The following is a 576,716-nucleotide window of genomic DNA, read 5'->3' as shown; positions in this document are numbered from 1 at the left end:
TCTTTCCTGTATCCCTTCTGGTAAGCTTATCACGGAATCACAGAATGGTAAAGGTTGGAAAGGAACTTTGGAGATCATCTTGTCCAACTGCAGTGCTGAAGCAGGTTTGCCTACAGCAGGTTGCACAGGAACATATCCAGGCAGGTTTTTAATATCTCCAGAGAAGGAGACTCTGCAGCCTCTCATGGCAGCCTGTTCCAGTGCTCTGTCATCCTCACAGTAAAAAAGTATTTCCTTATGTTCAGGTGGAACTTCCTGTGCTTCAGTCTGTTCTCTTTACCCCTTGTCCTGTTGCTGGGCACCACTGAAAAGAGTCTGGCTCCATCCTCTTGACACCTGGCCTTTAGGTATTTCTAAGTACTGATAAGGTCCCCTCTCACTCTTCTGTTCTCCAGGTTGAACAGACCCAGGTCTCTCAGCCTTTCCCTCATATGGAAGAAAGTGGTGCTAGCATAATTTCTGCCTATGATCTACAGGCCTGTGGAGTTTTCATGAGGGCAGTTCTCCTTCCTCAGGTCCATGCTTCAGTATGGCAAGAATTTATTTTTTGCTTTGTTTCTTACCAAATAAAATTTGGTTAGCCATTGTGTATTCTAGGCTGTACAGAGTGCTCCAATGTTCTGGTATTTCTGATATTTCACATTTAAATCTGACAATTCCTTCAACACCTTCCTCAAGGGACTGTTAATAATATATAAAGTTTACTTACCTAGTGCTTTTGTATTCCTGTGGTCGCAGATCTTAGCTTTTGGAAGACGGTTCTGTATTTTTTTGGGGGGGAGGTTTAGTGATATTTCATGGCTTATATTAGAAAATAAAGCTTAGGTTGGTAAGATAAAGATGTGGAGTAGGTCATGGTGTCAGCAAATAAATGCGAGAAAACTAGAACCTTGAAAGGGTTTTGGAAGAACTTTGATTCTCCATGTTGCTCCTCTGACCTGCGACACAGCAGTTTTTACTTGTTATTTGCTGAGCTAAACATTATCTCATGTGTGTACAGAAAGTCCCTTAAAGTTCTCTACAAGAGAACCTGCAATGACTAACACCTGTCTTCCTAAGCAACCCCCTGGAGACCGTTGGCCCACCTGTAGGCACATGTGAGAATAAGTAACTTCAGGCTTAATGCTCTGATCCTAAGCTTTTTGTTGCTGGTACCCCGTTTCTCAGTTTGTCTGCAGTTCTTACTTCTAGTTGCAATTTTCAGGCACCTCTGCAGTAAAACTTTGAAGCAATAAGAAGCCAGTTTAATGGCTGTGTTTCTTCAGTTGTAGCTCTCAGTGTGTTAACCGATATAGCAACATCAGTCCCATAGATCTTCAAGTTAATGTATTGATGGATATAATATTTAGAAAATAATAAAATAATATGGAGAAAAATATTTGCTTTCTCTTTCTCTCTCTTTTGAAGTGGCAGTTTAGCTGAACCCATTAAAAGTCAGAACATGTCAACCTGCAAGGTCTGTTTGCCTTAGCTGTCTGTATAGGCTTTATTATCTAATCAACTGCGCAAGCAGCGAGAAGGTAGAGGTGACCTGGAGTTAGTGATTTCCAAATAGCCTTTACTCATGGCCAAGGCCACCAACAAACATGTGTTTAATTTTATGAATCTTCTTAGAAGAGTAGCGTATGCAAGCTTGGATAGTGCTACTGTCTTTGTACAGGCACAGTAAGTAAGCATTTGTTAAATGCTGTTACAATAATGATATCTTTAATATGGAGAAAACTACGTTTTGCTAGAAGACTTAAGTCTAGTATTAGATGACCAAATCAGTCTCTTTCTGTAGAGTAATAATGTGATAGTCAATAAAATGGACTTTTGTAATATATTCTGAAGAACTTGAAATTCTGTGTGCTAGTGATAGCATTGTTGTAGAGAGCTTGCCTACAGTTATAAGCACATTTTAATTCCTGCAAGACAGGATGAAAAGATCTATAACTATACTAGTTGGAACTAGATGTTCTTTGAAGTCCCTTCCAACACTAACCATTCTATGATTCTATAAAACAATTATTTGGATTATAATTTTATAGATGAAACCAAGCAGAGGTTGCCAAAGCTGCTAGTCTGATGAAATTAGACCAATCTTTAAGAATGAACTATGTTATGGTTTCCTCAGGATGCAGTAAATATTTTGTCTAAATTCCCTCAGTGAAATGTGGATGTAGATGCTGCCAATAACTGGCACTTCATAAGAAAAGGAAAGTGTTAGGCTTTAAAATAAGCCTGAGTATATTGGAGATTTGAAGGCCTGACTTGAATGTTAGTTAAACATTTGAGAAGCAGTTGATAATATCCCCAAAACCCCCAATTTTCCTTAACAGTTTGCCCTTACATAGAGCAGTTGATTACAAACACAGTACAGATTAGTCATAGTGAAATATTAGGAATGGACTTTTCCTCCTGTCCCTCTGAGAGAGGAACAGATTGTAATCTGCATCAGGTATTTCTGCTAGAAGAGCTTCAACATTTGTGACAATAAAAGACACTGCCACCTTAATCAAGCTATCATCACACCAACAGAGCTTGCAGTCTACAATTCCCATGCAGGTGGCTGCTCGTCTTTTATAAACGTCATGCTTTTTCTTCTGTTCTTTCCAACTAGAGCATCTGTCACTGAAACTAAGGGTGTCTGCTGCCAACATGTTTTCATTCTGTAATCTCAGGGTTTCATATTTTACATTGCACCTCGCCTATTTTATTTGGTCATTTGCAGCTAATGCTGCTTGAGGAATGAGTTGCTTGGCTGGCTAATATGGCTGATCATGTAGCAGTTTCTTTTTTGCTGAAAAAGTACTTCCTTGAGGGTAGATCATAATAGTTTGTTTCCTAAGGGTTCACCTTCTTTCTGAGAGCCATTTTTTTCTGCATATTTAAGAAATCGTTTGGATGACATGTATTTAAGTGGAAGAAAGGAAAACAACACTTCCTCAACTCAGTAGTGGAAGATTGTCACGTTTGATACAAATATCACTAATGGATTCTGCTCTCTACACTCTTTGTATTTCCTTTTTTTTTTTTCCCCCTGCAGCTAAGCTAAATTTTTCATGTTAAAGACCTTGAATCTCTTTTGTGTTTCTTTTCTGCTCTTATTACTCTGAAGGTATTTGTTATCTGGATGTTCCTCAGCCCTATTGTAGTCAGAATGAAGTCCTTTTATCCACAGGCAGGTAAAAGGCGAGATTTACAATGGAAGCATAAGCCTATTCCCTTATAAAATATGGGTAACACGATCTTTCTTGTGAAAAAACATAGTGGACATAAGAAGTGAATGATAGCAACAAGAGACCTTGGTTAGCATGAGAGAGGGTACTGACTGGTTCTCACATCAATATATTATTAGACTTCCTTTTTTGTCTTTTGCATGCTAGAACATAGCTCTCTGTTTCCTCACTGTTTTTAACTAAGTGGATGATTATCACCTTTAAGCTGAGTTCAGAGCACTTTGACAATATTGTCAGTTCTCATAGTTTCATCCGAGTAATGGGATTTTAGCTGTCGTTGCAGCTGGTGTGTCAACTTGTGACATGCCGAAGACTGCAGATGTTGCAGCCTAGCTTTGGGAGAAGTTCCCCTTTGTGTTGTTTCTTCTCTTTTATTTTTCTCTTCTGTCTCCGTTTCCTGATGCAGAACAGTCAGACTGGATTGTTGCAGAAGTCAACTGGAGTTTATTCTCATTCTGTGAGTCAGCAGGGTTTTCTAGATGAGGAAGTTAAAAGAAAAACAAACAAAAGTTCTAGCAGCAAAAGTGGCTCTGCTTATGGACCTCTTCTTGTGAGCACTGCATCAGTCCCTCGAAGCTTTCCTGTCCCTGCTGCAGCACCAACACTGGGATAGAAGAGGAAGGATTCATTGTGGAATAATTAAGGTGAAAGCTACCTCTTGTTCATCTGTCCCCTAGGGAACTTTAACCCTACTCTCCAGACTTAGTAAGGGACAAACAGATAAGGTTGCATTTAAACCCATGGTAGTAGAGAAATACGTGGAGTTGCAGGTGAGAAACATGGTGTACAAGGTAATGAATTGGGCTTCACAAAGGGCAAGTCTTGCCTGACCAACCTGGTGGCTTTCTATGATGGAGTTGACTATGTCCGTAGTGGACAAGGGAAGAGCAATGGACATAGTCTATCTGGATTTCTGTAAGGCCTTTGACACAGTCCCACACAACATCCTTCTCTCTAAAGTGGAGAGGTATAGATTCGATGGGTGGATTGTTTGGTGGATAAGGAACTGGTTGGCTGGCCACATCCGGAGTGTAATGGACAACAGCTCAGTGTCTGGGTAGAGATGAGTGACTACTGGTGTCTCTCAGCAGTCCATACTGGAACAATTGTGGTTTAATATCAGTCACATAGACAGTAGGATAGAGTGCACGCTTGGCAAAGTTTGCAGATGGCACCAAGCTGAATGGTGCAGTTGACACACCTGAGGGATGGGATGCCATCCAGAGGGACCTGGACAAGCTGAAGAATTGGGCCCCTGTGAACCTGCTGAAGTTCAACAAGGCGAAGTGCAAGGTCCTGCACCTGGGTCAGGGCAATTCCTATTGTTGACACAGGCTGGGAATGAAGGGATTGAGGACAGCCCTGCTGAGAAGGATTTGGGGGTACTTGGGGTGAAAAACTGGCCACAAACCAGCAATGTGCACTTGCAGCCCAGAAATCCAACCATAGCCAACTGTATCCTGAGCTGCATCAAAAGAAGCATGGCCAGCCAGTTGATGGAGGTGATTCTGGCCATCTGCTCTACTCTGATGAGACACCACCTAGAGTACTGTGTCCAGCTCTGGGGTCCTCAGCGCAGGAAAGGCATGAACCCGCTGGAATGGGTCCAGAGGAAGGCCACAAAAATGATCAGGGGATTGAAATACCTCTCCTATGAGGAGAGACTGAGAGAGTTGGGATTGTTCAGCCTGGAGAAGAGTAGGGTCCAGGCAGACATTATTGCAGCCTTTCCATATTTGAAGAGTGCTTATAAGAAAGATAAGGACAGACTTTTCAGCAGGGTTTGTTGTGATAGGCGTAAGAAGCAATGGTTTTAAAATACAAGCAGGTACATTCAGACTAGATACAAGGAATATTTTTTTTAGAATGAGGCTGGTGAAACACTGGAACAGATTGCCTGAAGAGGTAGTAGATGCACCATCCCTGGAAACATTGAAGGTCAGGTTGGATGGGGCTCTGAGCGATCTGATCTAGTTGAAGATATCTCTGCTTACTGTGAGGGCATTGGACTGGGTGACCTGTAATGGACCCTTCCAACTCAAACTGTTCTATGATTCTGTGAATTCCCTGGCTGAGGAAAAACAGGTAGATGTGATGCTCGTGTCAAATGAAAAGAGGTTTGTGGATCTGTTGGGGCCATTACCACCAGTGACACCTCTTAGAACAAGGACTCAATACACCTTATTTTACAAATGATGGGAAAGAGCCCCCAAGACTAGAATATAATCTTTGCCCCTCGAATCATGACTTTATATATTTTTTGAATATGACTCAGTTTTCTATTTTATGTTAGTGAGATTGTCATTTAGGGTAGAATGTAGTTCTTATCCAGAAGAGTTTTCCAAGTGTCTTCAGGTTTCTTTAAAAATCTTCATTTGATTTATATGACAAATGTAATTTCTTGGGAGTTGGGGAGGTGGAGTAATACTGGAGATAGATTTGGCTTGCACCAATGAGCCTGGCTAGGCGAGCTCTTTTTTCCTTCTGTAAGTAGACATGGTTCTCTATTGCTCTATATAAAATAAGGAATTTAATAAAATTCTCATGTTTATAAGAAACATCTGCAGCATCAAACATAAATATGTAGACGCTTATCAGAATAAAGAGCAAACAAAACAAAAAAAGTAGTATAAAATGACAATCGGTGAATTTGATTTGTGATTAGAAATTTGGATAAGTCTTCTCTTTTATATTTAAAGTAAACAAAAAATATGCAGTTCTGCACCTGAACTTTTACTGTAAAAGGTTTGTGCAAGATGCGTCTCACCTATTTGAACAGTATGGCTACTATTGTCATGAGACTCTGCACACCAAAATCTAATGTCAACAGACAGGGATGTCACTGTAGTTTGATGGGTCCATATTGTGCATACAGCAATGGATAGAAAATCAGTCTTGGAATCTGCCCCAATATATCTCTTCTGTGATTTTGAGTTAATATAAATATACAAAGCCACTTTCTGCCCTTGTAGTATAAGTACAGAGGAGACTTTCAGAAGCAGTACACATTAGATGAGTTCCTACTTGTGTTTATGAGACTGAAAGCAAACCAGTCTTAAGGACTACTACTGTGTAAGGGCTCCATAGGAATGGCTGGTAGCTTTTTCAAAAGAAAATTATATTAGTCTACATAGATTCAATATATGAATGCATAGTAGGAAAAAGTTTGCAGTTCTGTGGTTAAAATGGAAAAAAACAGGACTTGTAGTTGCTAAGGGAAGCTATGAAAATAATTCATTTCAGAAAGAGTTGGATGATAGCTATTTAGCAGATCTGACCTAAGCAAAATATATCAGAATTTTCAGCAAACCAAAACATTGTGACAGCCAGCATAGATCAAATGAAATAAAGCGCTGTGCTTTCCTTATTTTACTCTTTTAACTTGAAGTAATTTTGAAAAGAAAGAGCGTTTTAAATGGGAAGAAAACCAGAAGTGTGTCATTTCAAATACAGTGAAAGAAAAGAATTAATTTGCTTACTTAAGTCCAATTGAGTCAGGAAATACAAATCCTGTAACTGTTAAGATTGATTACAATTTGCTTTTTTTTTTTTTTCCAGAAAAGTTGTTGGCCTAAGTGTTTTGCCAGCTCTGTGTAATCCCGACTCCTCTGGCTTATGCATAAATGATACAATGCCTAAACCAAGAACATTGTCTCTCAGGATCTCCTTTCAGAGGGTAATTGAGAGCAAAAGTCTCCAGGGCAGGTTTATTATTTTACATGATCAATAGCTATTGATCCTGTAGAAATCAAAATTTGTTTTAAAAGCCAATGACCAAAACTGATTTCAAAGCCTTCATTTCTTTGACTGTCCTTGAAACTCTGAGAATAGGTTTCAGTTCAAAGATTAGGACACTTAGATGTAGGTATCTGCCTATATGCATGAAAATGTGAGCAGGGTGTCCATCTCCTGTTCTAGTCACTGGAGGTTTAGGGCTTGATCACTACAGTCGTTCCCAGAGGGCGTTCTGTCTCTTAAGACACCATTAAGTCAGTAGATTTCACGCTTGATTTAAGGGATCCACATGCCTGTATGAAGCGAGTGTAGGGATTACATGGAATACCATAGGGTGTTTCAAATGGCTCTAGATAGCTGTGTGTGGAAAAGTGTGTCAGACCCCTTGTTAGTGTCATCATTTCAGTTTAGACATTTATTTGGTTTATCCTAAAGTGGACACACAGTGTGGCAGCTGCTGGTGGTCAGCTGTCTGCTTGTGCTCACCAGATCTCCCCTGGTGTTATTAGGAGTTTTGAAACCTAGTTCACACATGGACATTTGTGAGCTGAATCTCACTTTGACTCTCTGTCACTCTCAAAAGAAGACTTTAATTTTTTTAAATTTTATTTTCCCACAGCCTTTGGTGACAGAATTTAATATCTTATTCTTTGGACTGTAACATAAATTATTTTCATCTATATATGTGGCAGCACCCAATTTTTTCCTTTCTTTCTTGTACGCTCACTATAATTACAAAAGTCTATTACACTGAAGCTAGGAACTTGAAGTAAAAGCTGTAAACTTCTGGAAAACACCTGCCTCAAAAACATTATAATTGTTCCCAGATAAGTATAACAAGCAGTGAAAATTCTGTAGCTACTTCTTGTTGCCCAGCATGTTTTTCACAATACATAAACTGTAATAATGGTTCTATAGTCCTGGTGATAGTTGTAGGTGTGTTTTGTTTGACAGGTTCCAGATACATTACTGTCTGTACTTTTTTACTGGTAGTCCTCTGCACAAAGGTTCAAGGCTGGTTGATGGTGCAGTTTGGTGTGCTGATCTTTAGCAATAGCTGTAGTAGTGGAGCACCTTAATAAATGCTGTTCAAGGCCAGTTTCCAAGGCCAGTTTCCAAGTTAGTATCACCTCGTAACTTTGATCGGAGTGGTGGCAAATATTTGCATAAGCATGTGCATGTGGATCCATTCTGCTGTATTTTATTTAAGCAGTAACTGTTTGGAATAGGTCTGTCTGAGGCCTACTCTGGAAATCAAGGCTTATGGTTTCCATTAAACCAGCGTTCTTATTCGGTTCTCCTTCTCTTCTTCTCACTCCATCCCATGATGTCTCCTGAGACTTGCCCTGTCTGTCACTCCTCCCCTTTTGTTATCCGTCACTTTTTTGTTTCCTAATGCAAGCCTACTTCAGCTGCGATTGTGCCATGTTCCTTTCTCTCTTGCTTCATAGCTTGCTGAACACGTCATTTATAATCTCAGCCTGGAGTACTGCTTAAGTGTTGTTCTGGCCTCCTATCAATTAAATTTATACCTGCGTCACTCAGGTGACACTTCTCCCCAGTCTCTTCAGCTAGGTAAATTCTCAGAACCCATACCTTGTCCCCACCCTTGCTCACCCATCAGCAATCTCTGTCAAAGTCAGTGAAGCTTCTCTTCTTGAAATGTTACCTCTCTGTTTCTGCATAACTGCTGTTAAAATGTAGCCTTTTCTAGCCATTCTTGTAACAAAACATTCATCCAAGTTTTCCCTTCTTTCTGTCTATCACTGTAGCAATTTTCCAGTGCTCTCCTGTCCTGCTGCATCTATTCATAATTTTGCTGCAAAGGTTGTTTATCTATACTGTGATTCCCTCTTCCCTTGCTGCCTTCTCCCACATCCTTTATAGCACTAAACCATTGTTTTTTCACTTACAAGAAGCTCCATAGCTTAATCCTCACCTGCCATCTGATATTAAACTGTCTAGATCTCATGTTTTAGGTCTGGTCAAATCAAGATGCTTTCAATGTTGGTGACAAACTTGATGTTAGCCAACCTGTTGATCCATTCAGACCAGTAACTGGCATGCTGGCAATGCTGCTTTGTTGTTTCCTTGCCCTCCTCTCGATAGATTGGTTTCACCTTGTCTTTTCCTTAGACTGTGACCTTTTTGGGAAAAGCATGGTGGTTTTGTTCTGCATTTGTATAATTCTTGAACAAAGTCCTGATCTGCGTGGAAATAATATCAATAATAAATAATAGTAGAAAAATTCTTAGGGAGGCCAAGGAATAAGCATCTAATTTTGCCATCATTTAGCTTTAGAAACCACTCTTGCGGTGAGATTGGGCTGGCCCTTGAACCCTCATCTCTGCTCTGCTTGCGCCAGGAGCCTCAGCAGTTAGGTTGGGCCTTCTGAATTGCAGACGGGCATCTACCTTCTGGCATTGCAATGCCTCCACTTGGAACATAATAGCTCTGCAGTGTAACGTATCGCTGTGCATTTGTATTTGGCACCAGTAGTATCTCGTTATGGTTTCTGCAGATAATGCAGAATTCCTAATGCTTTATCATAATATTAGATTTCAGGAACAGTCCTTTGACTGTAGTCTCTTTACAGGTGTAGGAGAATCTCTTCTAGCTTCAGATACGCAACTTCAAAGCACAACACTTTTGATCTATTCACACAGGTTTTCTTTGTCTAAATAATACCTGTAAGAAGCAAATGTGCCAAGATTGTGAGGCACAATTAACAGAACCCATATAATTGGTGGTTGCTTTTGTCATTAATGGCGTTCCCTGTCAGTTTTAACATCAGCTTTTAATCCTTATAAGTTTATTAGTCCTTGTTCCAAGTTCTTACATCTGGGAAATAAAATAGATGTTAAATGAGTTGGTTCAATATGGAGGATGTATTTTTAGAGAGTCCTCCTTTGCCTGTTAGCCTTTGCTGACACTTCACTTATTTGGGCAGAGCAGTCACAGAATCATAGAGTCATAGAATGGTTTGGGTTGGAAGGGACCTTAAAGATCATCCAGTTCCAACCCTCCTGCCATGGGCAGAGACACCTCCCACCAGACCAGACTGCCCAAGGCCCCATCTAACCTGGTCTTGAACACCTCCAGGGATGGAGCATCCACAGCTTCCCTGGGCAACCTGTTCCAGTGCCTCACTACCCACATTGTAAAGAATTTCTTCCTAATGTCCAATCTAAATCTTCCCCCTTCCAATTAAAAGCCACATCCCCTTGTCCTATCACCTCATGCTTTGTAGAAAGTCCCTCCCCAGCTTTCTTGTAGGCCCCTTCAAGTACTAGAAGGTCGCTATAAGGTTTCCTTCAGGCTAAACAACCCAAACTCTCAGTGTGTCATCACAGTGGAGGTGCTCCAGCCCTCTGATCATCTTCCATACCCTTCTTATGTTAGGGATCCCAGAACACTACTGCAGATAAGGTCTCATGAGAAAGGAGTAGAGGAGGAGACTCGCCTCCCTCTACCTGCTGGCCACGCTTCTTTCGATGCAGCCCAGGATATAACTCTCTCAGCTTGTCCTTATAGCAGAGGTGCTCCAGCCTGCTGATCATCTTTGTAGCCCTCCTCTGGACCCGTTCCAACAGTTTCATATCCTTCTTATGTTGAGGATTCCAGAACTGGACACAATACTCCAGATGAGGTCTCACAAGAGAAGAATAGAGGGGCAGAATCACCTCTCCGCTGGCCACACTGCTTTTGATGCAGCCCAGGATACTGCTGGCCTTCTGGACTGCAAGCGCACATTGCCGGCTCATGTCGAGCTTCTCATCAACCAGCACCCCCAAGTCCTTCTCTGCAGGGCAGCTCTCAATCACATCATCCCCCCATCCTGTATTGAAACCACAAACTGCCCTGACCAAGGTGTAGGATCTCGCACTTGGCCTTGTTGAACCTCATGAGGTTCACACCGGCCCACTTCTCCAGCTTGTCCAGGTCCCTCTGGATGACATCCTGTCCTTCTGACCTGACAACTGCACCACTCAGCTTGATGTCATCTGTCAAAATATCACTTAAAGCAGAGAGGCAGTCTTTCCCTCAGTGTAAGGAGCAATTTTCATTAAAGAAGGCAGCAGAGCTGAGTTTGTGGTAGCTCAGTAAGGCCCAGATCTCCTTCCCCCTGCTGATGTAAGCCTTTGAGCAATATTCCTCACCCCATGCTTCAGACCACTCATACAAGGTTTGTGGTGGCGAGTGGTAAAGCCTTTGCAGACACTAAATATTCACATCTGCCCACAATTCTCTTGCGGGCTCTGATTTACCTTTTGAGGCGCTCTGTGTGCTATAGGCCAGACATCCGTGCAGTGTATGGGCTAAGAAGAGATGGAGGAGCTGCCACTGATCTCTCTATAAACTGAGCAAAGGTGAGACTGGCCACAGTGCAGCTGGCACAGGCACGTGACAGGGGTGGTAATGGCCGGGTCTCATGCTCCTGACAGTGAGCACTTCATGTAGGATATTCGCCGGCAGCTAACATGAGGATGGAGGCCTCCAGAAGCTATGGAAAACCAGTCATTTTCTTGAATAGTGCTGAGCACTCGTAGGTTGAACACGTCCGAGAATAAGCCCATTACTTAGGGAGTTTTAGGCAGATCCCGAGGAAGCTCCACTCGTGCTTGCTGTACTCCTGTGCACTTCCATTAGCACCTGTGGGGGGTTATTCAGAAGAGAAGCCTAGGATGAAATGGACCTCCAGCCTATGATTTTTCATGACGTCCTTGTGGATGTTTGTATGTCTCATGTCTGTAGTTACTGGAGACTGTGAGACATCTAATCCCTTCCAATCAACTGTTACTCAAATGCTACTGAGAAATAATTACATGGTTCTTCACACTGAAGAGTTATCAAAGCAAGAGTGATTCAGTTGGCTTAGGTGTTTTGATCTTTAAAAATCTCTATGGGATCCTGCTATCTGACGAGATGAATTTCAGAAATTACTGTTATCTTTGAAAAGATAAGTAGAGTCTATGGGACCTTATTTATTTGTAAATTATGTAAAATGAATTTTTTTAAAAAAAATCTGTGTCTCTTTAAGTGAATTGCTCTGAAGTGACCTCACTCTTTTTTCAGGACACATAGACCACTAAAGATCATTTGATTTGAAGTGTGTCCCACAGAGTTGTCTGTCTTGGCAGAAAACAAGTTAAAGTCAACAACAGTTAGCAAGCTGGTATTTACACTGTCAGCAGTCCATTTAGTAGTATATAACCTTTTTATTGTTTAATTCTAAGGTTATTATGAGGCAATGACTGATTTTACCACCAAACCCCTTGTATTTAGCTAGCTAAAGAGGAACAGACTGTAGGCATAATTAAGATTAAGCCCCTCTGTGTGTTGAGCTTATTTTAGTGTAAATGAGAGCAGGTCTTGACACTATCATCAGGTTGCTGACATGTCTTTAGCACTCTGGGCCATTTAAAAATGGCAAATATCTATTCAGGTGCTACAGATACCTGTCTGTATAGGTATCTGACCATGAACAGACCATAGTCAGTATCTTTTGAAGCACCCTATTGTTAACTATAGTTATTACTAAAACTTTTTTCATGCTTTCAGGAAAAAATATCCAATGACTTCTCTTTTACTTTCTCTTTTTTCTTTCTTAAGAAACTTGCGTGAAAGATCTCATTCTAAACACCATTTTATCCTGATATTCGACAGTAGAACCCATGAACAATTTAAGAGCTTTAGGTAAGACTTTAAAATCTTTGTTCAAGCCCACAGTCACCAAACCCACTGTTGACCAGTTGAAGAGTGGCTGCCTGAACTTAGTGGCTGCTGTTACTAGGTGCCTCCAATTCTGCTTCTGTTTGAGCCCAGGAGTGTTGTAGTTTTGACTGAGAAGAGCAGTACTTTTGCACGCAGCTTTGACCCTTGACCCAAGAGTATCCATACACCCGGATCTCCTCTCCCTCTCCTATTAGTGAGCTTCTAAAAGCAAACATCGCAGATCAAGTCCCCAAACAATGCAGTGGCAGCTTCTTCCTTTTAAAATTTGTTTAGGATGGTTCTAGCTTCATCCTTTCAAGCAGTTCCAGGCTGAATCTTAACCTTGAAAAACTCACTGGTGTGCCGCAGCTCACAAGGGCCAGATCCCAACCACTGAGAGCCCCTTCCAGGCTGTATCCTGCTCCCAAGCCTGCCACTGCTGCCCCCAAGTGTGGCTGCTGCTGCTTCATGCTCGTGTTGCAGAAAAGGAGTTAGTTCAGCCTGCTGGAGGCAGATGATGCTGCCTAGGCTAATTTTACATGAGCCTTAACATCTAGCAAAAGCTTATCTGAGGTAGCTTCTCTGTGGATGAATCTCAGCTGGTGAACAACAGCTATGACTAGCATGGTTTTGGAAATGTAAAACTGTCTTATTTTCCAATAAAGTATCTTGTTTTATTAGTAGGCTCATCACGTCACCTCTAAGAACTCCATGATGAGATAAAAATTTCTTGTAGCCTAAAGAGGGTAAAGAATTTTCACTGTCTAGATCTGGTCAGTCAAAGTGCCTTCTGCTGCCTTATGAGCTACCTACTCTAACTCAGCTGCCTGTGTCTTGCTCTTAAATCCCAAGATCCCTGTGCAGAGGCACCAGGCTAGCCCCATACAGAGCTCATCTGGGACCAAAACAACTTGAGCACTTAAACTTCTTGGGATGTGCTTGTACCTCCTTTAGGGGTTACTCTTGCCACCCTTTACAGAACAACCACAAGGTTACATCCTGGGGTGTGGGAGAGACTGGACTTGGTTCCCTCCTTTACCTCAGGGACTTCAATCCTATGTCAAAAGTAATCTCTTCTCAGCTAAGAGAGAACTTCAGCTATAAGGGTACTGTTGGGGAGTCATGCAAATTATCCAGTTGAATCTGTTTGATTTTTCAGAGAAAACAGTCTACAAATTCCCCAAGAAAAAGCATGATTGCCTGAGCTAACCAGGGTTCTCAGTTGGGTCTTTGCCCCCATTCTGCCCATATGTCTTTATGCATTTTACCTTAGTAAGTATGTAATGTGAAATACTCACACAACCCTTGGCAAAGGCTTTTTCCTTCCCATTTGCCTGGATCTATCCAATGTTTTTCCTAATTCCTGTTATCTTTAGTCTTACTTTTTTTTGGTCTCATGTCTTAAGAAAAGTACTGCTATTAGGAAAGGGAGCAGAGAATTGCCCTGTTATAACCTTGTGGTGTCCATGGCCCTGACAAGCAGATGACTGTTGATTGCTGAAGTATCTGATTACATTAGCTGAGGCATAGCAGCCACAGACTTTGTACTCTTTTCTCCCCTCACTTGCATCTGTGTGACCCTGGTAATAGGTAATAGAGGTTTAACTGAGGTTAGAAAATTAGCAGCCATGGCAGCATACCAAAATACTTGTATACAGCCCAACAGAAAAGAAAAAAAAAAAAAAGAAAAAGAAATCCCTATCCAGAACTGTCCAAACTGTTCATCTGTATGTCTTTTGTCACAAAGTGGAAGCATGGTCAGGAGGTTATACTAGATCTTTTCAGCTGCATAACACTTGGTCAACATTGAAAAGTCACATTGCTCCGCAGAGTCCTCAGAATACTTGTGCTTATACACTGCTCATGTTATGTGAGTTTAAAAAAGGGCAGAAAGAGCTGGTTGCCTCTCTTATTTTGTACTTTTCCCACTAAATACAAATCCATACCATGCATTGACAATTGCTGCCTCAGCAACACAGGTGGGCCAGGGGCTGAGTAGTGAGGGCTGCGCTCCCACAGGAGTTTGGGCAGGAGCCCCTGAGCCACCCCGACAGGACTCTGTGTACAGTCAAGCAACAGCGGTGCCATCTGCCAATTTACAATGACTCTGCAGATAAGGCATTGGACTTGAGCGGGGTGGATACGGACCCTGGTACCCGCCTCTGCTGCGGTTTGTTTGCCTGGGAATGGTCTCGCTGCCTTTGTTAGGAAATCTTTGAACTGGTTGGTTATACAAGAGAGCAATGTGAAGTGTACTAAAGCTGGCTATTTAAATATATGCAAATCTGTATTTCTATTATTATAAGGTAATTGTGTTGCATGACTGTTTAGGGAGTTCTTGCCTTTCTTTTGTCATATCTGCCCTAGCAGCAGTATCTGTCTTTTCCATTGGACTTAGATTTATGAAGATTTCTTTGAAAATGAAAGTTTGTGCTTTGCATATTAGAGTAAATAATTTTTAAAGTGAAGTTGTTCATCATGTGGATCGATACGTATTACAACTTTTTTAAAGAATCTAGTCGTTTTAATTGTAAATAAACTTTTAAGAGTGTTAAGTTTAGATTACTTCCATTAGAAGTTCGTAGGGACTTACACAAGTTACAATGAAGCATTTTTTTTTTGTTCTAAAACATCAGCAATTTTGACATCGACTTCAAAGCCAAACATAAATTTGTAAACAGCAGTCCAGCCTGACAGAACATCACAATTTTTATTTGCTTGCTCTTCATCGTCTTGGTGCAAAATTGGCTGAGGGCTATAGACAAAACCTAATGTATTTGTAGCATTTATCTGGTACATTCTGAACATTAAAGACTCATCTAATCCTCACTGAAAAAAAACAATACAAAAAAGTAAGCCTCAAACAGAAATTGTACCTTCTCCTTGCACGCCTGCTGCAATGAAAAATGTGGCTGAACTTCTAGTTAAAAATGCAGAAGTCCCTATGAAGGGATTGAAGGATTAGAGACACCACGTCAATACCTTTCCTAATACCCTCTGTAAATCTGCCCATGTGGCGAGTATCCAGAAGGGATGAAAAAGGAATAGAACGAGGGGAAGATTTAGTAGTTGAGGGAAGAGTGAATTTCAGAGTTCCAGGAAAGAAAACAAGCATCTGACATAATGTACACACTGTCCTCATAGTGGAGAAGACTGAGTAATGAGATCAGGCCATCAAACAAAACCCTGAGAACCTAAGTCCAGTGAACCAGGGTTATCACACATCAGGGGAAGGGGGAAGAAGCACCAAGAAGTCAATGCAAACATGGAGGTGGTGGCTTTTGTATTTCCTGTGCTGTCTCTGACTCTTTTGGGAATAAAGCCAGTAGCCTCTCCACAATGTTCAGAAGTTGATTTTAATCTGCAGTGTGAATCATGTGGTGTTTTTACCTTCCTCTCACTTCTCTAATGTTGGTATTCCTTGGGTAGCTGAAAGTCAGATCAGGTTTAAAAGCTACTGAATACTTCAATTTATTATAGACCAAGGGAGGTGAAAGCAAACATTAAACCACAGACGGGGCAGTCTGGAGCAGTCAGTTGGAAGGAGACAAGAGGTTGTAGAAGAAGACTTAATTTTCCAGAGAACCTAGAATTAGTTTAGCAGTTGTCTTCTTATCTTTTGTTGTCTGCTGTTGTAATTCTACATCAAATCCTTTTCGTCAAGGACGGGTTATTTTGCTTAAAACATTGCATAGTCTTGCCACCCTCAAAAACTTTTGTTTTAAGCAGGATTTGTTTAAGAAAGGGAGAGTACATATGCTAATGGTAATAATACGTACCAGGGTACATGTAATTATAATAATGACAGGCTTTCATGTGTTCTCCAAGTCAGTACTAACTTATGTTGAATGTACTATAATTTATATAAATCATATAAAAATACAATTGACAGAAGTATGAAAACCAACTCTACCTATGGACTGGATACTCCCCTCACCAAGAGAACCAAAGTAATAATTCATATTAGTTTAATATTATATGTATTTCAAATGGCAACAAATTGGTGTTTTCTGTTCTCCTTTGAAAAGGAAAAAATATTATATAATGTTACAAAGACAACACACAGGTAATAAATAATCACTTATTACAGTGTCTTTTTATTTACTTTTGAGTATTTAATAGAGTGGATAGCGAGAAGAGAAATGGATACGTAATTTAAAGCAGTCTAGGACTCAATCCAAAATTCCATGTTTAGGTAGAGCTCTACCAGCTAGACTGCATGTCTTGCCAGAATGTGAACGTTCTGTATCTCATCTTTTGATTCAAGGACAAAAGGTCAGACCGTAAGTCCTTAGAAACATACAAAACCAGGATAAAACCAGTGTTTTAAGTCCATTTGTTCTTTTCATTGGGAGATGATAAGAAAGTGATCTCCTTCAGCCTGAAGATGTTTCATTACAAAAATAGACTTTTGCGACATCCATCTATCCATCATTTGCAGCAGAAAAGGGCAGGGATGCTAAAGAGAACTAAATTATGTTATCCCTGGAACAATTCTTCTTACAGACATCCCACCACTAGCTGTGAATGTGTGTGAAAGGTGCAGGCATGGAAAAGGGACAGCTCTCTGTGGCCAACTCTCCATGGTGGCCAACTCTCTGCAGGACAACTCTCCACCTGACACCTTTATGTGACTGACTCTCCACAGGGACCACTGTTTGCAGGGAGCCCCAAGCACCTGGCAGCAGGCTGTCTGGCAGACGTTGCCCTGTGCCACAGGGAGCCCTGAGTACCTGGAAGCAGGTGGTCTGGCAGGTGCTGTAGGTCCTCCTCTCCTCGGCACAGGCCGAGCTTTACAAAGCCCTTGAACATTTGCAGGGGCTCTGCATGTAGAGTTGTCCCATGGAGAGTTGGCCGTGGACAGTTGTCCCAGACCCTGTGAGCATACTATCCAAGATAACTTTAACTGAATTAGACTAGGAAGACTGAAGGAGCATGGCTGATGGAGGGTTATGGAAATATGGAGTTCAGAGAATGATGCAAAATCCGGACAGAACCACTGGTGAATATATGATGGCTATTTATCTCCATATTAGTGTTTGAGCTGGCTAGTTTAAAGCTGACTTAGAGGGCTTTGGTGTAAATCTTTGAGGATGTTAAGACATTGAAATGACAGAGTCTAGAGCTGCATTTGGCTCAGTCAACATAATTTATTTCAATACAGTTACAACTTTCTGAAAAGAAGTACATTACAATGAATATAATACAAGTTTTGCAGTTTCACTAGAACGTGAATATTTTTGTAGATTTTCTTCAAGTATTTTTTTAGTTTTTAATAAAACCATAAAGGCACTTCCCCAGGAAACTCTCCCTTCCCACTGTGGATCTACATTAATACAACAAAATTTTTATTTCATCTCTTGGGAGAACCACCATCCCCAACATTTCAATTATAAAAAAGAATAAGTTTTCACTGTAGTTGAATTCTGATAATTATTTTGAATTAGCTGATGAAATTCTAACTAACTCTGGGAAAGTATTTGCTGACAGAAAAAAAATCTCTACTATACATGCACAACTTGGAATCTTAAGTTGCGTTTCAAAATGTTCGGTAAAAGAGGAGACATTTGTATCAACACAGTGCCTTAAAACCACTGCATGCTGATACCATAATGGTGTATATTATGCATCTTCTGTTAGACTGGGTGTATATTATGCATCTTCTGTTAGACTGATGAATTAGCATATTCATATAGATTTTCCCCCCAAGACTTGCAATGTGTTATTTGTATATAAAATATACATAAGGTACCTTTTGTAGTGTGTATTCATATGGTACATAGTTTATATGTAAAATATAAAATAGATATTCATAGACACTTCAGTCTATACCTGAAATCAATGTCATTGGCTGGCTGCAAAATACCCAGTCCTGCACGGGATTGATCTAAAGAAGGACATTGCACATCATTGTCCACAAGCTCTATCTCAAAATATGAAAAAATCAAAGCCAAAAATTGTTTAATTTCATGGACAGCAAATAACCTGCCAGGGCATTTCGCTATGCCAGTCCCAAATGGCATGTAGTAATACTTTAACTTGCGACCATTGCGGTAGAAGTCAGTCTTTTCTTCTCCATTCTCATTGAGAAAGCGATCATATTTGAATGTCTGGAATAAAACCCACAGAAGAGTTACGTGACATTTGAATACCTCCAAAGATTAGATAAAGCTGTTAAGACACAAAATGCAGGTTGGGAAAGAAGAGCCTCTGGAAGTAAGCATTGTACCGTAGCACCAGGCCCCATGGCGCTGTTTTGAAAAGGGCAACCCCAGAGAAGCTCTGGTATGTAGGGCACAATCCCAGGTTCTTTACTGATAACTCTCCTTTTTCTTTTCTGAATTCTTAAAATAAGGATTATAATGTGCATTCTTTTTCATGCAGCAGAACTGGAAGATTTCTTATTCTGAGCCTTTGGGAGAATTTTATCCTTATTATTGTCCTCTCTGGAACCCTCCCCCTCCATCTCATAATGGTGATCTGTCTTCACTGAGGAAGGCAGCGAGTAGAAGGCTCTCTCGAGCTGACAGCACACTTTGTAGTTACACTAAAACATATTTTGCAGATAGTGCTTTATTCTTTTTCTTGCCTAGCATTACATCTCCAGGTGGAAGAACAGACTATCTGGAGTACAACAGACAGCTCTGGTGACACACTTGATAAATGCTCTATTTAAAGTCATGTTAGCTCAGAGTTTAATGTACTTCGATAAATACTTACCAAGGGATCAGCATAGATTTCTGGATCCAAATGCAAGAGTTGAGGATAAAGAGCTATAATATCATCACCACGAATGTTGTAAAACTCATTCTCTAAGTACAAAGTGAAATCCTCCTTGGCAACTCGGAAAGTCATGGATGCACTCGATAGCCTCATTGCTTCCTTGATGATGCTGTCTATAGGAAAAGGAACAATTACTAGGGAAATAGTATGTGTATGTCCTTGGGGGAGGTAACGTATTTTGAACTATTTAAACCCATTATTAAACCCTGTATTTATTAGAAGAAATATTTTTAAAATAACCATCTCAATGCCTAAGCAAGTATTTTTCTCATTTCTTTTTAGCATTATTATCCCTTCTGCAGATAGCACCAAGGACATAATCTACTTTCCCCTAGAAAAATACTTATAGTTGAAGCAACAGAATATTTGGAAGTGAGACATGTTTTCACTATGAGATAAAGAGCAAAACTATGAAAACTGGAAACATAACAAGAAAAAGAGATACAGCAGTGATCAAGATTTTCTGAAACTTTGAAGTGATGCATAGAAACCAGTATTCATAAAAAGTAACTTAGACTTTTTTCCTACTTAAATATGAGCAGTTTAAAAAAAAACAAAAAAACCCAGAAAGCAACAGTAGTTAAAGTGTGACATTTTCAAAACTCCTCCCTGTGACTTGGACACTTTTGAAAACTGTGCCTATAATTTGAAAAATATTAAGACTAATGCCATTTGATGATATTGCTTCACAAAATAAGAATTGGGTATAAAATTTGGCAACACACTTTTATTTGATCTAAAGTCATTATTAAAGAAAATATTGTTTTCTGGATTATCCGTGGCTCTCCAATACTGTGTTTTGTAGCTGTGTAGCAGTATTGAGACATGCCATTACCCATGAAAAAGTGCTATTCATGGGAATTTTGATAGTCTCATTACCAGCTAGGATATTGGGAAGACTGATTGTTGTGGCTGTTGCTGAAGAACATATAGATTTTTGTTCCAGTGTTTGCTGGCTAATTCCATAGTAATTCCATAGCAAGAATTTATATGGTAACAAATAGAAGAATGTGAAAATTGGGGGGGTTACATACCTAGTACTGGCATATTATCCAGCTGTTTTCGGTTCAAGGAAATATGTTTGCCATCTAAGCTGATCTTCTCTCCAGCACTTTCCAAGATACTTTGTACTTCTTTGGTAGCAGCTTGCATTGCTTCTGGACTCCTAAGAACAAAAGCAGATGTATAACACAATTTTACACTTAAAGGGTGTTTTGAAAAGGAGTTTTGCTGTTAACTTTCTTCCTGACTAAAATTTAGTTGGTTAGCTGACAAGTACAACCTTCTAAAATGAAAATTATTGCAAAAAGGTGCTGCGGTTACACTTTCCCATGTCTTGGCAGAGGTGCAATAGCTTCAAGAAAAGGACAAGAACCCCAACTACTTGATTCTGTCTCCAATGACAAATGAGACAGAACTGATGTGCATAACTCAGGTAATAAACAGTAATGTCACTTATAAAAAGCAATGTCAAGAATAAGAAATAAAGCAATCAATTAGTTGTAGATTAGGAAATAGCCCCACCTTGCTTAGAAAGTTTGGGAACATGATCATAGATGAGATTTATAACCTCACTTATCCTGGATTATGTCCTATTATGTGGCAATATTCTGTCTAGCTGAAAAGAATCTTCGTAATACTAGAAGTCCACATAGTATCCTTCACTGTCCAGACTTTCTTACAGACACAAAATATATGAGATATTGTGAAATACTTAATATATAATAATACGGTATGCAATGGTTTCTTGATGAATGCACAATCAATCATGGTGTCAAAAGACTCCACGGCTAGAAGGCCTAAAGCCAATGCTTCCTTGGAATGAAAAGTACTAAGGAATCTCGGATATTAGCATTGGCAGGTAGATATGAGATTGCAAACTGCTGGCTAAATAAAATCTTCATCAATTTAGATACATACTTAAGGGTTAGTCATGCTGAGGTAGATTATAATCCACGGAGGCCCACTCTAAAGTGGACATTAATTAGTATTATTTGAACTATGTACTCCTGTCATGACTAACAAGCTCAGCAGCTGCAGTCTACATGTCAAAGTCAGTAGGATCTATCAACATATAAACTATTTTCTAGTAAATATCTGTGAAAACAATAGTGAAGCTCATTTTGCTTGCACTAATGAGATGATCTAAAAATGTCTAACTATATTGGGAGATTTCAATACAATTAAATGTTCTGACAGCAACCAGTACTTTTAATGGCATATCACATAGATTTACTTCAAAGTTTTCTTGACAAAGTGTAGCAGTGCCCTGGAGTATTTAAAAAAAAAAAACCACAGACTTCTACACAATTGCTCTGTAGTATCACTACTTGGTATATAAGTAAAGGGGGTTCCGTGAAAGCCCAGAACAACTTTCAGGGGAGGTTCAGGCTGGATATCAGGAAAAAAAATTTCATGGGAAGGGTCATTAGGCACTGGAATAGGCTGCCCAGGGAGGTGGTTGAGTCACCTTCCCTGGAGGTGTTTAAGGGATGGGTGGACGAGGTGCTGAGGGGCATGGTTTAGGGAGTGTTAGGAATGGTTGGACTCGATGACCCAGTGGGTCTCTTCCAACATAGTGATTGTATGATTCTATGATTCTATGAACATGCCACTTCTGTTGTGATCTAAGTAAGCTATTTGGCACTGCCGAGGTATCAAGCAGTGGGATTTGCTTGTATTAATAACTGGTTTCTGAAAGATAAGACACATTTTTCTTATTTGGAAACAAGAAGCATTGGGACTTACTTTAGAAGATGGAACAAGCTCCAAAATGTGGCAGGAATGGTGTTGGCTTGTGAGGCCCAGAGCAGCGCCACATGGGTCTTTGCTTTTTCCATGTCATCAAAGGTCGACAGAGTGTCATTCAGGAACATGCGGAGGGTGACAATCTCAGAGAGGTTGTCCCTCTTCAGGAGGTTCTTGTGGAGGAGTGCCTCTCCCAGCTTCTCACGTGCACTGTGGGCACTCTTGAAGAGGTGAATAGGCAGCCCTGCCACGAGGGCTGGAAAGATTTTATCAAATTCCTTGAAGTTTTCAAGGGCATTTAGGATATGAGCTCTCTCAGTCTCCTGCTTTGATGACAGATTTTTCTCGTGATTTGAATCAAATTCTTTACCAAAAAGTGTTAAAAAGCCAGACTCAAACATCACCTGGCAACAGAACGTATAAAGTCCTTCTGTCACCCAGGCATTAGGCTGAAGTTTAGGTGTTCTCGACTGCAGCATGACATATTGTAGGTTTTCCATCATTGCTTCAATGAGGGCATCTAAGGCATTACCTTGAAGGGTTCTGATGAAAGTCTGATGAAAATTTTCAGTGGTGTTTCCCTCTGCTGGATCAATGCTACCATGCCCAAAAGCCTGTCACAAAATAAATTGTGTGCATGATAAATAAGGCCTTTCATAACCTTGATGATGAAGTCTAACAGAAATTTAAGCCAAACTATAACTTTATAGCTTACTAGAAGGAAGCATAATAAGGGCTAGTAATACTGGAATGAGTACTTTCTCAGTGAACCACAGCAGTTAAGCAGGCAAATGAAAATAGATTCAATTAGATGTTTACAAATAAATGGACATGGTTACCTAGACCTTCATTCAGCTCCCACTGACATCAGCAGGAGACTTTTTGCTTAATTCAGTAAGAGTTTGACTGAGCTCCTACTGTGTTGCTTCATTTTTTAAGGCATTAGGACCAAATATTCAATAGGGGTGAACACCTCCTGAAGAAGGTTTCAGCTTCAGTAAGACATATTATCATTTTGCAGACGGAGTTAATATATACTGCATGGCTAAATAATGTCATTCAGGGACAACTCAAATCACTGCAAATTTCCTTTCTTTTAAGGAAAGGGAAAAAGACCCAAATGTTTTAAACCAATAAACGTGTATCAATATGAAATGAATTCTATTTCAGAGGCCTAGTTATGCTATAAAGATTAACTGTGTACATCTGTCCTTCCAGCAGATACTTTGCATGTTAAGATATTAAAGCCATTTTTAAAGTGGTACCTTGGCAGAAGTAGCAAAATGGAACTTTTTCCAGTCCAAGTGTTTTCCCTGGCGTGTCAATGCTTGGTATGAAAAAGGGTCAGTGAGGAAATGAATGTATTTTCCTGCTACTCGGCACGTGAAAATGTGGCCGTGCTTCTTCTGCTTTTCTCTGAGGAATTCAAGGGGGTTGGCACCAAACTGCAAGGCACAGCCCAGGTATGGAAGGAACCCATTCTCAAGTGGTGGCTCACCTTGTCGCCTATAAAACACAAACAAAAGCTGAATTTAGAAGTATGCATAAAGAGACCTCCTCCAGGACTACTAGGTAAGTAAAATGATGATGTTAGGCTTTTTGTAATGGGGAAAAAATGTTAACACCCCACACCTGAAACAAGTAATATATTGACAAATTTCTCCCCTTTAAGAAGTAAGCCTATTGTGAAGTCTGTGGTATACAAGAAAGAATAACTTTAACAGCCCGTATTATAATAAACATCATAAACCACAGTTTATGTCAACTTTCTTTTCAAGAGTATATTTTTTCACCTGTTTAAATGCAGAATTGTTGCCATTAGCTAGCATACACATATATAATCCATGCCATTAATATTATCTGATAGATTTTTGGGCAATGGTATCCATAATATGAATACCAAGGGGAACAGCCTTTTAGCGTAGAAAGCTTTTTTGTTATTGGCATATCCCATTTGGGCCAGATCCTGCTGAAAACAGTGGGAATTTTGCCATGATCTTTGGTAAGCATAAGTGTTAGTCTTTCAGGCAAGTTGTTATTAAGCACATGCTTTAAGTTAAGCATATGCTTAAATGATAGGTTTTTATTCCGAGTCAGAAAACTCCTTTCCTGCATAAGGACACTATAGTTGCAAAGAAAACTTTCAGATAATACTTTAGCTTTTCCAGTAAATTCCTGATATTTATTAACTGAAGCTAACCATTTTCACCTTTTTTTATTAAATGTTTTAAAGAAAAAGCAAGAAAATGACTGTTGAAAACAACAAAATTACAATACGTAAGCAAATCACTTACTCCTTAATGCAAATGCACCAGTAGAATAAATGCTTTTAAGGAATATGTATTCAACATAGTAAGGTTCATAATTATTATCTGTATTAAACCATACAACTAGATATGATAGGCTGATAATACGAAAAAGTTTGTAAGTAGGTATTAAACTATAGTTAGGTATAAGTAGCTTAGTAATTTGGGAAATCAGAACATGCATATTCATATTTTAGATACCTCACTTATGCATAGATTTGTATCTACAGCTATTTCTAGGCATTACTTCACTATTATTAAAAAGCACATACACAATAATTCTGTTGTAAAAGAAATCTCTCAAAAGACCAAACTACCGTGCTGCTCATGCTATCCTGCATCTGTCCAACTGATAAGATTACACTTCTTTTAGATATTTACACAGTATTATTTGACAGAAATAAAGCCTACATACATTGAGATGCATTTACAAGTAGATTCCTTACCTCCTCCTCCTCCCTAGAAGAACCCAAAACCCGCAACAAAGTACTATCACTGTTCCCCAGATCCATGATGCTACAAACATTTCTGGTAATGCCCAAAAACTTCCAAGTGGAAAACAGGTAACAACCAGTGGGCAGGAGAAGTTACTGAGAATGATACAGAAGACAGTTCACAATTTATATACAGTAGGTACACCACTGCATCTAATGGCCTTCAGTCAACCTAGCAAAGCTATTGATTAACCATTTCTGGAGAGAATCTATTTTGTCTCTGCTCTTACATGTCTCTGCAAAGAGCTTCTCTGGATTGATGTAGAAAGTTGCAGCCATGGCCTTGAGCTGATGTGACCTATCATTGGCAGTTCCAAAGTAATCAAACAGCTGTAATAGTTGATAATTTGAAGGTCTGGCAGGTGTGTTTTGATCTATCCCGCAGATTTACCAATTGCAGTTTATAGTTCAAGTTTAGCAATATGTGAAATGGCTACTGACAGTTGTCCAGAGGATTCAGTCTAGGCTAAACGGTGGCTGCCTTTTGTGTTGTCCTTCAGCTGCCGGCCTTCTCACCCTTTCCTTCTTTCTTCTGCTGGACTACCCCAGCTCTGGTGTGCCACTCCAAGATGGAATAGTGGGGGTTCAGCTCTAGGTAAAGGGATGACTGCAGAGATGGACTTACTCCTAACAATGTTTCTCTGGTAGAAAAGGGAAAATGGAATTTCTGTAATGCAGTGTGAGAGAGAAGAAAGCATGATTATGCAACCATACCGGTTTAGGATTTTCTCGCTGTCCTTGGGTCATCTTTGTTTTTACATTAAAACTTTCTTCCTTTCTATTGCTTACCCATGAAGGTTCAGACTCTGGCTTCCTCCTAGCATGTTGTATAAAGCCGTTGAACAGGTAGCTCAGGTAGCACATAGTGCTACCATTACTCATTTAGGGCCTAATATGATCCTAAGAGAGAAACTGATGGCGTTTAGTCACTTTTTCAGGCTCACTTTTGCACCAGTGTTAGTTGGAATCCCTACAGCTCTGTAGGGATTTGGACCTTTTACTGTCCAAATCAAACACTACACTGACGGCAGAGCTGCAAATCTGGCAGATTGGAATATTGTCCTGGCTTCAAGTGAAGTAAGGCAGCAAGGCAAGGGGTAACTGTGCACATGCCACTACATTTGAGGCAATTTTTAAGTTACTATACTTAAGAAATAAACTCTCTTTACAGCATTGAGGTTTGCTCTCAATCTAAAAGCCAACTGCTTTTACGTGTCAGCTCAAGATCCAGTCCATTTCCATTTTAGCACAGGTGTTCCCTCTATTTTCCTAGAAAAAATTGCTTTTTGAGCAGCTACTGTAGCCTCTTATAACAGAACTGCTTTATAAAAGCCTTGTTTTACCGTTACTGCTTGTTTCCATTAAGGAAATTTCAGTTCTGGGTGTCATCTTTGACTACCTCCTATCTTCATCCTAAACAAATGTGATCATCTTATTATGTTTGTGTCTAACTCTTATTTCATATGTAGGTCTCAGCCTTTTCATGTGCAAATAATACTGAATAAGAAAGTGGGAAGCTTCTGTCATTTTTATATCAAGAAAAACATTTAACCAGCAACAGATAGCTTGTGGCTCATCACACTATCATGTCTTGCACCAAGGAGAGCTGCCAGCCACACTTGCCTTTTCTTTATATGCTTTAGGCAGGTGTGCTGCAGTATGATGGTAACATCATTTATAAACGGCATCCTGTTGCCACAACAGCAGTAATTTCTATAAAGTTTCCTACATTTTTTCTCTTTTTGATTTGCACATATGTAAATGTAACTAGAAGTAGGCAGAGAAGAGGAGGTGCTTGGCAGCCTACCTTAAATAATTGCTCTTTCTGTCAGGAAAATCAAATGTGCCCTATCTTTTCCATTTGAGAGACCTTATGTGGCAGCACCCTTGATAAATAACTATTATGACAGAGCAGAATCACTCTCACATAGTTTGAGGTGCTTCCTGGTGCTAGATCATCTCCCACCTGGTTTCTTAAATAGGCCAATCTATAGCCCCAAAGCCAGATGGTACTATAGTAAGCTGAAGCCTGTGACATACATCCTTGTGATAACTGTAAGCTGGAGAGTTGCCTGCCACAGATACTCCCCCAAATTCAGCAAATGAGAAGTATGATTCTCCTTTCATTTATACGAATGGGCATTAGGCTTCCCTAATTTTTCAGCGGCACCAGTTGGGTGCCCTGACATTTATGAATGTGGCATTTTGGCGTTCTTCAGTTTCAGACAGAGACACAGTGTCTTGCTGGGGCCGGTTTCCCACTGTCAAAACTCAGGCACCTGTCACCAATCTGTACAGCAGGGCTTGAAAGTACCATGTAGTCTCACCGACTGACAGATAATTACATTTTCTGCAAGACATTGTGTGTTCTGTGTGAGGTTGGCTCTTCCTTGCCTCAGCCTGAAAAGGCAACCCATGGAGGTTATGGATGCAGTCATTAAAAGCATACTGGCTGATTTTGTCCTAGCTTTGTGAAACAGATTCCTAGCATATAGGGTAAAAAGAATATTAGTGCAAGGAACTGACAGGACTTGGGCTCAAGACTAGACTTAGGCCAATGACACCATCAGGAATAAAGCACCATGTGTCTTTGAATGTATAAGTTTGTCATTGCAGGTTTGAATATGGGCATTCCTCTCATAAGAACAGTGGAGGAACTCTGTAATGCATTGGATGCTAGATAGAAAAGGGAAAACATTTTAACAACTGTCATTTGATCTTTTGGTTAATCTCTAGAGCATACCAGGCTAGAAGGAGTCCAAAAAGAGCAACTCAAGAGAACATGGGTGCAGACAAAGCAGCATGCTGACATTTTATCCAGTAAGATATGTTTAGCACCCACTCCCACCTCAGCCCAGCTGCCCACAATGGCTGCAAGGTCAGCAGAGATATATTGCAAGGTCACCAAGACATTTTTCACCTAGATACACCCACTGGCTGTGGGTAGAGGCTGCCAGGAGCACTCCTGTCAGTCACCTCTGCTCCAGCTGATGAAGTTTGTTTGATCGTGTCCTCCATGGAGCCAATACTGTTCTCAGAACGCAAACAGGCCCAGTTTACTTCTGGAAAGAACCTCCAGTGATTCCTGAAGCCTAAGAGAAGTCTTCTGGCTTGCTTCCTCCAGCTGCTCAGAAACAACTCACTAACCATCCAAATCCCAGCTTCATCTTGTATGTTGTAGCTGTATGGCTTTCATTAGTCATGACCCACACATGGTGTTCAAATAGGCAGTAACAGATAGACCAAGCTGAGGTGAATCATTTTTTCCAGGGTTACTGATGGCTTCATAACTCGGGAGCACAGAAGGGTGTGATGGAGAGACGAGAGGCTGCTGATTACATTTGGCAGTAAAGAGTGAGTTTGCACACAGCTAACTATAAAACCTGTTCATTCACTGGAAGTAAATAAGAGGTACACCCTACAAAGACTTGATTGATTTTCTTTCTTTTGCATGTATTGCAAGAACTATGTTAATAATATCTTTCACCGATAGATGAAAAACACTGAAACCACACAACACACAACCCTCACATCTCAGCAGTGCAAAGGCAGCCCTGCAGTTCTTGAAGCAGGAGCAATCTGACATGCTACAGCCAGCAGACACAAATGCAGCTATGAAACATTTTAGCAGCTGTGAAACATGTAGAAGATAACTCAGAAAGGTAGAGCAATACAAAAGGAAAGCATAAAGGAAAGTGTAGACTGTGGAGCTGCTTGTAGCCCAGAACCTTTTTGCAGCCAGAAAATTGCTAATGAATGATTATAGATCACCACCTACTGGTAAACCTCTTCAAATGGCACTTGAGTGTTGTATTCTATGGTAGTCATTGTGATAGTCAGGATTTGTTTCCTATTTCTATAAAACAAAAATGATATTTCTTCTACATGCTTATGTATTTTTTTTTGTATTTACATACAGATATAGCTTTTACAACACTATCATAGTTTCTGGGGAAGAGCTACATGTTTATTCACAGGGGGTGTTTCAGAGGTGATGTACTGTTGTCTGTACTGATGCTGGGTGATGCCCCTGAGATTCATGAGGGCTAAGTTGAAAACTTGGCTTTTCTGGGGTCACTGCAAATATTGCCATTGACTTCAGCACAATTAGAGGTTTCACCAGACATAAGAAGCAGGTATTTTAAGTAATGAATGACAGCTGGCATCACACAGGATCTTGTATTGGCAGTCCAGAAAAGTTCTTTTACAGCATCATTGCTGACTTAACACAGCTACAATATGTCTATAAGAGGGAAAGCATCAGCAATGCTCCAGGCACAGAGGAGACGATGCTGGCTGCCATGTCAACTAGCAACCACAGATCTGATCACAGCATCCCATTACCCAGCCTACCCTTGGTGTGGTTTTCCAGAGATTAGCACCAGTTCCCAGGTACACTTAGGCAAAGAGCTTCCCTTGCAGGGAGCTCTTAATAGCAGACAAGACATTAAGTCCTGTGACTCATCTCCATCACACTCCAGTTTTTCTGTTTCCCCTTGAGGAAAAATTACTACTAGGAAATGGAATTACAGCACCTCTTGATTGCTGCCTCTTCTGATCCCATCTTATTTTCCCCGTTGGTTTAGAGCTCTGTTGAAAGAGCATAAACCAGCTACTTCTATCACATCATCATAACAGAAATGTAGTATCTCCCCCAGAGAGACTGCAATTCTCAAAATGAGTCCAACAGATACCCAGCTGGATTCACCTTTTCTCCAGTTTTCTTGAGTCAGTGCAAAAGGTGAAAGTCTTGCATACCTCAATAAAAGTAGAGTATCTAAAAGAATATGAGTAAAATGACATTAAAGAGGCTGTAAAGAATTATGTCAATCAGTTTAATTATTTAATGATCTACACAATCTATAATAAATTCATACTACTACAGTATCACTCTGCAGCTCTGTTTTAGCAACTGTCATTGTTGTTCAAAAGGCAGATTTTGTCTATGTTGTGCTCTGCCTTCTGTAAGATTTGTGAGCCATCTGGCTCCAGGAAAACAGTGAGCTCAGATTTCTCTTTTTTATTATTTACTTTTCTGTAGATTGTTTGAATGTAGTGTGGTAGAGATACGTGTCTTCTGTAATCCGATACCTTTGTGATATCTTTGACCCTGTCATTTTATTTTTATTATGAAAGAGTCTGCATACACAATGCTTTGTATTTGCATTAGGATAATCAACACTGATGAGTTATAAAGTTGGACAGGTTTGGGAACTGGGTTTATTTGTATCCTGTTGCAGTACAATTGCCCCTGAGCAACGTTAATGTGGACAGATGCTTCCTTTAATAACTAAGCTAATATTCATGTCACAGTATTCTCTGAATGTGCTCATATAGTAAATAATCGACTTTGCTTGCTTGCACCATATCAGTTAATTTTCTCTCTGGGATTTTCTTTGTTCTTTTGGAATGTCAATTCAAACTGTAGTAACCTTTCCATCAAAATGTGTAATTTACAATACCACTGTCTTTCCTTTAATATCAAGCATTATAAACTGAACTTCATCACCAAATAACATCCTTCCATTTGATGCGAGTATTTTAATAATATATTGCATTCTGGCATGACAGGTTTCCTTAAAACTGTAGAAAAGGGAACTATTACACCTATGGTTACTGGTAACGATTAAGAATATTAAGATTTCAGTAAGTTACTTTTTTCTAGGTATCGCAGAGAAGAAACAGTAAAGAAAGACAGCAGTTATGAAAGCAGGGACAAAAGAGAACTAAGACAGGAACCCAAGCAGGGAAAGGAAATGTATGCAGAATAAACCATAGGGAGATATTACTGCTCAGCCACTGCAGCAAACTACATATGCTTAAAGCAATATTTTTTAAACTCTAGAGCTGAATCGTATCATTTGAGAATGAAACAGCAGCTTCTATATTATCCTATTACACCTAAAAGCCTAATTGCAGGCACTCGGAACAGTAAGCAGGGAGAAATCAAAGCTCAGATGTGATTAAAAAATTATGCAGCTCATTGCTACCAAATGATTATTTGGAGAAAGGTAGTTAGGTAGCAAGCCAGTCAAAGATTACTGCAGTACAACTGTCTGGATAAGAATGACAAGCTATTCTGGGCTGCCCCAGCAGATGGAGCAGTAATGTGACGGCACCTCCTGCCTCACTTTGCTCTCCTTTGCTTTTTTTATATTGCTGCTTTTTCTTTCCTTCTTTCTTTCTTTAAAAAAAGGTGCACTGTCCTGTCTCCCACATACCGTTGTGGCTTATTAGTTGTCCTTTTGCAACTTGTGGCACTAATTCATATGCACGAGTTAGCCATCCACTAAATGTAGCTCTTAATTCATGTCTTCTACGTCATCAAAGTCACAGCCCACTTTACGCCTGAATTAAGAAGCCACAGAGACTGAGATGTTGGAATGTTCCTATACATCCAATATTACATCAGCAACAGCAAATGGAGTGAAACAACAGGAGTGGATACGTAGAGTAAAATGCTGCTAAAGACCTGATGCCCACTCTTTCTGTATTTTGGGGTTACTTTGCTTTTGTCTCCACACTGGCTCTCTGGCCCAATTAACTACTCACCAGCAGAACAGACTAGATTTACATTCATCTAAAATAAAAAAGTGCACTTTGTGAAGCCCAAGACTGCCTCATCAAATACAAACCAAAGCTATATAAGAGAGGACATTTGTAAGGTTTGGTTCGAACTCCTGATCCAAATTAAAACACTAAACTATGTATGCCCAAGTTTATTTCTACAATGCTATGTACAAATTTCACCCTATTTTACTTACATATCCAAATAAGACACTATTGCATGTATCATGCTGGACACCTAAATCTGATGATTATCAGGGAAAAGATAAAAAGCTGGCCAAGCAAGTCAAAACAAAGGCTCAAGATCAGCAAGGAGGCTTAATCACCAACAAGAAAGCAGAAAACCTGCCACAGGTACCTTGGCTGTTAGTTTATCAGATGCCTTAAATGGAAACTGAAGGACAGTAAGAGAGAAGGATTGTTTTGCTCTTCTCCCCTCCAAGGCAGCCATCTAGATGGAATCAATATGGTTTTAGCTTTAACAAACTGGAAGATAGCTGCAAGGCTTTGGCAATCTGATAAGAGAAGGCAGAGACTGGCTGGCCAGTTTGTAAAGGACTGGGCAGGCATGTAACAAAATATTAAACATAACCAGTGACACCAGTACTTATTCTGGGAGAAAGGTAACATCTTCAGAACTGTTATGTTGTTTATAGATATTTCCATTTCTCTGTGCTGGTGCCCCTCTAGTTCTTCAAATTGGTTTCTGTCGGTTTAGCAAATCCCACATCAGGTTGCTGAGAGGTTGGCTATGTGCTCCTTTTGCCCCTAAAGTGACGACCCCTAAAGTGATGCATCCTCCATCACTGCAGTACGGAAGGAAATCAAAAGGTCCGCCACTTTACTGGCCTGATGCCATTTTGGCTGGGAGCCGCTATGGGACCTGCAGCCACAGCAGGGTCCCTTCCTTCAGGCTGTAGACACTGCAGATCTAATGGGAGACAGAGGCCTACAGAGAAGCAGTGGTTGGAAAACTTCAGTGAGTTACCTCCGATAGTGATTTCAGTGGCTGTTGTGGCCAGTTTGGGACTGGAGAAGTCTCCAGAACTTTGGGGGAAATGGAGAAGATGAGAGCATTCTCTGAGAGCATCCTTGGTGGATTGCTGCTACCAATTGCCTACGTATGGGAAATTTTGTCTAGAACAGCTGTATGTAAATGTGTCTTTTAATGTAGATCTGAGCTTGATTGGACTGTGCAAAATGCAAATAACTATATATGACACGTGGGGCATACAGCTGTGCAACTGAGCAACATTTTAGTCTTCCAAGGGAAAATACACACATCCTTCTACTACTAGAATGACCTGAATATTATATTTTACCCATCTCTATGTGCTACTTTTTATATTACAGTATTTACTGGGGGATACAAGCAAAGAATTGAGGAGTAAGTGCCTTTCCATATTGCAGCAGAAATGTGCCAGTCATAGCTTTAGTCCTTTTCTGTGATATATTCCTCTTCACAACCATATTTTTATACAAAGTTGTTTTCTTTTTTTTTTTTTTTTTGACTAAAGGGAACTGTAGCAGTGAACAATGTCTTCATTCTGCAGAAGAAATAAAAAATAAGGCATGATGTTCTAATAGACATAATATGAAAGTAACTTCAAAGTGTGAGGCTGCTCAACTGTCCAGATCAGACTAAAAGGAGATGACTATGGGACTACATAAACAAGCTGTCCAAAGCAGAAAGCTTAATATGTGAACTAGCCTTCTAGTCTGAGAAAACTGAATTGCAACTGAATGCAGATGCCTAATTTGAAAAACTACCTATCTGTGCTAATGTTTAATAACTGCTATAATATTGCATTTTACCTGTTTCTCTCTATATTTTTTTATTATTTTTTTTTAACTTAAACAGGCAAAGACCAGAGATCTACTTTTTATGGCTTTGCTTTGCAGGTGAAAAGACTTAAAACACTATTACTAACAAAAATGAAAAAAGAAATACACCAAAATAACATGGTAACATAGAACGAATATCTGATGGATGAGGGATGACAGGAGTTGCAGAGGACAGGAGCTGAAGAAGATACAAACAAAATACAAGGTAAAAAGACAAAAATATTGAAACAGCTGTAAAGCTTACTAATGGGAACAAATAATTGCTTTCCTTAACAAACTGACAAAGGTGCTGCTGTACCCATATGACTCAAGACTTCAATCTCATAAGTTAAACAGGTTTGATGTAGTCAGAAAAGCTGTGGCAGAGTTCCAAAAAAACCCACTCCTGAGCTACAGAAAGCATTTGACTTGCTGAGTCAGTGTGGAGGCAGCTCCCGAGAAAAGCAAGGGCGGTGTGCCAAGACCAACACATGTCTTTGGATGAGCCGCCCTCTGATTGCTGATGGCAATTCAAGTTCCTACAACAGTCTCCCCTAGAATTTTCAGGTTGGACTAAAGACTTCCACTGGTGACAGACGTGAAAGGGAAATGCTAACTGCTCAACTGTGGTAATTCGTGACCAAGGAATGATCTTGCATGAAGGGCAAGGAGGCTTAACTGCAAGAAGGGGTTAAACTGTCTGGAAGCAGGAATGCCAGAGACCGAACAGACTGCTTGCAAGGGAGTGAAGCTTCCCTTAGTGATGAGATAAGAAACAGCCTCGGCATTGTTTTGTAGCCATCCTGGAATGAAAGTGCTCAGGAGCCCAAGCTCCAAGAGGCCACCTTTGGGCAGCAGAGCTCGGCTGGAGAAGGGACCATTGGCAGGGCTGATGTTCCCCAGGCAACCGCCCTTAGGACAGGTGCTGGTCCAAGTGTATATAAGGAATCTGCTAGTGACATGTTTATTCCATTTCCATGAAGACCTGTATATTGTTGTGGGAGTCATCAATTTTTTTTCTTTTATATTTAAGTGCAAACATATATTTAATTCACCTAGAGGGGTACAAAAAAAATCTTCACTTTCAGCTGCCACTAGTGTAGAACTGTGATCCAGTAAAAGTGTAGAACTGTGATCCAGTAAAAGGTATGCTATGCCAAGTTATTTTATTTGCATATTTTGAGGCCAGAGGGATCTGTCTGTAGACCTCTAGTCTGGCTTCATGCTTCATCTAGACCATGGAACGTCACCTAAATCAGAGACCTATATTGGCCTGAACCAGACAGTACCTAACGTGAATGTATAAAATGTTGATTTAGAGACACTGAGAGAAAGCAAAAATCATTGAATCCCTGGGGAGGCAGTTAAAAGGTAAAAATTACTGTTGCTGTGAAATATATGCTTTATTTATTTCTACTACGCCTACCTTCTGTTCCTAGTCTTTACAACGTGAAAACAAAGACTACAGGTTTTAAAACATTTAAATGTGTACGTCAGAGATAGGAAAGAGTTGCTCAGGCTATTTAAATCCTTTCCAGTGAAGTCCCACTTGTGGATTAAGCACAGGAAGAGCACAGTCACCCCTCCCGCCTGCCCACATAGAGCTAAAATCCACCCATTCCTTGCCTCTCTTTCCAATCTCCTCTCTCCTAGGACTAACTCAGGGTCATGCATGAAGGAGGCTGTTGTCTGCAGGACCTCTGCTTCATCTGTTGTAAAGGTCGTAAGGTGTCTAATGAATAATGAGGAGAGAGGAACATCTTACTGCTTATGCCCTGGATGGGCAGGCCGCAGAGGTCTCCTGTGGTGACAAACAAGTCCTACTGCCAGGCTCTCCACAAGTGGCTCCTGTGTTTTCCTTATTTTCCAGTTGCCCCACAAAGGCCCTAGAGACTAATTTGCAGAAGTGCTGGATGCATGCAACCATGAGTGAAGTCAGAAAGGTGGTGATTTAACAAAAAATCTTCTGTATTCTGACAAACATGAGACACAGTTTTGTAGAAAGGAGATCTCAAAATAATGCATTATGAGCATATTCAGCTTAAGTGTCTGAATTCCCTATCTGTATCCTGGGAATTATGATAGAAAATTTATAATTGTTTGCACAGCACTCGAACACTAAAGCGTTACTTAGAAAAGATGGTGACAACATTAGCATTTCCATCTTTAGAGCAGAGTTTGAATAGCAGACAGGAAATCAGGCATGAAACTGCCAAGTGAACAGTGGAAAATCATACATTCACTGAGCACCATCCACCCTGTGGACTGAGGAGGGAATGATAAATGCAATACTTTACATTGCCCTTAAAAAGATGTGATCAAATGTATGTAAACAGGGAGTCAGAGCAAGGTAACCCATGCAATCATAATTCCAGCAGTTTCTAATGTTAAGTATCTTACTGGAGCGAAGCTCCTGTAATGTAATTTCTTCTGTATGGCATGGTTTTAGGCAGAAATTCTTGTTTATGTATGCAAACTCCAAAAATTCTTGTTTACAAAGTCTAAAGGTTTCTTAGCGCAGCTCAGTGAAATGCAGCACAGTTACTTAAGCTGGTTTGGGGCCGGTTTGTTCTAGAAATACAAACAGTATGTCAAGACACGCCTTGTTCCTGGCTTAGAGCAGAACCGTTATTACCCTCATAATGACCCCAGGTACAGAACCACATTAATACAACTATTCTACCTCCAGTACTGACAGGGTACTATCTGTTTGTACGTGTTTTGAGTAACCATTGATAATGTCTCATTGTTGAGTGAGGAGAGAGTTTCCTAACAAACAAAATCTCAACCTGCTTCCTGCTTCGAAGGAGAAATGTGAAATTTTGGATAACAACCATGCATTACTTCATTAATATTTTTGCAACTGCTGAGACTGATACTGATCAGTAGGTGGTTTCTGTTACTCTTTGAAAGCTGGCAAAGGAATAGTAAAAACCCGCAAACAGTATATTGACAATAGAAAATTGCCATGCTATTATTACCCATGGGCATTCTAATTTCAACAAGCAAAATCTGGTAATGTGGTCATTTGTTCCACCTCTCTCAAACAGCAGAAAATCTTTTTGCAGATGTCTCAGGAACTAATGAAGATTGTTTGGAAAATTCACCTCTGACTCCTTAGAGCTCCCGAACCTCATTAAACTTGTTGGAAAGGTGTAGCTGGGTCCTGTTGTCCCACTCTGAACCCAAGGGCACAGACAAATCTCCCTTGTCCCACGTCCTTAGTTCATGTCACAGAGCGACTGAGGCATGTGCCATCCCCTTCCAACCTTTGGTTTCCCCAGGAAGGAATCTCAGACCTGTGAGTCAGACTCTAAGAGTAGCTGGAATTGCCCTTGGCTTGTATGTTCAAAGGATGAGGGCCCCAACACATAATGAACTGTACTGGTTGCACAGATTAGACAGCCATTTTCTAGCAATTATATTCCTGGTTTACTATGTTTTTATCCTACATTTAAATGAACAATAACTTTGAGAAAGCTTTTCAGTACAACAAGGTTAATTTTCTCTGTCCAAAAGCTGTTTTTAGGAAGGATGCATCTTCATACTGTTCTTCAAAATCTTAATTAAAATTGTGTTTCATGATATATTTAGAGATGAAGATGATGAGATTCACATTTGTTACCAAGATGGATGTCCTCCCAGGTGGACATGGTACCAAAGCTACTGCCTGTCACGTGGATTTTGCTCATTCTGAGATTACGTATGGTTAATAGAGAACACAGAGTATGCCCAGCAAGTAATAGACTATATGAAGCTACCTTCTTTATGATGATGTCCTAGCAAAAATGACCATCCATGTCTCATGGGTAAAATCAGGAAGTGTGTGCTGACAGTGTAGGTCTGACATCCACTGACAGATGCTGCTGCCTTGATAGTAGGCCGTCTCAAAAGACCATGTCAAGATAAAATGATGCAGAAATAGCAAATAACAACCTAGCTTTCTAGAGAATAGATCAATGTCATCACTACCTGGACAACTGTCAGCTGCACACCTGCAATGTCCATTCTATATGGCCACTACAGTGGTCTTGATTCTCCAGGCTGGGTACAGGGTTTCGCTGCATTGAGCTCATTGCAGGATCATAGTATCACAGAACCATAAAAGAGTTTCAGTTGGAATGGACCTGTAAAGGTCACCTAGTCCAATTCCCCCACAGTAAGCAGGAACATCTTCAACTAGATGAGGTTGCTTAAAGCCCCATCCAACCTGACCTTGAATATTTCCGGGGATGAGGCATCTACTACCTTGCCGGGCAACCTGTTCCAGTGTTTCATCACCCTCATTGTGAAAAAAATTCTTCCTTGTATCTAGTCTGAACCTACCCTCTCTTTAGTTTAAAATCATTACCCCTTGTCCTATCGCAACAGGCCCTGCTAAAAACTCTGTCCCCACCTCTGTTTTATACCTTTCAAGCATTGAAAGGCTGCAATAAGGTCTCTTGAGCCTTCTCTTCTCCAGGATGAAGAGTTACATCCTTGTTCTGAGTGTGCAAAGTTTCAAACCGCTCACTGCACTTATGCTAAAAATCACTTTTGACTACACATAAAATCTAGCACAACAAAAGCAGAAATGATCTGTTGTTATTAAGCCAGTGCTAGATTCCCCCCTCTTCTCCCTTCTCCTGGTCCAAAGGTATCAAACACAGAACTCATGCCCTAAGCCAACATGACACTTTATATATTTTTAAGGATCTGTAGTTGCATGACTCAGTAGCTGCTGGTTCAGAGGATCACACAGGAAGGTGCCAGGCCCAGCTGATTTTTTAATATAGAAACACAAGCCATCAGAGCAGCCAAAGAAGGGCTGGACCTCTGTATTCAGCACTGCGGTGGCCGCTACCCCAACACTATGCACCCCTGTCGAAAGGTGCTGGCAACTGGAGAGGATCAAAGAAGCTTATGAGGACTGGAAAATACATTGCAATAAAATCTGTTTATCTTAATTGGCGTTATAATTATGCAGGCTGCTCAAATGATGAAATTGTCTGTTAGTGGTAGAAGGAAGGGAATCACCCTTTGTTCTCACTCCCATTTCTTCTTCCTCCTCCTCTTTTCCTGTGTTTCCAGCCACGCCCTCCCTTCCCCTGCTCTGGTTGGTGCTGGTGCTCGTGAGATCCCTTTTTTGCTGGTTTGGTTCTCTAACCCAGCAGAAAAACATTTATGTTTTTTGATGGATTTGATTTCTGCTGCACCTGTGAGTTAAGCTGTCCAGTGGGAAGAACCTCACAACTTGGGACTGGCTTAGGTCAGGAGGAAGACTAGAGGTAGAACATCTCCTTCCTCACTGAGGGTGAACTGTTAAACTAGTTCAGTGAAGAAAAGCTTTAGGGTGCTCAGCATATTTGATTATATGATGAACAACATTTGACAACACGCAGTCTAGTGAAGAAAGATTTTAAAGACTGAGAATTGATGCTAGAAAAGTTAGTCATAAATAAGACAAACGTAGAACAATTATGGATAGTACGAAAGGCTCTTTCTGAGTTTGTTTTGGGATTTCCCAGTCACTGGTTTACTTCTTATCATGGTTTCTCCAGATGTGCCATGTGACAGCCAGACATCGGTGGGAGAAGGTCCACGCAGGCACTGGACCATGGGCCAGGTGATATGGTCACACCAGCTCTGACGTGTCCCAGCTCACTGATGACTGTCCAGGCAACATGCAAACCAATGCTGATACAAGGCAGTTAGCAGATCAAGCTTTATTACAGGAAATTAAATCACGGAATCACAGAATCATAGAATGGTTTGGGTTGGAAAGGACCTGTAGGTCATGTAGTTCCAACCCCCCTCCAACGGGCAGGGACACCTCCCACCAGATCAGGCTGCCCAAGGCTCCATCCAACCTGGCCTTGAACACCTCCAGGGATGGGGCAGCCACAGCTTCCCTGGGCAACCTGTGCCAGTGTCTCACCACTCTCATCATGAAGAAATTCCTTCTTATGTCTAACCTAAATCTGCCGCTTTTCAGTTTATACCCATTGCTACTTGTCCTATCACAAGCCTTTGTGAACAGTCCCTCCCCAGCTTTCTTGTAGCCCCTTCAGGTACTGGAAGGTCGCTATAAGGTCTCCTCTGAGCCTTCTCTTCTCCAGGCTGAACAGGCCTAACCCTCCCAGCCTGCCCTCGTATGGAAGGTGCTCCAGCCCTCTGATCATCCTTGTAGCCCTGCTCTGAACCCGTTCCAACAGCTCCATATCCTTCTTATGTTGAGAATTCCAGAACTGGGCACAATACTCCAGATGAGCATGTTGGAGAATTAATAGGAAATTGCACTTCTTCTTCGTGAGTACGACAACAAAGGCGGGTGAACGCTGCAGAACTCAGTCCAACCACAAAGATATTCCGGAGCGGAGCCCCCTCCACTCGGCTTCGCACCTCCCCCGCCGCCGCCGGAGCATGCGCAGGGCCAGGCCGCCTCCACCGCCCCTCGGCGCGCCGACACCGCCCCTCTCCGCGCCGAGGGCAGTGACGAACGGCAGCTGCCGCCTGCGCCGGAGGTAAAGGACGAGACGCTTTGTGCGCGGGGCCGGGGTGGCGTGCGGGAAGCGGGGGCGGCGAGCGGGGGCGGCGAGCGCGGCGGAGCTGAGGCGGGTCGCGAGGCGGGGGGCGCGGGGGGCGCGCGCGGCGGGGCTGAGGCAGGGGGCGCGGCGGAGCTCGGGCAGGGGGGGGGCAGGCGGTGCCGGGGGAAGTGGAGAGGGGAGGGGAGGGGAGGGGAGGGAAAGAGAGGGGGGAAGAGGCGGCTCCGTTGCACTGATTGCGAGGGCAACGCTCGGTGTCCCTCTGCCCCGCGGGGTCCGAGAACGCTCTTGGCTTTATACGTCAAAAATGCTGAGAGTTTCTTTATATGTAGGTGTTCGAGGCCAGGTTGGATGGGGCCTTGGGCAGCCTGATCTAGTGGGAGGTGTCCCTGCCCATGGCAGGGGGGTTGGAACTGGGTGATCTTTAAGGTCCCTTCCAGCCCAAACTGTTCTGTGATTCTGTGATCTGTGTGGTCTGTCGTGAGCTCACGGATCCGGGTGTGATGAACTTGGTAGCAAAAGGGCAACAATACCACCCTCTTCAGTTTTTGCTTGAACAGTGAAACTACAGCAGGAAAGAACGGCTCAATGAACGCCTGCGCGTCTGTGTCCCCATCCCCTTGGGTTTGGGGGTGTCTTCTCATCTCCCATTCAGGCTCCGCGGTCATTGCTGAAGAGCTGTGCTTCTTGACCAGTGCCCTATAAGGAGATTCTGGCATTTGTTATCTCTTGTTCTGGCTAAATATTGCTGCAGGAGCAGAGCAGATGCAACGTGCCTCTTGGGGCAAGCGAGTCCCGCTTTGGGTCTGAAATGGAGGCTGCAGGTTTCAGGGATAAATGTATAATGAGAGCGGTTGCTCAGAGGCTGATGAGTTTGCTGTCGGAAGGGAAATACTGAGTTATTAGTGGAGAACGCATCTTGCAAAACAGTTCCTCAGTTCTGTGATAGGACAAGGGGGAATGGCCTCAAGCTGCGCCAGGGGAGGTTCAGATTGGACATTATGAAAAAATTTTTCACCAAAACGGTCCTCAGGCACTGGCACAGGGAGGTGGTGGAGTCACTAAAAGATGGGTAGATGAGGTACTTAAGGATATGGTTTAGTGGCAGATAGGTGTGGTTGGACTTGATGATCTCAGAGGTCTTTTCCGACGTCGTGATTGTGGGATTCTGACGTCTCAGCCTGACCTCTGGGAGGTTTCATCCTGGATCTGCTTTAGAGATGAACTTCTTGGGTTCATAAGCTTCTAACTTCTGGAAGTGAAAATCGGTGTTTGAGTGTAAGTGATGGCTTTGTGGCCTGCTCTAATCCATGGACTACTGGCAAGGACTTGTGGGTGGCATTTTTGTTTCGTTTTTTTTTTCTCCCCCAGTGTTGGCTGCTGGTGCTTTCAGAGCCAGCCGTCGCTACAGGCTGGCCGCAGTTGGGATTCAGCTGGATCTGCTGTGTTCGGCTCCCACACTCTGACCTGGAGAGTTTGTCAAGAAGCCCATTTCCACCCAGCTGTGCCACCGAGGGCAGTTTGGGATCAATCCCACCCACAAGACTTCCTGCTGGCAGCTCCCTGGGTGTCACGAGTGCCGGCTTTCCTCAGGTCTTCAGCCAGTGGCCTGGCACTTCCCTTTGGCAAACAGGATCTGCTTAGTGGGACGTGCTTACTGGGCACTGGCAGTCAGACTTTCCAGCCATTGGTACTATGAAACAGGGAGAGGTCTTCGCTGCTGGGTTTTCTGGGTCGCTAGCTGAGTAATGGCTGTTCCTCCCACCCCACACTCTTCCTTTGGTTTTCACTTTTGGTTTCCTAAATGCTTTTGTTCCTCATAAGGTGCAGGAATGTGGAAATGACCAAGTGAAATTATTCTGGTGTTGGTGTAGTTTTTAATACAGTAGAAGTTATAGTGACTTGCTTTTTATACAAGCCACTCTCCAGCTCCTAAAGCAGTTACAACACCTGCTGAAACCCTTGTTTATACTGTGAATAATGTTGCACTGAAGTCATGGACAAGTCGTTCCTGGTGGTCCCTGACAATGGCAGTTGTTATTAAAAATTGTATTTTAAACTAAATACAGTATTTTTGTGGGTCTGGCATTACCTAATGAGGTAATTGTAGTATTTGTCTTACAATTGCCTATGCAGAAATTGAAAATACCACATGCGAAGTTATGGGCTCCTTGAATACAGTTACAGTGGTTACAGTTATTCTGGCTATTTAGTTGGAAAACCAAATATAGTAACTGGTGAGATTTTAACGGGAGAGCTGGCCAGGCAGCTTCTTGGTAACAGTGAGAACACTTGGGTTTGTGAGCCCTTTGCTGGGAAGGAAAGGTTGCTGGGAGGTTGTGAATTGGCTGGACGAGCTGCTGGAGACTCATCTTATGCGATTTGAGGACTACCATGTGGTTAGCTTTGCTAATACTCTTCTACAGAAAGCACCATGCTCCTTTTTGTAAACTAGAGTAAGGTTGAGGTTGCCAGTCTGTGACAAATGTCACCAGTAATCACATGCAGAGTGAGACAGTCTGTGGAGAAATAAAGCTACATGAGGTGCAGACCTTTGGGATTTGCAGTGTAGAAGTGAGTCACTGGGACCAGGGATCCAGCAGACTCTGTGCTGCTGTGCAGATGCCAGAGCTTGCCATCCACAGGGTGCTGCTCCTATGATCCTCGTCACCCTGAAACAGGGTGACTCCCTTTGGGAATGCAGTGTTCTTGGCCTGCCCTCTTTTCCTGCCTGCGTACTGCTGGAGATGTGCTGGCTTTGGATGTGTGCCAGTGCTTGGTCCTGTACCTGAGTGTACTAGGGCAGCTGTTGTGTAGGAGTAGGTGGTGAGTGTGATGCTGTATGTGACTTGACTGATATTAGCAGCAAAATGCAGCATTCCAGCACCGCTTACCAGAGCAAGAGGTTTGCTGAGCTTTGGATTGTATTTGCTATTACCCATTCTGAAAGAGCAAAAGCACTTGATTGTTTCGTGTCAGTGCTGGATTAAGAACTTTCAACTGATTTTCATAAAACAATTTGGGTTGGAAGAGACATTAAAGATCATCTAGTTCCAGACCCCCTGCCATTGGCAGGGTGACCTCCTACCAGACCAGGCTGCTCAAGGCCCCATCCAAGCTGGCCTTGAACACTTCCAGGGATGGGGCATCCACAGCTTCCCTGGGCAACCTGTTCCAGTGTCACCACCCTCATCATGAAGAATTTCTTCCTAACATCTAGTCTAAATCTTTCCTCTTACAATTTAAAGCCATTCTCCCTCATCCTATCACTGCATTCCCTGATAAAGAGCCCCTCCCCAGCTTTCCTGGAAAGGCCCCCTTTAGGCACTGGAAGGCCCCTATAAGGTCTTCCCAGAGCCTTCTCTTCTCCACGCTGAAGAACCCCACTCTCTCAGCCTATCCTTATAGCAGAGGTGCTCCAGCCCTCTGCTCTTCTTCGTGGCCCTCCTCTAGGCCCATTCCAACAGTTCCATATCCTTCTTACGCTGGGGATTCCAGAGCTGGACACAGTGCTCCAAGTGTGGTCTCATGAGAGAGGAGTAGAGAGAGAGAGAGAATCACCTCTCTTGACCTGCTGGCTATGCTTCTTTCGATGCAGCCCAGGGTACAGTTGGCTTTCTGGGCTGCAGGTGTACCATGCTGGCTCAGTGTGTTTTAAATGTTTATGTTTAATTCATAAAGCTTCCAGGCTTCAACTGCATTTGGTTTAGTTGCAACAATTAGTCAGAAATGTCAGCGGCATTTAATTATTACAACATAACTGGCCATGTGCTCGCAGTTTAGATCTCTGTCATATTTAAGGCATGTTTTTTTCAAGTTTTAATTGTAGCTTGATATGATAGTGGTGCTGCTGGGCGCTCTGCTGAACAAATAGAAAAGCTGGTGATGAGCTTAGTGTAATATGAAGAGATGTCTATTGTGTTACTGCAGTATCACATCAGGCATCAGTGTGTGTTGTTTCTTCAGAAATCAACTTAATATCTGCACACAGAGAAGCAGTAACTTGAGGATTTATGCAGTGGTCACTTTTGGTCTGGAATTTTACCTAAATTACTACACAAATAAGTTCCTCTGTTCTTTGCATGAGAAAATGAATCCCCAAACCAAAAGCTTTTAAAACTCTGTTCTCAGTGCCTTCTCTAATATGCAAAACTACATCAGTTTTCTGTTTCTGTCCCTCTCCTCCCCTCCCCTCATTAAAATGTTCCCGTATGTTGATGTGAAACGTTTTACCATGGTCTTAAAAGTTCAGCTGACTGATTGTAGTGAAAATGTGAGTCAAGGAGCGTTGGAAAACGAGATTTCACAAAGCCTCCAGTGCTCAGCTGTAGCAGAGCTGGATGTCAGCATGGTGCATTAGGGGATCACGTGAAGGGTTTTTTTGGTTTTGCCTGTTTTCATTTCCTTGATTTTTTTTTTTTTTTTTTCTTGAGTCTGTGTGGTTTTGTTTCACTGCTTCCTGGTAAGTTGTCACAGGGCACTCCCAACATCACATGAGAGCCATCCTGAAGACTGTGTGTTTTGAAACTTACTGCTGACTAAATCTGGCTGCTTTATGGTCTCTTACTGCGATTAATGTGTTGCAAATGGACACGGGAAGCTATTTCTCTCTAGTGGCTTCTTACTGGGACAGAACTGATGAGAGTCTTGAGATACTTTGAATCACAGAGTGAAAGCTTCTACACTTGTACATAAAATACTGTCCCAGTTGGGAGGAGGAGTTAAGAGGATTTCTCCTCTTAACTCGCATAGTCATTGCATCCTGGCCTCCTAAAGTCTGCAGTACTTCTTGTGAAATGGTATGGTATTTTCTATATAAGGCTTTCTCATCTTTGAGACCAAGACTTTGACAACAGTAAGCGTATTAAATACAGCCTATTATGTAAAGGCTATTACTGATAATAGATTAAATGGACAGTCTTAATGGAACTTACCTGTAGTGCCAGGTTGCTGAGACTTGCAGGTCATGTATCAACTGGCTTGCAGGTCACAGATCACTTACCTAATGCTTTATGTCTACTTTCTTTTTGTCTTTTTAGTTTTTTTTAAGTTGTAACCCTGAGTAAATATCTGATGGCTAACTCTCTTGGTTGTTTGCTTTCCCCTTTTTTTTGTCTTCCCTCTAAGCAGTGAGACTGCATCAAGATGTCTCTCTATCCTTCCTTGGAAGATCTGAAGGTGGACAAAGTTATTCAGGTATGATGGGCTTTAATAACATCAATTTTGATCATAACATTATATCTGATATTTAATCAAGGGAAGGGGATACTTCTATTGTAGGTGGGAATTTGTTTTACTGTGGCACACCAAAAAGGGAAAGACAAATGTTTTACTTTGTAGCTTCTTATAATATGATTAATGCTTATTTTACCACTGTTTGGTATATTTATTTTCTTCTATGTATTCGTTTGTAGTCATTTGTCTCTAATGTATCAATATGCTTCCGTTTTTGTGAAGTACAGATACTTAATCTTAAGTAAACAAACATAGTCCCTTCTCATACTTGAATAGGTATTGACTAAACTAATAAACATGCTGCGTCTCATTCTTGATGGCCAAACCTGTGGTGGAAACCTTTTATGGTCAGTTGGACACAAAAAAGATATCATCTGGAGTCACAGACTTGCCCTCTAGCTGTTTCATAGCAGTTACCAGTTCTGTCAGCACTTACCAAGATTATCACATTTGTATAAAACCCTTTATGTATGAGACTATTGGCAGCTTTATTATCAGACAGGATGAGGATGAAAAGAAAATATGTGAAACATAATAATGAAAAACATTTTAATGGCTAAAAACTCCGTGAGAAATTGTATATGTATGTATTTTATAAGGAGTTTCCTTGCTTGCTTCAGTATTTTACCTAACCTCCATTTATTTCCTAAACTTAGATTCCTTCCCAGTTTAAACAGCAGCGGGGAGTTATACTGCATGGTCAAGTGGCTGCTGCTTCTGTCCTTGTCCTTCTCATTGGGAAGCAATCAAGCAAACTGCGCAGCACAGAACAGCTTATTGATTCTCCTGTGTGGTGCCAAAGCAGAGTACTTCTGTCTTACCTGCTTGTGGGCACTGTGTTGGGGCTTCTCGTTGTTGTGTCCGCCTACCCTACCCCACCCAATTCTTCTTATCTTGCTGAAGTCCTTTATCTACAGTTGGGTAATGCTGAACTGAAAAAAAAACCCTAGCCTGGAGCCAAGAATGTGCTCCTTCAGACTTTTAAGGACCAACCACTAGAGTTTATATATTACAATTAAAAATTAAATGTGTTCTTTCTGCCACTTAACTTTTGTGACCACTGAATGAAGCAGAGAAGAAACAGAATCATAGAATCATAGAATCACCAGGTTGGAAAGGACCCACTGGATCATCAGTCCAACCATTCCTAACACTCCCTTAAACCATGTCCCTAAGCACTTCATCAACGCATTCCTTAAACACCTCCAGAGAAGGCGACTCAACCACCCCTCTAGGCAGCCTCTGCCAGTGCCCGATGACTCTTTCTGTGAAGAATTTTTTTCTGATATCCAGCCTGATATTGCCCTGTGCAGTAGGATCTGTGCTAAGCAGAGGTGTCCCCTGCCATCCTCTCTTGTTTGCAGTCTTTCTCGGATCAGCAAGCTGATTTCCCGTATTTGCGGCGTCACCCAGCCCCTACCTCAAAGTAGGGTAGAGCGTAGAAGTAGGGTATCTATGCTGATTCCTGTAAACCTTGACACATGTTCTGTCATCTTATAGTTCTTACCCATACGTGCAGCAAGCTTATGAGCTTGAGTGTAGTTCCTTTTGTGTGTGACTATGCCCGTGGTCTGTTGTGGGGTTTCACCAACAAATAACAGTAAACCCTATGGAGTTATCTATAGGGAGCATAATAAATTAATTCTGTTAAGCTAGTTTAATCTTTGGTGAGACTGTAATCTCAAAGGTCAGTTTTCTAGAAATCAGTTCACGCAGGACAGATCATGCTTAAAGATGACTGTCCACTCAGAGTTTCCTGGTAGAAAAGGACTTGGGGTACTCTTTGACAGCCGGTTGAACATGAGTCAGCCGTGTGCCCAGGTGGCCAAGAAGGCCAACAGCATCCTGGCTTGTATCGGAAATAGTGTGGACAGCAGGACGAGGGAAATGATCATCCACCTGTACTTGGCAGTTCAGTTTTGGGGCCCTCACTACAAGAAAGATATTGAGGTGCTGGAGCATGTGCAAAGAAGGGCAGCAAAGCTGGTGAAGGGTCTGGAGGACAAGTCTTATGAAGACCAGCTGAGGGAACTGGGGTTGTTTAGTGTGGAGAAAAGGGGTCTGAAAGGAGACCGTATTGCTCTTTACAACTACCTGAAAGGAGGTTGTAGGGAGGTGGGCATCATTCTCTCTTCTCAAGTAAAGAGTGATAGGACAAGAGGAAACAGCCATAATGGGCGTAATGGACGGTAGTGGGCTGTCTACTGAGTATAGCTGTGAGAGAGAGGAAGTAAATACTGTTGTTGCTAAATACCATTATTTCAAGAGGAAGCCATCCCACTTTCACTAATATTTTTGGCAGCAAAGGCCAAATTATTTGCCTCTCCCAAAAGTTTATTATAAAAATCATATCTTTCTAAATGCATCTGTGAGCACTCTTAAGAGAAAAGGGGCCAGAGTGCTGAAAGACAAAGTTGGTATCCACAAATGAGTGAGATATAAATGACTCTTGGTTAAGACTTTTTGCATTAAATATTCTAGCCTGTTCTTTTTGTACAGTGTTTGAGTTGGAGACTGTTCTTCTAAATACGTCTGATGTTGATAAATAATGAGTCATTCTTGCTCTGAAACTTTTTTCTAAAAACAGCATTCTGGAGAATACAGGACTGCTAAATCTTCTATTTTTAAGCATGATTTCCATAAAAACATGACGTAATTTGACTGTCATGTTGTGTTAGATGATTTATGTGTCCTGTTCAACATAATGTTTTACTATGCGTTTAGTAATTTCCCCCCAACTTTTGACATTCATCCTCAGGAAAGCTATTGGGATAGCTATTTACGTCATACTTAACAGGCCTCTGTAAGGCAGTGTTTTTCACTGGTCATGATTGCATAACGCCAAAGAAATAGCTGCTGAGGTACTGAGACGGAAGGAGACCGACTGACAAATATAAGAGACAGTACTAAAGTAAGTAGGTAACAATACAGAGATTAAGCTTAGCATGTTCACTGTAGTGATGGCTTCTGTAGAAGGTCCATTTCTTGTGCAGGTTATTAAACTTGTAACATTAGACTGTGTGGAATATAACTTGCAACCTGTGAAGGACTGTGGCAGAACTCATGAATGACATCTGTAAACAGTGAAGAGAAAAATGGCTGCTATCCAGCTGAAAAAGTAATCACAAAACACTCTGCCAAAGGTTATATCTTAGAACTTAAAAGTTATAAAGTTTTGTCAGCCAAGTTTAATGTGTCTTTTAAGGAGATCTTACGCTCTTTATCTTGCCTAACGACAAAACCAGAACAGACTGACAGTGAAGTCTCTCTGCATTATTAGTGTAGCCTCATTTCTCCGGAAGATATAAGTTGATCTACCAAAGTACTTTGATACTCCTACAGCATGTTGTATTGAAGTTATTTATTTCAAAGGAAAAGATTCAGTTTGGAGCTTCAAGGTGAATAGTAACTAGCATGTTCAAGACTAAAGAAAATACTTAGCCTCCTGGCTATATTATTCATAGATTTTTCTTTTACAAGATAACGTATGTGAATTTCTTTGCTTTTAGGCTCAGATTGCCTTTTCTTCAAACCCGGCTAATCCAGCAATCTTGTCTGAAGCTTCTGCTCCTGTTCCTCATGATGGAGGTAAGATCATGTACTATATAGAATACTAATGTTGTGGAAAGTGGTTATGAAAGCCTAAAGTCAGAGTAGCATCAAAAATACCTATAAATATGGAATATCCTGTTTACTAAGGGTGAGGTCATGCCTTTTTGGAAAGACCAACACCCACCTCAAATCACCTAAATTAGAGGTGCTATAGGAGTCAAAAAACTGTTGGCTTATAAAAGGAGGTTGTGGCAAACTTTAACCATTCTCCCAACTTTTCAAAACCGTTGTGAAGTGAGCCTAATGTAACAAGATATGCTGGTGGTACCATTTGACCTCTTTTTAACTCTTAACCTCAAGAACTTACTTGTCCTTATTTATTAAGTGTATTTTTGTAAGCTTTAGAGGACAGCAAGAATCTGAGTGCCTTTTCTATCCATATGAGCTTGCTTGGGAACTAACATGAGTCTTTGTCAATAGAGAAGTGCCCAAGAAGGCGGAACTTAATCTTATAGGGTTATCAACATAAAGCTTGAGCAAATTTTGGGACCAAATGTCCGGTGGAACATCGATCAGACCTAAAACTGAGTGGCTTGTACCCACTTTTCCTCTTTTTTCTCCTGTGCATGTGTACATCCATGAAGGTGCACAGTATGTTCGAGTTCCACGCTCTGGGCTGCTAAGTTACACTTGGTCTAAAAATCCTAAAGCCTCTAACCAGCATGAACATCAGCAGTACTGGAACAGCTGTCAGCAATGCTGGTGTATCAGATATTAGAGCTTGGCGGATGTAACTTTTGTCTCCAGTTCTCCTCTTGGCACTTCTATGTCTAAGATGACTTCAAGGCAGGAGTTTGTTTGTGTGGCTCATCAGAAAGCTCACAGACCAACTTTAAGTTTGCTTTAGGAGTCCATTCTTGGCAGCGTTCTTTCTGCTGTCCAGAGTTTGAATTCTCCTGCAATTTTTGTGCCTGCTGGCCAAGTGACATAATTTTGACATCACCTTGTAAGAATTGCTCAAGATCAGTGTGTGACTGAAGGGTGATTAATCACTCGATATATCCTGAAGGAAAGGGGGGCCTGCAGCATCTATAGGGTGTATCAAACCTACTGGGAATACCTCTGTCCTGTCAGAGGCAGGAGGATATACAACATCAAGAGCTTCTGGGTGTTTTCCGCTATTTGGAAGCGTCTCTGTTTTGAATGAGATTACAATACAGCCAACAAAGATGCACCCTGTGTTGAGGTCTTCTGTTAAAAATAAAAGAGAGAATTTGGGTAGCTGCAGAAGTCTTCTGCAATGTTAATTGTGTATAATCCTGGGACTTGAAAATGTGAGCAGAAGACAGTCGTAGAAATACTCATTAAAAGCTTATTAATCAGTATTGGTCAAACTACAAGCTGATAGGTCAAGCTGGAAATAAGATCAGACAGGACAGCTCTCATGTAAAGCAGCATGCAAACATGACCACTGAAAGTATTAAGGAGGAAAAAAGTATCTCAGTTATGCTGAAATTCACTTTGTGATGACCTTTGTGTTCCTTCCCAGAAAAGTTATTTTCAGTTTCTCGTCAAATATGGATTCTTATAATAGCTGGGTTTATACATGTACCCATAAAGGAACTCTAGAAAATTAAGCTTTGTGAACTTGCTTCAAGGGTTGTCACTTGTACCACCTCACTTTCTGAGCAGCGTTTTCAGTCCTCACCAATTCAGTGAAAACAGTACGTGGGCTCTTAACTTAGAGTTCTCATAACTGCCACTTGTTAAATTGTACCAGTTAATTCTCTGTGGAACATCAAGAGCAATATCAAGCTTATTTCCAGAGTGGTTTAGCTCAAGATCTGACAAGTCTGTCAGTTTAAGTTCCTTTCCTCCCACTCCTTGCACCCTGCTCCTCTAGAGTGCAGAGGAATCTCCTGCTAGATATTTTAAGGCTATGTTTGTTTTGTCTTGTTGAGAAGAGTATCTAAAATGACTTAATTTTGAAGCTGTGAGAAAATGACAGCTACTTTCTTATGCAGACTATTAAAGCAGACTGTACTATGGACCTTGCAGCCAGGAAGCTGTGTTCTGCAGCGACTTTACCATACCTGGGATCTAGAATGTCCTTGGCATGGATGCCTCTGGCGAGTGTTGTCTTGCGCTTGGTAGAAGGTTGCTTTTATGTGTGTTCTCCAGCATGCCTGGTTTGGGGGCACGGGGAAGAGTAGTTCCCCACTAATTTCCCCAAAGCTTTGGAGCAAGGGCATATCTTCATGGACTGCAGTACAAAGTAGTTTTTGGAATTTAGCACCGTGTGTCTAACATTTGTGCTGTAAAGGATGAATGGAGTAACTGAAACTGAAAGTTCACAGAATGGTCAGGGATTGAAAAGGACCTTTGGAGTTCACGTAGTCCAACTCCCTTCCTACAGCAGGTTGCACAGGAAAATGTTCAGGCAGGTTTTAAATGCTGCCAGAGAAGGAGACTCCACAACCTCCCTGGGCAGCCTTTTTACAGTGCTCTATCATCCTTATGGTAAAGAAGCTCTTACTTCATGTTCTGGTACAACTTCCTGTGCTCCAGTTTGTACCCATTGCCCTTTGTCCTGTCACTGGGCCCCACTGAGAAGAGTCTGGCCCCATCTTCCTGACACCTGTCCATTAGATGTTTATAAGCATTGATAAGATCCCTCTTGGTCTTCTCTGTGCTAAACAGAATGAGCTCAGCCTCTCCTCATGAGAGAGATGCTGCAGTCCCCTAACCATCCTTGTGGCTTTCTGATGGACTCTTTCCAGTAGTTCTTTGTCTTTCTTGAGCTGGGGAGCCCAGATCTGGATGCAGTACTCTAGCTGGGGCCTCACTAGGGCAGAGTAGAGGGGGAGGATAACCTCTGTTGGCCTGCTGGCCACAGTCTTCTTAATGCACCCCAAGACACTATTGACCTTGTTGGCCGTGAGGGCACATTGCTAGCTTATGGTTAACCTGTCCACCAGGATTCCCAGGTCCTTTTCCACAGAGCTACTTTCCAGCTGGTCAGCCCCTCACCTGTACTGGTGCATGGGGTTGTTCCTCCCAAGGTGCAGGACTCTGCACTGAGGCTGAGTTTCATTAGGTTCCTCTCCACCCAGCTGTGCAGCCTGTCCAGCTCTTGCTGAATGGGAGCACAGCCTTCTGGTGTATCGGCCGTTCCTCCCAGTTTTGTGTCATCAGCAAACTTGCTAAGGGTGCACAAAACAAAGTTTGCTCTAAGATCTCTACCTAGAAATGTTGCTTGTCTGGTGTCTTTTTGAGGCTGGGCTAGAATAACAATTCTGATTCAAGTGGGCTTTCTGTGATAATTTTCAAATTAAATAAATTACCATAGTGCAAGATGTATTGAAGTACTTGTAGGTATGAGAACATTGTTTCTTCTGTTAAACCAACAACTGTGTTGACAAGGGTTTTCTTGTTTTGTTTTTCTCCTGTAGGCTTATACCCCAGACTGTATCCGGAACTTTCTCAGTATATGGGCCTAAGCCTCAACGAGGAAGAGGTGCAGAGAAACTTGCCAGTGGCAGCAGCTGCTCAGCCGCAGGGTGTAGGTACCCCTCAAGCGTGTTTTAGAAAGCAGAAGTATAAAGGCTAAATGTATACCTAGCCTTTTAGATAGTAGACTAATACTTGTCTTAAGTCACATAGTTGACTGAGAAATTAATTGTTTTAAGTAACAGTACCTGATTTTTTTTCCTGGTCTTAAACTGAGCGATGTATTTCTGATGTTGGGGGATGTGAGGAAGAGCTGGTGTTGTGACTTAATTTGTATGGTTTATTTATTTTTAATGTCACTTTATATAAATAGACTTTAGCTATTTTAAAAAGTTGAAACTAAGTTGTCTGGCTATTTTGTTTTAATCAGCAACTGGTAACACGACCTTCTACTAATTACATGGTAGCTCCGGTGACTGGAAATGATGTTGGGATTCGTAGAGCAGAAATTAAGCAAGGTATCCGTGAAGTAATTTTGTGTAAAGATCAAGATGGCAAAATTGGACTTCGCCTTAAGTCTGTTGACAATGTAAGTATACAAGCTTAGTTTTGCCCATAGAGATCTTACTGCTGGATTAAATTAGTAGTGAAGTCAGTGCATGGTCACAAAATTGTCTTCTGTAGAATGCTTGCTTATCTTTCATTAAATCAGTAACTAGATTTCCAGCTGTCTACATGAGGATCTAAATTTACAGCAGCAATTTATTTCCATATGTTTTATAAAGTGAAAAATACTTGTAATTTTTCTTTTTTTTTTTTTTTTTCATTTTAGAGCATGAAATTATCCTTGCAGAGCTCTGTTATCCTTGTTAAGCAATTCAAGACTTTTTGTCTTTGTCTTTCTGGAAACAGTGGACAGTACTTCAAGTGCAGCAGCATGCAGGGAAGTGCCCATAGCTGAGAAGTGGCTCCTGTTTTATAGATTCTTGCAGTGTATTGCTGGTGAGAAAAGTAAGGATAGTCAGGATGTCATCTTACCTATATGTAAAGAGTAATTTTGGAGTAGGCTTTTTTGAGTTTCCCTTAATGTGAACATAGCTGCAAGAAAATCCTTAAACCTGCTCTGGAACTTCTCTGTTGCAATATCTTTTTGATTCTTAACATAGAAAATGCTACTCTTTTTTTTTTTTTTTTTAAAGATGCCATTTAATCTGAACATTTTTTAAAAAAATTGTACCCATGGTTTTATGTAGACCTAAAGTGCTTTTTGTAGTTCTCCTAACTATGGGATTTTCTAGAGAAGCATTCTTTTTTTGTATTTCACACCTCTGCCTTGCCTTTTCCTTTCGCCTTTAAAGGACTATCTACTGTTTTCCTTGATATGCTTTGCTTGAGTTTAGGGGTAATTTGGCCAGAAAAAGTTTTTTAATACTTTGGCTTTTTACCTCAGATGCTAGCAAATTATAATAGCTAAAAAGCTGAAAAATAATGGGGTTTGAGAGGAGGAAAAGCCTGACATAGAGTTACTAGAATTGCTGATCTATTTCTCCAACTACGTATAGACTTGGATGTCTTGCAAAGAAATTATTAGTCAAATGCAAAAGGAGATATACCACTAGTTTGTCTTCATCCAGTTGCTCAAATTTCTTCTTAGAACAGGATCATATTTACCCCTTCGAGTCAGGCTTTTGTTATCCTTGTGTCTTTTTTTTGGATATCTAGAAGTCTGGAAAGATACGATTTGCCTGCTTCCTAACTTCATACTAGCATGAATTATTTAAAGGGGCTCTTTATCAGGGAGTGCAGTTATGGTTTTAAGCTGAAAGAGGGAAACTTTAGCTTAGGTGTTAGCAAGAAATTTTTTACTGTGAGGGTGGTGAGGCACTGGAACAAGTTGCCCAGAGAAGCAGTGGATGCCCCATCCCTAGAGGTATTCAGGGGCCAGTTGGATGAAGCTTTGAGCAACCTGATCTAGCGGGAGGTGTCCCTGCTCGTAGCAGGGCGGTTGGAACTTGATGATCTTTAAAGTCGCTTCTAACCCAAACTGTTCTATGATTCTGTGGTCTCTTAAACACATCTAGAAACAGATCAATATTTCAGAAATGCCTCTTAAGGAGAGATAATTAGCAATTTTTCATTTAGTTGTTATTACATAGAGAATGGGAACTTCAGAGTGCTGTGTGTTCTGTCATTTGTTCTTTATCTTCAAGGTAGAACTTCTTCATGTTTTTCTTTTTTCCTTTTCTCATTTGTAGGGTATATTTGTCCAATTAGTTCAGGCAAACTCTCCAGCATCCCTTGCTGGTCTGCGGTTTGGGGACCAAGTTCTGCAGATCAACGGTGACAACTGTGCCGGATGGAGTTCTGATAAAGCACATAAAGTTCTGAAACAGGCTTCTGGAGAAAGGATTTCAATGATTGTTCGGGACAGGTAAGGCCAGCTGCTGATTGTCATTTTCCATCTCAGAGTAATTGTGTGGAGTTTGGGTCTCCCCTCACTTCAGCAGCACTGCAGGCATGAAAAATAAATCCTCTTTATCTGTGTACTTTAGTGGTAAAGACCCTCAGGAATGTCGCTCTTTTGTAGGGAACAGTCAAAATATTGCTCATCTATTTCTCCAACTACGTATAGACTTGGATGTCTTGCAAAGAAATTACTAGTCAAATTCAAAAGGAGATATACCACTAGTTTGTCTTCATCCAGTTGCTCAAATTTCTTCTTAGAACAGGATCGTATTTACCCCTTTGAGTCAGGCTTTTGTTTTTCTTGTGTCTTTTTTTTTTTGGATATCTAGAAGTCTGGAAAGATACGATTTGCCTGCTTCCTAACTTCATACTAGCATGAATTATTTAAAGGGGTTCTTTATCAGGGAGTGCAGTTGTTAACTTGTAAACTTACAGTGCACACCTCTTGCCTGGGCATGGTGGGGCATAGCACTTTCAACAGTACTGAAATAATCACAGTTTAAAATCTTCACTTGCATTTTTATTTAGCATGATAGTTTTCTTGTGGACTTTATTGCTTAGGTATGAGTCAATGCAGTTTCACTAGAAGTATATTTGATGAACCAGTAGTGATATTTTTAAGCTGTGTTAGATAATGAACATATAGCACCGTGTGTGTAGTAATAATAGGTCAGATACAACATAAGGTCTGTAGGTTATGAGAAAACAGACAGGTAACCTAACATGATATGACTGGGTATAGGTCTTGAAGCTTTTTCAGTGTTCTTTCTTCTTCAAGAACCAAGTTAGACCCAGTGGTGAGCACACTACTTCTATCAGGGCAGCCACTTCTATTGTGTATTTAATCAAAAATACTGTGGTAGCAGGTTCTCTGCTACGCCCACCACTTCTGTGCCCAACTCCCCATCCCTGTCCTGGATTTGCTAGCTTTTAAAGATACATTCTAAAGTTTTTTTGTTTGCAAAGCAGTAGAAATGTTGTGGAAGCCTTGTACTCCAGAATCCTGTGGTTTACCTACAGTAAACTGCCTGCCCTCTTTTATCTACCTTGTAACATTTGTAGAGAAAACTTAATTTTAATGGACATTTGTGTTTGGTTGGATGTTATGTGAGATATTTGTATTGCTATTAATCCAGGTGATCAAATGCCTGTGGAAGAGGAAAACATGAAAGGTTTATAAAGAAGTATTTATTAATATAACAGTATTAATGAAATTAAACCACTTTTCCTTGATGTACGAGTCTTTTAAATTGCAGTTACTTTTTATAAGTCGAAGATGCTGAAATAGTGTTGGTTCTTTCTGTGGTTTAGTAGACCGAAACCATGATTTTGCACTTTAAATGTCTTACAGGCCTTTTGAACGAATTATTACTATGCATAAGGACAGTGCAGGGCATGTTGGTTTCATATTCAAGAACGGAAAAATAACCTCGATAGTGAAAGACAGTTCTGCTGCGAGAAATGGACTTCTTACTGAGCACAACATCTGTGAAATTAATGGCCAGAATGTAATTGGATTGAAGGTAAAATAAGGAGTACGTGTTGGGTGTGGATAGCTGTGAGCTTGTTGTGTGCATATAGTAGTTGTGTTTTGGAGAGGGAAATGGATTGTAATATACTGCTTAGTGTTCATATAATAAGGAAGTAAGTCATGAGAGGTAACTTAACTTGATTGGAGAGACATGTATGTTTTGAGGCTTCCTTGGAGTTTTGTATCTGTAGGCCAACCATCTCATTCTGTTCTCCTCTGCCTCTACCTGACTAGGCTGACGCTCAGTTTTTATCCTTAGGTCTAACTTGCCTGGCAAAACAAAGAGTAAGCTTCCTTCTGCCAGTCAAGTGTCAAATTCTAGTAGGAATTCTGTGTGTAATGTATTCCTGTATTGCTTCTTTAGTCAGTTTGTGTAAGATACTGATAACCAAACAACTATGAAGTGGTATTGCAGGTTCAGTGTTTTGCCCTGGAGGTTAAATACTCAAAGCAAGGAGTTGTGGGTCTCTTAAGCTGCGTGAAATGCATTGAGAAAAAGCTCTTGAACTGCTGCTTTATTAATGCTTGAGTAATGCTGCTCATATGACTTCTTGTTTAATAACAGGACCCCCAGATTGCAGATATCTTGGCAACAGCTGGAAATGTAGTGACCATTACTGTCATGCCTTCCAGTATTTATGAGTACATAATCAAGAGGTAGGTAACAAACAAAAGAGCTGTGGTGTTAATTATAAGCAAATTGACAGTGACTTTTTTTGTAAGCTAAATAAGATGTACTGGTGATATGACCTAATTACGAACTTAACATGAAGGCTGAGGGGGGAGGAGTCTGAAAATTTGCTTAATCAGATGTTCTAGTCAAACCAGTGTGTTTTGGTTCTGGTTTTAAACTAATCATGTTAGTGATGCTCCTTTGCTGCTGCTTCTCTTGAAATACCCTTCTCTAAACTTAACTAAACTTGAGTTTCTGAGAACTTTCAAATATATGGATAACACAAGTATTTGTTATCTTACAGCTAAAACGTTGTTTCTAGTGCAACTAATTCTGGGAACCTAAAGATGATTCTTGGCAGGATGCAGTATTTTCCTAATCCTTTGGCAGCACTGGCTTTCTACAGCTAAATCTCTTCTGCAAAAATGTTTTTGAAGTTGCTAGAGATTAATAATGCTTCAGGCATAACTGAGGCTTTCTCTCCACTTGGTGCTTGCTTCAGTCTAACAGCTACCTTTCCCTCTGTCCTCCTTCCCTCACACTGATACTGCTTTGCTTGCATATATGCAGGATCCTGAAAGGTGCTGCTAACGCAGTTCCATTACTAATAAAAACATCGAGTATCATGGGATTCTATTCTATTCTATTCTATTCTATTCTATTCTATTCTATTCTATTCTATTCTATTCTATTCTATTCGTGCAGTTTGGTGCAGTTTTTCTATAGCAACATACTTGTCAAAAATAGTGGAGTAAAAGCCCAGTTTTTAAGTTGTATTCAAGGGCTAGCAATGACAAAGATGCAGTGGTCAGAAACTTTAGTGGTCTTCTACAGCCGTCTTACAAAACTGAATGGCCTTTTCCTTTTCTCTAGGATGGCGACTAGCATAATCAAAACCCTGATGGATCACTCTGTTCCTGAAGTCTAAATTTGCATCATGTTATGTGTGTGTACATAACTATAATGATGATTCCACTAAACTTGGGCTGTTCTACTCAGTGATTTCTTTCTTCTGCACATGAGCCTTTCTGGAGGCTAAGAGAAGATATGCTGCATCAAGCACTTGCATCTATAATGGCTGGGAATGTTACAGTTCAACATATCTCGTTTATTCACAAACTGTAAAACTTGTAGCCTTATATGCTTGACAAATGTGAAATCCCACTTGTGTTATGACTTCTTTTGGTAGGTCTCTTACTTAGTTTACTACTACAATAAGCCATTGCAACTAAAGGAACCAGATAACACTTGCAAAGTTACGTGTTGTTACCTACAACAATGCTGTGCTTTGTATGTTTTAAGACAAATGAGTATTTTTACTGCTTTCTGTTTGCAAGAGTAGATTTGAAATAGCGTATTAGAGGTATGGCTAGTACTAGTTAGCTTTTTGTTCTAGTAAATAATGTTTACATGAGAATGCCAGCTAAGCAGAGTATAGCAAAAGGCATCATTCAGTAGGTAAGCATATTAAATCAAAGTAGTGTACAGATACTCAAATCTTTTTATTACTTGATATACAAATTGTAACTAATGTGCTTATCTCTTGCCTTAACCATGTTCTTAAAGATTCAGAAATAATCAAATAAATGACTGAAACTCTAGATACTCTGTGTGTGCGCATACTCCTTAAGCTGAGCTATAAGGTATTGTTTAGTTGAGGTCAGTTTCAATGAAGAACAAGGACAAGATAGGAAACATAGCTTCCTAAGGAAGCTCACTGCTTAATGCTGTAATGTGTTAACAGGGTAGAGCTGGGATCTTTAGACAGGATAGGCTTAACTTTTATCTTACAAGATGTGCTAATTGCATAGATGCCATTTCATTTTAAAACTATATGCAGCTTGCTGCATGTACTTGGTCTGGTTAGGATGGAGTTAATTTTCTTCACAGCAGCTGATTCCGTGCTGTGGCTGAGACTTGTGACTAGAACAGCCTTGATAACACACCAATGTTTTGCTGAGCAGTGCTTGCAGTGTGTCAAGATTTTTTTCTGCTTTCCACTCCTGCTGCTGCTCCCAGCAAACTGACCAAAGACAAATTCCACACCTTTTCACATTGGAGACAATTCATGGAGAGGGGAGTCTTTTCAAAGCAGCTCTTGCAAGGAGACTGCTGAGCATCCGTCTGCTGCTGGTGGGAGGTGCGAAGTGAGTGCCTTTGCATTGCTTTTTTCCCTTTTTTTTTTTTCTTCCTCTTCACTTAGTAAACTGTCTTTTATATCACCCTGCAAGTTTTCCTGGTTTTTGCCCTTCTGATTCTCTTACCCATCCTGCTGTGAGGCAGCTGATTTGGAAACTCAGTGGGGGCTCAGCTGCTGGCTGGGGTAAACCCACTACACTAGGTCAGAGGCATACTCAACTGAGACTTTAAGAAGTTAAGTGATCTGAAATCAAATGCCAGTTTTGGTGAGCGATTGCCTTTCTTTTATGCTTTTTTATGTTTCAGTTGTGCAATCTAGGATTACTGAACTTCAGAGTACGGTTAAGCAGCGTAAGCTCAGCTGTGCCTGTCAAGAAGAGTCTGCCTTGTAGCTTCCTGTTTTCTCAAACAAATTTCTTGGCTATGGTAACTGAGGGCAAACTGTTACACTCCTTCAGGCTGTAGTGGTGATCAGTTTAATGCTGGGAGCCATTTTAATTGGATTGTTTGGTTACTAAATGATATGTCTCTGGAACCACTGTGGCAAGCACTTACTGGCAGTAGTTGCTGACTTCATGTAACATTGGTATGATTCAGCCTTATGGGCATAGAACCTGTGGCCTGTAGCAGTCAATGCTTAAGCAAACTAACCTGCCAAGGAACTTGGATATGAAATTCCTGGAGCCCAAACAATGTATTATTGAAATGCTGATCTCTGTCTTTAATCAGGTTTTATTTAAGCACAGATCATTCAGCAGAGGCCAGTTCCATACCTATTCAAGCTTTAAAACTCCTTATTTAAGCAAACCTATGACCATCTTACAGCTTGACTAGTGGGGTTTGGCCACCTAAAACCTTGCAGTTCTCTACCAAGTATGAGTCTGGCTACAACTTTTAAAATAAAGTGAACTGACAACAAAAACAAGTTGGAGGAACATAAGCACAGAGGAAGAATACAATCTTATTTTTTGTATCAGAGCTCTACCTACAGGGGAGATCTAATACAGAGGTAGAATTTCAGTACAAGTACATAGTGACTTTCTCCTTCCAGCTGTAGCATGTAGCAACCAGAAGTGAAAGAACTGATTTAAAACCTCCCTCTTTTCATGCAGAAACTCACTTTGAATCACAGAATGGTTTGGGTTGGAAGTGACCTTAAAATCATCTCATTCTACCGGCCCTGCTATAAGCAGGAACACCGCCCACTAGACCAGGCTGCTCAAGTCCCCTAACTTGTGTGGAAGAGTAAGTTACGGTTAAATGCATGAACACAGATAAACTGCATGAAACTGTTGGTCTGTACATAATTCCTTACATACATCTGATTAAAAAAAACCCAACATACTGGTGCTATAACCTAGTCACAGAATTAACCTTATTTCCATGCCCTCTCTTCCCAAAAGCAAAGCTAAGGCTGTTTTAGGCAGTGAAAGAGCTGCCTGTGTGCTCTGTTTTGTGAGAATGCTTTGCGACAGAAAGCTGAGCCTCAGATGTTCTTAAAAGCGATGCATTTTATGTGTCCGTATTTAAATAAAAGAAAGCTAAGCTATCTCAGAGAAAAACATCCTTTAGCCAGAATTCAGAGGTGGCCAACTTCAGGGTCATTTTCCTCTAGATTACATCAGTAGGAGCCCCATAATGATAAAGGAGCACAGCTGTGCCCAAAATTTGGGTAAGACATTGTCAAGAAAACAGGTGTGACCGTGTGTGGTTTACTATTGCTCAAGTAGCTCCTTAGTGATTTTCAGGCACACTGGAATGAAACTTGAGTTGCAGAATTGCATGTTAGCAGGAAAAGAATACGGAAAGAGGATGTGCTAAAAGGTAAAACAAGTTAGAGTGCTAATTTTAAACATAGGCTGGTACTGTAATGCAGAAGACCTAAGCCTTGTGGGCCAGGGACAAAATACAATAGGTGGAGTTAACCAAGTAGCGATGGGCATGCTTAAAACATAAAGGAAACCTCTTTAACACAATCCAGAAATCACCCGAGACATGTCCAAGGAAGTGTGGGATGTGGGTTTCTATGTCTTTCTTGTCTACATGCAGCTATATTTGGTAAATAAACACAATGAAAGGTAAAGAAACAGAGCAGACTCCGACTGTTCTGCCCAAATATTAAGATTGGGAACAGCAGGCATGCATGATGCAGCTTAATCTTTCACCACACACACTCACTCATTACATCGAAAAATCAGTTATTTACTAAGCCAAGTGAGTAATACAGCTGAAATGGCAGTTTGCTTTAACATCATTCCATTACCTAATTGAACTGATTTTTCAAAAACTCCAACATTACAAAAAATTGAGGGAATGAAAAAACAGCCCCTAGCAATACCATAGTTGTTTTACAATGATAAATAAACAGCTGCACTCCAAACTAGGTGTTAAAACTAAGGCAGGATCTCTACACGAGTGCACATAATGCTTGTCCTGGAGACATTGACAGGTTTGGAAATATAACGGAAAATGGGGGGAACCGCAAAGTTCCTCAAGGTTAAGTACACTGTATTGAAGCAATTTTAGTGTGAAATGCAGTTGCTGCTCCCAGGAAAGGAATGTGGTTGCCATGGGAAAGGCCTGTTCTGGCTAGGCACTATGTCCAGCATCTCTGGAATGGAGGACAGGGTATTGCTCTAGGTGATACAGGCAGTCTCCGTTAGCAGGGATGGGTATGGAACTGCAAAGAAAACTGCATAGCTGCTATTAGGGAAGACAGATCACAACCGCTGTCTCAGCAACCATGACGAAATAGTGTCCTTGACTTGAACTTTGCTCATTAGGTTCACTAGGAATAACAGAACAGCCCTCTATTCTAAAGGCTACCCACCTCCCAACTGGGCACGTGCTCCAAGTTTTCTTAACTATACCTTCAAATGCAAAGAGAGAGATTTTTACACCAAACAAGAATAAAAGAATGTAACTGAAGTCACTCAAGCTCCACCTAATAGTAAAGAAGCCTTATAAAAATGAAACAGGAGGGGAAGTGTAGGGAAGAGCTCCACCAGAACATCAGGGATCAATTCATCAGCTGGACCCTATCTTCCCACCCCACAGGAATGCCTGTTGGGTAAGAACAGTGCTATACCTGCTTATCTACTAACATCATGCTAGCTGCTGAAGCTCAGTACTTGAGGTTTGACTGTATATCGCTCCAGCCCTTTTCGCAGTAAGCAGGTAATCACCAGCTACTCTGGAACCCTTATCCTGTCCCAAATCTTCTGCTTGTACACAACTTTCCAGGAACTTTAATAATTGATATAAGGGATGTAATCCATTTGTCCCAGTGACACTCTCAGCACGATCCTGGCAGGCTCATCAAATTGTAAAGAATCCAAGGAGATTCCCCTGGTTTTCCTTTGCCCTGGCAAAATGTGACAATAGGGCTTCTTAATATGAGCAGTAGAGAATACCATCAGAGAAATAAATATTGATCTTGGGTCATACTGGAGCAACATCAGAACTGAAGTTGTTTATTACTCTATTTCAGGTCTTTAACTTCAGAACAGGCCCTTGCAGGAAATGATAATTCTTAAGTCCTACAGAGAAAATAATACTGCTACACTGTTTTGTCACTGGGTTAAGAAAAAGCAGGACTGGATAAACCCAGAAACTGCAGCTCTGTTTAAGTACTGTATTGTAAATTCCATCCTAAAGATGATCTCAGTGGAAAGAGATTGAAAACACCAAACAAAACATGAAAATGCTGAAGATTATAAACAGAAGGACAGCAATAGAAGTGATGAAAGGCAGTAGTAATACAGCAGAAGACACTACAGACTAACTTCAGGCACAGTGTTAGGGGAAGATTTATATCATCACATGACATGTATGTGTAACTGTTCTCTGTTAGTGGCTCAATTTTTATGCTTGGCTTCCTTTCGAGCCAATACATTAGTGCTGTTTTCCAACAGGAAAAGGCAATCTAGACTACATTCTTATTCTCCTCTATGCCTTTGCAAATAGCTGCACTTAGAGGCTAGGTAAAATATGCTGACCACCGCTCAGAACAAGAACTGCCTTAGTGTTCATCCTATTCACCGTTGTCTGACTCTTCACTAGGAAGAAGGGTTTACTACACAATAGGTACATAAATTAGTGCCATGTCTTATGACATAATAAGTTGCATGCGTCCTTAAATAATTCTTAAGAATGCAAATGCTGCTTCTTTCAAACCACTTCAGACAGCACGCTATGATGCATTCTATGCAAATCAAGCAATGACTGCAAGTTAAGAGCTTTTTAATTACAGAAAAATAGGTCTTTAATTTTATCTCAGATATTTTAGACAAGCATTTTCAGTCTGATAGTCCATGAAAAACAAATGCATACACTATGGAAGTTAAGAGCTCTCAGTGAAGTCACCATAACATAGAAAGTTGTAGTTGAACAAAGCTTCGTGTCTGGTTGAACTTCAGCAGCCATCATTGCACACAGTTAAGTTCCTTTAAAAGGTTTGGTTTAAAATAAGAGTTCAATTAAATGTCTGGAGGGAAAGGCACTTAATACTGCAGTTTCCAGAACATGATTTGCCTGTCTTCCCCTCCTGTAATAACACTGTTGCACTGTTCATTCATCCACATGGACATTACAGCACCTGAGGGGGAAAAAAAAAAAAAGGAAACCCAAAGAAACAAGTAAATCCAAATGCATATAAAAGTGGTACTTAAGATGATGGAAGAGACCTTTTCAAAGAGTTTAGGATAATCTGATCATTAGTTTGGATTACACTGACACCACATATGCTAAGAAGAATTTTAATAGGCTTCTAGGTGGCCGCGCTTATTCTCAGTAACGACCTCATGCTACATTAGCACAGCTGACTTTGGGTACCAAAGGAACAATGTCAGGTGCAGTGCTGAATGCCGACGGCACACTGGCAAAAGGATTCATGGGGAAAAAGGAAGGAGGTTTCTCTAGAAAGTGAGATTTTTCACTCTGTCATTTGGACTTCTCAGATTAAAAGTGTATTCACATCTAGCATATACCTAAGAAGCCCACTTCTGAAGATTCCTCTAGCTACAGAATGATCTCAATACAGGTCAAGTTCCAGAGTACAAGCTTATAGTAGGGAAGTTTGAAATACCTGTTCACGAAGACAGCATTAGGCACCAAACTGAGGTAAGTTTTTCTCCTTCACACACCTGGTTGCTGATGTACTAAAGACTGTACAGGCACATTTAGGAACCCTATAAATTCCCATCCAAAACAATTTCTCTAGTGAACTTTACTGAATTTGTTATTAAGACTCACAGTCTGGACAGACTTTGACAAAGTATACAGCGCAGTCCATACTACACTTTATTAGGGATATGAGGTAGAAAGTGTTGAATTTTGATGTTGTGCGGATTAGAAAAATCCCAAACTATTTACCTTTGGTCAGTCTTGTGAACAGCAGTATTCCTCCACTGTTCTTAAATTTCCCAGGAGGCTCATGTGGACCTACTTTTAATTCTGGTGTTCCAGATAACACTAACATCAAGAGCAGCACACTGACTGAGCAGATAACGCAAATCTGTCAATACTAATGGAGCTGGAAAATAGGAATCTTCCATTCAATTTGAAAATAGAAATAGTTCAGGTATACCTGTATGTCCTTTGATTCTTTCAATAACTTTTCCTCCAAGAAGGTCCCAAATCAGTAATTCACCAGATTGACTTCCTGATAAAATGGTATTTCCATCCCATTTGAAGCACCTGCAAATAAGTCTGAGATCAGTTCACTTCAAGCTTTTGTATAATGAGAGCCAAACATTTCCAAACTGACTAAGCCTTTAAAAAGAACTGAAAATGGAGGTACAAAACTGAAGGAAATCCTACTCTTTAACACAGTCTTTGTGGAAATGATATTCCCAAATTCTTTTAAAAAGTCATGACCCAAGCTTGCTTCTCTCTGCCCTAGACCCATCCAGACCTCTCCCTAGCAGAAGGAAACATATTCCCATAACAGAAGAGGACCTAGTCAGCTGTAGATGCATATGGTACCCAAGTGCCCTCATGAACCACCGCCTTCACTACTGTACCTTGATGTGCCTGAAACAATAACTTGGAAGTGCAAAGAAGAAAAAGAGTTATTTCAGGGAAATAACTGAAGAAAACATAAATATACACATGCATATATGTATGTATTTATGTATACACACACAAAAGAAACCAACAAGTATACTCCATGTATGGTTGCTATATTTTCACTCCAATAACTGAGTATTCCATCCGTTTACCTGATAAACCATATAGAACTGTATGCATTTGGATGGAAAAACTGATCACTAACTATAATAGTCAATCTTTTCTTAAATTATCAGAACAAAAGGGAAGCACTGCCAAAAAAGCAAAACAAAAATCCAAAATAAGGTTATTGACAGAGATGATTCAAGTTGTTAGAACATTCAGAGCTCAGCAGCTCAGAAATATAGCTCTCACAACCTTTTATGGAAGTTAAAGTTGTTGAAAAAGCATGAGTTATTTACTTAAATACTTTTTGTCGCATTTTGGAAAGCTTGATCATAATGCACACAACATGCTAGAATGTCAGCCTTTGCACTTTAGAAAGTAACTCAATAAAACAAAGTTGCCGGTACTATTGCCCTTTCCATTCTGCTATCACCATCACCAACCATCAAGCATTTGCACAGTTAGAACTAAGTTGGCTGCGCAGCTTCATCATCTGTATGTTCTCAGAATTACCTCTGTGGCTCATCGGTAGTTACAGAAGATATAAGCATTCCAGTCTGTACATCTATTACTTTAAAACAACAGTCCTCTCCTGCACTGAGTAGGTGTCTGCTGTCTGCACATAAGAAAAAAGGAAAACAAAAGAAACGACAACAAGCACGTTTAGACATTCAGTTCTAGTTACCAAAGCAGTCTGTGATACAGCATGTTGGATGTGACATTGCTTGACCTTCTTATTTATAGATTATTTACCATAAAATAAGTCTCTAAGCAAGCAATGCTAAACAACATGGGTTTAGAGTCTAGAGCACTGCCCTACAGTCTAGTAATGCCTTGTGTACAGTAAGTTCTTTATAACGGAGACGCATGTCAATCCAAAACATCTCACCATCCCCCTTAAAAGTAGTAATTCTAATAATAAGGGTATATTACATGATATCAAGAATAAGATTCCCTTTGAAACTCCCAACAGTGCGTATTGAAACCAGAAATCCAACTTACCAGGGCTAAAAGCAGCATCAAACACAGTCCCAGAATGGCAAGGCAATTGGTGCAACACTGTTGCTGTAGAAACATCCCAAACACTAATGGTACCCTCTTTGGTTCCAGATGCCAGTACAGTATTTGTAGCATTAAGATCGATTGTGTTTACCTAGGAAGTTAAACATCCCGTGATTTTCCTGTTGTTTCATGTGAGCCATCTTGAAACAGGTTTTAAACATACACAAAGCAAGCCCATTATGCATAAAAACTCCCAACCTCCTACATTTCTTTCTGCAACATCCTTAATTAAGTATATATTAAAAATCCGGCCTATAAAAAGTAAGATAGGTCCCTTTGATAGTATTTTAAATTGTTTTTAAGTTGCAGAATCAGAAATGCAAACAGACATTTCAGGCTGCTTTTAATACCCACAGTCTCCATTTAAACGGAAGACTTTACCCCTGAGGGTAAAATTCTTCCCTACTTTTAAAGAATTTCTTATCCACCAGTTATTTCTAGGGTATGGTTTTTAAATGTTATCAGAACTGTTTCAATATTTGGCCATATTGTGACCTGATAAAAATCCAAACTAACTATTCACAGAATCACAGAATAGTTTGGGTTGGGAGGGACCTTAAAGACCATCGAGTTCCAATCCCCCTGCCATGGGCAGGGCCACCTCCCAGTAGATCAGACTGCCCAGACTCCCCACCCTTGAACGCCTCCAGGGATGGGGCATCCACGGCTTCCCGGGACAACCTGTTCCAGTGCCTCACCACTCTCATGGTGAAGAAAGTCTTCTAATGTCTAGTCTAAATCTGTCCCTCTCTAGTTTATACCCACTGCCCTTTGTCCTATCACCACAAGACTTTGTGAACAGTTCCTCCTTAGCTTTCTTGTAGCCCCCTTCAGGTAACCCCAACTCTCTCAGCCTGTCCTCATATGGGAGGTGCTCCAGCTCTCTGATCATCGTTGTAGCCCTCCTCTGGACCTGTTCCAACAGTTCCATATCCTTCTTATGTTGAGGATTCCAGAACTGGACACAATGCTCCAGATGAGGTCTCACAAGAGAGGAATAGAGGGGCAGAATCCCCTCCCTTGACCTGCTGGCCATACTTCTTTTGAGGCAGCCCAGGACACGGTTGGCTATTAAGGATATGGTTAACTATTAAGACTTTTTAAAATGCAGTAATTCTAACTATACTACTAGAGTGATATTAGAAGCTATAAATAAGACTGTGCAGTTATGTATTTATGATTCACTGCACACATAGTGTTTATATATTTACAGTGATATTCAGTAATGTATTTTATAGCAAACAACTCCAGCAAATTCTTTCTCATATGCTTGCCTTTGACAAAGATACATTAAGAAGAAGCTGTAACAATGAAAAACTTTGAAAAAGATCAGTCAAAATCAAATCAGCAGACCAAAAAAAACCATACGTCTCTGTCTCCCCAGCAACTTTGTGCACACAAGCTGAGCAAGGCAAATTAGGAAACCTCTGTTTATACTGTTGCTTCAGTCCCCAGGAGTGAATCTTTCAACTAAGGGAGCAGGGGATATTGGTGCAGCACACATCAGGAAAAAAACAAACCAAAATGAACACACACTTCCCAAAATAACTCATCCTCCCAACCTCCTAACCAGATCCTTGTGCTTTACCACTAGATCTTGAATTTCATGCTAATGAGCAATTAATTTTCATCTTCCGAGATACTATATATCTATACATATACTTACGCTAACTTCATGTTCTAACTCTGCAAGCAGTTCAAAGTGGTGTTTTTTATTGCTCAAGGTCTCTCCAGGAACACAGTGCCACACCTACAACACAGATAATTTAAGTTTGCTCAAGGAAGCGTTAATATGAGTCTGGATGAATTTGTTCAGCACTGAACTCTCACAGAACAAGGAGAGCTGCTTGTGTTAACTGCAAGCTTTGCCTACGTGGCAGAATACAGCAACAACAAATGGCACCTGAACCCATTTACCCTAAGCACAGCCATGTATTAAACATGACTATGCTGATTCCAGACAGCTTATGGAAGCCTACCTAAGCACAGGTCTATCACTGCACTCAATGCTGCACACTTACCAAAAAGCCATACACAGAAGGCTTTGGGAAATTCTTTCCTTTTTCTAACTTCCAAATTATCTTTCCACCTAACTGTAGGCATGGCTCTTTAGATTAGCAAGTTCCTAGTCCACTCAGCTGAAGAATATAAGTTACAGAAGTATTAAACATTCTAGAAGCATATTCCACTCAAACAGAATCACCAGTCAAGGCCACAAAACACTCCAACTCCCCCAACAAAGACAGTTTGCCTCCAAACCCTGTACATTTAGAATACATTAAAATGAATGAAATTTCTTTAAAGTAACACTTTAGCTTTGAATCAGAGTTGAGAGAAGCCTAAATGAAGAACATATTCTAGAAATAAATGTACTGTGATACTAGCTAAGTTATTTTTCCAGTAAGACAGGTACATCCACTCCAAAGCATTTGTCTGGCTGAATATTACAAAGTGCTAGCTATAAATAGTTACTGAAGAATAACAAATATACAAACCTTCACAGTAGAATCCCAAGACGCAGAATATAAATGCCCATCACGCCAACAGATTTTGCTGACTGCATCATCATGTCCCATCAAGATGTCTTGCTGTCTTCCAAATGCAATTGAATAAAAATATCTAACAGGAAAAGGTTATAAAAGCATTACATCTTCAGAAAACTTGAACTTTTTTTTTTCCCCAAATAGATGAAAGTAACTTTGCTTCTACAGTTTCTAAAACAAATTTACTGAAGCAAAAAAGCAGAAATGCAGACACTACATTTAAACAATGAATTTCTGTATCAATACCTAAAATCATAACATAGTGACCAAGGCACTCACTGTAATTCAATAAAGTCAGTAGGATATAAATACTCACATATGATTATCCCATGAAGAACTTATGACAGTGGTGTCTCCTGGTAAGATTAGACAAGATGACAAAGCCTGTAAGGAAAAAAAACAAACAACCCCATAGTGTTCAATTTCTTACCCCAAATCAGACAGCAGTACATTAACATTCTTTTGGAGAACAAGCAGCATTTTAATCTTTTACACACACTATTCAAGAAAGTCTTATAAGCTGGACACTGAATGGCAAGAATACTGAATCTCTGGTAAATAAAAAGGTAGCACTGAAGTTCAGGAACATATGCAGAACTGATGGATCTCCTTTTTCAAAATGCCAGTATTTGAAGGACGTGGTATGCAATTCCTCACTCAGGAGAAACTGGGTCAGCTCTTCATTTTGTAAGCTCCTATCGATTCTAGATGCAAACAGCTAAAGAAAACTAAAAATTAAGGTTTTCCTTTGATGTTTGCTCTCCACGACAGCTAATTATCAGCTCAGCTGTTTCAAACAACTAATGTAATTATCCAATTCCTACTATTCTTAACAAGAACCATTCTTTACAGACAGTTGCTCATTTACATTACCACCACCTGTAGCAGTAAGGCAGAAAAAAAATAATAAATAATCAGCCCACTGCTTCTACCACCATCATTACTGGTCATGTTTTGGATCTATTCTGAAAAACAGTAAGCTGCTGGACTGTAAAAACACTACTGCTTCTACCACTGCAGCAACAGATCAGCACTAACACTACAGAGAGGAGAATAATAATTTAAAAAAAAGACTATACAAGGCCTCCTCCTGAAAAAATGACTTGTGGCCTAGGAGTCAGCAATGAGCTTCCTTTTTACATTACCAAGAAATGACATTCTTAAGTTTGCCTTGGCTGAAGCATTAAGAATTGCTCTATCTAGATTCATCTGTCAGGGTGTGCAGTGGCAGACCACAGGCTCTTGATCCTGCACCTTACTTGAGGATCTGTTACAACATGCTATGGCTTCTCTCTGGGCAACCCATTTGCCTTTTTTGTTCCCCCCAGAGATGAGGGCACAGAAAAAGCTGATCTATCTGGTGTCTTACCTCAATAAGGACTCTGAACATGACATCTGGGAGTGAATCTCTATGACCCAGGTTTAGTCACAGTGCTCAAGCACAGAAAATAAAAACTAGATTCTCTTTCCAAGTTCTCTTGTAGGAGCAGGGGAAAAATGTTCACAGGTTGCTGAGATCACTGCTCATTGAAGAAGGATGGCTCAAGTTCAACTAGCAAAGATTCCACTACCTGTGCTTGGTTTTCCTCTCCTGGTTGACTCTCAGCCTTCAAACACTGGGAGCAGTAAGGCAATGCTGGATGTGAACACATGGGTGCAATTTAAGCTTTATGTTTCCTGTTCCAGTGACAGTTTGAGGTTGTTCAGGAATACTCCTCTGCTTATGCCAGGCTATCTTTGCCTACCACAAGCCCTTCCCTACACAGCAGGGCAACTCAAACCAGAGCTAGCACAGCAGTAAAGTGCAACCATTTAATGCTCCTTTCCCAAGTTCACAGAATGCAGTCTCCCTGAAGGAATGACAGCGTCTCAATTCACTCCGCTAAATTATTCACACATAATACAATTGAGTAGGCAGAGAAAGAAAAGAGGCATTGATGTATGCTAAGAGCCATTTCTGTTGGAAGCTCTCAGAAGATTGTCAATGATCTCATTTTTATTTTGACAACAACTTACCATGTTTGAAAAGGACACACTTCTCTGGATTGTTTTCGATTCTCTGGAAAACATCTTCAGTGTTGAATCTGGGGTAATGGACAAAACAGAACATAAAAGGACTGTTTTATATTATAGAAGCTAGTAATTTTAGTCCTGTTTGTATATTCAAGTATCTTACTATGAAAGGCAGGTGTAGGTTGCTCATAGTCTTTGAGAAACTCTTATCAAGCTTGTGACTTCAGCCTGGAACTAGTCTGTTTTGCACCGGTTACAGATGGACTTCCCCATGCCCATCAATCTTTAAGAGAACTCCTGTATCTAAAGGCAGAAATGACCACTTTCCTAAGCCTACATATAGATAACATTGAAATCCTTGAGTCAAAGGGATCTAAAACTTAACAAATTAATGTACTTAAGTTACATAATCACAGGAAATATGTATTAAAGTTAATTTCTGTAATAGGTAACTTGCAAAGGTGACAATCCAAAAGCCATACAGATGGAGCCTTCACACATGAATACTGGAATTGCCTCAAAGAGCAAGGAAGAATTGAGCATGAAGTGAAAACATGAATCTTGCCTTTGGCAGGAGATTAGGGATGCTTTTTTCATAACTATAAAAAACCGAGAACTCAGTGATTCCAGAACTATCCCATTAAATGCTGTCTTAATTTTGCTTTCAGTGCAGATATTAATGGGATTCAATCTTAACTACATTTCAGAGTTTCATGCTATTTTGTTCATAAAACATTAACCTGCATTTACACTGCAGGATCTAGTAAATACCTCTGCAATACTCACCCTGGGATGTAGTGAAAACAGAAGACCCATTGCAAGTGACTGCTATTCCAGTAATTGCCCTGTTTAATACAAGTAAGCTTATAGGTGATTTCATAGGTTTTGAAACTTAACTACCATACTGTAAATTGACTACAGTTGAAATTTGTTATTTGACCTCTGTAAGAGCTAAGACATTCAAGGTGAAAAGCAGTACAGTGGTGTGCTATCTGCCTAGAGACAAAAATGTATCTCGATATAATCTGTGCAACACCAGTACAGGTTCCCCAAATTGTTCTGCAGGAACTTTCTCCTCATCAGAAAGGACATGCCCAGGTGAGAGGATAAAGTTTCACATTCAGTCTTTCCAGTCTGAGATTAGCTATAATAAGAGTCAGGGACTGCCTACAGGCAGATACCGAACACCCAAAGTGTCAGGAATCAGAATTTGCCTGTCTTCGCTCCTCAAATTCAACAACGGCAATGTCACTAACATCTAGATATTTAGACATCTAGCTTATGTCAGGGAGTTAGTTGTTAGAAAGCACGGATCACTGTGCACAGCCAAAATTCTGTTATACAGACCCACTTCTATTTTTTCCTCAGCAGTCTTCAGAGACAAAAAAAAAAATAAAAGAAGAAAATAGAAGAATTTCAGAAGCTGAAATTTAAAGTCTGTTTTCAGGATTAGGATTTCCCTAAACCTAACAATCTGGTAAAAGTGGCCCTTTCTCACTACAAACATTACATTGTTTCCTGGACAAGAGAACGTTTCTGTTCTAGATTGGTTTACCATCAAGAAGAAAGTAGTTGCAAATTAGGTAGTAAGAAATCCTCCTACTAATCCAGCCACTAGGACAAGGAGTGGAGGCCAAAGGGAAATCTGTTCTTTTAAATACGGCTGCTGTTGTTCATCGTTAGGTATATTCAAAGCCTCCCTGAAGTGCCCCTGCTGACTCATGGCTCTCTAGGAACCCATTAGAAGAATAGTTTGGTTACTGGATTAACTGGAATCCTATAGCTGGAGACTTGGCAAACTGCTCATACAGCAGCAGCTGGAAGTGTACAGTAGCTGAACTTCAGCGGTTTAACCTTTCAAACTAAACAAGATGAAGAAGCTAGGTCCTCCCAGGGTTATAAATAAAAGGCAGTCTATCCGGCTACTGTTATCACAGTTTTAGAAAAGGGTAATCAACATCTATTTCAGATAATAAAATGATAATGAACCTAGCTCTAGATCTGTGTAAGGAACAACAGAAAAAAATCAAGCTGACAAATACCTTTTATGGATTCATAACCTATCATACACTCAAATTCATCTTCTCTGATCAAATTGTTTATGAAGAAAAGTATTTATCTTAAACCCTAATCCATAATTCAGACTGGCATGCCCCCCCCCCCCCCCAGTTAAATGGAAGAATTTTGGCAGAATAGAAAAGAATAGTACCTACTCTTTATGAATTTTATATTGCTCATCTAATTTTAGTTTGGCAATGTTGTTCCAAGCAAGCGTTATACTTTCTTCTGTCAAATCTTCAAATGATTCTTCATTTGGAGAAACTGCAATAAAATGCCACAATAAAGATTCATCACAAATGAAAATGAGAAGATAGATTTCAAATAACTAGGTAGCTAAAGTTGCAAACGTAAATATGAAAATACAGAAATCATGCATAGAATAAGAATTTTTGGCTAATGCAGAGAGTGACAAGATCACTAACTTTTTTCCCCAGTCTCTTCCTGAATACATAGGCTTACACAGGTGAAAATATGATTTTTCTCCTCAAGGCTTTAAAATTGGGTACTTTACAGAATACATTTCCAAAATGAAAAAAACAAAAACAAACCAAAAAACCCACTCCAAAATCCATAAAAACTTTACTGCAGAGGTATTTCGGTCTTCCATGGAGATGTCAAGAGCTTTCCGCATGAAAAAGTACCAGGAAAGCTATCTACTGCTACAATACAGCATATAACTTTATTATTCTATTGCATTCTGTTAGGAATGTCACAACTTCATTTCACTGCACTGTTGCAAAAGGGATAAAATTGAGACAATTCAACATCAATTCCTATGAAAAGGCCAAACTCAACAGGAACTGTTGATCTGTGAGTTAATGTCTTAGGCAGCATATCATTATATCTATTTAACACCAATGAACATTATTATCACCATATGCAACTTTCAAAGCCACTCTTGCCATTTGGATGCTACAGGCTGCCATGCTAAGTAGCCCTCCATTTCTTGGCTTAAAAATAAAAGCCATCAAAAGGTAAGTGAACTGAAGACAACCAACTGAGAAAAACCGTCCCATGCCATACCTGGGCTGAAGATTCAATCGAATTTATAGTAGATGATGATACATGTGATGAGGACCACAGCATCTTAATTTCAGAAAACTGGTCTAAGTTCTGCATAGAACAGAAGCCTATGATGGCACTACATAGCCCTTCCTTGAGCTATTCAATCAACATTTTCCCCACAGTTCGCAGGGAAAACAAAGTAATTTCTTTACAGAGTTTCACTGAAGTCAAGGAAAATAAAATCGGATGCTTAATTTAAGTTCTTAGGATTTAGTTAGACCAAGCCAATCGATCACCCCAGAGACATTCTTGTTCTAAAACTGAACAAATCTTTACATCATTTAGAATGCCTGCAGATACATTCATTGAAGCTGTTGTCATATTAGCTCGATTTTGAAGTGTTGCAAAAGGCCAGGGATGACAGCCCTCCCACAGGTTCCAAAGCAGAGGAAGAACAGTCCCAGAGGAGACCTCTGGAACAGAAGGCAAAAAGGCAGGACAACGCCTGGATTTTCAAATTTGAAACTGGTCTTGCCAGTTTTCTGTAACAGTTTGTTCATGGATTTATTTTGAGTTGGCTTACAGGGAACGTGGCCAGGAGAGTTGTATAATGAGATCCTGGGGGAGAACGATACACAGCTTCTCAAAATTACAGATCTATTACATTGTCAGTTTATCTCTTATACATTTACCTGAAGACTCAGTTATGGAAACGCTGTGACTAGATGTTCGAGACAAGCTTTTCACCTTCGGCATTATCCTTTGGGGATGAGGAGTTGTAAACAACTGTTTTGGCGTCTGTCCAAACTCCAAGATTTGTGTCAGCAGAGCTACCTTTTCATTGGGGTCCATAATACTTTACAAAAACAAGATATTTAATTAAGCCAATGAGGTGAGTACTTTTTTTCCTTCCCCTCCCCTGAAAGCACAAGCCTGCATGCTACAGCACTACCGGCCATTACACATTCTCACAGAACTGATTTACCACTGACAGTCACATAGGAGCTTCATAATTTTGTTAATGTATGGTAACAGGATGTTTGTCAATTAAAAAAAAAATGCAATTTCACAAAAGACACACTGAAGAAATGTTCAAGTAACAGTCTTTCAATGCATGCTAAAAATTACAACTTGATGTTGGTTCTCCATATAGTTGGGAGTATAAAATGGAAGAGCAGCACCATTCACATACAGAGTGCTTTTACAGCCAGCAGAGAACCTGGAGGGATTCTGAGAAATATGGCTAACCGCTTTAACAAAACTATTCCAATTCTTGTTAATTACCTGTTTAAATCCACTCCTCCTTCATAAGTTAATGGGTGAAACACTGGGGAAAAAAATAGAAGTTTATTTGTACAATGCAGCTATACAAGCCTCATTTTGTCTTGCATGCCTAGCAAAAAAAAAAAAAAAAAAGTTGTATTTTTTTACTCAACTTGGGTATATTTAAAGCAACTAAACAATTTCAGCAGGTTATAGAATTTGAGATCTTGTGTTTTAATCCTGGGTTCCTTACTTGAAAAAAGTTTAGGATTTCTAAGAGACTCAGAGAAAGTTTCAGAACAAATCAGTCCTTTCATAAAGGAAGAATAATGTTTTTAAGCTTTATGAAATAACAGTCCCACCCTGAAATAAAGAAAGAAGAAAAATAAAAGCACAGTTGTTTAATGAGGCGTTACAGATATGCTGTTATTTACCATTTACTGCTTAATTAAACCATCGTGGGGTTTTTTTCCTATTCATAGAATCAATCTTAGTATCACTAGGTTGGAAAAGACCTCTTGGATCATCAAGTCCAATAATTCCTATCAACCACTAAACTCTGTATATTTACCATTGTGAGCTGCAACTGCTTCACTTCCTTTCTGCTTGCAGCCAAATATTAGATCAATCCATTCATGAAGATGTTCTGATACATACTGACTTTCTAAAGCCTCTCGGCTCTTCTGAAGAAAGTCATCAGGACCTGGCAAGAGAAAGGTTAATTAAAGGAGAAGATAGCCCATTCGCTATTAGTATCCATTTCCGATTGCCTCCTTCTTAAAAAAGCAACCAATAATAAAAATTAAATGCATTGAGTAATTATGCCAATGTTATAAAGCAAAAAATTCTTTCAGAAGAAAACAGAATGCAAATTTTGAGAGAAGAACCACCACCCCAGGAATCTAGATAATCTTGAATTAACTCGTAATACAAGAAGTTAGACTACTATTACCTGATGCCCAAGGAGGAAGTTCTACATCTTCAACCATCTTTCCACCCTGCCTTTTTCCCAAGTCCAACTTCAAACTGTTTACTAGAAAATTAGAATCGTTTTCATAAAATTCTGGAATCAACTAGACGAAAAGAAAAAAACAACAACCCAGAAGGTTTGAGATTAGCTTAAATTTGGTCACTTAGGTGGAAGGCAGTCTGTAAAAACTTAAGCTATCAACGTTCATATGTCGAGCCCTAAAGTTGAGTAGTAATTTTTTCAGGCTTTCTTCTGTCAGTAAGAAGCACTGGAAACTTTCTTCCACTATCTACTCAACTACTTTTAGGCTTCTTGACTACCTACAAGGTAATTAGAGTGGTGTCAATATCTTTAACATGTAATGTGTGACTTAAGAATCCATGAGATCTAAGAGTATCTTCACAACACTAACTGCAACTAATTCACTGCAAGTGAATCCTAAAACTTAGACCACCATAGCGAACCAACTAATTCCATTACCATTAACTGTAGATGGGGTTGTTTTGGAAAAAAAGCATCACTATATTAAACTCAAAGAAAGATTATTTAACAGTATTTGCTTTTTGACAGTTAATCATTCTCAACATAGTCTTCAATTTATGGTTTTTACAGGGCTCAAAAATCTAAGATAAAACTTCTATAGTTTAACCTCTCCAGCTGTACTGCTGAAAAACAGCCAAAGCCTTATAAAAATCCAAAAGATGATACATAAAGTTACACCTTCTCAGCCTCAATCAACTCCTATCATTCCCCATTATTTCAATAATTTATTCACAATGACAGTGCTGTTAAACTAAAAGCCAGAAAGCAGACACAGACAAGCAAACGCAGAATTACAGAGAAGGAAGAAGTTAAAAATATTGAAGGACTCATAACATGCAAGCAACAGCCTCAAAAAAAACCCAAACACATGCAACTGAAAAAAAAACCAAACCCAACAGACCCCACCCCAAAACTCTCAGATTAATGACAGACATCTGAAAGCAGAAAGTTCAGCAGAGATACCAAGAAGGACTTGGATAATTCTCCAGCCATTTACCTCTTTGAAATCTGTTGCACCATCCAAACAATTTTTCCAGGTTTCTGCAAGACTAAGTAACACATTAATCACGTATTAATTAAAAAAATATTTTTAAGGCTCCCATGACACACATTTGAAAACACAACCAACCTAGTTATAGAGAAAATATAAACAAACCTGTTGAACATTCTGTCAGCATGATCAAACTTTCCATTCTGCAGACAGAGCATGTATTCTGGAGCTATGGAGAAAGAAAACGTCATCAGCTTGCTGCAAACCTTTTCCACTTCAGAGGTAACCATCTGCTCAGAGAACACATAAAAGCTGACTTACCAACTCTAACGAGATAAAATAAAACATAACCCGGAGATGAATAATGGCTCCCATACATGAACTTAGGCTCTGGCATTTCCTGATAACGTGTCTGCAACATGTGAAGAAGAAAGAGAGGTCTGTTTAAAATCAGTGCTCATGCTTTCCTTCAATATTGACCACACAAACACACACACTTTTCTTTTTAAAGACACAGATTAAATGCATCCTCAATTTTTTTTTTTTTCTAATGGTAAACCAATAATAACCACGTTGCTTTAATCAGATCAGAAAATCAATACGGAAAAAAAGTTGCTATAACTTATTCAGAATTATCAGGTTGTCAGCTTTCTTTACTCTCTCTTTCACGTGAAACTGCAGTGACTCAGCTTTAAAGGCATGTAAACAAATACTTCCTTTTCCTATTTCACATGAAGTTTAAAAAGAATATGGAAGAACATATCGAATTAATTTAACCTGGAAGATTCTCTCCTGTCTGAAGCTCCTATATGTTATCACTAAGCGTACTGTTACTGAAAACATAATATTCATCATGTTATGTTATAGATAAGTTTGTTTCTGATAAGGTTTATAGTCAGTTTTAGGTAACTACTTAATTCCCAAAGCTTTCTTGACAAAGCTCCTTTTATTGCTAATGTGTATAATAAAAACCCAAACATGCAGCATATAAAAGCCAAGACATACATACCAATAATCTATCCAGCCTTTCCTTATTCAGGGCACCAATTGGTTTACTAAGGTCACGGAATGTTTCAGGCTTTGTCAGATCTAAAAAAACCCATAGTTAAATGTATTGTTTCTACTACACTGAAATATATTCTCATTAGTATTTAAAAACAAACAACACATCCACAAACTACAAAACAAAAAAAAAATAAATAGAACCCCTCCAGTAATTTTCCCTGCTCCCTAACTACAAAAGAATAAGTCTTACCGTAAATGGCTACTCATCTTCTTCCAACCAAGTAGGCTTAATTTCAAATCTCTTGCTTAAGAACTAGTAGTTATATCGATGTGATAGATGTAACTAATTGCAACTAATTCACCTAGTCAATACAGATCTGCAACCTGAGGCACAAAAGCAGCTAGTAGTTTCTTTCTATTAATTAACTATTCTGTCATACTATAGTTAAGCCCCATCAAACAATCAGACTGGAGTGTTTAAGCCACAGCTGATGAGTATCGTGAGATTTCTCTACTCCTTGCGGAGGGACAGAATCCCAAAAAGGATAAGATTTCAACACATATTGCACAAAGACCCTTGATTTAGGCACAAACCTTTTCCTTTCAATTTGCAACGCTAAAAACTGTAAAAGAACGCCTGGATTCTATATGCTCTAAAGCATCCAGCTCATTCTACAGATGAACATTTTATTGGTTCTTTAGCAGTTACTGGAATCACAGAAAGTTTTTGAACGCTCAGGACTGCAGATTTTCAAAGTGATCAAGGAGATGCTTGCTACATACTCCACATGTGATGAGAGAAATATTTAACAGAAAAAGGTGAGGTGTTTTGTCCACCAAACTCCAAAGTAAAGGTCAGTGCACAATAAAATGCTCAAGATCGCTAATTCCAGGTGCATTTTAACAGATGATGAACTTTACACAATGTAAACACACACATGCAAGGTATCTCAGGTTGAACATGATACACAAAATGCCTTTCTGTATACACATACCTAATACTGAACTAGAGTAGTCTGCTATGATCCATGGAAATACAGGATACTGGGAGAGATCATTGCAGCTCCTGTCAGCCAGATTGTTGAGATGAAGAAGATACTGGTAGTTTGATATATGTCCTCGCTGCCATTGCAGCATATAACTTTCAGCTGTATGCTCTGTTATATGATTTTCTAAAACAAAATATAACATTAAGAATTTTGAAGTTTAGAGTTCCACCCCCAAACTACACAGTGATTAACATCATGCAAGGTACCATAAAATAATAAAGGGCAAAGTTGTCTAAAAGAACAAGTCAGAATTAAGTGGTAGCTACCATACTTCATACGTCTTCTAAAAACTGTTCAAAAAGGCCTAAATTGCATTCAGTAAAAAGCATGCAGCGGGAATGTTGAAACCAAACATAGAAACAATGGATGGGAAAGAACTTGAAGGTTTATGGAAGTATAGAAAAACATTTGCAGACCATGAACAGCTCTCTTGACAATCAGGCAACCTCTAAATTTTCAAATTTCTAGAAAAAGTTCTGCTACAGTCCAGAAAAAAATTAAATATATTTTCCTACTGGACAACTAAGGATGCCCACTAACAATGTCTTCTGAAAAGAAGTCATACTTATATGCAAGTAAGATTCTGTTTCAGAACCACTGAAGCAGACTGCAAGATGATAAAATTTGACGGCTTCTTGGATCTTCTGTTTGACAGATTAAGCAGGGGCTCAACAAATTCAAAACTGTGCTACACTCTACTCAATAGCTATAATATAAAGGTACGCTACTAGACAATAAAATGATCTGGGAATATAGATTTCAATCTGTCTATCCATTTTAAAACGCAATTAGAGAGATATCATCACTATCTTTGTCTGTCCTGCAAGCAGCAAGTTTATCAACAGAAATGGGAAGGGGGTGGGGGGAGTGGTTTTTCACAGGGGAGTGTTTTATTGTTTGGTTTGGTTTTAATTGTTCTCTCCATTGATCCAGTTTACAGCAGCTTGGCAAGTGCCTGAAATACGATTGAAGGACTGCAACCATGGTACAACAGCAAGAAATCCTCCAATCCACTTCTTCATGAAGTGATCACAGCGAAACCACATCCCTGCAGCAAAAAGCATTGTAAGACACACTTCTGCATGCTTGTTTTACTGCATTTGTGTTACGGGCTGCAGTTCCTCCTACTTAAAAATCTTTAAATACCTTGTACTACCATCTGCTGCTGAAGACTAAAACACAAAGCTCAAGAATTAGGATTTCTACGGAACATCAAATTTTCACTGCAGTTAATAGCTAGAAGGAACGGATTTCATATTAGAATGTGACAGGCTTCTATTTTAGCTCAGCATGGGCTGGAAAAACATATTCCATCCCCCCTCCCCCATTACCTTAGTGCCTTAAATTCTACAAGCAAGAAGTGTTAACATCTTCAAAGAGAGGCTCTTCTGCTGTCAGAGACACTGAGGGGCTACAAACACCTTTAGAGAAAGGGCTCACCCTATTTTTATTTCTAAGCTCCAGCAACAACAACTTCATCTTCAACTGTACCTTGAAATTTGTGAAAGTTATCCGGAAAATAAAGTCTGAAGCAAGGTAACAGCATGCAATTATTTCAATAACAGAAAATCATGTCAGAATCTATTTCTTCTAAATCTAAAAGACTAAAAAGATTCTCAGGGTAAGCGATCACTCCTCTGTGGCCTTTCCACTTTGCTTTGTGAAGCAAAGAAAAGTCAACTGATATTTAGGCAAATTCATTAAAACAGTACTAGAGCTCTAGTACAATAACAAAATAGTACAAAATTCACATAAATGCTTTTAATATTAGCAGTAAACATGAGTTTCAATGTTTCAGTTGTAGCAGCATTACAGAAAACCTATTAGCTTTTTCTCCTCGTTTTTCAAGAACACAAGAGTAGCCTTTAGGAAGCGTTCTGTTCATGATCTGCAAAAGGTCTGCATTGTCTCCTAGAAATTCATGCATGCAAGTTTTAATAGAAATGAGAATTTAACTGTTTCAGAATGGTAATTTTCACCAACCACTGCTAAAACTGAGGAAAGTTCACGTATTTGTATGTGCACCAGAAATCCACCCATTACAAGAACCCTCTCAAGGTGAGTTTTACTTGGATGTACACAAAGGCCAGGGGGATCCACCCACTAGTCAGTCTACATTCTTTCAGCAAAACACAACTTAGCTGAGTGGATCTTATTTATCCCTTGTTTTGAAGGTAAAATCTTTTAAAAGTTTTTGTTTGTTTGTTTCTGTTTGTAATTTCTTTGGTTTGTTTCATTGGGTTTTTTTTGGTGGGGAGAAGGCTGTCAAATGACAGTGCAAATCAAAAGAATTCACTCAACCTAAATAATGCTATCTCAGCTTTCATACTCAGCTCTTCAACACAGACTATATGCAATTTCACAACATTCATTTTGAACTTTGCTTACTTCTGTAAGAAATTTCTAGGGCTAATACATCTTTATTCTTTTCATTCTTCCCACAAACCGACGGAGTAAAAACCAAACAAATTTCCCCTCCAAAAGTACCACAGACTACATTAATAAATAAATATGGCAAACCTATATATGTTGCAATAAGAAAATAGAGCTCATCTCGATCTTGATAGTTGTAGAATTTCAAGTAGATGTCAGAGCATAGATCATTTTCTGTGCAAAATACTTCAAGTCCCTTAGAAGTTAAAGGGGGAGGGAAAAAGTAAATGAGAGTAATGACTGACAAGGTGCAATATTCATATTTTTTCTAACAGAATATTCCAGTTTCCACTGTTGAAAACTTAAAGACTTTCAACTGGGTAGCATTTTTGCCTAACATTTTGATCTTTCCTATCATAAAACCATTCAGTTTGCATCCAACTGAGAAAATACAGATTTATGGCTGTCCATAGATTGACTCTATCTGGACAACTAAGATAGATTAAGCACAAGTAACACTTTTTTTTAATCCTAAGTAAATGGAGTGAGGCAAGGAGCGAAATATATATTTAGTTTAAATGTGTTTTGAGACAAAAATTTTGTTCAAGACTGAAATTTCAGTGCAAACACTGAAATCATACAACTGAGGTTCTACTGCAGCACTCTCATCATCCCTCAATCATGTACAGCAGGATTCATCACTCCACATTAGTCTCAATCTGAACCAGTGATCAAGCTTCCTCCGTGGATCAATCCAGAGAGAAAATACACCATGAGAGAGCAATTCACTCTGTCCCAAGATAGGTGTTAGAGACAAATGGTATGAACTGCTCCCTGGAGGTACTTCCTTCTCCCTTCCCCTACACCGACTGCTTATGAAAGAAATTATTCATCCTTGACAGGGTATACTTCCCATTTTCTTCTTTTTGACGACACAGCAAACTAAAACACTTGAAAACCAGAAAGAATCTTTGAGTGCTGTTCACTACATAATCCAGAGTTTTTAAAAACATGTAGCTTTTAACTAATGATGTACACAGTTTCAGCTGGTAATTCTAACATATACAGCAAGACATGAAAAAAAAATATTTGGGCTTACCAGTGGCATTAGGCCATGTCTTCTTTTATAGATGCGACGCACATTTTGCAGTGTGATTTGTACTACTGGTTTCTGTTGGGGACGACGGAAGAGGAAAAAAATATGGAGGTATTCCAGAAGGTACATGTTCTTCTACATTAACCTCTCTAGTCAATCTGATGTTTCTGTTGACTAGAGATACTAACAATATGAAAACAAAATCCATCCATGTCATTATAGCAGTAGAACAGCAGTGCTAAGAAGTTACATTAAAAACAGGGAGCATGTCTTTGCTGTTGGTTCTTATCTGAGTGGCAAAGCAGCTTATGAATAACTAAAGAACAGTGTATTATCACCGGAGTGTGTTGCCAGTGCCTTTTCTCATGAAAGAGAGGAGCAGAGCACAAATTATATTAAAAATAAGGAAGCCATTGGGCTGCTGGGCAAACTGTTTGCCAATGGTGCCACCAGGTGGACAGAAATTGAATGGCATTTTGTCACCTTCAGCTGTTGAACACATTTTCATTGTCTGGACGTACTTTAAGACTAAGAGTATCTTAGTCTTGCTAAGACTATCACTGTTATTTCTGTGACAAAGTTCCAAAGCAGTAATCTGCCTGCGACATGCACATGAGTTTTCTTCTAGAGAAAGAAATGATTATATTAACAGAAAACCTAGCTAAGACCTTCCAATATAAACTAAATGCATATGAAACTCACTCTCTGCTATTCCTACCTAGTGAAAGATTAAAAATTTATCCTAAATTAAGTGTTACAAAAAGCAATCTTTAAATAATAATAGAGAAGGAGCAAGGGATATTTTGTGTTTTGTCAGTGGGAGGTCAGCTTTAAGCAAGTTAGCAGAGAGTAAAGTCTCAAGCGAAGATACTCTGAATGCAACAGAGCAGCACAGATCAAAGGAAAAACAAGGAGCTTCTTTTTATAAATCAAAACAAAGACTTCTTGGAGATGAGCTCCATGGGCATATAAGAGGCATAATACAGAAAATGAAAACTGTCCACTCGAGGGGTAGCGTGCTCACATTATATGCAAGACCATCTATGAGGCACTTACAGGATATCCATTAAGAGGCTGGAAGTACAAGTTAGCATCAGTAACACACACATGCCCTGGATTAGTCACCAGTGGTGTCACCATTTCTGCTTTACATTCCATATGCAGCGTTTCAGAAATGCTTTGAAATCTACAAGTGAAGAAAGGGAGTAATTTTACCTCCAGTTCTTATCTAGGTGGAGCTACCCCTAAATTCTTTAGAAAGGTTTTATATCAGGTTATAATTTTTGGACATCAGAATGGGGACTGCACTAAGCCTATTTTAGACATGAAGAAAGTTCTTTGTTGAGATGTTTTACTTTAACAGGCAGTCCAGAAAGGAAAATTGCTACATTCTGCACCAGTCTCAGAGCAGTAAACCAGCCATCCTTTCTATACAGAGCTTTATTTGGCATATACAGATTCCCAATTTGCAACAATTTCACAGATAAATGCAACAGTTTAGAGAGATAAAAAAAGTAACATGTTCATCTTCACAAGCAGAATTTCCTATTCTCCATTCCAGATGGTTCAGAACACAAAGAAAAGAACTCTCTGAATTAGAGAACTTATGCTGCCCCAAACAAACATCTATTAATCAACCAATAAGCTGAAAAACCTCTCCCAGTAGAAAATTACTAGAAAGATACCTGTTTTTATCAAATGAAGTTCTAGCCAAGCGCGATTGCAATATAGCGGTTATCTAATGTGGAGAGAAAAAAATGTTAATATGATCTATGATTCAAATGCAATTAGAATTTTATTATTAAACAGTGACATCAGAAACAATTAGACACTTACCATGGCAGCTTGATCTCCCATCTTATCTAGACAAGAAGCCCTGTAAAGCTGAAGAACAATAAGCTTTAAATTGAAATAGCAGCAGTCCCACACATAGCTCAGCTGACAGAAAATGGGGGCTGGGGGGGCTTTAGCATTCTTGGTGTCAGAGTACTAAATAAGCTATTATTATGTCTTTTTAAAGTAGGACATGTTTGTTCATTGCTCCTGTCATGTTATTACTTTGTCTGTATGCTACCACCCTGCACAGTAAAAGCTAATATAGGTAGCTCAGGACTGCTGTCAGAACTAGATGCTGTACTCAACTGCTACATTTTAAAAATAGATATTCCAAGAATTTCACCGTAAGAATAAATACTTAAGAAATCTCTCCATCAAATATCAAAAAAATATGCTGTGATGAAGTGTGTAGTAATATCAAATAACCACATACCTGATGAAGAGTTTGCACAACATCTCCTAGTTTCCCAGGAACATCCAGTTGGAATAAATGTTCTGCTTTACCCTAAACCCAAAAGAAGATTTACTACAAATGAGTTTAAAATAAAGTTCAGCAGAAAAAAAAAAAATTAAAACTAAAATCAAAATACTCTAAAACTTGGCCAAAGTATGCTATCCAAGGTTGCACTATACCTGAAACTTGCACTATACCTGAAACACTCCAAAGGGAACGTTAAACCATATTTTTTTCTTCCCTGTAGTAGCCTCTTTGAGCAGTATTTAGTCCGTATTTAATACAATACAACTTAGTGGCTTTGAAGTGAACCAATTAATATAGCATAAACACCAGTAAAGATAGAATTAGTACCAGCTCTGTCTATTTGAATATTCGGTAAACACATGAAAGCATAGAACTAGTAAATGACAAGTCATTTAAACAGTTACTGTGTATATTTTAGACAAAAGATACTAGCCAATCAAATCTTTAAAGACTAGGCTACAGAAGTTATCATTCTCCTCTACATAAATATTTTTGAGCTGAAAAGCTCCCAAATCCAATCAGAACCTGTTTTGACTAGTCATTTATAAAAACCTAACACATCATCCAGCATGTGTGCCACACTTGGTTTTTCCTCTACAAGGTTGTCCCAGCTTAAGTATCATTTCATAGTACATATTTCTGGTTTTGACTTAAGTATATTAAAAGTATGCACATGGATCAACTCCTACTAACTCTTACATATAACTCATATTTAGCAAAGGCAGTGGGATCCCTTGATGACTCCTAAATGTAGTATAAAACTGTATCAAAACATTTCTGTAGGGTTTTGTAATTTCTCAGGCTAGACTTTAAAAAAAAAAACAAAAAAAAGAAAATTATCAGTAAAACTACATCGAGACATGGATCAGTGGATGCAATTGGATTAATCTAAAATTGGAATGAAGACATGGAAATCTAGATGATCTTCAGTGTAATATACGTGATCTGAGCTGAACTGACAACTGAACTTTTTCCAAGAGGAAAGCATGCTTCAGGAAGCAAATGGAGCTGGAGTAAAGGGAGACAAGAAAGTCAGTAGCAATTCAGATAGAAGCCATGTAACTTTTTGCCCAGAGCACCATTTTCATTCAACAGGGAAAGAACGGCTCTCAGAAATCCTAGTGGATATTCCACACAAATTACTTAGAGTCAACAATGTAAAAGCTTTTGTGTGCATTTCTCTCTGTAGCTCTTCAGTCATATGCAAAGACATTAGCTCAGTATTTTGGAACTGAATTGAAACAATCAATGCAAGACATGGAAGATAAAATGTACTACCAAATTCCAGCACCCAGTGATGCATCTGTAACTGGCAACAATTCAAGGAGAAGATACTTAGCAGCAACAGAAAAAAATCTGAAATTATTGAAGGCAAACTAGATTTCTTGTTTCAATATGCAGAAGCATAGCTGCACTTTTGTGAAGTAAATTGCAACAGTGAACTGTCAGGAATGTTTTAGGTATGAATGAATCTTGACTTAGAAAATAAAATAAAACACCTTCCAAACAGCCCTTTTGATTATTTTCTTTTTTCACTGTGTTGGTAATGCAGTAAAATATTTGTATGATACTTAATACATCTTGCACATGGCAAAACTGAAAATAAAAGGACTAGAAGAGAAAGCAGGTTCAATACATGAAGAATCAATGGCGTAAAGCAAATAAACAAGGAAAATAAGAAAATTCTAGTTTAGAGACAGATTTAACCAGAAAACCAACTGAAGCAGTTTTTGAGAGAACAATCACCTCTTCCCTCTTTGTTGTTCACTACAGTAATGCAAATTTATGGACTACCATTCTTGAAATCTCTTACTTGAACAAATATGCTGAGAAATATAATTCTGTCTATTTCAACTCTTGGGCGAATATGGTGTTTAATGACTCTGCATTTTCATTTTGTGTTTATGCCTTAACCGACCCTGCAATCTAGATGAAAAGCTTAGTTCTATGCCTTGAATTCCCCAGGCTTAGAATCAGAACATTTCCACCCTACCAGCAGAAAGCAATCGGAAGTAATTTCTGATTCTGCTGTGAGCAGTCTTATCTGTCATTTCTTTGAACTGTGAAAAACTCAACTGGGAAATATCAATTAGCAATCTCTCATTTCAGGTGTGAGCTGAACTAAGAAGGCATATAGCCAGGATGCAGTGTCCACTGAATAAAGCAGCCAGCTGACAGCTCTGACTGTCGAGCCCACCGAGCTGCACATCAAGGCAAAAGGCAAGTGTCAAGTCTGCAGTGTGCCTTCCAAGAAATATCACAAACCGATTGTGGAAGAATTCAGATACCTGTTTTTTTTCCCAATATGCACAATTACTGTGGATTTCTGTATTTTTTGGTTTGGTTTTTTTTTTTTTTTTTAATATTTATTGTCATATTCCTCAAATGAACATCATCTTTCAGAAATAAGAACATAAATCCTTGCAAAAATTAGTTTGCTAACAATAGTGGAAAAAATATATACTTACTCTTACTGTTTTATACGGTGCAATAATGTTTCTTTCTTTAATGAGAAAAACCTGAAAAAGAATTTACAGTTTCAGTCCTTAAAAAAATAAATCACAAGTACTGATAAAGACAAAGCTAAGAACACTTGTTTAAGCCAGCAAAACACTAGTATGCAATGTCCTGCTTTAGTTAACCCAGATAAACTGCAGAAAAATGACCTTTTACAGCAGCTAACTGCAAGACGGGCAAGCAGCCAATGTAGTTCATAGGCTTATTTACTCATGTAGTTTATTAGCAGGTTTTTATTCTAATCATATGACCTTAATGGAGTTGCAAGATTAAAACTATTAAGAAGAGCCACCAGCCTAACTGCACTCAATAGGAGGATCCTCTCCTCCCTGCCCTTCTGGTAGTTCATGTCCTCAGGATTCTGACTTCATGGGAACTACCCTGCAGGGGTCACTCACAATGTAAACTACTATGTAAACCTTCACTGATGAACCTCTTCCCCCACTGCCAAACCCTTTACTTTCAGTTCCAACTGCCATGAATACCACATTTCATCTCTCATCCAACAGCCTGGTTTTGACTAGTGTTTTTCTCATGCTATTCTCAGATCTGAGAGGACCCTCCCTCCCCAAAACCCCGAGGAAACTGCTTTCATTCTACTGAACATTCTCTCAACTCCTACAGACTTCACTGCTAGCACATAGGTTTGTGGATATCACATTACTATCTGCTGTCTGAAAGAAGACAAACCAGAAATAAGTAATGATTCTGCTCTGTTTGTAGGGAAGGCTTAAGCTTGCTAAATCTCAGGCCTGAGTGTAAGACTTGGGATTGGCTTTCTGAGCTACACAAAAAACACTGGACTGCACACTATTAACTCTGTACTACTCCAGGGCCCAAGAGACTTGGCTGATCAAAGGGCTTATTCCAGTGCCTCATTTGCTTCTGACAGCTAGCACAATGTCTATGGTTCTACACTGCAAGGCATTGTGGTAGCAGCCTCAAACCAAAAGCAGGTATTAAACTTGCAGGAACAGATGCTGTACCATTCTCTAGCCAGAAGCCTTCTCTCACATCACTGTTCAGCCAGAAGAAAGTAAGCGGTAAGCTTAGAAGCTTACAAGCTCAGCAGGCCTCTCTAAGTGCTACATTAAACATAAAATGGCAATTAGTGCGTTTCACCTGACATCAGCACGTACAGACCTGAATTAGGCCATAGGAGAACAGGAATGAGAGTAAGAGACACCTGCTGTACACTTAAATAACTCTTCTGCAGCATAATTAAACATTTCTCTACAATGAGAGCCCCCAAATACATGAAAAAGTAGACAATAAAAGTGGGGGGAAAAAAGGTAGTATTGCAAAAACTTTAGTATACTGTATAGATTTCCTATTATGGGGGATTTTTCCTCAATTTTATCTTGAGGAAAAAATATTGAAATTCTCTCTAATTCTGTTTGCTGTATTTCGTAGCCACTAGTTTCTAAGTTGCCTATCACACAAAGCAAAGATTCTTATCCAGCTACGGATTAACAATTTTTCTGAGTCTGAAAAGGCAAAGATATTTAAGATGTTCCAATTATTCGCTATGTGTGGTTTCCTACAAGGCAGGAATTCTACTTACAAAATAGAATTAGATAGTGATTTGTTATAAGTACAACTAGTGAGTACTTCACATATAAGTACCTACGCCTTTTATACAAAAGGCCTATTTTACCATGCCACCGAACTATTCCAGAACATTTCCCCAATGGAAAGGAAAGGAAGAGGACTGGCAAGCTACACATGGGTTGGGCAAAGAGTGGGGGGTGCTAACCACAGTTACCATTTCAAAAGTTAATTCTCCTTTCCTATGAAAAGTTTTTTCAATCATTTCTTCTTCAGAACACTTACTAATGATATATGGTGGATCAATTGCATGTAACAATTATAACACTCAATAAACAAAAAAACTACTATACAAGAAACCTTGACTGCACAACACTCGACGGAAGCAGTTTCGAGATCAAATTAAATATACTGATTACTTTAACACAGACCACAAACTTCTCTAGCACAGACAATATTAAGTGCTTGAGTTCGTTTTTGACTGCAGCACTACTTATATAAGCAAGGCTATAGATTTTAGGTATTGTTAAAGACAGATTTTACAAAGATGTTAGAATGTTTCCACCTTATCTCTGTTCTTTCCTGAAATAAAAACATGAACATTTTTTCGAAACTTTTACAGCTTTGGATCATCTATCAGTTGCAATTTATCAAAGCTTGGAGTATATTCTGCCAGCTAGCATTAAGTATGAACAAATCCAAGTTAAACACAACTCATGATTGAAACTTGAGCCAAATATTTCAGGACAGTTACTAAAAATTATTTGGTAGGCATACAGCACAGTCCAATGGTTTCACAAAGCTGAACTGTAAGGATTAAGATGGCTTTGATGTTGCCACAATATACACCAGAAAGTAGGAGAAAACAATATAGCAAGACCAAAACAAAAATGGCTAATAACCAACTTAATTTCAGTTTATTCTTGTTTTTCATTCAATTCTAATAGTGCCCTAAGCTCCATTATAAAAAACACAGCAAAAAAAGTTCTTTATCAAATTAATAACTTAATGAAGTCATTAACAGTTTGAAGTTTCCAGCACCCACAACTTCACATTAAAGCTAAGTTTTTTACACTAATTAGTTTTGTTTCCACTTAAGCACCCACCCTAAGATTCCAGCTCCGATAAAGACAGCATTAAAGAACGTAATCTCACTCACTCATATATCAAGAATCTGTTATGTAGGTCTTACCTGATTACATATAACAGAAATCCCTCCAGAAGTATCCCTACAATGTAAATAATATATTTGAAGAGATGTGTGCTTCAGCTTTAAAGAGAATTAAATACGTACATTTACTCAAACTCACGTACCGTGTGAAAGGGTTCTTTCCTTCATTGTCTTCTGGGGCTTTTATACTAATGCAGTCTCTCAGTGGTATCTGCAGCAAATTACAAAAATCCATTCTCCTTCTTAAATCCTTTTAAAGAGAATCTTAAGTTATAAGAAACTGTAAGTTTGCACTGCTTACCTTGATAATGGGTTGGACACTGTCATCAGGTTCAAAAATTATTGACTTGGAACAGATTTTTAGAGAGCCTCTATATTTTCTAAAAGGAACAATAAAAAACCAAGTATTTATGTATCTGTTAGAGATACATGAGACTGGAGTGACTCCAGTAAATAAATGTATGTAAATGTTTTGTACCTTTCATCTCTGCAACCTTTCTTTATAATATGATTAGCTGTGTGCTGTTCAAAGTAGTATTCTTCCAAGTTAAGAAGAAGCAGCGAAAACCTACAAATAAATAAAAATTATTTATTTAAAAAGAAGATGCCATGAAAACTAGTATTCTTAATAAAATATATGAAGTGTTTGGGAAGTCTTCACTGTGTTGTGCCCCACTCCCAAAGAATGTTTAATTTAAATTACCTTTTTAAAAGAACCCATTTAAAAACTTGTGCACCCGTGAAGATCAACTGCTGCTCTTCCAACATATATGAAGTTAGAAATTTGATTCTGTTCATATGTCTCAGATAGAAACTATCCTAACACAGCCAGTCCTTCCTCTCAGTAAACATTAGTTTAGTTCCAATCAGTATACGTCAGTCAAAATATGCAATGACACAAAAGGAGGGCAGGAACAAATTGCTTGGAACAGAGATTAGATCTTTCTGAAGGAAAGTCAAATTACATTCATCTAAAGTGTTAAGTGATAACACAGCCGTGGTTTTCACAACACGGCTGAGCCACTTGATGGATACTTTCAGAGGAAGCATTATCTTCCTCTCCAATCACATTTCTGCACTTTGTCAGTACCAGTGCCTGTTCAACTCCACAGGAAGCCTGTTTATGGACCAAGTCAATAGACAATAAACAACAATAACAAATACATATATAAAAAAATTGATGTCTTCTAAGGTACTTAACTGCAGGATCATAGCAATGCCAACACTGGTATGAGGCAAACATGAAACTATGTTCTCTAACAACTTAACTTAAACTGCCACAAGTGATTAAAACTGACCAACTTTACTAAAAAGGTAAGCACAGTCACATATGCGTAGGAAATTAGATGTTTCCTCCTTTTTAAATACAGTATTTACTAGGATCATCGAGTTCACCATTTTGTTATTTGACTCTGTGACCCTTCCATACAACTACTCACTGCCCAGTTTTACTGAGGCAGCATTGCAGAAAAGCTTCTTGCTGGAGACCAGTGACTACTTGTGCTGTAACCTAATGTTCACTTTCTGATCTCAGCTTTGCTGTCTTGAAAAAGGGTTACATGGTTGGCAGCTGCGAAAGTGCTCTTCTCCAAACATTGTATGTCATATAGACGAAGTGCATTTTCCACATTTTATTCTCCTCCTCACCCTCCCAAGTCTTTCAGGTGGTTCTGCAGTCTCTGCCAAGCCTTTCTCTGCTTGTTGCTAGTCCTACTTGCAAGTCCATTTACCTTAACTGCATTTTCCAATATTTTCAGGCTGCTATGAGTCCCTTCCACAGGTGGACATAGCCAGACATCAAATCTCCACAAATACAATCACTGAACTCTACTTTTCTCAAGCATCCACTGCAATGGGGATGGAACTTACAGCCTGTCCAAAGATTCTGACACAAAAACTGTACCTTTCAAAATTCCACCTTTCTTGGTCATAAAGCATCCCTCACAAACCACATGATTTCACTGCCTGCTTCTTCACCAAGACAAAAGAATATATGATTAAAGGCATCATCAGTCAAGAAAAAAATATTGCTATTCTTTTTCCTGGAGTCCAACTGCTTGTGTACACATACCAAGTCTGTCTTTAACTTTTTCATGATACTACCAGTGTGTTTCAGCTCTCTGGAGCTTTTCGTGTCTCTTTACCTTGCTGTTCTCTTTCAACGGCTCCTGATTATAATCCCCCTTTACCTTCATTTCTACAAATACATTTTCAAGTTCTAGTTACAATACCATAAGTGGAACCAAAATTTTCAGACGTGCATCTCAACTACTGGCTAACAAATCTAGACCAGTTCAAGTTACTGCTAATTACGAACTCCGGTAATTATGAAGCATGATCCCTGGAATAACCTTCTGGAATTTCTCAACTCATTTCAGTTCTTATAGCGTAATTATAAAATTTAAATTTCATTTGTCTGTGTTGATAGTGTTGTCAAAGAAAAGGAAAAATCAAGTTTTATCAGATGTTACTAGAGTACAGTCAGAGCTTTCTATCTCCACAGAACAGACTTCTTCCACAAAAATAAGTAGAGCCACTGATACTTATTGCATCAACAGGGTCCCTCTTGAGAGTCATCACAGCACAGGATGATACTTCAGACTTGCCAGGTTTAACAAGTATTTACAGTTGGCAAGGGAACAGATCAGTCTCTGGTTTGCTGCATGAGTAGGCAAACACAGAGCTGTGAAGGCCTGAAAAAGCAGGAAATCACAGAATCATAGAACTGTTTAGGTTTGAAAACACCCTTAAGATAGAGTTCAACTATCCAATCAATCACAACAGTTATATCATTAAAGCAAAGGGGATCTTCAGTGTGCAACTAAGCAGTGGAGTTTAGGCTGACTGTACTCCAGAGAGCTGAAGAAGGTATTATAGAGACACTTGTGACATCAAAATGATTGACATGTAAAATTCATATACTACCAACTGCTATGTATTCCTGTGACAGGAATTCACATGCACACTTTGTAAAGATCTAAAATAGAAATTTAATTCTTCTGTGCATGACTGGAAGAAAAAAAGAAAACAACCTACAAAATCAATAAATAACAGTAATAAGAGAACACATGATACCCCACAAAAGAAAATAATTAAATCTGTAACAGTTGAGAGCTGTATTTTGGTCTCCAGCAGCACAGCAGCTATACTGTTCCCCGTGCCGACTAATTAACAGAACACACTTTAAGGCTATAACTGACTCCACTGCCCCAGAAGAACCTCCTGGATCACAAAGCAAATGAGATCATGTCAACTGAGCCTGAGGAAGTCTGTTCCCAGTCTACCCTCCCTGCTTTCAAGTCTGACCCCAAGACATTAAAAAAACTCTTAACCTCAGCAATTAGACAAAGTGTTCTGCCAGTAAGGAGAACTGGACAACTTTAACAATGCAACTGGCTCCCTTCCAAAAATTAAAGAAGCCCATAAAAAATAATAATATTTTTTCCCCAAAAAGAAAACAAACCATAAGCATTAACTGAGAAATGTACAAAAAACATACTATATCTTCAATGGAAAAGATACACTTTTGGTCTTTTCAAATTACCAACAAGAACTAGTATCTGAAAAAAGCAGTTCTGGTTATAACACAAACATTTATGTTTTTTAATAAAAAAGCAAAGGGATCTTCTACATGTGCCTGCTGCTGTCCAACTTTGTATTCTTGTAATACAGTAATAATCAAATATCAAAAACTATTATGTTTCAGGCAAACAGAAAAGAATCAAGTTTGAGATATTTTTCTTAGCATCAGCAAGTGGTTCATTTTAATCCATTTTCAAAATGTATAACCCAAATGTTACTTGAAACTTCAAGTATAAATGATTTAATCAGCATTTATGAAAAATCTGCTCAGAGAAGGGTAATGCTATAATGTCTCTTGGAAAGTAACCCAAATATCTGTTGACTCAAAATCTTTGAAATCAAGCAATAAAACTTTCAACTTAAAGTGTATTACAGGTTGTTTTTATGCTGGCTTCCTAATAAGGACACATTTCAGAGGTTTATGTCCACAAATTTTGTGGTAACAACGCTGTTTAATAGCTGATGAAGTTAGTAAGCCACAGTCATGTCTGCAGGGATTATTCACCATTTTACTCTTATATATTGAGCTTGACAAACTGGACTACTTAAAAAAACCCAACCCAATATATTATTCTGAAAATGATAGACAAATTAGACATGATTTTCAAAGAAAGCTCAAACACCATGAAAATAGCTGTAGGGGGTGAGAGTTCAAAAGATGTTTAATGCCTTATATTATCACTTCTAAAGAGTCTGGTCTTTAACCTCAAAGTCTCTCCAACAGCAAACAAGCCTTGAAAACCAACAAAACAAGCAAACAAAACTTCCGGGAAGATTATATTTGTTCAATAAATGTTACTGAAATATTATTATTGAAAACTGGAACTTAAGGAAAGAAAAACTTCAGTAGCTTCACTAGTCCAATCTAACCTGTAATGCCTCAAAAACCACCTCCAGTTTTGGAGGCCACCCACTTCTGAAGCAGCCATCACATTAGCCAACAGATCAGAATACAAACTTCCGTTCAGAGCTATGAAGTTTGTCTAGGACAGGTCTAGTAGCCTGAATCAGTCCATGAAAGGGAACCAGAGACAGTAAAGTGTGAAGGGGCCAGGGACAAATACAAAGTGGCTAGAACGAGATGTCACTACCTGGAGGGAAGCAAGCCTGTGCAGCAGCTCTGCTGCTAGAGAGGCTGAGAAAGACACAGTTTCATTTTCCAGGATTAAGTGAATGGGCAGCACCACCACCACCAGGGCAAAGCCTTGAGCTTTAGGGTGGGTGGAAGGACACTTAAGCTGTCACATCTCAGGTTTAATGCAAACCTTGTATCTGAAATCAACAGCACAAGCAGCTGAGAGGGCCGAGGGAGAAGAACGTGCTAGGTAAGGGAAGAGCTTCTATTGTAACAACTTTCATAGCTGGAATTAAAAAAAAAAAAAAAAAATCAAGCAACTTTAAAGATAATAAGGAATTTCACAGGTCTGAAATGGAAGGAGGATTTTTCAGTCACAGTTGTTTCTGTCTGTCTGTCTGTCTAGTGGTGAATGCTGAGGGGCAGGAGGGGAGGCAGTAGATAATCAGCATAATAGTCCACACACCTCCCTCCATACACCCCTAGATAACTTTAATGAAGGCTCTAAGAGCATTTGTGTTGGAAGAATTCAGTTCCCGCCCAGTGTTAGATGTATAAAGAACCTGGTATAGTAACATGTTAATCTACTAATACTGTATGATGGAGATGTTTGCGCTTATTAGGTAAGCACTTACACTTCAGAGGAGAGACAAATTAAATCATGCTAGTATAATTTTACTTGAAGACTTATTTCAAATTCTTGCCTTTGTATTGTCCCAGAAAAGTTATATCCAGAAAACCTGGCATTTTCTTGTGAAGGGAATCAACACTGGTCTGAGACCGGTTTGAGAAGTACCTTCAGGCATCTGGCCAAGAAAAACAGAACTTAATGTACAGCAGCTAAAAGACAGGGGTGACACAAGCAAAGAAGGTAAATGAATAAAACAATGAAGAACTCTGGTTGCTTTTTTCTAAATACAAAGTAGAAGGTACCTTGTTGATTTTTGCCTTTTACAAAGAGCTCCCATGTAATTGCCACTCAGAAAAGGGCTGAGAAATAGGAGTGAAGAACACACCCAAGACGCGTAGCAAAGCTTGTCATCTCCTATACACGAGGTTTGGGAATGCAAATAGCACCCAAACATTCCTAGCATTATTCACGGAATGCAACAAAGCAAATCACATTTTGCAAACCACAACTGTGGGTTTATAAGTCCTGCCAAGATGCTAAAAATGTCCTCCAAATAAAGAGTGTGTTGCATCAGGCTTAGTTTACTTGAGACTTTTACTCTTCTTTGCTTGTGTGCCCCTCTATACTCCGGTTTGTAAAGATCTCATCTGTGCCACAACACGAGGCAGGGGGAACAAAGCAAAAAAACCCAACAAACCCACTATTTGTTTTAAATATTAATGTCACCTACCAAGTAAAGCGCTGGACTTGTTCAAATCACACACAGGGATGAATGTGCAGGGACCAGTGTCTTGGCAAAACCCCATTTGTATCATCCAGAAGGCACTGCATTGATCCCCCTTTGAATTCTTAATCTGTTATTGAATTTTTATTATTTCAAACACCTAATCAGGAAAGTACATGGTGGAAATCTGCTGGGACACAAGAGTTTCAAGTGGTTGATCCAACACACCTTGTACAATCACTTGACCCGATACTGGAAGTACGATCCGGATAACAGAAGGAGATGACCAACGATGAAAAAGCAGGCCAGCCAAAATCAGGAGCAGTCTGCAGCTGTGTAAAACAAATTCTAAAACTAAACCCCTTCCTCACAAGAGCAAAATATCTATAGGCCAGCTGTGGGGCTCACTCGCTGATGTTTGAATAAAAGCCTTCAGGATGTATATTTCGTCCCAACAGAGTAAGTAAGACAAGGCTACAGATTTTTTTTTTAAAAAAACAACAAACCCAAATGCCAAAGCAACTGTCACACGAGAAATCTACCCGCAGGACCTACATGCTGCCAGCAGGCTGCCTTGCGTGAGTGGTATTCCCAGCAATACAAATGAACCTCTCAAACAGGAAGCCAAGCAGCATGTAAGATAAACCAGCAGAAATATATCATAGCCTCCATGTCGAGTGTTAGGCTACCCCACATTTGGGCACACAGCCAAGAGAACTGAGAAGTCAATTTTTAAGGAAAGCAACAACCTGAGCTAAACACCACATCATTTAATTTGAAGTTCTGTAACTAAAATCGTTTGTAAAGAAGGATTCCTGTTTACGAATGCTGACTATTTTAGGGATTAAATAAATTGGATAAGCAGGCACATGCCACTAATTAAAAAGGGACGTAATAGCTCAGGTTTCTTTAATCTGCACTCCCGGACAAAGTGAAAATAGACAAATACAGATGAAATAGTAATACAATACAGTTGAACTTGAAGGGAAAATTCCCACCAGAGTGAACCCTGCTCAGTAGGGACATGGATTTGTTTGATCAAATGTAAAGTGAAACCTGTTCCTTGTTCTCAGTGTACACACAAAGGACACTCCAGTATTTTCATGTTTTCTTCTCGAAAACTGCATACAGTCAGAAAACTAGGCTTATATAACCAGATATTAAAGCAGTTCAACTAATTAGTTATGAGGAAATAAGTTTTTCAGATCAGTTCAAAGCAATCTGATCTTCCTTCCTCCTAAAGCAACAGCATAAGAAGATTAACTTCTTACCTACTAAGTTTCACAGTACTCTTAGCCAGAACTTCCATAGCTTACAGTTCTGTAGAAACCAATGTGCAAACAATAACAAGAAAAGCCTCAAACAAACAAAACAACACAACACATGAAATGCGGTTGCCACAAAGTTTAAAAGTCCCAGTCATCTCACTAGAAAATATCAATACTAAGATGATGTAAATCAAGGGAAGCTTTGAAGCAGGAGTTGGTGTCTCTAACAATTACCCAGCAAGAAGGCAAAAAGAAAAGGTCTAGGAAGCTATCCCTTTGATTAAGTGATAAACTGCTTTTTGTTGCTGCTATTTTCATGCAGGACTATACGGAAAAGAGGAGACAAAATGCGAGAGCCCAAAAATCTTTTAAATCACTTAAATGTTTTTCATTTTTTAATAACTAATTCAGTAAAGCACAGGAAGAGGAGGAGGGGAAGACCTGACACAGGGTGCAATATGTATACAAAATTTACTTTTATTTTACACAAGTATCAATTTGCTAGGCAAGAGGAAGAAACAGAGAAATGAGTTTGCAGATATTTAGACAGGAAAAGCTACCGGTGCAATTGAGAAGATGACTCATCTTTCATGAAGTGCTCAAATTACAAACTCAAATAGTAAGATCCTAAAATGCTTCCAAATATGAACAAAGAAAAATATTTCTCATTAGAAATGTTCAATAACTGCAGATCGAGAATGCTGACAGACACCAATATGTTTGGTTTGTTTTCAGGGCTTTTCAGAAGTTCAGTACTTGCATTTTTTCCAGGACAAGCTGGATGAGTTTTAGCCTTTATCTCAGCTTCTGAAAAAAAGAGATGACTATTTACATTAAAACCTTAACAGAGCTAATACAGTCATTCTTCTAGCTTTTCCTACACTGAAAACGTTACTTAAAACTCAAAAATCCTTCCTTTTGTCCATTCTCCCTGTAGCCCCTCATACACAACTGAAACCACAGCAGTCCCCAAAAAGCAACAAGATATAAAAAGAATACAAAAAGCGATCCAGAATATGTCATTACTTTAAAAACACTACAGAAATTGCAGTAGCTTCACGGGCCGAAGAGCTATGAATCAGAATTTATATGGATTTCGTGAGTCAAGCTCTTTGTCATGTGGTTTTCTCGCCAACAATAAACAGTGCTGCATAACTGGCAGAGATCTCTATTGAGAGCATCAGTGATCACAGGGCTCGCAGGGGACCAGTCCACAGTCCTGCCACTACACCTGCTGACTCCCTCATTTCTGCAGTGGGAGGCAAATGAGAAGCCCTCCTGTCCCCAGAGATGACACCGATGTCCCTCTGCTGCATGACCCACACTGACCTATTGCTGCCACCTTATAGACATTTCCTACATGGCAATATTAACATTGCACTGAAAGTTTGTGACAAGCCAGATGCAGATAAGCACATAAAAGAAAGCAGGACACCAGCTGAAAATAAGAAGGTAAATTCAGGATATAATAAAGCACGTGTGATAAGCCTTTCTTGTATGTTGTTAGCCACAAGAACACAAAAAGAGATTACAGTCAGAAAGCAGGAAAAGGGTAATTGAATTTAACACTTTAAAGAGCTGTCACAGAGCCTGTAATTTAAAGGCTGACAATATCCTGATTATAATGCTCAGAAAAAAACAATTACTAAACTCTATCTATAGCAAAACAGAGTTGTAACTCCATGCCAGTAACATGACTGAGAATAAACAAATAGAATAAAAACCTACAGGTGCAATTTTCAGGCAGTTTATGCCAGGTGAGTGGCATGCCTATCTCCCCAGATCTGTTCCACTGCCTTTCCAGCCTTAACTCTCACAAATTAATTTGTTTGTGTACACAAAGAAGTTTGTAAGCGTTTAACTGATTTAAAATCAATTTTAATTAAACCCGTTTTATCAATAAACAAATACATAATTTACCATTTTACCTGGAGCAAACCAATCCTACAGGCAGATTTGCAATGTCAGAATTTAAAGCGGTTCTGTAAGTAAAACCATGAAGGCGAGGAAGAGAGAATTTTGTACACGTACTTTACACAGTAATTTAAATTGACAATTTTATGTAAAATTAATGTTTCTAGTGAAACCCCTCTGATCTACACAAAGGATTAAATGGAGTACTTGATTATAAATTCTTGTGATTTTAGTACTCATTGAAGGATTAGGTAGCTGATACTTAGGTTTCTGTATTCCTTTGCTAACCTTACTAACAGCTCTGTTTCATAGGTTAAGCCATGCAGAATTCCAGGGCTGTATTCTCAGCCTCTGGTTCGGTACACACTGCTCAGAGAAAGCCCTGCACTTCCTTGTGGAAGTGTCCTCAAGAGGCCTTGTAAAATAGCACAGGGCGTATTGTAGTCCTGAAATAATCTGGTATACTCTTATATGTCCACGCAGCTGAGGAATACTAACTTAGTCTTTTGAAAGGCACATAAGATTTAAAGATGAGAGACTGAATTTTAACAGAAAGGAGTGTATTTGCTTTATTAAAACAGGGTTAGATCTCATGCTAACTATACCAGAAAAAACAGCAGATTATGTCCATTGAGTAAGATCCCTCCTCAGACCTTCTTCGTCCCTGTCATTTTAGGAAGCTGATGACTTGGCTCCTTTCCAACACCCATGCATACTTCATGTCATTGCATGTCACTCTGCCCTGCTGTACAACTACTAAATATGATACCACAAATGTCAATTTGAAAAGCGGATGAGCGATTGAATCCTTTCTCTGTGTAGCCAGTGTTTTAAAGGAAAAGCCTTTTCTAAACTTGTTACATACAGTCCACACAGCAATGGAGACCTTCCTTGTCATGAAGCTGATGATCTGGCTTCCTTCCAACACTCGTTTGTGGTAAACATCCAGTTCCCGCCAGGCGAGTGGCATGCCCACCTCCACCAGGTCTGTCAGGCAGTCTTTCCAGCCTTAACTCTTAGGAATGGTTGGGCACCAGATTTAAACAGTAACAACTACGACAGGAGGCCCAGGACAGCCTCCCCAGGTCTCTTCCACAGTCTTTCCAGCCATAACTCTTGGGAATCTTTAACCACCGTATTAGAAGAGTAACACCTAGGAGGCGATTCCCAGGACAGCCTCCCTAGGTCTGTCCCACAGCCTTTCTAGCCTTAAATCTAGGGAATTCTTGGCCACCAGATTAGAGGGGAAGCCCAGGACAGCCTCCCCAGGTCTGTTCCACAGCCTTTCCAACCTTAACTCTGGGGAATAATTGGCCACCAGATCAGAACAGTAACAACACCGAGGGAAAGCCCAGGACGGCCTCCCTAGGTCCTTTCCACAGCCTTAACTCCTGCGAATCTTTAACCACCACCCCCTTAAAACCAACAACAGCTACGAGGGGTAAGGGCAGGTCAGCAGCCGCGCGGTGCTCCCGCCCCGGGGGGATCCCCGCCGCCTCCCCGCTCGCCCCCGCTCTCCCCCCGCGCTGCCCCCGCGGCCGCTTCGCTCTCACCTCTCCCTGGAATAAAGCTCCCGCTCCAGCCGCCGCTTGCGGATGAAAGCCATGGACCCGCCCGGTCCGGGTGCCGCTGCCGCCACGGCAGAGCAGGCCAGGCCGCGCCCCGGGGAGGCGGGGAGAGCGCTGACGGCCCCGGAGAGGCGGGGGAAGGGGCGCGGTTCGCTGTTACAAAAAGCACAATATTTTGGTTTAAGCGAGAGTTGAGTCACCGTCTTTCCAAAGGGATGGAGGCGTTTGTACGAGCTACGTGCGAATGTTGCAGATTTCCTTCGAACGAGCGCTTTTACAAACAAAGACAAACAGTTCTTGCGGATGTCAGCTCTGGTCTTCATGGAATCGTAGAATGGTTTGTTGGAAGGGACCTTAAAGATCATCTAGTTCCAACTCTTTGATAGTATTTTAAATTGTTTTTAATTTGCAGAATCAGAAATGCGAACAGACATTTCAGACTTCTTTTATTACCCATAGTCTCCATTTAAATGGAAGACTTTACCCCTAAGGGTAAAATTCTTCCCTACTTTTAAAGAACTTCCTATCCATCAGTTCTTAAATGGTTCTTAAATATTATCAGAACTGTTTCAATATTTGCCTATATTGTGACCTGATAAAAAACCTAACTATTCATAGAATGGTTTGTGTTGGAAGGGACCTTAAAGATCACATAGTTCCAACCCCCTGCCATGGGCAGGGACATCCCACCAGACCAGGCTGCCCAAGGCCCCATCCAACCTGGCCTTGAACACCTCCAGGGAGAGGACATCCACAACTTCCCTCAGCAACCTGTTCCAGTGCCTCACCACCCTCATCCTGAAGCATTTCTTCCTTACGTCTAGTCTAAATCTTCCCCTCTCCAATTTAAAGCCATTCCCCCTCATCCTATCAGGCACTATCACAGTTTTCAAACTGTTATCTGTCTCCTCCATAGTTCCTGTGAAGTACTCCTAAAAGGTCCCTGAAAAGACAGCAAAACCAAACCTTAGTTTACACAATGCTTCTCATATTGAGGTTTGATTTAAACTAAAGTAACTGTTTTCACAAATGCAGGTAGACTTTTGTACAAGCTACATGCCAGTGTTGCAGATCTTCAAAACAGGTGCTTTTACAAATAGATAAGACAAAAAAAAGGTTAACACTTATCAACATAGGCCTGATTCAGCCTCAGCGCAGAGAGTAAGCTAGAGTCAAGTAACTGCATCTAAGTCATTGTATTTTTTGAAGGTTAGTCAGAATGTCCCTCTAATAGCATGTTGGTTTGGATTTTTTTTTAATAGCATGGTTTGTGTTTTTTTCCAAACAGTATTTTTCCAGACACTGTTCTTTGGGAGATGATAACATTTTTGTGTAAAGTATGATACATGCTGAACAGATGTGTCTTCTTCTTTAACCTCCCCTGTTTGCAGTCTTTCTCTACCTAAAACACAAGCTTAGACAGAGGGCTGGCTCCAAAAGCTCCAGCTGCTTGGTTTTATTGTGAAGAGGTTTGGTTGTTGTGAAGTTCATGATACCGTTAAAACTAGTCCTTGGAAAGTAATAAATATGCATAAGATTCCTGGAAAATTTATACATAGGGTTTTAAGTGGGAAATATGTTCTGTAACCAGCTCTTGTCCCATTACACAATTGATGGAAATCATTCCCTTCATGCATCCAGTGCTGAAATATTAATGCTTGCTTTCTAAAACTCCAAAATGAGACCTAAAGAGAGCTTATTTGTTGACATGTTTGGTATCACAAGGGAGGCTGCTCTGTGCTCTCACAAGGACTGTGGCATTGCTGTAGCCCCTTCATGGCCAGTGGGGCTGGGGAGCCTGGGCCGGCAAGGGCCACCAGGCTGCCACGAGGTGGGGTGGTGGTGGGTGGGGATCTCTCACCTCTGGAATGGAGCCACCCACCTATGCTCCCTCCCTCCATCCATCCTGTTCCTTAAAGCTTCATGGAATCACAGAATCACGGAATGACCTGAGTTGGAAGGGACCTACAGAGGTCATTGAGTCCAGCTCCTGTCCCTGTATGGGACAACTCCAAAATTCACACCATGTGTCTGAGTGCATTATCCAAATGCTTCTTGAATATTGTTAGGCTTAGTGCCATGACTACTTCCCTGGGAAGCCTGTTCCAGTGCTCCACCACCCTCTGGGTGAAGAACCTTTTCCTAATATCCAACCTAAACCTCAAATTCTATCATTAGTTGCCAGAGAGATCAGCTCCTCCTCCTTCCCTTGCGAGGAAGCAGTGAACTGTCATGTCTCCCCTCAGTCTCCTTCAGGATGAACAGACAAGTGACTTCAGCCGCTCCTCATACAGCTTCCCCTCTAGACCCTTCACCAGCTTTGTGGCCCTCTTCTGGACACTCTCCGGCAGCTTGATATCCTTTTTATACTGCAGTGCTCAAAACTGCACACAGTACTGGAGGTGGGGCCAAACCAATGTGTTTGGAGTTGAGCAGGACAATCATCTCCCTCGACTGGGTGGCAGTGCTGTGCTTGATACACTCCAGGACACAGTTGGCTTCTCCCCATTTATTTTTATTGTTGCTGGTGCCCACCCATGTCCATGCAGCAGGGGCTGGGCATGGAAAAGTGGCTCCTGTGGGCGTGGGATGGCCAGAGGGGAACTTGCCTCAGGGGGAAAACCTCTCTCCCTGTGAACACAGAGGGTAGCACATGCTTTATTGCAAAACAGAAGAGTGTATTTCCTCATATTTAAACACAAATTGTGCCTGTAATGCCATTGCAGTGAGATTCCTCCTGCCCCTAATGCGTGTGGCAGATGCTGCCCAGGCAGGAGGTGAAGTTCTGCCAGGTGTTCAAACCTGAAAAAAGCTCTGAGGAAGGGGGAAGTAAATAAAAATGCCTTAGTTTATATAAAAGTAGTTTAGTTCATGTAGCTGCCATTGTATCTGAATGATTTATAATGTGTTTGCTGACACGATTTCTTGTGAGGTAGAAAAAATACTGCTATTTGCATTTTTATAAGTAAAAAAATTGATTCACAGAGGAGATGTGATTTTTCACATAGGAATATAAAGAATTACGGTTTGTAGTCCTCAAGAGATTGCCTCGTCTAATCTTGGCACTGAGGCTGAATCAGGTGAATGTTGATCAGTGTTACGCAAAGATTTTTGATTTGTGGACACATAAACATGAATATGAGAAGCTTTGTACATACTGAAAAGAAGTTTGCTTTTGCTAACTGTCTTTCAGGGACCTCTTAGGAGTAGTTCACTGGATCTAAGGAGGCGACAGATCACAGTTTGAAAAATAGTGATGTCATCCGCAAGAATTATTTGTCTTATCTATTTGCAAAAGCACCTATTTGAAGGAAAACTGCAACACTTGCTTGTACAAATATCTGCCTGAATTTGTGAATATGTATTTGTCCAATATACAGCCTGAATTTTCTTTGCTGCAGTCCTTGTTGTCATACTCCCAATGGAAATGGACAATATTTGTTAAGCTGTTCCATGTGTTTGAATAAATATTTTTATATAAAAATATATGTATTTATTTGTGTTGTACAACTATTTTTATGTAAAGATATGTATATCATCTCATAGACAAAACACTTTCCTCATAGACTGTACTCATAAGTGATTTATTCTTACAGCTTTACTCTGGCTTTTTTCCAGTATGACTTTTGTCTTTATTTTAAAGTAGAAGGCCCCTTATAATCTGGGCAGTCCAGCTGAGGCATCAGCACCAACTATAGGGCAGTATTTACATTCCTTGTATTATTCATAAGGGGAATGTCTATAAATGCATCCCAGAAATAACTTGGTTTTCATTTTCTGATGGAAATTTCCACTCAGAACCTTTTCTGATAGGTTGCCACCTAGTTCTCCCAATTTTATGCTGTACATTTAAGTTCTTCTCAGGTATAATATTTTGGATTAGCCTTGATGATTTCATCTTGCCAGCTGTAGACATTTATCCAAGTTATGAAACTAGTTTTGAAGTCTGATTCTGTCCTCTTGGCTCCCAGGCTGGTGAATCACAGATTTTTTTATATATCTATATTCTATTGCTTCTTGCAGCTCACTAATGGAAATATTGACTAGAAATGAGATCATAACGGATCCTTATAGGACCTCGGTGCAAATGCTCTCCAAGTTTGATTTTTGCAAGCAACCTGCCAATTGGTCAGTCGTTTCATGAAAAGTATATTTCCTTTGCTTTTTGTTTTAATGTAATTGTCATGGGGCAGTGTCTAAATTATGTTAAACTCAAGATCTGTGATACTTATTGTTTGTCTTTTTTACTAAGTGAAATTGATTGTAAGAAAAAGGGCATTAGACTAGTGTGAAAGCATCTGTTCTTGACAAACTAACCTCTTAATCATGGGATTTCTTCTAGAACATCCTTTGGGGTCAAAATTAATCTGGATATCTTTGTACCTGATTTCCTTAGAAAGACACATTTTATCCTTTGCTAGTCTTGTTGAAACTATATAGTCTTTTAACAACACAGAGATTATTTTTGCTATATTATCAAGTAAGATTTTTCAGTCCCTATTAACTTGAGTACATACAATTTAAATCACTTTAAACTCATTCTGCCTCTAAATTCTATGGTAAGATAAATTTAAGTATCTAGGCACTTTAATGTATTTCCAGAACATTTTTTTGTTGCCCTTTATACCCCTTTTTGCCTGTCACTCATTCTATACTGTAGGCTTTGTGATTTTATTCTTTTATTCATATTCTTTTATGCTACTCTTCAGTTACATCCCATTATTGTGACTTTTTTTTTTTCAAACCCTTGAAAAGCTCTTCATGTGATATTAGCAAAGTCTACTTAAGCTTTCCCTGCTTCCTTTTGTTCACATCAAGATAGCTTGCTATTGTGTATTTAGTTAAAAATGAGTCTGTTGTTCTGTATAGAAAATCTAAGTTAGCTTTAAATGACTGAGCTCAGGCCTAGACCATACAGAAAGGATGCTAATTAAATGAGAATGGCATGCTTTTATGATAAGCTTGCTTTTAGTAACCGGGCTGGCTTGATTAAAACTAGCTTAACTATTTCTACATAACAATGCAAACCATAGTTGGCAGTGTGGGCGTGCTTTCTCTTCCTCTTTCTCTTAGAGTGGGGAAGCCCATTTCAGTAAAATCTGTTATGATCACTTTCACTCAGTTTACCTTCTGCCTTTAAAATCAAAACCAGCTCCTCTGTACTTGTTATACAGTTCAAGTTGGCAATGCCTCTTATAATTTCCTGTGTCCCATGAAGCAAAAGAACATCCCTAAACTATTACCAGAACTTGATGGTCTCTTATGTCCTGCCATATTGTTTTTCTAATTGGTATCCAAATAATTGAAATCCACTGTTGTCTCATGGGCAAGCTTTTTTAATACCTTTATTAGTTGTTCAGAGTAAGTTAGAAAAAAACGGGACTTCCTCCTTTTGAGTAAAACTATAATCTGTTATAAAAAATAGACCACAATCATGAAATACTTTGACATCCTCCTTTTCATTTTCACCAAGAACAGTATCTTTGTCTGTTCCTAGGTTTGGTACAAAGTTAGTCATCCTCCATTATTTCTTATGCCCATTTTCCTTAGCGATATTGTATACAACAGTCACTGGAGTGTGCCCATATCTCTGGGATGGTACTAAAGCCATATCTTTTTGCGGATATGGCAAAAATTCCTAAATTTTTGGATGACAAATTCCTGATGGTTCCCTAAATTCCTGATGACATTTGACTTCAAATATCTCAAGATGTTTTTCTTTATTTTCTTTGCTCTCTTTATGCCTACTTCTTTATTCTGTCTACGTCTCTAAGATTCCTTATTTCTAGCTTTTTGTAATTGGCCTCTTTCAAAGTCCATTTCTGAAGTTGTTAAAAATTCACCTCTTCATGTCTGTGAGTCATTGTCTTCAAATGCTCTTTCTTGTCCTTGTTGGATGGGCATAATTTCTTCCCAATAATACTATGGAACAACAGCCCATGGTCAAGTAGTTCAGACCCTTCCACAAAATTGTACGATTAACCCCAGTATTTATCATGGTGTGGCCAAAGCTCAATCCTCCCCATAGAGGTATTAGTTTTCTGTCAAAGTGCTGTTATAATCCTGCCAGTCTGGCTAGTTCCCTCCTTTTTAGATTTGTACCAGCATCTTATTAATGATGTCCTCATCTTTGCTATATTTTCCAGGTAAACACTGCTGCTCATTTTCCTTTTCCCGATGAAACTGGTGCAGAGCATATAATCAAAACAATCAGAATGACAAGGCCTAGAGCCATTGCATTTTCACACCATTCATGCCATCTTAAATAAACAAAGGGTGGAATTCAGGCAATGCCTATATATCAGCACAAGTTTAAAGATGAACATAGATTTTTTTCTTTCAGGAATGGGGGAGTACATATGAATATATATAGCCCGACATCTGCATTAAAGTCCTTGCAAATACAAGATTCATGTCTCAGGCATAGTACTAACTGTGCCAAAAGCTTTATTAAGGAAAGTTTTTACAGTGGTGGGGTTTTGGCAGATTCCTTAGGGTATTATTTATCTGGTAAAGCTTTGTCTTTCATATACCTAAAAAGCTTCATGAAATACAGTACTGAAGTGTTTCACATCAATCTGTTCTATTATATTGAGAATTTTTAGGCAAGTTCAGAACAGGCTAATCTCAACTGTTGAAGTCAGTGGTGAAGTTCACACAGAATTGTTGGGACCATAAAAGACTCTGGAGTGTATTTCAAGAATTCATCCAACAATATATTTATCCTGCAGGGTATGTCAGTGGCCAACCCATGACGTATTAACCAAAAGCATAGCTGGTAAAGAATACTTAACTTATTGTTATTAGAGCTAGTCAGAAAACAGAGGCTTTTTTTTTTTTTTTCATAGAAAATAACATAGTCACCTCTCACTGGTTTTCAGTGGCATATAAACTATTTTAAATAAGGATTTTTTTGTAAAGTTTTGGTGTCTTTTAAATATACAAATTAATAATTTTGCTTTCACTAAAAGTTTAGGGCAGGCTAAATTCTGCAAAGCAGGTGCTAGGTCAGAGTTCTTTGTGGCATATGCTGTCTTTTCATTTTATGTGTACTCACAGCCTAGAATAATAGATCTTTTACTACTACATGTCACTTCTACCACAACAATAACAGAGTCAACAACGGCAGCAACAATTAGATGAGCTGTGGCTTAGCTGTTGTCCTGACCTGAATGGCGACTTGGCAGTTTGTGCAGAAATTCCACTTACTTAAAACAATCAAAGTTCACCCCAATGATACCATTCCAAGCTCCAGCCTGAACACATCTGAACTAGTTTGTAATCAGTTTATTCATACTAAGTTATGCTAAGTTTTTTAAGCCAGTTGTAGATCAATTTATCTGTGTACACAAAGAAGTTTGTAAGCGTTTAACTGATTTAAAATCAATTTTAATTAAACCCGTTTTATCAATAAACATATGCATAATTTACCATTTTACCTGGAGCAAACCAATCCTACTGGCAGATTTGCAGTGTCAGAATTTAAAGCTGTTCTGTAAGTAAAACCATGAAGGCGAGGAAGAGAGAATTTTCTACACGTTCTTTACACAGTAATTTAAATTGACAATTTCATGTAAAATTAATGTTTCTAGTGAAATCCCTCTGATCTACACAAAGGATTAAATGGAGTACTTGATTATAAATTCTTGTGATTTTAGTACTCATTGAAGGATTAGGTAGCTGATACTTAGGTTTCTGTATTCCTTTGCTAACCTTACTAACAGCTCTGTTTCATAGGTTAAGCCATGCAGAATTCCAGGGCTGTATTCTCAGCCTCTGGTTCAGTACACACTGCTCAGAGAAAGCCCTGCACTTCCTTGTGGAAGTGTCCTGAAGAGGCCTTGTAAAATAGCACAGGGCGTATTGTAGTCCTGAAATAATCTGGTATACTCTTATATGTCCACACTGCTGAGGAATACTAACTTAGTCTTTTGAAAGGCACATAAGATTTAAAGATGAGAGACTGAATTTTAACAGAAAGGAGTGTATTTGCTTTATTAAAACAGGTTTAGATCTCATGCTAACTATACCAGAAAAAACAGCAGATTATGTCCATTGAGTAAGATCCCTCCTCAGACCTTCTTCGTCCCTGTCATTTTAGGAAGCTGATGACTTGGCTCCTTTCCAACACCCATGCATACTTCATGTCATTAGATGAATAAGAGTCACTCTGCCCCACTGTACAGCTACTAAATATGATACCACAAATGTCAATTTGATGAGCAATTGAATCCTTTCTCTGTATAGTCAATGTTTTAAGGAAGGCCTTTTAGTAAACTTGTTACATACCATCCACACATATTTCATATCCTGTAATGAAAATAAATACTAACAGTGATGCTGAGAGAAAACTCAAAAAGTCTCAAGAATGGAAGGACCATATATGAGACCAGATGCATTATACAAAGTAAGATACAAGTACAGCTTTATAGATTAAACTTTGATTTCCATTTTATCCACAGCCATAGTATATCTTTTATATGGAAATCTGAAAAATAAATTGTAAAGTCTTTGGAGTTTCCCTTTTTTTGTATAGGCAAAGTGGATTTGTTGGTGGAACTTTAGTTGGCAGATTCATACATCGATTTATTTCTTTCCTTGTGAGCAGAAGCACTATGTGTTTAAGAATATACGTGTATAAAACTGGCAAAGGGTAGTTTAAATCCACTCTGTAGATGCTAAAATCACAAGTCTCCCTTTTTTGGTCAAGAGGTTCAGTGTTTTCCCAGGAAGTACCTTCCCTGGACGGGGTGGTTTGCTTAGATGTAGAGGAGTGAAATGAAAGCAAAAGAAAAACTGAGTTGCAGGACTGAATTGTTAAATTTGCTGCTAGGTTGCCCTTAAGCCTTTTGAAAAGTTTCAGCAAAGAATATTTTAAATGACTGCTTTTTTCCAATAGGTGATAGTCCCAGATATGTTAGGCCATATATTTATTAACTGCTTGAACTCTGTATCAAACAAAATTCTTGCTGCAAGGAAGAACAGTGATGGAAAAATATTCACACTTCCATTTTAGTTCAGTAAATTTAGTTCCATAATTTGGATTAATTTTCAGGCATACATGCAAGCATGTAATATTTCATTGGTATATATTCTCGGTTATTGGTTGACTGTATCCTGCTTTCTGTAAATCAAACCCAGTTCAGCAAAGATAAAGAGCAAACCTATGATAACATTAGTTCTGTATAAAAGCCAATAATGTGTGATGAATTGAGGAGATACAAGATCAGCTCAGGCAAGATCAGCTCAGGCAAAGCCTGAATAAACAAATCAAACTGTGTACTGTATACTGAAAAACACAAAACACATGTAGAAAGGCCCTCCCCTCTTTATTCCCATCTAGAAAACTTGACACATTTTGTGCTATGTATAATATGAATATCCTATGAATATATTTCTGAATATATTTTTTCTTAACTGGAAAATCCTGTCTCCTCTGTCATCAGTCAATAGAGTTATATTTTATTTCAGAGCAGCTGAAGAAGTGACAAATGAATACAACTCCTCTATTAGAGTGATTATTTAGAACAGAATTTCCTCAGGAAATATTTGTACTTGAGGCACTAAGGATGGATTCTTCTCACCTAAATTTAGGGAAATATGTAAGTTAAGCCTCCACTCTGAGATAATCTTCCATGTTTCCACTGTACATCATGGAGAAAGGTAGGTGATTCATCATTCTTATCTCAGACATCACACCTAAGGAGAATGAATTGCTTCCTATAGGATCTCCATCCACTATGAAGAGAGTCCAAATGACTGTCTTAAATTAGACATTCAATTTTAAGGTAATTACAGCTGGGAAACCAAAGCCACGTTCCCGGAGGTGTTTTTCAAAGATAAATTGTGGATTATGTTACATTATTTGTTAACAGCAATACCAAAATTGTTCCAAAGATTAGACTCACCTATTGCCACATCGCACATATGTACGAATAATTTCCAGCACATTTTAAGCATGCAAAAGCCCCTGTGGCCATGCTGATCTCATGAGTTACAGTGACCAGGGATCCCCGGACAGGCTGTCCACCCAGCAGAATTGTGGAGGGACGGTTCACTGGACATAAAGCACACTGCTCTTGTAGCTGCATTGTAAGTTGTGCTTTTAATTGTGGTGGAGACATGGCCACTATCAGCTGACTGGTTAGAAGGAGAGAAGAAAAGTGTTCTTTTGCATTTTAGGAGGATTGCTTTTTATTCAGGAGCAGAGGTGAAATTCTGGGTTTTTGTGTGTTCTGAAAAATACCCAAAACCAAGGTAGTGCTTCTGCTCAGTACTCATAAGCATATGGTAATTTTTACAGTATCACATTTAGAGTTCCCATTTGGTGTGATATGAAAAAGTCAGTATTTGATATTGCTGCTTCATTATAATAGCCTGATTTCAATAGCCTTCTGTTCAAAGAATTGGAACAGAATAGGGTGTGAGAAAATACTTAGGATTACATCACTCAGCAATATGTAGAAACTAAATTGAACGGCTCCTCATGCTATATGCCTTCCAATATTTAAACATTTTTTAAAAATTTCTAGAGGGTAAGACCATTAATGGCAGAAGCTGATCAACTTCAAGGTACCCAATCATGTCTTTCAAAAAGATATTGGAAAGGTGGTTTAGACACTGAAGAAGTATTTGGTTTGCCATTCTTGGGTGGTAGAGATTAAAGAGTTCATATGCTGCAATGGCATACTTTAAGTAACTAAGAATTTTTAAAAGTCTAAAGCAAAAGGCACCTACTCTTCTTCTGAGGGTTTGAAACTGAAATCCGTTGCTTCAAAGGAGCCTGTGTGCTCAGCATCTCTAATGGTCAGGCATGAAAAGTTGCAGCACTTTGACAACTTTAACAGAAACAATGAGCTGTAGTGGTTTGGGAAGAAGTAAACAGAAAAAAAAAAAAGCCTAAAGTAGGATTTATCTTCACTATGTGAATCACCACATCTGTCCAACAAGTGGGATACATTCTTCTAGACAGTTTGTACCTGTTAGTTGGATGGTTTTGACTCTAGTCATTTCCCTTCCTTGGCCTGTGAGAATTTGTTACCTCATTATGTAAGTAAACAGTAAATTCCTTGGGAAAGAGAGCACCTTTTTGTTGGGTATGTATAATAGGTAGCAGGATATTGTGGTCCATGACACTAAATCAATTACAACAGCAGAGCTGTGTTAGTTGTCGATGATGATGGCAACCTGACCATGAGAAGGAAACCAGCAGAACCCCAAAGGCCTAAATTAAATTATGAGACCATAAGCAGATGCCATTAGCAAAGGGAAATACTGTGATTGACAAGGTAAATTTGACCTATAAATACAAATTTACAACCATTTTCTAGAGAGATTAAGAAACTTTATCAAGAAGCAAACAGGTTTTAAGCTATAAATTTTTATAATTGCATAGGAAAGTGAGAAGCAAAGCAGAAGGAAGCATGATGAAAAGAAAAACAAGGAAGTTATCACACATTTAAACATGGATTTAAAATGTAACCAGTGTCTAAATATATGAATACTATTTACACAGCTCCCGGTGTACTTAGGACACTCCCAGCCAACACATGAAACCACTTTAAAAGTGAGAGAGTATGTGCAGAGCTTTCAATTCTTGCTGGCTTTTCAAAAAATAGACCCAACTGTAAACCACAGGTTCTTGTGAAACAGCAGCACCATAAAGATTTATTCTTCTGTTTATTTCTTCAGAAACTATAACCACAAGTGCTATTTGTCTGCGCACAATATAGGAATGAATTTGTAAAGGGAGAGATGTGGTGAACTACCAAGAAAAGACTTTTACAGAATCGCCTATTATTTCTGCTTTTGGGACTACCAGGTAACAAATGTGGTTTGTAGTGATACTCCACTCTGCTCTTGACCACAGCAGGCTCTGACAAACTAGTATACTTGAAGCTTGCTTATTACTCACTAAGGCATGACCTGGGATTTTTAAGATGGTTGTATGTGCTGTCCTGTTTGCAGATGCTTAGCTCTGCCAACTTCTCCCCTTGCTCTGAAGTCTGTTTTGTAGCATTTGCGTTGCATTTCTGCCAGTCTGTAGGGCTTACATTTATCTGGTAGCTCATGTACAGCTTGGTCTGCTGATGGAAAATCAGTACAACAGACCTGGGAGAAAATGCACTCACTTCACCTGAGAAAATGACACTCCCGAGACTGGTACCACCCTAAGAAATTGGAAGCTTAATTTGTATTTAGCTATGACATTAATGAGGCTTTTGTAATTAATTTACATATATTTTATATATCTAAAAGCCAGAAAAAAACAATTTGTGGAAATGTTTTGAAGTATTTTCTTAGAATTTTACATTACCTATGATTCTTTATGCAATATTCAGTCATATAAGTGGACATACTAAAACCTAAACATTTTCCTCGAGGTATCCATTTCAATCCACTTAGGATGCTTGTTTCTGACAGAACTAGCTTCTGCTTTTCAAAATCAAAATAAGGATTCACCCAGTTTCTGGTGTCCTTCGTTTAAAACCCCTCTATCAGAGCCACAGGATACCACCACACGATAAAAAAATCTTACGAATTTTCACCTAGGTGAGACCTCGTTTTCAATTCTACACAGCAAATATTTCAGCCAGAGAGCTGGGTGAATTTCTTAAAACCTTATAGATTGAGAAAATAGTGAAGGCCTAATTTATTAACGTATGCAAGGAATTTTGAAGCTAACTTTGGGTTTCTTATTAGAAATGCCCTAGAATTAGACCATCCAAAGCCTGTGAAACTATTTCCCTGTGCTTATATCAAAAAGGCAACAGGTCAGCTTTCCTTAGATTAAAAAACAAAAACATCTGGAAAAAAAGGCATAGTAAAAGTGCTGTTTCATGGTTTTGGTCACTTGATGGCACTAAACTAACACTGTATACATATTAATCATCAATAGCATAAGAATATTTCTGTGCCAGTGTATTTTTTTTAAGGCTTGGCCTGATGAAAGTGCTTTGTTTTGTTGAGGCAGATTTCAGACATAAAAGAGATTAAAAAATAAACATAAACCCAAGAAACAGTTGTGAAATCTGGCTGACTGTGTTCCGTCTGTCTTGTTAAAGTTCATCACACACTACAAATACCAAGACATAATAGAATACATAGCATTTCTGAGCAAAACAAATGTCAGTTTTTCAAAATAACATGCCAAAGACCAAACCGAGTCTTCCAGCATAAAATCTGAGAGAAATATCTGCAAACTTTGGGCAGTGGCACTTCCACCAAAATATGTGACCATCAGGTGGCAACCTTCATGAGACCGAGCATATGGGCATCCCGGCCTTTACCATGTCTAGGTATCTAAAGGAAAACTGCAGTCATTTAAGGGCTAGATGTTCTATTCATTGTGTAAATGCATTTTGTTTAATGGAAACTCCAGGTATGATGGATGACTTAAGAAGGGATTGAAGCCCACCATGTCTCCCAGCAAAGGCACCTCCCCACGGACTGTGCAGCAAAATATCTATATTATCTTCTGAGATCTATATTATCTTCTGAGAAATCCTCAGATAAATGGAGCTCTTTTTTTTTTTTGACTTCTCAGGATGTGATTAGAGTAGTAAGGGAACACTTTCATTTGATGGTCAGAAGTTTTGAGCTCTCAAAACATTTTTCCCTCCTACAAAGGAAGGAAAAATAAAATTTTTGAAAATTTTCACAGATCAGCAATCAGAAATGCTTTAATTGGATTAAAGAACATATTTTATTCTGACAATGTCTTTTCTCTGGTTGTTTTTAGCTTCTTTTTCAAAAGGAAGTTACTTAGATTTCAAAACCTCCAAAAGTTTTGAAAGATTTTTTTGCAACTGCCAAAAGCAACCACTTTTTTGGAAACATAAAGCAGGGTATTTTAGCAACTTAGAAAGGTGGGCAAGGGATTTTTTTTTCTTTTTTGAAAGGGGATTACATTCAAGCCTTTCTCATAAATAGGTTTAAATGGATGAGTAAACACAAAAAGTTGTGGCACAAAATTCCCAGACAGCTCTAGAAATGACGCTGCATATTGCAGCCACTCTCCCCCTTTCTTGCAGCACTCCTGCACAACTCCTGTTGTGACTGATGGAGCAGTGCTTGCACAGAGGGACTTTGATAGAGCTGACTATGGGAAATCCCATGACATCATGTGTGTCTATCTTAGCTAAAGGGGAAGGAAATGCGGTCATTTTATCTTTAGGCAATGTTTTTTCTTCTGATAATTTTTACAGTTAGAGCCTTTTTTTTAAAAACGTCTCTTCTTTTATGACGTATTACAATTTCATCTTCTTGCAGTTTGAGACACTTGCATGGTACTCATTCTGAGGGGAAAAAATCTTCATGTCTTCACCACTACTTCTGGAGCACCAGAGCATCAATCTGCAGGTTTTTTTTCATGTTGTCATGTTGTCGGCTGCTGCAGAGAGAGGGTTGTAATGGACTTCACTTTCTTATACACTCATGTTTTCTTATCTTCAGTGATTCTACAACTATCAAGAAACATGCTGCTTCCTGGGAGGTGCGTGGACTTTATAGTTGCTTCAGTTAAGTGGTAGATTTGCAGTTTGCTGGCCAGTGAATCCATTGTCAAAATTTTGGTTGGATTTGTAATCTCAAAATGGGGTTGGCCAAAGCATTACAGTGATTTCCACAGTGTGCAAAGCCTATTTCTGCCCTCTCTTCTTTTTGTGAAAGTTAATGGCTTTCAACAGGAGCTAAATGAGGACAAATTTGGCTTTCTTGTTTTAAAAATACTTTGTTTTCATGGTGATCTGATTATGTACTCACTAAATTTAATCCAACTACAACAAGCTGAGTCTGTTCATGAAGTTGGATGAATGTGAGCTGAGATAATATAAACCACATGAAAAAACTGTGCTGTTCTATGCAGTACCAGTCAAATGGTATTTGAAAACTAGAAGGAAATATAGAAATATGTGTGAAACTCTTCTGAAAAAGAATAGATGTAGATATAGTTTTTAGATGCAAATCTAGTTTTTACATGATAAATAGAAATACTGAGTCTCAAGCCTAATTTCAAACTCATAAAATCACTGCCAGTGAAACAAAGAAGAACAATGAGGAAAAGCTCAGTAAATCCTCCTTTCAATACCCCACATTGTCATGTAAGCTTTACATGTCTTTGTCTCTTGTGCTTTCCATACATGTGCAGGAATCACACAACACAAAGCCTGATTTTTTACAAGCCTGTTGAGAAAAAGATCATCATTTTAATTGCATGTGAAGGTTTGATTATCATGGAATCATAGAATCATTAAGGTTGGAAAAGACCCCATAGATCATCAAGTCCAACTGTCAGCCCAACACTACTATGCCTACTAAACTATCTCATGAAGTGCTACATCTATATATATGTATCTCACAAACTGCCCTCTCCCTATTTTGCTGAACTGTGATAATTTCCCAAATTGTTTTTTTGTTGTACAGAGTGAATGGAGTTATTTCTTCTTTTAGAAATTTCTGAAGAGTTTCAAAAACATTGCGAAAGTAACGGTCTGTAAAGATTTGAATAAAAAAATCTAACATTCACTGGAAAGGCTAGCAGAGGGACTTTCAAGAAGACACACACAGGGAAATTCAGTGGGTCTGCCTGGGGCGAGTGGGTCTGGCTGAAGGGCGAGTTTGCTGCCCAGATGGCCTGGACACTGCTGCCTTGCCCTTCTGTGTCTTCATGGAATCTTTTGATCCTTGTTCAAATAGATTTGCATTGCATTTTTAACTAAATAAAATTTTATCATGCCTATTCACTCCACGAGTTATCCCTTTTAGTCTGGATCATCCTTTAGCTACCTAGCAGGGCAGACCCACAGCTCTACTGTATTCAGTTGAGTTTTCTCTTGTGATAATAATATACACTCAGGTATGCTAAGATTTATGCAGCTGACAGATGTTACACCTAACTAATTCTATTGCAAGCTATTTTAGTTCTAGACCTTCCTAGTTGGCGAATGTGCTTGCCAGTGTTTCATAATAAAACTAAAAGGTAAAATCCTGGTGTTAGTGGAGAAGTTCACACTGAATCTTGAGGGACAGCCTCAAGATTTAAGACTTAAGTTTGCAGGTCATCCATCCAGCAAACCTGGCCCCAGCTGTGGCTCCCAGACAGTACACGGAACCTTGCATAATACTTGGTTGCTTGCTAGATGCAAACATTAAATACAGTTAAATACCAGTATTTCATTAATCATGAAATTCAAGGAAGTGGGTGGGAAGGAGGACAGCAGGGAAAGCAATCCATGGATGTCAACAGTAAGGGAATGGGCAGATAAGGGAGTTTAGTGTGGCCTCAGGCTGCTTTCAAAAGACATAGACATTGAGACTGATGGCAAAAATCACATTGCTGTCACCTTCTAATTCTGAACAGCCTTGTGTCGGAGTGTAAAAGAGGAAAGGAAATTGTTGCATCCTCTTCTGCTGCACAGAGGCTGAATAGACTCTGTCCATATGATTTTGTTCATTCTCTACTCTGTCAACATTTCCACTGACTTCAGTACAAGTCTAAATGGGGGAAGTCCAGCTTTAATATATTTTTATGTCTATAACCTTCCCTTCGCAGAACCTACTCATTTTCACAAATTCACAGTCTATAATTTTACTTAAAATAAAAGAAAAAAAACCCATTTAGTAAACAGACTTCAAACAAATTATTGGTGCATGGATACTGAAGGCTGAATTCCATACAATTGGGAAAAAAGTTGTAAAGTCGGATACTAAGCTAAGGCAGCTTGGCACAGTTCCCTTAACATCAGTGAGGCTCTGCTGATTTACCCAAACTGAGAATCTGGCCAGTTAAAATTGGAAAATAAAACTAAAAAGTACCTACTAAATTTGAGCTTTATACTTTGAAATATAAGGCAGACACTTTATCCAAAGGTCTGTGCAGTCTTTGGTTAAAATCCACTAGAGTTTAGACATATTATTTTTGGCCACTGGAAAGTGCTCATATTGTTCCCTGAAAGAAACAGAAACATGTTGTGAATTCAGAAGAAAAATTAATAGAAAGGTTTAAAAAAATAATTAAAGGCAGCTATAGAGTTCACACAAAGTGTGTTCCTTCATCCCAAATTAACAGCTGCATGCATTAAGATCTGCTCAAGAAGTAAGACTTAATCTAGCTGTCTTCCCTCAGCACTAAAGAGTGGTAACAGTAGTAAAGACTTTCGTTCCCTTCTTTGCTAACTGTTCATTTTCCTTTTAATCTCTTAATTCCAGTCCTGAATAATGTGTGACGTTTTGGAAAGACTTAGTCTTTACCAAAGAAATGCAATTAAATTTGTGTGTGTTGATGCGCAGTACCATAATAATAACCATCCTCTCTGCCTTTGCGGCTTCTCTGCAGCCCTACGCACCAGCTGCATGGGCTGTGGGGTCCCAGCAGATATCACAGCTGAGGGCAGATAGGCACGAAGGTTCTCTAAAGAATATATCCCTGGAAGTTTTACGCAAGTAAGATGAACTCCTCTATGAGACCATATGTCTATGAGACCACATGTCTTTGAGGCCACACACAGCCCCATAACTCAGAGCTGAGAGAAGGGGTGGTTTTCCCTTTATCTGGGTTAAGCCTGACAAAATGTGGGTTCTGACTTTTCAGTCAGCAGTAGTAATCAGGAATAATTAAATCGAAGTTAATGGTGTCAAGTGGTAAACCAAACAGCGGATGTACATACCCAGATAAACATATACACCTGACGCCTGGACTCCTCAACCACTGGAAGCCATGGAAGTATTTAACATATATCTACTCAGCTAAATGACAGGACTTGTGGAGGAAACTCATACTCTGATCATCTGTACTACTTAATTACTCACTAATTACTCAGTAATTACCCGCTGGCATGATTTTGTCCTCTGACAACCAGCACGCTCTGCTGCAATAGTCAGATTCAGATTTGGGGTTTGGAGGCCTTCAGGACCATGCTAAAAAGGGAAGTATGAACAAGAATAACTAGTCTTGACTTCCTCCACCCGTCTCAGTTCTCCAAAATTTTACTAACAGCTTTTGTACCCTTAAACATGTCAGCATATCAAACCAAAGGCATGCAAACGTCATTTTATTTTCATGCAGCAAAAGCACTGCTTTCGTAAGTGACAATGTGCTTCTGCATTCCTGTGAAAATTTTGAGTATGCACACACACAGAGACACGCAACGAGCCTGAAGAGTGCTGCATCGGGTCTGAAGGAGACCTGAAGGACAAGTGGTACCTACTGTAGACAGTATCAGGCCAGACCACTTTGCTTCAGGGCCAGAGAATGGTCCCCAAAAAAGTGTTATTTAGCAGTACAGCCATAGCTAGAGCAACTGCAGTATCAGGTCCAAAAAAATGGGTGTTAGTGTTGGACAATCACTTATTTCTGTGAACTGAAATGTCTCCTCACAGAACATAGCAGGTAAAAGTAGAGGAAAGGCTTTTGTCCTACACATGCTTTAGGTAGGCACCTTAAAATAAGGATATAAACCCAAACTAAAATATCAAAATAGAAATCAGCCTGGCATATGGTTTTCATTACAGTAATTCTTCTAAATAATGTCCCTTTAGAAAAAACTCTTCCATTAGCAGACAAGTGCAACTCATTGGTATGCTGTTGTTCTGGTTTGAGCCAAAGGAGAATCAACTTCTAACTTTTCAGCTAAGCCTCGTCTAAGTAACTTCATTTTCTGAAAGTTAACTGCATTTTTTTAGACGGTGTTTCTTTCTATAAGTGATAACATGGGGCATTGGTATCCAGAAAAGCCATTGCTTGTATTTATTCCTATAGAAACCACAGCCATCCTGAGCTGATGGAACGCCATAAATGAAAGAGGTGGAAAAGGGTAGCACCTGCAGGGAGGAGCAGACAGGACAGATGACCCCAAAATGACCAACAGAGTATTGCATCCCGAGATATGCATCATACTCGGTATAAAATTGAGGGATCATGAGGGTCACTCTCTCTTCTTCAATGGCAAACATCCAGTGAGGACCTCTGTCTTTTTGCCCTGATTGCAGATCTGTGCATTCCTGAATCCAGTTCCTGAGTCCGGCTCACTCCTGACACTGAGTTCAGGCTGAGAATTTGCCCTGTGCCTGCTCTGAAGCATCTGTGGTGACACAGTCATTGGGGGGGTGGGAGTGGCATTTCTCTATATTTGTATATATTTTATTATTTTTTTATTAATAGTAGTTTCCTTTTTATTGGTTCCCTAAAGCTGATTCAGTTTTAATTTCCAACCTGCAAGTCTTTTTCTCTTTTTTTTTTTCTTTCTCCTTTCCCTGGTGAGGGAGGAGGGAATTGGGACCAACTGCTCACATTTTATCTGCCATTCAGGCCAGTCCAGGGCTAAACTGTGACAGCTGTATTACATCTAATAAACCAGAGCACAACAATAATATAGCCCCCTGTTTTATCAGATAGAATGCATAATGCAACCTTTTGCATATAGAGACATTTCTCTTTTCTCACTAGGACAAATTAAGAATATGAATAAGAAACTATAGTAGCTCTAAGAGACCTGTGCTCTTTCTCTCTTGTGGAAGTTCAAAAGACAAAAACCAGAAAAAGCATCTTGCAAGTCAGAGATGGCTATTTTTGAAAACATTAAGTACAAAGACATTTAAGTCCAGGTAGCCATTGCTTAGCTATGCTTGCAATATTCATATTGCCTTTAATACATTTGAAGTGTTGATCTGTGTGCTAAACGTTTACATATTCATGTTCAATTATTGACAATAAATACTCTTGAGGCAGACTGCTCAAGATTAGCTACAGAAACCCCATTTCAAACATAGCTGAACAAACATTATAAATCCTGGGCCATGGGAGAAACAGAACATCCCAGCAATGAGCAAAATGAGCAATGCATATCCTGAATGGCCTTACAATATGATGCAAACTTTGAATTAGCTTCTGTTTTGATGGACATTCTAGTCTAAAAGGTTAAAGTTTTCTTAGAAACTGGGAAACAATCTGAGACCACTCAGGACTGCTCCCCACGGAGCAAGTCTGATGAAACGGTATTGACATTAATACAGTGCCAAAGTCACATTCTGCCAATGTAAAGACAAAGGCAAAGAACCACTGGCTGTGTTAAACAACTGGTTGGAGCAATAATTGCTGCATGTGCATTTGAAAATGTGCTTAGAAAATGACAAGATTCTGTTTGACATTTTATCGAAGATCTGCCACATTGCAAGACTGCTGTCTGCTCTCCCCATCTGCAACCTACATACAGAGTGGGAACTACGCGGGAAAGTGCATAGGGAAATGAAACCTGCTAGAACACTTGCTTTACTTAGGGATAGACAAGTAGGTCAATGTTTCCAAATAGTGGCTTTTCAAGTAAGGCATCTGAATCCTCAGTTCAGCATCTAATTTTAAGATTCTTAGTTCTGATTTCCTTAGTGAATTTGAGAAGAATTGGTGATACTGTCTAAGATCAGGTCACCGGTCCTTTATTCACTCCATTTTTAAAAATACAGAACTTCTCCACTGAAAGACAGCTTTCTGTTCTGCAGATTATGCATTTGTAGCAGGTTGCATCTGGCCTTCAGTTATTGACTACAAAAAAATGAACATATATGAGTTTACCTATATAGGTTTAAGTAAAAGAACGGAAAATCTTTCTTGATACTGTACAAGGCAGTAAATGTTAACTTAAAAAATTTCCATTTGCCATATGGTCTTGAGGAGATTTGATGTAATTCAAGACAGGCATTCAGTAACCTAATAGTTTTACCATACCACAGATGCGTGCATTCCGTTGAAATATATTTTCAGTTTGCTTCTCAGGCCTTGACTTTTTCTGCTGGCATTAGAAGCCCAATTACAGAAGCAAAGCAAATTCCAAATTCAGTCCACAAGCCTACATTATCAAAAACCTCTCCACTGGAAAAATATTAATGTCAGGCTTGAAATACCTTAATCACATTTCTCTTCTTCATCCCTCTGCACAGAATATGAGAATATGATGTAGAAGAGCTAGAAGCTACTCAGGAAAAGCTCTTCCCAGTGTTGTCTGAGTCATTTCGGAGAACTGTGATTTGAGTTTGAGCTTAGGCTCATGAGTTTGCAGTTTTAACATGATTACGCACATGCATGACTACCACACATATTCAAGTGCACATACTGCAGATTTTAATTCAGTGGTTCCAAAACCATCTTAATCTCTTTTGTTGCTGTGTCTGAAGCAGCAATGAGAGCTCTGCAAGAGGCTTTAGGGAAAAGGGGTTTTTATTTTGTTACTTTGATTTCTTACAATAACAGAGGTATTGTTGTGAAACCTTTGAGCTCAAATGGGAAAATTTTCAAACTAAATGACTATGCATTCATAGACTGATAAAGTTTAGATACCAATAAAATATGTGTCTGAAACCTTAGATAAGCAAATCCACTTCAATTTGCACAGCCATTCATTTGGTCTGGTGCTAGTAGTAGTCCCATCTACTTCATGTAGATCTGACAGATTAAATTGGGAATGTAGTAATTCCACAACATGAACTTCTTCTTTAGGTGTGGCCAATGTGAGCTAAGCAGTCTTTTGTTGATAGATATGATTTTTTTTCGTTGTGTTTTAACCGTATGCATCAAAGATTATTGTAGCAGACATTCTAGATGACAATCCCTTACTAAATCATGTCTTTTCGATCGGTTGCTCATTACTTTTCCCAGCACTATGTCCATGTGCGTATTGTATATACATCTGATAATTTTGTTTTAAATGGTTGAATTTTAAATGGAATTGTTTCAAATGACTGCAAAGATGATGGAGCCACTGGTTCTTTAAGACATTTTCACCACCACGCCCCCACAAACACTTCCAGAGTCACCATTAGTGAAGTGGGACTTCACACACACCAGCTAACCACAGGTAGCTGTATTAACTAAAACTGTTTGTGTTGTGGTTAACATGGTAAAGGACTAAGCGTGCTTTATGAGAACTAGATATTTCCAGAAGACTAAGCTGACAGGAGTGTAGTGGAGCACTAGCACAGGACATGTTAGCAGAAGAAGGGGGTATGAGGTATTCTTAAAGAAAAGGTATGAAGTATGACATAGACACTTGTCTGAAATGACCTCTAGTTTTGCTGAGTTACCCATCTTGCAAACTGTTATAAGGTATCACTGCTCTTTACCTTAGCTTTTATTACATGTAAATTAATGTGGGTAAGGCTAGTCCTTCCATAATTGCATTTTCATGTTGCCATGCTGTCACACCACAAGAGCCATTGCATTTTAGACATGAGCAGTGGGCACAACAATTTTTTTTTGGCTCAGAGGCCATTCTTTTGGGGAGCCTGGCCAGGTTGAGAGTGGTACTGCCACCTTCTGTGTCTCTCTTACTCTCTTTCAGGATAGCAGGTACAACTGGGGGTTATCTTAACTGGTCAAAGGTGCCAGGATATCAGTTGTGTTCCTTCTTTGGACCTGAGCACAGAAAAGGGAGGGCTCCATCACTGTTTCTCACTCTTTTGTGTGTAAGGGTAGTTATAAAGCTCTTGTCTTGGGAGTGGCATCATTATGAGTGCTGCTGCTAGGTATCACACCCCGCTCCTTTTTCAGCACTAACACAGGGATGCTTACAGGAATTATGATGAAACTAAACACTATTTCTAACCTATTATTAACGAGGTCACAGTTCCTAGTTCAAAGCAGGTGAATCAATAAATACTTAGTCTGATTAGAGAAAGTTAAATGCTATATGAAATTTCTTATTAAATAAAAAAGTAAAATACTGTATTGTAGACATGTTACTTCTTGCTGAGCTCTTGTTGGTGTTCCAAGAAAAATTAATAGCTGACCTACTCTAAAACCCTATTCTCTTATTACTTTCTCAAAGCTTTCATCAAAAATAGATATCTTGAGTGTGTTGGATATTTCTGGTTCTTTTGATGATTTGCAGCAACGTTAATCTCCACAATGTGGTTGTGTTAACACCTTCCCACTGCTAAAACAAATTTCACCTTCAGACACAGGGGAACTGAATTTTTAGACAGAGATAATCCAGGGCTCAGCAGTAGTGGATTTTGGAAAAGTGAGTGAAATAGAACCCAGGCTGGGCTGACTCAGTTGGCAGGCAGAAGCTGAGACAGTTTAACAAGAAATGAGTCTTTAAAGATCCTGTGTGTCAATAGTGTGTTACTTTTCTGAAAACTTCCAAGAGAGGTTCTGCAAAGTAAGAAACACTATTTCACGGCTGCAGAGTAACAGATTTTTTTCTCCTTAGGAACAAGGGAAGCCTATCCCAATTAATTCTGGCCCATCAGCTGCTCTGACACCATGTCATGGTTTAACCTCAGCTGGCAACTAAGCCCCACACAGCCACCCATTCAGTTCCCCTGTTGAGAAGGGGGAAAGAATGGGAAGAGTAAAAGTGAGAAAACTCATGACTTGAGATAAAGATAGTTTAATAGGTAAAGCAAAAGCCACATGCACAAGCAAAGCAAACCAAAGAATTCATTTGCTGCTTCCCATTGGCAGGTAAGTGTTCAGCCATCTCCAGGAAAGCAGGACTCTGTTATGTGTAATGGATACTTGGGAAGATGAATGTCATAACTCTGATCCACCCTCCCTTCCTCCTTCTTCCCCTAGCTTTATATGCTGAGCATGATGTTGTCTGGTGTGGGATGTCCCTTTGGTCAGTTGGGGTCAGCTGTCCTGGCCATGCCCCTCTCAACTTCTAGCGGATTCCCAGCCCACTCACTGGTGGAGTGAGAAGCAGAAAAGGCCTCGATTCTGTGCAAGCACTGATCAGCAGAACCCAAAATATCTCTACGTTATCAACGTTGTTTTTAGCACAAGTCCAAATCACAGCCCCATACTAGCTGTTATGAAGAAAATTAACTCTATCGCAGCCAAAATCAGCACATCACTGATCATTGAAACTATTAAAATGGCTGCAGAGTCCCTTTTCTTTAAGAATACATAGAAATTAGGTTAAATGTTTGCTCATGTATTGCAAAATTACAAGTACTATGGTGATATGAATTGTGTAAGTGTGATAGATGGATATACAGGCAGATCAACAATTCCTGAAGGATTCCAGTGACGTGAAATCTGAGCCGTGGTTTTCTGTAGCCATTGCAAGTGAAGTGGGCAATCTGCCCAGGTACTGTAGCTCCAGTTAGAGGAATAAACTACTGCGGTGGTCCATTGCAGGGGCTCTTATCATTGGAGTGTAACTTTTCCTTTCAAGTCTTAAAACAGTTTGTTATACATATATTTATGCGTGTATACATATATGCAATTTACAGCAACGTGTCAGCCTCTTTGTTAAGAAAACTAAGCAGAAGCTTCAACTAGCAAATGTTATAATGATGTGTTTATTTTGTGCACCTTGTTTGTGTGAAAAGATTTTGCATTTACTTATTGTTTGGAATAACTCAGACTGTCCTTTGACTTGAAAAGCTCTTCAGCTATGCCTACATTAGCAAACGTGTAGATGGATTGGAGTGGATCTGCTGACATTCATATTATATGCATTTCAGGAGGTGTTTCTTTGGGCTAGTTCTGTTCTGTTCATATGGGCTGAATGTCCATTAGTGACTGGTGTCTACTATGTGGGCTGCTGAAGTTATTTTGTTTTCAAATAATTGCTGCAAGTGTCCACAAGTCTAAGCATTATCCTTTAAGCAGTTAGCAGTTGGGTCTCAAGGAGCTTTATAAACCTTTGCCGTTCCAAAGTGGCTGAAATACATGTGTCTATCATTGTTTTATAGCTAGGGAAAGCAACATATTGTACTGCAAAACTTGCCAACAAAGAAAGCCTCCGTTTGAACCAGGAATATATGCCATATCTATTGACTTCCAGCTAATTTTTAAAGTTCTCTTCAGTAGTTTAAATACAGCTACTTTCAGAAAAACAGATGATTATAGATTTATATCTCAATCTGTGCAAAATAGTATTGCTTGTCAACCTAATGGAGAAAATGAGAAAGAAATACCCATAGGCTACATTAGATTTATTCTTTGTTGCCACATGATGTGAAAATAGATGCCAAGCATAGCCAAAACAGACTGATATTTCAGTGCAACCACATTCACTTTGGGGTACTCTAAATATCTGTGCAACATACAGGGTTATATAAATCAGACATTCAACTTGTAAGCAAAGATATTCACCAGCAAAATGTTGTAACTGTCTTAGTCAAAATGAATGAATAAATAAGAAGCAGGCTGCGCACCACATTAAGACAGATTTTTGATTTTGTAAACAACAATGACATATCTCTGATTCCCCCTTATTTTATGTAAAAAAACCCATCTTTGCAAATCTTGTCTAGGGAAAATATATTCATAAAGGAACTTTTTTGTCTTCTGCCAAAAGACTGCCCTCTATTAGATCAATGACATTTCCTTTGAAAAAATGCAGCTGGCTTCTGACACAAGAATGTCCGTCAATGAAATTCCTGGTTATGGAAAAGCAACAAGAAGGTGATACAGCAGATAAGGTTACAGACATATCTCCAAATAGGATTTCCTCTGTGGCAATTTTGAATAGTCACTTTTGAACACTTACAAAGAGTTTCACAAATAGGCAATGAAAGTTTATTATCATCAGCTGGTAAGGAAATAGGGTATTCTAGAGTAAAATTGATGCCTACCCCATGCAAGCTATCATTCTGCCTACAAATGTATTCATTGTCTGACTGGAAAAGTTTGAAAGAAAAAGAATCTGTGCAATAAAACCAGAATACACCTGGCCAGTTGTGAAAAGCTGATTTCCTAAAACATATTCCTTCTCGACTTCTGTAAGTAATCCATTTATACCAAGAAGCATGGTGTTTCATTATACTTAATTATCTTAGCGTAATTAAAAATGCTAATGGTCACGTAATTATCTAGATCTTTTAAAAATCCAATCACTCAACCCTCTATTTCACTCAAAAGGTCTCTTGGGGCTGTAAATCTCATATTTTGCCTGAAATAATATTTCCTTGAATTTATTCTTCATTTAACTGCGGTTAATTACACCATATAACCTCTTCTCATATTTTGGAATAGAAAAAGACTGGGTGCTTGTCATAGTCTTATGTTAATATTGCTACATTTCAGTGCTTATCTTATAAGTTAAAACCATAGAAAAATGCATAAAACCCTAATGAACGAGTTGATGACAATCAGAGACAATAACAAGCTTTATAAGCACAATTACAAAAACTGCTTTAAATCACCATATGAGCAGTCCTATTCAAAAATATGTCAGGTCTACAAGCAATCCAAAATCAAAGTATGTAGGCGAATACCAAAGGGATGAATCCAGACTTTAGGACTGTATGATGATCCCATTCTGCAAAAGAGACCATAGAGAAGTCCTGCATGGTCTGAAATTGTCCAACATGTCTCGCAGACCCTGAGGCCCCAGACCACTTAAAAGTCTTCATAATCACAGATGGATAATTAGCACTTTTTTCTTATTCACCCCTTCATTTTAATGTCTGACATCTCAATTCTGACAGCCCTCCTCATGCACCATTGGGTTTTGCCACTGATGCTGGTGAGTACAAGACTTACACCAGCCCTTCCTTCCCCAGCTTGGCTCACCACTACTGTCACCGCTTAATTCCAGCTCATCCCTGCAGATCATTAAAATCATTACATTTTTAATTTCAGAGATCTAACTCTTACTGTATGGCCCACTAATGGGTCTCTTCTCTTTAATAAGCAATATGGGGAGTAACGCACCTGCTGTCCTGTGATCTTTGTTTTTCCAGACTGAGTCCTGTCCCTCATCTCCACTCTTACTAACTCCTTTAGCTGTCATCTCCTCTTTCCTGTGTTCATACATCTCAGCAAACAGGGTTCCTGTCTTGTTGTTCTTCACCATGCTCAGTTTTTATCTCTTGCAGCACGAACCAGGTCTCCTTGCCAAAATCGGACCTTCAGTGTCGTTTGGAGTACTCGTATTCTTATTCAACCACTTGATGAATGAAGTCAGCAGTGCTCATCTTTACTGATCAGGCAGAGGCCTAAGCCTGTATTTAAAGTTTCACAGCCCTTCCAAAGCTCTGTGCTCTTTGTTTTCCTGTCCCGCACTGACATCTAACACTCCACCACTGAAGTTAATGAGAGGATCCATTAATATAAGTTGTAGCTGTACATCGTAAACCTGGGCCTAAGAGGCAGTGAAAATAATGTGACAGTTAAAAAAGCTGTAGCTTATAGGTCGTACAGCTGGATTGATGACAACACTGACAAATGAAACTAAATAACAGTAGTTTAGCTGTCCTATTCGAAAGCAAGGTTGTACTGTTCCGGTGTTCTCTTAGAACTGGGAGAGAGTTTGCTGTAAGCGTGTGTCTCAGACACATCAGCCATCTGTGGTGTGATGCAAACTATCAACAGTACTTTGGGTATAAAGGAAAGAATGGTTAGTGCTTGCAGATATTGAGCACAAAAATATGTACCTAAAAAAAAAATTGTCCACCATTTTCATGCTTAATAATTGGAGTTGCAATTACATTTTTTAAAAAAAACTGTAATATACCACAATCTTTCTCATCCTCTGACTCTTTTCTGGACCTTTGCCCAGTCAGGGTGCTGTTCTGTCTCATTCCTTCCCTTGGGTTGCTGATGACCAAGACTGATAGAATTCCCCCAAAACTTGGCTGAGAGTCGTGGGCTTTTCTGCCTATGAAAGAAAAGATGATGCTTCACAGAGTCACAGGATCAGTTAAGTTTGGAAGGCACTTCTGGAGGTTGTCTAGTCTAACCTCCTCTGCTCAAGCAAGGTCACCTAGAACAGATTGCTCAAGACTGTGATCAGCTGGGTTTTGAATATCTTCTTTCTGCTCCACTCTACTGTCTTCTGGAAAGAGAGATCACAGTTTTAGATCCATAGCTCGTGAACCATCTGGATGCAAAACTGTAACTTAAATCCAGCAAACTATTTTACACAGATGTAATATTTGATTGTTTATTACTGTTTTTAATACGATACAGTGTTTGCCCATGATTGTGGGATTCAGATATAGATCCCAAAGCACCTATTTGAAAAACAACCTGCTGGTTGTTTTGCTTGTTGTCACGTTAAATTGTAACACGAGTAAGGATTATTTATGTGTGTATATGTACACACGCATACATATACATAAATATGTATGCATATCTATTTGTGTACACACATATGTATATACACACACTCTCATATAAAAGATATTTCCTTTGTGTACACTTGTAAAGTACTGACAAAGGCAATGCCACTCCTTTCTCCCTTTCAACAAAAAAACCCAAACTGTTCTTCCACTGTACACAAAAGCACAAGGAAAAAACCACAAATATCTGCCCAGCCACAAATGTTGAAGCAAATAAGCACTGAAAACAGTAACAAGCAATAGAAATAATTTCATTTCTGTGCTTTGAGTAGAACAAAGAAAAAAATACCCTTTTTTCTTCTGTTGTCGAACAGCTTGCTGAACCATTAAGCAGCTAAAAAGAAATTATTTGCTTATAGACATCATTCCACTATGAAAACTGCAATTTAAATTATTAAAATTGTACTAAGCAAAGTCAAATAAACAGCACCAGAAGTGCTGTAAAATATATAATTGATGAACAATGTCATTATTATCGTACTCAGGAGTTCTTGCATTTGCAGGGACCCCAGGGTCAGTTTCCCAGATAAGCGAAAGACTTTACACTCAGTTGATATTGGTGGGCCTACTTCAGTTGTGTGTAAAGTGCTGGTTGTTTATTCCCCTGCTGCTTCTACAGTTCTTGATGTGGTTACTAATGAAACTTTGCCAACTCTCATGGCTGATGAAGCTGATTGAATGAAGCAGGGAACAATGGTAAAATGTAACCACAAATGATATTATCACTAAATCTTAATGAAATTTGTGATCAAAAGTTGCCATTTTGAGTATGCAGAAAAATACAGAATATCTGAGAATTCTTTCAGATATCTTTCCTTGCCCAGTATATGTCGTGTAGAAAGAGGTATCAATGACCCAGCAAGGTTTACAGCACAAAGAAAATGTAACCCCTTCAAAATTTGTGTATCCCATAAGTTGATCAGCACGAATGGTGATGAGATAACCATAGTGCCTTCTTTACAGTGAACAAATCTTCTACAGTAGTAGTGTGATACTGTGGGTGTGTAATGACTAGATGACCTCTTCCCAAAGACAGTCTTGAGCTGCGAGTTATTTTGGAGAGTTTTTACTGAAGATCATTTTCAGTCCCAAAGAGGCATTCAGCTTCTTACAGAAGTTCTACTGTTGAAGCTACTTCTGATCAACTAATACCTAGTCAGAGTGCAAAAATTACTTTCTTGATGCAGCATTTTGAATATACTCATCTCTTGCATAGCTCCACTAGCTCCAGGGTGTTTTTTATGTTGAACTGAAGATACTCCTATTTGCCTTAATGATTTCCTCCAAATTCTTTTCATCTTAAGGTCATCCATAAACTGATCCCAATCCAAATAATCTGTTATATTACACATTGCCTATTTGTTATATTGCATGATTGTGTACACGTACAGTTTGAGGAAGCCAGAAGTACAGAACTAAATAGTTTAAAAAAAATATGTAAAAAAAAGTTATAGTAAATAATTGATGTGAATTATTAATTGCAAATGCTTATGAACGTTTTACGAAATAGCCCAGAAGCCACATTTCCCAAGCGAAAACGAAAAGCTTAACTCACTCAAACAAACTTGCCTAAAGAAAGGATTAAAATTGTCACTCTGTTTTTTTGGGAGAAAGGAGAAATTGCTAGTAATAAATGTTAATCGTAACTGAGGAGTTTTGAAACAAACCCAAAATAAAGAATAACACAATTATTTCTGAAGTTTATTAATGTAAAAATGGTAAGTTATGTCAGTTCAGTAGTACTGTAAAAAAAGGGAAACATTTATACTTGTCCTGCATGTAGTGTAGAATATGTCAATGTCAAATACGTTCTCTCCAGTTGTAACTGAAGAATGTGTTAGAGTCACTATAGAAGAAGATATTTTCATATCAGCAATCTGGTCATCCTGTACCCATGAGTTTTAGAAAAGCTGGCAGAGAAACTCAATGAACATCAATGCTGAATTTTAGTAAGTCTCAGCACACTAAAGAAATTCCTTTAGACATTTTGAAAAGTTATCACTGTATTTCAGTTAGTAAGAACAATAGTCTGGGCAATTACGGGCCTATCAGTCTCTTCCTGTTCAAATAGTAAACAGCTGACATTGAATAAGCAAACATAAGTGCTAATACAGTTCTGTGCTACAGTTCCTTTTGAGTGCGAATATAGTACTAAAACAGTTGGTGGCAACTCACATGCACAGATGGAAAACAGATCCTGTCTGATGAACCTGATAGTTTTTTTCAGTGAAGTTGGCTGATAAACAATGATGCTTAACTTCTGGGAGTTTTTAACAGGGTTCAGTGCAACGTTTGGGATGAAAGCTGAAGTGATAATGAGTAGTGTGGCATATATTGTAGTTGGACTTGATGATCATTGTGCGTCCCTTTCAATTCAGGACGTTCTATGATTCTATAATATATAACTGATAGAAAACTTACTGACCAGTAAGTATGGGGAACACGTTGGACAGAGATATTTCTTTCTAGTGAGAGAGGATCTGAACCATTTCATACCTCTGTCTTTGCTGATTGGGTTTGCAGATGGCACAGGGACTGTGGGAAACGTGAGTAATGAAGAGGAAGGAGTGAGCTGCTCGACATAAGCAAGTCTTTTCAGACAGTCACTCATTGGCCCTCTTTGTGCAAAAGGCATCACCAAGTTGTGAAGAAACAGTTCAGCTCAGTACAATTGCTTATTGTTTGGCAGTGGGCTGCAGTGCTGCTGTGATCATTGGACTGTAAACAGAGTGATGTTAAGAGCTGAAAAATTATATTCCCTCTTCATTTAGCATAAATCTAACAGTCACTGCAGCCCTATGTTACTGTTTTATCTGCAGCCCGAGGAAAATGTTTACAATTTGGAGAGGATTCAGGGAACAGTAATGACAGATACAAAAGGACAAGTAAACACACCTTGGAGAGAGAGAGGAAATGCAAGAGCTCTGTCTGTTTTGCTCAACAAGGAGCAGTTAGGAGGATGTCTTTGTCATCGTCTACAGCTGACTGCAGGGGGAAAATAGGTCAGAATAGAGGTTTCTTTGGTCTGGATGTAAATGCGTAACAAGATCCAGTATTGAGAAGTTGAGGACACATGCACTCCATGGTAATTAAACATTTTAATTGTTTACTGAAATCTGTGGTGAGGTCGTCTGGAAATATCTCAGTTAAGATCACATGTTCTTTAAAGTGTTTTTCATTACAGGCAGGAATCAACAGTGAAGTCCTATAGCCAGCATATAAATGCTGATCTCCGAGTCAAATCCTATCCACAACATTCTTCCTTCCAGTGCAGTGTATTTATTTCACTGTCTGGCAAGATGAACTGAGATTTCACTGAGATGAAGAAACACCATTTTGGTACCTTCTCCTGCACACAGGGAGTCTCTCAGAGCCAGGAGCTGTTATATTTGTGTGGGATAAGCAGTTAGTACTGCAGTCATCTCTTCTATGCCATCTGCTCGTGGACTGTGCCTGCACCTGCATTGGAGTGCAAATCAGATAGGCTTGTAAAATACGAACAGCAAAGCAAGTTAAGTGATCACAGCATTATCATCTCTCTACATAATCTTTGAGTCTAGTTAAACAAAACTATGTAACTTTATTTAGTATCATTCTTTAGCAGAACTGTGGATGGCATCCTAAGGTCTAGGTCACACACAACCAAAGTATTACTTCATGCTTATCAAGGTACACTTTGAGTGCACCAATTGGCCTTAGATGCCCTTACCAGACTTGGTGCCCCAACAGCATTTTTCCTGATAACTTTTTCTTGACTGTAGCTTGGGAGATGATTTAGATTCAGTGGACAGACCCTTTTTGGGAACAAACACCTTTAAATCTCCTTCAGTTTTATCTTTATACTTCTCTTGTGTTCTTCTTTATTTACTAGTTCCAGAAAGTGTTTTATGAGAATTTATTTTTCCCCCCTCAGTATCTATATCTGGTTGTCACCACATATAATCTTCTTAAAACACAAGCATAACAGTGTTTTGGACAGTTACATTAAGGACTTGCTGCTAGTTATCTAGTCCCATGAAACATGAATTTCAGCTAAATAATTAGCTATTGGAATAAAAGAAGATTCTTTCGTAATTTCTGTTTTATGAATGCTGTGTTCATAGTATTATAAAAGCCTGTATTCTCCTCAGCTATTTGTCTGAACTGCTGTAAGGCCCATCTGTTGAAAAGACATCTGGACAATAACGTAGTGTTGCTTCTCTAAATCGATCAGATACAGGCACAAAGGATGGCAAACACACCACATTGCTTTAGTAAATGCTTTAATCTCAGAAGGGTGGGAAAGGATCTCTTGGAAAGTTCTGCTTTTTGGCCAAAACTGGAAAAAAACACTCAAACTGGAAATTGAAAAGGAAGATTACAGCGAATTCTGCACAATTTGAGAAGGGAAGATGTAGGGAGAAAATTGCGTTAAATTCCCATTCCAGCCTAATTTCCAAGTTAAATACAGCAGCCAAATATTGTGGTAGTGCCGCCTGATCCCAAGGACACCTGCACATTGTACAAAAATGGTTCTTTGGAGCTTCACTTCAGGGGCATCATCTCCACTACTTTTACAAAGAGAAATCTTGCAGTCCTGTGGTTTGGACATTGTGCCATAGTATGGAACAGTGGGTTTGTGTTCTCTTTGGGAACAGCAGAAAATGAACTCAAGCTTTCCAATTTCTGGCTAGAGGACTGCTGCTGCTGCTGCTGCTGCTGTCAGCTGAGAAGAGGGAGATCCCTCCTGAGTGTTTTTAGAAAGTGGCTTGGAGAAGATTCCAGAGAAGCTGAGAGGTGTCTCCTAGCAGCACAGAACTGCATGCCACAAGGGAGGAAATGGGCAGGACTTAAGAGCTACCTCTGTCCTCAGCTTCTCTGAGTAACTACCTGAACTCGCTCAGGTTGTTAACTGCTGTGAAAGCTGTTCTGAGACACCTGTCTTACACTGTGATTGCACTGAGTGCTTACCTGCCTAATGCAACACAAAGGCTTCCATCTATGGAGTCTAGCCACGTCAAAGAGTAGGAACCTACTTCAGTAAGCTTCTGAGCTTTGTAGCCTCAGTTTCCCTCTATACCTCATTAAAAGCACTGTAGCAGAAACTGTGCTTCCTTGCTATATCGGAATGTAGGTTTTGTGCTGTTCAGGTGGATAAAGTAAAGCCTACGACGTGAACAAGATTTGTTAATATTCTGTGAGGAAAGGCCATGCTGGCCATGGCCCTAGAGTGTATGGCCATGCCATTTCATCAGACATACCAAAGGGATTGAAATCCTTAGAGCTACAATAGAACACATATCAGAAAAGCTAATTAATTACAGGAAAAAGAAAATCAGGCCTCCCCTTTCCCCACTGTTGTTTTGCTAGGTAGATCCTTTGCTCCAATTTTGCCTTTTGTTCCAGCAGTTTTCAGAAGTTTTCTGAGACCCCCGATCTCTGTACACTCTTTCTTTTTATGGACAAACCATGAGTGTCCATATGATCTCTCACCTACTAATCACGTTTCTTCTTTCTCGCGTTGCTGTCATCAGATTGTCACACTGTAGTACAAATATATAAAGAAATCTGTTTTGTGTGACTTTTTCTACAGTGTAGGATGCTCAGTGTGAGCAACTTCCTAATCCTAACCTTGCATGGTTACATGGATATCTTTAAAAAGGCCAGGGGTTAGAAGACTGCTGTCTATGTGCTGGAATTAGGTTGATGTCCTGTGATGACTAATGCTTCACAAATACAAAGATTTCTACATAAATTCTCTGCCCTTGAAGCAAGACTGAACCATGTACTGTTTGACAGACCCTTGTGCACAGACACAGCGCAGCACTGTCTCTTGGTAACAATACCATTAGTGCACGTAGCAGTGTCCCCACTGCACAGCCAGGGAGTTAATTTTTCATTGAAAACTACAAATCTCTTTATTTGGATCAGGCTTGGATTAATTTGTCAAACCAGGATTGCAGGGCTTGCTATTATCCTTTCCAGAGGATAGTGATTAGATCTGTAGGTAGGTTGGGGGTCTAATCACTGTCTTATACAGTAATAATAGATATTATAACCTTCTTTACTTTATGTTTTTCTGGCTGTGCAATCTGTCAACCAGTTTATCGTCTTCACTAATTAGGCTGGGGGCTTTGGGGGAATTACACTCTAACTCCTAAATCTCCATCCAGATTAGCTCCATGTTTACCTTCATAACTTGATTTGATGGCTTTTACAATTGTTTTAATACAGAAGAATACAACTATTAATATCCTTTTTGGGAGCATTGGTATCATGACTGTATAACAATAGTGTGAACTGCTCTACCCTTGAGGTGTTTTCCCAGTGCGGAAAGTGGCTTTAAGTGTCAGTACAACTGCTTCTCTGTGCTTCGAGTTAGTGCTTATAAGTAACTGCCAGCAGGACTGCTTTTTCACCTGCATTACGTTTCCAAAAATGCATAAAGGAACAGATTTGTGTGGTAGATGTGGGGATTTGTCCCCTGTCGAAGCACTAGCAATAGGAAGTGAAAAGCTTCTGTATTCTGCCGGGAGAGGAGTTTTCAGATGGAGTGGTGGCACTGCCTGCTGGACTGTGTGGTCTCTGAAATAAAAAATTTCCACTGTTTGGTGACCATTGGATTTTACCCTTTGATGGAGAATAGAGGAAAAGTTCCTTAAAGCAAAACTTTTGCCCTCTTTCTTTGAGAACTGAGAACTGTGAGCAAGGTACTACATAAATACTCATTCTTTGAGGAATTCTTCAAGAAAAGTGGAAAAAACATTCTGAAAAGTTTGAATTCTGAGGTTATGAAAGAATGTGGCAGACCACATAAAAAAACTAGGTACAAAATATTTTTTGTTTTGCTGATAATAGCTAAGGGCAGGATTTAGATGAGGCAAGGAAAGGGTGCTGTGGAAAACAGGCATCATAAAATTGCCTCTTAAATTAGGAGTGCGTGTCCAAAGAATCAATAACTTACTCAAATCAAGAAGCTCTCTATATTTTTAATTTTTTTTAAATTTTTTTTTTATTCTTAAAGAACAACGAGAATCAGGAAATGAAATACAAAATCACAAAATCTGCATAGGAAAAAAAAATTCAAAGAAAGAAGAAATTAAATTTCCTACAGAAACATTGCCTTGGCTGCAAGAGGCATTTACAGACTCTTCTGTGTTCTCTTTTTCTGGTTAAATGAGTGTCTTGATGGGCTCTGTTGCTTTTGAATGTTCAATAGCTATGGGAAAACATACTTTGAGCTATTATTGAAATCTTCATTTTTGTATTCCCTGATATTTTTATTTTCAAATTTGAACTGTGGAAACATAATATAATATTAGTGCAGCTGCTTGGATTTAATAAAGCTCTGTAAGCGATGCTGGTCTAGTTTACAAACAAAGGAAAGGTGAAGAAATGAGGTAGCACAGGATCATAAAATCCTAATTTTGGGAGCTTAGCTTGATTGTGAGCTTAGTAGTACCATTGGAATCAAGGCCTCCAAGCAAATGAAGGGTTTGCTCCACCCTAAATGACACTCATCTCTGATAGTTGCAGCAGCAAGAAATTATGGTTGATGGGAACAGGGTGTGGGAGATGAGAGGACACAGCTGGCATAATGGGGATCTATATTAGAGCCAATGTCACTATATGTAGGACACGCCGTCTGTTGTACTCAGTGGACAGAGAAAAGAGGTATGTGAAGGTACTATCTCAACGAGAAAGTGTTCAGTACAGTGGATGCTTCAGCAGATTTTAGAGGTTTTCTTCCTCGGGTTCTGAAATCCTACTGGATTTGTAGTAGCTTCAGTCAGAGCGGCTTAAAAGTTGATCAATGAGGTGAACTTGGGGTTGGCCTAAACCTGGAAAGGAAAGGAGAAAAAAGTTCCCCAGATGAGCTTGTGTGCTCTCAGCCCAGCTTGCTTGACTGCAGCAAGGGCTGAAAAGGCGTCAGGGAGCCAGAGTCAGAGCCTCTGGGGCGAGACAGGAACAGCAGGACTGTGAGCACAGGAAAGACGCCAGAGGAGGGAAAGCCAAAAGGAGGTAAATGTTCAAAACTCTCTGCATTACTGCCTTGACCACATCCAGTCAAATCTAAGGGTTTCCAATTAAAAAAAAAAAAAAAAAAAAGAAAAAATGAGAGAGATTGAACCACCTAATTCTCAGTGCACATCATAATGAGGTTTTGGATATACAAACAGTTTTTGGAACTTAAGCTTCTTAGAGCATTAGGGAGAAGAAATCCTCAGATGTCACTGTAATGGGTCTGCTTTTTGTTTTTTTAAAGCAATATGTCATAGAAGGGCAGTGGATGGCTACTCTTGAGTGTGGTTCAATAGACTAGCACACTGAGATGGCCATATGTGGGGAAATAAACATCTCCATAAACTCCTTGGCATGTGACCAGTATTGAGTATGAACCTGCAGGTCAAGAAAAAACAGCCCTTTGTGCAACAAGATTATTTTTACTTGAGCTTTCAAGTAGCTATCAGAGATTACCTCTCATCTTTCACAGCATGAATTTCATGTCTGTATTGTTAGGAAATACAGAACAATATGGAAAGTATGAAGGAAGAAAAGAGGAATTAGAGTACCTAAATCAGCTGAGTCACGGCTGAAATACAAAAAAGGATTTCTGAAGGGTTGAGATTGAAACAGTAATGAAAAAAATTCCTCATCTATAGCTATGGGGTTAATACAGTGTTTTTGATGGGAATTATGACAGGGTTCCTGGTGACTCTCTTGCTTCAATTAATTAAACTCACACCAAGAAGACTACTTCAGCCCTTACAATGATTATTTCTTTTTTTTTTATGGGAAAGTAGGAAAAGCAATTTAAAAATAATAATTTGGTGAGCCTTTTTTTCATTTTCTGATGTTGAAAGCTTTCAGTGGAAACCAGAGCTCAAACTACAATCTGGGAGCAGAGCATGAGTTGAGAGGTGACAGCACAGATGCGAGGGCAGTACTGTAAGAAAGAATGGATAAAATCTCTCTAATATTTTCATCTCTCATATCAGATTGTTCTCCTTTCTTATTATTTTTCTGTATTCATGTGCTTTTTTGCCTTTTCTCCTTAATACACTTTTATTTCTTAGCTGGGATATACTTTCCGTCAAGAGAAATAGCAAATTAATTTGTTTTGGTTTATTTTACTTTTAAGTGAAGTAAAAGGGTAAGTCTTTTTCTCTAGGGAAAAATGCATCACACTAGTTCCTGTGAGAAGTAGGCAGAATGATAGCTAACTCATTGGAGCTGTATGGTCTTTTCAAAACAGACTTCTTTTCTCCAAGGTATCAGTTTAACTCCTATAGGAGACACTACTACCCAGATTTTGCCTCTGTTCCTTTTCTCAGAAGAAAACCAGGTTATTTGAAACTATCTTCTTTTTTGAAACAAGTCACTCACTGCTGCAATATTCTTTTTTCTCTTTGAAGTTGGACATAAGGCAGTGCATGTGGTAAGTATGAAAACACCGCTGGGTGATAAGAAGTATACGATTAAGCCCATGAGTGATAATGAACAGATGCTTCCCTCTCAAATGCTTTCTCATATCAGATGAGGTCTGGCTGCAAGATTTTATCAGTTCTAGGAGTTTACTCAACTTTAGAGAAAAATGTGACCTACCTTGATAATATACCATATGGTTATCTCTTGCCCCAGGGCTTTTACCTTTGCGGGTAAGTTCTTGTTGTTTCTATTAAACTGGTTTTTCCGATCTTGGCAAATTTAAAAACCAAATGGTGTGTGACTCCTTGTGGGTTTACAATAAACAAAGCTACAGCACACATGCTATCTGGTGGTGGATCTTTCTCTTACTAACTACAGAGTTGTTTTTCCTCTAATGGGAGTGGTCAAAGAGAAAAACAACCAGTTTGCATTAGCAATGTAGAAAGGAGATGCTGGAGATATAGCTTGTCATCATATTAGATTCAAGGGTGGCCAGGGTAGGATGGTTCAAACATCAGTCTGTCTTTAACACGCTGAAACTTTACTTTGCCCTCTGTCATTACCACACTAGTATCTATTAACGCACCGCAGGAGTGCCTGGGCAGGGATTTGGACTTTTTACAGTGGAACCTGAGCAGGTCTCCAGCAGGTGGGATAGCTGTGAGTGCTTCAGCTGTGGGGAGGTCAATGTGGCCAGGAGGGCAGCACGGCACCAGGGCTAGCCTGGTGCTAGCACCCACCTGCTCTCTTGCTCTGCCACTGCTCTGCTGTAGAGCCACCAGTTAACCATTAGCTGCTCTGTGTACCTGCTTATTCCTTCCTATCTACCTGTCCTAACATTTTGGACAGGAACCTCTGTAGGCTAAGGGCGTGTTTTATCATGTGTCTGTTGAGTGCCAAACTTGGCTGGGGAATCTCAACACTCCTGTGATATGAATAACAGTTACAAAAATAAAGGCAAAGCCTGACCATCTGCCTGCTATTATGGTAATGTCTTGCTCTGTGACAGTAGGTCACTCTGTACAGCTGCTTCTTTGGCTCAATCTGTACAGGAAAGGAGTACTTTTTGGCTTTGGGCTAAGACTTCATGGCTTGAAGATAGAAAAGGCCTGTGGTAGTGCCACCTGCCCTTGGTGTGGAGATTGAAAAGAAACCCAGCGTTGGAATAGTATCACTCAGGGTTGTATACCGTGACACTCAGCTGCAAGCAACAATTAAGCCACTGCTTTCACCCCCAAAGTGAGCAATGGTCACTGCTCCCAAGTGATCATCTTCTCAAATCACTCCGTCCATGCCTGTCTGGTGTCCAGATAAAATACTCCTACCTCAGAGAGTATCCTGCTTTTATTCAAACATCTATGGGTGTTGAACTATGACTTACTAGAAAACTTCCCCCTCCCCAGCTGTCTTCGGCTCTGGCTCCTGTGACATGAGCCAGCACAGCCGAACACTGGAGTGTCCTTCCTGCCCACCACACTCTATTTGCGCCTTGCAGAATTGTTGTGATCCCTGTTGGCATACAGCAGACTCTTCAGTGCTTTGGGATCAAGATATCACTGCAGCTGTGAGTCACAAAATGAAACAAAATATAATATAGAAATTACTTATAAGCTGTGTAATTTATGTTGATCAGAGTGCTCAGATGTAGTCTTTTTCATATTATAAGACGAATTGTGGCTCATGTGATCATAATTCACGTGGATGAGAATAGTGCTACTGCTAATAATACTCAGCAGTGGGAAACTGTCAAATGCTTAGCCTCACTGCTTATCTATTACATTTTCCCTTTAGCTCTTCTATTTTATTCCATTTAGAGTTTACTTTAGCTTGTACAATATGTTCGGCACAAGCTACATTAAAAAAGTGCTCTTGTATTTATCAAGTGATTTTTACCATCTCAGAGAGATAGCTTGCGATCTCAAAACTGAAATTAAAACTCCTTTCCTCTCATATGTACCTACAACTCCAGAATAGATAGGGACCTGAGCATAACTGGGTGAGCAAGAAAAATTTCAACAGTCTATTCTTGCATGTTATGTGAAGACTAACATTGCTGTACGGCTGATGCCTTGCTCTCGGTGCTGGCCAGTGTGTCTGCAGGGCCATTTTATCCCAATGATTCCCTGTGTGAGGCACAGAAAAGGTGCAAGGAATGGATATATCCCTTTAGCTATTCTGTGGGTGACCCTAGTGTAGTGGATCAGCTCCCAGACAAAGCAGGTTAGTGTGGTCCAGCCCCTCTGACCAGGGCTAACCTCCCGTTGGACAAACTGACTGCATCCATACTGCAGAACCCTTGTCCCATGGCACTGGGTGCTCCCCTGATATCCCGAGGCTGCGATGCATGGAACAGTGTGTGTGAAAGTTTTTTTTCTCAAAACACACATGATGGATTTGTAATCCCCTGGAGCACACAGCAGGAAAGGTGTGGGAGTGTTTTAGTGGGGTCCTTTGTGGTGATGGGCATGTAGGGGTAGTGCTGGAGTAACACATAGGGCTGGTGCCATCATATCCATTCTCAAGGGAAAAACTAAGGGATATCAATAGAGAAATGGGCTTAAAACCACACACAGGCCTGGAATGAAGAGGAGCTTCACTCCAGGAAGTGAAGCCCGAGAGTGAGCTGCCACTTAAGCAGTGTGGATACTATGGCCCAAGAGTGAATTAGTGAACTAAGTGCTGATATACCCTGTAAATCCCAAAGATGTACTGAAGGGTTATGGAATTTATTTACCTGTGTTTTTTCTACTACTGATTAGGCTAAACTTGCTTATAACCAGAAGCCATCTCAGGCTCCAGCAGTGTCCTCTGATGAAAGGCAGGTTCTCTGCTTGGCCCAAAGCAGGTGGAGACTTTTCATGTCATAATGCAAATTGGATGCTTAATTCCTTTGGGAGCACTCCCTTTGTGTGAGGCAAATTAAATCTCTGGCTTGTCTGAGGACAAGGAAAGAAAAATCTGTTTTGAGGACAAAGGGGAATTTCAACCCTCTCTTGAAATACAGCTTAATTCATTTTAAGTGTTTACTCCTGTGCCTTTACCTATTTTATCTTTTTTCTCTTTGGAAAAAAAGTATAGCAAAGGATTAAAACATTCATTCAACACCATTCCATGCTTGGGTTCACTCATATACTTCTACAGTTGAAATTGTTTTTCTATGTTTTAATTCAAAACAATGGCAAAAGTCCCTTTAGTCTTAATGATAGAAGATCAGGTCTTACTCTAGGGACACCTTCTTAGGCTTACATGTGTCTCTTGAGGAAATTTTCTGATTCACTTCGGGAAAGGCAAGAAAACCTTGTGAGAAATTCCTTCTTCCGAACAAGATATGAAGAACCATTTGGAATGTAACCAATTACCACAACTTATTCGTAGAAAAAGTTCAATTTTTTTCTGTTTGCAAATATGCACCATGAGTCTGATGCTTAAAGAGATGAACTAGCTGTTTCTTGATATGCAGCTTATTCACGAATGATTCATTGTAATTCAAGTCATAGCTCTTTTGAGGGCACACAGGTCATGCTTTGAGTCCATTTTCCCTGACTGGATGCATATTATTGTTTTAGAATCTGGTATACATATTCATTATGGCAAAATCATAATCGTGATTATTTTCTGCTATGATGACAGATCCTTTTCTTAGAGCATGGAGGAACCCAAAGCAGTGTGTTGAAAAACTTCAGTATAAGTGTAATATAGTTCTGTAAAATCCCAGCCATGGAGATGGTTCTTACCCCATCTCAGATGTTTTGCATGTTGTACAATGATCAGGTTTTTAGATGTGGTTGAAATAGTTGGCAATGGATAACGACCCAGGTTACGTTGACTTCAAAGCACAGAGAAGGGAGTGGAGGTAAGAACAGAAAAATGTTGGGGGAGATGGACAAAAGAAGAGGTAGCTCTATGCCTGCTCACCTCCTGCTATGTTGGCATGTCGATGCAGCATTTCTGGGTGCAGAAATTGCCCAGAAGGCTGTTCTTAGACTCCTTACCAGCCTGCCAGGGGTGTGTTCCAGAGTGCAGGTGTTTGCTGTGCTTCTAGGACTGGTCTCTGAGAGAGCAGGGAGCAGGGCCAAGGGATTTGATGGAGAAGAGATATTGAGGAAGGGACAGGCTCTGACCTAAATAAATAAAGTGCAGCCTTTAACTACTGTTGGAAGGAAAGATGAAGGTATCATCAATTACAAAATCAGCTCGCTAACTTAGGAACTGGGTGAATGGATCCACATCTCACAGTCCAGTGAAGCTCATCAGACAGGACAGTTACCCACTTCTGGTATAACAACCACTCTGTTGTGGAGGTCTCTCATCCAGCTCCTTATGCCCATGGGCGCAAACACCTCTGCCCCAGCTATGGCCCATGGTTGTAAGTGATGTGCTGATAACTGTTTGGATTACTTTGGCAGGAAAACAAATGCCTATTACAAGATACTACCATTTGCCATTTTCCTATCCAAATTTTTTCTCTTGGTGCAGGAGGTGCACCATAAATATAAGGCTTAAATCAGCAGTTATTTCTGCCCCATGGATTACATTTGCTTTTGTTTCATATCACAGGGCCTTGTGGCTGTCTTGGCCTGGCTTAGATTTTCCTGGTGCTGTTCATTGAAATGTTTCATCTTTCACTGTTGCCTGCAGGCACTGACATGGATTAGCCTTGGCAGCACCACGCAGGGGGCTTACACACCCTGATGCTCACTAATTACAACCTCCTGAACATCCTAACAGCTATAATAATACAGTGATGTATATATGAAGTCATGCTTTGTCAATGTGTTGCCCCTGTGGTGTAAATCCTGCAAGCAATATACTCATGACTGGAATTCTCCTTATCGCACGGACAGTTTTGTTCTTTGGAGGGGTTTCTGTTTACATATGCTCCGGTTCTCTGAAGAATAGAGATGCAGAATGTGATACTGCACAAACCTGCATCTTGAAGACACATGGGAATGTTAATTCCTTCAGTTTCCCCTTTCTTTTCTTGCTTCTGACTCCCTTACCTTCTTTCTCCCGTTAGCTACTTGCCAATGTTTTTTCTGGCAAAGAAGCTGAAGTACCCAATCCAGGAAAATACATATTCGGCATATTTGTTTGTTTTAAATCTCAGTGTTAACAGTTAATGCATTTAAGTTGCTAGATAGCCATCAGGATCTAAATGTAAGCTCAGCCACCTAACTTCTGGTGTGTGGATTGCTGAGTTACTTGTGATGAGATGCAGTGCAGGGGAAGACAATAGATTTCATTGTAAGTAAAACCCTGGAACTTAGTGCAGCTGTAAGATCTTCGGTCGTCTGCACTTCTTCAATCAGCTGATCAAACCTTAATGTTCGGAATTGCTTCCTAGTTTAGTGTAGACGTTGGGGTTTAGGCTCACCAGGTACTGTAGAGAAGTAGGCAAAGGAGACAGGAGTTTTGTACAACATAGCATGTACCTCGGAGGTGCTGATCCTTCTCCTCTAACAACAGCGTGAGGCCAGCATCCTAACAACATGCCTCTGTTGGGTGTTATAGTTGGGTTCTAGTGCTCTGCACAACTGATGCCTGGGTGCGAGACACACCTGAAAACCTGGAGAGCTCTGCTGAAATGAGAGAAAATACTGTCTGTTCTGGATCAACTATGATGAAGAGATTCTAGAGTTTTCCGTGTCCTGCTCTGCTTGGTTCCAAATGAGCTCTTTGAACGATAAAGAAAGACATCACTGAAATAACATTACTCATGTATGCTCTCCTAACATCCCCTCAGCATTTCATAGCAGAGCCACATTAATTTCATTGTTAAGGGGAACTTCCTATGTCCAGAAATGGGAGTGGATTTGCATATAATAGCAATTAGTGTTTCTGGTAGTGGACCCTCTCCAGTCACACACTGAATGTGTTCTCCAAAGTAATGACATCAAGACAAAAAAGGAAGATAAAGGTTCTGCATCCTTATGTTTGACAGAACTTGTACTCTACCTTTGCAGAGATTGAAATAATAACTGAGCTCATAAAAAATTGCAAGCACATAAAGGTTGTATGAAAATATGCATAAATCAAATTTATGAAGTAATTTTAATGCACTTTTTTGGGGACATAAATTCTTTTAGAGGACTCATTAACCACATTCTGGTATGAATCTTATTTGATCATAAGAATTATGATGATTAAAGTATTAGACACTAGTGATAACTTCTCCACTTCTGAAAAAGAAAAAAAGTTAAATCCAAGCCTTGAGGCAAAAATGTTAAAAATAGACATTTTTTGTGTGAAACCATTTGCAGAATGAAACTAATAGGTTTTTATCTAAACCATCTGGTGGAGGAAAAGCATTAAAATGTAAAGTCACGTATTGAAGCACCCAGAGACTTCTTTAGAGTGCTATACATTAGGAAAAAAAAAAAAAAAAGCAAAACTCTGTCTCTTTTCCTTCATTTATTTGAGACCTTGGTCCCCAGAGTCCAAGCTTTAACCAGTCAGCTTTACTTTCGCAACCAATACACTCCTGCTTGTCTTTGCCTGAAATTTGCACTCCAATAACGCAAATTAAATTTGTTTCAGGAAAGTGATCAGTGGGTTAGGGTTTATGATTTGCTCGGGAAAGTGTTTTCCCGCTAAATAAATCTCTACAGGAAATTCTGATACAAATGACGTTCCCTTTGCTTTTTCTGTACAAGTAAAATCGAACTATGAAACCTCTGTTTAAAATAGCACAATTTTCTGTAGTACATGGAGTGTGTAACGAGAAGCAACCAACAAAGACTTTCACACTCCCTTTCCCAATCTGAGGCCAAATAACCATGATTTCTTGGCTTTCTATCCCATGTGTAGGGGATTTGGTGTGAAACGGAATCACAGATTAGCCTAGACTGTGAGGGATCTCTGGAGATGTTCTGGTCTACCCTATCCCTAAGCCAGAGCTGGTACAACACAGTGCTGTTCATGGCTGTCCAGTTGAGTTTTGAATATTTCCAAGGACAGAGATCCCACAGCCTCTCTGGGCTTTTGTTTCAGTGTTAACCTCCTCTCTGTTGACTGTTTTTTCCTAATACCTATTCAGAACTTTCCTTATTGGAACTTGTGTCTGTTGTCTCTCTTTGTTTCTGTATGTCTCCAGAAATATTTGGGCTCTGTCTTCTCTATAAAGACTCGCTAAGCAGTTAGAGATGGCAGTAAGGGCTCCTCTTGGATTCTAGACATATGAGGGAAATTCTTCATGATGAGGATGGTGAGGCACTGGCACAGGTTGCCCAGGGAAGTTGTGGATACCTCATCCATGGAGGTGTTCAAGGCCAGGCTTGATGGAGCCTTGAGCAGCCTGATCTAGTGGGAGATGTCCCTGCCCATGGATTGGAATTAGATGGTCTTTAAGGTCCCTTCCAAATCAAAGCATTCTATGATTCTATGATTCCTCTCCTTGACACTAACCAGATCCAGCACTTTCAGCTGCTTCAGCCCTCCCTGACCATTGTGGTGGCCTGCACTAGATACACACCAGTATGTCAATGTTTTTCTTGTACTGGGGTCACTTTTGGAAAGGCTCCCATCTCTGGGCTCGGGTTTCTTCCCAGTCCAAAGGTGACAACAGTCCAAGAAGAGAGGATATCCTGTTTCTAGCATTTGATCAAATTTTATTTTAAAAAGTTGTCTCTTAAAAAATTCCCTCTTGAGAGTTTAGAAATACTGAGCTTTGAAAATCTATCAGCTGTCATGACTGTTTTTGTGGGTCCTATGAGTTCCCTTGGTGTGTAGGTATATGTATATGTATATGTATATGTATATGTATATGTATATTGCTTTTAAATCTCATACAGAAATTCAGACTCAGGACTTTGCTGAGTTCTAGGGAGAAATTCTGAAAAACAGAGAAAGAGATAAAGATATTTGAGGGATATGAACAGCATAGTCAAAATTCCAGTCCCGTGAGCTCTGAAATTTTAATCAAAAATTCCAGCAACATGAGACCAGAGATTACTCGGACAACTCTGTCTTGTTATTTTAATCTTTTTAAAGTTAGTTTGCAGTTGAGTTTGAAAATAGCACTCAGCTGTACACATGTGAATTAGAAGTGGAAAAATACTGAAGACAAATAAAACATGGAAGCGTCCCCCTATTTATTACCTGTAAAAATCTCACCTGAGTTAAAGCTGTCCTCATGGATCTGAGCACTGCTTTGCAGTTGTTGACCTGTAGTTATGACTAAAGCAGAAGACTGTTTTTCAAAACTCTCAGATCTCAGCTACTCTTCCTCTAAATTACTCTGTGCCCCTGGGCACATCACTTACCTTCTTTCTTATTCATCTTTTTAACAAAACCATGTAACATTTGCTTGTATGCCAGAGAAGTGGAGAGACTCAGCTCATTATTTCGGAACGCTGAGCAGAAGTAGATATCAAAACATGAAGGCTTACACTACTAATTAGGGCAAGAGATAGCCTTATTTACTCAAGTCATGACATGCTTTTGAATGAAATTTGGAACTTCATGTTGCTATTTAAGCTGTGCTGTATAGACAGTAGAAAAACTGTATTTTGCATCTTCAGTATTTGATAGTACAACTGCACTGATGGCATAAACACAGATCCAGGTGTTTCATTGTGAAGAAATCCAGTGTTACAATAGAAACCTGCAGGCTTTGTGTCTGCAGAGGACTTACATTGTCACAATTGTCAGCATGGTGAGATGAATAATGTCCCCCTCCTCTGGTCAGTTTTTACGTCTACTGAAACTTCGGGAGCACCAAGGTCAGCATATACACTGTGCATAGAGCTGGGAAGTTTTTAACTCTACATATCAAAGTGTGATAAGTCTGAATATTCACTAGAAGTTTCCATTTTCTCCTTCCTTTTTTTTTTTTTTTTTTTTTAAATACTGGAGCTGTACAGATTGTAGGGCAAAGCTTATTAAAGAGCCAGTTTGGAGCAGCATATGAAACATGTGATTCTTTGAGACTTTAGAGACTTCTGTGGTACAATACGTGTGTCCAGCCTGCTGTGAAACAGTGGCACATGTCGTATCACACACTTGTATGTTTGGCTTAGCTATAGAACAATTGTTTTACAAAGGTATCCTTCTTTGATCGAATATCTTTTTTCAAGCGGTTGTGCACCCACTACGCTGCTTGGTAAATTCAGAGTTAAAAGGAAAAGTACTTCATTTCCAGTCTGAAATTTTCTGACCTAAACTTCCAGCCTCTGGACATGGCCATGAGTCCTTTGGTTCTGCATGTTGTGTGCGCTTGGTATCTGCCATCCGCATCCTCGCTGTTCAGCTGGCTGGTGGTCTGGAAAACGCTGATGTTTTAGGGGTTACTGGATTACAATTGTTCTCTGCAAACAAAATTCACATCTGTTCTGACAACTTATTTCAGCCTGATGCAACTTGAAAAGGTCGAGATTAATCCCAGAAAATCAGACTTCTATTGGAAAGGCCAAATCAACTTTAATTGTAATACATGGCTATTTGTATTGGCGTTTTAGCTGCAGCCCTTTATCCTTCTTTCCATCGGTATTATTTGTTTCTGAGCTCGCTACTAAAGCCTACAATGCAAGCTGAAATGTTTTAAGTAATGTAACAAAAATAACAGCTGACATCTTTCCTTTTACAGGTTTCCATTGACCCAGTGTATTTTTTGTGCATGGCTTTTATGACTTTTGTTTATCAGCAGTCTGGGGAAAAAATAATAGAAGAAAACATTGGCTCATTTTATAAAGATTAATGGCGTCTACTGGACTTTCACACACTCACCCCTCCTACCCTGTTGGCTTTATCTATCACAGCTCGGGGGGATGAATCACTCACTCCGGAGTTCTGCCTCCTACCAGTCTTTGACCAGGGATGCTAAGGTGTTTAAAACCCCTTCTCATGTTGCAGGCTGAGGTTTTCTGCGTTGGTGAGGTGACGAAGAGTAGCACCCTCCCCTCAGCATGGGGGACAGGTTGGCATGGCACCTCTCTAACCACCCTCTGGCTGCCGGGAGCCGCTATCAGCTCAGCCATCGAGACGTCGACTGACATCTGAGCTCTCAGAACCCCTGAAAAGTGACAGGATGAGAGAGACTCATTTGGCAAGACTTTGCTCTTGCTGTTTGGCCTGGAGAAAGATACTCCAAGTGGTAAGATTGTTTAGCAACAGCTGGCAAGCACCCGGGTGTGAGCCTGATTTTCAGACATGACAGGCACTTACAGGAATGTTGCCAGATACAGCTGTTTAAAAGCCTTAATAAACAGCAAGTCAATACTAATCTTTGCCAAATTAATCTTTTCCTTGACAGCCCATCAGAGCAATTATGCTCAGACTTGTTGTAAACACATAATTGTCAGAGGGTAAGGATCTTCTCTGCAGTATACTGTGGATCCTTGCACACAGCTTGTTTTCAAATAGGAAGGTTTTCTTTTCTTTTCCCCTTCCTCTCCTTTCTTTTTTTTTTTTTTTTTTTTTTTTCCCCTCCCATCTCCTATTTTGTTTTCTGGCCAGTTACATGTTTGCCAGGTTGATATTAGCCTGAATGAAATTTCTTGTAAAGTGTCTATCGCAGCAAGCCCTTAATAGAATGTGAAATGATGACAGTTGCAGGATACATGCAGATGCACATTTGCTAGTGGGTTTCTCTAATTAGGCAGTGACTGTGACAGACTCTGAAATCTTACAAGTCATTGTTCTCACTTGTCCTCTTGTTGGTGGAATAAGAACTACATTTGAATTGTGATTTAATGTGCTGCTGGGTAATAATAAAATACATGACTCTGCAAAGGAAAGCAGATGCTGTCTGTGAGACCTGACACAATGCACTTCGTGTCCTCTGAGGTGCTCAGGACCTCCTGCAGCACTGCCAGCACACTGCTATACTCACTAAATAATATTTCATTTAAATGCAAAAGGACTTGATGACACCAGATAAATAATTAACAGGGCAATGGCTGCGTATCTCTATCTCTATCTCTATCTCTATCTCTATCTCTATCTCTATCTCTATCTCTATCTCTATCTCTATCTCTATCCATCTCTCTCTCTCTCTCTCTCTACCTCTACCTCTACCTCTACCTCTACCTCTACCTCTACCTCTACCTCTACCTCTACCTCTACCTCTACCTCTACCTCTACCTCTACCTGTATCAATACATCTATACCTATACTTGCCTATCAATGGGAGTTCTGGGGAATAACTCCTGTATGGGTTACATACAGCTCTTTAGCTACGTCTCATAGCATGTACAAAATAAGAATTTTTTACCTACACCATTGCCCCAGAGCACAGAAGAGATCTCTGTGGATCTGCCATATTTACAAGACTGGATAAGAAACAGGCAGATACAGTCTTGGAGATGGTAGTTTAAGTTGAGATGAAGTCTCAGAAGGTTCAGGAAGGTGGTAAGAGCGTGTTTTACCTTCCAGTAATGAGCACTTTTATTGTTGAGTTTCCTGTTTACAGAGGAGCCTCACAGGGAATATTTGCCAGGGAAGCCACTGGAATCAGGAACTGATATTTGATGGGAAAGAGAGAAGTGGGCATGAATACATTAGGTTTTGTTGTGAATGTTTGGGGCCCTCCATGAATACATTACTTACTTACTGCCTGTGGATGAATGTGAGGGTGAAAATCCTACAGCAGGTCCTTTTGAAGAGCTATTTTGGGTCAGAGGCAGCAGCTGGATGGGATTTCTACTTGAACCTCTGTGAGTTTGGTGATAGAAAGGCTGGGGCTTGCCATGTCAAAACTGGGCACGCTGAGAACAGCGGTAAATTCAAAGAGCCTTTCTTTTTCAGAACCTCTGTTTACCTTGGTGCAAGCAAAGGGGATTTACAACTTGCAGACTGCATATGTTGCTAACCTTGCCTTCTGCGTACCGCTTTTAAAAAGTATTTTTAAAAAAATATTAATTTCAGTTAGTGGAAGACTTTATTTCCCTTGGATTTTATCACTTTGACAGATGACTTTATCATATTTACTTTCAGTTACGGTGTTGCTTCAGTGTGTAGGTTGTTTCATGCCTGTGCGCTTTCTCATTATCACCATTGCAACAGATGGTGACAGAATCAGTGACTTGTGTATTTGTGTCACTGCAGTGCTTAAGACACAGTGCTTCAATGAAGAACAGGGCATATCTTCATGAACTCCAGTGGAGTTTCACCTGCTTGCAAAAAGATCTCAACCTTCTAGGCTCCATCTTTTGACAATCTGTATCTCTCAATATGTAGATGAAAATAAATAGCGGATTGCCCTTTACTGGCAACCATTGCTTTTTCCCAAAGTCTGACATGAAGAACTGAGATTTATGCATCAAAGTTGGATTTTCCTTTGGAAGGAAGAGACTTCAATATAACTCAGGCCAAAACTGTTCCTCTTCCACCATAACTATCCCATTTGAACAGAGCTCAGGCACAAAACCACACTCAAACCACCAGATGGATAAGGTGCTGTATGATAAACACCGCACAGTCTTCCCTTTTTACAGACTGAGAGACACCAACAAGCCAAAGGTTCATACAGAATAAGTATTTTATTCATGATGTATTTTTTTATTTACATTAAAATTTTCTTGTATTTCGAACTCTGCTTGGATACTGAAATTAACAACTTTATGTGACTGTGCACCTGCTCTGAAAGAATTGGAGATAACACAGTTCTTTTCCGTAAAAGAAAAAGGAAAACTGCCTGTCAAAATCAAAGCTGATTTTTCTCACCCCAGTAATTATCTTCTCACTTTAGGATTAATATGAGTGGAAAATGTAGTTTACTATAATATAATAAATAGAAGACATTGGGTAATTAGTAGTGCTCGTATACTTCTAAAGTACTAAACAGACAAACAATAAACTGTGAATTTAATCACAAGTTTTCATACAGTTTCAAGACAGGAAAATTAGAGCTCTCAGCTACAGTCATTTGAGTAATCACATCTGATCTGCATTATTTATTAGTTATTACATGCCAAATGATTCCGATTGTACATTGCCTGAAATCACTCCAAAGCAAGCAAAACTTTGTTTCTGTTTTGTTTTTAAAGAAAAATAAATGGCATTGCATAATGAGTATTTTATTCAAGTTGCTTTCTTTATTTCACATAGAAAATACAAATCAGTTGTACTCTCCATTAATTGTACAAGCATCCAAGATTAAATCCTCCAGAAATATATTTTCAGAGCTATCCCTGATCCAAAACATTGACAAAATACTTTATTTTGGATTTTTTTTATCCCTTCCCCTGTGGCTGTTGAACTTACCTTTCACTTTAGGATGTATTTATGATACACTCCTTAAAACTCTGTCAGACGTTTTGCATGTATAATAAAATGGCTGAAGCATATTTGGTAATATTTCGTTAGTAACTTTTTATTCGACTTGACTAGTTAACCAAAACTGATGAAGTGTCAAGAAGCAACATTATGCAATTTTATTCAATTATTTTTGGTGGTAAAAGTCTTAGTTTTGGGCATCTTCCTGCTACAATTCTTTAAAAAGGGAATTACTTAAAAAAAAAATCTTTTTTTTTTTTTTCCTTAACAACCAAAGAAACAGAGAAATAAGTATTGGTTACCTTCATTTTCTGACAGTAAAGCAGGTTTGGTGTTATATATGTCACTGTAAAAACTAAATAAAGTATTCACATCAGTTGTGAACAATTTGTGCCAGCAAAAGTTAAAGCATCAAAGAAACCTCTTTAAAATGCTAACAAATTTACTTACAAACACCTATATTTATTATTTCATAAATAGGCGCAACTGGTTCCATAAAAAAGATTAAATACAGACACAGTATGAAGAAACAATAATACATAGCCATATGTAAAGGTTATAATTTAGCTGTTGCCAATCTGTTTCTGCATCTAATAAAATATCAGGTAAGCATTTGGCAGTTTTATACATAAAAGGACTTAAATGACATTTACTAATCAGTACACATAAAGTGATTTTCTTTAAAAAAAAAGAAGAATTTTTTAGGCAGTACAAAATAAATGTGTTTTCTCTTTATCAACATTAGGGTTTTTTCCTAGATTTTTGTGTCTATTTCATGAGACAGAGCCAATATTTTTAATTAATATAATTTGGGAATATTTTACTTCTTTACTCCAAATACTTTGAAAATATAGAACTATTAGTCAGTTGTTTAAAAATGAAGTAAAAATATGAATGTTTGCCAATTTAACCCTTATTGTGAAATCAATAAACTGGAATGAGCCAGTTTCAATTACAATTAGCTACAAAAACATTCACATTTTATACTCTAGGAGAGTGTAACATAGATGCTATTTACAAACTTGCTATGACTGCTACATCAAGCCATTTAAAAAGTCTTTAGTAGTTTCATATAAACACCCATTATGAAAAACCAATGGAAAATCCAGGACTTTTATCCGAGACATCTATAGTTGCTAAGGCAGTTACTATCGCAGCACTTCACAGCAAAAACCAATGTAAAATCTGAATGGTCCAAGTTTCCTTCAGGAAAGAAGAAAAAAATGTCCGTTAAAGGATCTCAGGGTGAGGGTGGGAAGGAGAAAGAAAGAGAAAAAATGAGGGGAAAAAAAAAAAAGAAAAAAAAGAAGCAAAACTATTTTTTCCAGAGTGGGTGACCCACAAGCTCAAATAGTCCTAAGTGCTTAGCAACTTGTATTTCCTAATAAAATGCACAACTGCCTTGACTGCATAAAGCAATCCATGATGAAAAGACTTCCCTGCATTCCTCAGTGTAAAGGAGAGGTGTTTCAGATTTTCAGGTAAGGTAGAGTGCTTTGTCCCTCTGCATGCCCCTGTTCAAAGAGAAAAAGAACAAATGTGATTTTTTTTTTAAACTTGTCAAATTTTTAGTTCTATTCTTCCAAAAAATCCCCACAACCCTGCTGCATGTCATTAATTCCAGGCATATCACTGAAGTACGGCTGCATTGCCATGGTAATAATAAGAAAAATCCTAGTGCCACAGCGGCATGTAGCAACCCAGAGACCACAACTGGCTCTAAACTACACAGGACTGTGATATAGGTTTAAGCCCTCGTTTAAGATTACTGAAGCATTAGTGGCTTGGTAGCCCTTGACTATCCCTCTCTCACAAACCTCTCTCTTGGTACAGCTGAGGATTTAGCACAGGTCTTGGAATGATACTCCCTAAGCACACTAAAAGATGTGGCCACTTTCCTTAGAGGGCAGAAGAGCTTAGTTACACGAACACTGGTGCCAGGCACTGACATCTCTGCCCTGTTTTATTTACTAGTAGAGACACAGCCAGAACGCATTGGCTTGGAGGTTCAGATAAGCACGTGCAAGGGAACGCCAGAAGTTTCCGGCAGAGTCAACTAGACCTACTCTCTACTGGAGACCAAACTCTACAGGAGACCTTTCACCAATGCACTGTGTCTAGCACACTTTTCCATTCAGTTGCTGGGGTTCTCCTTCAGCTGAAGCCTACCAGTTCGCAGTAAAAAGGACTAATTTAACAGTTTCTTATTTGGAACAGTCTGCAGAAGTCTGAAAAAAAAAAATCTATCATGTAAAGCAGAAGAAGCATCACTGATGGGGCTTGGTTCACATTGCAGAGATTTTCAGGGAGAAAGGCTTTACTCATAATCTCTTGCTTCCTTGCCAAAACTCAGGCACCAGTTCTGTTCTTCCACAGCTTTATAGCTTACTTTATTTGGAGTCTGGGAGCAGTATAGGGTGAGCTACGCTGCACTGGCAACTTATGCCAATGCTATAGCAAAGACAGTCTAAGTTCATGCACACAGATTCACAAAGGCATACCCACAGGGTATGTACATGGTCTGCTCAGAGAAAACTTCTGCTGATGGAAACTTATGCCCAGCGGGCAACCTAGAGGGTTCTGCTGGCAATGATTGCATATTGTTTTTTCCAGATGAGACCAAGAGTCAAAGCCACAGGTGGCTATAGCCTGTTTGACAGAGGACAGTCTATTCAGACCTCAGTTTAAGTGAGTGTAAAAGTTTGTGGGCTGGGGAGGGTCCTACAAGGGCCTGCAGCACAGATCGAGAAATTATGGTGGTACAGCACAGAAGAAAGACTGTTCTGTTGTACAAGTGGGCAAGTTATGGGACAACAGAAACAGGTTTGGGGAAAAGTGATGCTGCTGTGCAGATTAGTTAGTCTGCCTCAGAGTCAGCAGGTTCTAGTCAAGTTTTTATTCTGACCTGGTAACCAGAAAATGGCTTTTGTTCTAGTTTGAGTTCCAGAAACACTTCAAAAAATAATGCAAGTGAAATTCTCAGTTTCAGTAAATGCAGTGGGTGAAATTATTCTTTAGTTGTTCTTAACTGCTAAAACTACTGCTTTGTGTTCATTCCTCTGGGTTAGATTGACACTTTGATAGCAACTAAGAGGTTCTATCTGCCATTGCTTTGGGGCTTCAGTCCAAGGTCAAGAGGAGATCAGGCCCATGCATTCACAAGGTACATCATCTATCATTAAAATCCAAAAGATACCTCCTGTCCAGTTTCCAGGCAGTTCCTGGGACAATAATATGGCTCAACAAAAACAGTGCTGTAGAGGAGTTGAGGGTCTGAAGGGGCTGCTAAACTTATGGTAGGAGCTCCTACAGGAACATTGTTTTGTTTCTGGTTACAGTCATGTGATCTTCATCCCATTGTCTTCCATGTATCCTGTATCCCATGCATCACCCCCGCATCTCACTGATGTGGGTTTTCATGACCCAAACTAGTTTTCACTGGCAGCAAGCTCTCCTCAGCAGCATAGTAGTGGGACAAAGTAGTTCATGCTATTTGCCTCTGAAGTAAGATGTAGTGATCTTAAGACTTCTTTCCTGCACCATCTCCCTAAGGTTTCAGTTCTGATTTTCTAATGAATGGAAGTTCTCTAAGATCGAAGTGTTATATGCTGTGATAATATGACAGTCTAATAACTGAATGAACTGAAAAATTGTTCTCCCACAACAGTCTAACTGCTGAATAAACACAGTAGCATCACAGATGCATTGTAGGCAAATAAGAAACAAAGCTGTTTCCAAATTCTGTCAGACACTTGTGTCATGAATGTTGCTCAACACAAGGTGGCATTCATTGGCTGCTTACCCGTTACTGCAGTAGTCATTATTCCAGTCCACAGTCTGTGCTGGAGGATTTCTGCACCCTGAACGAACATACTCCATTGCTTGGGTAACAACTTGTGCAGCTGTCGATGTTGGATTGATGATATTCTGATAATCAGGCTGAAGAGTAAATCCCTAGTGGAGAAAGTGAGCACATTACAATGTACAGAAACCAAGCAACAGGTTGAGTGCATTAAAAAAACCCAAATGGTGTGTACTGTGAAGTGGTGGAATACTTCTTTTCCAGGTGTACTTTAGGTTATCAAACTTAAAATAGGAAAAAATGTGTAGGTGCTTTTTAATTCTTAAAATCTTTCCCTGGTTTGAGAAAGGAAACACTGCTGAATCGTCATTAGCTATTACACAGTCACAGGATGGAACTAAAACAGACAGAGCAGAAACAATTCAAAACCAAGAGAACAACTCAATCAGCACTGGGGCAAAAAGGTCTGTTTGCTCCTTGGAGCTTCCATTTAGATAAAACATAAGGATACACATTGGTCGTTAATTCCCAGAATATGCAACAGAATCTTTTTGAAGGATGTAGGCAGCAGGTGGCTGACTGTTTCATTAGACTACACCTATTCACATATTGTTCTTGAAACCCTTTTTCTTCATTCAGTCACAAAGGGACCATCTGCTGCTTCTTTTATTTGTACTTCTCTCTCAACTAAACAGAAATTCAACCAAAGCTTTTTAACAGTTGTTGGACTAATTTAGTGAAAGTAGCACAGAAACCAAGAAGACAAGAAAAAAAAAAGTGGTTACAAAGAGACATCTAACCTGCTCCCTAAAATAGCTGTCATATGAAAAGTCATAATAATTTTTAGCTCTTTTGATATACTAGAATGTTTTAATGATGAGTTTCAAAACCAGGACAACAGTTGAAATTTCAAGCCTAATATATCTGGTTCATCCTGTATAAATCTACACTATGTTCCTGTAAAGTTAGATCTACGTTGGGTGAAAGTATGGGAATGCTGCATGGAAGCAATTGAATTCTGCTGAAAAAAAACACACCTGAAAAAAAAAGTCCTTCCTGTGGCAGGGGCATACAATTCCCACTCAAGTTAACTGAATGTGTTACATTCTAAATGCTACACCAGAAACTGATCTTGGACCAAGATACCTAGTTAGGAAATCCACTCCTGGCCAAAGTCCTCAGATACACAGTGTGAATTTTGGGGTTGTTCTATTTGGACTCAATGATCATGTGGGTCACTCTCATCTCAGCACATTTAACGATTCTATGATTCTAAGTTCACAAACAGAATAGACAGGACTAAAGTTCATAGCTTTTAGTTTTAAATCCTAGTGGATTATGTGTGGTTGCTTCATATACAAAGCCTTCATTAGGACAGGAATTTCAGGGAGAGCTGTTTATTTCTGCAGGTTTAACAACTCAGCCACGTTAACTTTGAGCAAGATAAATGAGTATTCTCAGTTTCTGCCTGGCCCCCTCTATCCATAGAAATGAGCTTCCTTCAAATGTAACACGCCATTTCCTTCTTCACATCCCGTTCTATTCGTGCATTATACTCAAGCTCTTCCCTCACACCCTGCCCTGCTATGCCTCTTGTGTACACTGTCACCCCACCCCACTGATCCTGACCACAGATTTTTGCCTAGCCTGTAAACGAGTGCAACTTTCTTCCATAATCTCTTCCATATGGATAATATCCCGAGTTACACTTCAGTACCTTAAATGCTCTCTGAAGCCCCACTTTGTTTCTGATGACTCCAAGAAACAGACTACTAGTAGCGGGCAAGTTCATGAGCTGAATTCAGCATTCAGTTGTCATGTAACATATACTGCCCTAGTAATAAGGTAAAATAAAATCCACCCATGGTGGCTGTAACCAACATGCTCCGTACACTGCCTTTTTACCAGGCTCTAAACCTGCACATCAAGCTGTATAAACAACTCCCATGCCTGCAACAAATCGAAAGGATACTGTAATTGAGCAGACTACCCAATGACCTTAATTGGAGTTTTGTGTAATTAGAAGGTAGAAAAATTGTTTTTGTATATCACTGTCATGATTTTTATACAAAACATAAGGCCTTTCTAATTTAGCTGTATGACGAAACTAACCACAGAAACACGTTCTACCTTCAGGCACTCAGGTTTACCTTTGGTGCCAAAGTCTCTGAGCTATCTCTTACTGGTCTTCATGAAACAATTGTGTATATGTGAAAAACACTATACGAGGCCAGTAGCTCCAGCAGTGCTGTAGCAAAGCGTGCAAGTGAGCAGGCACATAGACTAAAATACTCAGGCAGCAAGAAGAGACAGTTCCTCAAATCAGAGGAAAAGTCCATCAGTGCAATATCCATTCCATTTCTCATGGACTTCAGATAAATAAATAATTTAGACACAGGAGGACAGTCCTGTGGTTTAAATACCAGCTTGGAATTGGGGAGGGACTTACATTTTCTCAGGTTTTCTATGGAGACAACAACCCTTTCATCTTGTACCCGAGAAGTCAATTTAGTTTATAACTGCCTGGGATCAGGGCCTTTTTCTTAGGACATGATAAATTTTAACGCAGTGCAGAGGTATGTGAGCCAGGCTCCAGCTCCACAAGGAGCTGAGCTGCTGCAGCTGAAGGCTACTGGAATACCAGCAATATGGTAGTTGGAAAGCATGCTTGTTAAGCCAAAGTAATTTAACAAATCTGAACTCAACGTGAAGGACTGATAAAGTATGGTGATATTTAACAATGTTGAATTGTTAATTATGTAAACAATGATTACTTCAGCTTTTTCATCAACAGAAAAAGCTCTGGAAATATAGATCTGCACAAAAGAGGGAGACAGCCTTGTACTAGACTTGTAGTAAATATTTGTGTATTATTTATGTAAGTCCTTAACAAACAGTGATGAAATAAAAAGTGCTCAGAAAATGAGTGCTTCGAGGTCTAATTAAACAATGCTGAATGTTTTTGCATTGTAATGCTCAAGAGAGAATCACCAACTGTTTTGCAACATGCCCAGAATTTTAAATTTCATTTTCTTGTTCCAGATTGAAATAAAAATAGGGAACTTGATAAAGATTAATTCGATGTCAGGAGGGACATTTGCTCTTTAATTAGATTTCTGTAGCCCTAGCAGTTTCATTGTGCCACTGTAGCAAGTCCTAAAAAGCCTGCAGCAGAACTAAACAGTGATCCTCATCTCCACACTTTACTAGGAACTAATTTCATTTCCTGCCTGTCTGGAGAGGTATTTTCAACAGGCATCAATGTTTTTGTCTTCACAACTGATTTATTCATCAATCTCAATGTGATATTTTAAACCTTTAAATTACATCCAAATCCTAAAGCATCTGTTTATTACACAAGGAAATTGAAAATCCGTCTGTGTGATATCATACAAAGATTTTTCCTTAAGGTTCTAAAGGAAGTTGACAGATATTAATGATTTTTTTTCTCTTGACCTCATTCGAAGACAAAGCTTAACAAAAAAGAGGAAGAAATCTGGACAAATACAGCAGATCCATGAGTTTACTGTATATAATATATACAGGGAAAAAAAATGAGGCTATTATTTTTGTCAGACTAGGCAATGATCTTTTTGTACACCTTTATTTTCATAAGGAAAAGAAATACCTAAAAGTAGATTGAAATGAGTTATTAGTAAAAAAAATAAAATAAAATGTGACATACATTAATCTTCTGCCTCTTTGTTATGCATACACTTGCAGCCATGGTTACTAGACATTAGGAATCTAGTTTTGCTTACTCTGCCTGTGAATCAAAGCGGGTCAGAGATTGTAATGGGACTCACTATCCTACCCGAGGTCTGGATGAAGGATTTTGAGCAGGGAAGGTGATGCTTCCAGTAGGGCAACTTAAAAGGGCTCCTTAACAAGGGCTGGGCAGAATTGGGAGGCAGTGAATCCTTGGTCTCACTTCTCTCCACACAAAACATCACAGTACAACAGGATGGAGAGGGGGATATGCTCAGAAAGAACCACAAGTGTTTGAGTAGAGAAAGAACACCTTTGCAAGAGAAAACAAGTTGCAGCTTCAGATGCTGTTTTAGCCTGAACATTGGAGAAATTGTGCTGATTTGAATCACAAGGCTTAAGATTCAGATCACCTGAACCCAACTAATTAAGAATTAAACAACATGTCAAACCTAAGAAACAGACTGGAGAGAAGAACTCTGTATCAGCTAAAAAGTAATACACTGGTAAGATGCCCGTGCTCATGTGAACATTTACTGAAAGAAAACCCACACATTTCCAGTCTACTGTGATTGTCCCAGTGTGTCAATGGTGGATGAAAGAAAACTGCTGCATGGTGGATTTGGAATTTAACAAAGTAAAACTTTAACATGGATCCTGTTAATAAGATTTAAGAAAAATATAGTGTATTTCAGAATTACAAGCTAAATATAATCAAAGTCAGGATCTAATTTAAATGTGAGAATAGAACTAAATGATCTATTTTTACAGTGTAAGGGATTAACATTGTAAACAAGCACCCCAAAGATCTACAGTAGGGCCCATTATTTAATACATTCATTAACTGCTTTGGAACAGAAAGGTAAAGAGACAAAAAAGTCTACTTTGCAGGAGTTACAAAAAATATTTAGACAACTTAAACTAGAGAAAATTTTTTAAAAGACATTAAACAATATTTATTAATGCGAGGCATATGACCAAAATGCTAACACCTAAATTTTACTTTGCCGTGTGCATTTCAGACCAATTTGGATGCCTTGCATCAGCTGCACATGCCACAGAATTAATTGATTTTAAAAATAGCAGAAATCATGCAGTCACTGAGGATTTTTGGCTACCAACACATCTGATCTTTTTGATGTTTAGGAGTGCTTGTGGACACCTAGAGGAGACTCCCCTTCTCCATCTGGCAGTCTCTCTTGGTTTGGCAGCTGCACACACCCAAGCAAGGGCTGCTGAAAGAAGAGGAGGATGTGCTGTTCCCTGTGGAGCTGATAAACATCAGCGTATTGTCCTGTCAGCAGTGGGGACAGAATTCTTTTCCCCAGGTCAGCACTTCTTACCCAGCCCTCCTCTGAGCGACGCACAGAAGAGTTTGTGGATTTCACGCACAGTTGTTTTGGACAACTGTGTCCCTGCCTGCCAAGTCCGAGGTCTTCATGCTTATATGATTTTTCTTGGAGCTGGCATCCCTTCAGATATACTACAAGCCAGTCTCTGATAAGAAACCATCCTTCCTCTCCTGGAGAAAATGAGTGAATGAATCTCCCAGAGCTACAGTGGTAAAGCCTGAGATCTGTAGAGAGCAGGGATTTCCAGAGCCTGCTACCATTGAGCATCACACTGGTAAGCCACAAACTATTTAACAGCTGGATGTTGGGGAAGAAAAGAAAATAAATCAGAACCCACCATCAGTGGGAGCTGTGACTGCTGCTTCTAACACGTCTACAGCACAGCTGTCTGCAGTGGTGGTGTCCAGCCAGCCGAGTCTGTGAACGCCTGCAGTAGAAGACTGCTAGGAAGCTGTTAACACACTTACTCCTCTCTTACCTATTAAGCTTCACGTTGCAGAGATAATTTATCTCACGTTTTCTTAATGTGTATTAATCTGTTTGGTATGAGCAATGGTAAGGTTTCCAAAAAGGAAAATGTCTCCTGGCAAGTCATGTTGTAGGGAGTGGGATGTTAAGTAGTTTTTGCTCTTGCTGCTTACATAAATTGGATGCGTGAGTCTTCGGAAAAGGCTCAGGGTGCCCACACCTTTAAGCATGGAGGAAATCAAATAACTGAGGGAACAAAAAATGAAAACTAACGGTGAATTAAATGCAAGTATCACTTCTACTTTATCAGACTACATTTTCTCCCATTCTTCTTGGCTGTCTTTTTATGAGGCAGAGTGGTCTGTGCCATGCTGCTGGAGACTGAACCTCACATCCAGAGCCCTACTTCACTCCTCAGCACAGGCTGAACATACAGGTGGTGGTAAGCCTCTTCTGTGTCTTCACTGCTGCTGACTCTGTGCTCCTGTCATTATTTGGGGGGGGTGGGGTGGGGTGTCACTTCTTTTTCCACTAGGTCTCTTCCTCTTTAACATACTCTGTGATCAACAGAGTGTTGGCTCCTTTTCAAACAGAGGGGAGAGCAAAGTCCTTTGACAACTAAGTCACAAGGTGGCCTTTAGTTTCAGGTTACAGTTTCTTGGCTTCTTGTTATTTGCCTCCTGACAGCCAGCCTGTCCTCTGTGCTCTAATGTAGTATGAGATCCTGGGGATAGTGTTTTCTAACATTTCTTGAGTGTGACCTAAGATACTAGGCAGGTTACCACTGTTCTGCTCTGGCATGGCAAATCATGGTGTTGTTAATACACCAGCTGCCTTAAAATTCAACATACGTTTTGCTTTGTCTTTGCCAACAACAGTCTTTAAAGGAAATAGATTCTATATTTAAACTCAATTCACAAATTGTGTAAAATTTTATATGCTAATATATATATGTATTACAAATACTCTAACGTGAAATTACATAGTTTTTCCAGAGCTTAAAGGTTGCGTTACTTTGAAAGGAGGGTAAGAAATATAAACTGGCTTGTAGTTGTTCCACAGTGCTTAAAGAGAAAAATAGTTAATATTGGCAGTATAGCATTTCAACGGGTAATAAGCACCTGTCACCTTGAATGAAGCTCAGAAGTATCTCACCATAGTATCTTCATTCTAAGCATCAGCCTTTCTGAATATAGGATATAAGTTGGTAAAAAGTATTTAAGCTAAATTTTCATGGGTTTAACAAGAGAGCAGGAACACAGAGGTGCAGCCTTTTTTAGTTTTCTGTACTTGTAGTTAGTAGATCAAAAACTCATCGTGGTATAGGCCTACGTATTGACTTCTAGACACATTTTTTTCTGCATCCTAGTTCCTTGTGTTTTCTCTCAAGCTAGAAATAACTCAGCTGCAGGCAACACACCTCACAGATGAGTAAAAGTACTCTCAAGCCATTGCCATGCACAGCACATGCTACAGGTGAGCAACTTCGTAAAAGAAAACATCTGAAGAGTCATATTATCTTACCTTTTTTGTAGTATGTAATGGTTTGGAGTAATGCTTTAGTGTTTGTATTCATACATTAATGATGATGTATGTATATGTATGTAAGTATCTAACATCTGCGTTATATCTTTTGCTAGCCACTACTGTACTATTAATTCAATAAATAAAGCCAAATTGTCAAACTTGTTCTATCAATGATTCTGGAAACAACAGAAGGGTTTTGATCTTCTATAGCTCTGCATTGGATATGTAAAGTACAAGTGATGCTGAACTCGGCAAATATCTGAACTTGGAAGACTGAATCACTATGTAATAACTCACTGCAAATATAACTATACAGTCTCAACAGGCTGCTGTCACACATACAGTTTTTCATGTTTGATAAATGAAACAGTCTATTGCATTGAGTCTCTGTCCATTGGTTTGTCTTTCATTGCTCTGAGCCTCCAGGCTCAAGCAGGATTGCATCAGGCTTAGGATCTCCAGATAGACTGCCCTGGCTCACCTGTCTAAGACTTTGTCTAGCTAATTGTAGCTGCTCAAGCTTGGGGTTAACTCCTGAGTTTCTCTAAGGCTTGAGCATAGGGTCCCCAGGACACTCACACCAGGACACTGGGTTTCTAACTAATGGGAAATATAAATACACAACAGTAAAAGACTCCACACTTGTATGGTCATCAGCTCGTTGAGTCTGTTTACTCTGATCATGAAAGATAAACTGGACTAGGAGAAACATTTTACAGATTTTCCTTCCTGTCTGATTACTCCAAATCACTCTTGAGACTAAAATCAAAGTTTCTGAAAAAATCCAGATCATCTGAGTAACTAAATTTCTCAGTCCAGATTGCTTTCAACTCTTCCTTTTTTTTTTTTTTTTTTTTTTTTGTCCTGCTTTGGAAAATTTCTTTCCTTGTTAAACTGTTATGCCAACTAGAAGCTATGTTTTGAGTTGAGGTATTCCCACCTCTAAAGACCAATCTTGAGGTGAAACTTTTCTGGCTTGGAAAGCAAATGCAAATGCCTTGTTAGCAAAGGTGAATATACAGACATATTCAAAACATACAGCAAGTTCATGACTTTGTATTATCAAACAGAACTGGCAAATCTTGTGTATACAGATTTTGTAGTTTCTTACAATTCTATCAAAAATAAAATTCATCCTAATGCCTCTTTACAAAGATCTTCTTATTTGTAGTCATATTCTATCCAAAACAAAAGGAGATTTTCTCTTGTGAAATCACTACGGTTAATCTGCTCCAATCCTCCCTAGGTCTTGGCCCCAAAGTCACAAAACTATGGTTGGACTGCATTCGCTCAGAACTCCTAGGAAATGTGTTGAAAATCAACTATCTAAAACTGGCTGGAGAAGTGGGCCTGTGTGAACCTCATGAGGTTCAACACGGCCAAGTGCAAGGTCCTACACCTGGGCTGGGGCAATCCGTGACTTCAGTACACAATGGGGGATGATGTGACTGAGAGCAGCTCTGCAGAGGACTTGGTGGTGCTGGTCAATGAGAAGCTCAACATGAGCCAGCAGCGTGTGCTGGCAGCACAGAAGGCCAACTGTATCCTGGGCTGCATCAAAAGAAGCGTGGCCAGCAGGGCAAGGGAAGTGATTCTGCCCCTCTATTCCTCTCTTGTGAGACCTCATCTGGAGTACTGTGTCCAGTTCTGAAATCCTCAACATAAGAAGGATATGGAACTGTTGGAATGGGTCCAGAGGAGGGCTACAAACATGATCAGAGGGTTGGAGCACCTCCCATATGAGGACAGGTTGAGAGAGTTGAGCTTGTTCAGCCTGGAGAAGAGAAGGCTCTAGAGAGATCTTACAGAGACCTTCCAGTACCTGAAGGGGCTATGAGAAAGCTGGGGAGGGACTGTTTACAAAGGCTTGTGGTGATAAGAACGAGGGGCAATGGGTATAAACTGAAGAGGGGCAGATTTACGCTTGATATAAGGAAGAATTTCTTCACTATGAGAGTGGTGAGGCAGTGGCACAGGTTGCCCAGGGATGTTGTGGCTGCCTCATCCCTGGAGGTATTCAAGGGCAGATTGGATGGGGCCTTGGGCAGCCTGTTCTAGTGGGATGTCCCTGCCCACGGTAGGGGGGTTGGAACTGGATGATCTTTAAGATCCCTTCCAACCCAAAATACTCAAACTATTCAAACTATTTTATGATTCTAAAACACTGAGAATTTAAAAAAAAAAAATTTAAAAAGCCACCATATTGGTATACTGTGGATAACCCACTTATTTCCAAAAAGACAAGTGTTATGACGTAGCAAAATGAAGTTTTGAATGTAGCATAAACTAACATGTTTGTGTTAATTTAATTGAGCGTGTTTAATACTACCTGTGTTGCTTCATGTTTCCTCAGACTTTTCCATTTCACCGTCAGCACAAGGACAATGGCACCTGCTGTAAACATCTTTTTCTAGACATGCTTTCCTTTTGACGGTAAAACAAATCTCCCAAAGGCTTAACATTTCACCTGTATTTCAGGGTACTCCCAGGTTTGCAGATGGATCCATGGCCACATTTCTATTTAAAGGATGTCTCCTGAATCTGGTGGGGGAGACAGCTGGTGTTCACAAGAATGTGATGAACATTGTTGCTAGCACAAACAGTTCCACTGCTGTTCTCCATCGTCTAGGTACTCATTAATTTCTTCTTGCCTTTGAAAGACTACACCCTCAGACCATACTACTACAGTTTCAGAACTCTGCAAAATTAAAACTAATCTGTGGTTCTAAATCTCCCTCACTGCGTAAACTTCTGGATTGCTTTTTTTGTCCTCAAAAAAAGACCCCAGTTCCCCAAACAACTGGAAAGCTTCAACTTACTTGCTGCATCGTAGGTGAATGTAAAGTAGACTGGACTTGCATCTGTAGCTGGTTTCCAATGGACTGCTGCATTGAAATTGCCTGATGTTGCTGCATGTTGAGATGCTGGTGCAGAGGGGGGCTGATCTGAAGAGGCGGTGGTGGGGACACAGCCATGTTTGCTATGGAAACAGTCACTGGCATTTGGTTGTTGGGCTTGGGTGCTATGTTCCTGGGGATACTGGCATGCATGGCAGTGATGTGAGGATTCATTCCTGGTTGTTGGTGGTAGTGGGAACTGAGGTACAGGGCAGAATGAGCCTGGGCAGGCCCATGAAACACCGACTGCTTTGAATTCATCATCTGAGGTTGTGGAGAGGCTTTAACATCAACAGGTTCACTGTAGCTCTGTTGAGAAAAAAACCCAGACAATACTTAGAAGTTACAAAAAGCTGTTGTTCTCCTCCTGCCCCTGAAGTGTCTTTAAGTCTCATTATGAGAAAACACATATGTGGACCATCAAATTATTGTTTACATAGAGTTTGGTTATTGCACTAGAAAAATATTTAATCCCTTTTACCTTACAAATTTCTTTTCAGCATTGTTGAAAAAGAATTTAGTCCCTCTGCTCCCTGGTCTAGCCTGACATTTTGCTTTTTCCAAATTTGGAACTGGCATCAGTGACCTAATAACCTACCCAACAAAGACAGCCAAGCCTGTCACATTTGTTCACATAAACAGCCACTAGTATTGTCATCATATTTGATGGCCCAGTTGAAAACAGATTCAGGAGGTTGTGTTCCAGCAAAAGTCTGCAGTGATCTTTGACATGTCTTATTTTCCCATCTGCAATCCAGAGATAAGAATTTCCGTGGCTTTTACCATATGCATTAGTAACTCCTAATAGTGCTTTACCAGCTAGCTAACGTGATAAAGAGGTTAAGCCTCATTCACAGTTGTTCTACTGCATTGATAAACATGGTAGTTGCTGTCTCAACACCTTTATTTTGAAATATTCAGAGCTTGGATGCTATCCACACCTGTATCAAAAATTTCTCATGACCCATGCATTCAGAAAAATAAGAACATTCTGAATAAGTTCTCTTTTTGCAAAACTTCCTTTGTTAATCCAGTTCATAAAGTTCTGAAAATTCTGGAAATGTTTCAGACTGATGTCCATATAAATGTTAGGCTGCATCAGAAACAGGGAAGTGATCTTACTAAAGCTGGAAGAACACTGCATAGCATATCAGAAAATGTACAACTTTTCACAAATGTTATGGTCTACTCTGACTTCTTGGAGCTGCTAGTAATAAAAAAAATTCCAGTAGTGAATGTGAATTTTCATAATATTCTTTGTTCTAATATTTGTACCTTGTTACATTTGTTTTTAAACTCAATTGGCCAAGTTGTTTTCCATACCCTTATTTTCTTAGATCTTCTGAATGCTAACTCTGTGCTCAAATATATGATGAGAAAGATTTAATAATAAATTCCCACAAGCTTGTAGGTGGGAATCATAATTTGCAGTTAAGTCATACTGGGATTAATAGCCAGTGAAAGGTGAAACATGCTGGAAAAAAATGGCAGAAATGTCCCTCTGGAGAAAGAAGTCACTTTGTCAAAACAAGGGCTGAAAGATGCATATATGCCCTTATTCTGTGACCTCCATGTCATGTTTGCTCAGTTTACAAGTCAGAGTAAGTTTCATTTTACTCTTAGCACTCCAGGGTCAGTGAAGTCTATTTGTATTCTTTCTGAAGGATGTACCATCATCAACAATCCACTGACATGCGCGTAACTGAAATTGCTTCATTATATGTGAAGATAAAGATGAGAAAGATAACTTCATTTTCCGTAAGTGTAACAGCAGTACCATTAGCAAAAAAATCTTGTTTTCTCCAATAAACTAAGGGAAATTAAATGAATATCATAAAATGAATGCAAATCTCTGCCTCTATGGATCTGCCTGGCTCTGCTTGCATGTGGATGTACACGTGTGCAATATATATTATATGCATGTTTGCAGGATTTAGATAAAGACACAACCTCCCCCAGATAGTAAATTATAAAACCCCAGAGTAGGTGCCAAAACTGCTAGTTTTTCTGTACTAGTTTTAAAACACTAAAGTAATGTTCATGGCGACATGAGAAATATTTTCCTTTTCCCAGTTGTACATGTAGGACACTCTCATGAATGTGGGGGCAAAGACTGGCAGGTTTGCCAAAATTTCAAAGATTCACAAGAAGGTCTGTTAATTAGCAGCATGGCTGGGATTCTTTAGTGTCCCTAGCTCTTCACACATTACAGGAGGTGTACACTGTGTCCCTTCTTTAGAAACTCGAAATTTTACTGAGTGCATTGACCCCCCATGGAGACACCTTTCTGTGACGTAGCTGGAAGGCACTATTTGGTCCAAGAAGAGATAATTGCTCCTGAAGTGTCTAAGGGTAGATCAGTTAAACAATTCCTCCTGTTGAGGAGGTATCAAAAAGTCTTTGCAGTGCTATTTGTGACATACTGATACATACTAATATTTCATTTTGTGACTACAAAGGTGATGCCGTGTGCCTCTTTAACAAAGATACAGCTAACCAATTTAATTACTAGGTAATTGTGAGTTCACACATACACAGAGAATGCATGGCCTATACTGATAAAATTACAGAGATATCAGATACTTAGTATCATGTAATACTTGAAATACCAAATTATATTAACAGGAATTGTTCAGTCTTGGGCCAGAGATGGATAAAACTTGCTTTACCTCTGAGAAGAGTGTCTGCAAAATGATCAAAAAGGACCGTTACAGCTATCTCAAGCTATCAATCAGCTTTCTGTATGTTTCCACTACCTCCTGATCCAATGAAAAACACAACACTTCAGTTTCAAACAAAGTATTTTGCTGTTACTTAGAACGCTTTAAATTATATGTGATGTGAAGCTAAATTGCTCAATATCAGTGTAAAACACATCAATATTATCAGTTACTGGGACTCCTGATAAATGAACCCATTAAATGCTATTATCCAGCATACTACACTTTCAGTTTTTCCAAGGCTGGGCCAGAAATCTAGAATTTGTAAGAACTGCTCAAGATAATGGAATAGGTGATGTCAAATATTTTTGCTTTGTTATGTTGCTTTACTATCAGATATGCCAACAAGTGTATATGATGCATAGGTCACGTTACTATTTTGGACACAATTACTGCTTTCACAGATTTGAATGAGCATTGCACTTGTCCAGTACAGCATTAGACAGTCTTAGACAAAGAATTTTATTATGGATAATACTAGGAATTAAGAAAGAAAGGATTTGATAGGCCAATCTATGCTTCATGTGCACAGTCATGTTCCCTAACTTCGCAGTCTGGAATGCAGTCAATTTGCTCTTGCATTATCCAAGGAGAAGATTACAGAAATAATTTAACACAGCCCCCCCAAAACACACTTTAATTAATTAATCTGCCCAAAGACAACAAAGACAATTTACATCTCTCTTTTTTGGCATGAAGTTACGGTATACAATTAATTGAGTGGAGAAGAAAATTACAGATCTGTACACACAGGCTATCACACATTGAAGCCTAGTTTCTCCTGCATGTGATAAGGTCTTCTACTATACATGCAATGAGAGAATCTTTTACGATTATTGTCAAAACTATGGTATTGTAGACCCACCACTAGGGGGTGACAGAATATTATATGTAGTTAACGGTAGGCATTGGTATTTTACACATACGCTATCAAATGTAGTCCAGGACCACATCTACACATTTGATGTTGTCTCAAAGAAGCAATAGCTGCTCTACTTACTGAGAAAAAGGTGGGGTTTTTTTTCTTATTCTATTGGTTTCACCAAAACAGTTAATGATCAAAGCCTTTCAGCTGGAACAATACAATTTCAGTCATTTGCAGACCAGCCATTATCAAAATACTTCTTTATTAACAACAGCAATGAAGCTCTCCTTTATAGTAAAATATTCAGTGGATACATTCAGAACATTCAGTAAATCTTCTTGGTACTACTGGATGCCTGTATGTCCTTTAAATACATGCTCAGAGACATCCTCAAGGGCAAAGCCATGAGTTTAATACATAAACTTTCTATGAAGTTTTACAGTGGGTAAAAAGAACGTATTTCAACCTTAAAAGATTTTTTTTCCATAGCCAAAGTGGTGTAACATCCTTTTATTTTAAATGAGAAACAGGTGCTTCTCTTTAAATGAGAAAAAGAGGCTTGGCATCTCAACTACATGTGTACTATGTGAGTATTTCAAAGCCTAGATAAGAGTTTAACTTGATTCAGGTTTTAAATGAGTATGTGTCAACAGCCTACATAGTTGCCATAATGTACCTTTTCATAAAGGTTCCACCTACATATCTAGTAACTGTTGTCTATCCTTAAGCCATGCTGAGGAATTCAATGATTTTTGGGCTCTGTGATTAGAATTAAGGTTACATTCAGCTAACAGCAGTGATTATGTCAGCTGATATCAGGAAGATCCAGGTTGTGCAGGCTGTGATCAAATTTAGGCAGGCCTGACTCAGCTTTAAATGAGTTCTCTTCAGTATTGGGACACTAAAAGTAGATAGAAGGAAATTGGCTGAATATTTATGCAGCTCCTACAAAGCTTACCTAAGCTGAAGTTTGCATCTGCTATCTTTGCTGTCTCTTTTGTTGAAGGAACATCTTGAATTGTTTATTCCTCTCTCAGCTTTTCTGTGTCCACATAATTCTGTCTGTTTTTAAAGTTTTTGACATTTTAGGTCACTTCCAACCCAAGCCTGTCCTTGAGAAGGATCCCTTCTTCTAGCCTACATGGGCTCAGCAATTTTAACAACAGCCCCGTGAAGATATTTATGAGAGAATGACTTTCTCCAGCAGTGCTTTCTCTTTCCTGCTTAGCTCTCTAACTCCTTTAGAGATTCCTTTGACTTAACTCTGCTCACTTTGGTGGAGAATTCTTATGCATATTTGCAGTACAGCTGCCCTCCTACCTAAATCACAAGAGGCTCTTAGCAAATGACGTTTTGTATTTCATTAATTCCAGTCACCTATTGCAATAACAACATCTGGGACTCTAGAGAGTTCAGAAAGCTTTTTGACACATTCTTGATGTTTCAGTACAAAGGAATAAGCCTGGGTTGTCATCTATAATTAGCTGAGGTGGCTCACAAGAACATCTTAAAATCTAAATATACTTTTTGTCACCATCTACAGGGGATTGTCATAGATTCATTCAGGGTATGTAAGTAAAAGTGGATGTTTTATGAATGTAACCTGGGTACATGTGATAAAGGATATGCAACTTTAATTTGATACAAGTGTTTTAATTCCCCAAATGGAAGCACTAGGCTAATAGTGAAATCAAATTTTATTAACTCACTTCAAACTTCAAAACCAAACACATTTCCTCTCCTCAAATCAAAAATCTTGCTCCTCTAAAGCTCAAGACATTTATGCCATTTTTGGCAAGAATTATGTGAGAGCATCTCTCAGCTTTTGCACTGCTGAGTGTAAAGCTTCACGTGATTTAACCTCAAATCAAATTCATGGCATTAACTTAAATATAATGTGCTCTACATTTTCAGCTGCAGTAGATAGCTGATTTCCTTGCTAGACAAGAAGATGGTTGGATTTGTGCTATTATCAGATTATATATATGTTCCCTTACCAGACACTTGAATACATTACATACTTGCACATACATAATTTTATCTATGATTTCTCCAGAATTTCTAACTATATCACAATACATCCAGAAAGAAGGAAAGACCCAGATATCACAGAAGCACGAAGTACCTGCTGTAAAAGACTTACATTACAGCTTTTCCCAGCTAGGGATTTTAATGTTTAATGGGGAAAAGTAATAGCTCTAAACACATGTAAACATTCTTGGTTTTTTGTTTTTGTTTTAAGGAAAATATTGCCAAATCCCTTGTAGCACTTTAATAGCTACAAAAAAATAATATCATGCATCAAACATACCCATATTTATTTATTTTTTCTATGATGCTTCTAGTAAGAACAGCCTGAACTGTTTTATGAAATTCCAAAACATCTGCATGGACTGAGGCCAGATACAGGAATCTGTTGTCTCAAAAAGCAGAGATCAGGTGCCTTTCTGCCAGCACTGACCAGAAGACACAACAATTCAGTCGTCTGCTCTGCCAAAAGATATTCAGAATTTATTTCCAAAAGAAACATCCTAAACTCCAGCAGCTGCTTATTTCAGGGAGCATAAGGTAGGATACGGTGCTCCCCTACATCTGAAGCTTGGCCACAATGCAGAAAAGAATGCACAAATCATGGAGAGAACATACCTGCACATCTGCATTTACTCAGGAGTGGGGAGATGCGTGTTCTGTGAAAGCTTTTTTTTTTGCCTTTTTATACATTAGGTAAGTGCTTTCACCACACGCACATATGAGACAGGAAACACAGAGCTTACTATTTGAGTCTGTTTTTTTGGGGGGGTTTTGTTTGTTTGTTTGTTTTATTTTTCTTCACATGGTCTCCATTTTGCTTTCTACTAGAAGCTGAAACTTTATGTGTATTCACTGCAGTCTCAAAAGACTATAATTCTTTAGGCTAGACAATTATATTACATTACAGTCAATGCTGCACATGTAACACAGATATTTTGGGGGCATGGAAACTCTCCGGTTACAAATTGCTGTGCTAATAGCATTAAGGCAATGTCAGTCTTACTAGATAGGACCTTTATTTTTTTTATGAAATATAATTGCAAGGTGGTGGGCTTGGAAAATTCTTTCTGCCCATATCGAGAAGAAATTCTAAATGTCCAAAGGATTTGCATTGGCCTCAAAGCTGAGAAACATTGTATGTACTTCTCCAATTTCAAGTAAGGACACCACTTTGCCTTAGATACAACATCAGAGTTTTGAATACCTTTGCATATGTTGAATTTGAATAATATTCTCCTTGCTGAGAGGTTATAGCTTCAGCCATAGCTGCTAAAATATGTCTACATGAAACCTAAAGTTGAGCGAAATCTTCCATGTACTATTCAAACAGTTAAAATAGTACTGCTGTAACTAACGTACATATATATATAAAATTTATATACACATATATATTTTTCATGTTAAAAACATAATATGCATATGTTGTTATATAAATATACATAAATCTACACATGTAACATATGAAAGTATTTAACGTTTACCCATATAGGTCTATATTAAATATATATATTTGAAAGGTGCAGCAAAAACCTTAATGTCAGCCAGAAAAAAAGGCTGGTTAAGCTAGAAAAAGTGCTTGTTTTATGAAAAAGTAAAATTGCAATTCACAGCATTTTATGTGATGCTGTACAAATTACCAGATACCAGAGACTGCATTTCTGGACCTGAATAGTACTAAAAGTTGCAACTAAGGGCAAATATAAAGATGCTTGTTTACAATGCAAAGGCTTAGTCAGTACTATAAGCAATATGGCAATCTCCATAGCAGAATATATAATGCTTTGTAATGTGATTTTTGCTTTACATATCAATTCCTACACACATGAACAAACTCAAGAACAACCCCATTAATTTCAAACATTATAAAAAAGGAGAAAATAGAGGAAATAAACTGAAAAATTAAATGGGGATTAATGCATGACTGGCATATTTACACAATCATATGTTCTCTTTATTAATGGGGTGGTAGCCCTATTTTATAAAGACACCAGTAAAACATTAAGAAGGATAGTAGAGATGGGCTGGCAATCCTATTGCTGGTGTCACTTCCACTCTTTTCAGTTATGATTTTGTCAAATAACAATGTCTGAAAATATTCATATTAGATATCTATACAGAGTGCAGTATAATGTCTAAAACACACAATGTGAGCAAATCATTAATATTAAAGCATTTTTGGAAAAGGTATGTTTATTTTGGCATGTCTTAACTTTTGAGAATGTGATCTTGGATTCTTAATAATATTCTCTAGAATTACTTTTTATGGGTGATAATATAACACATTGACATAAAACACCAGATGGACTCTGAACAATCTAATAATGTATTACATATATATTCCTTCATGCTTTACATGGTTGTCTAAAGAACTCTTCTGGTGCCACATAAGTATTTAATAATGATAATTTAAAATATATAATATTACATCTGGATATTTTCCTTCCTTATGTCCACCAACGGGACAGAAAACCAACCCCCTCCTTGCCGACACCTCCTCAGGTGTCTCTCTACAACAGATTTGAGGCTCTTGACGTAGAGGATGGACCAGAAGAAAACGTGGGGGATGATGCACCTACATCAGAGCAAGGGCAGAGACCGCAATGGCACACACGCTGTATTACCACAGTTGCCACAAGGATGGAAAGGAGAATCATAGTTGTAGGAGACTCTCTACTGAGGGGGACCGAGGATACCATATGGCAAGCAGACCCCAGTCACAGAGAAGTCTGCTGCCTTCCAGGAGCCCAGGTAAGGGATATTGCTAGGAAACTTCCCAACCTGGTGAGGCCATCAGATTACTATCCATTACTGCTGCTCCATGTGAGAGGTGACTAAGCCACAGTACGTAGCCCAAGGGGAATTAAAAGAGATTTTAGGGCCTTGGAATGGCTAGTGAGGGAATCTGGGGACCGAGTGTTTTTTTTCCTTCCTCCTTCCAGTTACGGGTGGTGACATTGTACAGGTCAGATGGGACCAGTCTATTAATACATGGCTCCATGGCTGGTGTCACTGCAACAACTTTGGTTTTTTCGACAATGGGATAGGCTATACAGCACCAAGACTACAGGTATCGGATGGGAGCCACCTTTCTCAGAGGGGAAGGAGGGTCTTTGCCCAGGAGCTTGCAGGGCTTGTAGAGTGGGCTTTAAACTAGATGTGAAGGGGTAGGGGGTCATATCAGGCTAGCCTATGACAAGTGGTGGGAGGACAGACAATGGTTGGAGGAATAGGGTGCTGGTATGGGTCCAGGGGCATGCTGGGGATGCCATGGCACGGCTCAAGTCCTGTGGAGATGAGTAGGAGGCTCTTGAGGTAGTAAGTATCAGGGAGGCAACTTCTATGAAACACCTAATAGGTAATAAGGGGCCCACTAAGAAGGCAACATGTCCAGCAGCCCAGCTGAAGTGCCTCTATACAAACACACAAAGCTTGGGCAACAAACGAGGAGCTGGAAGCTACTGTGCTACTAGAAAGCTATGATCTACTTGCCATCACTGAAACTTGGTGGGACGAATCCAGTGACTGGAGTGTGGCTAGCAATGGCTACAGGCTTTTCAGAAGGGACAGACCGGGAAGGAGGGATTGAGGTGTTGCCCTCTATGTCAGGAAGGGGATAGAATGTGAAGAGCTATAATTGAAGAGTAGCCAGGAACAGGTTGAAAGCTTGTGGGTCAGGATAAAAGACCGAGGAACCAACAGGAACCTTGTGGTTGGTGTTTACTACAAGCCATCTGATCAAGAAGAGCCAGCTGATGAAGCCTTCTTCCTCCAGCTACAGGAAGCTTCATGCTCACAAGCTCTCATCCTACTCAGGGACTTCAACCAAACTGACATAAGCTGGAGAAGTAGCACAGCAGGCTGTAGGCAATCCAGGAGACGCCTGGAGTGCATTGAGGATAATTTCTTAATCCAGCTAATAGAGACCCCCACCCGAGGGGATGCAATACTGGATGTAATGGTCACTAATACAAGTGAACTCTTCAGTGACATTAGGATTGGAGGCAGCCTGGGCTGCAGTGATCATGCACTGATGGAGTTCAAGGTCCTTAGTGATAGGGGGCAAGTGAGGAGTGTAGTCAGGACCCTAAATTTCAGGAAAGCAAAATTCCAGCTCTTCAAGGAGTTACTCAGTAGGACACCCTGGGACACGGTCCTTGGACACAAGAGAGCAGAACAGAGCTGACAAATATTTAAGAATGCTTTCCATGAGGCACAAGAGTGCTCAGTCTCCATATGTAGGAAATTAGGCAGGGAAGGGAAGAGATCAGCATGGCTGAGTTGAGACTTGCTGCTCAAATTCAAGAACAATATATATTTGAAAAGGCATGACAATCAGCAGAAGTCCCTGGTGATTGGAAGAAGGATAACATTGTGCCCATTTTTAAAAAGGGTAGAGAAGACATCCCCGGGAATTACCAACCTGTCAGCCTCACCTCTGTGCCTGGGAAGATTGTGGAAAAGATCCTCCTAAAAGACATGCTAAAGCACATGGAGGATGAGGAGGTGACTAAAGGCAGCCAGCATGGCTTCACCAGGGGCAAATCCTGTACGACCAACTTAGTGGCTTTCTATGATAGGGTAACCACAGCAGTGGACATGGGTAAACCGACAGATGTGATCTATCTAGACTTCTGTAAAGCCTTTGATACGGTCCCCCAAAACATCCTTCTCTGTAAATTGGAGAGATATGGATTTGATGGGTGGACGGTACAGTGGATAAGAAATTTGTTGGATGGTCATATTCAGAAAGTAGTGGTCAATGGCTCAAAGCCCAGATGGAAATCCGTTACGAGTAGTGTCCCTCAGGGGCCTGTACTGGGACCAGTGCTGTTTAATATCTTCATCAATGATATAGACAGCGAGATTGAGTGCACCCTCAGCAAGTTTGCGGATGACACCAAGCTGAGTGGTGCAGTTACCATACTGGAAGGACGGGATGTCATCCAGAGGTACGTGGACAGACTGGAGAAGTGGGCCTGTGTGGACCTCATGAGGTTCAACAAGGCCAAGTGTAAGGTCCTGCACCTGGATCGGGGCAAGCCCTGATTTCAGTACACGATGGGGGATGATGTGGTTGAGAGCTGCCCTGCAGAGAAGAACTTGGGGATGCTGGTCGATGAGAAGCTCGACATGAGCCGGCAATGTGCGCTCGCAGCCCAGAAGGCCAACTGTATCCTGGGCTGCATCAAAAGAAGCATGGCCAGCAGGTTGAGGGAGGTGATTCTGCCCCTCTATTCCTCTCTTGTGACACCCTAGTTCTGGAATTCTCAATATAAGAAGGTCATGGAACTGTTGGAATGGGTCCAGAGGAGGGCTACAAAGATGATCTGAGGCTGAGAGGGTTGAGGTTGTTCAGCCTGGAGAAGTTTCTGAGGAGATCTTATAGCAACCTTCCAGTACCTGAAGGGGGCCTACAAGAAAGCTCAGGTGACTGTTTAAAAAGGCTTGTAGTGGTAGGACTAGGCTCAATGGGCACAAACTGGAGAGGGGCAGATTTAGGCTTGACGTAAGGAAGAATTCCTTCACCATGAGAGTGGTGAGGCTCTGGCACAGGTTGCCCAGGGAAGTTGTGCCCCATCCCTGGAGGTGTTCAAGTCAGGGTTGGATGGGGCCTTGGGCAGCCTGATCTAGTGGGAGGTGTCCTTGCACATGGTGTGGGGATTGGAACTAGGTGATCTTTAAAGTCCTTTCCAACTCAAAAGATTTTGTGATTCTGTGATTCCAAACTGTACTCGCTTTAGTTATATGCCAGCTCTGTTGGATTCATTGTATTCATGACAGTAAGCAATTGGTGCATAGCTTCATTAAGTTTATATTTTGATACTTTTCACAGTAAAGGAAAACATTACATTATGGACAGAATTTAAATAATTGCTTAAAAGTTAAGAAAATGCTCCAGTGCTTTTCTGACTAACAACAAATTTAAATATATGCACTTCATGCACTGAACTTAACAACAATCTTTCACTTTTTTCCTAAAAGCAAACCCCAGAAAATGCCATAATACACTTATCTTTCAAAAAAAACCAAACTGAAATAAAAATCTCACTTTTTTATATGCGCCATTTCAAAAATAAGCTATATATAGCATGTTATGTAAACAGTCTATGATGTGCTGAATAACGTAATCCAAGTTATTTTCACAAGTGAAAAGCTGGCTTCATGCATTGCTCCAAAACCTATTGGAATATTTTGAGCTTTGGTCTTTTATCAATAAGCAGGTTATTTAAAAAAAGTTGTTTGTGAGCACATGGTATGCTTTCTGAAGGCAATGAGTATTTCTAGAACCAAACAGCCCTAAGACAGAAATTAAAGGTATCTTGTAAATCACCTCAACTAAGTGCATTAGTATTTATAGTGGTAGCTATAAAATTAAAATGCATGACGCAACTCCCCAAAATGAATGAGATAACACTCATATTTCAGACTTAAATTCAGAACAAATACTGACCAAACACTAAGATAATGTAGAAATGTACACAGAAGGCCCTTGTATGGCTAATTGTATAGGCGTCCCCTGAAAATGTGTACAAATAGATACAATATTTGGGATATACTGGTGTGTTCCACTCTAAGAGCCTTACAGTGACCTTTGTTGTGCTCACATGTATCGCTTGCTGGATGTAAAATCAAAATTCACATTTTCTGATGATAATTTGCTATGTCAGCTGAGCTTGACTTTTTCTGTACAGTGACTGCAAGATAAAAACCAATACTTTAAAAAAAAAAATAAGTACCTGAAATAAAACCAGGTATTTTCTGTATTACATTTTTTTTTTTCCTTTATAGGCAGAATGATGATTGCCTGGCATGGCATGTTTGTTATATTGAAGTCTTTTTACCAATGTCTCTTTCATGTGATGAACTGTGATTATACGCAGAGCCTAGACAAGTGCTGTCTTTATGGCCAGAAAGGAAAAAATATCTTTTCATGGAGAGATGATTTTGTTTACTGAGCATTTGCACCCTAAACCTAAGTTTAAGGAGATAACAAACCAGGCTATTTGCACTAAATATTATGGTGCTCAGCACCATATAAGCACTGAAAATGGTTTGCAATATGACACCATATTTATATGTGTACGTATATACATTATGTGTTACCTTGGATACAAGGCTTGCTCTGTAGGCAGCTAACTGCTTCAGATATTCCTTCTTGGCAGCTTCAGTTTTCTTTTTGTATACCTAAAAACAAAGAGTGTCACATTGGTAAATTAATCTGGTTTTGTTTTTACATACCACCAGTGCGTCTCATGCATCTTCATAAAGTCTTTCTAAGTAAACAGCCTTTCCTCCTCATATTGCCTAAAGAGTAAAATAATAAACATCAAATATTTTAAAGAAAATATTGGTGCAACTGTGAAACACCCTTTAACTGCCCAGCAGTGCTAAAAAAACAATATCCCTCATAGCATATTAAGTTTAATTGTTCAATTTGAAGTTCAGAGTGTAATTGCAAATGGGAACTTTAGGGACAGGGGAAGGCAGATGTGGGCCTCTCCACTGGCTTCCACTTTTGAGATGAGTTAAAACCCCTTGGGGAAGACGAGAACGTGCGGGATGACATTTGAGCTAAATGAAGGAGAAGATGACAGCACCACATAGATAAGCCAAGAGGCTTTTTCTCCCCTGGATAAACTATTGAGGCAGTCAAAGAAGCTTCATGAAGCTGCTAAGGATAATAAATGTTAGTCATTATTCCAGTCTTTATCCCATATCAGTCTAATTAACTTCTCAGGACCATGGATCTATTTCCGTACATTTCTCTCAAGTCACCAAATTATTTTAAATGCAGCATGTGCACAATCTCATAATAAATTAAAGAGCCTGCAGAAACACTTGAATTTTGCCCAAATTTTAAGAGAAAAGATTATCTTCAGGGTTAGGAAGGACCTCATAGCACTACAGTAACATGATGCTAGAAAAGCATAGGTAGATATTTAAAGCTGAAAGTTTTCAAGATGAAAACCAGTTCCCGGCTCATGAAGCCTAGACAATGACTTGCTGTTAGCCATGTCAGTGACAGATAAGGGAACAAGTCACCATTTCTCTTTAAGTATTATCTTGAGCTTCTCCCTACTTCAAGTTTTTTTCTGAAAGGGTAGGTTTAGGAGTCATGCAAGCATCTTAGCTTCATGTAACTAAGCAGGATTGACTTCTAGATCTCCATGTTGCAGGGAAAAGCTTAAAAAACATCTAAATGGAAGATTAAAAAGTAAGGGAGACAAGTGAAAGGAAAGAAAATTTACTTCTTTATTGCTGTTATATTTCACAAATTTTAAGTCACATATCAGAGGTTGGCTAATTCATGTGTTCGTGGATGTTCAGGATTCACAATATTACACAAAACGGAACTGAAGCTTTGAGTGTCTGCTGTGCACTTCTTCAGCCAAGTGCACAACCGAGACACCTGAGGAAAGCCTCCATGAAAAGAGTAAGGAGTAGCCACCTTCCCTCTTCCACTCCACCCTGCCTAGCTGTCTGGGATATCGATTAAAAGGTAAAAGATAGGCAAACTATTTGTACAATTTGGGGGTATTCTGAATCCCACAACTGAAAACCACACATCTCCTCCCCAGAAGGATAAATTTAAACTGACCTCTTTTGATCTTCCAGTGCTCTTACTAGAACCAGCAGTCCCACAATGGAGAGGACACACAGAGGACAATACAGTTACAGACATAAGAGTGGTGGCAAGCTGGAAGGATCCAATGCATCGCCATTTTTATAAAGAATGTGCTTGTGAAACTTTTTTTTATTACAGTGAGGCTTTGCTTTCAAAGACAAAACAGATACAGACTGACAAAACTCAGAGGCTGCCTAAAAGGATTAAAGCTTTTACTTCCCAGGGAAGCAAAAGATCATGATTGAAACAGAGAAGTCTTCAGCCTCTAAAACTGTAAATATGAAGACAGAGAGGAAAAAAGATTGTTTTTAACCGTGCAACTGTATCTGTGCACCCTTGTAATTTCTCCAGATTAAGATAAATACATAGTGTTGGCTGATCTACTGTTTTGTGAAAAAAAAAAAGCTAGCAATTTGCTTTTTAAGTTTTAATCACTTGTGATTATCAGGGAAATGTACTGCTTGTTTTGAAAATGAATAAAAAATTAGTCAACAATCTTTTCCTAGCTGCTAAAATGAATTTAGCTTGACCTACAGAACAAAGACTAAGTTATATCACTTTGTACATTGCAATGCCTCTGCATCATTCTGATAGCTAGTTTAAAAAACCGAGTTGAACAAAGAATTTTACAGAGAATAATGGTCTTCAAAAGATCATGCATCTACTGTTTCCACATTGGGTTTTATTTTGCATTATACAAATACAAAAGATATATACTCCTGCTGTGCTCTCACAGTCACAGCATATTGAAAGAGTCCTCTGGGACCTGACTTTTCCCTGAAATAGTCATACCGCACAAGGTTAACTCAATAATATGAAGCTAATAACAATTCTGTAAATCTCCATCTAAAACATCAGTACTTCATAGAACATCATCATACAGCTGTTATTTAATTATCTCCTACCTATATATCTACCATGTTCAGGGTACACATTGCCTTGCCCTCTTTTCTTGGTTCTTCTGGTAAGCCAATAATAATCACATGAACAATAATGTCTTCCATGGTAATATAAATATTAACCATATAATAGAAAGCCATTATAGTGGAAAAAGTCCTTACTGGATGGGGAAAGGGTTTTTACGACCCTAGACTGCTTTTATGTTTTGCATAGGCCAGAAAAGTCCCCATAGGCTGTCTTGACTGGAGAGTCATCATCTCATCCCACTTTGCCCTTGCAAGGACATTGGCATGTCCTCTGAGGACAACAGCTGGAGCTTTCACTGTTTGTGGTTCTTTTGAAGATGCCTACGCCTTAGGTCGACATACAAGCGCCTTCATGATCCTCATGCTAGTTCTGGAAATTCTGATTTTCCCTGGCTTATACTAAAAATTAGGGTAAGCCCTCCCTATGCGGGAAGTTGTTAATTTTCATGAGTAACAACAAGGTCTGGCTGTCAGTATTTTTCTCTGTAGGCAAATGAATGTGGGCCTGGTGGTGGGTACCAGTTCACTGACATTGTGCTAGACTGGACTTGTACTGGGGGCTTATGAAGTCAGGGCAAGCGTGGAGCATTCTCCGCATTGGTAGCAGTGCCTGAAACAGGTATGAGCAAGTCGAGCAAGTCAGCTGCCCCCCTCCCAATCTCTTTTTTTTTGCAGCTGTGAGAATTTTTAGCCCTCAGGCTTAAATAGTTTTGTGTAGTAGTAACTATAACAGAGCATCCTTGCAGCACTTTTGGCGAGGAAAAAGGCTTGCGTCATCATTCAAGTGTGCTCTAGGAAATGGCTGAAGCTCTTATGAGTTTCATGGTTAAGACAGTGACAAATTATGAAACACAACATTTCCAATAACAGGTTTAACATTTTCACTGTAAAAAGAAGCAGCCTTCTGTTCTGTTGCTTATCTATAGCGCATAGTGGTAATATTTAATTTTATTTTTAACATCTCAGAAATCTATTGTAAGGTCATTTTCCTCTCCTCCATCAAGCAAGCAACAATTATTAAATAAGTAACTTGACAGGAGTATATACTTATGGAATTAAGTCATTTCTAGCTTGCTTTAATTCAATTAACATGATAATTGAATGTCAACTGATTGTCATTCAAGCAGTAAAGGCCAATTCTGATCCAGCAGCAGATTTGTTTCCTTACACAGTATTTTATATCCTATATTGTCCCAGTTGTGGAAATTGAATGTTGGCAGAAAAAAACCACCATTTCTGTATATGCAGGATAGGTCAGCTTAATTTGTTCTTATTCTTTTCAGCTTGTTACAGAAACCCCAAAACACCAAGATTACATTCATTTGTCTACAAATGGAAGCGGATGGCTTCCTACTGTGCTTTATGAATGCAGATTTACACAGCATAATGCACAGGTTCTTAGTTTACTACTTAATTACATTTCCAAAGGGCACCCAGTAAGGAAGCTTCAAGTCCTCTTACACTTGTAAGTAAGGGAAATAATACTCCGAAAAGGAACAAGTATGAAACTTTACATCATGCATATATGTATATAAGATAGATAGCAAGTCAATCAGGCCTCTGGAGAAAATGAATGCCCTGAGCTCTCTCACTGGTAATGAAACAGTCTGGTACCAGCCCACAAAACATTGCAACGGCAGCTTTTAGCTCAGGTTCCCTGGGCTGACCATACACGTGGGCTATGAGTGCTGTAGCAGCCTATGTCAAGGGCTGAACTCTTTTTAATGATAACAATATACATCCTTAACTGACTGCCCCAGAATTTCATTTGGAAATAGAGGAGTTGTGGGTTATATGGTTAGCCACAAGCACTCGTAAATACTAGATTTGCCAAATTAAACCCACAGTAAAATAGCTGCGCTTCTGTTTTATGATGTCAACTTCTGGTCATGTTTTACTTTATATATTTTAACTACTCCTTATTTCTTGTCTTCTTGGATCATAAATTCCTTGAGGCAGGCTTTCTGTCTCCTATGCCATTCTACGTGTTGGATAATATGAAACTCATCCCTGATATATATAACTAAAATATACCCGTAAAGCCTTGAGCCAAATTCTTATTCTGGTTAGTCATCTCTTTGGAATGCATCTTCTCTTAAATTGCTTGTGGAGGATTATCAACACGCCACACCATGCTACACAGCAGGACTCCTACCCTGTCAAGTGTGGCTTGCACACTTGTTCCTTTAAGGGAAGAGCTCTCAATTACCCCAGTCACCATCACAAGAGTCAAAATAGGCACTCAGAAATCTGAAAATATCCTCAGTTTTGAATATCAGGTGCTAATGGAATAAGGCACCACTGACTACAGTCCCCTTTGATGCCAAAGGCTTGAAGACAGCGAGCTAAACTGATGCTCTTCAGAGAGAAATGTGTTTCATAATTTGTGCCTCATGGTAGTCTAAAAAACCTTTGTGTCTCCAAGCTGACAGAGCACATTACGAAGAATCATACTGCGTCCCTGGCTTTGCCTAAATAGTTGGCAAAAGGATGAGTAAGAATTTCAGTAAGAGTAATTTCAGATGAGTAAGAAGTTTTCAGTTTATCTTGTGTACGTCTCCTCAGAGCTGACACTTGCAAGCATGTTATATTTGTCTTTTTAAAATTACGTAAAGGTGCCCACATTTGTTTTGATGGAAGTGTTCCATAACTCCTCCAAAACAGTATATGCAAAAATAGCAAATCAGAAAGCAGCATGACTCATTTTGTCTTTTTGGTCTCCACAGTGTTATTACCCATGGGAGAATCACTTTCACAGGCTACAGTTACAGGAATGGCATCTGATAAAATACAGTAGGCTTCAATCCATAATTAAATTCCACATTCAGATTGTCATTCCTGGCCCGACATACCTAGGCTCATAGAGAGAACTTGTATTTTTTCCAAGTGGGAAATATATCTCTACTTTTAATCTTCTGATTTTGCAGCAAAGGCACCTAGAGCTGCACACACTCATCTAAAATACGGAAAGAGATATTCCCACAGCAGTCAGAAAAAAAAAAATCCTCTGAATTGCTTAATGGATACTGAAATATGTTACCATTTGATTTTTAATCTAGGTACATACAGTAACAGAAAGAGGCCCAGGGCTAGTTATATGGCTCAGCAGTCTCTTTGACTGTAGAGCATGAAAAAGACACTGATGACATATTAGAGGCTTAGGGGAAAGAATTCAGTCTTACTAGCATGCAGGGGAAAGATCACAGGCCAATTCAGCTCTAGCACAAACAGTGAGACTCAACACAGATCACTGGAAATTGCAGTCATTTGCACCATGCCTAAATTTGACCTTATAGGCTTGATGCTTGCAGCTTACAGGAAGGCAACTGTGCATTTTATCCGAAGCATGTCAGATGACAGTTGGGTACAAACCAAACGACATTAAACCGATAATTTATTTGCTGATTATTTGCACTTGCTGACATTCTTATTTTTTTTTATCTTTTTTTAAAATTAAGGATGAGAGCCTGAATGAAGCATAATAATTGGGCCTAAATCCAGTTTTGTATGCAAATGATTTAAAGCCATATTCCTATTGAGCTCGAATGTATGGATAAAGGGTGGGGAAGAAGAACAAGTAGAAAATTAAGGCTACTATTTATGTACGTTGCTGTGGCAGTACTTGGAATCCACAGTTCTTTTGGCCTAGCTCCTTCCAATTACAAAAGAAGGTGAAGTGCAGTTAAAGTCAACGCTCATAACTCAGAGGCCATGTGTGGTATTTGTCTAGAAGCTGTGTTCGTTGTATGTAGCAAACGGATATTGGAAACTCATCCCAGGCAGGGGAGTGTCTGATGTTCCCCATGACTTCAGCACTCTTGGGAGGCTGCAGGAAGATCAAACTGCCAGGTGGGATGGGCAGGAGGTCAGCAGGCAATAGCCTGTATCACCCTATACAGAGCAAGATGTGGCAGTTCCTATGGTGACCTACATTAATTTTATTATTTTTGTGGCAGAAGGGAAGGTTGCCCTCCCCAAGGGCACAGCATGGTCTTGTTCAGCCCAGCTCTGGGTGGGAGAGGGAGGTGCCAGCTGCCAGAAGTCCCACAGCAAAAATTCATTGCAAACAGGGGACCTAACACTGCCCCCTTCTGAAGTCAGTGGAAGTTAAGGGGCTCAAGGTCTGGCCGTTTGGAATCCAGGGCAACAGAACAATTTGAAGATACAATTTTTTATGCATACATATGAATATGTATGTATATACAGACATGAGTTTGTATCTGGGTGTATGTGGCCCATTCATTCCCCATTTGTGTTCTGGCTCATTGTAAGTCCAGCTGCTTGCAAAGGAAGGGAGAAGGGACAGACACTAGAGTGGGGTTTAGTTATTTTAAACTCTTGACACGCTCATCCAGAGCTTCAAATGGTACAGATTCAATTCCAATACAGGATTTTTTCAAGAAAAACACTGGATCTCCCAAACAAGCCTAAGGTGCAACAGTGAAAGAGATTTTGCTGGTGCAGGTAACTGGGATGGGAGGTATAAGGTTGCTGTCTGTTGTGCCTATTCCTGAATTCATTTTGCTTGTAATTCACTTTGGCAGCGTGGACACACAGACGTGCCTTTGCTTCCTGTTCTCATTTGCAAAGTAAAACAAAACTAAATATAAACATTGTGCGGTTGTTTATCTACTGAACTGAAGGTACATTCTCATCCTTTAACATGTGTGTCAAAGTTACTCCTTGGAGACTGCTTCATTAGCACTGGGATAATAATTAAAAAAAGGCTCTTTCTAAAGAACAAGAGGTAGATAAACAAACACCTGCATGAGTATATAAGCATATATAGGAGTGAACAAACTGTAAATTTATGTTTTCAAAATGCTAATGACTACCTTGAACTGATGGTCTATGTATCCTCTGGAGTTATTTCAGCATCCACACGGCAATCTCTGAACTGTCTGATGTCCTGACACTGGGCACACCCTGGGCACGGCCACACAATGGGAACACCATAGCTCTTCCACTTACACGATAAATTCATTTGTTGCATCAAGCAAAAGGACATCAACACTACATTGCAAACCAGCAGGGTGGAGGAGCTTCGTTAGGTGCCCCCAGAGGCCACGCAGGGCTGAGGCCTCTTGAAACACTGATCTTGGGTTCATTTTGATCTGACTTGTGGTGTCTCATGTCTCAAGAGAAGCTCTGAAGACATGAAGTGCTGGCCAGCACTACTTGTAGCCCTCCTCCTGATCTACCTGATTCATCCTGGCACTGGATAATGTGCTGCTACATCTCAACCTTTCCTGTGACCTAAGGAGAAACTTTTAAAATATGCTTTGTTATTTTTCTGGATTATTTTTAGTACTCAAACCGAAATGCTTGAAACCTTGTGGGTTATAGCAAAATTGGTAACAGCATCACAAATATTGACACTAATGCGTGAGGACTTCAATTTATTTAACTATTGGTAATACACAATCCAAGTTCCATCAGATGTTAGAGAATAAACTGCAGTTTTTATCTAGTGGGTCTTTGAGCACCAATGAGGAGTAAATGATTTGATTTTGTTAGCTCTGAGGATTTGTCAGCTGCCTCATAAGTATAATTCTAGCTCTTCATATTCCTGCTGCTTCTAATTTAGCAGGACAGGCTCATAATTGAAGCAAATTAACTATTTACACTTGCCACTTCTACCAGGGGAAGAGGACACATCAGCAGGAAAGAATGAGTGGGAAATTAAATTCTTCCCACTTGTGTCAGATCTGCCCTTATATAAACACATTAACAGTAATTTCATGAGGCGTCAAACATAGGAATAAATACTGAGGGATAAAATAATGAGGTGTTGCTATTGAGCTGAACTGTTGCAGCTAATATTACTGTGTATGAGTTATGCAGCCTGAACGAGGCATATGCTACAGCATTCAGCTGCTTTGCCTGCTTCTTCTGGTCGTTGTTTTGGGTCCCCTAGGTTAATTCATCCTTTTTCCCACTGCAAGGCCAGTGCAACATTTAAGTAAACACACAGAAACACATACACATATGTACATATGCACACTAAGCTGTTCATAGGAGGCCAAGTTCATTCCTGCTGAATTCCAGTTAAGTCACTGAAGTTACACTAGAGATTAATTATGTTGAATGTTGGATAGACATTCAATTCCATTTTTAGAATAATAGCACATTTATTAAGGTCTTTGGCTGAAGTTTTAAAGTTACACTAATGTAAACAAGAACATTTTGTTTGTAATTCACCACATCTATTACAGCTTTACTAGGACTGCAATTAGAAACTTAAGGTTCATTTAGTACATACACATCTGGTACTGATTTAAAATGACTTTCCTTTTTCATCTAAGGACAGAAAATGACCTCAGTAGCCTGTTTACCCAGTTTAAACCAGTGCTCTGTCTGAAAGGCAGAGACCCAACCATTTAGTATGCTGAACCCTCTTCCCTGGGGGCTGTTTTTCTCCCCTTTGCAGTAAAAATTTGCGCAAAGGGCAATGATGTAAATAAATAAGCTATAAAATGGGATGCACAGGAGTATAGTACCACCTAAGGAGAAAACAATGTTTGTGACTGTAAGAGAGGAACTGAAAAAGCCACTGAAAATATCCCTGTGCTACGACTACAGAACTGAAGAGAATGTACCCTAACACACTGCTGCGACAGTTGCTTTCCATTCACAGGTTTATTAATCTGAACAGTTTTAGAAAACACTTACAGTGAAAAATGAATCAGAATTTGAGAACAAACCATAAAAAGTCCACCATGACTACTAAAGTCCCTTCAATTTCTAGACCCCTCTGTGTAGATAGGTTTAGACAAACCAAACACAGACACAAAGCAGCAATGTTTGCAGATAGCCCTTGTACACTCAGAAATTAATCAGAACAGTTATAGCATAAGACCCATAAATGCAAATGTCTTCATATGGTAAAATGAGAGTGGAAGTATACTGGTATCTGCTTTTATCTAATAAATTGCAGTATTTTCACAGTAAGAGCATCAGATTGTGATACATTTTAAGTATAACTCCCCCTAGTGAGGCATCCACCATCATCTAGTTCATAATAATGTTTCATTTTTTTGTCATTCAAATCCTATTTTCTCAAATAACATTTTCCTGGTTTCTTCACAGTTTGAAAAATCTATGTAGCTCTTTGCAATCCCTTTCAAGCTACACTCTACTATGTCAGGTTATCAATTTTTTTTTTTTTTGCGAAGGCTTGGACATACATATACTGCCTTAAGTCGTTACAGTACTGAGTTTCAATACCTTTTTTTATTCTGTGGTCAGTCTTCACAAATAAACAAGAAGAATTCTATGCATTTCAGAAAAAGCTGGCTCAGGTCATAGGAACAAAGAAGATTTCATTTTGGCATGAAAACATGAGGTTATTCTTCTTTCTCAATAGCTGCATTATGTTCTATATTCTGATTAATTTGTATTTTCCGTTTAAATAGTAAAAGGCTCAAATTCAGGAAACGCAATTTGGAAACATAACTATTTAAATTCCAGAATAAGCATTAGCTTCCAAAACATAAAAGCCAGAAGCTTTATGATAATTGAATGCTTTTCAGCAAGTATATTTCATCAATAAAGTATCCCTCTAATGATGTTATTGTTTCTTTATTGAACTATTTTTGAATTTCTGAAGCTTCTTCAATGCCAAATTCCAAATGCTACATTAATCATTTGTATTTTTAGAGTCCAATTTTCCTACTAGAGACATAGGTTTCATAAGAGTTACTAATGCTCTGGATCTGAAAAATTAGGCCTTTAAAATACAGACTATCTAGTCAGTTAAGATGTCTTGTAATCATTACTTTGTACTATTAGATCCCTAATGGAATAAAGAATGAGTTTAAATTTATTCTAGAAAATAGGATTGCCAATTTTTCTAAATAGGGACTATCTTTTATTCTTTTTGTACAGTGCTAGATTAGAAAGACACTGGGCCTGGAGTTTTAGCAATGTGCTTAATAGATGATAATGAATAGATAAAATGAGTCAAAGAGCAACAAAGATATGCTGCCTCAAACTCTTGGAATAACTGTCTTAAAAATCTAGTTGCAGCTATGCTTTCATGGATGTGTAATGTGCATTCCATAACAAATCATTCTGCTGTGTTCCAACTTAAAATAAGGACAACAGTGATAAGGAAAATAAATTGCTGTTCCAGTGCAGGACTTACTCAGTTATTGCCTTCTACCATGACTAGGAAATCAAAGGTAAAGCTGGAAATTTTAGGGTTTTATGTGCTGTGCTTAAACAGGATTCTATGGCAAAACTTCCATTTTCTGCTGGTACTACTACAAGTTCAAAGGAAAAGTGCATTTTATAGTCTTTTAGTTTTAGCTCCATTATGTGGTCTTGCACTATTATTCACGAAGTCAGGTTTTCTGCTTTGTAAGTGGAGCAAATATTATGAAGGAAAAACTGCACCACTGTTACAGTGACAAATTAAGACTGAGTATGAGAAATGGTGGAGAAAACCAAGCAGAAGATCTTTATTGGTGTCATAAGTGGAAACATGAGATGAAAGAGATTAACAAACTCTTGACAAGACCAGGTCTCTGCCTTTCACCATTTCTGGAAAATTTGGATCCACAATCCCACAAGCACCTGAGATGGGTCCAAGATACAGATCTAACTACTTCGAGCACTCCCGAGGTATGTGTTTAGTTGTGCAGATTTCAACACGGGGATTGATTCTAGGCAGGTATGCAGGACAAGGAGGAATGGCATCAAAACCTTTTGCTTGAGAACTTAACTAAAAGCATAGTCAGTATTTTTTTCTGAGTCAAAAGTGAACATGCATCATCATGGTCCCAAAAAGTAATGCTTGACTACAAGAGAACTGCTGTACTAGGAAAGTCTAAACAACCTGTCAGATTGAGGACATAACCTTGGCCTTTGCTGGACATATTAAAAAAGGCAGAAGGAAGAGAAAACAGAACAAAATAACCCTAATGTGCCAGGCCAAGTGAATTCTCTGACCCCCGTGTTCAGAAAGTTACTTTTCCTCCAGCTAAACCTTCCAAATGCTGACCTTATCCAGCAGATACTAGACAGAATAAGCTTTTTTTTTTTTTAGTTGTGAGTGCCAAATCTTGATGCTTTGTTACACTGTTATCTTTAAAAGGGATCTAGATGTACCTACACCATCCAGTTATTAGTAGCAGAAATCTTTTTCTTGAATTCCAAGTGATTTTCCCTCCAAAAAAAATCATAGTGATATTTTCCTTTTAATTCTTAGTCTTATTAATTATAATTGTGTAATGAATGGGATGCAGTTTTGTTCCATTACTTTTCCTCTGTCTATTCTGACATCAACCCCCACTCAGGTCTCCTGTGGTGAACAGAACTCTCACTCAGCATACCCTTTCCCTCTATGTCTGCTTCCTTCTTTAAGCTCCCATTTCTTTATCTACCCAGTCTAGAATACCATCAATTTGCCAGGGTCCACCCTAGATCTCTTTGGTTTAACATATCTGTAATTCCTTTCAAAAAACCAGGCAGGTCAGAAGAAGATGTGAGACTGGCTCCCCTTCTAGCATCATGGGGCAGCAAAACATCTGCAACTAGGAACCAGATATATGCCAGGTCCCACTGCACAGATATAATATATATATATATATTGGCAGCACGGTCTGCCTACACCACACTGTCTTAGACAGGGCAATGCCATCATAAAATCTTAGGGTCAACAAATTCAGCATAAACCAATCCTAAATATAATTCTAAAGCTTGTGTCACACCCCAAAACTAAAAATAATCTCTTTTAGTCATTTAATTCTGAAAAAAAAGAAACAATATTCTCCTCATCTCAGTCACTTTAAATCAGGTTCCTGAGAGGGCACATACTCAAGTTTCAACCCGGCAAACAAAAGAAGCTGCCTACAGTGCTTAGATGACCCTGATAACTCTTTCCTGAAACAAAACCTAAGAGCTGCAACACATTTTGTACCTGTTTTTGTTCTTCTCCTAAGCCGTCCCACATTGAAGCTACAATTTTAGAGACTTCACCAAAAGTAGCATTGGGGTTTTGGCCCTTGATGGCTGCTTGAGTATCTCGAAAGAATAATGCATAGGCAGACACAGGCTTCTGTGGCTCATTTGGGTCCTTCTTCTTCTTCTTTTTGGGAGTTTTGGGTTTCTTTCCCATGTCTGAAGCAGGTCTCTTCTCTCCACCATTGACCTGTAACATAAAATTAGAAAAGAACTATAAAAAAGCCAACTTAATTCAGTCCATCCACCGCTACAGCTTCTGTGATACAGAGATTTTGGATTTCACAGGCAAATATGGAAATTCAGTTGCCATTTTTGATCTTTCAAATGTTGACACCATCTGACTTAGTCACAACTATAAAATTCATAAGTATTCCAGATTTATATTTCGTTTTCATATAATTGTTATAATCTCATTTATACTTCATCTGGTCATCTTTTTACCTCTTCTAAGCTTTACTGTTAATAGCTACAACATGCATGTAATCAGTAAATTCAAATGAAATGAGTTTCATTATAGCCCGACCACCAATTTAACCACATGAACCACCTGCAGACAGCAGGAAGACTGTCATTTCTACCTTTTCCTTATCTTCCCCCTTTCCCAGAACTACCCTAGACTAGTTTTCAAATAATTTTCTACTGCAACTGCTGGGACACCTTCTAGGGAATTTAAAGGAAATATGCTTATGAATAAAACAATTCAGGTTACAGAACTTCTTTTGCACATATTCTAATTAAAATCCAAAGAAACAAGGCTTTACTGATACACACAGTTTAGACCCCTTTGGAGGATCAGTTCAGATCTATCTGGATTTAGCTACACAGTTTTTATCCTCTGCTCACGTAAAAGCAAATGGTTTGGAGAAAGCAGTGAAAGAGTACATGAAGAATGTGCATTACTTGTGCACCACCTGAAAAAAACAGCACGTGAGCATTTGTGCAAATTTGTTAAATGCAACTACGCATTGTAACTGACTAGCTCAGAGACCCTAGTTACCAAACCATCCTACTTTCCCAGGTGATTTACAAACACACAAAGGGACGCTGTTCTGATCCTTCAATGGCTTGGAGCACCACAGCAAACCAGCCTCTCTTGATACGATCTTTTAATTCACTATACCTGTAGCAACAGTGTGTGGTCTTACCAGAGGGCTCAAAGTTTTTTTTCTGTTGTTGGCATAGCCAGAATGCTGAGCATCATAAGTGTTTTGAAGTATGAGAAGATCAAGAATATAAAAGGTCTGTTAGAGGCTAAGGATCTGGTAGGATTACAAAATCCTTGTATTATTGCTTTTTAATAATGCAGATCAAGTGACAGAGGAGAATACAGCTGTTGCAATCTGTGGAACCACTGAGAAAAGTGGCTGAAAAATCTCCTTTTGAGCAAAGAACTCTTTTTTTTTCCCCATATGCATCACTGTGTAGAGTTTAAAAAGGCCCAGGTGACTACAGTGACCAACTTGGTTCTCTGTGGCTCACTAAGCACAGCAAGAGTGATGACCACAATTTGAAAATGAAGTTGTTTATTTCTTGAGCGTTATGTTACAATAGAGGCATCTTTAATATAAGGCTAATGGACATGGAGCCTGTTGGCAGCATTTTGGAAAATACAAAAAAAGAAGTAATGTGCTATCTGTTATTAAATTATCCAACTTTTAGTCTCTTGCTACTATTTCATTCTACAGGTTACACAAAACTACCAGCTACATGGTAATTAACTAGAGCTCCCTAGTTAATTTGGCAATATCAGTCTAAACTCTTCAGACACTTCTGTGAAAACTCTGTTAGTGAGGTGGCTTTACAATAATTTGGGCTGCAGCTTAAATTTTACCTCTATTATCTGTTAAAGTTTTCCTCTTTTCAGATTAACTTTGAACCAATAAGATTTAAAAGTTCTGTATTAGGATACTACATTATTCCAACTGTCCTTAAGCTAGATGATATGCTGCAGAAACTTGCGTAAGATGTCTTCTGGTAAGTTGTTCTGAAAACAGTTCTAAAATCTTATTCTTCAACCTGATTGATCAAGAGACTTCAAAACCCCACTGTTAAAAAGAGAGTACTCACAGGGGAAATTCTGTTTGTCTTGTATGAAAATAACGAAATAAAAAGAATTCCAGAATTCTAGTAGTAATAACCTTGCAAATGGCTGAGATGATGGCCTACCTTATGCTCCCATCAGTCTATCAGCTCCATAGACTCCACTTCTAACCACCAAAGCAGAGACAGATGGGAAATAAAATAAAAACCATATATATTCTGCTAGGCATAGACTTATGCCTCAAAATCCCTAGAGGTGTAGTTAGCTCATGGTAATCCACCTCCTGTCATGGCTTATTGCTTAATTATGGTGATGTATTTAACTTATTTATCACAAGAAAGCAATAATCTTTCACTTTAAAAAAGTGTACATTAACCATGTTGCACACATAATAGATCACAAGAATATCTAGTGTAGGATTTAAAACTATCAAGTAAGGCACATCGTTGATATCTAAATGTCCCTTGAGAAGCTGGAAAATGTCTATAAGCATATTTAAAATAAACTCCAATAGTACCAAAGCCTTTAATGGAGCTAGAAGAGCTGTTTTACGCACACTATCTTCCAGTAATCGCTGCAGTTTAAAATAGATTTTAATCAAGCACCATCTGCATAATAGGCTGAACAGACAACATAGAATTCTACTTATAACTCTTATCATATAAAGTAAATATTGTAAAACCTCTACCACATAAAGAGAATATGCTGCAGTTCTTTAGTAATCGTATTTCTGTTAGTTAATTCTTGCTACTTGCAGTCCTCTCACTATCTTCCTTCTAAAATACCTTCTTTGAAATTCTCTCATAAGTGATATTCAAATGAGCATGGAAGAAAACCCTGTCATCCATCTATGAAGAAATACATATTTGCAAACCTGTAATGCTTCCAGCAGCTCACAATTATGCTTGGCAATAACCGAATACATGTTTAACAGTCTAAGTGTATAAATTATGACAAGAATTACATAAAAGTAATATTCCCATGTTGAGGTAGTCAGAATAAAGGAGGTAGTAAGCGGCCAATCTGTTTAGGACGCTTTTATAGTTAGTTACAACTATTAATTTTTAGGTTCTCCCTTTTTTCTTTTTCTAACCATAGTCCTGCATATTATGGCTAGAAGAATCAAGGACACTTAGGGATGTACAACACTTGCAGAAACAATATCCTTGGTCTCAGACTACATTTCATATTTCCATGGACATAGCAGCTTTCTGACTCTAATTATGCTACTGTTGTCACTGATCTTATAGTCAAGCAACCTCAGCTGTCTTGCTTTTAGAGCAGCAGCGTGTGTAAAGAGAGCCCTCTTCAATGCTGATCTTTTCCCTTTCTTGTGCATGGGAACATACGACATTTGAAGTCCAGAAGGGCTACATGAAAGATCCTCTAGGAGAATGAGTATTACCAAAAAATATATAGCAGCTGCTGCCATTAGTTCTGTGTACATTGGATAAGGCTTACAACAATTTGAATATTTACCACCAAATGAACATTCAAGAAGCTCAGTACATGAAAAATTACATCAATTTGTAAAGTTTTCTTATTACTGGCATTTGTAAGATGTACATTAAACTGAAATGGTCATTTCCTCCATGCACGGATATCAGTGGTTCACTAGGAATACAATAATATTTCTAGTCCAAATATATACAATGTACATATTTGTTCATACCTTCTATCATTCTCTTGCCATAAATTCATGCAAACATGAAAAGGACACTGAGATTTCTGTATTTTTTTCTCTAGCTAGAAATAGGTATTGTCATTAAGCTTTTCTCTTCTAAATCTGCTATCAAAGAACCAGTGGCTTCTCTTTCATACGTAAGGCTGAGTGTTCAGCTGGTATAAACTAAGGAAGCTCATCTGGCACTGAGGTGATTTTCCATTTGAAAATGTACTTTGTCTTTATGATCAATGTTGGTACATAAATAAACATCTTCTCCTGCTGGTTAAATAGGAAGAACGTCACTGTTGCTAATATTTAAATGGTGAATTCAGTTGCTTTTTACACAGTCCTCATGGTAGGAACGTCTTATTGACTACTACGTGACTGTAACACATACAGTTCTACTGAAGGACTGAAAAGTGAGCTCTGGCCCTGATCTGTTAAGTAATACCACACATCTACATGACAGTTTATAAAACAAAGAGAAAATGCCAAATTTAGCAAAGTTAATTTGCTAAAAAATTAAAGCAAAATTCAGGTATAAGAGGTTCTTTCTTACAAGAGAGAGAACAACTGCTCTGTCTCTTGCTGTCCCCATCCAGTGCTGTCTTTCATGGGAAGAGGGATTTTTGGAGGGAGAAGAAGCCTCCAAAGCAGCTCAGAAAATTTGATACTGTTGTGGCTGGGGAAAAGGATCTCCACAGAAAGCTGGCTTATGCTAGGTATCTGTATCCATCCATTGGCAGTTCCCAGGAAGACCAGTGTTGACAGAAAGATGCACAGTGGAGGGGTTTAAATTCTAAACTATAACAATACACTTGCTTCTTACACTGATTATTCAAACTCCCTTCTGTTAAGGAGGGAACTACAGCAGAACCATTGCATCGGATCAGGCGTGCCAGCCCACTGCCCTCTCTGATGGTGGCTAAATTCAGGTACTTTCAGGAAGACCTAAGAAATCCCACAGAAGACAAGTATGGCATAATCTGCCCCTGGCATGCTCACATTATCATCCCTACTAGCTGGAGACTAATTTAAGCGCTCTATTATTATTACCCAAGTTCAACATCATTTAAAAAACTTCTTTTAGCAGAGAAATTATAAATACCAAAATATTTTAAAGCAATGTATCAACTTCAGCATACTGAAGTATTTGTCTTCATTTTGTGTGTGTATTGTGCCTTTTCTCATCTTTTTCTGCTTAGACTGCACATAAGAGACTTTTAAACAGAGTTCTCCAAAATAACATGGCTTGTTAAAAAGTTGAACACTATTTAAACTGTCTTCCACAAAGAAAGGACAAAGTTTTACTTGGAGTTCAGCGCTTAGTATTTCTTAATTGAAAACATTAACTTCAGATGAGTCCTGTCTGCATGAAACCACACTTTTGCTAGCATGAAGTGCTGTAGTACATGAAAAAATATGGGTTAAATGGCTGAAATATTTTGTAGAAGTAGAAAGGATATTTTAATTATTTGACTAGATGTTATCTCCAGAAGTTTAGAGCATCTTGCATGATCCCACCAATATATGTAAAAATATTAGCAAAGCAACAGGAGTAGCAAATAAATTATTCTGAAAAAGTAAAGGCTGCCTGGAATTATTTTTACATAGCTGTGTTCTGAAGTCTCTCTCAGTAAGGAAGTGCTCATTTACAATGTATGAATTATTCAGTAATTTTTAAAACCTAAAGCTTGTGAAATCAAGGGAAAGTCCTGAAATAAAACTTTTGAATCAGAATTTATTCAAAATGGAGTAAAACATATGTATCAAATTACATGATTATTTTATAGCTTGAGGCATGAAAAACAATATAATTTGAAAACAAATCAGACTTACATTTCTTGACTGGATCACACCTCCTCAGTGACTCACAATATGTTTTCTTCACAAGTCTGCAACTTTTATCCACATGATATGGCCATGTTACACCATCTTCACTACACTAAAAGACTGCCGCAGCAGGACTGCTATTTTTTAGTCATCAGAAAATAGAGCTAAAGAGGTTCTCAAATTCAGGAGGCTCTGTTCCTGATTTATGGGATGACTTTGTGCTAAATCCCAGTCTTTTTTTGTCTCAGCTTTTGTGTCTACAAAATTAAGATAATATACTTGTGTATTTCGGGAAAGTTTTCAGCATCTGCAGATGTTTGGGAAGTTTTTCGCATGCAAAACCTGCTATATAAATTGATGTTTATTCCTTAAATGAATGCCTTGTTTATAATTTAAATTATTATTTCTTGATGTCTGTACTGGTACTAATCTGAAGCTTAAATATGTCATGCTGGAGCATCAGCAGCTCCCAAATATAAACACATAATGGGTCTGCAAGATTTTCAAGGTAAGATTTTTAAAGTTCGTAGAGGATCTTTCTGTTCTGGTTGCTATGATGTTCTGTTTACTCATTCTGTGACCAAGTAGCAGAGACTAGCATATTGTACAGACTGTTCATACTTTTTATAGCAGTAACCTGATCTTTAACTGGGAACAAACATCCCTTCTATGCAAGTAAGAAAGCTCAACCTTTATATAAAAGTCCTAAAGGAATGGCTATCCTTTTAGTATTTTACAGTATTCCAGTTTGCTCTCATGAACAGGAATGATGTAATTTACTCAAGCTGCCTGAAGAGGCGACTGGTAACTATAAGTTGTGTATTCATAACCCTTTATTCACTTCAGTCACCCATCAAGTATCACCTTAATAACTGTGGCCATATGATTCATTTAGCAGATCCTAAAAATATCCACCATTTACAAAATAATCCTAGCATCTAAGCCTACCTTAGAGCTATCTTCTCCTTCATCTTCATGGACTGAACTGGATGGTGAAGGAGTTGCAGATTTGCTTCCGGGTGGAGAGGGCGAGTTGTGAGGAACAGTGTTTCCACCCATATTCAAACCAAGCTGTGCACTGAGCTGGGACTGGTTAATAGTAGTCAGCTGCCCGTGCTGCATCATTCCTGGCTGCCTAATATCTGCAGGTTGAACCCTTGGCCTCATGGTTGCCATCTGAGGATGGGAACTATACTGGGTTCCTTCTGTATTCCGTAAATCTTGCATCTACAAGAGGAAAAAAACTGTATTAAGTATATCACTAATAAAGTGTTCTGTTCCTTTAGACCTCTGTTGGCCTGATTGGCTATTTAAAGCTTACAAGAAATGGCAAATACTTAAATAAACATGTAAATGCTGGAAATAAACAGAGTAAGGATATGATTGACATTTGCATAACACTGAGTGTTATAAACTATTCAGGGTCTAGCCTCAGCCCATAGGAATAGCAAAAAGCAATGAAAGCTTCTTTCTTTGTAGGGGGAACAAAAGGGCACTGCTTTCTGTAACTGCACATACAGTATTTCAGAAATGCTAACAAACAGGGACAGGTTTGCACTCTGAAGTTTAGAACCAGATCAGAACATGAATACCCTCAAAATTCCAGACAATTTCCAGATCCTACTTTTCTTCTTAGAGACTTTTGTGTGTGTGTGAGCTGTGAATTTGAGAGCTGCAGTTTTCAGAGTTTGAACATCTATTATTAGGTCCAAATCTAGTTCTCCTGGTGCTGCCCAATGAGATACTAGAATTTTCGGGACACAGATGACTGACAAGAAGAATGCATTGATAGACTGATTAAGTGATTTCTGAGTTGATTTGCTGCTAAGACATACATGAGCAGAAAGCTCAGAAGTTGCGGGATTGACAAATGAATCCATTGTGCTATGTGGGTCACCGCTTCTTAGCATTAACGAGACATACTATTTTAATGCAAGCAACAAATTCAGTCTCTGCAAGGATAAGAATTAAAAGCACTGGAGGATGAAACTCCTTTCTTGTCCAGAGGTCAAATGTACTATACACACACACTACAGCAGATTGCCTGTAATGTCTTTTCAGTATACTCATACGGAAACATGACAAATAGCAAAGAGTATTAGATGGAAGCTCAGATTTAGGCTAAGGTGTGCTGTGGGTGATTTAAAATTGAAGTGTCATTTCAGAGCTGAAATGAGATAGATATAGTTGTCTTTCCATGTATCAGACAAACATGTCGTACGTATCAAGTGGAATCTGACAGGAACTACCATTGTGCAAGTTCCATTATGATAAGGACGTGTTAATGGTTCAATTTATTAACATAACAACATTTATTCTACTGACAGTCTTTGTCATCTGAATTGTCTACAGATCACTGAGATTTTTTTAAAACTTTTTATAGCTCATAACTTCTATAACCTCATGACTTCTCTCTCATACACATACTCTTACATATCACAGCAATCTGTAAGATTCCTTTCAACCAGTAACACACAGAAAAAGAAAAGATAAACCCATATCTTCATCTTTTCTCTTATTATTGATAGTGTAAAAATTTACCAATTTTAGGGAGATACTTTATGAGCTTGGGGATTGATTTTTGTAAAGCTGACTGGTTGGCAGGTAATCAAACTAATAATACCATTAGTTATGGCATACTTACCACTTTATATCTACATGTGTTTCTGAAAAGTATTTGAAATGGCTTTTGACAACGTGACATCACAATTATACTTGCACTTAAATTGCTTTAGAAATTAATGGCTTTTGGTAAAAAAAAGTTATCGATACAAACATGTTCAAGTTTATTTAATGACTACTACAGCACTGAAGGAGAGGAGAAGAGACAGCACAGTGTATGAAATCAATTGAAGGCTGAAATTTGAACCCTGGCAGACATTTATAATTTTAAAGATTGCTACTGACTTCTTGTTCTCTTCCCTCCAGTACCAGCTTCCCTCCATACCAAACCCATTAGCCTTGAAAACTATGGTTATCTTTGCCTCTAGCAGACAACCCCTACCAGCATAGCGGTGCCCATGAAGCTGTGACTGCTGCTCAGCTGTTCCTTTCCTGATTCAGCTCTTGGGCTGCCCAGCAAGTGAGGAACAAAGAGCGTGAGTGTGGGCTGCCCCAGGCGCTCTTGGCCAGCGCAGCTCATCAGTTGCTCTGTGGGGTGAGTGGGCAAGGGATGGAAACCCACATGGTCCCTCCTGTGCTGGGGAGAGGGAGGCAAAATCCTCCCAAAAGCTCTCCCTTCGCCCCACCTGCATGGGTGTGAGCCTTCCTTGAGGTGTCCATCATCCTGCAGGACTGAGCCCATGGTGCCCTGCTTGCAGGTGTCTTGGGTTTTCATAGGGGGACAACTTGCAGTGCCAGATGAAGGTTGACAAATAAACGCCCTCACTGGAAAAGTACGACCACTTTTTCATAAGAATACATACTCTAATGATTTTGTGAACCCTGGAAAGGAAACAAGCACTACTTGAAACACCTAACATCTCTGTTCGTATTCTGAATGAATTTGCAATGCTTCTGCCTCAGAGAAAGCAGGGCAAAGGTTGTAATTTTAATTACTTTTTCCCCAAGTAAAATACAATATGCTTATTATTCAAACGATGTCTCCTTTATTAAAAGCTCTTTATATGAGCTTCAGACATTATCAGATAAATACTGCAGAACATTCTGTTTGTCATCTTTAAATAACATATTTTTAGACAGTCTGTATTCACTTTTTAGCTCTGTCACTGAAGAGACACTGTGTTTGCAGATAATGTGACACCAACTGGTTGGTACTGTAGGTATCACTGTGCAAAACACATATATATACACATTTGCAAGAGAACTCTTCACTAGTGAAATTCTGAGGACTGCAAATGAGGCAGTTTAGTAGAAAAAAAAAACATGGTAGTTTTCTTTTTGTAGGGATTCACCTTGTCTTCAGATTTTTTAAAATTAAATGAATATCAGGTTACCTTTAGAAAACCAGGAATAAGCAGCACAGAAACACCTTGTTTAAGAATAAGTGTTCCCTCGATGCTAAGCCAGAAAGCCTCAGCTATGGGAACTGCCTGCAGAGAAAAGCGTGACCTGGGAACACAACAGTGTGAGTCCATTGCAGACAGCTGTAGCCCTCAGCAAGGATGATCCACATTGCTCTGCATCTGCAGATGAGCTTTCTGTCTTGCCTGCCACGTACCACTGAGCCTGCTTTCTCCAGTCCTGCCCTTTCCTAGTGAAAAAGTGGGACCATCTAAGAAAACGAAAACTGCTCATTCCTTGACTAAGAAAGGGCATCTAGCCACATAACTGAAAAGTTACAAGATTACACATAGGAAAGCATGTGAAACTTCAGGTTCATAAAGCATCAACAAACCACCAAGTGTCCCACCCATGAGAATCACGCACTTGGGTCACTGCTGTGGCGTGACAATAAGCTCCTGTTTCAAATGCCTTGATGACCTCGTCTATGCAAGAATAGTGGCTCTAATCAGACATACTCTGTCAAAATTACGTGCTGAGTATGACCAATTTCTTAAAAACTACTTCAAAATCAGAAGCTGCCTACTCGTTGTTCTTTCAGACGGAGTTTTACAAAACTGACCAATGTGTAGCTGTGATGGAGCCATATTCAGTATGCAGAAGCAGTATTGCGAACACACTCTTGCTGAATGCAAAGCTGCATACAAATCCTGCTGGGTGGCAGAATGCCAAGTGGAAGAACAAAGTTAAAGAGTTTGAGTGTTACAGAGGATAAGAACAGTCTTAAACTGATGCCTTCAATGGTCTCTCTGATGAGGTAATAATGATAGTATCTGGCACTTAAATATCATTCTCCATCTGTCAGTTCCAGGATGTTTCACAACTCGTGTTATATTCAGCTTTACAACATTCCTGGTTTTATTTTCATTTTACTAATAGGGAAGCTAAGCCACATTTCTTTTCATGGCTACTTTTTTTCCTGTTTGCGTTTCACTTCTAAGCAGAAACTGAGCATCCACCCATATGAGTGTTTGACTGCATTTTAAAAGACAGTAAAAACTGCTAATTCTGAGGTGTGTACTGATAACCCTTCTAATAGGCAGATGTTTAATGCAAAACCAGAACAGGTTCATGTGCCTGGAAACAAGCTCCCAATGCCCTGCTCAAATCTCCTAAGGTAGTAAGAATAAAGCTTAGAGTGCTTTAAACATCAGACCACCATTCTCCCCATCAGCTTAAACCAAAACCAAAACCAAAACAAAGAATACAATGCAGAATATAGTGATATCATCCCTGCACAGAAACGTCTTACTGCAGGACAATGTGAGTACAGTATCCTAATCACAGAATCACAGAAAATAGTGCTAGAAGGGACCTCAAAAGGTTATTTAGTCCAACACTTTATCTCACAGCAGGATTAGCTATACCTAAATCATTTCTGACAGATGTTTGTCTAACCTCTTCATAACCTCCTTAGGCAATTCTTGTGCTTAACTATCCTTACAGTGGAAAGGGCTTTTTTCCGTAATGTCTCACCTAAATCTCCTTTGTTGTAATTTAAACCTACTACTTTTTGCTTTACTCCCAGTGGACGTGAGGAATGTTTTTCTCCTTCTTTACAGAAAAGTTGTACACACTAAAAGGCTATTATGAATTTCCTTTCAGTGTTTTCTTCTTCAGACTAAACAGCTAAAGCTGAAGATTGAAAGACTTTTTTCATATGCTGTGTTTTCTACACCTCTGATCATTCTTTCTGCTGTCTTCTGGACTAAGTCCAACAACCATCATCTTTCTTGACATATTGTGCCCCAAAGTCCACAAAATACAGATATTATTATCTAACACAGCATTTAGATAAGACTCCTTCATCTCTCAAGATGGTATAGCATAGACAATTAAAAAAAATCCCTAATTATCTCTCTTTTTGATACGAGCTGGTTAACCCATGCAAGATGCATAAGAAGCCAAGTTGCAGGACTCTCAACTAACATCCCAGAAGCTGGCTTGGAAGCAAATAATTTTCTTCTAAGAAGCATTAGGTAGGCAGTTTTTAAAGAAATGTGTTCTTAGCAAAATAATTCCCACGTTATTTTTCTTGTTAGAACGAAGAACTGACGCAACATCTCTCTTGAAAGCCGTAAAAGTCCAAACTGTCCCTCTCTATTTAAATTAATCTATAATAAATATTATGATTAAATGAAAGAAAAAAGAAAAGTTGCCTTAACAGATTAAAGTAAATATAACAGGTCTAAGTATATGCACAAAAAAATGGGGATTATAAACTGGACACGAAAACATTAAAACGTAAGGAAAAATATGCAGGGCTTACTCACTGAAACAAGTGGAGAACACATTTCTCTCTACCCCAGGCAAATTCATATCAATGCACAGTAAGCATTATTTCTACTGCTACCACAGGGTCTTATGGTGATTTTTACTTAGTTTTTTACTAGATGAGAGCTCACAGAGTCATGGAATTGTTGAACAGTTTACCTTTAAGACCACTGAGTCCAAACCTTAACATAGCACTGCCAACTCCACCACTAAACCATGCCCCAAGCACCACATGTACCCATTGGATGGAACTCAACCACTTCCCTGGATAGCCTGTTCCAGTGTTTGACAACTCTTCTTGTGAAGAAACGTTTCCTAATATCCAACTCTTATAAGCTTTCCTGCTGGACACTATGGAAGTGGTTGATAGTTCTCTGCTTCTTGTCTAAATGGTCAAGGTAAGTCAGACAGCAACAGTTTTTCATACCACACGAAGCTATGTTTCAATTGATTGAAGCAAAGACCTGGGGAGAAAAACTCAGAGGATCTTAAAAGCCATCTATGAAGACACCCACAGTGTGCTTCCTTCTTTACTGCTATCACCCATCTTAGTTACCATGTAGGCATCACAGGCATTCTTTGGTAGGGTGAAGGAGTTTCTATGATTAGATACATTCTTATTTATGTTCCTGGGACAACTTGTGCCAGAAGCTGTGCCATACTAAATCTGAACATTTGTCTTTTCCCAAGTAATGCTGTATTGTGATGCAGCACTAGCCTCACTAGTGCCCACCTGCTGAAAAGCAATGAGATTTCCTAAGAAATTTTACTGGTTTTATTTTAAGGGTTTTAATTACCTTCTACCATAAACCAATGCACATCCGCAAGACGTTTTCCAGTGACACAGAGATGCTCATTAAAAAAAGAGAAAAAAAAATTAATTCCTACATAATCGCTTGACTCTACAAGTCAAGGTTTCAAAAGAAAAGAAACGACAACTTTCAGTTGCCAGGCAGGTTAGTGAGAGCTGGCATACATAGAAGGAATTGTTTGGGAGACCATACCTACCATTTATGGTCAAAATACCCCACCTGGAACATTGTGTCCAGTTCTGGAATCCTTAACATAAGGATATAGAACTGTTGGAACAGGTCCAGAGGAGGACTACAAAGATAATCACAGACATGGAGCACGTCTGGTATGAGGACAGGCTGAGAAAGTTGAGAGTGTTCAGCCTGGAGAAGAGAAGGCTCCAGGGAGACCTTATAGCGACCTTCCAGTATCTGAAGAGGGCTACAAGAAAGCTGGGGAGGGACTTATTACAAGGGCATGTGGTGATAGGAGGAGGGGGAATGGCTATAAATTGGAAGGGGAAAGATTTAGATTAGACATTAGGAAGAAATTCTTCACAATGAGGGTGGTGAAACACGGGAAGGAGTTGCCCAGGGATGGATGTTGTGATGCCCCCTCCGTGGAAGTGTTCAAGGCCGGGTTGGATGGGGCCTTGAGCAGCCTGGTCTGGTGGGAGGTGTCCCTGCCCATCGCAGGGGGGTTGGAACTAGATGATCTTTAAGGTCCCTTTCAACTCAAACCATTCTATGATTCTATTCTATGAAAATAACATATTAAAACCAGAAACATTCATTATTTTTTAATGATCCAAAATGCAAGCAATATTCATCATACAGTCAGAGCCAAGTTTAAACTTTAAGAAGTGTCTAAAAATACACTCTTCAGACAACTTTCACTCAGTTCATGCTGATAACAAGCAGAAGTAACTCATGGTTATTCAACACATGTTGGTGGTTAGGATTCTATGCTAACAGCAATAGTATCAAAAGCAAATCATGCAGTTTCATGTTGTGAGCTAACTTAAAACTTGAGATAACTCAAACATCTGTATTTGTACACCAGAGAAAAACATAAAGTGACTCCAATATTTAGAAGTCCTAGAACTGTCAAGAAGTTAGGATTCACTGATGACAGTGGATAAAACTGGCAACTGGTATGTATGTCCTGTCATGGATGAAGGCTGATCAAACCCAAAGAAACACATAGTATCAGATCTTTATTTCCATTCAGTTAAATTAGAAATCAGATCTGCAACCAAATCTTCTTTTAGTACTCATATAAAAGAATGAGCGCTAAAGAAAGTTTTGTTATGAGAGCTAAAGTTAATGTAAAATAACCACAGAGAACCATTCAAAGCACATTAAAAGGAATAACTCAAAGCACCACCTAAGAGAGGAAGGGATGTGTGTTTTCATCAACACATTTTTATAATTCTCTTTTGTATCAGCTAACTGCATAATGAAAGATTAAGTTTCAAATTAAATGGGAATATTTTAGTGCTGTATAGAAGCGTATTTTATATACTATGACCAGTGCCTTTTCAGGATAAAATGAAAGGATCATTCAAAATTTCTTTTGGTTAGGAAAACAGTCTTAAAATTAAACAGCAAAAACGTCACATGCAAAAAGAACTCTAAAACTAAAAAAGACCCAAACAATCCCTATGGAATTTATTACTCTAATCTTTTCCCAAATCATTCTGTTAAAAATTAAACTACTTCAGGTTGTTTTATACAGTACAGCCCCTGTAAGTAATTTTAAGCTTCTTTAAAACAATTATGTACTCAAAATTCGACTGCAGAATTTTATGGCACAATCACATAATGACAAGAATGCAGTTACATACAGTTTCTATACTTCTTGATACACAGTTAATTTGGTGTCTATTAACATTATTTTCCACTTTATGTTTTAATATACTTTGAGTCACACAGGGCCAAGGTCTCAAAACTAATCATAAAAAACTACCAGCTGCTATTCACTCTAATATAATAACCCTTTATTTAAAACAACCTCCAATAAATTTCATTATAAGAAGTTATTAAAAGGGTTAAAAACCTATTAAATGTCAAAGAATTTGCCTGACTCACACTTCTAATAAAGAAGCAGAATAGGCTTTCTTTCTGAATTATTTAAATCTTTACTGACTGTGCACTGAACCATGAAATTAGAAAAGTGTTATTAGAAGTGTTCTCTGGTTTTTATAAAAGTTGTAGCATAGAATATATCAAACCACAGTCTTTAACTAGACTAGTTATAGAAATAGGTTTTTAATCCTGAATACATGGTTTTCACTGATATAAAGGGTCATAATTAAAAGTCTGGCCTGGAAGCTGAAGATAATAAAATTATTATTACAGGAGCATACATGTTCATTTGGTATAGTCTGGATGCATGTTTCCATTTTAATTTGGACAAATATCTTCAATTTTATTTGATCTTGCGAAGTCCACTAATTTGGACCCTCTCAGCAAACAATTAAGCTTTTAATAGTGACTCATTTTAAAGAATTAATGGTGAATAATTTGTGTTATCTTTTTCTCTTTTTTTAAGTGTCTAATGCTTAACAGCAGGTATAGGTTGACAGTAGACAAATGGAATCTAGGAGGTACAAGTCAAATTTTCTAGCACACATCTCTTGATAACAATACTATGCCTTCACTTTTTTTTTTTTTTTTGTAAATAACAACAGAACCATTATCTACTTCACAAGTTATTTACATAAGGAAAACATTCATGCAGTTCACATTTAATTTAGTGATGCTGACCCCTGATTCAGCAATATAGTCACAGGTTCACTCAAACACACCTGAATCAATAGACTTTCATCAAAAGAAATGAAGTCAGAAAGATGCTTGAGACAGACAATATTGTTTCAGTTTCTTTTAGACAATAAAAATATAAGCATCTAAGCGAGATGAAATTATTAAATATAGGGATACAAACTAGATCTTTGGAGATACTGTGAACAGTGCAAAGCTATGCTTGCTGCAGGGCAGGAGGGAAAAGGGTACAGCCAATTACTGTCTTCCTTACAGTGCTTTACTCCTGTGTCTGACCAACAACCACACAGTAGCCAGCATGAAATTGCTGTAACCTTCATTGGGTTCTGCTCTGTTCTACTCCATTCTATGCTATTCTGTTCTGCTCCGTTCTATTCCTTCGTATGCTCTTCTGTTCTATCCTTGTCATTTCCATTCCTTTCGGGTTTTTTTTTCAATTATGTTCCCCACACCAGTATCAGACTATCTTCCTGCAGTGAGCTGGGATATGACTAGTATCTGTCACATGCTGTTTGCTCTATCTGCTGTAACAGACGAAGGTACCCTGACCACATCATCCATCTCTCCCTACTGGAAAGTATAGGAAGTTGTATTGGATACATTTATATTAATAAAACAGTCTGGAGAGCCCTGAATCAGTGTTGCCCTCCAGCAGATGACCCGTGAATTTGCCAACACATTTGACAAGAGAGGATCTGGCCATAAGAGAGCAGAGAGTGCTAAGCACAGCGCAGGGCCAGCAAAGCAGTCAGTGTATAGTTGCGTATCTTCCAGCGATGTCAGTACATCTGCCACCAAATTCGATCATACATATTTTAAATATTTTATATGGTAGTGTTAATATTTAGACGATTGGGGGAATTAGCATTTAAATAAATAAATTTCCAATGAGAGTCATATTCATCACACTGCATATTTAAAAAAAAAAGTGCAGCTTGCATACCATTTAGAAACTGTTTAATTTGAAATAAATTAGAAATACTAGAATTAGACTCGAATGTTTAAATAAACCTATTTAAGGATGTTTACACTTAGTAAAGAATAACATGTGACTTGACTACAGTATTTATTATAAGACTGACTCCATGCAAATGATTTTAGTAAGCCAATGTTTGTATGCTTAAGGCAACACAGATACAGTCATTTACTAACTTGATAGGTGTGAAAGTCTTCAAGGAAGATGTTGAGACCTTGAACAACCAAGTAACCTTTTGAATTCTAGCCCATTCGGGCTCCCATATTGTTTTAATGAGCTTAGTTTCAACTAGACCTGCACTCACTAATGACAGATATAACAGGAAAAAATACTGAAAGATGAAACAGAAAATGTTAAAGCCATAACAGATAATTCTTGCTGACTCCATACTGTATATCATGTTAGTTCATGCTCTTTCTGCATTCTTACCTCCTCTTGAAAAAGCTCATCCTTAAATTTGTAATAGCTGTGTTATTTCCATGCACAGCAACAAATTCTGGAGCTTGATAGTGAATTGGGCTCTGCCTTTCTCACCCTGTACAGCACGTGAAGTTAAAAAATAATGAACAGTCAATTTTTTCTACTCAGCAAGTTTGGGCAAAAAAAGTATGAAATTCTCAATATTCTATATAAAGCAAGGTTCATCTCAAATGCACATCTGGATAACTTTCTGTGTCTTCTAAGGTTCTCGTGATAACTGTTCCATTTCCCCATCCCAAAGAAGGTTCTGCTACTCATCAAATTTACTATCTTATCTGAAAAGTCTTCAGGTTTAATGACAGCACATCTGCCTAAGTGCAAGGGATGTCCATGTGGGAAGGAACAGAAATTTCCTTCTGGTTCGGAAAACATACTAAACCAACTGTGACATCCAAAAGGTCAGTGCAATATTGGGGTGTCTCATGTGTCCTAACTCCACAGGAGAACTCTGTAGGATCTGAACTGCACCTTATCTCAGGCCAAATAAATACCAGTTCCTTCACAAAGCTGAAATCTGCAGCACATCAGCTGGAATGAGAGATTTTTGAAATGTTGTGATGCGATTTATGTATGCTGCTTCACTGGAAAGGTTTTTGCAAGGAAGGAGAGTCTGCCTTTCCAGCGCTGTCTGCCTGTTTAGGCACGACACAGAAATAAATGTCAGAAGGATCTCAAATGAAAATCTCTGTCATCCAGAAGGCAAAGAAAGGACTAAAACCTGACTCTGCTACTTGCTCTAATAATCTCATTACCCTCATCAGTAGGCTTATGAGACTTCCTTCTGTTCCACACAAACATTTAACGGACCTTGTCTCCATTCCAATGTCATACAAAGTTGGATCTTTGAAACGAGGCAGATCTAGTCTGCAATTGTCTATACTATTCCTCTTGGGCACTGTGATGTGGAACATCTTTGAAATTATTTCCTGGAGCCATAGTGCCATATCTGGGGTTGTGGTTTACAAAGGGCATTGTGCCTATAACAAAATCTCCTACGGAATTAATCATAAGAAAAGTCTGAATGTGAGTTAAGCTAAGGAATGGCCAGATTAGGGAGATTCAACTGGCTCTGAGTCCTGAAGGCTCATTGATAAATACCATCTCTGTTGAAGCAAACTATTTTGCTAGACATTTTAGTCTCAGATGGCAACAGTGGCACTGTGCTAGCTCTTGTATTGCCGTACAAAACAGCTATATTAAACCAAATGAACCTTCCTGTAATTCCCTGCCAGCTTGGCAGTAAACTGCATAGAATTATGACTGCACATTATCCATCGATCACCATTGATGAGTGTTTGCTGAAAACTAAAGTGATCTAGGTTTTCAATGTGCATTTTGTGGATTTCTGGACTAAGTTAATTTTTCTTGATAAAGGAGATCATATGTTTCCTGACTAATACCAGCAGCCCCGGGGAAAAAAAATATATCCCACTCAATTCTACTTTTTAATAAGTACCAAATCATAGCAAAAAGAGGTGTGAAACTTTCCTTAGTGAAAGATCTTTTACCAAATTTTCCCGTTGCTATGTTGAAGCCCTGTAAATTCTCAGTGTGACTGAAAGTAGTGATGGAAGTTGAAACAAAAAGTCTGCAAGATGCTTAACTCAGAACAGATTGTTTTTCATATGTGTGATCTTGTTATCAAGTGATAAACTTACTGATATGTAACTATATTGTCATAATTTTCCCTGCAAGATAAAATAAATGCTACAGTCAAATATTGTGGGTTTTGTAAATGTTAAGCACGTGTTATCTGCAAGCCAAGACACTTTTTGTAAGTTATGAAAAATATGCTTGCTCTCAGGGAAAAAGCGATTTAATGATATGCTAATAAGTCCATCATTCTTCTGTATTGTATTATTTTATTTACAATTTTGTCTCTAAAACCTATTAAGCATCTCCAGTGTAATTATCCATCTGCAGCTTGCCAAGTCAAATATTATAATTCTGAAACAAGAAAAATATCTATTTTATTTTCAACTATGTAGAAGATGAACAGTAACCCATCAGTCTTGAAAGAGGAAAATTAGTAAATCTGTTTTGCTTTGTGTCCATTATATTAGCACGTGACAGAAGACCTTCCTGGGAACCTTCTTTTTCATTTAAGAATATCTCTTTATTTTCCTGGTTTGATATTTCTAAATGCTTGATACCTTCCTTAATGAAGCCTGATCAACTCACCAAAACAATTTCAAAGAAAGAAGCAAAAGCCATAACTTCTTGAAAAGGAATACACTTTAAATAACCATAACCTATAACCTATAAACTCATTATTCAGTCTATTCTTTTTGATCCTGAAACCCCTTATTGTCCCATTCACCTTTAGAATAAAGCAGCAATCTTGTTTTGGCCAAGAAAACTTCCTTTTTCCCTTATCTTGCAAACTCGTACTTTCAACAGCAACCAAGAGCTGGAGATGTGATTTTTTTATGACCATTTATACAGTGATTTCATTCTGTTCCTGCCTGCCAGGGAAGCATACTGGAGTCTGTGGTAAGAACGTTGTTGACATGTAATACTCATTTTGCCCATCCTGACAAAGACAGCAGCAAAACTCAAGATACTACATCTGTTTTCTATGGAATCCACTACAATACAGGAAAGTTTAAGTGAATTTAGAGAGGAACCAATTGCTATCCGAAAGGGAAAAAGATGATGAATGAAGAAGTTTACAGACATTAAAAAAATAAACCTGAAATACAACTTTCAAGCTGTGGAAATGACATCTAAAGAGTGAAGAAAGACAAGGCTGCATAGGTAACGCAGATTAATGAGTGACCACTAAGTTGGGCTTTAGAGAGATGTTTTCAAATTAGAGATTCGGGTGATGCTGTCTGGATATAAGACTTTTCAAAGAAATGGCCCTAGTGTTTCCTCAGCACAGGCTTACAAGTTCATCTAAATGTTGAAATGATTTAATCTGGATGAGTAGTTGCATCTTTTTGAAGAAAATCTAAAGTTTTCTAGGAAATTTTCCTCTTCCCTTTCTTTTTGGATGAGGGTCTCGTCATGTTAATCTATTTCAAACTTCTATTTGGGACTATTTAATCTGTTATCCAGAGCTGAATGCATTGATAAGTAAGAATATTCATACAGTACACAACACAACTGCTTACGTTTCCCAGGTTTCAGACTCCTGTGAGCTCACCAAGCTTGTCTTGAAATCCCCAAACTCTTCTGCTGCCCATACATCACACATCAGCTCTGTTGACAGACAGAGGCCTTGGTTCTAATTTTCAATGTATTAATGGGTCAAATGCAGATTAATGTAATTGAATAAAATGCACCCAAATCTGAGACAGGATCTATGTGCCAAGCTTTAACACATGCAGAATTCACATAATCTCAAAATGACGTGAAAGAGGAATATCCCAAGTAACAGAAAGACCTATCCACACTGTTTTTTCTTGTTCACATGCCACAGGCAGCCTTTAGGTGAGCTCTTCATGCCAGTGTACCCTTCAACCAGTGTGCAAATCTACACTGTGTTACCACAGCTTCCTAAGCTTCTTTAATACTCTAGGATAGGGTAAACCTCTACTAGTTATCCTGAATTTTGTTACTAAAGAAACTCATCATATCCTCTCTTACTTCTCTCAGCAAATCAATGGATTTACTCAGTTCAGGAAAAAAAGATTAAATAAAGTTGCTGTGTGTGCAAAAGTGCATCCATGACTTTTCACATAATTACTGCAATTATGAATGCAATTCAGGTAAATATGCAAGCAAACTACTAGCTAAGCCCCTAACTGGCAATTTATGTGTGCTTTTACTCAATTTGCATCGGCAATTTTCATAATTACCTTCCCAGGTTTAGTACATAGATCTCAGGACTCAGTTTACATGAAATCTGACTGAATAACTAATGAATGACTGATGAAGGATGTACGAGAGACTGGTGGAACAAGGAAATTAGAAGCACATGGAAAGAAAATAAACTAGACAAAGTCAACTTCAGCTTACGCATTAGCCTTTGTTTACATTACATTTTGAAAGAGGGGGATATGAGTAATGCACCAGATAGGTCGAGTTCCTTCAATTACCCTTCATTCTCCTGTTTTCAATATGCAACATACTCTTTCTGGTAGTCAAGAAGCACAATGGTTTTCAGATAGACTAGCTACATCTGTATAGTGTGATTTACAGTAAGTGAAATTGTCATTTTAAGTATCTCAGTCTTCATCTGAGAAAAGCAGAGATCCTCATGAATGTCAAGCCAAACCAGGGCCCCAGTGGTGTTTACAGATAAGCAACTGAATGGGTTTACAAGTGTCCTCTTTCTCTGAAGAAGAAAGGAAATGTACTTCATTTGACTGATAGAGACATTTCAATATACTTCTCTTGCTACACTTAAAACTATACTAATAAAAATATATAGGTATGTTTGTTTTGCTTTTTAAGAAGACAAGATGATAAAAACATTTGCTAGAGGACAAGGAAAACATACCTAGATACTTCTGTTAACCTTGATCACTAGTACAAAAAAGACTTTGGCACTGCATTTACATTCTGAGTTTCTAAGGAGAAGAGCACCAAAATATGTAGAAAATATGCATGTGTTGCTAGACAAAAGGAAGGATCCTACAGTGCCTTCTATGATACTCTCTCTGACAACTACATCTGATTAAGGAAACCTTAAAATCAAGCCCATGCATTTAATTACTTCTCTGCATTTCTGAAGTTATTTTTAAAGAATTTTAATCTCTACATTTATAATATTTAGGAAAACAGTGTTTAATACTTTAAAAAAACTGTATATTTAAATTCAGAGAATTTACAGATTTATTTTGAAAATTCTGAGGGGCTTTTGCACAATTTAATAATGTTTTGGTTGACCTTTATGGCATCTGAAATGGAATGCTTTTATTCTGAAAGTTGAGTAAAAAACATCTGTGGTAAGAATTGTGGTTTTTTAAGGTAGATTTTTTGGATATAGTCATATATAGAATACTTCCTCCCCATGATAACTCAAATTAACCTTCTCACATTATTAAATTTTACTCCTGTCAGTGCTGTAGAGTCAACAAAACCATAGGACAGTAAGTGTGGCTCTATTCTTGCTAATAAATGATAAACGGAATTCTTGACTGAATTCTAGATGAATTACCAACTCGATAGCATTGAAGCAACACAGAGAGGAAAGGGCTAAAACATAAGAAGCAAAAAAAAAAAAAAAACCAGCAAATCTCTGCTCATAAATGAGTTACACTTGCTTTATCTTAAAAGTACTGCTGAGATAATTCAGTTTGAAAATTACTGACACATGGTAAACATTGCTTATCATACTACATCAGTGGTATTATAATGTCCTGAACAATAAGTGTGCTTTGCAGTGTTTAGAATAACAGATGCTAAAACTTATGTTTTAATGAAAAATATTTTGCATGTAAGTAACTATCAATACTAGTTAGGAAGTACAACAAAAAGAAAAAACAATACTATGAAAAGAAACAAAGAGGTAGTGCTTTCTTTCTTCTATGTTGAGGCCTAACATGCTCTAACTGTCTCAGTTTGGAGCTTGGAAAACTGTCATTACATCTGAAATGCTTTCCTTAATTTTCAAAAAAGGTAGCAGAAGACTTGTAACCAATTAATCTTGATATATTTGCATATAAGGATAGTAAAGTGAACGTACTAGAAATACTTCAGAATGATAAGCATGTTATCAGTGTGATGCTCAAGCTTTTCAGCTTTTAATTAATTCTTTAATTTCAGGACTAGCAAAACTAAACATGCTCAATAGTCAAATGTCAACACTACAAGGTGTTAAAATTTTACATTTCCCTGGTTGAAATACAGGTGAGTTGTTGTGGCAACATATAACTACAAACCATGCTTTTCAGCTTTATCTAATTTTCTGATTATTTTGCTTTCAAGTTTTTTTTCCCCAACACTTCATTCCTTGCTATTTAATAACATGAATATTATGACAGTATCTTAGGACTGGAATTTTGGAATACGTAGATGAAAATTCTGAATCATCAGAGCACCACTTTATTGCAGAATCATATGGAATTTCTATACTTACTCAGGGGTTGTCAGTTCTCATAATCTTTAAAGTCTGACTGGACCACTGCGGCTGGCAACTACTGTGAAAACCTTTACTGATATTAAAGGAAATGCTCTGGCTTTATTGAGAACAATTTGACAAGAGACATCTTCCTGTCTAGCAAACCCAAATGCTGTAATTAACATTGGAGAAAGTACATCAGGAAGTTCTCCCCACCCAACAGGAACTATCAGAATCTGTAAAAATATGAATTTATATAGTCCTGCATCTAAGAATGATCCTTTTTTTTTTAGCATACAGACTCTGAATTGGGGACAGAATAAACAGCATTTTTTTCTTCCTTTTGATGTTGACAGCATCCAAACTAGAGCTACAGTTTCCTATATATTTTGAAATACTGATCTTAATCATTTACTTGCATCATTGGGGAACTTCATGTTTTCATAACTGTTTGGGTGAAACGCAATGCCTTTACCTCTCCCATACAGAGTAAGAAATATATTTCTTAAAGAACCAGAACAAAAAAAAATTACTTTAAAAGATACATTCTATAATTTCAGTTCTTGTAACAACACAGTTCCTGTGTTTTCCTATGGCAGAGATACAGTACTCAACGTATTAAGTTAACTTAAATTAGGAAGTTCATAAATACAAGAGAACATTTAAACCCAGTTATGTATAAAATAATTAATACTGATGGATAGATGAGATGTGATTCAACTATATCCCATTCTAAACGTAAGGAAAAAAGTAAGTGTTTAATGAGTAAATTTAATCCTGACTTTAATGAAGGATTCAGCAGGTATGATATAACTGTGTATTTGAAAGAGAACATTTTGAAGTATTGGAGTATATCTGTGGTGCCACTTACACTAGGAATAACAGTAAAATACAGTAAGTGGAATTAGAATGCAGATTTCAATTTCTGTGATAAGTCCTGAAAAGTATTTAATTTATGTAGCAGATGTTCACTGAAATAAGTGCCATGCTACTTAGCTTTCTAAAAACTGCTGAAGGAAGAAGCTTTTCCTAATTGCTATCCCACTGCTATCTAATTTGTTCCTCCCAGATTGCAGTGCATAGGCTGATCCCGACGATCTACCCGTGCGTCCTTCTCCGAGAGGTGGATACATGACACATGGCTCTGGGTTGTTCTCCGTGTAGTTCTGAGTTGGCAGGTCTGGCTAGTTAACTTGTGAGCATTTGCAAAGCTTGATCTCATCTGACGTGCTTAAGAAGCAAAGTCTCACTGAACTGCATATGAATCAAAGAGCTAAGCTATACCTGGGCTTCAGAAATGTATGAGCTGCTATGCTATATCATATCAAGATGATCCCCAAACATAACTCACGTTTAAACGTACACATTGATTTCAAATGTTGTATATTGTTTTGCTTAGCTCAAATATTGTCTAAAATATTCTGCAAAATGAGGCCTCATGTTTTTGACTCCAAGCTGCTGCCACCAGCGCCTATCTCTAGACTTCCGTTCAGAATCAGAACTATTCTCACTGTCTTTTAAACATGAAGCTGCTTTTCCTGACTCTCTGTGCACTGCATTTAGCATATTAGCAATTCATGTTAGATGCCAAAAGTGAAGCCACATTCCGGTTACTACAGAGCTTTACAGTGAAGGAAGAGGAGGAAAAGGAAGAGGAGGAAGAGGAGGAAAAGGAAGAGGAGGAAGAGGAAGAGGAAGAGGAAGAGGAAGAGGAAGAGGGAAAGGGAAAGGGAAAGGGAAAGGGAAAGGGAAAGGGAAAGGGAAAGGGAAGGGAAAGGGAAAGGGAAAGGAAAAGGAAAGGGAAAGGAAAAGGAAAAGGAAAGGGAAAGGGAAAGGGAAAGGAAAAGGAAAAGGAAAAGGAAAAGGAAAAGGAAAAGGAAAAGGAAAAGGAAATCTTACTTTTGCAGCACTAACATTTCCAGGTCATGGTCCAAATGGACGGCAGAAGACCAAGAAACTTCACATCTCTCTAGAAGTACCAAGTCCCCCTCAGGCAGGGAGAGAGGTGATCATTACAGGGGTGAAATACATACTCACCTTCAGACATCTGAGAAAACATAACTGTTTGTTTCAGCCAGACCTCAAGCAACGCGATACCACATATATGCTGGAAAGCATTCTTGCCTCTTTTGCTCCTATCACTTTGTGAATCCAGACAGTGGTAGTTACAGTCTAACATTAAACAAGCAATTTTAAGCAATTCGCTTTCAGATGGATATATTAATAAAACTGAAAAAAACCCTAAAATCAGTAACAAATCCCAAGTTTCTATCTCAGTGTATAAATTCTTACAATGCCAGTATTATCTTGCCTATCCATTTCTTCATTAGAGGCTATCAGAGAAAAGGGGTGAATTTGAACAACATCTATGTTTGTGTGATAACATTTCTTTAGTTTTCAACTTGTGTGCCAACAAATGTGCTTCTGTGGCATCAGAAAATTCTATCATTTGCTTCCATAGTGGAAAACACTGAGCAGATCAATCATTTAAACGCAATGTTAGGTGTATGATGGCCATATTTTGGTTATTTAATTTTGAAATTTAATTTCTTTTTCTAAGTCATTACATGGAAACCTAAAAATATTCTTCCAGTTATATACATAATATAATAGAATTAAAAAAAAATTAAAAATCTTTTGATTTTTTGAGTTTGCAATGAACATTTGGAAATGGTAATTATAGAACTGTGAAGATGAACTTAAAGTTCAAGATGACATGATTGGCACAATAAATAATTGGTTTGCTTCTACTTAATCTACATTAATGTAAACAATAAATCTTCTCTTAAATAAAGATTGTGTGAATCTTCATTTATCTTTTATGACAAGAGAGCCAAGATTGTAGCTTAATGAATGGGAAGAAGTGACAAGGTCAGATTTAAAAGCCTCAAAGGTCAAATTTTTGACATCTCTGAACACTGAAAAAATCCTAACATGGTAATTACTATTTTGGTCAGGTCACTGAGGTCTATTCTTGATTTCAAAAAGAAATTGAAAAAAACCCATAATTGAGGAATTTAAGAACAAGAACTTGGTATAGTCTGTAACATCAGAGAGGAAAAATAAAGGATAAAGCAATAAGAATTCCATTTGAGACCTCAGATGTCAGTTAAGTAGCCAGCATATATCCACACCTGGACAATGTTTAGGTAACAAAACAACAGTCTCTCTAAAACAGAGATATCGCCTAATTTTGAATTTAAAACATTTCCAAGGATCCCTATGCCTAAAGTCACTACAGCTTTGGTGAGCTTACAAGTAGTTCTGAATCTTTGCAGACAACAGGATGATAGGAACTGATAAAGGTTCCAGAAAGCCACATAATTTTATTTTACATATGCATTGATTTTTGCCCAAATGGAAGACCTCTGTCATCTAACAGGGTTATTCATAGATTCAAAGACTTGATCGGGGTCATTAATAACAATAGTAAACTGATCATCATTCCAATAGGATTTGACAATGGCTTTTTTTCAAAGTGGATACTAATGTATTGATGCCTCTGAAGTTCATTACAGCAGTAATAAATCATTAGCCTCTAGAAAATGATTTATAAGTTGGTTAAAATGCATTAGAATGGACTGTCAAGCTACTCTACAGAGATGATGAGGCTGGTACTAAAGAGGATTTTTTTTTTCAGGTTCTCTAACCAAAATGGTGATGACTCAAAGTAATCATATCACAAAGACAAAAATAAAACAAATCACTGTAATAATTTACCTTAATAGCATGTTTCAATCTTCATAAAGGGTGAGTGAATTTTACTTTGAACTGCTAGATGCATTCCTTTTATTCATTGCTGGCAGCAAACTCTTAACCTACAAAGCTCCAGTACTGACCTCGATGATTATATTTGTGTTTACTTTAACCAAAAGAAGTGTACTGTGTGTGTAACTATGGTTACTCTGCAAGGGTGCCTGTGTAATAGCAGTTTATTATAATGTATAAGTAGCTTGTCAAGCATGCAGTGCTAAGCCACAAGATTAGTAATGATAATATCACAAGAAGTATATGGGCCACAACTTAATACTCAGAATGTTTATGTTATGCAAATCTGTTACTGTATTATATACACCACTGCTAGTTACTACTTAAGTAGCTTAACTGCAGCTCAGACCTACTGAATATGCAACTACAGAATGTTTTTACTTTCACATATGATTTTAATTAATACCCATCATACATGGAACTGTTTATTCATGATGGTCATAAAACTTAATATGAAGTCCAACACTCGGTCTCACACGCTCCTCTGCAACGCTACTGCAATAGTGCTGAAGGGTCATTATGTTAAGCAGGGTATCTTAGCCAGTCCCCTCCCTGCCTAATGCACACAACCTCATTCACAAGGGGCTGTACAAGCCTGGTATCTCATGTTCTTTTTTGTTCCTGTGTGCTGTGAGTATTGCATGGCCACACAGCATAGGAGGTATACACAAAGACGCACACCCACACAGGGCAAGGCAGGATCACAGGCCCGTCATTTGGAGGAGTGTTGGCATTGTACACTTTCCCTCTGGGCCATGTACAGGATGACAAAGATGGGTTGAAAGAGGCACAGATGGTCATTCTGCTCCTTCAGCCTTCATGCTGGCTAGTAAAGCCACCAGGTGGACAGCCATGAATGCTATAGCCGTCACTGTGGCCCTATATTTCCCTAAAGAGACTCTGGGAAGTGCTCTGTGAGCGGCTGGGACCAGTGCCACTACACAGTCATTTCCCCTTTCTTCTTCTTTTTTGTGCAATGTTGTGCCTAAATGTCAGAAATAAGCCCCAAGTGATTTGTCTTCACCCATTTGAGAGTCCGTGCTCGAGCAAGTAGCTCTTACACAAGGAACCCTTCAAGATTAAGTACATTAAAGGCTTGTCTGTAATGCCAGGAATAAAATAAAATAATGTCTTCTGGAAATACATGATAAGAATTACTGTGAACCCTACAGAAGACAACACAATAACGTGTTATCCTCTCAGTGTAATTCAATTATAAGTATGCATCGCATAAGGGCTATGAAACATTTAGGGCCAGATATTCAAAAGGCCAAGTCTGTACGTTTACAAGCACAATTTTGTGTTTGCAGTGTGGAATGGGAGGAGTTGTGCCTCTATCTAACTAATCTGGCTTTCACAAGGTATCATTAGAGGTAGAAGTACTTTGGAAATAAGAATGCCTGCAAACAAAAGAATAAGGTCCTCTGAATAGCTTTGAATAATACAGTTAACGTAACTAATGTTATAAGCTAATTTCTCTTTCTGTATTTACTGTGGAATTCCTACAGGCCAGCTCTACTTTCTTTAATTTGTATCAAATTCTCCACAGAAGGATGACAGGTTCCTTCGAATGCAGAAAGAGAGGGGTGGACACGTAGTCAAATTTACAGAAGGTTGGGGGATTTTTTAATTGCAAATTAAAAATGCCATTTTGCACAAAATGGAGCTCTCAGACCAGCCGACACGGATGGGTAGAATTAAAACATCCCACTGAGAATTTAGTCCCAAATAAGTATTTGGTGAGAATCAGAACTTATAACTTTAAAATACGATCATCTTACTCAAGTTAACATTTCACTCGATGTATTTTAAAAAACTTTCCCTCCTCAGAGACAAATGGTAAAATAAGAATGTCAAAAGAATAAATGAACACTTGCACACAAGAACAAAGAAATCACCAATTAATCAACGAACACTGAATTCTTCAAAAAGCCATGGAAATATGTTTAAAAACTTCAAAAAATGACAGCATCTCTATTAGAAACGTCAGTAGAAACTGATTCTAGTTGGATCCAGTGGATGTTTATGTTTTGGAACAAACTCTAGGTGTTTTACATTGCTATGAAATTACCTCTCACAAAGAACCTTTGAACTATCTCAAGTGAAGGCAGTACTTCTAATACATGATAAGCATAAATTTCACAAACCAAAACCAATTACAGGTGGCCAACACAAGCTAAACAGCACATAACAGGAATTTTCACCTATTCAAGACACTGCAAACAACTTGCAGGCCAGGCAGTTACCTTTAGTACGAGTAGTGTTATGTCACAGCAGTCTGTACCTGGCAGGAGCAGTAGCCAAAATTTGCCTGCCTCTGTGCTGCTGTTGCATCTAGATACAATTCTAGCAAAACAAAACTTCCTCTTGGCATCCTGCTTATGCCCAATCTTTGCGAATGAGTCAGTGACAGTTCTCAGTTCCTGCCACTGGATTGCTCCTCCAGCTACGTGTGGATAGTTTAGTGGGCTTGTAAATACATGCAAGGACTGAAGAAAGGACGGTCTCACTGTTCAAGTTGTAAAAAAACTTCACAAAAATATCTTTATCTACAGTTGGAAAAAAGCCAGTGGCAAACTAGGCAATAATCTTGCTCAGTGCATGAATACTTCCCATCAGCCAAAACAATAAATAACAAAGGGTTCAGATACCAAAGTCAAAGTTCTGGTATGGACTAGGGTTGAAAACTTGTCAGTTAAACTAAAAGAGATTAAATGCTTCTCCATCCTCATTCCCAGTAAAGCCTATGTTCTGAAATTCATGATTAAACTAAATCAAAGTAGTACAACATCCTATGCATGCTCCTTATTGCATCTTTCTGGGTTACAAGGAAATGTTACCAACAGAAGAAAATCTAAAATTAAGAACTCCAGGACTAATGAAATGCAACTTATTTCCCCAGACCTAAAAGTACTGTTTACTTCCTCCAGCAGACGTGAATGAAGAGTTATGTGAAACAATACTCCAACACATCTTCTGCCTATCAGGAATGACTCTTACACCAGTGTTACAGGACAGATTTTGGACAGGCCTCCACCTGTGCACAGTGCTCACCACAGGCCACCACTTTTCTTCTGTCGTTCAAGAAGGAGTTTGAAGGATCTCCTTCATAAGCACATTTGAATCTTATGCCTGTCCACAGGCATTTTTGACTCCCGTGTGCTCCTTTCTGCTGCTGCTATAAACCTATAGCCCCCCTCCTTGAACAACACAACCAGAAGAATTTTGGTAACCCTGTCCTAAGATAGCACTCCTTTTGATGGGGATTCCCTTGATGCCATATACAGCCCAGGAAAAGGAGGAATGGCCCATGAGCAGAAGTGAGTAGGTATGCATCAAGACATAGCGTGACGCAGAGCCACAAAGACAGTGCAAAAACATGCATGTTTTTATACCCCATTCTCTACAGAGGGGAAAATACTGGACATTTATATTCTGCCTAACACAGATGTTTAATACCACCTCCTCCAAGTGGAATATGCACCTGCAGCGCTTGGGTGATAAAAGACATTTATCTCAATATTCTCTGGAAAAACTCACAATGAATGAAGATGAGAAATTCTCGATTAAGACCTGGGAAGCAGAGAATGACACGAATTTATGAGGGGTTTTTTTTGTAATATCTGTATTATTTGGTAGTATGCGGTGGGGGGTTCTACTCAAATAGACACAATAAAAATAATCCTTCAACTCAAATTCTGCAGTGAGGAAGAATACAGAACCAGAATAGCTTCTCCTTTCTCAAGCAAAACAAAACAGGTATAAGGTTAAGAAAATGCATTAACTTTACAATAAGAAGGGTAAACCAGATAATTTATTTGTACAAGGGATCCATAATACAGGATTTTTAAGTACAAAAGATGCTTTACATACTGTATTTTTAGTTCCACCACTCTATTTTCCTGCTCTTTCCAAACACTTACGAAATACTGGTAATGCAGATGAACACATTTTTCCCCATTTCAGAGAGAGAGAATGAGGCAGAGATACAGAATTCTCCAGCAAATGTAAAACCCAAGGTAAGGACATTTCCATGCGCAATGAAGGTTTTACCCAAAGACTGTCAGAAGCACTGCAAGCTTCTCCAAATATTTTAATGGCATTTGATTCATGACCTAGAGAACCCAGGAGTAGCTTTCTATGACAGTCATTAAGTCTTTAATCTGATGACTTCTTTCATCAGCCACTCTAACCTGTCTGTGTTCTGTACTGTGACTCTGTCAGAGGAACTATGTGGATTTCATGGAAAGTATAACTTCTCTGAAGGATCCTTCAGCAGCTCACCAGAGACATCATGTCCTCATTCTGTGCTTAGTGCAGTAGGCAGTAAGGTTAAAGATGGAGATATACATACCTGTTATGAAAACATCTTAACATGATTTTTCAACTAAAAGCTGCTTTGAAGCTTGCATATATTTGAAAACCTGAAGTTTCAGGGGTGGGGAACCAAGCATGAAAGACCTCATACTTGCCCTTCAAATTATCAATTAATGTTCTTTTTTTTTTTTTTTTTATCCATCTTCAAATGGAAAGGACAGATTTTCACTTGATCTCTATTAGCACCCAAGGAATTGTATCTCCTGTCAGATAACTATATATGTTATTGTTGACTGTAATATCAATATCAAGGCAGAATTCAGTTCTGTCATTAAACTTGTAAATTCATGTTTGACTGATACTTTCTTACTCTGTATGTACAGGAGCAAATACAGTTGAATATTATGATTTACATTTTCTAGTAATGTCTATCTAGCTTCCCGAAATCCCACCTCTAACTATTTAGGCAAGTTAGAGACTTATACAAATAATTGTCATTATATGCACAAAATAGACGTGCAACATATACAAACCGAACCTTAGTTGAAACATGAGAATCCAATCCAAATGAAATATCTCTGTAGGTAAATGGAAATTACGCTTCTGCCACACTTATCTCTTTCTGTGTATTGAAATAGCTTTTCAGAACTTGCAGTTCTTCTGCATGGCCAGAAGCCCCTGCTTCTGGACATTATGTCAGTTTTTAACCCATACACACAACCTGGCTTGAGACTGTGTTTAAACATTTTTATCTACTATATGTCTCTTTCTGATAGCTAACTTACAACTAGTTTTTTAAACCAATATTTTAAAGGACTTGGCATAAACCTAAATAGCAACTGCGAAGATGATAGGAGAAAAAGTTGTCTTTGACTAAAACTGGAGGTATAAGACCCTTAATTAGTATGTATGTGTGCAAGAACTGCACTGAATACAAATTTTCAAAGGTTCTCCATTTACTAGTGAGACTAGTAAAACTGTATTAGCTACCAAACAGTGCTCATTGCCTCTCTGATTGGTACCCAGAATTTCCCAATGTTTTCTGATTAGTAATACAGTAATGCAGCATTTCTTGGCATGCGTGTGCAAAGTGAATAGAATATCACAGGGTGGTTTTCTTGGCTATGACATTCCCAACAGACTGTAGCATGTGTCAACAGAAAAAACAGAGTGATATGCTTTCCACTTTAATCGACAGATATATTATATTCCAGAAAACAGCAAAAAAAATTAATGTAACTTCTAAAAAGATTTCTAAAATTTGATCTATGAAACAGTTCAACAAAATAATCCATGTTTGTTCATAATAAGCTTGACTGTATTTAGATTACTTATTATATAAAGATCATTATCAATTATATAAAGCTGTCATATTAAAAAAGACCCTACATGCAGATAAAGGTTCCCCAGAGAGTGTCTCAAGCCAACATCATATTCCAGAGCTCTGTATATCATACTTGGGGCTTTTAAGTTAACCAGAAGTTATACAAAAGTACATACAACCAGACAGCTCGTTATTGACTTCGCTTCTGAAGAGGCTTATGTATATTATTTATTCAGGCAGCTGTAAGAAATAAAGTGCTCTTATGCAACATGCTCCACATTTGACAGATTCAGATAAAAGTATGTACTGGTTATATCAGTGCATTTCGTCAAATCACACCCTATTTTTATTATAGTCATGCAATAATGCACTAAACGTGTTTCTCTCATATAACACATTTTTTTGGAAGAGGCCAAAACCAAAGCACTGCAGCAATTTCATGGTTACTCTTAGGTTTGCACAGAAATGCATGCCTTGATTCCCGTTTTTGGTGCCATGTATGTCTGGACATTTCATAAAACGAGCCTTCTCTACTGCCATAATTTTGCTGACTGCTTTATAGCAAATGGGGCTTTGCAAGAGTGGTTAGTTCTTCATTCAATAATTCTTGGTGATATGCAACAATAGACAGGATTGACTGTATGTTCTCCAGCTGGCACAACTGTACATTTTCATAAATTACATTTATCTAATTCCTTATATAATGTAGCTGTGAGCACAAACTGCAGAGCTGGAACTCTACCTTTTTCTACAATACATGAATAATGATTATTTCTTATGTGGGTGTGTGCTCATTCTTGTTTTATTAGATCAGTCTCACAAAAGAAAGATTGCACTATGGATGCTACAATTATTTTTAACATACTATCAAAAACTGGCAAAATTATTTGATATCTCAAGTAACTATTTTATCACATATTTAACCTACCTTTATTACCCTAGTTTTATTTTCATCTTTAAGTCAACCTCTGTGATGTGCCCTAACTAAAGTGTGGGCAAACCTCTACTTGCCCACTCAACCTAACAGATTCAAATGTGCTAGTACAGCTGCTCTAGAGAAAAGAGGTCACAAACCCTAATTTTTATATGCCTTCCAGTTGTTTAAGATGTTCTATAGGACTGCAATTCATTTTCTAAACTGCTATAAATTTCAGGTGTCTGTACATTTTTTTTTAAATGTTAAGATTTTATTTTTTAAAATCCATAAATTAAATCCTCCGAAGAATACTGAGTAGTGGAACAGAACATAATAAATAATATTGCTACTAAATTATTAGACTAACAACTAGAAAAGAAACAAACATCTGTTCTTCTATAGGTATGAATGGAAACAATGGAACATACTAACTGAGCATGAAAATATCTCCTTCAGACGTAGTATTACTAATCCAGCAGTTTCAAGGGAATAATCTGCTCATAGCACCTTAATACAAATGACAAAATAAATTATCTGTTTAAATGGAACATTTAGTCTGCATTCAATACAGCCTTGTCATGTTGACACTAGTAAGTTAATAAACAAGTCCGTATTAAAAGTAGGAATAAAATACACATTACTTGAATCATCTGAGGGGAAAATACATATGTTCAGTCATCATTTCAAATTGTTAAAAAACAGACAGTAAGATCACAGTAAATACACAACTTCAATATGCTCTAATCTGTCCAATTTATGAGATTTAAGCAAATATCAGCGAGAGTTTTAATTTGGATCTCCCAACAGCTAGACAGGATTATTGTGAGTGTAATAGTTTTATGTTCAAGTGGGATTCTGCTGTATTAAACTCTTTGTTAAACAAATCAGTCAAGCTCTCTCTCTGGAATTTTAATTTGCACCTTTGTAGGAGATGAGCAGTGTTTCACTTTTAATGTTTGATTATCAGCATGTACTTTAAAGAGGCAAGATCTTACCACTTAATACAAGGTGGGTTTTTTTTTTCATTTTCATGAGCTGAATTATATTTTAGTCCCCAAAAGTTATTATTACCTTTAGCTATGTATCTCCCAGGGTGTTTAATTTGCAGTAAAAAACACCCTGTAAAAAATGTTGCCATATTGTCAACTTAACTAAAATCTGTTTTCTGTTGGGCTGTCAATGTTTTCTGTCATATTAACCACAACAGCCCTGTCCTTTACCAAAAGCAGTCAATAGCAGTGCTCTCAGCAGCATCACCAGAATTGGTTTGCACACAGAAATGCAAGTCTAAAAGTTCCATGAAAAGGCATGTCACTGCAAACCCCTTCAACTTTTTTAATGGTACCGGTCTGTTTCTCTCTGATTCTTTCCTTTCAGGTAGGTAGCACATTAATGAGTCATCTTATTTCATCCTGATTTTTAGATTTGCTTTCTTACTCCAATTCCAGTTCAGAATTTGAGAAACTCTTCTAAACCAAGAAGGAACTTCTCCATTGCCCTGCCTACCTACCCATTCCTCTCGGCTGCCACTCAAGCTCACCACGCAAACTCTATGCACACAACCTCCACAACAGCAGTTCCAGGTTGCAACAAGAACTCGGCATTCATAGAGACCCCAGGGCACCACTCTCAGTAGATTATGATCTACTGATTCAAGTGCAGCAGTGGGGTTATAGTTGCTTCTCACCCAGGTGTTCGCAAGAGAGTCAATGAAACTATTTTCATCAATGAAGTAAATAAGCTCTGCAGTCTTTTAAAAGATCTTTATTAAATTGTGTAAGAATTATGTTACTGTCTTAAGTCTCACAAGACAGACTAAAATACTGTAGACTAATAATAACTAATCACTTGGACATTCCTATGGGCTACAAAACCAAAAAGTTAAGTTCTTGCTCTAAATAATGCTGTGTAGAAGCCTACTAAGCTTTGGTCTCAAAGGTCCAGGTAGACGTTCTAGATATTCTGAAATGGACAAGTCTCTCTCTTTCTGTCTTTTGATTTCTCTTTGTCTCATGTCATGACCAGACAGCCCCGATTCTCAGAAAATGTTGCAAACAAAAGATTAATCTCAACTCATTTATTCCCCTTGCCTCAACTTTGGTTTCAGTCTTCTAGCATTTTCCAATGAAAATCTTCTCTCCCAAAAATACTCATCTGACTCTGGCTGCTGTTGAATGCCTTGAGAGTGTCAGTGAAAAATTAAATACCTTCTCACTGTTGGATGGAAGCCTACAAAGAATGAATCTTTAGCCCAGAAACAAGCAGACGATGCATGCTAGTTATGAATGGGCAACCACTTCTGACCTTCTCTAGACATGTCTACAACACCATGTGTGAAAAGAGGAGACAAGCTTCATTCACTGTTGATGAATCCATGAGATCTGTTCCAAACTTCTCCTTTTATTCACCTCATATTGGCTAACTCTCTCAAACTTTCTTTCAAAGGTAAATTTTAAGTTCTAGCTAATGTCACTCTTAATTAGAAATGAGTAATGACATACCTTATACAAGATTTTACTCCTGACTTCAAAAGGAGCTACCTAGGTTTGTTTGGTGTCTTTACTTTGAAGAAAATGTCTTTTATTACTTATTTTAGTACAACACATTAAAATCAAATATCTCCTGTAGCAAAACGATTCAAGTCCCTGGAACTCAAATAATTTTCTAATAAAAAATGCATGAGACAAATAAATGCACTTTATGTTCCACAAGAAAAGGCAGTTTCAACAGGCTAATGCTCAGAGAAAATTCATTTTATCAACCAGCCATTTCATTCTTTGGTGCTGTTACAAGCTCCTCGCAGTTGCTAAGCAACCATAATTCATCCTACCTTTTAATGGATACTCTGCTACTGCTGAGAACATTAAGGTGAAGAGAATAAATGCCTTGGGTGAATCTTGAAATCTTTCATTATGCATGTCATTCTATTTCTGTAATGCTATAATGCTGAAATGTTTCTGTGGCAGGAAACTGAGTTGTGGTAATTGCATATTCCACTCATATATGTTTTGTAAGCAGAGCAGCACGTACTTGTCTAAAATGAGCTATTTCTAACATGATTGAAATTGGACTTTTCTACTTCTAAAGGTAGTAAATAAATCTGAGGGGAAAAAAGAAGAATAAGTCTGGAGTAAAATGTCTTGAAATTTTCAGCAAGAGTGACAAAATCCTATGGCATAAATTGAAAGTAATCGAACAGGCTTGATTGTAACTCACAGTGGTATGTGAATACATGGTACACAACTGAAAACACAAAAAACACAATAAAGAAACCATATATCTTGTGCAACTTTCACCTTTTTAAAACACATGACATTCAAAGACAGATACATGTATGCTAGATCAGGCATCTCCGTATTATTAAAACAAACCTCATGCTTCAGCTGAAAGCAAACAATGAATATTATGTACATTTCCCTCCTTGTTGTTTAGGGTCTTTTTGCCTCTTGAGAAATACTTCCTTATATCAGCCAAGGGAGCACTAGCATGAATATGATTTCACAATTAGGTTTGTATTTTGCAAATAAATAGAAAAGACATTATAAGGTAAGATAGAGTGCTCAGATACTTTCAATGATAGATAGCACTACAAAACCTTAAGATGGATTTGTTTCTATGGGTTCAACCTATGTTTCTGATCCTCATTATCTTCTCTTTCACACCTGTGTATACTAGGAGATGTGCTTTTCAAAAAGCAGCTAAATGCAGATAAGACATTAATTCATTTTTCCTTGTTTCAAACATTACATTGTATTTCATTTATTTAGAAAAAATACAATTAGCCTTGGAGAAAAACTGGTTACATTTTTTCTATATACCTTTTAAGGTCACTTTCCTCTTTACATGGATGGGCTTATTGGAAATGCTAGGGGACAACCAATATTTTCAGTTCTCTTCCTCAATGATTTACAGCATTCTTCTACCAGAGGCTGGTGACCTCAAACTCATCTTGAAGCTGCAGGGACACTATTTCTGCATTGTGCAGGGAGGACCAGTCAGAGAGCTGATATCTGTTTTGATGTTAGAAATGAAAGACAAAACAAAACCTTCTGCTCATCCTATCCAACTGTTGTTGAGGAACATTTAAAATTATTCTTGTTAATCTATTTTTTTAATGACTGCTGAATTTCTGAGCATTTTGGCAATACTATTATATTGCACAAAGGTGGAAGACCTCTTTCTCTGAGAAACCTTTTAAATCTGTTTCTCAGGAAAGCAATCTGGAGGAAAAAGAAGAGGAAGCTCTTGCATATATGCACACATGAAAAGAAGAAACTGATGGGGTTGCAGTATAGAGTTAAAAGACAAAAATCTGCTCTAAAGTGATTATGCTCGTTGAACAGCACAAGACAAATCCAGCGCATGGCAATAATGTGAAAAAGTACAAAAAAGGCAAGAGGTCTCAAATCAAGGATAATGCAAATATAAAATAAATGCACAAATACATGCACTATATCTACACCAATGCATGCAGCATGGACAATAAACAAGAGGAAATAGAAGTTATTTTAAGGCAGGAGTGCTATGATATAATTGCTATCACGGAAATGTGGTGGGACGACTTGCATAACTGGAGTGCTGCTGTGGCTGGGCACGGACTCTTCAGGGAGGATAGGCGAGGACAGAGAGGCCGTGGGGTAGCCCTGTATGTTAGAGTTTTGACAGCCTTGAACTCATTGATAGTGATGACAAGGTTGAATGTCTATGGGTGAAAATGAGAGGTGCACCTATAGTAAGGCAGATATTGTGGAGCGAGTCTGCCATGGACAACCCAGCCAGGATGAGAAGGCTGACGAGTTATTCTATAAGCAACTACTATCAACTATAATTCCAGTGTCCTTGTGGGAGATTTCAACTTACCAGATGTCTGCTGGAAGAATAATACAGTAGAGAGGAAGCAGTCTAGGGGGTTTCTGGAGTGTGTGGAAGACAACTGTCTAACACAAGTGAGTGAGCCAACTAGGGAAGGTGCCCCACTAGACCTTCTGTTCATGAACAGAGAAGGAACTGTGGGAGATGTGACAGTTGGAGGACTCCTGGGGCACAGTGATCATAAGATGATAGAATTCTCAGTTTTAGGAGAAGCGAGGCAGGGGTGGAGGGATCAAAAGAACAGCCACCTTGGACTTCTGGAGGGCAGATTTTGGTCTATTCAGAAAGGTGGTTGATAAAAGCTCCATGGGAGACAGTCCTTAAGAGCAAAGGAGCCCACCAGGGCTGGATGCTCTTTAAGAAGAATTCCTGGTGGCACAAGAACAAGCTGTCCCCATGGGGAAGAAAACCAGACTGGCTGAGTAAAGAGCTCTGGATGGACATAAGGAAAAAGAGAAAAATATATAAACTTTGGAAGAGGGGGCAGGCATCTCAGGAGGACTACAGAGATGAAGCGAGATCATGTACAGCGAAAATCAGAAGGGCTAAAGACTAATTAGAACTTAGATTGCCCCATGCTGTGAAAGATAATAAAAAATCCTTCTATAAATATATCAAGAAAAAAAGAAGGGCCAATGAGAATCTCCAATCTTTACTGGACATAGGGGGAACAATAGTGACAAAGGATGAGGATAAGGCTGAGGTACTTAATGCCTTCTTTGCCGCAGTCTTTAATAGTAAGGTAAGATGTTCTCTGGGTACTCAACCTAACGAGCCAGTAGACAGAGAGGAAGATAAAAGCAAAGTTCCCATGAGTCAAGGAGAAATGGTTAGAGACCTGCTACACAAATTAGACATTCAGAAGTCTATGGGGCTGGATGGGCTCAATCCAAGGGTATTAAGGGAGGTGGTGGTGCCTGCCAAACTCTTGCCATCTACTGGCAGTCCTGGCTGACTGGGGAAGTTCCGCTTGACTGGAAGCTGGCAGATGTTACACCCATTTACAAAAAGGGCCAGAGAGAGGATCCAGGAAAGTACAGGCCTGTCAGTCTGACCTCAGTGCCAGGGAGCGTCATGGAGCAGGTCATCTTGAGTGCCATCTCACAGCACATACAGGACAATCACGTGACCAGGCCCAGTCAGCATGGGTTTATGAAAGGCAGGTTCTGCCAAACTAACATTATCACCTTCTATGACAAGGTCACCCGCTTAATGGATGAGGGAAAGGCTGCAGATATAGTGTACCTGGATTTTAGTAAAGCCTTTGACACTGTTTTTCACAGTATTCTACTTGAGTAATTGGCTTCCACTGGCCTGGACAGGCACATCCTCTGCTGGGTAAAAAAATGGATGGATGGCCAGGCCCAGAGAGTGGTGGTAAATGAAGTTAAATCCAGCTGAAGGCCAGACACAAGTGGTGTCCCCAGGGCTCAGTGCTGGGTCCAGTCCTGCTCAATATCTTTATCAACGACCTGGATGAGGGGAGGACGGTCTTTGTGCAGGAGCTTGCAGGGTTTATAGATAGGCTTTAAACTAGATATGAAGGGGGAGGGGGATAACAAGCTAGCCCTTAACAAGAGGTGGAAGGATGGGTGTCAGGTAGGGAGGATACTTCTCCAAAACACCTTATAGGTAATAGAGGGTCCACTGGGAAGGTGATGCAACCGGCAGCCCAGCTGAAGTGCCTTTACGCTAACACACAAAGCTTGTGTAACAAGAAGGAGGAGCTGGAAGCTACCGTGCTACTAGAAAGCTATGATCTAATTGCCATCACAGAAACGTGGTGGGATGAATCCCATGACTGGAATGTGGCTATCAGCGGCTACAGGCTGTTCAGAAGGGACAGACCAGGAAAGAGGGGTGGAGGCATTGTTCTCTATGTCAGGAAAGGGATAGAATGTGAAGAGCTGTCATTGAAGAGTAGCCAGGAACAAGTTGAAAGTTTGTGGGTCAAAATTAAAGATGGAAGAACCAATAGGAACCTTGTGGTTGGTGTATACTACAGGCCACCCGATCAAGGAGAAACAACCGATGAAGTCTTCTTCCTTCAGCTACAGGACGCTTCACGCTTGCAAGCTCTCATCCTACTCGGGGACTTCAATCACCCTGACATATGCTGGAAAAGTAGCACGGTGAGCTGTAGGCAATCCAGGAGACTCCTGGAGTGCATTAAGGATGATTTCTTAGTCCAGCTGATAGAGACCCCCACTCGAGGAGAAGCAATACTGGACCTTTTGGTCACCAATAAATGCAAACTCTTCAGTGACATTAGGATCGGAGGCAGCCTGGGCTGCAGTGATCATGCACTGGTGGAGTTCAAGGTCCAGAGGGATATGGGACAGGTGAGGAGTATAGTCAGGACACTAAATTTCAGGAAAGCAGACTTGCAGCCCTTCAAAGAATTACTCGGTAGGACCCCTTGGGACATGGTCCTCTGGGACAAGGGAGTGGAACAGAGCTGGAAAATATTTAAGGAAACCTTCTACAAGGTGCAAGAGCGCTCGATCCCTGTATATAGAAAATCAGGCAGGAAAGGGAAGAGACCAGAGTGGCTGAGTCGAGACCTGCTGGTTAAATTAAAAAAGAAGAGGGAACTGCCAGGCAGCACAAGCAGGGACAGGGAACCTGGGATGTGTATAGAGACGCTGCCCAGTTGTGTAGGGATGAAGTCAGGAAGGCCAAGGCACAGCTGGAGCTGAACCTGGCAAGGGAAGTAAAGACTAACAAGGGCTACATCAATCAAAAGAGGAAGGTCAAAGTGAACATACCTCCACTGATGACTGGAAATGGGGATCACGTATCAACAGATGAGGAGAAGGCTGAGGTACTTAACAACTTTTTTGCCTCAGTCTTCACCAATAACCGCTCTCTTCACCCCTCCTTGGTCATGGGACAGCAAGATGGTGACCAGGGGGGTAAACCCTGTCCCACAGTAGAGAAGGATCAGGTTCGCGACCACCTGAGGAACCTGGACATATATAAGTCAATGGGACCTGGTGAGATGCATCCCAGAGTCCTGAGGGAATTGGCAGATGTGGTTGCCAAGTCACTCTCCATGATATTTGAAAAGTCATGGCAGTCAGGAGAAGTCCTTGGTGACTGGAAGAAGGGTAATCTTGTGCCCATTTTTAAAAAGGGTAGAAAAGACAACCCTGAGAACTACCGACCTGTCAGCCTCACCTCTGTGCCTGGGAGGATCATGGAACAGATCCACCTGAAAGACATCCTAAAGCACATGGAGGACGGGGAGGTGATTAATGGCAGCCAGCATGGCTTCACCAGGGGCAAGTCCTGTCTGACCAACTTGGTGGCTTTCTGTGATGGGGTAACCAGAGCAGTGGACATGGGTAAACCAACGGATGTGATCTATCGAGACTTCTGTAAAGCCTTTGACACAGTCCTCCACAACATCCTTCTCTGTAAATTGGAGAGATTTGGATTTGATGGGTGGACGGTACAGTGGATAAGAAACTGGTTGGATGGTCATATTCAGAGAGTAGTGGTCAATGGCTCAAAGTCCAGATGGAGATCCGTGATAAGTGGTGTCTCTCAGGGGTCCGTACTGGGACCAGTACTGCTTACTATCTTTAGCAATGATATTCACAGTGAGATTGAGTGCACCGTCAGCAAGTTTGCAGATGACACCAAGCTGAGTGGTGTAGTTGCCACACCAGAAGGATGGGATATCATCCAGAGGGATCTGGACAGACTGGAGAAGTAGGCCTGTGTGAACCTCATGAGGTTCAACAAGGCCAAGTGTAAGGTCCTGCACCTGGATCGGGGCAATTCCCGTTTTCAGTAACTGATGGGGGATGATGTGATTGAGAGCAGCCCTGCAGAGAGGGACTTCGAGGTGCTGGTCAATAAGAAGCTTGACATGAGCCTGCAATATGTGCTCGCAGCCCAGAAGGCCAACTGTATCCTGGGCTGCATCAAAAGAAATGTGGCCAGCAGGTCGAGGGAAGTGATTCTGCCCCTCTATTCCTCTCTTGTGAGACCTCATCTGGTATACTGCGTCCAATTCTGGAATCCTCAATGTAAGAAGGATATGGAGCTGTTGGAACGGGTCCAGAGGAGAGCTACAAAGACGATGTGAGGGCTGGAGCACCTTCCCTATGAGGACAGGCTGAGAGAGTTGGGGTTGTTCAGCCTGGAGAAGAGAAGGCTCTGAGGAGATCTTATAGCCATCTCCCAGTACCTGAAGGGGCTATAGGAAACCTGGAGAGGGGCTATTCGGACCAGGGGAATGGGTATAAACTGGAGAGAGGTAGATTTAGACTGGATATTAGGAAGAATTTCTTCACCATGAGAGTGGTGAGACACTGGCACAGGTTGCCCAGGGAGGCTGTGGATGCCCCATCCCTGGAGGTGTTCAAGGCCAGGCTGGATGGGGCCTTGGGCAGCCTGATTTAGTGGGATGTCCCTGCCCATGGCCCATGTGACAAGACAAGAGGGAATGTCCTTAAGCTGTGTCAGGGGAAAGGGGGAGTTTAGATTGGACATTAGGAAAAACTTCTTCACAGAGCACTGGAACAGGCTGCCCAAGGCCCAACTCCTGGAGGTATTTAAAAGGTGGGTAGATGAAGTACTTAGGGATATGATTTAGTAGTGGACAGGTATGGTTGAAATTGATAATCTCAAAGATCTCTTCCAACCTAATGATTCTATGTCAAACAAAATTACTTTCTATTTTTTTTTCTTCTTCTCAAGTGTTCATACTATTCCACTTTCCACCAAAAGAAAGTATACTTGACTTTTCTTTCCCCCTCTATGAAAGTATACTTGACTTTTCTTCCTCTTTTCTTCTCCTTGTCTCCTTACTTTTTTTATATACTACTAGTGACATGAAAAAAGAATCTGTTTCATAACCATTGCCTGATTACTTTCCAGTAAGGAAAATGTTATCTTTCCTCAAACCACTGATGTTTCCTCCAAACACGTCCACTGAAGTAAAAGGGTGAGATAAAAGAGCAGTGGCTTACCTGTCTGATTTTCAAAGACTGATTCACCCTTGTAAATGTAATTTGCAGATGCGAATAACTCATCCCATTCACTCTAAAAATTTTTCTATGCACAGTTTCATTAGTGGAGTCTGCACGCACCTGAGGAATGGCTCAAAAATTGTCTCTCAAGAATTCTTCTTGTTCTTTTCTGCTACTTAGAGGATGGTGATCTGTAGCTACAGCCTGGAAAACTCTTAGAAGGCAGAATACCGAACCACTTCTGGCTGTTCGTATTCTCCTACTTCTTCCTTCCTAACTATGGGAAGAAATAGTGGACTTCCACATAGGAATAACAGATGTGGAATTATAGTAGTCATGCTTCCAAGTCTTCTTGAAAAACACTTTCTTATATTACTTGGAACCACTTGATCACATCTATAGGAAGATGAGAAAATTCAAGGCCTTGTATCATCTTAAACCGGAATAATATCTTAGGGACAGCAATACCATTAATGCCCCTTATATCTTTCAAAAGCTATATTACTTTCTCTTGAAATATTTAGTTGTGAATCAGATAGATGCCTAATGTTGATCTAATTTACCATTTCTAAAGTTAAGAGCATTTATGCTTAGCTAATTCCACATTTCCTCTGATGCAAAACTGCTTTAGCTCATCTCTTGCATTTTTTACAAAGGTGAAAAATAATACAATATAGGAAAGCAAAATTAATATTTTAAGTTTCACTGTAAAGTAAAGAAAGAGGATACTTAATATGATTTATGGAAGTAGGAAGAGAAAAGCAAACTGAGACCTAACCACTGGAAGGTCACAGCCAATAACATTTCTGCAAATAGAAGTGGGTTGCCGAAGCATCAAATGCAAATTACTGTTTGCTGGAGAATTTTAATAGAGTTCTACGTCACATTATAAAATGTTTAATTGTAACCCCATTTTAATAACACCATCTGATTAAATGAAAAGATGCCTTGCTGATCGCAATTACAATCTGTCAAACTGCGTATTTATTTACAGTTTGGTTTCCTAAAACCTTAAGATAAAAAAGGAAAGTCTATTTGGCTTGTCAGCAAACTGTAATTATTGTGTATCCTTCTGTCAGTTTCTGCATAAAACTTTTGGTTCTAAAATGGATCTAATCATAACTACAGCAACATTTTTATAAATGCTTGCTTTCCCTTCTTCCCTCTTCCCTCCATCTTCCCCTTTCTCCTTCGTCAGTGAATTCTTTGTTGCAAACTCAGGAGGAAAAACTTCTTCTAAGTAAGGAACATTTGTTTCTCTATTATATCTTTTCTATCCAAAGTTATTGTTAGAATATAGAAGACTATTCAATGTAAATATTATTTATGGCAGCGTACCTTCCTAGCACTGCACTCAAGCAAAGCCATGGGATTAAGACTCTATTGGGTTTTTTTCTGCTTTGGCATTAACAACTTGAATATCAGCTGAGAAACTCTTTCCAAGTATATCATGTAGCTCATTTTCTACAAAGTCTATTTGTCGTAATTTATAACCTTTCACAAGAAACAAATTGCCAGACAAACAAGAAACGAGTCCAACTGTCTGAACACTAGTGTATGTATCAACCAGTTATAGAAATTACATCTCAAAGAAAGGTCTATTAAATCATCCAGCTCATCTCCCAGCCAGTGCAGGATTTTCCCATACGTATACATTCCACTGCTTTAACACTACCTGGCAAACTATTCAGATGACATTACGGGTTTTTTCCTAACCTTCACCCATTGCTTATTTTTATCCCGTTACTTGCAGTGACAGTCCTTAAGTATCATAAACATCTATTCCTTCAGCCTAACTTTCTAAGTAGTGGGTGATGATAAATAAATATAATATTGAAAATATGCACATAAACAATTTCATAAAATAACACACTATAGCTGAACCCCCAAGAAGAGCTATTTTTCTCAGTGTAGGCTATGGCCTAAAACAATCTGGATCATGATTACATGCTAATAAGATTTGGGAAAAGCTGATTATTTTTCTACTGTTTCTTAAATGGTCAAGTCAGCTGTGAACCAAAACAGTCTGAGTTAATATACTTCCTCTTGATTATTTATTTCCTAGCTGCTCCATCAACAGCTATTACCTATCATCCATTCTTAGATAAATATACATTTTATAACTATAAATATATACATATATAATTACACTTTAAAAAGAATAAATAAAAGACAGCTGAAAAGATTAAATGGTCTGCATTAACTTTCATTGACTGCTGGTTTTATATATACAATGAAGTAGGTGAATTTTTAAGGTTGAGGGCCTGTACCCAGAGTTTGCCTGAGGAGTCTGTACAGTTTCCATTAGAGGAATTCTCAAAAAATGTTAGACAAACATCTGTCAAAAATGACAAACTTATGGAGTATCCAGCTTTGGGAGAGATGACCTTTTAAAGTCCTTGCTTGGACTAGACTAAGTGAGGGATCTTACAGTTCTTTCTGGACCAGTTTTTGTAATTTGCTAAGTATAACAACGTTAAGGCTGCACAAAGCCAAGATGCAAGACGTCCGGTTAATCGTGTAACTTTTTCCTGTAGTGTAGCTTTGCTATACTGTCTTTAAGTGTAATTGAACTAATAAAACTTGTTTCAAAACAGTACATTAGGTGATGTTTCCCTTCTTCAGTCTTGTTACAGCTTGCATTAGTTTTTCAAATGTTACAAGGAAAAACATTTCAGATTTACTACAGTAGAGCATGGATCATTATTGACAAAGACTTATGCTGACACACCCTTAATCTCATATAATCTAAAATGTAAATTTTCGCAATTTATGAACAAATGAAAGCATGTGCTACAGGGCAAACTCTGTTTATGTTGAAACTCTGGGAAAGCCCCTACTAGAGCTACATAGGATCAGCATTAGGCCAAAGTATTTCTGAAAATCCCACTGAGATTTTCAGCCAGTCACAGAACTCCCAAAGCGCAGTTTAGAGGCAGAAGCCATAAATGACAAAGTTAGTGCATCAACACCGGTCACAAGTAAAATTACATAAGCCAGGCCCTGGGCAGAGAACTTTCCTTTTGGGTGTTTTCCCCTCCTTGCAGTCACAAAAACTGATTGCAAGCGAGAAGAAACACACATGCTATGCAACGCACCCACAAGGCCTTGGACTGGGAGTGTGGGACAGCGAAGCATCACTCTGTGGTTTAACAGATGCTTCACTTCTCCCTAGAGCTGACTGCGTTTCAAGGGCAGGCAGAACAAGCCTCACATTTTTTCCATTGCTCTTAAATAAGGCTGCTGCATCACTTCCAGGTTGCATGATTGCTTAAAGGTCTCAGCTATCATTACATTCAGTGGCCATAATTGCTTTATATTAGATGTGTTAAACATGGCAGTTAATTCCTGCCTTTATTACATTTGAGGCCTTCTGTTAGTTCTAATATTGAAAGATGTCTCTCACCACATTACTGCCCACCTTTCTGTTACCGATTGTCAGACAAGAAATCAGCTCCTGGTAATACTTTTGATATTATGGGTCCCACAATGTAGAGTCATCATCTTCCTCTGCCTTAAGATCGGTCTCTTTCAGCCTTTTTTGGTTTGGGACTCCTCTGTATTTTTATATTGTGAAATTTTTATTGGTGTTTTAATGAAGTAAATATATTTCTATTCTACAATACAGTACTTGACAGATATGAGGGACTGATATTGGAAATACCTGTTTGTGCCATTATTAGTACATTACCTTGTCAGATCATTAGTAACTACATAGCATTTTGAGACACAAGAAAAGCACTGCAGAAGAAGAGTGTGGCTACCATTATTTTTCAATATGTTTATGTTTTCTGTAAAAAATAACTTCTAAAAGTTTTGCCAGTGGTTATTTTACACTGTATACTTTCTGTGAGGAAACTTAAGCTGCACTTAATATCCAGATCAGCACTAAGCCTATTGCACTAAACACTTTTTATGCCACTACATAAGAAAGGGGAGTGTAATAAAATTCATTAAACTGAGATTCCACACTTGAGTATTAGGGCATGTGTAGGAAACTGAAGCTCAGTTATTGAGTTAATCTCTGAAATTCTTTATGTGTGAATGAAGGGAATCTAAAGTCTATTAGAAGGAAGTCCCATCTCTGAATATAAAGAAGTGTTGCATTCTCATCAAGGCCCTGATCCTGCAAATCCTCAATGCAGAGCTTTTTTGCTAAAGGACCAGAACATCTAATTTCAAACATTTTTGCAGTTAATATAACTTTTGTAAGGATAAAGGGAAGATAGCTGTAGCCCAATGTCACCACTGTCCGGCAGTGGAATTTCAAAGATGGGATATGAAGTAGCCTCATCTTGTCATTCTTTGGGTATGCCATATCCCACTTTAGCATCTAGGTTACCTCCTTCATTAACTCAGCTAGCAAAGGTACTTTTTATAGAAAGTAAGTTACCTACCATCAGGCACTGCAATCTCACTCATAACACAGGGATTTCGTAAAAAGTTCTCAGAGGCAACTATGTACAGTATGTTGATTAAATCTGTTGCACGTACTTCAATAGTTTGGCTCTAGTTTCCATCCTTGTTTAACATACAATGTAGATCCTCATTTTGGAGGCAAGTGGGATATTCAGATGCAACATCCTGTCTTTTACATCCGCTTTCCATCAGACAGCTTAACAGTGTGCTAAATTCATACATACTGATATACACATGTATCTTTACACATATGTATATGTGTAATCATGGATGGATGCACACATATACATGTACACTAACCACTACAGCCCGTATCATCTCCGGGTTAGGGCAAGCATACAGAGTGCCATGTCACTACCTGTAACATCTCCTTTGTCTCTTTTCCTTCCCTGCAAGTTGGCTGAAATAGGAATGTTTGGTACACACTGATAATATGTAAGATAAACTGTTATGACTTTGCTTGTCTGCCTTCAGATGGGAAGGGTCCATTTTTGTGGGTTTTGTAACTGAAATATATGCATGAGCATGCCTTAGAAGTGTTCCTCAGTCCATAATGCTTCTTGCTGCCTTTATTTACTTCAAGTCCTTTTTTTGTAACTGTATCCATCCATGATATGCACAGAAAATTCATTGAGAACATTAATGTTCATATCTTTACTGTCCAGATACAGAGGCAGCAGCATGTACAACATGCAATAAATACAGCTCAAAGGTGTGTGTGAAAGAGGCTACGGAGATCTTAAGTTGCATACATGTGGCTGAAGTACAGCATTACACTGACAGTGGAGGCTCAGGGTTTGCACGCAGTTCCCTGGGAAATCCCAATATAAGAAAAGGTATTTAGTTCCTGCATCTGTACAGACTTTGTATAAATGAAGGGGAAGGTAACAGAGCTGTGGACATCAATCTGGAATGAATCTTTATGTTATTGAAAGGACTGGGAAAGAGTGGACATCCTTACACATTTCTTAATTGCCTTAAGAACAAGAACAAAGTATAACAGTAAAAAATGAGTTATTATTTAGTGATTATTATTTCTCCAAATCTCAAAATAGTTAGGCAGAATTTTTTCTTCCCTCAGTATTATACATCCTGATGCAAAAAGTCAGTGGAAAACAGAAACAATGATACCATAAAACTATTAAAACAGATAAAACCCCCTATGAGACTATTAATTGGACCTTTTAAATTTCTTCAACTCAGAAAAGTCAAGAGCCAAGAACATTTTTTTTTTCTCATGAAGTGCATTAAAAATGTTGCTAATTACCTATGACTTACATAGGCAATTCTAGATGAGTAAAATTCACACTATGTTCTAGCAGTTGACACTGTCATGAAACTGCTGGTGTAGCATCATTCACCAGAGTCATGCAGCACCTCTGAACTTGCAGCATGTAAATGGCAGCTTCTGTTAAGACAGTGCATGCCATAGTGCACTGTTTTCATCTATACAACGTATCTTTCTGCTTCCTGAACAAGATGCAATGAGATGATGAATGCAGTACAAATCCATGAAGACTGTACAGTCTTGTCAACTGCTTTGAAGCTTCACAGAATGCAAATGCATACATTTAAATAACAAAACAGGTAGAAGAAGAGGCTACTCCACCTGATGCTCAAAACTCACCCTCTCATCTGCACTGTGGGCTTCTCCTTTTTTGTCTTCACAAAATCATCTTCACAGTTTTCAAGAAAGATATTTCACTTCTATTCCTTAAGTTCAGAAAGATTTTTTTGCCAAAGACTGAGTCTTTAGAAACATTTCATTATCTTGCTGTTCTCGACAACTACATGCAATGTTAAAAGTGGCAGATTAAAGTCAACAATCTCAGCTGCTGAAACCTCTGAATTCCTGAGAGTTATGTTTTCTTTATTTGTATACTCTATTATCTGTTTTGTTTGACACCTGAAGCTATGATGCTGCTTATACATTAATCACTCCTGTGAGTACTTCATATGTGAGATGTTGTATAATCTACCACCCACAACTGAAGGCTTTGTCTCCATGCCACATTCATCATGTTTTAGCCTGTGCCTTTCTGGTTAAAAGTCTAACAAAACAATAATTAACAACACTAACACGTATTTTTTCTTACTTTTTAATTTTTCAAATAAATTCCTATTCAAAAAAGGCTGTTTTAAAAAATAAAATATGCCACCTGGTTATTCCTTCCTGAAATTACACTGATGTTGTTTTCTTACTGAATTTGTGAAATATGAACCACATGGAGTCTCAACAACCACACTCAAGTAAGCAGAAAGCTGTATTTCCCAACTGACAGTAAATAAACAGCTTCATTAGCAATTTTTACAATGAGACCAGTAATATTCTTAACTCCCAAGTGACTACTCGCTGTAGCTTCTAACCCATCAATAACTTTTGCATCTTTGCTGCCATTTGGAGTGCTATCCCTCACTTCCTCTGAGGCGGCAGACCAAATGGCCAGAAAACAAGCTAAGGTAACGGATAACACTAGCCACAAATATTCTCAAAGCAATTCTACTCCTAGCTGACCTTGAGAAGGTGGCATCTGTTGATAGCTTGTGCCCACGGGGTGCTTTCTTCTACTTTGCTGATTTTCTCTTGGGGGGAAAAACTGTAGAAGTGCTACCCATAATGTTTCCCCTACCATGTATGCATGGATTAATATTCAGTGCCAAGAACCCCTGAGGGACAGTGTCACCCACAGGAAAGTTCTTTTACCCCGCTGTAGTGGGGTGGTGGCGACGGCGTGTCATTAGATCAGTCACAGATAGAACACATCTTTTCAAAGATGGCCCATTTGATTTCAATCCTCAGATACAGAGAACCAACCCTCCTCCTGTAATACATTATCTAAATGATAAATCTCTATCACTGTTATTACTATGCTTTGTTTCCAGTCTTATTTTACAAAGCTGTAATTTGTAGACATCAGATGTTTTAATGTTTTTTGTACCAACATTGAAGAGACTTCTCCTATCAGATATGCAATATGCAAGAATATACAAAACATTGATCAAATTACATCTTAATCAGCTCCTCTACATATCCTTTATGTTGTCTTTCTGGTGACAAAGGAGTGGAGTAAACATCAGAAGTAAGGAAAGATAAATATGATGCCCTGGAGCCCTAGGTGGAATAAATCATCATAATTCTATTGAAGACAATGAAGTTGTGCCAACTGACATCAGCTGAAGATTTGGCTGTGCATGTCTCTGGTTAGTCTGCTCGACAAAACATACACCGTTATAACCTTTTGCCACACAAAGCATATGCCAGTAAGAAAATCCAGCTTGTAAAAAATGTCTTTTCGTTGTTCGTATTTTTTTTTGAAATGAAAAGAAATATATCCTGCAAGAATGCAAAGTTGCTTAAAAAGAGAAGAAAAAAAATACCTTAGCACAATGTGTTCCATGACCTTAGCTTTATGATTTGGTGTTTTTGATGGCAATAAATCACTGCAATAAAATTTGGGGTAGCAGCAGGTCTGTGTAGCATAACAGTAAATTTTGATGTAAACTGATTACTAGAGACTAGTAATGAGGCACAAATGTGAAGTATTCACCAGAGATTAAAAGTGTCTTCTACCACTGGCACACAATACAGTCTAGAAAAAAGTATCCAGGTATGATTCAAATCTCAACAGTTAGGTTAGAAGGAGCAAATCTTTTGTTCTGTTTTGAAAGTTATTCATCTTGTTCAGCAGAAATAAAAAATTTCTGTTTGACTCAGTAGTTTGCACTAATGCTTAAAGGTGCCAAAAAAACCCCCAAACCATATAGGTCAGCCTCAGGATGAGTCATGAATACAGATTTTAAACTACTATGTATGAAACTGGAAAAAAAAAAATGTCTTAAATATGTCTCAGCTACAACAACAATGTCCTGTACTGGATTCATTAGCAACTGTACTGTGGATAAGAAATACTGGCCTCATTCTACTTGAGATGAAAAACAAAAAAAAAAAAGTAACTGCTTTCTTCACTGTTACACAGTGCAACACTTTGTTGAAGCTATTACTCTCTAATGGGCTGCATATCTAAAAAATAAAATTAATGAAAAAGTATAATGTAATTGTTTGGGCTTTGATGAAGTGGGGCATCATGTTAAATAATTATTCATTGCCTTTATTCTTCTGTCAAAGTGTGCAGAAACAAAAGGTTTATGTTGCTTTTTTTTTCATATAAGGACATGGGCCTTTGGTACATGAATTTTAGTTTAAACTAATGCTTCTATTATTCCACATCTAAATAATTATAGCTGACATCATCTACTCTTCAGTGTTCTAGAAGATCTTTAGTTCTAGTCTACTGTTACACATTTTGTGCATTACATGAAATAAAACACCTCAAGATTTTGAAAATATTTATTTTAAAAACAGCAATGAAATTGTCTGTAATCACATTTTCTGCTCTGCTTTGAAAGCAGCATTATTCAATATGCCAGTGGTCTTTTCCATAAGAGCAACATATTAGAAATTCATGCTGCTCTAATATATCTGAATTCATTGATGTACTGCACTCCCTATAGACCTAAAGAAACATTTTTGGTTCAGTTTCATATGTCCTGCACATTACCTACTGATGTGGTGGCTGTCAAAACAGTTGTACAGTAGCCTTTGAATTCAAAGTGTGCCTTGACTGTACTCGTATACTAAAAATGACATTATACAAAAGTATATACATTATGCAGGCTTTTGTTGCCAGCACAAGTAGAGCATTTCAGAAATAAATCCCCTGATTTTATTGCCTTTTAACATCTTTTCCACTTTAAACTTCAAACCCAGAAATTTGAAGCATTTCAAGAAACTAAAATCCCTTTTATTTCTTTCTTCTAAATTTTCTATAGTACACCATCATGAGACACATTTTCAAAAAGATCAGCACAAGATTAAAAATAAAAGCATTCCAAAAATAGGGTTTTTTTTTTAATTCCTTTATGTAAAAGCAGCACTATGATTTTTAACCCTGGTTTCTTGGGGGCAAAATCAATCATCTATAGGATATACTAAAGAAGCTGAAATGTCTACGATTTTGCTGATAAAATGAACACACATTTCATAGAATGAAAACTCATTTCATAGAACACATCCAAAAGCATTTTTACAGATAAATGAACATTCTTACATGGATGGTATATACATGCATTTGCTTGCAAATGTGAGAAGGGTATTTCTTGATGTTCTTGGAATATTTCAGGAAAATTCATGCAAACAGAAAAGTGCTGGCAGGTCAAACTCCAACTGGAAGTGATTTAAACCTGCACAGGCCTACCTTCAGCTGTAGTAAATAAGGAATAGATTCCTGTTCCATTACATAGAAACAAACATGCCTATGGGACCATCAGCATATCTTCATTAAACAGCTCTACCTACATCTCATTGAATCCACTACTTAAGAAGCAGGAATAGAAGTCACATCCATTCTGAAGGAGGACTTTAGAGAGCTTCCACATGTAGCCCACTATAATGAGGCTGTACTGTCTGTCCACACCACCATGTGTCACATTCTGCACAAATCTTGTAGACTTCTGAACCCCCAATATGCAGATATAAAGAGCATCAAGAAACCTGCATGTGCCAGCAAGGTATTAATGGATGTGCATGTGCATCTGTTTATATGCCTGTATGTGACCTAAGCAGAAAATAGAGATACAAGAACATATAAGTCAATATATGAATTAAAAGCAGAATAATGAGAAAAGGAAAATTTTAGTAACTTTTCTTTAAAGTAATGGGAGCACAATAGGCAGTCCAGTCAATTAAAAAATCTTCAAAGAAGGTTAATTCCAAATTTAAGTATTAGACACAGTAAATAGCAATGGGAAATTTTTATCTCCCAGCACTGTGAAATTTTTCAAAAAGAATCCCTACACTGTAAGAAGCTGATCCCTAATAAGAATTCATTGAGCTGCTAGTGGGCTCTTATTGTGTGTGTTTAAGCACTTCCACATAGGAGAATTCTTACAGAGCTTGGGGCAAATCCTGCAATCCTTACTCAAAAGGATTTCATCTGCGGCTTGGAGGAAGTGCTGCACAGTATGAAACCGGGACTTCCAATGGTAGGAGTTTTGATGGGTTTTAGGAGGAGTACATCCTCAATTTTCAATCTGTCCAAAATCATAGAAATTGTCATCTGAAAGCACCTGGCAGTTGAGATGAAAGAAAAATGCTACAATCAGTGTACAAACTATTTTCCTACACTTTTTCTGAGCTCATTATGTTTCCTTACTCTTGTTTGGCCAGCATGAATTAATGCTTTATCTATAAAAACACCAACTGAAACCCACATCTTTCCTCTAACACAGTGAAAAAGGAAAGCATTATTGCTAAAATACCAACGTGGTATTAAAAATTACTGAATGGAAGGATATTGAAAGTAAAAAAATATAGACCAAATTCAATCAGAGGCACATTGCACTGCAGCTGTATTTGTGCCAATGTAAGTAAAATTTGCTGAAGATGTGAAATTAATTAGGGATAGAGAATAGCCAACAGATTCCTTTCTAAGAATAATTTTTCTAAAAATACTCATTAGTGCCTGAAAAATGAAGTGAGATACATGGTTCTCAAATATGTTAAACGGCGGTGGATACACTAGAAATTATATGGCACCGAGAGTTTAGATAGATTGGAGAAACTTATACATTATTTTCTATGTGAGGCAATATAAAACTGATTTAGGCAAGCACTTCTTAAATAGATCAGAGTTTTATGAGATAGTAAAATGGAAACTTAGAGATGAGTAATAGCAAGAGAAAAGAGTCATACTGAAGAAAAAATGTAAAAGGTTCTGGATTATAAAGAAGAGCTTCAAAGCTAAATAAAGAATGCTAACTCTGCAAAATCCTCTATCCTTCTTCATCAATGGAAAGCCAAAAGGACAATGGGGCCATTATAGTCACTGAAGAAGTCACTGAATCGCTGAAGAATTAAGTTAAGTTATCTCAAATTAATTCCTCTCAGCTATCAAATCCAAATCAGAGGAACCATTAGAGGAATCATACTGTCAAACAGTGTTCAAACTGCACAAAATTGTGATGTTAAAATTCCACCAGTAGTACTAACAGGAGATGTAGCTTAATCCCCTTGACAGACAAGCCAGCCCGAGTTAAAACTATTGCTAGTTAAGAAGCCTTCTTGTGTGCAAAGGGCATGGGAGTTAGGGATAACAGTTGACTTAGCCCATGATGCTTCAAGGATCATGTTTTATTTATTGAATGAATCATCAGAAATGACGGATAAAATTTAGTGCATATTTTCTTGAGGTCTGATTTTCATTTTTTCTGATCTACGCTAACTCCCAATAGCAAAATTGCCTAGTTATATTGTTCAGCTTCTTTTATATTTGCCCTCAATGCAATAATTCACTGTGATGATCTACAAACTCTCAAGGCCTTTTGTTCAGAGCTTGTTGCAAGAGGTTAATGTGGAACATCAGAGCTTAAAAGAATGCATAGATTTGAGTCATAGCCATGGCTCAAAAGAGGTCAGTTCAATGAAATACTGCTTGTCTTGACTGGAGTGCCAAGTGCTTCTCTTACTTTTTTAAGTCCTTTCATAGCCCTAATTCTCAGAACCCTACACAAGATTTGGCTCATACTCTTTAATGCACACCATCAGCTTTGTAGAAAAACAAGCAAAATTCAAATAATTTCCACAAAGCATATTTATATTTCTCTATGAAAATGTGCCTCCCCCCTTCTCCTGCCATTATTGAACATAACACTAGAGTCAGATTCCGACCTCAAACACAAACCATGCAATATCCTTGTAAATCAATAATAACTAAGGAGTACATAAGAAGCCAAGATTAGCCCCCCTGCAGTACAGCTTGTTGGATGTCCTCAGAGGGAACGCAGAGCTCCTCAAAATCAAGGCTGCTTTATTTTAGTTAAGCTGCAATGAAGCCCTGTGACAAGGCAGAGTTTTGTTGTAAACTAACTTGTTTTCCAGCCACCATGGCATCCCAGCCCTTGTTAGTCTGATGGGCTGATGAGGAGCTGAGCCTAGATCCCTCAAGCCCACAAACCTCCATATGGTGTCGTAGAAACCAGGCTCCCAGAACTGATATTTTTATTATTTTATTATTATAATTTTAGGTAATGTGATGGGAGTTGGCATGGTGGAAGTCTAAACAGCCTGAGTCCCTATGTACAGGGTCTCCCAGCTGGGAAACAGGACCCTGAGCCTCTGATTCTCCAGTGAGAAGCCCAGACCCTTGGATCTCTAGGAACGTCAGATCCCTAACTTCAGCTGACTGGATCTGCGGTTCCTGGTCAGCCCATCTAGCAGAGTGCCTGAATTCCAATGCCCACACAATGCTAGAACCCATCCTCTTTCATAGTATTTTAAACTCTTTGGCCTAGGATTGTACATCAATGTGAAATAATGCCCTCTTGGGTAAAACATTCTCGTCTAGAGCTGCTATGCGAGAAGTATACTAATTATTTGTAGAGCCCACTTGAAAATGTAACATGTAAAGTAGCTCTGCAGTTGTTGCAAGCAATTTAAAATTCAAAGAAGTGATTTATAATATCAGGCTTCCCAAGATTACAACCATAATGACGATCTGACAGACTTTATAAGCAAATTGTCCAGTCATTTCAGTTGGATTCTGGCTGGCTAAGGACTGGGAACTGTAAAAAGACTATAAGATTTGGCCTAGAATCAGAAATAACATTTGCTGTTTTCCAAATGTGCGGTAAACAAGAAAGGACATATTAAATTTTTGTACATCTCTCAGCACATGCAAATGAGAATGGAAAGAGCCTCGTCAGACAAACGCAGAACAACGGCCATCTGGATCCAAACTCCACTCCAACGGAAGTCAAAGCCTTGAGACTCCTTTTGTCATCATTTACATCCATGTAAAGCAGTTGTAATTCTACTCAAGTTAGCAGGTGACACCTTGGCTTTGAGGAACTTAGCTGTAAAACTCCTACTGCCTCTGGTGAGGGAAGGATTTGACATGGGGAGTACAATATAAAACCCAGAGTCAGCCAGCTCGCTCCGGGACCTGAGTGGTGCAGGAGCTGCCCCTTGGGGGATTTCAAACAGGTCAGTATTTCCACAATTTCACAACTTAAAGCAGAACAGAAGGGAAAGACTAGGAAGGCTTACCACGGAGATGGAATTGGAAAGCAGTGTCCCATCTTGACCAAGCATGTTGGAAACTGTAATTTCAGGTAGATCCATGTTTTGTGGGTGGAATGGAAGGAGGCCATTGTGGTTCATGGGATGACAGAGAGAGTGGTACCCAGACTCTATCTCATTCAAGTGCACCAGAGAGTGATCAGGCAATGACGGAGGAGTTATAGGAGGTATGTTAAAATCTTCACTTTCAAGACTTGGGCCAGGAAAAGACTGGGAAAAAAAAAAAATCATATAAATACCGATAAACAATAATAATAAAGCTCACACAAAACAAAAGAGTCCAACTCACGTACTTCTAAGCAGGAGCTTCAATTTAACAAAGAGAATATTTTAAACACCCATATATTATAACAGTGGAGTTTCACCATTATGTACAGAAGAAAAATTGCCTCCAAGGCATAAGAATCTCTCATATGTTCACAACTTCCATTAGAAAGAGATTTTTTTTTAAGAACCTGAATTCAAAGAGATTTCAAGGGTCCTATTAAAATTTTCCAAGAGTGTTCGTCTAGCTGAATACCTTTTTCATAGGAACTGTGGAAAAGGGAATGCAATTTATAAAATTAACATTGGCTCAAAATGATTCCTACTCCCTGTCACTCAGATCAAGAATTATACAGTGAAGAAGAAAGATATCGCTTTCAGGCTTACAGGAGAACCATGCATTTGTTCTGCTACAAAGAAAACCAAATAATTACAGAAATAGTACATACTTTGTATGAATATACTTTGTCTTTAAAAAAATATATTTCTAATGTCTCAAAAACACTGATTTTTCCTTTCTTAAGGAAACAAACTCAACAGTACATACATTTTGTCAGTCATCTAAATGAGTAACTCTACAAAGCAACTGTTGGGTCTTTTGTTGTCCACTGTCATTAAGTCATCCAATTCAATCTGATCCAAGGAAAAGCCACAGGCAAAGTCAGACTAATGCACCAAGGTGGGTAATTGTTATTATTTATCTACCTTCTTCATAGTCTTATTTTGTGGGTAGTGGTGGGTATGCCTGTATTTCTTAAAGGAAACAGGTGAGCAGTGTTAGATCCATGATCGTAATCAAGAGTTAAAAGGATCAGTTGCAGCAGTTCAGCCTAAAAGCTTGTTCTGCTTTTCTGAGAACAGCCTCAGTTCTCATCTCCTTTGCGAGTGATCAGTCTTAGCACATCCAACACCCACAGTCACAAGGCTTATAGCACAGAGACTACTTACACACTTCCTGCCCCTCTGCAGCAACACAGCCCTGCTCTGAGTGATGCATTTGGTAATTCTGGAAATGTAAGGATTTAAATACATTCTGCTCCTGCGAAGTATCTTCAGAAAAGATGAAAATGAGGGCACAATTTCAATGAACAGCTATTAGAAGAAAATGTTTTTCCCCATACAAGTTTGCGCATGGAGGACAGTATGGCATACGAATTCATGCAGAAGGACAAGGGAAGAATCAATGCTCAATTATAAACAAAGGGGGGTTTCATTAGCCATCATAGTAATACTGTCCTCCACAATGCCTGAGGTTACTCTCCTCTGTACAAGCACGGATATAAAAACTTAAATCAGACCGACAGCAAACAGTGTTAAGTTTTGAAAGAGCTGCTGAACACAGAACACCTTACTCTGGTGCACATTGTGCACAGTTGTGGTTGCTTTTCTTGTTTCTCAACAAAGTTTACACCTCTGTTCCTAAATATCTTACTATGAAATACAACAGGAAGGCTAGACTGTAAAAGCCAAAGTAAAATCCCAATAAATTAAAACTACAGGACAGGAAGAGGAATAGGTCTGGCAGTGATACTGCCATCCTTCTGCAAGAAGACTTTGATTCTTCCCATGCTTTCCAGCTGTGAATCTCAACTCTGGCACAGGACTTGGCTCTCCCCTTGCCCTTGCCCTCTCCTTAATGGGAAGTTGGCGAGAATATACTGCCTTTTTAAAGGCCTCCTACTTTTAGAAACCACAATACAGCCATCGGCAGACACATCACAAAGCAAGGAAATACATACAGTAAAAATAGAACCTTACTAAATGGGGAGGAGACTGACACACGGCAAAGTGAACACATATTTAAGCAATCACAATGAATAAACTGTGCAAAACAAAATAAAAGTATTGTGGACAATGTATACGCTATTTTCTAAGTACTATTATTAGCTAGATGATGAAAAGAAAGGCGTATAAAGTAATAATAACAATAGTAACAATAATAATAATAAATATATAATATATATAAAATAATAACAAAACAGGAAGGAACAAAAATGAAGGAAGGATCAGTACCCATAACAGTCTTCTGGACCAGCACTATCCCACACAAGTACACTTAGATTTGGTCACTGTAATCCTGGTGAACATAGAGTCATGTAACCTACAGCTATGAGGAGAGATTAATGAGCTGTGAAAAGAATACAAGCGTTCAAGACTGTCTTTTCTACTGTCCCAGAAGACTGATGGCTTCAAAGGAGTCTTCTCTTCCATTATATTGCAGGTATGAAGAATCGTTAACTTAACATTTGTTGTTCTCTCTCTCTCTCGTTATCCTACAGTGAAAAATACCTTGTACTGCATTTTTGCTGAACCAAGATGTCTCAAAGCCTTCTAGAGGAGAAAAAGAGATCTGTCCTCCTACTTTCCTAAAGCAAGAGTAGGACAAGAGTCTATAGTATTCTCTCACTACTTCTTAACAAGAATAAGGAACATCAATTTGCACTCTGTATTAAAAGCAAATATTCATACCAAATATTGACAGGTTAGGTGTGCCTACACCATTAATACTGGGGGCGTTCAGCAAATCTGCTGACTTATTTGTACACTCTTCTTGCATGCCTTATGTTGATAGTCCAGCTTTTTCTTTAGTCAGACTTTGATTTGCTGTGTTTCAAATGTGTCTTTAATTAGTAACACTTCAAAAATGGTGGAAGCAATTGATCTGCCATTAGGACATTAGCTTCACTTATTAAAAAGAAAGTAAAACAGTAGTGGTATAGAACTCCATAACCCAAGCTGAATCATGTATAACTATATAATAATGTTATATATGTCATATGGGCTAAGCATTTTAAATAGACGGTTGATCTCAGATTATTTTAAAAAAATCACAGCATGGTTATTATTTGCAAACCCACATTACCTATCACATCAGTGTTCAACGCACTTAAAGCTTCTTAAAGTAGGAGGAGCACTGTAAAAACACACCAAACCAACATACAATTCAAGCACTAGTACTTAGTATATTTTTTTTCCTTTTTTTACCAAAGACAGAAACTATTTTACTCCTTCAGTAGAGCCATATAGAATGCAAGCCATATGCTAATGGCATGCACAGATATTTGAAAGCATTTGCAGAGCACCCTGTTCACCTAACATTTTCAGCCAATTTGGTATTTTAATACTTAGTATTTGTGTATGTAAGACATAACTTCACCAGGGAAGCTACTTCAACAGTGATGGGACAATACTCCACTTCGTCTTGTCTAGGAGCGTGGTTCAGATGCTTGTAATGACTTGGCACACTAGCACATCAGAAATCAAAAGTCCTATATACATTTACAGCAAACCTAGCGTATCCCAGAAAAAAGATGCTTGCAACTGTGTGTGAAGGGAAGGAGTGAAGAAGAGGACATATGTTTGTTCTGCCAATAGCAGCTACAGGCTTCAAACACCCACTCCTACTCTCCTGCCATCTCTCCTCTTGCCATTGGGAAAGCCATCTTGAGGAACCATCTGGAGTCTCCTTGATGCAACTGATCCAGTGGTGGCAGTGGGCTCTCCTGGAACATCACGTTGTTACCTTCTTCCCCAAAAAGACACTTAAGAGAACTCTGGCACAAGGCCAGGCCCAAGGTTTTTCTCTGCAGCAAAAGCTCCCACTCTCAGACCAGTCATCATCCTGTCCCAACTCTTAGATGCTCTTTCTTAGAGCATCTCTTCTTCTAACCCAAGTTATTTATCTGGAACTTCTAATGAAAGCCATTATCTGCTATCAAAAGCATTAAGGAGGGCTACGCTCCCTGTATCCAATTACAATTCTTAAGTACACCTCATACATATTAATAATTAATGGCGGCCTGTAGCTTCAGCTCTGTTAGGTTTTTCTTGGTAGCAGGGAGAAAGGTTAGGGTCTTTGCCTCATCTCCAATGTTTTTTTCCTTCATAGCCAGCTTTACTACCAGCAGGACTTTCTCTGTTCAGACTCGGAATAGCTCCTTTTCATTCTACTGGTCACTGAAATACTAGCAAGCTCGCCTTTTCACTTGTGAATCAAAAAAGAGTGGCAGTAAGTGCTTTATTTACTTTACCACAGAGCTGCTAGGAACTTTGCCAGCCGTTTCACTTTCATCTGACTGTGGGAGTGGATGAGGTGTTTACCAGCTCTTCAGTTTAGGGGAACTTCCTGGACCTTTATTATATTCCAGAGAGGAAGCCCTCTGCAAAATAGCACCACTAAACCCATTGCATCACAATGAAAAGACACAGGCTTTAATTTCACTTTATTATAAAGGGGATTTTTCATTACATCTGTATTTATTTTAAGCAGATTTCAGTATATTTCAGATGGGAGCTACACAGTGGGAACCTCACAACTAAGCATCCTTAAATTTAGGCTACTCACAGACAAACTGTGAAAAAGTTGTTTGAATCAAGGATTTCTTCCCAAATCTAAAGGACAAAATTCTATGTTTCTGGTTGAATATTTGTGACATTTCTGCCTGATATGATGGAAACTTCATAAAGCAGATGATCTTTGAGATGTCCACTCTGAGATCAAGAGAATTCATTATCTATGCTACCATAACCCATAATTTTATGAGAAAAGCTTACCAGAATGAAATCATATGAATACTTAACCCTGATTCACTGCCCAACCCAAGTCCAAGGCTTTGTTCCTGAACAATGACATTGTTGGACCCCTTCAATTTATCTTTTGTTACTTAGCCTGGTCAAATCCAGCAACAAGCAATGGAAGGAAGGCAAAACTGAGTTTGGGAGGTGTATGTCAAGGTCAGTTCTTTACTTTAGCAACAAGTAACTCAAATTAGGGTTAAGTACCCTGCTGTGCTAATAACACACACACACAAAATTCTCTTTTTTTTTTTTTTTTTTTTTGAGGAACCCAGATACTCATTGTTATCAGAAAAATAAGGGAAATGCTTGCACAACCTGCTGCACAAGAACCAAGGAAAAAGGAGTAAGTAGAATGAAGGAAATAAAACCAAAGCCCCTTTGCTTAAGAAGTCTACAGTGATGACTACATATTGGCCAACAAAATCTTTCTCAGGTTTCAAAATAATTGTAATAGAACTTTAAAAAGTTATCAGAGAAGGGAAACCAAAGGAGATACCTCAAACAGACTGACCACAAGAGGCAGCAAGCATTCAAACATCCAATATTAATCCCGCTGGAAAGAGCAGAACTGTTACTATATGACAGCACAGAAGACAACATAAATTAAATAATTCTGATTCATGTGCTCAGTGGTTACATCAGTCATCATGCATGTGCTGAACAGAATCTGGTATTAGCAACAGTTCCTTAAAAACAGGGAACTTGCCTATAGATATTTAATTTAAATTAAATGAACGGTACTGGCGACTATGTAGAGCGTGTCTTAATTTTTTGTTTGCACCAAGGCTTTTGCATCTGAACTGTGGAAAGATGCCAGTTTTTAAAAGATAGATGCTTCAGGCTGTCTCCTCTTCTATTATTGAACACATTGTTACATAACTGAAATACTTATGAATCGAGAGTAATGTAAAAACAATGAACTCATTAGAAGAGGAAAAACAGCAATGTACCTTATGTACATTTGAAAGTTAGCATAATATATGTGATGATAGATATTTCTGAGAGTTTTAATAGGATCAACCTTATCTCGAATTTCTAAACAGAAGACCTTCAGAAGCAAGTGTTTTTCAGCTTCTTTTGTCTCTGCATGAACAAGGCTTGATAGCTTGAGACTATAATGCATTACTGTGGAAACCTTCGGTCTGTTACATAAATCATCTTAACACTCAGCAAGAATTTTCCAACAGTGCCATTGATATGTTCAAGTCAATGATCCTGCAAACAATTTTTTTGTGTTTCTTCATATGGTAGACAACAGCAATAAATCATATTTAAAAACACACAATATACTAATTTATCAAGCAACAGCTATCAAAAATATATTACAGAGGAAGGTATAAATTTTTCTATTGTGTAAATCAATTTCTCTAATTTACATTAGGTAAAGAGCAAAGCCTCAGGCAAAACATTAATTTTCCAGTACCAGGTGATTTCTGTTTTCAAGAAGGAGAATGTGCTGACAATGATGTTATTGATTTAAAACAATCAAAATTTCAAAGTTAGCTGAATTATGTAGAAGGGTAGACTTTTTCATAAGATTCCAGTGTTTATAGTCTTTTCATTAATTACATCAATTTTCTGCATATACTATAGCGGTTTGCTTGGAAATATGTTTTCAACAAAGCTTTTCAATTTAAATATATTTTAAAGATAACAACAAGTAAAAGCACATATATTATAAAAGATTACAAGATCTGGGCTCTGCAAACACCAGTACTGTAATCAAAGCATTTAAACTTCCCTTCTGACAAAGACCCAGCTATGTCCTTTTCCTATTTAGAAAATCGGAGTAAATTTATACAAGAAGTATAAGCTTTTTTAGAGTTACTGATCAAACCCCAAAGCAATTCCTTAGGAACATCCAAGAGCCGTGGGCACACACGGGGCATCCTTATAGCCTCAACCCAGAGCCTTGTCCTGTTTACCTGCTTACCTGCAACCCCCTCCCACCTGAGCACATCCCTAGGCAGGACCCAAGCATGGTTGTTCGACATCCTTTTCACTGTTCTCTCCTGAGAAGAAAGGCACTAGATGAATCAGTGTGTGACAGTCCTAAGAGCACAACACCCAAAGAGTGGCACTGGGGGTGCTTTAGTAGGACCCCTGCATAAACACGGCTCTTGCTCATCCAGTGTTTTGGGGATGCTGAAAGGAACAGGAGGAGACTTTTTGCCCCAACAGGTTTCTACCACGCTACCTCATAAAGAGAAGTAGAGCAGCTCCCTCTCCTCATAGCTACTGCTTCAGGCTGTTTACAGACCAGGAAAAGGAGGCACAGAAGAATATTCACAAGATTTTCTTTGCAACAGTGGGAGCACACTATTATTATTTTTTTTATTTTTAATGAAAGCTAAGATTCTTAAGTTAACTTGGGATCCTATTTCACAGATTTTGGTCTATACTATACCACAGGCGGTATCAGCTATGGTATAGTATAATCTTGAACTTAACACTACAGGCTCTAATCCGATAAATTAGTCACTACATTTGCTAAATATTCTTTTTCAGCTAGAGATAAAAAGCATATTAAAAATAAAACATCTTTTAGAGGCCCTCTCTGCAAAACGTATCTAAATTATGCTTACTACAAAGCACTAGGTAATAAAACCAGTGATATGCATATTCAATAAGCAGAATTTAACTTAAAAAAAAACCAGGAGTCACATCTTCACAAATCCTGCTACTTGCAAATATAGATGATACACCACATTTAACCTGTCAGAAGCCTCATTAGCATCATAGACTCTAAACCAGCAATCAAGACAGTGTGCTTTTCACATGTTTACATTTTTAAATGCTCTTAAAATAGCAGTAGTACAGATTTACATTTGAGTATTCCTGTTTAGGGGACACATCTTCTGTCAAAATTTCCAGAGAAACACACCTAAAGATGAAATAATGTTGTGCCCAGGGCACACAATGATGAAGGACAAAGAATCCTTTTTCCCCCCTCTTTTTATTTTCTTTACTTAGAAAAGCACAGGAACAATGGGTTGCTTCTCAGTATTCAGAAGGACAGCACGTCCTACCGGTGTTATATGTCTCCTAAACAGCTGTTGAAACTTCCCTGAAAAAAATTTGATTTAATGTAAAACATCACCACTTGAGAAAAACAAGATCAAAACAGAGGTGGGGCTACTCTTTGCAGTTCTTCTGATTTTACTTTTGTTTAGTCCTGAAGCATTCACAGGAAAAACTCAAAGCTGAGTGATATGAAAGCTCCCAGTTCCTATCAGTGGTCACCTAGGTTTTGAAACTAGGACTTTACAGTAAAAAGGCCAAGAAAGTTTCAGTGTATGAATGAGTAAAGATTATTCAAGCAAGTAACACTGGCAGGATCTGGCTCTCTCTTAATAAAGTATCATGTAAGCAGTAAGACTGCTGAGACCTCAGTAATAAGCTCAATTGTACTGATGCCGTACCCACTATCAGTAGTGTAGCACCTATTAAGACATTTTTATAAACTGCAAGAAATATGCAAGCTATTACAAGACATAATTCTGAAAAACAGACTTCTATGTAAGAAGCCAATTTAAGAGGAAAACAACATAAACAATAGTAACTTGTGTGCTCAAGTGAAGCATCTTTTTAATTTTGAGTAATGAAGATGTCAAGCCAAATGCTAGAGTAGTTTAACTTAATTAGGTGGCCTATTTTTCCAGGCAGCCTTTCATTTCCCATTGAAAACTCAGCTTGTATGCAAGGCAACAAGAGCAATTTTGTCTGTAATGAATACCTCTGGGACTCCACGGCATGATCATTTGAATGTTACGTTGAAGACTGGTTTGAGTAACTAGTTTGGGCTTGTTGAGATGCCAGACTTTGTAAAACTAACTAGATTAATCAAAGCCTGGCATCTTATCGGTTTATTCGGTCAGAGGTCACCAGGTCAAACTGACTCTACTGTGGCAGCCTTTGCCAAAAGGGACAGCATAATAGTAATTGGTCTAATTTGTAGTTCAAATTCATGTAATTCTTCCAGACATTTTATGGACCAAAAAAGTTCATTTTATGTGAAGCTCAGTTGAAAAATACTGCCTTTTACATTTCCCATGGTTACGTCCCATAATTCATCCACACTGCTGATCTGTAGAGTTTCCTGGAAAGGAAACTACATAACAAAAATATATGATGTCTATAATCTGTTTTCACATGCTAAAAAAGTTGTACATAAAGGAGCAGAGGGAAACATTTTGAAGGATATTTTACACCGGTTGCTCATTAAACAGAAAGTTCTCTCATGTCATGCACAGTAAAATGCAGTGCATTTTCTCTTGTGATATGGGAAAAAAAATACCTCTGGCTTTTTGGAGAGAGAATTCATCATTTCACGATTGATTTTCTGCTTACCTTTTTCATGGTAAAATAATAGCTTTTGTTATTTTTACCTTATCGATTTATAGCAGGCCTATCACTGAAGTTGCTATCATCTTGATGGCACAGCTAAGACAAGAAGCAATGTTTACATTACTTCCCTCCCACTGGCCAGTCTTAAGAAAAATACTTTTAATTGATGCACAGGATCACTCTGTATACAACAAGGCCAAGTTCACAGTTTTAGCATTACTCTAGCAGTATCTGACATTTACTTCTAATGCCCAAACTTCTGAAGCAAGGCAATTACCCTCCAAACCTGCTTTCATTACAAAGTTTTTAGCCCTCATGGTTGTAAAGAAAATATAAGTGCAAGGTTTCTGCAGCCTGAAGGCAAATAGAAGGATGAAAAAATTGTTATACTTGCAGAGGCTTCTGATATGATTCAAGTTTACAGATCCATGTTAATGATTTTTGAAGGCTGGAGAGGGACACCTTTGTTTATAAAACTGTAATTATGAGTATGTTTGCTTAGGATCATTAGGGAAAAAGATTTTGCCCTCTTTAGCGGTTTTACACCATGTGCTATGGAATAGGCATTAAATGAAAGACGCATTAAGTAAAGGCATGTTTAAGTAACTGATATTTCAGAGATAAATAGGTAATATATATTTATTCTTAGGGTGGGAGTACAGGTTCAATACTGAACATGAGTAAAATAAATTTGAGTAAAGGAGTGGAAAGTAGAGGCATTTGATTACAGAAAAAAATAAAAATATTCTTGAATACATAACTGTGCACACATATACATTTTGCATTAAAGCTAAAGACATCAATCCATACATATATATAACATATCCCTGTAGAGTAGGACTTAGGGATACTGCTGGATAACAGATTGGACATGAGTCAGCAATGTGTTCTTGCAGCCCAGAAAGCTAACCATATCCTGAGCTGCATCAAAAAGAAGCGTGGCCAGCAGTTTGAGGGAGGTGATTCTGCCCTCCTGCTCTGGTGAGACCCTACCTGGAGTACTGCACCCAACTCTGGAGCCCTCAGTGCAGTAAAGAGAGGGACCTGTTAGAGTGGGTCCAGAGCAGGGCCACAAAAGTTATTGCGGGGGATGGAATCCCTCTCCTGTGAGGAAAGGCTAACAGAGCTGGGGTTGTTCAGCCTGGAGAAGAGAAGGCCTCATCTGTAATAGCGATCAAGGTCAGGCTGGATAGGGCTTTGAGGAACCTGGTCTAGTGAAAGACGTCCCTGTCAATGGTGGAGGGCATGGACTAGATAATCTTCAAAGGTGCTTTCCAATCCAAACCATCCTAAGATTCAATACGTATATATCTATGTACATAACCACAGCCTTCTTAATGTGACTATTGATCTATTTTTATCCAGATCCTGTGTCTGATCACAAGACATATTAAAAGTTTATGTTCTATGCAAAAGGGAAAGGTACGGTAACATTACCTCTATCTTTAACCACCCAGTCACGATTTGAAAGACCTGCCTGGTGTTCTTCTTTCCCTAAGGCCATTTAAACCTACACACCAATTTTTAGGTTTTTTTCAGAAGTGGCCTCTATAGCCTATTCCAGAGAAATGGAGGAGAGAAAGGTGGATATCTTTCTGTTAAAATTCTGATTTTGAAATTAAATAATAGTGGACCAGGAAGAGGGAGATGGAATATGGTATGAAACAGCCCTGAAGTGTATCCAGCCAGTAGAATGACCAAGTTGTATTGCCACTGTGGAGCAGCCTCTCAACTAATCAGCAAAGATTTTCCAGCTTTTGGGCAGGATTGCCTTGAACTTTGGGGTAGTATGTACCTATAGGATCACAATGGACCACTTCGTCATTCTCCATTTAAGAATGCTGCTTTTCCTGAATCCCCTCCAAGGCAGCCAACACATACCTTGTTCTGCTGACTCTGGCTCTCAACAGTGGTAAGAGAGAAGAGCTGTATTTTCTGTCAGGAATGGAATACAGGACCCTGAAATTCTAGTCTATCTACAGGGAAGGACCAACACAGAGCAAGAGAAGGCAGCTATTATTCAGCACTTATCCATCCCCACTTCACATGATGAATAGCTATCTCATTAATTCTCTAAGATATTAGGGTATAAACGTGAAATAAGAAGTTAGGGGTGTATCTACGACCATGTGCATAAGGCAACTAGAGGCAGAGGAACCCTTTGCTTTCCTATAAACATGAAAGATCTTGCTGTTGGATGTCATTCTACCCCATTTTACCCTGGAGCTGTACAGGACAAAACAGTTCTGACACCCATGGCGCCCACTATATCAAAGAGTAAACACACATATCTTATATGGATCCCCCTGGCGTAGCTCTGGGAGGGAACAAAATACCATTTCTATGCAAGCAGTATTCCTTCCTCTGCCTCGGATATCTCTTATTCCCAATGGCACAATGGGGCTACTGCCACAAACCCTCAGCTCCAGGACAGTTCTCCTCCCTTCCCTTTGGATCATGCAGGACATTTGGCAACTGGATCCATTACCCTAAACATTTATCAGGCTTCGGGAAGACTACAAAAGTGTGCAATACTCTGTGCAGCACAGTCCTGAATTATATTCTGTTTTGTGTCCAGGAAGAAAAGTAAAATAAACAATATAATTTTATGCTGTGGTGTCTGTGGCCCACAAATTACAGGAGAAAGAATTACTTGAAGAACAATTCATCTCCAAGATTCCAATTATAGGTGTGGGAAGAAAACAATATATTTATGAGAATTTGAAATGCAGAGCAGTTGGTATAGCTTTATTTTAAAATGATAAATATTTTCAGATTGAAGTGCAATTAGTAGTGAAAATGTCATGTAGTTTTACTATGTATGTGTGTTAATACGGCTGGCATAACTCATTTAGGAGATGCCTGCCGTGCAGACTCCTGTACTACATGTATCACAACCAAGAATACAGTACTTACACATACATATAAAATGTACACAGAGACAACATTGCCAAACAGCCTTTTGGGACAGACTAAAAGAATATCATTAATTTTTACTGTATACTTACACTTCTGGCTCAGTTCCAGCACTGGCTTTCTGTAAAAGTCATTTCAAGTATAGAATTATGCTATTTGCTTGCAGCAACATCACAGGAACAGTAGTAAGCCATATGTTGCTACTTAGCAACTTAGTCTATAAGTCCCAAAGCATGTACTGATTTGAAAATGGAACAGAAATGATAATTGTTGAGGGATGCTGTGAGGCAACTTGTCTTGGATTACCAAGCTATGCAGATGTTTGATGTTATGTAGCAAAAGAACAAAACTATCTTTTTCCTGTCCAATGCCTGAGCTTTTATTTATGTTAGCCTAAAGGGGATAAATTGATTAAACCCCTTAAAGTAATACAAGGTGGCGTTTTTTTGGATATGAGCACTTCACAGTAAACAGAAAGAAGTGAAGTGCAAAGTGCAACTTTTTTCAGGGCAATCGAAACATTTCTGATGCCAAAATTTTATTTTCTTTGGTAACACAGTTTATTTTACAGCCTCTAAATTTCTTGAAATGCTAGATTCTAGGAAAATAAGGGAAAAGGCAAAACAAGCAAAATCCAGCTTCTCAGGGTTATATTCAAAGCATGGACATGAGCATGTCAGCATGCATCAGGACCCCAAAAATCCTGCTTCTATCGTCACATAATCCAGAAGACAGCCTAGTGGAAACCCCTCTGTCTTTGGTGTTGTATACTATGACTCAGTCTGCCAACCTACCTCCCAAACAAGCTGTGTCAGCCTCTGAAATTAGAAAATTATGCTCATGTTTGATTCAGTTAGCATGATCAGAGACAAATAAAGGTTGCTGATAGCACCATGCACCTCCTAACATGTGGGATTCATATTTTAGTTAACAGATGTGCATCCATCAAGGAAAGTGGAGAAATTAATTCACTCCTCACTCTGACAAGATTCAAAGACTCGTCTCTGATACTGCAAAGAAAAAGCCAAGTTACTGGGAATGGGAGCGAGCCTGCATTCCTCTTGCCGAAGTCGTGTGACTTCAAAGCTCATGAGGACAGATGCAAAACAGACACAGAAAACTCTAAGGATGAAGTGACTAGGCTTTCACCTGGCAGATAATATTTTCTCATCTGTGCTTATTTGTTTTATATACAATAACAATGACTGGAAAATGAACAAACACTCCTCAAAACAGGGACCAGAAAACAGAGTCGCATCCTTTCCTCTTCCTCCTTCTCACCAATAAACCACATCATCTGTGGTTTGTTTTGCATCTGTCATGCTTTGTTTTCAGTGAATACCTTATTCTTTCCAGTTTTAACAAGGAGGTTGACTGTTGAAATGGTAGTTGGTTCACTAATTTTGGGTGACCACCAAATGTTTACACCTGAAATAGGAACACTGCCTCATTACAGTTAGTGAAGACCTCACGAATATAGTCAATGCAGGCTGCTTATCTCCTTTGAGGAATGACTAGCAGCTATCTACATCAGAAACGGGTTCAGAAAGGCTTCTCTCACAGTCCTAGTTCTTAACTAAACAACAGAGAGGCAGGATTTCCAATAACCCCTAGCTTTCTGCTCCTAGTGTGTTTCTTGCTCCTTTTATAAATACTGCTATTATTACAGGCTTTAATATATTCACTTAAAAAATGCTGCAACGTTGCAAGCACCAGGAGAGAACCACAGTAAGGGAAAGGAGCGTGCAACAGCCCAAGGCTGACAGCTTCTCTTAGACATGAGAGGCTGTTTGGCCAGACTGCATTTGTTAAGAACTTAAAATAACATGCCTGGAAGTTGAGCTCTCTCTTGCCACACAGATTCACCAGCAAAGGACGGTTTCAACATATGTCTCTGGGCTTTCAACTCCACTTGGGGGCCAGAACACCAAAAGCTCGGCTTTCCAACAGTAAGATTTTAAGTCTGTAAGCCCGTTCTTGGTCCTACCCCTCAGTAAACATCCAGGGATTTATGTCATCTTTGAATTTGGAAATTATAGAATAGTTAGGGTTGAAAGGGACCTTAAAGATCACCTAATTCCACTCCCCCTGCAATGGGGGACATCCCACCAGATCAGGCTGTCCAAGGCCCCATCCAACCTGGCCTTGAACACCTCCAGGGATGGGGCAGCCACAACTTCCCTGGGCAACCTGTGCCAGTGTCTCACCACTCTGATAATGAAGAAATTCTTCCTAATGTCCAGTCTAAATCTGCCCCTCTCCAGTTTATACCCGTTCCCCCTCGTCCTATCACCACAAGCCTTTTTGAATAGTCCCTCTCCTGCTTTCCTTCAGGCCCCCTTCCGGTACTAGAAGGTTGCTAAATGTCATATTTGATAGATTTCTTTCCTTGAAGACAAAATCGTTTGCACTTAAAATATCCAGGCCTGGGTCCTTTAACAGGACTTTAACAACCTTACTTCCACTGAAAACAGTGAGTATTAGATGCATGATTATCTCTGAGGATCTGGGCCTTGTTAGCGCATGTAGAAACTGCATAAAAGATTAAAACTTATACTCTTAATTTTTCAATATGCCATTTAAATTATTTAAATTACATGCATACACAGTACAAAAATATCAACAGAAGAAAAATAATTCTGATGCATAATGTGGATTTGCAATTCTTTATTCAAAACTATTTAGGAGGGACATAATGATTCTTTGAAAGGTAGCAGCTGCCTTATAACAGCAATCATTCACAGAGTTTGTATTTCTACTGTTTCAAACAAATTCAATTAGGCCTTGCACTTCAAAACCCTTAAGGCATAAATGAGATGATACTAGGCTGCTTTAATCTAATAGTAATACTAAAACTTGTCAGTACAGTTTTTGGATTAATGGTTAGAGAAAAATTAATAATATAATTTTTCATTTTTTAATCAAACAGTTCTATTCTAAACTACCTCAGGATCTTGGAAGGTTCTTAGCTGAATAAGTTCAATTACACACAAATCCTAAACGCAAAGTACAGTTGGTCTCTAAAGGTATTTCAGAATAACTTCAATAGAAGGCTGGGAAGCAACATGGTAGAACATTTTAAAGACAGACTTTTTGGACTGAACAATGCAGAACATCTCACACAGCCTCCTGCGTCCTGGCCCTCAGATGAACCTGTGTACCAATCATGATTAGTTACCCCAACATGGCTATCTGAAGAGCCCTATTTCATGAGAACATATTAGCTTTGAATGTACTGTCACTTCCCAAAGCTGCCGATTCCTAAATGACATGTACAGACATTTACTATGCATGCAAACTTATTTCTCACCTAATGAGAGCTCTTCGTATAAATCCTACTGGCCGTGTCAGAAAGTGGTATATCAGACTAGCCACTTGTGGGCCTAACACAGTGTGTGACCTAGTCCACAGGTTTGATTATTCTGGGCCATTTCTGACAAAACATAACTAACCTGTACCACTATCGCCATCACTTACTCATATGGAATTAAACTAACCAAAACATGTGACATAACTGAAAATTTCTCCCCTATCTGTAGATATAGGTACAGGTAGACAAAGTAAAAATGTCTAAACTATTCTTGCTTTTTAAGAAATAATTAAAAATCTTTCATTTCTAGAAATCTATAGTGTCTTAGGGTTAGTGGAAAAGTAAAAGATATTTAAGTATACACCTAATATCAGAACTTAGTGCATAGAATTCTCCCAAAGGGAAAGGACTCAAAAATACCTGTAAAGAATCCCCATCCCATTAAATCTGTTGGCCTGAAAGCTACAGAAGACCAGATCACTGCCTTAATCTCACATTCCTTAGCCGTAGAACAGTGTTAAAAAAAGCAATTCTCCTAAAATAACTGGCCTATGAGTGATAATTAAAGCTATTTGTGACATGTGTAGCTTATAATGATTAACTTGTCGGCAGTCAGATAAACAAATAACCTGCACCTGTAAAGACTTTATTTCCTGAAGGTAAAACAACTGTTTGGGAAAGATCATGCTGGCAAAACAGCTGCTTACATTCTGGAGAGGAAACAAGGTAGTATCTTTCAACAAACGCCAACTCTGATGTTTTATCAGCTCTATCTCATTAACTGGAAACAAGGCTTAAATGCTTTGTTTATAAATTATGATTATTCCTGATTGCAGCAGTTACTGATAGTGCCACTCATTTGCAATGCAACTCTTTGAATTTGTTTAATTACAATTTGAAACAAGGCAGAGAAGATTAATTAACCCACCTGGCTGGCTGGCACATAGTCTTGGCTCGGCTCTGTCATACTCATATACATGTTCTCACCGTCAAACTGCAAAGGAAATAATAGTAAACATTCAGCAAACTTGAATATTTTTCAGCATTGGCTAAAAAAAAACACATTAGCCATAAAATAATATTACAGCCTGGTTTTAGAGACTTTTAACTGCGTGTGTACATCTTGCCTTTGATGTTCCTCTTGTCATCCTTATTGACCCTGGATGTCAGTGATTTGGAGTAATTAGCACTCTAGTAATTACAGCTAGCAAGCAAGAAATGAATGGTTTCCTTTCATCTGCAATCTGTTTTAAAACAAAATGGCTCATTTTGTGCACTATGTATACATATTGCTGTTGGTTGTAATGAAGTACTAAGTGAATTGCACAGTTACTGAGAAAAGGAAGATGAGAATAGAAACTGCACTAAAATGCATCTTAATGGATTCCGACTTTAGCTTCTGAGCTGAACAAAAGTTGAAATTTCAAAACAAATTAAGCCCCCTACTATTGAAATGTTCCTGTATCACAAAGTAGGAAATACATTTCCAGACAGCTTTCAGACATCTAAATGTATGAAACAGTATAACTCCTGATGGTATGGTGTAAGAGGATAGCTTGCGCAATGTGTGAATAAAGTAAACATTCACAATCAGAATTGCAACAATACCCTTCTGTGAATGATAAGTACCATTTCTGGAAATGTATACAAAGCTCTATTTCTGTTGTTCTTTTTCTCCCCTCAGCCACAGTTAACAAGAAACAGAAATCTGATAGAAAGTAGTTGATTAAAACCTGAAGGTCTAGATGAAGAAAAACTGTCAGAACTGAAGCTTCATCCTGTACCAACAGAAAGAAGTATAAAAGACTGATTTCTTACTTAATGCGGAAAATGTCCCCACAGAACTCTTGTCACACCTGCTCAAGTGGCAGTGCCAACAGGGCAACTATAGTCCCAGTGTCCACCCAGGAGATAGGGAAAATCTTTTCAAACCTTTCAAGTAGAAATGAACAACAGCAGGAATCCCCATCCCCACTCATCAACCACAAATTTCCAGCTGTTACAAGGTCTGTTTGAAATAACTTTCACCTGACCACTTCTGTGCATGCTTAAGAGTGACATATTTTGGAAACAAGCCATTAATTTTGAGGATGCGTTGGCATTTTTAAAAAGTCCCCGCCACTGAGTTTGCTCTGCTTCTGCAGAAGGTGGCAGTGAAATAAGCCATGGAGGTTTCTCAATCGGTGCTGAGCTTCTTGGGATATTCTACCTGTAAGATACAGTATATTCAAGTAGACCAAGGTGGCAAAGTCAAACTGTGGCTTTGGCAGATAGCTCTACCAATTTCTGCTGAGGCAGCTGAAAAGGTTTCGACTTCCAGCTGTTCATATTCTTTCTTTGCCAGAGGCTATGAGGCTTGTAACAGCAGCAATAGAAATGCAAAGCGCCAGCTCCTGGCACAGCAGCTGATGGTCTGCCCTTCTTGGCCAGAGCTATTTAATAGATAGTCACAGCCTATCTGTCAGAAGTCCAAGTTTCATGGGTGGGAAAGGTTTATGTCACAGGCACAGATCTGCCAGAGGGAAGAAAGTATTTCCAAAGTTTGACGTAATAATGATAGTTTAATTAGATTTTAAAACCAGCGATTGATGCTTGTTTTGTTATCGTTTTTTGTTAACACTTGCCATTTATTTAATCTTTCTCATTTGAGAACTTTCTTATTTATTAGGATTCAAAGTAGAGTTTTGGAGAAAATCCTTTAGTGTCTTGATTGTCTGTACACCGCAAAAGAAAAAAAAAGGACAACGCATTGTTTCTTCTACTCAGATAGGCAGGTGAATTTCTGAAGGGAGATTTCACAGCCTGCAGTTGGAAACCAAGCTCTCCTGTGCAAGGCCTGCAGGAGCTCAACTTATTCCGCTTGTCAGACGAAAGGCTGAAAGGTGCCTTGATCACTGCGATTGGTACTTACACCCTGGAAAGATGTCTGATAGCTAGATGTCAGCCTTCCTGACAGTGATATAATGAGATCTAGTGCTGAGAAATGCGAGTTATAGAAATTCAGTTCTGAAATAAGACACAAGTTCTTACTTTAGAAGATAATTAAGCATTATGTCAACAGCAAACTCATCATTTGTCAGACATTTTAAAATGAAGCTACATATCTTTTTTTTTTTTTTCAGAAAAGATGCATTCCATATCATATTTATGAGAAATTCTGTGGACAGGATAGTTGTGCTGGCTGGTTATGGTAGCCCTATCTGCCTTGGAAACTGTGATTTCTTGAGTCTCCTATTTTTATGTTCCCTCATTATCCTCATATATTTGCTCCACTACCTTGCAAACATTGCTATAATTCAAATATTATGTTGCATATGTTTATTTGCAAAGAATATGAAGACATTTCTTTCATTTTCTGCATACTTTGTAGATACAGTACAGGGTTATTTCAATTTATTTTGCCTTCTGTAATTCCTGAGCCTGAGATTTAAGAACCTTTATGAAGTATACTAATCTTCCAGATAATTCCCTCTTTTAGATATTTGGTCATCTGTCCTTGCTCACAAGCTTGCAATCACCAAGTCTGCATTCACAGAAAAAAAATCCTTAAGGTCATTTTTCCATGAATATTTGAAATCCTGTGTGTTGTTCTTGGATCATCTGCCTACTTGACTGGTACCTTGCTACTAGTGGTGCCTCCATTACTGACTGGATCTCAGTCTTTCCTGTTCATTGCTCATGGCCCTCTAGCTCTGGAATGCTTTTGCTCTACTGTCTGGGGGCTTAATGTGAGCATGTAACAATGAAACCAACAAAAATAAAGTATACATAAAGTTAAAACTTCTTGGAGTTTTGGCTTGATCTTCAAGATGAAATTTCCTTCTGCACTATTTTGGATGAATTTCTTACAGTAAGTTCTCAGAAAAATATATTGATGTATAATGTCTGTAAAATCTGAGTGACCTGTTAACATCTAAAAATACTCAGTAGCTGTTCAATTTATTACATAATTTCTTCAAAATTCAAACATAAGGTTTGGTCATGGCAATATTTAGCATAAGATGTTGTGTAATAAGCTGTATAGTTCAATAAGATTTGATGCAATGCGGGGTTTTTTAGGGTTTATATTTGCAGGACATGGGCTGCAACATACTAGTTGACACTGTTACCATGTTAGTATTAGTACTACATTTACAGCTATCTAAATTATTATCTGCCCTCAGTCTTGTGCAGTGTGATGCACAGCTCCTTGGTGGTTCCTAGGACATCAGGTGTGAGCCTGAAAAACTCCCATAAACTTGAATGATGAAACATATATACATGCACATACTACAGCAGATATTGTCAGGAAACACTTAAGTTTTCAGTATTTACTAAAATGTTTATAAGAGTGAAATTATGATTTTTGCAGACTAAAATAAAACAAAACATTTACTTTAATGCTGAGTTGTTTATTCATCATCTTTCCCAGCTACCAAGGAAGTGTGGAATACAGATTACCTATATACATCCCACTCCAGCCAAAAAGAAGCTACACAAGCCTTCAATGACAAGAAGTTCAGAGACAGATACAGCACATTGTATCCGTGCCCACACTGCACTAACATGACTATCCCACAACAAAACAATAAACTGGGAAGGAAAGGCCAATAATTTGATCATTTGGAAGATCCTCCTACTGTTTGTTTCCCATGTATATCAGAAGCTTCCAAAACAAGTGACTAAACCATGCAAATGAACATTGAATCATTTCACCTTCTTATACACTGCCCTGTAACATGCAGGCTGTAACATGACAGCTTAACTCGTACTATGTCCACATTAAATTCAGCTTTACAATTGAGCTGATGTATGCAACAGTAGTTTGAGGAAACTCCAGCTCAGACAGTGAGCCAAAAGATCAGCAGATATGACCCAAAGATGCCTTCGACCACCAGATTTTTTTTCCGGGTTATACTCCATGCCTACAAAATTTTACTCATCAGCCCAGGTCTGCAAGAACCCTGTATTTCCTAAACTTCCCTGCCACCCACTGTGCTTGGTTTCAAGCAAAGAAACTGCAGAAGCACCGCTTAACCTGTGGATGATTCATCCAAACAGAACAGATGAAATACAAAGACAAGCAGTTAAATTATCTGTCTTTTATGAACCTATGTATGATGTATATATATCATATGACATTTCATCTAAAGCTCTCCCAATGTGTCTCCAAGATCTTTCAGTGTCATTAAGGGCAGATTTCAAAATCTTTCGTTTTAATCTAGTAAATCTATTAAAAGTGAATGCTAATACAATATTTTGATGTGTGATAATAACTACTCTTGACAACATTTCTTTTCATATTAAAGTGTAACTGCAGGAGAAGTTTGGGTGAGAGCAAACTAAGAATATGACTGCATTTTCATATGAAAATATGTATATCTGGGAGGTATTTTTAATATATATTCAGAATTGCATCATACTGTTTATTTAAATTATTATTATAAATAAAATATACAGGGAACACTATGGCATGACCAGTTAGAATCATCCTTAGAAAATCCCTTTTTAAGACAAGTTATAATGTTCAGCACCCAGCATGCACAAAATATCCAAGTGCTGTTATTAAGTGCAATTTATTCATGTAAGTTAGGAACATAATTATATAAACACTGGCTGACTGTTACTATGACAGAGCACTGAAAATGTCCAGAGTGGTAAGTCTGTTTTATCAGGCATGAATATACCAAGAGATCTAAAGCTGGCTTTTGTCTCCTATTAGCACGGCATCACATCAGAGTCATACGATGTAGTCAGGACCAGGAAGCCTGTTTTCATCCTCCCCCTTAGGTTGTAGCCAACTCTGTCAGCATTTTTAATAATGATTACAAAGTAGCGAAGCTTGCAAGAATGGTTATATTTTTATTCACTCTTTAAATGAAAAGCACCCTATGTGGACAATGTCACAAAGACATTATAATCAGGTTGCACAAAAAAAAAAAAAAAAAGTAGAGAACGAAATTTTTTATGGTGACACCTACTTGAAGTGTCTTTATTATAGCATACGTGCAGAGAAGAACTTGGAAGACAAAAGGGAAGGTTCAATAGCACGGAAAAAACCCTAGGAGGTGTTGAAAACCAAAGACAATAACCGGGAAAAAAAATGTATTTATATACTGCTAACTGTATGTACATATACAGTGATTATAAATGCAGTGACATACCTGCGTTAGCTTCACATAGCTAGTTCAGATGACAACTGCCACAGAGATGCACAAGTTCAATACAGGCTTTCAGCCTAACTACGTCTCCTCCAACAGAATCACAAGGTTGGAAAGGACCCATTGGATCATCGAGTCCAACCATTCCTAACACTCCCTAAACCATGTCCCTAAGCACTTCATCCACCCGTTCCTTAAACACCTCCAGGGAAGGCGACTCGACCACCTCCCTGGGCTCCCCTCCCCACCAGCTACCTTCTTCTACATTAAATCACTCTGTCTTCATTGCCAGGGTCACCTGTGCTATCTGGATTACAGGAAGAACACATTTTCATCCCTCCCTTTCTGCCTCCTTGCTACCTCACGCTTCTGTGCTATTGAGAGAAGTGCTTACTTTCCTCCTTTTTCATCCACACTTTTCAGCTTCTGAGGGAACTGCATATTTGTTTTCTCCTTGTGTGCATATATGTATATATGCATGTGTCCTAAGTTCTGCAGGCTTTGTTATATTAACTAAAAGAAAAAAAACACAACAAGCACACAGATCTGTGAGCTTCTTCTAGCTCATACTGAAGTGCGGCACAGTATGATAGTGCTACATCTTGTCCAATTGCACCACAGGCAGGAAAGCATGATTAAAATCTAGCCCATGAGGTTTTTAATGCCAAAACAAGTTTGGGGCTGGAGTGTGAAGGGAGAGCAACTTTGGGCTCAACAGCAATATTCTGAAACGTAGAGATTAAAAGAGAAAAAGTAAAGGGAGATATGATTAAATAGGTGAAAGTTTCTGTATGTAGATTCAGCTTCTGCATAAAGCCACTTGGACTCATACCCATATTTCTTCAAAGAACATTCCCTATCTTCAAAGCCTGTTTTATTAATCATTTAATCTAAATACAAATTTCTCCTATCTTGGATTGAAACTGGAAGCTACATTTAAATTTAAACTGTAGCTCTACCTTTTAACCATCATTTACCTTGCTCTGGTGGTGCCCCAACACAGTTTGTTGTGTTTCATTTTAAGAAAATGCTGCAATAACATTGTGTAAAAAGATTATTTATTTCTAGTGATTTAGTGATTTTAGTGCTTACAGCTTATAGATATCATTTGTAACTCACATTATCTAAAAGCCACTAATCCTGAAAAAGCTTTAAAACTAGGTAATTTTGTTTATTTTAAACCAAATGCCAAGAGTGGACATGGTCTCATTGCTTGACGACAAACAGCGATATTTTATTTCAGTCAGAGCTGTTGAAATGAAACTAAAATAATGATGTGATACAACATAAATCATCAAATGGATATACTAAAGAAACAGTTGATCTTGTTACAGCAACCATTAAAGATAAAACCAGAGATGCTCTGTAAACATTATTACACGATGGAAAATCCGTTTCTTGACACAGTTTGGTGGACCACAGTTTTGGTCTGTATTAAACTGAAACTCCATTTTGTTTCCTGAACTCCATTTTGTATGCTGTATTGAACAGGTTTAAATTTGCCTAAGAGAGGTTACAGTAATGCATTCCAGACATGCATCCCTCCCGGGAAAGGGGCTTGACACCTTGCTAAAGGACTATCACAGGAAAATTGTCAAAACCCAGTCTATTACCATTGACTTTGATTGCCTCTGTTCTACTGCCTTTCCTCCCTCCTTCTGGGATTGTTTTTCAAAAGAGGAGAGTACATGAAGACGATGAGATTGGATAAAATGCCTGAATGGAGAACTACGGCAGAAAGTAGTCAAATTTCTTTGCAGAGCTGGATGTCCCTGTAGGGCCAAGCAAGGTGATTAATGCACACTGGCAGAACATGGAGAAGTCTTGTCTCACCTGGAACACTAAGAACGCTCTAGGTAACAGAAAATTTGATGTGCCAAGCATGAGAGAGGATACGGCATGTCTCAAGATAATTATTGTTGTTAATTTTAATTCTGTAACCCATTTTCAGAAGTAAAGTATTAGGAATATCCTTTTCCTGTGCTTTCATTTTCTTACATGTTGTCAAAAAAGTTTCAACCAAGAATATGGGGTACGATGCATTTAATTAATCCAAGCATAGTGATGTGTAGGCTAGGCATATTGGAGTTGGGAAGGAATCTGCCCCAGTCTCGACAGCTCCCTGGAGGGTGGGAGCAAGCCACGAGGTGGGTGGGCACTGGCAGCAAGCCCCAGAGTGGGAAGCGAGGGTGCAGCTTCACAAGGAAATGCTGTCAGACATTTCCTATAGTTAGAAAGAGCCAGAAACAGTGATGAAACTCTCTCTTCCCATAGCATCCAACCAATTTTCATACATTCAGAGCTTGGATCAAAGAGTGATAAGATCAGCACTGCACTATGTCTTTTCTATAGCTTAGGTTTCAAAGAGGATGTGTTTTGAAAACACACTACTTCATTCTCCTAGAATGAAATAAGTTTTGTATCACTTTCCATTTATATTATATTTTTGCCTCAAAAAGTATAGGCTCTACTGTGAGAAGCTTTCTCTTAGATTTTATGCCAGTGCCATAAATATCCAACCCAGACCCTCTACCATTACATTCCCCAAGCCAACTCACTATTTACCGCTCTCATCGTGAGAAAAGGGAAGAACCAGAGGGTTTGCTGAGTATGTTCTCAAAGGTGGCAAGCTGGCTGTGATTATCTAAATATACACTAGTAGTTAAAATCTGAATGATGGCACTACAGCATTTGTGTTTTTCCTGCACTTAATAGAGGTTAATGTGGAACCAGAGAGGAGGTGAAGGGGGGTGTTTAGCTCCCTGCTTGGAGCCTGCATGTGTCAATGCCTGACAGAGCCTTGAAGTTGTTAGCCCGCATGCAGAGTGCAAGCTGAATGAGGTTACAGTGCCGAGCACAGCGGGCTAATAGAAGTAGGATCAGACTGATAGAAGGAGTGGCAGAGTCCAGGCACAGCAGAGTGTATCAAAGACAGCCCAGGGGAGAGCGGGTACTGTATTAGTCCTTTGTGTACATTTAAATGGAAGACAGTGAGCATGCAGAGATGAACCCTGAACTCACTCAGTTGGGCTTCTGCTCCTTTTAACCTTGGGTGTTAAATAAAATAAAATAATAAAAAACCCCAAACTGATGCACTATAGTCTGTACTCTTATGCTAAACTGTCTCTTGCATATTGAACGCTCATTAAATAAACATATAAAGATCAAAGTGCCAAGTGCTTTTGTTTTTATTTTACTCAATCCATACTAAATTATAGATGTAGCCACCCACTGGGAAAATTGGGTGATAAGGTGGAAAGGTTTGAACAACTAAGATTAGACCTTCCTTTTTCTGCCTACAGCAGCTGAGGAAATTTGTTTAACCTATAGGCTTGTAATATTTTCCAACCCAAACACACCAGGACAGTTTCGTGACAAGGTCTGAGCCTTCATCATGGAGGGTGAAAGGAATTGTGCCATGGCCATTCGGGCAGGAACTGAATTAGGTAGAACGGTAAGGTAACAGGGCCTTTCAGAGTAATTTTTGTCAATATTCATCTCTGCCTCATCACTTCAAATGGTAGATTATGTATTAAAACACAGGAAAGCTTAATAAAAAGGATCTACAGAGAGTAGATAAATATATATATTTGTTTTTTTAATATCCATGCACAGAGCCTCCTGTGTTGAAGTAAAGCAGAAGAGAGGCTCTATACACCCTAGTTAATGAGTTTTGCACAACTAGGACAAAACCTTGCATGTCTACAGTGGGAGCTGTGTGCAGGGACCCATGGACAGAATTTGACCCACTATGTTATTTATAGAGTGAATGGAGTATATATTGTTCCTGTGGGAAAGCACATCTGTATACACAGCAGAATCTTAGAAATAAAATAGAGCAGAACAACATTAACAACAAAAGCACATGCAAAATTCCACCACTGTTATGAAAATTCTATGACAGACTCCTGAGAAGTAAAGAAAAAGTAGCAATTGCCAGGTAAGTAGAAAATCTTGCCTGCATACTGCTATGCCTATAAAAGTGCAAGGAACATAACCCCCATGGCATACTTACAAATCCATGGCATACTCAGAAAACTAATTTTAAAAAGTTATTGAAAGGCTTGATCATCTAAGAACTTAAGCACTCTAGACCAATGCATCAGGTCATTTGAGCATATGTGTAACATGTATTAAAATTACCCAGTTGAAGGGGATGAGAGTATGAAAGTATTTAAAACCAAGCTCCATTCAAATATGTGATGAGGTAGTACCCAAGACAGGAACAGCCATAAAATATTGCAGTATGTGCCAAACTCAAATGGCAAGAATCAGCTTAAATTTTTGGTAAACCAAATTATTCAGCACAGTCTGAAGGGGTCACTATTAGGTATAACCAATTCAGAACTGATGATGGTGATAAAAAAATGACCAGTTGCAAGGATTTAGCAAAACACAAACAGCTGTTAAACGACAAGTGTTGTTGGGCTGACACAGAATCACAGTTTACCAAAAAAGCTTCCGTGGCAACCATGTGGACAATCCTACTTTCATCCACAGTTACTCTGGTATACGAGGAGCTCCATTAATTTCAACAGGATTCTTTTAATGAAGAATGTCACACGTCTATTTCCCTGCATGCATTAAACAAGAAGCTGTAGCCCCATGCATGTTCAAAAGAGGAATTTGAAGCAAGATGAGATTTTACATTTTCAGTTGCAACAAAGGGTCAAAATCCTTAGAAGGCTTGTAGCCTGACTTATTCCTCTGCTAGGATAGTCTACAGATCAAACTGAGATACACTGACAGATCAGTGTAGTTTGCACTATTCTATTCCAAAATAGGTCATTCAAGAGTAGATGCAGTTAGAAATGTTCAAAATATTACTGAAAAGCAGAAGAGGAAAAGTCATTTTACATTTTTTTATTGACTTCAGTGAAGATGTGTCCTTGATGTAATGAAATAACTTATCAGTTCTCAAAAATTCTAAGTGTATTCTCTACATTTTTTAAGATAAAATTTGACCTTCAAAATTACAGTTCATTTTATGACTGAATTATTCCATAATTGTTTTCATCTTTTGTTTCTATTTTGTCAAGTAACACTCATAACGGCTTTTTTTTGTTAAAAGGTCTGCAACCGTTTTTCCTTTATACATTTGATATATGTTCTTCTAACAAAAAAAGACAACTCTACACAAATGTATTCCATTTTTTTCTTAGTTTTGAAGATGAAGAGCTAAAATATAGTTACAGTTTCACCTGCCACTTAGCAAAACCCTTTAAAAATGAAAAACGTTCTACCTCCTCCTCCCTCCCACTTGAAAAAAGAGCGCTACCTTCAGTGCTGACTGCTGCTTTTCCCATCAATAAGCTCTGGATCTATTACTGTTGTACATTCCCCACAGCAAATCAGATAGCAAAAGTTACTCAAACCTGGCATTATCAGCATTATGGCTGTTGTCCTTCCAAGAGGCCATGCATATCATCATAAGACAGTCACGTTAGTGCTGGGAGGGAAATCCCTGGGCATGCAAATCTATCCCCTGAATAATAATAGAACAGTTTTCACACAGCATCTGCAAAAGCTTATAGTCAAGTCCTTGGACACAACTCCAGCAATGGCGTTTCCATGCATTTTCCCCTTTTGGTTCAAACTCCTCAGAAATTTTACTGTTTTATCTTAAGACCTTTTTCCATCTTCCAGTCTGACGAGACTAATGACTCCTACCTTATAACAACACTTATGAACACACTTAAAGAGAGATATTCTGTCTTCTTCAGAAAGCCTATTTCAAATTCCTTTAATCTTCTCAGACAACATACTTTGTTCCAAACATTTCCTCATTTGTAACCACTCGAGTGCTTCCCTTTACTGATGTTCTTTTCACCATTTCATGTGCTGTCCAGAACGAATGTAGTGCTCTAGCTAGTTGTGAACAAATCTGAGCAGGTTCTCTGTTCCCAGGGTTCATCCAGACTGCAGGAAAGCATCAACCTCTTCCTACCTACACACATTATTCAGAAAATGCTTCATTTTTTTCCCAGCCCTTAATAAATGAAACCTCCATAAGCTTTCCCTGACCTATGTAGTAGCATGGAAAGTTGCCAGACAATTAGGGCAGTTAACATGATCTATGACAAATGGTGACTATCTAAAATCCATGGATTTTGGGCCAAGTCAGAGCTGTATATTATTTTCAACTAAAGCATTTCCAAGATGGATCTTATGGTGAAACTGACATAAATATTTTCATATGAAAAATGAAAAATATTCTTTTGCCAGAAGAACGTGGCAATTCAAGCACACAGCAACACTGTGGGAAACCCTTGTTCAGTTCTACTCTGCTATTCCATCATACACCAAATGTGTACCACAGCCACAGACTGGGGGACAGTCTTCTCATATCACTTCTTGTGGCTGTTATCTTCCTAAAAATACTTGATGATGTAGACATGAATTTGGCACTCACGCATCTATCTGAGTGCCCTCTCTCTGAGGACATTATCTTCTGATATTGGTCTTTCTAGTTTTGAACAGGAATCACAACCTAGCCCTGAGAAACTCTTCTTAAAGAAGAGCTTAAAAAAAAAACTTGTCAATGATGGGTTTGCAAGTCTAAGTCACTTCAAAATTTCCAGCCTAATCTACTTCTGAAGTACAGGAGCAAAACAAGCTGAGCTATGTTATGCTGGAAAAGGTCCAATGCAGAGATACAAGGTTAAAGTGCTTCATTTGCACTGCTTACTTTGAAAGGAGCTCCAGTGCATGCTCCTTGCTGGCAGGACATGCTGCAGCAGGGCTGTTATTCACTGGCAGTCATTCCCCATCTGCAGCTCCCAGAGGGATGCAGATACTCTCTACCCCACGGCTAGGAGAGGACTTACGGACAAGGTGCCCACAGTTCCACTCACCCCAGCTGGCATTAAACTATCAGTCCCTGCAAAGTAGGTGTCAGCATTTTTGACCAGGACCACGATACCAATGTAACAACAAACCCCTTGAAATACAGAAGTGCTGCTTTTTTAGATAGATTTTCCTATGAGTCACACAGTGCAGCTTGTGCATTCAGTGCACCGAAATAGAAGCAAAACTTAGTATTTGCTAATGCCACTATAATTATAACAGTCTATGTTATAAACACTGTTAATGAGCAAACATAATTTTTAAATAAATCTATAATATAACAATGTGATTAAAGCTTGATGGAGCTATTTGTATGCTTTCATGATATAAAATGGCTTCTTATTAGCTTTTGATGTTTAATTTTCCCCACAGCATCACAATATCTGTTTCTGGTTTACCCAATTGTACAATAATTGTTGTTTAACTTCAGCAGTCTCACAGCCTAGTCAGGCTGTTCAGCCCTTTCACTAATCAATGAAAGTGCAATAGTAATGTCATGGAAAATATGCCTTATCATTTTAGTGCACCGTATTATATTCTTTCACCTCTCTGTATAAGTTACTGAATTATTAATGCACTGTCCTTTGGATTTGATAAAATCTGTGATGAAAATAATCAAAATCTTCTATGCCCAAAGACCACTAAATGAGTGCACATTAAACCTGAAATAAATAGTTTGAATAATTTTTCTTTTAAAATGTTCTTTGTGTTTGGAAGACTGAAATGCATATTAACAGTTTTAAACTCATGGAACAACACACTGAAAACTACAGCTTTGATAGCCATATAGCCATACCTATGATTATGTCTCTACTGTATGTTCTCGAAGTAAACTTTCTTCACATGGTCAAACGCATTTCCGAACTAAACTTTCCCAGTCTTGAATAAATTAATTCTGTTTTTATTTGGAAAAAAAAAAAAAAAAAAAAAAAAAAAAGAGGTAACAGAAAATCAAATGGGCAAATCATGTTCTGGAAAACATAACAGCTGCATAAACATTACCAAGGCCATATTTGGCTCCTTCTCTCCTGCATTAAAGGGTATAAAAAACACCGGTTGAAATAATCCTGTATTTGGTGATGGAGTAAAATGTCCCTTATTTGAATGCTATTCAGAATGAAACATCTTTTCACACACAGGTCCTGTACTGGTCTGTGTCTATGCTGGGTCAATTGATTTCAAAACTAACATTGAGCAGAACATCCATTGATCAGGCTCAGGAAATGAGGCTCTACTTAAGGTGCAATTTCCTTTTTTTCTCAGTTTTAAGAAAAACATCAAATGGGCTCACACATCCAGCATGGTGCCATTCTTCTGGTGTCGGTAGCAATCTGGTTTGTAATATCCTTGTAAGAGAAGTATTAAGAGGCTCTGGGGTTTTGCAGAAGGTCCAGAGTCTTAATAGCTGAATTCATAAGTAGCTAGCGATACAGTATCACTGTTTCTCCCTGTGCTCAGCAGTTCCTGTAATACTCCCAACTTTCCCTTATGTCAGAGCCTATAAGTCAAAAGTTCAGAAATAATAACATGGTACAAAAATGTGCTGTCATTAGATTCATGTTTTGATAGAAAATTAATTTGGTGGTTTATTCATTTATTTGAAATAGTAACTACTGCTTTGGAAAGGATAAGGTGATTAATTTTCCAATATTTTCAGAACATATTACTAATACACTACAGAAGTGTTTTGACATGTCTAATAGTTTTACTCATAATCATGATTTTGCAGTTCAGAAGTTCTTTTAGCTACATGACTGCTTACAAGCTAAAATAGTCAGAGCATTGATTCAAAAGCTGAGGAAGTGTTTTATGCACGGCAGTGCAACACTGAAGACCTTTTTTTAACACAGAGAGCAACGTGAATTATGTATCTGATTTTATTTTTTACTGTTAAACACAGTTCATTGGAAATGTATAACTAGCTCCTTTTAAGAATACAAAGCAAAAGCAATATCATGTATTATGCTACTGCAGGTAATTCAGTGTCTTAGATAGGATTAGCCAACAGATTTATCAAACCGCCTCCAAGGAAAGCAGAGTTCAAGCCTGGGCTCATCAATAATACATAAATAAGCTGAACAATTAGGTACAAAGTGGCTATCTTGTCAGACAACTTATTAACAGATAAATGATACACTTACTGTGGACAGTGTAAAAAGGAGAGATATGTAAAGACAGGAAAAGAGGACCTGAAAAAGAGAGAAGGGTACTGTCCTCTTCAGTGTGTTTATGGACTTGGCGATTCTCTCCAACTCTCTGAGCTGAGATCTGTGGTGTCTAGGCAGAGGAGGTTCAGCAACACCTCTCTACTAGGAATTACTTGGCTTTTTTTTCTGATAGCTGAACACAAATTTATGTCTTTGCTCTTTAATCAGCGGTCTGTGGAAGAATACATTCCACTTTTCCAGTAGGCAGCTACTACCAATTTCAACTGTTTAACATACAAGCTTTACATAAATAAACAGTCATCCCCAGTGTGTTCTGTCACCACTGGGCATTGCTATAAAATGGCCTGACTACTCAGATGCACCAGTTCCCACGAAAGGGTGGATGAAAGCACTCAGGCTTACATCTGGCTTACACAACAACAACACGTCTTAAAAGGCAAAGCTATGCTAGTAAATGTCATACTATGAGACATTTAGTCCTTCATTACTATCAACAAACCCAAATTTGATTTTCTTTTCTGTGCTGGCCTGCACTTTTAAGACAGAAAACAAGGAGACTTGAGGTAGGAAATGCTGTTTTAATTTTTCCCTCAGCCAAACAAAACAAAAAAAATCTTAATTTCACTTAGGATCAACAAGTAAGCAAATAAACCTAGTCCAAATAAAGCCTTTTCATATGCACGTATCTATCTCAGCTCAGAAATTATGAACTTTTGAAGTACATATTTCAGGATTTAACTCAGAATGAAAATAATATTTACCTAATATGATGTCTTTCATGCCCAAGTACTCCAAAGTGCTTTGCAAATATTGACTAAATTCTGACCTTAATCTTGTGTTCAGCACCCCTTGACTTCAGTAGCCATTTTGAGCGGTATACACAAAAGAAGACTTCAGGCCTTACACACACTTACCTAATGGAATGTAAATTACCAGTGAAACAACCATTTCTGTAGTGAAAAGGGGACATTGCTCAGAAACGCTTCCAGTATTCAGGAATTTATATATAAATATCCTTGTCAGATGGACAAGTAATGTGGATGAGCTGAAGAAGCTTGCAGTGACTTCACTGCATGGTCATCATACCTCAGTTAAACAAGATGGGGAATTTTAAGACTACTCACTGTTGTTTTACTCTAGTCTTGTTTTAGTGAACAGTCCATCCACTTCGCATCTCTGTACCTTTCAAAATGTGCTTTTATGTCTTGTCTGAAGATAGGCAGCACCTGAAGAGTAACGTTCCCTTGCCACTTACAGGGGAAACCACTTCTCAGACCTGGAAATTCACCCTGATGGCTTTTTGAACCCTCTGTCATGGGGGTTCCCAAAAGTAGGACCTCTGCAAAGTAGGCAGACAACAGCTAATGAAAGCACAGCACCTGCAGAAAGACTAGGGTACAATCTGGATAAAGAAGGAATCAGACCTGGGTGGGAAAGACTGTCTTGCCAGGGGAGAAAACCAAAAGATTGTAAATAGAGGGAAGATAAGCGTCAAAGCTAAACTTCTAACTATGGAAGGAGGTTTCCATGACAGACCAGCTGAACTGTCTATGATGCACATATTTTTTCCACTGACCATAAAGGGACTCTAGGATAAATATATCAAACTTAAGATGCTCACTTTATTGTGAGACAAATCCTAGCAATTGCACACCATAGAGTGAATGAGATGGTGTGAAATGTGCACTACCCTTTCTCCAGGACTAGGTGTCCTCTCTGCTTCACCTCTGAGGAGCTGAAATGGCACCATTGAGGCACTGGAAAGCCCCAGCAAAATGCCTGTTCCCTATTTCTTCTGAAGTTCAGTGGTAGGGGTTATGAAGATGCACAGCGGTGGCTTTGCTAGCTCTGGAATAGGCTGCCCAGGGAGGTGGCTGAATCACCATGGCTGGAGGTATTTAAAAGATGGCTAGATTAAGTGCTTAGGGATATGATTTAGTAGTGGACAGGTACAGTTGCACTCGATGACCTCAAAGGTCTTTTCCAAACAAGCAATTCCATGATTATATGATTAAGGATTCCGTTGCCCGAGGGAAACAATTCTCTTCATATGACACTTTTTCCCATGGTAGGAAATAATAAAGAGTGAGTTAGATGGTGGAGTATGGATGCAGACATTTATACAGCACTATCTGCAAAATCAAACTGGCAAAACAGTCAGGAAGGGTCTCCCTAGTGAAGAATTTCCATGGTTGCAGTCAGTCATCATGTAGAGGTTGGTGGCACTGCAGGATGTAATTATTGCACTCCTGCACCCAAGTCCAAACTATTATTTATTTCTACAGACTGTTAGTGAAAGAAGGAACAATTTAGCACAATGTTCAAGAAGCAAATTAAACTTCTGAATTGTGATAGAATAATTTGTACCCAATTTATGAGTTTTTGCAAAGCCATGAGATATCTTGATCTGTTTCATATAAAACTTGTCTGAAAATATTTTTCTTAAAAGTGAATTATGAGGTGATAAAAATGTGATTAAGGTGTGCTGGCAATTTTATTTTGGCAAATTTATGCTGTGCTCTTGAAATCAAGTATATATAATATTTCGCCCTTTTTGAGTTGATAGTCTATCAGCTAAAGTCTCTACGTATAAAAACATTAATAAACTCACAGACAATAAAATAAAAGCAGTCTAAAACTACATGCTATAATCTCTTAAAAATAACTGTAGGAGGTCATAATGTATAGTTTATAATTACGATATCCAAAGAATTTTTGTTCAGTGAAGCCAAAGGAAATTGCTTAGTATGGAACTAAGAATGCGATAAAAAGAAAATTAGGCACTGGCCCTGAAGCTCAAAACCAGAGTAAATCACATATTTCCTCAAGCAGAAAGGGAGTCTCATTTTTCAGGGAGAAAAAACCTCTCACAATAATGTTAAAACACAGGAGTCCAACTACCTAATCAGAAGATACAGGTTCAAAATGAACTAAACTAGTTTCAAAATCCTCTAGATTGTAAACAACGTTAGAGCCCTTGAATGATAAGTCTAAAATAATTGTGGGAAACACTTTCCAATTCTAAGCTTGGACTTCTTTTTTCTAGGTAGAAAATCCACCCCAGCCAAAGTACAGGTCTAATTAATACAGTTGGCATAACACAAGATGTGTTTCAAAGCTTCTTGTCAGTATTTCCTTGCAAAACCTAAGCGAAAATTAACCTTCAAGGGGTTATAGTAAATAAATGTTCTGTGGGGGGCAAAAAAATAAAAATCTCCAAGTATAACTGTCTCTTTAATGTCTGTATGTATGAAAATACTTTATCCTTTAACAAAGAATTAATCCATGAAAAGCTTCACTAAACACTTTCTTGTACTACTCACATTTATGAAAGTGATTTCTGGAGCCTTAAGGAAGGTAAATGTACTCGCAGACTATAATCAATGAAAACAGCAAGATTTACACAATCTATGTTCTTTGTCAAATTTAACCAGTGTATCACTGCATAAGATCTTTTCGCTGACATGGGCTTACTCTATGATGGAGATGCTGGAATCCTCCTTACATTGGTTGTACCTGGCATGCCGTGCTGTGCCTGTACAATGATAAAATGAAAACTTGCAGGACAACCTTAGGCTATCCATCTCTGCTGCTCAAGCTAGTAGATATGGCTCACTGAAGCTATGTGGAAACAGTCGTTTGCAGAACTAAAATGAAAGTCAAGCAGAATTTGACAAGCACAGGTTACAGGAAAATTATGTTAAAGAAGTCCTAGAAAAAAAAAATCAGTTTCTTAGAACTTTATGATTAAATAACAATTGACTGACTGACTAGCTCCTGCCTATTGTCACTCCTTACCTACAGAAAAGCATTACTACAGTACAAACAGTGCATCTAATGACTGACAGAGCTTCCTGATTTGAAAATATATATTTAAAAAGTCAGAGTATTTCACTGAGCTCATCCATTTTCCATGTCTACTAGAAAAAGAAAATGAACCCTACCCCCACAGTTTACGTTTTCAGGATCAACTTCTACAAGCACAAACCACTGGTTGCCCAAACTGCATATGTAAAACATAATACGTTCGCAGCCCTATCAGCTTACCTGAAGTTAGTGCATCATTCATACTTCTACCTGTCTGTGCCAGCTCACAACTTGAATCCTTAAAGTATAAAGAAAACAATGCAAAGAGACAAGGTATCTCCTTGGAAAGTCACTTAAGGCAAAAAAACTGATTTTCCCCTGTTGCCCTAGAACATACAGAATTACTTACACGAGAAAACAAAATTTTTGTGAAAACTTGTAATAATATGTTGAAAGATGCTCTTCATATAGAAGATTCACTTAGAAATTGCATTATTTCATACTGAATGGATAACAAACAACTATTTATGACTTTGCAGTCAGTGAACTATAATAACCTAAGCAATTACAAAATTTTCAACCTAACTATAAGGAAGCACTGTATTCATATTTGGCTGTTCTGCAGGTTATCTGTTCCCTCTTTAACCAAATCTAAAGACTGCCAGGAAGGTTCCATATACCTTTCAGGTCATTCTACTCCCCAACAGATCCCCTGTGTTCTCCAGCAACATATTCTTACATTCCATACTTGTTTCAATATTCAGATAAAAACAGAAGTCAAGATGTGAGTAAATTCTAGGTACAAGAAAGTTCAAAGCAGGAGATAGCTTAGAAATCACTGCTAAGATAGTTTCTAAAAAAAAAAAAAGATAAAAAAATGTTTTATCATTTTAAGCAAAGTATTCTGAAGGGTGGGATAAGGGCTTGTTAGAGAGGAGATGAAATTTTTCCTCGTCTAATCTGGTTAACATTTTCTGAAGAAAGCCACAGAGAACGCTTATGTTTAGAATCTGCACAACAGGAATTGTGGTGTCTGCTACAGCATTTATCCTTGTGTGAACCATTACGGAAGTAAAGTAAAGTAAATGAGTAAGCAATCACTGTGAGATTTTATAGTGGGGACTGAAAATTATTTTGAATGACAAATCTAAGCCACCATTTTTAATCAGCTTGTCCTTGACTGGTCTTGATGTTTCATTCCTCAATGGAGTGTGTGTAATACTTTGCACATCCTTGGAAAAGTAATTTCCACAAGGATGCATGCAGAGCAGGATTTACAACTGAAATACATTGAGTCATTTTTGGCTCTTCAAGTCCTAACATAGCACTAAAAACGGTTTAGTATGACATGGCCAAAATGTCCCCATAAGTCCTACTGAGGGAGGAGAAAAAAACTCAAACAAATCTCATGGGTAGGGGGAAACTTAATAAAAAAGGCAACAGTAAGGCAAATGTTAATATGATTTAATGTGTTTTGAACTTCAAAAAGAAAAGTATAGAAGAAAGAAGGCCAGACATTCAAATTGAGCTTTCACATACCATACTTCTCATGTAAATCTCTCCCATACAGTCATTAAGATTCTACAGTTAGAAAGAGATACATACTAGAGGTACACATTTCAGCAACGGTAGTATCTGCTGCATTTCTCCTTATATGCGTCACTGCATAAGCTTAGTTGATGTGTGTACACACACACAAAATTACAGGAAATGTTTTTTACATTGTACTAATAACTTCCACTAATTTTTCAGGAAATACAACAATATGACACATTTATATCTATTTGAAAATGAAGCTCTATCAGTCAAAATAAAATAAAATGAAATTTATAAAGGCTATGTCTTATTTATGCGTTTACTAAATATAAAAATCAACATATGGTGCAATGTTACCATATGTTTGATTTTGTGAGAGCAGATTTCCAATGTGGTAGTAGAGTTCCCCACAACAGATCATTAGCTTTGAATTTCCTTTAAAACTCTTTTGAAGAGAAACAGCCAAAAAAGTATCCAGCTATAAAAGGGACACATGATCTATATGTCATTTCTACAATAGATAACAAAATATAAAATGGGCACTACAATGTACATTTGCACAACATATATGTACTTATTACAGCTTAATGAGATCTCTTACTGCTCACAATACAGCAGAAATGAGTGAGGATTTTCTGATCTACTAGGTGTGTGAATTTGAAAAATGCATCAGAAGAGGCAAAATTCTGATATAAAAAAGACTCCTTCAGAATAAAATAATGAGGAGATATATATATATATATTTTGTAGTAGCTGTTCACCAAGAGATTCTATTAAAGCCATATTTTGATCTGGTCAGTTTTGGCTTGGACTTGTGCCATGGATCTCCTCTAATGCAATTTAGATATTCTGCAGTAAATGCAAGTTCACTTTAAATATAAGAATAAATTACAGCTGTCAAATATTTTACAGAGAACTGTTTATATATATCAGAATTTTAAATATTTCAGCAAAAGCACTGGTGATCTGTTGAGTTACACTGCTGTACACCTGGTTCTGATTGCTTTAAAAAGCATCTCGTCATCTTCTTCCTAATGAGATCAATATTGCCACTGGACAGCCAGTGAAAAATTTGGAAATTCCATTCTTGGTCCTGATTTTATTTCCCTGTGTGGACTTAGGTTAAATATTTCTTTATGTCAATGTCAGCATAGTAATATATAGACAGAAAGAACATAAATCCCTATTTTGAGTGTTTTGTGTAAGACTGATTTTCAAATGTCTTTTGAAAGCTCTTTTGATCTCTGCTGCCAGGCTGTCAGAAAAAGAAGCCAAATAAATGCAAAAAACCCCAACTTCATATCATTTCTTTGGTGTTAGCAGCATCTAAAATCAGTGTATTTATCTATTCTGCTAGCATTTAGGAACATCTGTGAAGTGTTGCAGGTAAGCACGTTACAACTAGTGTTTGAGAAATCACACTGGTTAATCAAAGCTGGACAAACACATTTAAGAGACATTCAATGAGAGATTGGAACACATAATCTAAAAGAGTATTAAAACTTAGACATAAAAAGAAATGCAGTATCACCCACATAAGGAGCAAGTCACTCAGGTGAAACTAGGGCATTTTCTTTTGTGGGTGTCTTCTCTCTGTGGTATAGAGTGGGCGAATAAGCAATGAAGTCACTTGAGCAAGGGCAAACTATGAATGTAGCACAACTAGGCTGTGAAAGTAGTTGACCATCCCATATCAGGAGCATTTTGGAAACAAAAAAGAAGAGACCTCTGTCACCTCAAGCATGTCCTTACACAACATTTAGATTTAGATTTAGTCCAGCTTCACTTTGGGTTTGTAAGACTAGTATTCTCTAAATTAAATACAGACGGATAGTGTATAGTATCCAAAAAAAACCAAAAACCCAACATTAAATTCAGCGCAAAGACTGGAGAGCCTTGACAAGGTCAAGGATTGTCTGCTGAACAAAGGAATAATAACGGCTCCTACAAAGCAGCTGGCACCATGCCCTTTGACAGCTGATTCCAAAATGGCCCCTGAGCCTTTCTGCTTGACTTCACTTACCAATAATTTATTCTCCAGATCATATCTATAAGTGTTCCTTTACCTCTTGTGTTTGAAGATGTACCTTCGGCTGAAATGGAAGAATAGTCATCTACAACTTCATCAAGCATAACTTTGTTGGCATGATTGCAGGCAAAGCCCCTTAGATCTGGATCAGCCAACCTACAAAAATATTTTAACTTTTTTTTAGCAAGAAGTGTTCAAATCTGCTGCCAAATGCTACCAGGGTACTCTTAGATCATGAATCTGTTCAATGTTACAGCAGTGAGAAGAAAATATCTCTGCATCTTGTGCATATGCTAAATGATTGGAAAGAGTCTCACATTTACTTCTATGGACTTCAGAGAGGCCTTGAATGGAAAAGAGGTTAACCAGATTTACAGGGGGAGAAAATTAAACTACTACTCATGGAGAATGGACTGTGTACAAACAACTTGCTCAGAAAAAAATGAATGGCAAAGGAAACTAAATTTAAATGACTGGGTGAGAATTTATAGTAAAGCAGTAAAGGGCAGCGTAAATAAGTTAAATTCACTAGGAAATTATACTGACAAGTAGACAAAGGGAAAATCTTTGTGATGTAACTGCTAACTCATAGAAATAAGAAATCAAGATGGATTTACTCCAATAACTCCTGTTAATAACATTTGGCTTCAAATTACAGATTTCAACATTGTCAAGTTCAGGCAGGATCATGCATTTTATCGCCATCCACTTCAGTCACAGGTTTGTACAATTAACTCTGTCAAAAGCTTGCAGATGTTCTTAAGCAGGCAACTGGCTATAAATCAAACCCCCCTTAGCTTGTAAGAATGCAGTCCTCAAAACATTAATAAATATACGCTCTATAGTGTGCACATATGTATATATCCACTTAAAAAGCTAGTTGTACACACTTTGCTGTTCTCCATCCCATGTCAAATCTACTCAATTTACCAATCAAAACAACATCTCTACGATTTCGAGCCTGTAGGGTTAAGAGTGTCTATGAAAAGAAAACTGTCTTTTGTCTTTCTGCATCACCACCAGTGACAATCATTCCATAGAATTTTTTAGAAACAGAGACAACAATGTTCACAATAGAATGAAAACTAAGAAAGCAAGAAAGTGTAGAGCTGAATGTTTGTGCCATTATCAAGCTTCCTTATGCCTGACAGAACAATGGGCAATATTAAATATTATTTCACAGAAATGCAAATAGTCCTATAGTAGTAAACTTAACTTCATCTGTATCAACTCAAGCTACAGTAAGATGGCCTTTGCTTCCCATCCCACCACATCCTTCTACAATGCACACGCAACATTAGCGACCACACTAGGAGTACAAAGTACTCTAATTGTTCAGATCTTGCTTGCTGCCTGCACAGGCCATTCTCCACCTCTGAGAGACATGAGGGTCAGATTCTCTTTTGCATCACATTTTTGAGGTAAATTACATAACTAGAACGTGTCCATTTAGTATAATGCTCTAGTGAAAACATCCTTACTAATCTGCTCTAACAATTACACAGAACAGAAAATAATTTGAAGAATGAACACTAAAATGAAACACCTTTTTTGAAAGCTATGTTTAAAAACTTAACTTACGCGGAATTAAGTTATTAAATAAATTATTCATCCAGGTATAAGTTTTATTTGAAGGTTGTCCAGGTTCAGCAATTTACTCATGGCATGTACTAAATAAGGATGCAATAGCTTCCTTTAGCGATGATCATTTCAAAAAAAGTTCCAGGTATATCTGGATTTCTAGCCGTCAGTCACGTCTTCATTTGTAAAATCTACTGACTTGATACTCAATTGAAGCAACACAACTGTGAGACACCTAAATCCACTGTATTTTGTTGTCACTAGTCTCAGGAATCTTGGAAATTCTCATTACTGTATTTAATTATTCAAGCTATTGAGGCCAACATAAGATTCATGAAGTCCTGGCAGTATAAAATGTCCATGGCAAGCTCCCAGAACTTGTACAGACTTGTCTGGGTTAGTGTCATGGACACATTCAAGTTGGAAGGGACCCCAGTAGGGCACCCATTAAACCCCCCGCCCAGCACAGAGTCAACACTGTACTCAGATCAAGCTGCTCAGGACTGTGATCAATACAGTCTTGAAAACCTTTAGGGATGGAAATTCCCCAGTATCTCCAGGTAACTGGTTGTATGAGCTTAATTACCCGGCAAAGAATTTTATTTTCTGTCTCTCCAGTATGAACATCCTATGTTTCAATTTATAAACAGTCTCTGTCTACCCATTGTGCACCTCATTAACAACATAGCTCTGTCTTTTCAGAAACTCCCTTTTGGATTCTGGTGAGATGCTGTTAGATATACTGAAGTCAACTCTTATTTAGGCTGAATATATCTCTCCCTGACCACCTTGGTGGCCTTTCATTGAAATCATTCCAGTTTACGAACAATTTCTATACTAGAGAGCCCAAAACTGGACATAGTATTCAAAATTAGTCTGCGCTCTAATGAGCATGAAGAAAAATGGAATAATAGCATCCTTTAATCTACTGTCTACCAGCCTGCTGATACAGCCAGGAAGCTGTTAACCTCATTGCTGGCTTACGTTTAGCCCACTGCCCATCAGGATCCCCAAACGATTTTCAGCAGCAACCAGTCAATCAGATCCCAGTCAGTGAGACTCCAGCCTGCACTAATGCAGAGGTTTGCTTAGCCCAAGTGCAGGACTTTGCATTCTGCATTTGTTGAATTTGTGAGGGTCTTACTGGACAATACCTCCAATCTGCCTAGGTCTCCCTGGATGGTGAAGCTGCCCCAAGTGTATCGACGGACCTTCCCAATTCAGTGTCATCTCCAAATTTACAAGAGTGTCATCTCCTCCAGGTCTTTGATAAAGATGCTAGATGGGTTACATCCCAGGACAGTCACCTGAAGAACTCTGCTTGTAATCAGCTTCAAGACAGCACACGAACTATTAACTGCCACACTTGAAACCTGATGAGTCAGCCAGTTTCTCACACATCTAGCAGTTCATCCATTTAGGTTATAATGTCCAAACTTGAATGCAAGGATGCTGAGGGAGATCATGTCAAAGCTGCCCTGAACTCAAGGTCAAGGTTCCACTACTTTCCTGTCATCCACAGATTCAGTTATTTCACCACAGACGGCAAACAGATCATCAGGCATGATTAATGCTTGGGAGATCTATGCTGCTATTCCCAGGCACTTTATTCTCTTTAGTGTGTGCAGAAACAGCTTCTGAGACGACATGCTCCATGATTCTCTCAGGAATCAAAATTACTTTAACCAGCCTGTAGTCCCTTGGATGGTCCTTTTTGCCTATTTTGAAGATGGGTGCAATATGACCTGTCTCCAGTCACTGAGAATCTCTCACAATCCCCAAAACCCTTCACAGAATCATTGAATCCCTAGTGAATCCCTAGGTTGGAAAAGACCTCTGATATCATCAAGTCCAACCATACCTGTTCACTACTAAATCATATCCCTAAACACTTAATCTACCCATCTTTCAAATGTCTCCAGGGGTGGTGACTCAACCACCACTTCCCTGAGAAGCTTGTTCCAGTGCTTGATAAACCTTTCTGTGAAGAAGTTTTTCCTAATGTCCAATGTGAACCTCCCCTGACATAGCTTGTGGCCACTTCCTCTCGTCTTATCACCTATCACTTGGGTGAAGAGACCAACACCCACCTCTACAACCTCCTTTGAGATAGTTGTAGACAGTGATAAAGTCTGCCTTCAGTCTCCTCCAGGCTAAACAACTCCAGTTCCCTCAGCCACTCCTCATAAGACTTGTTCTCCAGCCCCTTCACCAGCTTCATTGCTCCTCTCTAGATACACTCCAGGACCTCAATGGCTTTCTTGTAGTGAAGGGTCCAAAACTGAACACGGTATTCAAGGTGCAGCCTCACCAGTGCTGAGTACACGGGCAGAATCACTTCCCCAGTCCTGCTGGCCACACTGTTTCTGATACAAGCCAAGATACTATTGGGCTTCTTGGCCACCTGGGCACACTGCTGGCACATGTTCAGTCAGCTGTTGACCAACACTCCCAGTTCCTTCTCTGCCAGGCAGCTTTCTAGCCACTCTTCCCCAAGCCTGGAGCACTGCATAGAGTTGTGTCCCAAGTCCAAGACTCGGCATCTGGCCTTGCTAAACCACATCCTGCTGGCCTCAATCCATCAATCCAGCTTGTTCAGATCCCTTTGTAGAACCTCCCTACCCTTCAACAGATGGACACTTACTTCCAGCTTATTGCCATCTGCAAACTTACTAAGGGCACATTACATTCCTTCATCCGGGTCATTGATAAAGATATTGAACAGGAATGGACCCAGCACGGAGCCCTGGGGACACCACTTGTGACTGGCCTCCAACTGCATTTAACTCCATTTACCACTATTCTTTGGGCCTGGCCATCCATCCATTGTTTCACCCAGCAGAGGATATACCTATCCAGGCCAGTGGACGCCAGTTTATTAAGTAGAATATTGTGAGAAACAGTGTCAAAGGCTTTACTGAAGTCCAAGAACACTATTTCCACAGCCTTTCCCTCATCCATCAAGTGGGTCACCTTGTTATAAAGAAGGTGATCAAGTTAGTTTGGCAGGATCTGCCTTTCATAAATCCATATTGACTGGGCATGATCACACAGTTGTCTTGCATGTGCTGTGTGACAGCACTCAAGATGACCTGTTCCACGACTTTCCCTGGCACTGAGGTCAGACTGACAGGCCTGTACTTTCCTGGATTCTCCCTACAGTCCTTCTTGAAAATGGGTGTAACATCAGCCAGCCTCCAGTCAAATGGAACTTCCCCAGTCAGCCAGGACTGCCAGTAGATGATGGAAAGGGCTTTGGCAAGCACTTTTGCCAGCTCCCTTAATACCCTTGGGTGGATCCCATCTGGCCCCATAGACCTCTAAATGTCTAATTGGCCAAGCAGGTCTTTAGCCATTTCCTCATGGATCACTGGAGCTTTGTTTTGGTCTTCCTCCCTGTCTTCTGACTCATGAGGCTGAGTACCCAGAGAACACCTTACCTTACTATCGAAGACTGCGGCAAAGAAGATATTAAGTACCTCAGCCATATCCTCATCCTTTGTTACTAATATACCCCTGCATCCAGTAAAGGATGGAGAGTCTCCTTGGCTCTCCATTTGTTGCTGATATATTTGTAGAAAGATTTTTTATTATCTTTCACAGAATTGGGCAATCTAAGTTCTAGTTGGGCTTTATCCTTCTGATTTTATCTCTACATGATCTCACTTCATCTCTGTAGTCCTTCCGAGAAGCCTGCCCCTTCTTGCAAAGCTCATATACTTTTCTGTTTTCCTGAGATCCACCCAGATCTCTCTGCTCAGCCAAGCTGGTTTTCTCTCCCGCCAGCTCATTTTCTGACACACAGAGACAGACTGCTCTTGCACCACCAGGATCTCCTTAAAGAGCATCCAGCCCTCTTGGACATCTCTGTCCCTTAGGATTGCCTCCCAAGGAACTTGATCAACCAGCCTTCTAAACAGTCCAAAGTCTGCCCTCCAGAAGTCCAAGGTGGCAGATCAGCTGACCTCCCTCCTTAGTTCTCCTAGAACTGAGAATTCTATCATCTCATGATCACTATGCCCTAGGCATCCTCCAGTTGTCATATCTTGCACAAGGCCTTCTTTGTCCACAAACAGCAGCTCCATGGGGGCACCTTCCCTAGTCAGCTCACTCACCTGTTGTGTCAGGAAGTTGTCTTCCACACACTCCAGGAACCTCCTAGACTGTTTCCTCTCTACTGTGTTATACTTCCAGCAGACAAACGGCAATGGAGAGTGGACTCACAATTATATCAGCCAATGAATATACTCTTTGGGTCCTGGATGTTCCATATCCAATCCCATAGACTTGTATGGATCAAAAATTCTGAAGAGATCCCTGACTTGATACCCTTCTTTTTCCTTGAATCTTGTCTCTAGGCTCAGTGGCCTAGATTTTGTCAGTGGAGACTGAGACAAAAGCACTGATCTCAGGCTTATCTCCTTCTACTAAATCACAATTCAGCAGCAACCCCACATTTTTCTTGTTTATTTTTTTACTGCTCTTAATAATGACAGGAGCTCTTCTTGCTGTCGCTCCTTGCCACTTTAAGAGCTAGGTACGCTTAGGTTTCTCAAGATCTCACACTTGACACCTCTCTTGAGATCGTACAGCACAAGCTACTAAAGGTATCCACCAAATACTAGAGATATTCTATGAAGTGTTAATAATCAATAAAATATTTATTTGGAAAGTCAATGACTAGAGCTTATACAATCCAAAAGGCTTACCACAAAACCTCTGAATCAAAATTTTTATTACTCTCTGCTTTTCTTTAAAAAATCCGAAGCCTTAAACACAAACAAACTGCAACAATTGAAATAAATGATGTGCTGGAAAAATTATTCTTCAACAAGAGCACTTCTTCTTCAACAAATCCTTCTTGTGACTGCAACACTGCGAGTCCTACAGTTGGTAAGTAAATATCCACATAGACATTGTACATGAGAGCACAGTCAAGACTTACTGTCACAAGACAGGTTACAAAGCAAGGCAGTTTGCAGCAATTCCAGCAAAAGCATCAGGAATTCCTCCCAAACCGTTTGAGCACAGAGAAAGAAGTTGTACATTAATTATGCCATTCCCCTAAGCTCCTACTTCATCTTCATTGAACTTCTCCACAGGCTGGCACTGGATTTGTTTACTTTGATGTTTAACTCTGATGAGAAGTGTATGTTCATAGCAATTGCTTAGCATAAAGGTATTGTGAAGCACAGAAACAGATTACATTCAGATGAAACAGAACCGCCAGATGTATTCCAACTGTTAATGAACGTTCAGTTTCTGGGACCAGCCAAATTTGAGCTGATATAGTCACACAACTCAAAAAAACCAAACACATCAACGACAAGCAGCAAGTCCATGCCTGGGCCTCAGCACCATCTGTTTCATTCCACAGATTTATTCACCCAATGTAGTTCTAGTATCTTAGTCTACTGCTCTAGACTAAGAGCAGTAAAGTTAAGGAACCATCTTGCCATGCACCCTGCATGGCTTTGCAGTGCTATAGGTTATCACAAAAATATGGATTTTCCCTTATACCATCTCTCCGCTCAAGATTATGGCTGGGAAATATGCATCATGATGTATTTATAGAAATGTTTTAACATCAAGTTTTTGATGCAGGTTTTCTGATTTCAAAAAATCTAAATCTACTTTCCTCTTAATATTCTCTGCTGAAGTGCAGCTGGGGCAATGAAAATGGACAGATTCATTGTTAAGAAAAACAATACTGCTAGGGATGAAAATATTATTTTAAAATATTACATATTAGTTTTTTGATCATGAAAATACAGGCTTTTGTGTTTTTTTAAATAGCAATATGAGAGTGGGTATCACTTGTATAAATAAAACATGCTGAAAAACATAACAGCATGCATAAATTTAATAAGACACAGAACCCTGTAAAAAAGCTTATTTCACATCCCCAAGATTTCATGAATTTGATATGTTGGGATTCAACGACGCAAAATAACTCTTGGATTTGATACTATACATGCAATCACGTATAACAAAGTTTTAAACTTTTGACGTAATTATGCCAATGATAATATGGGGAGCATTTGCCTCCATAACGAAAACTTCTTATGAACATACAGATCCTCCTAGAAGCTATGCTAAAGCCCCTGGAGGACAGGGAGGTGATTCGAGACAGCCAGGATGGCTTTGTCAAGTGCAAGCACTGCCTGACCAACCTAGTGCCTCTCTATGATGGAGTGACTACATCAGTGAACATGGGAAAAACAATGGATGTAACCTACCTGGACTTCCGTAAAGCCTTTTACATGGTCCCCCACTACATCCTTCTCTCTAAATTGGAGAACAGATGGACTGTTCTGTGGATAAGGAATTGACTGGTACCAGTGCTGTTTAACATTTTCATCAATGATATAGACAGTGAGGTTAAGGGCACCCTCAGCAAATCTGCAGATGGCACCAAGCTGAGTGGTGCAGCTGTGGTACACCAGAAGGCCAGGATGTCATTCAGAGGGATCTGGACAAGCTGGAGAAAAGGGCCTATGTGAACCTCATGAAGTTCAGGGCAACCCACGATTTCAATACAAGATGGGGGATGATATGATTGAGAGCAGCCCTGTGGAGAAGGACTTGGGGTGCTCATTGATGAGAAGCTTAACATGAATTGGCAATGAGTGCTTGCAGTCAAGAAGGCCAACCATATCCTGGGCTCTGCCAAAAGAGGGCTCCATCAAAATAGGTGTGGCCAGCAGGCTGAGGGAGGATTCCCTCCTCGACTTTGCTCTTGTGAGACCCCACCTGGAGTATTGTGTCCAGTTCTGGAATCCTCAAGATATAAAGGACATGGAGCTGTTGGAACAGGTTAAGAGGAGGGCTACAAATATGATCATTGGAATGGAGCACCTCTGCTACCATGACAGGCTGAGACAGTTGCGGTTGTTCAGCCTGGAGAAGAGAAGGCTCCAGGGAGACCTTATAGCAACCTTCCAGTACCTGAAGAGAGCCTACAAGAAAGCTGGGGAGGGACTTTTTACACGGGCATGTAGTCACAGCATGAGGGGGAATGGCTTTAAATCGGAAGGGGAAAAATTTAGATTAGACGTTAGGAGGAAATTCTTCATGATGAGGGTGGTGAGGCACCAGAACAGGTTGCCCAGGGAAGTTGTGGATGCCCCATCCCTGGAAGTGTTGCAGGCCAGGCTGGATGGAGCCTTGAGCAGCCTGATCCAGTGGGAGGTGTCCTTGCCCATGGCAGGGGGGTTGGAATTGGGTGATCTTTAAAGTGCCTTCCAACACAATCCATTCTATGAGTCTATGACACTCTTGAAAATTTTATGGATTTCTAAATTTGCATTAGCTATTATAGCATTTTCAGGGTTTTTTTTTGTACAGAGAAATCGTATTTAGGCAATTTGAAAAGTAAGCATTTTGTTTCTTCATCACTTTTAATACATTTTTAATTTAAACTGAAATTAACTGATTATGTTAATAGAATCATATAATACTTAGGTTTTGTCTTTGCAGCTCTGTTTTTCTGAAAGAGTGCAAAATATGTTTTTTTTAATAATCAGTCTGTGGATTGACAAGAATATACAAATACAGTGTTGAAAAGATAGTATTTTCTTTCCACGAAAAAGCTTTCCACTGAAAGTGTAAACTGAATCCAAACCAAAATGGACTGTGAGGACTAAATTACAGTTTGGCTAAATTCAACATGCTCATTCAATCAGCAACTCATTTACAGCAATATCTTTGTACTTCTGCCAGTGCAACACATTTGCATTCTAGTTAGAATTGGGTAGAATGAACTATGCACTTCCCCAGCTTAAAAGACACGCTTGCTGTTACAGCTATGCTGAATGAGACTCATGTAATGGTTTGATCCTCATTTCTACACAGCCTCTGCAACTGCTGGGAATGAATTTACTGGTTTAGTCTCACCACAAGTCAGACTATCCAAACCCAGCAAGGAGATAAAATACATATTTGTTGGTTATGTTATTTAGCATGCTATAGAAAAAGACTCACCAATAAATGTTTTAAAAGCTGGTATCACAATATTTGTTTAAATTATATGAGAATAATGTAATTGACAAGCCCTGAGAAGTAAATAAATGATGTTGGAAAGGCTAGCCATAATGATCCCCTTTTCTGAATTCTATAGTCTTGCTAGGATACTGATTCTGCAGACCCTGAGACAGGATTCAGCTTTCACGAGCGACCATTCTTGAATATTTTTTATTGAAACAGTTGAAGAGTTCACCACTGTGCAAGGCGGAAGTCTGGTAGAAAAACACTACTCACTTATTTAGCTATGATACATTAATGAAGGCAAAAGAAGAGGCAAAGAAGAGTAATGATTTATAACCACCTTCAAGAACTAACAGCAAATAAGCCTCACAGTTCTCACCATTGCAGAGACTTGAAAACTGCAGTAAAACCGAGTGAACTTTCAACGTGCAAAACAAAAAAAAATATTACCTTCTCTTTTGTATGTAGATCAACCTAGAGACAGACGAAATATACGTTTTATTACTTTATGTGACTATCTGCCAAATGATGAAGACGAGAATTTGTAGGATGTGGTGAGTCTGAAACAAATTTACTGAGATTACATTAATAGTAGCTTTGTGAGCACTAAGTGGCTGATACCTGATGTCTAGTCCTAGCTCTGCTAAAAATCAGATTGCACGAACACTGAGTTATTGCATACATTAATCTGGTGAGCTTACATGTTTTGTTTTCTTCAGTAATAATAAACATCATTCAATACTCAGCTTTATTAGCAAGAATTACTAGAAGGTCTCCTTTTTTCTTGGAAAAGAAAGGAGAGCACACCAATTCACTTTGAATGTGAACTTTTGGCTCTGGCATAGACGAGCATGTGATTGAATTGTGTAATTGTATCCTTCTGATTTAATGGGCATGTGTAACTGCTTCCTGAGGATGAAGCATGCTCAGTGAAAAAGGAATATTCAGAATCAGAGTAAACCCTGCCCCCTGCCCCAATCTCAAACGCCCCCTATTGACCAAGACTGAAAAATTATTTTTCATTATTTTACTGTAAGAATTCCAAATGGATTTACTGAAGACTGTGTGAAACTAGAGGAGATATTTTCATAGGAAAATACTTGAGGAAAAAGAAATCATTGTCTAAACTATCTATTTTTTCATAAAGTCTCCCTTCAGAAAACTTCAACCACTGGCAAAAAAATATGTATTCCTAACTGGAAAAACCACTACAGTGATTGCCAGAGATGCTCTTTCACATATTCCATTCAGCAACTGACTTTCTTAGCTGAAAGAAATCTACCAGTATGAGCTAAGGCTGGTGAAAAAACAAAGTGTATGATGATGAGCTTGAACTTCGGAGATCAAAGATAAATACACAAATGAAAATAAGGATGCAGAGTACATTAATTTTGACTTCCAAATACACATAAAGCACTATATTTGGGGTTCTAGCTTTTCAGCTTTTTTCCAGACATTTTTCATTAGAAAGGAGCAGCTTCTCTTGAAGAAAATTACATGAATTTACAGCTAGTTCTGTCTATAAAGGTTAACATAAAAATCAGGAAAGAGCATCTGTGTTATGGCATCAAACTTGTGAAACATGACCTAGAATCAGAAGGATAATTCTTCAGCTAGGTCTTATTTCAGGGCCTGCTACTGCGCAAGCTCAGCTTGGCCATCATCAAGCCCTAGCTAATGACAGACACCTTAGGCAGACTGGGGAATGCCTAGCATAGCGGAGGGAGCAATTTATGTGTTCTGCTTGTAGGGATTTGACACTTTCTGTGTAAAGCTGCATCACATTTTTGCCCGTCTGTCATGAGCACCGTGAAGGCTGCAAGTTCCTCAGGGCAGGAACCTGTTAAACACTTAGCACAACACAGGAGCTCCATGGTAATAATTACCGCTGCTATTAAATGCACTGTGGCATAGCTGTTTCAGTATCCTTACTGTAAATCCTATTTCTGTAAGGCTGTCAGTATAATAATGTTATACTGAATTGCAATAGAGAGGTTTGAGGAAATGTGAGGAAATGCTCTATCAGTTTCCCTGATCTCCTGCAGTGCTAGGCAGCGCTTTTGACACCAATAATCCACAGCCACACTGCTGCCAATGACTAGGAAGTGTGTTTATGCAATTAACATGTGACATCATACATTAATTATCCATCAAGAAAACTCCTAGCTTCCATGTGTGTTATGGCAATGACTGAAAGACAAACACATTTGCTCCCCAAATTAAAAGCACCAGATTTTCCTCGTGTAATTTAACCGCCTTCAGTTCAAACTGAAATCACAATTCCACGCTCCATTTCTCCCTTGTGGAAGACAACTCTTTGATGAACTAACATAGGTAGGAGTCACCAGATATGAAATATCTTTCATACTCAGACTTTTACTCTCTGTATACAAAGTGGAGAAGCATACTGCCTTTCCAGAAGCATCTCTTAGTGCTCTCTGCAAACTCATATGTGGCTGCGGAGTGGACTGGCTTAGCAAATGGAGTCAAACCCAAAGGTCAGGGCCCATAATGGCCCTTCCCATGTGTATGGAGTAAGAAAAGGTGCCTTGTCAGATTCACTGTGAAGACACTGCTCTGATGGAAATACTTGAGGTGCAAAACAAGGAAAAGGAATTCTGCTGCAGAAACTCAAAGATCGTTATGAACCCCAGCCCCTGTTACCCTCCAACTTAGTTTTTTTCTAAGTGGAATATGTGGCATTAAGAAGGTGTAAAAAGTGGAGGATTTTTAAGGACATTTTTGAATTAAAACTTCAATATGTGTCCCAACACCTACACAGATCAAATGCCTCTCATTGTTTTTAATACAGAAGCATTAATAAAATTCTAAAAATTGATTTTGTGTCCTTTGCTTACAAACAAATTCCTACTTACACTGGTAGAATTTCCACATCTATACTTAAAAATATTAAATTAAACTAGCACTTCCTTAAATGTTTTTGTGAGTGCTTGACTACATAAAAAAAAGCCCTGCACACACAGACAGACTGCTGCACACGTGCAAATATAAGCCTTATGTGGCTTTTTTTTTTAAGAACAAAATAAAACTTCCAAGTTTGCAGATGTTAAATGATTGATACATTTTCCATTTAAAGGCAAATTTGAATTTTTGTTTTAATGGGATGACAAGTACTTTTTCCCAACTTTTTCAGACAGTATCATTCTGAAACATGGGAGAGGGTTGGGGGATAAGACCTGTCTAGATTTATTTGATATAATTCTTAGTAAAATAACTTTGATGCATTTTCTTTTATCAATTAATCCAAGTTTTTTGACCATTCCTTTCTGAAAAGAAAATAAAGTCTGTTGTACAGCTTCTAAACTAAACAGATTAAGTAAAAGAGAAGACAGTTTACCCAGTAAACAGTAGCTATTTGTGCCTATTTGTGCTTATGGCGTGAGAAGGAAAGTGAATTTTGCAAAATGATGATCTCCTGATAGTGTAAAAAATGGCAAAAAAAAAGAGGGTTCAAGAGTAGCATTATAATGACCAAAATTCACTATGTGTTTTTTATTATGTTGGAAAAAACTCTTTTAAGAAATGGAAATCACTACATTCTATTGATTCATGCACAGAATCTTCAGACATAAGTCATCAGTGTTGACACTTTCAAATACATAAAACGTGACATCTGCTCCTATAAATGCACTACACAGGCTGTAAATCATCAAAGAGAAAAACAGTTCAATGTCATTTCAGCCACTGTAAGCTATGGTTTACAACTGAGAGATAAAAATAGTCATACTGTCTCTATGACATCTAAACCACTTTTCTATTGCAGTATTCTATGTTCTAATTTATCTTTGTGGTTGAACAACACACAATCAATTGTAAGCAACTAGTGTAGTTTGATTCCAGTCAACAGCAATTTTCTCCTGCTCTATCTTTTTTCCCCCTCACTGCACTGGCTTCAAGTGCTCTTCCAAACCCACCCTTTCCCATGCAGTACTTTGTGGAGACTTCGAGTCATTTTAAATTGTGAAAAAGATGGGAAAAAGACATAATTTATGTTTAATGGTATCAAAAAACTTGTAAAATCTTTTTTTGAGTATCACCATATCTGCATTCACAATAAAGAGGAACGTATCTATGCATTTTTCAACACTGATATCAGGGATCACTGTACTACATATTTTTTTCATGCATCATTCCACACCAAAGAAAACAGCACCAAGTATCCTGACCCTTCCTTGAAAGAAATGCACAATTGCCTCCTATAGCTACTTTATCAACTTCATTAGTATTCAAACCAATATTCAATTTGCATAAAGTACTAAAACAGTTTTTCAAATCTTCAGTGATTTACTTCATTTAATTATGAAGTGAGAACATGACTATCACAAGTGGCGTATTTTGTTATTATTAGCACCTAAGAGATCACAACATGCACTAGGATTTAAATATTTTTTGTACGTGATAAAAGCCCAAGGACATGAAATACATTAACCACTGTTATTCAGTATTAGCTTTTGCAGTAGCAATAGAATGTTCATATGGCTAATGAAAACATAAGGAATAGACATATCGCCCTGACAAGCGATGCAAAGATCTTGTAGCATACCACACATGGTTAACTACTAGCAATCAGAAAGTAACAACAGACAAACACATTAAAGAGCCAAAGTCCAGGCTGAGCAGGAAATGTTTTTTCCCTTTGCCAGGCTGCATGATCTTCCACATCATACATGAAGACAAACCCACATTTGCTTCTATGAGGTTCTATGAGGTCCTCTGAGCTTACTCCTTTTCTCAGAAGAACACAAGCTTGCACTTGGAAGTCCAGTGTCCAAGTTCTCACCCTTAGACTATTAGATATCCTGGGACCGAATTCACAAGCCTGCACTCACCAAAAGTATCAAAGAAGACTTCTCGTGCAGAATTTCACTCAAGCAATGATACTAACGCAGAGAAAATTCTACTAGTGAATTAGTTAACAGTTTTCCAACAACAACCAATTCTCAAAACAGTGTAAATGCATTGGTACCACTGTAAGTTTAGTTTGAATGTTACAAGAGGTTTTGTCATTCTCCCTCCCCTTTAACTGACTGTTTCTTGAATTTTACTTCCTTAAGCCACTTTCTAAATGTTAACGCCACCTTTCACTTATTCACAAACCTTCTAACAGAGTGGGGAAGACACCCCCAAGCTGCAAACTGAATAGTAGCGTGTCATAGATGTTCATCTGTGAACTTGCAGAAACACAGCCCTCACCAGTTCACTTCAGGACCTGCAAATACACGCAAAAACCAGTACAGTGTGAGCAGAACTGTGCACCCCGATCTGCTGTCAGAAACTCTCCCTGTGAGGGAGATTGTTCTGTTTGCCCTACCTGTAATTGAACCCAGGGACAGCCACTGTGTTTTGTGGCCAAATGTACTGCCTATCCTTCAAACTATATACTGGTGGCCATAGGACCCACCCTGCTGCATTAGTGATCAATGTCTGATAACAAACTCTTTATGCACTATAGAACCATATTGCTCACATGCTCTATTGTATATATCAACACTGACTTTGCCTCCCTATCCATGTAACTTCTACAGCCTTTGTGTGATACCACTATTGCACTTTGGTTTTATTAATCCGGGATGTATACTTCAGGGATTCAGCTGCAGTGGTGTCCAGAGCTTATCCCATTTAATATGTCTTTCTTCCTAAATACTTGCTTGTACATTCCCAGAATACAGTGTGCTGTCAGCCAAGAAGCCTAGAAAGCTAAATCAGATTTCAGACATTTGCACCAAAGGTTCTTTCCAACTCTCTAACATAGTCATATGGTCTAGCTCATAGCAAGATTAGAAAGGCAACATTTTTTCACACATTTCCACACAAAATCTTGATTTGTCATGTGCATGCGCACATACACATACATAACCATAAAGGAAATGAAGGTGCCTGTGTGCGCATGCACATCAAAGCAGATAAGCAGATCTTAACTCTCTCCACTAAAGTGTCCCTTTTCTTTCCAACTGCTCCTCTGCTGAATGCTTCTTGAGGACATGCAAAGTGTTCTCAGTTCTCACTGAAACTTGGTAAAAATGGGCAGACACTCAACAGGTTCAAAATATCTGATGCACAGACACACACATAACCACATAGAAGAGAAAGCACCATTTAATTTATGATCGTATAACAGGACAGGTCCGTACCTGAAAATATTTATTAACCTCATGAATGGTCTGCTTTTTTGAAAGCTAATCTAAGTATATAATTCATTCCAATAACATTTATTACCCCTCCATACACACCTTGCCCCTTTGTCTATCTGCCGAGAATAAAAAGATGTCTTACTTATTGCAACGGAATATTTAAAAACAAATACTAACTTTAACACTATAGAAGTATTGTGAAACTTCTTTTACTTTCATTGGAAAAACTTTTCATATGTCTGGATGTTTGTTTCTATATTTGATTGGACAGCACAAACGCGTATTAATCACTCTCATAAGGGATGGCCCCAATGGCATTCTTAAAGTAAAACGCCTATGTGGCACCACTCTGAGGTTCCAGAAAGTTTTCCTAGATGGATGAGTTTCAAAAGATTTTATAGGTCTGCTCCAACAATTTCCATAAATATCTAGAATTTCCCAAAATCTAGAGTCTTCAAACTGTAACAGGCTGTATATATCTTTGATAGGAGCTGAATGAATTTAGAAACACCAGTCTATGAGACACCTCAGTGATTCTGGAAATCTCCATCTAACACTGGATCTGTGAAAATGCAAAAGCATCAAAGAATTCACCTACTTAGGCTACAAAAATAAATCCTGTAATGTCACAGACTTCTGAAGTTCTTTCCCAATATGCAATGCTAAAAATTATCTCTGAATTCATGGAGTAAGGCAAAGGTACTTTGCATTATTGAGTGCCTCATCACTTGCAAAGTTAGTTCCATGGCAAATCCTCCTGTCTATAAAGCAGAAGAGCAATTCTTCCATATGCTGTTCCACTTGCAGCTAGTTTTGAACAAAACCTTATTCAGGGGAAGGGGCACAGTTGTGTCAGAGAAAAACTGAATGAACAGACTAGCTACTTCTCTTAGATGTACTCTAAAGCCCGATTATTCAGGAAAAAATCTCCCCACTGCTGTCATTAAGAGAACTCAGCACCTTGTGACAAAAGGCCAACAGCGACACAGGGCAACCTTCTCCTACCCCTGAAAACTAACTGATGGAAGTTATCCACTATGGCCAATGCACTTACTTGCACAAGTAATCTGTTCAATGACAAAATAAAGGCTGAATAATGAGCCATCATATACATGTGATAAGAAATTGATGAAAAAAAGCAAAAGGTATACCAAATGTAATTTATCTAGCATCGCAAGTTATCTTTATTATTTCCATTTTGTTGCTGCATTGGTAGAACTATCATATAACTGGAAAAACAACTTACTCTGTGACATGTATTAGTCTATAAAAGGAGATGTTTCTTAACAAGTACTTAGAGAGAGACAAGCCCTCATGATATACACTGGACTCCCACTAACATAAATGGAAGCTTTACACAAAGAGTAAATATAGAATACATTCCTCAGTTTTCATGCAAAAGTCATGCAAAAGTTGAGGAAATATTTTACCTAATTTAGAAACTATTAGCTGACTGGGAGCACCTTGGGGAACAGACAAATCATACCTGAAATACAAAAGCTGATATGCAACATAATGCCCATTATCTGCCAGTTCACAAAATAAGCATTAACATGGGCACTATTTACAGTGAGAAGCATTATTAATAGATTAATTGCAGTTTAAAAATTAATTCCAGTGACTTCAACATTTCTTCTACATTTGTTCAGCACCTTATTTGGATGATAGAGAATACTGCCAGTAAAGATTATTTTTGTATGATAAAAATCCTTGGGCAGATGATTTAGAATGTGTTTTTTTGACTGAAAAAGATAAACTAAAGGAAGTTTGGATTTTATGTTTATTTTGCAGTAGTTGTGTACTTCCTAGCAAAAAAAAATCTTCCTTCAGAACTTAAGTATCTCAAATGATATCTCAAAAGAAAACAAAAAAGCTTACTCTGAAAACAGTCCTATATCTAACAAGTTCATGTACTGCATATCTTCCATCTGTCATATCTATGTGGAAAAATGAAAGAAGGAAAAAGTTATTTTGTTAGACAGTAGGCATGAGTAGCGGTAAGAAAACTGATTCTTTGTTCTTTATATAGCTGCAACAGGTTCAAAGATCTACGCACACAGGCAGCAATAAGAAAGGATGTTTCCAGTGAAAGACTCACAAAACAACCCCAGCTATTTGTCTTTAGCAATTTCTAGCCCATTCTTCTCCAAAAAGTCTTGGCATCGTCTCATCACATTTCCTCATGCAATCCCATATGGCCATGCAAGCAGAATATTTCTCTCCTTGAAATCTGCTGTGACTGTGTGAGCAAAGTTCTAGGATTTCACAATCCAACCCAGTTAACCCACCCTTAGCTCTCTAGTAGCTGATTTGTGTCCAAACGGGCCGCTATGCCCTATGCTAGCCCAGGCTGCAGCGCCTCAAGTAGGGTGCCTGTTCCACACTGCCCACTGTCTGCATGTGACGAAATTCCTTACCCAACTCGCAGTCTTTAGTACAGCAAAAGCCTGCTGCTCTTTACTAATTCTGCATTTTGTTGAAACAGTCGATAAACTAGAAAATGTGGACAGCTTTATATTTCCTGAGTACTGTTTGTTGACCTGAATTATTTAATGCCAAACTTGACGGGCACACTGTTGGCTTCTTTGGCAACTGCTGTTTTCCTTGCTTTCTCTATTGGTGTCCTGCTGGCACCAATGAGACGCACATAGTTTAATAAAAGCATGGTGATCACACATCTGCTTTTGCTTACATTAATGACTCTATGTAGCTGTCAAGGCATTGAAAACCTGCTATTCCTAATTAATAATCTAAAAATTATACAAGATACAAATTTTTTTTCAGACTTGTATTCCCACCATTGGTTAAGCTTGCACTTGATTCTGAGGAAAAAGCTAAGATCACTTACTAGGGATTATCAATGACACTCCTAAAAGGACCACGGCTGGCATGTTCTCATCCATCTGAGGCACAGAACCTCAGTTTCCATGTAATAAAGCTACTACTTTGTCAAACTTATAACCCAGCTTGTGGCTGTTTGAAGGCAACTACAGATGATTTTTGAGACTTTGGAGTATATTTGCCTAATAATGTGATCTGGCCATTGAGAAAGTTTAGTTTAATTCAGTTTAAGACTGTGGTCTCATAAGAGGTTTAAATTACCTATTGATCTCAGCTGAACTGTTGCCCATCAACATAATAGACACCTTTTTTTTTGAAAAATCAATTACAATATTAAGTCTCTTTTTGGCGTAAAGATTCTGACTGGACTATGGGCTAAAGAGGTTTGTTTTCCATTTTTGTTGTTCTTACTCATTTTTTTTTTTTCAGCTGGATATTAAGGAAACTGAAACCAGAGGCTGTTATCCATACTAACTGCTCTTATTAAAGCCTCATTTAGATCAACAATACTTCTAAATGAGTTAAAATCTGCAGTTCTGGACCTGACAGTTTCAGCCACTTTTGGTTTGATCTGCCTAGTGATTTCTGTACAATAAACCTGCAGGAGAGAGGAATTTACTCAGTGCTGTACACCAGTGCTGTATTGTTTCATACATTTTTAGCGGGTTTGTACCATCTGAAGCCAATTGTGAGTGAGAAGCATTCTTTACCTAATCCAATTTATTTAGTCAATCTAAGGAAGAAAAATGAAGTCATCTAGATTTCTTTTTGTTTGTTTGGCTTACATGATTAAGGAGAAAGGGACAGAAATTATATTCCTTTTGGGAGTACATTCCATTCTGTAGTGTTGGACAACTTTTATGAATTTCAACATAACTTTCAGGAAAGCATTCCTTATACATTTTCATTTATCATTCTATGTTTCTCTAAAACCTCTATTTTTAAGTTAGAGTGGCCCAGAAACTGATATAAACCAAAACTGTAACTTTCATGAGGCTCATTAACTGGTGAAATACATCCTTCACTTTTGATTGTAAAACTGGTATTAAGTTTTTAGTACTGGTACTAAATTGTTCTCAGTGTCCAACAATATTTTACTGGATTTGCTTTGTATATGAGCTACAAAAAAAACACGTGAGTTCAGCTGTGAGATCTTTGTTAGTGAAACTTTACTCCCACAGAGCAGTTTTGCAAAAATTCTGATATTCTTAGAGTTTAATGTTCAAATATCTCATTATTGCACTTCTAACTCTACTTTTTCTCACACCTCTGATTCTCTTGCCATTTCCTGGCACACATGCTTAACAGTTTTCATACTCTTAACTTCTCCATCTTTGAGCAGGACAAGAAAGTAAAAGATTAATTTCATGTAGACTAAGATCTCAATCCAGCTGATGGTACTTGAAAAAGCAATAGGAAAAATACAAACATCTAGATTTCATTAGAAAAATAATCCTATTTAAACAAAAAGCTTGGAAAGGATCAGCTGAAAAATATACGGCAAAAATATATATCAGTATATACCCTGTGGCAGCTTTAACATTTGGATGACAATGACAAATAGACACCAGTTTGTCTAGGCTATATTCCTGAAATTCATTTCACACTTGCTTTTAGTTTTTAGGATTATTATTCACTGAATGTGCCCAGAAAAAAAAGCAGCTTGTTATTACACATAACAGTTGCACGGTATGGATGAATGGTGCTACAGTGCTTATAATTACACATGCACAAACATGATTAAAATTAGTATTACTGTAGATATCAAAAGCAAACAGACCTAATTAAAGAAATAACTGCAACAAACCCAGATGCAACCCAAAACAAAAAAGGACAACTCCAAATCTAATGAATCCTTTGAATATTAATTACAGAATTCCTAACAATACACTAGGAAAGCTCTCTTGGAGAATTCAGTTTACTGTTTAACAGTTTCTGACTAATTTTATTAACCTGTACATCTGAGAGGATCAACCCCCTCTGGGTTTAATTAGAAGAAAATTCAATTTAAATCTAAATGTCAACAGTGGTTACTAATTATGGCAGGGCCCTGGACGAGACATCCAGTCTGTAATCAGGCAGTTCTCTGCTAACAATTAACAGTTTCTTTCTGAGTTATGAGTGCAATAGGATTTTCCTTTCTCTAAATAAATATGATTCAGCATGGGACACGACTAATATTAAGAGCACCTACTGCTAGGTGCAGACATGCAGAAGAGGTTGCCAAATTAAATTACAGAGATTTCTCAAACATATAGCTGAATAATAAGCAGCTACAAAACTAGGTCAGGGTCGCAAGCAGTCGACCACAGCCCCTCCCCCCAACATGCAAAATAAATATACCCACTATCTCTGAATAGAAATCAGTCTTTTGTTATGCCCTTTGTCAGGAATACGTTACTGCAAAATGGTATTTATTTCCACAGTCTTCGCAGCTGTGAGCAGGGCTGAATTAATCTTTCAGGAACTGATTTCATCTTCAATTTCATGTTTATGATTATAAAATGTAAATGTATTACTTTAACAAAAAAATTACAGTGAAAGGCATAGACGTAAGAAGGCAGCTCTTTACCTACTGCTTTCATTTGCCCTGTGCTAATGAAATAAATAGCGAGCTAAATCTTAAATGAAAACATATGTTATAAAAATGACCTGTAAAAAATGTTAAGAAATACAAAAACTGTGGAGACATCTAAAATTAGATAATTTGAAAATCTAACCTGAGCAGCAAATTTGTGACTTTAGACAAGAAAATTACCAGAAGACAAAAACATAACCAAAACTAGAGTGAGGATAAAGTCATTTAACTTCAAACCAGCCTCGCACCCTCCATGCTTCTAGGGACAATACTGAAAATGTTGATTACAGCTGAGCATTGCTATTTCTCGGTTGGGTGACAGCTTTTTTCAAAAATTACAATAGTATTTTCTGAACCATTTCATTCTGATGACCTACTAATTAATTACATTCATAGCCATAAAGTAACCGTGCTGGGGTTTGTGGAAGTTGTCAACAAATTTGTGTTATTTCATCTTGGGACCAGCCATTGTGCTCAAATACTCCAGGCAAATGTATTTTGAGATTTCTTAGTGGTAATTTCCTAAAATGACTGTTTATGAGAGGGAAAGCAGAAACTGGAGGAAATCTGTATGGAAATGTTATAATCATAACAGTTAAACATGCTGGTCTTGGCCTGCTCTTTGCTAAACAGCAAAGATGTTTTCTATGCTAAAAATCAAAACAAATTTTAAAAAATCTCAACCATCTTCTCTTGTAGAGAATATGTTAAAAATTATCTATTGGACTTTATTTTGATCCTATTTTCTTCGCAACAATTTTTTGACCAAAGGCCACCAAGTGGCAAGTGAACATGCTAACATCACTGTTGATAAATGCTTATATGAGATAATATCATTACAACTTCAGATACATTCTGAGTAGTGAATCATCACTTCGGATGATGTGAATGCAGTTCTATAATTTCATTTAGACTTACATTTATATTTGTCAAATTAAAACCTAACTCTGAAATCCCTTATGCATGTGCTTGACTTCAAATCTGTAAACAGTTTTATGACCTCCCCAGGGCTGCTCATAGAACAAAAAATAAGTATATCTGTATGTATGTATGAAATACTTCGAAATGTGTAAGCAGGTGCTTATTGTTAAGCAAGTGCTTAAAACATCCCTATTCAAGAAAGCACTTATGGATAATAAATATTGCATATTATGCATATTATGTAAGGCTTTCCTGAATAATGATAAATCAAGCACATCTCAAAATTAAGCATCTGCTTTCCACTACTTCTGAACCGGTGTGGCGTTTTTTCTCAATAATGAAAGGATTATGCACATTTTAAAGTATAATGCAGAATATGGCTCTTAAAACCTTATGATGGAGTGGTTGCAGAAGATGTTCTACAAATCTAACACTTGAACCTGACAAGAAAATTATGCAACCATGACTACATTTGGATGCACGAATGCAGATTAACTGCATGCTCTCCACACACACCAATGCCTGTTGATACTGGCAGCTATCTATACAAATGAACTTCTGCAGTCAGATTGAAAGTGGGTGTTTTAAGCCTATTTTTGTCACAATGAACGTTAGCTACCTGGCCTCCCTTGCACCACTGGCTTCACTCCTGCTCTTCTACAAATGTTTATCTTTTTCCACCATGAAAAGGAGGGACACCTCAGCTCCTCATCTCACTGTTTGAATAAGTGGCTGAAATTAGGCAGGATCAATAGCAAGAAACAATTTCCGGCTGAACTGTGAAACTGTTACTCAGTTCCTGGGGATGGAGGAAGAGGGAAGAAAGGACAGGGACTTTCCTCCCTCCTTGCTTAAGCTGTGTACAAAAAAAAAAGAAAAGAAAAAAAATCCCTAAGAAGCGTTAGGCTAGAGATGGGCTTCGCAGACAACAGTGACTGCACCTAGAAGCAGAGGACTTGGGGCCCAGGTCCCACTCTCCCATCTCTTTATTTACTTTATCCAGTGCTTTCTGCATTCTAGAATAACTCAGGAGCTCAAGCACCAGTGGAAATCTATAATTTATGTGATGTCCTTCCCTTCTCCACATTTGTCAGCAAATGGACATTTGGTTTAGGGGAAAAAGATCAGTTTTGTAAGTAAAGTCCGCTCCCCCTCCTCCCACCCCCGTGTGATTATTACACTTCTCGGCTGGTTAAATTCATGCATCCTTTAGTTTCATGCCTTGTAATACTTTCTGAGGCATGTAACAATCACCCAGAAATACTCTGCTCACTTCGCTTTCTTATTTGGTTACAATCTGTGTGAAATTTTGGCCTCTGTGAAGTCAGCAGAATTTTTGCTCTCAACAAAAACAGGGCAGGGCTTCACACTTCACATTTCTAAATTACTCGCTATTTTCAGTTCCTTTACTATTTCTATTTTATACTACTACTGCTGAAATTGCAGACACTGATAACCAATGATGTAAAGTATTTTTTAAGATCAAGATTTCAGTATTAAATTACAAACTAAGAAGAAAAATAAACACTTCTATTTTCTACCATGCAAACTACAAAGTGTAATTTAGAAAATTTATCAAATCACAATTAACATGATCCTTTTTAGCCTTCATTAAGCAAAGGCAAGCATCTCATGCATTTTCCCATCCCTGAAAGAGTCTATTTCTTCTCCATGTTCAACTGAAGTTCTAGTTGAGATCTTTTGATAGTAGTAAAAAGGAAGTTCTTTTAACCACAGTTCAATAATAAGGTGAATGGAAAAACAGTTGGTTTCCTTCTGCTTCAACAGTTTACCTTGATCTGTTTTAAGCAAAGAGAAAAGTGTCTGTATATATTCTTCGTTACATAACAACCGCAAGTTGAACAAAAAAAATCCCCTGTAAAATACTGTTTCATTCTCATGTTTGGACTTCTACAGTTCTGGTTATTCTAAGCTATTCTGCTGGGAGCTCAAAATAAGAGGCTGAAGAGCTTTAACTTAACATACAAAAGCAGTGCTAAAGGACTACTTAATGCACAGCCATGAGTGGAGACTTAAAGTAAAATCATTGTAAACAAACAAATAAACTTAAGGAGAGCTATAAATTAGTCTGTGAGCAACAAAGTGAAATTAAAAACTGGAGTTATGTGATGGTGAAAAAAAACTTGACATGATTTGGTAGGACTGAAACCTGGATGACAATACACACGACTGAAACTTATCTGTAAAACCTAAATAGGAAAGACAGCCAGGAGGAGCAAGAATGTGGGACTCCACATTAAAGGTAACATTTACATACTTAAGACTTACAGGATAATTCAGAACAGTTGTTTCTGATATACAATTATATCATATCTTTTATAGATGTCAACACAGATGACAAAATAGCAGAGCAAGCCTCTAGAAATTACTTAGAAGTCCATGTAGATATGTAGAAAACCACACAAGTTTCAAGACAGAAGCTGGTAGGCTTTGGATGCTACCAATATACTATTTTTGAAATGTATAAAACTTACAGATCTGTTCCCAACCTAAACAGTCAACAAAGCAACTTAAAATCATTCTGTATCAGATCTCAGTGTGAGAGATAAAAATAACCTGATCGTTGCCTAAAACTGGTAACGGCCCCTGTTAGAGCATTCACAAATTAATTTCATTAGCAATGTACAAGAAGTATGATATATTTATTTCATATGTAAAAAGTCAGTATAATGTCAAATACACATAGAAACAAAACTGAGCAAAGGAGATCTTTTTATGCAAAAGAATACTGAAAAATCAGACTATAGAAATCAATCCTACAGTCAGGAAAGAAGGGGGTTTTTTTGTGAAAAAACATCTGAGCTGAGAGGAAAAGTAGTTGGAGCACTATTTTCTTTCATATATGGCAAAACTGAAAATGTGGAAGCTTACAAAAGTAAATGCAAATCAACAGTTTAGAAATGGAGACCATTGATTATGGATGACATCAGTCTGAAGAAAAAAATTATTTCTGGTATGGTTAAAAAGAGTCACGAACCAATGAAATCTGGGTAATGGCACAGCTCTGGTCCCTAAAGTTTATAATAAGAGTTATCAGTCGTGATACAGAAGATAAGGGAATGTACTGCATATTTCAGAAAGTGATAAATTCAACATTTGGTGTGACAACCAAACACTTGTGAATTCCTTTACTGCTATAAGGTTAGTAAACAGCTAAAGTAAATTGAAGTAAAACCTGTTAAATTTGCTGTATCAGATAGCTTATACCCAAGGGTGCAGGTTTTGGAGTACTCCCCTGTCATTTTTTACCTAAATTTTGGAACACTAGAGAAGTTCCAGTAGACTGGGGACAAAAAAGATAATATAACAATATTTCAGAAGCATAAGTAGTATAAGATCAGACAAGACTCACCTTAGCCTGAATCTGCAATCATCAAAGCCTGTTAAATATTGCAACAATAAATACTAAAACTGCAAGTGTACTAATGGTATCAAATTTGATTTTATACAAAATGGTCTTCTCAAAAAATCTATTTTTTCCTGACTAGCAACGACTGAATTGATATAATATAGTTGTATCTCCTATCTGTTAGATTTTGGTCCACATTTTTTTAAATAGCATACAAACTCAATATAACCCATAATACACAGCAAAACCCTACTGACAATTGCAAACTGAGAAATATCATTCAAAGAAATGCTTCGAGGCATGATGTTCTCAATCCGATGCTATGCAGTATCTCTGTCACTCACACAGTAAAAACTGGAGAAACATAAAGAGCTGATGAAGTCGTAATCAGCAAATGGGGAAGATGAGATATAGAAAAGCATCTGGGAAGTGTACTCATTTGAACTGCATTTGAACACAGTTTTGTACATGTCTCTTTTATAAATGAACAATGGCAGCCTGGAAAACAACCACAACGTAAAGTCACCTGCACATGAACTGCCAGAGTAATGTAGGTAAGAACCATGTACGTAAGAGCAAGGGAATGCTCTTTTATAAGCAAGGGACCAAGGAGTGCTAGCAGCTCTGCAACAGGTCACCAGTAAGACCAGTGCTAGAATATCATGTCCAATTCTCACATGTCTACACTTCATGTAATTTCCTGAAGCATTAAGAAACAATCAGGAGTCAAAGGAATAATTCAGACTGACAGACTATGTAATATCCATTTTCGATGTTTTACTGAAAATAAGACTATGAGATGCTTTCAACACAAACTGCAAGTATCAACTCAAGGAAAGAAATCTGTGCTACTGTGGAGTTATCAATAAATTAACACAGAAAGAGCAAAACTTTAAAATTTTGAACAGGTAATTCATGCCAAACAGAAAGCACACATACATGATTGAAAACAATGTCCCATGGAAACAACTTACATAGGAACATGAAGTATTTTCCATAAATAGAATCTTTAAATTAAGACTATGTGAACAAAATAAAAGTTCTGATGCATAAGTTTCTCAGCGTGATTGATTTCTTGGCCTCTGTGTGCACACAAGTTCAATTTATGTATGAGAACAGCACCATATAATTCTGAAAATCTAAGACACAGATTTTTATTAAAGTTACAAAAAAAAAAAAAAAAAGGTGGTCTATTATCCAGAATGATAAGTAGTAGCTATGTTGAGCATAACAAATTCAAGATGACAAGAGTTTTGTCAGGTAGAGAAAACCTTAGCCAGGGCTAGAAAGTCAAGCGTTAAAAGTTGAAATTTGCATCCTTGATGACTACACATAAAAGCCTTGCTATTATCTACCTTTGGGTCATCTTAAAAAGCTCTAACATCTGCCTTTCCCTTGAGTGTGTGTGTAGGGAGGAAATCAGCGAGTCTAGTTAAGTGCCTGATTTAAACACCTATGTTATCACAGAGGGGATAAATATATGAGTGCTCATAATGCCCCAGTCCTTTAACTTTCTGCTCCTAAGTAATGGCAATATGGGTCTCAAATTATTTCCAACCTCTTTCACTGACGTAGAGCTAAGTATGTGTAGACAGTTCCCAACCGATTACCATCAAACCTATTTTTAAAGAGAAAGACCACCAATGAGTGAGTTAGTACGATATTTCTATGTATCCTGTTCCAGCATTTCACCTCCATTCATCTTCATGAGTTAATATTCTAGATCTTTCATTTTTGTTGCCTTTTTTTTCCTGGATTACATCCAGTTTGTCTTCATTGTTCACAAAAGTACTTCAGCTCTGTATGGATGAGTGCTAACTAGAGTTGCACAGTTTTTGATGGGAAACATCTTGAGTTTATAGAAACATGTGAAGTCTTGAATTCTCAAAAGAAACTTAAAATTTCCTGAAGTCTGCTAGCACTGTACATCTAATAATTTAAAGATAGAGGGCATACGAAGTTTGGCCTCAAGAAGTAGGAAAATATCTTTTTGAGGTCAAGTCCCAGAACTCCATCTGGTCTCAGAAAAGACCAGAGTTATCCAATTTCTCTGTAAGGCAGTTGGTTAAATTGCTTCAGCTGTTGATTAGAACTAACAGCAGCTTACACTATAAAGCATATGACGCATGCTAAATTCACCACAAATCTCCAAAAGGTTTGACAAGACCAGTTCACAAGGTCCTCTGTTCATTTAAACTTAAGTAAAAATACACGCAGGACAATTATAAGGACAGCATTGGGAACAGCCTTCTCCACAGGCATAAGAGAAAACAGTCTTTTAAGAAGTTAATTGCTAGGCTGTCACTGTGAGCAGGCAAAAAAACTCAAGAAAATGGCCTGTTAGCAAGCTTGAGAAAGAAAGGGTTTAGCCCTGCACAAGTGACAGATCTAATGTTAATTGTTTTGTTTCATGCAGAAAAAAAAATAAAATAAAAATCAGACTCTTGAATGGACCAAGTAACTGTCAGTTGTCTCTTAAGACAAGCACTGCACAGCTACAGAAAAAAACATGAAAATCAATGCCTCTACATAACCCAGAACTGGATTCAACACCTGGGACCCCTCTTCAACATGCAAGTGGCATCAGGAAAAGTTGGTCTCTTCCAAAAAATATTTCACAGTACTTAGTACTTAGGCCTGAAAAAAATAACAATTTTCTCAGCACTAGTAAAAATTAGCACTTCTGAACGGAAGTGTAAGTATAAATTCAGGCACCAGGAAACTTACGTTGAAAGGTACGTTGAAAAGGGCTTTGAAAATGGCAGCACTGTTGAGCTGTTCCCAGCTTTGGGCATGGGTCTGAAGTGTTAAGGGATAGGACATAACATATCTATCCTACATAGTCTTCCATCTTACTGGGCTGCGACAGTGTGGTGAAAATAGCTAAAAAATGTTGGTTTACACCACAGATGTCAAAGAATTTGACATTAGGGAAAACCCTGTATGCATATGTGAAGAATGTATTATTTCACTGTTCCAGTTTATCCAGTTTATGTTGATCCTTTAGCATATTCCTATTTGTGAGACCAAAACCATACTTCCTACTAGAGCTAAAACCATTCCAGGCTTTAAGCTTTGCAGTATCTCAAACTGCTCAAATTTCCTCCAAATTCTGAAATAAGAAAAAAAACATCTTTAATATTTATGTTTTTTAAAGGATGATGATGACTTTGGAGTTTTCAGTCAAGGAGCTACCTTGAGACTGTTACAACAGCAAGGGAAAATAATAAGTTGCACAATCTTGACCTTTTAAATGTTCTCTAATATGTCATGCAAAAAAAGTACAGTATTAAATAAGAAATTTCTTAGCCTTCAGCACAGAGGCAGGTTTATTAGCAAACAACTAAGTGGAACAAAAAATCTATAACCCTGATCTTATTGAAATAATTACAGAATCTTTAATGTCCCAGTAGGCATATACAGAGAATAAGATGGAGCACACAGAAAGAGCACAGTAATGAAAACAGACAGAAATAGGCCATTCATCCTACCTTTTACTTAGTGCATACAAATGACTGTCAGAAGTATAAGACAACAGAAAATGATTACTGACCAAAAAAAAAAAAAAATACCAGTTAAAATTTCTTTAGCACTCTTAAATTTTAGGAATCTGTGAGACAAAATTAAAATCAAAACTCACATTCCTCATAAGCATTTTTTTTAAATTTATATGCATGTATAATTGGCACTTTTAAAAACATTGTAACATTTGTAAAACATTTTTAAAACATTTGTAACATTGCAAAATCAATGTTATATGTATTTAAAAGTGCTCACTTAAAATCAGAAGAATCTCACTATTTAACCGTTCTGTATGCTGCCCACATTATATCCAGTATAGATTTAAAATACACATGAATGTAATTTGCAAAATTTAATCAGATGAAGAGAAAACATATAGATATATTCTGATATCACACCAAATGCAACACATCAGATGATCTAGCTCGTTAAAGTAGGCAGAACAATATGGGCAAGCTGGCAATCCTGTAGCAACCTTCTCTTTCGTATTTTCGTTAAAATTTAATTGGCCTCAGTCGAAAAACTTAATGGCAGAGAGGGACTTTGTCACAAGCCAAAGCAAGGAATATCGTGCCACTGTGCTTCCTCAGAGTAGACTGGAAAGAGGACTAGCTCGTCCACCCTCTCCTCTCTGCCCCCAGCATGGGCTGAGAGAGTTAGGACTATTTAGCCTAGAGAACAGAAACCCCTAAGGAGACTTTTTTTTGTGGTCTTCTAGTACTTAAAGGGGGCTCATAAGAAAGATGGAGAGAGACTTTTTACCAGGGCCTGTAGTGAGCGGACAAGGAGCAACAGTTTTAAACTAAGATAAAGTAGATTTGGATGGGATATAAGGAAGAAAATTTTACAACGAGGGTGGTGAGTCACTGGAACAGACTGCCCAGAGAAGCTGTGGATGCCTCATCCCTAATAGTGTTCAAGGCCAGGTTGGATAGGGCTTTGAGCAACCTGATCTAGTGAAAGATGTTCCTGTCCATAGCAGGGGAGTTGGACCAGATGACTTTTTAAAGTTCTCTTCCAACGAAAGTGTTCTATGATTCCTGTAGCCCCATTAAGATGTTAACTCTTCTGGGTACAGACAGCAACTACTTCTCTAGAAGACAGAGCCAGGACCTCAGCCTCTTACGGCCCCTCCCTTTAACCTGAACACACAAGAGGCATAGAAGCTTTGTACAAGCCACTTGCCACATGCTGCAAAATATGCACTGAGCTTTTGGTCTAAAGAACAGGAAGCCACTTTCCTCATCCTTCCTTTCTTCCAGGAAAAACAAGATATTAAGCAACCTTAAAATAAACCAGTTATTTCCCCTTTCCTGTCTCCCCCTATGTGTGCTAAAATTACCTTCTTGATTTTCCTTTATTCAAGCAACCTCAACAATGCTTTGACATTAATCTATGGTGAACCTTAAAGGAAATCTGTAAAATATGTTTTACTGAAGTGAACGGGATAAAGGCAAGTTATGTTTCTAACCTCGCTGCCCACTGTGGGTAGCTGCTGAGAGCTACTGAAAGTAACTCCCACTTTACAGAACTCAGATTACTAGATGGCATTATAATAGAAATATTTTCCCAACAGACAGGAAGAGTAATTACTGTTGCGAGGGAAAGGCTAATTTCTATAAATTGTTTTACAGCATAATGCAACAGTAAGAAGACTTCAGAAACACTCTTTGATTTATATCTTCTACATTTCATGCATAGTGCTATCCATTCCTTTATTTCCCCCTAGTTGGGGGGAAATACTGACAATCTCACACACAAAAGCTGACCAAGGAATATTTTCAAGACAGCTGCCATTCCCTTTACTTTTCCCAGGGCGGAAGGAAATAAGTCACGTTTTTGTCATAGTGACAATAAGGAAGTTTTCATTGCGACATAAGTTTGCAAAGGAATGGGCTTACATTATGCTCTCCTATTTCTACCAGGATGACACGACGAACAACCCAGAGATATTGTTTAATAGTTTCTGCATACAGTAAGTAAAGCTGCAGCTTCTTAAAGAGGTGTCTATCTATGCCAAATGTCAAGTTTCAAATTCCAGCCCTGCTTGCTCCAATATTTTTAACCATTTTGACTTTGGATTTTTTTTTTTTTAAATATTGAACGTACTTTACTTTTCAAACTAATTTCAACTCCTTCCACAAGTTGCAAGTTTCAATAAGAACACTCACTATTGTCTAGAGATTAAGAACTGTTCCTTTATACTAAAAATGATGGGGTTTAAAGGTTATTACTAGAGAGACTAATGTTCTAGAGGCTCATCTCATCCTGTTCTAGGAACTACAGTACTTCCTGTGAGCTACCAGAGCCATAACCACTTATCTCATCTTTATATACCTGCTGGCCAGATTGTCATTTGTACTGAGGCTCCTTTACCCTACTCTGGCTGAGCAGCACCATTCCAAGGAATGTATACATTCAACTTTGCTTTTGCAGGGAATAAACTGCCCCATCCTATAGGGAAGAGATGAAATAACAAAGTCACCCTGTACCCTGGCAGGGGAAAGGGACGGTGAGAAGTGTTTTTGCTATTTATCGTGAACTGCCTAAAAAATAAGCATAAGTTACTTATTTGGAGATGATATGAAAATGCCGAATGGGAAACGAACATATTTAACCTAGCTACATGACATCTTAAAATTAACTTTTCTTTATTTATGGTGATCTTGCAAACCTTAATGTTCTCTGCAGATGTTTTTAGATTTATGTTAGTTATCGGAACAAGTTTTCATTATAAAATTCCATGGTACATTCAGAGGGCCTTAGCAGAAATTAAAGGCTAGTATTATGTACTATAATTAGAATATAGTATGTATTTGCTTTAAAGATGGTGACTACATACATTCCGAAGTTTCTTACTACTTATTAATATTACTTTTAAGGTATGCTGTTCCTCTCTTTTGATTTTGAGGGCACAAACCAGAACAAACACATTGTGAAATGCTTGAAATTCATTATGCTGCTTCTCAACTGCTCACAATATCCTATTAAAAATGCATGTGTTCTTACAAAGGGTCAACATTGTGCACTTTGATTTAACAAAGAAAATGCTTTGCTGAATGTTTTAGACATTTCTCTGTGCGGCATAAGGGTAGCAGAATTTCTGCTCTGCCTCTTCATAAAAAATTAGGGATTTGTTTCTGTTTGGAAGACAGTCCAGTCCCCAGATATGCACTAACAACAAGGCAAATATTTACATGTTATTATAGGCTTAGCTTACCCTGTCAAGGAGGTTCTGTTCAAACCTGATGGGGGACAACCATCTGCCAGGAGATGATATTTAAAAGTGGTGGCAAATGCACCACAGAAGCACTGAATGAACCCACACTTGGTTCTCGTACCACACTCCCTTTCCAGATACAACTACTCACTCTGCAGGCTGCACTATCCATCTCAGGACACACAAGCAAGGATGGTCTCCTTGGTCTTTGGCCTTTTCTACTTTCCATCAGATGCCCTGCACTTTGCAGAATGTAGGCCTAAACCAGTGTGCCCTAAAGTCATTGTGACACAATTAATCACAGACACTTCACTAAGTTTCAGTTACACCGTCTCCTGCAAATCCAGACCATAGGCCTCTATAGATAGGAGAGCCTCAGAAGCACCATCAGCCAAAATAAATACTTATAAACAATAACTTTGTCCCAACAGAGACTAGGAGTCATAATGAATAATTTTTGATTGGGTAAAACTTAATGTATTTTAACATACTTTCATTAGGAATATCTTTGTGTAAGAACTGTGATTCCCACATAACTCATGTAGTAAAAACCTCCAGAGAACTACTGCAGCTCTTAAACCATCACCTGAGACTAACAAAGCATACAAGACATCAGTAGTGCAGAGGCCACTAGTGCATCACTGCAGAGATCACTATCCTGTTAAGGGCTTTCTAATTTGTCTATGATCTGCTTAGTTTCATTGTGTCATTTAACACTGTATTTGCAAGAGCAAATACAATGAAGACACCAACCATCTCGACCTGTATCTTCACTGATTTTAGCAGAGCTGCTTCAGAATTAAAGGCTGCCACATGCTGTACAGCTTAGCAGGATCTTGCTAAGATGACAGACTCGAGCTCAGTTTCTCTTGCTTCAGACAGCAAACAGCACTGAGCCCACAGCCACCTCTCCTGACAGACAGGCACCCATGGGGCTTCTCCCCAGTGCTTCTCGTGCTTACCCTTTCTCTCCCCTACTTGCTGAACTGGGATGAAGAAAATCCCAGAGACCTCACGCACCCCCCAGTGCTTTTAGGGCAAGCTAGGTCAGGTCAAGAATCAGCAACTGACACCCAAACAGTCCCTCCAGCCTACACTACGATCTTGATTACCAAACTCTTCAAACCAGAGACTTGGCCCTATTGCGCACTGACTCTTTCCTGTGTGACCACAGTGTTTGAGACAAAAGGTTGAGCTCCCCAGATGTGCTCTGAGATGGATTTGGGACCAACTCCATCACACACAGAGTTCCAGGAGTTTGGAAGTGGATTCCCCCAGTTGAGACACTGTCTTTGCGCATCAAGTTCCTAGCCATCAAACACGGAAGAGGAAAACAGCCAATTATTTTGTATTACTTAGGTTCCCAGTACGTGCTAAATCAGTCATAAGATTATCTGCAGCCTGTTCTGAGATTTGACAGCTACTACACACTTTCAAGTTGATTGCTACCAATTTGGAGCCTCTCAGAAACAAACACGGACATCCTGCAGATAGAGATTCACACATTTGGTGGAAATGCCTTCAAAGCTGAAGTTTGAAAAGAAAGTGCTAGTATTAAAATGCTATAAAAAGATACTAGGGAATTAAAAAAAACCCATGAAACATTGTTTGACAAATTATATCAGAAATTTGAAAAGAAAAACGTTGCTGAAGGTATGTAAGCCTATATGTAAATAAATGCCTGTATATATTGTGTATGCACAATATGAGTGACAGATTGGAGCATCTGATCTATATACCAAAAGATTATGAGCAGATTGTTAATTTATTTTAAACTGCATAGTAACACTTCTAAAATACACCAATCACAACAGTGTAAATACTCTTTAAGACTGGTGTATCGTACATATTTAGCTGATTTCATGATTTCTGGGATTAAAATGCAGATACAAAAGCTTTTTTTATAAACTGGTGTGTTATCATCCATAAGAAAACTAGAATGGCATCAAGAGATTCAAGTATGCTTAGTGAATTATTTTTTCCAATACGTATTCTTGAAATAAGAGATTTGCATTATCCAAATGAGGTGTTATCCTTAAATCAACTCTGGATAATATTTTAATGATGTAATTGTCTTCCTGTGCTTTCCTTGCAATTCTGTATGGTAGGGAAAAGATACTGAGAAATGAAATTTTGAGGACAAACAGCTTGATCTTGGTTAAAGACTATGCTACACAACCCTGGTTTAAACTTATGGCAACACCCTATGGGTTCATTTTGTTGTTAGGAAATATATGTCAGAGATCATGCAGTTCATCTAAGTCCAGTGGAAAACTTTTGCTTCAAGTTTTAGCTTTATTTAAACTTGAAACAGCATTCTAATTTTGAGGTTAATTAAAAAAGCATTGCTTAATTCTACTCAAACTCAGCCCATCTGCTTCTGGGAAAAGCTCCACTTCTTTTTAGAGGTGCCTATTGAGATATGTGATGATTTACTAATATCCAGATACTGAAACAAACACATAGGCCCTCACCCTCATCTTTGATAACAAATGGTCTCTCCACTAAGACTTGCCATGCTAGGTCTCCACTCTGCTCCTTAAAAGATCTGAGAAAAACTGCTGTGAAAGCTGAAACCTCAGGGGACAAATACCTAAAGCGGTACTTGCACAGATTTCAGAAAAGAGATCCAAATATGAAAATGCCTACTCAGTGCATGTCTAACAATGAGCGACTTCAGACACTTCTTTATTTTCTGTCTAGTGCTTCATCTCTGAACACATCCAGAGGTTCTTAAGTTGCATGAAGAACAGCTTATCTGATAATTCAAATTTATCTCGAAGAATTCAATAATCAACTGTCCCTATGCTTAACAGATTTCACCATTTCACTTTTTTCCTGGATTAAGTCAAGCACAATTTTTGTAAAAGGAAAAACACTACTAAGATGCCATTCCTTATTTCCCTATTGGTATAGAGGCTTTAATGATCATCTGTGTTTGACAGGAGATATGAGCTTACTATACTAGTCAGCTACATAGAACCAACGATGAAAATATCCTGTCTTGTCATTTGAACTCCAGAAGGAGCTAGTTTTCACAATCATGTTCTGAAATAACAGAAATAGCCTAAACAGGAAAAGGCTTTCCTTTTTGTCACACATTCTGCCTAATTTATGGATCTGTTGCATAGATAGTAGACTACAGAAAGAAACCTGCAATATCCTTCATCCTTTCAGGTTCAGCTAGGTCATGCCTAAGTTTCAAACAGTTCATTCACATCCAACATCCAAATGTGATCTGGCTAGCACGGGGTCCTTAGTGCTTCCCATGCCACCAATGCTTAGTGCTTTTTCTTTGGCAGAGACAGTCCTGAGAACCACAAGAAAATGTATAGAAGAGAGAGGCTCTGAAAAAGCAAAATTGAAATATGAAGGCCAGCTTAACACATTTTCTTAAAATGAAAATTATTAGGATTAAAAGTTAAAAACTTTGTTGGCAAGACAGGCTTTAATGAAAAACTGCTACTCAATTAATGTATTTCATTATACCAAAAATAGTCACCTGAAGTAAAAGATCATTTGAAAGAATTATAAAACCAAAGTAAATAATTTCCTTCTATGTAACCATTGATTTGAGAAAAATATCAATAAACACTGTAAAATAATAAGAGATAACAACGACTATTAATTTTGCATTTAAAGAAACAAGAGTAATGTTCCAATTCTTTGTTTGGGGAAGTACTTTGATAATCAAATTAATTAATGGTGAATATAAAACATCATTCAATTTGCACAGCCAGGCAAATAATCTGTATCGATGATTTGGAACAGTGATTTATACTTCTATGATTTCTTTAATTAAAAGAAATATTGAACATTGCCGTATTCATTTAATGAGATTATTTTATATTGTTTACACAGATTGACTTTTTAATAAGGAAATTGTGACTATATAACAAAAAGGTCTGCTTTTAATAAAAATAAATAATCTAATTATTCATTTTTAAATGCATCTATTCTAGGCTTTAATGTTCACAGATTTATGCTTAGGAAATGTAACTGAGTATTGAATAAGATGTGCTTACAGGTTACCAAGTGAAACCTGAGTTGGTCTGTTCAGTCCCATAAATGGTGAAAGTCAGGAACCCAAGAATGAAATTCAGAAAAAACAAAGTTTTGAGAAATTAAATAAAACTTAGTCTCTATGTAAGTCCTGTCTACAGTTCAGAAGTCTCACTCATGGACAGGTATCTTTCTGAGTACATTTAAGGTAATGGAGTGGCAATGCAACTTTTTGTTTCACACTCTACAGGAGAGCTTTCCAAGGCAGAAATTATGATGTAAAAAAGGCAATTGGATATGACACTCAAAATGACCATCATAAACACAAATGTTTAGGTTCCCTTTCCTGATGTTTACAGCCCTTAACCAGGAAAGATTCTTCTGGCATAAACCAAATTAACAGATAAAATATGCCTAGTTTGTAAACCTTGAACCCGGACGAATTTGAGTTTTCCACTGCTGCTCTCATGTCTATAAGCAGTACAAGAACTGACCATCTTCCTGTGGGGATATTTTTAGATGCTAAAGATATAAACTGGCTGGTTGGCAATTCAGGGATTTAGTTACTTAAATCTCTGCATGACTATAGGTGCAAGCATTGCACAAAACATATTATTGAGTTTTACTGTTTTTACTCCAGTCACTCTGACCAGTAAGCAAAATCAATTCAGTTATTTGAGATGTGATACAAACACTGAAGGAAGTCCTTGACCTGAAGAACTACAGTATATATATGAAGACCACCTACAAGGAGCTGGTGTTGCAGATTAACAAGAGCTAAGGGAGAGCAAATGGCACTGGTCAGAACCACTGATTACATACATTACGTGCATATATAATGCATGTGTTCTTAGTCATGTGTACTAGGACTTAATGATGATGATAACCTGCACCAAACACAAACAAAGCCAAGCCATCTAGAGTCCTCGTATGAAAAATAATGCATAGCTTTGGCCATTTTCTCTAACACAAAACCCTCTTCAGACTCCCAAATCTACCCCTCCATCCTGAGGACCATCTGAGTCCTGAGGACAAGGAAAAGGTGAGACCCAAGGAGAGTTTGGTATCTCGATGCATAAATATAGATCACAAACTGAAATTCTGAAGACGTTCAAGGAGGAAAGAAATTTTTTTTTTTGTCGGACGCATAATGACTGTAATGACAGTGTTAGCAGAACACTTTAAAAGAAAACTTCTGGCTTTAGCTCCAAAAAAAAGTTTGGTAAGATGGATTATTATGCAAAGGCAAGATATTCCACTTTTCCCCTTCAGCTTCATAAATGATGCATTTGAGAAATGGAGTGTTTACATAACAACAATCATGCATATATTGTGCCTTTAGCAATTTCAGTAATATAGACAGGAAATGGAGTTATCTGTAATGAACTACATATGGACAACTTCATAAGTAGCACTGCAGTTAGATAATAAAATGAAATAAAGATATCACTTTAGGCCATATTCAAACCTTATTTCCATTTTGTAGAGATCAAGGGTATAACAGGCTCTTTATTTGTAGACCATACAGTAACCTTGCTAACAGAACTATGCATTTTTCCAGTCGCACACTTACATGATCCATGAGCTTCCATATGAAAGATGTGTTTAGCTCTTCAAAGTTATTCCTTATGGCTAGTTCACAAAGTTGAACCACATGATAATATCAAAAGATACCTGGGCCTCTCCACCACTAAAACCCCACAAGCCATGGAAAGAAAAGTATTTGTTAATATAAGAGTGGCAATATAAAGTAATTTGACTATACTAAACTGCATGTCAAAAAGAAATGAGTACCATAGTTATCAGCCATTTTCCTGGTTATCACGTGCATTTAACATGATAAGCAAAGAGTATCTTGGTGAACCTTGAACTCTGCAGAGAGATGTGGATGAATTAGGGCTTTGGAGAACATGCTTTTTTCTTATCAGCATACAAATAGATAATAGCTTGGTTTTGGCAGGGATTCTTTATAGCTAAAGTACTTCCCCCTCAGGGAATCATACTGTCATTTGGTTTTATTTTCAAAATGAAAACAAATGGCATTGTAACTCCTAAGGGTGAAAATTACTTCAGTCTACTTTTTTCCCTGCACTCCCATGTATTCATTTTTAGTTAGATCGAATATAGATATGTTTTTTTCCCCCTATGGCTTCCATTGCCACAAAACGTATTCACTAGTTGTACAGTAATTAACAGCTCTTGACTGGAAAACTGCCAACATGTACAACGTGACACTCTTCCTTTGAACACTAACAAAGTGCATAAGTAATTTATGTTGGATTAAATATCCCTAACAGGGACCCTTAAGTAACCCAATCACTTTAAACAGGCTCCACATGTATGCTCCTGTGCAGTGAAAATGTCAGACAGTGATAACCCACTAATAGCACAGTTCTAACTATATTCTAGCCATTAGCATTTTATGACATCAATCCTCATTAAACCTGGCAAGGAAAAAGATACTAATGTTTCCCAGTTTGCAGCCAAGGTAGAAGAGAAATGGAGAAAATGTAGACAGGTGCTGTCTCCCAAAAAAAGGATTAACATTTTTTAAAATGTGGTTGCAATTTTCTGTTAGTACCTTTGTTTGTATTGAAAGAAAGACAACAAAGAGGTAAGAGCTACAAGGACCTCAGTGGAATCCAGCCAAGACCGAAAGAAAAGACTGGTATTTCAGCCATTGTGCTGCCTGCTAAAGCACTGTGCCAACTCATCTTCCAACCCATTATATGAAATTTAATTTAACCTGCTATGCAATTAATTCAGATGTTCAGCCTATTTTTCTCATGGCAGAATCCCTCACACAATGCCTTATTTAAATATTAATCAGTCCTCTTTCAATTAGGACTAATTTGCTTCACAGGGTTTCTCTCATCTTCTGATTGCAGGAAAATGGAGGTAACTTGCAACGTTTGAGGATAATTAACATGGTATTTTTATAATACTGATACATCAAATGGGACCTTAATGAACCCCACTGATTCCATTTAGTAAAGCATGCCTCAAAGTTATAATCAAGAGGAAAGACACTGCCATCTGTTTAAAATACTAAGGAGCACAATTTAAACACAGAATAGTTATTTCTTTAAACTGTATTGTAGGGGTCTGCAAAAGTCACTTTTTCAAGGAAACTAATTGTACACTATTTAAATTTGAACCTTTTGTTACATATATGCAAACAATGCCTCCCTAAAATGTAGAGAACCCTCTTAATTAAATGTTGACAACCTCAGATATAAGTAATATTTGTTAATGTTAATTTTCCAAACATGCTGTGCAGTTTGATAGAGGCAATACAGACAGATTTTACTCTGTTCTAATGAACATAATATTTTGTGCACTGTACTCAAAGAACAAACTCTTTAAGACCTGCCTCCCCCCCCACCAAACACTAGTCTTTGCAAAATGAAAAATAAAGGCATATGCTGTTCATTTGTTGGTTACTAAGAAAGACAAACAAGTTAACATTTACACATGACCAGTTGCTCACAAAATGTTCCATCTGCTACAAAGAAGGTCGAAGTTCATCTTTCTTATGTTTAGAATTGCTCTACTGTTCCTAGGTAACCTGTAGTCAAAACCCATGTGACTGAGATATCAGATCCTGACTTCATCATGAAAGAATACTCCTCAGTGTGAAAAAACAGCAGTGAAACACAGAAGATCAGACCACTTGCTTCATTTTCACTCCCCTGTAAATTTTAAAAGTTCATGATTAAGTATTGACTGAGCCATAAAACTTGTGATTTTTTGAAGTCAAAAATATTAGTACACACAACCTGTTAAAGACTCGGTATTTTGCTTTTTCTTGTATAAATATACTCTCCTGAATATGTGACTTAAAAAAGGAAATGTCATCACTCTGTTAAATGTCAACAATTTAATATAAAAGAACATAGTACAACCTCCAAGAATTAAGTCACAGCAATTCTGAAACACAGTTTCTTGCAGCTCAGCTCTAGGTGGATTCTCATGCACCTAGTAGCATGTTTTCACTCCCAGCAGCACATTTGTTAGTAGTTATAAAACCCTTCTCAAAACAAATCTCTTCTGAAAAGCAGTGTTTCACAAAACTTGATAGTTAACAATGACTTTGAGACTTCATCAAGTTTGAAACAGGAAACTCTTAGTGGAAAAAGATGTCAATCAGCAAAGAGACAAACTGATCTTAAAAGCCATGCTTACTTCAGAAATGGAGTAAAAACTCAGGGCCGATCACTGGGCTACATAAATTATAACAGCATTGGTAAAAACTGCTTAAAAAAGAAACAAGGGCATTCTGTTGTTGCTGTGGGCTTTCTACCCGCACAAGTCTATAGGAGACCTCTGCAAGGAGATGACTACAAGCCAAAGGGAGCGAAGGAAGAATGATCAGCTTTCTAGCAATCTTTGTCTAGTTGAGCCATCTCTGGAGGCCCACTTGAGCCAGAACAAACTTGTGTTGTATGTAAATGGAACCATAGCCATCCCCAGGGACCGGGCTTAACGTGACAACTCTCTGATGTGGATACACAGAAACAAAGATATTTTAAGCAACTTTCATATGCCTATACTCAGACTTTCACTACGTGGAAAATATACAGCAGCACAGATGTTTGTCTGCTAAATTTGTTACTTTCTGTCTCTTTTTTTTAAAAGCCACAAATGTCTTAAAAGACTACTTAGGATCTGCGATCAGTAGAAGTGATGCACATTCTGTATGAATTCATGGGCAAGTAAAGGTAGAAATCTGGACGTGTGGGGAATATAATTTTGACCTGAATGTGTAAGTTCACTAAACCTAAGTAAACACTACATCTGAGCATAGGAAAGATCTTTGTTTATTTTTAAAAGTCATGAAACATTGATTTCCATTCTCCATTGTGCACGTTTGGGTTTATTTTCAGATTTTTGAGTACTCCATATCACAACTTGCTCCAAGTGGACATGTGGATCTCAGTATTTCAAGGCATTTATCTTCATAGACAAAGTAAGGAAGCCCTCCATTTCCCAGCGATGAAGAATTATTACAGTTCTTTAAAAATACCTTTTCATCCACCACTGCTTTATCTGGCTGAACTTTGGCAAGCTTTTCAAATCAGTTTCTACTACTTTACAGTAACTTCAACCCCACAAATTCTGATGTTATCCCTTTAATAATGTCCTTGAATAATACCCTCTTAAGAAGGTATCTGATCCAAAAGAATAATACATTCATGCAGGTTACATTATCTATGCATTATTGGATATATTGGACCATTGCATTTTGTTTCCTTCACTGCTGAAGAGTAAAGAATCAGAAAATACACCCACAGTAGAATCAGATCTCTTTTAGTTGTCAAAACCTCATGATCTAGACTAAAAGGGATGTACTAGAGTCAGACTGACTAGAGTCAGTTTGTTGCCTACACCAACCATATGCAGTAGCCAGCTAATAAATAATGTATTGCTCTCTGCTATTTCTGAGCTGAAAGGTCTATAAGGAGGATGACTATCAACTCTTTAAATTAATATGAAGAAGCTGCCACTTTGTATAGCTAGTGTCTTTCCTACTACCTACCCACAATTAATCCAACAAAAAGATAAACATTTTATCCTAAAAAAATATCTTGGATGCAGCCTATGGTACTGGAGATGGGAAGCTTACCAGGTTTTGGAATGTTAAGGTATGTCTTTGTGTAACATCCTATTTATTCTAATTTTTCTTGCTCAGAGGGTGTTCCTAGATTTCCCCACCTTCCCCTTACAAGAGATGTCGGGGACTTAGGCGGTAATGATATGAACACATATGAGGGATTTCTCTCTGTCATAGGGCCAGCGTGATCCTTCCTGCAAGCTTCCAGAGATTCAGTCTCTGAAACTCAGCAAAACACGAAGAATTAGGGCTAAACCCCTTTGCAATAAGCTTTACTAGAGTCTATGACGAGGGATAAAACATCACTGTTTGTACGTGATTCTTCCTTACTGAGAGTTGTTATTCGCATATGTGTTTCTCTGGACTACACAGATATTTAGTTTCCTTAATTGTCTCATTTAATAATTAGAAGTTATTGCACTGCATCTATGTGTGTCAACTAGGACAAGTGCAATGCTCTGTTTTGTCATTATCCCTTATGAAACTGTTTAAGAGATATTGTCACTGATTATTCTGTGGCTATTCTTGTAAAGAGTGAAAGATCTCTGTGTTATATCAAAGATGTAACAGACTCATAAAAGAGTTTCTTGTGCAGCTGATAGTTGACATCCAAGTGTGTCTTATGTCATTCAGTTGGCTGCTTTCTGCCTTCATGCTTCATCTGGCACAACTCATCCCTATCTACAGAGGTATTCAGAAAAAAGGAGGTGACAGGCAGCCACTGCTGTGAAGAATGAAGCCTGTAGTGTTTAATCAGATAGTCCATGGGGTGAGTCTATGCTTGGGTGAGATTTATTGCTATCACTGGACACTTAGGAATCATGCTGGGTCCATGAAACTTCATCCTCGTAGATCTATTTTTCAGAGGGAATAATGAGAAAATTCTCACTTTGTAAAGAAATCATAAAAGCAGATCAATGAGTGGCAACCTTGAATGATATAGCTAAGGTGAATGCATTCAGCTAAAAGACTGAATAACTGACTGAGATAACTCAAGAACAAAACTTAGTATCCTTTGAATATATAAGCTCATTTATCAGTTTTATTATCCAGATAATTTTTAAACCTTTTACTACAGTGGCTATTGCATCTCCAGTTCCAAACTCAACAGCTGTTGCATGAACTCCATCTGGAACTTGTTCAGTAATAGGATGGACTTTATACCACCCAATTCCTACAGCTGACCTGGTTCCACTTTCACTTATAAGCTAAGACCTCTCAAGGAATAATGTAACTGGATGTGCAGAAAGAGGTTTGCATTAATTTTAGATTCCTAATAAAATGTCCATAACTAAAGTGTAGTGCCAGTTGAAAGTGGGCATGTTTGACTTAATACTTATAGAGATTTCTATTTTCAAGTATGCACCGCTGTATACATGAGTACTAGTATGTTTAAAATGGAATAAATGTCCTATAAACAAAAAAAAATAGCAAAATACCTACTTCAACACTTGAACAAAATTTAGAACACGAATAAAAATATCTTACTTTAACTGATTTTCAGAGCAGTTTTAAATTTTAAAAGCCTCTTTTTACCAAATATACATTTACTAAAATGCACGTACAGGATACCATATGACTATTCCAAAAGCAGCGGCACTGTGGGTTAGATTGCTGCCTGTATTCTTGCATTCCAACCTCCTATTGCCTGTGCCGACACCTGTGCGAGTGAGTCATAGAGTTTACACAACACTACTTTGTTTTGGGTCTATCTTACACTTTTCTCTCCTCTGTTTTCCGAGTCTACATAAATTTTGTAAATAAACAGTCCCTCTTCCAAAAGGGGGTAGTTTTTCTATTTTCTATGACTCAGTTGCTCACAGTGCAGCATTAGCAAACAATTTTTTATACAGTAAGTAAATACATAAGTAGCTTGTTGGGGAAATAAAGCAGATTTAATTATTGCAGTGCAAAATTTCGCAAGGATTATAAAAAAAGTGAGTTGAATGTATTAAAAACACTATAGCAAGTAATATTAAAAATACTACAGCAAAAGTCGATTATTTTTACAAAAGGCTCATCATAAAAAAAAATGGGACTGTAGCCATCAACACTGCCAGAACTGTCAATAATTAACAGATTTGAAAATATAAGTTCCTTATGCCAATCACACACATTTGGCAAAGGTGGCTGCTACACATTTGGCAGTTGCATCTGTTACCTGGCTACCCCTACCTCACTCCACTTGGGACAGAAAAAGCAGCTTTGAACTCTGGTAATGCCATGGACAAATCGTAAGTCAAAGCATTCAGATGAACAGCAGGGGAACATACATTCCTTTCAAAAGTTTCAGAGGACTCTTTATATCACCTCCTTTCCTTCCTTCACTTACACTGATACTGCTGTCACCACAATGGATGGGATCTGGACCACAAACAAGAACATACCCTTCTGTGAAAAAAAAACACAGACAATTTCCTTAACTATTTATAAGCCCACTGTTTCTTCCCTGTAAATGAAGACTAACCAATATTTCTTCTACCTACCCATGCAAAGTGTGGCCAGCTCTCCATTTAGACACTGCCTCAGTTCAAAAACCTCTGAAAGAAATGTATGCCATCTCTGAAATATAAGGAAAATGCTCAAAGAACAGCATGAAGTGGAGGTAGCTACCAAATTCTATTATTTTGAGCCAGAAGGTCCATTTCTGAATTACAGAAGAGAGAAGTTCAATCAGAAAAATATTATTCGATCTCCAGAAGCAGAATTATAAAAGCAGAATGAAAATAATGTGTACTTCACCTCTCAGAGAGATGGAAAGGAAGTCTGCAAGGCTTAGCATCAATTAGGAGAGAAACGTAGCTGTGGGAGTTGAAGAAGCTGCCCTGTTGCAATCCTGGGACATATTCCACAGTCCCAGATTTGCCAGCCTGATGCACAGAGGTGACATGGTCCAGTGGAGAAGTCAGCAAGAGAGCCATTGCCAGATCCCTGGGAATGGGACCTGAACAGTCCCTGGATGAGGCGAGCTGCAGCATTATTGCATCCATACCCATGTCCTGCTTCTCATCAAAGTGCTCTCTCATTAAACGAGGAGAAGTTGAAGGTACCACTCTATGTTCTTTTTCACCATACTCTCATTCCTATTTACAGTGGGTGTATCGTTCTAAATAAGATCATTTTTTTCTGCTTTATTTTCACACATACCATGTAGCTGGACAACAGAAATAATGCTTAGAAAGCATTACTGGAGATACAGATTTATAATCCAAAGAAGAAAACAACTTCGCATCTGCAGCTACACTGATATAGAAATGATTATAAAACGTAAAACAGAATTTTGAAGAACCAATCATTTCAAGTCTGAGCATTCTAAAATAAACATATCGAAGTGTCATTGCAAAAAGAAATTGCAGCCTGACAGCATGGAGAAAATAAATGTAGCTGCTTGCAGCAATACTCCGAGTGAAGAACACAACTATCCTGGCAGATGACACTTCTTTCTTGCACAGTTCAGGAACTGCCAACAGGTTAAGGTCTAAAGCAAATTTGAAATAGTTTTCTCTAGTGTGTTATGGTAATTAGCACTCTTCTTGTAGACATTTGACTGAGCTATTTTTCAGAAATATACCCTGATAGAAGTATTCCAGTCATGTTTGCTAATGTTAAAAACTAATAAATGTACAAGATCACATTTAAGTACTTTTATCCATAAAGTTTCAGAAAAAAAATGTTAAATGGATGCCTAAAACTATTTTGTCAAAAAAATCTTCCTTGTTAAATCCACTACAGGAAGAACAAAAAGAAAAGTAATGAACTTTTTTTCCCAGCATCCCTGGGAACCTGCTCTTTGAATTAGGATGCGGTTCAAGACAAGGTTTACTATTCTTGGCGAAAAAAAATCCCTATATTTTTGTTGGTGGTATTTTTCCATGGCTGGTTACTTCACCATGTCTTTCACCTTACAAAAAAGCTTCCATTTGTACTAAATTATTATTTAATGACTTAGGAAAAAAAACCTTATTTAAGGGGGAAAATATTCTATGCACTGTGGATGTTATGTTTCAAAATTTCCAATACTCTTTAAATCAATTAGCTTATGTGATGATCATAACTTACTGCAAACACTCGAACTTTCTTGGATACCAACTTTCACAACCTATGCCTATGCTCTAAGATCACCTTTGAAAGGATTTGTGAACGTGTAGAAATTCTTCCCTTCTGGTGGAAGAGGAATCCACTGAGTAAAGGCAGGAACAATGTGTCTCATGCTTGATGAGGCTGAAGGAAGACACATTAGTGAACAAGAATGCATTATAAATCTACTAGGCCAAACTTAGCATGGATACGCAACAGCTGGCTATATGTGCCGTTCCTGCTCAGATTCTGCTACTTCCACTGACGTCTAAGTACTTACCAATTATTACACGTTAAAGTTTGAACAATCTATCCATCATTTCTATGAGCTGAGTACCGCTCTCAGCATATGGCTCTTCTGCACATGGACAGATCCATTTCTGCAGCCTCTATTCTGGTTAATGACCACAAGTAATACCTCTGGATTTCATTGTGATCTCACGCAACTTGAACAAATTTCCCTTCATTTACAAAACTATGAAGGAGATCACAGCCCTTGTTTTAGTGACCTCAGTCAAACAGGGACTACTTGATAAGAAAATGTTTACATCATCATAATCTTTAACATACTGAAATATGAAATTGAAGACAAACACATTAAGTGCAGTATTTACCAAGACAATTAAGGAGTGTTATCTGGTGAAAACAACAAAATATATTTTATTCTCTTCCACAAATTTTGACCTCAATTCCCTTACAGAAGTTTTCTTTATTGAGTGGAGTTTGTTCTTTTTTTTTTGAAAAATCGCTGTCCCTGAAATCATGAGCTGGATAAAAAGAAGTTAATTCTGGGGGACATAAGGCAATCTAAACAACGGCTAAAGTTTCAACTTCAGAAATGCAAAGCTTATTAAAACATACTCAGAAAAACAAGCTGCATGCACTGATAAAATTGTATGTACTGATAATTCCCCAGTATCTACATTTTGCTACGAAGTATAGGTATTGTTATGTTAAATAGAAAAATATTTTTCAGTAATTCACTGAAATCCTATTTCCTAGCAGCTCTTTCAAGATGGATAATGTTATTGAAGTGTAGTAGTATTTTCACAATGCATGATTACAGAACATTAATAAGAAAAAGTAAGTCAACAAAGAACCTAGTGACAAACTGCAGGAGTACCCATCTTTAGGTCACCAGTCATGAAAGGTTAACAGATGAAAGGGAAGTTTTACTGTGAATTGACAGGGAAGTAAGAGGCTTTTGCCCCCATTAGCACTTGCCAGCACAAGCTCTCATATCAAAGGCAGCACTGTGCAACTGCATAGCTCACACCACTAAAGCAGCACCGGGCCCCTCAGTAGGATCACTGTAGCATCCTGAGCTGGACCTCAGACGTGGCTCTTCTCCTGTTCCACGGTGCAGAAACAGATGTTTGATACGTACACTGTCCAGAAAATCTCTTTGCAGAGACAGACAGTGAAGCAAAGGAGAAACACTCTACCTGAATAGTATCTGCCATCTGCCCTAAACACATGTCAAGGAGCAGCTGGCCAAGGAGCTGAATTATGGTCTAGACCTTTGCAGAATTCCTCCAGAGCCACTGCACCACTGAAAGAAATGTGTTGATGTTCTTGTCTATGTCTGCTCATGATCATGCATTTGGCACATAAGTAGGAAAACTAAATTTGCATTTCTGTCAATCTGGTATTTTTTACAAGTCCTAAATTTACTTCATCAGAAATGCTGAACTGATGCAAGATTTGAAAACAAGGGTGAAATAAGGAAGATAATACACAAGTGGAAAGACCACAGTAAGCACATGTTGCTCTTCAACATTTCCTCTGAGCCACAGTCTCCCTGTGAGGGTTTGAGTATTTAATGCATTTATATACAGGATAAAGAAAATCAAAATAGCTCATATATTTCAGTTAAGGAAAATTAAATGTTTACTATTAAATTAAGAAAATGGTATTTCTTCTGCAGTGTTAACATTCAAATAAGATTCAGTCTTATCTGTTGCCTTCATGAATACCAAAATAGTTAATTGATTAGTCAAATGTTAACAATTGTTACTCAGGCTGTGCCATGAGATTATGTACTCGCACTGAGAATCAATGGTAATTAAGTAGCAGATCAATGCAGGCACCTTTTCAATGTGCACAAAGCTCCAGAATATCAGTCCAGCTGCTAATACTAAACACGAGGAGTGAGTTTTCTTAACTGAAAACTCTTCTCAAAGTGTAAGGCTAAAAAAATGTATTCTTTTCCCTTTCTCACATAGAGTAGAGAACTCCATGATACTGACAATGTGTAAAGTTTAGATTTAAGAACAAAAACCTCTGTTAGACATTGTACCCTGTTGTAGATAAAATCTGAGTAAAATGACCAAAGCAGACTGGTATCCAAGCAATCCTGGCACTGAGTGAAAGAAGCAGAGCAATGGAACACAGTTATCAGTGTGTTTAATCTACACAGTATTGCAGAGAGCACATTGAACTATTTCTGAGATACTTTACATGACAGTTGTAAAAAACTTACAAGAAGTACTTCTAATATGATTCCTGTTTAAACTCTCGTGTCACACATGGAATTGACCAGCTCACTCATGAACAAGTCATTAATGTTCACTACTGCCTCAATTTTACAAAGACACGTTTCCATGTACAAAAACACAAAAGTGCACTAAATTGACTACAAACTGAGACATTAAGTCAAGAAACTTATGTTCATTTCTTTTAAAACTTACCTTTTTTGCTAAGTATTTTACAACTGGTCTGCTTTGCAATAATTCTGTCTCTTCACTATTAAATTCTATCAAAATATTTACAAAAACAAAAGAGGTATTCAGAATTTCCCATACTTATGATGATAACTAATGTAAGTTTCCCAACTTAGAGTGGATATAGTCATAACAAAAATATTATAATAAACCCCTCAGTGAATCTGAAAGTTATGTATTTATTTTCGTACAATGTGAACATTCCATAACCTGTTCCAACAAGGATGTCAACTTTTCAAAATAAAATCTGTATCAGCCATTTAAATCTAAAATGAAATGTTATATAGAGCATAGCAACTGATATTCTATCTCGGTTTGCTTTTTTTTTCATCATCACACAAAATTTTTTTTTTAATATGTCAACATGAAAAATAGGCAGAAAAGCACAGCTTTAGCAAAAGTTTCAGATAAATTCTAAGAATTAAAATGTTTACTACTTACCTTTGCTACATGACCTCAATTCTACATTTGTACATTTTAATATGTATTAAAATCAACACTGCAATAAACATTTTTCCTTTTCAGTTAAGTGTACTGACTATTTTGCTAGAGCTTCCTCCACTGAATACAATGTAAAATACTTCTGCACAGGATGTATGTGTAAGGAACATGTTTAAATTTATTTGTACATAGAAATATAGTATATCCATATAGAGACCAATATTTTTCTGACTAAAGAGCAAACAAGATTTTAATGGTACAAGTTTTGCTTTTGCTGCATACACATGACTGCTACTGATGTTAGAAAAAAAAAAAACCAACACAAATAAGCCTTGAAGAAAAATGCTTTGTAGACTGAAGAGGATTTATTCTCAATGTATAAATTAAAACACATAATACTATGATACTGAGTAACATTAATTCTACTGAAATGTAGACCCAATAATATTCAATCACATACTCTCCACGTAATTTGGGGCAATTGCCTGTTTCTCCTCATTTTTTAAGATGTTTGATTATTAAGATAACAAGGCATCTTTTGTCTGAAAGTTCCCTTCATTAGGCTAACAAACAGGAGAAAAACCGATGAAGTACACAGTATACGTTTGCACACACTCTAAAATAACCATTCCCTCAGCCTTACTGCACTGCCTACAGAATCTAAGCAGGTTTGTCTAGGAAATATATTGGCCTGTCCTGACTAGAAAATATATAAACCATATTTTTGGCTGTTGTTTTCATTCCTATTATACTGACCAATAACTCAGTTTTCTTATATCTGGCAATGCAGCCTTTATAACACAGTTTGCTTTGTACTGGCATTTTTAGACCATTTTTCTTTAAGTGTCATATATCTCAAACAGCTTTACAGAATGAATTACTGTGTTCGAACAAGCACTTCCTCAGTATGATATGAAGCACATGGATCAATCTGTAGGTAGTAAAAAGAGAAGGAACATGACTGTTTGTATTTGTGGATTAACCTTTGGAATTCTCAGATACAGGACTCAACTACCACCAACCAAAAGAAAACCCCAGCATAATGGCTTATAAGAAGGATGAACTCTCTAACAACACAACATCACCTTATTGAGTTTGCTCTGAGATACTCTAACTCAGGGCTTAAGAGCATGATGTTGGTCTCAAGCATGCAGTCTTTACTGCATTAGAAGCATTTCTGTTAGTCCAATCTTCTAAATGTTCCAAAAACGAGTAACAAATGTTCTTGGTCTCAGCTATGTGGAATTCTATACACCAACAACCACTAATTTTGAGCATTTTCTTAGAGTTACTGTCTCATATGGAGGACCCTAAAAGAACAAGTCCAACGTTTTTAATCTTATGTCTCTTACTTCGGACTTTATTTCTTTATCCTCCTTTGAAACAGGAGTATACAAAATAAAAATTCTACTTACATAGCCTTTGAGTTATTGGAATATTGTGTAATAGTCTATTCATCATGATTAGGATCAAACTATTGAAAAGAATGTCAAAAAACGTAGACAAAATGCAAAGACATCCAAGGATATGCCAGTGTTATTTTAAACCATGTATTCAAAAAGCTTACTTTAAGAATTAATCAATAGCTATACTATAATAGCAACATATGATTTAAGATGTAATTAACTCAATTATAAACCGTTCTTATGAATGCATAAAAGAAAGACATTCATTATCATATAAAAACCTTTACAAGTTTTGGTCTATAAATATACTCAAACAAGACTTTTAACTGCTGACACCAAAATGCACAATATCATCCAGAATTCACGAAAGCCAATACAATGATATCAGGATATTCCTTCAGTTTTACAAAGTATTGCTTCCTGACTAGCAATCTTATCATTATAGCTCACACAATTTCTGCTTTGATATATTATGAGCTATTTTCAGTCTCAAGTTATCTCAAAAAGCCCAGCTACCGCTGTCTCAGATGATATTTCTGTTGACTTCAAAGTTTTTCTGGTTTACATAGTACAACTCAGGCAAGTATAAGATCAACATATTTATTGCATAAAGTTTTATCGCCTTTTTTTATCGTTAATTAACTTATTTATGCTAAGTGGAGGGCACCATAAGACTTGTTGTTCCAATAAAAGACCTCAGTAACATTTTCATGAGAGGGAGGGGAGGAAGAGTTTTCGAAAAAGTAGTATGTCTCAAATGGAAGAAGCACCATGACCACAAAACCAAAAAAAAACCAGTTTCAAAACTATAGTAGCAAAAGAAAAAGAGAAATGTTGGACTGTGCACAGCATATGAAAGACATAAAAAACTGGTCACTCACACCATATTTTGTTTTATAAATGCACAGCATTCACATTTTCAGTCTTTTAGTATTGAATACTATAAACAGCTTTAAATTCTGAAAATGAATACCATCCATGACATTGCCCTCTACGACAAGAATTATATATGTGATGTATCAAGTATAAGCATGAGAATTTTGCTGTTACCAACTGAGATACCTAAAAAACCAACTAACTCGTCTCTATCCACCTGATCACCACTGGCAGCCTGTAGCTTGCCTGCACACAAGGCTGAGGAAGTGCTCTTTTAAAATTCGACTCCAGGTTTCTGAAATCAGGTGGAGTCAATACTGACATCAAAAGAGTGGTGATACTTTACCTACCCAATTATCTTCTCCCATCTTCCAGAATTAGTGATTCCACATGCAAGAGATCTAGCATCTTAGCATAATAGCATGTATTTAATGAAAAAACATTCTTTTTTAAAATAGGCATAATTATAGTAGCAAATGCAGTGCAGAGACCTACAGCGATCAACACCCCTGTTCATTACCAAATGTGAATACACACCAGAGATTGTTTTGATTTTTTTTTCCCAAGTTTATCAAGTATTTTTTATGAATTTGACATTTGCTGCAATTTATGACTACTACATTCAAATTAAAGCTAGAAATACACTCAGCCGCTCTCTGCATCTGGAGGGTGGGGTATAACTGTGAGAGGCCCAGGAAAGAAATGCTCACTCAAGAATCACAAATCCTTCCTGCTTCCCCCACACTTTGAGAGTGGCACAGAAATCAGTGAGAGGCAGACCTGAACTTTTTATGCTCTCCTCCCCTGCAATGGGGCAGCTTTGATTCCTTCCAACAGGATGGAGGGAAACAATTGCTCCTGTAAGCTTGCTTTTCACATACTTCAATGGGTTTCACATACACCCTCGTGCAATGGATAAACACCAATGCATGCCCTGCTTCTTCTAGTCATGCCATGAAAGGGGAGAGAATACACTGCATCTCTTTCTTCTCGCATGCAATCCCAATTTACTCCCAAGCAAAAACATCCTTCATGCTATAAAACATCCCAAAGTGAAGTATCATGTGAACAAAGAAGTAGGCAAAAAACAACAAAGGTAAACAGAACGCCTCAAATTAAATTTAACTGAAGAATGATTCACTGTAAATTACCTATATATGTGAAGATGTATTTAGGATACATAGAACACTGTAGGAAATTTTTAGAAACTTAAGCAGAGGAAGAAAACAGAAGCTGAATTACATATAATCACACCCTCATCACATCTTTAAGTGTATGTCAAATTAGAATGCTTAAGAACATGCAGGAAATCTAAATGTGGTCCCTGATGGGCTAAACCTGTGCTCCATTTCAAAGGACTTTTTCTCTAGTTGTCTGCTGTCCCTTTTAAAACTGATAGTGGAGACTCAGGTCTGGTCGGCTTCAGGCTGGCATTTGTCTTTGATGACTAATTTCTTCTGTGCCTGCATATCTTTTCAGGCAGCTATTTTCTGGTAAAGTTTACTCTAAAAAAAGTCTAATATGAATAAGTATTACTTTTCACAACATTAACTTTCAAATCATACAAACTAATCAGGCCTTTGTAATTTGCATAACTTCTCAGGAAAATGCCAGAGCTACATGAAATAATGATTCAACTGGTAAAATTCTTGCTTTTTGTTCAGTACTTTGTCCTTCATTGATAGATGCCCCAAGAGCAGAATAGTGGATCATGATGGCTCTGCTGCTTTAATTGGAGATAACTTTGAACAGTGGGTTTCAAATAGGGTACTAACTAGTATCTCTGTAAATGAAGTAAACTGCAGATATGAGGGAGAGGACGGCTTGATATTATCTGGGCAAGCCACTTTTCAAGTCTTACAGCAGATCCTTGGACTGGTATGTGTTTTGTCAAGCTTGAATAATGTGAATCAATATGAATTTTCATATGAATATGAAATTCATATATATGAATATGAACAAGAATTTCATCTTCACTTGAAGACATAGTGATCATTCTAGAAATGCAATTTTTTTTCTAAATTCACTAGAACGTTGTGATTTAATTTCCTGCTTAACAAAGAAAACCACTGAAACATCACCTCACGTACTTATTACTTAAGCACTGCTAAACTGATACTGTCAAAGTATGATTTAACAAAGCTCATAATCCAAGGGCTAAGCCAGACTCCTTTATGTGAAGGATTTTTGTAAAGCGAGCAGTCCATATTAGCAAACAGACAAATTTCACCTTTGGTCCTGCAAACTGTTAGCTTCAAATGCATGTGACTGTATCCATGTCTTTATGTGAGTTTATTACACAGTACCGACATTGTACAAGACGTGGCTACAGTTCAGTGGTAGTGCAATGATTCCTACAGATAATTTCCAGCACTATTTTTCTTCCCACATAAGGAGCTTTAACTTAAAATGTTCTCATAAACTGTGCTGAACCTAGAACACAGGGACTTTTGTCTTCAGTTCTGCTGATCCCTATCAGCCAAGTTGACCTAATGAATCACTTGTTCACCATCAGCATTGGCTTTAATGTAGATAAAATCAGGAGCAACCTTAAAGGAAAAGAGGCAAGACTTGCAGCCTAGGTGAAAATTAAGGTACTGTGTTTATACTTCTCTACCAGAAGAGAGTTTAATGTCCATTTCCTGCAAAGGACTGAAATAGGAGAACTTCTGATGCACAGAAGATGCAAGCCTAACTACAAAGTCAGGGATCTTCTCTGGTGCCCAGGAATCATAATGAGATCAGGAAGCTCTTTTTACAGAACCCAATAAAAGCACAGCCTTTTCAGACATTACTGAATAGTTTGGCATAAGCAGTACTACAAAACAGTGGATAACCTTGAGAAATAATTTGCCAGCTATAATTGATACAAAAATCTAAGTAATATGACTGTTATACATAGGACAACAATCTCAAATTAAAAATAAAACCCTCTCCTAAAGAGTTCAGTGCTAATTTTGCCATTTTTCCTAACAACTATACAAATGAACAGGTGCAAGATTGTGTCAGTGCTCTTAGGGAAGAAGAAAAATACTTCCATGAATGCAGACATAAAAATGTCTAACCTTAACCTTTAATCTTCTTTAACTAAATAAATAAACAAACTAAATTTAACATAGAGATTTTAACTCAAATCAGACATATTTACAGTGACTGACTTTTACCATGCAGTGTGTTTTTTGTTATGGGATCAGATGTTTAGAAAGAATATTATCCAGTACATTTAGCAATGCAATACCCTCATCAACTTTCATTTGCTCACAGGCCTATGAAGTTGATGAGCAGAATTTTAAGAAAAATTAGAAAGGCATGCTGTTGTTTAAATGTTCATTTTTCTCCATTTGTAACATAAAAGCCAATTATTGGGACAGAGTACTAGCTACCAGTTGAAAGTATTCATATTTTCTTTTTCCCCCAATCATTTTGAAAGTTTGAATTACAACCACCAGTTTATTTTATCATATAAAACACTATAAAACTCACTATGAACAATGAACAGATTATCCTACAAATATTCTTCCTCCAGTTTGAGAAATAAAACCTTAGAACATAGCCTGATAGGGAAGAGTTAGATTAGGGTATTAGGCACAGCCATGAGGAATCTTAATATAAATTGCACAACCCATGAGTATTCCTGAGCAGCATCATGCTACAGAAAAACTTTGCTGCATTTGCTGTCCCTGTCCTGAGCCAATGACTCATCATAGTAATCAGCAATACTCATCACAGCTTCATGAAAGCTGTGCTATGTTCTCCAGGCTGTAAAAGCAGCACTTTGCTCGCATTGAACATTTAATGAGTGGTTATTTTTCTCTATGAATTCTCCACCTGTTAAGGAAGTTTCCATCATAGGCAGAAGTTGTGTTCACAAGTCACTAGCCAAATACACAAATTGTTTGGTCCTGCTCAAAGGAGCCCATTTCTTCCCAAACTACACCAACTCCACTTGCTTTCCCTAGTCCCTCTCCCTCTCTTCCACATCACGGAGGGGCAGAAAGCAACGGCCCCTAAATGTGGGGAATTCACATGTTGAAGATAAGACGTAAAATGCAGCTGTCTGTCTCCTTGTTTATGCACAGCTATATAGCTGTAAGCTACCAAAAAATTAGCCTGTTCTTCAGGCATCAAGACATTTTAGGGTAGACAATTTGAGCCTGACCATCAGAACTCTGATGAAAGCCCGTGTATGTACATTTTGCTATTTTTATTATCTACTTCACAAATATTTTTAATAGGAGGAGATGTGTGAGGGAGAAATGCATAATCATTCTCGGTAATTAACTCTACAGTTCTTACTGTAGTTTACAATGAGTTTTATTGGAGTACAAGTTTACAAGGTATCTAGGATGCTGAAAGTAAAAATTAAGTTATGCAATACAGACCTCACCTTTGCAAAGCTGTTACAGCTATTATCATACACACCTAATCACTGGAAAGCAGCTATCATCTCCTACACTACACTTAAGTTATTTAGATAAGGAAATAGTTGTAGTACTGGAGATGCTTTCCAAATGGTGTCTCAATTGTTTTTAAAAAGTCTAAGACTAAAAGTCACGAAAAGCCTTGAAAATTACTGCTCTGTTACTGACTTTTTACGTTATGGTCCCAGCAGTAAAAACATTGAGCATCCTATAGAAACTAGAAGTATGGGATGTAAAAGACAGCTGAGCCAGGTCGTTGCAGGTAAGCAAGGGTAAAACCAGATTGTAGTGAAAGCCTAATTCTTCAGTACCTCTCCAGGAGGTCTCCAAAAATACCTCTAGGGTTTCTTCTTTTGTGGAGGTAACTTTCTCAGAGCTGAGCTTTCCAGGAGCTGTGGAACTTCTTTAACAAGTAAGAGTTGTGGGTTTTTACAACTAAAGGAAAAAGCAAATAAATCTTCACAAGAGGTGACTAGAAAGAGCACATTTTTTTTTCACTTAGCCACTCTACCACTAAAAAAAAACATGAGAACTTTAAGAAAAACAAATGGATGACAAACAAGAGGCTAAAACGAGGATGAAAACAGAAAAGCATACAGAAGTTGAAAAGAAGGAAGACAGAAAAAAGCAAGAAAAACAATAAAGTATTTCAGATGTCTCCTGTGAAGTAGATCAGAAAATCCTGTCAAAGCTACTGTAGTTCTGTCTATTATTATATCTTAGGGGACGCTGATAACATTGTGATGGGACTAATTATTAAACATACATTTAAAAAAGCATCTTAGAGGATGTGAAAACATGACTGGCCTAGGAACTTTCTACTGAATACATAAAAGCATATTCCACTAAAAATTTGAATTATACCGTGTTTATATTACTCAAAGATGCATTATGGTTTTTACCTGGTAATATACAACTGTGCTATTACTGCATATCTTTTCACCAAACTGACCACTCACTAATTGCTACAATTATTCTACAATACGGTTGTAGAAAGATTAATACTGTCAGGAAAGTACAAGGCTCTGAAATGTTGTCAAAACAAAGAATATTGATCTTTGTAAAACACTGCAGTTAGTATATAAATCACCCGAAAATGATTGACATTAATATGTGCCTTTTGTGCAAATGCACTTTATCATGTGCCTTTTTGACAGTAATAGCATTTTATTATACTGCATGGCACCTTAACATACTCCACAGACAATTTTTTTCATTTTGAGAGTTTCCATTAAAAAAAAAGAGTTGTTGAGCAAAAATAAAATTAACTGTCTTTATTCAGTTTGATTTAATACCTTGTCAGTTCGGTGCATTTTTTACGATTCTTTGTATAAATAAAAAGTTGAAAAGAGCTATTCTAATGGTAATTGGAATCAACCGTACAAACATATGATTCCAGGTTTCTAAAAGAGGCCCACTTGAGGGGGCTTTAAAACTGAACAAAAAGAGCCCTAGGGCTCTACAACTCACATTTAACCTACTTACATGAAAAAGGAACTGCTTTGGTTAAGAATAAACTTCCACAAGCTCAGGTTCAAACCAAACATGCCAGCATATTAGTGAGGAAATGAAACAGCAAATAGTAACTCCTTTCATACTTGTAAAAGAATACTGTATTTATTTAAACGCTTTGGCAGAAATTCTCATTTTAATTAAATTGCATTTACTGAAATAACATTTTCATAATTAAGAAAAAATAACCAATTCCTTTTAAAGACCTATGAAAATCACAGCAACCTAAAATATATGGAGAAAACACATAATTGTGAGAATAAATCTGTCTGACTAACTTGGGACATGAGTCAGGAGAAAAAGATAGTCTATTTTTTTGCTAGGCAAGCCTATGCAGCCACAGCAACCCAAAGAAATTAACTATTATCTGTTTGGAAATCACTGTAACCAGTACACAATTTAAAAATATGGTTGTGTTTGATGAATTTTTTCCTTCTGAATGAAGCTATTTGCTGTCAACACGCTACTTTTTCTTCATGTCCACCTTTCATGAAAAGTGCTAGAATATCCTTAGAAATGAATATTTATCTTGTTTTGCTGTTATCTTGTTCTGCTGTTGAAAGTGATCAAAGAAAGACAGGGAAGACCCTTTCTTGGAAGACCCCTGCCACTCATCACTACATCCTAGAAATCAAAGAGTGACTGTGGAGGTTTTCACTTTGTGCACTTTGTGTAGCCAGGAGGTATGAGACAAGGAAACGGCTTCACTGTGAACACAAGGGTGAGGACATACATTCAAAATAATAAAAGCAGCTAAAACCAAAAGAGAACAAAAAGCTAATTATGCCTTCATGATCATTCAATCCATGTGCTGGCAAGCTACCTTAGTTTAAAATCCATGCCTACATTCCTGAGGTCCTCATCATGGGGATAAAATGTATCTGATCAGTTTTAGGCATGTGTAATTGATTAGGTTTAATACTTATTAAGAACGCTTTTGGAATGGAAAAAATGACACAGTCTACAGTAACACTTTCTATTGTACACATTCACCATCCAACTGCTTTATCACTTCAATCTTATCCTTCACCGGGTCATTTAAATATACGTTTATTTGGAAACAATAGCGCAGCTGCTGCTTGTTTGCACTGTTTCTAAAGTTACTCAGCAATTTAACTAGTTCACTGCTTGCAGAAAAGAAAAGGAGGCATAGCAAACTTTAGAGAAACACAGAGGCACGCAAGCCAATGTTCTCATTTGCAGCTGTCAAGGTCTGTCCCATTAGCTCACAATTACTCCTGCTGGTGAGGTGTACTGGAAAGTCCTTGTTCTGATAGCTGGAAATTTATTCAGTGGCAGTTGATAACACTTTGCTCTTATACCAGAATTGTCCTTTGACTGAAATAACTTTCTTCCCTCAGGTAGTTTTTCTCCCTCCGGTAGCTATAAGAAGAAATAATCCACTCTCTCTTCCTTCTTTTTAGCAGACTAAACAAACCAAGGTGTTTCCTGCACGGTACAAGAGCTCAGATATCGGGCTTAGTCTAGATAAAGTATCACCTCAGACATATCCTGTGCAGGCTACATTGCCTTGCTTGTGAACACCATGGCATGTCCCTTGCTGCTGAAGACTAGATCGAAACACACTTGTTAGAGAAAACCGTGGTGTCTGCTGACTTAAGTCAACACAGAAATAGCCATTGTTTGTTACTTACTGTCCTTTCTCCTGATCATCCTAACAGCCATTCCTTATATTTCTTTCGGTCTGATTTAGTCTCCCTTAAACGTAGGTGATCAGAGAAGGTGATCAGACACTGGAGATCTCACCTGTGTCTAACATAGTACTCTACCCATCTCTACCAGAAATTTCCCTCTAGAAAAATCTCTGGACATTAGCTGTCATTTTTGTCACAACTCATCTTGATAGTTCACATTTATTCCAATCGTTCTCCTCTTCAGCAGGTGATAAGCTCCCTTCCCCACTTACAACTGCAATCTTTGCTGTTCAGCTATGTGCAAGTGACTTCATGCATTCATCCTTCTGCAGCGCTCCTGACACTTCAACCACCAAGGTCACACACCCTTTTTCTGATATGCTGTGACTCTTTGTAGCAACAGTGCCTCTCCATTTCTGATTATCAACAAAATAATGCACTCTTATTTGTACAACTAATCAAAGCATTCAACAAGAAAACATTAAATAAGATCTCAAGACCAATCCAACAGGTCCTGTGATTTCTTTCACCAGTCCTTTCAGAATCCTATTGCCTTGATTGTGTTACCTCTGACTCTCTTAAGATTATTTTGCACATCTGTGTCTGTCATTTCCATATCCACACTCTTCTTCCCAACTACTCAATATCATTTTTATTTACTAAAAATATGATCAGTTCAAGTATTGAGATGCTTATAGACAATTCATACTCTCTGTGTATTCCACAGCTGCTATACTTCCTTGTTCCATTTTTATTTATAGAGTTGAAAAACCTTCACTAGTTGTCTTACTGTAATTTGCAAGTGTCTAAAATGCTTTACTGTTTAGACATTTTCACCTCCCTGATAAGACTCCAATCCTTCTAGTTTCCCACTTGGTCTCAATGGTCTTCTTGAGTTAGTTCTTCAGTCACGATTGGAGTCCCTCAGGATGTGCAAACTTTTTTAGCTGCTACTTCAGAAATAAATCCAATGTCCGCACCTTTGACTACAAAATCCGCACCTTTGACTACAAAATTTTCCCAGTTTCTCTTACATTTAATTCTTCTATCACGAGGTCTTTATTCCAAAATGGGAAAAGAGAATTCTTCTCTTATTCAAATAGATGCTTACTTGTTGGAACATATAAGTTTTCTTAGATCAGCCAAGCAATTCAATTTACCAGTTTATAACGGTTCAGCATACTGCTTTGCTTTCTGCTTCTCTGGATTTTCCTTATGGGTCGTGGCTGTAGCTGTTCTCTAACCATGGTGTGATTTCTTTTCTTATTGATCTTCTCATTTCTAAATTAGAAAAATTAAATTCGGGAATAAGACCTGAAAATAAGTGTAGAGAGCTGTACACATACATGACTATGTGTACAGAAATATGTGCATTGTCTGTCTACCTTAAGCAACTTCTGTAGTAAAATTTCATTGGTTTGCTTGGTTCTTCAAAGTTTCCTTCAAAAAATAACCGTCTTCTTTTGCTAATCTCTCAATCAAATTTCAATTGACTTGATTTATGATCAGTCCATACTGTTGCTCTACTGAAATGTCCTCCCCTTCTCTGAGTTTTTTCCCAGACCTCAACAGGGATCTAAGGCAGATGGCAGCATTACCTGTCCCAAAATGAACCCCAGTCTGTGGATTGCTTTTAGCTCCTCTGGTGCCAAGTACATTGATTCTTTGCAACAAGGAACATCCAATTGCATGTCATTCCTTTGTCAGATGCTGGTGCAGATCATGCAGTAGCCTGTATTCCCTCACAGTTTGCTATCTTCTGCAATTTCTAGCTGTTTCTGGCTCCTGGCCCCTCTATTATCTCTGTCTTGCTTTGTGGAGATAGGATATCAAAAAATTGCAGCAAAGCAGCTATCTTCTGACTGTCCATTTCTCCTCTTTATTTCTATTGCACCAAGTCCCTATCTATCTTAGCTTTATTTCTTCCCAATTATTAGATTTCTTCCTCTGCTTTGCTAGCGAGTCACTCTTTGTAGCCAGGAAATCTGGTCTCTTGCAGGTACTTTTGCCCATGACACGCATGCAGATCTGAAGATGCACATGCAACTTACTCTCCCTTTTTTTTTCATTGCATCTTCACATTTTGTCTGAACTGCTATGCCACTTAGGCACACAATTCCATTCTTCAGAATTTTCTTCTACAGGTTTTGCAAATAGGAGTTTTCATTCCTTTGGACTTTGTTTTTTCACAATGGTATGTTTAATTTACTCATTGTTGAACTAAAACATTCCTAAATGTTCAGTTACCAGAGAGAGAAATGTTTTAATTATTCAATACTTGCATCTGATATTTGTGTAATGCATATCAGATGTTGAAATGTATACATAAATTACATAATAATAATGTATACATTATAAATTACAAATAAAATCCAAATTACACAAAGTCACACAGAAAGTGAAATACGATTGCATAAAGTCTCATAATGCCTGAACAAGCAAGCATACTTCAGATTCTGCATAAGCAAGTTGCCTCCCATTTCTATCCACAGAAATAATGTGCTTGGTTACTTCTTTCATTTATTTGAATACTCACTAAACTGAAGTAAATGATGTAAGATGCCACGTTTACTTAACATTGAAAACAGAAATATTTTGATTTTAAAAAAATTATTTTTTCCAACAGGTATTCTCTAGCATATGAAAATTAAGATTTCAGTTAATGAAATTACCGTGTGTTAAAGAAAAAGAGAATGGTTCACAGTCTAATGTATGGGAAAGAAAAAAAACATAGGGAAAAATCATTAAAGCTACAGCCACATAAGGCTTTTCCCTTTCGTTTTTAATTTTTTTTCTGTAATGAATTTTTCTTCTTAACATTGGCCTATGCATCGTATAGGATCCTGGCTGATTCACTCAAGCTGAATTTTGTTTTCAGCTCTGGAAGTCTGCAGTTCAGCTCCTTCTGCCTGGCAAGAAGGAGGCTCACACATTTTCACAATTTAGAAGCCTGCTCTTTGCAGCCAGTTACTCAAAGGTAACATAGGCTCAAGCGTGCTTTCCACAATAAAGCATAATAAAAGATAAACCACCTTATGCCCTGAGAATGGATGTTCTCAGTGGCTCTTGGGTACTTTGAGACCAAGATTCATGAGCATAAGGTGCTCCCTGTTCCACAGCAATGTGTTCAGCCCTAGGTCGGGGAGGGAGGCATGACCAAACATTTCTGGTCATAGCAGCAGATCCAGAGGTCCCTAGACGTGACATGTCCCAGGCATTCTGCAAGAGCAAGAAACGGAATCACAGCTGATCCTGACTTGGACTGTGTAAGACCTTCGTGTCATTGCTACCACAGTAGCATAAATGGATAAGGCCAGGACAAAATCCTATTCCACAAGGACTAAAACATACTGTATTCCTTCTTTAAAGTCAGAAAAATGACGTGAACATTTCATGACATATTTAGGACATTATTAATTTTTCATTTCCTATCAAGGAATGGGTGAAGAAAATCATTAATTTACGGACAGTGACTGATATGCCTCTCCTTTGTATTGCATTTTGAGCCTACATATCATGGTGATGGTACACCTGCAATACGACAGAAATGAGAGGGCAGCACTCATGGAAAAATTGTATTTAATAACGTTTTAACATTTTATTACATCCCCTATTTCTATTAATTGTTCCAAGAAAGCAGACACAAAATTACAAGCACATAAACAAACCTTAGACCTCAGCTAGCTCTCTATAGCAATTAGAAATACAGTAACATCAAGTAACTATAGATACGAAAGGGAAACTATGGTTGAGCACAAGTAATGTCCATCACAAAGAAGAAATAGTCTGGAAGAAACTTGTAGAGCTTGGCAGTTATATCTGGAATACACTCAATTGCAAACAGGAAAAGTCCGATTTTGGCTACATACAATGCAATATAATACAATACAATACAACACAATACTATACAGTACAAGAAAAGGTGTGCTTCAACGCGCACCCTAGTGCTGTCCTATGAACACATCCTGATTTCAGGATGGAAAGACAACTGAGTGTTATCAACGCCCAGCTTATGGAGATAATCTTGTATGGAAATCTGCTGAAAAGTGGAGAGTAGATCTTCCAACAGGTACTTAGAGTATAAACTTGGTCTTTAAGCCCTCCTTAGATATGTATGGTACGTTGTTTACTGTGTGCAGGCTCAAAACAGCTTGTAGTGATTTTGCCATTGGTCCTCCAGCTCATATGCTCAAAATGAGCCTTCCACAGAAATGGAAGGGCTCAGTAGAGAATTTGACCCTTGAACACTGGTAGCCAGTAAAGGGGATTTAGGTGTGTATAGTTCCAGTTCAGATCACAGAATCACAGAATCACAGAATCACAAGGTTGGAAAGGACCCATTGGATCATCGAGTCCAACCATTCCTAACACTCCCTAAACCATGTCCCTAAGCACTTCATCCACCCGTTCCTTAAACACCTCCAGGGAAGATGACTCGACCACCTCCCTGGGCAGCCTGTTCCAGTGCCTAATGACTCTTACTGTGAAGAATTTTTTTCTGATATCCAACCTGAACCTCCCCTGACGGAGCTTCAGGCCATTCCCTCTTGTCCTGTCCCCTGTCACTTGGGAGAAGAGGCCAGCTCCCTCCTCTCCACAGCCTCCTTTCAGGTAGTTGTAGAGAGTAATAAGGTCTCCCCTCAGCCTCCTCAGATGCAATGTTGTTATGAAAAACAGCCATGTAAAATGTACTGGAAGAAGCAATGAAGCAAAGTCTACAAAGCTTGAATTAAATGCCTCACCTAGTGAAGAACAAGGACAAAATTATTCATAAGCCACCTGAAAACTGTAATAAACCTGGAAAATAACTTGCGCACCAAAAAGCTTGTGTGATGTTTTGGAAAAAAGATGGAATATCTGTCTACAAACCTCTGTGGCATTTCCTTAGTCTACTCAGCTACAACAGGACGATGTGGAACTAAAACAAGGAGTATTCTGTCCTCCTGAACAAAGAGTCACTTTAAACACACATTCATTCAGGAAAAAGGGATGATAACAACTAGATGTGTACTGATCTACCTGGTGATGAAAGAACAAAAGATAAAAAATATAGACTTTACCCTCAATGTAGTGCTTTCTCTTACACTATTCAAAGCGACCACCTCTACAACACAGGGCTCATACTTAATCCATGAGGCTATGCAGCATAATCTATCCAATACCTTGGGCTATCAACTCTGTCCAGCTGGTCATTAATCCCCAGGAAATAATCTGCACCTCAATTGTCACTGCTTAATTAAATGTAGCGATCCATCTGACATACAGAATAAGGATAGAAAGAAACCTTAATAGAAGGTGACTCCTGCAGAATTGGAACTCACTAGCTTTCCCTTGTAGACATAATGTAACACAATGTTTGGTTACAGTTTATGCGAGTTTCTATGTATTAAATTACTACAGAGATGCTCTCTATTGAATGCAATGTAAATGTCAGTACACAAATGTAACCAAGAAGACATAAAAAAGGTCAAATAACTCTTTCCTCTTCTGTATCTATTCTCATCCATAACTTCCTGAAGACAAGATCTGCTCACTACTATGGACTTGCCCTAAGCCTACCATGTCTGCTCTTGGCAAAAAGACTGTGATAGTCCTTTAGAACTAGCAGCAAAATTGGTAGAATGAGGCAACACAGCTCAATGCAGTTAAAGAAAATGACTCCCCTTTAGTTCAGACAAACATAAGCTTCACGCAGATGAAGATTCGGTTCTCTGTAGCACTTCTTTAATATAGAGAGGATAATTTATCTGTACATCAGATCTTTCTCCAAAAGTAAAAGAACCTTGATTCATGTGTTTCCAGAATTATTAGGATTATGCAAGTGACAAAACTCAGTATATCAAAGTTGATTCTGTAACGACTGTAGATCTTCTGGTAACTTCATTCATATCACCATCATAACTCTCAAATCAGTATTTTATTATTCATTTAACTTGGAAAATAACCTTTTGATTGTCAAGCAAAAGCAGAGAAAATCAAACATTTCAAATTGTAAAACACAACAGAGATAAATGAAAAGCAGTGGGCTCAGCTACACACTGAACACAGGCAAAAAGGCACAAAAGAAGACAGAGATTCATTGCTGCCCTGGTACCTGAAGATAGGGCTGATACAGCACTAAGTTACAGAACTGAATACAGAAGCCACATATCAGATAGTGACACAGACAGCAATAGATTACATTCACCACTTAGACCCAATGAGGCTCTGTTGTATATGAAAAGAAAAATCTGTGTTACAGCTCACACACTTGCCGGCCCATTTTGAGTGAGACTATTCACAAGGGGAAAGCCTACAGGAGTTTCAGTAACAGGTTTCAAGGTGTGTCCATCTATATCTACCTTAGGGTACTCAAGACCTCCAACTGTTCTCACCTGTACCACAGGCAAGACTTCCTCTGACTGCTTCCTTACAAACTCTGCAGTGCACAGCTCATTTCTCCACACTTCATCTTCTGCTTCTAGAAATACCAGCAGTTCTTTCAAATGCCATGAAGTATCAGTAATATTTCACAACTGCCCAAAAGTTTTTCCAGAAAGACTGTACATAATAATAATCTTATTTATTTTTTCCCATACAGCACCTTTCCAGTATTTATTCTGAATATTGTTTTCAATTGTATTGCTGTTTACACCATCATTAATAAGGAATGAAGTACTATAATTATTTCATTTCTTTTCTTACGTTATTCTGTTAAACAGCCACTAGAAAATTCCAAACTCATTCATTTTGACAGAAATTATTTATTACTACAGTTTGCAAAAATACTCATACTGAAGTATTTATATTAGAGAGAACTGCTACATAAAATTCACCTCAACTGACAGTACCACATTAGAACAATCACTAAGATATAAGTTATTTTTCTAGAAAAAGGGGAAAAAAGTCTGAAGTAGGTCTCAGACTCCTATTTAAAAGGTTAAAAAGTTATAGTTTAGATAAGGTACATAAAAGGCAAGGTAAGCCTCCAAAATAATAGGATATACAGAAACTCAAATGGGATAGATTTTTATCCTACAGGTTGCTTTACACATAAAGGGAAGTGCCTTCTATCATTTTATTCAGAGTATCATTTTATTACAGAAAGTAAGTCACATAATAACTTAAAAACCTGTTGATTTTTAGTTATTTCTTCCCTTGGTTACAGTTCTTCGCGAGACACCACCCCCTAAAATCCAATAAAACTAATAGAAACCTGTTGAAATAGGATTTAAAAAAATTGCACTTCATTGCCCACAGAAAGGATGGTGGAAGTTTTAAGACTTGCACGTTCCAGCTCAAATAACACCTAGCCAGAGGGTCTCCAACTTAGAGCAGCTGATGATCAGCCCTGTGGTACGTTCCCTTTAGAGAAATTTTTACATTTCTAAAGCATAACAAAACAGTTATACCTTTTGTTAACAGCTGAAGAACAAACATCTGTGATAATGTCACCAGGGACCTCTGCTATTCAAACACTAGCAGATAACAGCAGGAAAAGCACTGAAAGTATGTTGGCAATTTTTCTCATTAGCAAGAAGAGTTTTCCTTTACAAGGTGGCTCCTGTTTCCGTTGTCAAGTCCTCAAAACAGTACTCCAGTATTACTGAGGCTGTTCCTTTGGACAAAAGTCTAGCACAGAATGGAACTCTTGCCTGCTGAGCAGGCTATTATGCAACGGATGTCCGGCATGAATGCCTCAGGTGGCAGCTAACATCATGGTGAAAGTCAGGCCCTTGTTCAATGACCTGACCACCAAGTGACCATTTTCTGCCCTATACCTCACCGCTTTAATTCTGATGAAGCAATTGCACATTGAGCTAAAGCTAACATCACATAAACAGCTCCGAAGGATTTTTTTTCCTGTAGTAATGTACTAATTCTCTTCCCCTACAAGACTTGGATTTACTAACTTCTCAAGCCATTTTATGAAGCCTAATCATCACGTAAACTTAATAAACTCATTATAAAAAACTCTTCGATAAAGTGACTAGTTGAATGCTATATTAAGGGCATGCAATTTCCAAATGTGCTGGCTTGGGCTGGGATAGAGTTAATTTCTTCTGTAGTAGAGATTATGGGGCTGCGTTGTCAATTTGTGACTAAAACAGCGTTGATAACACAGGGATATTTTCATTACCGCTGAGGAATGCCTGCTCAGAGTAAAGGCCTTTTCTGCTCCTCACACCACCCCACCAGCATGTAGACTGGGTATGCACAAGAGACTGGGAGGGAACACAGCTGGGACAGCTGGCCCCAACTGACCAAAGGGATATCCCACACCATATGACATCATGCTCAGCATATAAAGTTAAGGGAAGAAGCAGGAAAAGGGGGTCGTTCAGAGTTATGGCTTTTGTCTCCCCAAGTAACCATTATGCATGATGGAGCCCTGCTTTCCTGGAGACGGCTGAACACCTGCCTGCCAATGGGAAGCACTGAATGAATTCCATGCTTTGCTTTGCTTGCATTTGTGGCTTTTGCTTTACCTATTAAGATGTCATTATCTCAGCCCACGAGTTTTCTCACTTTTACTCTCAGATCCTCTCCTCCATCCAACGTGGGAGGAGTGAGTGGCTGTGAGGTACTTAGTTGCTGGCTGGGGTTAAACTACAACAATAAATCACTTGGCACTAGGTAAAGGGTGGGGGCAGAGGCACAATGATCCAGCCTTGTGCAAAAAGTCAGGCAACGCAGTTCCATCTGATTGCCTTTCATGATATGTAAGTTCATTTGGGAATAATCTCTTAAGCAGAACATGATTTTTCAGGTGACAAATAAATTACACAATGTTTTCATATTCCCAAACTTTCTATGCAGATATTATTCGCTTCCAAATGCAGTTTTGGACTTACTGCAAATCTCCTCAAATGCATTTTTAAACAGACTGATGACCTGAAGGCCTGAATTCTTTCAAGCTCACTCACTGACTCAGGCTCCTAATATTTAAATGGTCCCTTTTGAGCTGCTACATCTCTTCCTTGAATTCATAGTATTCTTGATGACACAGTTAAATGGCTAAAGACAGGTGGAATGAAACAGATACAAAATCTGCAGTGATGCCCACATATCCTCAGTTCATCAGTCTCCCTGCTAGTCTAGGGGATACTGCGTTCATTTTTCACACAGCAAAGGGAGAGAAAAAATGGATACTTTAGGGGTTGGATTTTTTTATTCGTTTTTGGGGTTGGGGTTTTTTTAAAGAAAAAGTAGAATGAAATAACAAAAATCAGAAAAACTGGCAAGTTGTTGTACAAGACAGATGCACAAGACAGATGCAACCTAAAGGTATACTTGCTCATACTTTCAAAATGAATAGGTGTCAAGCTAAGAGTGTCCTTTTATCATTTCATGAACACGGTTTAATGCTTGACTGGTTCACAAAAATAAATAAATAAAATGAGATTGCTACCATGCTTGTTTGCAAATCCAAACCAATAAGAGCTTTTGCTAAGGTGAAATAAATCTGCATTACCCAAGTACTGTAAAGCACGATGTATTAAAGATCCAATGAATCCACCTCTCACAGCAGCCTGTAGCAGTATTTCAACTCATTTCAATGAGAGTTGCATCAGCCTCTAAGAAACCTTAATGTATGCTCTCTGTTAACCCTCCTCCCCACTCAAACGAAAAACACTGAACTCTGCTCTTGTCTTCTGGTTCAACATCGTGTCTTTCTCCTCCCTCCTCCTGCTGTAATAAATATTCTCTCTTTACCCCTGTTACTGACAATAATGTAAGTGAACTCTGTACCACGTACATCTGTCATTATTAATGACCATGGTGGAGAGAAACGATAGCTCACTCTTAGGAACCAAAAGGGCAAAATGCTTCAGAATTTTCCATTCACATTTTCTTCTTTAAGCATACTTGCTTGGTGATTTTCCAAAGTCATGAGCACAACTCGAACAAGAAAAATCTCCCAGTGTTTAACCTTTGCATAGAAAATTATTTGTTTAAACAGAGGGCACTTGTTACTCGGAAAGTCTCATTTGCTTATAATAATGCTATGCTCAGTATTTTGCAGAGTACAATAAACACAATATGGGTCTTAGTCCACATGGAAAATAATTTTGTTGCTAGCAACATTAAATTTCTTTCAAACAAAAGGCTTAAACAGGGATTGTTTTCCTTGCCATTCATTCCCCTACCAACATTGCTAACCTAGAAAGTACAAGCCTGCATTTTAAGTAATTGTGAAAAGCGCTGCCAGAATCACTGCGAACACGACTTGTGCAGTACCCTGAACTCTCTCAGAAAGGCTGTCCTGATAATGGCACGTTACTGGGGCTGAATGTAAAGAATAGCTTATAATAGGCAGCTGATGAAATCTTGAATTTTTTTCTCTTGAGACGGCAAACAAAATTTGAGAAGCTGTAGCAGTTTAACTGCATTGCTGCATAAGCCTTTGCCAATAACACAGCAACATGCTCGGCACATCAGTGCTTTCCTTGTACCAGAACACATTGTATAAAGGTGCTGCTCAGGAGGAACAAAACATATGTCTGTAGTAAATTTAGTGTTTGGAAATACTACTATGTCACTAGAAATTTTGCTCAACATGCACAGGCCCAGAAGCCTCAAACTTTCTCTTTCCTCTAATGTTTACACTGCATAGTTCTAGATATTTTCCCATCAGCTATTCCAGCCTCAAGTGAGACTGTATAATAGCCATTTGTTAGTTTAGACTAGATATGTCTAAATGGACAAATGTATTTAAGAACAAATGTAGTACTGGTAATGGCAAACACATACGAAAAAGCTCATGTAAATGCTAGTCATTATGAGGTGACAAAGATGCTATGCTCTGCTTTCCAAGGTCTATAGTGCTTCATGGACATATTTTATTTTTTTTTGTAACCTGTTCATGGGTTTGAACTTCATGTTTGCATTCTGTGTGAGCTATATACTATACATATCTGTCACTTATCTTCAGCATTTTTGTTGATAAAACTTGTCGTGAAGGTTATTTTGACTTTCTGGAAAAGGGTTTTTCCAGAACATAAATTTTAAGGCTTAAGTAGACCCATGTTAAAACCACTAATATGTTCTGCTAAGTCTCTCTTGTCTTCACTCAGCCTCCTTGCAGTGTTTTAAGCAGTTTTATTGACATTTGAAATTCTGAAAATGTCAGCTCTTGGCAAGTATTGCAGTCTAAAAGTGTTATTAGTAGTTCTCTAAGGAAGTGTAAAAGAATATTTTGTAGGAACAATTTTGTCTTTCTACAAAACTTTTGAAAACTATGTGATAATCGCAATTCTGCACAGGAAAAAAATAACCTGAAAATTCCTCAAATAATATTTAAGAAACAAATTTTTATCAAAGTTACATTATTTGGTGACTCACTAGTCATAATACAATCACCACTTCCCGAAAGTACTATTGGGTCCTCAAAATGAGGAGAAACACTGTGAGAAGAAACCTGCTCTCAATATGCTACCTCATTGCTCCCAACATCTCTCAACCAGTAGATAAGTACTTGATGAGTCTGACCCCAGACTTTCTCTGATCAACAGGTCCTCTAGTCATTTTTTGTTAGCATGCCACCAAACAGGTCTCCTGAGCATTTTACTTCTGTAATTCTTCTCTAAGGACACCAGTCCTTCTTCTAGTATGAATGAGCACAGAAATGGCCTGGACTGCACCAGTTCGTTGCTTGCAAATGCCATCACTGCTGCTGGAAGCTGAGTTGTGGTGGGGATTAATCTACATCACAGGCTTTCTTACCCTATAAGGAACATACTATAATCATCAGAGGGCAGAGGGTGAAGAGGTATGTATCACACACTTCAAAGACCTAAGCTACATATGTTACAGTTCCAGCAGTCCACCAAGGGCGACTCACCATGGACAAGGCTGATGAGCTTCATCTTTGAATGAAGAACTGGCATTAGCCTCAGAGACTCAACAGCGCCAAAGGAGTCCCTCATACTCATATTGGTCACCCCATCTTACTTCATGATACGTTATTTACAGCTCAGAATGCCTCAACTTGGGTTTTGGCAGGGAGATGGGAGAGCAGGAAGAAAGGAGTGTCTCATTTTGTATTAGCTATATACTTTAGTCCTAATGTTCAGAGGCTGAAAGTCTTACTTAATTTTCAAGCCACAAAAAAATACAAAGAACTATCAATGAGTATCACAGGAGTATAAAAATCATTCATTTCACAAAAATTTACTGAAAGAAATTAGTGTGAATTGCTTTACCCTTAAAACTGAGAAAACATTGTGGTATTAAATACTCAGTATTATCAGACAAGCAAATTGGCCCAGGTCAAACGAGCAAATCTAAAAAATGAGATCACTAAATTTTCTCAGCTTGATAGCTTAGTAATAAATAATGTGCTTCTATTCAATCTGTACATTAAGTCTTTTATGTGGCCTTAAGGCACTGTCTTATGGCTGTGCCCATTACAGGGTAGCCATAGAAACTGACACATTTATTTCTTGGATTAGTGTGCCATTGAAAATATTAATATAATGCAGTAAATGGGGATTTAATCTAATCTACTGATGGTAGGATGAAGTTACTAAAAGGCTGTACGCTCTTCCAGTGGAAGAATGATTGTATCTATAGAGCACATGTCCAGTAAATCTGGAGTAGAGCAAATGTTTTGGTTACAAACACCACCTAAACAACCTATCAGATTTCACATACACCACTGATTTAAAGAGGTTACACGAAATATACGGGTACGTCCACCAAGCAAGCACCTGTTTCATATTCTAAGTTTTCTTCCCAAACTTAAAAGTGTCAAAACTGAAAGCCATAAAGGAAGAGAAAATGGAGATGCTCTGAATACTACCTAAGCAGTGCAAGCGCAGCAGATTCTTAGCCTGCAAATATGCAAATCTGCTGTTACTTCACAGAAATGCTATTAGCAACAAAACCTATACCTGCATTACAAACAACATTTTACTGCCATTCAGTTAATACTTTCACATAAAAAAAAAGAGCATGAAATAATCAAAGGAAAATATTCTAAAAAAATAATCTTAATTCTTGAGTAGCAAGACCTGTGGTCCTCTTAATTTGTAGGTCCCTACCAGGTGTTCATAAATATCAGGGCTCCCATTTCAGTAGATGATATTTGACTCAGATTCCTAGTAATAATTCATTGTGCTCAAGTTCTGACTACCCTTTACACTGCACTATACTACATAAATTCAGAAGATATATTCTGACAGATGAAGCATTGTTGAAAAGCTAAGTACAGCACTTTGTCCTTGAAATGTTAACATGTAATGCCATAAAGTATTCAAATAATAATTTACTCAATCTTTCAGGGTAATTAATTAAAATGGTCTAGGTGTTAAAGAAAATCACCTTGAGCTTGTAAAATTGGAATGCCTCCCCTTTTCTTCTCTGCATGCAAGCTGCTCCAATGGACTTACCACATGCTTTCCCGGTTATGGTTTTTGATTTCAGTAGATAATAAATAGCCAGGATCTAATTTTGCTATGTCAAAACCGATTATGTTTCACAAGAAAAGGTGGAGTGCTCACCTACCAGATGAAGGTGAAACATAAAACCGCTTTTATTTATGTGATGTGTCCAAATTCAACTCAACCTGGCACTAGGTACTAGGAGTGTGTAGACTTTAACTGTCATACAAATTTATGTATCCCTGTTAAATATCAAATATAAACATAAATTTAATCAAGGAATGGAAACCTTTATTATCAAAGAAATAAACACAGTTTTTGACAACTAATGTAAATGATCTTAATGCATTTTTCACTTATTTTTCAGAAGGTCAAAGAAAAGAAGAAACACTGAACAGAGACATTACTGATGAAAATATATCAGGCAAGTCCCAGTCTAATTATTAATGCTGATGTTCCGAGAGGAATTTGTGCTCTTTAGCAACAGTGTTGTATTCAGACATGAGAGTTCCTTTTCCCATTAATTACAATGGGATAAAACAGAAGGCTTACAACAACAGATAAACAAGGACTCTGTATTATTCTGTAGTTTTCCTCAGTTGAGTAGTCTTTAGACAGCATTTTAATGGCTGAAAAAAACCCTGCACATGATGAATAAGGATGCCATTCTCAATTAACATGGACAAAGGATCATAGCCATATTTGGCAAATGAGGTAGCTGTGGTGTAAGAAAAGCAGGAGTATTCACAGACGTTGCCACATACATCACTGTCCACAAATCAAAACAAGTTAATGACATTTTTGTACATCTGCCCAACTACATGACTACACATTAGTCTGGCAAGTACTTATTAGACCCAAATTACATAGCACAACGATTATAGTTCATATTTACTAAATATAGTGGTATTAATTTATACAGCAGTAAATATGGATGCTACCAGCATATAAATAAATGATGAGTACTGAAGCAAAACAGCCCAAGTTACAAAATATATTATCTACATTAAATATATCACAGCTCCACAAATGCTATTATACCATCCATAGAGATTCCATTAAAATATATATTGTGGGGGAGGAAGCATCAAACTGTTATCCATTCTCTATAACAAGTGAACTGACAGCACCTCAAATACTGTGCCGCACCTTGAATACCGTGTTCAGTTCTGGGCCCCTCACGACAAAAAGGATGTTGAGGCTCTGGAGTGTGTCCAGAGAATAGCAACAAAGCTGGTGAGAGGGCTGGAGAACAGGTCTTACGAGGAGAGGCTGAGAGAGCTGGGGTTGTTTAGCCTGGGGAAGAGGAGGCTGAGGGGAGACCTTACTGCTCTCTACAACTACCTGAAAGGAGGTTGTGGAGAGGAGGGAGCTGGCCTCATCTCCCAAGTGACAGGGGACAGGACAAGAGGGAATGGCCTCAAGCTCTGCCAGGGGAGGTTCAGGCTGGACATCAGGAAAAAATTTTTCACAGAAAGGGTCACTGGGCACTGGAACAGGCTGCCCAGGGATGTGGTTGAGTCACCTTCCCTGGAGGTGTTTAAAGGACAGGTGGATGAGGTGTTGAGGGGCATGGTTTAGGGACTGATAGGAATGGTTGGACTCAATGATCCAGTGGGTCCTTTCCAACCTAGTGATTCTATGATTCTATGACAGCCTCTCAATCTTCTACGACACCAGCCTCTCAATCCCAAGACATCCCACCCAGTCAGCCTCCACACTATGCACTGATACACAAAATGTCACCAACTCAGAAATAACAGCACTCATTGCATTGATGGGTGTCAGATGAATAATCCCAGTTCCACAAACATCTCAGGTAAGACCAGCAACCACAAAACTTAAGCAATAAACCCATATACCATCTGAAGTACGCTATGTTTCTTATCTAGAAAGTCAGTGTACTTTGCCCATGCAAACTGAACAAGATTTCCCAGGCCAGCAAATATCATCAAAATGTCTGAAACTCTTTAGTGAACAGAGGGGCAAAGGAAGCACAGTCCAACCCATACCCAGTGAAGAATGGGATGGCTAACACTTACAGGAGGAACCACGGTCAATAAAGACCAGTGGCACACACTAGTAAATATTGCTGTTCAACATTAGAGAACTCTTTCCTGCCTTGGCATACCCTGAATATGGTTTTCAAGTACCAGTGGTTATGGACAGGCTAAGCACATCATGGATAAGCTCCACCATCTTTTCAAGAAGATGTTACATTAATTTTAGACGCTTGAGAGTCACAAATTAAGGCACACTGGCAAGACAGATGAACAAAGAAAAGGATACTTTGAGAAATCATCTTTGTTACCCATTTCTACCTCTAGACTGTCCATGTCAGTTTTACGGAGCATTCCTATCCCAAAGCTTTACCTATAATTAAGCTTCAGAAAGCAAACAGTATAGACCCCTGTCACAATCACACCTATGTTTCTAATTCAGACACTGATACTACAACAATTTTCTGAAGATGTTCTGAATACTGAGAAACTGATATCCCAGTTCTCTAACCCCCAGTTCTTGTCTATCCATAGATAACAACTTGGATCCTGAAAAATATCACTGCTAAACTTGTATACTTCTTTCTATCATATCATTAATTATTTGTTCAAATAACAAACAGAACTCAGACACACTTTATTTCTGTTTTGTGAAAGATTTGGCTTTCATTTGATTTTTTTTTTTAAGATCTTACTTTTCACTTTCATAGGATCGGTTTTCCAACAATTGAGCTTATCAGCCACATCTACACTGCTAGTAATTCAAAACCATGGCATATTTATTGATTCCAAAAAGCTATTACACGATATCACGCCTCTGTATTTGATTAGACTGAGTTATTGGGGGAACTAACGAAAGACTACTCGGAACTCAGCAGAGAGCTTACATAGATGTCATCTTACCTGACCTCTAGGCTATTTGCTCTTGCACCTTTATTTATAAGTATTACACACAGAGATTAAGTTTTGCATAAAACAAGTATTCAATGTAGATTTATCTCTATTTTATTAGTCCACAATTAAGAAAAACAACTATAAGAGATAGGTTATAGGTATAAAATATTGATCCACTCCTTTAAGAGAACGTTAATGAACAAGTATGTAAAGTTGTATTGATGAATAAGATGCATGATGACTGAACATCATCCAAGTTGAATTTAAACCTGAGCTATATACTTCATCTGAATATACTATATGTCAGACATTTATTTATGAATACAAATTGCACACTTCTTTGGACAAAAAATGCCCATGAGTTTAAAACATGAATATGTTAATTAGATTTAAATTCATCCATTATAGAAAATATTTTGACACGTATCCTAAGAATAGTGTTTTTAAAACAGTTCAATGCATTAAATACATGCAAATTTTGACAACTAAAAATGCGTACTGCATAGCTGAGACACTATCCTTCTTCGCAATCAATGCAGCCTCTAGCTAGATACAGATTATGTCAGACAGAAATATTTCCTTCTGTATATCTCATATTGTCAGATTTCTACCTTAAAATGATTCCTGAAACACTTTTAAAGACAGACTTAAAACTCCTGCAAACTAGAATGATTGTTATATACTTCAGTTAGCCAAGGCTGCCAACATCAAATTGTATTCAATCTCTTTTTAAGTAAAACTGCTTGCCACTGGAATCACATCCACTGTTGAGTTTTAGGACAAGATTAATTTTTTAATTACCTACACTAACACTGCACCTATAGGTTGTTTCCCAAATATGCCTAAGGTAGATGTGTACATGGGGTTTGCATACCCAGACAGAGTGGTACTCATGTTAATCGAAGTATATTTACTGTTTTGCAAAATCCCCATGTAATTTTAGGACACAGTTCAGAACTGGGTAAAACTTAAAAATTATAACTAATAGGTGAAGCCTGCCCCTTCTTTGCTTGGTAGCCCTCATACAGTCCCACGGAAAACAAGATCCGCTCACCAATCGAGTTGAAAACTTAGTCTGAAGGACTAGGAAGCAATATTATCTATCTGCTTTCAAACCAGAGTATCTCTACACAAAAGCACCCTGGGTGGGCACAGAAATGTTTGGATGGGACCCTACTGCACAACAGCCAGTGTGCCAGAAATTCACATCACCCAAACCCACGGCACTCAACCACACACACAGCATGTTGCAGATCATAGCACCAAACTGTAACATAGAACTGGGCCAAGAAACAGCTCAAAGAAACAGTAGACAACCTTCCTGTATCAGGAAAATACAACTCATTCTTTAGTTACATGTCCCTACTTATGCAAGAATTTTGAATTTGTAATGGCAGTTTAAAGGAAACATGGAAAACTTTACAAGTAGTAACAGTTGGTCTTCAAGGAACTATGAAGACGTCCCGTACACACAGCAGCCTGAATCACACCACACCATGGCTTTGCATGAGTCACTTGCTTCTAAAAGCCCCAAGTGAGAGTATGTGGATGGAAAGACATGCAGGTTTTTTTCAAAGAAAAAAAAAACAAGCTGGCATGAGTTTCAGCTACTGAAGTTCCATTCCAACTACAGGCACTCTTTATCCTACTTACAGAGAAAAAGACCTCCAGGGAATCTTGCAGGGAGTTTTACAAGGAGGCAGAGTATCAGTGGCTACATTTGTCTCTCACTCCAGATTCACAGCTTGCATGTGCCTCTGTCTTGCTAATGTAATACATTTTTGGATTGATCACTACACAGAGAAAAGTTAACACTATTTTTTGAGGAAAACACAACTCAAATAAACCCCAACCACAGTTTTGCAACTGCAGGAGGGACAGTAAAATGTGATATTATAACTGTGATAGGTAGCGCTGGTTTAATACTTAAAATCTTTGTGTTTGATGGACCTTGGAACGCACATGTACTTACGGGAAAAAACAATATTCAATAGAAAATGAATTTAATGTTCTCAGTCAGGTTTCTTTAGGGCCAATAATTATAAAATGCAATAGTCCTGAAAATTAACCCCAAATGTATAATTTCATTAATACAAGGATATCTAGAACAATAAAGCATATGTATATATTCAGATAAGAAAAAGGGGTACCTAAGACAGGGTTACATAGCTGACCTGAGGCCAATCACAGTCCTTGAAATCAAAACTCCTCTGGACATCAGTGGCATTTTACTTAGGGTAAAAGCTGCAAGGCCAAGCCTGTGATTGAAATACTCTGGTACCACGTGGCTCTAAAAACCAAAGAAGTGATAACGGCAGGAGAGCTGTTATTTCTGTACCATAAAAAGAAAAATTCTAGAGATGTTATTACATTCAAATGTATTCTGATATTGCATTCTGCTTTTCCATCTCAGCAGACACTGTTCCATCTGAACAAGATGGACATAACATAGAGCACAGTATTTTATATTAAATGTAGTTATAAGGGAAGAACAACAACCTTGGAATGACTCACTCACAGGACCAATTCATAGGTTATACAGAGTATGAAAGGCAATTTCAGACTAGTGGTGGAAGAAAAGGAGTTTTATAACACAGCTGATACAAACTAATTTGGAGACACAGATCTATACAGAACAGAGTACGTAATGTACCATACACACTTCTTCCAGTGAGAAAAGAATGGTTCCTTTTCCAAATGCCATGGTATCTGCAAAAAATAAAGTCCAATTCTATTCAGTACTGTAATGACATCATTACAAATGCTGAAACATTAAAAATTCAGCACTAAAAAGACAGTAGCTTTGTACTTGTGCTGCACTGAGTCTAAACACAAGATACTAAGAACAGGAGACTGTTAAGGCAGGACTGGTGACAGACATTGGCAGCTCTATACAAGTGGTGCGTGTAGAATGTAACAAGATATTCAGGACTGTGTTTCAGCCCATATACTACAGCATCATGAGGGTAAAGTTTTGCTCTTGGCTACATTCCTTTTTAGGATAATGAGACAAAATAGGAAGAAATTACAATGGTTTTTAATCATTTCACAAACAGCTTGTTCTGGATTCTATATCCTGGATGATGCACTTCTTTGTCAGGAAAAAAACAGTGAATTTCACCTTTTAAGATGTAATGCAACAGATTTCTGTTAGCACTAGAACTATGTAAAAATAGCATCTTCTACAAATGAACTGTACCATAAAAATTGATGCTCATGAAATGTTATTATAATCTAAAGTTTAAAACCACAAAGCAAGAAAATTCCGAGTTAAACTGAAACTTCATCCTTAGCCCACCCAAAAGTGTTTAGATACAGCAGGGCTTGCCAATGAGTAATAATCTTATATACAAAAAATGCTGCCATAACTAGAAATTTCAAACTAAGTATGGAATTCTAGCTCTAATTCTGACCTTTCTCTTCACCACTTTTGGGGGTATAAGCAAGTCCTTTCATTACTCTGGAACTGGTGTGATTGATAATGTTAAGGTAATTTTTTTAACTATTTATATACAGTAGAATTCATTTGTCAGCTTCTCAGCTATGAAGTTAAACTGTACTCTTCTGTAAAGGCAGAGAAGAAAGGGAAAAAACAAAACCAAAACACTATAATTCTCTTTAGAGAGCACTGTGGAGTGTTCCTAAAGGAAAAAAACCTCACATACCTGAGCACTCCACTCCTTGTACTCCAAACTTGTTGACTATTTTGTTTTGAACTGAAATAAGACCTCCTGTGAAGGAAGAATGAGGTTCTCATCCAAACTAAGAGATAAAAAACTGGGATGTGGAGAAGAGTGATTTTATCCGAGATGGGGGGAGGGAGGTGAGGCAGGGAATGGGACAGGAGATGGCATAACATCTCATAGAGCATTTCTCTACACCTTCTCCAGAATCACATTTGTGTTGAAGGACCTCTCCCTGTGTTGCTAGAGACTGCTCTTTCTATCATCAGGATCTACTTTTGGACAGATTACTTTTCCAATTTTTTCTTATGTAACCTCATCACAAAAGGATTTCCTGATATTTTTTGGACTCTACCTTCTTAAAAGACACTCCCTCACAGGAGATAGTAAATTAACTGCTGAAGAGGCAAACTCCATTGTAGGATGTCAGGAGTTCTACAAAAAATGAGTGGGGAAAGCAGCAGATGAAGGCAGCAATAGAATAGGTAACACAACATTTTATGGACTGAAAACATAACGTACTTCTCAGAGAAGCCCCTGCTCACAGTTTGTTCTGGGAGCCAGCAAATGTTGCCTGGAGTTATGCAGGTCCACAGAAAAAGCAACATAATGCACCATAAAGACTTCTATAAGTGCACATTCATGGAACTTTCAACATCATCCAGTAGTACTTTAGCTGAGGAGTCCTAATCCTAACAGCTCTGCTGTCACGTAAATCTCAATTTGGCTGCTTTCCTTTAAGCAAGCATGTTGTCATACAGCTTTCTGAATCACCCTGAAGAACTAAGGGTGAAAGTTAGTCTGCCTGAGGCATACGCCATGTGCCCACCCTTTGCCACTGACAGGGACTTCAAGACCCTCCATCACTGTTCCCGCTCACCTAGAGCCGGTAAGCTTTTCCTTGAGGATAGGTTAGGGGCCCACACTGGTAGAAATGGTGTCCACCTTTAGTCAGAAAATCTATTTTCTACAGGATGTCTTCATTTTTTCTTCTGTTCTAGCACAAATTCCTAATCACTGGGCCACAGTGACTCTGAGTAAGTTTGCAATTCATCTTTCTTTCCAAAGATCAGCATCTGTATGAGGAGAATACTTGAAACATATAGGGAGAAGGGTGTTGCCTGGAAGAAAGAAGACTAATGTTCAGTAACGGTAAAATGCACATAACCTCACAAATCAGCTCTGGAAGACCACAGCCCCAGTTCTTTTCCTTAGATGAGTTCCTTAAGCACTCAGTGGCCCCTTTCCCAGCTCACCTGTCCCACACTTGACTGAACAACAGTCAGCTACCAGAGCAGATGGAAAGCCCATGTTCCCTCACCGCATGTTTCATCCTCACCCAGGATAACAAGACTTGATAGTGACAGTACTCTTCTATTTTTAATACCTAATAAATGGGAAAACATGCATTCCAATACTGCTATTTTCAGCTTTGTATGGGTCCACTGCAAGTTTAGTAGTTAGGATAAGGGAAGATTCGGATGTGTGAATGGCAGAACATTAACTTCTGGCTCTGGTACATCACTGTGCCCCATTGCGTCAGAATACACTTTCAGCTCAAATATAAGCAAAGAGCTTCCAACACTGCTAGAAACCCAGGTAATAATGTAGAAAGTAGCAGGTTAAAGGCTGGCTCTGTTGTAATTACCTTGTTCCTAGAAAGTCTGCAGTCTTTTTCTCCAAACAAGAACTTCCAAATTCAGAACTTTACCTATTTTATTCCACAGTAAATATTAACATTTACATATTGAATTTCTGAAGAGCGAGTAAAACGAAAGCTGAGTTAGGTAACGCTGCTTTAGTAGTTCCACTGTAATGTTCTGTTTGAGAAAGTCCTCTTCAATCAGACCACTCTTAAAAGGGCAACAGGTTCAGCTGAATAATGTATTTTTCCATTTAAAAAATGTTTTTTCTCTAAGTCTTCATGATATACACGGACTACCTCGTAGATCCAAAGAAAAATATTATAGGACAAAATCTAAGGATTTGTGTACTAAATCCTGTGGTTTTACTAGAACTAAAATAACTTATAAATTTTCGAGAGTTTAGTATAAACATACTAAACAGATGCTACTTCAATTATTTCTATAAGCATAGTACCTATATACGATAATAAAGATGAGTACAATAGGGTTTCTCTTATTTCACAGCTGCAGGTTTAACTATAGTACGTACCACTGTAATTTTGATCACAATATTTGTATTTGGAGTTCAAGTGGTATTTTTAAACTTAAGGAAACTCAACCAGCTCCATTACATGCAGCACATCTTTTAAATTCAGCAGAACATACTGAGATAGAAAAATGCCTTTTTTCCAGAGGTAGACTGCTGAAATTAATAAAGCCTTAACCTATGCTTGAGCTCCTCAGCCTAAATGTGAACATTGTGCCTAAGTAATAACGTAAGTATCCTCGTGTTGAATTCCATACCTTTAGAACATAAGCCTGCCTCATGACATCCTGTGTTAAAGTACCCACAGAAGGAAAGGATTGGTAAGAGAGAGCCCAAGATTTTCCTAGCCACGGCAATGCTTGGTCCTCCCCTCACTCATCATGACAAAACTCTCTCTTTTGCTAATAACAGTTAAGTCTGCAGCAGAAAAATCTGCGCAGCAATGCTGAAGATACTCAAACACTCCCAACAGATGACAGCAATGAATGGCATGGATATGACCCAATGAATCAGCAGCACACACAAAATAGATATTTCTGAAAGAATATTATTTGGGTTACAAAATCTACAGGACAAAATGTGGAAAATGCCAGACTTAAGGTTATCTGAAAGCCTATCTCAGGTGCCATTTGTAACTGCACTAATGATAAAGTTGCAATGGCATGATCACTTATGCCACATCTGCTGTTACAGTCCATTGATTCCTGCCAATGACAACTTACTAAAGAGCAAATTCAAGACATCCTTAAATCTGGCATTCCCAGCCTTAAAATTTTTGACTTCATAACTAGTAATAAATTAAGTCTTCATGACAGCAACATTGTAATATTCTCAGAGTTATTACAAAAGCTACTATGGTGATTTACAAAAATGGCCCTACTGTTAATCTCAAATTACAGCTTCAGGGTCTGCTCTCATTTTTATCGAAATTTTAGTTACAAGCTTTATCATGCTGCACAATCCAAGTATTTTCTTTTCTCAACAATAAAAAAAAAATAAAAATTAAAATTCTTCATTTCTTATAGGTTTCAACTTCCAAAGTCTACATTTTCCTGGCTTTGGGAGCCATGACCTTCTGGGAGCTTTGTGGATCTGGTAGCTATGATGGGAAGCTCCCAAAACCAGGAGTATATTTGGAAATTCTCTCCAAAACAAACTGCTTTATCAGAAATGAAAATGCCAAAGGTCTGAAACCTGCACAGATGTGAGCCCAGACAAATCTAAAGACAAGCACCTTGGCATGTCCAGAAAGCTAAGGCTCATCGTTGATATGTTTGTTCATATTACTTTAATGTGCACTGTCCGGAGACAATTCTACGCTCAGATTACTATCTTTGCTTTTCCCCTTTTCCTCCTATTTTCTACTCATAAATCCTGAAAATCCCTGGAAATATCAGTTCCTAATAGATCCAACCATCCATTGATGCCCTATATTAAGTCAGGAGAGGATTCCTTCATCAGAAATAAAGCAGTCTAGTTGTTTGTCTTCTTAAAGTATGCATAGTTTTTAAGTACTTTCTAAGGGTTTTCTGATGTTTAAAACATAATTGGGCTGATACACATTAGTACCACACAGGATTGAATAGGCCCCGTTCAGATGCCAGTGTTAAACCACAGGTTGTAAGACAAGGTGACATGTTTTGCTGTTGTAGCCCTAAGATTCAACAAGTGGTTGGCATTGTCCACTCCCACACTTATCAGAAATAAAACTTGAAAGTGCGCGTTGGTCCTACACGAAAGGCGAAAAGGCAAAAGGCAGACAATTTGCTTCTCATCCTAGAGCACTGACAAACCAGGAAAGGAACTTTTTTGACTAAGTAATAATCCCTTCCCATGGTTCCTCCCTAAAAAAATCTAAGTGTCATCCCCCTTTGGATTTCAATGTCCCTGTACAGGCACAAAACACTAACGCAGCTGAAAGTTCCCCACAGTTGTGTTGTAGCTGTGCTTTCAGTTGCTGATGCTTTATGAGCTTTAAAAAAAATACAGTCAATGTTGTAGTTTATGATGCAAAATGAAACTTGCAATCTAATTTGAGATGTCAAAATCTAATTACTATTCATAATAACGAATCTTTGGCTTTGTCATTTTCACCTGCAGTGTTCTTGGCTACGGAAAATGTTGAGGTCTACTTATCAGTGTCATTTTGCGGTGATGTATCATTTACTGTTCTTAAGAAAAAAAACGCTAAAATTTAAGTTGGATTACAGTTGATATTAAAACCCAGTTTTATTATCAGACTCATAACTGAGGTCTTCGCCAATTCTCCTCTAGGAAAATCTCCCCCTAAAGTACCAGTCTTGCCCAAAGGGTGTGGATCAAATCCAGTATGAATAAGAAAGCCTACTATCTCCCACACATATGAAGAAACCCCCACCACTTCCCCATGTCTTCTATAAAGGTAATTTTTTTCCACTTGCTTTGCTTTTTTTTTTTTGACTGATTTTGTTCAAAGCACTCTGGGAAAAAAACTAAAAAGATAAACACACTTCTGCTAGCAAATGCCAGAAGAAAAATATATTCAGTCTTTGGCCAACTTAGACTTGAAATTAATTTACATCATCAAAATATCTCTTAATAGTGTTAAAACATTCTGAAAACTTATTGCACGCATTTTTCCTCTAAAATTCACATGAATCTTTTGTTTTACAGTCCATTCTTCACTTCCATGCCCTTTTTCACTCTCTTTGGAAAATATATCAATTGCTTATTAAAAAAAAGAAGTGTTTTGGCATGGCTGACCTGTAGAGATATGGAGCTAAGCAGAGTCAGTGAATCTGCTCACTCTGATATGCACACATGATATGCAATTAAAATCTCCATTCACATTCCTACAGGGTTGTCAATCAAGAGAAAAGCCTTTTTGACAACATCCAGTGAAGCGTACCAACTAGCTGCTGAACAGGAACTTAAACAGTAACAGCTTTTGTTACCAGCAAGAATGGATTTTACCAAGATTGGGCTCAGTTTCTAAAGAAATCATTATGTTAAAATTTGGGGGGCTTTTCATTAAAAATTAAAATGTGTCACAATGCTATTGTGTGTGAAGCTATCACATTATGTAATACATGAAGGTTATCAGATATATGTGAAAAAAACCTCTAACCTTTCCTCGCTGTAGGAAACAATTTAACCTTTCATATTTAGAACAATGAACAATGATTACAAGCTAGTTTTTACCGAGAAGAGAACATGATTCTAATTGCATGTTGCGTGTTTGGTAAGCACCAAATATCTTTTATAACATTATAAGCTGTCTACCCACAAAACTAACACTGTAAAAGGCCTGCTACTGCCAAAAATGGTACCGTGAACAATTTATTACTGACACAGTGGAAAATTATGTGGCTCAGTTATAAATATTTGCAACTCTCTGAAAATATCCTAACTTTGAATTTATGACAATAGAGGAAAAGTCTTTGACAAACACTGAAGGTGCTAACATTCGCTGTCTAACGCCCAGTTAGACAACATAAAACTCCTAAGACCACTAGCATACTTAAAAATCAAATCTGTAAAGCTAAAACCAGTAAAAATAAATATTAATCTGATGCTTGTGTTTTCAGCACTAACCTTGAGCTACAGTTTTCAAACATGCTAATATTACTAGATATTGAAATATTTACCCTCTTGCTTATTATGCTCCGTAAGTGAAGAGAGAGCAGATGCATCCTGACTATTAACAGTCATGACAAATTGCCTTACTAATGAATGTTACACACTGAAAGTGCCATAACTGATTAAACTACAATTTCCCACTACCCGACAGAGAGAGACTTGGGAACTCCAGCAGTGGACAACTCTGATGTTCTGCCAACAGGCCTTCAGGGCACAGTGTGGTATTTAGAAAAACACACTGTAAATTCCATATGAATATATTCTGAAAGACTATGTGTATACAACAGGTTTTAAAGAACATTAGATGAAACAGCTTAGGTGTGTAGCCGATGAGCCATGTAAAATGGATGTGTTTTAACAATTTTAGTATAATTATAAGGCTGTGTAGGAGAATATTTCTGTCAGGTTCCTCTACCCCTCTCCCCACCTTCCCAAACATTGCTTGTGCTTTGCTTTCACATAAAATCTTTCTTTTGTCAGTCTCTTTGTTGGTGCAAAATTGGCAGCAGTTCAAATTCAAAGTACTCCTATTCATTTACTGACCATTAAACCAATGTCATTCTAGTTCACATCAGCCAGAGAGCTAAGCTCTAAAAAACATAAAAGGCTTGCTTCACCACTGACGAATAATGTGTACATTTTTACAGAGCTTAAACCTTAATGCTTTGCCTGAAACTAACAATACAGTATATCTTATCATTCCTTTTTCACAAGCAGGCAGCTGCTGAAACGCTTGCCACTTCAAAATATCAATTGCTTGCCAGAGTTGTCCTCAACACACCCTGTCAAACTCATGTATATTGTGCAATGAAAATGGTGCAGGATTGAAAGCTAGAAATTCTATCAAATTCTGCTGTAAGGGTATGATATGCAAAGAACAACGTATGACAACCGTAGAGACTACAAACAATAGCAATGGAGCCAGACACTACATATATCACAACTGTGCCTGTACATAATTTATTGTATGTATTATATATTTAAAGCATGACAAATATGTCATTGAAGCTATGCACTACAGCAAATAGAAACCCTTCAGCTAGTTAAGTTTTTTCATTTCTCTTGATGGAAGGGTAGTGGTATTTTTCTGCCCTCTGAACATTTGTTTGTAAATCACATTGCACAAAAAAAACCCATCAGGTTTTCAAAATGAGTAACAGAAAACAAAAGGCAATACTACCAGATGAGAAAATGAGATTTTCTTCAATTAACACATTTGCTTTTCTCTAAGGACACATAGCCAGGCTACCTTAAAGAATATTTGAGGCTATGCAAGACAAATACAATATCACTGTGCCCATAAATTACAGTATACCTAATTTTAATGCAGATAAGTGCTGGCCTATTGATTTGCATGTTTCCCTGGCAAAATGGAAATCCCATGTGAGTATGTTCTTTGTCTGTAGAAAATGCATTTTAAAAAAAAAAATTATGAATAGAGCAATCTATGCTAAAAAGGAAAAAATAAGCCACTAGTACAAAATAATGTATATAACATAAAGGAAGTACTGCTCATATATACAGACATATATACATGCATCTGTCTGCAAGCGTATGTATGAATGCATGTTACACAACCACAGGTTTATAGCACATAGTTAAAATTTCTATAAAGTGTCTTGACTGATGAAAATTCAGACCCTAAATACAGCCTTAAATTAGCTGAGAAAAAAATGAAAATTGCCTAACTAAGTAACAAAGTGAGTTAATTAGAAAGTGACCATGGAATACTAATCTGAAATTAAAGAAACAACACATAGTTGCAATGAAAAAGACATGTTTAGGAGGAAAGATGAGTGCAACAGCCCACAACAGCATGTAGATTGCAAAACCTGAACACATAGGATTCCATGAGGGCCATTAACTGATATAATCCTAACCAAAATGAATAGATACACCGTTAAGGTGTTAATAAATATTTTGTAAAGAGAATAGGTGGTTTAGGTGCTTGGGGTTGCTGACCTTTGCTGTGTTTATTAGTGGGACAATGATGCATTATTAACACACAGCAGCTGTACCTGAACTGCTGCCATGAACATAATAGCCTTTTATAGCCATCAGGGGAGTGAGATAGGAGGCCTTTATTAACCACTAGACATGATTAGCACATTATGTGAACTTTAGTAGGCAAATTATCTCTTATTGAAATATAATGTTGGTTATAACTAATTGTAAACATGATTTTAAAAACTTCTCAATGCAAAACTAAGAGTTTTACTGCCATTTAGCAAATTACTGTCTAGGCCATTAAAAATATAATTCTTTTCCTTCGTTCAACCTGCAAAAACAACTGTGCCTCACAAAAACTTACTGCACTATGGTAAAACCACCGAGGTAAATGACTTCCACATGATATTATTCTTTAGAACTGTAACAAAACATCCACAGACATTTCCACACAATTAAGAAAACTGCTAATGAAGAAAAAACTCCCGTCTTATATTTTCTTATAAAGATTACAAGTGGTTCTTAAAAAGTCAGTTTGCCGATATGTTTTCAAGAGTTCACTTGAAAAAAAAAAAAAAACCAACATGATATACTTCAAAAAGCTTAATTTTGGGAAAGATTATCCCATTAGCCTTCACAACTGAACACAGCACTGAGAGTCCATTACTAGCAGTCTTTTATGCCCTAGCAGAAAGTCATTAACATAAAATAAATCATTAGCTTTGATAGTAAGCCTCTACTATCTGCAGGTTTCTATGACTAATGTTCACAACTGTGTCTGCCAAATGATAAATTATAATTTTTGGAAGTTTATCGTCCCTTTTCACCAATTTTCCTTTCACTATTTATTATCATTTCAAGTTAGTGAAAACATAACAAATGTAAAAGAAACAATGTTTTTTTCATATTCATGAACATAAACCTACGCAGTTCTGGCAACCGTGATCAGACTATGACTTTGAAGCCAGCTGCTTATAATACAGAATAGAAATGATGGATTCTCAGAGTACGTTAACTTTCTTCAAAGTGAGCAATATGTAACGAAGCAGAAACATATTTGCGTACGCATACATAAAGTAGCATTGATACAACAGGAATTTATAGGTATACATAATCTTCTCACTTTTCTGGCAGGAACTGTCTGGATAAATCTTTTGCTTCATATTGCAAACCTCTTATTTCCCTTACTGGCCTATTTTCCCCAAGTACCGGGTAGCACTGTCTGATTTCAAAGTTCCAATTTCTTCTTGCATATTGAATAAGTAACTGAAGCTCACTGCAGATTTCCTTAATGTAACAAAAATACATACCAGCTACAGTAACTTCCATTGAACCTTTAAGACCATATAATCATCAGCAACAATAGCAGGAGACAAAAGTACTACTACGGCAGCTCAATTTCCATGCTTAGCCAGCAGTACCTTAGGAAAAAAACACTCGTGCCACTTTTGATTGGTAGAAAGTGGTTTAACAGTCAAAAATGTGAATGCTAAAACATTCTGACATTTCCACTAACCTGGGTTTGTCAGATGCTCATGTAATTCAAGTACGTTTTGCAACTCAGAAAGTAGCAGCTTTCTTGAGAGGAAGCCATACTATGAGGGGCTATAGCAAATCAAACAGCAGCCCAGAGAGAAGTACTAAATGAACAGTTCGGAAACAGTGCTAGCATATGTGAAATTGAAGATAAGATACAAATATTAGTAGAACCATATGAAATTCGAATGCTAAAAATAAACTACTTACTGCAAACATAGGCAAAAGAAAACCACAGATATTACAAATGTCGTCTGCACCAAGATCTCTGCTGCAAAATGATTTTTAACTTCGAAGATCTAAGTCAAGAGCTAAACATTTGATTTGATGTCCTGACTTACTAACCTAAAATTGATCACAACCAATGAACATGAAATCATCGGTTGGACGTGGAGATGAGATTTTCTTCCGTGTACTTGCCGCTATGGAAGGGCAATGCACATTGCCGCTGCTAATGCTACGTAATTTGTGCCTAACCATAGAATAATTCAATGTTGCCAATTTCCAACTGAAAGTTGAAGGCAAAAATGCTATAACCAAGAAAATCTCATTTGGATTGATGTGAATTCCATGTCTGAAAGCATTTTGGTAGCACTGCTGTAATTAACAGTCATTTGGTGCTTCCACTATAAACTATTTTTTGGAGCAGTTTATAACTCATCACTTTTAATGAAGAAATACTCATTGGGTAGAAAATCAGTACCTAGTTGCGTAACCAGAGCAATAATAACAAAACATTTCAATTTGGTTAAGCTATATTTAAAACAAGTATTTTAGTGAAAGCAGCCCAAGTTAGGCATCCACTGATCATCTGTCCACTTCAAAAAGATAAACAAAGCTGCCACTAATTGCCACTGCTGTCAGTTCCAGAAGCCCAGGCCTGCGTTGATCCAGGGACTACCCTCCCACCATGAGAACTGGTGCCTTGAGGTCACTCTTCAGCTGCACTGAGAGCAGGCAAAAGGAACATTTTCACTTCCACCACTGAAGCTTCGTTATATCCGCCATGAATACAAGATTTCAATATCCAAGAATCTTTATCTAAATCCTACCATGATTAGGACATTTCTCCACTTAATATAAGTCATTTTAAACACAGTTCGTTTTACAATGCTTCTGTACAGTGTTAGTAAGATGAGAAAGTCTTGCTAAGATGGGAATCTGAGGATGAGGGGTGCTCAGGTCTTCCTGATAAAGTGTGATTATCCCCAACACACACAAAATCCAGCGGGAGCTGTGACTGCCCAGTCCTCCACAGGATCAGCTCCTTAAGTTTTCAAATGCAGCTCCAGCTGCTCTTTGGTTTAATGTAAACACCAAAGGTACTGCATGCAATGTAGTGTTTAGCAAGTTCAGTATTCTTAATAGTTTACAGTTTTCCCTTTTTTCAGAAGACCTTATGATAGGCTGGTTGAGGGTAATGCCCTAAAGATGAAATACATCATTCCAGTAGCAGAATAAAACATTATTTGTCTCATGGTACTTAAGTGCAGCAGAAAGAAAAAAAAAAAATGGGACAACTTCTTTCTGAAACCCTGTAATTTAAGGAGGCACACTTGAGGTTTGTCCACAACTCTGAGACCATACTCTAAGGTGTAGTAACCCAGGAAAGAAAAGTCCACTTCCCTTCTTCCTATGTGGTATTTTTTGAAACTAACTAGAACACTGAACACTTAAAAATCAACAGTCAGCACTAATACATCTGTTTAATCATTCCTTTAAGAGGCAGCAACGAATTTTGAGCATGATTCTAATGTAGGAGGGGACAAGGTGGTTATTTAAGGAAAAAAAAATATGCCCAGAAAAAACAAATGATGATCTCCTAGATGAACACAATCTAAAATGCTGTCAAAACACTAACACAGCATTTCAGCTTTAGAGCTGTCCTTCAGACCGCTGGCTTGCTACAGTTCTGAGTTTCAGATACAGACTGGATAGAAGCAAGCCACTGGAAATAATGTACACTTTGTAAACAGCCATGGAACATTTTACTTAGAGTAGTCTGCATGGTGGGGTTCAGTTTACACAATAAATTATTCTAAACGTTGTGTATAAATATATGTACTTTTGCTCCACGGAATTCTGATTACAAGCAGGATTGTTACTTGCTTACAAAGCACTGTATTATATCTCCTTATCCACTTCTACACAACGTCACTCCGCCTTCTTTCATTTTGAAGAGTTTTGCTTCCCTCTCCCTCTTTTTTCCACTTTATTCCTCTTCTAAAAAACAACTTCTGTCTATCATTCTACCTCTGCTGTCTGGCTGTATTTTTCCACTGCACTGACAACTACCAGTGAATAGAAGAAAGATGAGGTTTTTGCTCCTGTATTTTTGAATGAGGTAGCAAATCACAGAAGAATCTAGTGCATAATTCTGCAAGGCTAACCATTGGGAGCAGTAAAGACCATTATTTTCTTCCTACTGTTGGCAGGGGTCAGCATCCCTGTCATTAGCCGTGTCAAACCATAATTATATAACTGCACTTTATGTGAGCAGATATCTGAAAACACTGTAAAGTTGCAAGTATGAAAATACACCAGTCCTTCTTACAGTACTGATCGAAGCGGTCCTTGGGGGTGACACTTCAATACAGAAAGCCACAAGGACGTTATCCATTGCTCTCTATATAAACATTTAGACATATCTAACTTCTTCAAGCAGCCAGAAATCCCTGACTATGTTCTTCTGTCAAATTAAAGACGCGCAGTTTTATCAAAGTTATATCTTCCATAGCATTCAACTCAATTAAGGAAAGTGACGTTTCTTAAAACAAACTTCAACTGAACAGACTACTTGTACTAGCCTGTAAATGTCTGATATGCTATTATGCTTCAAGTTCCAAGAGGCAAACAGTACAACTCCAACTCTAAATCCGTCTGTCCAGTGTAAGAGCTCCACTATGTTATTTCAAAGGCTGACCTATATACCACAGCATACCATCCATTCTGTCCGTTTGTATAAGAGATACCTCACACAGTCGTCATAACCAACATTGTTTGCATTGTTCTTTCACTTTTCTCTCTCCATGGGTAATGCAAGAGAAACAAGGAAAAGCCTGCATAACAATATATGCAGAGTATAATGAGCTTTCACAGCAGATAAAGAAATATTTGACTAAGATGCTCAGAATGCTATTTTAGGTTTATAAAATAAAGATCTAAGCAGTGTTCTGAAACAAAGCCTGCCAAGTGAAAATTCTAAGATAAGAGGCGATTGTTTGAATCTATGTTACTGCATTTTCCTTTGGCTACAGGAAAATGCACTGTCAATACCTTCCAAGCACGTGCCTAGGAACTCACTCATATGCTACAACCCACCATTTTATCAGGAAAAAAACCTAGTGGTAAGAGAACAACTAGAAAACTTAAAACCATAAATATTTGTGGAATACATGCTAAATTACCAGCAGCGGAAGCAGTCTCAAAATGTAAGGAATCAAAGACTTCTGTATTTGACAGGAAAAAAAAAAACACAAACAAACCAAAACCCAGGTATGAAAACAGAAAACAAGGGCCAAATCACTAGTTAAGTGCCCAAAGCAAGTTTTAGCTAACTTTACAAGAAATGAGACCCAGTTCTGAATGAGTTTTGCAGGTAAAGACCTAATCAAGACCACCATTCCAAAACAGAATACAGATCCACCATGCTTCAGCTGTCACCTCCTTTCCTGGGAGAGATCAAGAACAAACATTCAACCAAACTTACTGAACACAAAGCTCTGCAGGCCTGCTGCCCTTAAAACTCCCTAAATACACACAGCACGAAAATGAGTGACAGAGCAATACTGTAACATGATGACATGTTTAGAACAAGTCAGATAAGTTTTCAGAGCAATGTTAATCATGCTGGGCAAAGGGACTGAATGAAAGGGGTGAAAAATGAAATGTCCAGTAAATGTATGTGTCCAAAGGGCCTGGCAAAACACTTTGACCATGTAATCAATGGTCAGTGGCAAAAGACACCTGAAAGAGACTTTCGTCCTGTACTTGATTATCTTATATTGAAACATTCATGGTAAGTCTATTCCAAGCATAAAACATATGTCTTATGACTGTGCACTTTTAAGCACATTATCAGTTCAGGCAAAGTGAAATAGAAGAGTTGCAACTTGTCTACAGAATGAGTGTCTCATTTGCATTTAAAAAGAACAGTTTGCTCCCTCATACATGGCATGACTTAAAAGAAGCCTTAACCAGCTAGTAAAGAAATTCTGAAAAGTGCTTTCTAAATTAATTTATTTGATTTGCAGTGCAACCCACCAAAAATTATTTAAGGAACTTAATTGGAAAATGATTTAATATATTAAAGTAATTCCTGATTTTCCAAAGCATTTAACTTTTAAATTAAATCTGGCTCACTATCTCAAGAATGATGAGTGAAATGTGTATTCAAGTCATTACCTTCTTTTTGAAGCTTTAAATCACTGATAGGTTTAATAACGTCTGTCCGGTTTCACTGCCAAACGGGTCTTCAGATACTTTGGTGCTTGTGTCATTAATATCAGCCCAAGCTTCTCACTTGGCAACACTTTATGGTTACAATTTACAAAAACAGACAACAGAGGAAATAAAGGCAACCCACAGATGAAAAGTAGCCAGTAGCCTCATGGTTTACTCAGAAAAAAATAACGCACACATATAGGCTCTTACACATCTGGACTCTTCCTGCTGAGCAAAGTTCACTCCTGGCACAAACTTCCAATCTATAGGGCAGGTTTGCCAGATGCTGCAAAACACAGTTACTCAAAACACCACTGACAGTCATACCTCTGGGATCTCTCTTGAAATATCCTCAGGCATCCACCACAAAGGGCCGGATTTATCCCTGAATTCTATAACTCCATTGAGTATATGTGAAATGCAGCCAGGATGAATTTGGTCCTTTCTGTTGTGATTGGTAGATGAGACCATGTGGGAAATCTTTCCTGAAAACTGAGAGGGCTTCACCCGGCCGCTGCAACCTCCGCTCCTGAGCACAGGCAGACACGCGCTATTTTGCTGTTTATCTCTGAATCGCGGCAGCTGCCCGGAACGAGAGAGACGGCTCTGAGCATCTCTCTGACACGTGAGACCGGCACGACAATAGCCGAGCGCGGAGCGCGGCTGCCCGCAGCGGGTCCCCGCTCCGCGGATCCTGCGCACGGCGGAGTTTGCGCTGAGGGAAAAAAAAAAAACCAAAACCACAACACATCTGCCTGCAACCTGCCACAGGCTTCCAGGTTTATAAACAAACGCCAAAGCGCCCAGGTTTAAACACATCCTTTTGGGAAGCGCTCGCTCCCCTGGCGCGGATGCGCGCTCAAGAAGCGCTCCGGGTACCTCGCGCTCCCCGATTTATTTCCTACGCGCAGCGTTTTATTTATCTCCAAAGCCCATTCCGTAACAGCAAAGTGCAGCTCATGCATAAAGCACCGGCCGGCCGAGGCCACAGAGGCTGTAACAATGCGGGAGCCCCAGGGCCCCCCCGCCCCTTGCTCGGCAGCAAAAGTAATTCAAAAACTGCTCCGGGATCGCAGCACCAAACTCTCGTGACCGAAGCCAGGATCCGGGCTAGCGCGACCCTCCCCTGCGGTTCCCCCTTTCCCTAGGGTCCAGGGACTGTAAACTTGGCACTCCTCAGCCACTGACCCTATTTGAGGCGGTTTAATCAAGTTACGAGAGAAATGGGTAATGCGGTTGCACAGCCGGGACAAAGTTAAGCCCCTGTTCTGGACCGACTTGTGCCCCTCATACACTCGTATTGTGTGTATAGAGAGGGAGGTGTGTGTGTGTGTGTGTCTGTATACACACATGTCACATTCACACACACGCAGACACAAACGCGCTCCCGGCACCGCCGAGCACCGCTTTGACACATGAACTGCGGGGTACGCGCCGGGGCAGAGAGTTTCTGCCGGTCTGCGGCGGGCGCGATCGTCCTCATTAACAGGAGCCTTGGAAATCCAAGTCTTTCGCATCACCGTCCCTTGTCAACACTGTTTCTCCGAAAGGAAAGATGTTATGGAAAAAAATGCCTCCCCCCACCCCCCCCCCCCCCCCCCCCCCCCCCGCTCCAGCCGCCCGCCTTCGAACTACTCGAGGGTTTTAATTTGGGGAGCCGGTCTGTGTCCCCAGAGCCCAAACCCCCGGCAAGTGCCGGCGAACTTGGTGCGGGGCTTTGCCAAAGCGCAGCTCCCGCTCCACGCAACAACGCGCCGCCACAACACCGACAATCGACCAGTACAGATAGAAAAACACCTCGGACGACACAAAAACAACGAGTCACCTTGTTGCAATAGTAGGGGTCCAGGCAGGGGGAAGGTCCCAAACAAGGCGTATCAGGAGCGGCGGCAGGCTGAGGAGGTGGTGAATAAAATCTTACGTCCATTTCACTAAAACATCAAGCAAACTCCTTTCCTTTTTTTTTTTTTTTTTTTGTCCTTAATGTTGGTGCAAAAAATAAAAACACAAAAACCGGAGTGTGCGTGAGTGTGTGTATGAGGGGAGGGGGGGACACACAAGACTGAGAAGAATAAAAAAAAAAAAAAAAAAAAAGAGGTGCCTGACTTCAGTAGTCAAAGAAACACCTTCCCTGCCTCACATCCGTTTGTGGTTTGTAAAGAGAGAGAGAGAGAAAAGAAAAAAAAAAAAAAAAAAAAGAGAAAAATCTCTTCCAAAAAAAAAAAGCACCGGTCTGCAGATGTCTGCGAGAGAACCAACAAACCCTCCTTCTTCCACGGCAGGGCAGGTAACTTCCAGCACTTATTGTTTCCCCCGCGCATCGGCACCGGGGCGCTAGCTCCGTCTGTGCCTCTCTTTATGGGAGCCTCGGAGTTGGTTCGCTTCTCCCTCCCGCCCTCCCTCGCTCCCTCGCTTCTTTTTCCCCGTTCTTTTTTTTTACTACTATTATGATTGTTTATTCGGTTGGGTTCGGGTCGCGGTGCGTTCGGGTCGCCCCTCCGCCGAGCGGGACTGGGGTCCCCCGCGCACCCCCGGGGGGCGCTGGAACGGGGCGCCCCGCGCTGCCCGGCTCTCTCGCCCCGGCACGGCCGGGCTGGGCTGGGCACCGGCGGGGGGGACACGCCAGCGCGCTTCACACAAAGGGGCCGGCGAGGGAAGAGCCATTGGGGGAGTGGCGGAGAGGGGGCGCTGCCGCACTCCCCTCGCCGGCCCCGCCTTCCCCGCCCGGCACAGCCCGGCCCGTTTCTATGGCTCCCCCGTCGCACGGAGGGGCGGCAGCGGGCGGGGAGGGGGAGCACGGAAGCTCAGCGATGAGTGCGCGGAGAGGCCGCGGGCAGGTCCCGGGAGCAGCCTCCGAGGGAGCTGCCGGCCCGTCTCCACCGCCCCGGAGCATCTCCGTGGTCCTGGAGCATCTCCGTGGTCCTGCAGCATAGAGTCATAGAATCATTGAATCAGAGAGTCATAGAATGGTTTGGGTTGAAAGGGACCTTAAAGACCATCCAGTTCCAACCCCCCTGCCATGGGCAGGGACATCCCAGTAGATCAGGCTGCTCAACTCTCCATCCAGCCTGGCCTTGAACACATCCAGGGATGAGGCATCCACAACTTCTCAGGACAACCTGTTCCAGTAACTCACCACCTTCATCATGAGGAATTTCTTCCTAGTGTCTAGTTTAAATCTGCCTCTCTCCAGTGTATACGCATTGCCCCAGTCCTATCCAGCTTTCTTACGGCCCCCTTCACGTATTGCAAGGTCACTATAAGATCTCCTCAGAGCCTTTTCTTCTCCAGGCTGAACAGCCCCAACTCTCAACCTGTCCTCATATCGGAGGTGCTCCAGCCCTCTGATCATCCTTGTAGCCCTCCTCTGGACCTCTTCCAACAGTTCCATATCCTCATGTTGAGGATTCCAGAACTGGACTGGACATACTCCAGATGAGGTCTCACAAGAGAGGAATAGAGGGGCCGAATCCCCTCCCTCGCCCTGCTGGACATGCTGCTTTTGATGAGCCCAGGATACAGTTGACCTTCTGGACTGTGAGCGCACACTGACGACTCATGTCGAGCTTCTCATCGACCAGCACCCCCAAGTCCTTCGCTGCAGGGCTGTTCTCAATCACGTCACCCCACATCCTGTATTGAAACTGGGGATTGCTCCGACCCAGAGGTAGGACCTTGCACTTGGCCTTGGTGAACCTCATGAAGTTCTCACAGGCCCACTTCTCCAGCTTGTCCAGGTTCCTCTGGATAACATCCCATCTCCATGGCCTATTTACAAAGGCCATCTAATCAGCCTATTCCTCTGCCCTCCTCCCCATCCCCACCATCCCCGGTCTCCCCTGACAGTGCCTGTGAGTCCAACCAAGGTCAAGAAGTGAGCACAGACAAAGGCAATCCTTTGCCTTTCTCTTCCAATGGAGTGGAAGGCATTGTGCCCAGAGTTTCAGGCGGCAGAAATAAACTGTGATCTATGAGCATGCCTCAGGAACGAGGAAGCTAGTAAGGAGACAAAAGAATCATAGAATGGTTTGAGTTGGAAGGGACCTTAAAGATCATCTAGTTCCAGCACCCCTGCCATGGGCAGGGACACCTCTCACCAGACCAGGCTGCTCAAGGTCACGTCCAACCTGGCCTTGAACACTTCCAGGCACCCACAACTTCCCTGTGCAACCTGTGCCTCACCACCCTCATCATGTTTAGATTGAACAATTTAATCTAAATCTTCCCATCTCCAACTTAGAGCCATTAAAGAACCATCTTGTAAAATAACCTCATGAGCTGGGGTTCACCTCACTAGCTTGTAATGCTTGGGCCTGGTCGTGCCATGGGCAGTAGGCACGAGGCACAGCCTTCCTCACTGCAGCACTGGCACAGGTTGCCCAGGGAAGTTGTGGATGCTCCATCCCTGTAGATGTTCAAGGCCAGGTTGGATGGGGCCTTGGGCAGCCTGATCTGGTGGGAGGTGTCCCTGCCCATGGCAGGAGGGTTGGAACTAGATGATCTTTAATGTCCCTTGCAATCCAAACTTGCCCAGGGAAGTTGTGGATGCTCCATCCCTGGAGGTATTGAAGGCCAGGCTGGATAGAGCCTTGAGCAGCCTGATCTAGTGGGAGGTGTCCTTGCCAGTGACAGGGAGTTGGAATTAGATGATCTTTAACCCAAACCATTGTATGATTCTGTGGAGGAGGGAAAAGAGGAGGAAGGCAAACTGGGAGGGGAAGAAGGAAGGGGAAGAAAGAGAACAGAGTGGGGCAAAAATGAAAAGGAGGAGATTGGCTGCAAACAAGGGTGCTGACAAAGGAAAGTTGGGAATCCACTGGGATGTGGGAGAGGGGTTGATGAGCAAAACAAGGTTTAACAGGCAAAAAACAATGAAAGAAATGGTGGCTTCAAGACATCGTGAGCAATCCCACTGGGTTTCATGCTGAGTCTCTGGTAGTTTTAATCAAGACAGAAAGGATGGAAGATAAAGGATACAGGAAGGACACTATTGAGCTTAGATAATGCCCTACAGAGGAATTGTGCTCTGAGAAGAAAGGAATGCCTTCCCCTCTTTAAATAAAAACAAATTAGTGAGTGCCACACAAGCAAGCTGAGATGATGACAATTAACACAATTAACTGAATGGTTACATTTATCAAATACTTATGAACATTTCCATCACAAAACAGTTGGAATCTGAAGACCTTTTAAGAAGATTTGTAATGCACATTATCATGCAGACTGTCTTCTTGTCACTGAAAAAAAAAATAAAAATCTAGAGTAAAGATTTCAAGGGAACTCAATATTAAGGGCAGCAAATCACAGATTTCAGGTGAAGAAATCACTGTTTGTATGAGAATCTATAATCTGTGCCTCAGATATTTTGATACTGCAAAGAGTCCTTCAGCCCTTTAGGATGGTGTTAAGTCATGGCTTTCTTCCATGTCTAACAACCTGCTTTCAGTAAAGCTTAATTATCTGGAAAAAATACATAAGTAATGTAAACAAAACTCTAGAGAAAACAGGTTTGAAGCAATATTCCTCTTTCAGGATTATTTGATCAAAAATATCTATGAAGATTCTTAGTTTTTAGTTCAATACAGTTTAAGCCTGATGGCAATAAATGTTCACATTAAACATGCAATTACAAAAGGGTCTCAGTTGCTTTCTTTTGGGTAATGTTTGAGACCTTTAAGGCCCTGGAGAAAAGCTTGAAAACATGAGCCAGAAAAAACTCCAGAAAGCAGAGGAAAAGACATTAACATATTTTTTTTAAAAAAAATCTCATGATTTTTTGGCGTCTGACTCATGATTTTGCATGTTTGGGATTAGACATTTTGAAAGTCAAGAAATCCTAAAAAAGGCTTTCCTTTGCAAGAAATGTACTTGATGCTTGACAGATACATCACTGCTGCAAATGTTTGATATGTGGACCATAATTTGACAAAGTGAACGGGAGACAGATTGAAAGCTCTGTATTGAAAAGCTGCTGCTGAGAAAGTTGTTATTCATGGACTCTGGATCATTTTTCAACCTGTTGTGGACAAAAGTGGTGGAGATATACTGATTCTGAAACAATTGATGTAGGCGATTAGTGTATGCAGGTGCATACAGGTGTATGTTGGTGCAGTTATGCTAATGCAGAGCCAGAGAAGTCAGTAGCAGAATGACTGGTCCGTCCAATGACAAAAAATAGAGATTTGGCTTTTCATTTATGTGGAATATTACTCACTGTTGCCTTAAGAAAGTCTTTCAAGTTCCTATGAGTCTGTAGGAGTTTACAACTATACCATTTGCTTTGCACAGCACTTCAAGTTATTTTCAGTACTTAATGATGCAGACCCTGAGAGGTTATAAAATTTTTGCTGCTACTTACAGAGATGATTTAATCATCAAGATGGTAAAAACACGTGAGATTTATGGCGGTTGTATGTATAGTTAGCAAAAATTACAAGGCTGTATATATTAATCCATTAAGTGTTCTTTTGTTTTGTTAAGGATATTTTCTCTGGAATTTTCAAGATAATGCATTTGCCGAGACTAGAACTGAAAATGTTAATGCTGTTGTAGGTGTTGCCTCTATGGACTGAGAAATCAAGGTCCTTTCCAGGATAATTCAATGGTATATCAAACTTGGCTATTAGAGCTCATGTAAGAGCATTTTCTAGGAAAAAAATGGCAGATTAAAGAGCATGAATCAGTTTTTAGAAACTTGAAAGGAAGGAACATTTGTTCAGAAGGGCACTGAGTTTTTAAAGCCATTCAGAATTCAAGTGAATGTCTCCAAAATAATCTTGAAAGAGATTCCTATACCAGCATATGAGAAGGGTGTAATTGCTATTTTTGTATAAATAGGAACAAATGACTTGAGAAGCATGATCTGTATCAGCTGATACTAAAAAAGTTGTTATTCTTTTAAATGCTGTCTGCTGAAGTGAGATTACGTAGTGTAAATATTCTCCATGGAGAACTCACATGACGTTCTTTGCCAAACAGCTCTGTAGACACAAGAAGTTTATGTAGCAGACTGGAGACCTAAGGAAGTCATTAAATAAACCATAATGGGTCAGGAAAATAGCTGGAGGCAGAGACACAAGAATAGCGGGGTGAGTGCAGGTATTATACATGCCTGCCCTTGGTTTGGGCTGTCACACCTACAGCCATAGTTGGAGGCAGAGTACTGGGAGGGCAGACCCTTGGTCTGAACCGCTGCAGCTATTTGCATGTTGTCATGGATGCTCTGCAGTGGTCCGACCATCAGAATTAAAAGAAATAAGTATGTATGTCCAATGTGACGGGTCATTTTCTTGTCTGCCCTAGTGTCTCACCCATCTGCTCTATCTAGTATGTTGGGGGCCATCTGTAGGCATAAAACACGTTCTCAGCCAGATGGAGGTCAAAGTATCTTAGTTTAAAAAAGGATCTAGTCCAACATCTTTTCGTGTTAATCTCACAAGTCTGTAGCCAGTTTTATTTGGGATCTCCAGACAAATTTGTCTGATCATCTGTTATGAAGAGATTTCTTCATTTTCCTAAAGAAAAAGAAACGTGGAAATGTGATGATGGCTTATTATTTATTATACTTAGGTGTGGCAAGACAATTTTGTGAGGTTAGCTCTTATTTAAAGAAAAGTTTTCTGTTACGTATTTAAAACAGCTGGATTGGAAAATCATTCTGCCTCTTGTTTTATGTGCTGAACTTTGGGAGCCAGTAGGGCCAAATAAAGCAAAAGGGGACTCATGAGATTTTGCTGAGAAAAAATACATCCTCCTGAAATTTTTGTTTTAGGTACTACACTGTTTATGTTTCAGAACAAAGCTCAATGCTGATCAATTTCTAGAGAGTAGTTAATGAAATAATAATAGGATGAAGGGTCTGTCCCTTTTGTGTGGATGTCCTGTTTCATGTCTTTAAAGTGGGTATGACACTTGGATGTGGGAAGATGCGAAAGATAATGATATTAGGATTACAAAATATTTAAAACAAAGTAATTAATCTGGCCTTTTTACCACAATGAACTCAAATCCTTTAAGAAATTGATTAATTTTAAGTGTTATTGACATTCTGGGTGTGCACTCATAAGTGAGCCTAAATCAGTGTATTTAAACGAAAACTTCTGCAACCTGGTATCAAAGCTTACTAGTGATGATACATGTTTCAGAGTATTTAAACCATTTGTAATACTGCTTAACAGTGTGTCAAATCAAGTTTTGTCAAACATGTAATGAAAGAAGCACCTATTTTATTATTTTAGCTACTGCTCCTGTCTTGGTTAATTCATTTATTGTGAAAATTACTAGCCTCAAATTATCACACTTGCATGGAAGTAAATTGCTCTCATTTCTGTAAGGAAGTAAAGATCACTTCTAAATAGTTAAGGAAAGACTTCCCTGTCTTACAAAGCAAAGAGAAAACTCAATTATTGCCTTGCCTTCTTGTTTCCATCAAATGATATGCAGCAAATTTAGCAGATAGAGAAGGAACAGTCACATAGGCTGAACCCAAACTGTGTTTAGCATCTCACTAAAAGGTTCTCACACACTCATCTGGCTTTGCCTACAGTAGGTATTAAGCACACAACATCTCGCAGAATCGAGATCTTAAATAACCATGAGAGAAACAGAAAAATGTAAAATGCACCTTGCATATTTGCAGCTTCAATCCATTCCCATATGCTTCAAAGACACTACCAGCTGGTTCAATTCAAGTTACAAAATTTAATGTGGCCTTGCAGACTTACAAAAGGTAGGCCAATCTTAAAAGAAAGCGTTTCACTGGGCCTTAGAATCAAATTATTTCTCAGGATCAGAGAAACAAAGGTAAACACGAAATTCCTTTTTTCCTTTTCCCAATATTTCCTATCTTATCAAGTGATTTTATTTGAGGTTCACTGTCCCCATGGTATGCAGAAAGGCTCAAAAATACAGCACAGTGTGGTGTATGCTAGTTCTCGATTGCAAGATATACCAAAGTGTTAAGGTTGCCAATTTTCCACTCTTCCACTTATGTTGTTAAATCAATCATGAAACATCTAGAAGCATAAGAGATCAGGAATTTTTGGCTTCATCCTATTTTTTTCTGAAGTGTACCGACGGTCTGTACTTGAGTTTCAGAAACTTGGGTTTATTGAAGGAAAATTATTTTTTCAACAATTTATTTTGCAATTAAAAAAAACTGTCTAAATATTGGGTTTTGTTCTTCCAAAAAGTGATGATCCATAAAACTTTTATATATGTTATCTGGGGACTGTGTCATGTACAGATGTGTTGAGAACAAATCTGTGCATATATTTGATACCATTAAAAATACCCATCTCTGTTTGCAAATATTTTACAAATTTACGTATTACCAGCTGAATGTGTCAGCTGAATAGTCAGGAGGAAGGAGAAACAAAGCAGAAGTCTGGTCTCAAGCAGACAGGTGACAACATGAGGACTGGTCTGTATCGCTATAATTGAAAAGGGAATTTTCATCCGCCAAGACAGATGCCAGGCAGATGATTAATCAGTTTTCAGTTCTGACCAATGATGTCATCATTCTCCTTTTAGATAAAACTCCCAAATAGAGCTGAATTGCCCCTGCATGAGTTCGCCTGGCATGAGATCTTTACAGGCTTACTTAAAACCTCTTTTTTTTCTATGGTCTGCTGTCTCATCTGACTCAGATGTCTTTTGTTAGAGAACAGTTTTCATTGTCCTTTATACTGACAAGGTCCCTGTGAAGCAATACCTTGGATGTTTCTTAAAGCTCCAAGCAACATGGGTCTTTCCACAGGAGACTCCCACCCCATTATGTAAAAAAGTATTCTGTGTGTTTTCTTTTATGTTCTTTTAATTAGTACTTCAAGCACAGAATTATAGATACTAATACAGTGAGAGGTCCAAACTATTCTCTCTGATTACATGTAAATACAGCAGAGAGTTTACAGAGTATTACAGGTGGTTTGGGTTTTTTGTTTTTTTGTTTTTTTTTTTTTCACTAGAGAAATTGAAAAGCAAAATGGCTTGCTTGAATTTAATCTCCTTCCCTAGGGACTTACAGCTACCATCAGAAAAGTACCACACAAGGGGGCACAGTTGGCATTTGAAGTGCAGAAGGTCAGGATTGTGGCATAGTAAAACTATGCTGAGAGTTTCCATGAGAGCTTCCTGTTGAGGCAAATAAATCCAGTCCCTCTTCACACCTGATAGACTGATACAGATACATCATCCACCTGTCATCTGCCATCAGGTGTTAAGGTGTGTGAGGGTGTGATAAATTGTCAGACTGCTGGCTTGAGAACAAAATTTCTTTCTTTGCTGAGAGTTCAGAATTTTCTTGCTGGATCTCCAGGAACTTCAGAACACCTTTTTTTTCTAACTACACGGTTGTTTTCTCAATGGAGTTGTCACCCTCGAATCTAATAAAAACTCTCTGTCGTCCTTTTCTGGGCTTCTAGTTTGACAGTTTTGTGTCATAGCTTTGTTCCACAATAAAAATAAAAAATCTTGAGGTGTTAAAGAAGTCCTTGGAAAATTCTAAGCGAGAAAGTCAGCATTTACAGAATATATCACAACAGATGTGACTGACCTTGGCAGCAATAGGAGATCACCATTTCTCATGGACGAGCTATTCCTGAATGTTTGTCTTTTATGCTGTATAAGGCAGAAATACCTTTTCTGGATCAAGGCTACTTTATGCTTCTCTTAGTCTTTAACAGGGATCATCTATTATAGGGACATGTTTACTATTGTCTATTTAAGGAAAATCTTCATTTCTATTAATCCTGAAATGCTGTGTCTTGCTCTATGATAACTTAAGATAGAAATGCATCATTGTTCTTTTAAAGTCTTTTACTATTTTGTTGAGGATTTCTTGTTTGCAAATTTTTTATGTTTTACTTTTTATCACAGTCAAACTGCAAAGGTTAATTTTTGTGGATATCCTCCAAATCAATTGCTTTTACTCAAGCTAACAGTGTAATCAACCCTGGTTTTTTTTTCTTATTGGAATGGCCCTTGTTTTGTTTTGTTGGGTTTTTTTTAGAGTACCGGTTGAAAGGAATGAATAGTCAGTATTTATTGTTCATCTTTAAAATCAGAGACTTCAGTAGCATGTGTAAGTACAACAGGGTTGAACATGTGTGTTAATCAGATGCTATAAAGCGTGTGGAGCGGAAGCCCCAAGCCACACTTGAAAAGATTGAGTTCTAAATACTTGTTGAATGCATATAGATTTATTAGAACTGCATGGAAACAGTTGCCTTACTGCAGAATGAACTAGCAATAACTAAGTAAAAGCAAAGAATAACTAGAAACAGAAGAGAGAAAGGAGAAACTCAGACTTGGTTACAATTGTGGAACACAGGAAAAAAATATCCCTCCTCCTAAGATACCCTTCTTCCTCCCCACAATGGAATTTCCCTGCTTTGGTGTTATATTGAGAAGATAGAGTTTGCAATTTGCCCAAGAGGTCAGCAGGTCCAAACTACTGTACCACAAGATAGAAGGTGGTTTGAAAGCTGAGAGCCCCTCCAGAGGAATGGACTGCAAGGGTCAGTCTTTCTTTTGAATAAAGCATGATGTCCACCAGTCACTGTTGTATTCTGGAAAAGGGGACAAAGTCTATCATGGAAGAAGGTCCCATGTAATTTTGTGGCACAAAATCCTGTTTCAACATCAACTCCAAGGTTCCCGTTTAGTTTGCTGGAGAAATAAGTAATGAGTATTTAGATACGTGTAAGTAGAACTGTGGTAGAAGGGGAAGAAAGAGTTGAAGCAAGTGCTAACACTTGGTGAGGGTCATGCATGTCCTACATCTGCCTGCATGTCTTTCATTAACATGGAATCAGTTCTATGTTAAAAAAAAACTATGTAGTTTTGGTTTATTTTTCTAGTTTTTAAGTTTCTGCAAGTATTTTAAAAATGAAACTATTGAGAAAAGCAAACAATCCAGGGCCGAATTTAACCTGGGCCCACAGAGAGGATGCAAACTGAAAGAACCTTAAAGTAGAAAGTACCTTTAAGGAGAAAGATACCATAAAGAAGAGATTTAAGGAATCTGAGCACAAGTCATTTGTGCTACAATGCCTAGCCGCACTGAGGAGAGTAAAGGGTAGGGAGACACAATATTTCTGAATTTCCATGTCTTTGTGGATTTAAGTCAGACCCTTAACCTTATTTGAATATAGTATTTTTGTAGTTAATATATTTCATACAGAATGTATAAAGAAGATTTAATAACTGTCTCTTAGCTGTGATTTATCTCTACCTCAGAGAAAGCCAAAATGATTTTCTAGTGAAATGGCTGAAAGAGCATACACGGTAAGTCTTCTATCAAGTTATTTCCAGTCCTGCTGATTTGTAAAAGATCTTTCAGAAAGATTCTGTCTTTCTATGTAGAATGTTAAAGTTTGATTCTGTGCTCAAAATTTATAAAAGGAACTATGAATAACCTGTGAAAGTCTAGCTTGCCATCATCTGCTTTTTAAAACTCCCAACACTGCTTGCTATCATGTGGAATTTGCGCTAGTGTTTAACCCAAGTTTTTCCCTCAAAGAAGGAATTTGTAGTCTAGTGTATTACATAATTCTGACTGTAATAGCACGTAAATATCTTGTAAGAAACAAATCAAATCCCCAGGCTTCTGTGCCTTTTTGTTTTTATCTTTCAGATGTGCGTTACAGATGAAGGACTAACTTTGTGAACGCAGTCTTAGGGTAATAAGGACACAAAATGAACAATACTTATGTAATTAGTCAGCAGACACAAGTGTTCAAGGATAAGATCTTATGAAGTATTGTAGCAGAAATATAAATTGAATACTTCTAGGTTCTCTATTCTCCTTCATGCTTGTATGTGTATACATGTGTATGAAGTATGTGTATGTAATTTTCAAGATGCCTGGCCCCTTTTTTCTCCTTGGCTAACTTCTGAAATAGAGCTGTCAGGATGATTCCAGCATTTGGAGCCATATTCTTTCTGACAGAATATAACTCTTCTCCACAGTTTTCCTTTTTTATGGCCTGAAGTCAATGGGAATATTCAATGCAACCTAAGGTCAGGTTCTTGAATTTTTACACAATTTCCCATGAGAACTAGAAGGACAAAAATTCCTTTAAGACAGGGAATGAAAAGTGGAACGGTAATATAAGGAGTAAAGACTTGTTATGTGGCTTTCAAAAAGCAGCTTGAAGAGTTTTCACATCTCAGGGGAGATGAGCTTCATTTAATCTGTCCAGGAATTTAACACCAGTCACTGTGTTATCAGTCATTTGTACAAAAGGGTTGAATTCTCATGGCAACTGGCCTTGCTAGCAGTCTTGAACTTCAGTAGGTCAGCTGCAAGAAGGTACATCAAATTAAGTAATTTAAAAAATGTGTTGAAATATAACATATACAGTCATATGAACCTATATGTCATGGAAGGATTTTAAACTATTCCATCACAGTGGGCTATACACGAATACAACTACTAATTTCTTGTTGATTTCTTTAAAATACAGGGAAAGGGTCAGTTCTGAGGTGGACAGATTTGTCTACTCATTTATGTTGATCAGTATTATTATTTGATATCTTCGGAGGCAGAGACTGTAAACATTATAGTCAATGAAGAATTTTGCAGTCCTGAAAAGAAATGGTGGTGCTCATTTACTTTCAGCAAAGGAAGAGGTTTCATTGCAGTGCCCACCTCCACAGAGTGGAAATTCACAGGGATCTAGTTTTTATCTAGGCAAGTTTCCCGTACAGTAAGTGGAAATTTTAGATCTCTCTAATATCAGTTGAACTTTGAAAAAATCTACATTCTCTGTTTCTACATATTTCTCATGTCAGGAGTCTTGGCTTTTGTGTTAGTGAAATAGAATGAGAATGAAGGTGTTGCTATTTACAAACTCTTTGAAGATGTAAGGTGCTGTATATGTAGAAATCATCACTTTCATATGGCTTTGGACGTGCTAAAATGCATTGCATTTCATTGTTGGTACAACTTTAGGTTGATCAATGAAACTGAATATTAAATTCAGAGAAGAGTATTTTACCATATATGTTCCAGTAAGAAAAGCAAAATATGCTTTATTCATGTAATATTTTAAGATCTCACATCCCCAAATGTCAGCTGTCAAGCTTTGTTGCCATCCTTAGTAACAGCTGCAAAGTGAGACATTTTCTCATTTTTCTATATTTCAAGGGTCTTACCTTCTAACAGTAATTCTGTATTGTCAATGGTTTAAGAACCAGGTTTTCAATGGAAATATCAGCTAAGAATCATATTTTATCTATGATGTAACAGTGGAGGGAGTAAAATAAACCCTGCAGAGTAAAACATGCTATAGGGAAAAAAAAAATAGAAATAGTCTGGCTCATGGCAAGATGAACTACGAAAAATCCGGATTTCTAAGTGGTGACCAGGCCAATTCCGTTTGAGCATTTTGTGGAAAATCTACTCTACAGGCTGATATTTATGGTATTGAAAGTACCTCTGTAGATTTTGGCCTTCTTAATTTTTTTTCAGTCTTTCCATAACAATATCAATAATTTCGTGTTCTGTTTTCAGTCTGCTTCACATTCCCTTGTCTTGCCTCTCCCTCCTTCTGCCCCTCCTCCACACCCTTTCTCTCTCTCTCATATCATCTCAAAGCTGTTAGAAAAAAATACTGCCTTTCTCTGTGCAATGTTCTTCAGCTTTAGCAATTTTCCATTTCACTTCTTTCTTGTTATACTTTTTCCATTTAATATTTGGAGAAAAAAAATGTTCTATTTGAAGGTGAGCCAAAAATACCGTCTCAATGTTTTGGCCCAAGTCAGTATTCTCAAATACAACGTTTACTTACTGTTTCCTGTGTTTTCCTTTTGACTGTTATTAAAGAAGGAGGAGGGGGAAAAAAAGGTCCTACTTTTACCATCCACAGCAGGTGTATTTTTTTACAGCTGTCACTGTTACTCGTCCCTAGTCTTGTATGCAGCAGCTTGGAAGCTCTGCAGGCTTGCTTACATGACCCAGGTATCACAACAGCTCAGCTAATTTGTGGGAAGACATTGGTCTGGCTCTGGAATAGTGTCATGAGTATGTTTGGGAGGGAAGGTGCAATCCAAATGAGTTCTAGAGAGGGAAGTAAATCTAATTATGTGCTGCAAAAAATTGTCAGGACAGTTTGGTATCGTGTGGGCGGATGTTGTTACTCAGGCTGGTTAGGAGGTAGAACGCGAGTGATTTTAAGTAGAGTCCAGCATTTTTGAAATCAGAGAAGGCTTCATCAACAGAGCACCTTCTACTGGTACAGGCTGTATTTTCAGAGTAAATGAAGACTGTTGGAAACAGTAAGAACTTTTAATTTTACTACTGATTTATGTATCTTCATATAGAAAACATCTCTTTGTATTTAATCTGTGACTGTTCTGTCCTAGCTAACTAAACTTCCTTACCATTTATATGAAAAGGCTATGTGAAAATAGACAAAAATTACGTTACCACTCTTATGATATACAGAGCTGGCAAACACTGAGATACCACAGCATTTAGGCACCATGGTGATAGATGCCTTAGAGATAAATACAAGAGAGACAAACAGAATGAGTCAATGCATTGCCCAATTTGCATAAAAATTTTCATAAAATAACTTGCAATGTTTGAGAGAGAAAAGAAATATTTGGTGTTTAGGTTGCTATGGTGTTGTGGTAATGAAAAAAAGCAAAACTATGAACAAATAATCTAAGCTACATTATGAGTTTGCTAACCAGACAGAGTCTTACAAGTAACAAAGTGAATATGAAAAAATACTTTAATTATGTAGAGGTTAGATGTGATACCAACTAGTGTAATAACAGCCTTTCCTGTCCTCTTAGCTTATAAAGCAGATTTTAACCATTGATTTCAAGAAGCTCCGAAGAGAATTATGCCGCAAGTGCTGTGAATTCTTATATTTACTCCCATGAGTAAGCCTTGCTTTCATCTTACTGCTTTGGACTTGGTGATAGAAATAGCAGGTTGAATCCATCTTTGAGAGTATTTTCTGCTTTTCCTTTCAGTTGGGATGAATATTTGCCCTGCTTTAGTATGCTGCTTTTTGAGTCAAAAGCACTTTTTAATAGATTCTTCAACTCAAGGGTGATGAATGCTTTCCCTCACTTGCTCTTCTAGACTAACATCTGGTTTCAGCAGACTGCTTAAGCACATGCCTAAGTGCATCCTTAAACATTTTGTTGGGCATATGCCTAAAGGAGTATGGTAGGTACATTAAAGAGCAGGATATTCTTAAGTGCTTTTTTGAATAGGGGCCTAAATTGGAATAAAAAGAGAATTATGTGCTGTGTTTTAACTGGGTGAATTAATTAGCCAAGTGTCTGTTTCATTTACTGTCATTATCTTTTGGAGTTATATAACTTTAAAGATCACAGAAAAAACACTTCACCCAAATTTTGTTCAATATATATATTTTAATAAGTACGATTTTCCTTAATAAAATTTAGTTTTAAAGGTATTGGTAAAAGAATAAGTGTTTGCTTCCATTCAGCCATATTTTGCTAGTGAATGAGCTTGCAATAATGATAAAGTGTTTGGGGGGGCATGAAGAAAAAAGAAAATCGACAGCTTCGTGGTTATTTTTTGGAAGGTGCACCAAGGGCTAAGAATTTTGTGCATTTGCTACAGCGTAATTTTTGAACTGGTACTCCTGAGTGAGTAAACAATTACCTCTTCTTTTTGTTAGGCGTCAATGAATCAGCAAATTTAAGAATTAAGTACCCCAAATGGGATAAACATGCCATTCTGCAATTTATAAACATATGGCACTGATAGTGCAGCTCAAGGAATGAGTGAATGGCTTGAAAAGTGGAATTCTTCATCACAGTATGACAAGACAAGTTGCTTTAGCTGATTTTTAGTCCATTTAACTGGGGGCAAGGTTAGGAAATTTAAGGATAAATTAACATATCCACCCCTCTTATGAAACTACCAGATACTTTTGTAAGCTTACATATGGATGCTTGTGGGAAACTCTGAGCAGAAATGATAGCAAAATTAGATGTCAGAATTATACCTGAGTTACTTAAATTAGGGCTCAATGGAATGGGCTCTTGGGATTTTTTTCCGCTATTTAACTTTTACTGAAAACTTACTCAAGAATGGTATAGTTTGCCAATATTTTACTTTGCAGATAACTTTAAATAAAAGGAATCTATCCCCCAAATGCATACTTATGTAGGCATTTGGAATGCAGTAGGTATATTTTCATTATGACTGAGCAATTTCAGCTGTGAACAGCTATATTGCAGAAAACAGAAAAAATAGATACATCTTTGGAGGTAAATTAAATTGTAGTACCCAAAGAATTGGGATCTGCCTTTTTATAATTTGGACACTACAAAGCTGAAATAAAAATAAAAGTTCAAGCTAGATTCTCCACTGCTTTTAAATGCCTTCATAAAAATGAAACTGAAATGCAGTATAGGAACTGACACAGCTTACAAATATTTTTCTCTTCATTTTCAACATGTACTTATCAATGTATACTCTATGTAAAGACTTTGTCTACAATTTGAAAAGCCTTTATAAATGAAATTCAACAAAAACAATGGTGTTTCCAAGCAGAAGAGATCTTATCCAGGACAGTAATTTGCATAGTGTGTACATCAGTCTATGTGTGTACATCTGTCTCTGTGGAAACAATTTAGGGAAAAGGTAGGGAAAAGACAATCCTAACAATACTATTTGTAAACTATCTTTACCCATTCATTCCCTGAATGATGTTGCACCATCTAAAGCACTAATTGGATTGTACGATTGCATGACTCTCCAGAGTATTGCATCTCAGCAATAAAATCCCCAGAGTCATTTATCATGTCAAAGGGTAAGTGGTATTTTTTGGGGTATTCATCTGGATAGATGAAAAGCAAACACTGCAGTTTGGGAGTTTATAGATATATAGACATGACCTGCGAATGAGCGATCTGCAAGATTACGCACTGAGTGTGCTTCAAATGGCAACATAAAAAGCTTTCCAGTATATAAATATTAGATGTCTTTTTTTTAAAGTTTGAGATACTCGTAGTTCTAGACAACCCTCAGACACATCTGGATGCTTCCATAATGCAATATCACTGTGGAAGTAGAGAAAAAAAAAAGTGTAGTGAGTCCACCAAGGAACCAGAAAGTAGATTTTGCAGTTAGGATAGTATTATTGTTTTATTAGCTCACAGCAATCTGTGTTGCAGGCAGACCTATCTGTCTTTGCTAGTGCTGTAATGTACTCATGTTCAGCAGTCTTCTTGGACGAAGTCCAATAAAGATATCTTTGGGTCATCATTTTTCTAAATGGTATGATTTTTCCAGTGAAAACTTCAGTCTTGAGTCTGCAAAAATCAACACTGTTTGACTTTAAAAATATGAATAGTGGAGTCCAATGGGAAAGGTTTTAATTTCCAAAAGCGTCTCAGACTGGACTGTATACAGACTTCTGTGCTTATTACCTTAACTACCTATCTTGCTTAATTTCAAAATACCCCAAGTCAGTGACAGGAGGAGGCCAGGAGTGCTTGCATCCTGACTTATCAATGTCTGCAGTACAGAGACATGTCTTTGTTGGACATTGCTGGGAGAAATGCACATGCATTAACCATGCGGACACTAGTTTCTTACATCATATCCAAGCATGACTGAAATTCACAAAGTAGGTATTCTGTTCTTTAACTAAGCTATACAACCTGCCCTCGTAGCTGTTACTGGTCTATTAAGTAAATGTGTGTAGATTTTGCCCTCCAGCACTCCCACTTACAAAAATTTCCCAACTAATGGTTTTCTGAGTAACCAGTATAAGAGACCGCTAAGGGTTTAGTAACTTGGAGGTTCTTCTATAGAAAGGAAGGCTAAGTTGTCTTTGGGGTTCTACTAGGTATTTCATTTTTTAAAAAATTTATTGTTTGTTTGATCAAGCAATAAATTCTGGGTCTTTCCTTCTACAGTGCTAACATCTTACTTTATCCATCTCTTCTGAAAGGAATCTTGGCAGGGAAGAAGTAGAAAAATACTTCTGCATCTGCCTATCTTTAGGAGGGAAAACTATGTGAAGAAAGACTCATTCCCCTTTGGTTCATGAAAAAAGCGCTTAGAAGAAGAGTGTATGTTGTGACTCTTGAGTATAGAAGGAGCTTCTTCCCCCTGTGTATGTTAACATGGAGTATTCCCATAGATTAGAAGACTTTGAAAACTTCCTTTTGATAAATCAAATCTTTTATAAGCGCACTGACTTTAATGTGCCATTTTTAGCTCTCTCCAGAACTTGTCAAAAAATTTTCATATCTAAGTTTTATGCCAGAAATTCTATTAAGTGGTGGACCTACAGCCACATCCTTCCCCAAAAAAATTGTTTATATTAGTTCAAAAAGTGATTATACAGTATGTGACTGGAGTAGGGAAGGACTGAAATCAGTCCTTACACTCCTTTTTCAGTATGCAGATGGACTTCGGTAACTCAAAATGATTCAAAAACACTCTTACCAAGATCTCAGCAGAAACTCCTGAGGTCAGAGGCATGTCTTAACCCCTTCCTTCTTTAAAATTAAAAACCTTGCTTACATTCATTTGGATTCTTCATTTTTCTGGAGTTGTCTCTAATGTGTCTTAAGAAATCAGGTCACTAGAGAAAGGTTGGGAGTTTGAGGAAAAAAAAACATCGGACAGTGAAAAGGCATTAGATTGTCACTTAGGAACCAGGTATTCTAATGAGATTAAAACTCTGGTGTTAAAAATCATATTTCCCAAGAGATTTTACTGCTAGAGGATGGAGAAAAAAGTACTTATTGCAATTTCCAAAATGTATTTAACTTCCACTGATTTAATGGAACTATATAAATGCTTGGAAATCTAAAGAGATTCCTGAGTACCTTTGGAAATTAGATCTGCAAATCTCAGTTTCACTGAAAAATAATAGAATTTAATAAATTAAAAGTTAAGTTGTACAAGAACAGTAAAATTTGATGTTTTAGACAGATCAATAGCTTTCCAAACCGTAACCTTTCCCCACTCACTTCTTAGGGCAATTGAATCTTTGTTTAATTCAGATGCTTTGGATACACCATAGGATTTTATGGAGAATGAAATTACTTAGGAAAATAAATTCTTCAATGACAGAACTGCAGGTGAACAGCACCTACAAGAACAGAGATTCAAATTCAGCTAACAAATTCCTTCACACCTGATTTCTGGGAGTGAGAAATGTAGCAAATGTAACTTAATTTTTGTCCAGATGCTTATGTTCTCTTGTTCTATATTCTTTCTTAGGACACAGAATACTGGGACTGGATTTGTGTTCAATAAAGTATGCCTGCTCTTAGGTTACTGCTGTTTCAACATGGGATATCTCATTCCTTCTCATATGAAACTCCACAATTCCATTGTTTTGTGCAATTGGTTTTCCTTCCTTTGCTCAGAGCCCCAGTGGTATCTAATGGGTGTAGTGCCAAGACGTAAAGTCTCCCATGCGAAGTAGTTTGGAAGATTCATCCTGAACTTTCATGCATTTGTATTTCTTGCAGTGTCTTGCTATTTCTCCTGAAATAACAGCATCAGTAATCTTTTAGCTGTATATTACAGAAAGTGAACAGCAATATGTTAACCATACACAGGAAATTGTATAACAACCATTATAGTTGTTAATTAACATATTAGGATATGTATGTGTCAAATATGAACTAAAATGGAAAGTGTGTTCTGATATACTAATTTTCTGGTAAGTTACTAAAATTTTTATTATTATGCAAATGAGCAAATATTATTTGTAGAAATCCTGTATTTATCACTGATCACTGTTAGGTAATTTCAGCAGGAATAACTAGGAGCTTTTTATGTAAAAACACCGAAGTTAGTTAGTAAAGTTAGAAGTGCCTGGAGTAAGAGCTGATTTTTTTAATTATCATGAATATATTTACTGTTATTCTTCTTTTCTCCTTTACCATATTTTTAACAATAATACGGTATGATTTCCACTATCTGTTTTAGAAGGATATTTCAACAGCAAAATAAATCTGTTGCAAAACAGTATTACTATTAAAGAAAATTCTTATACGTTATAAAGTGCTATCCCTTAATGCAACAGTCACATGAGAACTTTGCATTAGGTATAAATATGTCAATAATTCCTGATTTGTCTGTAGAAGTGATGTTCCTATTGGTAAAAGTGTATATTGCTTCCTATTACTGTGATAAAATTTTGATAAATTTAACTAGTTTGTGTTTACTAAACACTGAATATCAGGTGTTTGGGTTTCTTTTTTTTTTTTTCCAGAATATAAGAAAAAAATATCTATTGCATGTGCAATGAAAGTAAGTATTTTTCTGGTCTAGCAGTTTCTGCTGAATTGTAAACAATTGGATTGTTTCAAGAGGAGAGTAACATGGTCCGTAACTCCGACAGCTAGTAGTAGTTTAGTTTACTGCTGCTACCACCTGCCTTCTGGCTTAATATTGGAAGCAAGAAGCATGCAATTAAGTATGAGGAAATGAAAATAAATGACATTGTTCATTGCACATTACAAAGTGCCTGGCAGAAAGAATGCAGCTGCCTGGACCTGATGACCCCTGGGGGAAACATGTCTCGTGCCTGGGAAAACGCCAGTGAATCAGACACTGACCCTGGTTTTATCTGTTATAAAATGCTTTGGTTTCCGTCTTAACAATTTTAAACTTTTTTTTTTTTTTTTAAATTATGATCAGAATTTTGAAAATCAGGAAGATAGTAAAATAAAGTGAAGCACGTACTGCATACGCAGAGGCTACAGAGTACCAAATGTCCAGGGATATATTCTTAATCATTTCTTGAGATAAGTTATTTGGATTACAGCCCTAATTGGAACAGTTTGAACTGATTATTTAATTCTAAGTCTTATTCTAGAGGTAAACAGGTTTTTTAAAAGATTAATTCCATCTAAGCAGCAAAATTACATTGAATGCAACGTTACTGGGTCTATAACTCAAACTCACCCCTTACTGTAGAATTTGAATGCTTAGAACGTGTTTCATTTTAAAATTCCTGCTCTGTGAATACTGTATCTTTTTTTCTATATATATACACACATCGTGTAGTTGTTAGAATGTAATAGTAATAATTGGGTTTGAGTCATTCATCCTAAATTGTCTAAGCACCTTTACAAAGCTGAGTAAAAGTATTACAGAACTAAGAAGAAACTGTACCACAGAGAAGTCTGGTGGCTTATTCAGAACACATAGCACATCACAGAGCAGTTGAAAGTGAGATACCCAATTGAGCAAGAAAATAAAGGGTTTAACATAAATCATGTTATTGTGCTACAGAAGTCAAATTCATCTTTTTTTACATCCCAGATGAGTCTAATATGTGAATTTGGCTGCTACTGTCTGATTTCGGTGGCCACATAAAAATGGTGGGGAAGCTTTCATAATGAAAGCAGAAGCAATTTGACATTTTCCTATCTTCATGTTCTACTGCAAAACTAGAATGCAGATGAGGTTTGTCAAACTTTGTAAACTTCTTAGTGAGATTAAGAGAGTATTAGATAATTTCAGGTAGAATAGTTGCCAAGACTTCGTGGGTTTTAATTATTTCATGTTGAAGAAAAGAGCATCTTGGTACCTTGATGTGTATTGTTTTGAGTATTATTTTTTTCACCCCACAACCCAAAGTAAGGCTCAAGGGTGCAAACTCAGGAGGAAGTGAAACCATATAAGGATTCATAGACCCTCCAAACTAAAACCACCAACTTTCACATTTCTGGCTGTATGCAAGTGTATGAATTCTCGCTCTCTTTCTCTGCTTAATGTTACATCTACACTCTGTGTTAGGATTTTTTAAATTTTTTCATCCACATTTTAGATAAGTTTCCCATATTCTGTGAAAGGTAGTCTTCTCTATTGTACATCTTAACGGGACTTTTTAGACCAGGACAGAAAAAGGCGTATTTGGATGTCAGTCACTCAGTCTTTGCTAGTTAAAAAAGCATGTCTTTCCAGAGATACTTTCTATCCACAGTCCTGCATAACATGAAATATGGTTGACAGCTATATTACCACACTGCAGATTGCAAAGCAATTCACATTCACAGTTCTAAGTGCCTCTCCCTTCAAGACTTATGGATGTATGCCAAATTATTTGCATCATGGTATATGGTCTTCTATATGTACTTTATAGAATAGCCTTTTGGTTTCCATTAAAATCAATGAAGTAGAGCCCGAAAGAGCTTTTCGGAAGTGTGTACTAGATGTCAGGCAAGGTTAATAACAAAATACTTCATGTATAATTTGCGTCTTCACCATATTTCAGTATTTATCTTTAAGATGGTATTTTCTGAATTTGGATGGAAATTACACTGCTGAATTTAACTATTGAGTAGCCTTAAGTTCAGCTTCCATTTCTTGCCCTCATCAAAAAAAAAAAATGTCAAAAATGAATATATGATTTCATACCTGTTTAGGCTGTGTTTCCAAATGTAATGGACCAGCAGCCACTTAAGGAGCCTAAGGTCCTGTGTTAACAAAACCGTCATTGTTATCTCAAAGGAAATGGGAAAGACACAAGATACTCTCCAATGCCATTTCATGTAGACAAATTAGTGACTACACCATGTCATAGTGCCTCAGTCTTAGTCACTAAGTTCACATATTTCATTTCAGTAGTTCTTTGTCAGACAAGTTAAAAAAGTTGATCAGCAGGGAAGGTAGAATTATATAAGTAATTTTTATAAACTATTAAAATATTAGTATGATTACTATTAATCATATTACTATGATAAATGTGGCAAACTGATATATTTTAAAAATACAGACATATGACAAACATATTAATGACAAACCTAATGTTTTGAGAGAGGAGAGAGAGAGATGTTTTAAAGACATCTGAGTAAAATATGGACTCCAGTGAAGTTATTGAGACTTATACAAGATTGACTTGAAGGGGGAGAGAAGTAGAAAAGACATAAAAATTAGAATGTGATGATGGTGGAGGGTACATTACATTTTTTATTATTTGTTTAATTTTTCAATTAAATTATCAAGATTTGCCTTAGGCCTATAGTACCTAGAAGAAAGCAGCAATGCAGTTTTACAGTTGCCTTGAAATTTAGAGGACAAAAAACCCCAAATGCATGGAAATCACTACCATTGGCTTATGTTTCCATATAACATTGTATTTCTGTAGCCCAGAGACCCTGCAGATTCTATTCTCCAGAGAATGAAAGAATTCCATACAGTGGTTTTCACTTTGATTTCAGCATATGTGAAAACTCCTGGTCTATGTCTCAAAGACGTTCTCTAAAATCACATTCTGTGGTTAGCAAACATCAGTACATCCATTTATCAAAATTACTTGAAAGAAATGATAGGGAACAGGCAGCTAAATGTACTGCAGTAGTTTCATTCAATAATTCTCCATAAGTAAATCTGAAATGAAGCAAACTCATGCCCTTTAAAAGAATATTGGCCTAATTAGTAAGACAGAAAGTATACTAGCTAATTTCAAAACACAGAAAAGAAATTTCTGGAGATTAAATGTAGTTTGTAAGAACTGCTATACTGGGACACACTTCCTCTTATCTCTGAAAATAACCCATGAAGGGTACAAGTAGGTTATAGCAAATGCTGCAAATACAGTATGGTCTTTCATTTGATATGCCCACATACACTCGGCAGAAGCTTTTGGTTGCCCTCTCCTCCATGAGTTAATCTCATCTCTTTCAAAATCTTAAAGATCGAGTGTGTCAGAGCAAGAAAGTTTGTCCAGTGAGGTAGTGGAATGGAAAAACAAAATCTCACAAGTGAGAACTTCTTATTTTTTTTTTCTCCAAAATGTAAACAATCTGCCGTGATTATGTAAGCCTTTTCTGCAGAGTTTTGGCAGCTCTAAACATCCTCAACTAAGGTGACAAAAATCAACTAAAGTACCTGAAGTGAGGCTCTAAGCAGCATAAAAACAAATGAGGCAGAAAATCCCAACTTATGAAAAAAGTTGCGGCTGTTCCTTATGTTAAAATAACTGACAAATTTAGATAACACTTCAAAGGGGTCAGTAGTTCTTTGTCCGGGCTTTCTTGCAGGCCAGACAGATGCTGGATACAAGGAAAATTTGGACAGGTTTAGAACTTAAAATTATGCAAGATGCATGGTTGAGTCAATACGAAATTACATGATACTTGATAATAGCAGCATGCAGTGAACAGAGAAAATAAATTTCAGCTCAGTAGTGCTGATTCTAAAGTTGAATTCTGCCCAGATTCTGCTGGAGAAACCCTCTAAAATGGAGAAAATTATGGCAGAACGGTGACTGCCACCTGCTGCATTCCCGAGATAAAATGTGGGAATGCAGGATATGCTAGGATATTGTTTCCCAGCCATTATTAGCTCATTGGTGGCTCACTGTATGTGTTCTCCAAGGGAAGTGCTCTGGAGACCGCTAGTCAGCTTCTGACAAGAAAAGAAGATATGAGTGTGAGGAAAACATCAAATTCTCACTTAAAGTCCCTGGTGTGTCATGCAAGGAGCTCCTACCAGAATTTGCTAGATTAGCTCTGTACTCTCTCTACTTTTGTCCTCTGCTCTTAGCCCCCGAGAGCACAGCAAGTCCAGATCTGTGGTATATTAAATCCAATCTTTCTTAAAAAAAAGTTGATGATGAACTTGTATATTTGTCTAGCAGAAACTATGGAGAAAGATCTCTACATGTTTTATTTAACTTGAAAGCAGAGACTGAAGTCATGGCTCCTGTTCAGGTGGTACAGAATAATAGCAAGGCCAGCCTTCAAATGAGTGTAACTGGCAAAAGCTTCGGATGCTGAGATCTCTCCAGAGTGTACACATAAGTATGGCACAGTTTAATGTGAGCTATACCTCAGAACATCTCTTCCCTTTATGGTCCAAGAGTTGAGAGGAAAATGAAATATCTGCTACCGGACAGTTGAATGTACAACAGTCATGACATTGGGTCTTGAAAAAATTCTGGGAGCTGGAGACTGTTTATAAGTCTCTGTTTATAAGAAAAGGAAGTCTCTTCAGAACTCATAAAATATGATGTATTAGCATAATATTGTCATTGGGGATCAAGTGTTATAATATTTATATTTTTCTCATTGGTGTTCCATAAACATACAACAATAGCAGGTTAATATATCGAATGTATACATTAAGTCTTCCTCCTGTACATAAGTGTTCCATATATTACTGTTATATCTTCTGAGATTAAGTAAACACAGAACATAATGCATAAATATAGCACTACTGAATCATAATAAAAATTTTGAAATATCTATTTAGCATGAAAACTGTGTCAGTAAAAGTGTTGGTTAGCTGAGATGAGAAAGTTTGTGGTTTTTTCCCCAAAAGTGTACCAATTTTAACAAAACTTCTTCCATTATAAGAAGGATTTTCTGGTTAAAACTGAATAAAACTTAGCATACGCAGCTGGTCAGTGGATGTGTGTGAAATACGAAAACACAAAGATCAGTTGGTTTTGCGGACTGCTTTATGTGACAGGCTTGAACCTGGATTTTCTACTTAGGTGAATGCCCTCCCTCTTGTTGATAGTTTCAGTTTCCCCAACTCAGTCTGCTCCCATCTTTTTACACATGTGAGTAAGTGATCATTTAGAAGATGCAGCCTCAGACTGGCTGTAGCAGTGACCCGAGAACTCAAGGGGAGTAAAAGTGTTCATGTTCTCAGAAAACTTTTGCATAGTTCTGAAACTGTCATTAGAAAACAGATTTCTGACAAATTTGAAAGTAGCATAAAGATATTAATGTATCCTTGAAAAAAAAAATATTTCAATAGGCAAATACTGCAGCAGTAAGCAACCTTATTTACTGTAAGCGAAGTAATGGTGCATAGAAGAATTCATGTGGCAGTGAAAGGTTGCCCACATTTATAATCTATAGAGACAGTAACAACTTCTTGTTACAGCTAAAGAAGTTATGAGTTCAGTTCCTATTACAGACTTCTGAAAAAGCACAACCCGCTCAACAAGATGCAAGTGGGGACTGGGCTGCAGCAGATCCCCCCATGCAGAGGTCAGCTGGGTGTCAGAGCCAATTGCTAATGCACCAATGTGAGAATGAAGAGCTCAGTCTTGCATGTGCTGAAGCCAACATGAAACAGAAAAAAAATGAAGCCAAACCTTCACCACATTTGCTTCCATGGCCTTATATGTGTTTGCCATAATACCTTATCCTACATCTCATTTTGCTATCAGGCAGTCTTCTGAAACAGAAATTCTTTCCTTGTCCCCCTGATGTAAGATTTTACTTTGCTTAGAACGTTTGACTCTGTTTGCAAAGGCAGGATAAAAAAGCATTTTATTTGTGCTATGAAATGAGAGAGTAGAGCAAGCTCCTGCAGGCAGGCTGCTTTGTTGAGTCAAATTTATACTCTCGTTTTGAGTGTGGATCTTATGCCATTCTTCAGTTCACAGAAAAAGATAGGCTTTACGCTAATACATAGTAATCTCTGTACAATCCCTACTCACTTTCTCTGCTTTCCACCATACCCCAGTGAGAAATTTCTCTGAGAAGTTAACATGGGAATTAGTTCTTAACTGTGTTTTCAAATATATTTATCGGTTAATTTTTTTTTTGTACTATTATGACAGTGAGATTTTACTAATAATAGTCATAAATCTTCGATAACAGATAAAACCCAGACATGGAAAACTCGTGTCGACTGTTTACTTCCCTAGTACATTTTGAACATGAACTAAGTTTAATTATTGTTATTTCAAAACGAATTTTAAATTGCAAAAGTGATGAATAACAAAAAAAAGTCATTTTGTAAAAAAATCTAAAAGGTGAAGTGTTGTTTTAATAGTTTTAACTATTAATGGTGAAGTTTGTTATAGATGGTCTTGCACTATCTTTGTTCTCTGTGATCAATATAATAGAGTGGTTTATGTTATAGATAATACTAGCTGGTAATGGGTGTTGTGCAAAAGCTAAATAAATAAGAAGTGGCTTACCTTCTATTTACCTTGCAGCAGGTGAATAAATAAAGTGACAGTGAAATAAATTATTTTTTTTCCTGCCTGCTAAGCATGTCGACAATCCTTCTTACTAAAGTAATGATGCAGGGAAGCAATATTTTGTTTGCTTTTCACTGTCATGGAGGAAGTTCACATCAAAAAGGAAGGTAACACTTCAAATTTAAGGGTAGCTGTGGCACAGTATTATTGCCTGCGTGCTAAGCCATGTACAGCTTTCTATTTTAAAGCAATCTGAGATGGCTCTAGACTATCCTGTCGCAAATATTGCCTGCTAGAAGTTGTTAACATAACTTGTGAAGAACACACACGGGCAAATTATTTTGTGCTCAAGGACACTGTGTTGTGGAATTTTTTTCAAAGGAACTATATGCCTCTTCTGTCGACAATCAGATGCTCATAATTCTTAACCTGCTTGCAAAGTGGAGCTCTAAAGTGCTAGTGCAAAAGAAAGAAAAAAAAATCCACCTTTATTTGCTTCTAATTCAGTCTTTCACTTGGGACTCCAAGCTTCAGTTTACATTTCAGGGGTGCCATTCAGAACCAAGTATTTGTAGAATTTAAAGAATGGTCTTTTAAAAAGGCAGCAGTGAAAATGGTGATCTGTTGTTTACTTCTCCTGACAGAATTGCAGGGTGGCTTTTCTCCATGGAGTCTTCAATATTACACTATTAAACTCACTTGCATTACCAGTCCTGGACTTCTGAAAACTTCTATAATACGTACATCTGACAGCTTTGAGAAGCAGTGGGAGGAAAATGAAAGGCCGCAAAACTGAATCCTCTGGCAACTGGGCAAATTGCCAGTAAATTCAATGAAGCTTTTCATTAAATCCAGTGTGTTTTACATTAAAGCTGAATTTGGCCCACTGTATACAGCTATTAAAGTTATACAGCTTTAAAAAGTTACATGAAATTTTACCTACTTGCAAAAATTCAATTTCATGTTGAATCTACTTTAAACCCACTTGAAAAATACTTTTAAATTATCTGTTGAGGAGTTGTATGGTATATGGCTTCTCTCATTATTTTCTGTCTAGATGAATCAGTTGAAGCACATGGTGATGGGTTCCCAGACAGTTTTATACACACACTTGGCAGCAGCAAATGATAATATGTATACATGGCTCATTTGTGTTTAAGAAAATCCTTCTGTTGATGAGGGATTTTTTTATGGCTGCACTGGAATAATACATAATTAAGATTGCTCTCGCCTTTTCCCTTTAAATATTTATTAAATTGATTTTTTAATTATTGCCCGCTTCTTCCATCAGTAAATGTCCAGGAGTCATGGACCTTTAGAACTCTACAGAGCCAGACATCCTTTCATGTCCTAGAGGATGTGGAAAAATGGCATTCCATTACTGTCCGTCCTAAGGAGGTATGAATAGAGAAGTCAGGATAAGACAGATCTCACTTTGTTTTAAGAGAAACTTTGGGACATCTATGTAGTAACAAGACTGGTTGAATTCTGCAAAGGAGGCTTTGATACTTGACTGAAAGCTGTCTTGCTTTAGTTCGCAGTACGTTTTATCTTGTCCAGCAGGAGCCCTGGAACAGGCTCTACTGCCTGTAAAATGCAGGGTATTTGCTGCCATTTGTGCTGTTGGTTTCTTTGTGTAAAATAATGATACTCCCTTTGGGTCCTCTGTAATGAAAAGTACCATATTTCTTCAGTCATGAATTACAGTACTGAATGGGAGATAAGGTTCGAGAACGAAGACAAGTTGTATCTCCAGCTTGAAATTCACTTTGCTCTAACATTAAGTGAATCAAAACAAATTAGAGATTTTGCAACCTACTTCACAATTAGTGCTAGAGGGCTAAATGAAGGACGTAATATTGAAAGGAGCAGAAAAGAGAATTACTGTACTTTGGTGTCATCACTTCAGTTTGAGTACAGCCTGATCCCGTGGATGCTTGTGGGGCCTTTAGAGTGGATATCTCACTCACCGAAAATAACCCTGTTTAGGTTAGACCTGCTTGCTGGATTGGATCCTTGCTGAGGATCCACACTTCTACTTTTGAATCTGCTGGCTCAAGCAATAGGAAGTATTTGTAGACGGAGTATTATTAGTGCGTTTTTTCATGGAAGGTCTTTGGGAATATTCTGGACAGCAAATCACATGGTGATATGTAAGGAGATACAGGGAAGAGATTGCAGCTACATTTTCTTTCCACATGCAAATAGCAGTGAGTTTTTGCAGTATACATTTTGCTTGCTTAGGAAAGTTAATGTTCATTAGCTCCAAACATACCTGGAGGGGAGTGCATCTGAATGCGCTCTACAGGTACAAAGAAATTATATGAATGGAAGTGGTTTTTGGTAGTGGATGCTTTACAGATGCAAAGCCTTAGGTCACACACTTGAATTCCACATTATCCAGTTCCTAGGTCCAAGGCAAAATTCCCGAGCAAAGGCTATCTACTGACCCTTTTGTAATGACCAAATGTCATCAATTTATTCTCTTGTGGTTGGGTGCCAATAGCACTAGCTGGAAATCTTGAGACCAGGAGCAGACTAGGTCTTGGTTCAGAAGTCAAAGTTGTATTTACTGCTGTTAGACATTGTTGCATGCTGAAAATACATTCAGGGAAACCAGTTGCCAGTGTTGTCAAGTTAGCTTCTATTAAAAGCATGTCTACTACATGGAAAAGGCTCCCATGAAGAACATATGCAGGGTTTGGCTCATAACAAGATGAGTACTGACTTATCCCAAAATGCAGGAAGAGTCGGCAATTGCTTAAGGCAGAAGTCAGCAAAGGGTGCTCATACCTTAGGGGAGTTCAGCTGGTTTGATTTGAACAGACCTACCCACCTCCTGCCTCACTGGCTGTCTACTGGATTTAACAGAGTGGTTAGTCTTGCATGAGGCACGAGATGGCTGGTTTTCCAGCAGCAGTCATACTCTTCAATCTCAACAACAGCAGAAACTACAATCCTTTCTGTAGGTCTTTACTGCCTTTCCCTATCATATTTCTTTCTCTTCATGTTTTAGGCAAAGTCTACATATTTTCTTTTAAAAATATAATTTTCAAATATATCCAATTACTTAATTTTCTTTCTATGATTTTCCATTTTGTACATTTCAAGCACTCCTTTTCATTACTGGCATTTCTGCCAGTAAAGTGACTCATGTCCTATACTGGTTATGCCCCATCAAAGTGCTAGTCAGGTTTAAAACTGCCCTCTAGCAATTACAGACTATTTAAGCTTACCCTTGCTTATTTAAGTAATAATACAGTAACATCAAAAATTCTACCAAGAGACAAGCAAGTACATGTAATTCTTGGTGTTTGTTTACTGTTATGTTCCCTTGTCACTATGAACAGTATCCCTTAATTATATGTTTGAATTATTGATGTTTCTCAGTAGTACGGAAGCCTATCCTCTAGGTGCCTTTTGTTCAAATTTCTAACTATCATTTTACTCTACCAAATCTATGTAGAAAAATATGGCATTTAGTTTAGTTTACTGTGTGTTGTCAGTCAGCTTGTAAGAAGAAAGGAAATAGTACTGCATCTTTCAGTGACATGAAACACCACTGAGAGGAGAAAAAAATCATACAATAGGAACAACTGTTGGCCAATAGCAATATAAAACGTCTTCACCTTCTTGTTATCTCACAGCATTCAGATGCTCATAACAGTTTAGAAAGCATACCGCCCACACCACAGGATCTTGCTCCTCTTTAATTTTCTCTAATTTGTGCAGTGAATAACCAAATACTCATAATGCAATTAGAAGATAATCAGGCTTGTAATTATGTTAATTGCTGGAGACTTACATCAATCCTCCAGCAAAGTGATAGGATTTCAGGAGAACTATTAACATGGGAAAAGAGAGGAAGCACGCATGAGAGAAAAAGAGATTGGGGGAGTGGGTAAATTGATGAACAGCTTAGGCTTGTATCATTGAGCAACAATGAGAATACAATGGTGCAACAAATGAAAAGGGCCTCAAGGGGAGAAGCTCAGAAAATGAGGTTTTAGGTACCAGCAACTCAACCTCTTTTGTCTGTTTTCTTCCCATAAATAATCATGTTGTGCATCTATATTTATTGTAATAAGCCCAATTCAGAGAAATCGGATCCATAGCTGAACAGAGAACAAAGAGGAACTGTTCAGCTATGCAGCAGTTTGCCATGTCTCCCACACCACTGAAAGAGCCACTGTATTACCTTCTGTCCTTGACTCCTGGGGGTATCCTTTTCTCATGTTGATGTCTGATATTATATTTAGAGCCATAATACTGCAACTGCAATGGCCCAGCTCAGGACTGTCATGGATCAGTCATAATCTGTGAAGAACATACAATACATAGTGGGCTGACAGATTTTATGAAATAATCCACAGTGGAGAAGATGCTTTTTCACTTTACCTTTTTGTCAGTACCACATCGAGGTCGTAATGATTGTTTAAGCCTTTTGAAAGTGAGTTTTGTCAGTTGAAGTCTGACGTAAGTTGTAGACCATTACTGTACTTTATTAGTGTGGCTATTTCTGAGTTTACAGAACAGTTTTCTGTGTTTAGACTACTTGCCAGAAATTGCCTAGCTGGCTTAAAAGAATAATAATAAAAAGTAGTATTTTTATTAGAGTTACTTGTTTATAGTTTAAAAGATAAATAGTTTACATATGGGAAGAGAAACTAGTAAGGATCGAGGAAGTCAGACTTTCTTTGGCCTCACATAATCTTTTTGCCCACGGCTGCCATGATTAAGATAGTGAAGAAAAAGATAATAAACAAACTCAGTTGTTTTCTCTTTTTGTTTGTATGTTTGTAAATGCAATTAAACTAAAAGGCATTTTGCAATATTTGATTAATTCTAGGAATGTGCTTGGATGTAGAAGTGTATTAGCTTTTGCAAGTGCATGGAAAAGCACTTTTTGTCATGTCTTTTAAACAGGTGTTACACTATTACTTATGAATTCTGAATAATGATCTAAAGAGCTGAGAGACTTTATAGAAAATATTGCAAGATATTTAAATGCCCTATTTTGAAATATTTCTTATAAATTCCTTGTTTTGTCCTTCTGATTCAGGTTCAACTATCATCAGTCGTTCCTACCATATAATATCTTTAAATTCCAGTTAAGTTGATTTCTAAAAAGCCTAGGAAGGGTCAAAAGAAACTCTCCCAAGGGCTTCATCTACTAGAGATTTCTCCCCCGTTGTTTCTTCGAACAGATGAGCGCTGCATACCTTGACTCCAGCCATGACAACACAATTCCTATGAAGCAGCCCTTAAAGATCACTCTGGAGCCACACAGCAGGAGAGTGGAGAGCATAAACCCAGCGTAAGCCCAAGCTTCCTCACACATAATTCTTCAGCTCTGTGCCCCTGTGTGGCCCACCCTCATGTACTCTTGATGCAGGAGTGTGGTGAAGACAGGAGCTCTGATATGCTCCCTATCTCTTCTGGCGCTCCGCAAGTGTGTAAAAGAACTGCAGATGTCTGACAGAAAGACCAAACGTGTGATGTGCACAGCGGACACTTTCAGATCCAAACAATCCATGTGAAAAATGAGTGAGGGGAATAGCACAACCTTCTTCTCTCCATGTCCTGCTCACATAGCTATACACAGCAGCCGTCCCAGTACAGAGAAGTGGCTGTGCCATTCTGCAGTCCTCTCCATCAAGAATGTAACAATACTCAGATTTACTTTATGAAGACAGGAGTACTTAGGCTTTTATGGAGCTACAGTTTCCTTTTACCTCAACGATTCCAGTATTTCTGAAAGTGAGCTTTCAAATGTCAGGACTTTCCACCCAGAAACTGATTCCCCAGAAACTTTAAGCAAACCAAACCAAAGCAAAACAAGACAGAACATGACATACCTTTGCATTTGCTTCTTTTTGACTTCTTTCATGAAAGGTATTTACAGACATTTAACCTTCCTCTCTTGTTGGTGAGCTTCACTGCGTAGTATGTGCCTAACAAACAGTGATCTTCATGTGGATGCTGTTATGAAAATATCATTATGTTATAGTTACTAAATTTAGGGTAGACATTGTAGCCAATAATAAGTATAATTTATGCTAATTAATTACTGTTGTAGATATGCATAGGGTTTTGAAATACTTTCATACCAACCCTATGCACGATGCATGATGTAATTTTACTGCCTCTTGTTGAGGTATGCTGTAGGGGTGGAAGGAGTAGAAAGGATGGTGCAGGCAGAGGCAGAGAAACTCATAAGCAAGGAAAATATAAGTAAAGTATTCAAAGTTGAAATTTAAAGAAAGGCAGGTTTGTTCAGTTATGACTTCCTTTCATGCTTCTCTTGGAATTTTCCTTGGATTGTACATGTCAGACACAAACTCCTTAAAACTGGGCTTGTGTGTGCTTGGAATTTGGGCTTGCTTGTGCAGGTAAAATAAGAGGTTGACTTGTAAATCCCAGTGGTAATATCAAGTGAAAAAATCTCTTCAGAGCCTCTTGGCACTTTCTGTTGGTAACACAATAATTGTATTTCTATACATTGTCCAGTATATGTAGTACAAGCAAGAGGAGGCATTATTATCCACAAGGTCCATACCTTTTTTCATTTCACCACAAAATGTCTTTTCTCCTGGCAGTGAAATCTCAGGATTTTCCTACAGGCTAAACTGAAGGTTTCTGAGATTCTTGCAGACTCCCTAGCACTGTTCCTATAGCTTCTTAGTCATTCATTCACAGTGTGGCTGTATAGTTTCTTATGAAAGGCCTTGGAAATTGCTGCCTGATCTCCAGCTTATTTAACACTTCACAAAGCATTCCAAGCCTGAAATAACTAAAATCAATGTAAGTAGTGTAACAGACTCAGACTCATTGTCCTGACAACCAGGACCTCCCAGTGCAACAGGTCCCAGTCTCTTTTAAATGGACTACAGCTACCACACTTCTTTGTAGGGTGATATCTGAGAAGACTGCTGTACAAGGATGGAATAGAGGCACACTGACGGAAAAAAAAAAATAAAAAAACAATGTCTGCCTTTGTCAAGATGAAGAGCTTAGGAAGGAAATTTTCTTTCTTCAGTGGAAGAAATGACTATATTTTTGGTGGGACATTCTGTCTCAGCCAGTAAGATGAGAGAATAGTGGCCCAGGCAGAAAGAAATAAAAGATCCACAAAAATATTCTGTGACCTGGATGAAGTTCAAACTACAGATCTATGTTCCTAGAAGAGGAAAAGGAAAAGAAGGAGGATTCCATGACAACAATGAAAATACATAAATTGTGAAAAGGTTCTTCTCCAAATTTTTGCAATCATGTAGTCCAATGACAGTGTATACTGAAACAGAGCATAGGAACTCTTTCACAAAACTCTGGCCACACGCAGAAAGGAAAAATGTATGTCAAGAGTTTGGGATGAGAGAGAGATGGGTGTAATTTCTTTTCCTTTTTCCTTGTGCAAGCAGGAAAATGGGGGAAAAATTGAAAACAACAGATATGTAAAGGAAGAAAACAAAAGAAATTCGAGGACAGTCAGAGAAGGGGTGATCTTCAGAAAGAGCTAAAAGAGAGTGTCTTTGGGTGAAACACTGCTAGATGAATTTTAAGTGTGGTAACTTGTTTTTGTTTTGAAACAAAACATTGCATAAATTCTTTGTCTAGACAAATAATTCTATGAAAGAGCTGCCAGACTCCATCAGCAATTCTTCTTCAATCTGCAAGACACTGATTTTTAGCTAAGTGCTTTATTAAAAAATAATACTATTTTCCATTGGTTTGTGAGACCACTTACTGATTATAGTATGATTTTACTTTGCCTTTATTTGTAATTCATATACTTTCAGATATTTTAACTCATATTTATATTCCATAAAAATATGCTTGTATAGTAAGTTTTAGGAGCATGTTTTAGAACAAAGAGTTTAGAGAGAAATAAATGGAAAGTTATTTTTGTGCTTTTCTGCAGATTGCTTTGATGGCATACAGTAGACTGGCTTGCTTACTTATTTGGATTTACAGCCTAGAATGAAAATAAAAGAAAGACTATGTAGAATAGAAAGCTGAATAGAATTACCTTCCACAAAACTGGAATGAAACTCCTGTAAATTTTGCCAGGTCTATTGTCTCAGCTGCCAGGTTTCTTCATCTTGTGCCAGGTTTTCTCTCTAGATACTGGTTAATTTTTCCATACATCAAATGCTTCACACCTGATTGGATTGGCTTTTACGCTGCTAGAAGGACAAGACATTGCTAACCTGCCATGACTGGAAGCCAGACTGTCTTTTGGAAACTGGCTCAGTTTGGAGGCTCTCCTAGGGACACCTTGTGGAGGGTAATCAATTTCCATCAGGACATGAGTTCAGCTTCTCTCTTGTGACCATCATATTATAATTAAAAACTATCCTCAAGAAATTTTACTGTGTATTTCCACCAGCTGTGCCTGACTCCTTTCATTCTGTTCTTTTGACAGCAGTAGTTTTGTCCATCACAGATGATCTCCAATAAGGTCTTGCATTCAGGAACATATTGTCTTTTGTTTAAGTGGCCTAACAAATCTTTTTTTTTAGTGTCCCAGTTCATTCTCCACACATTTATACATTTATTAAGTCACCTTCTCCATGAATCATCAATTAAAAAAAAAATATTTTGGCTTTTTTCCTAGCAGTTGTTTGTAACATAAATAGGCTTCTTTATCACTGTTCTTATGATGACATAGAATGTAAAATTTTTGTGAAAGATTTAAGCTTGAAGGGATGCTACTGCGTCAGGGATACTGCCTAAGATTTAAGTCACTGGGGAATTCACCCATCTGATTGTGTTTTCCTGGACTTTTCAGTAGAGAGAGCTGGCAACTGGAATTCGTAGTTTCAGAGTTAGATGCCTTTTTTCCTTCTGATTTCCTGACTGCTGTCACTGAACTGTCTGTGTTGACAAGGCAACTTTCCTTGCTCTTTATTTTTTCAAACTAAACTCATGATGGTGACTACCCTTTTTACAGTTTCTTTGTGATTCCAGCCTTTGTTTTGGAAGGGGTCATACTGGTGTTCATTTATGCTTCCTCCTCACTTGGAAAGGTGTCCTTCTGGAGTTCAGACCTTGCTCTGTTATCTTCTGGGCCATCAGAAAAGCAGTAGAGGTGAAAGGATGGTCTGTCATCTCTCTTCAGTCCAAATGGAAGACCTTCAGGCAAAATTGAAGAGTTTCTGCCAAAACTGCAAAGTCAAAAAATCCGGTGTTATGCTGCAGAGGTACTGTGATGCTAAACCAACAGTAAATGCACCACTGGAATATAGCCTACATTTTGAGTGGATGACAAAGTATTAGGATGTGAGGCAGAATTTGATATGAGAGAGATTGCACCATCATCATTGTGCTGTAAAGTAACATTAGTGGCTCCTTCCAGAAAAGGAAAACGTAGGACTGGCTATAAATCCCGGTTTTACACAGCGGTCTTAATTCTGAGCTGCTGAGAGCTGCCTACTCTGCCAGATTTCAGACTCCCTCATCCAGTCATTGTCATATCCTTTTGATTAGATGAGGCATCTGGTGTAGTTAGGTGGATCCTATCCCTTGGCACCAAGCCATTCTTATCCATATAGCAAGGAATTTGAGTGCCCCACATGCTCAGCAGCCTGTCCTGCAGTCAGGAGTGTGGCTGCCTGTGTGAGGACCAGATCCCACTCCTAGGCTCTATGACCTGCATCAGCTGGCTAGGAAATAGCCCTCTGAAAATTCCTTGTGACACTCCTCTACCAGGAATTGCATTTAACTACATTTAAACTTAGGCCTTGGACCATCTGTGCTGTGGCTGTGGCCATGCCTGGCCAGGAACCTATGACAACAGCCCCTACTTGCTGATACGACTTCCTAACTCTGCCCTAGACCAGGCTCATCTCCACGGATCTGTCTAGTGATGTCCTGACCCCAGTTATTGTCACTGGCCCTGCCTCACTTTCCTTATTGGGCACAACAATAGGCTCTCCACTATATCCTAACTTTCTCTTCCTTTCAGTTTACTATATTGTTCTTATTATTTTTATAGTAGAAAGCACAAGGTTCTGTGTGGAAAAAGCATCTTTCTTCTTCCTTTCAGTGCATTGCTTCCTTTTTTAGATTCATAAAGGCATAGAATCTTTTTAAGCTGATGATCATGCAGAAAAGAGATGCAATTATATGCTTAGAAGTGAAACTCATGGACTGAAAGTCTGAATCATTGTGAAATGTACAACACTTCTAAGGTACTGATATGGTTATTACAATAATTTAAATAATGTAAGAATTTATCTGTCTTTTTTGTGTATCTCTACCCTTTTACCATGATTTCATGATTGCATGGTGTGATATAAGTCCTATTTCAAGAAAGACCTCAAGCATGTCTTTTGGTTCATTCTACTCAGGAAAATACTTCAGAGTAAGTTTCCAGCTAAGGATATCCTTTAATACCTTTTCTGCTTTTTTGCTTTACTGGGTCTGATTTGAAAGCTTTAAGGAGCCTGACTCAGAAAAAGAGGGTCACTTCTAAGAACTTAAATAACTGGTAGATTATTAAGATTATCCAAAATGTGTGCATAGTATTGAAATAAATGCAGCACACGTCGTGTAATGTAGGGGTTTTTTTTCTACAGATTGACACTTTAAAAACATTCAAGTGTTTCAAAATAGTTCCTTCAATTTTGTTTTCTTGTTACAAAAGGCAAAAGCCTGTCAGTTGCTCTTTTCTTGAAACCAAACACCTACAACTCCCCTGTGAGTCAAGTGTTAGGAAAGGGAAAATGGAGATTAGGAAAAAACGTAGCTAAGCTATATGTTTTAGAAATTTTCAAGAAAACAGCTTGTAACTGGTGAAAAGATGTTCTTAAAGCTTACTTCACTTTTGAATATTTACCTCCACATTGAAGGTTGTGTCTACTGAACTGTAACTTTTCTGTGAAGTGCTGAGAATAATATAATCTTCAGAAAAAAATTTAGATAGAAAACTAAGAAGGTTAAAATATATACTTAAATACTTTGCTGATGGATGGTGTGTAGAAGTTTCATGAGGAGCCAAGTCTGTCATACCAGTATAAATCAATGTCCTTCTTAGAACCATTTAATAACTGCAATATAGAGATCAGAAACTGCCTATAGGCCTTATACTTAAATTATATACTGATTGTGCATATGGTTTGAAATGGAGAACAGAGCAAAATCTTAATCTAACGTTACTGACTTCTTGAATGTGCTTAGTTTTAATTAAGACCTGGGAAGTTTCACTTTGGATGTAGGAAGCTTCTTCACTTTACATAACAGCATACTCAGTAGCTTCCAGCCCGAACTCAGTCCTTTTGTACACTTTCCTGCGGGTACTGTGACCAAGAGTCTTAAGTCCTTCTTGGTGTAGAGAAGTCTGTCTTCTGTGTGTTTCTACGTTCCTCACTGTACTTTTTGTGCAGCTATGCCTGTGGTCGCACCCGGTTCCCTGTGCTCTTTTCTTGCTAGACTCAGATTTAATAGAGCAATGGTTTCAGTCTGTTCTACAGGTGGTTTTTTTTTTCCTAGCCAGCATGGTTGTATACTGCTCTGACCAGATAGATGGTTACTTTTCACAAAGAGCACCTGGCCCATATCAAGTACTGTTCCCAAACCGTAGCTTATCATACGCATATGATGCACACCTATCTGCGTGTGGATGCACGTGTAACACAAGTTCCCCATGCATGGGGGATGCCAAGGCTGATATTGGTACTACTGCTGTATGACTGACACTTCAAAAAAGCCCTGAACTCCTTAGGGAACTGCTGTAATTGTTTTTTTATGGCAATTTGCTGCATATGGACTTGCCTCTCTACTCTTGACTTTTGAGATGTTTTAAATACATTATATGGCTCTACTCCTTTTGTGAGCTTTGAGAATTGATTGAGGGGCTCAGAACAGTTGGTCATCTTTGCTACTGATCAGTCCTGGCAAAAATTCTTATTTTGGAGGCCTTCCAATTCTGGTACGTCTTCTGGGTCTGTCATATTTTGCATAAATCCTTAAATGGGCTTTAAGAATGAGAATTTCTGTCCATTTGGGTGCAGTGTGGGATACATGGAAAGATTGCAGAGGACTGAGACCACTAGAAACCTGGTCCTGACAGCTGCCTTTAGACCTTTCCCTGTTACAAATGCACCCAGCTGGATTCACCAGACATGTTCCAGTGAAATGTCTTTAGTCTGGCAGCCAACCTACAGGACATTCCACGTTCAACAATGCACAGAAAGCATTCTAACTTTCATGTGAAGAAGAACAGTAAATCTGGCTGTAGACGAAACAGAAACAAGAAGGGAACAACAGGAAGGCACAGTTAAACTACAGTTGTCCTAAATACACAGAAGATTGTTTTATGAGCTCAGGACACACAGCCAATTTTCTATTGTGCGTTGAGAAAAACCTTGCAAATATAGAATGAGATTTCAAAATGGAAGCATGCTTAATACACACATTCAAAGGTAATTAGCAAGCCAGAGAGCTGTGAGAAGTGACTTTGTCTTTTATTATACCTGCATATTGGTGCATGGTGGCAGATTACTTTTGTTAACCCTATATAATGTTATTGGAACATTAATGATTTATCTTCTTGTAATCATGAGCCAAGAGACTAGGGTGAGAGCTGGACCCAGGGTTGTTACAAGTTGCTAGAATTTAGTTAAGGCCGAAGTTCATAACTGTGATACAACCATTAAAATGTAACAGCGGAAGTAATTAAAGTGTCTGTAATCTCTGCTCCCTCAAACTCTTGTCTTCATTTAATTCTAGCCACGTGAGTGAGATGCTTCTGCCAAATAACTTCTGAAGTGATGTTTCCCATAAGGAACAGCACTGATTCTAGAACTGGCAATTTCTCAGGATTTGTCCACACATGACATCATATTTGGCACTCCCTTCACCACAGACCAAGCTATAGCATTTTCTAGTACTCGATGATTCAAAGGAGCCACAAAAAAGTCATGAAGTGTTTTGCTCTGCTGGCAGTTACATCTATGGTTTTGAGGAGTAAGACTTCAACATAACTATTGAACCACAAGTCTAGAATCAGCCTCTAACCCTTGGCTTACCTGTAGCTATATGATACACATCCACGAGGAAATGACTGCAAAGTATTTGGACTATTGATGCAAGAACGAATATGTAATCCTGTTTATCTGGTATAATGATGCTTTAGTGTGGCCCTGTACTGCTTTATCTGAGTGCATCTTCTCAGGTCAGGATTAGTTCTAGCATCCCTATATGGCAGCCTGCATAGGCTTGTTCCTTTCGAGCAAGCCACTTAGCATCTTTCTTTTCCTTAGATTGTTTGGGTGGGGACAGATGGCTGTGACAGACCTTGTGTATTCTCCCATTCACAGCTTCTCCAATAGTCCATAAACCCAATCTCCAACACCCTACAACTCAGTTCTTGGCTTTATATCACCAAAAATTGCTATCTGTGCCAAATTTGGAAAGCAGAGTGGTTTTCAAAATACGGAGAAGTATTGAGTAGGGACCAAGCTAAAGCTATCAAATTCATTGAACAAGTTATAAACCATATTTAAAGCTATCTTTCCAAGGGTTAAAATCTGTTTCATTAACAAAAGATTCAAATTTTTGCCACTCATTGCCTTGGTACAGCAGAAAAAGTTCTGAAAATGCGATAGCTCTGTGCTGTACTGAGCAGAATCAAATGCTTCATATAAGCCAAACTTCACTTCTCCACTAATAAAATCCTACATGTCACTTTATAGGACACATTTATTCTGTAGTGAAAATGACACAAATCCTTAATACAGCATCAGTGCTGCCTATTGAACTTTGTATTCTTATAAATGCTCCCATGGGAAATCTGAAGATTGGCACTGGTAGACTGTATTTTTAAAATATCACAGATGGGGTGGAACCCAGAATCATGTTGCTTATTGCTCTGGTGATCTATCTAATGGTATTCTTTGCTGCTGAAATCCAATAAAAAAATAACATTTTTGAAATATTATATATTGGATTAAAGCTCCTAATTATATCTTTCATAACCAAGGAAGGTCCATATTAATATCTCTTTCCAGAGCCATTCAAAAGAAGACATCTGGTTTGGCATACATTGTGAAACTCAAATCCATCCAGTGCAGTTTTATTCATTTGTTACTTTCTTTGAACAAATGTGACTGCACATTTATTTAAATCTTTAGAAATGTGGATGAACAAACAGAAGACAAAGTAAAGTTAAACCTGAATTGGAGACATGCTGTTTAAAAAGAAACAATTCCACTTGCAGTAGGTGGTTGCTGCCCTTGCAATAACCCAGTGCAATAATTCTGATATGATCAAAATGTGCCTGTCGTATTCACTGCCTCAAATGGATGGACAGTTCCAAAAAGAGTGCAAAAGCCCCACTTTGTAAAAGGTCACAGGAAAGGGAGAAGAAATGCTAGGCACAGTGGCTGACCCATTCAGAATATAATCACACCTTCTTTAAAAAGACATCTGCATTACAAAGGGTACAGATCTTACTGCATATTCCCTGCTTCCTAATGCTGCTACCGTGGTAAGACTTTCAGAAGTGAAGAGAGTGTGAAGTTTTATTATTCGGCCACCGTTTCCATTTGAATTATTAACAGTTTATGAATTAGTGTGAGGGAATTGTATTTCCCGTGTACTTGGGCAGCAGTTTTCTGGGTTTGGTCTATTGCAAGAATGTAGTTCTGTTGAAAGCTATGAGGATAACAATTGCAGAAGTGCTGCCCTCTGTTTGCTATAGTTCCAACAGAGTGTGAGCATTTTCAGTATTCCCAAGCAGAGTTTTGGAGAGATCACATTTTTATGACTTTTGTTCAGTTACAACTGAACTGAATGCTTATTACTACTCGGTTCCTGGACTGCTATGTATATTAAACTGAAAATGAAATTAATTCTGACTCACAACCCCCCTCCCCTTTAAAACTGAAAAGACTGACTAAAGGAAAGGAACTGCATCCCTACAAGCCAACGAGGAGGTGATAAAACCGGAAAAAAAAGTGAAGGAAAGTGTTTAACTGAGAAATCAGGAATGCATGTCCATCTTAACCTTGAAGGCAGAAAGCAATGGTTAGAGAGTAGGGGCTGTATTTATGTTTTATTAGGGAACATATGACCTCTCAGCGGAAAAGTGCAGAAGAATAGTCTCCTGTTGAAATCCTGGTGTCTGTGCCACTGAGGGGTAAATTGGGGTTCAAAATAAATCTTTATTTAAGTATAAACTTGTAAGTCTTTTTGCTCTACCAGCAGAACTGAAGTTCAAAAAATTAAAGACTTTTTAAAATATGTGACCCATTTTTATTAGCCGGAAAGAGTAAGAGCATTGGTGGAGTAAAGAAGAGCTTGATGCTTTCAGGAGCTTCTACTAGTAGACTGCATCAATGGTAATCCTTATTTTTGCTCAATAATGTTGAAACATCAAATCTCCAGAAAAATGCGTCTTCACGTCAGGGCAAAGAAATACACCAGTACTGTTTTAATTAGGTGACGGTTGTAAGCAGTTACTGCCATTAAAGTAATCAGTATTTTGTAGCACAAACCTGCTGCTCAAAGTTGATGTTTCCTAAACTGTGATGATACTTTACAATTTTACAGTGTTTTCTACGCCTAGATAATTTTTGCATTTTGTATGTACACAACATAGGACCTGGTAGGCTGTCTGGAGGAGGCACTTAGCAGGCAGCTGACCTGAAGTGCAAAGAAGAAAAACAAAAGCCAGTGTTGCTTCTTGGGGCTCCCTAGTGTATCTACAGTGTTACCAGAAGGTTCGGGAAGTTGCATCTGTCAAGTGTGAAATTCTTAAGCACCAAAAATGCCCACTTAGTGAATCAGGAAACACCTGGAGATTTTCATCCACCGGAATGTTCTCATCTCTTCATCGTATGCAATATATAGCCTATACACACATTTTTTCAAAAATGTTTTATTGCCCATTTGTTCAAATTCACACTATATGTTTTTATCCCTTCAGAGGTGTGAAAGCAATACTTGTTCTATATTAACAATATGTTTATTTATTAGAGGTGGTATGATTTTTTTGCCTTTGGATGCCAATGTTCTGCTCATAAATGGGTCTATGACGAGGTTGTATCCACTCTATCCTATGTTTTTATACATTTGAAAATAAGATTAAAATGAGGGATTTAAAGTAGCCTACAAAAATGATTAAGTAACTTGATACTCTGATGCTTTAATTTGTAGCCTTGGCCATCATCAGGGCCATAATTTAATTTATAACAGCTGTGGATGAGTAATCAGGGCTGAGACTTCAGTTTTGTATTCAGGGGATGTGTTGAAAGTTAAACTTGTCAGAGTCACCTTAAGTACATGAACATTTCTGGTGCATTTTGCAGTTTTACAGCTTTGCTCCAAACTCAACATCATGAGGTTATATGAGACACTCAAACAGCCAAGGGACACAAAAACACTGTCGGAATCACTAGAGTGCAGTTACAGAGCACTTTATAAAGTAATATGAGTAATTGCATGTAACAATTGCCAATCCACAATCACTAACAATTTTTTGTAGTGCAGTAGGTGAAGAATGCTGTGGCAGACTTTAAAATGATTATTATATCCTGCAATAGTGGTTCATTCCAAACTAGCAAACTTGATATTTCCCTGCAGTGGTTTCTCCTTCTCCTATTGCATCTAGCCTGCACTACTGAAAGTGATTTGGTAGTGACAAATTTTGCCAAATTATAGTACTTTAAATCTTCATTGTTCTAGCTAGTGATCTGTTAGCTTTGTTCTGATTTACAAATATCTTCACAGGTTTCTTTCAGCTGGCAGGTCCCCAGGTACTGTGGAGATGGGATAGGCTGCTTGGTTTTGTTTCATGTAAGAAACAAACCCAAGACGTTGTTACTGATGCATTTCAGCTCTATCGCAGGCAATAATGGATTTTCCAAGAGTGTTTATAAGAAAAATGGGTATCTAGAAGTGCAACAGAGGTCTACTGTTGCTTTCACAACAGAGTTTCTCAGAGACACAAGCTGTAAATTGCAGAAAAAAAATTAAGAGGATGCCTTTACTCAATAAATTAGCCTACATTATCTATAAAACAACAAAATATGTAGTGAAAAAGTTTTTGATGCACAGAAGAATGAATGAAGAGAATCCAAGGGTCTTAAAATATTACAACCTTCCTCTCACTTGCCAAGTGGCTTGCTATTTCTTTAAAGATCATGCTTTAGCCCAGGGGGAATATATCTAATCATCGTAGGAATGCTGAAGGCTTTTGCTAACTAGAAAATAATCATTTACTTACACTGTCAGACAGTCAAAAAGATAACCAGTTCCCAAAAGAGTAGTGGTTGTATGCTTAGTTGTAAGTATGGAAGAGTTGATGTATAGGGAACCAAACAGTGAAAACAAATTTTCAGTGCCACAGTGACCCCTGAATTGTAATGACAGTCACTTTGGTCAGCAGTCTCTAAAGAGGAGGAGAGGAGAGCTGGAAAAGAATGAACTCTCAACTTCGTAACAGGCTAGTGTCTGAGGACTGGTGGTGCACATGGAAAATTCATATTTATCTCTTGGTGACCAAGATAAGAATTCAAGCACTCCACTGCAGAATTTACTGACTAAATGTTTGGTAGATTGTGCATTTCTGTAGCAATTCTTCATTTTTTCATAACATTGTTTTTTCCAGCTAAACACCATTCATCAAAAAAATCCCAACCAGATTTGCTTGGGAATAAATGGGTAAAATTTATTACGAACACACACAGAAAGAAAAAAAATCAGCTCTATGCATACTAGTGCTTGAAAAATGGTCATGTAAATTGAGAACCTTAGAAAAAAAAATTCCTTATGTATTAAAATGTAAATACAAAAGGAAAAAATAGATGTTTTTTATAGTTCTTTTTTTTTCATCCAGGGATAATAGACAGAAAAGCAAATAATGGAACAAATGAGAATAGAACTTTATGCTGTTTGACATAAAATCCACAATGGAAAACTAATACAGTTACATCAATAAATCTTTTAAAAGCAGAGAATTCCCTAACTCCAGCTCTGTATTATGAATTCAGTAGCATAACACTTTATTTGACAGTTGGTAGCAAAACTTGAACTCAGATTATTAATAACCTTTCTACAGTCTATCACTAATGTCAGTGGGTGCAGTTTAGGAGTTTTATTTTGGCAAGTATAATATGTTAACATATTAATTGACTGTTCGTACAGTCAGAGTAGAAATGCTAGCCAGGGAAGGCTTTTCACGCCGATTCTGAAGGCACTAAAAATAAACTGCTACTTACCAACTCAGACAACTTGGTAAATGTCTTATTTCTCCAGCTTTTGAAGTGCTACATCAACACTTAGTCTAGAGTTTAAGACATTTCTTTCAATAAGCATTTACATAGAAGAGGGCAGTTTGACTACAGGACATTTACAGCAGACAAATCATGTCAGTGATATCTTGTCAAGTTTAACATCCTGTGAAGGCAGCTGGCATCAGTATGTTCAGCTGAAAGAAGTGGACGGCTGTAAGATCAGCCTGTAGAGCTGCTGCCTGTTGACTGAGACTATGGGACACAGATTCTGTTACTAATATCTTACATTAGGCTATGGGGTTTATTTTTAGTGGTACTAGCAGGCATAATACCTTTACTGTACACTACCGCTGGTACTATAGAAAAAGCCACTGTGTAAGTGTGAAATGGTATATAAATGTATCTCTTTGAACAAAAAAGTAGATGAGAGCTTGACAATTTGTTTTAAGAAGTGAGCATAAGAGTAGACTGGCAAAGGTCAATTACAATTTTCTATTACTAATCTTTCTTCTAGAAAGAACTGAGCTATTCTGCCGTCTTTGGTGTACCGGTACCACAAAGCAGTCATTGTCTGATGTAGTCCAGGGCTCTCTTAATCCTTCATCTGCTGCTTCCTAAGAGACAATATCTAGAGAGGGGATATGCTCTCTCCATTGGTATGTGGACTCAGTCTCTCTGACCACCTTCCTCTTCTTTGAAGCCACACAAATCCTGTTAGAAGCTAGACTTAGAAGATAAATCTGCGGTTACTGACAATATAAAAAAACCAAAACAACTGTCCGTGGAAGTTGCCTTGAAGAGGTCATCTAGTTCCTTCTCCTTCTATAGACTGAGGACCCAAACCTCGACCACACCTGATACATATTTACTTACAGTATTTTTACAAAAACTTTGAATGATTGTTCTCTTAAAATCACTGTTTCACTGCTAAAGACTGGTGAACTGTTTAGCGCTAGTTAGAACTTTTTTCCTGACAGCTAGCATGAATTTCTCCTGTTACAAATTAAGATAATTACTTCTACTCTCACTAGAGACAGAGTATTCATAATTGTCTTTTTGATATGTTTCACAGGAAAAGTCACTTTTCAGGCTAAGTAATTAAGTTTTTTTTTCAAGTTTTCTTTACATTATGCTACCTGTATATTTTATAATATTTTATTAAATTTCTTTTCTAAAATGAATATGTGATTGCTGAATTATCCTTGGTCCATTCTTCCAGTTTAATTTGTTGAATTCAATATGTTTCACTTTCTGCCTTCTAGTCTTTTCAGCTGAGCTATCTTTTCTGTACTTTGTTTATTAATATATGGTCTAGACAGGTTTAAATACTTTACTAATGTCAAGCTAATTTAGATCTATTACTTTCCACCAACCAAAAGAACAAGATTTTCTCTGGCAGGAGAAAATTATACAGGCTTGGCATGGTATGTCCTCAAAATCTGTGTTTGTTTCTTGTTGACTTATCCTTTCGACACTTAGAGATGAATTGTTTAAGAATAATGACAGCAACAATACTTATGGTATGTTCTAAAGACTGTAGACATTAGCTTACCTCATATAGAGTAGAAATATTCTATTTCAGTATCCACAGTTCCTCTCCTGTGGATTCTTTCGGCATGTCTAATAGTTAATTTTTTTTCTTGTCATTCTTTAGTATTCTAAGTATAGAACTTCAGTATATTTATTTGATTTAAACTTTTCTTTTTTAAAAACTACTAATTTCCTTTTCTGTCCTGTTACCTATTATCTTCTTGAAACTAGCTTTGTTAAGCATCTTTTCATATTTAACCTCTTGTTTGGGCAAAATGGCATTGGATAATTCAGTCTGCACTGCATCATATGGTTGATTTTCAATTGAGTAATAGACCGAATATGCCTGTGTTTTTCTTTTACTTCTAAAGGTCTATAAAATCTTGGGTATGCATATGCAATATTGTGTGAAAGTAAAGCCAGTGGAAATCATATTTGATGATTCCTTTTTGTTTAGCAATTTGCCTGAACACAGAGACATGAGGCAGGTGTAGAAAAAATAGTTTGTGCTGCTGAAGGTTTCCAAAATACATATCATGGAGGTATTGGGGTACAGATGAAGCAGACAAATTTCGTGTTTTCTCTGTATAATTATTCCTATGCCTTGAACATGTCATTCAGTTTGTAGGACTTTTCTTTCCCCCCAGTAAAAAAGTAAAGACAGCAAAAATGAGGGCTGATTTTAAAGAATGTTTTAAATAGTTAATGTGATGGCACTGTACTGTTAAAATTACTTGGCCAGCTTAGTGAAGTGACATTACAATGAAGAACATCTTGCAACAAATTATGTATATTGTGACAAATTGATTTCATAATAACACACAATTTAATCACAGCTACTTTTTCCAATTTACACACCACACCAAATGCTTTCCCCCTCTCCCTGGTCTGACTTCACCATGTGCTTTTCTTCAGAACCTTAATTTAAAACTTAAATCTTCACATTCTGGACTGTTTTCATACATTTTTTTTTGCCCATTTTCAAGTACATTAAAGCCTTATTAAATTCTTTCTTTCTGATCAGATAATTAGAAAAAAATATTTGTGAATAACAAATTGATGGTCTGAGATTTGATTCCAATTGCCAACTCTTCTCATATTGCTAATTCAGAATTCTTGTACATGTGGAACATATGTGTATTACTTTCAGTGGTACAAATTACCCAAGGCAGTTAAAGACAATGAGATAGTTGAATGTCAAGAAATAAATATGGAATTTAGGGCAATAAATAATTTCCTCTTCTTTTAATGCCACTGGACATTTAATGCCAATGTTCTGAGTACAGGAAAATGTCATAAGCATTTTCTATTAGTGTGCTCCTTAGAGATATCTGGCTACTATCATATGGTGAAGTTTCTGAATTTTAGATGCAAAAACTCTGTCCTTCCTATTCACTCTCAATAGCTGATGAGAAAACTACCAGAAATCCCTGTTTTGGCTCCTATGCCAAGGCCTTGCCACTGCAATGGAGTTTAAATAACATTATGATTCTTTTTAAGTTTCCAAGTTTTTAGTCAGTGGGACATGGGACATGGGACATGAAAGATGCTTTTCCCAATGTTATTCCTAGAGTATAGCATATAGGAATAGTAAGTTACATAGAGAGCATCTCAAAGATAATATAGATCTCTAGGTTATGTATCCCTCATCCCACGCTGCCTCGATGCCAGGCAGGTGCCAGTGTGTGACTTGGGCTCTCCTCCAGTAGACCCTTTAAAAATCCTGAAGAAATTACAAAAAAACCCTTTTCTTTGACACAGAAAAGCTGCAGGGTACAAAGCATAAGGAAATAAATTGAAAAAGACAGGTGAGCTACCTGGGCTTTTTTGTCGTTCATTCCTGTGAATAATTTATCCAGCAGTTCATGTCTAGATATGACAAATGAAATAATAATAATAATAATAATAATAATATAGATATTTTGGAATCAGGTAAAATCCCAATTCTTAAGACTGAGAACTGACAGAAACACAAGAAACAGCAGAGATTGTGTTATTCTTGCATATAATGTTCACTTAAAAGCACAACGAGTTAATCTTATCATCCTACACATGGTTGCATTTATAAAAGATAAAAATCACAAACAAGTAATGCACAGTTACTTGTTACATATTCTTCCCATTACGGTTGACAGGTTCATTAATCATACAGTGTATTTTACTATTAGAAGCTGTAAAGAAGATCAAATCTCTTGTAATTTTTCTTCTTCTTTTCCATTTGATAAGTGTGTTGTTTCTATGTGCAGATAAAATATAGTGTCACTCACAAACAGTCCCAAGAGAATTTCAACTCTCCAGTTAGAGAATTCATCCTTATTTGCAATGTAAAATTCTATGGAAAATGCATCATTTCCTTTTTTAACTTGACCATTAGATTGAGTGAGATGCATATGCCTGGGTATTCACAAAAGAAGTAATCCAGAATGAAGTGCCTGTGGATATGAGCAATATTTAAATAATAGAAATATTGCTTACTGCATGTTGAAAGCGTTATGAATACCCCTATTCATAACATCACATTGATTCATAATTAAAGCCTTGTGAAAATTATAGAGAAAGTTGACATGTTTCACAAGCTGTTCATGGTAAATGTAGCAAATTTTACAGTTTGTTGTGACTTGCCAATAAAGAACTCTCAGGAAGAGAGATAAAGAAGTGATTCTATCATACTGAGTTTTAGCAAGTGTGACTAACTGAAACGACGACCTGTGCAGAAGGCTTAGACTCAGTTTTTCAAGGAAAATTATGAAAGCTTCCATGTTAGAAGAAGCAGTCTAACACATCTAATGAGAAATATGTTGATGGATGTACAGCAGTAAATACCATGAATACTTATGAAGTAGGAAAATCTCAAGAAATACAATTAACACTCTCACCCAATGGAAGTGAAGCGAAGCATTGCACAGTCGTGTGCAAATGTGAAGACATACAATGAATTCTCACTATTCTTTTCTTTTTAAAGAGGAACAATAGTAATTCTTAGTTCTTCTGCTATGTGTGACACTGTAATATGTATGTCTGCTTTGTGTCAAGATTTCCATGTCAGGTATCCCAATAAATATTTAGAAAGAAACATTTCGAGCTAGACGGTATCAGATTGTATCATGAAGTAAACGTGGATCAAGCTGATTTTCCACAAAAATTTCAGAAGGGTCAGGGAATATTTGAAGATTTGTGTTTTAAATGTCTTCACAAAGGGTGGGAAACAGACTTGGTAATTTTTTTTACACCAGCCTTTGGTGTAAAATCAAATTGGGATTTCTAGTATACTAAAAAAGAAATAAATCTGATGCATATCAATATCAGCTTTACACTTCTTATTTAGTATAATGAAGTTCGGATACTGTTCTACATGGTTGTAGTCTCCTCTTTTCATGAACATTAACACTTAACTTCTTTAGTCTAAAAAATAAAACATACAGCATTGATACCTCACACTATAAAAAGCCTAAATAAACTGCTGATGTTCCCATTTGGATTCTTTCTAAAATGAGATTTTCGTAGACAAAGTTCCTGGAAGTTCACTCTGAAACACAAGATTGGTGAGGTAATTTATTAGGTGAGTGAATGGCTTGAGCAATTAGGGAGGAATGTAGGGCTGCTGTACTTTAGAACAGGAGATAAAGTGACTGTTAGTCCCTTCTTCATTATGAGATGTACAAAAACTGTAAATCCAACTCCTAAAGCAGTTCTGATACTGGATGAAGCTGAGGAAAGTTAGGAAATTGTAATTTATGAAGTCAAGATTATTAACTAATGTTAAGTGTAACATTGCTGATACTCCTTGATTTTTTTCCCTCTTATCTGGAATTTCTAAAAATTGTGTCATTAAAAGAAACTGTGATTTGAAAGTCTGAACTGGGAATACTTAAAAAGAAAAAAAAAACATGTTTAGGTAAAGGCATCAGTACACTTAATTGGATAATTGATAATTATTAATACACTAGTTGAGGAATTAAGGCCAAATCCAGTGTATTTTTAGACATATATTTATGAATAAAGCTGTGGCCTTACCTTGATAGTTGCAGTGCTTGTGAATTGAAACTGAAATCTTGCCAGGGTGCATAAGAATGTATTTAATTTGCATTCAAAACAAATGAATATGTGCCATGTGCTCATGACAAATAAATCAGCAGGTTTCTCAGCTGGTAATGCAGGAATTTAGCTGTTGAAATCTTGCATGTGTGGAAGGCAAACCAGCCAATGATGTTTGAATGAGAGAAGGTGGGAAAATGCTATTGATCTGAAAATGAGGCAAAAAAGTCAGTATACATGTGAGCAAAGTGGCGTCTACAAATGTTAAGCAGAGAAGTGAAAAGTATCCAGAGGGGACATTTCATGAAAGTGATGTTATTCTTTTTTTTTTTTTTTTTGTGACAAATATCTTGAGAGATATTCACATAAGTGGAAGCTGCAAGCATTTGAATCTACGGTAAGAAAGACAACTACACTACAGAAAATGGTGAATGAGCTATTTTCTGCGAGAAATATATCAAAGAAAAGTTTACAGACTTAACAGAGGCTTTTTAACCTGCTAATGTTTCATTTCATGTTCTGCACAGCTCTGCTATGAAAAGCCACTTGAAAGGTTCTTGGGAAAAACATACCTTATGCTGGTGCCATACCTTGTTTAGATCAACTGGGAAAAAAAATACTTACCAAAGCTTCTTGAAAGTCATGTGAAACTGTTTCTGCACTGTGTCCATTCAAAGACAGCTTGACCTTTTGGGAAAAAAACCCACACAGAGACAATCTATTTTTCCCAGGATATTTCTTGTGTACAGTCGAATAAAGATTAATTTAAACTTAGAATGCTACTTCTTGTTTTATGTACTTAGTTTTCATGTGCTTATGTGTACAGAAAATATATGAGCACATTTTCTAGTTTTTTTCCCCCCAGACATTTTGGGAACGTCTGCTGAAATTTGTGACATAAGTGACTTGAAATAACTATTGAGGTGGCATTGTGGGGTTTGTGTATTGTAGACTGATGCACAAGTGCTGATACCTCTGTATTCATCAATGCCTTTCATAGCAGCAGCATCTAGGTCCTTTGGGAAAAAGAAGTATTATAGCTTTGGCAAAGGGCTCTAGCTCTTAAATCTCTTTTTTTTTTTGCTTTTCAGAAAATATCAAAATGGAGGGGGCAGGGAATGGTACGTAGCGGTGAGAAACCCCTCCTGAAATTTGAAACCTTTGTTCATGGGCTGCATATTTTGTAATTCCAATGCTAGCTTTCTCAGGACGAGTACTTTGAAGATGGCCAAGCCAAATACGCTTTGTTTCAATTAATACTTGGAATATAAATACTACCTTAAAGACAATTTATTCATAAGGATGAAGTGCAATTTCTGATGAGACATTTAAACACAGATAACTTCTCAGTGCTATTTTTGCTTTGAGGAGTCTACTAGTGCCTACAAACACCACAATAATTTCTTTTCTCACAAGGGTGTTGTTCAGAAGAACATTGCAAAGAATCAGGAAAGGCAAGTTTAGCAGAGTTTTATTTCAGACCAAAATGCATGTGCAAACCAACTTTTTGTCCCTACTAAATAAATTTATAGCTTTTCTTTTCCATAGCAATTTTAATTGTACTTTGATAATTCTGGTGCTATTACTAATGTATACTTTACTACTAAGATCTCCTCTATTTGTTGGTTAAAGTAAAAGCTAAATGAACTGGTAGTCTTGGGTCTTAATGGTGAAGAATTCTGACATCTACCATGAAATTCTTTCAAAGTGCCCTGTCAAAATCATAGCTATAATTATGACCTAAATGTAAAGGTCAGTGGTGAGAAAGCAGTTCATTCTCTCCATACTCTATTCCAGCTTGTATTTTAATTTGTAGTCTTTTTTTTTGGGGGGGAGATATTAACACTAAGACATATGTAGACATTTTTACTTTCTTCTGTGATGAAATGTATTTTTAAAAATCTGCTGGATAGTTCTGCTTTTCTTGGCTTTTATAACTTTCTAGGAAAAATAATACTAAAGTCTTTGTGAGATTCAGAGGAATCTAAAAAGTTTTGAACTAACACGTATTTCTCAATACATGAATTAAACCACACACTATATGTAAGAGTATCTATATATGAGGTCTGTCACAAAAAAAAAAAAAAGAGACTAACCCTATAGCTCAGGAACCAAGAATGGAAGGAGACAAACAAAGAAATGGTTATAGAATATGTCCTAACCTGTCACAGTGTGACAAGACTCAACTCAATCACTTCACTCAGTACGAATAGACACTTGTTCACATATAAACATTTTTCTTACCCTCAGTCAAAAATGTTGATGTGCAAGAGTGAAAAGCAAGGTAACATCAAGTTTCTTGTGAAACTGAAGAAATCCACAAAGGAAGATTTTCAGTTATTCACTGAAGCTTATAGTAAAGAGATGCCAAAGATCAAGTTGTTACTGAAAGGAACCATTTTGTGTTGGTAGAAGATGTGAAAACAAAAATGAGGGCCTTATTTTCTGCCTTTCAGAAAATAGTCTGAAGAACTGCTTTAAACAGTGGCAGCATCATATGCAGCTGTGTGTCAGCTCAGAAGTGAACTGTTTTGAAGGTGATCATAGCTGATTTTCTTAATTTGTTAATAAAATGAGTTATGGGCACAGTCTCTTTTTTTTGTGTGTGTCTCAGACCTTGTATACATCTATTTATATATGGATATAAATCAGGACATGCTTAGTAAATCCTCATGTACCTCATAAAAACATAAAGAACTGCCGTTTCATGTAATAAGCTTACAGATATTTCTCTGTTTTGTTCTCACTTCTAGACTAACTGGATGAAAGCACTACTGTGTCCTGAAATGTTTTGACAACAGCATTAAATACACAGAAAATACTCTGCATTGACTGAGTTAACCACTCTGGTCTATTTTTTTGGTGTTCTGGGGTTTTAGGTTCTTGGAGTCTAGTGTGCCATCTTAGGACAAAATAGGTTTTTTGAAGAATGCACATTACAAGTCATGCCAGTAACAAGTTATAATATCCTGCAGTGTTAGTCAGAAAAAAAGATCTGATGGGGACAGACTTTTGGGTGTCATTGGGGAATGTAGCTGTTCGTGTACAATTCTACTTGTATTTCTCCTGTCTGAGCCATTTACTGTTTCTGCTCCTATGTGATCTAAAAAGATATCTTATGAAATCTTATGAAACCCGACTTACCCCTGCTGAGTTCTGCTGTCTCCTTGGAGTCTAACATGTCGAATGTGGGCCAATGACCCTTTGTTTGTGAAACAGATAATAGAGGAAGTGGAATATTACACTCAATATGTGTTTTAGGCACTTTTCTGTCCAGATAGATTATCTTCCCAGTAATTACCTTTGCAAGTCTATAACCACCATGAATTTCCACATTTTTCTTGCAAAGGAAATCAAGTTTCTACATAATACTTCAGATCTGGTCACCCTGATAACTCTTAATCAAATACAACTGCTTCTAAAAAAAGCCCACTGAACATACATCACTGATAAGAAGGGGGACCCTATGTAATACATATACACACATATATATACATACTGAAGTACTGTCTCAAATATAGCCCCAAGGAACCTAAAGTATCAATGCCACTCATAAAATGTTACCTCTCAGCTAAAAGGCATGCAAGTTATTGCTTCAAATGTCATAATATCACTACTGTAAGAAAAATAAGAAAAAGATTTGCATGCAGGGATATTTTCTTGGTAATCTCCCTCCCTCCCCCTCCCGCTCAAGTAGGAACTGAAATCATTTTCTACCAATAACGATGACAGTAGATTAATGTACTAAGAATCCTTTTTTTCTAAAACGAAGAGATTATCCAGAAACCCCTGCTGTTGATTGTGCTGAGAGAGGAAGAAAGCACCTCTTACCAGTACTGTTGCAATAGCTGCCTTCATTTGGCATGGCATAGCAGTCCTTTTCTTTAAATTATTTTTTTGTTATTTTGTTTAGGGAAGTTTCTGTAGTATCCTTTCTTCTTGAAGTTATTGTTAAAATGAGTAGGATTGTTCAAGCTCTTATTTTTTGTGCTGGGAGAATGGGTGTTATCTCCCAAATCCTTTTTGTTAACTCTGTCTTTTATTGATTTTGTTCATTCTTTTAAAATTGGAAAAATGATGGTGAGTGTCAGTAGTACATAGCCTATTGGGTTACATTTTGCTCTGACATGCATATCCATTGAAACTAATGGATTTTCATAGATACACCTCAGAGCAAAATTTGGTGGATAGTTTTCATCTCCTGGCAGGGGAAGAGAAACTCAGATGCCTTAGCTGTGTAGAAGTAGATATATATCCCAGGCATATAGAAATCTGTACTGGATTAATTTTAAGCACTGTAATATATATGTTGTTCCAGAGCCAAAGTATTCTATGTTATTATAAATTACCAACAGGCTGCATTATGTATACAGGATATCCAAGTAGCATTAAAAGTGAAAAACGGCAACTGTGCATTTAGTAGTATAAGAAAAATAATATATAGCAGGAGACAGTTTCTAGAAAATGTAGAAGGTAGGGGACCTTTAACTCTGGTACAATTGTATCAATAGCTTTAACGTCGTCTTCCTAAAATTACTGGATCAATGGTTAAAACATTGTAATAAAAGTTGGGCTTTTCTTTATTTGTTCCGCCTAGCAAGAAAAGTGGTGCTCTGAGTCATTGATGAGCTGTTCTAGCAGAAATTAAAATTACAATATCATAAATCGTAGAATCACTTGGTTGAAAAAGACCTTTGAGATCATCAAGTTCAACTGTACCCGTCCACTACTAAATCATATCTCTAATTAATTCATTTACCTGTCTTTTAAAGACCTCCAGGGATGGTGACTCAACCACCTCCCTGGCAGCATCTGCCAGTGCCTGATAACCTTTTCGGTGAAGAATTTTTTCCTGACGTTTAATCTAAACCTTCCCTGGTGCAACTTGAGGCCATTTGCTCTTGTCCTATTGCCTGTGACTTCGAAGAAGAGACCAACAACCACCTCATTACAAGTAGGCAGTGAAAAGGTCTCCTCTCAGTCTCCTCTTCTCCAGGCTAAACAAGCCCAGTTCCCTCAAGTGCTCCTCATAAAACTTGTTCTCCAGCCCCTTCATGAGCTTCATTGCTCTTCTCTGGACACGCTCCAGGACCTCCACGCCTTTCTTGTAATAAAAGGCCCAAAACTGAAAAAAGTATTTGAGGTGTGGCCTCAACAGTGCTGAGTACAGGAGCAGAATCATTTCTCTGGTCCTGCTGGCCATGCTGTTTCTGATACAGGCCAAGATGCCATTGGCTTTCTTGGCCACCCAGGCAGCAAGCTGTCAACTAACACCCCCAGGTCCTTCTCTTCCAGGCAGCTTCCCAGCCACTCTTCCCCAAGCCTGTAGTGCTGCATGGTGTTGTTCTGCCCCAAGTGCAGGACTCCACACCTGCCCTTGTTAAACCTCATTCTGTTGGTCAGAGCATTGATCCAGCCTGTTCAGATCCCTCTGCAGAACCTCCCTACCATCAAGCAGATCGACACTTCCTCCCAGTTTAGTGTTGCCTGCAAACTTGCTAAGGGTGAGCTTGATCCCCTCATCCAAGTCATCAATAAAGATATTGAACAGGGCTGGACCCAGCACTGAGCCCTGGGGAACACCACTTGTGACCGGCCTCCAGCTGGAGTTAACTCCATTTACCACCACTCTTTGGGCCCAGCCATCCAACCAGTTTTTAACCCAGCAGAGGATATGCCTGTCCAGGCCAGTGGAAGCCAGTTTCTCAAGTAGGATACTGTGAGATACTGTGTCAAAGGCTTTACTGAAGTCCACGTACACTATATGCACAGCCTTTCCCTCATCCATCAAGTGGGTCAACTTATAGAAGGACATCAGGTTACTTTGGCAGGACCTGCCTTTCATAAACCTATGTTGACTGGGCCTGATCACCTGGTTTTCTTCTGTGTGCTCTGTGATAGCACTCAAGATGACCTGTTCCAAGAACTTCCATGGCACAGAGGTCAGGCTGACAGCCCTGTAGTTGCCTGGATCCTCTGACACTTCTTGTAAATGGGTGTAACATCCACCAGCCTCCAGTCGAGTGGAACTTCCCCAGTCAGCCACGACTACTGGTAGATGATGGAAAGGGGTTTGGCAAGCACCTCTGCCAGCTCCCTTAATACCTTTGGGTGGATCCCATCCAGCCCCATAGACTTTTGAATGTCTAATTGGCTGAGTAGATCTCTAACCATTTCCTCTTGGATCACTGGAGCTTTGTTTTGGTCTCCCTCCCTCTCTTCTGGCTCATGAGGCTGAGTACACAGAGAACATCTCACCTTACTATTAAAGACTGAGGCAAAGAAGGCATTAAGCCTTATCTGCCTTATCAGCTTTACAAGCCTTATCAGCCTTATCTTCATCCTTTGTCACTATTGTTCCACCTGCATCTTTCACAGAATTGGCCAATTTAAGTTTTAGTTGGGCTTTTGCCCTTCTGATTTTCTCTCTGCATGATCTCACTTCATCCTTGTAGTCCTCCCAAGATGCCTGCCCCTTCTTTCGAAGCTCATATACTTTCCTCCTTTTTCCAAGATTGACCCAAAGCTTTCCTCTCTGCCAAGCTGGTTTTCTTCTCCACTGGATCATTTTTCAGCACAGGGGGACAGCCTGCTCTTGCACCACCACAATTTCCTTCTTAAAGAGCATCCAGCCCTCTTGGGCTCCCTTGCCTCTTAGAACTGCCTTCCAGAGAACTTGATCAGCCAGCCTTCTGAACTGAATAAGTCTGCTGACTTCCCTCCTTAGTTCTTCTAGAATTGAGAATTCTATCATCTTGTGATGGACACTCAACCCTATCATCACCATCATTGAGCTCAATGCAATCAACACTCTCTAACTCTCTACCCCACCGCCTCTCCTTCCTTGCCTATCCTGCCTGAAGAGTTCGTAGCCAAGCATGGCAGCAAGTCATCTCACCACATTTACGTGATGGCATATCTTATTAGCAAGTTGCTCTTAAAACAATCCTGAAGAGATATTGAACAGTTATTGTTCAGAGATGCACAAAGGTGTTAACACAGTAATTTTCGCTTTATGATGCCCTACAGAAAGGTTAGGTTTTTTTCAATATGTGAAGAGGTATTTTAAGTAAGGGATAGTTTAGGCATAAGAATAAACACATTTATTCATGAGTGGATATAGGTCCAAAAACATTTGACAGTCCATCAGAGGCATCAGTCTTGAGTGCAAGTAACTACTTTTTAAAACAAAATGATATGGCTGGATGTAATTTCCAGGAATATGATTGAGTGATACTCATCTTTCTTCATCTCAGTCCCATGTTCCTAATACACTGTGAAAATTATCTGGTTCTTAGATTATTATAACTTCAGAATCAAGAAAAGCTTATAGTTCAGTAATCCTGTGAGAGAAAATAAAAGCAAAACCCCAAAAATCTAGTTTAACCACTGAAAGATATGATTTGCATTTGTGAATTGAAGTAATTTTGTTCTTGCGAATGGATGGTGGACAACTAATTTTTGGTTTTCCCCTCCTCTTTGGAAATTTTCCTTATTCAGAACTCTTACAAATGTGTAATGGAATTGCAAGTGTAAAAACAGTACTACATTATTTAGAGGATTTACAAGTTTATTAGCACACCTCCTTCTGCTTTTAAAAGTAAAATCTTTCTGATCCATTGTGCTTCTTCTTGAATCAGAATTGCATCATCAGCAAAACTTTTTTAGCTAGTTTTCTTTTAACTTAATAGGCAGTGAGACACTTAAGTTTGGCATCCCCGTGACTGATCATCATTAATGAAGAGGAAATTCTTAACTAAAAAAACTAACAATAGAGAGAAAGCAAGAGACAGTTTTGTTGTGGTTCACTACTTTGGAGCTGTAGTCTCCTGTCTTCAGTGGCCTCTTTTCCTCTGGCTGACTTGTGTGAGACTCAGTGGGGAAACTCAGTAGCCATCAACAGATGAGGATAATGCTTTTATTAATCAAGCATCGGTCTTGGAGATTGCTAAGTCATTTCAAGTTACTGTACTTCCCTGATAACTATTTGTTTCTAACAACTCATTAAAAAATTCTGCGTCTGAGGAGAATACACAATAGGATGCCTGCTTCACTAGTCCTGGAAAAGACTATATGGGAATGATCCTGAGTTAGGTTTATTTGGACATATTGCATTTCCTGAAGATTCATCACGGAATTAGAGAACATGAAACAACTAGCATTTTTTTGGTTGCCTGTTAACTTGTGCTATCAGCAGTTCTCTCTTCCTTTGTTACACTGCAAATTTTATTTTCCTTAAAGGTCTGTTTGTAATTTCATTTTCTGATCTACCTGTTTGACTTGGTAAATTTAACATTGTAATAACATACAAGCAGAATATTTTTCAGAATAGGCATGTAATTCTAGGTCAATATATTCCACATGATATTTTCTTATCCTGTTTTAGATTGCACAGTTGAAAATGTCCTAAGTTAAGAGACTGAATTGTACAAATCCTACCTCTCCTATCTGAGGCAAAATAGCTCAGAAATTTTTACCCAGTGATATGTAAGGTTCTGCAGCTGCCAAGAGGATAGTCTAAAATGATTGCAAGTTGAAAATAATGTGTTGCAGTATAATATTTATGAAGTTTAACTTGCTTAGATTATCAGAAAGAAGATCAAGAAGTGATTTCATTATGGTATATAAGTACCTACATGAGGAAAAATAACTGGTACTAAAGGCTCTTCAATCTGGCACAGAAAAGAATCAGCATAACAGTAAGCAATTCATAGTTCTTAAGGATACTCAAATTCAAATAAAAAATTTGGTATTCATTTTTACGAGCAAGGATAGCTAAATACTGGAACAAACTGTGAAGAAAATTTTTAAGTTCTTCCACTTCTGCTGTCTTTATAAATCAAAACTAGATGTCTTTCTGAAAGGAATAGTTTATCAAACACAAGTTTTTGAGTTCACTTTGGTGTAAGTATGGAATTTGATTGCTTATATTACATACGAGGTCAACTACTAGTACAATTGACCTTCTGGCCTTGAAGTCTGTGTAGCCATGAATAATTTAGCAATACGACTTTGCTTATTTTGTAGATTTGCCAACATTTTGTGTCATAACGATTTCCTCTCTTTCCACATATCGCACTGGTTTCTGAAAATATGTTGTTGTATCAGTAACAACACAGGTAATATATACCTTTCTATAGATTCTTTCTCCTTTTATAAATAAAGTATATTTTGAATAAAAGTACTATCCAGATCAGCTTCATTTTTGTAAAAACTAATGAATTTTAAAGCTTTGATTTTGGATGTTAGAAATGAATAAAAGCCATAACTTCGAAAGTACTTCATACATTTCTTGAGCTATATTTTCTTGAGCTTAGCATGTCAATAGAACAATCCAGTTGGAACAAAACACTTAATGTTGATAAATATATGACTGCTCTGACGTCAGATCTTCCTGGGTATACTCTATGTGCAGTTCTCTTATTGGACAGACTTATTTCCTTGACTGAGCTTTACATAAAGCAATGAAGTAAGACTGTCTTCAAATATACCAGAGAGTGAAATAAATGCTGTCAGTCAAAGAAAAGTTTTTATCAAGCAGTACTGCAGTAGGAAGGGTACAAAATTCTGTAGTAAAGGGTTCACAAACAGATTTTGGGTTTTATCAGGGGGTCTCAAAAAGCATCCTGTATATTACCAAAGAGTTCAATCAATGTTCCTAAGCATATCCATAATGTAGCTGCTTTTGTGTCTTATAGGCGAATGAATTCAGGCTCTTCTGCATAATACTAATCTCAAAAATGCTTGCTGATTTGGTATCTCCAACTTTTTCCCCTTTCTTCTTTTTCTAATAATATGAAAAAGTATGTGATTTTATTATTAAATTCTCTGGTTAACTTTAAAACATTAAAATGAACTTATGAATATTTTAATAGTACTAACAACAGGCTAATAAAGTCCCTGTCTATTTCCTAAAACATGGTCCCTAAAAACCATCTGTAAAATACTCTGTTACACAGAATAATACAGGAGAAAGAAATTCACTTTAACAACTGTTAAGCACATTGCTTAATGCACTACTGGAAATGTATGGACAGCATTACTGAAGATTGATATGACAACAGGAGACATACTGTCCAGAGCTAAAGATGGGGGAATTTTTAGCATACAAACTGAAGCTCTATCTAAAAGATTTGAAATGCTTGGAAGAAGCCCAGTGGCTTACCTGAGCATCACATTCTTTTTAATTTGAATGTTTTCCTTTGCCATTAAAAGTATTCTTTTGTTATATTCTGTGCAGTCTACTGGATAGCCACACTTGAAAAATTAGCAGTTTGTAGTTTTCTCCATAACAGTACTGAATCAATAAGTAATGGTAACTGATAATGTGAATTCTAAATTTTGTTCCTTTCTTTTTTGGACTACTACTGTTTTTTTAGTTTTCTGGAGGGTAGACCAAGAAAAAATGCAAACTGAAAGACTTTTGATGACTGTCACATAACTTGAGAGAACAGACTTAACTGTGATTGTTTTGTTTTATGCATAGGTCATGAATTCTTTCTTTTTAAGAGAACAGGCCAGACAGCTCTTGACTATAGAATGCAAAAATGATGAAGTGATTACTATCTAAAAATTACAGGTCTAGGATGGGTTGTTTGTGTTATTTCCCATGTTTGTTGCAGCTGCTGTCATGAGAATGTCATCGTGTTCTGGCATTTTTTGTTCTCCTTGCAGACACTGTCACAAGAACAAAACATAAAGTTTGAATAGCTATCTTTGCCAGTGGAAGACAGTTGAATGTTGTTCTTCTTTAACCTTTTATGTACTCAGTACTGTGACTGATGAGACATTCTGGTAGGCATTCCTCCTTCTTCTCCAAAGTTATTGGACCTGTACAGGGTAGTTGAAGAATGCCATATAATCAAAGTACAGTAAAGGGCAAAGGTAGTGAAATTTATTGCAGTCTTTTGCTTCAAGTATGGGACTTTTCACATTTCCAGCCTGTTGAGGCAAAGGTTACAGAGCTAAAAGTATATCAGGACATGGGGATATTAGATCAATTATGACAACAGTGAAAATTATCATAGGCCTCAAACGCCTTTTTACATTATCTGCCTTTAACAATATAAGCTCTGTGATGCCATTCTTTCATGCCATTCTTTCATGCCAGAGCAGAACCTGTCCAGCAGAGGTATCCAAACACTGTTTCTAAAAGATTCACAGTTTTTCTTTTTTCTTTTTTTTAATACTGCCAGCTGAATGTCTTGATTTCTGTGCTCCCAAATATACATGTTTTTATAACATTTTTTAAAATTCATCCCTCCAGCCTTGAAACCAAAAAGATTTCTCTCTAAACAGACTTCATTTCCACGTCTTTCAGTTTGTGAGTCTTGCTCTGCATCAGTGACACTGGTCTAGATTTAACATTTTTTAACTCTATTCCTCCATGACTTATCTACTTTCCTCAAATTTTGCCCATTTAATTCAGTTCAAGGTGATTGGATAGGACGGCCACCATATTGGTTTGGTTTTTTTTTTTTGCCTTTATAATCCATGACATTACATACTTACTAATGCAATCACAGAATTCACTCCAAATAAAAAGCTGTGCAACAATGGCCTTATAGCAGTAGAAATTACAAGGCGTTGCAGCATGTCAGAGTATTACAATAGAAATTACGAAGAACTACCAGAACACTGCTGCCTTAAAATATTTTTTTACTTGTAGGAAGTACATAATTCAGGCACTTGGTAAGCCCCATTTAGGGCAGATGTCTTAGTCCATTCTCAAATAGGATGTGCTAGAAATAATAAAATGCGTCCATACGTGAAATTTGATTTACAACAGGCTTTGGTACAGAAATAATTACTTCACCTCTTCTCCCTTTAAAGAAATGGAATTAAATGTCTGAAGGCTCTGTCAAACTGCAGTAACTTCAGAATTTGCCTTATTTTTCCCATCCTGATGAAGGGTGGTAGCTGAAGAATGCCCTGTTTGATCAGTTCTCAGGGAAGAAAACTCTGTGTCTCCTTTGAAAAAAATGGCAAGTTTCTGATAAAGTGAACTGGAAGCACTCTTTACAGAAAATAAAGTGACATTTCTTAGCAATCAGCCACTTATCAGTAAGCTCTGATGCTATAAATACTTGTGAGTGTTCATTGCCGCAACCTTGCTAGTAAACCTGAGTTCAGACTCTACGAGGATAAAGTTATGTAAGTGCATAAGCATTTCAAGCATAAAAAGGGTCATTCCGGTAATATGTGAAATATCAAATGTTCAGCTTTTCTGTTCTTCAAAATTGCATTTATTCTTCAATCTAGAGTTAGCAATTTCTTTCTGGCATATTAATCTCTACAGATGAGAAAGTTTGATAGCTTTTTAAATGCTTCATATACACAAAACCTCTTAAGAAAAAAACGTAACACAGATTAGATTCTGAAGATGCTGCAAGTTGGACAAGAGTGCCACAACGTGACTGGGAAATCACAGAACCACAGAATGGCAGGAGTTGGAAGGGACCTCTGGAGGTCATCTAGTCTAATCCCTTTGCTGATGCAGGTCTTAGCCTTCCTTGTTGCATCCCTACATATTCTGACAGTGTTCCTATATTCCTCCCAAATGGCCAGTCCCTTTTTCCACCCACCCTTCTTAAACTTCTTTCTTTCAGTTGACTTTTTCCAGAAGCTTCTTACTTATCCATACAGGCCCCTTGCCTCCTTTGCTCGATATTATAGTCTGAAATACATACATATCCCATACGAGAACAAAACACTCATCTAAAAGTAAAGAGACTGAAAGAATTGTACTTGGAAGACCTTTTTTTCTTTAGCTGAGACTTCTGCTATTTGTTTTTCCTTTCTAAATAATTTAATGTAAAGATATAATGAATGACCTTTATTTTTTCTTTCCCTCCAAAAATGCTTTCTTTGAAATATAATATCAGAACATCTGGTTTACGCTACAGCATTTTTAATGCTGACTTTCTGCTGTAGGTAAATATTTGTTATGTAATACAAAATGCACTAACCCATTCTTTTCATGGTAGTGCAAGATAGTATCAGTGACATCCAGCAGGTTTGTCTTTGTAGTATTGGGAGTGAGATGAAGAAATAACAACCTCAAAATGCAACTGTAAATTTACTATAGCTTAACTACTGTCCATTTATTTTTGCAATTACATCGAAATAACTAAGCACAATCTTTCCTCATAAAAAAGTCTTCCTTCAGATGGCCTACATGTCAATCTAGATATTTATAATAACATTCTCTTTTCTGCATGTAGGTAGGTTTTTGGGAGAACAGCTAAATCTTTTGCAGCTTTTGGAAGGTGTTGTGGGAGGACAGAATAAAAAGAATTGCAGAGTAGTTAAATACTCGTATTTAAGAATTTATCTTTTGTGAATCTGAACATCTCTCTTAAAAAATGTTAAGTCTAAATCCTGGAAACCAAACTTTCATTGCTTCTAACTTTTTTTTTAAAAAAAAATATTTTAGTTACATTTCAAATTGTGGGGTTTTTCTTCCAAGATTCTCAGTCACCTCAGCCTCACGAATCTGAAAAAAAGTGAGCTAGAGCTTTGGAGGAATACAATGGCTGAAACATTAGAACTGTCTTGGGGACTGGCCCTGGACATTGGGTTTGAATTCCACAAGTCTAGGTATTATCATCAGTCTCGACAAGGAACTTGTGTTAGATCTTATTTTTTCTAATATAAACATATACCAGTAAGTATACATTGAAAATACGATAAGATCAAGAATCTTACCAAATCAAAATACCACACTGAACAGATTATTTTATCATGGCAAGAGAACAAGAGGGAGAATGGCCCTCACAGAGAATACTGAGCTCAATGCTCTGGAATGCACCTCCTGGAAATTAAAAAAGCACTACAATATTAAAACACACATGGAAGAAAGTGATTTCACTGAGTTTTTCATTGGAGCAATCATTTGGTTGATCAGCACCTTAGGTGACAGAAATTAAACAAGCTAGTAAACTTTACTAGGTATTGAGGTCATTCTAAGGAATTTATTTTGTGCTTGAAAAATATTGTGGTGTCTTCTGCTTTTAGCAGTAAAACAGATACTCATAAATAACCTTCAAATCAGATATTGGACAATGTCTACCATGTATGTGAAAAATTTCCAAATCTTGTTATGGATACTATCACCTTAGTACTCATGAACATACCCTCCATTGGCTTCAGCAGGATAGTAAGCTTTGATAGTTACCTGGTACTAATTATTTGGAAGGAAATGTTGTAGGAAATTGCTTGAACAAGCTTCTTTTCTTTCTTTGTCTCAACAAAGAGAAATTTAAGTGTTACTAGTATTTTTCTTTTTACCCCTCCCTTTTCCTTCCTTCCTTCCTTCCTTCCTTCCTTCCTTCCTTCCTTCCTTCCTTCCTTCCTTCCTTCCTTCCTTCCTTCCAGAACAGCAAAGTAAACTGATTTGGAAGAGAAGTTAATATTGTCCCTCTTACAGAACACTAAATTTAAAACAATTCTATCAGGAATGAATAGAATGCATATTTGTCATGTTGAATTATTTTATTTCAGGAGTGTCAAAGAATCAGATAAAGAGATGGGAAAGCTTAAGTTGTTCAGCAATTTCCCATTGACACTTTTCCTTTCCAGCACTTTGATTTCAGTGAAACTACACTTTTCATAGAAAATGTGCTGTTCTTCTCCCCTTCGTTATTGTGGTGCGATGACCCTGGCTGGATGCTAGGTGCCCAGCAAAGCCACACTATCATTTCCCTCCTCAGCTGGATAGGAGAGAGAAAGTGAAACAAAATCCTTATAGGTCAAGATAAGGAGAGAGAGAGAGATCATTCAGTTACTGTCATGCAGAATCAACTTGGGGAAATTAGTTTATTTTATTACCGGTCAAATCAGAGTAGGATAATGAGAAATAAAACTAAATCTTAAAAATACCTTCTTGCCACCCCTTCCTTCTTCAGAGGCTTAACTTTACTCCCTATTTTCTCTACTTCCTTCAGAGACTTAACTTTACTCCCTATTTTCTCTACCTCCTCCTGGCCAGCAGCACAGGCGGATGGGAAATAAGAGTTGTAGTCAGTTCATTACATTGTTTCTGCTGCCCTTTCTTTCTCAGGTGGAGGGAACCTCACACTCTTCCCATGCTCTTGGGTGAGGTCCCATATTCTCATTCCTCTCTTCTCTGGCTGCAGTTGCTGTTGCGCAGAGGTCCTTTTCCTCTTCATAAACGTGTTATACTAGAGGAACCACCAAAATCACTGACTGGCTGAGCCGTGGACATCTGCTGGATCGGTCTTGCACCATCTCAAAGTTTAGGCAACAAGCACTGAATTTCTGCATCATTATCTAACCCCAAAGCTGCGGATAAATGGTACTTACAGCCTGACACTTGGACTGGCAGAAATGCAACTATTTTACCATAAGCCACAATTTGCTATGACATTCTCTAACTCATTAAGCCAGCTTGTCGTTAATTGTCAGAAAAGGCCTGGCATACTTTGCAGCAGCAGCAATGCCAGCTCAGGTGCAAAACTAGAGCTCAGTCTCACTGGTAGTGCCACATGTTTCAAAGGTAAAGGCTACACGGATTTTTCTCTAGGAAATTGTTCGGTAGACCTGAGCATGATGAAATGAAAGCAGAAAAGCTGTGCATGTGTTTTGCACGTTAAAAGTTGTGCCTGTGGAATGCCAGCTGCTGCTGAGCCAGAACACCTCTCTGTCATCTTATATTGTGGTCTGTGGCTCACAGACCACAAGGAAGCCTTATGCTCTTTGCATGACAGGCCAGAAGTGCAAAACAATCTAAAGTTCTGTCAAAATACTCTGTGTTAAACCTACTGACCAGGCTTAAAAAAAAATCATAAAAACTGTAAGTAATATCTGTGGGGAAGTACCAGAATTTGAAGCTTTGCTAGAGCTTTCCAACGGCTAAGAGCATCATTATTCATAAATCATTGGAATTACTTAAAGTGGAAGTCAGAAAGATGAAAGCTCATTATAGAAAATGAACAGCCATTTTCCACTGTTTCTGCGGCAGAACCTTGATATCTATTTACATACCATTTCTAATATTAATATCACTGTAGTAAAATAAATCACTCGCCACACTTTTACATTTTTAATTACATTTTACTGCACTTGTTCTTTTGTTTACAGTTAGCCAATGAAATATTTATTGTATCTTACATATAGGATGAGGTTTCAGTATTTTAATCAGATTTTCTGCATAATCTTCTGCCCCACCTTTCTTTACTGTCTTTTTTATGACCCTAAACACTACAGCATGTTGTTTCATAGAAAATCTCATTATTTTTTAAAGCATTGCTATTTATTAATGTATTGTGTATATAACACACTATGCATTTCTTTGCATTGATGAATACATTTACATCCACTTGAGAATAAGAATTCCCCTAAGGGCCAATCTCACATTTCTCTGGCTATACTGACAAAAGAATATGCTTCTAATGTTTTCCTGGGGGGTTGTGGTAGGGTTTTTTGGTGGATTTTTTTTGAGTGTTTTTTTTTTTTCAAGAGACACAATGAGGTCTGCTCTGCTTTGCTGAGAAGGCCTTTCTACCGGTGAACACAGATCATTATTCATTTTCTGAATGTAGACCTGCATGTGCTGTGACAGAGATTACTACACAAGGTACCCATATCTCAGCTGTATTTTAATAAAGATGCTCTGAACTGTTCCTTCTTTCTGTGAAAGAAGTAAATTGCTCTCACATTACTGTGTTGCTGCTGCTGGTATTTTGCAGTGGCAAGTAAGCACCCTTTTGGGATACCAGCTAACTAAATATTAAAGTAAAAATCTGGTTTGAACCTCGTGCCTTAAGAACATAGGGCTTAGAAAATTCCCACCAAACACAACATGAAGCTATCATATGAATTCATCATATGGGAACTGGGTGGAAGACATGAGTTTGTGGGAAACTGGTGCATTTAGTAATTTTCTGCATTCACAATAACATGCATTGATTACAGTTATTGAAGAGTATTTTTGTACCTCAGTGAATTTAATCAGAATTGAGAAAATTATTCTTGATGGCTTATTTGTGTATTTGGTCTTAGGGCTTTTTTTATCTTATTTCATTCTTTGCTTGTGATAAAACATGAGCCAACTGTAACTTAGCTGTATATTATTTAGCAAATTTGTGCAGATAAATCCTACTTCTTTTAATTATCAGAGAGTAATTTTTTGTGAATATTTAATAGCTAAAAATTCAGGTCTTTAACAGTCATCTGCAGCAACTTTTCACCTCCAGTGAGTCAAGAACAGATAGCTCTGGATCTCGTGGAACCTTTGAACAGTACCAAGTGAATCATGAGGTCAACAGTCACTGCATACTGTTCAGAAATTCATACTTAGGGCTGGTAAGCAATCAGAGGGGCAAAAGAAAGATAGTAGTACTACAGACTTTTTTGTCTCTATAACTGAAAATGGTCTTTAATTTTCAGAGCACAAATCTACAGTGTAAATGAATAATAACATTTCCCCTTGTTACATTTAGAACTCCCATAACCACATGGTGGGATAATATAGCACAAAGTCTATTCTGTTATTTCGAGTTAGCTGTGAAGGGTGAGGAAAATGGTTCCCCATTACTGTTTAAAAAACAAACCAATACACATGTGTACATAATTTTTTAATCTTCTAATGCACTTAGATGACTCCAAAGTAGATTTATCCAAGACATTATTATGTTCTGGATCTCTGTAACTGCTCTGCATGTAGCCTTTATGGCCTATTGGGTAAATAATACACATTTTTTAAATTATGTAAATAGAATTCCTAAGGTTTCCAAAGGAGTGGTTATGCTGAGTAAATAACACGCAAATTTAAAATTGTCCTCTTTCAAATTTATGCATATTGTCTCATACTCTTGTGTTTGTGGGAGAGATTGTCGAAAAGCTGCTCTGTTCCTGATGCATTCCTATATCTTTCAGATTTTTTTTTCATATGATTTAGCTACTAAAACATCCTCTTTCCTTTTAGATGTATTTATGTATTTCAGAAGCCTTAATACTGTAAATGAAAGAGTGCATAGAAAGTTGGCTTATGACTTAAAACTATATTTAAATCATTTTTTCAAATGCTTAAAGTTTAAGAGATATATAACATCATCTTCTCATGCAAAGGTATAATAATAAGTCCAGTATTTTAATGTGATTCTCTCATCAATTTATACATCCCAGGGAATTTCAATGGGTAAATCTCATTTATATTGGCTCATGATGGAAAGCCTTGGTAACTGCCATTTTGCAAAAGTAGCTAGAGTAGCATTTACACTAATGTTTTTTGCTCCTTTTTCTGTAAAATATCAGAGAATTATTTTCATTAGCTTGAAGAGGCTAAAAAAGATCTTTTTTATATATTTGATTTTGATTTCTCCTCTGCATTCTGCAGGACTGTCTCATTATGGTAAGGTTACTTATGCTTTACCTAAACAGGGTTGCAATCCTCCAGTACATATGCCCCATTCCTGACTTTATTATAAGGATATTTTCTTGATTCCTGTTCAGTATTTTTCTTCCTCACTGTCAGTCCATTGGCTCTTATTTGAGCAATCTATTTCCTTTGTTCATAGTATCTTATTGTCATTTAAGGCCTGTTATCCTCTGCCTCTTGAATTTTCACTTTTCTCAGTAAGTTTCATCAAATTCCTCTAGCACTGGCAGCAGCAAACTGTCCAAAAGCTTTATGTCTCTGAAGCAAAACACGTATGGTGAAGATATGGGTTGAGTAAAACCAAAACCTTCCGATGAATGTATAGGTGGTAATCAATCAGTAGAAGAATGGTAGCATTGCACCACTTTAAAGTTATTTTCTCTGGTTTAGCTTCCCCCTTGTAGGCTCTTCTCTCTTGTAACCTGTACCAGGAGAACTGCTGAATGCAACACGTGGGTATCTCAAATCCATGAGGCTGCTGCTTTTTTTGTCCTTTCCTTTTTTATACAATTTTGTTGTTTACAGTTTATCAGCATGGTGTTATTTTCCATTTATTATCAGGACGTTCTGTTCTAAGCCAGAATTTACTGTGGCTAATAACTGATTTATTGGAACTTCCTTGGGCTAGGCATTTTATCAGGATAATTAACTAACAAATGAGAAATTACACACTGTTAACGTCCAGCTTGCTAAGGATTTGTAAATATTATTGTTGAGTAAGTAAACATTAACAGCAACCATGTCAATGTCTCCAAAATAATATTTGAGGAAAGTTCATATGGGATACAAATGCATTGTGACATAACCTATGTTCTTAGGATGAACAATATTGCTTAGAATAGGATCTGAAAATTAGTTTGATATGATTCAAGGCACTTAGCAGCAACAGACAGAAACACAGAAATTAGGAAGATGGCCAAGTATGAGAGTTTTCAGAATGAACAATCTGGAATCAACATTCCTCTTTTTTGTCAAAAGCCCATACATTTCAGGGAATGTAAGTTGTGCATGTGTTTCTTTATTTAAATTCCTAATTTTTACAGATTATCTTTTAATTAAAGGCTTAGTCTGATTTCACAATTATTCTGCATGAATATTTCCTATTGAGTTCAATCGGAGTGTAGATGATGGGTCAATAAAATGATAGGGGTTATTAGTCAGTATTACACATACACGCAGACACGTTTGCCCATGCAAATAATTGGATATATCCAAATAACTAGTCAGGTTGAAAATTATTGCCATTTGTTTAGTATGAATGTCCTGGAATTAATGTGCATTTTTCCAAACAATACGTGAATTGTTTCAAACAAATAACAAAACCTTGTTCCAAGACAAACTGAAAAGCATGAGGAGGTAACTATACAGTAGATTACAGAACAAAACAGCTTGTTGTCTTCATTATGACAGCACTGAAAGAATGAGTATGTTCTCAGAAATTTTTCATGGAGAGGAGAAAGCAAACTTTGCATACCTCAAATGAAAACCTGGTGCATATTTTCATGCCAGTATTAATAATAATAGTAAAATAGGAGACTTTCAAGAAAAGTATCATGATTGTGGATGCAAGCTGAACAAAATGAACACATTTCCTCCATGATGCTTGTTTATCCCTCCTCCAAGGCAATCTCACAAAATGGTAATAAATCGTGACTACAACATCTGTATAGTGTGATGGATGGATCTGACATGGCTAAGTAGATACAGCAAAAATATTGTCATTTCATAAGTTGTGTCTTATCTAAATTTCTGCCACTCAATGTGTCTAGAGCATAACAAGACTTGATCTGAGCCTAGATATTGAACCCCTCTCTACTTAGCATAAATATTCACAATCTGAGTACCCCTGACCTTAGACAGATACAGTAAATGCAATTAATTACCTGAGGCCCTATAATCCATAAGTCCCCTGGATTTGACTGAGTTTCCATCTCAGCAACTGCTAATGTTACATGTAAGCTCATGAACCCAGACTATCTTCATAGGTAGAAGTGAGAGACAAGTTGGTCTAACTGCAGTCCTGAGTATCTTTTGTAATGGTCCGTCTTACTTGTTGAGACATTATTTCATCTATTTCACTTATTTTTATGCTATTTTTCCTTTCAAGGGCTGCTTGCTCTGATTTACCAGTAACAAAGCAGGCACAGCTGGGACAAAAAGAGTTGCCATGTTATCCTTGAAGACTAGAACCTCTTAAAACTTCTTCCTGATTCTTCTTGTAGTTTTTTTCCTGTACATCTCGTATTGTTGACATACCAACACTAAACTTGCCCTACATGCTGGCCTCATCTTGCTTATGGAGCCTGATCTGGTAGGCATACTCAAAGCAGTTTTTACTAGAGATGAAATAAAGGATTTTTTTTTGAGAAAATGAAGCTCCGGATTTTTGTTTCTGCTTCTATTATTTTGTGTCTCTTTGTTATACATTACTTATAATTACAGAAGGTTGAATGCAGAGGTAGGAAAAATGTGCTATAATATCTCTTTTTGCACTCAGTTGGCTCAGTAATGACTATTCTACACAAAACAGAGGTTTCAGTATGACACACAGAGAAACCCCAACTTTGATTACCTTTATTATTATTTAATACTTTAACAGTGTCTGGTGCAACCTTTCAGTGGGACCTGTGGGTTCAAATTCTCTGAGATAGAGAAACTGAATACGTATCTCCTACATCCTGTATGAGAGCTCTAAGCAGGAGTTGGCAGGCAATCTCAGTTACTCTTCTTCCATACCTGAAGGGGCTGATGTAGACACTAGATTTCAGAAAAAAAATATAGGCAGGGTCATTCATGTGCATGAGTAGCCAAGGACTTCTTGTCACAGGTTTAGATAGAGTACTCCTCTTTTGAGAATATATAGGGATCCAGTGTACATGTTCTGGGTCTTTAGGTTCTGCTATTAACCAAAGTGACAAAAATTTAAGGAATTGGACATTCAATATCTACATTCCTATAGCTTTGAAATCTCAGAAACATTCTTTTCTGTGCCTTCTAAAATTAAAAGCTAGTCATAGTAGTTGCTTGCAATCACAGTCTCCAGACTTACCACAAGTTCTGTGAACCTGGGAATGAAATGTTTCCATTCATAAACTTCAGTATAGTTCAAAAGCTGCAAAATCCCTTCCTCCCTACTTTCCTTCCTTCCTGCCTTCAATCCCACTTGCCTTCTTCCTTGCTTATTTTATTACTTTTAGTTTTGTTTCTAGTAGGGAAGTAGTATATGTCAGAAAAAAAATCAACAAAAAAAATCAACCCAAAACCCAAACAGTTTTTATTTACAGTGTCCTCAGGGAACTAGTCTGTTAAGAACAAATGTCTGTTTATCATAACTCAGGAGCTTTCACAACAGATATGATACATTTGAACAACATAAGTAACACTCACATTGAGGAAATATATCTTTTTTTTTATTATTGGCCTTCATCAAAAGAAGCGTGGCCAGCAGGTCGAGGGAGGTGATTCTGCCCCTCTGTTCCTCTCTTGTGAGACCTCATCTGGGATACTGTGTCCAGTTCTGGAATCCTCAACGTAAGGAGGATATGGAACTGTTCAAACAGGTCCAGAAGAGGGCTACAAAGATGATCAGAGGGCTGGAGCACCTCCCATAGGAGGACAGACTGAGAGAGTTGGGGTTGTTGAGCTGGAGAAGAGAACACTCTTATTATAGTGACCTTAAAGTACCTGAAGAGGGCGTACAAGAAATCTGGGGAGAGACTGTTTAAAAAGGCATGTGGCGATAGGACTGGGTGCAATGGCTATAAGCTGGAGAGGGGCAGATTTAGAGTAGACATAAGGAAGAATTTCTTCACCATGAGAATGGAGAGGTACTGGAATGGGTTGCCCAGGAAAGTTGTGGATGCCCCATCCCTAGAGGTGTTCAAGGCCAGGCTGGATGGAGTCTTGGGCAGCCTGATCTAGGGGGAGGTGTCCCTGCCCATCGCAGGGAGGTTAGAACTAGGTGATCTTTAAGGTCCTTTCCAACCCAAACTATTCTATAATGTATTTGAGGTATTATCACAAAACCTTATCAAAATTATTATACCATGTCCTTTTTCTTAAGTCGAATTGCAGGTGGTACCATCTGTTAGTGAGGATTATGGTCCTGTGGCGGACAAGGCAAGAATTCAGATCCCATGAAGTGTACTTGTGTGAATTCCCCATCCAAAAAGGGAAAATATTTGATTTTTTTTTAGGAAAACTTATTTATCCTTTTAAATAGTTTTAAAGTACGAAAAAATAAAATAAACATTCTATGTAAAAGAGAGAGTTCCATATGCTTAATATATACTACATTTGCAAAAGCACAAGAACACATTTATGTGTAATACATCATCTGTGCCATCAAAGGTACATGAAAGGAAGACAGAGCAGTTGCCTGTGCTGCTAACTTTCATTTCTTTCTGTTCAGGGGATCAATATAAGAAATAAGTTGAACAGGTTTGGAAAATTTAATTTTTGTTTTAGGAAGAACGGTACTTACTAGATTTTAATGGTATTAGTATTTGGAGTAATTATAAATTTTGCAATAGTGAAACTGCATTTAAAGATAAAAGCAATCTTCTTTGCTGTTATTTTCCATAATAATAAATTCCTCAGAGTTTAAATCCCAAACTTCTTGTGTTGTCTTTCAATCTCTCGCTAAAATAACTTAAAATCTGATCCAAAGCTCTTCTAAAGTTCATTTTTCTAAAAAGTTCAATCTATACTTTCCTTTTAAAATCCTGAGGAAATAGATGCAAATTATTATATAGAGGTGAGCAGAAAAATGAGGATAATAAGAAAAAAAACTACAGCAATTTTAATTCAACAAATAGTACATTTTGATAGCTATAGTCTTCAGACTGTAATTAAAAAGATTATGGACTGTGCTTCAAGTGTATTAACTTGATTTGCAGGTGGATAATTAGAGACAAATTTATTTCTGGATATCAATACTTATCTCCAGAGTTCAAATTGCAGGCCTCGATTTTGAATTGTGAAGTAATATTAAAAATCAGGTTTTGCATATATGACATGTGAGAAGATGTCCAGATTCCTTTCACAGACCGAGAGGAAAATAGTTAGCCTGCTTCACCAGCTAGCAAAAGGATCATAATTCCTCACCCAGAAGCAGAATATGTTATGTTAGCTGCTCAGGCTACAGCAAAATACTGGGTTACACCAAACACAAGCAAAATACTAACCCTTACTAAATAAGCAGTGAATGTTTATGACACACCGTAAGGCATGATGTGAAGACACTTTGGAGTGCTCTGTGTACCAAACAGTTTTCAGATAGAGTCTAGGGTAGGCACATGCCCACCTACTCAAGATTTACCATTTTGAGTGGCGTTATCTACCTGAGGAGGTACCATGTGACATGCCATCTGTTTGAAAAGTAGTAACTCTCATAGTGCACCATCCCTGTTTCACTGAACCTGCAACAACGTTACACAAAGACCAGTTTTAAATGTAAAAAAAGAAGTTTGTAATTTTTTTCACTTCTGCTAAACACTCAAATCCTAAATTGTTGTTATATCCACTGATTCTGAGATATGGCTACCTGTGGTTGGAAATGTTTATATTCCCATATGATAATTTTCAAGCCTGCCTTAGAGACCCTTCACTAGTCCCCAAAGACACTGAGGTCTAACCCATACACTAGCACTATTTGACACACACTGTACAGTTACTTTTTGAGTCTTTAATGGTGTGTAAGGACCTACAAATATGCTGCTGTTTTAGCCTAATGCATGGAAAAACTACTGTTATCTACTGCACTTTGGCTTTATTGCATTGCTCCATGTGTTGTTTCTTGTTCTGAAATAATGCTTGCTCAAAATTTAAAGTACGAAATGCAAGGTGCTTTGTTATCAATGATATATGCTAAAATAACAGGTGGGGAGATGTGAGGAAATTTTATCCTCATTATCTTTATGATGTAAATGACTCTCTTGACAAAACCTCTTCATTTGATGCAAAACTAAAAATGTACAACCTGTGAAACCTGTAAAGATTTTACAGGAGGAAAAAACCCCATGAAACACTGAAGAGTATCTTACGTTATGTATGTTCAGGCTTGTTTGTGTAGTTCTAGATAAACAGTAAAAGAGAAAAAAATCCTTTATAAGATTTCTTTGACCCTGCTTTTTGCCATCTGAGTGGTCATGGTTGATTGGAAAATCAATGAAGTGCTGTGAGAATTGCACCTCACTGTTGCAGAAAAGCCACACAAAAATCCAACTTTTCACATGAGATGAAGATTGCCTTTGGTTCATTTACTCTCTTAAGACACATTAAAATCAAATCTATCACCCTATTTGGCCATCTGTCAATTCTCACTAGACAGTAAACGAGTAGACTTTGTTCCTTGATCACCAGAATTGGAGGATGTTTTGTTGTTATAATAAATGGTTGTAGGCCTCAGAGACAGAAATAAATCAATGCGATTTATAAAGTTGGGGTGAAAATGTTAGATGCAGTTTTCTAAACTACAGAGAATTATGTATGAATGAATTGCAATAAATAAAGCACAGCTTTAACAACTTAGAAAAATAAATAATGAAGATGAAATAAATTAATGTATAGTCCTTTAGAACTTTTTAAAACAGGGTAAACACAAGAATAACTTGCACATCAAAGGTGCAACTGTCTATACATTTCATTTTAAATAGTCAGACAATGAATAAGAGAGTTCATTTCCTTCTCTTCTTAACTAAAACTTAGGTTTCCAAGTACAAAATGCAGTAATAACCACATTTTTCACTACTTGCTCCATAATTGTTTTGCTATTTATCTCAAGAAGAATTATTTTCTAGAACAGAGTATGAATTTCACTAGAAATTTAACTTTTGAGAAGTAGCTTATGTTGAACTGAAGAGGAGCACTTCTGAAAACAAGCAGTTGTGTGGGGCTGGTGCTCCAGGAGTCCAGGTGCTCCAGTCATTAAAAGCCTGGTCTTGAGTTCCAATTAGCATAACATCTTTTGCCATACCATCATTTTCATGCTCTTCTTTGCTGGTTGGCAGCAGTCTTGTGAAACTGAACTATCTTGTAGGTAATTAGCTCCAAACTAAAATGTATGAAAATACAGAGACTACACATCTGGCAACAGCCATTAACGAAGCCATCAATTCTGTATCCCAGCGGACTGCATTAGTACAAAAAAGTTATTTTCAGGAGAATAAACCATCAGTTCCCAAATTGTGGTCTGTAGCTACAAATGGTCCCCAGTGGGTTGCAGAACAATACCACCTTTGTATAGATTTGAATTAAAAGTACAATGGCAAGCATGCATAGTTAAAAGATTTTGAGAATCACTGAAAACCACCAAAGTCACAGGTTCAAAACTAACTGCTGCAATGGCAGATGCCGATTTTTTTCTTTAGTATGTGAATTTGCAGATAAAAAGTAAAAATACAAAGATTTGATAATGCAAGTGAATAAGTACTTTCATTTAATTACTTCTTTCTTTTTCTTTCTTGTTTTTCACGTAAGTGCAGGTTTACGAATTGTATGGGATGGAGTACTCAGTTTTGCTAATATAGTTCTGAGTGAGCTAATTTTGGCTGTGCAGATTTTTTAACTCTACAGACACTACTGAATCCAATGGCTTCCTATGCTAGAAGCAAATTATCTTGTGTATACTTCTCTCATAAAATTATTCATATGCAAGTACTGACTCTAGATACTTTCTGCAGAAGTCACAGGGATTGAAGTGCAGTATAGAAGTATATTAGTTCTAGCTTCAGAACTAATTAACATTGCTCCAATCTAGCTGAGATAGCCAGAGATCAGCAGAGGCAGCTTTTCAAAGTATTTAACTCTTCTTGGAAAGATTTTACACATGATAGCAAGTTCCAGGTGGTCAGACAGTGGCTAACCAGGCACTCATATGCAAGTTAGCAAGTTAAAAGCAAGCTATGATTTAAGTGTAAGTCTATACTACACAGTTAATCTCAATTGAAAGACATTTTCAGTCCAGACTAAGTTTACATACACAGAGGAACTGCTATAGAGGGTTAGAATTGTTTTAAGCATGCTTTTATTCTCACATGGCTGAATTACATTCTAATCTTGACCTCGATGATCCTCACAGTAAAATATAATACTACTAGTGTCCTGGTAGTCTCTGAAAGGATTTTCTGTTTTTCTCATGATAGAGGAACAGCTTTTCAGCAGTGACATTATTGACTAAAAATTCTTGAGCATCTGTGTGTAAGGAGCTGAGAACCATGTCCCCAGACATACAGGAGTAAATGCAAAAAAAGGTGTGCACAGCAATGCAGATTGAACTTGTTTGGAGACAATGTTCCTTAGAAAAGGTGTTGATTACATGGGCTAGTCAGGGGGTATGTAACTAGCTTTCAGAGATTTAAAAATGAAAGATACCACTAACCCTTGGTGAAAATCATTTTGAACATCTTTACACCACGCTATTTTTCAGTATGTTCGCATGTTGTAGAAAAGAGTCCTTGTAACTAAGAATCAAAAATGTGACATCAAAGCTAAAAAGCAGTAGCACAACTCTTGTTTGGGAATGATGAACCTTGCACTGTTTGCCAGCCTTCCATCATGCCACCATATCACTTAAACCGTTTCTTTTATTCTTTGGAGATATATTTTCCTCTTTTTTTTTAAAAAAAAAAAGAAGCTTTACCAACATTCTTTAAGAAATAGCTTTTGTTCAGAGTGCTCACAGTGTTTTATTGACAGGAGTTCCATTAAAAGCAGGACCAATGCAAAAAAAAAAAAAATAAAGCAATGACTTTATTTAATAAAACTAACAGCTATTTTTCTTCTTGCGCTTGAGCTCAGATTTTTAACATGATCAGTCTTCCCATTAGTTTAGCACAGAGGTGGCTATTTTTTCTGTTGTGCTATGTCAGCTAGAATAGAACAGGGCAGAATCTGTGACCTTATCACTGAACCTACTTTTGCTGTCTATCCAAATTTGGTAAAGCTTTCGTTGTTTGGAGATTTTTATCTTTATTTTTTGGTGCAACAAGGACAGCTGGAAGTGGTAAAAAGCCATTACTCTACCGAGAACTCCCCTCCATTTATTTACAGATCTGTTATTTTTCTTTGCAATGAAGCCCCTTTACAACACCAGAACTGTTGTGAATGAGAGTCCCTGTTTGCCCCCAACATTTCCCCTAAGTCTTTTTTTTATTGCTGATCTCATTTTCTCTTGGTTTTATTTTCTGCACAGAGTCTTAAAATTATTGTTTCACAAGTTAACCAAATCCATATTGTGGCACAACTTACTTGGCTTGCTGTGAAAAAGCAATGAGTTGCTCACGAGAACTTATTTTTAAAGGCATTAATGTCACGGAAGACCCAAGCATTACATTTATCACTGCCATCCCCTGATGACACTTCAGGAAAACAAGGAAAGTAACAGAAAATCAAAGTAGCCTAAGTAACCCAAAAAGACACAAAAGGATCCTGTCTAGTGAAAACTGTGGTCTAGCTGAAAATGATTGAATGTTTTTCAGGGCAGCATTAAAAAGCTTAAACTGGAAACTTAACTAAGCAGCCAGCATCAAGTGCAATAAGGAACTCAAGTGAGAAGCCAAAACATCCAGTTCTGTATTTCACGGTGGCTAACTCCACTTGTTTCTGTACTTGTATTAACTTATTCCTGTGGTTGTAACCACACACACAAAGGAATGCATTCCATTCTGAACAGCTAGAAGAGTACAAATGAATTAAAAATCTCAAAAGGACTAAATAGATACATGGCTTGCAACAGCTGTCCTTAGTATATGCTCACCAAATAATACTTTTGCTTATGCATCAGGTAACTTGCGTACATGAGCATATAGACCTTTAAAATGGGTCTTCATGGGTGAAGAGCTGATTGTCTTAGAAGACAATCATTAAGAGCAAAGCAAGATGGTGAAGTGTTAGCAGACCAGCAGAGCTTTGATAGTTAGTGTAAACACCATCTAATCTAAACAAATACAGTCACTTATATGTACTCACATACCTTGACTTAACCTCAGACGTTTGTCCAATCACTCTCATTCGTCCAGAAAAGCTACTAGAAGCTCCACAGATACTATATAAAATCTTAGGCCTGTGTAAACTGACTTACACAATCTTTTCATCCATAGATCTCAATATAGGGAATTAACCTACTACTATTTTAAAAGTTTGTTCAAGCTTATGAGAATGGCAATTGCAGGAAAAAGGAAAGGAATTGTGTAGTAGTTTTTCCTTTCGTCAGAGTGTGTGGTAACTTCTTTTCTTGCTGCTCTAACACGCACAGGCACATCGTAATACCCACAGAAGCAGGAACCAGGATAAACATAGCAGCACCTCTGTTACAATTCAACTTACTCAGATATCCTTAGTAACTTTTGCAACACATGCATTGTTTGCTTTCATTTTACATATTGAAGAGGGAAAGTGATGTTAAGGTGCCATTTTATCACCAGCAACATATTCCACACATTTATATTCCATGACATTTTTTACTGTGAGGGTGGTGAGGCATTGGAACAGGTTGCCCAGAGAAGCTATAGATACCCCATACCTGGAGGTGTTGAAGGCCAGGCTGGACGAGGCTTTGAGCAACCTGATCTAGTGGGAGGTGTCCCTGGCCATGGCAGGGGATTTGGAACTAGATGATCTTTAAGGTCCCTTCCAACCCAAACCATTTTATGATTCTATGTGTCATAGACAAGCTATCTCAGAATTATGTTTCTGTGACACTTCCTCAGTTTTTGTCAAAACCTCCAGAGATTAGCTGTGTTTATATACGGATTCAATACGGTTAGAAAATTTTCAGTGTTATATATTGAGTTCAATAACATAGCAGTAGATTTCTCCACAGAAATCTGTTTGAAAAAGAACTGCTTTAATTTGGACAGAAAATTAGTTAAGGCTAATTACCAAATTACGAAAAGGACAAAAGACAGCTTTAGAGGGATTATTGATAGTAATTGTGTCACAGAAGAATATCAAGTATAGTTTGTACATTGATATGCAATTTCCCATAATACTCTGCTAACAGTGATGTCAGCAAGGTACTCCTTAAGTAAACCACAAAGGGGCTTCCTCCAGAACCCAAGTGTTAAAATTAGCACTAAATACTGAGTCGTTCTTCCCAGTGGAATCTGGCAGCTAGTATCCATTTAGTTAAAACCAATTTCTTTATAAAGAGTCCTGAAAATAATATGAAACAGTAACATTAAGTTATGATTATGGTAATATAGTTAGCTCAGATTGCTTCATGTTGTAGTCACCAAGGCATGACTGACATTGTGAAAAAAGGAACTGCCTGTTATAAACTTTCATTTTATAATCAGCCATATGATGGAGACGGGAAGTAAAAAAGGAGCTGTGGTGACTACTCAAAGCATATTGGTGTTCCAATAATATGTTCGCATATATAATAAAGTTAGAAGCACTGAAAGAGTTTGGTAAAAAAAATGTTGGAATAAAATTGCTATTTTACACTTGACACAACCACTTGGTTGCATATTGACCGTGTAATGCAATGATGGCTTTCTGGAATAATTTTTTTTTCCTAATCTAGCCAAAAATTTGGGTTAGCTGCTGGGATTACCAGTTGATCAGAGTAGAAAACAAAAAGGAATGAAAACCAAAAAGAACTGAAATGTTCACAGGTCTCATGTCTGGGTTTACAAAATCAATTTATATCTTTATGCCATGTCACAGCCATGATGTGTGCATAATGTAGACTGTGTCTAATTTTCTACATGACAACTCTTAACTGAATATGTAAGCAGCTATAGCTTGTCTGACTCTTAAAGTAACTTGAGAACAAATATGTTGTTAGTACTTGTCTAGAAGATAATATTATTTTTCAGTCTTACCAGATCTAAAGTAATACCTCTATCCATGTCCAATGAGAAATTTTGCCCTTTTACTGAAAATTAAAATTGGACAAAATTTAGATTTATTTGCTTTCAGTTTTTTATCTTGTATTAATTTTGCCATTTTTTCATCACCAAAGCTAGTGAGGAAAACACATCTTCTAACTACTGCTACATAAATTTTAAATAGCAATAGGATTGACAACTAAAATGAGCCTGGCATAGTTCTGTGGCAAGGATGAACCTTGAAATTCTGAAAGAAATTTTCAATAATTCTTTTGTTCACTTTCCTGTAACTTTTTTTACTTTTATTATTCCATCTCGTATTCCTTTGTAGGACTACAGAAACGATCTCTGCCTGGATTTTCCAAGATGACTCAATTACAAGCACATGTGAATGGCAGGGGAGACACAAACTCACTTTCAGGTGGTGTGTAGCCTTATTTGAAAAAGGTTACATGCAGCCAAATTCCCAAGATTTAAATAAAAACCAGCACTGTTCTTCTGCACCGATTATCACAATGTTACTGTGTATGTCAGAACTGTATGTGTCATATAGGCATACTTGTAATGTCCATTCCTGCTGAACATATTGCCATGGCTTTATTAATATTTGTCAAAATTATTATAAAATGAACACAGAATGCTGACATCAAGTGTTTTATCTTCCTATATTATTGTTTAAAGTCTATTGACAACCATTAAAAATGAAAATGCGCTGAAAAATCATTGGCAGGGGTGCCAGATTTAAAAGAACATATCTGTTTGGGAATGTGGAATTTACATTTATACCTGATGCAGTGTTAATGCAGCTGCCAGGATGCTACACAGAAGCTGTATGCCAAACACTGCCTTCACCTCTGTGGATCTGTGAGCTGGGCTATGTACCTCATCTGGAATATTGTGTCTAGTTCTGGAATCCTCAACATAAGAAGGATATGGAGCTGTTGGAACAGGTCCAGAAGAGGGCTACAAAGATGATCAGAGCACTGGAGCACCTCCCATATGACGACAGGTGGAGAGAGTTGGGATTGTTCAGCCCGGAGAAGAGAAGGCTCTGAGGAGACCTTATAATGACCTTTCAGTACTTGAAGGGGCTACAAGAAAGCTGGGGAGAGAATGTTTACGAAGACTTGTAGTGATAGGATGAGGGGCAATGGTTATAAACTGGAGAGGGGCAGATTTAGACTAGACATAAGGAAGAATTTCTTCACTATGAGAGTGGTGAGGCACACGTTGCCCAGGAAAGTTGTGGATGCCCCATCCCTGGAGGTGTTCAAGGTCATGTAGGATGGAGTCTTGGGCAGCCTGATCTAGGGAGAGGTGTCCCTGCCCATCGCAGGGAGTTTGGAACTAGATGATCTTTAAGGTCCCTTCCAACCCAAACTATTCTATAATGTATTTGAGGTAAATATTTGTATTATGGAAACTGCATTTTCCATAGAACATTTTGACAAAGAATTTCTGCACCGCTTCACCAGGTTGAAACTTTTCACCTATGTAAAGATAAAGCCCTATGTGAGCAGGAACCGTGGTAATAACCTGGAAAATAGACATCCAAGCTGGAAATGGAGTCCCAACAAACAGTGCTTGTGTGTCATCCAGCCGCAGACTAATCCATACAGCATCTCCACACAGTTGTGGTACTTTCCCTTTGAAGAGCCAAACATGAGACAATCTTCTTTTCCAAGCTGAGATAAGATGATGAGAAAAGGAAAAGGCAGATGTTCTCAGCAGCTGCATAGGACTGAGAAAAAAAACCCTCAGCAGAAGCAGCTGAAGATGATAGTAGTGTCCCTGCTGGTGACTCCACAGGGTCATTACAGCTTTTCAAACAGACAGTGCTAAGGGAGTGGCAGCCCTCCTCCCTCTCACACATCAGTGAGGCTGAAGTGGCAGCTTTCATTCCTTCCCTCTGTGACTTGGCAAGATGGCATTACAGCTGATGAAAAATGAATTAGGTCCTGGGGATGCGATGAGAATCAACTGTGCTGCACACTTGTTAGTGTTTGTGCTTTGCTGCTTGGATACTTTTATTGATGAAGTGAAGTACTGTATGCTATTAAATTATCATTTCATGCTACTTATGATAATAGGCAGAAGAGCATGGCAGATTATTATTACTTTCATTTATAACTGATTAATGTGTATTGTTGATAGCATGTGTTCCTTTCTTAAGGAGGGTAGAGAGGTGTGAGATTTCAATTTGAAAGATTTTGTTATGTTCCTTTATAGATTTAGAGTCTGTGAAAAGAAAAGTGAGGAAAGCAGAGAAAAGAGGACTGAGTGAAAGGATAGGGATAGCTGTGTTAGACAAGCTGTGATAATGTCATAATAATAACTGTTTTATGTCTCTGTGCATATGGTGCTGAGCAGAATGCATTGAATCCCCTTAATAGTTATGTCTTTATGCGTGCAGTACCCCTACAGTTAATAATCTATTGTACCTGCTCTTCAAGACACCTGGCTATTGAGTGCATTGCTAAATAGCGCAACGTGTAGCTATTTAATGAGGCTGAGTAATTCTATTATCTCTTCTTACTATTTATTCACCACCTGCATATTTTCCAATTCCTCTACAGATAAGGTTAACAAAATTAATTCTGCCATTGCAGGTTGATAGTCCTGTCATCTGGCCATGTGTGACATACATGTGACGGAGATTCACAGATCCCTGTCCTGTGGTTTATATATGTTATACTATACTTGAAACAGTCAGAACAAAGAAAAAGAATGACTACAGAGATATTATGTTCAATATTATGCAGTATGCAGAATAGCCACAAAATGATGTCTTTCCTGTCATAATATTGGTTTGCATGAAGAGCGAAAGGAGTTTATCTCCTTTTAACCACATGCAAACACAAAACTTAGGACCTGTTTTCCAGAAGGTGAAGGCTGTTGTTTCATGGTAGAAAAGAAAGGGAAAAGCCCCAAAGAAAGACCAAGTGATTTGCATAGATGCTGCAGCAGTACCACAGGTCCACACTGAATGAACCTGGTAAGTGCTGAAACTTAAATGAGACCAAGTAAAATATATAAATCCTGTAAATCCTTTCTAACTGCATTTCACACCTTCTGAATCCTCCCAATGCTATTCTTCCCCCATAGCCCATGAAAATCAAAGTTCACAGTTGAGCTAATTTTTGTGCATTGTGTGGAAATAACTTTTAACAAATGTCATGCAAAGAGCATAAGTGCATACACATCACTACTACATAAAAACTGTCACAAACAAAGTTATCATAATATACACCCCGAACACAGACCACAAAAGTGGAAGACCAAAGGTCTGTTGAGGATCAAAGGTCTGTTAAGGATGAAAATGAGAATGGCAACCTGATTGTGTGTCCAGATGGGGCATGGAGAGCTCTGCTATCTATTTTGTCACTCAAGGCGACTGAATCTGTTAAACCAGAGCAAGAAAAAATGTAAGATAGAATTATAGATTGTTGTTGCTGGTATTTTTATGGTGTTTCACTGAAATTGCCTTTTTGCCATCCAATTTCCACAGTGAGCAAAAAGCACTGATTCTTTCAATGGTATGCTGTGAATGAATAGAAAAATAGTAAATGACAGGTAATTCACAAAAGTGGCAGAGAAAAATTGTGTAAAAACCTGTTGTTGGGTCTACTGAAATTCAGAATTCTGCTACTGACTTGCCTCGCTAGCCATAGCTTAAATACAATTTAAGTTAAGTTGCTCATCACACAGATGTGGTGCAGTCCCTTATTTCCTTCCCGACATGGGTTGAGTTTGGATGCCAACAAAATGCTGCATGTTGTCTTAAGAATTACTTCAGCTTTTGCTCAGTAGGATGCAACACCATTATCCCTTGACCTCTGCTATACATTTATGAGCATAGACTGTCTTCCTGAAGTCTAGTGTAAGATGGGGAACTCTGATGCTTTAGGCTCACAGAGCAGCGCTAACAGCCCAGAGCCTAAAACCATGCACAACTCCCTACTCTCACCATCCCACACACAAACAAAACTCAAATAGCCTAAAATCCTCTCTCATGACATCAAGCTTATTGGCAATGCCATATAGTTACACGAAGTTTCTCAAGAATGTCTAAAACTCAGGGATACCCAAGCTTTAAAGGTGTCATTGAAAAGTAGCCTTCTACTTTAGCTGACTGAAAAATGACAATGATTCAGAAAAAGGAATCCTGCAAAGCCAAACAACATGAATCCCTCCTTCTCCCCCAAATCTGTTTCTTTCTTGATTTTAGAATTTCCCTTTATGTTTCACTAATCTTTGAACTAAAAAGAGCCACTGAATTAAAAAAGCATCTTTCTCTATCTCTCTCTACCCCCTTGCTTTCTGTCCCCAATTGCAATGCCGTCTTTCACAATGTATGAGCAGCCAAGAGATAGATCCTCTCATTAAAATATGGGCTGGTCAGTGATGCCCATGGAGGAGGTTGCCAGGCTTGGCTGCAGCAGTAAGGAAGGACTTGGGTGGCAAGAATCCTTTGAAGTGTGAGTTTCTATCAGGGATCATATTCCTTGGTGTGAATTAATCACACCAAGACACCTGGTCCAGCTGATCCTAAGGCACATGTTGTCATAAAGCAAGAGAGATAACTGGTATAGTTGTATAAATGAATGATGGATCTGGATAGTAGAAAAGAAAATGTGAGGACTTGCTTTTGATGTACTTGTAGACACTTTGTGTCTTATGAAGTCTGTACTAATTAGTACGCCTTGATGTAGTTCTCTTGCTAAGAGAGTTTCAGGTCAGCTCCCCACAGAAAGATTTGGAGACTTTGGTCTCACCTAAAACACGACCATCCCACATTCATATTCAAATAGAAATCATCAAGATTTAATGGTTTTCTGTTTTCTCTGAACTAGCATAAGGGAGGTACAGGGGTAGAAACAGGAGTACTCTATATCACCATTTTGGAAGACTTAATAGGATTCATATACCGTCCTATGAGACATTGTGGAGGTCCAGAAGTAGATGCTGTTGTTTCCCTCTTTCTACATCCACAATAATTATTTCATCAAGAAGTTTACTTCATTGTGACCAACATCTACCTGCCCATAAACCATTGCAGCTAAGTGCTAATTCAGTCTATTCATGCTCCTTTTATACCACACGTAGTAACCTCTTAAGGAAATGCAAGTAGGAAATTATATTGTAGAGGGAAGAAATGGAGCAGAACAAGCCTAAGGTTGCCCAACATTTTAATACTAATTACGCAACTGGCTAACCTCAGATCCTGTTAGAGGTTTTATCATTTTGGTTCTATCACATAGCACAGCACCACATAGCACAGCATAGCACCATATGAAACAGTGGAAAAAATTCTTCGGTGCCACAATGCCTGTACCAGTCCACCAAGAATAAAATCATTTAATCAAATTATGGACATTTAGACAGAAGCAGTCTTAGCTTGTGCATTCTGATACCTGTCCACTTACTCGATTTCCAAAAAACAAACCCAGATGTAGTTGGTTACCTATGCATAATTTTGTTAATCTTTGTGGACTTGCTGAGTTGTGAATGAATTTAAATTTAGGAGCAAATTGGAGTTCCTTTCTAAATCTTAGTCTTTTCTTGTCTCAGATGCTAATCATCCAACCATAGCCGTCCTTAGGAAAATAAAGTAGCCGTTGTGAAGTACTGAAGAAGAGTCTTGACTAGTCCTTGACCAGAAAGATGATGGTGTAAAGTTAAAAAGGAATTACTTCTAGACTGAGTCACAGATCAGGAGGACTCTTTGAAAAAGCATTTCTCACCATGGTAACTTCAGAAAACTACACTGAAAGAAGCGCATGTGGGTTTCCTTTAAGCTAAAGAGACCCTTACCATGTCTTTCTTGTTTAAATTAAGTGAAAATCTGAGATATGTGCAGCATAAATGAGGGCAGCATATGGCCTTTGCTTAGTAATTTAAAGTGTAATTAGGATAAGAAATTGGGAGTAGTTCAGACCAGTGTACTATTGTGTAATATCAATGCAAAGCAGAATCCTCCCCAGATAACCATGGCCATTTTTTTCTGACACATTTTTATGCTTCATCATTCATTTTCCTTATTTCTAACACTTCTTAATCGTGGTCTTTAAATACATTCAACTTTTCAACACAGGAAATCATACTTAATTTTTTAAAAAAGTAGTATTTATAAGTGGTTAATCCGCACAAAGGAAATATGTGCAAGCTTCTTCTGTTCCTTTTTAATCAATAATTCAAGCAAGGAAGAAATAGTTATCTTATTGTAAATATATATTTTGAATTTTACTATTTTATGCATACCCACAAGGGAATAGACTCAAAAGCTTTCACAATACAGGATTTTTCTCTGTGAAAACCTATAGCTGGGGCTACTCCAGAAGAGCATAAAAGTGCACTGGGATATCTTTAAAATCTTTCTCCAAAATGGGAAGAATAAGGACTTTCCTGAAGAAAATGAATAATTGTTCAGGTTACTTCCATTCTAAGCCTGCTTTCTCTAATCTTTTAATTAGAAATATATATACTTGATGCCCCAGTAAAAATTTAGTCAAAACTGCTATGTATTCATGTGTTTTCTGATGAGCACTGTTTGACTTAATAACACTTTGACTTCGGAGGTAATCATAGTGCATTCAGAAAAACATTAACTTCTCACTTCGGTCATGGTATTTTCTATTTTATTTTTTATTATATGCTTATAACCAGTGTAAGCAAAAGGAAATTAATGCCTCTTGGTGTTGTATACTTACTGATATATGTCTCTTTCACTAAAATATTTAAGTTCTTGCATAAATGCAGGATCATAAGTAGTTCCACAGCAATCGTTCATTTAAATGTTGAATTCAGGCAGGAGCCTTTTATCACCTAAAAGGTTTTTGTACTTTGCTGGATAATCCGAGGTTTAGTAAATTACATGAGTGCATGCTTAGGTATCTTTCTTTTGGTTGCATTGTGCAAATATGTGCAAACATAGTTAAATTCAGTACATATTTTAGCGACTTACTGAATTTTGATCCAAAAAAGCATATTTGTGGATGGATTTTGGACTTCAGACATGTCTTTTTTGCTGTCATCAGAGAAAGCTGAATTTATGCTTCACTGATGTGAGTAGGCACTTCTAGGAATGCCCTTTCAATTTTTAAATACAAAAAAATAATCAATTTTGTTATTTGAGAATTAAAACCATCCAGAGTATTTTCGTGGGAAAAATTGTAAGCTAGTTAAGAGTTAAAAGGTATGGATCATAACCTTTGCAACTTTCCCCAAAGCTGCACAACTACTGATGGAGTGACATGAAAAGCCATTTCTCTTATAATGAGATATCAAGCAGGTCTGTCTTCTTTTAAAACCTGGCATTTAAAAATACATTTACTTCTATTATGTACTGGCCTAACCTACACAGGCTATTTCTTGTGACATATTACCACAGCAGATGTTTTAGACAACATGCTGGCATAACTGCAAAGATGAACAATGTTGTTTGGTTTTCTTTTTTAATTTTGACAAACTATTGCAAAAGTTTCTGTGCCAGTGTTTTAACACAGGTTCATCCAAGGATTTCTCTATGTAAATTGCCTATTATTTTTCCCCTACTGTGCAACTGAGTAGTGTAATACGAAGAAATGGGGGAAAAATGGACACCCTGATGACTTTTTTTTCACAGGACATCTGCTCACCTTACCCAGATCTTTTGCAGCCAATTTGTCTAAGACCATATGGATGAAATCAAGTTGAAGAGAACTGGGGTGAGGGGGGAATGCAGAGGAAAAAGCAATGTCAAGAAAGGAAGAATAAAATAAAGGATAAGAAAGATAAAAATTTGAGAAGATACATTTTAAAGACACCCTCACACACACCCACACCAAGAAAACAATTACTTACAGAAAATAAGAAAAAATAAGCTATAGTTTTATGATTTTTAGTTATTGCATATCAATTTTGAGGTTAAAACTTCATATTATTATTGAATAACAAGCTACTTTCTTCAGAGTAGCTATTGCAGTCTCTCTACTGTTGTGACCTTTCCTATAGCTTAATAACAGGATCTCAAACTGAATCTGTTTAATATTTCATTAAAATGTTTAAAATATAAATACAGAGCATTATGTTAGAGAATATATTTGTACATTTTTACCAAGAGATGGTATATTTCTGTATTCACAAAATATATGACCTTCAGGATTCTGGAGAAGGTTGTCTCAGTTTTACACTGTCCTATTCCATTTTATTAGTTTTTTCAGGTGGTAGAGAAATAAATTCATCTCATGATCTCTAACAAATGTATGATCAATCAGAGAAATGCAAAATCATCCAATGTTTATATTAGCTTGCTGGCACAAATAATCACACCTAATGACTTATTAATGCCACAGTAAGCTGTGCATATGCTCAAGTATTTTCTTTTGTGTTTGTGATAATTATTTTTACATGGCTTTGAAGCTCATCCTTTGGATACTTATGTGGGTTCTTAAACTGAAGCAGCTTTGACTTCCATGGCCTACCTGCAAACTGAAAGTTAAGCATGTCCATCACTGATGTAGAACCAGAACATGACTCTGTTTAAGATGTGTAACAGATTTAACAGCAGTGTAAAAGAACAATAGAGCAATATTTTGACAGAAAAGGAAGGGCTTAGGAGGGAGGAGTAAGGAATAGATCAATACAGAGGTCTCATATTCCCAAGGTAGTCAAGATTGGGTTGTTGATAGGGCATGAAAAATGTCACATGATTTGACATTATCTTGAATGTAATTACATAGTGTAAAGACATGTTACACCACTTTGCATTTGCTTTTTTGTTAACACTGATCCATCACTTATCAACAGCCAACAGCCTTGTGTTAAGCTGCAGTAATGTCTTGATTTTGACTTTGGAAAAAAGAGACCTAAAATTCTCAAAGCAGAAACCAAAGCATGTAGCTTTGTTGCATAAGCATACTCTTGCCACTATCAATACCACCTGTTACATGGATTGCACAAATAGACAATTTAATATTGAAAGACTGGCCAATATAATATTGAAAGACTGGCCAATGTAACTGCCAAATATGCTGTATAATTAAATGAATCTACTGGAAGATTTCCCATCAGCAAGTGTGATGATGTTCTGGCCTACAAGACAAGATGGGTAGGGAGGACTGTTTGCAACTACACAATTTGCTGAGCTGAGGTTGTGATTCATGCCGTAATCCTTTGTGAAGAAAAGCAGAAAAATGGACAAAGTGATGTTTCAGGCTTCTCAATTTTGTACTTATCAACTGTTTTTCACCCAGTTTTTCACCAATCTGTTTTTGCACTGACTAAAATCAGCATAAATTGATAGCAGAGGGAAATGTCTCCAATGCAGGTGATGCTCTTTGCAAAAATGATCAAAGATGGAAATCTTTTGCGAAAGGAGATATCCTATTTGAGTTTTTGCATTCAGGATTCAAGTCTCTTCTGCCTAATACACTCTTTTTATTGCAACTTCAGGATTATGACAGCACCTTCATTCATGGACTTCAGCAGCCTACTTTTGTCCCCCTGCCTCTCGTCTTCTGTTCCTGCATTGCCCCCTCCATTAAAGGAGCATAGCTATGTGGTGAGTCAATCAAGAAAATGAAGCAAGTTAAAAATACCCTGTTATTTTTAACCGCCACAAGTTCTCTGGTGTGGTTCACTGCAGAGCCCCACAAATAGTTGCTCTGACACAACTGAGGAGGCATGTAGGGGTACAAATGAGCAGGTGAAAGTGGGGAGTGAGCTGGGATCTGCTAAGCTGGTATTAATGCTGATGGAAATGGCCCTTGAAAAAGGCTTTCTTCCCTGCCTGTCTCTGTCTCTCCACTTCTGTTCTTCTATCCAAAGCAGTGATTAGAAAAAAAACCTTTTTCACAGAACACATGAATTCCTGAGTAACACTTCATTTTGCCTTTGCTTTTCAGCAATAACATCTACTTAACTACTTTTCAGAGAGATCTGAAAAGGGTTGTGAAGGAATTTAAATTCATCTTATATGAAAATACTTGAAGAGAATCAAATAACAATTAGAAACATGTCAGGTCTGTCTTTGATTTATTGCTTAGTTTAATATCATTTTGAAGAGCAAATGCAATAGTGGGAAAAAAGGCATTTTTCTTATAGAGGATCCATAAATGTTCATTTTGTATATTGCAAACATAGGTTTAGATGAGTGTATAGTCAATATGTTTGGCAGAGTGTGGTATAAGAAAATGTGCTTTTTCTAATAACAAATAAGTTCCCTTAACCAAATAGAATATCTTATACACACTGTACCTGATCAAATGAGAAAATAGGGAATATGATCCAAACAGTGGAATGCCTGCTAGTAAAAGGAACAGACAGGAGAATATCGCAAGTAACCTGCCTAGCTGTAGGGGAAACTTAGGCTAAAAAGCGTTTAGGGCAAGTACAACGTCTGAGGGAGCTGTAACAGCTGTGTTCAGACTGGAAAACTTTTCTTCATCATAATAAATTCACAGAGGGTGTACAAGTGAAAAGTACTAAACCTTATGGCAGATTTGACTCCTTTTCATCTATACGCACTAACTACTAAGGGAAAATTTAGGGAACGAAATAGCACAGTAGTTAATTAGTTTAGGGCTTTTCTTCTTTCTTCCACAAAGAATCACTTCTGAGAGTTTCAAACCTAATAATGATATGGTGCATTCGCATTCTTAAAAAGAGTGTGGTAGAGGATGCAATATACTTATATAGCACAGATTAAGTGAGGGAAAAACTAAACACCTCGAGATGCTCTGTGCAAAATAAATACAGCACTGATGTGTTCAACAGGTTTCAAATTATTTGGAATAATTTCACTGCATAACCAGGAATGATGGTAGGAAACTGAAACTCCTCCCCACCATCCCCCCTTGAGCACTCATTTCATAGCCTAAATACGGAAAGGAAAGGAAAGGAAAGGAAAGGAAAGGAAAGGAAAGGAAAGGAAAGGAAAGGAAAGGAAAGGAAAGGAAAGGAAAGGAAAGGAAAGGAAAGGAAAGGAAAGGAAAGGAAAGGAAAGGAAAGGAAAGGAAAGGAAAGGAAAGGAAAGGAAAGGAAAGGAAAGGAAAGGAAAGGAAAGGAAAGGAAAGGAAGGGAAAGGAAAGGAAAGGAAGGGAAAGGAAAGGAAAGGAAAGGAAAGGAAGGAAGGAAGGAAGGAAGGAAGGAAGGAAGGAAGGAAGGAAGGAAGGAAGGAAGGAAGGAAGGAAGGGAGGAAGGAGGGAAGGGAGGAAGGAAGGAAGGAAGGAAGGAAGGAAGGAAGGAAGGAAGGAAGGAAGGAAGGGAGGAAGGAGGGAAGGGAGGGAAGGAAGGGAGGAAGGAAGAAAGAAAGAAAGAAAGAAAGAAAGAAAGAAAGAAAGAAAGAAAGAAAGAAAGAAAGAAAGAAAGAAAGAAAGAAAGAAAGAAAGAAAGAAAGTGTTATTTGGTAAACAAATAAACAGTCTGTGTTGTCTCTTAGTTCCTGCCTGCTTACAGCCAGAAACTGTCTATTAATACTTCATGGAAAAAATATGCTGCAAGTTTGAATCTACTCTGTCACATAAGACAAGGCTTTAAAATTGGATTTTTCATAGCACAGATGAGTAGCCAGAGCCTGTGTCTGCCTTATATGGTACAGAGGGCTGCATGAAAAGGGACACAGATTCAGACTAGTGGAAAAGACATAAACGCTCTCAGCCTTTTCTACACCTATACCCAAGTATGTGACTGTCAAGCTTCCTCAGCTGGTTTAGGACTTCTTTGTTTGAGTTTTTTTTTCTTTTTGAGGGGCTAAGATGGAGAAATGTCTGGTTTCTGTAGAATTTGTCAAAACAGAAATAGTATGATAAAGTTTCCTCTTGTTTTCTGAGTTGGGAAAGCTGCCAAAAATGAGCTGACACACTGTCTTCTCCCTACATATGTTGTGGATCATGAAGCATAGCAGCATTTAAACTTCAGAATGATGCTTGAAGAGTATGCTTCACGGGGACATGAGAATGTAAGTAGGATGACTTAATTTTAGTGCATATGCATGCGTATCTTTCCTCCCTTGTGAGCAGTTTTTCATTAAAAGAATGATTAGGTTCTTATTATTTATACATTGTTTTCCATTGCTTAGGGAGATTTTTCTGTAATCTGCCTCACACTCTGAAGGATTTTAAAATAACTTTCTGTCCATTAAGTAATTGGCTTAATGCAAGAAATAGAGAATGAATGAATGAAAAAATGTGTACAGGAGACTCTCTGCTGATTTTTATGCTTTTTATTAGACAAAATTAGACAACAAATTTTTCTGGCCCCATTGTAATTTGAAAGCTTTTGAAGATTTTTGGCTGGCAAAAAAAATCAAAACAAAACCATCAACAATGAAAAAGAAGAGCTTATACAACATGTTTTAAGCTAATGGAGCACCCCCAGGAAGCTTACTCTAAATAAACTGCCCATAGAGGCGTCAAGAGGGCTGGGGAGAATGTCTGACCATCTACCCATACCCAGTTGGGTTTACATATTAGGTGGTTTGATGATAAGATGAAGACAGATGGTCTTGACCAATTATGTGGTATTAGCTCTACATATGGGACTTGGGTTTATTTCGAAGAGAATGACAAAGCCTAGAACAAAACATCTATTTTTTTCCAAAATTCATAGCAGACACAACCTTACCACTCCATTCATATTCAGTAGTACTTAACTTGTGCAGACCAGAGAAGGTTTACCCAGAAGGGTAACATAGTGCCCATTTTTAAAAAGGGTAGAAAAGACAACCCTGGGAACTACTGACCTGTCAGCCTCACCTCTGTGCCTGGGAAGATCATGGAACAGATCCTCCTAGAAGCTATGCTAAAACACAGGGAAGATGGGGAGGCAATTAGTGGCAACCAGTATGGCTTTACCAGGGATGAGTCCTGCCTGACCAATCTAGTGGCTTTCTAAGATGGACATCACATCAGTGGACACTGGGAAACCAAAGGATGTGATCCATCTGGACTTCTGTAAAGCCTTTGACATGGTCTCCCACAATGTCTTTCTCTCTAAAACGGAGAGATATGGATATGATAGGTGGACTGTTCGGTGAATAAGAAATTGGTTAGATGGTCGCATCCAGAGAATAGTGGTCAATGGCTCGATGTCCAGGTGGAGATCCGTGACAAGTGGTGTCCCTCAGGGGTCTGTACTGGGACAGGTGCTGCTTAATATCTTCATCAATGACACAGACAGAGAGATCGAGATCACCCTTAGCAAATTTGCAGATGATGCCATGCTGAGTGGTGCAGTTGTCACACCCGAAGGATGGGATGTCATCCAGAGGGACCTGGCCATCATCAATGCACTAAAACTTCTTGCAGAATCTGACCACAGTATTTTGTATCTGGATGCTATGCTTGAAGATTATTCTAGATAATGTTAATCAAAATGCCTCTACTGCAAATATGAGAAAGACATGAATATATGGGCTTGTGAATGCTGGGATAGAGCTCTTCGGTCTATGAAATACTGAGCACAGTTTGTTATTATTTTAGGTGTTCTAAGAAAAAACAAGAAAACAGGAAATGTTGACTAGAAAAGCCATTTGGGAATTTTTCAGTAGAACATTTTTATCTGAAAATGCAGTTTTAATGGGGTTACAGAACATGTCATTTCAATGATAATTTCATCAAATACTCAGATACTCTTATTTACATTCAGAATAAATGTGATGTTAAGAAACACAACAAAGACAGTAATTTAGCCTTAGGAGTGTGCTTTCCATAAAATGTCATTAGAGATGGACTTCTAATAAGAGTAAATCACAGCAAAAGCTTACCATGTGTGCTTTGAAAACCTCAGCATCTCTTTCCCAAGAAAAGGATAACTAACAAACCAGAGAAAAAGCCAAGCTGGAGCCACAGTTGGAAGCCTCCAGTCATACTGTGCAACAGGCAAGTGTTGTAACTCTGCTTATGGGGTCTGCACCCAGTTCCTAGTTAGCTATTCAAATTATTTTACAGGATTAAGTTGTTGAACAACAATTTCCAGAACAGTTCAGTAGGTTGGAGTTAAGTCAGTTGCTCAGGAAATGCAAGGCTAAGGGTCAAGCCTTTGGCTTCCACAAGGAAAAGCAGTGTGACATCAGTAATTTTGGATGGATTTCAAGCCTTTCACTTACCAAAATGACGTTTGAAACCCTTTCCTTTCTGATCAGCAGGAAAAATGAAATTTCATAGTAAATCTTCTTTCCCCTTGCTCACCTATCCTGTCTACACTCAGTTTCTACTCAGAGAATGAAAATAAAGAAGTGCAAAAAGTTTAACGTCTCTATGTATGGATACAGCAGACTTTGGAAAGTTTATTTTTTAGCTTGATAACTGCAGGTACAAAGCATCACTCCATGTCTCTGTGTGTGTATCTGTAGAACTGAAGGATGTAGAAACTGAAAGGATTATTTTAATGAACAGTTTCTCACATTTAAAATTCTTTACAAAACAAGCAGACAATGAAACACCATAGAGAGTGGACTGAATAAAGCTTACATTGTGTTTAGTAACAAAAAGTTTAGAGTAAGGGTAGTCACAGGAGAAAGACACGTCAAAGAATGTAAGAGACACAATAGGTAACAGTGAATTGTATTGATAAGAAAAATGAAATATTATTTTCCCTGCAGTAAGCAGCAAGACTGAGACCAAAATCTTGCATGTATTAGGACTTTAGAATAGAGCCTTCCAGCTTTTGGAGACTAATTCTACCATTTAAGAGTCTAAATAAATTCTGAAATCCAGAAAAAAATTAGAAATGCAAAACCAATAGTAAATTAGAGCCTGGAAAGTCTTCCAGAAGAAATCTGTGCTCTTTGCAGTAATATAATTTTACACAGTCTGAGAATCTGATATCTGTGGATATAATGAATGCAAGACACTGCCAATGGGCTATCTAGTCACTATGCAACACTGCACAATTGTGTTCACAGACTCTGTTTGGCTGTGGGCACTAAAAAATTAGCTGTGAAACACATAGAGAATTTTTAAAAGATCTTTCCAGACAAAAATTCTTTCAATCTTTTAAAAGGGAATTGGTTAATATACCAAAGTATGAAAGTTTCCATCCTGTCCAAAATATTATTTTTTTTTATAAATTAACTGTGGATGTTCTCATTACTCAGATAAAATGTCATCCTTCTTCAAAGGCTCTTAAACTCTTGAGCGCACTGATATTTTGTGACAGCCAGTTCCACAGGTTAATTACAAACTGTGTAAAAGTATATTGGTTTTCTATTTCATCAAGCAGTTTTGTTCTTGTATTATTAGAGGTTAAACAGTAGTTCCTCATTGACCTTCTCAGCAACTTTTGTTGTTTATCTGAATCAAATATATTCCCTCTGATGTGTCTATATGTCTTCTTTTAAAAAAAACCAATAAATTAAGCAGCCCAAATCATCTCAGTTTCTTCATTCATCTAGGAATTACTTGTAGTCTGTAACTGCTTTCATCACCTGTCTTTGAACACATTTTATTTCTTCTAGAAACATCATGCAGTGAGCAAGATACTCGGTACCATTAAGTTCTTGACACCTAATCTTTAAGGCCAGATTTCGGCTAGCAGGGTAAGTTAAGCAGACACTATTTGCTATTGGCCTTATAATATATTCTAGGACTTTATTCCATCCTATTTCCTAGGCCTTTATTCCTTTTAAAGTGTAAGAGATTGTCATTAAGCTTTACTGTCTTCTTTAGGATTTTTTTAGAACACTTCAGTGAGTACAAATAAGGTAAACAATTCCTTTCACTAAACATAGGTTTGCATTTCTCCAGAGTAGCATGAACTAATATTATCTACTGCCCCAGTATTAGCACATTTTTCGGAAGCTTTCTGTGTTTATTTAGGGGCCATGACCCTGTCTTTTCTTCTGCCTTTCTTTTTCTCTGTTCACTCAGAAATGTATTTCAAATGTTTGGAATAGAACTAAATTTTGGGTTTATGTCCTTTACCAAAGCAAGTTTTGGCCCATAATTTCCTTTAAAAATGAATTAATTCCCAGAAGTCTATGCTTTAATATGTAAATATTTATTTAAAAAATATATTTAATAGCAAAATAATCCATAAGGTCAACTGTAACCAAGGATGCATAATTTTTATTTGCAAATAATTCATGGATTGGTACTCAGGTTGTTATACAGACAGGCATTTTGTAATTTGGTTTGGATAAGTATACTGGCTTTGACTAAGACAGAGTTAATTTTATTCATAGAAGCTCGTGGGCTGAGGGGCAGCATCAGTCTTTTGGTGGTGAGCAACTGATTTTTGCATCACTTCTTTCTCTTTGTTTTGTTCAGCTTTGTCTTTTCCTCTTTTACTTATTAAAACATCTTTAACTCAACCCATGAGTTTTCTCACTCCTGCCTTCCAATTCTCTCTCATACCCCACTGTGAAAGAAGTGAGGGAACAGCTGTGTGGTGTTCAGCTCCCTACCTGGGTTAACTTACAACAGTAAACATTTCAGAAAATCCCGTGATCATCAGACTTGTAAACAGTAAGTTACAGATAAAAATGTGGGCACACCACTGATCACTGGCTGTCAAGTAAGGTTGCTTCTCATTTATAGAGGTTTTAGTACCTTCAGGGAATTAGGCTCTTTGGAATAACCCAACAAAATAACCTTTGTCTCTTGTTTTACAGAGGGAAATGAGGCAGAGATATGGTATGGCAAAGATTTTCAAGGGTGGAAAAAAAAGCATCAAGTATCACTGCACCTGGGCATTGAACTCACTCTGAAATGGACTTTTTTAAGAATGGGGTTTAAAATCTGTCCTCAGAGCTTAAGCCAATCAACGTACACTAGTTACTGGAATTTGGGGTGATTGACCTGCAAACCTGTCACAGGAGTTCTGATTTGGTTGTCCTTATTGCAAGATACTGCACAGTGTCTCAGTGATGTGGCTGCCACTTTACCAAAGGACTTCCTGGTTCCAAGTGGCTGAGAAAAGAGAGAGGATTGTATGGCCAGATTGGATGTTTCTTTCCTCTTCACACCCACGCCCCACACCACTCTTCTTTTCCCCCTTCTCTTTTTCCTGTTCCTCACTACTACCTACTCAGTTAGGATGAGCAGGTCATCAAAGCACATGTGGCAACAGCTGATTCTATGTATCTATATGTGTACTTAAAAATCAGGGTTGTCCCATGGGTACCTTCTATGCTTGCCTGTTTATAATGTGTGTATGTGTAAAGTGAGATGAGTATTTTAAATAGGCACTATAACATACAATTTCCTATGAAAGATTATAGTGAAAATGTTACTGTACTTAATTTTATCATAAGAAAACTAATTTGTGCGATACCCCTAAACTGTCAGTTGCACATTAAAGTAGGAACTGTATAAAAGTATCAGATATTACAAAAAATTATTCTCTGGTATTAATAAATGATGCCCAAAAATCAGTGGCAGGATATTGCTCTTAGGGTATATCTTCACTTGATAACAATGGTTCCATTACCCATAGGCCGCAGCTTTGCTCATGAGTGATGAGGTAACTCCCACATCAGTGAGGTGAATTCCACATATTTGCATCTCTAGAAGACATTTCACACAATTAAGGCATTGAGTCCTCTCTCTGTACAGTAAACAAAACATGCAGTAATACAAACATAACCTAGAATTCACATTCCAACAGAGGTTGTAGTAAGAAAATTGACTGGTAAAACTGGAACATAATTTATTTTGTATACTATAATGTGTTCTGAGAACAAGAGGTTTCTGGAGTCATTAGTTATGTAAGGATCCGGCACCCAGGACCATGTGAAGACAAATGGTTATGGATTGCTGGTAGCTGAATTATAATTTCAAAATTTTAGAAGTGACTATAACACTAAAGTTATATTAGCCTGATCATATGAATTATTTGCGTAGTGTTTTAACTACATAACCCAGATTCCCTGATGGCTGCAAAAAAAAAAAAAAATCATATTATTAAATTTTAAAGAATTGTATGGATTTAGTGAAAAATGAGAATATAGAAACAAATATTGAATGCCTATATTTAATTTAAAATACCCATATTTAATTTAAAGAAAAATCACAGGTAAGCTGTGCATTTAAAACTTACATTAGGCTAACTGTTGAATAATAGTACCATAAAACCTATGCTATTGCAATGCAAGCAATAAAATGTGAGTATAATTTTAGTATTCACTGTACTATAGTTAAAATTATTGTGTTAACCAAGCACGTGCGTACTAGAATGGAAGTTCACTCATCCCAAAAAGCATTCTCTTCATTGTCTGAAGCTTCCTGTAATTCATGATGTCTTAGTTTACTTACACTTTTACTTACACTTTACTTACACATTTAGAATAGAGGATGGAGGGCAGAGTTGTGCAGGCTTAGTATTACCATTGGCTTACTGAAGGTATATGTGTCTCAATTCATTCTTGCATGAGATGCAAATAATTCTCATCAATGAATTCATTCTCTATAATTAATACTATAAATTTTCTTAATTGCTGTGAGTTTTTTGATGATAGATGACAGATGATAGATGATAGATAGTAGTGCATGATTTGCTGACTCTTTGAAAACAGACAACAAAATATATTCAAGACTGTCTTACAGGTGTTGTGTTTCGAATCTAAGATGAGGGAAAGGGGTGGGAGCCAGGGCCAAGATAGGAGAACAGTTTATAAAATTCATGGTGTTCAAGTGTTATCCCTGTCTACAGCATCAAACAAAAGCTGTGAAACTGTTGCAGGTCTGAACTTTTGAAGAGTATAAAGAATGAAAATCTTGCTCTGGTCTGGCTGGGTTGCTGACATCGCATTGTTCTGGTTTGAGTTACAGTTTTCTTGAGAAAACTAGGCACGAGCTGAAAATTTCAAACCAAATCAACAAAATTTGCTACAACCTGTAAGTGGCAATGATTTTTGCTAGCCAATATAATGGACAAAGATTCAAGTGGAAAAAAAAATAAAAAGAGAAAGGACAGAAAGAATTCTAGGTTTTTCTGTGAAGTACTGAACTTATTTTGGCAACTCAGCAGGAAATGTTTAAATACTGTGAAAGTTAAGAGTACTCATGTTGCAGAATAATACTTGCCACTTCAGCTTCAGTATTTGAATTGTGATATATTCTAGTACTGCAACAGAAAAAGGTGGATAGCCTCTGTTTAAGCTGTGCATAAGATGCTTGGCCAGGTATGCACCTTCCAAGTCTTAATTGTCTAGACTGATGGGTAGACTGCATTATATCAAGGCAACTCTGCCTGAACACCCGGCTTCCCTCCCCATAAAATGAAATCTCAGGGAAAGGATGGTGAACATCTAGGTCTCCATCACAAGGTGGAGCAGAAGTGGAGCTGAAGCTTATATATGCACAGACCCAAAACATGAGAAGCAGTTCTGGGTCCTGCAGCTGAGACATAGACATTATGTGTTCAAACACGGCATGTGAAAAAGACAGATTTCAGTTATTGAATCATCCTGTTCTGATGGTGATGAAAAGAAGGAATTGAATGGTCACGTTCTCATGTTGTCCGTACAAAACATATGTCAAGAAGACAATCCTCTTCCTTAGAGTATATGGCCTTCTTATGACTATGATAATTTTAATTAGGAACTTCCCACCCGCCCTTAGGCTAATGAAGGCATCTAGAGAAAAGTATGTCTTCAGAAATATGACTCATGTGGTCCTTTAGAGTCTTTGTAATAGAGATATACTACATGCAGTGATGGAGAACAATATAAGCAGATATGTAGATGTTTGCACAGTTTCCTTGAAGGTTCATTATCTGTGAGGCCAAGAAGCATCTGTGAGGCTGAGTCATCAGTACCAGCTCCTGAACAGAAAGTGTGCCAAGACAGGATTCACCAGAAATATCGTACACCATATTCGTATAACAGCAGATCAGACATAAATCTTGTTGCCTTTGAGGGTCATGATGAATCATTTGTGCCTAGAAAAGATACACTGCTTTGTAGCATTCTCAAAGCTATTGAAGTTGGAATGGAAAGATAAAAGTTAAAAGTCTTGAAGATTTTTTTAATGATTCTCATCATAAGGCTGTAAAAAATGACTAATGTGATTAATACAGCTAATATGGTATATAAGTTTCAGTAAAAACTACAATGTGTTAAAGCAAGAAGGTAAACAGTGCCTACTATTCCTAAACAACTATCATTCACTGAATCTTTTTGAAGCAGATTCAGCAGACAGTGGTACCAAAGCTGTTGCTTGTGCTGTCATAGTGAAGACTGTTTACAATTTGCTTTGTAGCATTGCAAAAAGCCAAGACACCCTGCAGTGTTATGCTGGAAATTCCCTTCAAGGGCTTTCTGGTGAAGGATAGACAGATTGTGTTAATGGTGACTGATTCTTCACAGCTTGTTTACCAGGCATCAACACAAATTTAGAAAAGCATTTTGAAAAATCTAAATTTAAAAATGACTAAGACATGGCATGAAGTAAATGAAGCAATAACACATACTCTCTTGCATGTACAGCATGCTGGTAGCCATTAACTTAAGGAACTGAATAATCCAAGAAAAACTGGTGATGCAGATGTTAAAAGTCTGCAAAACTTGATACATTAAGTGGAAATTATATGCAAGAGTTTTGTGGGGGTTATTCTGAGCAAAGCTAGATGCATAGTTAGTACCAGAAAACAGAGGAAAGAGATTTCATATTAACACTGTAGTTGACTGAGGAATCACAGGATTAACAGCGTATTTCAGTCCTCAGTGTGTCAGACAAGTTTTTTTGTGGAAATATTTTGAGGTTTTCAGGAGTATCTTTTCAGGGACCGTGCTGGAATTTTTCATCTCCAGGACAATACATACATATTTGAGCTGACTGGAGAAATTCGTCACCTGAAGATAAGCAAGGCTAGTTTTGGAGGGCATTCTCTTATGTCCTTGTATGTATTTAACAAGATTCCATGCTTCAGACTGTGTGAGATTGCAGCCACATGACTTCATCATCTAAACAATCACTCAGTAAATTCAAGATTGTCAAAAACTTGCAAGTTAGCTCAGGAAAGAGTGCATTATTCCAATGCTATTTAATGAAACACTTTAGTTAAGACCAATATAGTTGAGTGAAAGATCAAATATAAGGCCCAGCTATTTCTTTTGCTCAAACAGCTGTAGAGGCCAAAAAAGCCCTCAGTGATCATAATAGTAAAGCACAAAGGCTTGTGGGATTGGTAGAGTTCTTACTTGCAGTGTGACTGAGTCTGTAATTTTGAAGCTTTGAGACAAATGAAAAATATAGAAAAATACAGACAGAGACTGTAAAATCTATGAGATTGGCAGAAAGAAAAGAGGGAGAATTGGCACAGGCAATAAGCCACTTTTGGTAGTATTTGTTAGTTGGGAGCTAGACTGTAGACAAAGATGGGGAGGGAGGTATTCTATAAATATACGACAGTGAAAATAGAGAAGTTACTCTTCCACCATGAAAGGGTTAAAATGCATAGAAACATGGACCAAAATAAAGTCGGATCTCTACCTTTTGTTTTGCCTTGTTTTGTTCTTTAAAATAGTATTGTAAGTACTTCTTGGTTCCTTTTCCCACTATTTCTTTTTTCCCCCATCATATTTTTCGAAGATTTTTATCTTTAAAATACCTATTTAAGATATTTTGGCCTCTGGACTAGAGTCAAGTCTGTCGGGACATTTTTTCTGACTTGAATTTTCTTCCATCTGTGAATCACTTGAACATGCGTTGGCGTACCTGTGTGTGCACAAACACTGCATCTACATATGCACCCTGAAGCTGGGGCTGGGAGGTGTCAGTCGTGCTCCTCATGCAATGCTTGCAAATCACTGTTCCCATGGCTCATGACCCTCAGTTATCATCCAAAAAAGTGAAGCACATTGCTGACTGATTTGCTGGTAGTATTGAGAAGTGCTGGTGTAACTTCCATTGTGGTTCTGTTTATAGCTCTTAATGAGTGCCTGATTACTTTTCTCGTCTCATTTTTTTTCTCAAAACTCCAAACAAACACAATTTTCTTGCTTTTTGATTGAGAAATACATGGTCTGTATGTTCCTCCATGTGAAGATGATGTTGCCATGATAACAGGTATCATGTAAAACCCTGGTCTCACTTCTTCAACCAGAACACAGCAACTTGGTCATTTGTGCTTTATTTGCGAGGTAAAAAATACTTTTATTCCTGTCGTCCTTTTATGTAGCTGCATCTTTGACAAAAGAGTTCTTTGTATTCATAGCTCCCCTGTCTTCATGATATTTGCATTGCTTCTAGTTCATTTGTAGGAATGCTTTATCATAAGAAAATCTGTTTCTTCTCCAGGAAACAGCACTGCTGATTGACTGAGCTATGACAGTAAGGTCCTTTATTGGGAAAGCATTTTTCTCTCCACACTTTTCATTCCATTTGAGTAGCAATACCCTTAAAAGTAAACAGAGAAGATTCCCCCGGTGGGTGGTGTTCCTCCCGTAGTGCACAGGCAGCTGCAGTTTCCAGCTGGCTTTCAAACGTGCAGGCTGCTTAATGCTCTAGATCCCATTTGAACATTACCCAGTGCACGTTCTGTGGCAAAACTTAAGGTTCAGACTTTTTCTCTACCAAAAAGGGTACTTGTTATAGAGCAAGGTAAAGACCCTGACCTTTAACTTGGCCTACTACCTCACTCAGGAGTTTCCTTTAATTATCTCAGCCATGATCTGGCTTCCTGCTCTGATGTTAGAAAACCACATCCTCACTGCAGAGCCATCTAGTTCTGAGCCAAAAAAATGTGTATAGAGAATAGACTGTAGTCAGGTCCTGCAGTCCTGTTTGTTGTTAAAGTATTGGATATAGTCATAAGACCTTGTTGCTTATTTATTTGCCAACTTTTATCCATTCTGGTTAATATTCTTTATGACAGGTATCAGCCCTGTATGTTTTTTCTTAAACTCCAGCCAAAACAACTGTTTCATTTCTGAAATTGTGGCTGCAGAAATGATGTTGATTTTCACTGCTGTCAAGTCTTTCTCTGGCAACTGAGAGCCTGGGACATTTCTGGGAGTAGCAACAGAGCCACACACTGCAAAAAGGAAAAAATTGCTGAATAGCTCCTTAGTCAGACAGCATCATCTATTCTGTGCTAAATATCACAGGTGATCTTTTAATTAAATACTATGTCATATACACAAGGGAGCTAAGCAAAAGATTTGTATTCAGCTAACTTATAATTTTAACTGTTATACTTTGAAAAATGTTTTTAACATAGCTATGTGAAATATTTAGTATATTTTTATGCAATGACATACAATTCATTTATTGAATACTCATTAATTCTTGAAAATGCTTGTACTGAAGATAATAAATTCCTATTTATTTTAGACAAGAGAAACTTAACAATTTAATTTTAAAATTAAAAGACTAAAGACTTGCAGTTCTCAGGTAATAGGGAAGAAAATTTGAACACTCAATGCCCATCAACTTCTGTTGTTTTCTATTAAAAAGAGACTGTTTACATGCATAAGAAACACAATAGTTATTGGATACTTCTAACTGCAAACAGATCTAGCCTAGAGCACTAGAAGAAATTACTCTGCCTAGAGATGAGTTAAGGTTTGCTTTAAAGCCTAATCTAAATTTCACGACTGAATCCACCATGGAATTGGTTAAACAAATTCTCAGTACAAATAACTATTTGTTTAGCCAAAGTTATCTTGATGCACACAGGAATACAACTTGCAGACTTGTCTATTTCTAGCTGTCCAGTTGTAGGCCTTGCACTGTGAAGTGAAAGAACACACTGAAGTCATAGAGGCTAATTAATACCTATATACACCTCTACTCCATAACTTAGACACATTTTTAATATATTTTACTGTGTAGTGATTTCTGTCGTCAATTAAGTTATAGATATAAAAATTTTAAATAATCCATTCACATCTCCAGCAACTGAGACTTGTACAGGCCACCCAAGTCCATAAGTTCAGATCTTCGTAACTTTGGTTGAAGACTAGTTAGGTTCATTATTCACAACACATATATCTTATCTCTTAGAGTCCTCAATAATTGGAAAGCAATGAAGGCAGAAGCCTGGACTATCAATGACGATTAATATTCTTTCAGAGATGAAGGTGCTATTAATCTGAGAGGAACTAGCAGAGGTTGCAACCTGCCTATAAGCTATACTTTCGCTGCTTATGCTCTTATGCGTAGTGATTTGCAGATTAAGTTATTTAGATTACCATATCAAATTGCAACCTATTGGATTTTACAACCTCGAATTTTCTTTTTCAGTAGATCCAGATTACTTTCTGTTTTAGAGAATACAGCTCAACATTTCACATCAAGGCTAACATCTTTTTTCCTTAAACACAAACCTAAAATGCTCTCTCAGGGTTTGCTTAGCAATGATGACAGAAAGCCAGTAGTTAGGCAAGCGATTTTCTGCTTGAGGCAGTGCAAGCCCTTGTCAGTGAAATGTTCTAAGGGGACCTTTTCAGAACCTGACTCCACTGGTTCATAGGCAGTCGCAGGTGCAAGGCCAACTGTACATCATTTGATCAGGAGCATACATTGCCTGTGACTGGGAAAAAAATTCAAAGAGCTCTTTCAGTGAACATTGGGGTTAGAATTTTTATTATTTAAATATGCACTTGCTGCACAGAGCTGTGGCAGTGAGTATGTAGGCATATGCTGCTATCCTATCACCTCTTCCAGAGTATCACTGATCTGGTCTCATACTTGGCTTCTTCTACCATGTGTCTTCCTGGAAGGCACTGACACTCTTTTAAACTTTACATGCTCCTTTCTTCATCCTAAACAAGTTCAGTCAACTTTTTCTTCCTGCTGTTGGGGTGTCTAATACAAATTATAAAGGCAAAGATCCTGCAAACCCTTTTTGTAAAAATTATGGCAGCATTACAGTTAAATTTAAAAAAGACAGGAATATAATGAAAAACTTTGGACACTTCTACTTTTACGCATTTCTAGTGGTATGGATGACATCATAAAAACGATTCCCACATTGCTATTCATGTTGGTGTGTACAGCCTACCCTATCAGACCTTATTTTAATTCTCACAATTCATGGGTAATTAACCAGACAGGTCATAAAGTGATATTGATTATTTTGTGGATACTACTTAGAAATACTTTAACCTCTGTATTATTAACTCAGTCAACTATTTTGGCTCTTTAGCATAACCATAATTAGTTGAATCAACATTGCTTGTGGAAAAACCCTTGATTATGAGCACCCAAAACTGTCTGCAGAAAGTTTTGAAGTATCTTACTATGCATATAAGGTAGCCATTTGTCTAAAATAATTACTTGGTCCTGAAACATTCAACTATCAAAGGTGGTAAGACAAAGGGCCCTTCAGTGAATTAATGTTTCCTGCTTTTCTTAGAGACTGGGCTTGCTGAAACCTCGTGCAACTAGAGAATCTAATAGAGATATAGAAAAATATCTCTGTCTATGTTCCGTCACTCACAGAAGACACTTCTCATCTTGACTGGCTCCCTCTGTTCTGTCCTCATCAAGTCCAGGTGAGGGTATGAACAGCTATTGCAGCGCTACAGACTGGGGGAAGAGTGGCTGGAGAGCTGCACAGAGGAGGACCTGGGGGTAATGGTTAACAGCCGACTGAACATGAGCCAGCAGTGTGCCCAGGTGGCCAAGAAGGCCAATGGCATCTTAGCTTGCATCAGAAACAGCGTGGCCAGCAAGTCCAGCAAGGTGATTCTCCCTCTGTACTCGGCACTGGTGAGACCACACCTTGAGTACTGTGTTCAGTTCTGAGCCCCTCACCACAAGAAGGATGTTGAGGCTCTGGACTGTGTCCAGAGAAGAGCAACAAAGCTGGTGAGAGGGCTGGAGTACAAGTCTTATGAGGAGCAGCTGAGAGAGCTGGGGTCGTTTAGCTTGGAGAAGATGAGTCTGAGGGGAGACCTTATTACTCTCTACAACTACCTGAAAGGAGGTTGTGGAAAGGAGGGAGCTGGCCTCTTCTCCCAAGTGACAGAGGACAGAACAAGGAGGAATGGCCTGAAGCTCCGCCAGGGGAGGTTCAGGCTGGATATAAAAAAAAAAAATTCTTCACAGAGAGAGTCATCGGACACTGGAACAGGCTGCCCAGGAAGGTGGTTGAGTCGCCTTCCCTGGAGGTGTTTAAGGAACGGGTTGATGAAGTGCTTAGGAACATGGTTTAAGGGAGTGTTAGGAATGGTTGGACTCGATGATCCAGTGGGTCCTTTCCAACCTGGTGATTCTATGATTCTATGATGATTCTATGATTAGTTGAGAATTAGCTTTGCAAGATGCAGGCTTGACAGCATACTGTACTTTTCAATCCTGTACTTCCTGTGGTTCAGCACATCCATGTGGAAGAGTGACATTTCAGACAAAAAATACAAGGTCTGGAAGAGCTTCTTTGGATGTGTAGATAGAATTAACAGATTTGTCTTTGCCTGCTCATCCTTTGCTTATTTGAGGTACAGTTTTTTTCTCTTGGATACCCTCCACTCCATGAAATGGAAAGGGAGAATCATGCATTCAGTTTTTGCATTTTACGCAACAAAGATCTAAAGATACTTGAGAATGATACTACCTAAGACCTTTGCAGCAGCAGCCTGTCTCCAGAGCTCCCTCTTGGTCATGGTTTCTGGTTTTCCAGGCTTCATTGTTCCAGGCAAGGTTGGGGATTGAGCCCTGCAGGAACTAGTCCAGAAGAGGGACATGAAGATGATCAGAGGAATGGAGCACATCTTCCACTGAGAGAGTGGGGGTTGTTCAGCCTGGAGAAGAGAAGGTTCCAGGGACACCTTATAGCTGTCTTCCAGTACCTGAAGGGCACTACAAGAAAGCTGGAGGACTATTTACAAGGGCATGTAGTGATAAGATGAGGGGGAATGGCTTTAAATTGGAAGGGGGAAGATTGAGATTAGACATAAGGATGAATTTCTTTACAACCAGGGTGGTGGAGGCAATGGAACAGGTTGCCCAGGGAAGATGTGGATGCCCCTTCCCTGGAAGCATTCAAGGCCAGGCTGATGGGGCCTTGAGCAGCCTGGTTTAGTGGGAGACTTCCCTGCCCACAGCAGTTGGGTGTTAAGCTACATGATTTTTAAGATCCCTTCCAATCCAAACAATCCTACGATTCTATGATTCCATGATTCTATGATTCTACAACCACCAGTGGTGCTGCTCCCACACTGTCTGGAACCATTTTCTGCCCCCTCCACACAAACTCCCAAAGCCTCATTTTGCTTTGTTTTCAATCTCTAAGTAAAGAATTCAGTTACTTTCTACTAGACAGGCAGCTAGAGATTAAAGGTTTGGATCCTTTTTAATCAAGAACCAGATTATCAAGAAACAGCTAGCAATCAAGAACCCATCAATCAGCAAACAGCCAGCAGAATTTGTTCACCACAGATGTCCTTAGATACTGCCAGAAGTAAATCAAATTCACACAGGGAAACATGTTTTACTTAATTAGCATCAGTCTGGAACAGTTTAATTGTCTTTAACTAGGAATGCAGTTCTAGTTCAAATATATCAATAAGAAAGAGAGACACGGAAGTAACAATATATTTTATCTATGAAGACAGGAGTATTCAGTGTATAGTGTGTACTCAACTAACCTACTTCTGGAGTTTTGCTACTCCAGAACAATCACCAGTATGACCAGAAAAATATCACATGATGAAATACAGTAGTGAAATTTATAACTGGCTTCTTCAGCAAAGTGCATCTTGACCTTGTTCTAGCCTCAAAAATTTGTGAAAGGGAGCAAACAGTCATTAAACCAGGAACAGCTTGCATAATATTTGAGTAGCAAACATTGCCAGGAAATATAATTGAAGTGTAAGGATTATGAACACAACCACATATTTTTAGTTTTGCCAGGACTAAATGGGGGGATATTTTCCCGGCTATTCACATAGGAGAGAGCAGTCTTTAAGAAAAAGAACAGCAATCTCCCTAAAATATTTAGCCTTCAATAAAGATTTTGATAAGAAAAGTCATCTCTAAAGGTCAGTTTTCCAGAGATGTGAGCATGTGTGTGTGCAAATACAAAGTTTTGTGCGTGGATTTATTTTTCCATGTTCATGTATATGTACATATGTGCTGGTCTATGACCGTTGTGCATGCAGTCTTGATAACAGCATGCCAAGATGCAGAAATTCTGACTAGCCACTAGCCCAAGCTAACGTTCATGCAACTCATCGACACTAGGTAGCAGCACCTCTGAAAATACAGTCTGATGAGCCTGAGGTGCTTAAAAGACTAGCTAGTAAATAGCAAATCACCGAGTGATCCTTTGGTAACCTCATATAAACCCAATAACATTACATCAATGTAAAACTGCAGTGATGCAGTAGTTAATTAAGCTCTTTGAATGATTAAGCTATATTTATAGATCTTCTACCTCAAAGAGATCATACCTGGCAGATCAATGCTGATGTCAAATAAGTCATTAGCCTCTGCAAAGATTGCCCACAAGGTCATTGAATTCTGATGGTGGAACATTTTAATGAGCTAAACACTTGACCTATGGGAACAGGACTGACACCCACTCACTCAGATGGGGAAGCTCTGCATGTCTGAAAAAATATTACATAGTGTTTATGACCCTTGATTTCTCAATTAAGAAAATGGAAACAATAATTCCATAACACAAAAAAAAAATCCTGAAAGTCAGTAATAACACATACAGAATGTGTTATTAAGGTCAATTTTTTTGTCACATTTTTACATCAAGGATTTATTTTTATTTTTTTATTATTCTTAACTTACGATATACTATAGTTAAATGACATACTAGAAAATCAAAATTACTATTCAAGCAAATTTGGCCCATGCCCAAAAAGCTGTGGAGGGTAATTTTTTCATGCTTGCTGGAGTTCTTTATGGGGGCTTAGGACGTGTTGTCCCTGCCTATCTGTTTTACACACAACACGACAGTAGTGTTTATATTCTACTTTCCTTCAACAGTAGGTGATAACCCTCTGTGATACAAAATAACTTATGTGGCCTTTATTCTTATGAAAAACAAATCCAGCTCCCTGAAAAAAAGATACTGAAATCTTTGCCAGCCCAGGACAGTGTCATCAGTGGGACCGTTTCACTAATATTTCAGCCTGAATTGGAGATACCCTCTCCAGATAGTTAGTTCTAGCATAACTATCATCTATCTGCTAAAACTTATTTTAAAAAGTCTTATTGCATTTGCAACTTCATTATTTGGATTCTTGGCCTTTTGCTAAAGAGCTGGGACCACTGTCTCACTTCATACAGGGCCTGTAACATGTATTAGAAGATGGCATCAGGCCTAACTTCTCTATCATGAATTAGTCTTGATCAGCTCTTTGATTTTCTTATTTCAGACCCTAGAGCTATCACATTATCAAAATTGTGATTTTCTATAACTGCCTGATTTTCCTGAATTTTCTATAATGTGGTTTGTTGAGAGAAAATTTTAGCTAACCTTTCATACTTGAATTGAGAATTCAACATGATTGCCCTGTGACTGTATGCCCAGAGGGAAGCAAAAATAAGGTTGCCACTTGGAAAGATGTAAGTGATTGAATTCAGTGCCTGGGGCCACAAACCTCCTTTTTGTGACTGCTAATATATAGAACTAACTGAAGGCCAACTTGTGAACTAGTTCATGCTTTTTTCCTCTTTCTACAAAAACCATTATACATTCTACCTGGGAGATTTATTTATACTGTAGCAAAAAGAATGCCACCAATCTAAGACTACAGTCTGGAACATGAACAAATGACCTACTGCTCACAATAAGATAGTGGATGAATTGTTTGAAATTTTATCTAATATAGTTCTCAATGCCATGGTTATGCATTAAGTGCACATTGCTAAACTCCTTGAAATACATTTTGGGATCCCACCATTGATGGTATACAACTGAAGAAGTTCACAGAACCAAACAGAAACTTCTGTGTGCTCTCACTGCTGAAAAATATGTACTGCCTTGATACTGTCACGGTAACTCCTGTAAGTATTAAGTTAGAGATAAGCAAGGTCAGGGCATTCAAGTCCCATTGTATGGTGTTAACCTTTACAGGTATTGCTTTTGCAACATTTCAAATAAGTAATGCAGCCACCAAGTTCCTGCTAGTGATAACCTTACTTATCACATAAAAAAAGTTCCTCACAGGTCATTCTAGGATGCACCAGTGCTTTGTTCAAAAAGTGAATCTATCTCTAACTTTCAAAACAGGTTGGCCACAACAGTGACCACACTTTGCTAAGCTTCAGAAGATTATTAGTGGCTAAGTGCTGGGCTCAAGATGGTTCTATGAGTCACAGTTTGACAGTGGGCCCTTAGCAACACAGTTGGAGGTCTTCAATAAGAGAGCCCCATAGATGCTTTAACATAAATATCATGTTACTAAGTAAGTCCCACTATAAAACATGGTAGATTTATGCCATGGCAGAACTTTAAACAATTTGAACAAGAAACTGTCAAATGTAAGTATACATTCACCAATACTCAAAAACTTGCTTGTTTTGTCACTTTCTAAGAAATGTTGGAAAGAAAAAAATAAAAAAAAATCCAACCTTTATTTACTCGTCTGAATGAGCTGAGAACTGGTAGAAAAAAAAATTAACTGATTGAAGTCTAGTTGCCCTTTTTATTTGGATTTAGAAATCCTGAGAACTATTGGTTTCAGGGAGCTCAATTTGTCATGTCTAGAGGCACAGAAGAGCTATGATTTCATTTAAAATAGGAAACACTGGCTACTTTTAAACTGTGCCTTAACCATACCCTCATTACCAGGGAACTCTGCCAATGGAAAAGATTGTTGCATTTTCTTTTGGTCTTCTGGAGCTTGTTATGATGATAGGCCAGTCCAGAGATTAATAAAAGTGTCTGAAAAGAAAAAATGTGGGTGATGAGCTAGGGACGGTTCAGTTACGAAACCTGCTGGTGCCAACGTATTCCCATGCCATATTAAAAATATCCGTCCACTGTGTAACTAGTGGATTTACAAGCTAATGGAGACATGGTAATTTTATATCAATAAGAAATATGAATCTGTGTTATTGATAGGAAGCATCACTGGACGTATGGAATTGTTCTGAGACAGACAGCATTCCTTTATAAATACTGAGATGTAAAACAGAGGAGTTTTTTTCCTTTCTTTAAAAAAAAAAGTAATCAAAAAAACCATAAAACACTATTGATTCTGTTTGCTTTTATCTGAAAACACAAATATCAAATACAAACTTTATTGCCCTCCGTACAATCCTCTTTTTATGATCATGGCAGCTGTTCTACCATTACTGTAGAGAAGTTCCTTCTAATTCAGAAGCTGATTTTAATCTCTATATAAAGTATGGATTATTAAGTGAATTATGTGATGGAGTGATTGACACAGCAAGCAATATAGCATTGGAAAGTGGGATTTGAATGTGTTATTAAATACAGAATGCAATGACTAAGAGTGAGCATGATGATTAATAGTTTAATGTATCAGAGGAGAGAAAAATTGTTAGCATAGCAGGAAGGGAAAGCCCTGACGAGATTCTCAGCTGATGTACACTGTCCAAACCCAAAGGAAATTCAAGGAGATCTGACAGTTTATGACAGCCAAGAATCTGTCCCCAGGAGAAATATATTGAAATTAAGGAAAAAAAAAAATCAAATTTAGCGAAATATCTGAATAAGAATCCTGACAGCATGATCCCTTAAATCAAGAAACAGTCTCCCAAAGGAAATGCTGATAGTTTTAAGCCTGGACATATTTGGAACTAGTTTAGGCAAAGCATTTGAAAAAATATACCATGGGGACAAATTTCTGCTGAAGGGGAGATGGATTGAACAGTCAAATAGGTCTTTTTCACACATTCTTTTAATTACTTAAAACTGACTGCATAAAGAAAAGAAATAGCTTGGCAATGGTTTTGCCTACATAGTTGTCCACTGGCCCTGAAACAGTGTTGAGTGGGTATAGTATCCAGATGGAAACTTTCCATTGCTGAGAATGTGGCATATATCATCTTCAGCTGAATCTAATGGTTGTTATGAATAGCTTTTTTTCCTGCATATAATGAAAAATAGTGAGAATTCAAAGCCATTAAATGAGGATGTTTCCATGGGTGTCAATGAGATTTGAAAGCTGGCTGTGAAATATATGGGGATTTTGTTTCTCTGCATTGGTGTTATCATATAGGAGTCATAGCAGGCATATAGAAATAGGAGACATGCTCATCTTAAGCTATAATTGAGAATGTCCCTTTTTTAAATTAAAAATGGAAGTCTGAGTTTTAAATGAGAAAAGTACAACATCCAGCCCCCCAAAGCCACTTTCATTTTCATATAAATATGTAACCATCATTTGTTTAACTTACACCAAGCTGTCAAATTTTGTGGTGGGCTATAAACTTGTTGAGTCATTAGCCTAGCTGCTTAATGGAGGAAAACTAAATTCCTGTTCCTGCATAATGACACTTATTCACTGTAGACATTTGCATCACTAGGAAACGATAAAACTTCGTCCTTCATAATGAAGTTCTGAGCTGACAAAGAGGAAAATATAGTGTTGTGGGACAACTATGAATATAAAACAAGCTTAATAAAGAAGTAGTGACAAATTACATTATGCAAAATGTAATGCAATAAAAAAAATGTTACTAACTCATTGGAAATGTCATAAATAATCTAAATAGTTTGTAAGTGTCAAAGCCTTGAAAAATATATTCCTTAAAAAAAATGAGTTTCAGAAGAGATGCCAGTTTAATTGCCATCATATTTTGACAAGCATGGAGAACTTTGTATCCAGCTTATTTGCTAAATTTAGCTCACTTTCCTGGGATGAAATGATGGGGGGAGCCTTATTAATCTGCTTTTTCAACTCACTGGTGCCCCATCAAAAACTACCTACCTCAGCCATTTTAAAGTTATTGTTATTTTCCATTTCAGATCAACATTTACAGTTGCATTGCAATCTCAGGCAAATTGACCCTTATAAAGTAAAGAAATCTCTGATATGGAAGTTTGGTACTGTTCTTCTTAAAATCAGTGTTCTTTCGAAAAAATAAATATACTGTGTGCTGTATCTCTGTGGGTCAGCAAGGGTATGAAATCCCATTAGGATAGCTCCCTGTATTACAAAAGATTTTGTTCAATCTGTGTGTCCAAATGACTCACTTACCACTCTTCCAAAAATTTCATTTTACAGAAAGGAAAAAGTCACTAGCATTTCAAGAATTGCTTGCGCTTCAAGTAACAACTTAGATTCTATTTCTGCTGAAGTCTCAATGATTCCAATAGTCCCAATGACTTGAATAGAAACAGCTTTGAAGTTTGAACAACCAGAAGCATTTCTATTCATGAAAACAGTTGCAAAATTAACCGCTACTGTGATCAGATCCTCACTTCAATGGAGATTTCCCTGCTGACATAGGCACTTGTTTAATTATATGTTGCTCTTACTCTATATGCAAAATGTTCAAGATGCTTGAACTGGTTGTTACATCTTCTAGCATATGAGGCTGTTAGATCCAAAGGGTGCATTTAATATGCTTCTAGGAGATCTGTGGAAAATCATATTGCCTTGAAAATACAACATTTTACATATGTTCTTAATAATTTTGATTTAGTTATTTTTTTATACGAATGACAGGCATCATAAGTCGGAAATCCTACTTTGGCTTCTAAATGTGAGATATTTTATTCTGGAGAAAATCTGCTTTAAACATGCTCTCTATTTCCAGAGAAAATGGTGCTGAATCTTTACACAAACATGGAGGAGTTTCACCCTAAATCAAATAGACATTAAAAGTCTGAGCTATTTTCAAAATATTTTCAAAGGAACATGGTGATTTTTAACTTCTAGTTGTTATTATAATCAATAAGTCAGTGTTTCGTTTCTGAAACGCAAAACCCAAAGTAAGCAGGTTGGTTTTAGCATGCTTTTGAGCCTGGCCTGACTTTTTATTTTACCCTTTTCACAGCTGGAATTGGCGGTACAAAATTTTCCATTATGCAACAGGATTTGGAGCCACTCCGTCTGCTATGGTCTCTTTGGTCATGTCCAATAACTGATGTTTCCAATAACTCATTTAAATTGCCAGCTCTCCTGGGCAAGGCACCAATCATTGTGATCATGTCTAAAGGCTTGTAAATCTTCTCTTTAGTTTTAAAATGCTTCACTTAGCATATTTAAGACATAACTAAGCATTTACAAAACAAAAATTAAGTGATTTTTAAGCCTGAAATGTGGCTGCAGAGATTCCATCAAAGAAGAGAATCCAAATTGGCCACAGTTTGGCTACTGGCAAATAAGGAAAACTTTCCTGCCCTGTTGTTTTAGTCTCTTAGTAATATGGAGATGAACCAAGCAGTTGCTAGATCTTTCTAAACCATTTTTTAACAATAGCTTTCACTTCTATCTTGGGACTTTCCATCACTTCAATGCCAAAAAAAGCAAGTGATTTAGACCTGATTAGAACTGTGCTAGAGAAGAGAAGAAGTAATTACCTTTTCCCAGATCCTACTACTTAAACCTTTTGCAGAGGCCTTAATCAGCATAGTCTACAGACATATTCCATAGCCAAATAGGATACATGATGGTATTTAGAAGACTCTAAAACCATCTTTCATAGCAGTTTCTTGGTAAAGAATCTGTCATAAATCTTGGAACGTGGGCAAAAAAGTGAAGATATTTTCAAAAATGCCAAAAGAATGGAGAGGAGACTAAGCTGTACCAAACTATCATAACTTACAGGATATGCAGGACAACACCTGTCTGATCTAGACCAAGAATCTGAAATTGGACAACCACAGGCACAAAATATTTCTTTCAGCATTTGCAAGTCAAGGTCTTTCTTCTTTCATTTTGATGTTGAATAATTCACCATTGGAAAGAGTATTGATTAAGAGTGACAAAGCATTTAGTTAAGAGCACTCAGACATTGCAGGTTAGCACTGATTCAACATATAGTTGGCTACTTTTGTGTGCTTAATCCTCCTGCTTTCAGCACAGGTTCCACGCTGACCCTCAAAAATTTCTCCTCACCCAATTCTGACTCTATTCCCACAAAGACATTTTAGTCTGTTGAAAAGAGGATTTCTGGCAGAAATAAATTAGCATTTGTAGATGCCAAAAGTGGCAGTTCCAAAAATATAGTTAAGAAGAGGTCTGGTTTGCTTTCACTTAACTCGCTTTACACTCAGCTGTGCTGCAGTGGGTCTACCAGTTTGGCTTGGTTCAGGACCTCAAGGTCAGTTAGAGTACAGTTGTAGAAGCTTGTTCAGGGATTCTTGTGTCAGAAATTTCAGTGTGTTTTCACTATTTTGGTTTTCTACTTGTGCATCATAGAAGATATTGGTTAGAGACTTAAATACTGGAGGTTTCCTGGTAGCTGGGAATATTAGATGCTCGTATGTTCTGTGGAATCTGTTTCAATTTTTCTCCTTGCTGCTGAAGGTTCATTAGGTTCCTCCATAATAAAAACAAGAGTATAAGTATCAGTGTCAGTGCTAAAGTTGTATCTCATTATTCAGCAAGAAATTATGTTTTGAAAAGTAGAGTCATCTGAAGAGGTCTTTTCTTTGCTTGCATTAACATTTACGTTATGTTAATATTATATCATTATGTTATATGATTTGTTTGTATTTTAATCATCTGTAAAGGCTTGTAGTAATGTTCCCTTGTCCCAGAATGACAGAAGCACACTGTATCAACTCTGCTCGCAAGAAGGTGTTGTGTTTCTAAGAATACCATGGACTTAAGCCTTTACATATACCCATCATCTTCATGTCTCATCTCATTTTATAATTTACTAAACTTTAAATTTGTATAGAGACAGGGATTTTATACCAGAATTTGACATCAGTCTTTTCTACATACCTTGGCTTTTCCATCAGTTTAAGATCTACTTGATTTGGCTTTCCTCTGTATAGTGACTATTTTTTCTCAAATGGGAAAAAGACTCACAAAATTAACCCACTAAAAAGAATAATTCCTGAGTAAATCCTGCTATGAAAAGGAAGTTTAGCATTACCTGGTGGTAGCGCTACAATTTGGTTATAAGAGCACTCTCTCAATGTACAACAAATTCAAGGCTATTGTCCTTCGTGTGTGCACTGTAACAGACCTCACAGAGTTCTGTGCAGTTATGATTAGCAGGCCAGTAGTAATTTAGGTTACTATGACTGCTTTTCAAGGCCACAGTTTATCCTCGCCTCTCTCTGGATGAATGTGTGTAATCACTCTTCTCTCTGCTTCTGGATTGCAGATCCATTGCTTACAAGTCATACTAAACCAGTAAACCCATAATAGGATGTGATGTCTGTGATTCTTTTCCTTATAGACAGAGGAAGTTACTTAGAGCAAGCCCCAAAGAAACTGTTGACATTAAGCTTATTATTCCTTATCCCACAAATACATAGAATTCAGAGAAGGAAATAAAGAAAAAACATCTGTGCACGTATCACATTGTAGTACTACTCCTTGGTCTGATAAGTAGCCTTCACTTGTGTCAAGCGCCCTTCAGTCTGTTGCTGAGTGAGAGAAGACTGCAGTACCTCCTTTGTTTAGGGCTTGCCTTATCAGGAACTCTGGATAATATGCTTTGGCTGCTCCTATAAGACTGGCACAGCTTGAGCCTAACCTGCACTGGCACAAGACCATCTGATGAACATTAGACCATTAAATGTCTTAGATGTAAAGTGTAAATATGAGGCTTCAATGAACCACCACCACCACCTTTGGGAGAGGCTTATGCAAACTTAATGCCCAAGTATGGCTATACAACAAGTTGACACCAAAAATGAAACAAAGACGAAGAAGAGACAATATCTCCTTTTTTCTCCACACTATATTTCAGTGGATCCTTTCATCCCTCTATGTCATAATGCAATCTGTCATACTATACACTGGTATTATTGCTAATAGACATTTATGCACTGTACAGGCTATATTTACCAGATTTGTTGATGTTTGTGACTTTAGACATAACCTGTGAAATATAAAATAGCCAGGTTAGTCAGTGTGAGACAATTCAGGTGCTATAGTATCTGCAAAAGAATATGCAATCAAAGAGCATCAACAAAGTGTAATTGAAATCACCTACTGCATCTCATCGAATCAAGAATTATCCTCTGATTGATGCAGAGTGATGTGCAATCACTTGTAATTGATTGGAATTCATTCAGTGCAGAATGACATGTTGAGTAATTGCTACTGAGAAATAATGACTGGTTAAAGCTAAGAGGATAGGCTTCAACCAGTCCATATATTTTTGACTTCTTGATTCCTTCAAACTTTCACAAACATGTTTTGTGTTACAGCTTATTGTTTCTCTATATTGGACTCCAGATGTTATATACTAGCCTAGCTTTATGAATTCATTAAAAATAGAAGTGTATTAAGTCTTGAGGTTAGTAAATGCAAAAGCTAGATGAGATGTTATTCTAAATATTTTGTATCTTGAACAACCAGACAGCATAAACTGTTGATGCATGTCCTTACTAAAACCTATTCTTTGTGTTCACTGTCAATAAAAGCAACACTTTCTAATAGGTAGCATACATTCAACATAAATATTTTATGCTTGATTTTAGAAGAAAAAGATGGATTCACTGGAGAGAATGAGTTCACTCTTTCCTAAGGTAATATTTTGGAACACTCATAATTTCAGGGAGAGTTTGGGAGGGACAAAAACTGCAGATCAACAATACAGGGCCAAACTGTACTGTCAGTGTCTCCGGTGAATTCATGTTCTCTTCATATGACTTGTAGCACTCAAATCTCAATTCTCAACATGTTTCAGACAACATATGGCAAAGTACTGAGCCAAAAGATAGAAACTGAATTTGGTTTTACTTCATTTTGTGTAAGATGACATATATTATTTACTTCTTTTAGTTTTGACCATAAATGGTGCATAGCAAGCTTCCATTTAAGATACCTTTACTATATGTGTACATGAGGCAATTTCACCACAAAATCTCACATAACTTTACTACATTTTTCTAATGTACACTTAGCCCACACAACATAAATCAATTCATTACTGTCTTCTACAGATTCCTAATAATATTCAGCACTCTATAATAACACTACTATGCATGAAAATTTGCACAAGAGTGTTTTTGTTTCTTTTCAATAGAACTAAACCCTTGAAAATAGCCTCTAAACAATCAGTAAAAATCCTACATTTTTTATGTTTATAAAAACTCCAAATCCACTCTGTTTGCAAGTGCCTTATCTTCCATCTTCTCTGAGCAAGGCTTTCAGAGGACTATTCATGCAAGACACACTATTCTGACTGGAAAATCCTGATAAATTAAAAAAATCGCTTGCCTTTTAGGTATTTTCTCCATTGCAAGGCCAACATTCTCCTTTTTGTGTATAGGCAATAATCACGGAGATTCTAAAAATCTCTAAAAATTATATGAAAATGTCAGCAGAAAAATTACACTGTTCCAAATTTGGAGACAATGAAGGGGCTGAGATCAAGGGATAATAATGATAAAGAGATCAGACTGTGCTGCAATCTCATCTTGAATAGGTTTTGCGCATGTGAAGCACTTCAAAACTTTCATGAAACAGACGATTTGAATGGATCAGAAGAGGAATGTGAAGCTGAATGTTGAGACAATGCATTTTACTTCTTCAGCTATCTCATTTTCCTCCCATAGAGATGAGTGTGATGTGAGTTGAAAAAGAAAACAAAGGGCCAAACTGATCAATTCTGCCTTGAAAAGCAAATCTCTAAGCTATCTAGGAAAGACCCTTGCTTTCCTACACTTAGAACAAGGGTGGCTGGAGCACTAAGGAACATTAAGGAGGGGCAAGGGACACACAGAGGTCACCTTTGGAAAGAGCTTTTGGGGAGATTCTTTATTCCTTTGAAGGCCAGTGCAAGGAAAAAGCCTACACTTCCTGCTCTTAACTGAGTTATGAACTAGACAGCTGCACGGAGACAAAATTTATTTCACTCTAGCAATTTTTTTACCCTCTTCATACCAAGAACAATGCTTCTATATAGACATTTAAACTGATATTTCCACTGTATTTCTTACAGCATTTCTCCAGTTTATGGGATCAGTGGCTTGTTATTGCCAGTGACTTGATGAAGATCAGATGCTAAATTGAGTTAGTTCTGTTTCTTAACATCACATTCAGATGGTTTTGGATTTCTAGTCAACTCGCTCATGCATGTACCCATAGGTGGGAAGTTTTGATTTTAAACTGAATGTTACTTGCTTTGAGATATTGTGGAAAGTCTCCAGCATAAATCATTGGAGCCTTTATATGATTTATAAAGTCATGTGGAAAAGTTTGAGTTACAGTGGTACAGTCCTCTGTAATTTGCAAAAATAACAAAAAATATCATTTTTACTAGCATATAAGTACATAAAAATATTTTCTAGCTGTTAATATATTGTATACAACAGCATGGACAATATGAGACAATTTCTGCCACTTCATGAAGATAAGAAGGTACAGTAAATTTTGTCTGTGTGAAAAGCACCTTGTGTTCCTGGACACTGTGGTGTGTTTGCAGTATTTTATATATTTATATACTGTCCCAAAGGAGCATACATTAATCAAACCAAATGACCGTGACAGCTGTGAGACATTCCAGTTCAAAAGTTTTACAAACTGGAGAGAAACAGGTGTTCATAAGGAGTTGAGATTTTTCAGTTCATCTGTAGATAGATTATTTAAGGTTTTAGCAAAAGTTGTTCATTGGCACCTTTGTTATCAAATGTTCTCTTATGTTATATGTAGCATTATTTAATCCCTGACATCCTACTTATGTAAAGCAGGCACTGGCTCTTACCTTGTTTCTCATTAGTCCCAGCTCCATAAAGCATTAACTCTGGATGGATCCTACTTGTAGTATTTCTAAAGTAATGCTGCCTATAATAATAATTTCATGGTATATATTAGATATGTACATTTACCCTAGGAGAAAGTAAGTTTGGGGTTTGTTTTGTTTGGTCTTTTATACTTCTAAATATCACTCGGTGCTAATTTCATATTATTGGATAGTTTCTTTGGAAGGAAACACCAGAACTAAAATAATATTGTATAAAACATAAAGAAACTCACTAGCACAGTTTATCCATATTTTGTAAATGGATATTATGAAAGTGTTATGACATCTATGTTGTTGAATGTGATTTTAATTTCATAAATAAAATTTTGAATATTTATTTATAATGTTATTTTTCCCATTTGTTTTTTTGTTTCTTTGTATGCATGGACAACTGAGCCCATTTTTAAAAATACTCTCTCAGTTGATTTTATTTAAAAGATTACATGGCTTCAAGAAGAGAATAGGTGAATTTAACATTATTAGATATGTCACATTGACTTCTGAAAGCACTAAGTTTAAAAAGATTGAAGTGTGTCAGTGAATCATATCTGCCTACCCTACTCTTACTCTCTCACTCTTTTTCCTAAATTGGAAACAGAATGTGGGACTAAATGGACTTTTGATCTGATCTATTTTGGCCAATCGCGTGTATAATTATACCACCCTCTCATCTCCAACAACCCACTAGAACACAAAACTACTACTATTTCTTTTACTTTTCTTACATCAAGATTAATGAGATGTAAAGCAAAAAAAAGGGCTTTAAGAGTATGAGTCAGGATAAATGAGGAGAGCATGGACATAGAAGTATTTGTGTACATAAAAGTACATAAAAATATTTGTAATACACATATCTAGACAGAAAGGATTTTTTCCAAAGATCTGCCATATTGGCAATCCAAAGAGAAGAAAGGAGAAGAAAGAAGTGTAACGGAGTAGTAGTACTACAACAAGAGATTACCCTCAATGTCCTTCATTCTCTAACGATCTCTGAGAAATCGTAAAGCTTTCTAAATTCCACTAGTTTTCCCTACTGCAGGTAGATAGGAAAAGTTTGTCTTTAATGTGGTAAATTCACGCCTTGCTATGGCTAGATCCTTCTTCTTTTTTTTAGAATTAAGATAGTGCTAGGCAGAAGGCATGTGACCAAATTAGAAAGTACACTAACATTAGCAGAATGTTGTTAATTCAATGCAATATACTAAAAAAGAACCCTTTTGAACTGAGTCAGTATTTGTTGCTACTTCCTGCTGTGTCATTTTCTCTCTTTGTACATTATGTCAACGTACAACTCCCATATATCTGAGCCACCTTAAGAGAGTTTCCCTCCAGTACGAGAGGTTCTCTCACACTGTAGCACCAATTCTAGTTGCAACAAAAACCATTTTAGAATATTATGACAGCTCAAGATGACAGTGGAGATTGGAGGGAAAGACACTGAAAGTCTTTTCCAAATGCATATGTAGTACTCAGATACAGCAAGCATAGCTATGGCCTTAAATGGTGTAGGACCTTACACCAGTGATTACTACACCTGGTTGCTAAATTTGTCATAGAGAACACCCCACCCTGAAACTGGTGCCCCCAGATACATGACCTTGACTAACGCAGTCAACTGGGTTAATCCAGGATGAGTTTGAAATATAGTAGCAGAAGACAAAATTTGACTTGTCAGCTATTGTGGATTGTCAGCTATTGTGGAGTTCACAGCTTTTGCATCACATTTGGGGCAGAAGGCCAGAGGGTGAGAGAAAAGACACTGGCAGCTGCTGCTTGGCCTCATGTATGGAGAAAATTAAAGAGACTAAGAGACTGGTGGAAAGAGATAATAAGCAAGGCTATTGGTGTCCTACAAAAACAATCTGATTTAGAAGGGAAAAAAATGGTTTTAAAAATGTCAGTTGTTTGGGGACTGCCATACATGGATATACAAGACCATAAGGAAATGAGAGACAAGGAGACACCACCACATGTCGACTAGTCTGGAAGAGGGTTCTGCTCCCATGGGTCCCTGCTGTGTTGTTCTAAAATGGGCAGAGGAACTGAAGTGCTGGTTTATGTGGGAAGGTAATGTGTGTTGTAGAATAAAAATCACCATTCATATGCTATAGTTATGCTTCTAAGTAAATATATTTTCAATTATGTGTCCCTGGGTGGTGTGGGTGCATTCTTGAAGCCGTCTCATACTATTGAATTTCTCAATGACACTCCCAAATCAAACAAATCACTGCCCAAGTGCTCTCCTGCTCAGTGGTATGTGGGATCTTGTTGGATATTTCTTCTCAGTTTTTAGCTCTGTTTTTGTTTCTGCTTTTTTTTTTCTTTGAAGTTAGTGGTTTACTACCTATACATTAACTCTATATGTTTCCACATGTTGCTGATGTACAGTTGGCCTTGCCAAGACATATATATATATTTGATAAGATAGATAATTCATCCTACTTTTAGAGGTATACTTTATATCAATCAGCAGTTTTACATAAACAAGTTAATTCCAAACTCTGGAATTCTGTATGTCAGCATAAAGAAGATTTTACATCTGCACATCTCAGGAAAAAAAGATACAGTTTATGCTATAGAAGGATGAGTGATGAAGAAGCCCTTTTCTTTGTGTGAGTTGGCAAGATAATTCTTGAAGCTGTTAAGATGGCTACAGCCTATGTGCTTCATGCTGGAAAAAGAAAGACAACTAAGGAAGGGCATTTTATCAGCTAGAAATATTATTGCTTGCATTTCAGGGAAAAAAAAGAGAGAAAAAACTCTGACATTGTTTTAACTCAGTTCCTATTTTTGCTAAACCATGAATTATAGCTTAAAAATTTCTTGTGGGCACACCGAGTAGTAATCATTATGGAGTAGATTGAAGGAAGACACCACATTAAAAGAAAAAAATATCTCATTTGATATTACCAAACAAGCTTCTTCACCAAGAGACAACTTAAACATATAGACATTTTTAAATATAATGCTCATTTCTAATTTTAAATTACTAGATTTTCCTTTGGCTCAGATCAAGGCTGAAAACAGACTGTCTTCAAAGAGTGTTTGAAGTTCCCAGAAAAGTTGACTCCACTGATTTCTTCTGTTCAGATTTTTATAGTAATTACCATGAGATACCTGAAGTTGTTTCTAGTTGTGGCACATCTATTTTTGATAAAACCAGATGTTTAGCATTTCAATTATTTTCCCTCATCTTGGTTAGCTGTTATTGGTTTTTCTTCATTGTTCCTCAACTTTCTAAAGATTTTAAGTTCAAAGGAAAAAGTTGGTTCCCCAGGAATGTGCAAAATATATAATCTTTAATTTATCAAATATAATAGAATATAAATCAGAAAATTACTACAATAATGAGCTTCTTGGACCACACTAGGCACAGTCCACAAAATACATGTACAATAAGCTTGTGTGTAGTTAAAAGAGGCAGTCAAGATTTATAAGCCTGCAAATCTAGTGCAGTTTGGTTAAGTGAGGACATTGTGCCAAAAATGAAGTTGAAAAGAAAACTATCCCTGTTTGCTCACGGCTGTAAAATGAATGTTCACTGGAAAAGAGAGCACCTTTCAGTCTGCTTGCACTACTGTATGTACAAAATGAAGTTGTTCCGGACATGTCCTTCTTATATGGCATTTGTGATGTTCCAGCAGGCAATCATATATGAACAAAAAGTTTTTCTGAAGACAAAAAAAAAATAGTATAAGTATGAAATATCAGTTATTTTAGAACACTGCTAATTATTTTGCTGGTTATAGTCCACGTTTTCTGTTGTTGTCTACAGTTCTAAAGCATACAGCATGCTGCCTATTTATGAACTATACCAAATCAAAACAATTTTATTCTCATCACTATTTTGGCCCAGTTTTGGCCATCAAATATAGCAGCATCTTCTGACAAAAGGCCACATATGACTGTTGACACCATATGTGAATTGAATCATCTCAAATGAACAAGCAGAGTTGACCTGCACACAGCTTCAAAATTTAGCTAGCTGACGTTTTCTGTCTCAGAGCATAGCTGATATATGATGTGTGAGATCATAACCAACAGGGAAACTCCTTTTTCTAAGGTGGGATTGTTTCTAGACAGATTAGATTGTATCAGAAATAGTGTGGCCGGCAGGACTAGGTAAGTGGTCATCCTCCCATATTCAGTGCTGGTGAGGCCATACCTAAAAGATAGTGTTCATTTTTGGGCCCCTCACTACAAGACAGATACTGAGGTGCTGATGTGTGCACAAAGAAGGGCAAAAAAGCTGCTGAAAGGTCTGGAGCACAAGTCCTATGAGGAGTGGTTGCGGGAACTGGAAAAATGTTGTTTAGAATAGAGAAAAGGAGCTGAGGGGAGACCTAATTGCTCTTTACAACTACCTGAAAGGAGGTTATAGTGAGGTGGGTGTTGGTCTCTTCTCCCAAGTGACAAGTGATAAAACATGAGGAAACGGCCTCAGATTGTTACAGGGAAATTTTGACTGGATATCATGAAAAATTTCTTCGCTGAAAGGGTTGTCAAGCATTGGAATAGGCTGCCCAGGGATGTCGTTTAGTCACCATCCCTGGAGTGTTTAAAGGACATTTAAGCGTGGTAAGTAGGGATATGGTTTAGTGGTGGACTTCACAGTGTTATGTTTATGGTTAGACTCAAGGATCTTAAGGATCTTTTCCAATGTAAATGATTCTACAATTCTAGAGAAAATGAAGTTATAATGGAAACATATAACAACAGAGCATAAGCATGTAATGAGCTACGGTGTATTAATTGCAAGGAAGAGTGGCTGGAAAACTGCCTGGCAGAGAAAGACCTGGGGGTGTTGGTTGACAGCCTACTGAACATGAGCCAGCAGTGTGCTCAGGTGGCCAAGAAGGCCAATAGCATCTTGGCTTATATCAGAAACGGTGTGGCCAGCAGGACCAGGGAAGTGATTCTCCCCCTGTACTCTGCACTGGTGAGGCTGCACCGAATACTGTGTTCACTTCTGGGCCCCTCACTACAAGAAAGACATTGAGGTCCTGCAGTGTGTCTAGAGAAGAGCAATGAAGTTGGTGAAGGGGCTGGAGAACAAGTCTTAGGAGAAGCAGCTGTGGGAACTGAGGTTGTTTAGCCTGGAGAAGAGGAGGTTGAGGGGAGACCTTATGACTCTCTACAACTACCTGAAAGGAGGTTATAGTGAGGTGGGTATTGGTCTCTTCTCCCAAGTGATAGGACAGGAGGGAATGGCCTTAAGCTGTGTCAGGGGAAGTTTAGATTGGACATTAGAAAAAATTTCTTCACCAAAACGGTTATCAAGTACTGGCAGAGGCTGCCCAGGGAGGTGGTTGAAAGGCAGGTTGAAACACATCCCTGGAGGTGTTTAAAAGGCAGGTAGATGAAGTGCTTAGAGATATGATTTAGTAGTGGAGAGGTATGGTTAGAGTTGATGATCTCAAAGATCTTTTCCAACCTAATGATTCTATGATTGTATGATTCTATCACTGACAGTTCTAATTGTTCCTTAAAGAGTGAGCTTCTCTCAAGCAGTAAACATTTGTGAACATACAGATGAAGAAGCAGCAGTGCAGTTTTCGGGGCTACACATTTTGCTGTAGTTCTTCCTGTCTCACTGAGACATTTGTAACAACGTTGGCAGGAAGTTGTAACTTAACAAAGCTTGTATGTTTACAGGCACTGTGTTATCCCTGCTGAAGTATACTTACGGCATGAGTACACTTTGCTCTCGCTTAAGTCTCAGCATTGTGCACTGCTAATGCCCTGTGAGTAAGCACTGAATTTGTTGGTATGCTTGGATAAAAACCCATGAAAAGTCTTTTCTGAGTTTTGTACTCTGAAGGAAGTTAAATTAGATCTACCACGGTCTTCTGTTGTGTTCTTCCTAGTTCCTTGTCACGCTTCCACTCTCTGAATAGCAAAAAGTTACTTTTTACTTCATAGTCTTCATCAGCATATAACCTTTACACATGTGCTGCTATTGCAACATGGTTCAGTCCAGATCAGTCAAACAAAATGGAATACGCCCTCCACCAAATATACTGCTTTCTGAAAGGTTGGGCATAGTAGAGTGAGATTTCTTTGCCATCCACGTTATCATAACACTAACAGATGCTCTGTAGAAATTGGGATAATTTGCAGCAGACCTGTAGAAGCCTGGAGTAAACAGCAAAAAGAGGACAGCTGCAAATTGCCTTTCCTTTGATGCCACTTCTTACATCATAGTTTTCCAATGCAGGAAATTCGAGGCAAGCTCCTCTTGCATATATATGGATGTCCACTGACAAACTCATGAATGCTATCTTGCTATCAAGGAAATTCTGGATCCTATACTAGCCAATTATTTTCTGTCAATTGGTGTAATTATATGAAGGAAACACTGAATTTTACCACATGTTTGTCCTTTTCTGTCTTTGTTTTAGACAATTCCATGTAGAATAAATTATTTTATACACCTCTTCTATACAACCTAATTCTGGTATAGTATGGACTATACTGTGTTTGCACATCACTGAGCACACCAGAGCCCTCAGTCCTCCCTAGATTTGTTAGACAGTAATAATTATTGTTATCATTTATCACCATAAAGAGTAAATGAAAGTCATCATTCAAACTATAAATATAGATTCTTCAGGCAAAAGAACCCCAAGCCAACATCTGCTCAGCAAGGAGGCTTTTGAAGAGGTTAAATATATAAATATCCTTCTCCAAAGTTCATGCTTTGTCTCTTTATTCCAAAGTGTTCCACTGGAAAGAATCAACAGTGCTAATTATGTGGGTGGCATCTAATGGAAGAACAAACATCACTGCAAGCTCAAAGTGAACATCAGCCTCACAGCTCCTCTCGGTGGTGCTTTATTTTGTATTTTATTTTACCTCTAGCAAAACACATGCTTTTTGGCTGAAAAAGCCTTGAAAAGCATTTAGTATAGAGGCAGTTTCTTTCACAATTTGTATGAAGGTAGCAATAAGGCAGAGTTAGGGATGGTTTCATAAAAGGCTAGTGTTAGAGGAACTTTAAAGGAATTGGATACATGAAATAGGTACAGGGCATGGAGTTGTCAGTCACGGACTGTTTGATCTCTGAATTCCTTGTAGGAACTATAATTTGGTTTTATCTTGGGCACCATCAAAGATCTGTGGAAATTTTGAACTCCACATTATAAACACAAAAGTAGCCATAATTCTTGGCTTATTACAACTTTTAAAATTTGTTTATAGGGGAAAAAATGGGAAGTTTATTAAAAATGTCCTCTTGATGCAATGGCTGGCATTTTGGAAAAGCTATTAGTTAATGAATGAATAATGATCAGTAAAAGTTCTGCTAAAGAGTAATGGAAATATACTCCATGCAATAATATTTATGCTTAACATTATACTGCCTGTCACTTGTATAAAAATGACTGTGGTAAGGAGTTTCTTTCAGAATGAACTTTATCCGTTTCTCATGACAGAGAAAATGTAGGCATGGCCCAAGCTTAAAAGTCCCTGATGGGTAACTGATCTAAGTAAGCCTTCATGTGTTCACATAAAGAAGATTTTTTTTTTTTTATTAAATCTGCTGCAAAGGGTCTTGAACATCTAAGAGAAAGTTACTTAAGCTCCCTGTAGGGAGGGGAAGCTGGAATAATTTTCTTGTTCTCTGGTGTGCATATATGCATGTGACTACAGACGTTGGCAGTACTTTGATTTCATGTTGAAATGAAATATAGGTGCACAACATTGCTCCCTCCTCTGTCTTCTTGCCACCGCATATTCCAATAGGTCCTGAAACTGTTGTCACTTGCTTCTCCTAATGTCCTTTTGATCCTGCTGCCACTTTCTTTTTCCACATTTTCAAATAGTAAATTCCACATTTCCTGTGTAAGGAAGTGCTACAAACTGTTTTTAAATAGATCTTCTTCTAGTTTAATTATGTTTTCTTGTTCTCCTATTCTGGGTCATCAAGAATAGATATAACAGATCCATATCCAGCTTATCCACTGCTTTCATGATTTTATAAACCTCATTCATATCCCTCCATCTTCTCTTCAAATTGAAGAGCCCTGGTCTCTCTCACAAGGGAAGCTGCTCTGCACCATTGGTCGTTTTATTTGCCACCTTCTCTACCTTCCTAAAGTCTGCTTCTTTCCTGAGATGCAAGAACCAGAAGTGCACATTGAATTCAAGATATGAGTTCATGAATTTTTTATACAATAACGGAATTATGTTCTCTCTTCTCAAGATCCTTCTGGATGATGCTAAACACTCTATTGTTTCCTTTGGCCACTCCTGCCAATGATTTTAGGGACATGTCAGTAATGACTATGAAGCCTCTTTCCCAATTTGCAGTTTTGAGTAGTGCATTATGGTAGTAATGGTTTGGAGTATTTTCCTCAGGTCTTTTTATCTATATAGAAGATCATCTGCCTTGCTTTGGTTTACTCACTCAGGTTTGTGGAGTCCTTCTGGAATTTCTTGCCATGTCAGAACACCTGACTTCCCAGAAGAGTTTAAGTCTTATCTGGTAACTTAGACATTTTGTATTCACAGATCTTTTCCTTTAAGTGCCTTGGGGAAAAAGATGAAAAACTGTGGTGGCACTGGTCCTTACACGAGCCCACTCGGCTCTTCTACATCCTGCCACGTGACAGTAATTCCTACCTCTTTCTTCCTGTTCTTCACTCTGAAGGTTTTGGTTGTCTCTTGTAATCTTGTTTCTTAAATAAACTTGAGACTGTTTTAAAGGTTATTCAAAAGTCCAAACGCATTATTTCATGTGCTTACTGACACCTTTATGGATCTCTAGCAGGTCAGGGAGACAGGATTACTTTTCACAGAAGCCACACTGATTCTTATCCAGCTGACTGTGTCTGACCTGCTGAGTGACCTTATTCTTTAATATAGACTCCATTGATCCCATTCTTTAATATATATTCACCAATCTTCCCTAGGGTGGATACCACTGCAGTATGTAGCTTCCAGGATCCCCTCCTGGGCCCTCATTCTATAAGGCAATCCATCTGCTGCTTGGCGCAGCGGCTTTTTGTAACCCTGTGGTCGCGCACCAATGTGGCACTTCTGCAATTTCAAATAGAGGTCAGCCTGGGATAAATGCTTTGTGGACTCGGTTACTTACTGACTTCCAGCTTGTCCATTTGGTCTTCTACTTGAGTTGTATTTATTTCAAATGGATCTATAATATATTCTCTGACTAATGGCTGCAGAGAGTTTTTCCAGTGTGGGGTTACCTTCTTCAAGGAATTCACTCAGCTTTTCTTTTTCTGGCCTTCATCAGCGCTGAGTGCTGCTTTTACACACTTGTCCTCAATATTCTCACCAGTTCCACAGTGTCTGAAGTATTTACAGAACTTTTTGTTATCAATTTGAAAATATTTTCCAAGATATACTTCAAATTATTTTTAAACATCTCAATTTCCTGCTTATGTATAACTTATCATTTTCTTATGGGGTTCTCCTCATTTTGGCAAGCTTTCTATTGTATAAATGTTAAGCTTTTCCCTGTGATAGCTTTCTAAGCTTTCCTGTTGATCCCACAGCGGCTTTTCTGGGGGCTGCATTTCTTTCTTTTTGGGTGACGGCATGCATTTTACCCTTTTTCCACTACTGTATTCTTAAGAGACTCCAGGGTCGTTGAAGCTTCTTGCTTTTTGGAATGTTGCGGTTTTGGATTTGGGGGTTTTACTGGGTATTTCTTAATTGGTGGGTGGAGTGATGGGTGGGTTAGGTTTTGTTCTAATTATATCTTTTTTCACATAATCTTCTTATTTGAAATTTCATAGCTCCATGCTGGATTTATTTAGCCTGCTCTCTACCCCACAATGTTAAAGGTAATTGTATTGTGGTTGCTATTACAGGAAGGCTATCCCACTAGTACTTTTTGAACAATGTTGTGTGCACTACTGGTGACCTATTTCAGAAAAGCATCTTTCCTTGGATTCTAAGACTTCTATTTTGGGGGAGTAACCACATAATACATTCAAAAAATGTTGTTTGTCTGTCTCTTACTAATGTGGCATTGATCTAATCAATATTTGGGTAACTGAAAATTTCCACAATTAATACCTGATCTCATAACTGTCCTAATATCCCTTGAGATATTACATCTAGTCCTTAGTGTCAACTGTTATTCTGCTTTACACAAAAAGAGTGACTGCCAAACTTACAGACAGCTAGAAATGTGCTTCCCTGTGCTGAGGCCAAGGACAGTCTATCACCTTTCTATAGAATTTAACCCAAGAAATAAAGTGCAAACCCAAGAAATAAAGTTTTTCTTTAAACACACCAGCCTGGCATTTTCTGTAGTTTAAATATGTTTTGGTAGTAGATCATATTTTGTAATTATCCATTTTCAATGAACGGCAAAGCTTGTACATTGTTTGAAAATGCTGAACTATGTTGTAATTTTTTTACTTCCTTAGTGTATAGAAATAATTCATTATTTATAGCTCTGAGATTACATGCCTTGAGAATACTTCTGAAACTGAATTGTCCATCTCTTTTGTGTTACAGTAAACTTTTTGTTGCAAGGGTTGTAAACAGGATTTATTATCTTTCATTTTTAAAACAAATTCTTGCTTTGCCCTTTGTATTTCCTAATTACATTAGGAGGAGAACTTTATTTAGAAATAAAGCTCTTTGTGTGGCATCAGTGGGCAAGTTATATTGTTCCTGACATCAGGCAGCAACAAATTAGCTTCCAATTTGGTCTTATTCTTGTCAACATGAGATTTACTTAGTCCACATGTCTAAAATCAGAATACAAATAAGTCTCTCTAAGCTTCAGTAATTTCATACTTGAAACACAGGACTGAGCTTTTAGAGGCTCTTAACATACTGTAGCTCTTATTTACATGTTCAGGATATAGAGCAGACCACTAGAGGAGACAGATGACTGCAACTCCAGGGTCTGTCGTATTGAATGTAACCAATTCTACCACCATTTCCTCAGATCTTCAGGGTTCTACAGCTAGATTTATTTTTACCCTGAGTAGAAAGAAAAGAATATGAGGATTTGGATTTAGGTAAGCTATCTGAAACATATTCTACTTGTGCCTAAGGTGGAGGTGTTCAGAAGATATCTCTTTCCCCTGATTTCAAGCAGCACACCTATCTGCATCGTCTTTACATCCTGAGGAGACCATTAACTTCTCTGTATCTTTCTGAACGTCCATGTGGTGGCAGTCTCAAAGTGTATTTCATCTCTGCTTGAAAGGAAGATTTTAATTCAAAAGGAAGATTTTAATTCATTTTTTTAATAGGGATTTTATTCCTTATCTGTTCAGGAATGGACAAAATAAACCACTGGAAAAAGAAGTGACTTTTGGCAAAATCAAGAGAAAACTTTTGTATGCACAACTTTGTAGATGTTGCTCAGTAGTACAGGCAATGACTGTTCTCTCAGTTTGCAGCCACATGATGTGGCATCACATACTTCCCCATGCTTAGTTGTCTTCCTTCCCAAAAAGAGCAGTCTGCTTTGAAGAGACTGCACCACCTCCACGGAAAAGCAGGAATTGGCAAAGTCTAAGAGCATGTTAGGAGGTATGATGACAATTAGGCATTGGAAAAACTGTGAGATGGTGGTTTAAAGAGTGTCTGCTGTTTCACTGTGACTGAACAGCCTTCACCATGTCTTATCTATGGATATAAGCCTTATTTGGTGGTACACCAAAGAGGAAAACCCCAACTTGCCTGCAAAGCACATGAATTCCTCATTAAATCTAAGATTGCTTTGCCCTTTGCATCCTTAATGCGTCCTTGTTATTTGTGTAATTGTCATGATCTTCTGTGACAAAGATAATATTATAGTGATTGGAATAATTCAAGTTTCCAGGCTCTGTGTGAAGCTATGAAAGGAACACAGCTGTAAAGGCATTTTCTCAACTATCGTGCTGAGTTCATGATTTTGGAACTTAATTTGCTGTGTATTTGTGAAGAGTCCTACAGTGCTCTGAGATTCCTCTGGCTTTGTAGTTTTTTCCTAATGAAATATGGCTTGAATTGGGACATAGGATGGGTAAGAAAGAATAAGCTACTTCATAGATTTAGGATTTTGTATGTAGGAGCTGTCTAGAAAATCATGCAAGATAATATATTTTTAAGGACAGTTGTGGTGCCTACAATGCTAGATGTATGCCTTTTATAAAGGAAATAACCAAGCCATTTAAAAAAAAAGTTTTAGGAGGTGAAACATTTCTGTATTTTTCTCCCTGTGTCTGAAAGTCTGTTTTCACCTCGTTCAGGGAGATGTAGATAAATCACGTGTCTGTTCACTCAGCTTTATTTGACCAGTAAGAGCTTTAAGTGATTTTCTGGACAACTTAAAATGTTCTAGTGGAGATTGGAAGCTGAGAAAAACCAATCACACTTCCTAAGGTAAGTGGAAAAATAACCATAGAAACAAAACAAACAAATATAAAAACCTATGAATAGTATTACTACACAGGGAAGAATCTTGATGAAGTGTGAAGTATGATACAGGGCAGCTTGCTTGGGGTTTTACTGGTATGACTGGTATGCCTCTTAGTTTATTAGCTAGGAGTAAAAATAAAAAAAACTCTGAGGTGAACTACAGGGAATTCAAGTCACACTTTAAACATAGTCACTGAAATAAGGATTTAATTTAAAAGTATTAAAAGTGAACAGGTTTTAGAAAAAATAAATTGTTTCAAGAATCTTTCTAATGAAATTTATCACCTGTTTAATTAGATGCCTGGGCATATAGTAAACATTTATTGAAACTCAGTGGATATGTGCTTTTTACAAACAATATCTTGTTTAACTAAATATGTCACCTTATGTTTAATTGCCTGGTAAGTCCATATTACTGTACATAATAAGGGAAGACTTTCCATTAAATTATTTAGGGGAGTTAGAGAAAACTAAAACTTTTACAAATTCATCCTCATACATGCAGGTAGATACATACATGCGCATAAGGCCAAAATTTGCGACAATGTCCAATTATTTTTTCATGTCCCAGATTTTGAAAGATGCTAAAAACTGACCTCATTTCACAGCATAAATATATAGTATATTCAAAGGCTCTTTCAGAAGTTTTAGAATGGGCATCCTGAAATATGTATGGCCAGCATAAAAGACCTTTTGGTTTTAATCCTGTTAATAATGTACTTATTTTGCTGAAGTCTCGGTTCAAGGTCAAGTCACAAATCCAAGAAATAAACACTAGAATATTTTAAGAAAAATGAATACAGAAATAAGTGATATATGTTTCCTGAAGAGAATTTGGTACTTGAAAGTTGGCAGATAAATGCCCAAAAACCCTAAATCATCAGTAATAAAAACAAATTGAGGACATATATTGCTATTTCACATTTTCCCCTCTTTTTTTGCAGAGACCTTGACCATTACTATCTGCAGCTCTGCATATTTAATCATCTTCTGACTTTCTTCTGCAATTGCAGCAAAGGCATCACATTTGAAGTAGAATCTGACCCACTGGGAGCTGAAAAAGAGGCAAAGTGACAGAAATATTTAACCACTATCATTGCCTGAGATAAATACTTCTAAATTATTTTTAATTTAAGCTGCTGATGGAAAAAAAATCCTAATGGAATCCTTATGAAAATTCTCAATTCTTTCTCTTTTGGGTTTTTCCAACATAAAATAAAATAAAGTAAGTTATTGTTATCTGTTCTGTCACTATCAATATTAGGTATAGAGACACAGTAAGTGTGTGCTTTAATGAAAGGCTGCTAAAATGGTGAATTCCAACCCAGATGTGTGCTGCTAGTAAATTTGATCTGGACTTTTCCATTGTCCTAAGCTGCCTCTCTAAAGGAATTCAGGAGACGTTTCCCTACCCACCTCATCCAATCTGCTGTAAATACAGCTGGCAAAAGGAATGAGGCTGCTGCTGCTTTCTGCTCAATGATGCTTGACAAAAAATAACTGAGTCACCATGCATCTGAAAAAATACATCCCGGTTTTAATGTCCTCTCAAGGGCTAGGTGCCCACCAAACTCAATACGCTACTCCTGTAGGCTTGGATGTGAATTACATTGGGGGTAGATGCCAAAATATTTTCATGAGCTTGTCTCTCATTGTTTTAGGTCAATTGCACACTGGTCAAATATTCAGATTTTTAGTCCTTTCTTTCTGGTCCTAACTTTTTGCTGACTCTGGAGAAAGATGAGCAAAAGATCACTGTAGAGCAACATATCATTAAGAGGAACAACACTTTCAAAGTGTCATGTAGTCTACAGAAGCCCAGTGAGGCTCCTCAAGAGAATTCACAGACATAATGGAAAACACAGCATCTATCTCAGTGCCCTTTAGGGAAAAAGAAGCTCCTGCAGATGTTGCAGCAGTATTTAGAGAAATAAAATGGACCTGGACAGTCATTCTTCACAGCATGGGAGAGACTTAAACAAAAGGGAGATGCAATGGATGCTAAATTGGATAAATTAACCAAACGTGTGCATGCAACAGAGGAAGGAATAAGCAACACCGAAGAAAGGGAGCTGAAACAAAGAGATCTATGAACCGAGACAGAGCGTTGATTTTTTGTGTTGAACAAAGCAGGAAAATTAGAAAACAGAAGCAATTGTACACTTGCTGGAATAGAAGGTGTAGAATTGGACAAGAATTGTCTCTTTGTTCAAAACTTGTTTGATTAGATTTTTGAGCATAATAAAAAAGCCTCATCACATAGTCCAAAGGACCGAATCTGAGCTCCCCTGAGACCTGACAAAAGTGTTGAGACTCCAAGATAATGTTAGTCAAATCAGGTAATGCTGACATGGGGCAAGAATTACAGAAGCCTGGTAATCAAGATAAACAAGTGCTCCAATATCCAAACCTGATTATTAAAGCCCTATAAACACAGAAAAAATGGAGGTCTTTCAGAGGTTTGTTGGCAAAAAGGAGACAAACACCAGAGAGCTTCCGTCCTGCTCAGGATTTATGAAATTCTGCAAAATATTAATTAAATTCTTTCAGATTAAATCCATTTTTTACCTTCAAAATAAAGCTTGAAATAGAAGACTGTGTGTAAGATAAAAACTATGTATTCAGTTTGAGATACGTGATTAAGTTGTCTCTTCTTTAGGACTTGTGTCTCTGCTGGAAATATATTTTTAAAGTGAGCATTAGTGGATCATTATACACAGAGTGTGGGATTAGCATATTGACTTTGAGAGAATGCTGCATTGTTTAGGGTTTTGAGGGCTGGGGTGCAAGGGAAGGCTTAGGTAATTTCTGTGAATATTTTTGGTATAAAATTATATTTTCTCTGGCAGTTCTCTAAGTAGAGCTACTTCTTGATGAAAAGTTGCTTTCTAGAGACCTGGCATTGGGCTGTGAAATGATAGCAGCCTGTGTCATGCTGGTGTTGTACTTGGTTTAATGACTGTTAAGGATAACTAAAAGCCAACAAGGTATATAAAACAATGCTAGTCTCTGCAGTTCTGATTTCTCCTCTAGCAGGAAGCCTTTTTGCAAGACCCCAGCACTGACACCTGTGTAGTACTCAGGTGGCAGAAGACTCAAATGAAAGTTCTGACTATAATAAAGATTGGTTTGTTTATTGTTGAAGGAGTATCTGATAGCTTGCAGAACAATGGCTGATGATGGCCTGCAGACAAATTCTGCATTCAGGTTTGGAGCAGGGAAGGGCAACCTTTCAGATCCACTTTCTCGCTCAGTACAACCTATCTGAATACAGTCTTCTCAATGCCTGCATCAGTTAGTGTCCACTTTGATGTACTGCAACGTAGCTGTGGTTGGTTCTGATTAGTCTTAAGATTTCAGGATTATTGCCTTGCGTATGATTATCTCTCCTTTTCCAAAGTCTGTTCTTAGAATTCCCTCTTTCTTCATGCCTCATCATTTGGCATTTGTAAGCTTCTAACAGGTATGAACAATGCTGAGATAGTCTTTGCTAGCAATTACAAGACTCCTTCAGGGTCTTGGAATTTCCTTACTGGTTCTCAATTTCTCCATCTGGCTGTGGCCCATCTAAAGTCCTCAAATATCCAATGAACCAACACCTGCCCTGTTTAGTGTCTGTTTGTTTTCCACCCTACTGGTACCAAGGAGTCACCATAATTTCATGTTGTTCTCAGTTGTCTTCTTTGTTTCTACTTCATGTATAGCAAGACGATAACCAATTAGTGGCTTAATGTGTAGGAATCTGTATTGTGCCTAATAGATTCTATTAAAAGATAAACCCTCTTTACCTCTGCTTAGCTTATCTATTTATACGATATTAAACTCCATTAGAACACTCTACTAGAATATGACATTCAACAAAAAATTCCCAATACACGCTGCCTGTAGCCATGACCAGACCCACAAGGTGTGAGTTACCATGAGGAATGAACTGAACTATTGTTTGTTTTGTGGCTTTTCTGTTTGAAAGGTGCATTTGCAGAGTTTTCTAGCCTGCTATTGCTTGTATCAGGCTGAGGAGGATCGCATTGCGGCTGGCTTCAGGGAACTGTCCTTGGCCAAGTGAAACCAGTTTCCCTTCTTCTCTTTTAAATGGGAGCATGCCAAAAGACAGCAATGACATCCAATGTCTAACGCTAATGTTTTATTTACAGAACAAAAAACAATGAAACTGCAACGAGATAACTCACGAAACAGTGGAGGCCTCAGAAGCACTGAGACAGGATGTTTGGAAACAAATCAGCTTCCTCACTACTGCATCTCTGCAGTGTTTCTACCTTTTTTGGCGTACTGCAAATCTAACCTGTTCCATTTCTGGCTTTCATTGATATTGCTCTACTCTTTGTCTTGTCATGGATAGCTTCGTGTGGATCACTAGCTTGGTGAGCTGAGCCCTCCCTTCCATTTGGAGAACTTCCACAAGTGTCATGATTCTTTCTCTTGTCCAACCACTGTCCCAAGAAGTGAGAATCATCTGCCCCTTTTATGAAACTCCCTTTCAGATAGTCTTTCTGAAAACTTGAGAGCTGCATGTGGATGCCAGAAATCTGGCCTCTGCAATGTAAATATTTGCTTCAAGATCTATGTTATATTCACACCATGAAAGAAGTTGACAGAAGCTGTGACTAGCTGCTTATGGTTCTAAGCGTTGTTATGTGTTATGAAAAACAGGTCATTTAAAAATTAGTCAAAATTTAAGGCAAACTGTTGACTTTAACCTTGTGTACCTCAAATTCCTGTCTGTAAACTGCTTGTTGCATAACCTCCCTCTTCTGAATAGGGCTTTTGTGCAGATAACTGGATTCATATTTGTGAAGTATTTCAATGGTACAGAAAGGATTACTATAGTACTGCTCCCAAGGGAAGGGATAATTATTCCTTAGTGCTTGGTTTGTTCAGTATATACATAGCGTAGGTTCATATGCTAAAAAGCGAGAAACAAACAGACACATAAACAACTATTCAATGCCTACTAATTAAATGGGTGCTGTCCAGCCTATGTACAGAAGGAGACAGGGGTCTCGTGGAAAGCTCAGCTACTGATTGATCATGGAACAAAATGATAAAGCTTTGATAAAGTTGTTTTAACAGAGGGTTTGCGTAAAATATCAGAAATGTAAAAATAGCATGAGGCATTGGTTTTCCTCCTGCAGAGTTGGTCTGCTAATAATCTGTGATGACACTAACAAAAAAGAATCCCATGCAGACCATAAAAATGTTAAGTAACGTCTTCTAGTAATACAATTGAAGTTAATGCATCTTGAAGAAATTTATTCAAGCTGTATTGCCATTTCAGCAGTGGCTAGTTCTGGCTTTTCCCCTTCTACCACCCATCTGTTTATGAGAATTAATCAAATTTGTATAATCAAATCGCACACATTACGGTATTTTGGTTGCTATTATGCGTACTAATTGCTGGCATGTATAGACTTGTAAACAGCAGATTTTGTATTTTGATATATAAATGAGAACAAAAATGCAAAATCAATTAATTACATTCTTACTAAGGTCCATAAAATCTAAAGGAAAAACAAACCACTTTTATTAACTGTTTGCTCAGAAATAGTGATTAGAATTTTTATGCAGCCTAGAATAGTCTATTATTTCTTGCCATTACCTTTCAACTTCCTAAATTAATTATTTTATAAAATTCAAATAAACTTTCTAGAAGTCTGAGTGGAAAAAAGGAAAGCATTTGAGTCCTCTGGCAATCATTCTGAGTCTTCACAGAGCAGGGTGATATTTTCTGTCCTAATTTTGGTCTGTGTTAATAGGAATCAACTCCAAATCCTTTTGTTAGTTTCCTATGTACATTCTGAATCAACTTAACAAACTAGATGAGAAAATTCTATATCGAGATCTAAAGTTACATGAGATATTCTACTCGATTGTACTTGACTAGTAAATAGCTAAATTTCACGGTTCATTTCCAACTGTTACTGACAAAATTATTTGAATGGGAATACTTTTACAACTAAACTAAGCTGGTTTTGGCCCATTATGATAGCAGTTCAAGTGTTGGAAAATTACGTTATTTTCATATTTGGAGGCAACATTGAAAACTTTGAATCAAATGATTTGGACACATGATTACTAAACATGCTGACTGACTATTTAGTAGGAGCAACTGTGATGAAAGACTAATTGACAGGCAACCTAATGATGTCAGTAAAATATCAAAATAATCTTTCCAAACTGAGGCAATTGCTTCAGAGTTAAGGAACATTTCCCTCTTTTTTTTTAAAAAAAAAAAATACAGTATTAGTATATTCAGCTAATATGCACATTGCCAGTATGCCAGTAAATGTCAGTGAATATATGACTTAAGTAAAATTGAGGTAACGTGGAAAGCTCTGAAGGTAAATCCAGACATAGAGGAAAAAAATAAAAGATTTTTCACTGAGAGGTATAAAGACAATCTGTATACATTTTTACCAAAAAGCCAGATGAATTAAAAACAGAAGAGTAAAATTTTAGTGCTAAGTAGTCATTGTCTTATATGGCAAATGGAATTCAAGAAAAAAAACCGAAACAAACTACTAGTTTACATGTATCAGAAATTGGATTCTGCAGCATAAATCATTATATCTCAGCTGTAAAATCAGAAAGTTTTTGTGCATTACAGATTTTATTTCTGTGGGTGATTTTTGTCTATATAGTTGTTGACATATAGCCAGGATGGAACCAGACATATAATTATATAATTATCTAGCACTTTAGCAGCAGGTAACCATGATAAATTGTTATAAAGACTTTGGCAATTGTACTCTCCTTGATACTCAGAATATGATAGCAAAGAAAACAAAAACATCTCTAAGTAGAAATGTGAAAATTAATGAAATCTAGTTCACCAAAAGTGTGAAAATTTGTCTCGGGAGATATATAGAAGTAATAACATATTACATCCCTGTTGTTCAATCAAGGAACTGTGAGTTTGTAAAGACCAATGTAAGCATAAAATGTACTGCTCATGTGTACATACTGTGAATATTCACCCTGCATTCCCTAATCTCCCTAGGTGTGCTCTCAGCTGATATAAATCTGCATAGCTCTTTGTTGACTCATTAGATACTCCAAAATCCTCATCAGAAACTGCCAGTGTGATTCCCAGAAAAATAGGCAGTGATATGGCATCCTTTTTTAAAAGCATTTGCAGTGAAATTTATCCTGTGTAAGAATCCAACACACTTTCCTCTGCAGTCATCAGTGCCTGTCTTGGGTGTTGGAAGCAAAAGCGATGAGTCAAAGCAGCAACACGCACAGAAAAAAGACTTTTTCTGTAAGTGGGTGTCGAAAGCTGAGAAGAAGGTAAGCCAGGAATGAAATGTAAGGATCAGCTGTGAGGGCCGTAGATATTGGTTGGAAGGAGTGGATTCTGCTTCCCAAAGCCCTCGATTCTTTATAAAGTGATTTTATGCAGATGAAGTCAATTTCACCCAAAAGGAGAAGCTATCGCAATGCATGCCTTTCCAAAGAGTACGCATAAGCTTCCTATTTGCAAGCTAAATATTGCTTATCAGTTATTAACATTCAGGAAAAGGTGACTACAGTCTATCTGTGATGTTATAGTGAAACTAAATGAGAACTCAGAAAGCACTTAGGATAAATAATAGATGATTAACATGTCATAGAAATCAGTGTATCATGCTATTATAATTCATTTGCTTTTTCTTCTTTTTCTTTCCTTATTCTTAGTATTTACTCTTGCTTGTTTTGATAATGCTCTTCAACTCAATTCTCTTTTGTATTAAGGGCAATACCTGTTTTATTTATGGGCTAGAGTAAAGCTCAATATAGAAGTTAATAAGAAAATTGCTAAGTATTGTGATGCTGTATAATTCTATTGTTGACATTTAAAAGCTAAAGAGCTGTATGTTAGATCTGTCTCTTCCTTATAGCTACCTGACACAGATCAATTAATAACAATGTGTGCAATAAATCTATTCACTTCATTAAATATCTACTAATAAAGATTGAACTACCGTATAATAAAATTTTATTATCTTAAGAACAGAGTCAATGATAATAATAACAACAATAATGAATAATTGCATTTAGCAACTCAGAAGAGGTTTATGACCTCTTCTTAAAGTTACATATATATTTTTTATGATTAAAGAGATTATTCTATTGAAGTTTTCTTATTTCATATACCTGGCATACTCTCTTTTTTGTCTTCTATCTTACCTGTCCTATCCACCATAGCTGGTGGTCAACTTGCTCTCTTATACAATGAAATCCATATGTTACATCCCAGAAACTTGCAGTTACCTAATCATGTAAGTGCCTTCCCAGCAGCAGGCAGAGCCCTGGCAACAGTACAGTACAAAACAGCACAGGTCTGTTGATACCTTCCGAAATATCTATGTAGTTTGCTATTACAGATATATAGACCTAGATTCTAATACTCCCTGCTGACATACAGTTGTATTTCTGAGACAGTAGACTTAAGAGCTCTCTCTGCTGCAGCATCTGAGGTGCTTGATTTTAGTTACTGCAGGTAATTTGCAGCCAAAAGTTCAGGTGCCTACTCTATTCTATTCACAAACTTAAAAATTGGCTCACAGATGTTATAGTCCAGCTGATGAACTTGGCCATGGAAGAAAATGAAGGTCTTCAACTTCTGAATTACCTTCCGCATGGGCTTGTTATAATATTTTGTAATTAAAATGTTTCATTCAGCTGAAGATTTCCTATTAAAAAATGTAGGTAACAAAATGAAGATCTATTAGTGTCTTATTTTTATCAGATATATTTGTTTTCAAGTGTGGAGAGGAAAAAGTCAGTTTTGTAATCATAACAGAAACACTCTGGTAAAAAAAAATAAATGTGCCTGTTCTCAGCAGAGTCATGAACCACTTTCACTTCTCTGAGTGTTGGTAGAATTTTTATTCTTTCTTTAGATCTGTTCCCACAGTGCAAGGGATGGTGTGTAAGTTCCTCATGATGCTGTACTGTGTATTAGCAGAGTTATTTGTTTGTTTCTTGTTGGCAGGACGCAAACAGAGGAGGAGTTTCTTGGGTGAACTGAATCAAGGTTCAGACATCACACAGTAACTGGTTTTGTACATCTTTTCATTGTCTATGCACTCCGTTAAATGTTCAGGCTGCATGACTGACCAGACTTATCTGTGTACATGAAACAAATCTATCCCAATCCAACTTTAATCCCACTCATGATAGACATACTCGTGTTGCTTCAGAGAACCAATTTCACTTATATATGAAGTGTGTTTATGCATCAATATCATGTTTTTGTAGGCACATCTGCAAAACGTAAAATAAATTTGTCTAAAACATAGCTTAGATAATGAAGCATATAAAAAATCTGCAGGACCTTTTGAACTAAAAATGTTGCAAAATCATGAACTTAATGTGAATGAAATGATTGATATTTAAATCAGTTTAAATGCTTTAAAATCCAGGTCTAGCTTTCTAGGTTCATTCAGCTGAGAAATAAGAAAAAATATACAGGTGCACTCTATCTTCTTTCAATGACACAGAAACAAGGAGAGGATTTAGCATTTGCCTTTATAGCTCTTCACTGACACACAATGCATGGCTCTTAGCTTGGGAACTTTGAAGGATGTAGAGAAGAGCATAAGTCCTGGTTTGAGCTCCGTTTGTGGATACAAAGCTTCATGAGACATATGCAAAATGCTTACTAGGATAAAGCTGTGGAGGTGTGTGAGATTCCTGTTTCATAAAGGCACACTTAAAAAAATAGCACCATCTGATCATGAGTTGACACTTCACTGGACAAAAGCCAGACAATTGAATATGATTTGTCTGTATTAATCCAAAATTAATCCAAACAATATCTAAGTTCAGTTTATTTCTTTTAAAAGAAACACCCTTCTTAGGTATGTATTTTGGTTATGGAAGAAAGGAGGGGCTTTCATAAACATATAGGACATTACAGCATGTAAACTGACAAAAAAGGGGCATATCGGAATTAGATTTTTTGCAAGTATGTTTATAGTTTCCAAATTATTTATCCAAATCTGTCATTTCTATTTATCTGACTCCTACAAGGTTTTACGTCAAAATATTCATTGTTTCTAGCATGCTCCTTCTCAGTTATGTGCTGCTTCTCTGACTGGTTTAACTTAGAAAAAGTTACTTAAAGTGGGCAGATGAATGTTGTGTACTGGGCTGGTAACTACTTAAAAAGGAAGAAGGAATGAGTTTCATATAAAGAATGAATTTTATAATTAATATTATTTCAAGGTTGGAAAATCTCACAAGGTTATAAATCTCCTTTATCAAGAAGTCAGACCTTCACCTGCTCAAATTTCTGCAACACTGACCTACTTAGAAACATTTCTGCAAGTCAGCATGAACTTTCACTACAAAAGAAACATTATTTTTCATAGTTACCACCACATTTTCTTAAAACACTTCGTAAGTACAAACTAATACTAACTAATCTTTACATTACGCAAAGGGAGAATGATAACTATGATTTCCACCTTTAAAATGAGGAATTTGATTGTATTTTCATTCATGTAAGCGTAAATCATGAAGCTTTCTACTAAGTGAAAGGAATTACACACCGGGAAATCAACATGAAATCGGTATGAGATATGCAGAAAATGTTATAAAGGGGCTAAGTGCCTTTCTAAAGGAAAGAGTTAGCTTCAAAGCTATCCAGAGAAATTGCTCATTCATGTTTCTTATGCTAATATATTTACCATTACAAAGCATTGTCTTGCAGTTGAAAATTTGAGGGGTTTGAGATTAGTATTGCAGCTAAGAGGGATTGTCATTCTACAATAATTTTATGATCTCAGTAGTTCACTTCAGTCTGTTTCTACTTACTATTTCTCAGGAAGAATAAAGCATCACTAAGAATGCTCACAGGCAGTATATATATATATCATGGACTATGGCTGGCTTGGTTATTTCACAGTGTGTATAAACTACAGACTAAAATCTTCAGAAGTTATAATAACAGTAATTTTAAGAAAAGTCAGTGAGAAAGGATCACATTTGGAAGGATCGACATTTCAGTTTCTTTTTTAAGCTTTGATTGAAGCTTGTTGCTATACATTTGACAGTGTTTTTTGGGAAGTGACATTCTCTCCTAGTAAGCTTTAATATTCACTTTCTTAAATATTAATTGGTTTTCAAATTAAGTCAACAACACAAAGGAGAAAGTTTATAACTAAAACCCCCTTTCTATCATGTACCAGAAGTCATGGCTGACTGGGGAAGTTCCACTTGACTGGAGGCTGGCTGATGTTGTACCCATTTACAAGAAGGGTTGGAGAGAGGATCCAGGGAACTACAGGCCTGTCAGTCTGACCTCAGTGCTGGGGAAAGTCATGGAACAGGTGATCGTGAGTGCTATCATGAAGCACATGCAAGAGAACAGAGTGATCAAGCCCAGTCAACACAGGTTCATAAAAGGCATGTCCTGCCAAACTAACCTGCTCACTTTCTATGACGAGTTGACCTGCTTACTGGGTGAGGGAAAGGCTGTGGATATAGTCTTGTTGGACTTCAGTAAAGCCTTTGACACAGTTTCTCACAGCATTCTGCTTAGGAAACTGTCTGCCTCTGGACTGGACAGGCGCACACTCTCCTGGGTGGAAAACTGGTTGGATGGCCGGGCCCAGAGAGTAGTGGTAAATGGAGTTAACTCCAGCTGGAGGCCGGTCACAAGTGGTGTCCCCAGGGCTCAGTGCTGGGTCCACTTCTAGATTTGACTACTATCAATGACCTGGATGAAGGCATTGAGTGCACCCTTAGTAAGTTTGCAGGCGACACGGAGCTGGGAGGAAGTGTCGATCTTCTTGAGGATAGGGAGGCTCTCCAAAGGTATCTGAACAGGCTGGACCGCTGGGCTGAGACCAATGGCGTGAGGTTTAACAAGGCCAAATGCCAGGTCCTGCACTCGGGGCACAATAATCCTGTGCAGTGCTACAGACTAGGAGAAGTCTGGCTAGAAAGCTGCCTGGAGGAGAAGGACCTGGCAGTGTTGGCTGGCAGCTGACTGAACACGAGCCAGCAGTGTGTCCAGGTGGCCAAGAAGGCCAATGGCATCTTGGCTTGTATCAGAAATGGGGTGACCAGCAGGTTCAGGGAGGTTATTCTGCCCCTGTACTTGGCACTGGTGAGACCGCACCTCGAATACTGTGTTCAGTTCTGAGCCCCTCACCACAAAAAGTATGTTGAGGCTCTGGAACGTGTCCAGAGGAGCAACGAAGCTGGTGAAGGGGCTGGAGAATGAGTGTTACAAGGAGCGACTGAGGGAACTGGGGTTGTTTAGCCTTGAGAAGATGAGGCTGAGGGGAGACCTCATTGCTCTCTACAACTACCTGAAAGGAGGTTGTAGAGAGGTGGGTGCTGGCCTGTTCTTCCAAGTGACAGGTGATAGGACAAAGGTGAATGGCCTCAAGCTGTGCCAGGGGAGGTTCAGACTGGATATGAGGAAAAAATTTTTCACAGAAAGGGTCATTGGGCACTGGCAGAGGCTGCCCAGGGAAGTGGTTGAGTCACCATTTCTGGAGGTGTTTAAAAGATGGGTAGATAAGGTGCTCAGGGACATGGTTTAGTGGCAGATAGGAATGGCTGGACTTGATGATCCAAGAGGTCTTTTCCAACCTGGTGATTCTATGATTCTATGATTCTAAAGTCAAGGTGAATTAGGTGAGCGAGTGGATCCATTGAAAGTATTATACAGAGAGAATATTGCATCTATACAAACCACTGTGGAGATTTGTGCAAGTAGCTTCAGAGAGCAAATAATAAAAAAATAATGTATATATCCCGTATTAAAATCTACAAAGTCAAGTTCACTGTTTTTTTGTCTTCTGATGCATTCCACAACCAGCTGCTAATGTGACCTTGAAGAAAAAACACGTCCTTAGGCCAAGCACATGAATCTATATTTTGGCTACCTAAAATGATGAATACAGACTTTCAGAAGTGTTTAATATTTACAGGATGTTGAGCTCAGGAATGATCCCGAACCATTATGCCAGGGTAATCCTCAAATACATGCTTGTGGCTCCTAATTCCTTCTTTGGCTGTCTGTCTGGGAGAAGTGGCAGGTCAACTTCATATATCATGAACTGTCATAGAGTTAATAATAACACAGCTTCAATGCAAGCTTGGGAAGTACAAACACGAAGGGGAATGTCTCTGTGAAAGATTTGTGTTAAAGCACAGGTAGCACATCATAGCACAGAGAGGTTGAAGGGAGAAGGAGGCACTTAAGTGAAGCTAGTACTAATAGTCTATACATTAGCTCCAATATTCTACACATTGAGGGTTCTGAAGGTTTAATACGATAAAGCACTACTTCTACTTTTAACTAACCTATCTTCTACTATAAATTGTAGCAGAGGCACAATGATGCTCATATGTAGCTACTTTTTTTTGTAGCAGGAACTCAATCCATAAGCAGCATCAGATACATAATGTGTAGAAAAGGAGACGAGAGTAAACACCTCAGCCCAGTTCCATGGATCACATGGCATGGCACCTACATGTCCGTCCCCTCTGTTTGCACTGATGGATAATTTTAAAGATTTATGCTTTATTAAATATGCAGTAACAAATAGAGCAGTCTATTAAATGGTTAGATTATTAACAACCATCATTTCACTAATAAAAAACAAAGCAGTGCAAGCAAATCTTTTTATTTTACATTATACTTCTCAAGACCACTGTATGTACAACCTTGAATGAGACCAATCTCTATCCGCTCCAGTACTGTGTTTCTGACAGTTGTCAATATCAGCTGTCTCACTAGACATTTCCAGAAATTATGCCACAAACGGTTTTTACTTTCAGAGAAGTTCCCTTCTCAGTCCCAACTTGTAGGCTGTAACATTCTCTGGATTGGGTTTATCCCATGAATGTTTCAGTTTGTCTTCATTTGACATGGAGCAGTGCAAGATCAGGACAAACATGTATGCTTATGACTTCAGAAATTTTATACCGTAGTCAGGTTCATATGTAAACCTTAGTGTACATTGTAAAACCTTAGTGTACTTTTTACACAATTTAGCACACAATGTAATTTCTTTTTCTCAGATTTTTTTGCCTGGATAGAATTCATTGCAGACTATTGGATCTTTTCATTGATGTGTTTTGTCCAGCAGTTATTTTAGAGGGAAAAGAGTAGGTAGCTGATACAAAGCAGCTAAAGGATTAGTGATGCTCATGATAGCATCACCACCCATGCTACACGAAAGACCAACGAGAAGTTGAGGTCAAGATGAAGGCAGATGATTCAAGCCTACATGAACTATTCATTTGGAAATTCACCTGACCACCTGTTACCTATTTTGTTCATAGGTAATGCCCTACTTCACTTCAAGACTTCCTTCATCAGGCTGAACACAGATAATGGAATATATGGGACCTCTGCAGTTGGAGCTCTCCACATAAATGTGAGCAGAAAGGCCCAGGAAGAAATCATGAGCCATAGTTGGTGACATGAAGTTCTTGTCAGTGAAGTGGTCTACTATGCTGTTGAGAATGTGGTTTGTTTCCAACTGCATGGTTTACTTGGTTTGACTACTATAAGTATTAATCTTGCAGCAGAAAGAAAGAGAACAATTTAAAGACAGCCTTTTAGGACAGAACTAAATCATCTTGGCCATGGTTTCCACATGGGGAAATCTTGGCCTGACATATCAGTGTTCTTTCTAAGGGGGTTTGAAACATTCATCTTCTGAGTACTCTTTCTTCCCCTCTTGTACTTTGCAGTAAATATATCCCTTGTAGTAGTGCTTCAGCTACTTTTAGATGTGCCAAGTTAACACAAGCTTCGCATAGCAGACTCTTTTCATTTGTGCCTTTTTGTCAACATCTCTGGCAAAATCCCCAGTTGATGTGACCTGGCCTACCTCCATGAAAGCCAATGGACACCAGCTGAGAATCTGGCTGTCTCAGTGGCCTTGGCTGCATGCTCAAAACCATCGACCCGATGGAGACAACTGGAATTCAGCCACTGATATCAATGGATTTTTTTTGTGGATTCTTTAGCAGCAAGGTAGAAAAGAAGCTAGAAATTTCTCTTGGCTTTCACCTTTAGAGAAAATGTTTTGGAATAATCAGGAGAGCTGTAGACATTTGCTGCTGTAGCTGTCTGCAGAATCAGGCCATAGTACACTGACTAACTAAAGAACGTGTATGTGCTTGAGTAAACATGGCCTTGGCAGAGTCCCTTGGCTCTGCTAAATATCTGAATAAGTTCATCAGACACCTGAACACAAAGATACAAAATGTTTATTGTCATTAGAAATATTTTATGGGGAGTATCATGGAAAGCTAGACAGATACGTACTTCACTATGGTGTCTCTTACAGCTCTTCTACCTGTCAGACACGTGAGAGCCGAAGAGCTGGTGAACTGGTGATGCATGATTCAAGCCTGAGTATATGGCAGCTATTCACAGTGTCTGTCTGTGCTACTAAATCAAATATTTTTTCTCAAGGAGGCTAGATGGCTGCCTCTGTACTATTGAAAAGCCTGCCTATTCAAAGGCTTATCCCCACACTGCAAATTTCTTGCAATGCAGAGCAGAGTTCACACAAGCTGCTTTTAACATGCTAACTCTGAGGATGTGCCTGAGAAGCATTTAGGGGACTTCTCAGTTGACCAGGGCCAAAACAGTGCAAGGACTCCAGAAATTCAGCAATATTCACTGTACTCCAGTGCTCAGGAACTCCTCGGAACTCCTCGGTTTTCTGGTGTAGTCGAAGCCTCAGACTTCGAGGTGAAATAAAGGTAAGGCATGTGTGGTCACCAACATGAAGCCAGAGCAAGTCCCTTTGAAAACATGCATACATGCATACTTCTGAGTTTTTCTATCTGTAAACAAGTTTAAGTGCTCAAAAATCAAATGCTTGGCTTAAACCCTATGAAGACTTGGGGGTCCATTTTATATGATCTTTCTTTCTTTAACCCACAAATTTCATTCTTAGCCCTTTTTATAGGCTAAAATAACATAATTTTACTGTCTTTGTTGTTATCATGAATGCATTTGGTTCCCAGAGTAAACTGAAGGTGGGGAAATCTGGACTTTGTGGCTTTCACAATCCACTGACACATTAGTTGCATCTTTTTGTATGTTCGGGGGACTTAAAACATGTCTGCGAGTGATTGTAAAGGTATAGTAAAAAAAAGAAAGACAAATATTTTATGGCCTTTAGAAGAAAATATCTAAGAAACTTTCACCTTTACAATTACTGCTTCATGTATTCAGCCTTATCTGGACCCTTTAAAGTCAAATGTCCTCATTAGTCAGTTTATTGGTGTATGACTACTTAAAGACAGCTTTTGAAAAGGTACTGTTATTTCCAGACCTTGACTTGACAGAGGTTGAATAATACTGACACTAGTTCTAAAGAAACAAAATAGCTTCTGGGCTGGATCTCTGTAAGCATCTGAAAATTATATTGGAAGATTGTAAAGAAGCATCACTGAAAGCCTTTTATTTTTAACCTTTCCTATTTTTCTTTTTTTCTTTTTGCTTGTTTGGGGTTTTTTAAGCTATACATGTGGGTTCTTTCAGGAGCAGGGACATTCAATCCTACAGAGGGTTGAGTTGTTTTTTTTCCATTATTTACTTGGCTTCAGATTTTCCCAAGTACTAAGGTACTTTCAGTTTATTTAAAAATGAGAAAAAAAATAATGTTGTCAGCATCAATAAATCAACAGCCAGGAAGAGTCACTTCCTATCAGAGTTTCAAAAGTGCTTCATGGTTTTCTGATCTCCTGTCTGTACTAATCATCTCTGATGTTTCACATATGCATGGTATATGACACCAGGCTTTAAAATTGAGGAAGAAAAGAGAGAGAGAAGGAGGGACAGAAGGTAAGAAAAAAGAAAGGAAGCAAAAGATAGGAAGGTAGTAGGACAGGTCAGATTATCTACTAGTAAGTACATAACATGCTATTACATGTGGTGTCGAACAGGATTTCTCAGAGGTCAATTGATGGCAAGCATAGACCAGGAAGGGAGAGATAGACATATATATCAACAAAATGAGGAAAGAAACTATCTTATTTTCTACGTACAATGTAGAAAATGTAGTTTATGTTGATTATTCGTGTAAATACATAAAATAGTCACACAGTAGTCTGTGTGCCAATATTGTAACTTGTATTCAGATCGGCTGTTCCTGTAAATGAAAAATGAACCAACCTAATATATCCTACCGGCTTAATATTGTAGGTGGTAGAAGACTGCTCCAAATAATGCTGCCATCTGCAATACAGTTGCTCAAAAGTGCTGTCATTTCAATAGGAAAGGGAAGTGATATTATGCCAACTTTTCCTAACTGCTCAAAAAATTATTGAAGTTCATCTTCATTGCACTAGTTAATTTAGCCTTTATATATTATTAGAATTAGTCTGAGAGGTTTTGTTTACAGATGTAAATTGTGCTCTTAACAGGTTTCCAGCTTGGCATGCATGTTTAATTTTGAGTGTTTCAGACACATGGCAAGGTAACAACCATTTTCATTTTATCTGTCCCTTTCATTGCAGTCAGTATTGCTTTAATCAAGCATTCATAGTCTAGTTGCTCTCTCTTTCCAATGTATTTTGATTTACATTTCAGACAGGTTTAAGCATAATTTGTGTAACTTGTAGTGTTTATTTTTTCTTGATGCTCGAATAGGAATACTGTGTCAGCTTTTTAAAGGTGAGTTCTAACTTTGGAGATTTTAGGGAAAGCTTGAAAATGGGAAGCAGAACACTTGAAAACTGAAAGGCAAAAAACATTATTCTGGTTATGAGTGCTGAGATTTCATTACTTTAGGCTGACAAAGGGATCTATTATTGCCTGTCAGATGCTTGAAGTTGCTAATTCTGTCCTTGTTCAACTATATCATCTCATGTTGTCATTAAAAATGGTCATTAATTCCTGTCAAACTTTTTGCTTTGAGGATGTTTGCTGGTATTTACAACCTTCAGTATGAATCCAGGTGCACACATAGGACTACCTGAGGATGAGGCTTCTGTTAGAAACTCTCCTAGTTTCCCTCTGCTCTCTCTGTATGCAGTCATCCAGCTAAACCGCAGCAGAGCTGGGAGTGCTAAGAAGCAACAACATGGAAGATCCTGATGAAGCCAGGGCATAGAGCAGCAAGGAGCCCTGTAGCCAGTCTGCCTCCCTGCGTATACTGGGGCAGAGCTGAAGCACAGGCCCAGCCCTAGGGCCCAGGAATTGCATCTGAGGTCAACCCTTTGGAAAACCTTTCTGATTCACCGGCTTCTTTGGACCATAGCACTGCAGGACATCTGGCGATTATCGCCCAGCCTCAAGCCCATATAGTAGAAGTCATATTGCAGAATGCTTTCTGTACAATCTTAATAATTGTACATCATGTTTATAGAACGTTAATGTCACCATTTAGCTTAATACACTTTCTGAGGAGTTTACATATTGATGCCATGGACTACTTGGTTAAAAATACGCACGAAGCAGTCTTCAGGTGAGGTAAATTAGCATGGCCCTACCGGGTTCAGTGGGACCGAGTTAATTCCGGTCCCAGTAGTGTTTCAGTAGTAATTCTAAAACAGTACAGACTCTTTTGCAAACTGTAATTAATATTATTCTGATGCCATAGATGCCAAGTAGAGAGAAAGATGGAGAAAGAGAGACACATGTTTACACGTACGCTAGTTCTCCCAAAGGTTTCTTTTGTGGTGGTGTCAATTGCAGTGATGAACACCAGGACCTAATCCACAGAGGCCACACCAAAATAAAACTGGTGGAAGGAAGAATTGAAGCAATAAGTGAAGATGTAGAAATAACATCTATGAGCATTTTTAATGGTGCCCTGTGACTGCCTAGGAAAAGAAGTTTTAATGTAATACTGAAGGTTACAAGAGATCAAAAAAAAATCAGTAAGGATTTTGCCACCGGGAGGAGAATCAAGGCCTTAGAGATCTATTTGGTTGGCATTTAACTTCTAACAGCTGAGGCAAATTTATTATTCACATGTGTTACAACACCAATTTTGAACTGAGAAGGAACAGCACAAGGGAGGTAGTACTTGGGGTTTGTGGGACACAATGAGAAGTGTAATACAGATAATTGCAGAAATTAGCTAAGTACTCTACACTTCTAGCATATGACATGACTGAAACATAGCTGTTCTAGTATGTTATAATTTTTCACTTCTTAAAAGAAGTGTTGAACCTGATGAGGAACAGCTTGCATTGAGTCCCACTGATTTAATTTGTACATACTATAATTTACTAGGCTGCAGTAAAAACAATCATTTTGTGAGGCTATCATAAGCTCATTAGAAGCGTACTGAGAAAGCTTAATGGCTTACAACCCACAGCTTCATGCATTCATTTTACAGAGATCCCTTCCCAACAGGGCCCGCCGCATAGTGTTCTATGCTTCTAGCAGTACAGTAGTTTTCACACACACCCCAGAAAATTAGAGGTATTTGTGAATAACAAGATTAAAGACAGAGCCAACATTTCAGGACTACTTGGAGAGCTGCTGGGACGGGGAAAATCTCATGTATTATAAACCATGGTGAGGCTGGTTAGCTGTTAAGTACTGTATAGTGTAACTAATCAAAATCTCCAGACAATGGCACAGAAATAATTACTCTCCCAGAGCTACTATTGTTTCACACCCAGTCTTCTCTGGACGAATAAAGGGTTTAAATTTAAATTGTCTTAAGAAAATGTCAGTATTACAAAGAACTACAGCATTCAGTTGCCCTGAACACAGCATCAGGTAAACTACATAATGGGTTTAAACATAATGGGCCAATGGAGAGTGAAGTACAAACAAACTCCTTTTCCAGCTACTTCTCCACTTGTTGTCTTTATTAGCCTCTAATGCTTTAGGATACAAAATAATGACACTTCGCCAAAAAAAAAAAGAAAAAAAAAAAAAAGTAAAAAATAAGAAAAGACCAAAGAAAGGAAAGAAAAGAGAGAAAAATGCAGAGAGTATTCTGTATTCAATTAACTGAGCTTAGAGATGGGGAGACTTTTAGCATCAAGTGGGCTGAAGCAATAAGATAGTCCCTCAGCTAACAAAAAAAAAAAAAAAGCAGGAGTTGTCTGTTCATATCAGTGGGGCTGCTCCGATTTGACACTACCTAATGTTAAGATTCATATTAAGAAGCTTTTGCCTGTCATTCTCTTCCTGAAAAGAAGAGCATACTAGTCCTAAAAGTAAGATGCTAAAGACTACGGCTGCTCTCCAGGAAAGAACTTTAACCACATACATGGTCACACAGTAGTCAGTAGGTCTCCTCTTTCTGTATAAAACAATGTGTTTTGCTTGACTGGACCTATAACTCTTAGGGCTCAGCAGGTTTGAGCACGTGACTGCCTCCATTTACACATTGCGACTGTATGAGCTGAGTTATCCCTCTCAAGTAAGAGGGAAAATTACAATAAAGAGCTTTTTTTTTTTTTTTACCTTCCACTAGATCAGGCTGCTCAAGGTCCCATCCAACCTGGCCTTGAGCACTTCCAGCAATGGGGCATCCACAACTTCCCTGGGCAACATGTTCTGGTGTCTCACTGCCCTCATCATAAGAATTTTTTCCTAATGTCTAGTCTAAATCTTCCCCCCTCCAATTTATAGCCATCCCCCCTTGTCCTGTTACTACAGCCCTTGTAAGAAGTTCCTCCCCAGCTTTCTCGTAGGCCCCTGCAGATACTGGAAGTTTGCTATAAGGTCTCCTCTGATCCTTGTCTTCTCCAGGCTGAAAAACTCCAATTCTTTCAGCCTGTCCTTTGGTCCATTCTCCACAGCTAGAGCCTCATATCTATTGTGGAGAAGCACATGGGGAGGTGTGGGCAAGGAGAGGGGTCATTTTCTGCCCCATTGGTAGACTTGCTTCCACTCACTACTACATCCCAGTGGGGGAAGGATACCAAATCCCTTTGATCAGGGGTTTCTTCTGGTGGCTGTCTCTGTTCCTGTTTCAGGGAGCTCAGGGTGTGGTTCCACCAGTCTACCTCTTGCTCAGACTCCCTGATGGTCCTTCGCCACTCTGCTCCCTCTCGCAGCTCTGCCACCAGGCTGAGGAGACAGTCCACGTGCTTTCACCTCACATAACTGTTGCCCCTGCTGCCCTCTGTTTCCAGTGCAAACTGGTGGCACCACTTGCAGTGAGAGACCTGCATGGCTGCATGTTCTCCTGGGAGCTCAGTTTGAGCTGACGCACACTTCACAGCAGGTGCAGAGGATGCAGCCTCATGCTGTGTGGGTATCATGGCTGAGCTTCCTCTCACCAACTGAACTCACCTCCTGAGCATGGAGATTGCACCCTCCCAGCTTGCCCTGCCTGCATGAACTGCCCACACAAACTTCTGAGCCCCTGTTTGCACACTCCTGTTCACCTCACCTTGGTTGCTGGTGCTCCTTAAGGGCTGTTTGAATCCCCTGTGGATGCATCTTGGAAGCCCACTTTACCCCAGTGTCAGCTGCCACGTGGCAGCTGCTGCACCCAAGAGTCGGGAGCCACCTGCCCCTACCTCCCTCTTGGGGGGTTCCCTTGCTCCACAGAGCGTGTTTCTGCCTTGATCTAGCACCTGGCTGCAGAACTTACCATTCCTGCAGCTGATTCTTACCGCGTGAGCAGTATGGTACCTTTAGTCTTTCATACAATATTCTCTGAGTGCTGACGCGTCTTAATTGCATAATTCAGAACTGAATGGCAAGTTGATTTTTCTGAACAGCTGACTGAAATTTCAAGGGTATTAGACCAAAAGCAAGGTTCCTTAGGGTCAAAAGCTGGCTCATGGTGATGACACAGACACTTGAACAAATCTAGTAAACCAGTATTTGCGTGTTGGGGGGACTGAAATTAAAATGCGTACAGGCATTTTTACACCTAAGAAGTTGATTGACTGTGAGATGTCACTTTTGCAAGTTTACTTGAATGCTAGTTTACAGTTTTATCTCCAGTGAAGCTGAGCTGGTAGGTGAACAACACCCACAAAATCTGTTAGCCCTACCTTTGTCAAAACTCAGAAGATATTTCTGCATTTTTTATCATATTCTACAAAGACTGCCTAATAAATACGGTGCTTATGGGAACAGCTAGTCTTGAAAATGCTGACTGCTTGCACTACAGTTTTGTTAGAACCATTACTTTTCAGATGAGATTAATATTATTCAGTTGCAAATGCAAAAAAATAGGTCGGTACAGCATTTTTATTGTAGTTCTGAGTGTATGCTACGGTTATAGTAAAAAGATCACATGCAGTATAAAAATCACTATTATTCATTTACTTCCTGTACACCTCATTCAAGATGTATTTGTGGTATTAAGTTCAACCATTTGTGATGTGAATTTGAGGACTCAACTAAACTTGGAGGTCAGCGGAAGTAATGTATAATTTCCTGGATTAGACCCTGTTGCACACGTGTATTTTATAAAAAAAAAAATGAAAATGACTGAGTTCTTCCAAGGTTGTCATCTTTGATTTTGTGCCAGCTGCTTCTTTATCAGTTTGACTAAGAAATTGCTAAGCTCCAGCTTAATCAACACCTTCCTAAAATTTGCCACAGAGTTTAGACTGTGTTTGGGGCTAATCGGAGAAGCTTGCTAGGTCTGGAGAGTCCCAGAGACAATCTAGGAGAAATGAAAGATCTGGCCCTCAGATCTGTCAGTCTTAAAATTTATTAACTTTTCTGTCAGTTGTTCCAATTGCACTTCTCTCTGGGACACTTCATGAAAAAGAAAGTGTGCTTGTGTGTGTGTGTATGTCTCTTTTTTTAATAAATAAGATAAATCCAGTTAAATTCCATTTAAGAACTTTCGTACAGATATCCACCAGTATAATAATGCACATTTTACTAACACAGACTTCTTCTTTTTAGAATGCATTTGACCATTCTCTGACCCAAGACAATCCTTGACTGGTCTTTATGCATGTACTTACTCGGCATGCCGTGCATAGCATATTCAAACAACTATTTCACACAAACCCACAAATTACAGACACATAAAATTTTTGTGAACTGGGCTGTAAAATCTCTGATGCAGTATTCGCTATCTAACTTGACAGCTGGTATCTGGTCTGAAAATAGTGTATTTTTCCTCAAATACTAGTCATCCTGTTACTTCACATTGCACAGATATGAACAAATGTATGGATAAGAAATAGCCTGGAAAAAAAAGTCGTCTTCTAGAATAATGGTAATTTTGTGCCGCTTTGACATGAGCATACCCCGAGTCCATGATTTGTCTGCTGACAAAAGTGCTCGCAGTGCTGTGTGTGTTTAGCAATCTCTTAAACAAGAAACAAACATCCTGAGCCCAATCTTGCAACCTTTATTCTTAAAAAAATAAATTCTTCTGTGAATAGTATTACTATATAAAAGCTTGAATATTGAACCGAAAGTGTGCGTGTTGAAGGACAGTGGATAAAGGATATGTTCTACAGCACTCCAGAAAGGGTGAGCTGAAGTGAGAAATCTGAGGAGCAAAGGATCTTGATAGATAACATCAGAGAGGGGAGTGGAAGCGTGCAGTCACTGCTCTCCCTACTTTAACCAAAGGCCTGATGCGATTTTGAATTCCATTCCCATGCCAGCCCAAGCTTAGCTGCTGCGTTTCAGGTGTGTGCATTGGTATGGAAGCTCAATTTCACTGGATTTGGGAGGGCTCCTGCACTCTTACCACAGCACCCGTTAATTATGGCAGATCTAGATGGGGGACTGCATAGTAGTTTGTAACATCTACCTGGAGAGATGTTTTCCCAGAGTAGTGTTTTCCTATAAGATAACACAGGTACTCCATCTTTTTGAATTACAGTGGTAGAATGGAGAGCTGATGACAGGCTGAATTAACATGGTGCTCACCAACAATTTTTTGTAGCCTAAGAGGTTGTCAGAGAGATACCACTAGCCCAATGCAGGATGCTGACTGCAGTAGTTCTGAAGTGACAAGTAATAGGTGATTTTCTTAGATAGCTCTCTAACAGTTGGGTGCAGTGAGACAGAGACCAGGCTCAAAAGGAATTTGTTTCGGATCATCGTATTTAGCAACACTGTTGTGCTGTCAGGGTACCCTCCATGTAAATCATGGGCAGCAAACTGGTTATTACATTTTTCAATTTGTTTCCAGCAGTTTTTCTTCATAATTACACAAAAGATGACTCCTGAATGCAAGGGGACAGGCAGCATTATTTCTGGTGTGTTTTGGATTACAAAATGTCTGTTTGAATTATACTGAAGGAATGTATGTGTTTGTCACTGTAAAGAGTTGATTAAATAATGTTCTTGGGGATGAGAAGAGTATGGGATTTTATGGTTCAAGAAAACAGTTGTATGAAAAGCTGCTCCAGTAAAGAGTGGGGGAGAAGCAGAAAAATAAAACCAGCTTTCTGGCTCCTAAATAGCATGCCCCATTTGCACCTATGCAGTGTGTCCCAAGTCCTGCCTTCTTCTCCCCTTTCACTTTCCTAGAAAAATAATGAATTTCAGTCCTTTTTCTTTAGTTCTAAGATTGAGGGACTAGGGCTGTCCAACCCTATGTGTACTCATTCCCTTGTTTTCCTACCAACGTGCATCCCTGTGAGGCAAATCCCCCATAACAAACCCTTCTGTGAAGCTTTGTCGGTGACTGCCAGACTAAGAAAGAAGAGGATGATGAAAAGCTCCCTTCCAACAATATGTGCAAACAAGCAAACAAAACCACTCAAGGCTGCTTTAAGACTGAACTCTTAGAGCTACTTTATGTAAAATTTCCTGTTCCATGTGTTTTGAAATGAATGTCCCAATTCTTCAGGGTATGAACCATATTTTTTTCTGTGCTATTTGTAAAGTAAGCTCTATAAAATATAACTCATTTTTTTTTAAAAGTTGGAAAATAATGTGATAGCTACCTATACCTACCTACATCTATCTCTCTGCCTGAAAATCCAATAAATACAACTTTTATCATAGTTACTGCCCTGTTACAAATAAACTCTGACACTGCAAAATATCACTTCCTCCTCTCCCAGAGGACCCTCAGCCTGTCTGTCTTCTAATCTGAAGGTTTCCAGGGCAAGGACTGTTCTGATCCTGTGAGGATTCATGAGGCCAAATGTTTTTCCTAGTTCATTAGGGAAGAAAGAAAGAATACTCAATATTGCAATGGGGTGAAAACCAAACAAATCCCACCCTGCTGGGTCACATCAGTTAAAGTGTTTTCTTGTGCACTTAAAAAAATCTTATTTATAATTTTATATTGCTTTCTTTCTCCTTTGAGTTGTCTAAAGTGTGAATTAAATCTTGCTTTTTAAAAACAACAACAAAAAAAAGCCCCAATAAATAATTCAGATGGGGTATTTTGACATTTTCACACTTTTCCTGTTCTTTTTACCATGCAGAAAATTGGCTACTGACAAGCCTTTCTCAGGAGATATGACTCTTAAGAAATTGGGACTTCTCATGTTGTGAAAATGCTGAAGGATTCCTTCCCTCTCATGCAGGTCCTCCTATCCTTATCAGGCCTCCTGTTCTCCCACTGAACTGTATCCACCATACCTCGTTGGTGCTTTCAATGGGGCAATTTCAGAGGCAGTTTGTTCTTTTGTTTGTTTCTTTCATCTGGTGGTAGAAGTAGGTCAAACAGTTCCAGTGATGGCTTATAGGCTCCCATTTGCTAATACCCTCAAACAGGTTTTGTCCAACACAGTGTTTTGTCAGGAACAGAGTGGCTGAGGAAAGACAACCTAACTCTAAGCACTTTCTTTGCTTGTCTTTTTATCTGCTCAAACCACTCATGAGCGGAGTCCACAGGCATGTGCCCAGAAAGGACCAGGGACCTGACCTGTTCACGTGCTTCACAGCCTCATTCAGATGCTGTGAGAAGAGAAATGAACTTAGGCAATTTCTAGTCAAGTTCTCAGATATGAGATTGGCAAATGTTATGCCCTTTTACAGGAAGGGTCAAAGGGAGGATCCAGGGAACTATAAGCGTATCAGTCTAACTTCAATGCCAGAAAAGGTCATGGAACAGATCATCTTGAGTGCTATCACACAGCACACACAAGACAACCAGGTGATGATGCACAGTCAATATGGGTTTATGAAAGGCAGGTCCTGCCAAACTAACATTATCACCTCCTACAAGGTGACCCGCTTGATGGATGAGGGAAAGGCTGTGGCTGTGGTGCAGCTGGACTCCAATAAAGCGTTTGAAACTGTTTTTCACACTATTCTACTTGAGAAGCTGGCTGACGTTGGCCTGGACAGACATATCCTCTGCTGGGTAAAAAAATTGACTGGGTGGCCTGGCCCAGTGAGTTATGGTAAATGGAGTTAAATCCAGCTGGAAGCTGGTCATAAGTGGTGTTCCCCAGGGCTCAGTGCTGGGCCCAATACTGTTCAATATCTTTATCAATGATCTGGATGAAAGGATTGAACGTACCCTTAGTAAGTTTGTGGATGACACTAGGCTAGGAGGAAATGTTGATCTGCTTGAGGGCAGGGAGGCTCTCCAAAGGGATCTGAACTGGCTGGATCAATGGGCTGAGGCCAATGGGATGAGGTCCAACAAGGCCAAGTGCAGAGTCCTGCATCTGGGACACAACAACCCCATGCAGTGCTACAGGCTTGGGGAAGAGTGGCTTGGAAGCTGCCTGGCAGAGAAGGACCTGGGGGCGTTGGTTGACAGCTGACTGAACATGAGCCAGCAGTGTGCTCAGGTGGCCAAGGCCAATAGTATTTTGGCTTGTATCAGAAACAGTGTGGCCAGCAGGACCAAGGAAGTGTACTCAGCACTGGTGAGACCACATCTTGACTACTGTGTTCAGTTTTGGGCCTCTTACCACAAGAAAGACGTTGAGGTGCTGTAGCATGTCCAGAGAAGAGCAACGAAGCTGGTGAAGGGTCTGGAGAACAAGTCTTATGAGGAATGGCTGAGGGTACTGGGGTTGTTTAACCTGGAGAAGAGGAGACTGAGGGGACAACTTATCACTGTCCACAACTACCTGAAAGGAGGTTGTGGAGAGGTGAGTGTTGGTCTCTTCGCCCAAGTGCAAGGTAATAGGATGAGAGAGAATGGCCTCAAGCTGCTCCAAGGGAGGTTCAGATCGGATATTAGGAAAAAATTCTTCACTGAAAAGGTTATCAGGCACTGGAACAGGCTGCCCAGGGTGGCTGAGTCATCCTCCCTGGAGGTATGATAAAGACAGGTAGATGAAGCGCTTAGGGATATGATTTGGTACTGGACATGTATGGTTGGGCTTGATGATCTCAAAGCCGACCTAGCCATTCTATGATTCTGTGATTCTGTGATCATTACCTTCTTCCTCTGGAATGTTCTAGAAAAAGTAGTGTTACAAATATTTCAAAACGTCTATTACACACAATACCCTTTCTAAATATTCAGAGACATGTTTCAGGCCTAATTCTTGTTTTAAAATTTTGCAAAGGGATCCACTCTGAGTAAAATCTGAGTTAACTGCCAAAAATCTAGGCAAGGTGGTGATCTGGTAGAATGTATTCACACTGTTTCTTGTGTACTTACTTTCTTGCAGTTTCCTCTTACCAAGTATGCTGCCTCCACGAAACAATTAGTTGAACAGAATATTGATAATTAAATTATTTATTGAATCTATCCTGGATTTTAATTTGGTTTTAGGGTTTGCATGGAAACCCTATTTTTAACAAAAATAAATGCAGAGTAATACGGTACAATATCCAACCATTTATTTTAGCATAAAATGGCTCTATCATTACTGGCTTTTGAGATATTTCCATCTAAATTAAAATAATGAATAGTTGTAAAATATACTTGCTTTGATTAAGTCTCTGTCTTATGATATTTCACACAGAAGTAGATTTTATAATATTTTAAACAGCAAATGTTGATGGCACAGTTGCCCACTAAAACAATAACTAGACCTTCAGGTTTGTCCTGTGCCTAGAGATTTCTAGAAAAGTCATTGAAAAGATATAATGTCCTTAAGCATGTCCCACATAGCTGTATGAATTGGTATGTAGTTTTTGAGATCCAAGACGTATTCTTCTTACCTTGAAAAATCATGTTGTTGTAACAAGTTGCTCTTTATTCATTCATCTATGTTATAGCAGTACCTAGACATGTATCTCAAATTATGGGTACCACTTTACTACAAAGTCTGCACCTACACAATAAAATACAGTCTTTGCTTGCCATAGTTTGCCACTTCAATAAGCCATGTGCAACGGAAAGGAAAATTACAGTCAAAAGAATGGCATTATCATTTTTTTTTGTCAAGGAACTGAGGCATGGCCATCACTGTAGGAAAATACTTAAATTCAGGCTAGAAAAAGCAGGTTTTGAGATTTTAAAGTTGCCTCTTTTGAGAAATAGGCATGCATAAAACTAGATTGTACTGGTCTTGGAATTCCCAGAGTTATAAATATTTCTCAGTTAAAACAGCATTAAAATGTAGTATTACTTATGACTGAATCTGTTTATACACTCCTCCTCCTGGCACTGTGCAACTTTCTAGAAATTGACTCTGCAAACGTAATGTTTCTTTAATAGGCTTCTCATACATAATCTAATACTGAGATAAAATTTAAAAAAAAAAAGTTGTTAATGCTGGCAATAGAGTTTTTATAATTGATTAATTTCTCCTTCATTTACTTAACAAGGCATTTATTTGTTTATATTAAAAAGCCACATCATGGCAGAAGGCATCATATGAAATCTGAAGCTATGGGAAAAGGAAAACATTTTTCCTCACTGGCCTCAGAGACGGCCAGGATTCCCACACCAGAATTTTAGATTCGAGCAAGGCATGAAGGTATCAAAATCAGATATATGACTGATTTTGAAAAACCTCATCTCTGCTAAATACAAGAATGAAAGAGGAAAAAAATGACTAGGGAACAGAATAGACTTACGTGTTAAAGTATTGATTTTCTAGAAGTTCTGTAAAACAGGGCACTTTGATTCCTGATGCAGCTTACTTGGAAAGCTTGACATTACTCTGAAGAAGTTTCAACTCATACATAAAATGTACCAATGCATAATAATGGTTCTCAAATTGTATGATAATTAAATTCAGGAGACATTAATTAAATGTTAATTGCCCCACATTGTCTGATTAACTTTACTAATTCTATATGCTGCCTGGTAACTGCAGCCCTAGGTAGATACTTCTAGTTATTCATGTCTATTTCTAAGTTTTGGATTGCACTTTCTTCATAAAAGCACAGATGTACTATGTGCAGACAAGAAAAGGAAACAACACAAACCATTATTTATTTAAGAAACAAACTGAGTTATCTTCTTTAGCAAAATATTCCAAGCTCTATTTTTTTTTCTGGTGTAGTATTATGATTAATAATGTTATGAATCAGGCAAGGCAAAGATACACAACTACTGGCTTCTCCATCCCAGTGAACAGCAGGAAACCTTTAAGTCAGGCCAACAGAGTGCCAAAGCAATTTTGCGGTGATAATCACAGTACAAAATAACATGTAACAATCCCCAACCAGGAGAAACCTACAATGGATTTAATACTTTAAGATTTCAGGTCTCCTCAGAGATATTACTCAACTCAGAAGAGTGAGACATAGGAGAATGAGTAAAGCCATCTGAAATCAAGCCTTTCTTCTCCTATAAAAAGCAATCAAATTCATTTTGATTGAGGCATATAGGTGGAATTTTTGCAAGTGGAGCCTTCAAGGAAGACTCTTAAATGGCTTTGGAGAAAACACAGTGACAACTCCACAAAGTCAGATGAAGTAGGTAGAGGGAAATTGAAAAAAAAACACAAAGACCTAAGGTCGTCTTCCAAACAAGCATGTGTGTTTCAACATATTCTTAATGCTAGCAAGTCCAAGAGCAGCTACTAGAAGAAAAATAATCCTGTTTTGTTCTGTTGGAAAAGCAGTTCTGGTTTTGTCAGACTGTATTTCATTGACTTCAGTACTCCTTTTCCAAGATCTTAGCACTTTCTTGCTGTAAACAGAACAACTGATAATATTTAGAAAACAAATCTGCAAAGTAGAATTTTCAGAAACAATTCATTTGCCTATAAACTCTGCTTTGTGTATGACTTTTTGAACACAGGTTTGCAAAAAGAAAAACGACAACACTGAGTGGTTTTCATCTTGGTACTCAGTGGTTTAGAAAAGGTGAAAATAATTATAAGCAACATTGGAAGACAACAAAAGGCCCTCCTTGAACCCGGGAAGAGGGTTTGGCTAACTGGGAAGTTCAGAGGTATACAGTAAAATAAGAGCTAAAGCACATAAAATGAAGACCATCTTGTTCTTCACTTTAGAATACTTTTTTATAACTTCTAGTACCTTAGGCTCATAAACTAGATTGTAAGGGCATAATGTGGATAAATAACACCTTTGGAAGAGGATAGAAGAATTTTGCATGGAATCCTGAAAGCTGTGGAACATCATTATGGAAACTGCAGTATTGGACTAGGTGACATTTGAAAGTCCCTTCCAACCCAAACCATTCTATGTTATTTGTGTGATGAAGTTTCTACATGCTTCCTCTCACCTGTTGCCTGATAAACTGCTTTTCTCTTCTTTTTCTGAGTGGAACAGTGTCTCACAAACCCTGGGTTATGCTTTTCCACAATAACTTTTCACCTCCCACATTTTATTTTATTGAGAAAGAAAAGTGTTTCTAAGTATCACTTTTCTTTGAAAGGGGAACTTATCTCCAACACTTAGAGTGACAAAAATATATAAAAAATAATGTATTTCTTGTCAAGCTCAATTTTCATTTCTTTTAAGAGTATTCTTCTTGTTCCCCTGTCCTTCCACTTATTCTAATGTATAAATAACATCCTGCTGTAATTATTTTTATCTAATTCTTCTCTTTACTTCCTGCTGTATATAGAAATCTTAGCAAAAGCCTATAGAGTGGAATATGGGTTTATGTCTATACCATATTTAGTAGAAAAAGCAGTGGGAGTTGGGAACAGATCAACAACAAACAGAAGCTTTAAAAGAGAGGGAGAATCAAACACATCACTTAATAAAGCTTTTACTCTCCAGCGCTTTAATGAAGAGGCCCTTTAGGTGCATTATTTTAATTTAGCAGGAGTAAATGCCTTTAACGCTGAAGTTCCACCTCCAAGCAAATACCAAATAAGTGTTAACAAAATCATTAGCAGTTTTGAAGAGACCTGATCCTTCTCCAAGCCAAGTAACTTAGGATCATTGTGGGCAAAATCTTAACCACAATTTAGGAGACAGCTTATACTAGGAAGTGTGAATGACAAAGGAACAGGCTGTGAGAACAGAAAGATGCCATGACAGTGGTAAGGAATGGTGGTTTCTTATCCATCAAACTTGGGTAAGGAGATATGACTGTGAGACAAAATGTTCACATACCTTGCTGTTTTGCAAGGTTCATTGCTGTTTTGCAAGTTTCATTGCTAATAGAGGCTTGTTTGATGAACAGTCCCTTTTTAGCCTTTCTCCATTATACTGCAATGGCTTGCTCCTTAGGTAGTACTGGTGTTTTAACTTCTCTGTGGCTACAGAGTGTCTGAGATTTTAAGTTATGAAAAAATCTGGAGGAAAATGTGTACCACAGTGTTTCCTCAGTAACAGTGTTTGTCCAGACTACAGACAGACAAAAAAACCCAACCACACAATCAAAAAAGGCTCCCCTCAACCAACCAAAGCCCAAACAACGACACAACTTAGGATGGTTTCATCAAGCCTCCTATCTAAAGAAAGATCAAGACCTTTAAAATGGCATTTTAATTCTGATGTGAGCTGTATTACTTCCTGGATGTATCTATCTCACCCTGTTTTCTCTAGTGGAAGCCTAAAGGCAAGAAAATACTGACTTGAGTGCTTCTGTGTGTACAATTCAGTTGCATGAGTACAGAATTCTGAGAGTCTCAGAGGCAGACAAAATGTTCAGAATTGCTTCAGAAATGTTCAGTCTTCCAGAAATAGCCAGGATCCAACAATAGTCACAGCATTTTGCATCCCTGCAATTCAGAGGCTGCATGGCCAACTGGTTACTACTATAGCATTTCTGTAGCATATGCTATGTTGCAGATGATTCTATAACAGAGGCTCATGCTCATTTTTTTCTTCTTTCTTCTCATCTCCCTTTCTTCTCATCTGCTATTCATTTTGTTCTTTTCCTCAATGTACCTGCTCTGAAGCTTGCTATAGAAACTGGGAGGAGATGACTGTCAGTCAGCTGTGGATCCTGGTAAGGAAGTACAGAAGTGCTCACTTTTTCCCACAGAAGCAGCCAAGATGAGAATACAAGAAGTCATATAAATTCCAGATTGCTGGGATAGAGCAAAGGCTTTATAACCACTGAAAATTACCCCCTAGTTGCCCTTGACATACTTACATCCATGGTCTACTGGCAAAGAGCACATGTAATCTCTAAATGTATGTATAGCTGGAAAAGGAAAAACAGCCACTGAAATAAATTCAAACGTGACTCATGCAATGTTACCAAAAGTCTGATTGCTTTGTCCTGTATGATATCCTTTTGTTCTTTCTGGGTTTAGATCATTTGAAATAAAAGTAATTTAGACTTCGCAGTATGCATGTTCTCCTAGGTAACCTGTGATAGTGAAAAACACATCAAATCATACCAAAGCTATAGAGTTTTATATAGAGATGTGTCATTTGCAAAACCCCTAATGGAAAATGAATACTTTGAATTATTAAATTCAAAGAACTAAAAGAACAGTTCTGGTACATCCGTTTGAATATAGGATTTAGATTTTTAACATTACAAAATATGTGCATATTGCACAACTGAAGGATCTGATCAAAGATTGAGGGTTTTTAGGATCACAAAATTGAACAGACTGCATTTAATCCAAAAGCAGAGGACATTCTGTGGGCTACATCATTAAAAGCATTTCCTTCTCTCTGACAAAAAGGTAAAGTGCAAAAAAAAAAAACCCAAAATCCAGAAACAGTAACAAGTAAAGACAGGGTGTCTGGAAAAAATGCTGGCAGCTAACAGTGGTTGTATGGAAAGTTTCTATAAGTTGGAAGAAGAAATTTGAGCTAGGATCCTTGAAAATCAAATACCATGGCCATATAAATCTAAAGTGGAATGAGAGGCAGACTAAGATGCAATAGTTTCCTTGAGCTCTTTCTTACTGTTGCATGGCTTAATATCCTCCAGAATGTTATTCAGGATATATCCACATGAGCGCAAGGGAAATAATAGTCAATGGAAAAAGTGGCAAGATAAAATGCATAAGACAGAAAATTGCTCTAAAATGTTTCTCAGAAAATGATTTTTAATATCAAAAGACATTTTCAATCTATATTTTAATCCGTTTTTCTTCTCTATCTCAGGCAATTGGGATGAGAGTTTTAAGGCTTGCACATCTGTTTTAAAAAATCATCCAAATATTGTTTGGAGAAAAATTCTCTTAGGTGCAGAGGGTCATCACAAGGTCTTCCTATCATTCATGCCAATATCCACCCTTCATATGTTTTAAGTGGTGCAGGAAATGACAGGTGGGAAGAAGAATTTCATCTAGGAAAATTATAGCAAAGCATATGCTCAGACTTTGAAATGTATTACAACATATTGAGTACTTCTTTATGGATGTACTTCGTCTGCATATTGCTTCAAAGTAATTATTGTTTTTGTGGTAGATGACATCAACGATGCTTTGCTGAATATTGCTGTGCTCAACATCAGCTGAGAACTCCACCTGTTACATTTTAGGATTCTTATCCACACTTAGTTATGTTTTTTTTCTACAGTGTTCCTAATGAGTTTTCACACAAAGGCAACAATTAATTAATCTTGAAAATAAGGGACAAGCAGTGGTTCCATATATCAGTCTTATGCAGGACAAGAGACATCAGGTATAATTAAGAGAAGGGACTGTGAACAGGTGGGAACTTTAATTATTGATGAAATTCTTCCTAAAAAGAAATTCCATTGTAAGCTCTTTAGCAACACTATCTTGCTCAAATACTGCCACTCGGGCTTTTGTCACATACCCACCCGTAAGCAGATGTGTCCTGCATTTAGATAGAGCAGGATGTTGGCACACTGCCAGCAGATTAAAATGCCTCAAGGTGTAACAGTTTTCAGCATGGGACCAAGTCCAGGGGATCGCTTTCTGCCATGAGCAGAAAAACATCTCTTCTTCACAATGTTATTTAGGAGGAAGTTAATCTGCAAAAGGACATCATCATTTGTGTTGGGCTGTCTTAGGCAAGGATGTAGTCTTTAAGGGTAACAGCACCTCAGAGCACAATGCAGAACTTCAAATTTTTATCACCATTTTGGTGCGGATACACCTCTTTTTTAGTGGTTATTGCTATTTTTTCAGGCACCTGCATTTTCTCTGTGTGAAGAAGAGAACCGCTTCATGAGACTCAGTGCTTCCTATTCCCCCTGCTTTTCAAGGGAAGTTGGGAATGATAGTCCCACACTCGATAATACAATTCCATTTGAAAGCAACGTGTGCTTAGACACTCAGCAAAAGGAATTGATTCAGCTGTACTCCAAAACAGACAATCAGCAGAGAAAACTGACAGGTAGAGGCAGAGTGTTAGTGCATTCCCTGGCACACAGGTGATTCTTGGTAAATCTCTTGAAGCTTATTTTGTAGGCTATCATTCCAATTTACTATCTGTGCACTCAGTCTTAGACTTTACAAAATCTCTCTGGATTTACAATTAAGAGCACAAAATAAAGTTCCAAGGTTGTAATTTCTGTTTCTGTATTTAAATTTCCTACTATTTATTCACCTGTTAGTGCAATTCATGTGTCATTCAGAAAACCAGCAAAGGGGGCCTTCAGCACTTAAAATCTCCAAGAACATCCTATAAAGTGTGCTGTCTATGGAATGATAGGCAGTGTGTGCTGTATGGCATGTCAGAAAGCAGGGGTAAACCCTTGAAGTCCTTAATGAATGTTCATTTCAATTAGTGGAAATGTTATATATGTATTGGAAAAAAAAGTTATGAAAATCTCCAACAAAATACTGGTGCATATGAAATTAGACTTATAAAACTAGGCATGTCTCAAGCGTATAGCTTTCCAGATAAATTACCACTTTTTTTCTTGGTTATTTTTTTTTGCTTTCATTATCTGCTTCTTTCCTTGAAATAACAAAGGATTGAGAACTTAGTTAAACTGGAAAAGAAAGACTGACCTGAGATTTGAAAAGTGAACCAAAAAAAAGCAATAAATACAGAGTAATGATGAATGGACCGCACTGAGTTGGAGAGAGTCTAGTGAGGCACAAGCAGGATTGATGGTCTGTGGAAGTTATTTATAATTTTTTTTAAGTCATTAGTAGTCAGGTCTATTAGTGAAAGTCAAAGACTGGAAGAAGTTTAAACACCTCAGAGGCCAAAGACAAAAGGACCATGTGCTGTAACTACATAAACAAAAAAAAAAAGAAAAATTAAATTTGGCATAATGTATGATAATATTTGGCAGACATAATGCAAAGATGTTCCTTTGATGAAGGATACAAACCTTGGAAGTAATAACAGTGCAAGAAACACATGGGATTAGCTGTGGACAGCAAAGTATTCATCAATTTGCAATGTGTAACCGCTGCCAGAGAAAGGACAGTGCAATTTCAGGCTGCATGCACAAAGACATCATACGGTGGAGAAGGTGAGTAACAGTATATGTACAGCTCCTATGTCATCCCCTTAGACTGTTGCATGATGGCAGTTTTCGTGGCTACACATTATCAAAAAAAGATGCTGCGAATCTAGAGGGAGTTTGAAAGAAGCAGCAGAAATGGTGAGTTGGTAGGAGGGATCTTATTTGAAGAGATGACAACATGCTGAAAACTGCTTAGCTCCAAATAAAGAATTAAAGTGGCTTAAAGTACTCTTATTCTTTCCCTTGACTCACCCTGGAATCAGATTCCTTTTCTTTTTTAGTTACCTTTTTTTTTGTAGAATTTATATGTAGTATGAATATGCATATAAAGCAAAAGAACAATCAGGTTAAAAACATATTTTTATTAAACTGACGGTCTCTCTTAATACATGTAGTTTAGTTAAACTGTAAATAAAAATTGAGATGTGCTACAAATATTTAATGCTTAACAGCAAGGCTTTATAACAAATGACTTAATTGTATGGAAGCATAATTATAAGTAATGATGTGCAATTGAGAGAAGGAAATTACCTGTGAATACTAGGACCCTATTCTCACAGCAAAACACATTTTGATATAAAAAAAAATAATTTCTCCATGCTCAGAATCTGATAAAATTAAAATAAAGAAACTTTGACAAATGTACAGTTACAATCAGTTCTGTAGTATCTACAAAGTCATTAGGTCTTAAAACATTTCTGATTTTGTCTATAATTGTGTAATCTTTACAGTGAATCTTCTTGGAGACCAGACTTCCTTCTCTTCCTCTCTCTCACCCACATATACATACTGCGTACACATTTAATGTATACAACAAAGAAAAGTTTTCCAAGCAATATAGAAAATGTAAACATATGTTACCCACTAACTGAAGTGAGACGTATAATTTAAATTCTTTTTTTTTGGGAGATAGATAGATATCAATTAATTTGTTTTTTTCCCCAAACATAAGTTAAAGGTTGAAAATCTCCTGTTTATCAAAAGTCTAAACACCAAAGAAATAAACTGCCAGTAGCACTTAGTAGTGTTCTATTAACCAGCTAAATGTTTGGAGTTGATCAGTACTTTTGCTTTATTTTATTTTATTTTATTTTATTTTATTTTCAAAAAAGTTAACCTAGATTGAACAGTGACTGGCAGCTCTGGGTTACAGTTGTCTGCAACTCTTAGGAGAAACTTCAGGACCTGTTAAGAGTTTTTAAACTGGAAATTCATTATATTTCATGGAGGAATTACAGTACGTGTGTTTGTGTCTACGTGTTACAGGATGAGCAGAGTTGGGTACACATGATGAAGGAGCCGTGCATCTGGACACAGCTCTTTTGGGGAATAGCATGACTGAAATTCATGCCATCAGTCCCCAGTGCCTTGGTATTATGGCAATGGTTTCCCATGTTGGTCCACAAATCTACATTGAAACCCCAAAGCAGTGCATAATTATTCATGCTCTTTCTGAGTCTTTGTGCCTCGTTACCCACCTGTTTAACTACAACATTTCAGGAGTCTCTCCCTTTCTCCCTCTGGTTTTTTTTTCTCTGCTGTATAAGACAGTTGGACAAAGTGGATGGGAGGAAAACTGCAGTTCTAGCAATTATTTCAGTTATGTAATAAATCTGAGGTAACTTCAATGAAGAACAATAATTTGTGATATTCAGTATTCATACTTCAAATGTGGTTGTTTCTCAGAGTATGTCTGTAATTTTTTTTAAGATGAATGTTGACCCTTGCTAAGATTAGGGAGAAAAATATAGAGAAAAATAGATAAGGATATTTAGATATTTTCTCTGCAAACAATTCTGAAAAATCCCATTAAAATTACATTTCTCCCTAAAGAGTTATTGTTTCAGATTCAGAAAGTCAGCCTTTACAACTATAAAAAGAGGTTTCATTTCTGCCTCAGAAGTAAATCTCAATGCTTCTTCTATTAGTCAATGCCTTCTGATACCTCTATAGCATAGGAGGTAACATTGTGAAGGTATTATTTATTCTCTGTCCTCAAATATGTGCTACAAACATAACACATAAAATAGCATGTGCATACAATAATTTGTGTATATGTGTATGTGTGTATATAGATACAAACGTATATATATTATTTCACTTTTTTGTGTTGTCTCATGCCTATGATAGACTTACAGTAAAGTATTCTTTAATCTACATTGACCTGTTCTTTGATGTTAAGTTATTAAATGTTCTTACATTATTTAATCATTAACATGATTTTATTCTTCTAGCTCACCATCTACCAGTTTGATGAATTATTTCCTGTGAGCTGCATGTTTTGCAACAGCTCAGGTAAAAGGAGTTGGCATCGTGGTGTCAAGAGTAAACTTTAAAAGGGCTTTCTAAAAGTAATGCTTGGAAGGTATTCGTTTGACCTTCAATGACAGAGCTTATGCCTTGCAAATTGATTAATACAGATACAATATCAAATCATTTTTCATACAATTTTTTAATGTTTGTTAAATGCTGAAGCAGTATGTAAACAGAGTATTTGGCATTTTTATTAGGCTGCGGAACTCAGTCATTTCCTTTGCAACAACATCTCATAAACTATTTTGACAGTCTAATAAACTATAAAAAGCTGTGGTAAAAACTGGCTCTGAATGTTATAACCGTACAAAATGGAAAGAGCAAGAGAAAACATCTATCACTGAGATTATTATCACTGTTGCCATGGCAACCTTGTTGCAATGGCAATATCTCCATGGTTCTGCTGTTTGTTATCATCTTTCTTGATTCTACATCATTGAAATTGTAGTAATTACACTCTGCCTGATGAAAAATGCATGCTGTCATGGCAACTAAGTCAAATATTCTTAATCATTTCACCTCTTCAATCTAAAATGTAATTGTTTGTCAGTAAAATGGGTTATACAGAAGGCTTCTATGGACTTATGATTGCCTTAAGTGTTTTGCAAAAAATTGTGCTTTTAGGCTCAAGACCCTAAGCTAAACTAATAGTCTACAATGGTAAACAATGACTCATCAAAGAAAGTAATCAGTTCTTATTAATTGTAGAGTAACTGTTCTAATGTGATAGAATAATGAAATATAAAACATATTACTTGAAATCAAATGTACCAGGGAACATTGACAATATTGCTAGAATACTGAGGTAAACTGTATGTGATTCAAATTCTGTATTCATTTCATTTGAGCCTGCTTGCCACTTGCATCTCAAGAGTATCCACCTAAAACTGACAATATTTTTTTTTTGTTATATTCATTGAGTGCTCCCTCACTTCTACATATGGTTTTTTGTAAATTCAAGGCTGAAGATTTAAAACACTGAAGACAATCTAAGAGAAAATAGTAATAAATACATCAAACTTTTGTGCATCACATTAAAATTCAAATGTCTTTCTTTTCCCTCTGGTAATGTACTGTGCATCTTTTCAAACCGCCTGTGAACCAAATTTTCAAAGGTATCTCAGTCCTTCCTGATAATTGGGACAGCCGTATTGGTTCTGCAATACGTTGGGAACATTATGTTACGAGATACAAATTTCAGGTACAAAATATTAAATTCATACTTCTCATTTCCTAGATCATGTGTTTTGTCTCCCAGAAATCCACTTGCTCTTCAGATTATCATTTAAGATGCAGTTAATTGTTGCTTCAGTAACTCACCATGATTCATTGCAGGGTCAAACTCGATGAGGATTTTTTTTCTAATTGGATGTGTTCACTTATTCTTAAGTATGTCTGATAGAATTGTTCTCATCACTTTGCAGTGAAGCAAACTCTACTGATACCTACTAATCACCTGGTTTTGTGTATGGGCCCTGCTTCGTAGTTTTTCAAGTCTTAACTACTGTTCATGCATGAGCAGATGGCTCCAGCTAAGTTGAGGCACAGTGTCAAAGTTACTCCTTCAAATGTCATTGCTTGTTGTATTGATATTTTGCATACGTTGAGATTTTTTGCCGTCTGGGGAACATGGAAAACCATTTCCTCAACACTCTAAATCAGTTAGGGATTTGGTTTATTTTGGTTTTTGCTGGGAATAATAATCTGAAACCAGGTGCCCAATCTTGAATTATTTCTACTTCAATAAGTTCCTCATTTAAATACTTCAAAAATATTAACAAACTCTTTAGAACACTTCTGTGGAAGAAGGAAGTATTACTGATAGGTTACTGGAACACAGGGAAAGAAGGAATCTTATTTATGACTACACAAGATGTTATGAGATACCCTGCAATCAAACACAGATCTTCATTGAGGCCTTGACTAAAATGTTATTCTTGTTTGCAGATCAGATCATGAACTATTCACCCAAACAACATTCTCAGTGAAATGACTGGGACCTTAACCATGAATCCTCTTGCAACTCTAGGGTGACTATACTATGTGTTTAATTGAGGTTTAGGGAAACTGTGCTAAAATGACGTGCCCACTGGGAATGTGCTGAGCCACTGGCAATTATTCCCCAGTAGGGAGAATGATTTCTCCCACAAAATTACCCAGGTTGAGCCACAACTCAAGCTGAGATGAAAATTTGTCCTTTTATGAGAAACATCCTGTTACTTTTAATTTAGCTGTTCCTTTCTCCAGAAGAAATTAAAAGCTACATATGTCCAATTTCCCCAAGAGGGAATCATGCTGTCAAGCCCCATTACCATAGGAAAAAGAAAGAAAGAAAGAAACAAACCCAAACAACAACAACAAAAAAAACCCCAAAAAACAGGGAAAACTGGCCACAAAACAAAAGAGAAATCTACCCACTCTACGAATAACTGTAGGAATTTGAAATTGTCCAGCAAATGTCAGACTTTAAAGCACAAAAGCCACAGGCCACTCAGTTGATGAAACCATAAAAGTGGGTCCAATCCCAAAGAGCTAAAATATGGCCGAACATTCATCCTGCATGAAATTTCTGCCTCTCCTGATTTTACTGTCTTCTGAGTCATTGGGACAAACTAAGAGGGAAACATTCATCTTGATCTTCAAGTGAAATATCTTTTTTTCTGTTGACTGTCCTCAGGTTTCCATCCAAGACTTCGATAAGGTTCTGTCATTTGCCCCACATTAATTTCTAGACAGCTTGCTCAGGGGAACCTCTTCATGCTTATTGTTCATATTAGGATCCACTAAGTTTTGGGTGTTGCTCTTTTATTTTTAGGAACCTTAGAGCTTTCCCATTTCTCAATATCATCTGAAATTTGTAAGTGCTTCCAGATAGGCACCTATTCATTCATTTTCATGGGCTTTGCATTAAGCTGTAAAACCCTGCCTTAGTTCTAAATTTTCTTTATCTAGATGTTTATTCAGCATACTACTTCTGGCAACTCAGATGCTAACAACTCTGCCTGGTGTATTTTGGTCTGTTTCAACTGCACTCAGTAACTGTGCCTTCGAGTGGAGTCTCCATTGAGATTACCACTGTCTGAGTCTGTCACATCTTTCAGCAGTGATACCCAGCGTGCTGCTTCCCGACCCATGCCACAGCCTGGCTGAGGTCTCCTGCTCTGCACAATGGCTGCGAGTGGTCTGCAAACCCAGGAACATTCATTCCTTACTCCTTCTGGTACACTTGCCTATGATGAGACTTGGCCTCACAGACTGAAAATCCCGGCATAAGGAATACAAATATTATTATTTTAATTTATGAATTAAAAATAGCCTAAGAAACAAAATATTTAAATAAGGCAGCATTTCTTCTGCCTTTGCTCTTCTTTGTGTGAGCCACTGACAGGGTAGGAAGCCTAATTTCCACTGCTAAATAATATAACAAATTCCAGGTAATCACTGCTAACAGAAATTTAGCTAGAAGGAATAAATTAATTAATTGATTAATTAATACCTCATATCTGCCTTTTCTTTCCTCCTTTACTATTATGTATAATTTTTCCTAACCAACTGGTCGTGACTATTTACACACAAAAAAAGATGCGGTCTTTATGCAGAAGGATTTAACAGTTGCACTTTAAGCTTGACCTGGGCTGGATGCGAGACCAAGACAGAAGGGTTAGTGGCAGCCATGTCTCTGTGCCCTATATTACTGACAGATAATAGATTTTTTGTTTGCTGACAAGGGAGAAGTTTGTACAGTGACAACAAAAAGGTCATTTATTCCCATCAAGTGTGACAAAACAGTATTTGTGAACTTTCAGGTGAATAAGATCTTTCTTATGGTTTTTGATATTGGAAAATAATTGTGAAGTTTAGTGTGCACAGTACAAACAAAAATTTAATATTGATAGCATAGACCAGATACAGATTTCCACATAAGGTTGTCTGGTGGGTGACATGGCTAGCTCTCTGTTAGGATTGCTCTTAAAAATACTCACGTATACTTTCCATGCTCTAAATAGTATCTTCTGGGTAAATCTGTTAAGCAATAAAATTTGTCACTGGCTTTCCTGGAGACAAGAGGCAAAGAGGCAGTTTTTTCCTCTGTAATGAAAATTACCGTTATAAAGTAGATGTATCCCGGCTTCTCATTGTCCATCCTACCTTTTAGCAAATATACACATCATTTGAAAGAAATGGGAAGATACTTCTATAATATGAAAAGATTTTATGAGAACATGCTTTATGATTTCTTGAGATATTTTTGATCAGTAGAGAAATGTAACTGCTCAGCCTAAGATAAGTAAATACATGCAGAATGAGGACATAGGGCATGAAACAAAAGTAAAAAAGAAGAAACCAAATACATCTCTGTATTTCTGGTATTTATGGAATCAGACAGATTCAGTAAGGCAATCACCTGCAATGTATTGATAGATTAATTTTTGCTGCCCCTACTTTTCTTCTGCAATTTTACTAAATACTATTTCTGCGGCTGCTTTCATTGTTACTGATTTTTTTCTGTTTTATTTGTATTTATACTCAGAAGCTATAAACAAATCCAGAAGTGGCTACATTTTCTTGCCACAGAATATCTGTGATACTAAATAATTGCACAGACATCTGACAATAATTATCTGTTAAGAGTAAATATTATGACACAAAAAGCTCATTGTGGAACTGGAAAAGGTCCAGATTATAGACAGTCAGTTCAACAAGATATTTAAAAAAAAAAAAATTCTTTGTGATCCTAGAAAGCAATATTAAATATTTCCCAAATTCCTTAAGCGTAAAATATTATTAATGCATTGAAGTATGGAAAGAAACTTAAATGTCACCTTTGAATTAGTAGATCTTTCTTTTCATAATGAGAACTGAATTGCGAACTTCTACTCCTTCTTTCAAAACTTTTCCATAGCAGCCTTAACCTACTTCAGGACCTGGTTTTTTTTTTTTTCAATATATTGACCAATAATTTTTCAAATAAAATATTATTTTTTTTAGAAGTAACGGTATATATAGCACAAGAGACTGCAACTTAGCTTTGAACACAGCATATAAAAACCCATCATCTGTACCTACCTAATCATTCCAGTTCTCGAAGGGACAACATTATTGTTAATTCACCAGGTTGCTTCAGATGGCCTCTAAAATGCCAGAAAGAAGAGATAGGCAGCATATCCAACCTGTTCATATCCTCCATGCAATAATGCTGGGAGAGTGGAACTAGATGATCTTTCAAGTCCCTTCCAACACAAACCGTTTTATGATTCTAGGACTGTATGAGTTCTTGGTGTATCCTTCTTCAAGAAAGCTTCCCCGTCACACCAAAAAAATTTCAGCATAATCTCTTTGCCCCAATATAGACTGGTGTCATTTCATCTATTACTGAAATAGACAAACTTTGGAAAAAAAACTAAAAGAAAAGTGCCTTTTTCTAAAAAGAGCAAGTTAGTAAGTCCTTCAGTATATGCAGTACTTCAAGACAAGTTGTTTGTGTTTTCCTGTAGATTTTTTGAGGTCTGTGAGACTGACTTCCTTTAATGGACCAGAATTTAGCAATGGACTTTGCATACTAGAACTGATATATGGACAGGTAACACACATATAAGCACCCTCTTCAACATTAAGGCTTCTTAAAAGTAATAAGACAATACTGGCAGTGGATAGTTTCAAGTTACTTTTTCTCTCTAATTGGCAATTATGTCTAATTAACTTTTAGTTAATATTCAATGATTTCCTTTTACAAATGGAACCCTGATGAGATCACATCTGTTAAGACCACTTGGCTTGTGTCTCTATTTTCTGCATATTTCTATAGTTTATAATTAATTCAGATTCACACTAAAAGAAGATCATATATCAGAAGGAATGAATGTATGCATTTATCTAAAGTTTCCATAAGTCCAGAAAACTGGAACAGTAGTTTGAATAATAACACATAGTGTTATGTAATCCTTAGGGAGGAAAACTTGTAGAAATCAAGCTGGAACTTATTGAATATATTGAATATATTGAGACTTCCTTTGATATTAGCTGGATTTTTTGTGAAATGATTTATAATTTTTGTTTAATTCTCACTCCAAATAGATAGATATTTAAAGGGTCATGTCCTCAATTATTGGCTTCGGGGGGAAAGAAACACCACTGGATAAGTGCTCATTAAAAACAAGCTGAGGATTCTGTCTCAGTATGTATATAGTAAATATATTTTGCTGAGAGATCTTAGAAATTGATGTTAAAATTTACTGGAGTGTCCCAGAATGAGGAACTGGAGATAGCTGATTATGTTATAAATATAAGACATGAGTAAGCAAATAAGTATACTTAAGTCTTTTAGGAACTCAGCTGCTAAATTTTATCCTTACATAGACAGTCCATCTAACAAAAATAGAGCTGTTTGCATGAGCACAGAACATTTGCCTAAGTAAAGGTCTGAAGGACAGTCATTAGGCACATTTTGTTCCCTTAGTTTTCCAGACACTGATTTCATTCAATATCTATTTTTGTTTATTGCTTTTTATTTTCTCACATTGCACTAATATGTGTCATGACTGGATTTTTTTGCTACTCACCCTATGTTTTTCCTTCTGTTTCTGTCCCAATTTGAGTGCATTTTGTGCAATTTCTCAATAAAATAACTTGCTAGAAAATCCTTGGAGACTGTCTCTGTTTTAATCCTGCTGATTAGGAAGACATTTCTAACTTGTGTTTTCATCAGTTCAATATTTAATAAATATGCAGATATTGTTCATCTTACATGGATTAAGGGACATTTTGGCCAGCAGAGTAATATCTTTTTATTTGATGAAAATTCCTACCATATAAACCACAAAATTAAAGCTTGGTTATGACTAGTGTTTTGTATTCGAACATCAGTTCTATTTCCTTCACAGAAAACAAAAGTTTAAAATCTTGCTTGGTGAACCGAACTAAAATAAAAATGTTAGTTCTTGACAATTTTATTGTTAAAATGTAGTGATAAAGTTCATGTCACGAGCAAATTTTACAGTGGTACAAAGCTAGATAGAGTAGCTGGATGGAAATAGCAGAAGTCATTATTCTTTGTGTAAACACCATATATCATAAAAGTTTGTTTTGGCTTAAATATAGGGCTGTTATCTATCAAACCTTTGCCACTTCATTTTTGCAATTCAGGGTTCAGTTTATTTCCTGACTTTTGAATTGAACTCTAGTTGTTCGAATGCAAAAAAAAAAAAAAAAAAAAGAACTTTCCTCACAATCAACAAAGATTGTTGCTAAATCCTGTCACATTTCTCTACCTGAATCAGATCATAAATTTCACCTTTCCCTTGGATATGATAGGCCTTGTTCAGTTCCCATATGCCATGGTTCATGCTGCTGTGGCCATGCGTACATTACTTCCAACTTTTGTCTGTGACAGTGAAATGGGAATGACGGCTTCTCAGTCTGCTGCCATAATGTAATCTCATTAATTTCCAGAAGTCAAGTAAGACTTGGCTAGGTGGAATCCTCCTGGAAACAACTCCACAAGTGCTTAGGAAGAAAGTAGCTATGTGATATTCTGTGGGATATATTTTTATCAAAATAAAACCCCAACCAAATAAACAAAAAAAACCCAACAGCAACTTCAGTTCCTCTTTTAATATTTAAGAACACTGTACAGATTTTGTATTTAATTCTCAAAAGGAAGGTTCTTGCATCTTAGGATGATGCAGAATATGATAGTACTTCTCATGAAAGTAGGGTTGTTAATTAGCTCTAACGCTTTGCCTAGAACAGGCTTTTGTTAATTATATATGCCTAGGTTAAATATTTATGGTTAGCATTTATAAAGAGCTTTGCATTTTTTTAAGTACTCAGCAAACATAAACTAATTATATGTCACAATTTCCTGTCTAATTAGATAACTGTGTAATTTCCCCACAAGGTACATTATTTTTCACTTCCTGTCACTGAACTATTGTGCAGTACTGCTTTGCATTGTTAGATGGCTTCTTTCCACTCCAGGAATGATTGAGGTAGAAGGAGAAAAAATACATGAAAGCTGCCTCGAAAATTTCATTTTTTCATTGGAAAATTCTAAACTTGCACTTTGCTTGAAGGAAAGAGTCAGTTTTGCTGGAGCTGCTGAATAAAAAAAAAATGCTGGTTTCTTTGTACAACGTGGAAATGTTACATATGGTGTTGTCAATAAAAAAGTTGTGGGAATATCTTTTTGCTCCAAAATGTTGGTTTCTGTATACTAAATATAAAGGTAACACACCTTACTTGTTCCCTTTAGCAGGAACATTTTGAAATCTTTCATATTTCTGGCTTTTGGTCTAATCTGTCCTCTACAGCTGGGAAAGGTTTGTAACTTGTGCTGTGTGTAGCGGTAACAGATCTTCTGTGCATCTTTCTGGACAAAATATGTGTTGTGTTTGATCTTAACATTGTTAAAACAGTATGCTCTAATATCTGTCCATTTGTCTGTTTGGGTTTTTTATGTTTTCTGTTCCTAACATTTCTGAAGGCATCAGTTCTGGGATCAGTTTGGAATGGAAAAATTAAATTTTTACCTTGAAAATTCAGATGATAACATGAAATTGAGAATACTTTATTAGTATAATACCTCACATAGTATCCATCTGAGCTTATCTTTATTGTAAACAGTGAATTTTGCTACATTTGCTCTCTCTTCCATTTGTCACATGAATGCCAGGGCACGTCCTGGGAAGACTGATGCCACTACTTTTGCTGAATAGCAAATTGCTTTGGAAATATGTTACATCAATGCATCACAAATGACATAAACATAGATTTCAGAAAATATTTTTCTTTCTTTATGTAGGATGAGACCTGTCTCTTAAGAGATACCTCTCTGTGGTATACCCTGCCACTAAATTACACTTTGGTGTTTACCATATAAGCTTGAAGGAGCTCCTCTGCTTCTATTTTCGTGACTCACATGTGTCAGTCCCAGGGTTTAAGACACTGCTAATGCTACAAGATTTGCTTTTACTATTTCTTATTTGAGCAGGAAACAACTTGAGTCAGGACCTTTCCTTTTCCTACAGAGCAGCATCCTGGATAGTGGGACATGAAAAGCCCTTTATGCACCACAGGCAGAATGAACAGTCATTTGTTTTTTCCTAATGCTTGGGAAGGTTAAGAAGTTGTCAGTTTTGGTTGTTGCTCACAGCTGTCAGTTTGCCCAAACAGATCCTTGGCACCAGAAGGTAACATAACATCTTTAACTAAGGCATTAACAAATAAATATAGCTACGTAAGAGTTTTTCTTCTTTAAAAGAATGAATAACATTTAAATTCCTCATCTGTGATTTTTAGAAGGAACTATGCTAATGGAGTGCTCAAATCCCACTTAAAGTCAAATATATCAAATGCTTAGGCACTTAAAAGTTAGGACTGCCTTTTCCTAGGACTTCACAGCACAACAATTGTTGTTCCAATTAGAAACTCTGTGAGAGCAAAGCCTTGCTGAAAATTGGCTGCTTGGGTATTCAGGGAAGGACTGGACTGCAGTGGCAACTCTGACCATAAATCACTTAGATATTTTGATCACGTTACCAAAAAGTCTCATCTTAAATATACATTTCTGGTAATCTTGGCAAAACAGTTAAGTCATCTTTTCCACTCTTTCTGGGAGGAAAAAAAAAAAAAAAAGGACTATTTCAATCCTTGTGTAGATTGTGGTAAACATCATGTAGATGATTAAAAGAAAAAGGAAAGCTCTCATTTGTACTCCTCACAGCAGAAGCGTGATCATCTGAAGTTTGTGTTTAAGGAAAAAGGTAAAGGAAGAAAGAATTTCCAAAACTTGGTATTGTAGGGAGGCCTTTCAAGAGCAACTATGCCAACTTATTTGTTGTCTTTCTGTCTGATCTATATATATTAAAGGCATTAATAAAGCTGTATATCTGTTCAGTGTCTTCAACTTCAGTGTCTTCAACTTCTGTGTCTGTGGAGGTTACAGCTCTCAGGTTAAGCGGGCCCTGCATCCTTTCTCACTCAGCCCCTGTTCATGTCATGGATACACTCACTCCACCTATAACTGTCTCTAATTCGTAAACATATTCCCAAGGTTGTGGCAAAGTACAGTTGCAATGCAAACAAGTATTAATATTTCCACAGCTTTAGAAATATGGCATTATAACTCATGGTATTTTAATAGACTGCCATGCATTCGATTCCTGTGCCATTGATGTTATTATACATATGTTGGAAATGCCATATGAAAGGTACAGATTACTTCAGTACCTTTTGTTCATCAGTAATTCTTTAGAAACCCTATGGAGTAGGATTTTTCAAAAGCATGTACCATGGACCTAACTCTGCTAGAGATCAAACCAGGGAGAGGTTTATCATTTACTTCAGTGGAACCTGAAGTATAGCAGCACCAGCTCTATAGAAGACCCAATCCTTTATGCTCAGTGAAAGAATGATGACAAGAGGGACTCTTTCTAGATTCAAGTCAATGGGATCTTTGGGTCTGAAAGAAACTAATGGCCGGCTCTTGTGAAAGAGATGACCTCAGCCACAGGACGTCAGAGAATGACTTTGGCTTCAGCCATGCACCCAAACATGTTGACATAGGCTCCTCAATTCAAATGGTTTCCAGGAGCATAACCATTGGTGTATTAACACTCCTCCTGCAGGATCCAGTTCTGAAGGAAATTATAAGAATGAACTTAGCGCCATTAATTTTGAATACTAATGCCTACATTTCCAAACAATATTGCACACTGTGATTATAAGAAATATTTGAAATGGCAAAAGCAACCTGACATGCTGAATGGGTACCTTAAAGCTAAGATTCTGCTAAAGCATAAGACAAGTCAGGGCAGGCAAGTGGACACTTTCAAACCTCTGTGGAGTATATTGCATTTATAATAACAAAGAATTAAAGATGAAAATACAGGACATCAACTGACTTTGTATCTCAGAAAAGTCTTAGCGGGACTTTAGGCTTTTTGGAGGAAATTCAAATTCAAAAATAGCCCCGATACCAGGGTGCATCTTGAGTGCAAAGTAGATCTACACCATTACTGGCCTCTCTGAGCTATCCTAAAGTGCTTTTCCAAAGCAAGGTAATAATGAAGTACTTAAAACTGATTAAAGAGTTACATCCTATTTCCAAATGTGCTGGAGATATATATATATAAAAAATTAATTTGAATCAGGCACTATCATTTTAGTCTGATAGCATTTCACATCACTTGTAAAGCTGAATGACTACAGAAGTGAAAGGTAATAATGAACTTATACTCTGCTTCAAGTGAGATTAAATTTTAAACAAATTTCTGTTTATAGATTGAGATTTATAGAGCAGTCTAAGGAGAAAAAGCTTGATATGCATTAATACAAGTACACTCTGCAAATCTTCAACTTAACCCCAGGGTATCCACCTTATGTACAGTCTATTAGTATTTAATTTTAACTGAGTATTCCTTTCTTTGTTATTTCAGTCCTCTTTCACTCTCTTGGAATACAGTTTTCATGATACTTCCATTTTATCCCAATATTTCAATATGCTTTATTTGTCTCTCTCTCTTCTCCTTTTCTGTTGGTTAGCTTTTGGAGGTGTTGTTTTTCAGACTTTCCTGAGATAATGAACCAAGAAAGCCTGGAGACCTAGAGGTGCAGTCTCTAGTATAGTACCTTCAAAATTCAAAACACAAGGCAATCTTCTAAAAATAAGCAGTATATTATCTTCTCTTTTCTTCAATGACCATATTTGACTTTAGTTTTCAGATTAATTAGGTCCCCAATAAACACTTTTTCCATAATACAATATCTGTGGGCAAACCTGGTCTGTGGTCTAGTGTTCTGCCCAGCTCACAGTAACAAAGGGTTGGGTCAGTTTCTTCCAGGTTTCTAAGTCTGCAGTACTTCTTTTGAATAGATGGCATGAATTTTGGGGGGTAAAACGCTACACAAAGTCTCATATGCTGAGCTTGGGCTGTGCAGGTGTTGAGCCACCAGCCAAACATTTAGCCCTTAACTCATCCTTGGGCTGTACCCAGCCCAATGGGCTACCACAGGAAAACCTAGAAGTTATTATAGCTTCCTGCAGCATTTCTGTGAAATAGGTGATGGCAAAGTTTTGTATCTGACCCTAAAATATAAATCAATGTTATACTACTAGATTTACCTTGACAACAGAAAGCAAGTGGGCTATCATTATTCCAGAACTGAATACTTTTTTTTTGGTAAATTATAAATATTACTTTTTCCTCTCCACCTTCAGTCTTAAGAATTTGGTTTCACATTTCATTTAATGCTAAATGGTTCATTACATAGAGTAGCAACTTATCTCTCTTATTATGGTGTTATCTTTCACTTTGTCAAAATATGTCTACTTGATAAGAAATCTGACAGAAGTTGCTTATGATGGGATCACTAACAGCCATCAGTTTCTCTCTAGCAAATGAAACTGTAACCATGGAAACAGCCTTTTTTTGCCAGAATGAAAATGAGACAGCACTCTGCTGCAGCCATTAGTAGAATACACAAATGTCCCTCAAGGCAAACATCTAAAGCAAATGGACTGCAAAGTAAGGAGCACTAATTTCTATTTATTTAGGATTTGTAAACCTAGCAGAGCAAGATATTAACAAAGGAACAAACAAAAGGAGGTTAAAAAAAAAGGATGTTTGTATTTTTCTTTCCATTTACAAAACTCTTCATTTTAAATAAAAATATTTTATTCTGGTATAAGCTACAATAGCAGTATAACAATGCACTTAAATAATGCTGTGATTTGATTATGCCCATTCTATGCAGGAAATAATAAAAGAGAAATTACAGTAGATTAATGCTTGGGATTTTTTTCAGTTTTTGAAAATGCATATTTTAGTGCAAAAGTGTTAAAAATACTGAGTGAGTCTTTTTCTTTTCTTTTCTTCACACTGTTCAGTTTTCAAACAGCCCTGTTCATACTGATAAGATACACCAGGGCTGATAATAAGTCCATTCTAAACACTATCAGCAGTCAGCCACAGGCTGTCAAAGACCTTTCAAGTGTCAGACTCTTCCCACTGTCCTCTTTATTCAGTACAACGCCCCTGTTGCTACAAACTACTTATTGAATGCATAGATTCTTTTGACAGACTCAGATTAGATGAGGGGTCTTAAACTGTCTACTATGTACATCAGTAAGATATATCTTAACTTGTTTGCCTTCTCCTTTCACATCAAAAATCATAGTTACTCCGGGAACTCTGTTCTATTTCCAGCTCACTGAATAAACTAAAGATACAATTTTCCACCAGGATAATTGGTTTGTTAACCAAAACTGTTTAGATATTTAATTCATAGCTAACAATAGATTGGAATCATCATGCCAATTACTTACAGATTCCTTGAGGTGCTTCAAATACCCATGTGCCCGTAAATATGACAAAGTGACATGCTGTGACAGCCACTTTCAGAGAGCTGTTTCCTATAGTGTGATTAGAAATACCCACCATTGTTCTGCTGTGTTTCACATAGGTCAGGGTTAAGACATACTTATAGAAGAAGTTGCCTGCTGCCAGCTTACCGGCTGTAGCTGTAAAAAATAAAGAACAGGCAATGACAGAGTAGAAATATAAATCTGAGAAGACTCTAAAGGCAAAGTGTTCAAGCTTTTATAAACTTACACTCCTTGACATCATGGCTTTGTAAATGCTATGTCAGAAATGAACCAACACGGGTAATTAAAACAACAGGACAAACCACAGAATCATAGAATCACTAGGTTGGAAAAGACTCTTGAGATCATTGAGTCGAACTGTACTTGTCCACTACTAAATCATATCCATAAGCACTTCATCTACCTGTCTTTAACATACCTCCAGGGATGGTGACTCAACCACCTGCCCGGGCAGCCTGTTCCAGTGCTTGATAACCCTTTCGGTGGAGAAGTTTATCCTAATGTCCAAACTAAACCTTCCCGGCACAGCTTGAGGCCATTCCCTCTCATCCTATCACCTGTCACTTGGACAAAGAGACCAACAACCACCTCTCCACAACCTCCTTTCAGGTAGTTGTAGACAGTGGTATGGTCTCCCCTCAGCTCCAGGCTAAACAACTCCAGTTCCCTCAGCCACTTCTCATAAGACTTGTCCTCCAGCACCTTCACCAGCTTAATTGCTCTTCTCTGGACATGTTCCAGGACCTCAATGTCTTTCTTGTATTGAGAGGCCCAGAACTGAACGCAGTATTCGAGGTGCGGTCTCATCAGTGCTGAGTACAAAGGGCATAATCACTTCCCTGGACCTGCTGGCCACACTGTTTCTGATGCAAGCCAAGCTGCCATTGGCCTTCTTGGCCACCTGGGCACACTGCTGGCTCATGTTCAGTCAGCTGTCAACCAACACTCACAATGTCCTCCTCCTCCAGGCAGCTTCCCAGCCACTCTTCCGTAAGCCTGTAGCACAGCACAGGGTTGTTGTGTCCCAAGCGCACTTGGCACTTGGCCTCATTGAACTTCCTCCCACTGGCCTCATCCCATTGATCCAGCCTGTTCAGTTCCCTTTGGAGAGACTCACTGTCCTCAAGCAGATCAACACTTCCACCCAGCTTAGTGTCATTCATAAACTTACTAAGGGTGCACTCAATCCCTTCATCCAGATAAAGATATTAAACAGAACTGGACCCAGCACCAAATCCTGGGGAGCACTCCTCATGACCGGCCTCCAGCTGGATTTAACTCCACTTACCACAACTCTTTGGGCCCAGCCATCCAGCCAGTTTTTTTACCCAACAGAGGATATGCCTGTCCAGGCCACTGGAAGCCAGTGAGACAACTGTCTCACTGGAAAGTTACTTCGTTAACCTACATCTGCAAAACCTACACTCTCAAATCAAAAGTACATGTTAAAATAAACTTAAAAACAGGAAAGGTGTCTTGATTTTTGTTTTTGCTTGATATTATCTTTTAATTGTCCTAAGCATATGTTCAGCCATATGTGTGAGTATAGATAGATACTCACATAAACACAAACATAAAGTAACAATAGTAGATTAACATTGCACGTAAGTTTGCAAAAAGCTTTCTGAGACTCAATTAGATATCTTCCTGAGCAGATGCATGTTTGGGAAAAAGCAAGCAAGTAAGCAAATCTTCGTACATTGGGAAACTAGGGCAGGGAGGACACACACCACAAATATCTTTATTTTTCTGTCTTCTAGTATAAAAGCATAGGACTGCATAAACATTTTAAGATAAAGAATGCACACCCAGAGATAGCACTAGTTAAGTACAGTGCTTGCATAGACTAGTATACACAATGGTTAATTAAAATTGGCAAAATTTCCATGTAAATAGGTTTGTTATTGGCCACTGGAAGCTGACAGCTGGAGTTAGAATTCTCTTTAGTCCAGACATTAGAAAAAGCTTTAACTTAACAATACTAACATAGCCTGAAACTCCATCTCTACAGGAACAAAAAAGATCAGTTAGCAGCTGAAAAGTCTAGTAACATCTGATGTGAGAGAACAGAAAATGTATATGGCCACATTCTCACTATCACATTACATTTGAAATTCAGCTTTATCATCACCTAATACAGTGTCTTTTTAGTTTAGAGTACAGACCTTTTCTGGTTGCCCACGATTTGTTATTTCCCTATAAGATGGTGAATTATACGACTAATTACACAAAAATAAACAAATGCATGTAAATATGATATTTAAACCAAATGTGACAGTGATATTCCATTGCTGAAGTAGTCTGCTATTCTGTATAGTTGCCATGCATTCAATGGAGATTATGTACTGTGTAATTTGCTTCTCAGCTCTCAACTGAGTGTCTATATTTGTCCCACAATCCTAAATCGATCCAGTCTACTCAAGGCAACTAACCTGAGAGAATACTTCTCCTAGGTTTCTTCAGTATTCAGTTACACAAGAGAAGCTCACATAAAGAATGATTCATCCAGCTAAAATATAATGGTTTCTCGGAGGTGCTTATTTTTTACATTGACCATAGAGGGGGATGACAGCTGAGATCAGGTACTGCCTAAAACTGAGTGGATGAGCAGAAGTAGGGTGAGTCAGCTCATATCCAGAAAAGAACAGATGAAACATTTTATGTCAATCTGAAAATGTGGAGCCTTGCAGCACATTTTGCCACAGTGGCAACATCACTATTGATACTGCTAGTATGCCACTCCTTCTGTACAAACAAAGGCAAGACAAAGAAGAAAATGAGAAGGAAACGTCAGATCAGCTAGCAGGAAGAAAAGAAACAGTAGCATTCCTTTAACAGTACTAAAGACATTTTTGCCTTCAAATCTGGCTCTGAAATAACAGTATCTGTGCCTGGAGAGACTGGTATGGCTGGAGCTGCCACTGTATTTGCAGTCCAGACCTGGTCTGGTGATAGGTAACTTCTAGCAAGTATGTGCCATGCATTCATCCAGCTACAACCACTCACTGCAGGGCAGGGCAGAAAGAAAGTTGCTGGCACAACAAATTCTGTTTTACCTGCCATTAATATTACAATGGACTATGTTTTTCATCAAGTAAATTGATAAGTTAAAATATATCTTAGGGAAGATTCTGGATTGATTTTTTTCTTCAACAGATCATTCCTCACTTTACTTCACTGAGCATTTCTGCTTACAATAACACCAATGAATCCCATAATACTGCCAAATACCTTGGGTACAGGGCACAAATACATATGGTTATATTGAAAAAGGAATTTTATATGTGGCTGATGGCTTCTGGTAACTTCAGTTATTTCTGATGAGCTTGTTGTGTCTATATGACAAAACAGAAATGCATTTTCACGGTTATAGAGACGAGGTAATTTAAAAAAGATAATCCTGCCTCACACAGAAATGATGAGAAAAGTTCCAGATCCTATGTGCTTTACTCATTCAGAAAATATTAGTTTGCATTTTACTATTTTCGTTGGTCCTGACGATGAACTTAGTGATGTTTTCCACTGTTTATTATTTTATTCTTGCAATAATTCCATAATAATTTATTATGAAAAGTTTCTGCTTTATAAGATAAAAATACTCTAAAAAGAAAGGATGTGAATATGTGTGTATGTTTCAAAGTCCAGATGAAAACAGGATGTTTACAATTTAAGAAAATGTTATTTTAAAGATCCAATTACCCCTATTATCAATGCATTCCTTGGGAATAGTCACACTAACTTTACCTGTTTCTGATGTCCGGAGATTCTTAGATAATCATTCCTTATTGAAACCTACCTGTTCTAGCTACTTTATAGACTAGAAGGTTTAACTTCTTATTTTGAAGAATCACATCAGTTCAATGCCTAAAGCTAGGCAGTCTTAGAAGCAAACATTGAAAAAGCATCATTAGTTGTTCACACTATTTGTCCCTTTCAAATAGCTCATTTCTTCCAGGCCAGAGGAGCAGGTTAGGAGCAAAGTTTTTGCTGTGTATAGGAATGGTACTTTTTTCTTTTCAAATCCAATTTCATTTTTTTTATTGGCAGATGCTATCCCAGCTGATATCTGCATCGTATGCATGACAAAGTTCAGGAATGGCCACTGAAATTACTCATGTTTATCCATTAGCAAAGCATAAGTACTTAAATGAGTGTAAGAGAGAGAGTATTTGCCTAACTGATTTTGGTTTTCATATGCTTAGGCATCTACCCATACTTTAGGAGCTCTACTCTCTGTTGTAGTGTGGAGTATACTGAGCAACATGAAAGCGCTTCGTTTTTCTTAACAACTGAAAGCAACTAGTTATCAAGTAAAATATAATTGATAAGCAAGTGGGATCTGCATAGAGAACATTAAAAGGCAGATTGGTCACTGAATCTGGTAATTCCTAACTGCTCTTGCCCACTGGGGTGCATCAAAAGGTGTGGACAGCAGGTCAAGGAAGGTGGTTCTGCCCCTCTATTCCACTCTTGTGAGACCCCACCTGGGGTATTGTGTCCAGTTCTAGAATCTTCAACATAAGAAAGACATGGAACTGTTGGAACAGGTCCAGAGGAGGGCTAAAAGGATGATCAGAGGGCTGGAGCACCTCCCATAGGAGGACAGGCTGAGAGAGTTGAGGTTGTTCAGCCTGGAGAAGAGAAGGCTCAGAGGAGACCTTATAGTGACCTTCCAGTACCTGAGGAGGGCTACAAGAAAGCTGGAGAGGGACTTTTTACAAAGACATGAAGTGATAGGACAAGGGGGAATGGCTATAAACTGGAGAGGGGCATATTTAGGCTAGATATAAGGAGAAAATTCTTCACAATGAGGGTGGTGAGGCACAAGAACAGGTTTCCCGGGGAAATCGAGGATGCCCCATCCCTGGAAGTGTTCAAGGCCAGGTTGGATGGGACCTTGAGCAACCTGATCTGGTGGGAGGTGTTCCTGCTCATGGCAGGGGGGTTGGATTTAAATGATCTTTAAGGTCTCTTCCAACTCAAATCATTCTACGGTTCTATGATGCTATGTATGATAGCAACACGTTCCCTAGCATAAAAAAACCTCCAACCTGGTTTCAAAACATTGAGATAAATTACAAACAAACCCATTGCTGCAATTGCTGTGAGTGTAGTTTCAAGTAATTTTAAAACCTTTTACATAACAAACCAAAAGTATTCATGTGAAGAATCTGATTATAGGGGATATAGAAGTCTGAAGAACACCCAGTTTAAAAAATCTTAGGTCTGTACAGTTTGATATGTAATATACTTCTGGGCTCACAGTCACAGTGTCTGTAGAGACTTGATCAGGATAATCCTTAGTTTGTTTCAAATAAACCTCTGTTCTCCTGTGCTGAGCTTCCTACAGCTGTGCAATAGCTTTTTACTAGAAACATTGCCAAGGAGCAGCACAGTAACTGAGGTCAACTCCAACCATGAACTTTATGAATTGTTTAGTGGCACATTAAAGAACTGCATCAAGTTCACTTATAAGCTTTGAAATGATCTTATTTCTAGCCTGTGCAGGTGGATGATTCCCTGTACATTTGATTCACTTGGTCAAGATTTAACCCATTGTCTCTTGCAGCCCTTCCATCTACAAAAGTCTCTGCCTTCTGCTTTTTGTACTTGATAACAGTTTTACCAGAAAACCAAGGCAGGTATCTTGAGAGAATTTAGTATGCAGGGGTAATGCTAACACACAAAACTGCTTTTGACCACAGGCCCAAATCCAGGAGGGATGCCCTTCTCCACAGAGATATTTCGGAAGGGAGAACCATCTAATTCACACAACAACACACATGATGCTTCAGGCTCAACTGTAACAAGGGCAAGGCTCCCAGATCGTTTGATGCTGACCCTTTCAACACCTTGGAGAATGACAGCAGTTTTACCCAGCTCAGTGACTTACAGTTACAGCTAGATGAAATTTGTGAGATCTGCTTTGCCAATGTCTTTCAGCATGCATTCTAAAAAAAAACCCAAAAAACAAAAAAAAAACAAAAAAAAACCAAGAAAAAAGAATTAAATCTTGCAGTGCCAAATTCTATATTTTCAGTGCCACTACCAATCTATCCAGCAGATATTAAATTTACCCTTTAATAAGCTCCATCCAAGGTCCATCTGAATCCTTATGAAAGTATCACCTTGGTTGCTCCCTGAGAAAATTCAGCTCTGCTTCCGTATCACAGTTAAAATACAAAGCTGATCTTTTAGGTGCTTGTGGAACCAAACAGATTAGATGACAGTGAAGAGAATAATTGTTGTCTAGAAATTATGAAGTAAAAATCCATCTTCTTTATATTTAAGCTTCATGTTTGGACTGACTCTTCTATTTTACCTGGGAATTTTGTGCCAAGAAATTTGCACACTACCAGAGAGAGAAGAGAATGGCCTGTTCCCTGCAAACTGATAGGTGCTACTCATATTATGATAACAACGTAATCTCACAGTCCCTTAGCATACAAGTCATATTCAGTATATCATAGGATCATAGAATCTCTAAGGTTGGAAAAGACCTCTAATATCATCCAGTCCAACTGTCAGCCCAACACCACCATGCCTACTAAACCATATAGACCACAGCCATGCAAGAATTTCTCTTTTTTCCTGTTAAGTTGCTTCATATTTTCTTTTTTTTTTTTTTCTCTTGTTAAACTTTTGGCAAAAGGAGAGATGTTGGACGCCTGAATTCTGTCAGGAATTGTCTAATACTTCCATCTATTGCTATAGGACATCCTTTCTTGGACAAAGCTGCACTAACATTACAGACCAGTAATACCAAACAGAAAGCTGTATGAATGACTAATTTTTTTTTTTTATCAATTGGATTAAAAATAATCAATTTGAAAACATTTTTTAATATTCCTAAAGAAAATCTGAAAGGTCTCAAACTTTATTTTCAAATTGACCAAAATATTAAATATTATGCAGATCATCTTAAGAAGTGATATATTTTTCTAAATGCAAAGTTGTTTTGAAATGAAAAAAATCAAAACATTTCACTTGAAAATGTCAGAGTGAAGTGTTTTGACTTTTTAAAATGTTTTTACAGAAAAAATGATAAATTATACATGAATTTGTGAATTGTTTCATCATCTCAAATATGCATTTTAGTTAAAAAAATTTACAGCTCCCTCCATTGTTTTTTTCTCATGTCTCTGGTCAAGGAAGCAAGTTTTTCTTCCCCAATTTTGTCTTTTATTTTGGTTTTTTGACATTTAACATATATAGTTACCATAAATCTCAAAGATTTAGACCATACAGCTGTGTTAAGAGTAGATCTCACTTCACTGAAAAATAATACTTATATTCATAGACTGTTACTCACACACAGAGGGAAAATTTCTGCTCTGAATTACAATAGTTTAGAACTGAATAATTATTCTAAATTAAATTGAGTTACTCTAGAATCAAAACATTAAAAGGTTTAGACTACTGTGATGGGAATTATTGAGAAAGCTGTGATAAATCATTGCATGACCTATTGGGTGCTCAACAACATCTGCATAATTATCGCAATGATTATTGCAATGTTGTCTGTGCTGTACTGTATGATATAGCTTCCATAACAGAAATTAAATACTGTCATAATGTTATTTCTGTTTTCAAAGGGTTGTTTGGACAGCTAGGGAAATGAGGTAGCATTCAATTTTAGGCTTTAAGTTAAAATACAATTGAGATCGGTAATTACTAGAAATCATTACTGAGCTTGAACCTGCTATTTCCTTCTATATTTCTTAATTTATCTGATTTATATTTGGGTAAAATCAAATCCTGAGAGGAATCATTTCTGATTAGATCATATCTGTTATTTACCATCTGTGGGGAATTTAATGCAATTGCTGCTAATTCTTGAAATTTGGCCAAGTGGTAGTTAACATCCTACAGATGAGTCATAACAAAATACGTTCCTTTGTCTCTGTACAAACTGTAAATAGAGAGAATACAAAGTGTTGTCTCCTCTTTTGCTTATAAAAAGTATTTATTATTTTTAATTATTTCCTGTTATGCATTTTTTGCCATTCTTTCCTATCAATAATATTTATTTTCAGTAATTCCAGACTTGCTTTAGATCAAATATTGGGACGTGTTACTGACTGATGTAATTTTAAATAGTAAGGCAAATATTTTATGCTTCAAAACCATTAGAAAGATAAAACAGAATTAATACTACGTGGAGGCTGGAAGATGTTGCACCCATTTACAAGAAGGGATGGAGGGGGCATCTGGGGAAGTACGGGCCTGTTAGTCTGACCTCAAGTCGCATCAGGGGAGATTCAGTTTGGACATTAGGAAAAATTTCTTTGCTGAAGGGGTTGTCCAGCATTGGAACAGGCTGCCCAGGGAGGTGGTCAAGTCACCATCGCTGGAGGTATTCAAAAGATGGGTAGATGAAGTGTTTAGGGATATGGTTCAGTAGTGGACAGGTACAGTTGGGCTTGATGATATCAAAGGTCTTTTCCAACCTAATGATTCTATGATTATTTCTTTATGTTCAAAGCGAATTATACTCTGCAGTGAATGTTATTCTTTAGGTTTGATATAAAGATATTTTTTATTTTAATCATAATGGTTTTAAGTGAAACAGTTTAATAGTGGACAGTGAACTTTCTACCTTATAAAGCCTTTGGGTCTGCTCTGGTAAATGGCTACAGCTCAGTGAAGTTCCTCAATGTTCTTTCATTTGTTTACATCAGGAGAAAGTTTTGGTCTGACAAATAAATACTCCCATGGGACCCATCTGAAATGAATGGTCAAAAGATGTACGCACTGAAATGAATTTTGAACATGTTTTTGTTCTTCTGTTCTAAAATAGAAGAATTATTCAAAAGAAGATACATATCACATCAAGCATTGTGATGTGTTTGTGTTAGCTGACATTTTCCTGGCTATTTTGAACAAGTTTTAAATAACTGAAAAAGAGCCTTCCAGTAACTTACTTGCATCACTTGTGCTTGGAAGACAATAGCTTGCCAGGCCATAATCTGGACAGTACTGAAGCCTCTACATTTTCCCTTAGAGTGTTAATGTTATAAATAGGGAGTTACAGGAACATTCAGACTTCAAAGCCAGATTTCATTTGCTGGGGAATGGTGTGGGACTAGTGTTTATAGAGAGGTGCAAAGTAAAACCAAGATAATTTAACAGTACCCTAACTGGATCTCTGTGTTTAAAATATTCCCAGGAAGTACATACAGCCTGTATTTGTAGCCACAGTCTCAAAAGGACTGGAAGAGTTTTCTGGAAAAAGATGCCAACACAGTTTGCCATAACGAAGATATGAGTTGAGGTTTAATTTGGAGTCTTTTTACTCTCCATAAGTATTCATGTATGTTTCATACAGCAGCATTCCTTTCAGACTAGGCAAATTTCATAGTATAACTATGTCAGGTAAAACATACGAAAATAATTAAAAAAAATTTATCAGATGATGGCAATATTCAGGTATTTAAAAACATCTAGGTTTCCTTCTCTTCAAGATATCTCAGTTTTCATATGTACTTTATAGAGAGTATTTGTTTACCTTGATTACACTTCCTTTTACCTTTCTCTCAGTATGTTTGGTTTTGTTTTCCAGTAAATATTTCACCAACATGAAGATATTTCTGAATTATTCTCTGTTTCTGTCAACAGAAATGCTAAATATAGTCTACAGCAGTGGCTGCTTTCATTAATGCGATTTCAAAACAACAAACACGATGCTCAGTGCATACTTTATTTCTGCTAGGAGACACCACATTTCTAATTAAACTCAAACCATAACTGAATGAAAATACATGGAACTCAGCATGATTATTTATATTGTACTTCTAATTGTTATTACTTTTCTTTTACCAGGAAGAGGAAAACAATCATAGGGCAGAGGATGGCATTTAAAAAAAAAAAAATAGTATTCTCTTTATGAGCAGACTCTTGTCACAAGTACTGTACTGACAATAAAATCTTTAGGGAAGTTCTGCTTGGGTCACAACATGTAGTGTTCATCAGGAGTTAGTAAATTCACCCAGGAAAAGGAAGGAAGGAAGGAAGGAAGGAAGGAAGGAAGGAAGGAAGGAAGGAAGGAAGGAAGGAAGGAAGGAAGGAAGGAAGGAAGGAAGGAAGGAAGGAAGGAAGGAAAAGTTATTTTTAATTTAATTCCCAAAAAGCAGAAAAGCAGTAAGGAAGATGATGGATTAAAGCAGATGCAGACTGTTTGCAGTTACATAAGACTATTAGGTACCCTGCTTGTTTTGGCTTTTGTAATTTGTCCATGTCCTACTTTACATAACTCAATCCATTGTGAGCAAAACCACGAAAAAAATAGGAAAAAAAACCCAGAAAAATACAACAGACATCAGATTTGCTGAGTATAGAACTGACTTTTTTGTATCAAAGGAGTCTGAAAAGAACAGAAGGTTAAGAAGATTTTTTTTTTACAATGAGCAGATGTGCTTGTTACTGTTGATGGACAAGCTTATCCATTTACATCAATTAATATCAACAGCAAGCACATCAGTATGGAAGCTTGTCCTGACGCCTTGATTTTTTCCCATCTGACAGGTAATAGTAGGGCTGGGAAAATGTCACAACAATTTAGTCATGCTTCACTGGCTTTAACTAGTTCGGTGACAATGGGAATGCATCATGCTAAGATTCCTTATGATTCATAATGGTACTGCATTAGTCGGCTATTGCAGAGGATTTAAACTAGTCTTTGTCAATTAAGGGTTTAAGGTCAAATCCTCTTTATGTTTTTTTCATTTGTGCATTAAGTAAAAGCAAGTTAAAATATTTATGAATGGCACTGAAATGTGGAAACTTTCTTTAGGAACCTGTCTTTTCATATTGAGTCATAACTGAAGCCAACAGTGTTTGACAAAGAAAGACTATTTCATCACATGGCATGGCTTTTCCCTCCCCTTCTTTAAAGGGCCAAGCTACAATATATTCAGTTTTGGCAGGAAAACTTTCACGGATAGAAACTTGCAGTCATAATCATTTTACACTGTAGGATAAAGTTATGCCTTAGCATAACTGATCAAGATGTGACCATAATATTTGTAAATCAAAATATAACCATAATATTTGCAAGTTGTTTGAGTGCTCAGCAACCCAAGAAACGTTTAGGAAAGGGGAGGAGGAACACTGTATGTGGGTCAGTGAAAGGGGTGTAGAGTAGGCTCTCTGCTGTGCCAGCAGGAAAACCACAACAAGGTCAGACAAGCACAGATAAGACGTGCTGTCCCCATGGCTGCAGTGGCTGTTCAGCCACCATCTGCAGGGTGTCCATGGCTGGCTTGCCTGGGCCCACGCATCCTGCTTTAGGGATGGTTCAGGGAACAGGAACAAGGAGAAGCTGCCAGATTCTCCCCTGGAGCCTCCCCTGCTGGTCGGGCCATTCATCTCAGGGGAAACGCTGCACCTTTCCACTATTTTATAACTTGAAAATTGCTGAATATCCATATGTTTTCTTTCTGAGAAGTAAGCAGTAAAGGGCAATGCTTTGTTTATTTGTTTAGATGCTGCATCACTGTTTTCCATGGGTTGCACAAGGCTATCTGAGAGCATGTTATGCCCCATACAAGCTTATTTTATCATCACAGAATATTTTATCACTTTGGGCTAGAAATGGCATCACACATACCACTTGTAGAGGCACATAGATGCATATACTTGCATGCTTTCTTCATTCAAATATTTCTGACTGAAATTTCTGCGTATTCAGGTGGTTTCTTTTCTACTCAGTCCCTGCAAAGGGAACTCAAAGTAAGAAGGGATTCAGCATTGGGCTATAAGTCAATGATTTAACCTTTCTGTCAAAAGAAAAGTAAAATCAACTTGCTCCCAATATAGTTCAATGTTTAGTTATATGTGAAACTAGATCTTTAGAAAGGATAGGAAATTATATTTTCTATAATCAATCAATCATCTGTGAAGAGAAGTTTATTTAAAGTGACTCCTTTCTGATTACTTCTAGAGGAGATAAATAGAAAATTATTCATAAAGAACTTGACGTATTGATAATGTGACAGTTGAGAGGTTGTGCTCTTCAATGTAGATCATTTTCCAATTTTGTGAACGCCTGTGAAACCAGACAATGTTATTTAAATAAGCTTGTTCTAGTAGCATATGCATATTGGATCAACAGGCTTGTTAGAGATCAAGCAGCAATAATTACAATTGTCTGGTCAGCCTATGCCAACTACAAGTAAAAGTATCAGCATAAAAAATATATAAATACTGAGGGCATTTTTACTAATTCAGAAATTGATACAGAATTTTATGAAAACAGATAAGAGAGCTACATCCACACTGAGTATTTTTTAACATATTTACCAGATGTCCCAGTCACAGACTTTGGTTCTGAAGTTACACACAGGTTGGCATTGCCCCCATGGCTCTGCCTTGGACCTGGAAGGTGTGTTTTGCAGATGTGAGTCACACCCTTCATCACAGGACCTTGTAGAATGGTATCTCTTTGTGCCCACTGCCAACGTGATGGGCACGCAGAAGGATGTTTAGTGTGAGGGAACACGGAGAAATTCAGTCTATATGGAAAAATGCATGATGGTCTTGTGGAAACTAATGAGAGAGAAGTAACAGAAATTATGACACAAAATCACGAAGGTGGCAGGTTCTGTGTGTCAAAAATTTGTGCTTAGCATGGTCTGAGAGGAATAAAGAAGGCATTGAAACCACTTAAAGATCATCAGTTTCTTCTTTTCTTCCTCCTTCTGAAAAGCACCTTTTTCTGGAATCTTAAACCTCTTGGAGCATTTAACAAGGGAAATGTCATTAAAATACTGAACCTGAATGTTCTCAACTAGATCACCCAGTGATTTGGGGTTTTTTCACTTATTATAACAAAAAGTCTCCATCATTGCTGTGGGAAACTCAGAAAATATGAGATAAAATTCTGAATCTACCATAATTAGGAGAAAATATAAACAATAATAATCAAAAATAATTAGGAGACACTTTATTGCACTCGGTGGAAAAATGTTTATTGAAATCAGAAATGGTTTTGTTCTATTTCTTCTCATGATGTTAGTGGAACCACCCCACCATGTTTTTAATTAAGCTATTTGGTGGTCTCAGTGTTTAAAAATGTCATTATTTACATTTTTAAAGAATCTTCTTATAACATAATTAATATGTTTTAAGGTATATAACTCAAAAGTATACTTGGACTGAGAGAATAAGAATAGAATTATTTTAAGGAAAAAGAGTAACAGTTTCTTGAGATGCTTTTAAAAGTTCTCTCCTGTTTTTTCTTTATTGTGTCAGCAATTTTTGAGAACTAGGCAAGAGCTAGCAAAATAATGGTGAATGAAAAGACAATGAGTACATCTCCTTACTAATCCCAGACTTATGGAGTGCTCACCTTGCAAGAGATGCTTTAAGAATGGTTCTTGCTTCTTAGAGTAAAGCTGAAGGAGGTCTAGAAGAGAGCTGTTAGGTTTCTGAGTCCTCGAAGGGAAAAAAAACCAAACCCGAACAAACTGGAAAAAAATGTAATTTGGGAAATAGAGCAAACACACTGAAACTACAGGATCCTGGCACAGATACACCCAAGAAAACACTAGGAACGAGACACCCAAAAAGACACTTTCAAAGGAATGGAAGACCAGCTTGTGTGCCTTTGGTCCACCGTAAATATTTATTTCTCTATAAAAAATCAATTCTGGTGCCCTGTGAGATCTTATTTTTCTTCAATCTTTAACATACTAAAGAGATGTTAAAGAATACATATTTGGTCTAGAAAGGGTAGCTTTGCAATTTGGAGCCAGTAGA

The 576,716-nt window shown here is 38.1% G+C and overlaps 4 protein-coding genes and 1 long non-coding RNA gene across 14 annotated transcripts; 2 read left to right on the top strand and 3 right to left on the bottom strand.

The window, feature by feature from the left end:
- Positions 1-17,886: 17,886 nt before the first annotated feature.
- Positions 17,887-25,113, bottom strand: LOC104061352 (cytochrome P450 7A1). Its single transcript, XM_009563286.2, has 6 exons — positions 24,955-25,113; positions 23,468-23,708; positions 22,203-22,816; positions 20,489-20,619; positions 19,392-19,567; positions 17,887-18,781 (listed from the first exon to the last, which is right to left on the bottom strand). Exons 1-6 carry the CDS (start codon positions 25,032-25,034, stop codon positions 18,482-18,484), a joined length of 1,542 nt encoding a protein of 513 aa, XP_009561581.1. The 5' UTR covers positions 25,035-25,113; the 3' UTR covers positions 17,887-18,481.
- Positions 25,114-39,805: 14,692 nt separating this feature from the next.
- Positions 39,806-58,425, top strand: SDCBP (syndecan binding protein). 2 transcript variants are annotated; one of them, XM_054060810.1, is made up of 9 exons: positions 39,806-39,896; positions 45,048-45,113; positions 48,662-48,740; positions 52,157-52,266; positions 52,585-52,743; positions 54,410-54,585; positions 55,972-56,143; positions 56,717-56,808; positions 57,698-58,425. In XM_054060810.1, exons 2-9 carry the CDS (start codon positions 45,063-45,065, stop codon positions 57,750-57,752), a joined length of 894 nt encoding a protein of 297 aa, XP_053916785.1. In that variant the 5' UTR covers positions 39,806-39,896; positions 45,048-45,062; the 3' UTR covers positions 57,753-58,425. The 2 variants fall into 2 exon arrangements, with proteins under 2 accessions (XP_053916785.1, XP_053916784.1); XM_054060809.1 differs by having other exon boundaries at positions 39,808-39,896; positions 45,045-45,113.
- A 143-nt stretch (positions 58,426-58,568) lies between these two features.
- Positions 58,569-101,044, bottom strand: NSMAF (neutral sphingomyelinase activation associated factor). Of its 6 annotated transcripts, XM_009563296.2 has the most exons (31): positions 100,911-101,044; positions 90,642-90,731; positions 90,465-90,543; positions 90,307-90,374; positions 90,185-90,221; positions 87,396-87,446; positions 84,880-84,951; positions 84,447-84,494; positions 84,296-84,348; positions 83,667-83,796; positions 82,614-82,685; positions 81,662-81,770; positions 79,088-79,264; positions 78,097-78,176; positions 77,409-77,499; positions 77,253-77,316; positions 77,094-77,145; positions 76,037-76,157; positions 75,656-75,787; positions 75,106-75,148; positions 74,514-74,677; positions 72,969-73,077; positions 71,542-71,600; positions 70,759-70,826; positions 69,059-69,126; positions 68,695-68,818; positions 67,866-67,949; positions 66,140-66,290; positions 65,651-65,753; positions 64,551-64,660; positions 60,458-63,560 (listed from the first exon to the last, which is right to left on the bottom strand). In XM_009563296.2, exons 1-31 carry the CDS (start codon positions 100,961-100,963, stop codon positions 63,466-63,468), a joined length of 2,757 nt encoding a protein of 918 aa, XP_009561591.2. In that variant the 5' UTR covers positions 100,964-101,044; the 3' UTR covers positions 60,458-63,465. The 6 variants fall into 6 exon arrangements, with proteins under 6 accessions (XP_053916782.1, XP_053916781.1, XP_053916780.1 ...); XM_054060804.1 differs by lacking the exons at positions 90,185-90,221; positions 90,465-90,543; positions 90,642-90,731; positions 100,911-101,044 and having other exon boundaries at positions 60,437-63,560; positions 84,447-84,486; XM_054060803.1 differs by lacking the exons at positions 90,307-90,374; positions 90,465-90,543; positions 90,642-90,731; positions 100,911-101,044 and having other exon boundaries at positions 60,437-63,560; positions 84,447-84,486; positions 90,185-90,222.
- A 49,861-nt stretch (positions 101,045-150,905) lies between these two features.
- Positions 150,906-379,573, bottom strand: TOX (thymocyte selection associated high mobility group box). Of its 4 annotated transcripts, XM_054060533.1 has the most exons (10): positions 270,282-270,395; positions 269,063-269,181; positions 263,457-263,522; positions 247,081-247,323; positions 196,990-197,268; positions 190,458-190,688; positions 178,088-178,168; positions 165,290-165,676; positions 155,416-155,567; positions 150,906-153,127 (listed from the first exon to the last, which is right to left on the bottom strand). In XM_054060533.1, exons 3-10 carry the CDS (start codon positions 263,505-263,507, stop codon positions 153,091-153,093), a joined length of 1,461 nt encoding a protein of 486 aa, XP_053916508.1. In that variant the 5' UTR covers positions 263,508-263,522; positions 269,063-269,181; positions 270,282-270,395; the 3' UTR covers positions 150,906-153,090. The 4 variants fall into 4 exon arrangements, with proteins under 4 accessions (XP_053916508.1, XP_009561576.1, XP_053916506.1 ...); XM_009563281.2 differs by lacking the exons at positions 269,063-269,181; positions 270,282-270,395 and adding an exon at positions 379,435-379,573; XM_054060531.1 differs by lacking the exons at positions 269,063-269,181; positions 270,282-270,395 and adding an exon at positions 377,937-378,174.
- Positions 160,339-165,275, top strand: LOC128851467 (uncharacterized). The gene is made up of 4 exons (XR_008448850.1): positions 160,339-160,749; positions 161,299-161,385; positions 162,338-162,419; positions 164,949-165,275. It is a non-coding gene; the product is annotated as an uncharacterized LOC128851467 (long non-coding RNA).
- Positions 379,574-576,716: the final 197,143 nt, after the last annotated feature.

This window comes from Cuculus canorus, chromosome 2 (genome assembly GCF_017976375.1).
Source record: "Cuculus canorus isolate bCucCan1 chromosome 2, bCucCan1.pri, whole genome shotgun sequence".
In the NCBI taxonomy this organism is placed as follows: Eukaryota; Metazoa; Chordata; class Aves; order Cuculiformes; family Cuculidae; genus Cuculus; species Cuculus canorus.
The sequence above is the reverse complement of the archived record's forward strand: the minus strand, read 5'-3'. Positions and strand labels throughout refer to the sequence as shown.

What these genes read in the sequence shown, in the direction of transcription:
- SDCBP (XM_054060810.1), top strand. Translation starts at nt 45,063, where the DNA reads ATGTCTCTCTATCCTTCCTTGGAAGATCTGAAGGTGGACAAAGTTATT. An exon ending in TCCTGTTCCTCATGATGGAG is followed by an intron (nt 48,741 to 52,156) that starts GTAAGATCATGT and finishes TTTCTCCTGTAG; the next exon opens with GCTTATACCCCAGACTGTAT. An exon ending in TCAATGATTGTTCGGGACAG is followed by an intron (nt 54,586 to 55,971) that starts GTAAGGCCAGCT and finishes AATGTCTTACAG; the next exon opens with GCCTTTTGAACGAATTATTA.
- LOC104061352 (XM_009563286.2), bottom strand. Translation starts at nt 25,034, where the DNA reads ATGTTTGTAGCATCATGGATCTGGGGAACAGTGATAGTACTTTGTTGC. An exon ending in CTTCTAGGGAGGAGGAGGAG is followed by an intron (nt 23,709 to 24,954) that starts GTAAGGAATCTA and finishes TGTGTTTTATAG; the next exon opens with GCGACAAGGTGAGCCACCAC. An exon ending in AGCTTGTTCCATCTTCTAAA is followed by an intron (nt 20,620 to 22,202) that starts GTAAGTCCCAAT and finishes TTTTGTTCTTAG; the next exon opens with GAGTCCAGAAGCAATGCAAG.
- NSMAF (XM_009563296.2), bottom strand. Translation starts at nt 100,963, where the DNA reads ATGGCTTTCATCCGCAAGCGGCGGCTGGAGCGGGAGCTTTATTCCAGG. An exon ending in GAGCTTTATTCCAGGGAGAG is followed by an intron (nt 90,732 to 100,910) that starts GTGAGAGCGAAG and finishes ATTTATTTGTAG; the next exon opens with GTTTTCGCTGCTTCTTCTTA. An exon ending in AGTTAGAACATGAAGTTAGC is followed by an intron (nt 66,291 to 67,865) that starts GTAAGTATATGT and finishes TTAACTTCCTAG; the next exon opens with GTAAACACAATCGATCTTAA.
- TOX (XM_054060531.1), bottom strand. Translation starts at nt 378,080, where the DNA reads ATGGTCTCATCTACCAATCACAACAGAAAGGACCAAATTCATCCTGGC. An exon ending in TTTCCAATTCCATCTCCGTG is followed by an intron (nt 197,269 to 247,080) that starts GTAAGCCTTCCT and finishes TTCCTCTTGTAG; the next exon opens with ATGCAAGATTTACGGAATAC. An exon ending in AATGACTACTGCAGTAACGG is followed by an intron (nt 153,128 to 155,415) that starts GTAAGCAGCCAA and finishes CTCTTTGAACAG; the next exon opens with GGGCATGCAGAGGGACAAAG.